General features: G+C 38.3%; 1 protein-coding gene across 4 annotated transcripts; it reads left to right on the top strand.

The window, feature by feature from the left end:
• The first annotated feature begins 202596 nt into the window (after nucleotides 1-202596).
• On the top strand, nucleotides 202597-531621 carry LOC135698390 (uncharacterized). Of its 4 annotated transcripts, XM_065218354.1 has the most exons (8): nucleotides 202597-203777; nucleotides 466917-467128; nucleotides 467335-467506; nucleotides 467667-467772; nucleotides 474033-474214; nucleotides 521301-521390; nucleotides 521887-521922; nucleotides 530225-531621. In XM_065218354.1, the coding sequence occupies exons 1-8, from the start codon at nucleotides 203726-203728 to the stop codon at nucleotides 530344-530346; spliced, it is 972 nt and encodes a 323-aa protein (XP_065074426.1). In that variant the 5' UTR covers nucleotides 202597-203725; the 3' UTR covers nucleotides 530347-531621. The 4 variants fall into 4 exon arrangements, with proteins under 4 accessions (XP_065074426.1, XP_065074428.1, XP_065074427.1 ...); XM_065218356.1 differs by lacking the exon at nucleotides 521301-521390; XM_065218355.1 differs by lacking the exon at nucleotides 521887-521922.
• Nucleotides 531622-576716: the final 45095 nt, after the last annotated feature.

Genomic DNA, 576716 nt, shown 5'->3' with positions numbered 1-576716 from the left:
GCTCTGGAATGTCGGCAGGAGAATGCGTAACGCGGCATCGTCGGTCAACGAGGACAAGGAGTACTCTAACAAGTGGATTTTCGACTTCGCGCGTAAGGTTTGTCCCGATTCGGTTCCGGTTCGATGCAACACTCGCGATCCGCCGCTGGAAAACGATGACATGGACTCCCCGTTTTCGATGGTAGAATTCTCAATTGCTCTTCTTTCATGCAATAACTCGGCTCCGGGAATTGATCGAATCAAGTTCAACCTGCTCAAGAACCTCCCAGAAGTCACAAAGAGGCGATTGTTGAACTTGTTCAATCGATTCCTTGAGCTCAACGTTGTTCCGGATGATTGGAGACAAGTGAGAGTTATCGCCATCCAGAAGCCCGGTAAACTCGCGTCGGATCATAATTCGTACCGTCCCATCGCGATGCTGTCGTGTATTCGGAAGCTGTTAGAAAAAATGATTCTTCTTCGTCTGGACAAGTGGGTCGAGGCGAATGGCTTACTCTCAGATACGCAGGGGGCAAAGGGACGAACGACTGCCTTGCGTTGCTTTCAACTGAAATCCAATTAGCCTATGCTGAAAAACAGCAGATGGGTTCAGTTTTCTTGGACATTAAAGGGGCGTTTGATTCTGTTTGCATAGACATCCTTTCGGACAAACTCCATGCGAGTGGGCTTTCTCCGATTATCAACAATTTCCTGTTTAATTTGTTGTCCGAGAAACGAATGAGCTTCTCTCATGGCAACACGGAAATTGCACGAATCAGCTACATGGGTCTCCCACAAGGCTCATGTTTAAGTCCCCTCCTGTACAATTTCTATGTCAAAGACATTGATGAATGTCTGGCCGAAAATTGCACGCTAAGGCAGCTTGCAGATGACGGCGTGGTTTCCATGGTTGGACCAACAGCACCGGACCTGCAAGGACCATTGCAAGATACCTTGGAAAATTTGTCTACTTGGGTAATGAATCTGGGTATCGAATTCTCTCCGGAGAAAACAGAAATGGTTGTTTTTTCTAGGAAGCTTTAGCCAACTTCAGCTTCAACTTATGGGTAGAACAATCACTCACAGCATGTCGTTTAAGTATTTAGGTGTCTGGTTCGATTCCAAGTGCACTTGGGGAAAACACATAGCGTATCTGAGGCAGAGATGCCAACAGCGAATCAATTTCCTTCGTTCCATTACCGGCACCTCATGGGGAGCCCATCCGGAAGATCTGATAAGACTCTACAAGACCACCATTCTCTCGATTTTGGAGTACGGTAGCTTTGGCTTTCAATCGGCGGCGGGGACGCACATATTGAAGCTCCAAAGGATTCAATATCGTTGCATTCGAATCGCGCTAGGTTGTTTGCAATCGACGCATACCATGAGCCTTGAAGTTCTTGCGGGCATCCTCCCCTTAACAAATCGTTTTGCGGATTTATCGTTCCGGTTCCTCATCCGCTGTGAAGTCATGAATCCGCTGGTGATCGAAAACTTTGAGAAGCTGCTAGAGCGGAATCCTCAAACACGATTCATGAGCTTGTACTACGAGTACATGACTCTGGACATCGGCTCCTCCTCGTTCAACCCCAATCGCGCTGTCTCCCATCATTTCAGTTGTTCTTCCGTGAGATTCGATCTCACAATGAGGCAGGAGATTCAAGGAATTCCAGAGCCTCACCGTTCCCTGATTGTCCCAACTATTTTTGCGAACAAATACTGCCACGTCCCCACCAAGAAGAGATTTTTCACAGATGGGTCGGTGATAAATGCTTCCACTGGTTTTGGAGTATTCCACGATCTTCATAGCGCCTCATACAAGCTTCAAAAGCCGTGTTCGGTATACGTTGCTGAACTAGCAGCTATATCGTACACGTTAGAGCGTATTGCCTCACTTCCACCTGACCATTATTCCATTTTTACGGATAGCCTAAGCTCCCTGGACGCTATGCGTTCAATGAGGCCGATAAAGCACTCGGCGTATTTCCTCCAGGAAATACGATCGTCATTGAGTGCTTTATCAAACAGCTCGCATGTCATCACCTTGGTATGGGTCCCTTCTCATTGCTCTATCCCGAGCAATGAGAAAGCGGACTCGCTGGCCAAGGTGGGCGCTATGGAAGGCGATATTTACGAGCGACAAATCGCCTACCACGAATTTTTCACGATTTCTCGTCAGCAAGTCCTCGCCAACTGGCAACAAAAGTGGAATGATGGTGATCTGGGAAGATGGCTATATTCTATTGTCCCACAGGTGTCGATCAAACCCTGGTTCAAAGGGTTGGATATGAGTCGTGATTTTATTCGTGTAATGTCCAGGCTCATGTATAATCACTATTCCTCTAACGCCCACCTCTTCCGTATTACGCTTGCCAACAGCAACTTGTGCACCTGTGGAAACGGTTATCACGACATCGAGCATGTTGTTTGTCCTGCTCCTTGCATTATGAGGCAAGATCCGTTCTGTGTGATTCTCTTAGGGTCCGAGGAAAACAACCCTTTAAGTCAATTAGAGACGTCTTGGCTTGCCGTGATATCGTCTTTATGAAGCTTATTTACGACTTTCTTAAAGCTGTTGATGTATGTGTTTAATGTTTTGTGTTTTAGTCATCCTTTACGTTTAAGTTTTAAATTAGTTCAAAATGCTTTCCCTTGTCCTCCCTCCAAATGATCAATAAATGTAATCCCTAATCTCGAGTAAACCGCGAGTAATCGGCCCCCGTTCTACTAACATTAGTTGTAGGAAAATGATATTCACACACAATAATGTAAAAAATATTCGGCTCCGCAATGCTAACGCATTTGAGCCTTGACAAATAAATGGATTAAAAAAAAAACATCATCTATCTAAATTTCCCATCCAGGTCGTTTCTTTGGAACCATGCTACAAATTCTTTGGAACACGGCAGCTGATTTCCTGAGGTACTCCTTAATAATATCCAGATTTAGATCTATTTGAGTGGAGATATCTTGTGACAAGAACTCAATGATGTTAAATTTTAACCTACAGTTAACAAAATCCGCCAAATGGTTCAGAGCCGCCCCTCACCATCCCTCTCCAAAGGGGGAGTTTGGTAAAGAGAGATGAAAAAAAAAACCGATCTGTACTTTCCTTAAAAGTTGTCCTAGCTCTCTATTCTAATATCTGTATATGCAATCTTCACACTGCCGTACTCTAACGGAACTATCAACTCTATGCTTTCTTCTACTCCATCTATCGTATAAAAATTACCACTACAGTCTGTTATTTGAAATAAGCATCTTCAACAAAAAAAAAAAAACCGATGTTTCTTTTGCGTTCTTAAAATTTTACATAATTCTACTGAAAGCGAACAGTTATGAAATCGAAACAGTAGGTAAAAGTACCAAGTCTGCCCTTTTAAGTTTTGAGTTTCAGTGCTAAAATTGACTACCATGGAGTTGACGTACACTCAGGTCTTTTTTTACACGGGGGATATGTACAGTGCAAAACAAACCGTGTAAAAAAAACCTACAAGATTTCGATTTTTAACATGCTTAAATGTTTTAAAAAATCGGATTTTGATGCCATTTGTAATTATAGCATGCTATGGCCATATAGACATATTTTAAAAATTTCTGAATTTACGCCAAAAATTGTGATTTTTATAGGTATGCCATTCGATTATCTCGAAATGGATAATGTGATTGGAATCAAGTCGATAGGTTGGATCGTTGTCGAGAAATCGTTAAAAACGTACCATGTAAATCGTGAAAACCCGTGTAAAAAAATCCGCGTAAAAAAACCGTGTAAAAAAGACTTCAGTGTATTTTTTTTTTAACGAAAACACGTCCGATTCTTCTGCTCCCGAATGGACCCAGAGTCAAACAATTTACACTGCCATCAAATATATGGCCATCGATTACCTATACTATAGTACCAGCACAGTTCCTGCACCTGACCCTGGTTTCTTGGTTGCATGAAGGATACGATGCACCGAGTGTAGTGCGATAAATAGAGGAAAGCAATTTATTTTTTTCCGATAATTTCTTGATTGTGGAAACCGGGATCTGGAAAACATATATTTTCACTTTGCTCATCGTTTTCCGGTTGGATTGCTTTCTTCAACGTTCAACGGCAAGACTTTCGTTGGCATAGGTACCTATGTGCAGCTTTGCAAGTTAGAATGCTCGCTTGCTGGTACAGCTCGTTTCGCTTTGGCAAACCTTGGTCTGTTCATAGGAAACTGCATATCGGGTGTCTAGTTAACGTAAGTGAAAAATACCATGTAAGGTGAGTCGTTCCTTGTGGTTGCTTCATTGCTTGTCAGTAGTTTACCGAGTCTATTTACAGTGTTGTAGGAGTAAGATCAATTCGCAGAAGAGAAAAATGGATTCACTGTTTTTCATAAACATCAATCTGTACAGATTGCAAAAGGAAGCGGGAATACGTTTGGAAGTGCAAGATACCAACGCGTACATATCGATATAACTTACATTGATTGTGTGCAACCGTATTTATTCGACCACATTTTGCACCTTGCATCTCATAAAAGCATATTACACACATGTCCACTGTCAGGAATTCATCCATTGTGGGTTATTAGCCAAGCTACAAAAGTGTCCACCCATAACCATCAATTCCTCGGCTGAGGATATGGTACCGGCTTTGGTCAAGTGTCCGACCAGTTTCTAAAACGGGCTACGTGCACTTGTGCATCGGATTTGCACTCATAAATATGCTTATGCAGACCGGAACACACGTTGTACGGTACACTTGTTTTCCTATTTATGCGCATTTGGTATTGTGTTGCAGTTGGAAAATCATATTGACCTCGCCTACACAATGCCAGCAACAAGGGAGGCTACTGTACAAAGTAGCTCCGTGTTGGTTCCTGTTTGCGGATAAAGCGTATTCAGGCTGTTATAGTATGGCCACATTCTGGATGCGACAGAAAACAGGAAGTGGTGCAACAATTGGAAGACCATGGCGATAGTCATTGTAAGCCGAGGTCACGCAATGTTTCCATCCTTTTGTAAGTATATTGTCCTATTCGATGTTTTTTTCTCTCATGTAATTTTGTTATTCCTATTTAACATTTTCTGCCCAGAAGAAACAAAGATATTTTTATCTTGTTGCTTCTACTTTGGTCATACAATAGGCCAGGATGAAAAACAACACTTGAACGCTTCAAGAGGTTAGTTTCGCATTGTGGTGTTGTTGCTCAGCAACAATGTGGTTGCTACTATATGCTGATTACATCTCAATGCATGTATTTTGATATCCTTACAATACGGGCCACCCGATAGTGTAGTTAGTATAGGTTTGGCATACTATGCCGGAAGTGACGAGTTCAATTTCTGGTCCAGTTTAGGATTTTTTCTCGTCTTCCCTGAGTAGTAATGTATATTACGAATCCAAATCATGGCACAGGCATCGTAGGCTCTCAATGAACGTCCATGGGAGTCCTCAAACAACACTGAGTAGACGCGTAAAGTTTCAGTGGTGACGTAACATCCAAAGAAGAAGAAATTTCATTCGGCTTTCTTGGGTATTGTGTTTCAAACCGTACAAGATTACTTGATTTGGAATGTCGGCGACATGCATTTGTAGAGCTGACATTACGGGTATAATGTTGGCTGTAAAGTTTGCTTCCTGCATCCCAAGTGCGAAATGCTAGTATTGTGAATACATGTTGAGAGTTTCAAGTAGCCTGCGTGAAACATGAAGATAATGCACCTCAAATAGTTTGGTTTATGATTGTGTGCAAGTTTGAGGGAAGTATTCCATTGTAAATAATTCGACAAATGTAGACGATTTGTTAACATGTGTATTAGGGTGCTTCATTCTGAAAAAAGTGATGAATTTCTGATGGGCCACCCTCCAGTTCGATTCATAGCCCCAAAATATGAACCTGTGCAAAAATTGGTAAAGATTGATGAAGGTTTAGAGGTCGCGCCAATGATTTGAAATTTGTATGGGAATTACTATGGAAGAATTTAAAAAATCGCTTATATCGCTATAACTTTGCTTCTACTTGTCCAAATGTCGAAAAAATTTAGTATGTTATTGCTATGGCAATAAACAAAAAGCCTACAGTTGCTACGCTCAGTTTTGCAGCGTATCAAGAATTATAAAAATGTGAAAAAATGGCAAAATAGGGTAAATTGACAGATGAATATGTACAAGGCAACAACGCCAATTTCATCGCAACAACAACAGGCTTGTTGATCATTGTCATGACAACCACATATTTTTTTTTTTCAACGTTTGGACAACTACAACCAAAGTTAGAGCAATGTAAACGAAAATCAATAATTTCCCATACTAATTCACCAAAATCTCCATACAAAATCCAAATCATTGGCGCGACCTCTAAACCTTCATCAATCTTTACCATTTTTTGCACAGGTTCATATTTTGGGGCTATGAATCGAACTGGAGGGTGGCCTATCAAAAATTCATCACTTTTTTCAAAATGAAACACCCTAATGTGTATACATCATGGTATGTATAAATTAAATATTTGAATGATCTCAGTCCACTATTTAGTAGTAAACTTTTCATTTGATTGGCTCAAGTATAGTAGATGGTTTGATCCACAGAACCTGCTCTACCCCCCGGTATTTTGAATTCCACAATGTTGATCAGTGGCATATAACGGGTGTTCAATAAAAAATGAGAATGTGTCGTCAGTGCCGTCCAGTGCTCTTGTGAGAGCATCGCGACTAAGTTGCGTCGTACTGCTCCACTATTCATGGACATTTTTTTGAAGAATAAACATTATGTTTTAATAAAAAATACTGAATTCGTTGAAAAAAAAATTTACTAGCTGTATGACTGAAAAAATTCTCATTTTTTATTGAACACCCGTTATCAGTAGTTCTCAAACTTTTGTGCAATCGCCAAGTAAAGCTCGATTCAAAGCAAATCTGGACGCACGGTTTAATACACCACGGTGCCTCTGATGGTTGGAACAAAAAACCGTTTGACAGGCATTTGTTGATGTTTCATTGACGAAGAAATTGGTGAAAAGTTTTTCTCGATTGATCGACGCATCCCGAAATTACGGATCATAGAACATAGATTAATTGTGCACAAACATCTAGAGAACCCTTCGTGGTCTGCCTCAAAAATAGCAAAATTGTTAAAATTCCCAAAGTCAACAAATCCTCTGACGAAAATGTTACCTGTAAACTGGTCGTGGGGATTTCCTTTCCAGGTATAAATTTGTTTTTGCTGATAAGTTTGCTCGGAAACTAATGATTTGGCAAGGAATCTGCAGTTGTGGCCTTAAAACCAAGGTTTTCATCACATCTCACACAATGACGTCGAAGGTTGACATTAAAGAGTGTCTGAAAAAGCTGATTTTACCCTTCATTCGGCAACACAAGACCAACGTTATGTTTTTGACCGGATCTAGCCAGCTGCCACTAATCTAAGGAGGTACTAGAATTGTATGCTGCAAACAATGTTAATTTCGTCGTCAAAGAGATTAATCCTCCGAATTTCCCTGAGTTCAGACCGATCGAAAAATATTGGACAATTGTCATACGGAAACTTCAAGGATGAGGTAAAGAAGTGACAAATGCACAACAAATGCGTTTAAAGTGGAATAAGTTCGCCGGTACAGTGTCACCAGCGACTGTGCAGGTCGTGATGGCATCGATCACAAGTAAAGTGCGACAGTTCGTTCGAAAAGGTAAAATGTAATGAATTGTTATGTATCGTTTGAAAGCTGAATAAATACCCTTTTGTTTAACGTTTTGATCAACCGTGTATGTTGTTTAATTGAGTTGAGTTATGATCACTTGAATGCATCGAGATTTACTTTGAATCGGGCTTTAGTCAACAAAATGTCAAACAAGTTTAAATAACTGAAAAATTAAAAAGGAAATCCCGGAATAACAATTTTTATCATCTGAATACCTCTCTTTTCGCGATTAGAGCCGTATTTACGGGAGGTAAATCGATTTAAAGTTTTGGAAGGCCCACCTGGCGAATAATAAAGGATTATGGAATATTAAATACTGAGAAATCCCGGAATAAAAATTGCTCTCATCTGAATGCCTCTCTTTTCGCGATTAGAGCCGTATTTACGGAGATAAATCGATTTAAAGGTTTGGAAGGCCCACCTGCCGATAAATAAAGGATTTGGAATATTAAATACTGAGAAATCCCGGAATAAAAATTTCTATCATCTGAACACCCCTCTATTCGCGATTAGAGCCGTATTTACGCGATCTTGGCTCTAGATTACGCAGCAAGTCTCTCGAAATGTCGAGGGTTTTCAAAGGTTTATTTATAGACTCAAAAAAGATTGCCGTCAATGTATGGCAATCGATGTCCGTCAGTGATTGGCACTAGATTGCGGAACAGAGATCGACGTCAAATAAATGAAAGAAAAAAAAAATACAATAAGTTCGATTGTATTTTTGTTGTTTTTTGCCATAAAATTAATGATTTCTACTATGCTCTTGCATTGTAACAATAGATCTTATTGTTTTTAATGGTCAATTCTTATTCGGGCAGTTCTTTGGAGTTGTGCTGATATATTATTTTCTAAATAGTCAATATTTATGATTTATATGAATGCTTCCTTTTTTTAAGCATGAGCAGTTCTTTCGAATAATACTGATTTCAAAATTTTCTAAATAATCAACATATTTGGTTTTTTCCTTTGATTTAATTTCCGTCGATCTTGGTTCCCGTGCTGAGACCAATGCTACAGACACCAGGGAGGCAGCTCCCTCACGTGGACTCTACTTATCGACCCATCAACTCATGAACCGGGGACCAACCAACGGCTTTACTTACCTTCCGAAGGAAGGCGTGATCAAAGATGTTACACAATTAATCTAGCTCGGTAAAATCTCCAACAACCGATTACCTCGGTATTTACTTTTGCTGATATGTCTGCAAAATATCAGCAAAATCTTATTTGTTAGCTGAGTCTCGGCAATTGTTTTACTGAATCTCAGCAAAATAAGCTACAGAACTATTCGGCTGTTGGAATCCCGGCGAAAAAATTTAAGTGTGAACACTCCGGTGGCACCGAGTGGAATTGAATCCAGGCCTTCTGGGGTTGATTTTTTTTTCGAGACGAAATATTCGTGTCTATTCTTAAAAAAGAATCTTAAAACTAGTGTTATTGGCTGTTAGGCAGATCTTGAATTAAAATTATATTGAGCTCATTTCAACCAGCATTTCTACCTATTCTAATCCAATACATATTCTAATTCTTATTCCTTTTCTAGCAATAGCATTATGTCAGATCAACACTTGAATCCGGAGCTGGACCTGTCATCCAGGAAAGAGTGACCAATTCACGCTTGAATGCTACTAACGCTTCCGTAATTTTTGTTCAACTGCGAACCTAGTTTGCTATTAGATGAAACCCCATGGTAGATGCAAAAACAGCAACCCGTTATTATGCAATAGCGTACCATCCGTGTCGTAAATCATTTCAATTTTAAAATCGTAAAATTACATAGCGACACCCGTACCACCGTGATGAGGTGAATGATAGCCATCACTAAACTGAGACGCCTCATTACAGTAACATCAGCCTGTAGGAGACGGGGAGATTAGAAGTATAGAAATGCGACTTGAAACGTTGTTGTCATAATTAAAATATAGATCATTGAATAAAATAAAAAATACCACAACAATATATTTAATTACACACTGAGATTATTTAACAGGAGTTAGTATTTTTACTGGGTTTGCTACTAATTACTGAAAAAGTTGGTAAAAATTCAAATGACCGTTATCCGTAAGGAATCAATGAAAAATGACAAATTTAATTTTTTATCTAAGTCTGTACAAGTTTGGAATAAATTTCCCATTTTTGAACAGTTTCGCAATTCAAAAATCCAGTAAAACCGTACTGACTGAATTAGTGTGTACAGTAGGATAAAGTGCAATGGAATACATTTCAAGAAAGCTAGGCGCTTGGTGGTTCCAGTGTCAGCATCTGAATCGATACACACTTTTCAAACATGTAAGTACCCATCACTAGAAACATCTTCTCGTAGGGAAAAAGCATTTTCAACCTATATTACATCCTGCTGAACAACCAGTATTATTTTTCGTAAAACGTAAGCATTGTAGCATCACCTATCTAATGGTAACGAGTTCTGTTTATCACTTCTCCCGCACAGCATGCGCTCTGCAAATATCCATTTACAAGACTATCGCAATGCAAAACATTGTCGTTCTCAACATTCCTACAAACTTTTACCATTGAACCTATCTTTGGAAGTCTGCAGAGACCGATGCGATGCCACTAAATTTTACCACCTCATTATAGCAAATGGCACGTGTAAGTGAGTCTGTAGTATATTAACGAATCATCTCACATGAGCAAAAGTCATATGCTACTATAATCATATTATATGTGGTTCAATAACAAGATTTAAGGCAATCAATATCAGTGGAAGTTTCCGAGATCAGATTGACCACACCCGGATATGTCTGGTTAGAACCAAGAATACAAGAGGCGCATCCACCTTCAAAGATGCGGGTGGCATAAGGTGCTATGGTCTCATAGAACTTATTGAATAACTGGTTCCGGAGATGTATGGCCAGAACATGTTCTGGTTTTTAAATGCCATGAAACTAAATACGGCCTGAAATGAATAAAACCCATCATCTAACACATCAAATGACATAAGAATTCCACTAACCAGTTCAATGGTAGTAAAAATCAGACCACAGGACTATGTGATATATTCCTTATTTATCGGCAACACTTGATTTGCCTTTTGTGCTGCGATCAGTTCTTCCACAGAACATATCGACTTTCATCGCATCAGCAAAGTCCGAACGGTTTTGTCATACGCGGTGTTCACACGTGCTCTCACGGTGAATTTTGGATGGTTAACAATAATGACCATAATCATTCGATCGGTCCTCCAAACTCCTCCCTTAGGAAATCTTTATATGTATAAGTGTACTCGTGGGTAAGTGAGTCTTTGGATTTAAAATAAAACTTATTCGTTAACTGAAAGTCCTCTTGTCTAGACGTTATTGAAAGAACGTTCCGATAGAACACGACAACTATACTGGCCACATCCAGCCATGTTCCGGAAACCCCCACCCTAATAAAAATACCATAAACGAACCCAAATAATTGAATTATTCCACGAAAGGTTTGGATTATACCCAGAACACATCGTTAAGGAAAATAACCATAACAATTTTATTATGGCAGCCCCAGCTAGCAAAGGGCCAAAATCCATCATGCATTACCTCAGATCACATGAAAATTCATCTATCTTTTCTCAATGTATGAGCACTTTAGTCGGGATTTCAATTAGTAAGAAGGGTAAGATTTTATCATTGGAGGATTAATGGGTGTTTCACTCTGTTCTCTATAGCTATGTTTATTTATTTATTTATGACTAAACATCAACAGGCGTTAGTGACCCCAATGATGTAACATAAACTAAACATGAAAAGTACTAAAACTAAACATCAATAAGTACATATGTAGATTAGACTGATGCAAATTTTGACATTTTCGCTCCACAGTGCTCATACGGTTTAAAATTGGGTCCTGACTAGCCTCCCAAAATTTGAACTCATTCGATAAGAAACTGACTTGGCACAAACCATTTGAAGTTTATATGGGAATTACTATGGGAAAACTTATGTTTTTGTTCATATCTATCTAACAATTCACCACATCACTATGCTTTTGAAAATGATAGCCGTGATTGTAGAAAATTTTCTCAGCTACAACTTTGTTCAAACCCACTTTTCAATCAAATGTAAGAAACAAAAGTTATTAATGATTCAAGTCACTGATGTCTTATGATTATGCTCATTCAACTGTTCAGCAGGCAACATTGGTGTTTCTGGCGCTTAGAATAGAGCACAAAAATCATGGCTACTATGTCACACTGCAAGATACAGTGTTGCTCACAAAACAGATCATGCCATAAGAATATCAATCTCTTAAACAATTAATAACTATTTTATTTGACTTTTAGCTCAACAACTATATTCTGCTAAGTTGTAGCTGAGTAAATTTTCCATAGGTATAGCCTTTTGAATTTTTGAAGAGTGCAATATGGAAAAAGGTAAGAAGACAATGAACAAAAAGTTTCGCTTTCCCATAGTAATTTCCATATAAACTTCAAATGGTTTGTGCCAAGTCAGTTTCTTTTCAAAGGAGTTCAAATGTTGGGAGACTAATCAGGACCCGATTTGGAACGGTTTGAGCACTGTGGAGCGAAAATGTCAAAATTTGCATCAGTCTAATGTAGATAGTCGTCTCGTAAAAAAAGGAACATTGCTAATCAAAACTAAACTGATCTATAAAAAAAAAACGAACTCAATCTCTGGCGAAACAGCTGGCGAGTCAGGTCAAAATCAAACAGTGCGGAGACCCTATTTAAGGGGAAGTTCACCGCTTCGAAGAAAATAATTACGTTTTGATTTTTCTAAAAATATTGAAAAAAAGTATCAAAAATCTAAAAAAATCACTTTTTTTCTAATTTTTTAAAGAAAATTCACGTGCAAAAACATGTTTTATAAGTCATTATGGCATAAAGTTGGACTCAGAAAACCACAAAACATCAACTTTTCGGTTTTTCTGAGAGTCCAATTTTTTTTCATGATGGGATAGAAAATTTTTTTTTGCATGTAATTTTTGACAAAAATCTAAGGAAGAAACTGATTTTCTTGGATTTTTGATAATTTTTCCCAAAATTTTTAGAAAAATAAAAACGTACTGAAAATATTTTTTTATTTTTGGGCCGGTGAGCTTCCCCTTAAGAGTCTCTATAAACCACCGATTGCGCCGAACATGATATAAATAGTTCGCTGTATGGGCAGGCGCAGCATTAAATTATTTCGTAGTGCTCGGGGTTGAGCATTGATGTTAACTTGCTCAAGGAGAACAGGGCAATCCTTGAAAAATATCCGCAATTAGCAATGCCCTTGCTGTATCCCGTCGGACCGACACACAGTGGCACGAATATGAATAAAGACGGTCAAAAATATTTTCTACCCTTTTTCAACGTTTTAGAGACTGGGTGTCTTAGGAGAAGATGCTCAAAATTATAACTCGCATCTTTTGAAATACACACCTGAATAATCTTTAAGCTAGTATTACACATCCAAATTCTAACTTTTTCCAGTTACGAGATAATGGTTCCATGTCTTGGACAAAGTTGCAGAGCAGTTGATTTCATGAACATTTGCTATAGACACCAAATTTCTACATCATAACTCTGTAGAGCTATAATAGATTTTCTTTTAAGACTACCTTAATATTGGTTTTTTAAGTTAATTAGTGCTTTTTTCAAATTTGATCAATTTATCATGTTCTAAGAAATTGTTGGCATCATTAAAATATACAACTTTGCTGAATACACCAATGCTTTTCATTGACATCCATGTGATATACAGCCCATCGGACGGTTTTGTGACGCCATATTGAACGGCCCGAAAAGATGGTAGGTGGCCCCTGGCAGGGTTTAAAACCGATTGAATTTCTAAGATTACATTATAAAATAGTGCTCCTGAAAAATTCAGCGTTGGGAGCTATGAATCAATGATTTTAACCTACACATGTTTGAACTTGCAAATTATTTAAATTATTAAGCTTAATCTGGAGATGTATTTAATGGGTTTGTTCTTAATGTGTTTGTTCTTCAGTGTACCTACATTGATATGTACATTCATTGCAATATTGATACTCATATGTTGATAGTTGCAAATATTATGATGCAAGCTAATAATATTGGTATATTCTTTGCCCTTTATTATATACAATATGGACTAAAATATCGGTATAACTTTCAAGAAAACTAGAATAAATGATAAAATTCTGACTACGGTTCTAAAGGGTTCCAACTTTGGACCTACCCACCCCACCCTCTTTTCAGAACATGGAACGTGACTTCACAACAGATGTTTGAAACTTCCGCGTGCACATCGCTGAACGCTGCTGCAGATGACTATTTTGCGCTTGACGTTTTGGCGATAGCAAAGAGCGATAGAGTTTATTTAATTATCTAGGTGTGATTTTTTTCACGAACAACTTGTATTGAAGTTGTGGTTCAAAATGAATTCATTCAATCTTTGTCGGATGGAATTGTTCAAACTGTGGGCGGAGCAGATTCATGGAAATCGTCATGTCAAATATTATCGAAGATAGTCAGGTAAGGAGTAATTAAAACATATTTTTTTCAATATTGGCATACTCAAAATATCAAAGTTCAGAATATGCAGTTGATGAACAAATCCATTGATTACATTTCAAGATAATGCGTTTTTTATATAGTTGTAAATTTTATCATGAGTAAGTAGCACACATTGGTTTATAACTTGTACTAAATATATATAAACGAAATTTGACTAGGTACCCCTCGGTGCCCAACGCTCAAATTTTCAGGAGTACTATTTTATAAGGTGATCTTCCAAATACAATCAGTTTTCGACTACATCAGGGCCCGCCTACCCTATTTTCGAGCCATTGAATATGACGTCACAAAAACGCATGATGGGGTACATATAACATTGACTATTTCGACTCGAGATTTGACTAGAAACCCAGCACTGAACTTTTCAGGAGCACTATTTTATAATGTAATCTTCGAAATTCAATCAGTTTTAATCCCTGCCAGGGGCCGCCTCCCATCTTTTCGGGCCGTTCAATATGGCGTCACAAAACCGTCCGATGGGCTGTATATAATATTGTCATTTTCGAATCGAGATTTGGCTAGGTACCCCTCAGTACCCAACGCTGAAATTTTCAGAAGTACTATTTTATAAGGTAATCTTCAAAATACAACCAGTTTTAGACCCCGCCAGGGCCCGCCCACCCTCTTTTCGAGCCGTTGAATATGACGTCACAAAAACGCTTGATGGGCTGTATATCACATTGATTTCAATGAAAAGCATTGGTGTATTCAGCAAAGTTGTATATTTTAATGATGCCAACAATTTCTTAGAACATGATAAATTGATCAAATTTGAAAAAAAAGCACTAATTAATTCAAAAAACCAATATTAAGGTAGTCTTAAAAGAAAATCTATTATAGCTCTACAGAGTTATGATGTAGAAATTTGGTGTCTATAGCAAATGTTCATAAAATCAACTGCTCTACAACTTTGTCCAAGACATGGAACCATTATCTCGTAACTGAAAAAAGTTAGAATTTGGATGTGTAATACTAGCTTAAAGATTATTCAGGTGTTTATTTCAAAAGATGCGAGATATAATTTTGAGCAACTTCTCCCAAGACACCCAGTCTCTAAAACGTCGAAAAAGGGTAGAAAATATTTTTGACCGTCTTTATTCATATTCGTGCCACTGTGCGACAGGGGCTCCAGATGGATCAGTATCAAACGACTTTCGTAGCTAGGCAATCGGAAGGGATCCGTCCACGGCAGTTTACGGTTCAGTTTACTTTGATGCATTTTCAAAAAATTCAAAGGCAGTTTTTTCCCACGCATCATTTCAGATTGCAACAAGCTCCCGTCATTCTATTCTTTTTGCTATTTTACACAGAATGACGCGAGCTTTTTGCAATCAGAAATGATGCGTCGAAAAAAACAAAACTATATTTGAATCTTTCGAAAATGCATCAAAGTAAATTGAACCTTACGTAGCGCATATCTCAGGAACCGTCGCTGAACAGACTCAACTCTTTCGAAACCGTTGTTGTAATGAGGAGTCCACACAACCGAGCAGTATTCTAATATGGAGCGAGACGAGGAGCAGTACAACTATTTAAGGCAGTAGATATCCGTGAACTATTTGCCAATCCTGAAGATAAACCCTAAAATTCTGGAAACTTTGTCGACGGCATACAAGATGTGCTGCCCGAAAGAGAGTTGTGTATCCAGAATCTCACCTATACATCAAATTTAAATTTTTGCTGATTTTATACTTGATGAAAGATCAGCAAACGTTCCAGCAAAATAATGCTGCTGAATTTTTCAGCAATTCCAACTTCTGTCAAAATTACAACCTTTTACTGAAAATCAGCAATATACTGATCTTTCAGCAATTAAAAATTCTGACATTTGGCTACATTTTGGTGATAAACTATCAAATTCAGTAAATTGAATCTGCTTCCAGCTTCCAGCTGCTGTAAAAGATCGTTGATTCAAATATATGAATAATAAAGATAAAATCGCCTGACTCTTTGCCAAGTATCATTTATTAAATATAACCAGTGTCCGAGCCAGTGTCATTACCTACATAATTTTATTTATTTGTAGTTTATTTTACCTCTTCCTCCTCCTGTGGTTTGACCGTGGTGGTGTACGAATGCAAAAATACTTGTGACTGTGAACGAACAGTTTGACAGCTCTTTGACGGGGTGTTAGTTTATGTTAGCTGATTTTTCGGTAAAAATATCGTTTGCTGTTTTTCAGTAAAGCATTGGATTGCTGATCATGATCCAGCAATCCGTTTTACTGATATTGAAAACTTAAATTTGGTGTGTAGGTCCTTAGTTTGGCTAGCGCGCTCAATTTCAGTGCCTAAAAAAACATACTTGAACATAATAGTCTCTATCTTGCGCGAAGAGGAGATAACCGAGCATTTGGACGGGTTAAACTCCATATGATTCAGAATACACCAATGAGCAAAAGCATTCAGCTGACGTTGAAGGAAGCAACAGTCTTCAATTGACTGAATTTTAAAGAAGAGTTTAAGTTCATCTGCGTAAGATAATTGTGGTCCCTTAATTACCAGATTCACGACCTGAAGTAAATCAGGAAAATCAGTGGTCTCAGGTGACTACCCTGGGGTATGCCGGACATGACAGCCAACATACGGGACTGGTTATCACCAATGACAACAGTAAGATAGCGATCGGTGAGGTACGACTGAAACCATTGCAAAAGGCAGCCGTGAATACCGAGCCTGTCCAGTTTTGCGATTGACATGCGGTGATTCAATTTATCGAAAGGAACAGATAAGCCAGTATAAATGACATCCGTCTGAGCACGATCCGACATACTGTTAGAGATGCAGGAAGTAAGGCACAGCCAGGCATGGAAAATCATTTGCATTCATTTCGTGCATTCATTTACATTCATTTGCCTCTAACTTTTTTCATCAACAGCATTCCGCAAAATAATGTATAAAGCTTTTGTATGTTTTGTTATTAACTACAACTTTTGTAAACAAGTCAAATCCGTATCTCTGATGCATGACAAACCAGAGCGAACAGAAGCCCTACTGTTTTTCAGTGAGTGTATTTTACATTCACTGAAAAACAGTAACAAGTTCTGCCCGCTACAGTTCGTGATGCATAAGAGATACAGATTTGAGTTATGATCAAAAGTTGTAGCTAATAATAAAACCTACAAAAGCTCTATGCATCATTTTGCGGAATGCTGTTGATGAAAAAAGTTAGAGGCAAATGAATGTAAATGTAAATGATTTTCCATGCCTGGGCACAGCTAGTTAGTGGCAGTGGAGCGACCAGCCATGAAACCATACGGCTTACAGTGAGCGAGTAACGGTTCCATAACAACGAGTTCGAACAATTTAGCAACACAGCAGTTCCATCTCAAATGACGATTTTTTTTTTAAATTTTTTGATCGACCTTCTACGATTATGTTGAAACTTTGCACAGTTGTTTATTAATGTCCAACATGCCATTATACATATTTGGTTCCCTAGTTTTGTACACGACTAACACTTGAAAAGGACTTATGCAAAAATCATACGCATCAACAGAAAAACATATATCTTGCGAACGATTTTTTTTTATTGAGATGGTGTCTTCGAAGTGTTAGTCGTCCAAAACTAAGGAACCATTTATGTAAAATGGCATGTTGGGCAATAACAAAAAACTGTGCAAAGTTTCATCATAATCGTAAAAGGTCGATCCGAAACGATTTGCGACTCTACACCCAACCGGTGGATGTAAGATTCGCTTACAATTATGTGGGATTCATCATCAGAGGATGTAAGTGGAGACCGCATGAACCGAGGATGCGATATACCTAGCTGCGGTCCAATGCAAGAAAATTGGAGACCGAAAAATGTAGAGTGTACTAGTGAGGTAAATTTATTGTGTCGAAAAAAAAAAATAGGAATTTGGTTGCCGACTGGACTCGAACCACGACGTTGCGATTATCAGATCTGTGCTTTCTCCACTGCTCTCTCCATGCTCCTGAATATGGATAGCCTAAAAGCAAATATGAAGCGCTCATTTTCTCGCATGCTCGACTTCGTATGCTTTTTCTGCTGGAGAGATTCGAGACAAGTGTGTGCGTCGTTTTACAAGCTTACTGGTATAGTCGAAAGCGTAGATGGAACACGAAATAAAAATGCTCGACTTCGTTTTTTTTTTCTGCTGGAGAGATTCGAGACAAGTGTGTGCGTCGAAAGCGTAGATAGAACACGAAATGAAAAAGACAAAAACCATCACGGAACTAACATTCATTGTAATAGAGGCATTCGAGGCAAGTGTGTGCGTCGTTCTACAATGTTCTACAACGTGCGTCGTTCTACAACCTTACTGGTATAGTCGAAATATCCACGCTAACACGAAATAAAAAAAGACAAAAAACCATTACATCGCTTGCATGGTCAATTCCTAACATTCGTTGCGATGTTCATGAACAGAGGATGATAGGAAACGGAACTAACATTCATTGTAATAGATTTTTGGTTTGCATATATGTGGAACTGCTCAACAGCACTAACAGTTGCCAACGTCCTGTTTGCTGCCCTTCTTGTGTACTGAAAGCGCTGAATTCCGTCAGGACCCGGATTGAACGACGAATTTAGTTTGGAGGAAGCCCTGGCAAACATTTCGGGATTGATGTCAATTCTGCTCATGGTTTGGTCAGAGACTTGTACGTAACTGGCAGCCAGTTGGGCATGGTCGTCACTCAGTATCCCGTCCGTAAAGCCACTAGCATTTTTTTCAGAGAACAGCTGACGGATATCTTGCGTAGATGATGCCACGTTACCACGTTACTATGTATCATAGACGCTGGCAGCTGCATGATGTTGTTCGTCGACAACTTCCGAAACTGCTTGAGATGTGACTTAAGCTTTCTCTGCAATCCACGTCGATACTGATGAAAGCACCGTTTCGCAAATCGTTTGTATGCGTGATTGATTTTGACATAGTGACGTTGGATGGATAGTGTGCGGTACTTGGTTGATTTCCTAAGAGCAGCTCTCTTTCTGGATTTCAGTAGATGAAATGGGTTGTATGATGATGAATCTTTTTTTATGCCAAGACATTCGAAATAGTTTAAGCGGTGGACTCAATGTCAACGGTGTCCAATAAGTCGTCCCAATCTAGAGTGTAACTCGGCGATACTACCAACAATCAATACGAAACTAACGATTTTAAATTGGCTCACTACTTGACTAGCCTATTGGTCCCAAGCAAACGATTAACGTATCCCATTCTAGTTGAAATTCTAGTACTACGCAATGTTTGTTTTGATTCGCTATGAAAGTTTGACAGATAAAATGAGGGGTTATTGGTTTTTCCTATGTTTCGAGGGGTGAATCAATTAGCTTGGGACCGAAGAGAGTACCAGAGCTGAGCCAAAAAGTTGAGCACGTATCTTCGGGACCTTCTGGTCTTAGAGTTACCTCTATGATACTACCATGGTCGGCGTTGCGAAAATCGTAGGAAACGGTGGCAGGTGAAGTATTAAAATCATTCATCAGCTTAGTACTTGACGTCACCAGTAGCGGCGGGTGGTGACGATCCAGTCTCACAAGAGGAGTCGGCGCTTCACATGAGAAAGGAGCTATGTCCTGGGTGCTTACAAAACAAAGATCCAAACTGCAGTTGTTCTGGTTAATAACATGATTGATTTGAGAAAGCGTGGCTGAGCTGTAATTGTCCAGAAGGTACAAAGCGTTGGAATGGATGACAGAGTGATCCATATCAGGATAGAGAAAGCCGTTGCTAGTTTTTTTTTCATGAAATCCCAAGGAGATTAAAGTCACCAAACACAATAACTTCATCGGTTGCTTCATCGGTAGCGGTATCCAGAATAAAGAAAACCAATTGGCAATGGGTTTCGATGAGGTAACGCTCGCGTATATGGTCGGGAGGAAAGTACACCGCACAGAGAAACAAGGTACGATCGCCCAGTTTGATCGACATCCAAAATATCAGTAAAATACTATTGTTGACAATTAATCTTATTGTAATTCTATTGTATTGGTCAAATAATCAAATATACACCACAATAGGTTAACAACAAATTCTATGAAATCAAAATTTTGCACAATAAAAACAATAAAATTTATTGTAATGAGATCAACTAACTAAGTAACTAACAACCCCTCTTTTCTGTTGTAAATGTCTCATTAACAATAGATTATATTGTACATAACAATAAGTTATATTGTACATTTTATTGTTTTTGACAATATCATTTATTAGGGAGCGACCCCGGCGTAGTGGTTAACATCCATACATCTCATCAAGCATGGGAAAATTCATTCACTCGCGCGAGCACCACAGAATCAAAATAGCCATCCTCACCTACCAACAGATTGCCGAACGAGTGTAAATTCTTCCAACCAAGTGACTCTGCAGCTCGACTCAGAACTGACAGCAGTAGAAGGAAAGAAGGATAAACTGAAAGGCAGTCGAAAAATTTTCTCTAGCGAGGGAGAACCAGATTGAGGCTCTCATGCCAAAGTCACGAGTTCAAATCTCACCCCAGGACAAGTCACGAATGACCCAAGAGTGTTAAAGTGACTATGACTATAATAAAAAAAAATAACATTTATTGTTGCTGCAATAGGTTTTACTGCATTGTAACAATAACTTCTATTGTTTTTGTATGATAAATTTTTATTCGGCACACCTGCTTTAAGCATATCCAACCATTATTTTGTACTAAACCTAGAATTTACAGCCACTAAAACTAGAATTTACAGCCACTAAAACACCTCCACCTTTAACATTCTGGCTATTAGCAGCATTCCTAGCACATCGTAAAACTTCGTAATCGTCACCGAACAACTGACAAGAGAGCGTCCGTAAATCCAAACATGTCTTCGTGAGAACAACGATGTCGTCGCAAAGATCCGAGGAAGCTACGCGAAAATCGTCGAAATCACAGTTGATACCACCGACGTTTTGGTAGTTGAGGGATATCTCATGCTGGCGGTTGGCAGGACGGATGCATTGACATGATGTGGATAGTGCGGAGACCGCAGAACCGGAAACACAGCTAGAAGTTTAAGCGGTATCAGGCAAAGGAGAGACTGAATCGTCAATATACCTACACCCAACTGGTGGATGTAAGATTCGCTTACAATTATGTGGGATTCATCATCAGAGGATGTAAGTGGAGACCGCATGAACCGAGGATGCGATATACCTAGCTGCGGTCCGATGTAAGAAAATTGGAGACCAAAAAATGTGGAGTTGTATTAGTGAGTGAAATTAATTATGTCGAAAAAAATAGAAAAAAGGTTGGTGACTAAACTCGAACCACGGACGTTGCGACTATCAGACCTGTGCTTTCCCCACTGCTCTCTCCATGCTTCTGAATATGGATAGCCTAAAAGCAAACATGAAGCGCTCATTTTCTCGCATGCTCGACTTCGTATGCTTTTTTTCTGCTGTAGAGATTCGAGATAAGTGTGTGCGTCGTTCTACAATGTTCTACAATGTGCGTCGTTCTACAAGCTTACTGGTATAGTCGAAAGCGTAGATTGAACCCGAAATAAAAATGCTCGGCTTCGTATGCTTTTTCTGCTGGAGAGATTCGAGACAAGTGTGTGCGTCGTTCTACAATGTTCTACTATGTGCGTCGTTCTACAAGCTTACTGGTATAGTCGAAAGCGTAGATTGAACCCGAAATAAAAATGCTCGACTTCGTATGCTTTTTCTGCTGGAGAGATTCGAGACAAGTGTGTGCGTCGTTCTTCAATGTTCTACAATGTACGTCGTTCTACAAGCTTACTGGTATAGTCAAAAGCGTAGATGGAACACGAAATAAAAAAAGACAAAAAACCATTACATCGCCTGCATGGTCAATTTCTAACATTCGTTGCGATGTTCATGAACAGAGGATGATAGGAAACGGAACTAACATTCATTGTAATAGATTTTTGGTTTGCGTGTACACTCAGGACCGAGACGACTATGCTGAGCGCTGGCTGGAGTAAGCGCGACTGAGGCAGAGAAATCGGGGGTTTCCACAGTGCTATCCACGATCCGTCTCGGTGGTGATGGTGGTGGTCCAGAAGCAGTAGAAGTCGTGTTTCGTAAGAACGGTGAGCAAGTATGTAGGTCCGTTGTCGGGCAAAACATTTCGGAAAACCCGGTTTCTCGACTCAAGCGCAGGACAGGATGGCCGCTGGTCGTTGGCGGGAAGGGTTCGAATGCTGAGAGTGGAAAAGGGACTTCCTCAAGGTGACCGACAAGAGTGCGTCCCGGTATCCGGCTAGCAGAAGAGGCTCCGGGAAATCAACTAGCAGGTGTAGTTTCTTTGGCACTGAAATTCGAATCAACATCAGCCTCCGAAAGCTCACAATTACAGTAGTAATTACCTGATGTAGCAAGCTAGGAGACCCTCAGCCCATATCTAGACTCAGGACCAGAACGACTTGAATGAACGCAGGCAGTAATAGGCGCGACTGAGCTAGAGGAGCTGGGGACTCCCAAAATACTTTCTACAGTGCGTCCTGTAGCATTATTATTGGAGATCGTGGAAACATCTACGGTGTAATGAGAGAGAGAGAAGGATTAGTAATTTCCATTTAATTCCACTACCTTATTTGCTTATCCTTGACAGATACGCGTATTTAGTCTACAATGTGCAGAATTTTTCAGTGTCTTGTACTAATACTCGACTCAGGACCAACTCTCTCTCTCATTATATAGGTATTCCACTAAGACGCCCACATTCATCAGGATCTACGGTGTGTTAGCCTCGAGGGATTCGGGAGTACCTGGATGTGGGAAAACTCATCATACAACGGCGAACACGATTAATTGAGATACTTGTCTGAGCAAGTGTGGTAGAAGACGCCCTTTTCACCGCCAGCCTCAGGGCCGAGCGACTATGATGAACGAAGGCGACATCACGCAGGACTGATTAGGGCTATTTGGAGCTTCCATCAGGCTTTCTACAATGCGTCTAGGATGCTGCGAGTATGTTAGGCCAAGATATCGTCGTCACTCCATAGGGGCAGGATTGTTTAATTTGGTGACTTTCAAATTCGCGAAACTGAATACTCCCCGGCTAAGAATCGCAGGAAAGTGCCGAATCACGTAGATTCTCATTTACAACAATCTTGAACGACACGAAGTTCAACGTGAATGGATCTCTCCCTCTTGGTACCAGCTTAGTCACCATTACAGCATCACTGGGCTCCAATGCCCAATATGTTCTCTATAAAATAGTGGTTGGGACAAAGCTTTGACTGACCCACCTAGGTATTTTTGTACGTAGAACATGTCCCAACTGGCCCACCCTCGCGCCTCTGCCTGAGCCTGTTTAACCTGTTCAGTTAAATATTTATTGTCCTTTTCCTTTTGTGGTTTGTTTTTTTCCGTCGATCTTGTTTTCCGTGCTGAGCACCAATGCTACCGATGTGCCAGGAAGGCAGCTCCCACACCTGGACCCTACCTATCGACCCATCAACTCATGAACCGGGAACCAACGGCTTTACTTCCCATCCGAGGGAAGGCGTGATCAGAGATGTTATGCCTCAGAACATCCCGGCGGCGCCGACTGGGATTGAACCCAGGCCTGCTGGGGTGAGAGGTAATCACGCTTACCACTACACCACCGGCGCCGTTAAATATTTATTGTCAATGATGATGAAATAATAACATAATGCGTATAATATACACACTTAGAAATAACTAATTTTACACATGACGGAATCCAGTGCTCCTAGACTGATAAGTTCGTTGCTCGACGAAAAGTACGTTTGATTGAACTATATTTTGCGTCTATTATGGCTCAACTTTATGTCAGTCTCAGAGCACCTAAATTTACATGAATTTTTCTAAGTGTGTACGTTTTGTTTAACTAATTACAAATGCATAATCATCTAGAAGTATGCTATGTTAAATATTGTATTAAGTGTTCGTAACAATCTACTTCCCGCTATTGTAATGCCCTGTTGCAGATCATCTCATTTATTTCCAAGCATTAAAGCAAATTTAAATAATCGTCATTATAAAATGCAATCCTGAACTGCAGAACAGTCAAAGAGGTTCCAACCAAAAGTGAAATTATGGTCTACAGATTCTTTGATGAATCTGAAGTATCTGCTGCTTTCTGAAGAGCTGTGTAGCAACTACTGCCGAGTTGATTGTTTTTTGTCTCAAGAGCATCTTTGCATCAATTGCTTTCGTTTGTTCCTTTTTCTTACATGAAGGGGAATCGATGTGCTGTGCTTCCACCCGTCGTAAGGTAAAAGCAGTTTTCTGTTTACTGAATCGAATACACTGACTTACGTCTACATAGCATGCTGGTGAAGAACTGAAGAGAAATCAGAGAAGTGTCCTCTTCCCCACTGATTTCCCCACGCTTCTGTTCGGTATATTGTTTTTATATGCACACAGACTTCAACGATCCAATGAAATGCCAAGCAAAAAAAAAAAACTTAAGATTTGTGTTCCACAATCTTCTAGAAAATTCATCTGACATCGAATGCATAACTGCTGACGGAAGCGAAAAGGAATGCTAATCTTGTCTGAAAAGGGAAAGTTTTTTTTTCTTTTATTGAACTAGACGCAAATGTTTGATTCGAGTTCTTATTGTAGTCGTCGTCCAGTGCTGGCTGATGGTACGGGTGATCAAACGCACAATCAGTTATGCAAATTGCAGTGGGATTAAGTGAATGAGGTCAAATTGCAAGGGGTTTCGAGTTGCCATTCTTCTTTGCGCCATACAATATGTAGAATTGTAGAATGTTGATGTGACCAGCCATTATGATGTGGCCAAATGTTTGAATAGCACAATACTGTAATCATTCTAAAATTATTATTTGCAGCATTATTATTTGTTTTTCTTTCTATGATGTCTTGAACGATAAAGGTCTGCACATAAATAATAAGTGAGATTAAGGGCACAGCGATTTGAAAATCACTAGTAACACTAATAACATACGCTTTGAATTCAATATAAAAGTCATAATCTAAATCTTGATTAAAATCTTTTTTGTGACTATTAGACCACCCGCACCAATGCGTTACTAAAGCTTTCTAGCAACCTCCACCGTAACGCAACAACCGCACCCGGAGTTGCTATTCCATGCGGGAAATAACATTCTGCATTTGGGTGAACAGCGGGTTATCAAATTTGGTAATGCGATAGCGACCGACCCAAGCGTTGCTATTTATAAAATGTAATTTTTGTTTTTCATTTGATTTTTTTTAAATCACTTGCCCTGATGATATATGAATGAGTTTGAATCTGGGACCAGAGACAGCGAAGCGGTAAAACCATATAGGAAACACTAGTCAATTTGTTAGAAAGAACCTAGAGCTCCGCGATTTGTTTAAACAACTTATTGTGATGCTGTATGGATTTTTTAACTCTTTATTTGTTTAAAATTCAAAATAAACTACCTTTAATTTTAACCTAGGTGCTCCAGTTACTAAAGTAATTTACCTGCCTTAATTGTTATGATATATATCTAAGTGTTTTTACATTGTTCCTGCCTTGGAAATTCAGTATTTTTAAAACAGGTTGTCTATACCTGCATGTCAGTATAATAATTGACATCTTAAAAAAAAACTTAAACTAAATCTTATCTAAGTATAAAGGGAATTAATCGTTGCAATTGAGGATTTTTGCCTGAAATTATTAATTATATTGTTGGACATTTGCTCTAAAGTCTCAACATTCGAAATTCTATGTACCTCGGTAGTACTGTACCAGAGAGGCAACTTCAAAATCATCTTCAGAACTTTGTTCTCATTCCTTTGAAGTGCTTTTTTCCTGGAAGTGCAACAACTAGACAACAATTGACACAGCGTAAAGCATGGCCGATCTCAAAACTTGCTTAAATATTAGAAGTTTATCCGTCAGGCAAAGCTTCGATTTCCTGTCTATACCTGCATGTCAGTATAATAATTGACATCTTAAAAAAAAACTTAAACTAAATCTTATCTAAGTATAAAGGGAATTAATCGTTGCAATTGAGGATTTTTGCCTGAAATTATTAATTATATTGTTGGACATTTGCTCTAAAGTCTCAACATTCGAAATTCTATGTACCTCGGTAGTACTGTACCAGAGAGGCAACTTCAAAATCATCTTCAGAACTTTGTTCTCATTCCTTTGAAGTGCTTTTTTCCTGGAAGTGCAACAACTAGACAACAATTGACACAGCGTAAAGCATGGCCGATCTCAAAACTTGCTTAAATATTAGAAGTTTATCCGTCAGGCAAAGCTTCGATTTCCTGTCTATACCTGCATGTCAGTATAATAATTGACATCTTAAAAAAAAACTTAAACTAAATCTTATCTAAGTATAAAGGGAATTAATCGTTGCAATTGAGGATTTTTGCCTGAAATTATTAATTATATTGTTGGACATTTGCTCTAAAGTCTCAACATTCGAAATTCTATGTACCTCGGTAGTACTGTACCAGAGAGGCAACTTCAAAATCATCTTCAGAACTTTGTTCTCATTCCTTTGAAGTGCTTTTTTCCTGGAAGTGCAACAACTAGACAACAATTGACACAGCGTAAAGCATGGCCGATCTCAAAACTTGCTTAAATATTAGAAGTTTATTCGTCAGGCAAAGCTTCGATTTCCTGTTTATACAAACATTTTAAATATTTGTTATATTTGGTTTGAATGCCCTCAATGTAATCTTTAAAAGTTAATTTTTGGTCAAGTACTAATCCAAGATATTTCACTTGGTTTGATCATAAAATTGGAACTCCGTTCATAGTGACTATGTGACTACTACTAGGTTTCAAAAAGGAAGCTCTAGGCTTATGTGGAAATATTATAAGTTGAGTTTTGGAAGCTTTGGGAGAAATCTTCCATTTTTGTAAATAAGAAGAGAAAATATCTAAACTTTTCTGCAGTCTGCTGCAAATAACACGAAGACTTCTTCATTTAGCGTAAATGCCTGTGTCATCAGCGAACAAAGATTTGTGGCAACCCTGAGGCAAATCAGGGAGGTCCGATGTAGAAGTGTTATACAATATAGGCCAAAGAATGCTACCCTGAGGAACTCCTGCTCTAACAGCTAGTCGTTCAGATTTGGAATTTTGGTATTTTACCTGCAGAGTTCTGTCAGTTAAATAATTTTGAACTAATTTCATAATATTGAGTGGAAAATTAAACTTTTTCAATTTAGCAATCAACCCTTCATGCCAAACACTGTCGAATGCTTCTTCTATGTCTAGAAGAGCAACTACAGTTGAGCAGCCTTCAGATTTGTTTGAACGAATTAAATTGGTAACTCTTAAGAGTTGATGAGTACCGTATGCGTGATAATGTTTGCACCATTGAGCAATGTCAAAATTAAAAAAAAATCTCAAAAATTTCGTTTTCGAGTTTGTTTATTTATTCAAAGGAAGGATGTTTCTCAGAGTCTTACACATTGTAATCATCGATCGAGTTTCCACTTGTTGCAATTACGGCCTCCACACGCTTCCGGAATGCACGACAGGTTCTAATAATGTAGTCTGGATCCATTTCTCTCCAGGTACGGGTCAATGTTTGTCTGAGGCTTGCTGTACTCGGGTGGAGTTTAGAACAGGCCTTGGTCTTCATGACGCGCCATATTAAGTAATCCAGCGGATTAAGATCGGGCTTGGATGGTTTCCACATATCCTTTGCCCAGAACGAAAGATGTTCCTGCAACCACTTCTGAGTGCGGTTCGAGGTGTGCCACGGAGCCCCATCTTGTTGAAATACAACATTTGGCTTCGGACCGTACTGTTCTTTGATCCACGGAAGAACATACTAACTTAAAATCCCGATGCAGACCTCCGTGTTGACCTTGTCGACTTCTGGAATGAACACCGAGTCATTTTTTTTGCCATCGGAAGCCACCAATCCAAACACCATAACGCTAGCAGGATGCTTGGTCAGATACACGTTCTTGTGCTCGTCGGCCACGTCTTTTACCGGAAGAGAACTAATATACCGGTCAGTTCTGGAATTTAAAACGGGATAAACGGTAAACATGCTCTCGTGGTGAACAGGATTACCGGATTTTTTTCGCTTAATGAAGTTCAAGATTTTCTTGCATCGTTCGACTCGTAGCTCCCGAATGCGGTTGGTAATCATGTGAGTTTTTTTTCCGTGCCCTTGACTTCGCCCCGCAATCTTCCTTTACGATCTTCCGTGCCGTAAAGTCACTTATCCCGAGTTCCTTTGCCATTTTCCTTATTGAACGCAATGGATTTACCCGAATCTTCCTTTTGATAGCAGCGATAACCCTCGGAACCCAAGCTGACCTCGGACGACCTGTGGCCACCTTCGTGGATAGTTGTCCTTTCATTTCTCGGTCTAAAGTTCTGTCCAGTTAGAATCCGGAATCACTTATTGTGTTGTAGCGGCACGGAAAGTGACTGCTGCAAGAATTATTTTACAGCGGTTTGTTTACCTAGGCGCCTACTTTCTGAAATTTATCACGGTGTTTCGTGCAGTGATTAAAAAATTGTTCCAGATGGAAGCCGAGAGGAGAGAAAAAATTCTGCACACCCACGTTGATAATCCAACGTGGTCCGCAATAAAAATGGCAAAAACGTTGAAAATCGCCAAAGCAACCGTGTATGATGTGCTCGAACGTTTCAGGGAGCAAAAGAGCGTGGATCGAGTACCTCAAGGTAAGCGTCGTAGTGGAACATATGACCGCAAGCTGAACCAGAAAGTGTTGAGAACCGTCAGAGCAAACCCTGGATCAGATAATGAAATCGCACAAAAATACGCTGCTGCTCGCAGTACCGTTCTAAGAGTTCGTATGCGAGCAGTATATCGTTCTTATCGAACCAGCAAGCGACCAAACAGAACGTTGAAGCAAAGTTTTGTCACCAAAACTCGAGTTCGGAAATTTTACTAGCAGGTTTTGACGAAGTACCAAGGATGCCTGCTCATCGACGATGAAACCTACGTCAAAATGGATTTCGGACAGCTTCCTGGCCAAAAATTCTACATGGTGACGGCACGAGGAGATGTTCCTGCAAAGTTTAAGTTTGCTGTAATGGACAAATTTGCAAATAAACTGATGATTTGGCAAGGGATATGCAGCTGCGGAGCAAAGACCAAAGTGTTTGTGGCGAATAAGACGATGGACTCGAAGCTGTACAAGGAAGAATGCCTCAAAAACCGCGTACTACCTTGCATTAAAGCCCATAAAGGTCCCATAAAGGTGGCGAGTTGCCACTACAGCCGGGAAGTCATCCAGTGGTACCGCGATAATAACGTAGATTTCATCGATAAAAAAAATAAATCCACCCAACTGCCCGCAGTTCCGGCCCATCGAGAGATTTTGGACAATAATGAAGGAGAAGCTTAAGAAAAGTGGAAAAACGGCTCGGGAAGCGATTCAGATGACCAAAATGTGGAATAAATGTGCCAAGGAAGTTGACTCCGGAGGTGTGCAGCGTTTGATGCGTGGAATAAAGAAGAGAGTGCGAATTTTCATTAGCAACGAAGAGAAATGATTTGTATTGTAATTTTTCCTAAAAGTACAGTGAATTACCTTTGCTTTGATGCATTAACCTTATTTGTACGTCAATCCATTACCGAGATACAGATGATTTTATTATTCCGAATTCTAAATGGACATAGCTTTAAAACCCTTTTGACGGTCCACCGGGACACTCCCACGGCGATTGAAATGCCTTTTTGCGACATTTGCACGTGGGACAAATCACGAATACGCTGCCACTTCGTCATGGTGCAACTGTCAAACTAAGTAAATTATTTTCTTTCATACACAGCCTACTACGGTATGAGCTGTAGGTTACGTGCATGCAAAGAAAACCAAGGCATTGTATGCACAGGTGAAACGGGATCCTTATTTGTGCAAACATTATCACGCATACGGTAGTTGAATATCCATGGTGAAATCCAAACTGCTCATCTGCAAAAATTGAGTTCGTATTGATGGGAAGCTTCATTCTATTTAAAATTATCTTTTCAAAAAGTTTACTTATTGAAGAAAGTAAACTTATTTGACGGTAGCTAGAAGCTTCAGCTGGATTTTTATCAGGCTTCAAAATTGGAACAACTTTTGCATTTTTCAATTTATCAGGAAAGTATGCCAAATGGAAATATCTGTTAACTCATTTTACAAAAAAAAACAAGGTACTCTCTGGAAGTTTTTTGATGAGGATATAGACAATTTCATCATCACCTGGACCTTTCATATTTTGAAACTTTTTAGTTATAGACCTTAATTCGTCCAAATCCGTCCCCCCAGGAATCATCAAAAATATTTTCCAGAGAGAAAATATTCAGATAATCCCGAGCAACCTGATTCTCAAAAAGACTAGTAAGACCCAAGCTGAAATTATGGGAACTCTCGAACTGCTTAGCAAGTTTCTGAGCTTTTTCCGAATTTGTGATCAAAATTTTACCATCTTTTTTAAGCGCTGGAATAGGCTTTTGAGGTTTTTATAATAATAATATTTTTTTTCAACGAATGCAGTATTTTTTATTAAAAACATAATGATTATTCTTAAAAAAAACGTCAATGAATATTGGAGAAGGGGCTCTGGTCAGCCGTACGACGCAACTTAGTCACGATGCTCTCAAAAGAGTGCTGGACGGCACTGGAATCATTCTCATTTTTTATTGAACACCCGTTAAGCATTTATTCTGATGCAGTGTTCGATAAAATTACTAATTGTACTTAATTTTGGGTCGTTGAATCCTAATCTTAAATCATATTTCGTCAAAATGAACGATTTAGTTTCATAATAATGATTTTATGGGAAACACTGATGTTCATAAATTGCCTACATTTAGGTGTATGTTTAACTATTTTGCAACAAAATATGGAGTTTTTCGGAAACCGCAACTTTTGATGCAATATTAACATCAAATTCTTCTTTAGCGAACAAAAATTAAGTATAAATGCTTCTGAATATTGCATTTTATAAAAACCTGCATGATCAACTTCACCTCAAATTGATTTTTTATTTTTTTTTTTAATATGTGACTTTGACTTGGGTCATCGTGACTTGTCCGGGGGTCACCCGTGACTTTTGAGTGAGAGGTTTCGATGCTACCCACTACCCCAGGGTCTCCCACACCTCAGAATAGAAAATTTTAATTTTTAATCTAATTTCATTTCTAAAACATAAAATAAACATGCAATTTCAAAACTAAATGCGTACGTTAGAAGAGCATTTGCTAGTGCAGGTTGGAGAGCTATTTGCTTGGTTGCCAAACATATGGTTGGGAAAATAGTCTGGTTTTTTGCTAAAAAGTGATCAACTTGCCCCCGTTTTAAAGTTCCTAAAAAAATGGATTTCGCAATCAAATTGATTAAAAGGCTATTAAAAGACTCTAAACCTGGTTGTTGAGTAGCCAAAAAAATTGTATCTAATAATTCCATAAAATTTATTAAGCCTGATTTTTAAATAATACAGGAGTCCCTTTCCTTCCAGTTATCGACCGTTAAGTGCAGTTCACAACATAAAGTCAACCACTAACATGGATTCGTTCATTATATTCTACCGAGTGTGAAATTAGAGGCTTGTTGACATTGCACCGCTAATTTTTGGAATGGATTCTGAGGACACAATGAAAGCCACCATTTGCAAATGCACCGGAGCCTAATGTTGGTGTGCTGCTGAATCTAATTTTATCACATTAATTACGTCAGCAACAGCTATTTACCCGTACATTCCAAGTGGTTTCAATACACCAAACGTTTAGAATATTTCTAGCGGCATTCGCAGCAATGGTGGAACACGATGGCGGCTTTGGCTACTCACCTGCCAATGAATGGGAGGTCCAAAAATGTCACAAGCGGTATTAATTACCACTGACCAAGAACAAATGATTCTCGTTTCCCTTGCGTTCTCAATTGTCGGTCTAATTGCATTAGGTTTATGCTTGCTTTTGCATTTATTTAAATTAGAATCATTAATTTTGTCGCTTGACACCAGCCAAGCCTAGCTGATTTGGATAATATTTACATGAAGGCCGAATTGTTGCTTTCTCTTTTGGTTTTAAATTTACAATTCAAACTGATGCAATGAACGATTATTCGAGGACATCGTGCATTTTGGATTCATTTCGATATGGATTTCAAGAATATACAAATAATGAATCCCACTGTTTCTGTGTGCAGTTTACCAACCGATTCAACGCTCCTGATCACATAGCCCATGTTTACCAACCAGAAAGCGGTATGAAAACCGCTACTGTTCGCATAGTCAATTTTCGTGCATATGCATGACAGAAAGATCTACATACCGGACGACGGGGTAGGGCGGCCTTAAGAATAATTGAATAAAACTCTATAAAATTTCCGCGTTAAAGTGAGTGAATATGGATCTCTAGAGTACTTTCCTTAATTACATTGATTTTCATAAAATTTCGTTTTTGATGATGATTGTTTAGTCTAAATAATGCAAGATAAAAATCAGGCAGGGTATGGTTAACCACGTCCCAAGTAACACAATTTTAAAGAATTATGTTGGGTAGCTGGCTTTATAACCTAAACCAGTCATGCAAAGGTTATATAAACTATTGTAGAACATGACCAAGCACATATATAAGACCGATCCTGGCCATATAGAAGGCTACTGTCTTCGGCAAAGTTGAACAGTGGGTCAAGACCATTTGATTGGAGAACAGTGGTTCAACATTTTTTCACAATGCGGCACTAATGTGTAAGTCAATTTCATGTATAAAATATTTCTTGAAATATTGATTATATACGAAGTTTCCATCTTCGAGAGAGTTGTTCAGCTGACCAAGATCTTCCAAAGTGTGGCCGAGTTAGTTCAGAATCCTCTTACAATAGTATCCGCACAATATCGGTTGCCAATAGGGATGGCATCCGGATTATATGTAGTAATAATATATTATTTTATATTAAACGATAATTAAATAATCTAGGCCATTCTGGAGTCCAAGATGGCAGCCATCGAGGTCAGGGAAAGTCTCGAATACCCTACAATACGGGTATTTTTGGAACGGGGACGACGGGAAGGTGCCGAAAATCGATATTCGACGCCATTTGGAATCCAAGATGGTGGCCATCAAGTTTCATAAAACGTGTCAAATACCCTAAGATATGGGTATTTTCGGAACGGGGATACGGCGTAGATGCTGAAAATCGATACTCGATGCCATTTTGATATTCAAGATAGTGGCTATTGGTTTTAAGAAGTGTCAAATACCGATATGGGTATTTTCGGATCGGGAACAACGCGTAGATGCCAAAAATTGATACCCGACGCTATGTTAGAATCCAATATGGCGGTCATCAGGATTCAGAAAGTGTCAACTATCCTACAATATGGGTATTCCGGAACGGGGACGAAGCGTAGATGCCGAAAATAGATATTCGACGCCATTTTGGAATCCAAGATGGTGGCCATCAAGTTTCATAAAACGTGTCAAATACCCTAAGATATGGGTATTTGCAGAACGGAGACAACGCGTGGCAGCGGAAAATCGATACCCGATAATGTTGGACTTCAATATGGCGGCCATAGGGTCTCAGAAAAGTTTCATATACCCTACAATATGGTTATTTTCGGAACCGTGACAACGGGTAGATGCCTAAAATCGATATCCACCGCTATATTGGAATCCAATATGCAGGCCATCAGGGTTCAGAAAGTGTCAAATACCATACAAAATGGGTTTTTTCGGAATGGATACAACGTGTGGATGCCGAAAATCGATATCCGATGCAATTTTGGAATCCAATATGGTGGCCATCGTGTTTCACAAAAAGTGTCATTTACCCTAAGATCTGAGTAGTTTTGGAACGAGGACGACGCGTAGATGTTGAAAATTGATATTCGATGCCATTTGTAGACTATTTGACCCTTTTTTTTCTGAAATCGGAAGCCTCCGTCTTGAATTTCAAGATGGCGTCGGACATCGATTTCTGACTTCTAGATGTTAGCCCGATTTAAAAAAAAACCCACATTGATAGGTATTTGATAGTATTTCACAGTTTTTCTTACCCAAAGCCACCAACTTGGATTTAAAGACGGCGTGACATCATTTTTTGGCATCTACGTCTCATCCCCATTCTGAAATTAACCATATTTTAGGATATTTGACACTTTTCCGCTAATCAGAAGCCGCCGTCTTGGATTACAAAATGGCATCGGATATCGATTTCCGGCTTTTAAACGTTACCCTGATTCTAAAAAAACTGTTTGTATGGGTATTTGATAGAATTTACAACTTTTTCTCAAACCGGAAGCCGGCATATTGGATTTAAAAATGGCGTCAGATATCAATTTCCGGCCTCTAGACGCCATCCCCATTCCAAAAATACCTATATTGATGGGTATTTCCCACTTAATCTGAAATCGGAAGCCGCCATCATGGATTTCTAAATGGCGTCGCATATCAATTTTCGATCTGTAGACTTCATACCGATTACAAAAAATACCATCTTCGATTTAAAAATGGTGTCGGATATCGATTTTCATCCTCTAAACATCATCCCGATTAAAAAAAAACCTTTATTGATAAGTATTTGACAGTATTTCCCACTTTTTATTAAACTGGAAGCCACCATCTTGGATTTAAAAATGGCGCCGCATATCAATTTTCGATATCTATACGTCACTCCCATTAAAAAAATACCCATATTGATGGGTAAACAAACGACCATGATAAATTAGACATCCACGTGAACAGATCTATGCTCATACGCTTAAATGAATCAAGTGAACAATCAACAAAAGTCATAAAAACTGCGCGAATTAGGATCGAACAGCTTCACTTCAATGCAAAAGTAAGTTCATTTGACATTGAAAGAAGAAATGAACACGAGTCAAGCCAAAACAAACAGCATAAAAACTGATCGAAAGTGGTTCTGTTGATGTTGACGGGGAACTGTTCGAAGAGAAGACAGAATGACTTTCAATTGAAAGGGATGGTTGTTGCCAGCTTCATCGTCGCTTGACGATTTTGATTGAAAGTAACTTTGTGGGGCCTAACTTTGATTGAAAGTAACTTTGTGGGGCCTAACTTTGTACTAATACTCGACTGAAGAAAACATCGCATTACACCGGATATATATTAACCCAGGCACATTTTATCTTATAACCTAGGTAAACTTAAATTTAATTTCCTGTAGGAGCAGGTATTCCACTGCTTACCCGTTGATGTGTCCTAGTTAGTAACTTGAAAAACTATGCGTGTCCGTTTCCTTGATCCCTGTTGAGTAAAGTTGAATTCCGTTCCATGAAATCTGTCAATATTGCTTTCAGTGCGTCACAATAAGTGATTTTACGACTCGTGAGCGCTCATTCTGAGTGAACGCTCACGAATCATAAGATCGCTAATTGTGATGCTCTCAAAGTGAAATTGACAGGTTTTATAAGTCAAACACATACTTTACAATCTCTTTTTGTTACTTACAAGTACAACATAGCATTATTGCATCTAATGATTGCATAATTCCGAATAATATTTTTTTATGACAAGTGAGTGGAAGTAACCCTGCTAAAGTATACGTATACAATGATTACAGCTTATTTTATATAAACCTGCTCACAATGCTTTAGATTAACTGGGTCTTTAGTGGATCCTAACAATGATGTCAACTGGTTATGTCTACTGGTGAAAACTAAATCTAATCCGAATTGTTTTAACTGTGGTCTTAGCTTACGAGTAATATCATGATCAAATGGAAAGGACACTCGTTTCAATGCTTCAAGTACTGCGGTGAGGGTTGTAAATAATCTCCTTAGTAGAATTCTCACTTTTTATCGATGATTGCCTGGAGTGTGGTCTCCTTGTATCTATTGAGTCTCGTTATTTCGAAGATGTACTGTAATAAATGGAAATTACTAATCCTTCTCTCTCTCTTTATAGAGGTATTCCACTAAGACGCCCACATTCATCAGGAGTCATTCGTATGCAGAAGTAAATCCAATGATGTTTTAATGTGTTTGGACGGCATTTAAATTCGTATGACGGAGTTGGAATAAAGTTAGATTGAAACCACTTGAAACGATATATTGCTATTTAAAGGGTGTCCCAGAATGTCTAAAACGCTGTCCAGACTGGAGAGTTATAACATGTTATAACGGTTGTCAAAAAATTGCAACATAGAAACCACCATCAAGATAGCGCTATAACATGTTATAACTCTGTAGTCTGAACGTACTATAAGCACGACTTTGGAACACCCCTGCTTGTTTCAGATGACATTTAAACAGCTGATTATCACGCGGAATCATTGGTTACATTTCGACCAACAGTTCCGTGTATCGCAAGTTTCGATTCTTTACATTTTGGTGACAATACGAAGCATTTCTCCGGAAAAGCGCAAACAGATCGGGCACAAATAGTGTACTATCCCCAAACCTTTTTCTGAGTCAATTAGCGAAATTGGAAGGTGTAAGCATCGGAGCCGTTCGAGACGCAATTCGAAAGTATGGTGATGAAGCAACTTTCCAGGACAAGCAAAAATCTGGACTTGAACCGAACCCTGTTGATCGAAATCTGGACCGGAAAATCGTGCAAGCTTTCACTCGCAAGAAAAGTGCTTCGGTTCGAGACGTGGCTAAAAAAGTGGGATCCTCGAAGAGTAAAGGCAGGCGCTCATGCATACGTTTTAGGGTTTTTTGACAGATAATGCATGGGCTAACTGTCAAAAAACCTGAAAACTTCTCCTTTGTGCGCCGGCCTTAACGTCCAGTGAGCCAAGACAGGAATGGGTCTAAAAACATATAAGAAGCAGAAGAAGCCAAATCGGAGTGAAAAACAAGCCGCGTCCGTCAAACTGAGGGCTCGAAAGTTATGCGATCAATTGCTGTGTGAAAAATCGGCGTGCCTGATTATGGACGATGAATCATACGTTAAATTTGATCATAAAACTCTTCCTGGTGTTCAGTACTACACCGTTCGTGATGGCTGAAATATTGACGAGGCGGATAAGTCAATTTTTACCGATAAATTCGGTAAAAAGGATATGGAAAGCCATTTGCGAGTGTGATATGCTTTCCAAACCGTTAGTGACAACGGCTACAACGACAACCGATGTTTACGTGCGTGAGCGTTTAAAAAAGTGTCTGTTTCCCATGATCCGCAAACATGACGCCTCAGTGCTGTTTTGGTCGGATTTCGCGTCGGTTAATTACTCCTAGAACACGGTAGCCATAAAGCCAAAAAGGACCGATTCGTACCCAAGGAGATGAATCCGCCAAACTGTTCCCAGGCCAGGCCAATTGAAACTTGTTGGGCCCTGACCAAAGCATATTTGCGGATTCCGTTACAAAGTTTGCGAAAGACTGGGAAAAAGTATCCAAAATTTTTGGAAAAGCATCTGTGCTGAAGCCAATGAGTAGCGTGAGATAAAAAATCCACTCCTTGACTGATTAGATGTCGTATTTTCTACGTTTAATTGTAAGAGAATACTATAGAGAACATCAATACGAAATAAAAATCGAATTTACTGGAAACAGAGTTACGTTATCGTTTCAAGCCGTAACTGCTTTTTTGTAATACCTCATGATTTAAATAATTTGTCTATTTTTCTTTGTAAGTACATCGATCAGACTTGTGTTTGCACTTTTACATGATAAATTATATATTAGTTCTAAAACATTAAATTCTGTAAACACAAAGTAACATTTCTACGTTTCATATGTTATACCACCAACCATACTATAACAAAGAACTCTAAATCATTTTTCTTTTTTGTCAAGACTTGATTGTTTCAACAATCGCCGTCTTCCCCCGTCGTCCCCTATTTGATATTCCTATCAGTTCCTATCAGTCTGATATTCCCTGAATCGTATGTTGCATATCCAATCATTTTCGGTGCGTGCTTTTGGCGAATCAAGAGTTGTTTGACGATCCATCGATGGAATGTAAAACTTTGTTCTTCATTTTATCAAGCACAAACCAACCATTTGTTGGACCATGAAAATGCTCTATCTTTTACCGGAGAGGAAACATTTTTCAATTACGAAGTTCAATTAAAAGATTTTACATCTCGATGGGTGCTGAAATAAATTTAATTTGTGCCTGTAGGCATCTATTGTTGTTTCTGTGTCGGAAGCATGCCCGATGGCCACCTGTTGGAAATTGAAGATTAACCAAGGTAGGGAGGGGGACAAGAGTTTTTTTTCGTCCTGAGTGTGGTTTTGAACCTTTGAGGTCCGAATCTTCGAACAATTTTTTTACTCTTTCGGTATGAAGAATCGAATACAAGTATTGCAGTCCATCTATATTAAAAATATTCAAGTTCACCTCGAATCATCCTATTTATGAAGAGATTTAGTTAAAATGTAAACAAACTATAACATAGTCTCTATTGAGCTTTGCACAAAATGCAGATTGAAAGCATTTACTGCCAGCCGATGGCGATGAACCGATTATTTCAGCGCGACCAAAATAGAAAGAAATCACATCGCATCACAGGTTTTATATAGGTAAAATGGACACCACAATGAGAATGAGATATAGAGACTGCGGCGTCGGTGGTGTAGTGGTAAGCGTGATTACCTCTCACCCCAGCATACCTGGGCTCAATCCCAGTCGGTGCCCGCCGGGATGTTCTGAGGCATAACATCTCTGATCACGTCTTTGATTTGTTTTCCGTCGATCTTGTTTTCCGCACTGAGAGTACCAATGCTACTGACCGCCAAGGAGGCAGTTCCCACACCTTTACCCTACCTATCGACCCATCAACTCATAGACCGGGGACCAACCACTTTGCTTCCCTTCCGAAGGAAGGCATTATCAGAGATTTCATGCCTCAGAAAATCCTGGCGGCACCGACTGGGATTGAACCCAGGCCCTTTGGGGTGAGATACAATCACGCTTACCACTACACCGCGCTGATGGTCGCTCATTTTTCGTATGTTTCGTATGTTTTTGGGGCAATCTTTTATCGCTTTTTGTTTTTTATTAGGCGAGGATTTGGGTCGTGAGTGGAATTAGTTTTTCGATTGTTCACCAATTTACTTAAAAAATTCTGCAAAATGTTTATACACATTTTTAGTTAAATAAGACTTACGTTTAGCTGAATGTTTCCTGTTCTTCTTCTTCTTATTCGCATTTCAAGCTTATTTCTTAGTGCATGCTCTCAACTTAGTGTTCTAAATGCACTTCCACAGTTATTAATTGAGAGCTTTCGATGGCAATACCAATGCATGAATATGTATATTGTGTGCAGTGCGCAAAACAGTCATGTTCATTGAGTCATTTTGATATGAATATGAACTGCCATCTGCCTCATCATTCACTGCCTCGTGAGAGTCTGAATGATTCAGAGGTAAACGAGTCACTGACAGCCGAGCACTCAGTCAGTAGCTCAGTCAACACGTTTATTCTACCGTGATGGTACCCAATATTTGGTTTGAATGACTGAGCGCACATTTTCTATGGAAAAATGACTCAATTACATGCTGTGTGAGCGAATGCAAGCGGTGTGCGTCCTAGGCGAGTAAAAGAGGTGACACAGTCGGAAGAAGTGTTAGTTTGTTTACTAAAATGAACCATGCCCATTTTGTTATGGCAAGTTTTGCTATAAGAAATGCTCCTCGTGTTTATTAGCGAAATTCATATCAAAGATTGATTAATTGCGTAGGAAATCAGTTTGGCACGACATTTGTTACCAGCATACACCTTCCGGTCGTATGAAACAGGTCAAAAACTGTCCAAATCCGCAGATAAAAATTTTTGTTTTGAATTTCTGTATAGCAAAATAGTGAACTTTTCGTCAACATTAACGGCAAAGAACTCACCAACACTGGGAGACCGTGAGTTCCTGCCCACCTGTCATTTCCCATCTCGGTGTGCGTCGCCTGCTCGTGAGTGACTGAATGTTTTTGTTGGCTCTTTTATTGCCTCGTCCTTTACCGTTTGGTACAAACGGTCTGCACAGAGCAATGGATTGAATAGTGCAGTGCTTTCACACTCAGCCTAGGCAGTCAATAATTTTAAGCTCTGATTGTGTGGCAAGCACAATGATACCCTATGTCCAGGGAAGTTGAGAAAATTTCCAACCAGAAAGATTTCCTCGACCATACCGGGAATCTAACCCGTCGCCTCTATAATACCGCGCCTTTACCGACTAGACTATGCCCTGATGTAGCTACTGAAACATCCTTACTGTAATCATGGACGTTAACAGTTCGGTGTGCCAATCCTGTTTTGAAAATTTGAAAGCATTAGAAGTTAAAGTTTTAGCGGTAATCTCCGTTTTCAATCAGAACACTTTTTTTTTATTTTGAGTCCTTCTAAAGGGTGTCTATATAGACTATATAGTTAAATTGCAGCACTTTCAAAAAGATGTAACATTTTGTCCTTTGGGTTAATTTTAGTTAAATTTACGGTGAGATGGTCTCAGCGTGTATTATTTACACTGCGTGAGTTTCATTGCGAAATTTCTACACGCAAACCAAAAATCTATTACAATCAATGTTAGTTCCGTTTCCTATCATCCTCTGTTCATGAACATCGCAAAGAATGTTAGAAATTGACCATACAGGCGATGTAATGGTTTTTTGTCTTTTTATTTCGTGTTCTATCTACGCTTTCGACTATACCAGTAAGCTTGTAGAACGACGCACATTGTAGAACATTGTAGAACGACGCACATTGTAGAACATTGTAGAACGACGCACACACTTGTCTCGAATCTCTCCAGCAGAAAAAGCATACGAAGTCGAGTATGTAAGAAAATCAGCGCTTCTTGTTTGCTTTCAAGCTATCCATATGCTGAAGCATGGAGAGAGCAGCGGAGAAAGTACAGGTCTGATAATCGAAACGTTCGTGGTTCGAGTCCATCTGTTTCCTTTTTTTTTTTCGACACAACTAATCTCACTCACTAATACACTCTACATTTTTCGGTCTCCAATTTTCTTGCATTGGACCGCAGCTAGGTATATCGCATCCTCGGTTCATGCGGTCTCCACTAACATCTTCTGATGATGAATCCCACATAATTGTAAGAGAATCTTACATCCCCCGGTGGGTGTTGTAGTTTTGAAAATGGAGTCTAATGAACAGCACGTGCGCGAGAACATTTTGCACACTCACCTCAAAAACCGACATCTTTCGCAAGCCATCGGAAAAATGTATGGGAATTCAACAATGTACTGTTTCTCTTGTCATAAAACGTGTCGGAGGACATTTAAAGGCTGGCGCACAATGCATTCGTTTTCGGGTTTTTTGACAGATCATGGGCTAACTGTCAAAAATCCTGAAAACGTATCCATTGTGCGCTGGCCTTAACTGTCGATCGGAAGCAAGTGAGTACAAGAAAAAGCGTTCCGTACTGCGTTGAAGATCACAAGCGAGTGGTTGCTGTCTTCAAACGCAAACCCAACTATTCCGTTCGGTAGCGATGGAGCAATACGACATGCACTAAACTAAGGACACGGGATATACTACAATAGATTAAATTAATGGTCGCAATGGGGTTAGTTCCCGAAACGAGGAAAAAAATTCCCCTAACAAATAGTTTCATGCAGAAAGCCAAGAAACGTTCATTCAAGATTCAGAAAGCACCAAACCGCAATGAACGACAGAATAGGATAGCTAAAACATGGGTACATAAGCTGTACACACAAATGTTGACAAAACCATGCTGCTGCATCATAGACGATGAAACATACGTAAAAGTGGACTTCAAACAAATTCCGGGAAACAAGTATGTGACTGCGAAAGACAAGTTCGATGTTTCAGTGTCCCCCACACTGAACGAATTTGACATATTCCTGTTATGTGGAAGTCTAATAAATTTGCGCTATAAGATAATCCATTGAAAATGATATGATTGAAAATGTGTCAGGTTAATTCTATATGAATATCTGATACATTTACAATGCTGATAATTTGGTAACTTTTATATGATCGTCATATGATAAATGAAAATCGATCAAATTATAATAATTAACTGAAATGGATTTGAAACCCATAACCATAAGCTTTACTTTTCACCACAATATAATATACGTGTCATAAATCAATCGAAGTAAAGTTTATGTGAAAATAACATGAAATTTACTTCTTCTTTTGACACATATATTTAATCGATTTCTAAAAATAAATTCGAAAAATAAACATCAGGCAGTGGGAGCTTTCACAGTTGTGCCTTTTTTTTATTGTAGCTGATTTGGGATTCGATCAAGATCTGTTGAGGTGTGATGATTTCGGTGTCTGTGCTCGACTCCACTGGGCCACGGCTGGCTTCAAGATTGAGCTCGTTCAAATAGCATGAAGTAAGAACAGCTCTCCCGACATGGAATGTAGTGCAACTTTATGCTCGTTTTGCTAGAGTGAAGACAAATAGCACTGACAAATTTATGTTCCGTTTCGGTGGTGTGGTTTGTTCAAATCTTTCTTAATGCACCTGTGTGCAATAAATCAACGAGTAAATTATATGATTTGATAGAACTGGCTCATGAAGTTCGAATACTACTTAGGGCTGGAATCTGAATTAGAAGGCTTACAATTAGAATCATAGCAAAGTAAATATTACAGTAGAATAAATTTTTTTTCAATCTCAATACATTCTTTTCTGGAACCAATTATCATATGAAACAATAACAAACAAAGATTATTCAATACAGTATCATTGTTGTTAGTAGTATTTAGTTCAACTAATCATTTTAATGAGTGTACGTTAACATCGTTGAAAATTATTTCAATAATTTATAAAGAACAATCATGTAAGATGTATTTTATTGGGAGCGATATTCATCCCAGAAAAAACATGCAAAAACAAATGCTTGCTGTTGGATTTCTTAAAAGGCATTTCTATATGACTATTTAATGATTGGGATAGATCTGTGTAGCTATTACAATGAGATATACATGTTTTCCTATACTGCAATGTTAAATGACAGTCCAATAGTTTCTACATGTCTATTTACACGCGACATATCAACAAACGTCAAAAATCAGTAAAAGCAACTCCAATAAAATATACATGATTATCTTATAAGATATATATTTTAGTGAGCAATATTCATCATGAAAACAGGTATATTTTACTGAATTTTCTCATAGTGCAAATTTATATGATTTTCCATTAGTTTCTAGATGTCTGTTCCCACCCATGACATATCAACAGTTTTTCACCATGAAATATATCAGACAATATTCATATACTTCTTACCTTCGCTAACCACGTTCGAAGCAAAGTATTATCAAGTACTAAGAATGTGAAATTACGATAGAAATAATTCCATATCGCAGTCATAGTTTTTAAGTGATAATCCAATGGAATCTATCAATCATCACATAGAATGAATAAATCTGCTGACATTGCTATGTTATAAGATGGATCCAATAAACGGTACATGTTGATTTGTTTCAGTGCAGGAAGCAGCAAGTGTAGAAGTTCCCCAAGAAATTCATGATTTGGCAGGCGATAGCGATATCTCCACTGTTGTGGTTCGCAGACGACGTGACGCAACACGTAGTAGTAGTTTTTTGTTGTTGTAAAATATTCCCGTTTTTTCTTAGATGGGCGAGTACGCCAGATTCCAACAGTATGGACGCCATTCGGCTGAGCGCTATTATGTCGAATGCTATTAGACCGGATGTGATTAGGCCGAAAGGGTGACCATTAAACTCCAATTAACAATTTCCTGGTTTTTCATCGGAATTTCGGAAATTTTCTGTTGTGCTATGCATATTTAAAATAAGCGTAAAACCGAATGCAATTCAGCCGACTGGATTACTAAGTTACACAAGCCATTACAAAATGGCAGCACAATTAATCATCAATAAAAAAAGCGAAATGAGCCATAAAAAATCTCAAATTGGCCACTAAATACTATAGGGTGCACCAATAAACAAAAAAAAAAAAAAAGTTGCAATAGAAATGAAGAAAAAGGCAATAAATAAATAAAAAGCTTCTTTTAATAATTTGAATGTGAGCGATGAAAGTGGCAAAAAGGGCAATAGCAAATAGAATACGCTCAATTAAATAAGGATGAATCTCCACTTAATAAGGAAATTTGTGCACTCACCTACGTCACCATATTGTTGAACATATTTTCCCATAAAAGTGGCAAAATGAGCAATGTTATATTGAATAACCGCGATAAATAAATATAAAATGTCCCACACAAAGCGCACAGTTATCACTGTTTAAATCCAAATATGCTGTAAATCGTGATTATTTCCCCAAAAAGAAAATGAAAATATCTTTTAAAAACTGAAAAAAAATCCAGAAACCAGGAGATAAATGTATGCTTGAACATGAGGATGATCCATCGTAAAATATGAATCGTTCTTAAAGAAAAGAAAATAATTCATGCAGGAAAGTAAATAGTGCCACCGGCGCCCCCCCCCCCCAATTCTATTTAAATGCGTTTGAATTCTTCATAGAATTTCCATGTTATTCGCCTAAGAGAAGTCTTAAAACTAGCGGTGCCGGTGGTGTAGTGGTTGGCGTGATTGCCTCTCACCCCAAAACGCCTGGGTTCAATCTGTGTTCTGAGGCATATAACATCTCTTATCACGTCTAAGGGAAGTAAAGACGTTGGTCCCCGGTTCATGAGTTGATGGGTCGATAGGATAGATGGTAGGGTCTAACTGTGGGAGCTCCCTGGCGTCGGTAGCATTGGTACAAATCAAAGAAAAAAAAAACTTAAAACTCTGCTCAGAAATATCTCTTTTATCTAAATCTTCTCGAAATTTTCCTGGAATTATCCTCGGAGCTTCCTTTTAAATCTTTTCATAATTTCTTTGAAAATGTAGCTTCAATTTCTTTTCTTCTGGGAATTCACTTGTACTCTCTTAAAAATTCACTAGATATTACTTGAATAATTTCTTTGGAATTTGCCTTAGACTTAAGTACTATCCTCATCATTCAATAACTTTTAAATATCATAAAAATTATCGTCAGAACTCTCAAAAAATTCTTCTCAGTCAGCCTTTGTTTGCTTTTGGTTAAACGAACGGGGTGACGAGCATGCGACTAACATAAGTTTGTTAAAAGGATTAGGGAGCATTTTATCGATAGTGTCAGATAGTGCCTAAGTCGTCAAGCTGCTTGTAATAATGCGCAAATCTTTAGTTACTTAGATACTGGTCTTTTCTATAGATACAACATATTTAGTGACCATATCTTACTTAGTTTAATAACTTTGACATCAGTAGCTTTCTCCTTTTTCAAACATCAGACATTAAACAAAACAAGACGCCAAGTTAAACAATCATTAAATAATTAGATAATAAGATTATTCTTAGTTCAAATATCATACAGGATTTGGTTTGCGAGATATTTCAATAACTGAGCTTTTTGACTCGTAAGCTAATTTGGAAGCAAAATTCAGCCACTGAGCACATGATTGCTGTTTAAACCGAATGGAAAACTTATCGCGTCCATTTCGAATGAAAATTCTCATCTGCTAATATTATGCCGTTCAGTCAGAACAGAGTTTGGCCTTCCAGACATGGACAGATGGTTTTACGTAGATATTGATAAATTAGACATAATCTGTTTGCTCTTGTTCTCTCGTTCGATTTATATTCGTAGCCAGTCGTACTTCAAATGTAAAATTGTATTCGATCGGAGTTCAACTGCGAATGGAACGAAGGCCCGTACCAGCGAAAGCTACTTATCGGAAAATAGATCTCTATGCATACTTTCCGGAAAGAGATGGGTAGAATGCAGCCTTACTTGTTGATGTTGTTGTTATTGCTATTACTGCTGCTGGTACATTAGAGTACGTACTTTCATCCCGGTAGAGAGTGTTGTAGGTTATACTCATACAGCTGGAATTCCACAAACAGTAATAAATTTGTTCGCCCTGTCAGATCGACATATCTCTCAAAGCTCAAACAAGAGGCTTTCGAACTAATAGCATCACGAAATGTGCCATAAATTATGATGATTAATCTTGTACAATATAGGACACAAGGATGATTGATCAGCCCATATTGCATTGGTTGATGTGTACATATGTGCTGTTGTGGAAATTCAATTTACATTAGCATTTATTTACGGCAGCTATGTTTTGTATCATTTTAAAAGTGCAAATACTCCATAAACCTTTGAAAAATGCTTAATTTTGTGACGAATCTTGAATCCGTGTGTTTTTACTTAGTTTTTTTTTTATCTGCCCGTGGTTATCAGTTAGAAAAGCATATGGCTTTTCATGAATATTAACTTAACACAAGTTAAATTTATAAAATTTAAAAGAATGAAATTATTCACATATTAGCACATAATATAAGGGTAACCTATGTCATTTTCATAATTTCAAATGTCTGTAGGTATGTGTATTGCAACACACACGGAGTCATGTTTCTTCTATTCCAAATTTATTTTCAATTTATCTCTTTCTCAAACAGATTGACTTCGTTTTCATTGCTGAATCCACCTAGAAATCCAACACCCGTTTCAAAAGCAATATCCTTTCGATTGCAAAACAACTTATCCCTCGCGCGGAGTAAAAACTACGCCTTAAGGAAATTTAATTCCTTGCTGTCGTACCCAATCAGCAGCTGTCCTCTAAGATGAAGTGCGTTCGATTTCAAGTGAGGGGGGTGAAAGAAATACACAAGTTGAAGAAAAAAAAAAACCGGTACGGATGTCAGTGGCTGAGATGGGCGGAGAAGATGTGTTAAAATACTCGTTTAATCCGGATCGCAAACATTGACAGGTGTTCCGAAAGGAAACGACGAATCCTCCCGGTAGTGATTCTTAGTGACTGCTGGCGACGGCGCGTGATTGCGGTAGCATTCGTTGGATTTGTACACCATCCTTTTGCGTTTCCGGTTTTAGGGATGCTGTGATATACACACTAATTCAGTCAGTAAGGTTTTACTGCGTTTTTGAATTGCGGAACTGTTAGGTTTAAAAATATGTGGAAATTAAAATGGGATAATTTATTGAGAACATGTACAGACTTAGTTCTGTTAACCGGGTACCGGCCATTTGAATTTTTACCGACTTTTTCGAAATTAAAAAAACCCAGTTAAAATATTGACTCTGGTATAATAATCTTAGTGTGTAGAGTTAAGATATAATTTCAAAATATGTTTATGAAATGTTTGATTTATGTAGTAACTAGGTGACCCCGTAAACGACGTACTGCCTATTTTTATCATATAAACCTGACGGGGCAAAAGAATAAAAAATATCGTGCAAATCAATCAATCCGTTCTCGAGTTATAGCGTGACATACTTACACCATATCATTTTTATTTATAGAAAAGAAATTGCACATGGACGCAATAGAACTGCTGGCAATGCATCCTGATCTGATCCGGTATAAAGCCAAAGTGACGCCCAAATCTACACACATAGTATTTCATTCCAATTTCGGTAATTTATTTCACTGAAACGGTTTTGTAACATGGTTAGTTACAGATATTTAGGTAAATTATTAGGTAGGTTTACCGATAAATTAAAATAACATTGTTTTTTTTTCATAAATTCCAATAATCTTACTGAATTTCTCTCTACTTACACTGCCAAAAACCATAACATACAGCTATAAAGGGCGAACACGAAATTATTGCGACACATTCAACAGGGCATAACTTTTTTACCATTGGGTAAAAATCAACCAAATTTTGCACACTTTCTCATTGATGTGTATTGTGCACATGCTGTCAAACTCGAAGTCGTGTTTTTCGATTCAACGAAAATGGAGGTGAACCAACACGAGTTGAGAGAACAATTTCTTTCCAAACACCTGGAATTTCCTGACCTGTCGCACCGGCAGTTGGGAAAAATGTTGAACATTCACCATTCAACCGTCTCCAGAGTGTTGAAGCGGTTCCAGGAGCGGTTGACGTTGGACCACGGCAAAGGAGCTGGAAGAAAACCGGGACCGGAGAACAAAAAGATTGATTAAAGATGATTAAAGCAAATCCCAACGTCTCAAGCCGTGATTTGGCTAAAAAGATCGGCATGTCGCAGAGCTACGTCCAGAATGCAAAGAAGAGAGCTGGACTACATACATACAAGGTACAGAACTTCCCAAACCGCTATGAGCGTCAACAATCGACGGCTAAAACTCGGGCACGAAAGCTCTACGAGAAGATGCTAACAAAATATGGCTGCTGTGTGATGGACGACGAAACGTATATAAAAGCCGATTTTAAGCAAATTCCGGGGTTGGAGTTTTTCACCGGCAAGAGCAACTTCGATGTGGACGACAAATTTAAGAAGAAGAAAATGTCGAAGTTCGCCTCCAAATATCTCATTTGGCAGGCCATCTGCTCTTGCGGACTGAGGAGTGAGCCTTTCGTGACAAAGGGCACAGTAAATGGCGAGATCTACAAATCTGAGTGCCTCGAGAAGCGCCTTTTGCCGTTCTTGCAGCAGCACGACGAAGCTCCGCTATTTTGGCCAGATTTGGCATCATGCCACTTTTCTAAAAGTGTCCTGGAGTGGTATGAGGCCAATTCTGTCCATTTTGTTCCAAAGGACATGAATCCGCCAAACTGTCCGGAGCTGCGCCCGGTGGAGCAGTACTGGGCAATAATGAAGCGGGAACTTCGGAAGAGCAAGAAGACAGTCAAAGACGAGAAGGACATGTTAAAAATGGAAAAAAAAAAACTGAGAAACTGGTACCGGATGAGACTGTAAAGACTTTGATGGAGGGCATCAAGCGAAAATGCGTTCAATTTTACACTCAAGGCTCCATCGATTAACTTTTCTTTTGATTTTTGAAGTAAATATATGTATAAAACTACCCTAAAATTTTGGTTTGATTCTAAACATTATAAGAAAATTGGCATGACATTTTCGGTGTCGCAATAATTTCGTGTTCGCCCTTTAGTCATGGCTCAAGATATTTTAGAAATATTTTAGTGAACATATTATTGACATCGATGCTGTTTGAGGTTTACCGTAATCTTTTGTTGTTGTTTCTTGCTCTCACCACAAATTTAATTTTGTGTTTCTGTGTTCGTAGTTTTTTCTGTGCGATTTCAAATATTGTTTCAGTGGTAGAGCGTTTTGAGCTCCCACTAGTACGCCAAAATGAAAGTTTTGTCGGAAGACAATTCCACTTTGTCATCCGATGGCAGGATAGCAAACGTCTGTTATCTCAGAAATCAGATGATGCCATCCCTGATTCGTTATCTCAGTCTGGCAATGGTCAGAAAAGCTCCCGATCGCGAGCCTACCTAGAAGACTCGACTGACCCATGGGTTGTCTACTTTTAGCCCAACAAGAAACCTTTGAATGTAATGCAAATAACTAATGATCTGACGAAGCGATTCTCGGTCGTGACCGAAATCTCGAAGGTTAGGTACAATAACAAGCAAGCTGACGAGATTGTTGCCTCCCAACTCTTTACGCTCGACTACACGGGAAAAAATTCGATCGCCGAAATGAGAAAAATTACTCGTGATTTCATGAACACAGCGTATTTTCATGTTATGAAAATACACCATGAATAATATTCATGATATCATGAGCAACTTTTGCGTAACGCAGCAAACATTCCCACAACCATGAATCGCCCGAGTTGAAAATTTATGGGCTTAACTTTTAACCAAAAATGTTAAAAGAATAAAATAAAGCATCAGACTGGATTCGAACCATGAACCTTGAGATCATTAATCCATACTTTGACCACTAGACTATCAGTACTTGTATTATATGGAAGACAAAAGGCGTATAAGAGATACCTACGTTGTGAGGTTTATGAACACGGTTTGCCAAGTACGTGTAACGCTTGTAGCGGGCTTGATTCCACTACATTATGAAATCATGAATTTACATGACGGAATCATGAATCATTGTTGGCATTTTTTTTTCATTTCATGATTTTTTATTCATGAAAATGGAATCGGATTTGTTTCCGTGTATAGAGTGTTGAATCGAAGGTGTTGTCACCGAAGCGAGTCTGACCTCCGAGATATTGGAGAAGCAGGCGGTTCGTCGTTTCAAGAACCCTTTGCTTCCCCTGGTGAAGATACTGGATGTCAAAAAACTGGGTTCAGTATCTGTCAGCGAGGGTAAAAAGAGTTGACATAGACTCGTTTCGTGTGACATTTTATGGTTCAGGCCTTCCTCGAGGGTTGAAGGTGGGTCGAGACTTCATTCGTGTGATGTCTCACCTCATGTCCAATCACTGTTCGTTAAACACTCACTTATTCCGTGTTGGGGTGGGGGACAGCAATCTCTATGAATGTGGACAACGTTACCAGGACGCAGATCATATTATTTGGTCTTGTGCTGAGCATCGTGGGGTCAGATCTGAGCTTAACGATTACCTTCGGGCTCGAGGTAGAAAACCTTATATTCCAGTTCGGGACTTCAAATCTTCTTTTCCCTCTCCACAACCATACCATCGTCATCCACTAACCTCGAGAAGACCGCAAGCATTCAGTGGAATTCCTTTAACTTTAGATTTATGACATTAATAATGTGTAACGGAAATGATAATTTGGCACTGTAAAATTTATTCGATTGATCACTAATAAAGTAGGGTTGACACCCCATTTCCGGCCTATTAAGCACAACCCGCACTTTCTTAATCTAGCGCAGTTTAGCACCAAAAGGAATGTTATTATTACTGATGGCTTCCAAATTAATTTACCTTTCCGTACGTACCGTAAGATTTGATAAAGAGAAACCAGTCATTGAAATATTGTCAAAAGTCTAACACTGCTTCTTGACGCCAAACTTAGCCTACGGATTCTAAACTCGGCCTAACGCATTGAAACGCCATTGAAACGCCAATGAATTCACTTCAGCCTATAGGATGAAGATAAAAATTGATTCGGTCGGAGCGCTTCTTTTGTTTTTGGGAATAATGGGTGCAAACCTTCATATCACGCGTTCTCATTTACTTCGTTCCGTAGCTTATTAACTAAAGTATCGTACCAAATGCATAATTGACTTGTTAACTCTGAAATCATGGATTTATTTGATGTTTCCTGCTCGATAGGCCCAAAATGGGCGATTAGACTCAAGATGGGCGATTAGGCCGAAGTAGTTCTCTACCCTAATTATAAAAAATATATACATATACAGCTATTCCATAGCAAAACGATAAAATAGATTGTTCCTTATCGCATATTAGAACCGTATTTTTTTATTTTGTCTTTAGAGTGACCATTGCCATGTTAGGGTGGTCCGAAAATTCGTTTTTTCCCTAAAAAGACTATTTTCAAAAATTTCCAACTTTTGAACTGCTAGGCCGATTTTAAAGATCGAAATATCAAATGAAAGGTAATTAAAAATACTTTCAGATAAAATATAATGATATTAAAAAATAAATCAAATTTTGTATTGAAAACATTGATTGAATTTGTTTTTTTGGTTTTCATTGTTTGTTGATAAAGGCGTCAATATTTTTCTATATATTTTCTTAAAAATGTATGCCTTTGTACACTTTATATCACAATATCAGCAATGTGTTTTTTTTTCGTTTTTCAGTTATATTTTTTAAAGTTATCAAGTTTTGGGTCGACGCTCAATACTCCTATGCGGCTAGACTACCATGCGTCGTGACCATGTTACAGTCGCTATACATCGATGGAGTTTTTGAAAAACAAAATAATATTTTGGACCACCCTAACATGCAAATGGTCACCCCTATGACAAAAAAAAAAAGTACGGGTCTAATATTTTGCGATAACATTATACTAACAAAACTACCAATTTTTACGAAATTCTTAGAACCACTATCAAACCAGCCACATAACTTTTGCCTATGTTAGGCAGTTAGTGGAGTATTGATTAAACATCATGCTCAAAGTTACAGAATTTTTTTCATAATTGGTAGCTCAAAAAAATCAGCTTTAATAATAAAAAATAAGTTTATCACCAGGTTTATATACATTTATCCACCTACATCCATTGCAAATGCCATCCCTAGTTTGTAAATCTCAGCTTTGCAGGTACAATCAGCGCAGGGAGTGGAATACATATTCGACAACTTTGTCTCGACACCAATCACAGCCACAGGAGCTCTTCTAAAGCGGAAACGAGTTGTGAAACGGCGGAGACAATTTTTAGTGAAATGACGAACTTCCTTTTGTGTAGGGTACTAACCGTGAGACGCTATGAAAACTTACTGTGTGTGTGAGCACGCGCGGGGAGATTTCCTCAACCTGTAGGAAGCAGGAGATAAACGACGGAAAAGTTGATGCAAAAATGCGCAAAAATGTAAACAGCAGCAAACTTTCAATTTCTTTGTGATATACTGGGAAATTGATATTTGTGGAGGGGATTTTACACTGTTAATAAACGCGTACATCGGCAATACATACGCTGAGTGCAGTAGCAGATTAACGTTTTATGAACAGAGGGAAGACGTTGTTGGCATTAGAGCCGGCTATTGAATTGTTTGCGCTCACAGCAGGAAGCAATGGAACAGAATTCAATTTGAATGATGAGGATATTGAAGGGCTGATTGGAATCTGTACAGGAGATGAACAGAGAGCAACAATTCAAATGCTTATTTATTGGTTTTTCTTGATAGAATTATCAACCACTCAGGATCACAAAAAAAAAAATAGAATCAGGTTTGCTATCCGTCAATCGAAATCTGAATGTTTATTTATATTGACTGATCCCAAACCTGAGAAGAATTATAAAATGGTACATGGGTTTTGCAGGCTATCGTCACTATTTCTGAAATGTCAGTCAAAGCTCGGTAAATAAAACTAAGCGCCTATGTCAAAAAATAGCCTGGTAACTTAGTAGTGCCACTTTTAAATAGAAGGTGGTATTACATTTTTTTTGGCCGCTCACAGACTAAGTAAAATTGTATTGCAATCGCTTTTTTTCGCGCGCAAATTATGTTCACCATTCGTTAAAGGTCCATTTTCACGCTCTTAATTTATAGCACCATGAAAACTTCGACTTAAAGTGATTTTTTTTTAAATAATGCGTTTATTTTTTCAGGCTCATTTGCTGTAGCTTTGCGGAGCCGATTTTCATACTTAGAGTGATGACACCTTCTACAAAGTTGATTCGTATGAGGTGCTGCTTCTTCTGACATTTTTTGTTCATGTTTTGTGTTGTTGATCATCTCTACTCTACTCGATCCATGGCCACACTTCGCCAGCCTCGTAATCTGCGAAGGGTCCGCAAGTCGCATTCTACTTGGTCGATCCACCTTGCCCGCTGCGCGCCTCTTCTTCTTGTTCCTGTTGGGTCGCTTTCTAGAACCATTTTCACTGGATGGATGGTTCTCCCAGCAGCTGGTGCAATTCGTGGTTCATTCGCCTCCTCCACGTTCCGTCATCCATTTGCACTCCACCGTAAATGGTACGCAACACCTTCCTCCACGAGCATAGTCCAGGTCTCGTGGCCGTAGAGGACCACCGGTCTAATCAGCGTCTTGTAGACAGTCAACTTCGTGCGGTGGCGAATTTTATTCGTCCGGAGCGTCCTCCGGAGTCCAAAGTAGGCACGATTCCCTGCCATATTGCGTCTTTAAATTTCTCTGCTGGTATCATTTTCGGCGGTCACCAGGGAGCCCAAATACACGAACTCATCGACCACTTCGATTTCATCACCGTCAATCTGAACTCGGGGTGGGAGGCTAACATTGTCTTCTCTAGAACCTCTTCCTTTCATGTATTTTGTCTTTGATGCGTTGATGGCAAGTCCAATCCACCTAGCTTCAGCCTTCAGTCTGATGTACGTTTCCGCCATCGTCTCAAAGTTCCGTGCCATGATGTCAATGTCATCGGCGAAGCCAAGAAGCTGGATGGACTTCCTTAAGATCGTGCCACTCGTTTCTATCCCTTCTCTTCTGATCACACCTTCTAACGCGATGTTGAAAAGCAGACACGAAAGTCCATCACCTTGCCGTAACCCCCTTCGAGATTCAGAGGGACTCGAGAGTGTCCCCGATACTCGAACAACGTACATCACGATCCATCGTCGCCTTGACCAATCGCGTCAGTTCATCCGGAAATCCGTACTCGTGTATAATCTGCTATAGCTGATGTCGATCGAGTGTGTCGTATACGGATTTGAAATCGATGAACAAATGATGTGTGGGCACGTTGTAGTAGCGGCATTTCTGCAGAACCTGTCGAATCGCAAAAATTTGGTCCGTGGTAGCGCGGGCACCCAAGAATCCCGCCTGGTATTGCCCCACGAACTCTCTTGCAAATAGTGACAGGTGGCGGCATACAATTTGGAATAGTACCTTGTAGGCAGTGCTCAGCAGTCTGATCGCGCGGTAGTTGCAGCAATCCAACTTGTCGCCCTTTTTGTAGATTGGGCATACGACACCTTCCATTCATTCCTCCGGTAATATCTCCTCTTCCCAATTACCCAGTGCAGCACTCTAGCCAGTGCTTCACCACCGTATTTTAATAGCTCACTTGGTAGTTGATCTACACCAGTTGCTTTGTTGTTCTTCAGCCCACCGATCTTCTCCTAAACTTCTTGAAGATCAGAGGCCGGTAGCATGTCGTCTTCTGCGCGTGCTCCAAGGTCTGTTGCCGTGCCACCTTCGTTTTCTGCTGTTTCACCGTTGAGGTGCTCGTCATAGTACTGCTTCCACCTCTCAATCACCTCACAGTCGTTCGTGAGAAGGTTACCGTCCAAGTCCTTGCACATATCGGCTTGCGGCACGTAGCCTTTGCGTGAACTATTTAGCTTCTCGTAGAATTTCCGTGTGTCGTTTACGCGGTACAGATTTTCCATCGCCTCGCGATCTTGGTCTTCCTGCTGACGCTTCTTCCTTCGAAAAATCGAGTTTTGTCTATTCCGCGCTTGTCTGTATCGCTCCACATTCAATCTCGTACGGTGTTGCAGCATTCTCGCCCGTGCTGCATTCTTTTCCTCTACTAACAGTTTGCATTCGCCGTCAAACCAGTCATTTCTTCGGTCCTGGATCGCAGTACCTAGTGCCGCTGTAGCAGTACTACCTACGGCGGAACGGATGTCCCTCCAGCCATCTTCAACAGCAGCTGCTCTTCCGTGGGTAGTGATACTTCCTGCTGCTGCGCGTAGTCCTGGGCAACTCTGGCGTCCCGTAGTTGTTCAATGTTCGGTCGCGGCTTTCGACTTCGATGGGTGTTATGCCCCGTCGTGAGTTTTGAGCGCAAGCATACTGCAACTATGTAGTGGTCCGAATCTTTGTTCGCACTGCGGTACGTGCGGATGTTGATAATGTCGGAGAAGAATTTCCCGTCGATTAGAACGTGATTGATTTGGTTTTCTGTGTGTTGGTCAGTTGATCTCCAGGTGGCTTTGTGGATATCCTTGCGTAGGAAAAAGGTACTTCGAACTACCATTCCTCGAGAGGCTGCAAAGTTCACGCATCGTTGGCCGTTGTCGTTTGATAGGGCATGCAGGCTGTTTGGCCCGATTGCCGGTCTATACATTGCTTCCCGTCCTATTTGAGCCGATGACGATTTTGACGTCCCGTTGAGAACAGCTGTCGTACACTTGCTCCAGCTGCGTATAGAACGCTTCTTTCTCGTTGTCAGGTCTCCCTTCGTGTGGGCAGTGCACGTTGATGATGCTGTAGTTGAAGAAACGGCCCTTAATCCTCAACTTGCACATCCTTGCGTTGATCGGCTGGCAACCTATCACGCGTTGGCGCATCTTACCCACCACTACAAAGCCGGTTCCCAGCTCGTTGGTGGTGCCACAGCTCTGGTAGAAAGTAGCCGCTCGATGCCCGCTTTTCCATACCTTTTGTCCCATTCAGCAAAGTTCCTGCAGTGCTACGACTTCGAAGTTGCGTGGTTGAAGTTCGTCATAGATTAACCTATCACAGCCCGGGAAGCCGAGCGATTTGCAGTTCCATGTTCCGAGTTTCCAATCGTAGTCCTTATTTCGTCGCGTAGGTGTGTGCCGATTGTTTCGATCCGTATTTCTTTATTCAGTATTTGCAACTTTATGTTTTTTCCAGGGTGGTTTGTTGGGCCTGCCCCAACCCCCTGTCTCGCCGGGGGACCATCGTGCACAGCTCTGCTTAGAGTCCCACGCTGGCACTAGGACGGTGATCACCGGCTCCTAACGTGGAGAACAGACGCCGTTTTGAGCCGCACCTCCATGATTGACAGACGCTCGGGTTTGGTGAAGCATTTCCTCTATCACCGTACTATGGTTACCGCGCCAGTGTTTGCGTCGCACCTCTTCACTTTGCTATTGCCGGACTGGCAACATTGTCCCGGCTACGCCACCCAGCTTTGTCCATGTTTTAGCTGGTAGTATTTTGTTATCATATGATTCGGGGGGGCTTGAAGTAGGAACTTGTGAGGACCAGGGCTAGGTATTCCGCTCCTTCCAGGTTGTCAACTCACCATTTTGTAGCCCAATTTCGTTGTTTTTCCTCTTAATTCTACTACTATTGTATCACTTTCACTTTTACGAAATACGTAGATTTTTCTAAAAGTCATAGTGAAAGTCGCAACTTCGGGTAATCCGCCCTATACTCTCTCTTTACAAAACCAGAAAGATCTTTTGAAGCCAAAGAAATTACACTTGCTGCATTCCTTGACATTGATGGTTCATTCGAAAATTCATCTCAATATTCAAACTACAGCTATGATGAAACGTGGTTTCGATCAAAGCATTGTAATTTGGATCAATGAGATGTTGTCAAAAACAGAAATATTTATCAGCAAACCTTGGAAACTCACTCATCAGTGTAAGAGCAACCAAAGGATGGCCGCAAGGTTTAAGAGGATTACAAGGTCAGTGAAACTCTTTGAAGGAGATCTTAGATGACATCTTAGGATTCTAAAAACTGTTAGTATCAACTCTCTAGTAAAGAACAACAAAGATTGGATGGAGAAAAGATACAATTTTAATCGATTTTTTCAAGTATTGGACCCTAGGCGTAATTCATGTCAATTTTGTGGTCCAATTCTTCGTCCAGGATCGATTGTTTTTTATACAGATGGTTCAAGATTGAACAATCAAGTGGGAGTAGGAGTAACTGGCCCAGAGATAGACATATCGGTACCTATGGGCAGATGGCCAACTGTGTTCCAAGCTGAAATCCAAGCTGAAATCCAAGCTGAAAATATATGTATAATGTCTCACAGTCAAGCTGCTCTAAATGCTTTAAAATCGATGACATGTACATCAAAATCTGTCTGGGAGTGTGTTCAACCACTTTAAAAATTGTCAACTTATGTTGGGTTCCTGGTCATTGCGGGATTGAGGGAAATGAAAGAGCTGATGCACTAGGAAGACTCGGGTCTTCTCATAGTTTCATAGGGCCTGAGCGCTTTTGTGGCTTATCGGCTGCATCTCTTAGAATGGATCTAAAGACGTGGGAATCTTCAAAAGTGGAGGAAAAGCACACTTCCATTGCTAGGCAGTTGAAGCGATTCATTAATCCAAACATTTCTGTGACTCACAAAATCCTGCAACTTTCTAATAAAGATCTTAGCATATATACAGGTCTTATAACAGGTCATTGTCCGAGCCGTTATCACTTGAAGCTGATTGGAAAACTTCAAGATGATGTATGTCGCTTCTGTAGCATAGAAAAGGAAGACTTGGAACATTTGCTATTCCACTGTCCGGCAATTTTCAATAAAATGCGGCTGATAGAACACTTTGACATTTAGAGAACAACTCCCAGTACGGCAGTGCAAGTGTAATGCCTTGCTGGGATAATCCTATTAGTCAAACCATGGCGATCACTCCTAATAATAGTGATACGGCATCCTGATATAGCTGAACATAAATGGGGAATATATCACAATAGATTAGAAAAATGGTTGCAGTGATGAAAACACCCGACAAAGATTAATACGCTCTCTGACCAAAGCGCACGGAGAAGTACTTCCTTCATTTAAATTAATTTCTGCGACAAAATTTTTTTTTTGTCCTTTGGTTTGTTTTTTCCGTCGATCTTGTTTTCCGTGCTGAGCACCAATGCTACCGACGTGCCAGGAAGGCAGCTCCCACACCTGGACCCTACCTATCGACCCATCTACTCATGAACCGGGGACCAACGGCTTTACTTCCCATCCGAAGGAAGGCGTGATCAGAGATGTTATGCCTCAGAACATCCCAGCGGCGCCGACTGGGATTGAACCCAGGCCTGCTGGGGTGAGAGGTAATCACGCTTACCACTACACCACCGGCGCCGTTGCTCTGCGACAAAATAGTTTCCCTACTAGTTATGTATGCTTGCTTTGGACACCATATCAATTTGGCAGCACTATGTTATAAATAGATAATATAAATAAAAACTAATACCAGTTTAAATAGTGTAATTATGTCCTCCCGCATTGTAAACATTTTTTAGCGATTCAAACATTATTAAGCGTCAGTAAAATATATTACGAATTTGATTGAGATCCGAGCAACATCTGTATGATAATTAAAAACTAATATAAGGACACTTTAAAATTCATGGTTTCTCCCAATTTTAAGAGTCACAAGAATTCAGCTTTCCACGCTTGCACGAGTTTAGAAATGGATCGTTCACTGTAGTTTTTGACAGTAATTGGGTGCTCTAATTTTGAGAAAGGTATCGGTTTTTATACATCATCTGAAAGAACTTCGTTTTCTGAGCACAGTGATATTTTTTTCGAACCCACACACTTTCATCACGATTTTTAAATCAAGATTGAAAACAAAATAATAACTTCGCTGTTTGACACTAAACTAACAAACTGACAGCTCGCTCCCATGTAAAGTGACACCGAGGAGCGCTAATAAGGTGCGTTTTGTAATCGTACTTATTTAAAATAGTTCCATTGTACCAAAATTTAGGAAATTTTGGGTCTAGGTTCCACTTTTAATGCAGATTACGAATATGCATTTACCTCAATACCCTTAAAGAACCCAATTGGAGGTTTGATGCGAGGGAGGCGACTATATCTACGATGCAGGAAAAATTGTGTTTTGCTGTGGTTAGCTGCGCGCACGCTGAGTAGATATGAAGAAGATTGATGACGATTTTAAAGATTTCCTGCAAAAAGATGATGCGCGATGCAAGTAGATACAAGAAATCAAAGAAGATTTTTCGAAGTTTGATACGCTAGTGTGAGATTTGTAGACCATCTAGAATTGAGATTTAGATGTGTTGCCCCCTTCGGTTTGATGTTCCACTCCTTCCTTTTCCCTCTTTTAAGGGCCACCCACATTAGATCCGTTTGCGTTGCGTTGACGTTAAATTTGACAGTTAGACAATAGATTTAGCTGTCACTTTGCCGCAAAGCGTCCGATCTAATGTGCGTAAAGGCACACGTAGAGAAAAATTAAACGATTTGCGGCAACCACTCAAAAAGTGCCATAAACTAGCTTGGGAAACGCTTGTATGTACATATGTTTCTCCTAAGTGATCATCGAAGATTAACCTTTGATTTTTGTGATTTTTCAGAACTTCTACTGATAGGATCTGCTGAAAACTTTGCAAAAGTAAAGTGTTCGTATAGGCGATTACTACTGCCTCTACCCTTAACATAAAGTAGCTACTGTACCTACCCATAGATGTCACCGCTTGTCCCGGTATCATTGTCATTGCTTGTTTTGTAGTTTCCTTGTTATGTTACAATAAATAAACGTTTATAATTATCATAGGGAAAATGGCTCTAATGTTGGCCTATAGATCTAATATTGGGCCCATCGCTAAAAATCTACTATTTATCAAATGTATCTAGATGAACGCGTCATTGGGACGGTACTAATGGATATTTGGGTTGCTATTGAACATTTATTCGATTGTTGAACTTATGTATGGGCCCAAATTAGGAGCACTTAGGCCGACATAAAATACATTTCCCCTACCTCTGCTATGGCAGGACGGTTAAATAATAGTACTCATTTCAATTAATTATCACACAACGTAAAAATTGGGTCCTATCCGTACGCCATCATAAAGTTTAATGATTATTTGAACTAACTCACTAGCTGTTAGTGGCACAATAATTTTTAACATGCTAAATCTTGCTTCGAAAGTGATGAATTTCGCATACATTTTTGTATGGTGTCATTATATTTATTTCCAAAGAAGAAAATCATTTATTTCTCTTACGTACATGATGCAGTTGATCTTTTCTTAGGATCGTATTCTAGCAAATAATGTGGCTTCCATTCATCACACATGATTTAGAATTGCTCTGGTCTTAAAATTGGGAAGAGCCATGCATTTTAAAGTGCCTTAACATTCATTTCCAGTAGCGTATACCACACTAATCCTACGTTATCCTACGATAAAGACATAAAAATCATACAGTGGCACAATTATAAATTTGCATTTTAAATTAGATTGATATTTTATTTATTTTGAAAAAATGAATAAATTATTTTTATTGTGTATATTTTTTCTACAAAGTAAAATCAATTCTCCACAACTTCTTTTCACATACAATTTCGTTAAAATCAACAGTTTTTAGTTATGACCAATTCCAGGAGGCGTGACTCGCAGATTTTCGGCCCGTGATTAATCTTTTCTTTAAAACTTATTTTAAACATTATTATATGGCAATGTTATGCGCACTAATCGAAAGTAGATATGTTTTACTTTGTTTTCCAATAAAAACTTATGAAGTAATTATAGCGCATATTATAGTCTATCTTATAATATAAGGTTGGTTGCTCCGATGAAACGTTTTAAGGAAAAAATCACAATAGAATTGCCTACAAGATAAAAAAAAACTTGCTATTTTCAGACTATTTGGTTCTTGCCAAGTTACCTTGGAGCTCTCTAAGACGATTATGCTTCTATATTGCACTATAATCCACTGGCCATAAAATATGCAAATTTAAACGGTCTCTTCCTAGCACTTTGCATTATTTGTTTATTTCGCGACTACGTCTATGAGCGGTAAAAGTATAAATTGAATTTAAAAACTATTTCCTCGTCGCAGCCTTTCATAGCGGGCTTCGTTTTGCCGGTCACTTTTTTCTGCTCTCCTTTGTGAGACGTGGATCATTTGCATTTCATTATGCATGGGAATAAGTGTCAGTAATGTCTGGAAAGAATGGCGTTTCACCGAAAACATGGTTTGGCACTATCCGGAATCTCTCATCCTTTCTATCCAACTGGGAACAGTGCTGCAGCCTTCGACTCGTTGCAGGTCGCAGGTCAGCTAAAAACTTTTCCAACTAACGAGATCCGATTATGATTTCAGCCTTTTTCACTCTTGTGTGACGAGAGTTTGTCTAAAATTCACTCTCAAAACACCTAAGCCGCATGCCGACGGGAGTTTGTTTTACCACATCATCATCATCGCAGCCATCAACATAGGAATCCTCACGACTCGCCCTACTCATAAATACAAATTGCCTTATTTAGCATTTGCAATTCGGTGCATTTCCATAATCCCTTATGAAATATAAATTAAATAAAGTACGGAGTTGGTCTTCACAGCAAAGCGTGTGTCTGCGCTGCTTGCAGGGTACCCTTAAGGAAGGTGAATTGAAAAACTGTGCAACCTGGTGGGCGGCGGAACGTGGCTAGGCTAGTAGTGTCGGTCGGTTTGGAGATGGTCGTTTCGTGGCTACAACCGCGAATGGTACTTGACCGGTTTCAGCTCAACTATGCTCTATTTTCTGTATCCGGTTTCGTTTCAAAACGGGGGAGGATATCGTGCTGAGAATTATACCCGGTTATTTGATGTGATAGGTTTAATATTTGTATAGATAATGATTCTAAAAAGTATGTAAAGGTACTGAATGACCGAGCTTTTTCTCTCTTTGGACCATTTAATTGATATGAGGTTTGCGGAAATTCATGAGAATTATTTGTTTAAAAGAATCATTTTCTTTCTTGAATCTTGATTTTAACTTTATGACGGAGAGCATTTGCTAAAGATAGTTTTGGCAGAGTTTAAAATTTTACGTTCTACAATACACTGGAGTCGCTTTTTACGCGGTGTTTTTTTACACGGTTTTTTTTACGCGGTTTTTTTTTACGCGGATTTCGGAATTTACGCGGTTTTTTTTTACGCGGATTCCGGAATTTAAGCGGTTTTTTTTACGCGGATTTTGGTTTTTTTTACGCGGATTTCAGAATTTACGCGGTATATCGCTTTTTACGCGGTTTTTTCTTACACGGTCTTTTTTTACGCGGTTTTTTTTTACGCGGATTTCGGAATTTACGCGGTTTTTTTTACGCGGATTCCGGAATTTACGCGGTTTTTTTTTACGCGGTTTTTTTTTTACGCGGGACGTATCACCCGCGTAAAAAGCGACTCCAGTGTAGTCGAGGTTTTAGAGATATGCGTGTATTGCCACGCTAACACTTGTATGACAAACTACGAACATGAGAATTATCTGTATATAATAAATTAATTATAAGCACATCCTTAAGGGGAAACTTACCGGACCGAAAATAAAAAAAAAAATTTTCTGTACGTTTTTATTTTTCTAAAAATATTTGGAAAAATTATCATATATCCAAGAAAATCAGTTTCTTTGTTAGATTTTTGTCAAAAACTACATGTAAAAATATTTTTTTTTATCTCTTGTCGAACTTAATGCCATAATGACTTATTAAAATGTTTTTGCACGTGAAATTTCTTGGAAAAATTAGAAAAAATGGGCTTTATTTAGATTTTTGATACCATTTTTCAATATTTTTAGAAAAATCAAAACCTAAATATTTTTTTTGGAGCGAACTTCCCCTTAAGTTAAACAAGTGTGACCATGGATGGGCTCATAATTTATTATAGAAATAATGCTCATGCTCATAGTTTGTCAGCCAAGTGTATCCGGGGCATATCTGTTACAAAACATAGTCAGAATAGTTTCTAGGTCGTGTCGAAGCCAAATATAACTGACTTATGTCAAACGAAAAGAAAAAGATTAATCCAAATATAGATAAAAATATATTGGTTAGCATCCTTGCTTCTTAGCGTCGCAGGTGGTCTTGTGGTAAAGTAAGTAAAGCCGTTGGTCCTCGGTCCATAAGTTGGGTTAATAGGCTGGTTCCAGTTTTGGAAGCTGCTTCTAGGCGTCGGTAGCATTGCACAGTGGTCCAGAATGCAGATTTAGGTGGAATGATATGTTTTGAGCCTGAAATTGATACTTTAGACTAAAAGTCTCTTTTACAAAGTTGTTCCTTATAGTTAGGCCCTCATTTTTATGACAATGAATTCTAGGCTGGTTCCTATTATCATTAAAATCAAAAATCTAACTTTTTTGTTTGAATAAATTAAGGTATACATTCTTCGGCAAAGTTATAGCTGAGCTAATTTCAATCAACTTTGTTGAAAAGAATATTTTTGTATCTCCTAAATTGGCCGATTTAGAGCTATTTGTTTGAATTGAGTTAGGGTGACTGTTAAAAACAGTTTTTTTGCTCTATTTGTCTTATTTCGAATTTCTAATTAATTTCCAATTAATTCCACTTCCTTGATAGCTTATCTTTATCCAGATATGCGAATTTTGTCTACATTATGCAAACTTCTACAATGTCTTGTCTTGTCTTGTCTCGACTAATAATCACGCTGTGCATTGGGATCACGGTTCGAGTCTAGCTTACGACCATCGAGACCAATAGAGATGGAGAAAAAAAAAATACAAAGCTATTAAATTCTTATACGAGACATTTGACATTACACATAAATCCACTGCATTTAGCATAGACCGCGAGTTCGCCACACGTTTCTGATAGGAACATAGGGTTATCTTCCTTGGGCCTCAAGGATATTCAAAGGGTGGCGTTATTATCCGCACATTGCCAAACTGCGTGATCGATGTCCTCGTAACCGTTTCCCCACCGAAAGATAGTGCTGTCCACGAGGTTTATTCTATGGAGATGCGCATCTAGCGAGTAGTGGTTGGACATAAGTCTACTCATCACGCAAATGAAGTCACGACTTATGTTCAAGCCTTTAAAGCATGCCCTCTAAGAAATATTAGGCATAACTGAATGTAACCACCGTCCACCGTAGTGTCGCAATCGGTTTGCTAAATCGAAAGGGTACTCTAGCTCAAATCCATGGGCTGAAATTTGCCTGTCATACAGTTAGCTTTCCTGCTATTTTCTCGCTAACCGAAACCTACATTTGCAAAGCTAAAACACTATCGGTTAGAGGAGAATTTCCCCTACCTGTTCATTTTATTGGTTTGCGTTGGCGGACTTCGGTTCGCGACAAAATAGCCTTACAAGGTTTGTTTACAAAAGGGAGTTGAGTCCTTTCAATTGATGGTCTTGATTCGAGCTGTTTTTCCAGTAAGGAAGTACCAAAATGTAGAGTTGAAATCTTTGGTTATCTTTCCGGGACCATAAAAAAATCTTGGCATTGAAAAATGTTAAAATATCGGTTTTACAAAAACAAAAATTGAGCTCTGGAATTTGGGTAACAATATTCTGATTTTTTTTCAAAATTTAAGTTTACAACTTTTTACGATTGTTGGGCTTACAAATCTACTAATGGGTATACTTCCCTTCGGAATCTCTTCGTCATTGCCTGGGATTGAACCTACTAGAGTACATAGCAGACATTTTGTTAATTTACTTACCATTGTTTTTACTTTTTTACGAACAAATATTTAAATTTACATCACCTTGTTAAAAAACTTTTAAACGTTTAATTTTTTTAAATTTGCTTGAGATAAGAATTGAGGATTATAACATTTTTTGTCTGTGAAGGCAGCAGTCACGCTTACCATTCAACATGCGACATTGTAGACAACAAATGATTAACAAGGTTAACAATAAGAGGGCACATTATTACTATAGTTGTCATTGTAAAACAAAATGATTTTTGCAGAACATATTTCACTTCGGTAATTATCAACCATCCTTGTGCAATGGCGCTTCTTAAATGGACGCCTTCTTAATTTGACCCTTCGTTCAGCGCTCAGATACTGATGCGCACTTTTGCAATAAACTCTGCCGCAAAATTGCTTCATGGCCTTAATCCATCACTTTTCTTCTGTCAACGTCAAACCACATCGAGCCAGTCACGCTGCTCTACTACTGCTCCTGCTGAAATGCAAGGACGTAACCATCAGTAAAGGCACTTCCACTATGCACAGTGATCCTTAGTTCTGCCTTCCCGGTATGATAAATTTCGTTCTAATGAAACTTAATTACGGTGGTGTTCATCAAGGCGAGAAAATACGCAGCAATGGCAAAAGGAAGCAATGCGGTTTAAATTTTATATTCGAGCGAGCAAAAGTGACGAACCGTTCGTCACGAGAAGTTTTAATTGTACAACCTGAAATCTATTCACTCCAGATGTTTGATTGACGGTTCTTGATTGCTTTCAAACGAATTTTAAAGAAACGTAAAATATCAAAGCGTATAAACCATCTATGCCATTTGTCAAGTCAGAACTTTCTTTCCCTCATCTATATTTTAGTGGTGGAGTTATTTTTCACTAGCATCACTGGTATGCAGCAGCCCACGGAAGAGAAATGTGACTTGATGTAACCACAAAGTTATGGCTTTTGGTGAAAGACTAGTAATTTGGTTCTCCACTGATGGTTGGAGCATCGTGGAGCACCATTTTAGCTGCGTTCGTGGTCAACTTGGAGCCAAAGCGAGAACTATCAAATCACATCGAATTGCTTTATGGGGCTGCCTTCGTTCTCATATAATTTGTAGGTACGGGGCTTGGCTAAGTGTAACACTCTTCGTGTGATATGCTCATCAATTAAAGCCTCCATGCGTTCCTTCCTATAGGTAGTGTTGTCCATCTCACATCAGTGGAGATAACATTTTATGCAGCGCATGCTTTATCATCATGAAGTATAATTGAATCCTATTCCAGAGCATAAATCATCCCCGAAAGTGAGTTGTTGTAGCGAGTAGAGCTAGCTGATGTGATGAGTACCAACCATGTATGTTCCGAGTGGGCACTCTACATGAAAGCTATTCACTGTCCACCGCAAAAACTTAACCACAGAGAGCTTTTCGTCACGGGGTATGCCATGAAAGAGTAATATGTAATTAATGGCTTGCTCACTTGGGCGCGTCAATGGTGTATCCAAAGTTTAGATCTCTGCAAATTTGCAGCTTGATTAATTAATGCACTTAAAAGTTGTTTTGAAGCCGAAAATAGAGTTATTCGTTAGTACGATTTTATTAACTCATATCTGCTCAGTGTTGCAAGCAAAGTATAGTTGCTCCATTAAAGCAGTTCATTCTGTAAAAAAAAAACAATCATTAGGGCCACCTTCCATACAAATTTCAAACCATATGCGCGACCTCTAAACCATCACTGATCTTTACCATGTTTAGCAAAGGCAATGAATCAATGGTGGCCTAAATGGTTTAATTTTTTACTTTCAAAATTAAGTAGGGTTAACTGTCCCATTTCCGGCCTATTAAGCACAATCCGCACTTAGTCTTTCTTAATCTAGCGTAGTTTAGCACCAAATGGAATGTTATTATTATTTATGGCTTCCAAAATTATTTACCTCTCCGTATGCACTGTAAGTTTTGATAAAGAGAAACAAATTGTTGAGATATTTTTAAAAGTCTAACACTGTTTCTTGAAGCCAAACTCGGCCTAACGCATTGAAACGCCAATGAATTACTTCGGCCTATCGAATGAAGATAAAGATTGATTCGGTCGGAGCGCTTCATTTGTATTTGAGAATATTGGCTGCAAACATTCATATCACGCGTTCTTATTGATTTCGTATCGTATCAAACGCATATTTTACCTGCTATCGCCGAAATCATGGATTTATTTGATGTTTTCTGCTTGATAGGCCCAAAATGGGCACTCAGGCTGAAGTAGTTCTCTACCCCACCCGAGCAGGAATGAATATCTCTATACCTTAAATTGGTATGGATGAGCCTGACATAAGAGGTAAAATACCAAAAAATAATACCAAAAAAATGTTCCCACAATACAAGTCCAATACCAAATTATGTTAATGCAATACCAAAACAATACCACTCAGGTATGTTTTTGGTATTCAAATATCAATTTTTGGTGTTTACAAAGTATTTTCCATGTAATTTTTTGGTATTATTCTTTGGTATTTAACCTCTTATGTCATGCTGGTCAATACCAAATTTTGGTATCAGATCAGAATTAGGTATTCATTAGTTATTTTCTCCTGCTCGGGCACCCTACCCGAGGAAGAACCGGTAACTGACCAATAACATATGAATATCTTAATGTAGTATGATATCTTATTTTTGTATGCTTGTGGTATAAAACCGTGTTTGGTATTATTGAAAGACTTTTTAAATAACAAGTCATGTAATTATGGAAAAAAATAAGTGCTTAGAATCTGTCAGTTATTATAATAAATAAATTATCTTCTAATTTGTTAGTTGTAGAACATTTCCCGAGCAAGAACGAATATATCGATACCTTAAATTGGCATCGATGAGCCTTACATTAGAGCACATAATATTTGTAGAACTTGATCATAAAAATCGACCCCATTTCAGTGATTTTAAATGACATAGGGCATTTTAGGGCATTTTAGGGCATCGATCTGTCAAATTGATTATACCAGCTGTAAAAGAGAAAGGAGATCAAGGGGGTAGTCAATTCTTTTAAAATATTTTTTTTTATTAAATACTTTATTTGTACAGGCTCAATCGAATAAACTTTACAGAGCCGAGTTATCATTATCGTTATAAATTATTGATGTATTATATTTAAAGTTAAAGGAGCTGGACCGGATACTCGCGGTTGTCTCGAGGTTAGTGGAGATTTACAATTTTTTTGGATGGAAAAAGGGAGAAGGAGGTTTGAAATGTGGTTTACGATACAAATGTTTAATTAATACTAAAACAAACATAAAAAACCCACACGTTCAAAATACAAACTACACAAGGTTAATAAAACTTACAATCTAAGGTTAATATTCTTAAAGTAAACATATATGAGTTTCATAAACTCCAGATCACGTCTAGCCAAAATATCCCGAACTGAAACATTAGGTTGTCTACCTCGAGCTCGAAGGGAATCGTACAGCTCCGATCTGACTCCACGATGCTCAGCACAAGACCAAATAATATGATCGGCGTCCTGGTAACCTGGTCCACATTCACAGAGATTGCTGTCCCCCAGCCCAACACGGAGAAGTGAGCGTTTAACGAATAGTGATTGGACATGAGGCGAGACATCATACGAATTGAAGTCTCGACCCACATCTAACCCCTTGAACCAAGGACTCTTCAACACCTTAGGAATGATCGAATATTGCCATCGTCCAAAACTCCCTTCACTCCACTTATTCTGCCAGCTGACGAGTGACTGTTGACGGTAAATGAAGAAAAATTCATCGTAGGCGATTTGTCGATCGTAAATATCGCTTTCTATAGCGCCCACCTTAGTAAGTGAGTCCGCCATCTCATTGCCCGGAATCGAGCAATGAGATGGGACCCATGCAAAGGTGATGACAAAAGATCTTAAAGATAAAGCACTTAAAAGCTCTCGTATTTTCATGAGAAAATACGAGGAGTGCTTTACCGGCCTCATGGAGCGAATAGCCTGGACAGTACTGAGACTATCCGTAAAAATAAAATAATGATCTGGTGCAAGTGAGGTGATAGTTTCTAGCGTAAAATATATTGCCGCCAGCTCAGGAACATTTACGGAACAAGGAGCTTGAAGCATTCGAGAGGCGCTATGAAATTCGTTATAAATATCAAAACCAGCGGACGCCTCTATTAGTGATCCATCTGTGAAGAACGATCTTGCGGAATCAACTTGGCCAATCTTTGCAGTGTATAATGACGGAACAATCATGGAACGATGATGTTCTGAGATTCCGCAAATCTCTTGCGTCATACATAAATCAAAACTGACTGAATTGCCGAAGTTGGAGAAGCATACACGATGAGGATTATGCTGTGAAGGGCTGACATCATGTGTTATGTACACGTAGTACAATGTCATTAAAGGAGTTTGAGGGTTTAGCTCAAGAAGCTTCTCAAAGTTTGCAATCACCAGTGGGTTCATGATTTCACAATGGGTGAGGAGTCTGAGGGATAATTCCGAAAACCGATCAGAGAGTTGCAACATGCCCGCTTACACTTCGAGACTCATCGTATGAGTCGAGTGCATGCATCCTAACGCGATACGAAGACAGCGATACTGGATCCGTTCCAGTTTGATGATGTGCGCTTTAGCCGCCGACTGGAAGTAAAAAATACCGTACTCTAAAACCGATAAAATCGTTGTCCGGTACAACGTTAGAAGATCTTGCGGATGGGCTCCCCACCACCGGTAATTGTTCGAAGAAAATTGATCCTTTGTTGGTATTTTTGTCTCAGATACTCAATGTGCGATCTCCAGGTGCATTTGGAATCGAACCAGACCCCAAGATATTTGAAAGACATGGAATGAGTGATCGGCTTACCAAAAAGTTGAAGCTTCGGTTGAGCTGGGCTATGCTTCTTAGAAAAAACGACCAACTCTGTTTTCTCCGAGGAGAATTCGATACCTAGCTCGATAGCCCAAGTAGACAAATTCTAAGGTATCCTGTAAGGGTCCTTGCAGGTCGACCTCTTTGGGCCCTGTCATTGACACTACTCCGTCTTCTGCAAGTTGTCTCAACGTGCAGTTGTCACTTAGACAATTGTCAATTTCTCTGACGTAGAAATTATACAAAAGGGGGCTTAAACATGAGCCCTGGGGGAGACCCATGTAACTAAATCGAGAAGCTGTAGAGTTTCCACGAGAAAAGCTCATATGTTTCTCTGACAGACTTTTCGCGCGAACTTGAGAATCCAACGATCTGAGTACTCCTCGCTCTCGTTGTTCGAAGACCGGTTACGCATCCTTCGCGCCGCGTTCCAAAGCGTATTCATCGACGTTTCGCGCGATAATCAATCCACGAATTGCCGCCAGTATCCGCGTTTCTTGGCTTTGATGAGGCTCTTGAGTTCGCGTTTAAGAGAAGAGTACGCTTCGAAATTCACGTTTCCGGAAAAGCTTAAACGCGTCGGACTTTTTACGATAAACCTCAGTGCATTGGTGGTCCCACCAAGGGGAAGGAGGTTTCCTAAGGAAAGACGTTCTAGGAACTGGCCGAGTTTGAGCTCGAAGCGCGCTGTCCAAGATCAGATTGGAGAGGAAGTTATATTCTTCCAACGGTGTAAGCCCTTCTACCGACGACACGGCTTCCTCTATCGCGGTCTTGAACGTTGTCCATTCGATACGGGTGAGGTCGTACGCGACGTTAACGGATTCCGATGGATTGAACCCACTGGCAATCGACATTTTGATCGGCAAGTGATCACTACCGTGGGGATCCCCAACGATAATGAGTTAAAGCAAAGTGTGAGGTCTAATTTACTTCCATTTGAGGGTGGACCAGGCAAACGTGTTACTTCTCCATTGTTAAGAATTGTCATATTGAAGTTATCACAGAGGTCATACATAAAAGTAGAACGGTTGTCATCATACAGTTCCCCCCAGCCTGTACCGTGGGAATTAAAATCTCCCATAATCAACCGTGGAGCAGGAAGTACCGAACATATATCTGAAAGTTGTTTTCGATTAACAACGGCTCTAGGAGGAATATAAACAGAAGCAATACAAAGGCTCTTACCTTTAAAAATAGCCTGACATGCGACAACTTGCAATTTGCGTCGTTGGTCAATGGCTTGGCTGTCTTAAGCATTTCTGCAGAAGACCGCCTGGAACGTTCCTTAAGAGAGCGTTGTAATTTCTCCTCGCGTTGTTTGTACACCGGGCACGACGAGAGACCATGAGGCGGAGATCCTTTGCAGAACACGCATTTTAGTACAGTAGCTGCACAGGCGTCATCCTCATGCTTCTCCCCGCATTTGGAACAGCGTGGCTTGCTGCCACAGTGAGAGGCCGTGTGTCCCAACTGCTTACAGTTTTGGCAGTTCATGACCCGGGGAACGAACAAACGCACAGGTAGTCGAAGTTTTCCCAGCTCGATGTAGTGAGGAAGAGCTGAACCAGAAAAGGTTACACGAAACGAGTCTGTGGGGGTAAAACTCTTTTTGCCCTCGCTGACAGATACTGAGCCCAGTTTTTGGACATCCAGTATCTTCACCGGGGGGAAGCAAGGGGTTCTTGAAACGGCCAACCGCCTGCTTCTCCAAGATCTCGGGGGTCAGACTCGCTTCGGTAACCACACCTTCAATCTCCACATCACTAGCTGGGATGTAAACTCTATACTCGAGCGTAAAGAGCTGGGAGACAGCAAATCCATTAGCTTGCTTAAGGTTAGAGACGGAAACACGAAGTTTATTGTGCCTAACCTTCGTGAAAGTAGACAACCCATGGACCAGTCGAGTTATTTGGATAGGCCTGTGATCGGAAGCTTTTCTCAGCCTGCCCATTAACAGACTGAGACGACGAACCAGGGATGACATCATCAGTTTTTTTTAGATGATTGGTCATTCATGTCGTCTTCCGACAAAACTTCCATTGTGTCGTACTAGTGGGAGCGCAAAACGCTTTACCACTGAAACTCGCACAGACACAATAAACAGAGAACACTACAAACACAGAAACACAAATGGAAAAAAAAAATTAATGGGGGAGGAAAAGAAAAAAACAAAAACAAAAACTTATCTGATAATCCTATACATATAGGAGCGTTGTATGTGTAGGCGTTTACACAGATGGCTGGGAAGCGACGCGCAGCGTGGATGACCTTCGCTGTGGTGCACTTGATCGAGGCGCGGCACTCAGCGCACACAGGCGCACGGTGATTGATGAACGATGTAGATGAAGAGACGGGTGCTCACACTCGATGATGATAATACGGTAGGTATGCGTGACCACTAGGGTGCTTCATTCTGAAAAAAGTGATGAATTTCTGATGGGCCACCCTCCAGTTCGATTCATAGCCCCAAAATATGAACCTGTGCAAAAATTGGTAAAGATTGATGAAGGTTTAGAGGTCGCGCCAATGATTTGAAATTTGTATGGGAATTACTATGGAAGAATTTAAAAAATCGCTTATATCGCTATAACTTTGCTTCTACTTGTCCAAATGTCGAAAAAATTTAGTATGTTATTGCTATGGCAATAAACAAAAAGCCTACAGTTGCTACGCTCAGTTTTGCAGCGTATCAAGAATTATAAAAATGTGAAAAAATGGCAAAATAGGGTAAATTGACAGATGAATATGTACAAGGCAACAACGCCAATTTCATCGCAACAACAACAGGCTTGTTGATCATTGTCATGACAACCACATATTTTTTTTTTTCAACGTTTGGACAACTACAACCAAAGTTAGAGCAATGTAAACGAAAATCAATAATTTCCCATACTAATTCACCAAAATCTCCATACAAAATCCAAATCATTGGCGCGACCTCTAAACCTTCATCAATCTTTACCATTTTTTGCACAGGTTCATATTTTGGGGCTATGAATCGAACTGGAGGGTGGCCTATCAAAAATTCATCACTTTTTTCAAAATGAAACACCCTAGTGACCACGCAACGATGATGCCCAAATTGGTTTGCAAATTACCAATCGCACGGATTAATCTTTCCGAAATAACAGTTTTTACTAAAAAAAACCCACTTTTCGAACAATTTACCGGGAACTATGCCAGGAGTCACTTAGTGAGAAAAAAAAACTGGTAATTTATATACAGCGAATACCGAGAAAACTTCCAAAACAACGGAGCGCGAAACAAGTCGACCGTGCTTCTTGCTAGGACACAGTGAGTTTAAAATAATTCTAACGTGGTTTTTAATTCTTTGCCTTTTTAGCAATCTTAAGCTCATTGTCTTAACCATTTACTTTCTTTATTTATTATTATTCAGCTTCAAATTCAACACCTAGCTACGCACAGCATAACATAAATTAAAGTTTGCATAAGAAAGTAGACATTTTTGCCAATTTTTTAAGCGATGACCTGCCACCTAACAATTAATCGTAAAATATAACTTCAAGCTGCCATATGGCCCATAAGGGTCCAGGTGTGGGAGCTGCCTTCCTGGCACGTCGGTAGCATTGATACTCAGCACGGAAAACAAGATCGACGGAAAAAACAAACCAAAGGAAAAAAAATATGGCCCATACATTATGTTAACTGTATACAATCCAATTTTTAACGCGATACATACAGTTTTTCTGCACTTATGACCAAAAAAGTGGTAAAACTTCACGCGACTACTTCAGGCATAACATTTGATAACGGCACAAAAGCATTTGTAAATAAACTTTCTAAGGCACTTTACACGCGAATCAAATTACGCCCACGCAAACCAATACCACTTTCGGAAAGGTGATACACGAACACGAAATAAAAATTCTCGACTTCGTATGCTTTTTCTGCTGGAGAGATTCGAGACAAGTGTGTGCGTCGTTCTACAATGTTCTACAATGTGCGTCGGTCTACAAGCTTACTGGTATAGTCGAAAGCGTAGATGGAACACGAAATAAAAAAAGACAAAAAACCATTACATCGCCTGCATGGTCAATTTCTAACATTCGTTGCGATGTTCATGAACAGAGGATGATAGGAAACGGAACTAACATTCATTGTAATAGATTTTTGGTTTGCGTGTAGAAAGTTTGTTTACAAATGCCTTTGTGCCGTTATCAAATGTTATGCCTGACTTGTTCATTTCTTTGCGTGGGTAGGGTAATTGATTCTGGTTGGATCTATCCAAAAACTGATGAAGGTTGGACCTATTTTTTCAATCGCTAGTTTAGTCAATCTTCGCTATTTTTTTTTCAAAGATCACTTTACTATCATAAAAACTCTTTTTCTTCAATTTGCATGGGTTTTTTTTATTGAAAAAACTTCAAAACAATTGAGTTTCAATGTGTTTTCAAAACAGTTCACTTTCCACGCATTAGCTCGTCATCATGCCTTAATTTCAAACATGCAAAAAAGGAATATTTTTTACATTTATTTTTATTTTAATGCAGTAAAATACTGCTTTAAGGTGTAAACAACACGTTAATACGCCATTTATCCATTGTTTTCACTAAAATGTTTGAATAAATGACGACATTCGAATAGATAAATATATTTAGGCCGTTTTCACACGACGTCAACATTCATGACGTATTTTTTTTTATGAATTCAACATACAATCATGAAAAATGCGTGATTAGGGGAAAGATCTACACCCAACCGGGGGATGTAAGATTCGCTTACAATTATGTAGGATTCATCATCAGAGGATGTTAGTGGAGACCGCATGAACCGAGGATGTGATATACCTAGCTGCGGTCGAATGCAAGAAAATTGGAGACCGAAAAATGTAGAGTGTATTGGTGAGGTAAATTAGTTATGTCGAAAAAAAAACCGGAATCAGATTGCTGACTGGACTCGAACTACGAACGTTGCGATTATCAGACCTGTGCTTTCTCCACTGCTCTTTCCATGCTTCTGAATTGGATAGCCTAAAAGCAAACATGAAGCGCTCATTTTCTCGCATACTCGATTTCGTATGTTTTTTTTTTGGAGGGAGATTCGAGGCAAGTGTGTGCGTCGTTCTACAATGTTCTACAATGTGCGTCGTTCTACAAGCTTACTGGTATAGTCGAACGCGTAGATAGAACACTAAACAAAAAAGACAAAAAAACCATTACATCGCCTGCATGGTCCATTTCTAACATTCGTTGCGATGTTCATGAACAGAGGATGATAGGAAACGGAACTAACATTAATTGTAATAGATTTTTGGTTTGCGTGTACCGTAGAGCCATAGAGGTAACTCTAAGACCACTGGGTCCCGAAGAAAATCATTATTATTTTTGGCTCACTCAGTACCAGAACAACGGTCCCAAGCAGTCCCAAGCTATTTCACTCACCCCTGCATTTCTGCATGAATCCACACACCCCTGATGTTATCTGTCAAACTTTCATAGCGAATCAAAACAAACATAGTGTAGTAATAGAATTTCAACTAGAATAGGGTACGTTAATCGTTTGCTTGGGACCAATAGGCTACCAAAGTGGTGAGCCAATTTAAAATCGTTAGTTTCGTATTGATTGTTGGTAGAGCCCTACCGCAGCTGTCAAAGTTTTTCTGCCAGTAAAAAAAAAAAGAGCGGAATACTGAAAAAAAAACACAGTGTGCATTGACAGATTTTAAGTATGTTTGCTGGCGATTCTTTGAAGCCTTGTTCATTTGGTAGCTGCGGTGGAACTTCTTCTTATTGGAATTAATCCGTTAAACATAAATAAATCTCTGGAAGAGCAATACCATGTGGAAAATAAGCAGTGTTTTGAGCTGGTATCGTTCCATTCGCTAGAATTTTGCAAGAAGTATGACGTACAGTGCATCCCCTAGTGGAACATTTTTTGTTTTTTGGAACAATAATTGATAACTTTATGATAATTCAGCAGCCAAAAATTCAAAAACGTAGGGGAAATGGATCTAATGTTGGCCTATGGATCTAAGATTGGGCCAATCGCTAAAAATCAGCTATTTATCAATTTTATCTAGATGAACGCGTCATTAGGACAGTACTAAAGGATATTTTTGGTCGCTATTGAAAATTAAGTCGATTGCTAAATTTATGTATGGGCCCAAATTAAGGGCATTTAGGCCGACATTACATCCATTTCCCCTATCTCTTTAAATTGTGCTTTAAGGACATCTGTACGCTCAATTTTAAGATACACTGTATGAATTCGAGTGTTTATCGATACCTGTGATCCTCAAAGTTTCAACCCTCTCTATGTTTCTCAAATGTGTCCAATTAAAAATTTCTATTCAAATCAAGCTGAACATTGCATTAGTTTCTAAGTAACATTGACAGATTCTCTCCGTCGACTTTCTCTTTGCATTCCCATGGCTATGTAAAAACATTCCCAGCTATTTTCAGTAGACAAATCGATAAAAGAAGCTTTTATCTAGCATCTAATATGAAACACATATCAAGAAACAGTTCTGTGCTCAAGTTATTAACGAAAGAGAAAGTCGGCGGAGGGAATCGATCAATGTTACTAAGGACCTAATGCAATGTTCAGCTTGAATTCACAAAACAAAGGTCTATTGCAATTACTGTGTGACAAAACACGTGAAACAAAGGAGGTGCTGAAAACGGTAGCACACGTTTTTTCGACCATTAAGGCCACTAAGGCTAATGTCCCAGGCTGGGAGCCCCAGCTAGCTGTCTCAATGTTACCACCCAAGTAACAATTCAGTAACCATTTGGCATCCGCTCTGATTTATGATAGTTTATAACGGCAATGAACAATCCATTTAGTTTAAATATAGCATTTTAAAGTGTAAAACATTCCTGCTTACTTATTCAGCTTTTTGCTGTTTTAAAAACCTTTTATAGTCTGGCAAGAAAATCAAAAACTGTCTTGTTTTAAAAATAAATTTAAAACAGTTATCATTCCCTCCTTAAAACTGTTCCGTAATTCAAGCATAAACGTCATAAGCAATTGTTTATTAATGTCATGATAAAATACTTTATAAACGTGTTCTATCATTATATAAGCAACCATAAAACAATTAGAATTTGCATTAGAGAAAAAAGCATTTATTGTTGCTTTTTAGCCTTTTTAAAGTGCATCATTAACTCCCCAATTACTTTGTTCACAAATTTAGTTTAAAAGATGGTTCCTCATAGTTAATAAATGCCAAATTTATGACAAGTAAATCTCGAAGGATAGACGAAGTAGGATGAAAAAATCAAGTCAATTTCAGATAACTTTACTTCTTTACAAGAACCAGCACACCACCAACGACTGACCATCTGTCGGAGAAGAGTAAAGTGAGCGGGGTCCTCGAACTCATAAAACATTGTCTAAAGTTGAAAAACATACCAGCCTTCTCCAGATCTTGCGATGACTATCGAAATAACAACCGACAGCAAACCACTGAAACTGATAGTTAGCGGAGATTAGCGGGTTTCCGATCCAAAGCAGCGATTTTATTCGGCGAAAGACTCTTCGAAAATTTCATTCAACCGTACATCTCTGTATCATTGGATGGTGCACTTTTGTAACCATCCGGAAGAAGGAGATCTTTTTCGGGAACGATTGCGCTTCCAGCTGTTCGAAATGTGAAATGTTGTAAAACAGTATCGCAAACTATCTGAGTAACTGCTCCTAATCCATCGGGAGAAAATCGCCTGGAAGAATCCTGGATCTCACAGCGCAACTATCGAAAGATAAACAAACTTTGACGTTTAACTTTTTGCAGGCAACTTTGCCTCCATAAATGCTGCCATAAATCTGAACGGGTTAGGATCAAGCAAAATGGCTTTAGATAAATACAATTCAGCCTGCAAGTTTTCTTCATAAAAGCCATTTTAAAACCTTATTAATTTGTTAAGGAATTCTTGAAAGCAAAACAACTTTTTCACAAATGACCCATGAAAATCAACTTTTATGCCACCGCCATTTTACGAATAGTTTGCTTGTTTTTTTACAATCTTCGATTTTCAATCAATATTTCCTTAGATATAACTATATTTTGGTAAATTTAGCCATGATCAAACATTTAAATGCAAAAATAATAAAAACAAATCTCGGCCAAGCTCGATCTGAAGATTTTTTTTTTTTTTTTCATTGTTAAATAATTAGTCAAATCGACGTTTTACGAGGGTGGGGGGGGGGGAGAGGTAGCTCATCGATTCTTCCGGTTCGCCTCCTAGCATCGTGCTATAAGGTACCAGGTGATAACCAGGGTAGTTGATCGATAGCTCGATGACGTCATTTCGTTGGCGTCTGCAAAGGGAAATTCTCATAGCAGGCGTTGACGATGGGACGTTGTCGAGTTGTTGAATAGCAACTATCGTGGAAAATCACCGATTACCTGTCGATCTGCCAAATTTGGAAAGACGTCTGCATTGAATTGTCTCATATAATAATATTCCGCCCACTATATCACGCGATGTCGGAGAAGCAGTTTTGGAGATACAATTTTTTTAAAATAAAAAATTATTGTTCCGCAATATATGCACCACACGTGCATGGAAACGATGAAGACGCAAGGTAGTTCACAATGCGTCTCCATCGAGTCACAGCAGCTGTGACTAATGAAATCTATGAGTAACTTATAAGCTGGGTGCAACATTCAGTTCAACCTGCGGGGGCCGTCCATAAACAACGTAGACCAAGTTTTAAACATTGCAGATCCTACCTTTCCCTTCGTATACTCAAATTTTAAAGCGTTTCGTTTCAATACTCCTCCCATAGGGCCTTTTCCATGACAAGTTGCGAAAAAATGCCACACGGCAGCAATGCCAAAAAATTTTTGCATGTTGCATCAGTACCTAAGAGTCCAAGCTGTACCTCATAGGTATATCACTCGTTTGTAGGCAATGACTTTTACATAAGCTCCAGCCCAATAGCCTTCGCGGTGTTAGTGACATTTGGAAATGTTTGGTGGTGTTTGTATTTATTCGCAATATTCATCTATTTACGTGAAACAGCTGTTTGAAGTGACGTCATTGCTTACGAACAGGTGATATACCTATGAGTTACAGCTTAGACTCGTAGGCAGGCATGGAAAATCATTTGCATTCATTTCGTGCATTCATTTACATTCATTTGCCTCTAACTATTTTCTTCAACAGTATTCCGCAAAATAATGTATATAGCTTTTGTAGGTTTTGTTATTAACTACAACTTTTGTTAACAAACCAAATCCGTATCTCTTATGCATGCCGAACCAGAGTGAACAGAAGCCACTACTGTTTTTCAGTGAATGTGTTTTACATTCACTGAAAAACAGTGACAAGTTCTGCCGGCTCTAGTTTGTGATGCATAAGAGATACAGATTTGAGTTATGAGCAAAAGTTGTAGCTAATAACAAAACCTACAAAAGCTCTATACATCGTTTTGCGGAATACTGTTGATGCAAAAAGTTAGAGGCAAATGAATGTAAATGAATGTATGAAATGAATGTAAATGATTTGCCAAGCCTGCTCGTAGGTATATCACTCACTCGTAGGTACGATGTAATGCTTCACATAAAACAACGAATGTTATGAAAGAAATGATCAGTTAGAAATCAAAGTTTCCTACTAGAACAGTTGAATTGAAGAATATCTAAAAATGAAACGTAAGTGTTCAATGTGTGATGTTTGGATGTTGAGTTCATGTGCCAGAAAAATCACCAATAAATTGTACGATTATGCAGTGGAAAAAAAGATTAAAATAGATGAGAGTAGCTCCTTCATTTGTCAACGATGCTACCACAAACTATATGAACCCAATGATGCCGTGACCGAAGAAGCCGTTGCAGGACCATCCAGAATCGCTGCTCCAGGTACGTTATTTGAAAATTCATGTGATTCTTCTTTAAATTTCAATTCTTTTCTTCTAACTACTAACTTAAACTCTTCTTTTTTGCAATCATTTTTCAGAGTCCATCGAAGCAACCAGCATTGAATCAATTTCCGTTGCGGGACCGTCCAGAATGGTTCCTTTTCCCTGCCAAGGTAAATAATAAAAAATAAATCATTTGTATGTTTTTTTTCTAATAATCAATCATTTTTTATATTTATTTTCAGAATCAGTGGAAACAACCACTTCTGAATCGATCGTTACCACCTACAACGCACCTTTGTCGGACGAAAATGAATTCCTTATACAACTTAAGGATAAATATAAAGAAACAAGAGACAGCAATGAGCGATACAGGATTTTAACCACACTTCCCAAAAGTTGGTCTACATATAGAATTATGAAGGAGTTCAATGTTTCCCAACATATGGCCAACCAAGCAAAAGCACTGCAGCAAGAGAAAGGAATAATGTCGGTGCCTGTAAAGAGGTTAAGCAGAGCTTCATTAGGAGAACCAACGATAATGCTTGTTCGTGATTTTTACAATAGTGACGATATAAGTCGTGTTTGTCCGGGAAAAAGAGATTATTTAATATCTAAAAATGATTAAGGCGAAATCTACGTACAAAGAAGATAAGTTTTGTGTAACTTGCAGGAGGCGTACTCCATCTTTAAAAATACATATCCTGATATTAAAATAGGATTTTCCATGTTCGCCAGTAACCGTCCGAAACACTGCATTTTGGCAGGGACAAGTGGCACGCATACCGTATGCGTTTGTATATATCATCAGAACGTTAAAATTATTTTTAAAACACTACAAAGCAGACAATCACTCCCAGATGGTGTTGATTCCTATCACGATTTGTTTAAAAAAATAATTTGTCTAAATCCAAGTGAACAATGCTGGCTGCAGTGTTGCAAAAATTGTTCAGGAACGCAAATTTTGGCCACAGAACTAATGACTATTCTTAGTAACGGACATGTTGAATCAATACAATTCAAACAATGGCGTCAAGTAGAGAGATGCATTATGGACTTAGTTGAAATGGACACACAGGAATTTATTGATACTTTTTTAGAAAAATTATTCAATTTATTGCCGCATAACTTTATAGCTGAGCAACAGGCAAATTACATGAAACACGTCAAAAGCAATTTGAAAGCTACAGAATGCATCATAATCTGTGATTTTTCGGAGAATTATTCTTTCGTTGTGCAGGATGCAGTTCAAGGCTTTCATTGGGCGAACGCCCAATGTACTATTCACCCTTGTGCTATTTATTTTAAAGACGAAGAATCTAACGATTTGAAATTTACTAGTTTTATTGCAATTGCTGATTTCACTAAACATAATCATGTCGCAGTTCGTTTATTTCTTACGCATTGTCTAGCGTTCATAAAATGTAAATTGCCAAGCTTACAACAGATTTACTTTTTCTCAGATGGATCAGGAAGCCAATATAAAAATAAGATGACCGCATTTAATTTATGCAACATGCAAAAAGATTTTGGCATTGCTGCCGAGTGGAATTTTTTCGCAACTTGTCATGGAAAGGGCCCTTGTGATGCTTTGGGAGGAGTATTAAAACGAAACGTTGCGAAAGCGAGTTTGCAAGGCCACCATATAACAACGGCCCAAGAACTTTACTCATGGGCTATTTCTAAGCCAGATTCAAAAATACACCATCAGTTTTTTTCGGAATCCGATTACAATAAAATGGAAAGAAAATTGAAAAACCGTTATATACATGTGAACCAAATTTCGGGGACACAGTCATTCCATAGTTTTAAGCCTCAAAACGAAAAGTATATTATTGTCAAACGGTATTCATTTTCAACGGAAGAAAAATGTGTGAAATTGTAATTAAAGAAAATAAATGCTTCATGTTTTACTTATTTTTCTTCGACCTCGTAATTATTTGTAGCATTTAAGTACTTCTCCCAGAATTTTGAAACCAAAATTAATAATGTCAAACTGGGGCCTGTTTTAAAGCCACGAAGACTTCAATGGGAGAGGGGAGTCCAGCCACAGTATACGCTCGGTAAAAATATTTTAAAATTTTAGTAAAGTATACGAGGGGGGAGGTAGGATCTGCAATGTTTAAAAATTGGTCTACGTGGTTTATGGACAGCCTCCAGGCTGAACTGAATGTTGCACCCAGCTTGTAAGTTACTCATAGATTTCATTAGTCACAGCTGCTGTGACTCGATGGAGACGCATTGTGAACTACCTTGCGTCTTCATCGTTTCCATGCACGTGTGGTGCATATATTGCGGAACAATAATTTTTTATTTAAAAAAAATTGTATCTCCAAAACTGCTTCTCCGACATCGCTAATTTTTTAGATATGTTATGTAAAATTAAATGATCTTTCAATTAAAAATACTAAAATAAGAAGTTGTTGAAGACCCTCGCAGTGAAAATCAAGAAAAAGCATTTGTAACATATTTTTTTCCTACAAAATCAAATATCTCTGAGTGTTTCATAATTTTTCTTAAAACTACATTAAAACATCTTTCATTTGAAGGGTCAATCGTAAAAATCGGTCAAAAGGTTCAGAAGCTATAAATTTTTGAAAAAAGACATTTTTGAAAAAAAATGATTCTTTGGACCACTTTAACACGGAAATGGTCACCCTAATGGCGCAATAAAAAAATACGAGTCTAATATTTTTTGATAAGGAAGAACTATACCAATTTTCATGAAATTCTGAGACCCACTATAACTTTTTTCTATGGAATTGCTGTATATATATATATATATATATATATATATATATAGTAAGTATGTGCGTGAAACAAGGGAGACATAAAAACCCTATAAGATACTGTCAATCTTTGCGTGGAGAGACGGCGCTGGTACCACCGTGGAGTGTAAAGAAAAGACAAAGTCCGCAATTTCATACACAGATTGACAGATGCCAATGGTATTGGTAAACCAATGAAATTCGTAATCCTCTCAACCTTTCCCCATCCTTAAATTGTAAAACTCCCTAACCTCCAGACGACCGCGAGTAATCGGTTAAACCCCCATAACTCTAGTTTTAAGGTTCTTATTGTAGAACAAAAAGAATATATCGGCTCTGTAAAGTTTATTCGACTGAACCTGTACAAATAACAAAATCAAAAAATTAACGAATTAAATTGTAGTTGAAATACGTATCTGTCATTAATTAACTAATTATTAATTATTTATGTGGAATTAAATGTAAGATAACCTTTTTTTTGCTGTTTTATTTAAAGCATGATGATTGGAACTACCTAGATATTTCTTAAGGGAGCCTGGCACTCTTGGCACCCCCCTTAGCTACGTCTATGGGTGCTGGAGAGTGTCGCAGTGTTCAAAAGAGTGCTGGCTCAGTTGGTTATGAAAGGCAGAGTGCTTAACCTTCTGTTAAAACATACTAATGTTTATCCCTCTTATTATTTCCCTTCATAGGATAACAGTAAAAGTGATTCCTAATAAATATATACCATACACTAACGATATCATAGATGGTACGAACATACCACATAAAGTTGGAATAATAACCCAAACTGGTGGTTAGGCGCTTCTTATGGTTATAATTTATGCTGGATGTTTTTTTAAAAAAATGAAAACTAATTGAAATTAAAGATATTTTCAACAACATTTCATCGTACATGACTCATATATTTGAGTTCCGTTCACTCAACTTCGTATATCTCGAAAATGGTTAAATATATCGCCAAACGGACAAAATTTTTGTTCTTTAGTAACGAAATCATGTGTTTACTTGATGGCGTACTAGACTTGTTCGAAAATCAGCTTCGTTCTATATATTGGACTTAGGCCTCTGGCGCTACTTCTAAATCTTAACGAAAAACGCCCATTTTTGGATATGTTGTTTGTTTGGCCCTAGTAATCATTTTCCACATGAGAAAACGTGTCCCCGAAAGATTTTGAAAAATAAGCCCCACCCTAGTGCCCAATTAACATCCAATTAATAAGAATACGTAAACTTTCATGTTTACAGTGAAATATCGTTTGCAGCTCAATTATTTTATAAGATATGGCATAAAATATAATTGAAGGCTTCATATAAGACCGAGGTTAGGGACATATACCCTGTATAGGTTACAGCGAGGAAAAAATTACTGTTTTGCATAATATTTCGTGAAATTTTATTGATTATAACAGATAATCAATGATGCAGCTATGTTTCCTCGAGCTACTGTTTCGCATGAATATGAATTTGGAATAATATTCATTTCACGCGGATAGTGGCTTGGCACCACCTCATTCCGCCATTACCGCAGCTTTTCTGTCGATGAGATGAATCGTTCTACTGTGATAAAAGTTAATTTATTCTCAGATAATTTTCCGGTTTCTGAATTCGGTGTAAACATTATATCCCGAAGCTGGTAGTTTCCAAGTAGCAATTCTGAACACGCACAGTTGCACTAAAAACTGTTTAATCGTACATAAAATATTGGTTTAAAATATAGTTGCAAAAATTAAAATCGCTTTTCCGCTGGAAATGGAAAACTTTTTGCGAACCTATTTTCATCGTGTGGAAAATTTCTACCACCTTCTTTCTCATTGTCGGTAATGTTGGGATTCCAGTGGGTTAGAGGTAGCGTTGTATGGCTTGTAGTCTGTACTGTAAATTGCTGATAGCATCAAGCATTCCGAGCATGTTTGGCAAGTGCTTCACAATTTATGTGGCAGAAGCTACGACTGCTGTTGCATCGATGCCATGTGTAGTGCTCTCCTACATCCGTTGTTGAGTTGCTCGCAAATGTGCATCACGTAGCGCTTCTAATAGATATAAATATGAACCGGCGCCAAATTGAAACAGCATAAACAACATGAATTTATTTGTTTTCCGCTTCTGGTGGATAGCGTGGCGAAGGGTTTTTATCAAAGAAACTGGTTGGCGCTTTCTACCGGAATGTAAACTCAGTTGGTAGAATCTATCTACTCGTTCAGCTTGCATGGACAATGATATTGTTGAGATTTTGCTGCATGATTATAGATTGGTTGGAGCCATTGTGTGTTGTTTTTCAGTGTGCATGATATACAATAATCCTCCTACAATAGGATGAAAAATACACGCAATGGTTCAGGTGCATTGAGTGTACCAGTGTATTGGGGGTACAGTGGTGCAAAATGCACCGTTTTAGAAAAATCGTGAATTACTAGCGCATGAAAGCTAACATTATGGAAGAAGTTGTTGAGTATGGTGCATCATCATGTTTTCTACAAAGATTCAGTGTTGTGGAACTCCAAAACGATAATGTGTCAGGATTTTTAAACATTTTTCAAAACTATACCGGGGTAAAACGCATAATTCATGGCGCAATATGCACCATAAAATTGAGATAAGACGCATGTAATCTAATTCACCGCGTGAAAGAGGTAAACCATTACGCTTATGCAGATAATATATAGACAAGAGGTATTTGAAATGAGTATTCTTCTATTTTATATAAAAATATGGTCGAAATAAAGTTTAAAACCGCAGAAAAAATACCTCAATTGTTTGGGACAACTGTTAAGTATTTTTTTAAAGGGTTAATTTGTGGTACACATTTTTAATATCTGTGAAACATGCCTCATAAAGGGTGTCCCACATCAAATTGCATCACAGAAAAAAACGCTGTAGAAAATTACCTATTGGGTATTTTCTCTTGAAAATTTGGGTAGAAGTAGTATAGGGTGTATTGTTTACACTGAATATTTATCGCTGTCAGTTTTTCGAAAGTTGGAAAAAATGACGTCACCCGAAAAGCAACGTCACGAATTGATTTTGCGCAAGCACCTGAAAAATCCTCAACTCTGTTATCGGGACATAGGAAAACAACTCAGAATCGTGCAGTAAACTCTGAGCATCGAACGGAAGGAGAAATGCGTTCAGAATGGATGTTCTATTAGTGATCAGGATCACAAGTGTGTCGTGAAAGCGTTTAAGCGGAATCCCAATGCTTCGGTCAGGGATGTGGCCAAGAAGTTGAATCTGTCCAAGTCTTTCGTTTAGAGAGCCAAGGGCTGGGAGGGACTGCATATGTACCAAGTGCAGAAGGCTCCAAATCGCGGCGTTCGGCAAAATACGGTGGGAAAGTCACGGGTCCGGGAGCTGTACATATACCCAGATGGTGACGAAGCCTCATTGTCTCATCATGGATGATGAGACTTACGTCAAGGTGGACTTCCGGCAGCTTCCGGGCTACTGATCTTCACCGCCCAGCACAAGTTTGATGTTCCGGAGGAAGTAAGGAAGCAGAAACTTTCTCTTCTTATTTACAAAAATTGAAGATTTCTCCCAACGCTTCCAAAACTCAGCTTATAATATTTCCACATAAGCCTAGAGCTTCCTTTTTGAAACCTAGTAGTAGTCACATAGTTACTATGAACGGAGTTCCAATTGCCTGGTCAAACCAAAGGAAATATCTTGGATTAATACTTGACCAAAAATTAAGTTTTAAAGATCACATTGAGGGCATTCAAGCCAAATATAACAAATATATAAAATGTTTGTATCCTCTTATAAACAGGAAACCCAAGTAACATTGCAAGCTTTATAGGTTTTATAGCATTCTACAAGTCCAAATTATGGTCTACAGAACCCTCATAAAACCAAAATTGTTACTTGGGAATCCAAACTGACGAATAAACTTCTAATATTTCAACAAGTTTTTGGACCGGCCATGCTTTACGCTGTGCCAATATGGTCTAGTTGTTGCACTACCAGAAAAAAAACACTTCAAAGGATTCAGAACAAAGTTTTGAAAATGATTTTGGAGTTGCCTCCTTGGTACAATACTATCGAGGTACATAGAATTTCGAATGATGAGACTTTAGAATAAATGTCCAACAAAATAATTACTAATTTCAGACAAAAATCGATTAATTACCTTTATACTTAGATAAGATTTAGTTTTAGTTCTTAGTTTTAAGATTTCAATTGTTATACTGCAACCTGTTTAAAATACTGAATTGCCAAGGCAGGAACAATTTAAAAACACTTAGATAAATATCATAACAATTAAGGCTCGTAAGTTACTGTAGTAACTGGAGCACCTAGGTTAAAATTAATTGTAATTTATTTTGAATTTGGAACAAATAAAAAGTTATAAAAAAGTATCAATGAGCTACTGCATGATTTCTTGACCAGGAATTATTTGTGGATAGTTCAGATGAAAATAACCACAATCCGTTACTCGAGAAAAGCATCTGAGGAAAAGTTGTCGTTGTTTTCTTGCATGTGGGAATATTACCCCATGGGTGCATTTTGGCCTGTTATCCCCTTCGAGGCGCAAAACTATCAATAGCAATCTTCGTTCATTTGTCGTCCATTTATGAGTGAAGATAACATTAGGAATACGATTACACAAATCACCTAGGAACCGGATGATTTACTTGCCAGTGCACTATATTCCACAAATATTTTAACCTCAACCTGATTAAAGGTTAACCTGGTTAACCTGATCCATTGATTTTATTTTTTCAATAATTTGTTATTCAATCGCCCCGAAAATAAAAAAAAAAAAATTCGGCACGTTTTTATTTCTCTAAAAACATTGGAAAAAATTATCAAAAATCCAAAAAAATCAGATTATTCCACAGATTTTTGAGAAAATTTACATGTAAAAATAGTTTTTCTATCTCATAATTAAAACAATATTGGACTCTCAGCAAAACCGAGAAGTTGATGTTTTGTGGTTTTTTGAGTCCGACTTTATGCCGTAATAAATTACAAACAATATTTTTGCACGTGAATTTTCTTTAAAAAATACGAAAAAATGTGATTTTTTTAGATTTTTGATATCTATTCCCAATAATTTTCGAAAAATCGGATCTAATTTTTTTTCGGAGCGGTATGCTTTTCCTTAATGGGAGGTTTACTACCTCGAAAAAAAAAATATTTCGGCGCGTTTTTTTTATATATTGGGAAAAATTATCAAAAATCCATGAAATCAATTTGTTCCTTAGATTCTTGAGAAAATTTACACATAAAAATATTTTTTCTATCTCAACATGAAAAAAAAATTGGACGCTCAGCAAAACCGAAAAGTCGATGTTTCGTGGTTTTTAGAGTCCAACTTTATGCCATGAGGACATACAAAAAAAAAATCACACTTAAATATTTTTTTAGAAAATTAGAAAAAAAAAGTTCCTTAGATAGATTGTTGATATTTTTTTCCAATATATTTAGAAAAATCAAAACGTTCAGAAAATCAAAATGAAACGTTTAGAAAAATCGAAATAACCATTTTGGCATTCTAAAACTAAATCTGCTTTTTATTGAAGATAAATGAATCAAATTAGTTGAAATTTTACTCATATGTAGTTATTCCACTAACATCCGTTCACGAGGCAATAAAGTTACATCAGTTTATTTTTTGTTCGCCTCCAGATGGAACACTCACATTTGGGAGCTGTCATCCAACCTCTCAGTTTTCATCTATCTTCTGCTTGCTGTTCTTTTGTCTTTCTCGTACACTTAGAAGTACCGACAGGCTATATTATCACTTCTCGACAAACATTTGAAAAGGGTCAATGAGCCTAGTGTAAACAATAACTTTAAACGTCGATTTCATATGAATGGCAAGATTTGCTCTGTCGTGTGGTATAATTGGATTGCATGGAAGTCATGTACATGATACATTAGACTGACCCACAAAAATGAAAGTTTTAATTTTCCACGGGCCAACCCCTAGATTTGTGCCTCAAGGTGAGAAAAACATTCTCTGAAAGTTTCAGCTCATTTGGTTCTAATATGAGCTGGCGCTTTTAGCGTGAATTTTGTATGGGTAATTTGTATAAAATGCATGAAAAAATTACACACCTACACTCTATCGATCATATAAAAGTTTCCTTATTCTCGATTTGATTCAGATTTTCCCAACTAGTAGTTCAATCAATGAGTAACAACTTTGTTGAAGATTGCATCATGAATCCAGTTAGTTTTATTGAGATATTCGCTTTTGAATGTATATGAGCATTGAGTATAAGAAAATTTCAATGAAATCTGCTATATGAACATTGAACATAAAACGCCAGCCCTTGTAACGTCAAAATGAGCTAAAACATTCAGATAGTGGTTATCGCACCAAAAGACACGAGCCTGGATGTTGGCCTGTGGAAAATATGAACTTTTACTTTTAGTGGTAATCTAGTTGATACGTTGTATAAGCTGACTGTATTTTGTTGCAATATACAAGCAGAATGCACATAATTAACTAATATCTCCATAATACTAACTTGAATCGTGATGCTGTCTTGAGCAACGTTGCTCCTTATAGTTTAAACTACGTGTACTGAATTTCTGTGCAAGTTTGCTGAACCAGTTCTATGCACGAAAGAGTGAAGTAATGTTATTTCTCCATACATTTCAACCAATATCCCCATACAAATTTTAAATCAAAAGCGCCAGCTCGTGTTACATCCCAATGAGCTGAAATTTTCAGAGAGTGGTTTTCTCACCTAATGACACAAATCTAAGGGTTGGCCCGTTGAAAAAAAAATGATAAAAAAATTTCTCCCATATAAATGTGGGCCAGTAACGGCGCCGGTGGTGTAGTGGTAAGCGTGATTACCTCTCACCCCAGCAGGCCTGGGTTCAATCCCAGTCGGCGCCGCCGGGATGTTCTGAGGCATAACAACTCTGATCACGCCTTCCTTCGGATGGGAAGTAAAGCCGTTGGTCCCCGGTTCATGAGTTGATGGGTCGATAGGTAGGGTCGTGGGTGTGGGAGCTGCCTTCCTGGCACGTCGGTAGCATTGGTGCTCAGCACGGAAAACAAGATCGACGGAAAAAACAAACCAAAGGAAAAAAAAAAATGTGGGCCAGTCTAATGAGACATCGACATCGTTAGTAAATTCAGAAATCTTTGTTAAGTTGCATCACAAAGTCTGCTCCTTTTTATTGCAAGATGTCTCCAACCACTCCATCACCTGCAATTTTCTTGATTTCTTGAAGACTGCAAAAGTTATTCCCTTGCACAAGGGAGGTCATAGTAAACTTGGAAATATGTATAGGGCAATATATATTCTGTCGGTATTAAGCAAACTGCTAGAAAAGCATTTGGTGGGCAGAATGAATGATTTCTTCAAAAGCAATGATGTCCTCTATACAGTCATGAGTATGGATACCGCTTCGGCTCAAGCACTTTAACCAACGATAAACGATTACATATTCGTATTTATGTCAGTTGCCATGCTGTTTAGAATGGATGTTAGTTTTTCTTCTTCTTAATATTTAATTAACCAACAGCCCAAGTAACAATTTTGGTTTTATGAAGGTTTTGTAGACCATGATTTAGACTTGTAGAATGCTATGAAACCTCTATAAAGCTTGCAATGTTACTTGGGAGGTACTATGGTTAGTTCAATTTTTGGATTTGTCAACTGTTAGAAGTTTGCCGGCGTGCAGTAGTTCGGATTTTTGCGATGCGCGTGCAAAATGTTGATGCTTTGCTCCTCTTGCTTGGATGCCATTTTGATAACTGAAAAGCAATTGTCAAAATTAAAATAAAGGCATCATTCTGCACGCACACTCCTACAACATGAGGGGTGTTCAGGTTTTTAAATGCTCGATTAAAAGAAATGCGTCATGTTTAAGCCGACCAAATTTTGATCGTTACACCCTTTACAGGTATTCCATTGCAAATAAAACTCAATAGATGGGAGCGTGGTCCTCTAGACATCTCCATCTTCATTGCCAACGATACTATTTAAAAAGGTGTTTAACTTTGGAATATTATCGGCATAATTTTCCTAATGATTCAACAATGGGATAACAATCAGCTATACTGTTCAGTTTGGTGTGCTCGATTGAAACTCACCCGTAAGGAGCTGTTCATATTCCACGTAGACACTTGGGAGGGTGATGGCAAGTGTCTACGACTCATACAAATTTCCAAACCTTGGATGGATGATTGTCTACGCGGGGTGAGGAGGATCTAAAATCGCTCAAAAACTGTTAACGTACTTTATGAACAGCCACTATGGTAAAATATTTGCAATATAATTAGCAAAATTCGCAACATCAAATATGTACCCCAAACAAGCCCAACTCGAGTGCACGTGAGTAAAGCAAAGCAATGAGATTTTATAGACGAATGCAAATTTTGGGACATGTGTGAACCACTCTCCCGTTCTTGGGTGCATCTATAGAGGAGATCAATATTGAATGTTGTCCGGTGTCAGTTCGTTGTTGTTTGGAGTTTATCGAACTACGGGTGCAGAACTGCAGATGTGCCATTTTCGCCAATGAAAACCTGCTTTGTGTTTTTGGCAGGACGTGCATTTTGCGTTGGATGAGTGTACGCTAATGCTGGCGATTGTTGCAAGCAGCTCTGGATTGCATTGAGAATCACAACCAGTTGAAGCGATGGTGTATACATGTATGCTAGTGAGTCCGACGACTCACTGATGATTTTACAGTTTACAACTTTGTATAACAATACATTGGCTTCAACATGTAGTAAACTCGATTTTAACTTTGATAGATAATACATGTTTTGAATTTTGCGGGATAATGTTGTGTACCGTAGCAAAGGGCTAATTAAACTGTAGCACACAGATTGAAATATTTTGTTATTTTCAACTACCATCTGGAGCAGGTTTTTAGTATAAAATGACTCGCTTAACGATCTGAAATTCAATTAATTAAAGCAGACATTTACACGTTCATGTAATTTTATACCGTTGTTTTTTTCCTTGATTTGTTTTCCGTCGATCTTGTTTTCCGTGCTGAGCACCAATGCTACACTCAAATTAAATGACTGATATTTTTATGTGCGTATAACACATAGATTGTAAGCACAGAAGAAAATTTACATTTTATATGCGACTTATAAAAAATATGTGGTACTTTTAAGTAACATTATTCATTGATTTAATTTGAAGTGCACCGACATAGAATGCAAAATAATATGCGCATGAAAATCAAAAGAAAATAATAAATAAAAAAACGTGATCAGCACAAAACAAAAGGCACTAATGCAAGATAACAGTTCACATTCGCACATAGTTTTGGAGAAATTAAACCTGTCGGTTGAGACACTGGAACTGTTCACAGGTAGTTAGTAATTGCTTTATTTTGTATGCTCATGCCAACGCTTTTAATATTTATATATTGTAACTGAGAAATTTGCTTTTGGTATGGTCTATCTTGAAATAAGCTCTTTTTTAATGTTACCGTAAAAAAAGACCGATATAGATACAATGAAATGTATTGTAACCATAGAATTTATTGTACTTAAAATAAATGGTATCGTTCACAACTATAAAATAACCATATAATTTATTGTTTGCACAATATAATCTATGGGAAATCGGGAAATCTACAATAGAACAAGGGGGTTGTTATGTTTCTTAACCGTACAAAAAATCACTTTTTCCCGAACAAACTTGAGCCATTTACCATTAATTTTATTGTTTTTCTATTGTTGAACATTCATGTAATATAATAACAATATGTTAAAATTTCTTGTACAATATACGCACAATAAGATCGATTATTGGCAATAGATTTGGATGTAAATGTATTTTATTTTATGGTAATTGTATGGTTATTTTTTTCCGGGCATACTTTTCGTATGCAAAAGTCACTGGTCAAATTTTAAGTGCCGCGCATATATATATAATATGCGCTTTTTTATGAGTGTACCGACGCCAGGGAGGCAGCTCCCACACCTGGACCCTACCTATCGACCCATCAACTCATGTACCGGGGACCAACGGCTTTACTTCCCAGAGATGTTATGCCTCAGAACATCCCGGCGGCGGCGACTGGGATTGAACCCAGGCCTGCTGTGTTGAGAGGCAATCACGCTTACCAGTACACCACCGGCGCCGCTATATATCGTTGTTTGTTGAAAAAAAAAAATCAATTGAGCTTTTGATTTCCATGTAAAAACATGCATGCATGTAAAATTAAATGCATATGATTGTATAATTAAACACTTAAATTTTCAAAATGATATTTTATTGCTGTTTCAACTTAAGCCAGAAAATTCATAAATGTGCCACATGTCAATTAACAAAGTTTTTACTATGTACATCTTCTTAAAATATCGGCAAAAATTCGTAATTTGTAGCCGTTCGACGAATTGCTCGAGGCGCTGCGAATACACTTGGTGGCTTAAGCGCCAGTCTTTGCCTGACTATAATTTAGAGACAATTCTTAAGGGCTTCTCAAACGGTCGTTGACTAAAACTTGAATTTTCTGCAACAACCTACCTGGGGAAAGCACTAAAATTCCATATTAAAACGGACTGAAACATCCCAAGTAACATCGCAAATTTTATAGCGGTCTTATAGCATTCTACAAGTCTGAATCGTGGTCTACAGAACCCTCATAAAACCGAAATTGTTACTTGAAAAAAATTAAATCCCACTTTCTTTCTTTGCATCCTTGCACAAAGCTCCCGTCATTTTGTGTGAAATAGCAAAAGGAATGAAACAAGGAAAGTTGTTTTTTCAATCATTTCATGCAACGAATATATCTGGGTTTGCATTTTGGGACATCGCACCAAAATAAAATGCATCTTAAGGTGATTCCATTTAGAGTCCACAAATTCATTTACCGAATCCTCAACAGCTGAACGATCGGTAATGTTTTCGGTAATCGAGAACATTACCGAAAAATCTGTAAACTGGAGCAGCAAAATCAGTTGTCAAATTTACCGAACGATCGGTAACGTTTACCGATGTGCATTGCTTGATTACCGAGAGATTTGCTATTTTTTTTAATGGTAACCGACTCAACTGTAATTTGCTTTAATATTGTTTCATGGTGGCAGTAACTGCAACCCATGCAAAAATTTGGCTTTAGTCGTGATCAATGTGTTAGTGTTGCAAATTGTTCCACCAATGAACAAAACCAAGTTTTTGTCGGAAGGATTCGGCGCTACACTGAAAACAGGGAAGCATTGGATGAAGATTCCAAATGCTGTTTTCAGATCGTCGCCAACGGGAATTTGGACCGACAGAAAAAAAAACAAGCAACAACATCGGCCATCTGTAATCGGTATTTCTTTAGATAACGAAAATGAAAAATGTTTACCGTTTTCGTTAAATTAAAATGAAATTACTGAAATTCGGTCATTTCATTTGCAGTTTTCAGCAATAAAGCGAGAAAATACCGAAACATCTGTAATTTTTAGCATTACCGATCTAAGACGGTAATTTTTTTTTATCGAACTCAGGGTCTCTGTTTAAGTGTGTATATATACACTTTCATTTCGAATTTTCAACTACACACATCTCGGAAATTAATGCCCCATTTCACCTGAAATTGCTACTTCATGTATTCTGCAGTGCAACAAACGCGGAGTAACAGTTTCATTGTGGTAAGTATCGTAGGAGCTGATATTTGTACACTTAAAGTTTCGAAGTGGTTACGAGAATAAGGATCTCACAGCGAAACCCAGTGCATTGATTTTCATTTATGCTGTAGTTATGTGAGTGTACATCACGGACTACCAGAACTACCGTTAGCATAGCCGCTAGACATCGACTTGATTAGGTAAAATATGTAGCATTTTTTATAAAAACAAAGAAAGCTAAAAAAGTAGTGTTATCTACCTTACTGTAAATTTCAAAGATCGTAATTTTTTTTATAGATTATCAATTTCCCATCCAAATTAACAGCGCCGGTGGTGAAGTGGTGAGCGTGGCTGCCTCTCACTCCAAAGGGCCTGGGTATACAATCTGATCACGCCTTCCTTTGGGGAAGTGAAGCCGTTGGTCCCCGGTCCATGAGTTGATGGGTCGATATGTAGGTAGGGTCGACGGAAAACAAATCAAGGAGGAACAAAATACTATCCACATTGATGAAACCATCACTACTTTTCTATTAAAATTTCCAGCATCAATGACCTACCATCCCCCAAGTACACCCCTTCCCGGTCAGAAACTAATCTGTGCCTAGCCACCAAGTCCAAGCAAGTCAAGTAATCGCAATAGTTGATTGATTCAAAACCATATTTTGTACACTTTGGTTACATACGAGCTATCGAAAAATGATTCCATAGCTCAAACCTCCTAGTATGTCTTTGTTTTTGCAGCATCCTTTATCCGCCTTTTTCATATCAGCTGACGGTTTCGACCAGTGCAACCACAACGATAAATATGTTTTCGATAAAAGATTTGTAGGTTCATTTACTTCATTTTTATTTTCATGAAAAACAATTTAGGTTTTTTTATAGATGATTCGTACACACACGGTGTGTATAAAAATTGTTAACAAAACAGTGTCATCTTAGAAAGTTATTCGCGATGCAAATGATATTATTTAAGGAAATATCGACCTAAGAATGAGCATGATTGGCCGCCCATGGTTGCTACTCTATTATTGCCAGATCAGCTGCACACAGAACCAATAGACGATGCTTGAGGCTAGCAATCATCCTCAATGTGTCAAAACTGGTGATCACAAACCAGGCAATACCAGCGCTGGCCGCGTCCGAATGCAGGTCAAGAAAGGAAGGGGTAGGAATACATTGACGTGACACTCGCTCTGATGGTAGACGAGGAGTCCTCTGCACTTCTACGAGGAATCACTGAGATGGTAGGTAAGAGGGTTGGGTTTGCCGCAGGGTTAGTTTTGGTAAACGATAAGCTGAATTGATGTCCTAACGATCATTTACGAAACAGAAATATATTTGCTACAAATCGTCATCGTACGAATTATGCCAAATTTGGACCCTTGAACCAAATGATGGATACATATAATAAGCACTGCGATAACATTGACTTTACAATGACAAAAACTAAATTAAAGCAATATTTTAATTCGTCGCATAACGTCAACTAGAAGTAATGTTTTAACTTTTTCTTAAGACATATTATAAAAAATATAAACAAAGACAAAATTGTAAAAATAGCACTTAAGACAACAATTGTAAAACGGTCTACACTGATTGACGACAAATAAATAAATAAATAAATAGATCGTATAGCATGAAGAAGCTTGGGATTGAACCCACGGTCTTCTGCTCATTATGCAAGAACGTTTGCCATTAGGCGAACGAGCTCCTTTTAATCATCGAGTTGGTGTTATTACAATGTAGGTAGCAGTGTTTAAAGTTTTCACTGTTCACTTAATAATTCACGTGTATTTTCGTAACCGTTGTACTCCCATGTGTAAACTAAACTGATTTCCTTGAATCGGCGAGACGACGAATCATGGCACATAAAGAACAAGAGAAAAATAAATCTTGCTTCATCGATGATCAAATACGTTCACCCAAACGATTTACTACTGACGGTATCATCGAAAGAATCTTTATATTCGTGTGTACCATTCGGCATGGATTGTGTGCGTTAGTTTCTGTTCATGATACATCTGCGTATCGCAGTATAACACTGGCGAATGGTTCATATTCAGCAACATGTAATGACACTGAATATGGATGGTCAAAAGCTGTTGCATAAAGTGAACATTAATTTTTCACATCGAATTACGTGGGTTATTGGGGGAGATTTTGTTTTGTCAGGTTCCTAATTTTGCGTATGTATTCTTAATAAATATAACCATTGAAATAGTTTATTCCTGAAAACTTTTTCAGAGGATTTCCAACAAAACATAATGTTCTTGGTTGGATTTTCTTAATCTGTCGGGATGTTAAGGCGTCGTCCACTGTCCATGGTGTGGCATGTGCTAGCATGTCAAAACATGCACACGAGTGGGCACCTCGATTAATGTCAGACACCCACTGCCCCACTACTGTGGCGGCGATGTGGCATGTCAAAACATTATGCTGAAACTTTGCATATGGCGGCGGAGTGGCATCTGCTAGCATGGTAAAAAAGCTTGTCGAGGTTCGCCTTACGCCACATTACATCCACATGATCTTTTTGCATGTTGTATGATGCCACACCGTCGCCACAACAGTGGGCGCCTCGTCTCGTGTCCGCAGTACGTTGTTCTAGAGTTATTCCGATTACACGAGTGAATCGCGTAAATGGAATACACGTAGCATGTGGGATTTGATTTAATTGGTTCCAAAATGGAATACCCCGTGATCCCGGCGATATAGGAAGTTACTGTCTTAGGCAAACATTTTAAGGTGAATAAGATCTTTCGCATGGTGCACATATAAGTTCAGAGTTCAGTCGCTAAGCGGCGTAAGTGTATATTTGATATTTACTATGTGCTATTCATATCTCATGAACCTGACTTTCATGGAAAATACAATCCTCAACAATGTTTTTTTTTCGGTGGACACGGTCTTTCACATGAAGAACAGGTTAGTTGCGAATGATCCCGTTACGCGGTGCTATTGCATATGTGATATTTACTATGTGCTTTATCACAAGACCCTGACTTACTAGAAAAATATAGTCTTGTACATAGTTGGTAAGCTAACCAAGTCAGATAAAATGATGGACAATAAGTGTGGAACCTACTCACTACACGGCGCTAGTGTGTGTAAGAGATTGTGCATGTATCATATCTCAAAACTTTGGCATTCTGGGAAATAACTGTTCACTGCAAAGTTGTTCAGATGGCCAAGGTCACTGCAGAGTTGTCCAAAAAATATAGAAAAACTTTCACGGATTTTTCATACGTTGTCGTAAGCGTGATTGACAACTTTTATGGATAATCCGGATCATCTGGACTACCTGTTTGTGGTCTCCAGGGTGTATAATTTGGCCTTAATGGGGGAGGTAGCTCATCGATTCTTCCGGTTCGCCTCCTAGCATCGTGCTATAAGGTACCAGGTGATAACCAGGGTAGTTGATCGATAGCTCGATGACGTCATTTCGTTGGCGTCTGCTATGGGAAATTCTCATAGCAGGCGTTGACGATGGGACGTTGTCGAGTTGTTGAATAGCAACTATCGTGGTAACTCACCGATTACCTGTCGATCTGCCAAATTTGGAAAGACGTCTGCATTGAATTGTCTCATATAATAATATTCCGCCCACTATATCACACGAAATTGCGAGTAGTTGAGTGGAATGGAGATAAGTTAAGCATTGGGTACAGGACCAAGTCTCCCCTGGGTGGTGCCAGAAGATGAGCGCAATAGAATCATCAAGTTGCCATAAGGCACGGAATGAGACTATTGCATGGCTGGGTAGTCAAAGTCTTCCATTCGTTAGTCATTTCAGGTGGATTAGAACAGGTTTAGGTTTAGGGTGGGCGTTGGCCAGATTTGGATTTTTCAGATATAATCCTAAATAGGACCTAGATTATTTAATACACTAGTAACCTCAACTTCTGTCACAATGTTTCATTGTGACTAATCAACACTCAATGGGTAAAATATCAAATTTGCGGTAAATTTGAAAAAAAGGGAACTTGGAGTGTAGAGTGCACTGCCCACTGGACGATTCTGAAGCCTGACCAAGTGAGTGGGTTACGGGTTTATTTGATTGTACGTCATTTCCAAGTTATATATAGATACATTCATACCATTGGCATTTTGTATTTGAGATAAGACAGAGACAGGATGCGGAGGGCCCGCTTAGGGGGAGCGTAACCCATGTTATGGCTTCCATTTATTAAATAGTTCAGATAGGCTGGAAATGATAGGTTCATGGTGAGAAAATGTACCATATGGTGCCCGTTCACTGATCAAAATTAGATTCAAATCGTCAGGCCCTGCCCTGGAATAAGGGAATTGACGATGATTTGTCAAGTTTCATTTTGCATTTGCATATAATTGTAAGTTTAGGTTTGCTTTTGTAATTGTAAGATAGATAGTTTGCCTCAATTGAAACATTGAGTTAAACATGACGAATCATACCTCTAAAATAGTAGTAGTTACAGTGCCGCATTATCTAACTTTTGTTTTGTTTGTTTACATATAACTAATACTAATACCTCCTTGTTTTCTCTCTAATTTGTCTGCTATGTCCCACCATCACGATGAGAGATGAGCTACCGTACATGGTACACGCTCATATACACTCCCAAAATAGTATGCCGCAAGTAAGTATATCACAGAGGCAACTAAAGATCCAGAAACAAAAACCGAAAACGCTGAACGGCAGATTGGTTTACAGTGGTCGACCAGGGTGTGTGCGGATAAATTACAAAATTACAATTAGGGTAGATGTACCAGTTATGGCTGTGCGTTCCTGTTGTGGTGTGTTCCAATCATGGCCTATGGAAATCCTATATGCCATGATTGGAGCACATCATAATAGGAGCGTATAGCCATAACTGGTACATCTACCCTACATCATTATTCCATACATCAGCTTGAATTACGTTGATCGATATTACATTTTTTTTGCTGTGCACTACACCACCGGAGCCAGCAAAGTTCAACAATCCATCGTTGCTTATGCCTTTGTTGTCGTTTGGAACCAGTTTTGCGAGGTAGGTGACGATTGTGCGTATTTCTCGCGTAAATTTTGAAAAGGGCCTAGCCTGAACAATACGTAAAGAGCAAATTGAAACATTGTACGTCGCGTGAATGTGGAACTTAATGAAGGCCTAAGTACTTTTTCGTAGTTTTTAGTTTTCGGATTTGAAAGATCGTCGGTTACAGTAGCCTGCTTACTGAGCAGAAAAACGCGGTCCCAGGTCCTTACATATCAAAGAGATTTATAGTAAAATCGCTTGTGTATCGTGTATTTTGCGAAACTCGTTGTTGTCGTTGGTTCCGGGTTTGAATGGATACAAAAATTTGAGCAACGGTATTATGTGATATGAGGGGCTCGGTGGCCTTAGAGCAACCGTTTTTGCTTACTGAGCAGAACATCATGAGTCTAATCTCAGGCCCATCCACAATCAAGATTCGTCAATCGTTTTATTTGTTAATATGACTACATGGTAATAACAGCAACTCGGTGATTAAAAAGGTGCTCGTCTGCCTAGTGGCAAACGTTTTTGCTTACTGAGCAGAAGACCGTGGGTTTAGTCCCAAGCTCCTTCGCGTTATATGATCGTTAGGACATTAATTCAGCTTATCGTTTACCAAAACGAACCCTGCTGCAAACCCAACCCTCTTATCCAACATCCCAGTGATTCCTCGTGGAAGTGCAGAGGTGTTCTCGGCTTCCATCAAAGCGAGTCAACACAATCCTTCCCATTCCTTTCTTGACCTGTGTTCGGGCGCGGCCGGCGCTGGTATTGCCTAATTCAAGATCACCAGTTTTTACACATTGAGGATGATTGCTAGTCCCAAGCATCGTCTATTGGTTCTCTGTGTAATTACAGCTGATCTGGCAATAACAGAGTAGCAACCGTGGGCGGTCAATCAAGCTCAAGCTCAAGCTCAAGCTCCAGGGTGTATAATTTGGCCTTAATGCCTAAATCAGTCAAAAAACACACCGACAAGTGCTTGCGCAAAAAAAAAACATGGAGCTCTAGGACCAGTTTCATGAATTAACCACTATTACGGATGTTCGGGATCTCAAAGAAAATCAATGTGCTGCATATTTTGGCCACAAATCATTTAGCTATAGGCCAGTTTAATTAATTTACCTCTTTTACGGATGTTCCGGATCTTTCAGAGGACTAGTCTGTGATTCCCAGGGTCCATATTCTGGCCACAATGTGAAATTAATTCTAAAAACACATCAAAAAGTGTGTTCGCTAAAAACCACCCAAAAAACAATCGTCTATTGAAGAAACGACTTCTTGGCCATTTTATTCAACTGCATGCTTAATAGTACTTATACTATTTTTAATAAAAGCTTCTGTTCAGGCTTTGTTCACACAAATCTGAAGAATTTATTCAACCTCAACATTGAACTACTTGGTGTTGCATAAGATATATCGAGAAGCTTGTAACAGAGCTTATTCGATAACATTTTTGATTATTCAGCGTTTATTAGACATCACTACTTTCCTTAAAACAGTGATGCTCTGTATACGCTTTATTTTCGTGTGAAGTAACGTTTAATTAGACATTATTATACATTTATTAAACGATAATTCAACTGTGGGAAAATTAACCCGAAAATAAGAGGGACGCCCTAATAAAAATAACCATAAAGAGAGCTTAACGACGTGTTCGGGGTATCATCCAAACCATTTGTGGGATAGTTAACCCATCCGGGATACAGTTCGTTTATGGTATTTGTTTATTAGGGCGGGGACATGGAAGGGTGTGTTTCTTAAGTGATTGTTTTCATTATTTATGACGTGGCTCGCACCACACAGATATTAGAAAATTGAGTAAATACTTATACATGTCGTTGTCGATCACCAGCCGCTTGCCTTCTCATCTGAGCTATCCATATGGGCAATTCGATAATCAATAAAATCTTGCTTGAAAGTAAATACCTATCAGCACTCCCGATTGCAACTCTAGCTCCTTCAAGGCCCTGTGGGAATGATTAATTCATTCATCGTTGTTTAAAATGAGACCAATCCCGAGCAAAGTCTGAGATTAAATTGAAAACTAAATTTGATGTTGTGATTTCGCTGATAATGTTTACTCAGGTTGCTGTCGTTTTGGTCGTTTTGACGGTTAAAATATCAAAATTGAGAGCAAAAAAATCTTCCCGTGACATCACATGGAAAACAATTTCTGCTATCAGTGAGAGCAAACTGAGAACTAAATATGATGTCCTTTTTCTTGTTGATAAAAAAACAAGAATTAAATTTGATGTTATGCTAAGGCAATGAAAACAAACATGCAACAACATATTTTGAAGAGCAAATGTACAGCAAAATGAAAACAAAATTTGGTATCAAATTTGTCAATTGCGTATACTGAAATCAAATTATCATTTCAGTTTGAAGATGATATCAAAACTCGATTTGATTTTGCTGTCATTTTAATGCTGGACTTTGCTCGGGATGCTTGGTTAAATTTTAAACTAGATCAATTCATTCATTGTTGTGAGTCATGTGATCGACGATTACTATTTAATTTAATTAGACGTAGAACACAAATAACAAATGTGTTGAGCTTGGGATTGAACTCACGACCTTCTACTTGGAAAGCGGAAACGGTAACCACTACTCTACTGATTTCGTCTTGTTGTTAGACTGAACCAGTGTTGTCGAATAATGAATCTAATACGTCGTTTATAAAGCATTCCCTAATAAAAATAACCATAAAAGAGAGCTTAACGACGTGTTCGGGGTATCATCCAAACCATTTGTGGGATAGTTTACCCATCCGGGATACAGTTTGTTTATGGTATTTGTTTATTAGGGTTTACAAATAATGTGATTACAACATGGATGCATAGTGGTATAAGAGCTATTATGCTGACTGTATTCACCTTTGTTCAGCAATGTTGTAAAGCAATACAATAAAATCTAAACATGGGGCTACACGGCGAATGAGAACGACTCAAATTTGAGTTTAGTTCACTCATAATCGCCAAAAGTGCAGGAACTCAGCGATGAGTAAATTTGCCTCATGTTTTTCCAGGATTTTCCAGGGAAAAATTCCCGAATTTGAGAAAAGTGAAGATTGGATTCACTCAGTCTATTGGTACTACTCCGAGACTGAATAAAATTTTCGTCAATTTCATCATTTTCCGGCAGATTTTTTAGGTTTCCACAAGAAACCATGAGACGAATTTTACTCATCGCTGAGTTCCTGCACTTTTGGCGATTATGAGTGAACTAAACTCAAATTTGGGTTGTTCTCATTCACCGTGTAGAAAACATTTATTAGACGTCTAACAACTCCAATTTCATGAATTTACCACTTTTACGGATGTTTTTTTAGCTGCAGATTAGCTTATACAGCCAAAAATTGGCTTATACAGCTAATATTTGCCTGTATAAGCTAGTCTGCAGCTAAAATTGTTTGTTGGGATTGTACCAAAATGAGAACAATTCGACAGTGAGCATGCATAAGGGCCTATACGCGATGATCGATTCTCTTCGTCGATTTTCTCTTTTATTAATAACTCGCTAGATTTAACGTTTTTCGGTGCGTTTGCTGTTGCTTTTGATAGCCAATACAACCTGTTACTACTCTACATTGAACAAATTCTAGAAAATTGTTTCGCTTAGCTGTAGCAATGCAAAGAGAAAATCGATGAAAAGAATCGATCATCGCGTATTCGCCCTTATGCATGCTCACTGTCGAATTAACAACTTCCCCGAAGACACTAGGAAGTTATCTCTACATATAACTTTAAAATCAGAGTTTATCAGAGTTTTATTGACTGTATATAAATTTAGTTCCATTCATTTCATTTTTTTTTCGTGTTCATAATAAATACAACTAACTAACTTACCCGCGTTCCATTTCTTCGATTAGGGGGAGGAGGGGCATAGTGAACAGGTGGGGCATAGTGAGCATCCCGCAGTTTGCCTCTGGATCTCCAGCTGCATGAAACAAATCAACAGGTAGTAGGTTCAATATCATTATGATATTGATCCTACCACCAACCAATTTGTTCCGAACGGCCGGAAGTCCAAGCTGGTGTACGGAATGCTCACTATGCACCGCCTGTTCACTATTCCCCTCTTACCCCTATTTCTTCCCTTATTCGCTAGTAAGGTACCGCTAGTCTTATGTACCTAGATGCGCTTTGCTACTGCCAGAGTTGGTGCGACGTTTGCGTTCCTTATGTATCATCCACTGCTTTGTATTTATCTGTGCGGTAGATACAAAGAGAAGATATACAGAAGATGCAGTTCAAAGTTGTATACAATCATTGAACGCGTCATTCGGAGAACGGTTGTGATTGTTTTTTTTTGTATTCAACCATTCAAGCGACTCCAGTGTACTCTTATTCGGCAAAGGTGTCTGACACTTCACTCATTTGTGAATATCTATTCATGAACAGTTACGAACCTGACACACGGTAGTTCAACGGCATGTTGACAGATTTCCAAACACTGCAATGTAGTCATATTAACAAATAAAACAATTAACGAATCTTGTATGTGTATCGGCATGCGATTAGACTCATGATGTTCTGCTCAGCAGGCTTGCAGTTGCTCGTTACAGCAAAAATGCTAGTTTTCGTAATTATGAAACTATGGGATACTATAATGATAATTTTTATTTGTAAGAAGCAAGAAAAGGTGATTAAGTTTGTGTATGACATATAAAATTTGTCAATTTTGCTTTCAGAAGGTCACAACTAGCGATTTTATGATCGCTGATTGCTCGCTCATTGCGTTGCTCATCGTTACAGCTAATCGCTATTGTGACCCTCTGAAAGCTAAATTGACAGGTTTTATGTATCATACACACACTTTACCTTCTTTTCTAGCATCTTGTAAAATAAGAATTATCATTGAAATATCTCATAGCTTCATAAATCTGAAAAATACAATTTTAGTTGTAATGAGCATTTGCAAGCTTGCTGCTCAGTAAGCAAAAACGGTCACTCTAAGGCCACCGAGCCCTTTATATCACATCGTACAGTTACTCGAGTTGTTGTAAACATTCAATCCCGGCACCGACGACGACGACGACGACAAGTTTTGCAAAGTACACGATAAACAAGCGACTTGACCATGAATCTTATTAATATGAAAGGACCTGGGACCACGTTTTTCTGCTCAGTAAGCAAGCCACTGCAATCGATGATCTTTAAAATCCGAAAACTAAAAGCTGCGCAAAAGTACTTAGGCTTTTATTAAGTTCCACTTTCACGCAACGTTCAATGTTTCGATTTGCTCTTTACGAATTGTTCAGGCTATCATTACAAGCTATAACAGACGTGACGATTGTTTAACCCCTGGTTAAACAAGCTATTGAAATTAAATTACGTTCTCGAAAGCAGTCAATAATGTATCCCAAAATGGATCAAGCGTGTGCCCTATTTTCCTAAACAGTCCGCCCAAAATCTATCAGTTACGAGTTTCTACAACAGTAGCCTGGGATACATCGTAGTGTCTTTTCTCCCACAAGACTCAACTGACGGATTTCACGCCAACTCGTCTTCGGAGTTGGCAGCACCCTCTCAGAACCTTATGAAACTTTGTGGGTGTGGAGACTTAGCAATTTTAAGCAACTTTGAGTACTTATTTTTTTCAAAATTTATCTCGCCTCACTTTTGATAAGGGTCAAAGTTTTTTGTCGATTTTTTTTTCAAATCGATATAGCTTAAAAATGACAAGCCCTACAAAAAAGTGATGTATGGCGAACTTTTAGCAAATAATCTGAAATTTTATAAAAAAATTTAAATAAATTAAAAAATTGGTTTCTACACTCTAAAAAAATATATTTAAAAATTAAAAGTAATTTTCCCAAAAATGGTACCCCTCAGATTTGCTTGATATTTTTTCTCATGAAAGGCAATATAATTACCTAACTTTTCTTCATACATCGCAAAGTGGGCGCTTTTAAGGAAAAAAAGTTGTTCGAACAACAACTTTTTCATGTTAATTTTTTTTTAGCGTGTTTCACTCAAAGTCGAATAGTAATACGCGCACAACCTTATTAAAATCCGTTGAAACTTAATGAGCATAAAGGTTTTGACCTTTTGATAATCTGGGCGTGCTTAAAACAAAAATCTAGCCTAACATTTGAAAGGGCCTAATACAGAGGATTTTCCTGCATTTCGAATGGTGTTTTAATAAATGAAAACTCTAGTGTTTTTGTTTAGTGCATAATTTATTTTCCTATAATTCTCCATACATAATTTGAGTTTTTCATTGATTATTAGTCTATCGGAAACAGAGTGAAATTTTTCGGAGTTTCCTTTGAATGTGAAAATCGCTTAGTAGAAATTATGTTTTGAGAAATAGGTACAAAACAATGAAATTTTTGTGTACCAGGTATAGTTTTTACATGACTGAACAGCTCCTTGAGTTCATCGGACATCTTTGTGTATTGATCATTTGATATGAAGCAGAAGTTCAATTTTGTTATGCTTGTATCTGTTTGTTTAACTGCCCAGTCATACAGTTCTTGTGGAGTTGTGATTATGTTTCCATAATCTCGAGCAAGACTTGCTCTCTTTGCCATTCGTTTGAGAGTTCCTCCAATTGCGTCACATGGGCCTTTCCCATGAGACGTTGCGAAGAAGTGCCATTCTGCTTCCAATCCATACTTGGACTTGAAGTTGCACAAACTGGCAAAATTCTTTTTATTTTTGTAATGAGCCGCTGCTCCATCTGACATGAAAGTAATTTTTGTGAAACTAATAGATTGTTTAATGAAATCTAACAATTTTGATATAAATAATTGAACTGCTATTGTATCATGGGTCAATACTTCTGAAATAATAATAAAGCTTAAATTTTCCAACTTGTTTTCTTTTATGTAGTAAATTTCGAAAGGATGTATCGTAGCTTGATTATTGTTCCAATGATACCCCTGTGCTGAGTTTTGAATAATAAATGAATAATTTTCAGAAAAGTCGCAAATCACTAAAATTTCACCGTTTTGAAGAGAATTTTTTTATTACTTAGGTAAGATGATTGCTCTTTATGAATAAAATCATGGGTTATGAGCTTTTCAACTTTTTCCGTCAAATATTGAACAAACTCATCTGCAGGTTTAATAATAGTTTCCAAATTACAACGGTCGGTAGTCAACCACTGTTGAAATAAAACTTCTTCCATATCATCTGCTTCTAATACTGATGTAAGTTCCCTCACGATACTATCTGTGGAAATGCATTCTTCACATGTACGATAAAAACAATCTATGGTTCTAATAGGACTACTGCAAAGTATTTTGTCTGCAATTTCTTTATATGAATCAAATTTTACACTATTAATAATCAATTTAACATTTTCATGTATAGTACAGACACATACATTATGTGTACCTGTACTATCCAACAGTATGCAATGCTTTGGTCGGAGCTGAGTGAACGAAGTAAATCCGATTTTAACACTTTTGTATTTCTCTTCAAAAATCATAAAAGCCTCTTTAAGAGACATCATCAATAAACGTTTCTGAACATGCTCTTTATATCCATTTCGATATTCAGAAACATAATCATTACTTCCTGGCATAGGCCTACTAATATCATCACTGTCAAAGAAATTTAAAACAATTTGTTTTTCAGTATCATTAAATCCATGACCACTTCTTGCTTTCTTACTACAAAGAATACCTTGTTCTCTGACTAGCCTTTTCATCTGTTTCACTGTATGATGGGGTGCATTAAACTCATTAACTATTTGATTCACTGACCATGATTTAGGGAGCACTGATAACACTTTTAATTTGTCATTTGTACTCGTAGAAGGCAAATTAAATTTCTCCTTTAACTGCATGATCATTTCGTCAAAATCATTTGATTTGTTGACATCGTCTGAATCCATCCCAAATATATTTTTACGCACTGCCTTTGTGATCTCTGCAGATTTTTGAACACGATAATTCATACTTCTCATACTTCTCGATGAAATTGGTGATAACTGTAAGGTTGAAGCTATACAATTGAATTGTTCCACATTATATGGACCTTGGATCTGATCCGCTGATGGAATTGATTCTAGCGATGGATCTGTATCTGTAAAATTAAAGAAAAGAAAAAAAAATATTACCACACATTAATATATAACGCTGTTAAGGTGATAGTACCATGAACGGGGGTGGTTTTGATAATAGGGGTAACTTTGGTAATGCAGCTAAGCCAAAAATTTATGACTTAAGGCACATCGTACGCAATATTTTGGATAGGAAACCGATGTTCCCTTCCAAAATAATGAATACGAAGAGCATTAAGTCATAACTTTTTGGATTAGCTGCATTATCAAAGTTACCTCCATTATCAAAGACATCCCCGTTTACGGTACATCGAAGCCGCATCTGAATTTTCCCCATGTTTGTGGAGCACGAGCTGCATAAACCGCATATCGTACAGTCGTGAAAATTTGATAGATTGTTCACCGAGGTTGGCCTACCAATCGATCAAATTTGTACGATAAGCGGTTCATCCAGCTCGTGCTCTAAAAAAATGTTGAAAATGAAGTTGTATCTTCGATGTACAATCCTTAAACCACATAGTTGAAACAGTTAAAGTTATTATTATTTACCTAGTGTATCATCAAATTCCTGATGTTCTGATTGCTGATGACTTGTTGATGGTTGCGGCTCTTCAAACTTCCGAGCATGGCTTGATTCTTTTCCATCCGATCGCCTCTTTTTCGGGAGAGGTGTCCTATTGTGCACTAAAATTCCACGACACGATTCACAAATACGCATTGTTACATCCAATTGATGATCAAAGCCCCATGAATGTATTTTCTCTATGAGACTTGATGATAAATTACGTAAATTATTGCGGCTGCAATTGGGATTGTTTATGTTGGCACTACATTGCACCCTTTTAATAATCAATTCAGCAGATTTTTCCATTGTTGTATATATAAACACTTTTTCGTTTCAACAACTATGCAGCAAGGTTGCAAAGACTCATTTCAGCTAAAACAATGTTTTTCTAAATTATGAAATAATTAGATGCCATGATCAGATGTTGAATTGGTAGGATACAAGAAGAGGTTGCAAAGAATGTGTTTGACATATTAAACCTGTTTATTTCACTTCATGAGAGTCACAATCAGCGATTTTTCACAAACTCACTCACTCACTCACTCACTCACTCAGCGATCAGCAAATCGCTGATTGTGACTCATAGAAAGCAAAATTTACAGATTTTATGTTTCCAACGCATACTTTGTAACCTCTTCTTGTAAGTTACAAGTAAAACATGCCATCATACCATCTTTTGGTTTTATTATTCCGAAAAACATTATTTTAGCTGAAATGAGTCTTTGCAACCTTGCTATGCAGCACTACATTTTCAACAACTATGCACTACAGCAACTATGAGCATTGTTGTGATATCACCAAACTTAAATATTAGATTATGTCGGTAGAAACAGACTGCGGTGCTTTAAGTTTATACCTTATATCTCTCATGTGACTACCTGCGTTGTTATATAACTGCTATATAGCAGGTAACTTAACGATTATTTTAGGCATGCCTTAAATAATCGTTAAGTTACCTGCGCTATTATATGTATTCACTTGAGAGATGAGGTATAAACATATATGCATATTGCTTACTAATGGACACACCTAATACATAAAAATAAATGAATGATTATTTTTCTAATTAAATTAATCACAAATACATGAATTGAAATCTTTTCATGAATAAAACATACTAAGTGATTTTTACTTAGTTTACCTGTTGATTTGGAACAATTTGAGGGTGGTTTTATAGAAGTTGGATAGAGTGTATGCATATATTATAATACAATCCATCACAGGAAAGTGCAAACCATGCTGAGATGGCTGTTCCTCATTAGAACGTTTTGTTCTGAACTCTTATTGGACGATTTGCAGGTAACTTCTCTGTACTCTTTTCAAATGTTAGGCTAGATTTCGCCCAGATTATCGAAAAGTATACCCATAAAGTTTAATCGAATTTTAATAAGGTTGTGCGCGTATTACTATTCGACTTTGAGTGAAACACTCTAAAAAAAAATTAACATGAAAAAGTTGTTGTTCGAACAACTTTTTTTCCTTAAAAGCGCCCACTTTGCGATGTATGAAGAATAGTTAGGTAATTATATTGCCTTTTATGAGAAAAAATATCAACCATATCTGAGGGGTACCATTTTTGGGAAAATGACTTTTAATTTTTAAATATATTTTTTTAGGGTGTAGAAACCGATTTTTTATTTTATTTAAATTTTTTTATAAAATTTCAGATTATTTGCTAAAAGTTCGCCATACATCACTTTTTTGTAGGGCTTGTCATTTTTAAGCTATATCGATTTGAAAAAAAAATCGACAAAAAACTTTGACCCTTATCAAATGTTAGGCGAGATAAATTTTGAAAAAAAATAAGTACGCAAAGTTGCTTAAAATTGCTAAGTCTCCACACCCACAAAGTTCCATAAGGTTATGAGAGGGTGCTGCCAACCACTGGATGAGTTGGCGTGAAATCCGTCAACTATGTTCTTGCATTCGGGTGCACACCTTATCGACAGTATCGACAGGGAAATTATCTGCAAGAATAAAATTTATGAAACAATTTTCCTTTTTCTTCCCGGACGCGTACAGCATTTTATAAAACACGATTATGCACAAGTCTATTTGATACGCAACTTGCCGCCGAGTTCATAAAGAAATAGTAGAACAACCACTTATCCAAAATCCCTTCTTTCCAGAATTTTTCATTTTAATTTTAATTTAAATGTAAAAAAACTTCAAAATTCAACAGGATTGTGACTACTTCTCCGAGTATTGTCACTACAAGGCATAACAAGTAACAAGGACTAACATGGTGAGAGGTGTCCCCCCTCGCCACCACTGGCAAAAAGAGATGATAACCGTCCACTCAAGTACCAACGATGTGTTTGAAACAGTTCTACCGATTTTTACCGCACTCCAGTTGTTATTCGAAGGGAGGCATCCAGTCGTACACCGAAAAAAGTTTTCATGTAGCTTCCATTGGAAACGCACATGATTTTCATCCATAATGAAAATTAATGGAATTCATCTGAATTACACATAACATTTATGCAATCACATTAATTGTATGTGATTTTTCATATGAATTTCATCGACCTCATAATATTCATGTGATTTTGTGGTGGGATTTGCTGCTATGTGATCACAGAAAATCTATGTGAAATTCACTTGGATTTCATCCATTAGATATGTGATAAATTTTTTGAGTGTAGGTTTGGAAATTGCAGCTTTTGTTTACCCCTGCCAAAACAAAAGAAGTGCTCCTACACGGTAAGAAAAAAGTACCCAAAAATATGTTCTTTTCACTCATCTCGACACTATAGTGCAGGAACCCAAAAGTAGGTACGCGGGCCTCCGTTTTTGACAACATTAGAAGGAGAAAAAGAGACAAATTAGTCAAAAGTAGGTAAAAGTGAACCGTTGGGTACTTTTTTCTTACCGTGTAGTGAATCTTCCTTTTCTCCGTTTATCCGTAGGACGAAGAAAATCTAATGGCGTTTCAATGCGTTAGGACGGAATTGAAACTCGTAAGACGAATCTAGAATCGAGAAGCAGTATTAGATTTTAATCAATATCTCAACAATTTTCGACTCTGTATCAAATCGTATGCTACGTATGGAAAGGTGAATTAATTTAGAAGTCATCTTTGAAAGAAATATTATATGTTTTGTTCAAGCCCCTTCAAAAAGAGAGGTAAAACGAGGGTTGTGCTTAGTAGGACGGAAATTAGATCAAAAATCCTGCAAATATTACGAATGCATGAATGAATTGGAAATATGTTGGCGGAAAATTTGTTAAAATAGGGTTACGGTATGTAATGTGGGTCTAGTCCTTTCATTCGGCCTATCACGCAAATAAATAATTAATTAAGGAATATTACACAAAAAATAAGGAAAATATTGATCACTGATGGTTGATAAATGTGTACCACACACAAATCAATTTATATCACAACATTTCAATACATTTTCAGCTCTCGTAAGTAATAAAACTGGTTGAGAATATCACAATGTTCGGAGTTTTTAGCCGCCATGACTTATAAGGTTAAGATGGGAAGGTTGACTGACGATCATCAAATGGCCTGATTATGGCATTTATTGATTGGAATTACCTGATAATACACACTAGACGTAAAACTTACAGTTGCTGTTTGAATATTTTATGTTTATTTTAATTGTTTAACAACGTTTTCACAAGTAAAACATGGACCCAACTTTAGGGACACATTTCTTTTCTATGTTCCTAACTATGGCCCATGAAATTCATTTGACAGCATATAGCAATAAGAGTAACGTCAACAATGTTGTTTTGCATTTGGATGATAAGGAACGAACAGGAAGGGAGATTTTTTCTGCCAAACCTGTATAATGAACATCACAATGTTCTGATTTAGATATTCTGCGGTCAAAAGACGATAAGCGAAATTTTTAATTTTTAATTTTTAAATTGAGTGATTTAATGTAGTTTTCGTAAAATTTTCTCTAACAAATGTTTTGAGGAATGAAGAGCATTAAGTTAACAGTGATAGTGATAAAAAAAAATACATCAGAAAACGTTACCAAGAGCGTTTTTTTGAGGATCAAACAAGATAGGACGAAGTTGCATCCATAAATAGACCCAATTTGGGGACAATAGACCCATATTACATACATTTCCCTCGTGAGTTATTGTCTTAAAAAAAGTAAGTTTTTCAACTTTTCGTGGTTTCTGATAGCAAACGACATGATAAGCATATCTAAGCATACCATTTAGCAGTAGAATATCGTTTGCAGGTAAATTCATTGATGAGTTATGATTAAAAACGTAATCGATGGCTGCATATTAGACCGAGGTTAGGGACGTATACCCTATGTATCCAGATCATATTGATTCAATTTTGGGTCGTTTTACCCTTCTTACAAAGAAGGGTATAGATATCACTTGAAAAACCGACTATAGATCCGAGGCCCGGAGGGCCGTGTGTCATATACCATTCGACTCAGCTCGACGAGATCGGAACATGTCTGTGTGTGTGTGTGTGTGTGTGTATGTGTGTATGTGTGTATGTGTGTATGTGTGTATGTGTGTGTGTATGTAACGAAATGAATGCGCTCACGTTTCTCAGCAACCACTCAACCGATTTGGACAAACTCGGCGCCAAATGATAGGTCATTGAACGCTATTGAACGGTTTTGGAATCGGTGAACCGGTTCCGGAGATATGGCCGGAATAAGATCCGGTGAATATGGGCCTTCACGCTGGATTTAACGGAAAACGTATTAAAACCATCATGCGACACATCAAATTACTACAGAATTCAAAAATAAGATCAATGCAAGTCGTGTTAAGTGTTCCAGACCACATTGGACACACTTGGACATGTTCCGGGTACCCCGGGGAAGTTGCTTGAATATGAATTGAATTAAAACCCATTAAATCACATTAAAATACGATGATAAGGTGATTGGTAGCCTCACCAAATAGACTACACCCAGATATATTCAGGGTACCCCCAGGCAGTGGCGTAGCGTCACTGGATGACACGGGGGTGGGGGGCTTGGTCACTGATAATGACAATAAAATAAATAAACTTGAATAAGTAAGAAGGGTCTGATCACACCATAGGTGGATAAATTCGGGTTTTTAAGGTATGAAGTTAGTAATTTACAGGTTTATTAAATGATTGTAGGGACATCGATTGTTGCATGACGTACCGTATCACCTTAATGTATGCTTCCTTGCTTGAATAGGTCTGTTCCCGTACTATTTTTTTTTTAAAATTCTGTACAGCAACTTACAGAAAACTTCAGCAACTTACTTGAAAACTGTTGAATGGAGAAAGCTAGATTGCTGATATTACTTTCTTGTTTGTTAATTTACATGTAAAGTGATCAATTTGCCCCCAGATTACGGTGCAGAACAACTGAAAACAAAACTTTTAGCCAGCCAACTACCGCATGATTCCGCACTGCATATGATTGATGAACGGATGCGGAAGCACCACCAATATTAATGTTTCAGTTGTTTTACGCTTCTCTTCCGTGAATAACATTTTTACAGATGAATAATTCAAAAAGCAGTGATTTACTGCTACTCATGTCAAGATACAAATGGATATGTATATGTAGTTTGTAACAAATTGCATGCCATCACTCTGAAATCAACTCATTTTAACGATTTGAAATGAAGTGATATTTTAACGGTACTGGTTGTATATACCTAATGTACGACATTAAAAAATGTATCGAATATTGAATACGCTTAACAAATGGCATGAACATCTAACACATGAACATCTAATGTAGAGTAAGGTAGGGAAAGGTGGGGCAAGATGGGTAATCTCCTTCTTATATTCTTTTTATTTTTTGCATCAACATCAAAAACACGCACAAGTAAGCTGTATCTGGAAATTATAACAAAATTTGATTGCCCTCCGTGATAAATTCAATGTGGAAGATAAATTTAAACAGAAAAAAAAAAATTCGAATGTTGCCCAAATGTTTTTGATTTGGCAAGCAATCTGTAGTTGCGGTAAAATGATAAAATGAATAAATAGGAAATTTTGAGTAGAGACAGTATTGCATGATCCCCACGATATGTAACGTAGCAATACTTCAGAAACATTTCACCAGTCAAATAACGAGGATTGCTTCGTCTCGATGGAAGTGCCAGGAGATAGCGACATAATTACCTATGATGAAAGCACAGCGGGCGTGTACGAGTGACAGGAATAAAACCATTAATTTGCAGAGATAGAGAGGCGTAAAAATTTAATGACCGTACTTATAATCTCCGTCTTTATGCGGGTTGAATTGAATTTTTTATTATTATACGGGTGATGGCTTTAATTAACGACGACATCAATCCTTTCCTAGCAACATCATTCACACAGCATAATGATACTACGTTTATGTCGGAGCATTCAAGTGATATTTAGAATGGAAATGCCTTCCCAGAGCTGCTGTCAAAATGACTTCTGGATGTTTTTTTTTACGGAAGCTATAAACCGAATAATACTTTGGGTAGTTTACTGCAACTGAAAGATAACTGTCCAGTGGAAGAGAACTTCCAGAAAAAATCATGGATCCATTGTTTTTCTGTGTGATGAAATAAGAGTGATCTTATACCCATTGATTGATTATTTCTTAAGCTATATCAATTTATCATAATTTTCTGTTAATTTAGGATGCTAAATTTATAATCCAAAACATCACAAAGATTTCTAAAATAATAACACATAGCCAGTTTTGTTTCGTAAAAACTCATACTAACTATTTCTGAGATGTTTTATTCGGGTATTGAGTATAAACAGCCAGAATTTATTTTAAAAGAAAACGGATTAAGGCAAATCATTTTTATTGTTAGAGACCGTCCATATACCACTTGGAGAATGTATGATTGGGGATGTTCGAGTGTATATGGTCCACTAGTTGTTTAAAGATTTGTATTGATGATTATGCATGCAGCGGTAGAAAAGGTAAAAAGTTCTTGCATTGTAAACAATTTTCAACGTAGTTCGTGAACAGTCCCTAATCGAACAGTTCAGGATCGTTTAGTCCATAGTGAAGATGATAATTATGTTGGTAGCATAATGATTCTGTATTACACAATATAAAAAATATTTTTTTTCTCTGTTTGGGACCTAACACCACTGCGACCAGTAATTTGATCTATTGTAGTATATCCCGTGTCCTTAGTTTAGTGCATGTCGTATTACTCCATCACTATTGTGAAATGATGAAGTATTCGATTTTTTTACAGTTGCCACTCTTGCATTTATCGCAAGGATCCGACTCTACTTGAAAGGTCCCGCTATTTATACCCTTCGGAGTGTTGAAACATCCTCCAAAAGCGCGCCCCTTTGTCAGTCAAAATTGGATTCCTTAGCAACAAAATTAAGGAATGACACCGATAATGACCATGCATCAGAACCCTAGTCTTAACCACTTAAAACTAGGGAACAAAGAATACAAGATTAGGAATCACATTGATAAAGACCAACTAACTCATTTTTTTCCTTGTTTCAAGATCATCCTCGGTGGACAAAGCCGAGTCTTGTCACTATCAACAAAGCCTAAGATGTGTTCTTGGATTACTCCTTGTCGGTAATTCTTTTCAATACATGCCTTCTGCCTAAAAGAAATAGATTTTAATTCCATTTCATCATTTTCTGATCCTTTCAGCTGAAACAGCTTTCAATCGGTCAGGAATTGGTTCAAATTTTAAGTTTTGCAACGGTTGATCATAATTATTGCTGAGTATTAAACATATGCAATAAATACGTGGGGTAAAAACTATTGTTTAGCAAAAAAAGACATTTATTAATATTTTTATTCAGAACAAAATTTAACAAGAAGATGGTTAAATCTAAAACTAGCATCAATTCCTAATAGATTGAAACCTGTTTCATCAAAATCGGTACACAAATGATGAAATGGGACCAATATCTAGTTTTTTGATTGCAAACATAATGTTGTACCGCTATGCACTGCAATCCGGACACTTAGTCAAAAAATCCGGACACTTTAAAAAGTGATTAATAAACCCAAATCCGATTCAAATGCCACGAAAATTTTATTAGTGTCCTATAGTGTCGTTCATCTAACATAATTATTATGCTGCCAAGTGGGTGTCATATTTAATTAAAAATGGAACGTCTGGATTAAAAGACTGTCTGCTATTCGGTGTATAATGGGTGTCCCTTGGAACAAACTGGTACCCATCAATGTGAAAAATAGAGATGTTTTCCCTTAAAATCTATAGCATGTGACCGTTTCGAACTGCTTCAGTACACCGTTTGAAAAATTCATGTAAATTTTTGTGAGACATAGCGCACATAAAATTATCGCTAGATTTGACATATTTCGTATGAATTTAAGCGCAATATTGCATAGATTAGTAATATTGTATGCAAGCTTGTAATCGAGTTAGCTGTTTACGCCAAGTAGAGCACAAAATTAAACGAAGGAAGATTTTACGCGATAGTTGAAATTCAGAGTTTGTTTCTGTGTTTGTTGTGAAGTATGCATTTACAAAAACAATATTGTTTTTCCATACTGAGCATACATCATGATCATTTTTTCATAGTTAAGAGCAGCCTAGGCAAGTTTATTTACATGGTTTAGTTTTTTACTCCCTTTCAAATGAAACCTGTTGTGATCAAATTGTTAACGTTCAAAGTGTTGTCAAAAATCGAAATCTTATTCAATAATCACGAAAACTTGAGAAATCTTTATTCAATGTATGGGAAACCGAGAAAAAATATAAAATATTGCCACTGTGCGCCGGGCCCACTCTTTGCCATTTTGAAAAATGGATCGATTTCTTAAATCAGAAATACACATTGGCGTAGCTAATGGGGGTTTCCAAGGGGGCCAGGCCCCCTCCAGAATTATCTAGGCCCCACCAGAATTTTTGATGTTTTTCAACTCACCGGTATTTTGGCAAATTTGTCAAGTCAAGTTTTTAAAGTCCTTTTTGTTGATATATTTTCGTATGTTCTGGACTAGAAGAAGCAATGCTGAGAAATTATATTATATCGATATTTAATCGATGGCAGAATGAGACGTCTTCAGGCTCTACAAATTGGCCATGAGCCCAGGGATTTTTCTTTAACTTCTGGGAACTTCGTCAAACTACAAGAGCTTGTAAGAATTTCAGGGAACATCGTAGAAATTGTGGAAAATTAGTAGAAATTGTGGAAACTTAGTAAAAATTCTGGGAACTTCATAGATCTTCAGAAAAAAATCGTAGAAACAAGGAACTTGGAAAAGTTCTGAAAACTGTTCAAATTCAAGAAATTTTGTTCTTGGAATTTCGCGGAAAATCAACGTAGAAGTGCCGCAAATTATGTAGAAGTTTTGCGAATTGGATAGCATTTTGAGGAGCTGCGTTGAACTGTATATAAGTGTAGGGAATTTTGAAAAGTTTAAGGAATTTTGTAGAAGGTCTAAAATAGTTCAATAAACTTCCAAGAACATCAGAGATCGCCGCTTCAGTTTAGAGAACTTCGTTGCAGTTTGTTAACGATCTTACTTCAAAGAAGCTCCATGAGCTTCTTGGAGGTTTTGGCAACTTCGTTAAATTTCAAGGAACTTTCCAGATGTTCAAAAATATTTTTCAGAAGTACAAGTATACTCAGAGATCTTAGTAGAGTTAAGAAAGATTGGAAAAATGTTGAGGATATTCAATAAAACTTAAGGGAATTTTGTAGAATTTCATTACAGGATATTCTTTCAGAAATCCTTCCTAGACAGCAGGAAATATTCAAAAGATCTCCGTATAAACAAAGATATTAGTAAAGTTCTCTTGATATTTTTCCAAGACTTCAGGTTGATCAAGTTCTGATGATCTCCAACTGTTTAAAAATTCAATGTTCTTTCAAGACTGTAGGTTGTTCAGGAAGTACCGTAATCCGGGGGAAAATTGATCACCGGGGTGAAATTGATCATAATGCGTAGCACATTTAATTGTCAACCCCTGACTGGGTTGACGTCAAGTAGCATACAATATTACAATAAAAAAAACGTTCATAGGTCTGCAAAGATTGATGGCATTGCCATTCAAGTACCCTTTTTTACTAAAAAAAGTGTCCATGAATCTGAATTATTTAGTAAATTGCGGTAAAATGTTTCAAATATCACGAAATCCAGTTTTTTTTAAATTACCAGTGATTTTGAATGAAATTGCCTACATTTAGGCGCAACTGTGCATTTAAGACATCTTTTTTGGTGTTTCTGCTGAAAACGCTTTTCACACAAGGGTTGAAGCGTAACAATCGGATTCAGAGAACCCACATTTAATAAGAATAATTACTAGAAATGCACTGGGAAGCCAATTGAGTGGTTGATAAATGTTACAACATATCGATATTTTCAAATTTAAGATTTCAAAAATTTCCTAAAAATTTACAAAACACCTAATATTATGAAAAAAAAAACATGCAGGACGATGGAACCGTCATAGCTACTGATTTAAATACCATTAGTGTTTCAATTTAGTTGTAGTATTGTAGACATTTATTTATTAACGTTAAAAAGTGAACAATTTTTCCCCAGATTACGGTGTTCAATAATCTTCGAGGTAATTGAATCTAATGAAATCTAGATTGATGAATTTAGATTTTATGGTCATAAAAATTCTATATAGAGAATAACCGTGCATTGGTGATTTAGCTATATTGTCAACAATTAGCACTCCAGCAGCTGAATTCCAGGCATAAATTTTAATGAAATTGGAAATTTCTACGTACATCTAATATGTATAAATTTCTTTTTCTTCGATGAAATGTATGCCCGGAATTCAGCTGCAGGATAGTTTGAATGCCTTAGCACATAAAGAAAATATTTTTTGATTAAATAAATCAAAAACACTGCAAAAGCTCGTGTAAATAATTAATTGGTTACAAATGGGTGTAACTAAAACTAACCTAATTTAAAAAAAAAAAAAATTCCAATGCTTTTGATAATAATAAATTCAATTATTATCTAGTTACAAACATTCAAGTTCATTCAAGTTTCGAGTTCATTCCTTTCGATTAGAATTAAAGTTAAATCTTGATTGATTCCGCATGTAAGCTAGTCCGATGCATCGAATAAAAAAAAAGTTATGAATGAATGCTTTATTACTTTATTTTCTCTTCAAATATGTACGAAATTTATTTTGTATGCATTTTAGCATGTTTCAAATTCAAACTCCTAGAATTTAATTTTGCTTCCTATATCTGAGATTTTACTGATGATGAAATAGGTAAGGTTAGGTTTTCTTTATTGGCTTTCTTCTTGGGGCTGGTTCGTCTTTATGATGATGAAATATTCAGAAGTCTTTAATCATGGAATTACCTAAATCTGAGCATTTTCTTACGTTCAAGTTGCTTAAATTTGTGACATCTGTACGCTATGTGATTTCATTAAAAAGTAAGCATAATTATAGGATCATTGCTTGTTCAACTTCAGTAAACTTTTAAGGCTCCCCCAATCGAGGTTCCAATCATTGCTATGAAAAAATATAATCAGATTTAATTGTTCCACCATTAAAATAAATAAATGCACGCTTCAATGTCATATTCTTGGTCACAAGCATTTCACGAGTTTTAATTTAACCGTAGTTTAACAAAAAATGCAACAGCCCCACCCCATCCCCCTCGAGGCCTCCTCCAGATAAATTTTCTAGCTTCGTTAATAGACTTCAGGTTGATTAAGCTCTGAGGATCTTCAACTGTTTAAAATTTCAATGTTCTTTCAAGAAAGTAGGTTGTTCAGAAAATATTTAAAAGATTTCCAGCTAATTAAATCTGATGGAGCCTTGAATGATGAATCTAGAGTTTATGGGCATGTTTGTACATTCTCTATAGGGAGGGCCCGTGCCTTGGTACTTTAGCTACATTGTCATGAGTTAGCACTCCAGCAGCTGAATTCCGGCCATAACGAAGAGATGGAAATTTTTACACATTCCTAATATGAATATTTTTTTTCTTTTCGATGAAATTAATGAAGGCTTAATATGAATGATGTCTATGGTTAGTGGAGATTTACAATTTTTTGGATGAGAAAAGGGAAGAAAGAGGTTTGAAATGTGGTTTACGATACAAATATTTAATTAATTCTAATACATGAAATTATTTCTATTTATCTTGAAAACAAACATTGAAAAAAAAAAAAAACCCATAGGTACAAAATAAAAACAAAACACAAGATTAATTAAACTAACAATCTAAGGTTAATATTCTTAAAGTAAACATATATGAGTTTCATAAACTCCAGGTCGCGTCTAGCCTAAATATCCCGAACTGGAACATTAGGTTGTCTACCTCGAGCCCGAAGGGAATCATAAAAATGTGATCTGACTCCACGATACTCCGCACAAGACCAAAGGATGTGATCCTGGTAACCTTGTCCACATTCACAGAGATTGCTGTCTCCCAACTCCGCACGGAACAAGTGAGCGTTTAGACAATAGTGATTGGACATGAGACGAGACATCACGCGTATTAAGTCTCGACCCAAGTCCAACTCTTTGAACCATGCAAACTTCGACACCGTAGGGATAATTGAATGTAGTCATCGTCCCAAGCTCCCTTCACTCCATTGATGTTGCCAGCTAACGAGCGACTGCTGACGATAAATAGAGAAAAATTCACTATAGGCGATTTGTTGATCATAAATGTCGCCTTCCATAGCACCCACCTTCGAAAGTGAATCCGCCTTCTCATTGCCCAAAATTGAGCAATGCGAAGGGACCCACGCGAAGGTGATGATGAAAGAGCGCACGGATAAAGCACTAAGCAGTTCTCGTATTTTCAAGAGAAAATACGAGAAGTGCTTTGCCGGCCTAATAGAATGGATAGCCTCGACAAAACTGAGACTATCCGTAAAAATAAAGTAGTGGTCTGGAAGAAGGGAAGCAATAGTTTCCAAAGTGAAGTGAATTGCTGCCAGTTAAGTCACATACACAGAACAAGGAGCTTCAAGTTGAACTCAATTATTATCAAATTACAAACAGGGACACAATCATTGAAGTTTCGAGTTTATTCTTTCCGATTAAAATTAAAGTTTAATTTTGATTTTACATACATAAAACTCCGAATGTTAGTTTATCCGATGTATCGAATAAAAAGTTGTTCTGGATAAATGCTTCATTGATTTTTTTTCTCTGCAAATATTAAAATCATGACAAATTATAAACTGATTTTGCATAATTTTTGCTTCTTAATTTTTTCTTACTCTCATAGGGAAGAGCGCTACTTCGTCGTAATCGCCCATTTCCGTTCTATCGATCAGAAAAGATCAATAATATCAATGATTTCACCGTGCACAAATCAATAATACGTTTGTTCCGATGCGTTAGTTCATTAGCTACAATATAAATCCTATTAGAGCGCATTGTATGCATATTTACGCTCATTGTTCTCAAAACAAAAGAAGCGCTCCTAGCGCATCCCCTTTTTCTCCGTTTATCCGTAGGACGAAGAAAATCTAATGGCGTTTCAATGCGTTTGGACGGAATTAAAACGTGTAGGACGAATTTAGAAGCAAGTAGCAGTGTTAGATTTTTAATAATATCTCAACAATGTTTGACTCTTTATCAAATCCAACGGTACGTATGGAAAGGTGGATAAATTTAGAAGTTATCTTTGATGAAAACATTCCATGTTTTGTTCAAACCCTTTCCAAAAAGCGTGGTTAAGTACGGGATGTCCTTAGTAGGACGGAAATTAGATCAAAAACCCTACCACGAAAAAACTTTTCTCTAAAAAAATGCTGTATGGCTCAGAATCTAGGTAAGATTATCAAGATCTTGAATTACGAATTTTGAAATCCAGAAGATTCAAAGATTATCCATGCCTATGATATCAAAACCTTTTTTTTATCCCTAAAATTTATTTTGAACAAAAATCGTCGATTTTATTAGGCAAATTTATTTTGCGAATTTTTTTCTGAAAATGTTGATTAGGTCAAAATTATTATAATTCAAGATAGAGCTGGAATTAGGACGTGACAGCTTTTGTAAACAATGTCTTCTTTCGATGTTGCCTTGAAAGTCAAGGCTCGCCCATGCAAATCAACACCACCATCAGGTAGGGGTAAAGGCCAGCGCACAATAGATGCATTTTCGGGTTTTTTGACAGATAATGCATGGGCTAACTTCAAAAAACCAGAAAACGTATCTATTGTGCGCCGGTCTTTAGACTTCCCCTATCGGACGGTACTATTGGTTTGCGTGGGTGTTCCTTGAATTCCTACACGCAAACCAAAAATCTATTACAATGAATGATAGTTCCATTTCCTATCATCCTCTGTTCATGAACATCGCAGCGAATGTTAGAAGTTGACCTTGCAGGCGATTTAATGGTTTTTTGCCTTCTTTATTTCGTGTTCTGTCTGTGCTTTCACCTACACAAGCAAGCATTTGCCTTGATTTTTATGTATAACATGGTAGAACGACACACACCCTTGCCTCGAATCTCTCCAGCAGAAAAAGCATACGAAGTCGAGTGTGAGAGGAAATGAGCGCTTCTTGTTTGCTTTTAGGCTATCCTTATTCAGAAGCATGGTGAGAGCAGTGGAGAAAGCACAGGTCTGATAATCGCAACGTTCGTTGTTCGAGTCCAGTCGGCAACCTTTTTCCTATTTTTTTTTCGACATAATTAATTTGCCTCACTAATACACTCTACATTTTTCGGTCTCCAATTTTCTTGCATTAGACCGCAGCTAGGTATATCGCATCCTCGGTTCATGCGGTCTCCACTTACATCCTCTGATGATGAATCCCACATAATTATAAGCGAATCTTACATCCACCGGTTGGGTGTAGAAATGATTGAGAGAAGTTATTGTTTACCAAAGTTGTTACGCTCTCATTACAGCTCTATCTAGAATTATTGAAATTCTTATTTCATTTGTTTTTAATATGCTTGTACTAGAAATTATATGAAATGACTGTTCGGAGCTGATAGTCCCCGGTTCAGCTCCGCATTCTTCACGATACCTCTGTCAATTCGACCAGTTGTCTTTGAAGGACGCCCCGATCGCTTAGCTGGTGAGATAGAACCACGCTTTTTGTACATTTGCACAATTCTAGCGACCGTATCTTTGTGAAGCTGGACAATATCGGCAATATCACGGTAGCTTTTGCCAGTTTTATGATGTTCAATAATCAAATTTCGGATACTGATCAAAATTTGGTCTTTTTTGGGCATTTTGAAACAAATAACTTCCAATTTTGAACACAAAACTGAAATTTTGAGCACGAAAACTTCAAGAGCACTAAATGACAGATAGACACAATGTTTACATTCGATAAAGTTGCAGAATACACACTAAAACTCTGTAAACACACATAAACACACATAATTCATAGTATCCGTTTGGGGGTGGATAAACTTTTTTTGCGTAATTTTTTACAATTTTTCATAATTTATCACATGAAATCTCAAGAAAAGATATAAACTCCGTATTTTCAATGGCAATGTGATAAATAAACATAAATTGATAAATCATGGAGGACCACTCATAAAATTAAACTGATTTTCACAAGAAAAACAAAAAAAAATGTAAATTGGCGGGGGGTGGATAAACTTTTTTTGCATACTGTACATTTGTTTTCGAATAATTTATACTTAATATGTATCAGAAATATCTTGAAAACATGGGTTTGTGATCTCAAAAGCAATTTTGTTTTAACACTCAGAATGTTAAGAATTGTGCATGGACATATATCATGAACATTTTTTTCAAGACCTATAAGCAGGGTTCCTTCCATTCATTTCGGCAAAAAAAAATGTTTTATTAAATTATAGAATAATAAGATAATATGATAATAATTGGTTTGCGTAAGCACAAGACAAGATTGTAAAGTTTGTGTTTGACACATAAAACTTGCAAATTTAGCTTCGACAGAGTCACAATGAGTGGTTTTCTGATCGCCTTTTCGCGAAGAGTGAAGAGCGAAGAGTGGGTGAGATAAATGACAAAATCGCTAATTGCGACTCTCAGGTAGCAAAATTGGCAGGTATTATGTGTCAAACACAAACTTTGCAATATTTTCTTGATGCTTACGCAAACAAAATATTATCATAATAACATATTATTCCATAATTTAATAAAACTTTTTATTTGCCGAAATGAATGGAAGGAACCCTGCCTATAAGTATGAAATTTATTCAGTGTGCACTTTATCATGTTTCAAATTCAAACTCTTTGATTTTAATTTTTGTTCCTATGCCTGTGATTTAACTAATGATGAAATAATAAAAAATAAAAGATAGTCTCAAAGTTCGTTGAATTAGGGAAAAAGTTGGCTTCGGCAATACCTTAAACTATTATCGTCAGGGGGTAAACAACGTCCTTGAGAGCTCAATTTTGGCATGTGGATACATTGTGTTTCAGAGCAACTATTGGCCAAATTTGAGTGCTCTAGGACTTTGTTTACCCCCTGACGATAATAGGTTAAGGTATTACCGAAGCCAACTTTTCCCCTACCTAAATCTCGGCATTTTCCTAAGTTTGAGGTGCCTACATTTATAAAACAAATTTAATCAAATTTATTTTTTTGCCATTAAAATAATAGTACCTTCAATGTCATATAATTGGTCAGTGACAAGCCGTTGTGGAAGTTTCGGAAGCATTCGGGTGTATAGCAAAAAACATGAAACTCAATCTCATCCCAGTTTGGTGAATTTTGTTCGCTTGATATTCTGAGCTGCAATATTACAGCTTGCAATATCAGTTGCAGTTGTTTGCCTGTTGATTTTTTTCAACGAAAATCTAGCGTAATTTTGATTTTTGCTGAGATTTGATTTTTTTTATATCTCCCCACACTGTTGGTCACCGAGAAAATGTACCAAAAAAAAAAAAAAAAACTTACTTAGACACAATTAGGCCTCCTCTAAATACATTTTCTAGCTATGCCAATGAAAAAAGAACCGTTCAGTGAGATCGGTTCTTATGGGAACTTGTCCAATAGTACCACCTGATTCATTTACAGATTTGCATTAAAAGTATGAAACACATCACATGAACATATTCTGTATAGTTTTCGAAAAATGTTTGCTTCCCCAAACGTACGGTGACTAGACAATCATCTCGTGACGGTTATTCATTCTGAAAAAACTTGCGTGTACGCTATAGTCCATTGCAAGAACGTCTACAAATGATAGCGATCCTATGTCACGCCTATGTCAGTTCAATATAGGTATTAGATTTTTTCACTAAACTATATAAAACCAATCTAACGCCTGAGCGAAGCATGTTGATTCTCTTTTTTTTTATTAAAAAACCTGCGATAGACCATGGTGGCAGCACACATACATTTTATTAGTGCAACAAATCAACTAGCTACTGCGTGAAAATAGAGTTTTGCTATCACTTTTGATTCCCGTTTTGTTGACAGTCGCAAACGAGCGAAAAAATGTTTGGATACCTAAATTTATTTAACACATATAGAAAAAAAAATGAAAACTAATCCGTTTGGTTTATGGATATGAATTGAGCTACTTAGTTGTATCGAAGTGATTAGTTCTTTAGATGTTGACATTTTGTGACGAATAATGTGTTAACGGGTTGTCCCGGATTTCAAACTTAGTTTGGACAAGGTTTTCGTAATCATGTTTTTGCAGTTAAGTAGTTTGTCAGAGCCTGAATTTTTAGTTTCTGGTATATAAAATCGATTTTGACGCGATTGACCACCAGGAATCGATGCCGAATTAAGTCAGGCTTGGCCACATACTGGTCGCTCATCGAACATCGTAAATATTTAAGGAAGTGTGTGAAATAGTGAAATAAATACCTTACTGATGTCAATTAATGAATTCTTGCTTCATGTGACCTAACCAGCATGTTCCGCATACCGGTTTCGGTGGCCACAATCAACTTTCTCATTAGAATGGTCATGTATCACATCCAAACACATCAAATTGATGCGTATGAATCGATTATCTGAATATTTTTCCAATATTCTGGTTACTATTAGCCACTGATCTAACCCGGATGTTCCGGATACCGGGTCTGGTGGCTACTATCAAGTTTCTCATAAGAATGGTCAAGCTACACATCATAACACATCATACAAAATATCACACCCGTCTACAACCGGATGGTCCGGTTCGCCTCTGGAGCCCAATTCCAGCGATTATGACTATGGGTACCGAACGAAGAAGCAGATCGACTCGCCGGCGAAGCACGCAGCAATCCGCCACTCAACATCGCCATCCAGAGGAAGGCTGCTATCCAGGCATTGAACCATGACATTCGTCTGCTGTGGGAAGAACGCTGGGCCGCAATAGACGAAAGTCTAGTTGAAGGAGGTTTAACGCGATTCCAAAAAGTGCACCGACCAGCAAAGTTCCGTCGACCAGTAAATGCTCAATCGGCTGCGCATCGGCCATACAGGATTAAACACGAGTTTTTGCTGAAAAAATCATTACCGAAGGTTTGCGAATGCCGTGGGACTGTCATGGATGTCCACCACGTGTTTTCGCACTGCAGGAAGTTTGAAACAGCCAGAGAGAAATACGATATTGATTCAACCAGCCTGCGCTGTTATGCAACGACGAAGACAAGGAAAAGCAGTTGCTGAAGTTTCTGCAGGAAGTCAATTTATATCGGAAATTGTGACCAAAGAGAAGACCGAAAAGATACTAAAGTAACAAAATAAGGAAGCGAGAAAATGATTAAGAGGAAAAAGAAGAAAACGTAATTGACGAAGAAGACGGATGGAGATGAAGACGATAACGGAATGCAAACTGATAAAGAAAATGCAAAAATGTGAAGATAGCGGAGAGGATACAGAAGAAGAAAATGGAAATTTGCCAATACGAAATTAGAAAACGAGATCAAGCGAAGATGGGGATTAAAAAGACAAATCATTAGAAGTATCGAAAAAAGGAGTTGAACGAGTGGAAAGCAAAGCGAAGAAAAGACGGATTTAGATAAGGCGAAGAAAAAGGAGAAACAAAAAACTACAAAAGAGGTGAGAAGATGAAAGAAGAAATAGAAGAAAAGCAAGCTAACAAAAAAATATGCAGTGAAGAGATGACGAGAAGATGATGGAGAGGATGCAGACGAAGCGAAGGGGAACTGCAATGGATAATAAGGAACGGCTACGGAGAAAACGAAAAATAAGAAAATATATGAAAGATCATCAAGAATGAAGATGGTGAATATACATAGAAGAAGTAAAAATGAAATTTATAGAGAAGATGTGAAAACAAGAGATGATCAAGCAGACGATGAACAAGAACAAGAGGAAACGAGCAAATGATAAGAAAGCTAAGTGAATCCGGGAAAATCATATATTTATGACCAGTGACCTAAATCAGATGTTCCGGATACTGATTCTTGACACCACAATTTACCCAAATAACATTTTCAGCTTTATATGTGAACTTTTCAAGCGTTGTATTGTAATGTAGCTGAAACAAAGCTGCAGATACAGCTACAAGCAAAAGCTAGTCAAATTGTTTTGGACAGCTTTTACTCAACTTTTTCACAACCATTAATAATAAAGCGAATATATTACTCATTTGATGGCTTCTACACAACCAACCACTATTGCTGAATAATATAAATATCAAAAGTGCTTTTTCAACAACTAAACATTGAGGCCGGTAAAGCAATCCTCGTATTTTCTCATGAAAATACGAGAGCTTTTAAGTGCTTTATCTTTAAGATCTTTTGTCATCACCTTTGCATGGGTCCCATCTCATTGCTCGATTCCGGGCAATGAGAAGGCGGACGCACTTGCTAAGGTGGGCGCTATGGAAGGCGATATTTACGATCGACAAATCGCCTACGATGAATTTTTCTTCATTTATCGTCAACAGTCACTCGTCAGCTGGCAGAATAAGTGGAGTGAAGGGAGTTTGGGACGATGGCTATATTCGATCATCCCTAAGGTGCCAAAGAGTCCTTGGTTCAAGGGGTTGGATGTGGGTCGAGACTTCATTCGTATGATGTCTCGCCTCATGTCCAATCACTATTCGTTAAACGCTCACTTGTTCCGTGTTGGGCTGGGGGACAGCAATCTCTGTGAATGTGGACAAGGTTACCAAGACGCCGATCATATTATTTGGTCTAGTGCTGAGCATCGTAGAGTTAGATCGGAGCTGTACGATTCCCTTCGGGCTCGAGGTAGACAACCTAACGTTCCAGTTCGGGATATTTTGGCTAGACGCGATCTGGAGTTTATGAAACTCATATATGCTTACTTTAAGAATATTAACATTAGATTGTAAGTTTGATTATCCTTGTGTTTGTATTTTGTACGTGTGGGTTTTTTTTTCATGTTTGTTTTCAAGATGAATAGAAATTAGTTCATGTTTTAGGATTAATTAAATATTTGTATCGTAAACCACATTTCAAACCTCCCTCTCTCTTTTCCCATCCAAAAAAAAATTGTAAATCCCCACTAACCTCGAGACAACCGCGAGTATCCGGTCCAGCTCCTTTAACTTATATATAATATAAGACATCAATAATGTATAACGAAAATGATAACTCGGCTCTGTAAAGTTTATTCGATTTAGCCTGTACAAATAAAGTAATTAATAAAAAAAAAAAACAACTAAACAACCTTTACTCAGCCAATAAACTGTGTTAGCACTACTTTGGATGCATTTTTACAGTAAACTAGGTTTATTTTTAGACGTGTGCAGTTTTACAGCTTTTACTCTGCTCCTTTACAACCCAAGTAACATTTTAAGTTTTATGAAATACTACAAAGCAACTATAAAACAACATTAATAAAACCCTGGTCAAGGCTATTTTGTCATTAATGCATCCACCATAATCTCATTAAGACTAGAATATGTCTAGTTGGCCCACCCTGGAGAAGGTTCTGAAGGGTGTATTCTCGAAGCTCTTCAAGATTGATTTACTGCAAAATGTTGTATGACAAACGCATTGAGAACCATTTGAAAACTACAATTTGTTGTACAATTTAGCAACAATAAAAACCCTTTCCGAGCCGTTTCTCCTAGCCGCATGCTAGGAAAGCATTAATCTAGATAGAAAAGGATTTATGAATCCGATCTTTTCAAAATAATTAAAATAGAAACTGATGATACAAAAATCTTGTTGAATATCCAAATTTATTACAATAGTTCTCATTAAGTGGCCTAGTTTTAAGGACCATATCAAATTTTATGTGAAATGTACGTGAAAACATCGAAAAAATTAAGTCCACCCTCGTAAAACGTCGATTTGACCAATTATTTAAAATTGTAAAAAAAAATATATTCTTCAGATCGAGCTTGGCCGAGATTTTTTTTTTATTATTTTCGCATTTAAATGTTTGCTCATTGCTAAATTTACCAAAACATAGTTATATCTAAGGAAATATAGATTGAAAATCGAAGGTTGTAAAAAGCAAGCAAACTAATTGTAACATGGCGGTGGCATAAAAGTTGATTTTCATGGGTCATTTGTGAAAAAGTTGTTTTGCTTTCAAGAATTCCTTAACAAATTCATAAGGTTTTAAAATGGCTTTTATGAAGAAAACTTGCAGACTGAATTGTATTTATCTAAAGCCATTTTGCTTGATCCTAACCCGTTCAGATTTATGGCAGCATTTATGGAGGCAAAGTTGCCTGCAAAAAGTTAAACGTCAAAGTTTGTTTATTTTTCGATAGTTGCGCTGTGAGATCCAGGATTCTTCCAGACGGTTTTCTCCCGATGGATTGGGAGCAGTTACTAGCTTTTCGAACAGCTGGAAGTGCAATCGTTCCCGAAAAAGATCCCCTTCTTCCGGATAGTTACAGAAGTGCACCATCCAATGATGCAGAGATGTACGGTTGAATGAAATTTTCGAAGAGTCTTTCGCCGAATAAAATCGCTGCGTTGGATCGGAAACCAGCTGATCTACGCTAACGAACAGATTCAGTGGTTTGCTGTCGGTTGTTATTTCGATTGTCATCGCAAGATCTGGAGAAGGCTGGTATGTTTTTCAACTTTAGACAATGTTTTATGAGTTCGAGGGCCCCGCTCACTTTACTCATCTCCGACAGATGGTCAGTCGTTGGTGGTGTGCTGGTTCTTCTAAAGAAGTAAATTTATCTGAAATCGACTTGATTTTTTCATCCTACTTCGTCTATCTTTCGAGATTGCCTTGTCATAAATTTTGCATTTATTAACTATGAGGAATTATCTTTTAGTCTCAATTTGTAAACAAAGCAATTGGGGAGTTAATGATGCACTTTAAAAAGGCTAAAAAGCAACAATAAATGCTTTTTTTACTAATGCAAAACCTAATTGTTTTATGGTTGCTTTTATAATGATAGAACACTTTTATAAAGTATTTTATCATGACATTAATAAACAATTGCTAATGACGTTTATGCTTGAATTACAGAACAGCTTTAAGGAGGGATTGATAACTGTTTTAAATTTATTTTAAAAGAAGGCAGTTTTTGACTTTCTTGCCATACTATGAAAGGTTTTTAAAACAACAAAAAGCTCAATTTCTAAGCAGGAATGTTTTACACTTTAAAATGCTATATTTAAACTAAATGGATTGTTCATTGCCGTTATAAAACTATCATAAATCAGAGTGGATGCTAAATGGCTACTGAATTGTTACTTGGGAAAGCTGAATTAATTAGTTGAGGAGAGGTGATTCATGTGCACTATTATAAAGCCTCTATTTAGAAATCTTGTTGTAGAAGGGCATGTAAATTTGCTTACGTCAATTCAAAGTGGTGGCGTAGCGAAGTTGGCAGCATCAAGGTTCGCCAATGCGGTCGTCTCGGGTTCGATTCCAGGTTTTGCGGTACAGCGTAAATAGTTTGGTGGTGTTGCTTATAACTAATTTCGATTAATTTATTCGCAGTTAAATGAACATGATAAATTCCTCCAACAACAACAAAAAGCGTAAACAATATTTAATCTGGCGTCAAGAGAAATCAATTCTATTCAACTTGCCAACTATAAGGCTATCACATTTATTTTGGTAACACTCTTTAAGTAGCTATGTAGATGTTTTTTTTTCTTCTGGTGTTTCGCGTGGTGTGTGGAACTCGCCCGTTGTTCGGAACTTATTAACTTAGATATTTTATACTTAAACAGATTCACTTATTCAATCGGAGTACTACGAGAACGTATCCTTTGACTCGTTAATACGTTTATTCTATTTTATCAAGTGCATTTTAAACTTTTCGCGACTGTTATATTTAACGTGATCTACGGAGCTAATGGGATTCACAATTCAATACTATCGGATTACTTCGCGAATGTATCTCTTGCCTCGTTAATACGCACTAACATCGCAGCATTTTTTTTTTCCAAAACTATCTTGAAATATTATTCAAGAACCAGTATTTGAACAACCTACATAGGCTAGTCCTTTTGTAGTATCGTCTAATGATAGGCCTATAAGCACATTTGCTCACATGGGTCAAGTTTTGAAAACTAAGCTGTCACGCAGATACCATACAAAAAAAAAATCAATCGAGCTTTGGAAACATAATATCTGGTGGTCATATTGTGTACCTAGGACCTATCGGCCACATCAGATCATATTTGTGGTGTCGTCGGGAAATGGTCCGTACCTCTAATTCATACCAAAATCTATCATGAGTCACATAAAACCGGTTATATTGAGTGCTCAAGGCGACCTTAGAGCAAATGGTCAAATCTTATCATCAACCAGAACCCTTCATACGACAAATTAGATTTCATGAATTGTCAGTCCTATTGCATCATTTTGTTAATATTGGCTTAATATGAGAAATTAATAAATAAAACCTTCCGCAAATGAGTACTGGCCAAAGTCCGTTAGCCTAAATTACGTTAGACCAAAGAATGTTGGGCCAAAGTATGTTAGGCCAAATTATATTAGGCCAAAGTACATTAGGCCGAAGTACGTTGTAACGAGGAGTAAGCGAGACAGAGGATAGCCCGCACCCGAACGAGACAGCAGAGACATACTCTGTATATACGACGACATCCAAGGCTCATCCGGATGGACTAAATCCCATTCCAATCCCCCCCGGCCACTCACCCCACATTTCTTACAGCTCCAATGCTCCACACACCACCACACCGGCAAGTGGCAAAAGGCACCGACGGATTGGCTCCGAACTACCAGAACGCAGAATCGAAGTTCCCCAAACAGATAAGACTAGATTCTCGCTGGCCCTGGGATTCCTACTGGCAGAAATGGAAAAAAAGTGATACAATATCCAATAGGAGGATCCCAAATGCGCTCGCATTCACTCTCCTTCACTCTCGGTGGTCGGTATCTGTGTATTTGTGTGACACATGCTCACCCTTCAACCTCCCCCCAAAAAAATCCCCAACATAACAACAGCAGCAGCAGTAGCAACAATAGTAGCAGCAGCAGTAATGGAAGCGGAGCGGCCGTAGCAGCCGAGATTCGTGTAGCCGTGACCGAGGCTGGAAACCTCGGTCCGGTCACGACAGGGTCGAATGGGCTTTTTTGCACAGTTGACTCCATGAGGAGGCCATGATGGCATGGAGGCCACCTGCGCTCTCATTCTACTGCACAGAAAAAAATCTAAATTTTAAGCATCGCGTAAAATCTCCACTCGTTTAAAATTGCTCTATTATTGGCATAAATAACGAAATTGTTTACAATCTTGTATACAACACCGCTAATTTATGCAGTATTGCGTTTAAATTTCCATGAAATATTGCGTAAATTTACGCTAAGTATAGCTTTAACTACGTGTGCGATATATATTTCAGAAACTTACATGAATTTTTCAAACGATGTGGCGCTTACAACCCACTGAAGCTCCTGCTAAAACAGTGGTCTTGCCCCATTGCTTCCTCGGGGCACTACCGCTTTAAAGTAATGCTCTTGTTCAAAAGGATAAAATAAAGTCTATGAAAAACTCTTATGAATAAGTTATGAAAAAATAGTACCAAAGATCCTAAAATAATTTTATTCGAAAGAACTGCACATGCTTAAAATAAGGATAAGTGCTAGAAAAAAAATAAACTGCTCATTAGACTGATGCAAAATTTGAGATTTTTGTTCCACAGTGCTCAAACTGTTTCAAATCAGGTCCTGATTAGCCTCCCAAAATTTAAACTCATTTGGTAAAAAAATAACTTGGCACAAACGATTAGAAGTTATATGGAGATTACTGTGGGAAAACTAAACTTTTTGTTGATTGTCTTCTATCAATTTTCCATATTGCTTTTTTGAAAAGTTCTCTAACTATACTTACGGAAAATTTTCTAAGCTACAACTTTGCAAAATATCGTTTTTCAGCCAAATGTAAAATGTCAAATTATATAATTATTAATTGTTTAAGAGATTCATAATCTTTTGGCATGATCAAGCAGCTGTTCTGTGGGCAACACTGTATTCTGCAGTGTGACATAGTAGCCATGATATTTCTGCTCTATTCTTCGCACCAGAAACACCAATTTTGCCTGCTGAACAGTTGAATGGACATAATCATAAGACATCAGTGACTTGAATCATTAATAACTTGTGTTCCTTACATTTGATTGAAAAGTGGTTTTCATCAAAGATGTAGCTGAGAAAATTTAATCACTGCTACCATTTTAAAAGCATAATGATGTAATGAATTGTTAGATAGATATCAACAAAAACAAAAGTTTTCCCATAGTAATTCCCAGACAAACTTGAAATGGTTTGTGCCAAGTCAGTTTTTTACTAAAGTAGTTCTAATTTTGGGAGGCTATTCAGGACCCAATTTGGAACCGTTTGAGCACTGTGGAGCGAAAATTTCAAATTTTGCATCAATCTACTGCTCATGTTTATGATAAGAAAAAATCTCCTAGGGATAATGCATGGAAACATAGCCCAAGTGCCAAAAATCAAAAGTTCAGTACAGTGCACAGAAATAAATTCTGAATTTTAACCACCGCGTAAAATATCCTCTCGTTTAATTCTTAGCTATAGTCGGCAGAAACAACTAAACTTTTAACAAAATTGTATGCAACACTGCTGGTTTATGGAAAATCACGTTAAATTTAACATTAAATGTCGTATAGCATGACGATTTTTTTTTTAACTCTTTATTTGTTCCAAATTCAAAATAAATTACATTTCATTTTTAACCTAGGTGCTCCAGTTACTGCAGTAACGTACCAGCCTTAATTGTTATGATATATATCTAAGTGTTTTTACATTGTTCATGTCTTGGCAATTAAGTATTTTAAACAGGTTTTTTAACCTGCATGTCAGTATAACAATTGATATCTTAAAACTAAAAACTAAAACTAAATCTTATCTAAGTATAAAGGGAATTAATCGTTGCAATTGAGGATTGCAACGATTTTTGCCTGAAATTATTCATTATTTTGTTAGACATTAGTTCTAAAGTCTCAACATTCGAAATTCTATGTACCTCGGTAGTACTGTACTAGGGAGGCAACTTCAAAATCATTTTCAGAACTTTGTTCTGAATCCTTTGAAGTGCTTTTTTTCCTGGTAGTGCAACAACTAGACCATATTGGCACAGCGTAAAGCATGGCCGGTCTAAAAACTTGTTTAAATATTAGAAGTTTATTCGTCAGGCAAAGTTTGGATTTTCTGTTTATAAGAGGATACAAACATTTAATATATTTGTTACATTTGGCTTGAATGCCCTCAATGTGATCTTTCAAAGTTAATTTTTGGTCAAGTATTAATCCAAGATATTTCACTTGGTTTGACCAGGAAATTGGAACTCCGTTCATAGTGACTATGTGACTACTACTAGGTTTCAAAAACGAAGCTCTAGGCTTGTGTGGAAATATTATAAGTTGAGTTTTGGAAGCGTTGGGAGAAATCTTCCATTTTTGTAAATAAGAAGAGAAAATATCTAAACTTTTCTGCAGTCTGCTGCAAATAACACGAAGACTTCTTCCTTTAGCGGAAATGCCTGTATCATCAGCGAACAAAGATTTGTGGCAACCCTGAGGCAAATCAGGGAGGTCCGAAGTGAAAATGTTATACAATATAGGCCCAAGAATGCTACCCTGAGGAACTCCTGCTCTAACAGGTAGTCGATTAGATTTGGAATTTTGATAATTTACCTGCAGAGTTCTGGCAGTTAAATAATTTTGAACTAATTTCATAATATAAAGTGGAAAATTAAACTTTTGCAATTTAGCAATCAAACCTTCATGCCAAACACTGTCGAATGCTTTTTCTATGTCTAGAAGAGCAACTCCAGTTGAGTGGCCTTCCGATTTGTTTGAACGAATTAAATTGGTAACTCTTAATAGTTGATGAGTAGTTGAATGCCCATGGCGAAATCCAAACTGCTCATCTGCAAAAATTGAGTTCGTATTGATGTGAAGCATCATTCTATTCAAAATTATCTTTTCAAAAAGTTTACTTATTGAAGAAAGCAAACTTATTGGGCGGTAGCTAGAAGCTTCAGCTGGATTTTTATCCGGCTTCAAAATTGGAACAACTTTTGCATTTTTCCATTTATCAGGAAAGTATGCCAAATGGAAACATCTGTTAAATAATTTTACCAGGAAAGACAAGGTACTCTCTGGGAGTTTTTTGATGAGGATATAGAAAATTCCATCATCACCTGGAGCTTTCATATTTTGAAACTTTTTAGTTATAGACCTTACTTCGTCCAAATCAGTCCCCCAGGAATCATCAAAAATATTTTCCCGAGAGAAAATATTCAGAAAATCCCGAGCAACCTGATTCTCAATAGGACTAGTAAGACCCAAACTGAAATTATGGGAACTCTCGAATTGCTTAGCAAGTTTCTGAGCTTTTTCCAAATTTGTGATCAAAATTTTACCACCTTCTTTAAGCGCTGGAATAGGTTTTGAGGTTTTTTCAAAATTTTTGTGAGTTTCCAAAAGGGTTTGGAACTCGGGTCTAATTTAGAAATATTACTTTCAAAAGTTTTGTTCCTCAGGGCAGAGAATCGCTTTTTAATTTGTTTTTGCAAATTCCGCCAGATAACCTTCATGGCAGGATCGCGTGTTCTTTGATATTGTCTCCTACGGACATTTTTAAGACGGATCAAGAGCTGAAGATCGTCGTCTATTATAATTGAATCGAATTTAACCTCGCATTTTGGTACTGAGGTAGTTCTTGCTGCAACTATAGAAGTAGTCAGAGATTCAAGAGCATAATTAATTTCATCTTTGGTTTGCAAAGGAATGTTTGGATCGAAGTTATATTCCATAAATGTTCGATATTGCTCCCAATCAGCTCTATGGTAATTGAAAGTAGAGCTGTTGGGATTACAAATTATTTCTTGGGATATTTCAAAAGTTACTGGAAGGTGATCAGAACCGAAGTCAGCATGGGTAACCAGTTGGCTACAAAGTTGACATGAATCAGTTAAGACCAAATCAATAGTGGAGGGATTTTTTGCAGAAGAAAAGCATGCTGGACTTTTTGGATATTGAATAGTGTATAACCTGCAGAACAATCATCAAACAGAATATTACCATTGGAATTGCTTTGAGCATTATTCCATGAGCGGTGTTTTGAATTAAAATCACCAATAATGAAGAATTTAGACCTATCACGGGTAAGTTTCTGGAGGTCACCCTTGAGAAAATTCTTTTGCTGGCCTACGCATTGGAATGGCAAATAGGCAGCTGTAAACGTAAGTTGTCCAAATTTTGTTTCAACAGAAACTCCCAAAGTTTCAAAAACTTTGGTTTCAAATGAAGAAAGAATTTTATGTTTGATTCGTCTATGAATAATGATGGCAACGCCACCACAGGGTCCATCAAGACGATCATTTCTATAAATCAAGTGATTTGCGTCCTTCTTAACCTTATGGTCAGGTTTAAGGAACGTTTCAGTTATAACGGCAATATGCACGTTATGAACTCGCAAAAAGTTAAATAGCTCGTCTTCATTATCTTTAAGAGATCGAGCATTCCAATTTACAATATTTAATGCTTTAAAATCCATTACTGAATTTTAAAGTCATGACAATATTATTTGCAAATTTTACTCCAGTTTGAATAGCATCAAACATGGAGTTAGATTTAAGCATATCAGAAATCATGTCAATTAATGATTTCTGTAAAAATTCCATTTTAGGGGCAGTAATGCTTCCTAAATCAAAATTGTCAAAATTTCCGTTAGAATTACTTTGGTTAGTATTTTGATTTCTACCCGCTGCAATAGCAGCATAGGTAGCTCCATTAACTCGCTGAACATTGTTAGCAGCGAGGGGAGTAGGTACAGATGAAAAATTTGAAGCAGGGGTGATATTTGTACCTACGGGTACGAATGTAGAATTTGTTCCTCGCTGACCGTTGTTAACAGCAGAGGAATTTGTACCTGGTCGGAAACGTGGAGCGTTTCTTACCTGTCGGTTAGAACGAGATTGTAGGATCGCTTTGCGAGTCTTACATTCCCAAAAATTGGATTTGTGGTTTTCACCACAATTTGAACATTTAAATTTCTTAGGATCTTCCTTCACAGGACAGTCGTCCTTTGCGTGAGAGGAATCACCACAATTCATGCATTTAGCTGGCATGTAGCAATTTTTAGTTCCGTGACCCCATGCCTGGCATTTACGGCACTGGGTGAGGTTTTGGAAATTTCCTCCAGTCTTCCTGAAGTGTTCCCACTTCACTCGGACATGGAGCATAAGGCTAGCTTTTTCTAAGGCCTTAAGGTTGTTTAGTTCACTAGACTTGAAGTGAACTAAATAAAAATCATTACAAATCCCGTTGCGCGAATCGCCAGGACGGGATTTCATTTTCATTTTGATTACTTGGAGTGGCACAACTCCAAGTAATTTTGCCAGTTCATCTTTGATCTGATCCAGGGATTCACCACTGGGCAGTCCTTTCATGACAACCTTGAACACACGTTCAGTTTTGGTGTCGTAAGTAAAAAATTTGTGCTTCTTCTCAGTAAGATACTTGAGAAGACATTTAAATCCGTCCAAGTTTTCAGCCAATACACGGCATTCACCCCGACGTCCAATTTGTAGTGAAAACTCAACTTTCACGAAATTCAAAAGTTCCATGCGAAGAGCATGGAAATCGGAAGTGGTTATCACAATAGGGGGAATCTTTTCCTTCTTGGCATTAAGCCGGGAAAGTTTACTAGAATTTTTCTTGGATGATGGATCATTCTCATCATCCGTGAGCAAATCAAATTGATTACTCAAATTAATTTCTTCAGAAGGGGGGTCAAGAGTTTGCCCCTTTCTTTTGCGTTTAGGTGCCATGGCGGCAGTAAATTTTTATCCAAATCGACTTCCAAGCAGATTACTATAAGAATCTGAAGGATCGAAGAGGAATTTTCCAAATCGATATCCAAGAAGGATTACCACGGGTAGGGTCCAAACAAGGATCGAAGAGGAATAAAGTTGAACAAAGTAGAAATTTTACAGGTTGAGCACTGAAAAGTGCTGTTTAAATTTGTTGTAGCTTTAGGTAGTAGTAACACTTCCTTCAGCAAAAAGCAAATAGATCCGCACGGCAAGAGAGCACGATGCGGACTGTATAGCATGACGATAAATCTACCGTTAATAACGTGTGCGCTGTATTTCGTAGAAATATACATGAATTTTTCAAACGGTGTACAGTGCAAACATTGCACGTTTAATTAGTGCTTAATCAGCCAAACAATTGCTTCTCCAGCTTAAAATTGCTTATTTAGCTTTTAATCAGCAAAAAATGTTAGTTGGGTATCCTTTGAAAGAACTGATTACTTTTTGAAGGGAATAAAATGTGGCCTATTGTGGTAATTCGTGATTATTCTAAAGATTTGTTATTCAATAAGTCGATAATTCTACAACTTGGTCGTCTCTTCTATATCAAGCTATGGAGAGTTGACTGTATTTTAAATTTATCAGTTTTGTTTTTTTTTATTGCCTGGCTATACATGAAGTTGTAGCAATTTTAGTGAGAAGCGTCTTATGTGAGTGCTCTTTTTTGAACTTTTATTTCTTGAAATACAATAAACCAAATTTTGCTCATTTGTAGTCGAAACATGGCTATTTTGAACAGCGTACGAAGCGTAAACAACAGGAAGATATAAGTGTAGCCTGAATATATAAAATGGGCAGTGCATCATCACGACAAAAAAAAACACGTAGATCAAATATCCACACTCTTCTTTACAAATGAATTAATTTCAGTACAACAGCTCTAAAAATGCAAATACTTTAATAATATTCAACATTTACACCACGTAGCACAAAACCAACATTATTACTACTAGTACATTCGAAGGGAATTTCGAATCATTCCGTTAACCGCACGCATAGGTAACTGTAGAACATAAATCACCGCAGGTTGACCAAGCTTATAAATCTGTGCTGTATACAATTTCGTTGCTTAATTAATTTCCGATGATCCGTGCGATAATAAAATTTATTAATTTTTTAACCATGCTGTGACTGCCTGCCTACCGGTTGCGTTTCAAATTATTTTGCGAAAGCGAATCATTTCCATGATGTGTGGTATCTGCTCGTTTATTTTGCTGTAATTGTTTTGTCTATTACTCAACAATTAGTCATGGCCTGGCTTATTACAAGTGAGCAGAATTGGATTGATGTGATTATTAATTTTCCTGCCCTGCTGAATTCAATTATTTCTACTTCATTCTGAATCATGAAAAAGTAGCTACGCAACCACTCCAGGAGCGAACTCAATTATGACCCGGAAGAGTGCCATTTCCGGTGATGCAAAATATTCATGACGCCGTTAACCACAAAGCTCTGTTTGTGGCAGGAGCGTGAATTTATGATTTCAAATATTAATTTAAAGTCTTGTAATAGTTTTAGGTGCGTGCATACGAGAGGAAGGCACCCGGAAGCTACAGAGCGAGAAAAGAGTTGTAGAGAATAGCGTTGATGGTAAAAGTTTTAATAACTAATGTCGCGAAGTTTCCTGTCTCTGCACAAATACAGTTTTAGTGTGGTGAGACGAAGTCGCTACCGGAAATGTTGTTTATATTTTTTGCTGCTTCCACGTGCCGAATCTAGATAAGGAAGCATTGTTATGATGCCGGTTTGTTTGCTATCCCAGATGAAAGTTGTGAATTTTTCATGAATTGAATAAACGTGCTAGGGATTTGGAAAACGGCATGGATAAACACCCGGATACGGGCCGGAAACACAAACCAAAACTAAACACTTTCCAGTAAGCATTTCAACTCTTGAAAGCAAAGTGATAGCGAGAAGCTTTTTATCTTTATTACTCTACTTACCATGATTTATGTGCAGGTTCCACGCAATTTAACGAGGGAAGGTAGACGATAAATCTAGCGACTGTTTTTCATCGCCACTGACACCACCACTGCGCCACAGAAAGCCTCCCCCGAAAACCACAACAACAGAACAAACAATCTCCTTCCGGTATTTTTTCTTCTAGGTTAGGTATGCTGCTGGAATGCTTTTAAAGTCGAATGTGCAAACAATTCCAGAAACGGTAGCACCTTGAGCTTGAACGAACGTTCTGCAAGGCATTTGCTAGATAATAGATCACGTTTAACCTAATTAAGGATACCACCTGCAACTATTCCTTGCTTCGGATTTGGAGTAATTCCCATTTGGTTTGAACAGTTTCTGCACTCCTGTATCGACTTCCAGATGTTCCATTAAATTTGCAGCAAAAAATTTCAATTGTTTGTAGTAGTGCTTCAGACTTTGGGCACGCAATCTAACAATCTAAGAAAGCAACCAGCCAGCTGAACTACGAGAAAGTATTAAGCGCTCAAACTAGACTATTGGTTAAGATTAGTTTAAACAGCATCATTGCTATTATTTTTCTAATCAAATAAACCTGAGTCTCCTAATAAAAATCTTAAAAAATCCTAAATATTTTATTTATTACTCATTGATATTTACTCTTAAAAATACTGATAAACTCAGCAAAAATAATGTAAACAAATAGATTACTGAAAACGTTAGCGATTATTTTACTGACTGAAACGGTAACTTTAGACCAGGCTTGCTTCCACTCACTTGCTATAAAAACATGATTTTCTGAATTTTGAAATCATTAGATGTTATAATAAAATTTTGTACTCGTTAGATACAAGAAAGGGTTGAAAGGCAAGTGTTTGACACATGAAACCTGTCAAATTTGCTTTTAGATAGTCACAATCAGCGATTTTACGACTCGCGAGCAGTGCAGTAAAATATCAAAATCAAATGATAATATTTGATGATTTTGAGGGACGCATTTATTCATTTTCATCGAGCCACTTTTCGATCATTTGATTTTGATTAGCGCTATCATTTGAGTCACTATAGTTCGTCCTCAATTGACTAACCGTACGAGTTCATTTGACAATGTTTATCGTACGTTAGTCATTTAAAAAATAGAGTTTCACCTCAACGATCCCATGAACAAGAGTGAACGACGAGACATGCTGTCAAATCTCAAAATGAACGCAGGTAAATTAATTCAGTGCCAACATTTCAGAAGGCCGTTACAGCTTTTGTAAACAATGCTTTCTACCACTGATTGCCCGTAAAGAAAATCGCACCCACGCAAAAATATGTTGATAACTGAAAGAGAATACCTTGCCCTATCTGATGATGTTGCAAGTTTGCATGTGTTAACTTTCATTCACGAGAAATCAGCTTTTAGTCTTTGTTTAGAAAAGCTATTATGCACTTTTGAAATGTTGGCACTGAATTCACCGCATTTGTCAACAGCAGATCAGCACAGTGTACCGCACAGTGAGGTATATCTCATTTTTCACCGACAGAAATGTATATGACTAATTATTGGTAAGTATGCTTCATACCATTAGCATACATATTCTATTACTAAATACAACAAACCCTTTTAGCAAACTTTTATACAGTACCTATAAGAGCAGAGAAAACAAAAAGAATACATATTTGATACAAAAAAACAATCACTAAATTTTCACAATCAAAAGCATCATTAACCCTCAGTGTGTGCATGTGAAAAATCAAACATAAAAACATTGACCCAAGCTGCAGGTTGGGAAAACTTGCTTTTTTAAGAGAAGCGGAACCGTGTTGGAAATCATACCAAATCTTACGAATGGATTCAACTGGAGTTTGTTTAACCGGTAAGTTCTGTGATAAAATTAAATAGCAGTCAGAATAAAATAACTTCCAAATCTCTTTATCGCAGGTCAAACATGAAGATAACTGCAGCTGAGCATTCAGCATTACCAGTAAATCAATATGCTGATGCTGGATTCTGGCGCATTATTTTGAGCAGAGATTGCTCAAATTCGATTCAAAGGATTCAACCGACAGTGCTTTTCAGGGAAATTTCCATCTGGAAACTTGAGCTGAAACACCCGAAGTGCTTGCATTCATTCTTGGATAATACTGTACGCTTACGATGCGAAGGAGTACTCGATGTTCAAACTCAGCACCATTATATCATATTGTGATTTTCCGTGTGATAAATAATCACTGTTAAAAACTAGTGTTGGTGCCATCCACAAGTTATGTAAGCATTTGTTTGGAAGAATTGGGAGGCGGATTGAGATTTTCTCAAACGCCATACAACAAGAGTACATTTTATGTTATCAAAATCTTACAATTAGGGGATAGAAAATGTTTTAAAAAAACCTTTCGTATGTTGTGAGTGGTCACATAATGAGAATAAATTATTAGTTGCTTCCTTGACCTGATTTATGGTTCTTTAACTGACAGGTTTTCGTTATGCTATCAATAAATTACAAATTACAAATTATTAGTGCGTTTAGAATCTAGTTAATCTTTTTACATTCATGCAGAAACAATTTTCTTCATCCCGACCCATTTAGAGTAAAAAATCATACCATACATTTTGCACCCTAAAAAGTTTGGTTGAGACTTGGATTTGGATGAGTAGCGATAAATGGAATCGAAAGAAATGATTTATTAAGTACATTGTGTTGCATTGATGGTACATCGTCAGAGTTAAATGTAAAACATTCGGAGTATGCAAAGCCTTTTACTTTTCCAGATTTGCTTTCCAGTCGTACATGGTGGCAGCGATTTGTTCGTAAACATCTTTGTTCAACTTTACCAGTAGAATGTTCTCCAACGTATCCTCACCCAATGTTGAACGATGAGGCGAGAGAACCAATCCTAAAGCACTGAATGCTCTTTCAACCATAGATTGGGTAGCAGGTACTGCCAATACCACAGAAGCAACTGCTGACAACTCTGGGTGGCTTGTCTTCCGTTTCATCCAATGTTCCCAAACATTATAGCTGATGCTCTGTCGTTGTTCTGCCTCGAGTGCTTTCAGCTGTTGTTGGAATGTTGCACTCGATGTATTGGATCCGATCAGTGATCCCCCAAACATTTCCGTGATAAAATCATCCTTCTCGTTGTTGGTTATGACAGTGCTGGCTGAACATGTTTGTTCATCATTATGTTGAGGATCCAGCTGTTTGATTCTGCTCCATGTTTGGGTAATGAACCTCTGCGATAGGAAAAAAAAGTGATTTTGAACATAAGCTTTTAAATCTGATCTCTTAGCGAATGGTTCATACCTGTATTTGATCTTTTTCTTCATTCGTGAAAATCTTTGAATTTTGATAGTTGAAGCGGGGGTCCAGATACAGGGCCATCTTAAATGCCATGGAGCAGCGCAGATTAGTTAAACGATTTGTCAAAGCTTCAGTCAGCTCATGTGAGAACGGGTTGTTCTCTAATTTTCTCACTGAGCAAATCGTCATCAACCACTCCATATAGAAGTCGCTTAGAGATACGTGAGCTTCTTGCAACTTTTTAGTACATATATAGCATGGTTTGAAGGCTTCGACGTATTGTTGAATAAATTCCCAGCTTGACGAAAGATCTGGAATTAGCCTATTGAAAGTTATGCTTAAAATAGATATTAACAATTAACCATACCTTGTTCAGGAAACTCTTGGCCCAACTGCGTGAAGAACGGCTTTTGCTCAAGGAAGGAATCAAGCATTTTGTAAATTCCGCCCCACCTTGTTTGGCACCACACAGGGGGGTATGTAGCTTGATGGTAGTCGAAACTGGTCTTGTATTTTATGTTTTTACAACGCTTTGCGATTTCGGTCACTTGCTTCACCATTTCATTCCTCTTGTTGATCACATCGAGAATAGCAAGTTGCAAGGTATGTACAGCACATCTAATCATGTTCAGGTTTTCGCGGGCATGGTCGTGGAATTCATTCGTCAATTTCTCAACAATTTCATCAGCGATTTGCAGAGTGTTTCCTTCCGGTTCCTCTAACTCCATCGAAGCGATGGATGATTCAAATTCATCTTTCAGTTTCCGTATGCATGCGAGCATATTCGCACCGTTATCCACTGTAATTGAAAATATTTGCTCGAGCTTAATATGATAGCGAGCCAATATTTCCAGAACCTTGCACTTCAACAAATCAGCAGTTTGACGGTCTTTGATTTCAATCATTCCTGCAAAAAATATCTCTTAAAATGCTTTAATCTAGGAGAGATAAACAGAATGATACAAAAAACTCTGACATAGTAATTCTACTAATGAATTATAAAAATATTTACTAGGCAATCCGGAATATTTGTACCATTCTTTTCTAATTTGTACAAGCTTACCAAGTGTCCTCGTCACAATCTTGCTATCCACTACATATTGAACGCCAATTCCCAACACATGGTGATTCATCCGAGTAGCTGAATCGATCATTAGGCAAAGCAATCGACCATTAGTCTCAGCTGCCATGGCTGGTACTATTTTAGAGACTGCTTGGTGAATGTGTGCTTTCACATTTGGACGATTCATCTTAAGTCCAAGTGCTGCACCCAAAGGATCATAAATCTGACGTAGACCCTCCCATTCGAAGCATGTTAACGGGAGATGGTGATACGTAACAAGTTTTACGCTTGAGTCAACCAACAATTGTCTATCGATAGGAACTGATGTTTTCGGGATGCTCCGAGGCTTTTTTTCAATACTGTTTTGCTGGTCGCCCATTAACCCGTGTTGTGTGGCCAAATTCGTGTGCTGTGATCTGAAGTGCCGGATGAAATTGCCGACTTCGTACTTCGATTGAATATACTTGCACTTTTCACCTTCAATCCGGCAAAAGGCGCGGTCTCCGTCTCGGTGCACGAATTGAGTAGCCAGTTCGGAAAGGCTTGATTTTCCTTCGCTTTTACGTTTACTTGTACTCTCCATTTTTTGAACTACGTATAATTTCTCTATCACGTGAAAATCAATTGATAAACATTGACCGACTCAAATGAGATGCTCTTTGTATCAAATGACAAAAGTGAACAATGTGATTGGGCATGAATAGTGGATTGAATGAGCGTGCGATCATTCAAATGAGCATACCAAAGAAACGATACGATTGATTCATGAGTGAACCAATCTAACCTGTCAAATCGAAGCGTTTACGAATGACAATGATGATTTGTGAAAGGTTGCCAGATTTGACTGAACAGTTTTCGGTTTTCATTTTCAAAAGAATGAGTTGATATTTTACCGCACTGCTCGCGAGCGCTCACTCTGAGTGAACGCTCACGAATCATAAGATCGCTGATTGTAACACTCTGGTAGCGAAATTGACAGATTTTATGAGTCAAACACTTGCCGTTCAACCTCTTCTTGTATCCAACAAGTACAAATTATCATTATAACATCTAATGGTTTCAAAATTCAGAAAATCATTTTTTTATAGCAAGTGAGTGGAAGCAACCCTGCTTTTGACATTTCATTTTTTTTTCCATTTACCGAGTTTTCAGTTATAGCAAAACTTATGAGTTGATTACTGAAAACTCAGCTGCGGAGCGCTTTGTATGAATATTTACGCTCATTGTTCTCAAAACAAAAGAAGTGCTCTTAGGGAATCCCCTTTTTCTACGTTTATCCCTTGGACTAAGAAAATCTAACGGCGTTTCAATGCGTTAGGACGGAATAGAAACGACGAATTTGAGACTCTTTATCAAATCCAATGGAAAAAATTTAGAAGCCATCTTTGACAGGAATAAATTCTTAGAAGCCATCTTTGACAGGAATATTCCATTTTTTGTTCAAACCAGTTCAAAAAAGAGTTGTGAAGTGCGGGTTGTGCGTAGTAGGACGGAAATTAGATCAAATCCTATATATTTTGGAAAAAGCGAGCAAATTGGTTGCAAATATTCTCTTGTGTGCTTTTTGCTTCCTGATTTTGATATTTCTAATTTATTGTGTATACCACACAGTATTTGGTGGTGTTCACGTTTCTTTAGTCTCTTAGGAACGAATACTTTAGTGATATTGTATAAGTTATTGTATAATATGTTAACAACCCTGTCCATGTCGTTTTCATTTTTTTAAAGGTTTTGCCAATTTATGTCATTTATTTCCTTTTGGTTTGTTTTTTTTCGTCGATCTTGTTTTCCGTGCTGAGCACCAATGCTACCGACGTGCCAGGAAGGCAGCTCCCACACCTGGACCCTACCTATCGACCCATCAACTCATGAACCGGGGACCAACGGCTTTACTTCCCATCCGAAGGAAGGCGTGATCAGAGATGTTATGCCTCAGAACATCTCGGCGGCGCCGACTGGGATTGAACCCAGGCCTGCTGGGGTGAGAGGTAATCACGCTTACTACTACACCACCGGCGCCGTTGTTTTATGTCATTTAGTCTGTTGTGAATTTCAGGAACAATTGCATATTTTATATCGATGTCTTTTGTTTGACTTCTCAAGTTGCCAATGAATACATTGGAGGAACACTGATCGCTTTAGCCCACTATTTTCAATCATTGCACTGAAGTGGGAACAACAAGACTATAGTTTTCACCCAGATTGCTTTCAATACCATTTTTCACATCATTTAGATTGGCTCCTGTTGTACACTTTACCAACTTTACCATTCCTAAAATAAGTGATTGTGTGTGTTTTTTTGATCCAACTGTGTTTCCAAAAACTTACGAGTATCTTCGCAAGCTTGTTTGGACTTACTAATATTTTTATTTGTACTTGTTCTAGCACGACTTGATTTTTTTACAGCATCCGAAAAACTCGAATATTCTTGAGAAACATCATCTGTCGAAACGTTGTCATTATTTTGAAATTCGCGTTTTTTGCATCTGTCATTTCCGTCCGATTCAGAACGAATTTTCTTAGATGCAATTGTGCTGACCATTTGTTGCAGTTAATTTCTTTTCTATACTTATTTCAAAAAATGTACTTCTCAGTGTATTCCATTTATTCCTAATTAATTTTTCAAAACAACTTAAAGAACCATTTACATTTGGTTGCATTGTTTCCATCCCAATTCTCAACGCGTTGTCTATCTGAGCAGCAACGTTGTTTCGTATGCGAGTGATAGAGTCAGCAAAAGAAGACAATTGTTTCATGGCTTCACCAATCATTTTGAAATCCGAAACCGATGCATTTTGCTCGTCATAACTTTGATGTGACAGACAATTAGGTGATTTTACATATTCTCGGCAATCCTAGCAGTTTGTTTATGAAAGATTTCGAACATTAATAACTCAGCTGCCCCTGAACCAATTTCAATAATTTGAGCACCAATCGATCAGAAATATTTCTACGCATCAATAGCAACTGACTGATAATTTTCAACAAGAAAGTATTGAAAAGTGATAATGTCAAGGATTGTTTATTGTACAAATAAAAAGTGATAATTTTATCCCAAACCCAGTCGTCATAATTGAGTACCACTTGGTTGCACATCATTCTGCTTTAACCTGAAAAGATATAAAAGAGCGCTGCTGTCTAGCCTCAATTCATTCTCGTTTCGGATGGCGTGGTGAGCAGGCAGCAGAAGCAGCAATAACAGCCGTTGGAAGGTGGTGGAAGGTTAGGTAGTCAACTCTTCACTCTTCTTCTTCTTCTTCTTCTTCTTTTTCTTCTTCTTCTTCTTCGCATTTCAAGCTTATTGCATATCGTATATTTGCTTATTGCGTGCTCTCAACTTAGTGTTCTATATGCACTTCCACAGTTATTAATTGACAGCTTTCGATGCCTGTACCATTTTTGCAATCATACTTCTATGCCCAGGGAAGTCGAGAAATTTTCCAACCCGAAAAATTCCTAGACCGGACCGGGAATCGAGAACCCAGCCACCTCCAGCGTGGTCTTGCTATTAGCTGCGCCTTTACCGACTGAGCTAAGGGAGGCCCCACTCACTCTTCACTCTTCTACTCTTAATATTTGTTCCGTTCACTAGCTGTCCTTCGTCAAGCTTCCGTCCGGTTAGTGCCCTATTTTATTTTTTCAATTATCTAAAGCGAACCCCACACGTATCAATATATTGACGCGAAGGGGAATTATTGACAATAATCTTGAATATAATATTGTCGTCAATATTGAATGTATTGACAATACGATTATTGTCAATAAAAGCAATCGTGTAGGGTCCACTTAACGCCAGTCTCTGTACCGCAATCTAGTGCCAATGACCGACTGACATCGATTGCCATCCATTGACGGCAATCGAATGTGCAGGAAGGCAGCTTCCACTGTAACGAGCATGAATGTCGTTAATTGTTATATTTATAATTCTTTCAAAATAATTAATTAGTATAAAATAAACTTTTATAGACCAACCTAATAATGAAAACATGTTATAAGAATTCACTCCGTTCAATCAGTTCATGAGTCCCACGTACATTCAGAATGTATAAATGACTTCCCTAAATAAAGCCTATAGCGCAAATGTAATTCGTTGCCTAAAGAGAACAGCTATAACAGATTTGCAAAAATCTCGCGCGTACTCTTGACCGTTGACCCAAGCAAAAACGTATTCACGGTTTGAAGATTAAGAAGAAGTGAAGATTATTTAAATCTCCCGCCTAATCTGAGGGTAATGGGACTTGGTTCGATCATTTCGTTCTGGCTTGTGGAAGAGGCAGGAGTGATCCGATAATTAGTCTCGTGCAGTGATGTGATTTTGAAGGTAAAAACCGTTTAACATGTAGTGCCTTTAAGTATTTTTTTACTAAGTCTTTCCCTTTTCTAGTTGAGTGTTAGCGTTAGATAGCAGAGTGCTAAATAGTTCGTGGCGAGGAAGAGTGTAGCGATGGAAAAAGCAAAGATCTGAGAATCGCAAGATTCATGATTCGAGTCCGGTCTTAAGCCTTTTTTAATTTGTGTGTCATATTTATTCTTTCCAATGATGAAGTTATTTTTACCCATCTGACCCACTGGTTGGGTGTAGCGATATCGAGTGTGGCAGTTCTAACCATGGTGACTACATATAGGTGTTCTAATGCGTCAAATTCATGATTCAGCCATGTTGAATTGTTGAACAACTGCTCTGGTTTGTTCGAGCGAGACACATCCTTTATCTAAGAAGTAGTAATTCACCACACATTCTCGATTACTTTTTCGAAGGGACGTAGGGTAGGGCACTAATTCGGCTTAATCGCCCGTTTTGGGCCTATCGAGCAGTAAACATCAAATTTACTAATTTGCTAAATTTGCTAAATTTGCTAATTTATCAAACACACTTTTCGTACGATGCTTCTACTCAATAGCTGCAAGACGAAGTGTTGAGCTGCCAGAAGCAGTTTTGCATTTTCAACAATAAACAAATATTTCGGGACCCCTTATCATAACTAACGGTACATATGGAATGGTAAATAAATTTGGAAGTCATCTGTAAGAATAACATTCCGTTTGGTGCTTACCTCCGCTAAATTAAGAAAAACTACATTGTTTGAAAAATTAATGTAAATTTCTGCGAGATATAGTGCACATAAAATTAACGCTAGATTTGGTATAAATTTACGCGTTATTTCGTGTAAATTTAAGTGCAATATCGCAAGAATTAGCAAAATTGTGTGCAAGCTTGCAAATGAATTCGCTGTTTATGCCGAGTATAGCTCAAAATTAAACGAAGGGAGATTTTACGCTATTATAGTTAATATTCAGATTTTTTTCTGTGTAAGTACGGGTTGTGCTTAATAGGCCGGGAATGGGGTAGTAATCCTATCAGCTTTTGTAAACAATACATTTGATTGTCAGTTTGGCTTAACTGATAGCTTACCCACGCATACTAACACAATTATTAGGTAGAGTAAAATTTCCCCTATCTAATGGTAGTGTTAACATGCGTGAGTGAGCTACCAGTTATGCCAAATTGACGATCAAATGCATTGTTTACAAAAGCTGATACGCTGATGCCACAGCTTACTAAAGATCCCAATAGCATTCCGGGTGAAGGCAAACAATATTGCATATTAAACAAGAACCATCTGCAGCGGCAACTGTTCTCCTACTTATCCACTAAATGATCACTACCGCGGCTACACAGCACAATTTCACATATAATTATAGAATATTTATCACAACACTGCGAAATAAACTAGAAACTTTCACTATTAATCGCACTTATTTAAAATAGCTCAGTTTGTAAATGGCAGCTATAAAGCAAGACCATGCTTGGTCTTGGGTGGCTTGGTTCTATTCCCGATCTGGTCTAGGAATATTTTGGGTTGGAAAATTTCTCGACTTCCCTGGGCATAGAGTATGATTGTACATGCCCCACAAGTATAATAATGCAAAAATAGTGCAGTCATCCAAAGATCTCAATTAATAACTGTGGAAGTGCATCTAGAAAATTAAGCTGAGAGCACGCAATAGGCTTGCAATGCTAAGAAGAAGAAAAGAAGTACCAAAACTGATAAAATTTTGTATTTAGGTTTCATTTGGAATGCAAATTACGAATAAGCAATTACCTCAAAAACTATAAAAAAAACCCATTACATTCTTATACGCTTCAACGGCATTTGAAATTGCCTTCCTTTAACCTGCACCTACCCCTCTATCATAATCACCATCATCACCCATTCGTTTTGAAAGCTTCACACTCTCGCAACATCTACGTAGCTAAACATCAATCAACCGTTGCAAGAATAATTTCGAATGCGTGCGATAAACAAATAAACCTCTCCAGCAAGCGATTGCTCTATAAGCCGAGATTGATGAACCGAAATGAGCAGGGCATATTTTTGGAACATGAATAATACTCTTCCTCGCATACTAAATTTATTACCCTATAAATTCAGCACGTTTATCTGATCATTTAACGAGTCCTTTTATTTGTCATACGGCGAGGGCTTCATCGGTGGACAGGCAGTCAGGCAGTCAGGCAGGCGTTCGTTAGCTGCACTACCGAAGATGAATTCTCGCAATCCACGAGCGCAAGAGTGTGATAATTGAATGATAGCAATATATAAGGATTAAAATCGGCTCACTTCAGAGAAAGCGCGAGAAATAAAATCTATGAACTTCACCGGAATGCTTATCGTACACCCAACGTCCGTTTCGGTGATGCGCTTGACAAACGAGCTATTAGCGTGCTATTTGTGGAACCGTTCTACACGTGGCGGGCGACAAGTTGCTTCTGGCGATAGTACACAGAATCTATTGTGTAAGCTCACGGAGCCACGACAGTCAGATGGTAATTCATCTCTAGTGAAGATGATTTACTACGAATATGGTAAATCCACTGACTCACACAAAATAAATGCTGGCCTCGGGCATCACGTTTCACAGAGAAGAGTCTTGAATGGGTTTAACTAACCCTATTTGAATATTGAAGGAATCTTAGATTTTGAGAAATAAAGGCTATTCGTAAACTACGTAGTCAGATTTTGGGAGATTTTAAAAGGCCCCCCCGCCTCATTTCCAATGTAGATGATAATTTGTACATATTCTTGAAAATGTGTATGGTCCGTAGACACTCGTCAGTATCCCTTCCCCACCTAAAATATCTTCGTGGTTTATGAAAAGTCCTTATCGATGTTAAATATGTATGGATAGATTATAGGGAAGGTAGGGGTAAAAAGGACAAGTCGAGTATTAGCACAATACACTGACGAAGTCTGCACATTGTAGACGAAATTCGCGTATCTGTCAAGGATAAGCAAATAAGGTAATGGAATTAAATGGATATTACTAATCCTTTTCTCTCTCTCTTTATAAAAAGTACAGGTTGGGTAACTTTTTTTGTCAGGAAAACATTAAATATCACTATTTAGTTCCACAAGCCTTATTGCAACCGTATTACATGACGATCGGAACATTTAGTGATTTTCAAAAAGTATCAAATGTGTGCATGCGTGTGCATTCCCTCTATCCTCCACTGGCCAGCGTGTTATTATGGAAGAACTCTTTCTACAGTGTCACATTTCTAAATTAACATATGAAAAGGGTGTATCTCCAAAATGTAAATTAACCATATTTTGTCACATGTAGAGAGAACAGTTCCCAAACTACTCGATAAACACGAAAAAGTAGAAGAAAATATCACTTCAAATAATCAAAAACGTTTCTTCTTACATGGCATATTTCCAACTTTCAGCTCTATGATGCATCTGGTTGCCACGCCTTGCACCGAAACTACGAATTATATTGTTTTAATATGCCAAACGTACTGATTCTATAGTATCTAGTCACGCCCAATTCATTTGAAATGCATCCGATTGATATTTCACGTGTAAACAACGAAAAAAAAGAAGACCAAAAAATCTCCGGGCGTAATTTTAATCTCACAAAATTAGCGAACGAAGAACCATGGCGGAACAACAAACAAAAAATCGCGAGGGTGTATTTCCACGGCGTATCACCAGTGTTGGCAGTTCAATTGATGGAAGATCCGGGGGGTAACAACATGTAAGAAATTATCAAGGCGTATGCTGTTGTATTCTCAATTTCACGACAAAGAAACTTGTTTTTGAGTTTTTAGTGATGCTTGATGATAGATTACGCTATTAACTACATGTAAAGCGTATAAAATCATCCAGAAAATGGAAAGTCGTGAAATAGGATTAATTTTTAGGTCATCGAAATTCGGGAGCGGTTTTCTCGATATGGTCATTTTGGAGTTACGGCCTTTTCAAATGTTAGTCTAGATTTATGGTCATTGTAGACAGCTTTAGTCCGGGAGTTAAAAAGTGATAGCTCTATTGCAGATCCAGCAATCCATTTCAGAATATCTGGATAGTCACGCCTATTCCGAGGTTACTGTGTGGGTGCAAAGTGCGCTCAATGCTGCACAGTGCAGTGTGCTGAACATTCAGTACTATCGCAGGAAATCGTAGTCAGCCATGATAAGCTTTGTGAGGATAACGAGCTGGACACTGCATTCTCGCCCCTCTCAATCACCAACCACCGTGGAGGTAAAACGTGTGGCGATATCGGGCAGATTCCTTTTCGGCTGATGGTCAGTTATTCACAATGGCGATTCTGCCAGGAGTAGCAACAACCCACCTTTGCTGCAACATAAAATCAGAACCTTGATTAGAAGCCGGTAAATAATCACCCAAAATTTTCAAGCAGCAAAAAATAAATAAATAAATAAATAAATAAAGTGAGGTTAGATTGCGCGGATTGAAAAAAGGGGTTCAATTTTGTTATATGCATAAAAGGAAAATCTACTAAGATTGTGCAAAGATGCGTGGATCAGATAGGTCGAGCATTGGTGAAGCGGACATACAAAGTCGCGCAAGCGGATCAAAACGTATCGCATTTGAAAATCGGATCGGTAAGATCGCGCATTGAGGAAATAATCTGAGAGTGATTGGATATATCGCTCATTAATAGAGCGGATGGGAAAAAAATCGCGCCGCAATGAAATGACTGAGCTAGTATTACTAGCATAATCCCTCCTCTAGCGAAACACTCACGCTAATTTGAATGTTTGCGCTTGTCATTTAAGAATAATACAAGGTATTTAAAACGAAAACAAAATGGCGAATTATGACAAATATGTTCAAGTGTCAAAACCAGTCAACTCTGAGATGATGGATAACCGAGAAATCTCTAGTAGTGACAGCAGCATCACCTCAGAGAGTGATGCTAGTGACTCCGATACCGACACACACGACGAAGAAAAAAATCTAACTCGGATGGTGCATCTAGCGCATCTGCATATTCATCGAGATCGCCATCGGTTACCCCATCTACCTCTGAAGCAATGGCCACCGAAAACGAAGGCAGGACACATTGGAACACTCCAGTAGCACCGAACGGATCGAACGTATGGAGAAAATACTCGCGGGTATAAATGACGCCCTGAGCCGTTTCAATCAAATTCTCGACCGCGATGACTGGAAGTCCTGATAACAGCTGGAACTTTTCTAGCGAAGTAAAAGCTTGTGCAAGTGTCGATGGAAGTTCCTCCCCCAGTTCCCATGTGCCGCCAATAAAATGTGGGATGTATAGAATCGTTACATTGAAAACTTCGAGATAGGAGCGCCCAAGGTGACTACATATAGGTATTCTAATGTGTCGAATTCATGGTTCAGCCATGTTGGATTTTTGTATGGGACATCGACCGAGTTTGTTTATAATTTTCTCTAAGCCCTTACTTTTCTCCCCGAGATTTCCTCGCCCATATAGTGACAACTCTAATAAACAAATAGCATAAACGAACTGTATCCCGGATGGGTAAACTATCCCACAAATGGTTTGGATGATACCCCGAACACGTCGTTAAGCTCTCTTTTGTATATACCCACCATGGGTGCCCTGGGAGGTGAATGCCATGTAATAAGGTACAGAGAGACGTGAAACAGTTTGTAAAATATTATTGTATTAGTAAACCAAAAAAAAACAACGAAAACGCAATTGCTAATTGCTAATTGCAGCACAACTTAGCCGATTGCTTTACCTCGGTAATCCAGCTCATTGAATGCCATGAGCGCAGCCCAATCGAAAACAAGCCTTTTGCATGCCGTGAATATACCTAGTCATCGAAAACAAGCCTTTATAACATGCTTATCTTTGATCACCTAAAATTAGGTTTTTTTATTTTACCAAAAATTATCAATTTTTTTTTATGACTATTAGGTATTTTTCTGAACATCTGCATCTGATCATTTGAACGAAACCTTGAGCAAGTTTCATCAGCCATATACATATGAGACAATTGTGATTCCAAAATAGAATCTGGAAAGCAGTCCTACACTCTTCTAAACTAATTTTTAGGGACGAATTTCCCCATGATTCTCATGTGACTTCATATATTATCGGGACAATAACAATATTCGGAAAGGCAGCCCTAAGTATGCACCTTAAGAATTGATAAAACGATCCTAAAATATAAAAAAACGTTCCATTAAAAACATCAAAATGATTCATAAAATATCGGAGAAAATCCCTAAAAAAAGTGTGGATGATCCATAACAATTATCAATATTATCAATATTTTATGTGAATTTTAGCAACACAATTGTAAAAATGTACAGCTAAATTTCTAAAGAATGAGCATTTAAATTGTACGAATTACCCATAAACATATTGCAATTGATGCATAAAACGTTCAGCAATGAACCTTAAACTAAAGAAAATGATCCGTAAAAAATCAAGTTCGCGGACTTAAAAATATAGGCATAAATTTGACGTATATTATTCATGTTTAAGACAGTATTTTTTTTTATTTTGATTCATAAATCTTGAAAAATTGCTCCACTGCACTTCTACTTAGATTTACTGTCCTGCTGTAGAGGTTTATGGATCAAAATTAATAATATAGTGTTCAAAACGTGAATAATATACGTCTAATTTATGGATCATGACTGTTCGGAATATCGGGATAACACTGTACCGCCAAACCCAGCGACAACTCAGTACATTTGTGCACTTCGAGCACGTCTACGGAACCTCCTTTATAGCTGTTGTCTTACCAGCCCAACTATAATGGGTCCAGAAATCGCAGACATCACACTGGACCATATCATCTACGTGGTCATGTTCTGTTCTTCAGTCAACGCTGGTGTTGATCCCTCTGACATTTTGAGGTTATATTCGATGTTGTTCTTCATGAATGTTCGGATTAATGAAAGCAACTTCCTCATAGCAGTCTCGCTTTGGACAGATTGAAGCTGAAATGGGTTTTATTATAAGCATTAAGATTGGTTTAGATTTTATATTAGTTTAATAAAACCTATTTCAGCTTCAAGCTGTCCAAAACGAGACTTCTCTGAGGAAGTTGCTTTCATTAATCCGAACATGGCTATATTTTTAAGTGCGCTAACTTGATCTTCTATGGATCATTTTCTTTAGTTTAAGGTTCACTGCTGAATGTGTTATGGATCAATTGCAATATCTTTATGGATAATTCGTACATTTTCAATGCTCATTCTTTAGAATTTTAGCGGTACATTTTTACAATTGTGTTGCTAAATTTTACATAATATATGGATAATATTGATATTTTTTATGGATCATTCACATTTTTTTAAGGAGTTTCTCTGATGTTTTATGGATCACTAGGATTTTTTTTATGGAACGTTTTCCAATATTTTATGGATCATTTATTAGTTGTTATATTCAAAAGTACGTTTGCCATTCGGAAACAAATATAAGCTTATTCTTTTTTATGAGTTAACGGGATATATGTGTGGGTGCAAAGAACGCCCAATGCTTATCAGTGTAGTGTGCTAAACATTCAGCTTTATCGCAGGGACTCGTAGTCAGCCATGATAAGCGTTGTGAGCACAACAAGCTAGACACTGCATTCTCGCCCCTCTCAATCACCAACCACCGTGGAGGTAAGACGTGCCGCGATATCGGGCAGATTCCTTTCCGGCTGATGGTCAGATATTCACAGTTACTTTCTCTTACAAGGAGCCCCGCATGTATATATTACCTCTAGCAATTGGATATTAGTACTACACACATACTTTCTGTTTCAAAATGTTCTTTTGAATCCTGGCACGTATTAAGTTTATTTATTTATTTACTCTTTTAATAGCAACAAGTATTTTGACTGGTCTCACCATGTTAAATTTGATCCTCCAATCCATGGGTTCCGTTGTTTTGTTTTTCTCTACGCTTTGCATCTAATTTCGTGATCCACCAATTTAGTTGACTCCTGGGTGAAACTTCACAAAAAAGGTAAGAGGTTTTTATAAGAAACACTCAGAGGGAGAGATAGGCGGAGAAAACAAAATACAATTCGGCAGCAGGGATTTGTACCTAACTTATCTTGCAACCCTTGCTAGAAGCAAGCATTTCATATGACTTTTACTTTTGATTCGATTTACGTGCAAAATAATAATTGAGTGCATCGCAATATTTTGCACATTTCTTGGTACTATTAGTTAATCAACTAAGATCAATTAATCAATAGAGTTAGAATAATGTTTTTGATTTAAAAAACTAGTTGAATTTGAGAAGCACACGAAACATAAAGGTGATTGAATTTCTGTTCGATTGCAATACTCTCAAATTTAATCTAGTAAGAAAAAGAAATCCTCGGAAAAAAGGAATTTTTCACTTCCATTGCTTTAAATGTCTTCGAGGTGCCTTTCATCAGAAAAAAAACTCAACGAGTTAACGGTGATCACTTCTTATCCATACGAGGAACCCAATTAACGAAAATTTACGTTGCTTCAGCATACTTTCCTGGAGACGTGGGAGATGTTCCTCCACCAGAAGTTGCACATTTTGTGTCTTGCTACAAGAAACAAAATAAAGCATTCATAGTTGGGTGTGAAGCAAATGCCCATCATACATTGTGGTCCAGTTTAGACATCAACAGCAGAGGTGAGTGCCCTTTAGACTTTATCTCAAAACACGAACAACTTTTATAAACGGAATAAGGCAAGAAGTTCTTGACTTAACACTATGTAGTCCAACGACTTCTCTCAACACTATGTAGTCCAACGATAAAATCAAGGATTGGCACGTATCGGATGAAATAATATCTTTGTCCGATCCTAAGCAAATTTTATTTGATTATGAAGTTAATCAACAAATCATTGAAACTATGAGAGATCCCAGGAAAACTAACTGGGAGCAATACAACTTCATGTTCAAAAACATGCAATGAACTTGAGAAAAATTCTCCTCAGCTTTCAATGCTTAATCCAACAAGTGTATTACGACAGCTGTCCTGCAAAGGAACGCTCTACGAATAGGGATGTAACTTGGTGAAATAAAACCTTAGAGAAACTTCGGAAGAAAACCCGGAAGCTATTTAACCGGGCGAAAATAACAAGACAATGGGATCAATACAGGGAAACCCATAATGTTATAATAAATAAATCCGAAGATCTAAAAGGAACGACTGGAGGCATACATTTGAAAAACATTGAAAATACTCCAGTTGCTGCCAGATTGCAAAAAGTCCTTTCAAAAGATCATTCAAATGCCTTAGGAACTATTAAAAAACAGGTGGCACTTTTACTATGTCTGTGGAAGAAACATTAGAAACAATGATGAAAACACACTTTCCATGTTCAATTACCAACATATGTAAATGAAGACCAAAATACACGTGCAGCGCAAACTGGCTCTGGAAAAATCAGGACGGAAGTTCAGACACCAATGAATGAATCGACTGGGTTAAAGATTGTCAGAAAAGACGCTCGTAATCTGGCCAATAGAATTTTTACAGAAAAACGACTCGAATGGGCGATTGATTCTTTTGCACCTTTCAAATCACCAGGTAGGGACGGAATTTTTCCACTACTACTTGAGAAAGGAAAAGGAACTTTGACACCCATGCTAACAGGCTTGTTTAGAGCAAGCTTAAGATTAAGTTATATTCCGATAACTTGGCGTCAAGTAAAGGTTATATTTATTCCGAAGGATAAAACTTCTTCTAAATCCTTCAGGCCTATCAGTTTATCATCCATTATGCAAAAAATAATTGAGAAAATTATAGATCAGCATATAAAATCAACGTACTTGATTGCAATTCCTTTGAGTAAATATCAGTTTGCATATCAAGCTGGTAAATCAACAGTAACAGCTCTTCACACGCTTGTTAAAAAAAAAACTAGAAAAATCTTTTGAATCCAAAGAAATGTCAATAGCAGCGTTCATTGATATTGAAGGAGCATTTGATAATGCATCTTATAACTCCATGAAAAACAATATGTTGAAGCGTGGATTCGACAAAAGCATCATTAGATGAATTAATGAGATGCTTTCTAAAAGAGAAATCTCAGCTAATCTTGGAAGCTCATCCATAACAGTTAGAGCTGTAAAAAGGTGTCCTCAAGGAGGTGTTCTTTCACTTCTTTAATAGTTGACGAACTTCTCAAAAACTCAGAAGCAAAGGGCTTCGAGATAATTGGCTTTGCAGATGACATAGTCATAATAGTACGAGGAATATTTGATAATGTCATTTTAAATAGAATGCAAACTGCTTTAAATTATGTTTCGTCGAGGTACACTAAAGAAGGGTTGAGTATAAACCCTTCTAAGACCACTATTGTACCGTTCACCCGGAAAAAGGAAATTTTCTATAAATAACTTAAAATTGAAAGAAACTTCTTTAAAACTTTCACGAACAGTCAAGTATCTGGGAGTCATTCTTGACAGTAAACTTAACTGGAATTCACATATAGAGCAGGTTGTTAATAATGCAATAAATGCTCTTTGGATAAGTAAGAAAACTTTTGGTAGGAAATGGGGCCTAAAACCGAAAATGATCAACTGGATTTATTTGACGATTGTTAGACCCAGAATATCCTACGCATCATTGGTGGCCGAAAACTAATGAAAAATCGGCTCAGAAGAAGTTGGGGAGACTGCAAAGACTTGCTATTCTCTCAATAACTGGAGCGATGAACAGCACACCGAGTATGCACTAGATGCTCTACTTTATCTGCTTCCGTTTCATCAATTTATCCAATTAGAAGCTGAAAGGAGTGCTTCAAGGGTTCAACGAACAAAGTACTTCCTTGAAGGTGATCTTACAGGACACTTAAGTATTTAAAAAATGTTTGATATTGATTCCCTCGTATTAAAAAATAAAGACTGGATGGAGAAAAAAGTAATTTCGATCTTTTATACAATGCAGCAGAATTTGATCGTAATGTTTGGGAAAGTGGGGGACCAAACATCAGACCAGGTTCAACTGTTTTTTATACAGACGGTTCAAGATTGAACAATCGTGTGGGAGCAGGGGTAACTGATCCAGGGATAGATATCTCAATATCTATGGGTTACTGGCCAACCATGTTCCAAGCAGAAATTCAAGCAATTCTGGAATGCTCTGTAACATGCTTGCGCAGAAATTATAAACCTTCGAATATCTGTATTATGTCTGAGAATCTCATTCTCAAAGACTATGAATCCACCTCACAACCTGTGTAAATATTGAGGCACAACTCCAAAGGGAATTTTTCCCGGATGACACGTTTCACATTTCCATATTTTTCTGTCAGCAACGTTAGATCACCATCTAGTATTTCTGGTGGCAGATCGTACACTCGCACATATGGCACATTGCCCCCGCAAGTGAGATTCGTAACTCCACTGCCTTTTCATTAGCATATTGGAAAGTTAATTGTTTCGGCTATGTACCAGGACGTAAAAGAAACTTGCTTCAGATTTAAATTTGATTAAAATCGCCTTCTCCTCCACAATCCAAAATGTGGCGTATATGTTAGCAGGATTCGCGTCCAAATGATTCAACGAAGTTTGTAATCTCGCCCATGTTCAGCCTTGAACTCCCATCTGGATAGGCAACACAAAGTTTGCTTTACCATTATCGTTGGAAATGTTGCTGTAACGGCGACGGCAATCAAGCGGCGCCGGTTGTGTAGTGGTAAGCGTGATCACTTCTCATCCCAGAAGGCCTGGGTTTAATCCCAGTCGGCGCCACCGGGATGTTCTGAGGCATAACATCTCTGATCACGCCTTCGGATGGGAAGTAAACCCGTTGGTACCCGGTTCAAGCGTTGATGGGTCGATAGGTAGGATCCAGGTGTGAGAGCTGCCTCCCTGGCGTCGGTAGCATTGTTGCTCAGCACGGAAAACAAGATCAACGGAAAACAAATCAAGAAAAAAAAAGCACTGGCCGAAAGTCAGTTTTTTCCAGCGATATGGCACCCTTCTTTGTGAATTCAGAATCGATTAGATTATGACACTCTGCTAAAGAAAAATATTTCAATCTGCACATTACATTAGGTCCAAAGTAGCATTGATCGATTATCTTCGTCAATTTTCTCTTTCGTTAATAATTTTAGCACACAACCGTTTCTTGTTGTATTTATCGTATTAGATGCTTTAAGCTTCTTTATCGATCTGAGTGCTGAAAATACCTGCGAATGTCTTAACATGACCATGGGGATACAAATAGAAAGTCGACGAAGAGAATCTGGCAATGTTACTTAAGACCTAATGCAATGTTAAACTCAATTTGTAAAACAAATCCAAGGAATTAATACCAAATAAAAATGAAAGCTGCGGAAGCTGATTTTCAAAGGCAATTTCGAAAAACTATTGATGTGAAAACTAACCGTCGATTTTATTTCCGGGTCCGTAGATCCGTAGAAATTGATTGTTTTCGTAAATCTACGGGAATTTCCGTTGAAATGGTATCACTGTTCGCAACCTTTCCAGGCTTACAACATGACGTGTCTCTAATATCATAGTGTGACAATGACCGATATTAATTTACAAAACAAGTGCTTACCCTAATTAGCAAGTTTTTAGCAGCCCATGGCGATTAAAACAACATTAGTAACACATCCTTATGTAATTATCAGGAAAGCTTGACTAATTAAAAATTTTCAGCAAAGTTTTGCGATCCATTTGAAACACAACGGAAATTAATTGCTACATTGCGTGATTTCATTCCTGGCGATCGGTGCCTGACTGCGGTGCATTCAAATTAATTTAAAGTGCACCTAGAAATGTGCAGTTTTCACGAAAGTGTTGTTCATTTCTTGATGTTCCTTCCACTTTTGTAGACCAGTTGATGCATAACGTGTTTCTGAAGGCGACAACTGGAGACAGGAAAAAAAAGGATCGAAAGAAAGGTTAAAGGACTCATGAGTAGGCTACCTCATAGGTGAGAGTGGCACGTCCTAATGTGTTCTAACGAGTTGCTAGGAGAGCTCATGGTACACTTACGAAAGCTGCAATCTCCCCGAAAGGATGGTGTTGTTCGTACATATGTGCACGTGTTACGTACAAATATCGCATGGCATTCAGGAAACACGAGCGCAAGGGGAAATTAAAAATGCCTTTACACTGAGTTATCCGTCGAGCGTGTTTATTCCCCTTTGTGCGATGTGCTCAAGAGGGCTTCCCAAGTGCTTATGTTTTGTCAATGGAACTATATGGGAGGGTTTTGAAACAGGAAGTGGGTTCCCCCGGGGCAAATGTGATTATCAACAGGCGATCAAACAAGCGAAGCACGTGGATACAGCTGGCGCGGGATTCCCTGTATGAATTAAAATTCCATAATGGCCTTTCGCTACTACTGCTTTTGAATTATTACTGCCATATCATTAGAAGGCATGACGCTTCAGCCTACGCGCTTCCTCTATGGACTTCAAAAGGGCTATGCCCATTTATTGGAAGAATTTGTATTTCTGCTATGCTCTTCTCGAAAGGGTGACTAAATAGTTTTATAATGAACACTACGTGCTTGGTGTGCTTTATTCCGTTTTGGTTCCCTGACCTCTATATTGCGTGCTTTGTGATGCGTGGCACAGTTGATTGGCGCATATGGTTCAGCAACTTTTTATCGGATGTGATCGGAAACGGAGGGGACGCAACACGATGAGCGTTTATCTGATTATAGGAAGACTTTTTGATTAGGTATTCATCCTCATTTTATAGTGTAATTACATATGGTGCGCGTGCCTGTTGTGCTTAAATTTTTCACGATTCACTGATTTTGAATACATTTTTTTTTTATGAATGAATTAACGGCGAGCCATATTTTTTTTTAAATAATGCGTTGAGTTTACGTGGGATAAATGAACAAATTTAAAATTTCGGTAATGTGAGCACAGCGTCAGATAAGATCATTCGAAGGTTGGAAAATGTGTGCAACAACAAATTAATCATTTCTGAAATTCGCATACAGCTAGATCACAATTTTGGCAATACGTAGTTTTTGCATATTTAGCGTTCCACAGGACTTATTAAATGGAAATCTTTTAGTCCTTGCTAAAAAAACAAAAAGCATTGGGTTGGATTGGACAACATACTGAATTTTTAGATTGAGGACCATAGAGTTGTCATCGACATTGCCACAACCTGTGCCATGCCGCAGCACACCGCCACCGCCGGTAATTTACGGGATGTCAGTGAAAGTATTTTTTTAACGTCAATGCACCACGGTTATCAGAGCTCATGTATTTAGTGCTTGTAATAGCTGCTATCACCTCATCAGCCGATATTCTACTATTCTACTATCATCATCATCATCAAGATCATGCACTACTACGGGGGTGTCAGCGACTCTAGACATTGCCTCCAGTACGGCAGGCTCATGGGCATGCTTGGCACACCAACTGCTCATTTGGTAATAACTTTTCACTCAGAAGTTGAAATTTATTTTTCTTTAAAGTAACTGATATATTAGGCTCATACTTTACTATAGATATGCGAAGATTAGGTTAAGCCTAACATTTGAATCAACACTATTCAATTTACACTTAAATTCCGAGATTTGTAGCGAGCATTTCTCACCTCATTTTTACAACGCAAAAACAAATACAATTTACAACTAGCATTAAAATCTACTTTTTTTTAACATATCTATAACAAGCTTACACTTTTTTCTATCTACTGCTCCAAAAAGAACTATGTTCCGTCTACTGTGTGCAAAGTTATTAGCAAATGAGCAGTTCGTGACCAAAATTGTGTATGCCAAGCATGCTCATGGGGGCTCACCATGGTTTGGCCAAGATTATGCGAAATCACAAAATGTTGGCCAAAAGCATTGGTCTTTTCAACTGGGGTTATGAGTTATGATAGGCCCGAGTTGTGGTCAACAGAGGAAAGCGGAGGGATCGGTCTCGAATTATTTTTCAACATTTTGGTCATCTTCCAAAATGGTTTTGCACAATCTGGGAGAGAGCGAATCTTGATGGCAAATTGGTTATTTCTGAGTTCCATCATGGCCTGGATAATTTTGGTTAGCCTATTGACATTGGTCTTCACGTGGGGCAGCCCAGAACGCTGGAACTGCCTACGAATGGTGTTACGGAGCCTGATAAGATCTTTGGTTGGGCTGTCAAGGTTCAGAGTATGATTCACCTGTCTGGATGCTGGTACGTGTTGCTCCCTGGAACGGGATATCGCCTCTTCGATGGTTTGCAGACACCGATCGACTTCTTGGAACGACTCCGGTAGGACGTCGTACACAGAAAAAAATCTGAATTTTAACTATCGCGTAAAATTTCCCTTCGTTTAATTTTGAGCTATACTTGGCATAAACAGCGAAATTGTTTACAAGGTTGCGTACAATATTGCTAATTTATGCGATATTGCGCTTACATTTACACGAAATATCGCGTAAATTTATGTCACATCTCGCATTAATTTTATGTGCGCTATATCTCGCCAACATTTGCATCAATTTTTCGAACGGTGTAGTCGATTGCTGTGTCCACACACCGCTGGTACTGCTGCCAGTTGACACTATGGTAATTTCTCCGGGAAACTTGAAACCTATTGGCTGAGGAACCTACTTCGACCACCACCGGATAGTGGTCCGAGCTCAGTTCCTGATAAGTTAAGAGATGTTATCGCCAATGTTGCTGATGAAGATGTCGATGGTGGCATGAGCTCCGGATCGACTCAACCGGGTGAGAGTGTCCGGACACACAACGTTTGAAAAATTTATGTAAATTTCTGCGAGATATAGCGCGCATAGAATTAACACTAGATTTGGCGTAAATTTACACGACATTTCGTGTAAAATTAAACGCAATATCGCATAAATAAGCATTATTGTATGCAAGCTAGTTAAAGATTTCACTGTTTATGCCAAGTATAGCTCAAAATTAAACGAAGAGAGATTTACCGCGATAGTTGAAATTCAGATTTTTTGAGCATGATGTTGTAGTGGGCTTCCTGCAGATCGTTGTACAAGATTGTGCCATTCTGGTTTCGCCGACTATTGCCCCAGGATTGATGCTTGGCGTTCAGGTCGCCAGCGATGATGAAATTTTGCCGCCTTCGTGTTAGCTTGATGATGTATCTTCGGAGGTCTGCGGTCGAACGTCTCTAATGTTGATTTGCTCGGGGCAGTAGACCGCGATGATGGTGATTGGACCAAACGATGTGCTCACCTCAACTCCGATAGCTTCGATAGTTTTCAGCTGGAAGCTTGGCAGTAGTCGACAGCTGATGTTCCGTCTCGCAGCGATGGCCACTCCCCCTTTCCCGGAGCTGGTGCGGTCAAGCCTTACGAGCCGAAAGAGGGAAGGAAGACGTTCAGCTCGGGCTTCAAGTGAGTCTCGGTGATGACGCCTATGTCGATGTGCCGTTCGTTGAGAAAGTCAACAAACTCGATGTTTTTGCTCTTCAAGGAGCAAGCATTCCAATTCACGATCTTGATGGCTTCACGGTTTATACTTAGTAAAAAGGGACAGGGCAGCATGTAGCTGTTCAGGCTCACCTGAGACAGCACCTGCGCATGATAAACCAGGGGCGGTGGATGAACCTGGAATTGGCTGGGTCGCAGCAGCAGCGAGACGATGCTGAACTGTCCAACTGTTGGGAAGCATTTGTATACTTGCAAGATTGGCTTGTTGGTTGTTGAGCGGAAGCGGGGATAGATTCGGAACATGTCGACGGGGCTGGAGAGCTGGGTACTGGACTTCCGTGTGTACAGGAGGCGAACGATGATTACGGCGGCGACCGAGCTGATTGTTGATTGTAGCCTTCCGACGGATATTCATGAACTCCACTCGCTTGGCACTTCCGTGATTGGAGGCTTGGTGGTTTCCACCACAGTTGACACACGTTAGCACGATGTTATCATCTTGCTCACAGGACGCAGTTGAGTGAGTTCCAGCACACTTGCCGCAGTTTGTCTTCATATGGCAGTTTTTGGTGCCATGGCCATAAGAGAGGCAGTTCATACACTGCGTTACATCACAATGTTGGGGTTTGTAATGCTCCCAACTGATGATGAGCTGAAACAGGTCTCCGATTTTGGATCTCAGAGCCGCATGACTGAGTGATCCCTTCGTGAAGTTCACCAGGAACAACTGGTCACGGAAGCTGGTGTTGTAGTTAGAACGCCGGTTCATCGGGTACACTGCCTCAGGCTTGAGCCCAAGCCACTCCAGCTCGGATTTCACCGCAACCGCCTCGAACGACGGTAATCCACGCAAAACCACCTTCAGAAAACAACCTATTTGTTTTTACTCCTCCAGGCTGAAGCACATGATTTTGGTACCAGTGCTGCAAAGCTTGAAGCGAGACAGCAGCTTGTGTGTTTGCCAGTTAGGCACCCAGTTTGGCAACATCCTTCCGGTGTCATCCTGCGACGCGCTGGGCTTCATTAGCACCTTCTTTGAAGAGCCCGCTGCTGTCTCATTGGCACGTATAAGCACCATTTGTTTCGTGTTTGCAAGTTCAAGTAAACTTGCCAGAACGCAAGTAGGTGGCGACACTTCCACCAACCGGTGGAAACTAACGATTTTAAATTGGCTCACTACTTGACTAGCCTATTGGTCCCAAGCAAATCGATTAACGTAACCTATTCTAGTTGAAATTCTAGTACTACACTATGTTTGTTTTGATTTGCTATGAAAGTTTGACAGATACAATGAGGGGTTCGTTTCTATGTTTCGAGGGGTGCATCGATTAGCTTGGGACCGAAGAGAGTACCAGAACTGGGCCAAAAAGTTGAGCTCTTTTATTCGGGACCTTCTGGTCTTAGAGTTACTTCTTAGAGTTGCTTCCACGGCGCAACGCGACAGCACAAAACAAAACAAAACCGAAACGAGAACTCGAGCGAAAATACGGACTGAACAGCTTAACATTCGAGCAAAGAATGAGCCTGAGCAGAGGCACGACAACAGCGCTGTTTTATATATTTTCAGGTTCAAGCAGAACGATGTGCAACCAAGTGGTACACGATTAAGGCGACTGGGTTAGGGAAAAACGCTTATTTAATGAAAAAGAGATAAATTTATAATTTGTACATTTTTCAAATGTTTTATATGGAAAATTGAAAAAAAAAATATTGATTTCAGCAGATTCGTAATGTAATATCATATCAATTGGCGTATTTGGATTTGTGAAAATGAAAATTTTATGGATTCGGTACCCGTCTCACGTAGGGACCAAATCGAAACAACGAAAGTCGCGTAAAAGTAGAATTTAATTAAGGCATATGCGCTTTTCGTAGTTTTTTGGTCTCCAGGTTTAAAAGCTCATCTGTCGTAGAGGCTTATTCTTATATAAAGAGCACCGCCGTCAAGTTTGAGTTTGAATAAATCCCAGGTCCTATTATATTAAGGAGACTTATAGTAACATCGCATGATTATCGTGTAATTTGTGAAACTTAACATTGTCATCAACGCCACTGTTTGGGCCGGTTTTGAATGGTTGCAATAGCAACGCGATCGTAGCTTGTATGATGTGATATGAGGGGCTTGGTGGCCTTAGAGCAACCATTTTTGCTTACTGTGCATAATGAGTTTAATCTCAAGCCCCTTCACATTCAAGATTCATTAAACGCTTTATTTGTTAATGTGAATACAATTGAATAACAACAAATCTGCATTATCGCGTTTTTCAGTCGTTCGTTACATACTAAGCGAAAACGTAGTCATATTTTGTCCCTTAGCGTTCTGGCTCTGAGATGTTCGATGACCCTGGAGGGATCGGTTTTGCTTACTGAGCAAAAAATCATGGGTTTAATCCCAAGCTCTCCGTCATTAAACAAAATGATTTTTTTCTTTTCTTTATTAAAGAGACTTTCAGCCTTGGGCTGGTTCGTCTCTGAACAAAAAGAATATTTTCTTTCGATAGTCGGCTTTCGAGAGATTAAATGAGCACTTATGAGGGTGTCGTTAAGTCGATGGCGTCCCGTTGAGATAGTAATACATCAAAATTTCCTTCCCTATCCCAAGTTATGCTAAATATGGGCGCGGCCGGGAACAGTTACAGTCATGCTTCTGGAATTCTTGTTTAGATTGGAATCAAGGTTTACTCCCCAGCATTATTCCTGAAATTAGTCTGACTGAGATTTTCAAAAGAGTCGTGAGTGTCGCTAGTATCCAATCTACGAAGTTTATCATAACAACCCTAACAATAACGCAGATAATCAACAGCACCGACATGAAGAACTCCGAAAAAAAACTCCGTTGAAACCTACTCTGCATTACGGAGTCTCCCCTCTGGAACCTCACATTTTTCCACCCCTACCCCTCTCCTAATCATTCTGGCTCCCACCAACTCTTTACCAGAGACGAACCAGCCAAAGGCTAACTAACTAACTAACTAACTAACTACACACTTAGATTATTTTACCGAAATCTGTGAAATTTTACCGAAATCTCAACAGCTGAACGTTCGGTAAACAGTTCGGTGATTTCTCACAGATTTCTTGTAATTTTTCACAGATATTTGGTGAAAAATTACAGCAAATTTGTGAAAAATCGCCGAACTGTTTACCGAGCGTTCAGCTGTTGAGATTTCGGTAAAATTTCGCAGATTTCGGTGAAATAATCTAAGTGTGTAACTAACTATTACAATATGTTTTTCTGTGCTAAAAAAAAAAGGTTTTTCATCTGATGATTACACTTTTTTAGTCACCTTTAGCAAATAATCTTAAACTTAATAAGAAAGGAATGGAGTGACCTTATGCGACGGTCAGTAATGTTTGAAATTTAAATATATGTTGCGATCTTCAAACAAAGTTAACCCTGTCAACCCCCAATCCAGGGGCTGTAGAACAATGCCAAGAGTACACCATTACCTTTTCTCAAAACACATCTCCTCAACTTTAGACAACCACTCTGCCAATAAGCGAAAGCACCAATCAAAGTGTCTATTATACCGTAAAATTCCCCTCGGATAGCAAACCACTTAATAGGATTAAGATAGTAAAGAAGATTATCGATGCGATAAAGCGCTTGGTAGCAATCAATAAAAATTAATTTTCATCGCCTACATCCGTCGGTTTAAACCAATGATAAACGCAAGCAATGAAAAAGTGAACTCTATAGCACTCGTGAGACTATCAATGGCAGCCGAGACAGTCGTCAGCCAGCAGTAGCCTATCGATATCCTTTCGTAGGTACAGGACTCTCGCTGCCCAGCGCTCGGGGGCAAACCATTCCGATCGGCTTCACCCGCACTGCGTTCAGGCGGAAGTGACACAATGACTTCAAGGTTCGATAATAAATATGATAATTTAATGATTATTTTATGGCAAGCAATTTGCATACTAACGAGAAGGTGAGAGGCGCGATCTTCTTCATTATCATTAGTATTATTATTATTGTTATTATTATTATAACAACAAATTATGGCTGTCGCATCGTTATTTATCGTTAGCCACCATCGCATCGTTATTGGTGCAACTCATGATGGAAATTTTGGACATCAAGAGATAAGTTCATCCGAGTTTATCCTATACGAACAGGATAATCTGATGAAAGAAATACTGCAGTCCTCTCTCCACAGCTTATCTTGGAGGACCACAGGGGGATTGCTGTACTTCAATTGTAAACACTGTCAGATTGGAAACTAATCCATGTTTGTGAACTAGCATGCCAAGAATGATGCACGATGAATTGTATAAGAACTCTGCAAACATGTCTCATTTGCATTCTATTTTCCTTCGTTTTCAATTTTATTGATAAATGATCCAATACGTGAATCATTCTCTCCCCGAAAACACTCACATAACGGATGAACCGTCTATGTGTTCACCTCTTCATTCTTTAGTTTCCGAAAAACTGAGTATACATGGGCCATACCTATGCCATTAGAGTCGCACAAAAGTGAAAATCGATGAATATCAAATTATCCTCCAAGCCGAAGAACTCCATTTACCGTCAAAAGGCGAAACCTGCTCCCATATCACATGGCTTCTGTTCTAGCTGCTGACATGTGGGTTAGGACAGACACTTCAGTTGGGCTTTATTATGTTTGCCTAGCGAATCACGGATGCAACGAAAAGGTTAGAAACATCAGAATCGCATTAAAATCATCAAGTCCGGTGGCAACGCTATTCACCGCAGCATACGGGGAAGAGGCTCAGCTCAGCAGCTTCTTCGGTATGTCAGACGTAACGAGCTCTGTCCAAAAACCATTTCCTATGGAGCTGGCGGAGTGGTACGAACCGTGTCGGGTAGGGGTGATAGAAAACGTTTATTTTTTCACTCGTTCGTAGTGAGAAATGACTACAAAGAATCGCCATGTTGATTCCCATCAGTTTTCTTCATCAATATTGTCAAGTGGCAGATGGGATTCATCCTTTCCTACAACGCCGGGTAGTGCTCTGAGAGGCCTCTTGGGCGGAAGTGCAAACATAGTTGCTGAGATAATGATGAAATACCCCGTGGTTATTTGATTGAAGATAATGAAATGTTAGATTTTAAAACGTAATAATCGATACTCGTAGATGCCTTTTCGTAAGATGTTTCATACGTTCTATTTATGGTGGAGAACAGGTGGAGAACGTCTACCAATTACCGTCAGCAAAAAGAGCTTAGGACCAATGTTCGATTTATTAAGACCAGCACCACACAGCAAAAAATTAATCACCTCGGGAAATAGATGTAATGTCGGCCTAAGTTCGGTTTTCTCTGTTCTGGATACCGCCAAAGCAACTGATGAAGTTATTGTGTTTGGTGACTTCAATCTCCCGGGGATTCCATGAAAAAAAAAACTCGCAACGGCTTCCTCTATCCTGACATGGATCACTCTGTCATCCATTCCTACGCTTCGCTCCTTCTGGAAAATTACAGCTCAGCCACTCTTTCTCAAATCAACCATGTTATTAACCAGAACAACCGCAGTTTAGATCTTTGTTTTGTAAGCGCCCAGGACATGGCTCCTTTCTTATGCGAGGCGCCCACTCCTCTGGTGAGACTGGATCGTCACCACCCGCCGCTACTGGTGACGTTAAGTACTAAGCTGATGCATGATTTTAATATTTCACCTGCTACCGTTTCCTACGGTTTTCGCAACGCCGACCATGGTAGTATCGCCGAGTTACTCTCCAATTTAGATTGGGACGACTTATTGGACACCGTTGACATTGAGTCCGCCGCTCAAACTATTTCCAATGTCTTGGCATATATCATTGACAGACACGTTCCGAAAAAGATTCATCATCATACGACCCATCCACCATGGCATACGAGCGAATTTCGTCGACTGAAATCCAGAAAGATCCCTTCAACGTCACTATGTCAGGATCAATAAAGCATACAAACGAGTTGCGAAACGGTGCTTTCTTCAGTATCGACGTGGATTGCAGAGAAAGCTTAAGTCATGTCCCAAGCAGTTTTGGAAGTTTGTCAACGAACAACGTCATGAAGCTGGTCTGCCGTCGTCTATGACACATAATGGTAATGTGGCCTCATCTACGCAAGATATCTGTCAGCTGTTCTCTGACAAATTTGCTAGTGTCTTCACGTACGAGAGACTGAGTGACGACCATGCCCGACTGGCTGCCAGATACGTACCAATCTCTGGCCAAACCATGAGCAGAATTGACATCAATCCCGAGATGTTTTTCAGGGCTTCCTCGAAACTCAAGTCGTCGTACAATCCGGGTGGTGACGGAATTCTATCGGCGTTCCTCAAAACGCACTTAGACAGTTTGTTGTCTCCACTGCTGCACTTTTTTCAACGGTCTGTGGACGTCAGTGTTTTCCCATCCTGTTGGAAGCTAGCGCACATGTTTCCAGTACATAAAAAAGGCAACAAACAGGACGTTGGCAACTACCGTGGCATTACTTCGCTTAGCGCTGTTGCTAAATTGTTCGAACTCTTTGTTATGGAACCGTTACTCGCTCACTGTAAGCCGTATTTTAGTATCGACCAGCATGGTTTCATGGCTGGTCGCTTCACTGCCACTAACGTGCTGTGCCTTACTTCCTACATCTCTAACAGTATGTCGGATCGTGCTCAGACGGATGTCATTTATACTGACTTATCTGCTGCCTTCGATAAATAAATTGAATCACCACATATCAATCGCTAAACTGGACAGGCTTGGTATCCACAGCTGCCTTTTGCAATGGTTTCAGTCGTACTTCACCGATCGCTATCTTACTGTTGTCATTGGTGATCACCAGTCCCGTACGTTCGCTGCCACATCCGGCATACCCCAGGGTAGTCACCTGGGACCGCTGATTTTCCTGATTTATTTCAACGACGTGAATCTGGTAATTGAGGGACCACGATTATCTTACGCAGATGACCTTAAACTCTACCTCCGAATTCACTCAATTGAAGACTGTTGCTTTCTTCAACGTCAGCTGAATGCTTTTGCTGATTGGTGTATTCTGAATCGTATGGAGGTTAACCCGTCCAAACGCTCGGTAATCTCTTTTTCGCGCAAGGAAGAGACTATTATGTTCAAGTATGATTTGCTAGGCGGATCCCTTCCGATTGCCTAGCTACGAAAGTCGTTTGAAACTGATCCATCTGGAGCGCCTGTCGGTCCGAAGCAGCGTTGCCAGGTCATTTTCAGAAAAATCTGGACCAGTTTAAATATAAAATCTGGAAAAATCTGGAATGCTCAAAAAAATCCTGTTTTTAACATAATGCTATTGAAATCAAAGTGATGTGCCAATCTCCCGTTAAAATCGATCAGTATGATCATCTGGAATTTATTTAAGCTGCTATGAATGGCTATGAATTACATGTTTAAATAAACTATATAAAGCTAATAAATTGTTGGCATTGCTAAAATCATCCAAAAGTTGAAAAGTATTGACACGGTGTGCCCAAAAAGTTCAAATATCCATTACACAGTATTTCAAAAATTGATTTAAATGTGGGCAACATAATGCAGAAAATATTTTTAGAATTGTTTTTAAACTGTAATTTTTTTTTTTAAAGATTGAGAAGCAAAGAATTTAGCAAATTTGATGGGATGGTTTTTTTAATTAATAGTCGATTCAGTCCTTACTATGTGATGCAGTACCAGAATTCAAATATTTTATTAGTTCTAAATAATTCTAATATTATCCTGAGGTTGATCAGATTAACAATTTAATTCTTGACATCATACAACATACAACACCCAATAGACCAGTAGACCAGTTATTTTGAAGCAAAATTTACCTGGCTGAAGTGGGAACCAAAGTCCAACATCGTGGTACTTACACAAAGTTTACCTAAACTAGGGTAACTCCTCTATTCGCGCATGACCATTACGAATAATTTTATGCCAAAGAATAATTTTATTATATTACTAAAATGAAAGTCTGATAGCGTCATTTTTGAAGTCTCAGGATCTTGAAATGATTATTAACTCTGTTAGTCTGAATTTTCTTGAAACTTTTCATAGGATATCTTCGCCCTTTTTTTTTAGTTCCATTTGAAAGGTCCTAGAATTTCACTATACTTATTTTCTGGATTCTCTTAAAATAATCTTGATAATATCCAAACTTTTCTAGTAACATTCTAAGAGTTCATAGAATTACCTCTTGTAATCTCTTATAAATTACTCTCCAATTCCACAATTCCCTCAAACTGGTAATAATTCCCAAGAATTAGCATAATTTTGTGTCCATTTTTACCTATGAAATTCTTAAAATATTCTCAATAATTTCATTTGTGCACCCTTCAGAATGACCGTCACACTCTTCTCAGACTTCTCTGATAATTCCCTTTGAACTGCTTTGTATGTAAGGTCAAAATTGTTTTGAAATCTTCTTCAGTATTTCCTAAGTACTCAAGTACTTTGCCAAAATGGCCTTGAAAGTCTCCAAGAAATTACGTATAATTCTGTTAAAATGACTTAAAATATTATTAAAATGATTCTCCATCGAAACATTAGACAGAATTTCATTGAAATTTATCTAACGATTTGTATCAGCATACTCCGGATTGTATTTCCTATATGTATTCACAAAATGCAATTGTCATCAGAGTTGACAAGCCAATTAAAACCGTCTTCAACCAGAGGTTGCACAGACTGAGTATTTAACACTAGAAAACGGACAACACACCACACCCAGTAGACCAGTAGGGAAATTTTCAGGTTTTAAAAATTTGCACCGGCTGGAGCGAGAATCGAACGCTCACTTCGTGGCACTCACAATACGTCTGAACGACGGGTGACGCCGCACGAAGCCCAAAAAGATGGATGGAACTCTACTCAGAATAAGCTTGAAGTTCTTCTTTTGATTTCACAAGAAATTCGCCTCACACTTCACTGTGAACTATTTTCAGAATTACCTTAAACTTCCAATAATGTCCAACGATGATGGTCTTTAATAGTTAAAGTAGAGGGTAAATCAATTGCAGTGACATTTTCAAAGCAACATGTTTAAAAATCTGGAAAATCTGGAACATATTTAAAAAATCTGGAAACATACGTGGTCTGTCTGTGTATCTGGCAAGAAGACTAAAAATCTGGAAAATCCAGATAAATCTGGAATACTGGCAACGCTGGTCCGAAGAGATACAGCAAGGGCATTGCTAATTGCGGATATTTTGCAAGGACGCACCCATTGCCCTGTCCTCCTTGAGCAAATTGACATCAATGTTCAACCCCGAGCCCTACGGAATAATTCAATGCTGCGCCTGCCCATACAGCGAACTAATTATAGCATGTTCGGTGCAATCGGTGGTTTACAGAGACTCTTCAATAGGGTCTCCGCACTGTTTGATTTTGACCAGACTCGCCAGCTGCTTCGCCGGAGGTTTAGTTCGTTTTTTTTCTAGATCAGTTTAGTTTGTTTAGAAATGTTCCTTTTTTTACGAGATGACTATCTATGTACTTATTGATGTTTTGTTTTAGTATTTTTCATGTTTAGTTTAAGTTACATCATTGGAGCAAATAACGCCTGTTGATATTCAGTAATATAAATAAAATCTGCTTATGACGCTCCATTTATGACAGAAATTTACACTACTTTTTCGAACTGTGTGGTTTCCCGGAATTTGTTTGAAGTCCACTTTTAGGTATGTTTCATCGTCCATGATACAGCAGTGTGTTTTTGTCAACATTAGTGTGTACAGCTTACGTGCCCGCGTTCTAGCGGTCCATTCTGTCGGTCATTGCGGTTTGGTGCTTTCTGAACCTTGAATGGATGCTCGTTTCTTGGCTTTCCGCACGAAACTTTTTGTCTGGTGCAGTTTTTTTGTGACATCCCGAACGAAATAGTTGGGTTTGCATTTGAAGGCAACAACCACTCGCATGTGATCTTCAACGCATTACGGAACACTTTTGCTTGCACTCACTTGCTTCCGATCGACAACATTTTCCGAAACGTTTTATGACACGAGGAACAGTAGATTGTTTGATTCCCAACATCTTTCTAATGCCTCGGTGCGAAAGATGTGGGTTGTACAGGTGAGTGTGCAAAATTTTCTCGCACATGCGCTGTTCCTTCGACTACATTTTCAAAACTACGAAAAATTTCACAATGAAACTCACGCAGTGCAATCAATACACGCTGAAGTAATCTCACCCAAAATGTCATTAAAATTAACCCAAAGGGCAAAATGTTACAGCTTTTTTAAAGTTATGTAATTTAACTGTGAACGTTCATCATCATCATCATCATCATCATCATCATCATCATCATCATCATCATCATCATCATCATCATCATCATCATCATCATCATCATCATCATCATCATCATCATCATCATCATCATCATCATCATCATCATCATCATCATCATCATCATCATCATCATCATCATCATCATCATCATCATCATCATCATCATCATCATCATCATCATCATCATCATCATCATCATCATCATCATCATCATCATCATCATCATCATCATCATCATCATCATCATCATCATCATCATCATCATCATCATCATCATCATCATCATCATCATCATCATCATCATCATCATCATCATCATCATCATCATCATCATCATCATCATCATCATCATCATCATCATCATCATCATCATCATCATCATCATCATCATCATCATCATCATCATCATCATCATCATCATCATCATCATCATCATCATCATCATCATCATCATCATCATCATCATCATCATCATCATCATCATCATCATCATCATCATCATCATCATCATCATCATCATCATCATCATCATCATCATCATCATCATCATCATCATCATCATCATCATCATCATCATCATCATCATCATCATCATCATCATCATCATCATCATCATCATCATCATCATCATCATCATCATCATCATCATCATCATCATCATCATCATCATCATCATCATCATCATCATCATCATCATCATCATCATCATCATCATCATCATCATCATCATCATCATCATCATCATCATCATCATCATCATCATCATCATCATCATCATCATCATCATCATCATCATCATCATCATCATCATCATCATCATCATCATCATCATCATCATCATCATCATCATCATCATCATCATCATCATCATCATCATCATGATCATCATCATCATCATCATCATCATCATCATCATCATCATCATCATCAACACCCCAATGGGTCTGGGTTCAATCCCCAGCCGAGGTCGGTGGGATTTTTCTGAGGCATAAAAATCTCTGGTCACGTCTTCCTTCGGAAGGGAAGTAAAGCCGTTGGTCCCGGCCCATGTGTGTTGTGAATGGGTGCGATATCCTACGCAGGTGTGGAAGCTGCCTTCCTGCACATTTGGTTGCCGTCAATGGATGGCAATCGATGTCCGTCGGTGATTGGCACTAGATTGCGGAACAGAGACCGACGTTAAATAAACGAAAAAAAATCATCATTTTTTGGTTTCCTCTTGTTCTTTACCATAGAATTTGATAAACTTGGTCTCTTTTCGCTTTAAATTGAAGGGCATGCCATGCCAACGGTGAAATTTCAAAATGTTCACAAGCACGTTATCGAAGCGTACGCAATCAATACCTATGTCTCTGGTTGTTCTTTCTAAAATAAATAAAAAAAAACATGCTGGAAATCTTTGTATCTACTTAAACAATAAAAATGGAATGCACATGGCCGCTCAAAGCAGAGGGTTTAAGGACGTTGCTCCGAATACTTCAAAAAACTTTCAAATGTTTTATCAGCTCCGAAAGATGTAAGTATCGGTCGAAGAGCAGTTCCTTTCGAAGATTGCAATGCTACGAAAAGGAAATAGTCAGCTTGTATTAGAAATCGCTATTTGCAACGCAAATAAAGCTTCGAGAGGCCATGCAAAAGGATGCGACAGAAATTATGAAAGCAACTACTCAAACAACACCTTCGCGAGCAACCAGAATCAGTGATTCTTGGAAAAAATCAGAGAGTATACTCCTTCAATTCATTGTTTTAAGTATAACTTTTTTCCTAGATTTTCGATATTTTTAACATATTGAATAAAGTTGTATGCTGAACATTGTAACATGCTATCTTTTAAAATTAAAATATGTATTCAAAAATTAGACATTTGCAGGAGTTTTTCAGTTATTAAAAGATCGCGTGCTGCCACATTTTTTTATAACTTTTCGGCAGTAAAATAAGTATAGATTCAGAATTTTTACTAGAATTTTGCCCCAATTTGCGTCGGAAATAGTTATTTGATGAGCAAATACCCCCAAAAATATCGATTATTTAAGAATAACTTTTCTGTTTCAAGAGATAATTAGTCACAATGTTCAGCAAAAGCATGTGTTTAAACATGCAAAGTATAGTTGTAGAGAAAACAAAATTGTAGGATGCCTAGAAAATCAGTTATACTAAAAAAACATGATTTAAAGGGGCCTTTCACGAAAAATGCCGAAGATGTGCACCAGCCATAGGCTGAAAGCCATTTTAATAAAGATTTACTAACAAACTAATTTTCATGGTCAAGTTAGCATTGCTGTTATATTAAAATCTTTTGTCTTCATTTCCCAATTTTCTTTTGTGATAGCCTTACACCTACATCTTTCTAACCTACATCTTTCTAAACTTTTGGTATTGTAAAAAAAATTTCAGGTTAAAGTTTTGATCAGAAATTTTCATAATATTTAAATATCTGGGATATAAATAAATTTGTTTCTAACCAACACGGTACAATTTCGATAGCCACTTTCAAAAAGTATAGGGTAATTTCAGCGAAAAATATGAAAAAGAACTTTACAATTGTTATTTCTTCACAGTTCACAATTCAAAACGTAAAGAAAAATGTATGCAAACTGTAATGTACATTTTTGTGAAAAGAAAACATAAAAACACTCTACTTCGACCATCCACCTCTCTATATTATTCAACCGGCAATGGTATAGTGAATGGATATGCAAAACAGAGCGTAGTGCGAATCTAATAATAAACGGCTGGCATTACAGTGAAAAACATGCACCCAGAAGTCCTACTTGCTCCGAAACGTTTTTCAGTCTGTGTGGAAATGTTAGTGGCCGAAACAGTTCGTGGTGGAGAGAATCCATAAGTTGCAGCCAACGAAATCAAAGTAGCAAAACAACACAAGCAAAGTGCAAAAAAGCTACCGCCAACAAACCCGTCTATCCCAGCCGGCAGTTTAAGCAAAAAAAAAAAATAAAAACTTGGACGCCAGAGCGACACGAGAACTTCGGCTTCTGCTACTTCTCTGATCTTCTGGCACTCTGCTCGTTGGTGTGGAGACTATACTGTATCCTATATAAAACAACAAGTTGTTGCTGTCGCTCATTGCGGGTACGGTGAACCGTCTTCTCCTGTGGTCAGAAGCCTTGGAGTATTCTGCCTGGAAGGAATGGTGCCCGTGAAAATTCTATGTTGCATGGAGAGATATTAGGGGTGTTTAAAAATTATATTAAGATTTGAAAAGCAATCACGGTGTGAATAACTTTAATTAAAAAAAAACGGCATTCATGAAGTCTTTACCATTCGAAGGAGAGGGCTTTTCTCGCCGTTTTAACACGATTACTAAAAAAATCATCTGGGACACTTTTTCATACACAATATGGGTCAATTTGACCGTTTATTTCTATGCGTTACTTTTTTCTAAGGTTGTTTGTATTGAAATATCGCTTATTGCATATCGCATATTAGCTTATTGCGTGCTCTCAACTTATTGTTCTTGATGCACTTCCACAGTTATTAATTGAGAACTTGCGATGCCTGTACCATTTTTGCATTGGTATAATTGTGTGGCAAGTCCAATCATACTTCTATGCCCAGGGAAGTCGAGAAATTTTCCAACCCGAAAAATTCCTAGACCGGACCGGGAATTGAACCCAGCCACCTCCAGCATGGTCTTGCTTTGTAGCTGTGCTTTTACCGACTGAGCTAAGGGAGGCCCCACATGCATCATGGTGTTCAAGTTATATTGACATGCGTATTAAAATTGCAAATTACATGCTACTTAAAATTATTTATTTATTTATTTTTCTTTGTTGCTTATATTAAGAACTTAAAACCTGCAAAAAAAGCATTAATCTAATTAGTCAAATAAAAAGTTGAAACTGAAAGTGTGTGTCTGTTTTATAACTTGAACAATCCTTAGGAGTTCTTCTGTGGGTTTTTTTAATAACTGTATTATTCTGTAGGTGATCAGGAAAGCATCCACAAATTTTTCGACTTATTTGTTGGATTGTGGTCAAAATGGCGGGACAATAAGTTAGCTGATGTTATTTTACCAAAATGACCGATAAGAACTAGCCCAAATTATGCTCTATACCACCATATGAAGCTTGATTTAATGCTAATGATGCTCTTTATGCCAATATAGGGCTAATATAATGCTAAAAAGGTGAAATAGCGGGGCTTTATAGTGCCCGTTACTAGCCCTGTCTTGCTGGTATTTGAAACGTCATATATTTTCGGTTATATTCCCAGGCATTTCGCCTCGCCCCCTCCCCCCTTTTTTATTGCAAATTATTGAGCTGTTTGAATAACTAAATGCCACCCGTCGTTCAGAGACCAAAACCAAATTGATTAAAATACAGTAATTGATGATTCCTTTAGTATGTCCAAAAACCTTTTGTATCATTTGTGATTCATATTTGTGATTTTATATTGAGAAAGATGTTATGGAAATTACCTGTAATGAGACTCGAACCGGGATCTTCTGGAACAATACTTGTGACCCCTAGACTATGGATGATGAGCACATATTGTCGTACACTCAACAATAATAGAGCCATCTTTACCATTTCTAAACATACTGATTTTGTGTGTTTTTGGATCTAACTATGTTTTTAAAAACTTCTATCTAGTATCTTCGCAAGCTTGTTTGGACTCTTTCGGTTTAATCACAATGACCGGACGAGTCTTACGATTATCCGATTTGTTACTGTTACTGGATTAGATCCACCACTCACAAAGATTTTTTTAGGGCTTATTCTATTCAGTGGAATCAGAAAAAAATGGTCTCGATAATCAGCATCCCTATCACATACAAAACTAGAAAAACGATGGAGTCGAACGAACAAAAAATCTTACCCTATAGTTACGGAAAACCGATGAGAGCCTTCGTGATTCTACCCTACCGCTCAAATGCAGCCCAGAAGCAGGAGCGTGACACACAGAAACAGTGTCCGACGAACCGAGAAATACAAAACATATGTGCCGTCCGAGACATGGCAACGGTGAATGTGGTGGGGAGCAGCAGAACCAGCCAGCAGCAGCAGGAGCAGAGGTGAAAATAATAGGGGCATCCTGGGTGCTGCGGATTCTCTCAATATGCTGGGAGCCAATGTGAACTTACAAACGGAAGCCAAACATTCAGAAACAACAGTTAGTTACTCTTCTTCTATATCGTCTAGCATTATCATCTGATAGAAATGAATCATATTCCTTCGTTTCATATTATGAATTATAATTAAAACAATAGAAACCAACAGAATCAACGAAGAAAACAAGTTTGATGTCTTAACTGAGCTATGAAACCCAATATATACTCTGACTACACAAGAATGTAATCAAACCATTGGCTCAGTGTTTTTGACGGGAATCAATTGAAGAAGAGCAAAACAATTCGACACATGAGAAAATTTTCAAGCATATTTCTGATGGTTTGCAAAACTAAAATTTGCGTTGACGGCGACTCTGTAGTTCTTTACTCCTATGGTAAAATCCATAAGCAAAAGTCAGACTGTGCGTGAAACATGGCGGACTTCGTACTATCCTGTCAGTCTACTGAAAATTCCCATAAGAAGCTGTCAATCTTTGCTAGAAGAGACGATTTTTCGACGGTACAGTCAACGCCAATCGGTTGAGTCCACAGTACCCAGGTGGTATCTAATGCGCGGTGAGCCGTTTCGCTCGTCCTGCTGTCCGTTGCCCATTCGTCAGCGTTTCTCGTTCCGTTACGCTCTGTCGCACAGGACAAATGGCCTGAACGTGTGGTATAGGTGACATGCATTTCATGGAGAGGAAGAGCGAGTGCAGTTAGAGCTAGAGTGAGGGTGCATATATGCATTCGTACATTCGTATGAAAGTGATAAGCGAAGAAATGCTAAGTTCAAATCAACGGACAAAAAAGGATATCTGGGGCATTATACAAAACATAGTGTCTTAGTTAAGTTGAAAATATATTTTTTAGGGTTTTCAATTTTCCTGGAATTCAGCATCCCAGAAAATAGTTGTGTGGCTTGAAAATGATGGTTGAAAAATAAGTTAGAAATACATAATACCACACAGCTAAAAAAAAGTAGTGTAAATTTACGTTACTATGATGCACATAAATGGAGCGTCATATATCATACAAGTTTAGATTATAAATCGTGTAAATTTATGAGACATGTCCTGCAATATTCCATATATTGAATGCAACTGTCCTCTTTTGTTTGCAACATTTCTTGCAAGCTGCTAGTTTACGTGAAAAGGAAGTAGGAAACATGTATGAATGTTTGCATGCATGGATGTTTACATCGCCAGTAAAATTCAGAATTTTTTGGTGTGCAAATAACATTGTGGTTTTGGCATGAATAGCTGTCATGCAAATATTTACAGATAGAAAGAAGACACAAGTTGGCTTTCTTGACATCATCGAGTAATTGCTTAAGATTATGTGTTTGTTTTCCGTTAAGTGTAAGCTTTTTCTGTATTATTTTGGTTATGTTTCTGAAGTATTGGTTTCAGATTATTTTTGGTTAGCAGATTCAAGTTGCTTTCTAAGCGTTGACCAGCCCTTGGTTTCAGATTATTTTTGGTTAGCAGATTCAAGTTGCTTTCTAAGCGTTGACCAGCCCTGCTTCGAAGATCTCTCAAAGGCTTGACTAACATCAAATTAAATCAGTCAGATTTTATATACAATTTGACAGGGTGAATCATACCATTTAATTTGTCTAGGCGCATTAGTGCTTATCATGGCGCACAGCTGCCGACTTAATATACACTGCACACTACGTTATTCTAAAGCCACGCTTATACAGTTCAAATAAATGAAATTTAATACACCATACACGTGTACATAACTCAGGATGTAAGCCCTTCACAGCATAATCCTCATCGTGTATGCTTCTCTGAAGTTAATTTTGATATTCTATGACGCAAGATATTCTCGGAATCCCAGAGCATCATCGTTCGATGATTTCTCCGTCAATTTTCGCTGCAATGTTTGGCCAAGTTGATTCCGCAAGATCGTTCTTCACAGATCCATCTGATCCACTGGTTCTGGATCATTTGACCGAGTGACGTTTGGCCGAATGCCGTTTTGCCGAATACTATTTGGCTGAATGCCGAACAACAAAACTCAAAAGAACTGCTTTTGTAAGAAGGAAAACTCGCATCACTTGCACCAGATCATTATTTTATTTTAACGGATAGTCTCAGTCTCAGTCGAGGCTATTCGCTCCATGAGGCCGGTAAAGCACTCCTCATATTTCTCATTAATGAGAAGGCGGACTCGCTTGCAAAGGTGGGCGAGAGGCGAGCTTTACGATCTACAAATCGCCGAATTTTTCTTCATTCATGGGGTGTTTACATCTGTGCAAATTTGCTAGCGCTAATGTACTAGCCAACTAGCACGAAATTAAGTTGCTCCTGAAAATGATGCTGGTAGACGCTGATGCCCTGCTTACATTATGCTGGTGAACTTTTTTGCTAGCAGTTGGCTCATTAGCGCTAGTGAAATAGCATAAGTGTAAACACCCCATTATCGTTAACAGTCACTCGCTAGCTGGCAACATACATGGAGTGAAGGGTGTTTGGGACGATGGCTATATTCGATCATCCATAAGGTGTCGAAGATTCCTTGGTTCAAAGGGTTGGAGGTGGATCGAGACTTCATTCGTGTGATGTCTCGCTTCATGACCAATCACTATTCGTTAAACGCTCACTTGTTCCGTGTTGGACTGGGGGACAGCAATCAATGTGGACAAGGTTACCAGGACGTAGATTACATTATTTGTTCTTGTGCTGAGCATCGTGGGGTCAGATCTGAGCTATATGATTATCTTCGGGCTCGAGGTAGACAACCTAATGTTCCAGTTCGGGATGTTTTGGCTGGACACGATCTAAAGTTTGTGAAACTCATATATGTTCTCTTGAAGAATATTAAAAAAAGGATTTTTTGGACCACGCTAACATGGAAATGGTCACCCTAATGACAAAGTTAAAAAATATACGGGTCTAATATTTTGTGATAAGGAACAAAACTACATATTTTAACAAATTTATGAGAACCATTATATCGTTTTGACATGGAATGGCTGTTTAACAAAATGAAAAACTTTTCAAACTATTAGGTCGAGTGAGCTAGCGTTATGAAATTTTAGGGTGGAAAATCTTGTAAAACGTTACTTATTGTTTCATAGGGGGTGGAGGGAGTCCAAAATCCGGATTTTTCACGTTATTTGTTGTATGAACCGCTCCAGAGATGTATTGTATTTCAGATGTACAGATGTAATCTATATAATTTGTAATGTTTCACCACATGATCAAAATCTATAGTCTTCTGGTTGGACGGTTTTTTTTTCAAAATAATATTGTAATGTTTACTATCGGTAAATTTTCGAGCTAAGTTTATGTTTTCTAATGCACTGAGACTATAAATTCATATCGTATGCTTGATCCGGTTTGAAATTTAATTTTAATAGCTTTTCACCTGGGATTGAAATATCTTCCACCCTTCCTACAAACATAAAAGTCCTCTCCATGACCATCCTTTCCCTTCCTGACGACCGTAAGGACGTGGCCGATGCCCTTATTGACCAAAAAAGTAATGATTTATCGGATTTTGCACACTGAGAATGATTTGCTATAATCAAGCCCCATTTACATGGTTCTTTGTGTGAATTTAGCTAGGTCTGGTCATTCAATGCTCATGTTCATGCTTATTTTGTGACCTTCGTCGCCGGTACATAGACAATCACTAGTGAGATATAACTTGGTTCAACCGACGAAAAATTGTTTTCTCGGTAAAATATAACACATGCTTAATGCGGTACATCATTTCATTCGAATAGCTTTATGTCGTCGGACATCAAGAATCGTCGTTGGTTATGTAATGTCAAGTTATGCAAGGGGCTCGGTTGTCTAGTCTTATCTTTTTTGCTCACTGAGCAGAAGACCGTGGGTTTATCCCAAGCCCCTTGAATTGATAGGGTCGACTCATTTGCCTTCCAACCATTCCAAAGATCGCAAGTCAATTTCGGAAATCAACGCATTATATCAAAACTCGGATCACTTATCAAAGTGCATCCGGTGTCCTACTAACAAAATATCCCTCCTGTGACCTTTACGGGTTGCAGAGGTAAACACGGTCCCCAAAACAACAAAGGTCACTCTAACGTTCTTTCCCTACTCCCACCTGGTTGCAAAGACGTGGCCGGCGCCGTTATTGATCTTTAAAATTTGGCGTCACTGAAACTTGTACAATGCTAATGGAAGGTCGCTCCCAGCCCCATTAAGTTGATTCATTGTGAAATTTCACTGGTTCTGATCACGGATCACGGAGTAGCAACCATTTAGTATGTGCCATAGTTAGTTCTTGCCGGAGGAATGGTGATAAACATATGCGACCGAAGATTGCGAAAACGTGTGTTGATGTCCAAGAGACTAAGAAGCGTAGGACTGTCAACTTTGCTTTGCGGAAGATCCCCAACAAAGCACGGTTTTGTCACGTTGCGTCTCGCTTCCAGTAACTCCAGGTTTATAAGCAAACAACGGCTTTCATAACTGGGTATGTTGAATGGATCTCTCCACCTGACATGGCATAGAGTGAACCCAATGAATTTTCACTGAATAGTCTAAATTTGATGAGTTTCATTCTGGTAATAAGGAGACCAGATGATGGACGAATACTCCAAGATAGGGCGCAAAATTTAGCAATATAAAGCTTTTAGGCAGTAGACGTCCTTAAACTTTTTTGCAAAGCGAAACTAGGATTATTAGTTGCGATGAGGCTTTAGACACAACGTTAGCGGTGCCGGTGGTGTAGTGGTAAGCGTGATTGTCTCTCACCCCAGCAGGCCTGAGTTCAATCCCAGTCGGCACGGCCCTGATGTTCTGAGGCATAACATCTCTGATCACGCCTTCCTTCGGGAGGGAAGTAAAGCCGTTGGTCCCCGGTTCATGAGTTGATGGGTCGATAGGTTGTGTCCAGGCGTGGGAGCTGCCTCCCTGGCTTCGGTAGCATTGGTGCTCAGCACGGAAAACAAGATCGACGGAAAACAAATCAAGGGGAAAAAAGAGCCAGAATTCCCAATTCCCTGTTTGGCGACTCGCGTTGTAGATTCACGCCTCCCAAAGCATTGCCAAAATGTAAGAGAGAGGGTTGCGGCCAAATGAGATAACCGAAAATTTATAAATGGCCCCAAGTGACTTTCTTGGGAAACACCAGATGAAACCGGAAAGGAAGGCGATGCGTGGTTTCCACATTTGACGGACATACTTCGACCGGTTAGGTAGGATCGAAGCCAAGAAAACAAGTTATTGTTCATTCCCAGCTACTCGAATCTAGCTACAGCGATTTGATGATTCATTTTATCAAACGCTGCGTCTATTTGATGACCATTTTCTATTTGGCGGATCATGAACGAAGTGAAGCAAGTCAAATTAGTTGTCGTCGAACCGTCAGGCATAAATCCGAGCTGATCCTGTGAAATATATTGTGCGTAGCTCTGAACCAGCTTATGAAGAACGATCACTTCAAGCAATCATGCATTAGGGTGGGTTGCAGCTTCGACATAGTTGTTTGGTATAGTATTCTCAATCAAAGTCCGAGTTTTGACGAAATTTGAGCAATATTTGGATTATTGGTTAGCAAATTAATAAAGGGTGATACGGTCAAAATTTGTTCAAGGGAAAACGCGTGTAAATCGGTGAAATCGTTTATTTAAAAAATCAAATTAAATTTCTTTTTCAAGTTCAATTAGTATAAAATTCAGGAAAAATATTCAGTTAGGCTTCCGCTTTTCCAAATCAGAATTGCCGGGCCTTACGCTTGACCCCTGCCATCAGATTTTGTACAGCCACCTTGTCCACCTTCTTCGCCGCAGAAAGCCAGTTTGCCTTGAACTGCTGTTCGCCCTTAGCAGTTTTTTTGGTCTTCTTTAGGTTCCGCTTGACAATAGCCCAGTATTTCTCAATTGGGCGGAGCTCTGGCGTGTTGGGAGGGTTCTTGTCCTTGGGAACCACCTGCACGTTGTTGGCGGCGTACCACTCCATGGCCTTTTTACCGTAATTTGCCAAATCCGGCCAAAACAGTACGGAACAACCGTGTTTCTTCAGGAAAGGCAGCAGACGTTTATTCAAACACTCTTTCACGTAAATTTCTTGGTTGACAGTCCCGGAAGCTATGAAAATGCTGCTTTTCAAGCCACAGGTACAGATGGCTTGCCAAACCAGATATTTCTTTACGAACTTTGACAGTTTCATGTGCTTGAAAACATCTGCTACCTTTCCCCTTCCTTTTGCCGTATAAAACTCCTGTCCCGGAAGCTGCTTGTAGTCGGCTTTGACGTAGGTTTCTTCGTCCATTACCACGCAGTCAAACTTCGTCAGCATCGTCGTGTACAGCCTCCGGGATTGCGCTTTGGCCGTCGTATTTTGTTTATCATCGCGATTTGGAGTCACTACCTTCTTGTAAGTCGATAGTCCGGCTCGTTTTTTGGCTCGATGCACGGTTGTAGACGATACACCCAGCTTATTTGCGGCATCTCGGAGAGAGAGGTTAGGGTTTCGCTTGAAACTACCGGCAACTCTCTTTGTCGTCTCAGCGGCTTCCGGTTTTCGATTTCCCCCCGATCCAGACTTCTTGGCTGTCGACAAACGTTCCCCAAACACTTTAATTACATTTGTAACGGTTGATTTGGCAACTTTTAGCGATTTTGCCAACTTTGCGTGCGAGTAGCTCGGATTTTCGCGATGCGCGAGCAAAATTTTGATACGCTGCTCTTCTTGCTTGGACGGCATTTTGACAACTGAAGAGTGAATTCCAAAATCAAAATAGGAGCAACATTCTACACACACACACCTTCAAAATGAGGGGTGTTCAGGTTTTTTAAATGCAAAATTGAAAGAAATACGTCAAGTTGATATTGACCAAATTTTGACCGTATCACCCTTTAGGATCGTTCCATTTTCATTTCCCGCACATCGAGATTATATCCAAATTCGTTCAAATTTTTTCCAGTTGTTGAAGACCTGAATGAGTAATGAAAGAGTAGTGGGGGAACGCACCCTAATGTAAATACTTGGAAAAATAGTCATGAAAACTGCAAAACGTAACTGAAAATTGGGATACTTTATTAAAACATTCATTAGGCATCCCCTTGAACCTCCTTATGAATTGCATATGTAACAGTAGGGCAGTAAGGTATAAGTTGCTGAATGAAATTACGTTGAGATTAGCTACTAATACCTGCTAACCTGCCGGATTGACACCTTTAAAGATAGTGTTAAAAATTATGAATAGGGATGTTAATTGTTTAAATGAAGAGATAGCGATTTGATTTCTTCAGCAAAAATGTGCATTTTTAAAGCACTTATAACTTGAAAACATCGAAAAAATTGAGAAATTCAAACAAAAAAGTTATACGCTTTTTAAGGGGGTACTACCGTTTGTACTCCATTTCCACCGTATAACTTCGTCCACTTGAGATATAGAAAATTGTCGTCTTTGACAAAGTTTCTTAAAATAACTTCATCTACAATGTTTCTATAGATGTTCATCGATTTTTAAGAGAACATAAACAAATTATTTTTTTTTTTATCTTTGTGTAATCAAACATTTTACCACTCAAATAAAGTACTTTAAAATTTAAGAAACATTCTACAAGACATCAGAATGCTATACTCATTAGTTTCGTCGCAAATGACCATGTCCTACTTTTCGGTAGGTTGGCATAATTATGTTGAAGAGCCCCGTCCCAATCAACACGTGCGAGGTTATTGTTTATGCTGTTGAAGTCAGCCTTTCTGAAATCATACAAAATGCTTTCAGGTGTATCTTGGAAACGCTGCTGTGGACTTATCTTGAATTCCATCAGTACATTCCATCGCTGAATTAAAATAATATAAATAAAAATTGTATATTTTGATACAGCCAGGTCTATTATACAGAATCCAATCATAGTTTTTGAAGAGGGCGTTATGGTTTCATAAAAAAAACAAGTTTTGAAGTTCATAACTTCATAAAATACATTCTTTGGTATAAAACTATCAAGTCATAACTACGTCATTTCGGATTCCATCATGATGAAGGATGCACCTGTCTGGCATCGTTATGATCACTACCCACTTATTACTAATTCTGTGCTGGAGTATAGAATAATTTTGCAACGGTGCGAAGACAAAGAAATGAAAAAAGAGAGAGAGGAAATTTACACCGACGGCAAAATTATGCTGATAGCATTTTCACTCTTTACAGCTTTCTTTTGGCCGGATGCGATGCGTAGTTCTTGGTGTTGCTGGAATTCCTTCCATGCCGATGTTTTTATCCTTCTTTCAGAAGGCTATTGATATCATTTTTAGTGATTTATGTGCTAACAATGTTCAGTTCATATAAAAGCACGTAATTTAAGTTCATATAAAAGCACGTAATTGAAAAATTAAAATCACATATCGCTCCAATCCACCACCTTGGAATCTTTTTCCGGTTGTCAGACGCCTTAGAGAAATGGTCACTCCAAATTTGAATTACATATTCTCCTAGTGGTAATTCTATAACTACTGCACCAAATTTACCAAACCTGGTACCAAATGGTCCATAAGTTACATGTCTTCTGTAGAACACCATTAAATTATTCTGGAATTTTCAGGTCATACATTTTCATACGACATATTAAATCAGATGGGCATTCAAAACCTTCTCAACAATAGTTGCTATACACTTCACATGTATACGTGTTCCTGGTTTTCCTTCAAAAGCGGAAATATCCAAATCATATTATGCAATAGGTCAAACCACAGGGAAATTCAATAATTTGTTCATTGACGGTCAAAATTAGCTCCTAAGTAGGATCCTGAACTCCTTTATTTACAGCGCAATACTGCTCTATAATTATCTGAGAAGGGTTAGATTTCACCAAAGGTGGATTCAGGCTTTTATGCTTTTTACCATCTTCATCGTCACCGGCCGTGTGTGTTGTGCTGTGCTTATACCTAAACTGTTTTTGTCGCTTCCGAGCGCTTCTGCTCACATGAAATCATAAGATGTTGCACACCCGCTGCACTGTAGCAAGTTGTGCGCATGCGACCGTTTTGGGTCTTCCGCGTGCCATTCTGTCTGGGTGCTTCACACAGCTAGTGCCTGTCCAGTGCATTGTCGTATTTCCCGTTGAGATGACTGGAAGTATACCGATGTGAGGCTATTAACGGCATATCGGAAATGCATCCATTTCTGTATAAATTTTTGTTCGACTCGGAAATTTTCCAATTGGAATACACGGTGTTTGCCGCCACTTACAGTTACGAGATTTCAGTATAGTTAGGATGTTGACACTCTCATCTCGTTAGATCTCAACCGTTATGCACTTAACTGGAAATTACGCTAAAACAGGAAATCAGCATTTGGAAATGTTACCAAATGTGACTTCTCTGCTTGTCATATACCCCATGTAAAATCCACCCCAGTGTACACGTTTTTTTATATCTTTATTAAGGAGACTTTCAGCCCTGGGCTCATCCTCTGTATGTGTTGCATGCAACAAATTAATGTAATGTCAGTTCATACAATGAACTGCAGCGTACAAGCAATTACGATTATTTTATAGTCGCAGTACACTGAGAGAAACCAACTTTTTTGAATTATTTAGCTATTATTAAAATTACAAAATTATTTAAAAACCTTCCTTCATTCCTTCATTTAACGTCGGTCTCTGTTCCGCAATCTAGTGCCAATCACCGACGGACAATCGAATATGCAGGAAGGCAGCTTCCACACCTGCGTAAGATATCGCACCCATTCATACACACTAGACTGCCAGTGAAAGTGGTAATTTTTAATTTCGCTAACAAACCATATACAAAATGTTTATTGCCTCGAAAAATGGCCCTATGCAAAATTTGAGCTCAATCGGACATGATTTAGGGGTGGCGCAAACGCGTCAAAGTTTGACTTTTTTCACTCTCGAAAATCTCCATGGTACATGAAATTTCGGAAATCAAAAAAAAAAAATTATGCCAAATGTCTTCAAAATGCATGAAACGACGAGATTTAGTGTTATCTCGACAAAAAAAAATTGTAACCCCCTTGGGAGATTTTCGAGAGTGAAAAAAGTCAAACTTTGACGCGTTTGCGCCACCCCTAAATCATGTTCGACTGAGCTCAAATTTTGCATAGGGTCATTTTTCGAGGCAATAAACATTTTGTAGGGGAGAACAGTACATAACGCACCCCCGGGGTAAGACGCACTTTTTCATTTTATTTTGAGTTTTTCTTGGAATTTTAAATCAAATTCTAGGATTTATCATGCAGGATTTTGAGTTCAGATACTATGCTAGAAGTGCTGCTTGATAAGACAACAAAAAAGTTACTTAAAAGCCATGAAAAACACAAATGAAAGTCAGCTGGTGCGTTCTGCCCAGGGGGTGCGTTTTATACCATTCTCCCCTACATGGTTTGTTAGCGAAATTTGATGGTCAAATTTTTCCCATACATTCATTGGCAGTCTAATACACACATGGGTCGGGAGCAACGGCTTTACTTCCCTTCCGAAGGAAGACGTGACCAGAGATAGTTATGCCTCAGAAAAATTCCACCGCCTCGGCTGGGATTAAACCCAGACCCGTTGGGGTAAGAAAGCAGTAAAGCTTACCACTACACCACCGGCGCTGAATTAAAAACCTTCTGACGACCACATTACAGAATCTGGTCATGCTAGTTAAGATCATCTAGCACATTCTGTAAAACATTTTTCCGATGCGTCGTGATGCTTTCTTAGCGTAACCATGCCGTATTGGAATCCTATATGCCAGCATGCAATCCAAAATCTATCAAAAGACATCCAGCTTTCAAACTTTACTTTTGACCACTCGGTTTCAGCATTCTGACAACGGTAGCTTTCCCTACAAGGCAGGACATGTCTGTCCTTTACGCAGTCAATCAACCCGAGATGTGCCGTCAACATCTCACAACTCTATTTCTTTTATTAGATTTTGAATCCATTTTAAAATTTAAAGAAAATATCCTACTTTCGAGCATCGTCAACCCAGCATGTCGTGTGTGCACTTTCTGTTCCGGATTTATGTCTTAATGAAAAACGGCAACAGAATTGTTAATAGACCTGACGAAAAGCGCTGTGCAACAAACGGAATAGACAAAAACAAATGTGCGGAAATGTGAAAAGCACACAACAAAGGCATGGTGCCTATATGCAGGACCGTGCTTTCCCATGTAGCCTGCCATAGAAGTGGAGAATAAAAACAGAAAAGACAGTTTAAATACGGACCAAGTCGCGAATACGACGAGAAGAGAATTTCAGCAGACAATTAAAAGACGACTCTTCGAGCTCTACGCTATAACATTGCTGGCCTAAATATGTAAGTAACGTATGTATGGTTGGTATTGTTCTACAATGTACACAATGCTTTGAATAACGTAAAACAACAAGATGAGCAGTGGAGAAAATGTAGTGTTTTTGATTAGAACAGAGTTTAGAGGCACATTACATTGACAACAAAAATTATTACGAAGATAAATGCAGAGTTTGTTTGTGACTGCAGCTCGATAGATAATTAAAACATGCATCTTGATGTTTCAAAGTAGATTATATTTCAGTAGTGATTACACACCATTATAGTGTTTGCTTGCAAATTTGATTTTCACCTCTGTGTATGTCCGATCCACTCTCACTTACGCTCTCGAATTCCAATTGACATCGGCATCTGCTGACATCAATGATAAAGCTCAGCATTCAAGATCCTTTTGTGAGCCCACCACGAACGAATTATATACCGTATGAAACGGTTCATGAACTCCTGCGGTATATTTTCTTACAACAAATGTAATGGCAGTACTTCCAATGGGCTGCAGCGTAAGGATGCACAGTAAAAGTTTATGTAAATTGACGGTGATGTGACTTGAAAAGTAATTGAACTAATTCTAACGTAATGCAAAATCGGATACATTTTTTTTCCATTTTAAAAGATTCATTTTATAAAAACATTATATTCAACATAGAATTAGATCCTTTAAATTTGTCGAACCTCTTAACGGAATCCCTTTATGAAGAGCTTTGAGTGGGTTGGTTTATTTCCTTTAAATTCCGTTATAATTGCTTATCTTTTGACAGATACGCGTATTTCGTCTACTACTTGCAGACTTCATCAGTGCCAAGTACTCAACACCACTGAAGAATCCATTTTTTATCTACGAGTTATAACTCGTAGATAAAAAATGGATTCTTCAGGGGTGTTGAGTACTTCACAGCAAAAAATTAATTTTGATATCACATCAAAATGGATGCACTACAATCGTGTCAAAAATATGGTGTAATATTACTTTCCAAAAAGGAAAAAATTGTCATTAATACAGTTCATGAACTGACATTACGCTGCTTTTACTGCATTTGTTTATTTTTGTGGCCATAAAAATTACAAGAGATTTTCGACATGATTGAAGTGCATCCTCTTGGATGTAATATTAAAATTTATTTTTTGCTGTGTTGGCACTGATGAAGTCTGCAAGTAGTAGACGAAATACGCGTATCTGTCAAAAGATAAGCAATTATAACGGAATTTTAAAGGAAATAAACCAACCCACTCAAAGCTCTTCATATAGAATTAGATTCATTCTTACTTAATTTCACATGACATTTCAGTTTACCGCGACTAATTTAATTTTCCTTCATAAATGCTATAATTGTATATGCGCGTAACGTAAAACTTATTTTGTTACCAAGCAGCATTTGAAGATTATCGTTTTGTGCGTGGCAGCTAAAAAGCTGATTCTCATTTAAAGGGTGATACGGTCAAAATTTGGTCAAGGGAAAACGCGTGTAAATCGGTGAAATCGTTTATTTAAAAAATCAAATTAAATTTCTTTTTCAAGTTCAATTAGTATAAAATTCAGGAAAAATATTCAGTTAGGCTTCCGCTTTTCCAAATCCGAATTGCCGGGCCTTACGCTTGACCCCTGCCATCAGATTTTGTACAGCCACCTTGTCCACCTTCTTCGCCGCAGAAAGCCAGTTTGCCTTGAACTACTGCTCGCCCTTAGCAGTTTTTTTGGTCTTCTTTAGGTTCCGCTTGACAATAGCCCAGTATTCCTCAATTGGGCGGAGCTCTGGCGTGTTGGGAGGGTTCTTGTCCTTGGGAACCATTGCACGTTGTTGGCGGCGTATCACTCCATGGCCTTTTTACCGTAATGGCAAGATGCTAAATCCGGCCAAAACAGTACGGAACAACCGTGTTTCTTCAGGAAAGGCAACAGACGTTTATTCAAACACTCTTTCACGTAAATTTCTTGGTTGACAGTTCCGGAAGCTATGAAAATGCTGCTTTTCAAGCCACAGGTACAGATGGCTTGCCAAACCAGATATTTCTTTGCGAACTTTGACAGTTTCATGTGCTTGAAAACATCTGCTACCTTTCCCCTTCCTTTTGCCGTATAAAACTCCTGTCCCGGAAGCTGCTTGTAGTCGGCTTTGACGTAGGTTTCGTCGTCCATTACCACGCAGTCAAACTTCGTCAGCATCGTCGTGTACAGCCTCGGGGATCGCGCTTTGGCCGTCGTATTTTGTTTATCATCGCGATTTGGAGTCACTACCTTCTTGTAAGTCGATAGTCCGGCTCGTTTTTTGGCTCGATGCACGGTTGTAGACGATACACCCAGCTTATTTGCGGCATCTCGGAGAGAGAGGTTAGGGTTTCGCTTGAAACTACCGGCAACTCTCTTTGTCGTCTCAGCGGCTTCCGGTTTTCGATTTCCCTCCGATCCAGACTTCCTGGCTGTCGACAAACGTTCCCCAAACACTTTAATTACATTTGTAACGGTTGATTTGGCAACTTTTAGCGATTTTGCCAACTTTGCGTGCGAGTAGCTCGGATTTTCGCGATGCGCGAGCAAAATTTTGATACGCTACTCTTCTTGCTTGGACGGCATTTTGACAACTGAAGAGTGAATTCCAAAATCAAAATAGGAGCAACATTCTACACACACACACCTTCAAAATGAGGGGTGTTCAGGTTTTTTAAATGCAAAATTGAAAGAAATACGTCATGTTGATATTGACCAAATTTTGACCGTATCACCCTTTAGAACGTGTGTCGGAGTGAAATTTAACATAACAGTCTTCGAGTAACCAGATGAAAATTGCATAATCAAGTTCTTTATTAGCAATATATATTTTTCTTTGAGGCATAACTTCCCACGATGGCCCGTCAAACTCAGACTGGTTACAAATCGGTAAAGAAAAAGTCCCCTGCAAGCTGCTGTCAAAGAAGGTAAGTGTAGTGGCGTGGGTGTTGTAGTGGTAAGCATGATTGCCTCTCATCCCAAAGGGTCTGGGTTCAATCCCAGTCGGCACTGCCGGGATTTCTGACTCATAAAATCTCTGATGACGCCGTGTAGCCGTTGGTCCCCGGTCCATGCGTTGATGGGTCGATAGATAGGGTTCAGGTGTGGGAGTTGGCTTCCTGTCGTCGGTAGCATTGGTACGGAAAACAAAATCTTAGGTCTGCCGCTAGCAAGGCTCAGTTAAGCTGCTAGTTACCGTTCAAGTGCTTAGTTCGTAAGATCACCCAGGATTCGGGATTGTATTTCCGGAGCATGACCAATAAAAGGCTGGTTTTATAATATATTACTGATCTAAGACACCCAACGGCGCCTCCCGTCTCGAATGAACTAAATTCTCCTCTTGTAGGGGAACAGTTTAAAGAGACGTTAATAGACGTATCCAACGGCGCCGGTGGTGTAGTGTGAAGCGTGATTACCTCTCACCCCAGCAGGCCTGGGTTCAATCCCAGTCGGCGCCGCCGGGATGTTCTGAGGCATATCATATCTGATCACGCCTTCCTTCGGATGGGAAGTAAAGCCGTTGGTCCCCGGTTCATGAGTTGATGGGTCGATAGGTAGGGTCCAGGTGTGGGAGCTGCCTTCTTGGCACGTCGGTAGCATTGGTGCTCAGCACGGAAAACAAGATCGACGGAAAAAACAAACCAAAGGAAAAAAAAATCTAAGACACCTATTCGTGTGCCCTATGACGCTCCATTTATGTGCACCATACTGCCTTTTTCAGCATAGTTGCCCCATTTGTTAAAACAGCAAGCTGAGAAAAACGCTGTTGAAGATTTTTTTTCTCCATGGGCTCTTATGGATGGGAAAACATAGTTTTGGTATTTTTCGTGACATTTTCTGAACAAAGTAGGAAATTTTTCGTGTACATTGTAAAATGATGGTACTTGACAATCGATTCCAATGTATAACTCATTATCGCCGAAAATACAAATGGGACTGTTTTTCCGCACTGGGCATCATATTGAATAGAAATTTACACTACTTTTTCGAACTAACGGGATGAAATTTTCTCGACTTCCCTGGGCATAGAGTATTGTTGTGCTTGCCTTGCCACACAATCTACAAATTGTGCATGCATTGAATGGCATATAAAGCTGTGTATTAATCACTGTAGAAGTGCATCTAGAACATCATTTTTTTCTCTGTTTGAGACCTAACACCACTGCGACCAGTAATTTGGTATATTGTAGTATATCCCGTGTCCTTAGTTTAGTGCATGTTGTATTACTCCATCACTTTTGAGAAATGATGCAGTATTCGATTTTTCTTACAGTTGTCATTCTTGCAGGATCCGACTCTAATTGAATGGTCCCGCTATTTATACTCTTCGGAGTGTTGAAACACCCTCCAAAGGCACGCTCCTTTATCAGTCAAAATTGGATTCCTTAGCAACAAAATTAAAGAATTACACCGGCAATGACCATGCATCAGAACTCTAGTCTTAACCACTTCAAACTATGGAACAACGAATAGAAGATTAAGAATCATATAGATGAAGACTAACTAACTAACTATTTTTTTTCCTTGTTTCAAGATCATCCTTGGTGGACAAAGCCGAGTCTACAAGGCATAAAATGTAACAAGGACTAAGATCTGTTCCTTTGATTACTGAAAAACCCTGTTCCTCTAGTTTGAAGTAGTCGGGACTAGGAATCGGTGGTAGATCTCATGCCGTTGTCGGACGATTGCAATGATTGCATGGCGTTGACTCCATTACCCTCATTAGGAAAATGACTCGCTTCCTGAACCAGTTTTTTGAAATTTGCCTAGTAATGGAATTGGACAGTATCAACATCTTCAAGCTGAAAAAGTTTCTAGATCAATGGTGGACCGAATACTTAAAGGACCTTAGCAATCCACGATCGAAAGCGTTGGAGACGTAGTAATGCAGAAAGAAGACTACCATGATGGCCTCTACCATGATGGCCTCTACCACGAACTATCAAAACCCACCCGGGAACCGATGGAGTAACACGGGTGGTCATTTTGAAGCAGGCCTCTCATGGTGGTTACTCATGGTTACTCCATGAGTAACCAGCACCGCACGTAGGTTAGGATCTTAATGCACATCGAGTTCATGGTAGTTTTTTACTTCTCTCAAATTGATGAATGACTCTCTTCCCCGTAAGTATTTTTAATTTTACCCATACCTCAGAGTCTATTAAAGAGATCTGAACTGTGCTTACATTTATGTATGGATTAAATAAAAATAAAAATAATATATGTTTAATTTGCCATGACAGCACGGCTCTGAAGCCATCTGGAAGATAATACAAGAAATCTGTATCAAAGATTTATGCATTGCTATGAACTGATGATGTATTCGAAGATTAAAATTGATTTTTTTTTGTGTAAAATTGTCGTCAATCAAATGAAGATAATTTTCTTACAATGAGTATTACATTTTTTGTCTTAGGGGCTGTAAATTAACTACGTAAACGGTTTTTTATGATTCTTGACTCCCCTCCCCCGACGAAGACAATTATCCATATATATATATATTTTTTTAATTTGTATGGACCGTGGATAATTGTCAACACCCCCCTAAACTGTCTACGTAGTTTATACACAGCCCCTTACTTATAAAACATATTATACATTTAAATATGAATGAATTTTATCATTGATTATTACATTTAGTTATGACTTTAGTACACTGGAACATCCATTTACGAACCAAATCGGGGGTTTGAAAATCGAAGTGCGAAAAAAAACTCGTTATTTGAGGTTTTCTTCGTTAATAGTTTATTTTTTTTTAATTTTGTCAAATACCCACAATATAGGTATTTTTGGAATCGGGGTGACATGTAGGAACCGGAAATTCATGTCTGACGCCATTTTGAAATCCGAGATGGTGACTTTTGGTTGCAGAAATATTGGGAAATACTGTCAAATACCCCACAATATCAATATTTTTGGAATCGGGGAGACATGTAGGGACTGGAATTCGATGTTTGACACCATTTTGAAATTCAAGATGGCAGCTTCTGATTTCAGAAAACAGAAAATACTGACCCACAATCGGGGTGACGTGTTAGAACCGGAAATCCATGCCTGGCGCCATTTTGAAATCCATTATGGCGGCTTCCGGTTATAGGAAAACAGAAAAATACTGCACACTTAAAAAAAATCATGTAAATTTAGGTGCTCTGAGACTGACATATACGAGCGTCATTTTTGACATAAAATTGAGTCGTAATAGACGCAAAACTCAGCTCAATCAAACGTACATTTCGTCGAGTACCAAACTTTTCAGTCTCGGAGCACTTAATTTTACATGACATGTTTGTTTACGTCTCATCCTTTATGTCAAAGATGGATTCCGTTACGTGTAAGATTAGGTATTTCTAAGTGTGTGTTTAATAACCCACAATATAGGTATTTCTACACACTAAGAAATACCTAATGTTACACGTGACGGAATCCAGACGTAAACAAACCTGTCATGTAAAATAAAGTGCTCCGAGACTGAAAAGTTCGGAAGTACGTTTGATTGAGCTGAATTTATGGCAAAATTGACGCTCGTATATGTCAGTCTCAGAGCACCTAAATTTACATCAATTTTGTTAAGTGTGTCGTATCGGAGAGACGTGTAGGATCCGGAAATTCAAGTCTGACGCCATTTTGAATTTAAGTTGATGTCTTCCGATTACAGAAAAACTGAAAAATACTGTTTAATAACCCACAATATGGGTCTTTTTGAAATCAGGCTGACGTGTAGGAACCAAAAATCTATGACTGACGACATTTTGGAATCAAACACAGCAAAAAAATAATTTTGATATCACATCAAAGTGGATGCACTACAATCATGTCGAAAATTTCATGTAATTTTTATGACCACATAAATAAACAAATGCAGTAAAAGCAGCGTAATGTCAGTTCATGCATTGTATTAATGATAATTTTGTCCTTTTTAGCAAGTAATATTACACCATATTTTCGACATGATTGTAGTGCATCCACTTTGACGTGATATCAAAATTTTTTTTTGCTGTGAAGATGGCGGCATTCGGCTCCCGAAAAACTTTGAAAGTCTGTCAAATACCCCACGATTTAAGTTTATTTATAATCGGCGTGACGTATAACAACTGAAAACCCATGTCTGACGCTATTCTGAAATTTAAAGCGTTCCGATTACAGAAAACAGAAATATACTATTAAATAACCCGCAATATATGTATCTTTGGAATCGGGGTGATGTGTTTGAACCGAAAATCTATATATGATGCCATTTTGACATCAAAGATGGTGGCTTCCGTTTACAGAAAAACAGAAAAATACTGTCAATAACCCAACAATATGGGTATGTTTGGAATCGGAGTGACATGAGGGACCGGTAATACATGCCATCGTGGATCAAAATGGTGACAGATGTTGATTTCCGGTCCCTATACGTCACCCCGATCCCAATAATATCCATATTGTGGGGTATTTGGCAGAATTCCCAAGCATTTCTCTAAACGCAAGAAACCATCTTGAATTTCAAAATGACATCAGATATGAATTTTCGGTCCCTACACATCACTCCAATTCCAAAAAATACCTATATTTTTGGATATTTGAATGAATTTACGAGTTTTTCCGATTTCGGAAGCCACCATGTTGAATTTCAAAATAACGTCAGACATCGATTTCCGGTTCCTACACGTCACTCCGGTTTCAAAAACACCCATGTTTGGTAGAATTTTAAAGTTTATTTTTAACCAGAAACCGCCCACTTGGATAACAAAATAATCATAATAAGACAATAACAGACATGAATTTCCGGTACCTACACGTTACTTCAATTTCAAAAATACCCATATTGTGAGGTATTTGACAGAATTTCCAAGTTTTTCTGTAACCGGAAGCCGCCATCCTGGATTTCAAAATAACGTCAAACATCTATTCCTGGTTCCTACACGTCACGCCGATTCCAAAAATACTCATATTGTGGATTATTTGACAGAATTTCCCAGTTTTTCTGTAATCTTGAATTTCAAAATGGCGTTAGACATGGATTTCCGCTTCATACACGTCACGCCGATTCCAAAAATATACATATTGTGGAGTATTTGACAGAAAATTCAAATTTTCTGTAACCGGAAGCCACCATCTTGGATATCAAAATGGTGACAGACATGAATTTCCGGTTCCTACACGTCACTCCGATTCCAAAAATACCCATAATGTGGGGTATTTGACAGAACTTCCAATTTTTTCTGTAACCGGAAGCCGCCATATTGAATTTCAAAATGGCGTCAGACATGGATTTCCGCTTCCTACACGTCACGCCGATTTCAAAAATAACCCATAGTGTAAGGTATTTGACAGAATTTCCAAGTTTGTCTGCAACCTGAAGCCACCATCTTGGATATCAAAATGGTGACAGACATGAATTTCCAGTACCTAAACGTCACCCCGATACCAAAATATCTATATTGTGGGGTATTTTACAGTATTTCCCACCCAAGTAACATTACAAGTTTTATCATAGTTTTAAAGCATTCTACAAGTCCAAATCATGGTCTAAAGAACCTTCGTAAAACCCAAATTGTTGCTTGGGCAGTGTCCTAAAAACGCAAAAAAAAATCGTCATTAGGAATTTACTTCGTATAAAAAGAGACGTTAACTGAATACTGCGTAAAAAAAAGACTCCGTACTCGAAGGTTTCAGTGTATTCAGATTTGAACATAAAATCGGATCATCGCTGTGAAACGTATCATGCCACGCATCTTTTCCGCAGCATAAAACAGCTGCGCATACAATTATGCATTGTACCTACATCATTCTCTTTTGAGTTTGTCTGAATCGCTGCAGATTTCATTTAACAATCTTCAATATCGCATTTAACGCCTTTAGAAGTAAACTCGTATTTGACAGACATTTGTGTCTGTGTGATGAAGCGCAAACTGAACGCAAGTGACAGGATCTTCAAGAAACCAACTCAAATGTGGCTCTGGATTTACTCATAGTGACGAGATATTAAACATTTTGTTGAAAGAAAATAATCCATGAGTCCTACATATAGATACTTCTTCTTCTACACATTTCAAGCTTATTGCTTATTAGCATATTAGCATATTAGCGAAGACAACATATCAAGAAGACTGGCAACTCTTCCATATTCTCATACAAAAGCTATACGCTATACAATCGCTTCATCTGCCGCTCAAAGGTAAATGCTTCGAACGAATTTGATAGCAAAGATTACATTCTCCGAAGAAAGGTTTGTGTATTTGCTCTTTTTTCTATGCGATGCTTCCACCTTCACTCAAACGCAGCGCTATTGTATCTGTCGCTTGGATTCTGGCAAAGTTGTCAGTCGTCTTGATTTGAAGTCTTCGATATTAGCTTATAGCGTGCTCTCTCTTAGTGCTATACTAGATTCACTGCCACATTTAGTAATTGAGAGATTTCGATGCCTGTACAATTTTTGCATTAGTATAATTGAGTGGCAAGTACAATCATACTTTAAGCCCAGAGTGGTCGAGAAATTTACCAAAACGATAAAAATCCTAGACCGGACCGAGAATCGAACCCAGCCACCTCCAGCATGGGCTTACTTTGTAGCTGCGCCTTTACCGACTGAGCTAAAGGGCCCTTTGGATGCTTAAATTTCTCAAATTCGATCACTACAGACTAGAAGTCGTCTTCTTTCTTTTTTTTAGCTTTATTGCGTCACTGCTGGGACTTTACGCCGGCGCTAGACTTAGTGTGCTTTGAGTAGTTCCACAGTTGTTATTTAAGAGCTTTCAAAGTTTGCTCTATTTTTACATTATAGCGAATGCGATTCTTGATAAAATATACTCTGTAAAATGTATTTCAAATGAAAGGCGAAATTAAAAAAATTTCATTTCACCATAACCACATAACCAGTCAGTGGCAAAAATTATGATCTTCTCTGCCAATTTTTTTTTTTTAATGAGGTTTATAAATTTTTTTTTATAATTAATCTCATTTTTTTCATCGAAATAAACTAAAATTATAACAGTGTTTATTTTTTTTACATAATTGTCAAATTAATATCTACAACTTTGCTCAAGACAGATTATCAATCGAACAAACCGTTTATATAGTATTTATATTTTAACTCATTAGTACTGTTTTTACACAGGCTCTGCGTAAAAGTAATCATTACCCAGTATGAAGAATTTATACATACAATTATACGCCACCCAAGAACAGAAAAAAATAAACCAACTTAATTAATTTTTGTTGTTGCTTAAACAAAATTTAAACTAAATGGACTTAAGTTGGCTAATAGTATACATTTTTTGAAGTACTTACAGTATTTTTTCTTCAATATAAATAATAAATCGAAGATGGCAGCACTGCGTCTTTCTACCTCTGCTTCGCGTGTAGTGCTCTACGGCTAACAGTCCCAACGCCGCAAATATCAACCTAAAACAAAATTGATTGTTTCAGTAATCTCGATAAGAAAATCAATAGAAATACGTACGGAAAATGAAAAATATAAAATTTTGGGTAAATGGGACGCTATTTTAGAAAAATCTATTTTTTCACCAAAAGTCTAAAATTGCTTACCAAAATTGCAATTTTTTATTAATCAAAAAGTTCATACGTACTTCTGTAGATAATCCATTAAGAAATGAAACCAGAAAATTTCACTCAAATTAATTCAAATTATGCAATTTTATAGTGTCAGCCGTTTGTAAAAATGTTGTTTTGAGAAAAACGCGGTTAAACGTCGAGGTACCGATTATTTGTAAAAATAAGTGCATGTATGAAGATTGTCCCTTTTTCTTAACAATTTAAAGTACATTTCGATTTTTTGAAATTTCTAGGGTGGCGTAACCCCTTAAAACAAGCAACTGTGCAAAATTTCAGCTAAATTTAAAACGATCGTTCTGGATCGATTCGCGAGCCTTCGTGGATGGCCTCTTTAGTATAGGCTTAAAATCCTTTTAAAAAAGAAAAAAAAACTAAACCAGATCGGGTATTGAACCCAGTCGCCTCCAGCATGGTCTTGCTTTATAGCTACGCCTTCAACGACAGAGCTAAACTCTAAATGAAGCACACTTTATTAGTAACACTTAGGCCAGCATTAGGGACAGCATCCCTATTTCATACACGTAAAACAAATTTCGCTTACATCTAATGTAAGGTTGGATTTTTTACCTTCTCTGCAAATGTTTCATACAGCAAATGTAATGGCAGTTCTTGCAATGGACTACAGGGTACAAGCATTTTTTTCCAGGATGCATGTATAAAACCTTCACGAGATGATTTTCTAGACGTAATGCTTTTGGGGAAACAAACTTTGTTCGAAAAATAAGCTTTCATAAAAATTACAAAATTATTTTAAAAACCTTCCGGTGTCCACATTACAGAATCTGTTTTTGTCACGTAACATTGAAACTTTCCATGCAAATCTGTAATAGAATCTACATTTTCCGGTTGGGTGTAGAAATTCATATCCCACTATTGATTTAGAGCCAAATTAACCAATTTAGATTGATTCTTTCATCGGCTGAAAGGCTCAAGGTATGCCAGCCTATGTACCATGCTCGACTGTGTGGAGCCTTCCGGGAACACCATTTCTAAATATATCTCCAACAGGCTTCCCTCCCAGCAACCGAAAAAACCAACCATCTAAGCATGCAAGCAACGCTTCCATCTATACTTCTTCCTCATCCACGTTGAGCAGACCAAGGAACCACGTACAATTACGGTCGCTATCATTTATTTTTCTTGACCTATTGACTACCGCGTGTGTTCAGTAAGGTTCTTTTATTCGCACTCAGTCTCGCGTAGCTTACTTCTTAAGAAGGAACCCTACCTGATGCCATGCATATTATCAGTTATGCTTCAGCACGCGGCTTCGTCCAACGACAACAGCGGTATTCGTATTCCCTTCGGAGCAGATCGGTTTATTATGCTACATGCCGTTCGGTTTTGTTGCGCAACATAAACACAGTAGCATCTGGCCCGAACGGGGGGTCCCCATTTACTCGATGAAGGAAATACAATGTTCTTATGCTGCTGCCTGCCTACATACCTACATTGCACATTCGTTCCTGGGTGCTGCTGTTTTGTATGGATCATTCTATCGCAGATGGTTAACGATAGGCGGCATTTTCAGTCGTTCTTTAGACGCCGATACGTGTGGAAGTGTTTTCGTTTTAAATCGGAGGACGAAATTTGGAAGTTTGGATTTTCGCTGAAATTGTGGGATGTTTGCGAAATTTTCTGATAGCAGAGTGAGTCAACTGTGACAACGAAACGTGGCTTAGTTCTGACTGGTATTAGATTTTATGGGCATTCTCCGCATGTATTTTGCGTGCCGCGTCGCGTTTTAATTGGGTACAGCTAAATTTAGAGGAAAATGAAGATTTACTATCGCTGCGAAGAGATGTGCGAATTGGAATATTGATCTGCTGTTTGGTTGCTCGGTGGTTCTATATTTTCACGATCCCGTGATACTTTTCCGCTTTGGCCTCGACGGCCTACATTGAATCGGGAGGTGTGCGTTGTATGTATGCTTGTCTGCCAGTCGACTCCCGTGAAACACCAGACCAGATCAAACCAAGCTACGGAAAACAGACGAGGAAAATCTTCATCCCAGCTGTTTGGGGTTCACTCTCTGGCAGGCATGGTAGGAGAGCATAGAAGAAAACTCAGAAAATGTGAATTGCGTGGCGAATAGAATTGATATAAATTTTAGCTCGTGTGTGCATTGTTGGTGTTGGTGGAAGCGTCGAAGTATAATAATAGTGAAAATCGACGGAAATTTGTTTTGATAAATTGTGCTATTCAGCAGCTTGTTGTATTTTGTGACTTGGTGTATGTCGAAGAAAAATAAGTAAAAATTCAAAAAGGCCAAAATTTAATCAAAAAGTGTGTACTGTCGGAGCAAAATTTTGTAGAATCTCTGCACGAAGTGCGGTAGCAGAGGAAGCCGTCAGTGAGTTTGTTGGTGTATTAAAAATAGCTAGCGTGAGCTCACACATCGTGGTGAAAAACAAGTGAATGTTTACACAGCTTTGACCGTGCACGTGTGAACATATCGACACGACATCCCGTCACCGGATTCCCAGTTTCGTTTGCTTGAGAAAGGCGGTGGGAGAAGATTCACGCAATCACAATTCCACGGATTTGCACCCACCTGAGGACGCGCCACCGTACTGCCTAACTGCTACTCTTCTTCACTGTTCCATTACACTTGTGAAGATCGCCGTCAGCACGCAGAGCAACACAAACATGGATAAACTCAGCACCGTAAAAATTGGATTATTCTGTTTACTTTTTGGAGGTGAGATATGAACTTTTTTTTACGTAGTCCGGTTCTCGTTTCTACATAGAAGAGGCCCAAGCATATTCGTGTTCGGAAGGAATGATTTGCCCAGTATTCACTGTGGGACAATGGATTCCAAACAATGAATATTAATGTGATTGTTTTTGCACGCGAATTTGTTTGTTTGTGGATTGGAAAATACTTCACAGATAATGGTTTCCGGGCTCGCTGTTTGCTTACATGATCATTTTTATAAAAGAAGTATTAATTCAAAGTAGCCATATCGCTCTTCCGCATGTGTGATATTGTTGCACCACTGCGGAAATTGAAAAAAGACCAACAATTTTCGAAGCGAAATTAAACATATTATATGTAATCATTAAGGAGTCGCACTGAAAATAAAATTTTGTTTATACAACGAAATCACTCGTTTGTTCTACGAATCCATTCGTTGTTTTCTGCAACGAAATAGATTCGTACTTGTTATGAAGCAAGTTTCATTAAGAATGCCTGAATCGCATCTGACTTTATGTCTTATTGAGAACAAATGATTAAATACTAATTTTCGTGTTAGTACAAAAAAAAGTACGAAACCTTAATAAACTCAAAATAGAAATTTCGTGCATTGTACGAAAATAATAGAAAGGGCCATGAAAATTTTGTTAAAATTATAAATTGTATTTTTGGTTATCGCTGCAGGTACGAAGGTATTTCGTACAAACGTGCTTCTACTTTTAAGTATCATAAATTTTAGCCCTTCGCATTATCGACGAGAACACAATCATACTCATACCAATGGGTCTTGAGAAATTACTTTACCTAGAAGGCAGTCAGCTTGAACTCCCTCCATGAAGAATAATTTAACTCCATTAGCACCATTGCCCTGTAATCCCATCTCCAACATCAAATTGGCGGTTCCACCTTCCCGGATGGCTGTAAAACCAACTATCTCATACCCACTAAAGCAGTCTTGTAGTCTTATCAGTATAACTCGCACTAGCAAAAATATGAGTGGTCACCTGGGAGGACAACAACAGCAGCAGAATGTTTTATAACACGAAAAACATAAGACATTACCGCCATCAGCAACAGGAGCACCACAAAATGGGAATGAATACTTTAGTAGGCAAAAAGAGCAGTGCAGTGATCTACACGAAATTCATTTTGCGTAATAAAGAAATAATGCGTAATATTTGCATTGTGTCAGATGACAGGTAATACTAATGTTTCGTAAAATTTACGATAAATGTGTTTTATCTATGAAACCCATTTTTGTCAAACGAACTTAACACAATTAACGAAAAAAAAATTATGTCAGTGCGCTTTTGGATCGCGACAGGTTTTCATTTTTATAAACACTAAGATAGCCTATAAGATTTTTCAAGCGTTGATAGACGTGAGCGCAAATAACGGACTCAATTATCTGAAGGTTCAAGGTTCGAGTCCAGTCTGATCTATTTTATAATACTATTCAGGCTTCACATGAGCGGCACCGGTGGTGTAGTGGTAAGCGTGATTACCTCTCACCCCAGCAGGCCTGGGTTCAATCCCAGTCGGCGCCGTCGGGATGTTCTGAGGCAGGGAAGTAAAGCCGTTGGTCCCCGGTTCATGAGTTGATGGGTCGATAGGTAGCGTCCAGGTGTGGGAGCTGCCTCTCTGGTGTCGGTAGCATTGGTGCTCAGCACGGAAAACAAGATCGACGGAAAACAAACCAAAGGAAAAAAAAAGATCATCCCCTTGTCGAAGTCCTTGGCGTGTTTCAAACGAGTTCGAAAACGCACTCAATTTCACACAGCATTGTACACCATCTACCATGAACAGAGTCTGGTCAGTTTTTCAGGAAAACATTTCTTGTGCATAATTTTCCATAGCCTTCGCGACCGTTGAGAATAGTGGTCGCTCGGTAGTTCTCACAGTCTAACTTGTCGCTCTGTTTGTATGTTAGGAATGTTGCTCCCTCTTTGTTCATTGTAGTGCTGCTTTCACCCTTCGATCACCTCACGTTCATCCGTCACGATACCTCCATCCTTATTCCAATATATTTCAGCTCGCGGCACAAAGCCTTTGCGGGATGCGGTGAGTATCTTATTGAAATGACGCTTCACTTGAGAACGATGCAGTTGTTCCATTACTTCTCATGCTAACTCTCACAGGCAGTGCTTCTTAATCTAACACTCTTCGTCGAACCAGTCGTTTCATGTATTCACCTCCACTCAAATCCAATGGGACCTTCTGTTGTGCTGTTGATGGCTGCTTTGACCCTACTCCAGCAGTGACCTAGTGTTTTCCGTCGGTGGTGTAGTGGTAAGCGTGATTACCTCTCACCCCAGCAGGCCTGGGTTCAATACCAGTCTGCGCCGCCGGGATGTTCTGAGGCATAACATCTCTGATCACGCCTTCCTTCGGATGGGAAGTAAAGCCGTTGGTCCCCGGTTCAAGAGTTGATGGGTCGATAGGTAGGGTTCCAGGTGTGGGAGCTGCCTTCATGGCACGTCGGTAGCATTGGTGCTCAGCACGGAAAACAAGATCGACGGAAAAAAACAAACCAAAGGAAAAAAAAAAAATCTACAGTCAGCCTTTCGATCTATGTCAGTCTACACGGCGAATGAGAACGACCCAAATTGAAGTTTAGCTTATTCATAAATCATATAAAGTGCAGGAACTCAGCGATGAGTTAATTTGCCTCTTGTTTTTCCAGGTTACGCTGGAATAATTTCCCGAATATGCTAAAAGTAAAGATTGGATTCACTAAGTCTATTGGTATTACTCCTAGACTGAGTCAAATTTTCGTAAGTTTTCATCATTTGCCGGCAGATTTTAGAGGTTTCCACCGAAAAAAAAAAATGAGACACATTTACTCATCGCTGAGTTCCTGCACTTTTGGCGATTATGGGTAAACTTAACTCAAATTTGAGTCGTTCTCATTCACTGTCTACCTAGGCGTTATAGAAATGATGCGTTAAACACGTTGTTCGAAAAAAAAACATAACTTGAGTTCATTTTAGAGGTTCAAAATGTATTTGAGCTTGATCGGCTGAGCATGTAAAGAGTTTGAGCAGTTATAGTAAATCGATTCTTATTTGACTACCTTTTTTAAAATACTTATTTATAACAAGGAACCAAATGAACGGTGACTTGTTAATTGGTAGTTAAAATATGATTATTTAAATCGGTGCAAAATTAACTAATTAAAGCCATCCATGAGTTGATGGGTCAATTGGTAGTGTACAGGTATGGGAGCTGCCTCCCTGGTTTCGGCAGCATTGGTACACTGATAATAATTATCATATAGCTTCCATTGGAAACGCACATGATTTGCATCCATAATCGAAATTGATGGCATTCATCTAAATTTCACAAAACATTAATGCGATCACATGAATTTTGTATGATTTTTCAAATGAATTTCATCGGCCTCATAATATTTATTTGATGTTGTACTGGGATTTGTATTTATGTGATTTCAGGAGAGCTATGTGAAACTCACATGGATTTCATACATTATATATGTAATAATTTGTTTAAGTGTCCTGAGTACTAAAAAAAGATCGACGAAAAAAAAAAACAAAAAAAAATTGAGCATAAATTTTGGTAAATTTTGGAATAAATCAAGGAATTTTTAACTTTTTTCGTTGTGGATCGATTTCAGTACATTTTAAACGGATTAAAAAAATATCTTTGGACAAGACACGAAAAAAAACTTTGCTCATTTAATTCATTGTGCTTCAAGAAAAAAAAATTAAAAATGGTAGTCATATAAGAATTGTGCTACTAAAACTACGCAAACTTCGTACATAGTCAGCCAATCAGGCTCAAAACATTACCAATAAATCTCATATATGATCCACCAGTTATTTAAATTTCAGAAATATTGACGAGCAGATAGCTACAGCGCTTTGAATTTGTTTCAAGGGACAAACAAATAACAGTGTATAATTTATTATTGCCAGTACTGTATTGGTAAGATAATTCAAGCTGAACATTGCATTAGGTCCTAAGTAACATTGACAGATTCTCTTCGTCGACTTAGTCTTTGTAGCCCAACGGCAAATAAAGACATTCCCAGGTATTTTCAGCACACAGATCAATAAGAAAGCTTTTATCTAGTATCTAATACGACAAACACAACAAGAAACGGTTATGTGCTCAAGAGAATCGATCAATGTTACTTAGGATCTAATGCAATGTTCAGCTTGAATTGTTATCTCAAAATTGATCGTAAACCCTAGAGGACAATTTATTAAAACATTATGAATACATATATTTTTCTTTCAGCGGCACCGGTGGTGTAGTGATAAACGTGATTACCTTTCACCCTAGCATGCCTGGGTTCAATTCCAGTCAGCGCCGCCGGGATGTTCTGAGACATAACATCTCTGATCACGCCTTTCTTCGGAAGGGAAGTAAACAGGTTGTAGCTTCTCAAAACTTTTATCGGTAGTTATCGGTAGTTATCCCGAAACTTAAAACCTTTGTTTTGCGGCGGAAGGATGAAAACAAATCACGCGAAATTTTGAACTTTCGAACCGAGCCATCAGTCCTTCAACCTCACACCAGGGTTACTTCCACTCACTTGCTATAAAACAATGTTTTTCGGAATTATGAAATCATGAAATAGTATAATGGTCATTAGTACTTGTAAGTTACAAGAAGAGGTCATGAAGTATATGTTTGACACATAAAACAATCAGCGATTTTACGACTCGTGAGCGCTCACTCTGAGTGAACGCTCACGAATCACAAGATCGCTGAATGTGACGCTTTGAAAGCGAAATTGATAGGTTTTATAAATCAAACACATTCTTTACACCCTCTTCTTGTTACTTACAAGTACAACATATCATTATAACATCTAATGATTGCATAATTCAGAAAAATATATTTTTTATAGCAAGTGAGTGGAAGCAACCCTGCCTCACACATTGGATTGTCTAATCTAGAGTCGGTGTATAATTAGTCACGTCAAGAGTGAAGTCAAGTCTACCTATTGAACTGTCAAACCGGCTACCTATCGTGCAAAGTAAACAAACATTACGATGCTATAAAAGGTTCACGAAACACAGCAAAAAATTAATTTTTATATCACATCAAAGTGTACTTCAATCGTTTAAAAATGTTGTGTAATATTACTTGCCAAAAAAGCCAACATTATCATTAATACAATGCATGAACTGACCTCTCGTTGTTAGGACTCACTCAAAGTATATCGACAGTGAGCATGCATAAGGGCGTAAACGTGATGATCGATTTTCTCTTTAGTTAATAGCTCGCTAGAATTAACGTTTCTCGGTGCGTTTGCTGTTGCTTTTGCAACCTGTTACAACTCTGCATTCAACAAATTCTAGAAAATTGTTTCGCTTAGCTGTAGCAATGCAAAGAGAAAATCGATGAAGAGAATCGATCATCGCTTATACGCCCTTATGCATACTCACTGTCGAATATAGTCTGGCGGATAGAATATCGATTAACCAAAAAGCGGAACCAATTCAATATATTGTACACTAGCAATTGAAAAGGTACTATTCCTCGCCAATCGAACGCAAATTACTAGCATCATCGGATAGGGGAAACTTTCCCCAACCCAAAGATGGTTTATGGCATTTGTTTATTTTTGTGGCCATAAAAAATACATGAGATTTTCTTGGATGTAATATTAAAATTCATTTTTTTCTGTGAAGGTATTGCAATAAAATATAAAATATAATCGAATAAATGATCTTAAACACGCAGTGAGCATTCAATTGTCATGGGATACGTTTGGTCATGATCAGTAATGAGAATTTCTACTATTTTTTTTGTTAAGATAAGGGGTATGCCACTCAGCACATTGTGCCGAAATTAGATTTGGCACAGCTTGGGCGCAATCTCGTAGGCATTGAATTGTTGTAAATTAAATGGGAGCACTGCTGGATAACTATCATTGAAGTTGTTCACAACATTACGTGCTGTTTGACTGCATATGCAGGAACATCCTCTAATTGAATATACCACACAGCAAAAAAAAAGTAGTGTAAATTTCCGTTACTATGATGCACATAAATGGAGCGTCATATATCATACAAGTTTATATTATAGATCGTGTAAATTTATGAGACATGTCATGCAATATTCGATATATTGTATGCAACTGTCCACTTTTGTTTGCAACATTTCTTGCAAGCTGCTAGTTTACGTGAAAAGGAAGATTACATGTATGAATGTTTGCATGCATGGATGTTTACATCACCAGTAAAATTCAAAATTTTTTGGTGTGCAGAGGAACTCAGACCAGCAGTTCACTTATAGATCTAAATATGAAATGTAGGTTCTAGAGTAAGCTCAAGAGGAAGAACCAGTTGATCAGACCCCATTAGAAGCCTTAATTCAAATAATACTGCAACTCACACAAAACAAACTACAGAAGTCTATTCATCATCCTCTATAGACGGTCTCCAACAATGTTCCCCACTTGTTCCGGCGGCTGATAGACCGTTGCTTTTCACATTACGAAAGGCTAGGTTTCTGGTCTACTTTTGAGGACATTATAATACCCTAAAATACAGGACTTTTAATATCCTATGAACACAACACAAACAAATTTCGCACACCCGCAACTTCTCGCGTCATCCTCAATCCTATTTATCCTTACGATTTCAAACCAAATCATTCCAGGTGTCATGACCGGCATAATTGGCACACCTACGGCACACATGCGGTACACTGTCCAAAAATATGATGCAAGATTGGTGTGCGGCGTGACCTACACAGATAAAAATTCTGAATTTTAATTGTGATGTAAACATTCATTCACGTAGATTTGTATTTCATTTCACGCAACCGAGCAACTTGCAAACAATGTTGTTTACAAAGATGGGCTTTTGTATACAATATTTGCTACATTGCATGAAATGTATATATGTAAACGTAAATGATATGTGACGCTCCATTTATGTGTATCATATTGAACATAAATTTACACTACTTTTTCGAACTGTGTACCTCTTGACAAAATCACTGATATAATGATTTACTACAGCCACTATTTTTTCTCGCCAGAAGTCATTTGAAGTTGAGGTAGAAGTCCTTTGTTGCCTAGTGAAAGAAAGAGAATCTTTCGAAAACCGTTAAAAAACTCATCCGTTTGGATTGAAGTTGCAAAACGCATCGCGTTCGATCAAATTGTCTGACTACACGGAAAACAAAACATAGGTATTGAACATTTTTCAAGATGACCTAAAATCTGTTATTCTCGGTAGGAAAAGTGAAAAAATCGGTAGTTTTGAATCTTTCGTCTGTGAATCGGTAGGCATCCCGAAAATCTGTAGAACTACCGATAAATCGGTAGGTATGGCCACCCTGAGGGTAAAGTCTTTGGTTCATGAGTCGATGGGTCGATAGGTAGTGTCCAGGTGTGGGAGCTGCCTCCCTGGCGTAAGTTGCATGGGTGCTCAGCACGGAAAACAAGATCTACGGAAAACAAATCAAGGAAAAAAAAAAGAAGATATATATTTTTTAAAAATCGTGGCTGGTGGTTGAATAGTTGTTTAGTGATTTATTGCTATAGTTTAGGCTATAGTAAAACGCTCAATTTTCAACTGTTTACCCAGTAGACGAGTTGTAGTAAAATTAGTGGCATATGAATGATCTTTATTACAACTGAAAATGAGCAAAATTTCGAAAAAGTTACGATTATTTTATATTAGGAAAATAAGGTTTTTCAAAAAAACAGGCATTTTTCTTAATTTGCTCTAACTTTTTGTAAACTCATCCATATATGCCCAATATTGAGCCAATAATTAATAAATGTATGCTGAATCAGCTGCCAAAAATTCAGAGACATAGAGCTGTAACTTGTACATTTAGAGCCGTATTCCTAAAATTTAAGTACATCTGCACGATCAATTTTGCGATACACTGTAAGTCCTTAGTGCGAACATAGCATAAGATGTAAGATATGATGATATTTTTTAGAAATTTAATAGAAAAATTAGTCTAAATAATTTTCATAAAAAGTATTAACATGTGTTGTTTATCCGTTCTAATTATATTCTTAACAATAACACCAAGTTTTAAATAACTGATATGAGACGTTAAACTAAAAGTGAATTGATAGTCTAGGATTACAATTATAAAATTGTTTTCAATATTTTTGATAATCTCCTGCGTGAAACCAAAAATCTGCTGCAGATGTAGCAACCCTGTAAGCGGAAATTCGTCGGAGGCCCCTGACAGAGTGAATGCGAGAAGCCGACTGGACCAAAGATTGTTGTTTTTTATTGAAATATTTGTTTTCTAGCTATTTGCATTCACTCTACCAGGGGCCTGAGGATTTCTAGGTATATTCAGATAGCGTTTTGATCAGGATTTATTCTACCAAACGCGCCTCAACAGGCTTCCACTAAGGCAGGCAGATGATTCTGTAGTGCGACAACGCTGAATGACCACATTTTGGTACCACCGGTATATGTATTTTTTGTGATGCATACATATTTTGTTCATGGGAGAACTCATAACACATAAACTAATAGAAGTGATACAATTTTGCAAAATATTCGGTAAATGATTTTTTTTTAAATACTTTAGGGATCATGTGTAGCATTTGAAGGGGATGAGGGTCCCTTCACAGTTTGTTAGTAAAGCAAAATGTGCTACGGGGGAGGTGGTCTAAGATTGGTCATTAAAAATTCTACTTCATTAAAGTATGTCTTCTAAGGGTACAGGGTACATATACCACCCTCATTCATTCCTCTCAACTGAATGATCAAAGCAATTTATGTTGAACGTTAAATGCCATGTCATTTTCTTTTTGAAGACAAATCTATTCAGTGTCTTTTGTTGACAGGGGATTGAAAAGCATTCACAATGCCTTGCAAAATAACAAGCTCATTACATTTTCGGATGCCATTAATTTGTGAATACGTAATTGATATAATGCGGTATTGGTGTTTTGGGATTTCAAGTATGATTGAAATGGTTGTGATGGGCGTTATTTTTTATAGGTTGACATGCATTTTGACATCCACTAGAACAGTGCTATGCGCATTTCCTATGATTGCTCTGGGAGGTGTATCATGGGATTTAAATAATTTCGTATAGCATAGATGGGATAGTGCCATAGTTGATACATTTATCCTTTTTGAAACAATGTGAATAACCATTTTGAGTCTCAATATCACTCGTTTCAAGCAATGCAAGCTCCGTGCGGCATTGTACTCGACTGCAGTGTTTGAATGTTTGATGATTGAAATATATGTAAGATCTCACTTGTCTATTGATCCATGAAGTTGATATGCCTTATAGCTTAACATGTAAGAAGAATAATTTCAAGAAATAATATTAAAAAATAGTATGCCGAATACCATTTTAAAAACGAATGGGCATCGGTTGGCCAACTTTGAGCAGCCAAGAACTTATTCACCCCTTTGACGTATTACGGTACAGCTATTGCCGAGTCCGTCAATCAGCCTAAGTTTAAAAATCATCACATTATTCAGAAAGGGTATTTCAGCATTGAGAAATTTTTACAGCGAAGTACCTTACCCTGCCATACAACTATGAGTAATGCATCTCACTTCATGGTACGGAATAGGCATGCAACTAATATTACCCAACACATAAAATGACAATAACCGAGCAAAGCAACATTGTTATGGTTTCGTTCACGCTCATATTGATGAAAAGACATAATTTGTCGAAATGATCACGCTCGCTGTTTGAATCTACAAGGACCATATTTTCCCCGGTTTGACGCTGCTCGTTTGTTGCGTCGATGATTATCTGGCCGTAGTCTCAGCTGCTGCACCTATTTCTTCTCGTTTCTCTGAGGCACAGCATACGCCACCGGGACACGGCCGGAGGAGCATGGCCCCCTGATTATGTTTATGATGATGGGACTACCAGTGGCGTTGTGGGCCGGCCCGGTTGTTGGTAAGAATGGAGAAATCCAAGTACCCTGCGTCATATGTATTCCTATACCCAGTGATGACGCGGAAAACTTGCTACCGCTACAGGCACTGGTTATGTGGAGGCACCGAGATGATGGGCCAACATAAACAACTAATACGCTTATACCATCTTGGAAAAACCATCGCAAAAGCACATATGGGTGAATTCTTGAGGATGTTGTTTGGGTTAATCGCGTGTGGAATCCGGTGGGTGGCTGCTGGGGTTCTGAGATTCACCGAAGCAGATGTTTTGGGAAAGATACAGCGTGTGCGTTATCTTCCACGGGGGAGTGTAAACAAACATGTGTCTTGTTATGTTGAATCGGTTGTTCCGAGGTGATTGCGATTATACTCGGGCGGTAACTGGATTATTACGTCTCATTTAATGGTGTTGCTTTGTTTAGCATTGTTGTGTTTTGAACTAGAAACAATTTAAGCCAGTTAACATATCAGTGATATTACAATGTTATAGCGTCAATTGTCAAATGAATTGTACTGACCAGGGCAATACATTTAAACTAAGGATTGGTTGACTGGCACTAGATTTGTCCTGCAATCTGAATTTAAAGAGAGAATCTATATTGAACACAAATAATGTTAATCATTTTCTCCTTGGGAAATATTCATGTAAATTTGATTTTGTGTAGCTATTGCATTAAATACCAACTTGTGATATTCATTCCTTAAAAATGTTAAGGGTTGTGTCCGACGTAATGTGTGGTTTTGCCAAAATAAATGAAACAGCCTTTTATTTCAGTGTGTTCCCAAAACATAATTTCAGCTGCAAATATGTTTTAAGGACCGTTGAAGTTAAAAAATGGACCAACACTTTCAGCCCCTGCTTTTGTATTTGAATGTAATGGTTTCTTCGGCAAGTTTTAAGATCTACTTATAAGCACCATAAAACAAAATAATAAACAATATATTTGAAGCAGCATGTAACTTTTGTGAAATTGCAGTATACATTTTGCAATTATGTAAAGTAAGATATTTTTTATTTCCACTCTCCTAAAAGATGATAGGGTAAACGCTCCTATAATTGCGATACGTTAGAAGCGTTGTATATTGAGTCTCAATGTACAACTATAGGAACCTAACACTTCTAACGTACCGCAACTATCGAAGCGTTTCCCTTACACACCTACTTAAATAAATATGAATTTTGTAGAACAAAGTGTTGGTACGATTTTGCATAATTGTCGGTGTAATTTTTCGTTCCACGCCCTTATGAGTGCACCAATTAGCGATCATTTTTCAAAACTTCACTGGTGTTAAATAACTCAGATAGCCTAAACAGCGAAGAACAGTATTACCAAGCCGTAGGCAACGGTTCGATTCCCGGTCCGGTCGAAGATAACTTTCGGGTTAGAATTTTTTTCGACTTCCCTGGGCATATAAGTATCATTGCGCTTGCGACACAATTACATACATTACATAGAAAAGTAAGCTGAGGTATGGAGCCATTTCCTAATTCTCCCCTATTTATGAAGTTAATCAGTAGTGTTACACGATTATACGCGTTAGTGCCTGTCATACTATATCCTGGTGTACTGTATCACTGTAAAAATGACTGAGGAATCTAGTGGTGATGGTTTCATCTTGAGAAAATTTCAGTAAATTACTCATTTTGCCCGATTTCCCCCTTTTCTTGAAGAAAACAATGATATACTTTATACGAATTCAGGCCCGTTATTTAGATCGTTCTGGCACTTTCCCTCTGTAAAAAATTGTGAGGAATTTAATAGTGATGATCTCATTTTGTGCTAACATCAGCTTATTGTCCTTTTTCCCGATTATCCCCTTTAATTTAATAAATCAAGTAGTATTCGAATTCACGCATGTAATATTGAATACCCGTTTATTATATCATTGTAAATATGTTTAAAGCATCAAAAATGCTTGTCTCATCTTGCGCAGGCTTTAGATAATTAAACATTTTGCCCGATTCTCTACTTTTATTGAAAAAAAAGTAAAATCATAAGATTATACACCACATTCATATTAAACCCTCAATCACTGTCCTACTGAAAACATCTAATGGTGATAATCCCATCTTAAGTGAACCTCACATACCGTAGAAATATCATTCAATAACTTTATGTATCACATAAAATTAATTATTTCATAAGTTGCACAATCCATGTTTCGTGTGTAAGGATCGTTATTCGTTGCTATGATGTGATTGTCCTATGCGAGACGTGGCTCGATTCGCAAACGCTTTCCAGCCAGGTGTTCGGATTCCATTATGAGGTTTTTCGTTGCGATCAGAATCCAAACAACAGCCGAAAATCTACTGGTGGTGGCGTTCTTGTGGCTGTCCGTTCCGGATTGGAGGCGAGTGCAATCGAAAATGAATCGTGGAACAGGTTTGGACAGCCATTAAACTGGGCGATCGCACATTATTTTTGTGCGCATTGTACATGCCTCCAGATTGAGTTCGTGATCTTGAACTCATCGAAACTCACTGTCAATCAGTCTTCACAGTAATGGAAAGAGCGACTCCAATTGAAGAGCTATTCATATTTGGGGACTTTAACCTAGCAGGCGTTTTGTGGAGACCATCCCATAGCGGCTTCCTCTATCCAGATCCAGAACGTTCTGTATTTCATGCAGGAGCTATCGGCCTTCTCGATAACTATAGCGTAGCAACGCTTTCTCAAATTAACCACGTAGTCAACGAGAACAACCGTAGTTTGGACCTCTGCTTCGTGAGCACTCAGGACAATGCTCCGTTCATTTCCACAGCACCTTGTCCACTAGTTAAGCTTGTTCCGCACCACCCTCCTCTGATTGTCACTGTTGAGGACAATCTCGTTCGTGATTTCGATAGTCTTCCTGCTCTTATGACTTTCGAAAGGCCGACCATCGTGAGGCTTAATCACGAGTATCAGCGAGCCAGTCGTCGATGCTTTCTGCGATTTCAACGAGGTATTCAGCGTAACCTTAAACTACACCCGAAATCTTTCTGGAACTACGTGAACGAGCAACGCAGAGAATCTGGCCTCCCATCGTCAATGGAATTGAACAGGGAAGTCGCTTCCACTCCACAGGATATTTGCCGCCTTTTTTCTGTCAATTTTGCCAGCGTGTTCACTGATGAGAGACTAAGTGACGACCATGTTTCCCTCACAGCCAGGAACATCCCACTAAATGGTCAAACGCTGGGTGCAATTGATGTCAACGTTGAGATGATTTCTAACGCTGCAACGCAGCTCAAATCGTCCTTCAACTCTGGACCCGATGGAGTTCCGTCCGTGTTTTTGAAGAAACATATTGCTTGCTTGTTAACTCCACTTCACCGTCTATTCCGTATGTCCCTCTCCAGTGGTATATTTCCATCCTCCTGGAAATTTGCACACATGTTTCCTGTCCACAAAAAGGGAAGCAAACGAGCCGTGGATATCTATCGTGGAATTACATCGCTGAGTGCTGTTTCGAAACTATTCGAGCTTACTTTGACTATATGTTTTTAGTATTACTTCTACGTGAAGTCAACGATTTACATAGGGGAATTTACGTATTCTCGTCAATCTAAGCAGCGTCTGCACTTCTACTAGCATTTTCTCAGCGTCACGCACATATATGATGTGTCTGTTTGTTTACATTCATCTGCTGCTTGCTTCTCTATCCATTCCAATCGACAGAATTTTTCAAAACGTTTTGAAAGCGTTTTTACAACGCTCCAAACTTCTCAGGTGAGTGTGACTATTGTCGGCAGTCTCTTTTTCTTCGGCAACCTTCCCATTAGAGCTGCGTGTTAACCAGCTGTTCTATTATCGGCAACTCGAAATCAACCTAATTTTGTAGTGCGTATGCTTTATTTGAAGAAAAATGTAGCATTACTGGATTGCTCGATCGTTCAAATATAATCAGATTGAAGCTGAAAGGCTAAACAATCGTTTGGACACATTCAGGGAAGTGCGTTGATGGGAAAACATAGTGAAATTAACGTTTAAATTTTGGTTACCGAAAACAGTCAATGGGTGCCGAAGCCAACATTTACCCTAGTTGAAGATGCTAATTTCAAATAACAGACTGTAGTGGTAATTTTTATACGATAGATGGAGTAGATGAAAGCATAGAGTTGATAGTTCCGTTAGAGTACGGCAGTGTGAAGATTGTATATAGATATTAGAAAAGCGAGCTAAGGACAACTTTTAAGGAAGGTACAAATCGGTTTTTTCATCTCTCTTTACCAAACTCCCCCTTTGGAGAGGGATGGTGAAAAACAGTTCTACCGATTTTTTACCGCACTTCAGTTGTTATTTGAAGGAAGGCATCAATTACTGTCAATGGTCGAAAGGTACAGTAGCAGCACCTACCCCACCCGTGTCCCCTCGAGATCGTCAAGTCGACGATGACAGGAGCACATATCGTGGTAGGGGTAAACAATAGTTGCAATTTCCAAAACCTACGACTGGATGCCTTCCTTCAAATAACAACTGAAGTGCGGTAAAAAATCTGTAGAACTGTTTCAAACACACAGTTGGTACTTTAGCGGGTCTGTTTTCATCTTTTTTTGCCAGTGGTGGCGGGGGGGGGGACACCCCTCACCATCCCTCTCCAAAGGGGAAGTTTGGTAAAGAGAGATGAAAAAACCGATTTGTACCTTCCTTAAAAGTTGTCCTTAGCTCGCTTGTCTAATATCTACATATATACAATCTTCACACTGCCGTACTCTAACGGAACTATCAACTCTATGCTTTCATCTACTCCATCTATCTATAAAAATTACCACTACAGTCTGTTATTTGAAATTAGCATCTTCAACTATGTATTCGAGCTTGTTATTATGGAACCGTTGCTCTCTCACAACAAGCAGTATCTGAGTGCTGATCAACACGGGTTTACTGGCGGTCGCTCTACAACCACCAATCTGCTCTGCCTCACATCCTACATTACCGATAGTATGACTGAACGGGTACAGACGTACGTTATATATACCGATCTATCCGCGGCATTCGATAAGTTGAACTCGACAGGCTTGGGATGAGCGGTAATCTCTTGAATTGGTTCCGTTCGTATCTTACTGGTCGCTAAGTTATGGTTGCTATAGGAGATTGCAAATCAACTAGATTCTTTGCCACATCAGGTATACCGCAGGGAAGCCATCTGGGACCGTTGATTTTTCTACTCTACTTCAACGACGTGAATCTGGTTATCGAAGGACCTCGATTATCATATGCAGACGACCTCAAAATATTTTTACGAATTTGCTCGATCGCTGACTGCCACAATTTTCAACATCAGCTTAATGTCTTCGCCAGTTGGTGTACTTTAAATCGAATGGTATTGAACCCAGCAAAGTGCTCTGCCATAACTTTCTCACGAAAAAAGCAACCGATTGTATTCAGCTATGACCTGCTTGGAACGACACTCGAACGCGTGAATCAGGTGAAAGACCTGGGTGTGGTGTTGGATTCACAGCTAACATTCAGGCAAAACATTTCTTATGTCATCGATAAGTCGTCTAGGACTTTAGGATTCATCTTAAGGATAGCTAAGAATTTCACCGATGTCTACTGCTTAAAATCTATTTACTGTTCCCTCGTATGATCGACGCTTGAGTATTGTTCTGCCGTTTGGAATCCGAATTACAACAATGGTGCTGAGAGAATCGAATCTGTTCAACGTCGCTTTCTTCGTTTTGCGCTTCGTAGACTGCCCAGCTGCGAGAGTCGCTGCCAACTGATAAACCTTGAACCTCTCCGGATTAGAAGGGACACCAGCAGAGCTTTGATTATCGCCGACACTCTACAGGGACGAATAGATTGTGAGGCTATCCTGAGGCAAATTGACCTAAACGTGCAACCCCGACCACTCCGTAACAACCTCATGCTGAGACTGCCACTGCGTCGCACGAACTACGGGACATATGGTGCGATTTGCGGACTACAGCGTGTGTTCAACAGAGTCGCATCTGTATTCGACTTTCACCTCACACATGATGCGCTTTGTCGAAGATTCTCATCTGTTTTTGCCGGCCGCAGTGACTGACAGAGAAAATTAGTGTGTTTCCATTTATGTTTTTTTACATTCTGACCATGTTGCTTTGTTTTTCTTTCTGTGATTATTTGACATGTAATTTTACTATTATTATTATTATGGTTAGTATTATTCACATCATTTGGGCTACAGCCAGCCTGTTGATGTATGACAACAATAAACAGACAAACAACAATCAATCAACTTTCTAAAAATCAGCTTCTTTCTAATTCAGTTTCGTTTCAACTGATCCTAGTAGGTAATTCCTTACAGAGCATGTTACTTACCGCTTATCTTTTTATCCATCAAACGACCATGTCTATGAACCAGTAAATAGTATATTTATTAAGTTATTTTTTTGTCAATCAAGTCATAATACACTCCCAATCATAAGTTTAAGGACACCCCCAAAAAACACGACAAATTTGTTATGTTCATATCTCTGTCATGTTACGTCCAATTTTCGTTCTAGTTAGATCATTTGAAAGGTATTGAATGGAACTTTCTTCGTAGGCAAATTGTTCAATATAATTTTTAAATTTTGTGTGCTAAAAGTTCACCCAAAGTTACAATATTTTTCAAAATTTACTCTGAAGAATCGTGACTGATTATCTCAGAATTGGGTTGGCCAAATTTTGAAATAAAAGTAGTAGTAGAACACTTATGCTATACCATTCATACCATTCAAATAACGTTTGGAGATCAAAAATTGAACGTAAAATGAGAGATTATTGAACAAAACATATTTGCATGGTTTTTTGGGGGTGTCCTTAAACTTATGATCGGTAGTGTATACTTACTCTTTTCTCAATAAATATACCACACTTCTGTTCATCAAAACTATACGCTTTATTTTGACTTAAAAACAATACTTATCTATCACACTAACTGACAAAACGATTTTGTTTGTTCTTGATTTTGAACTAAATGTGATAAATATCTTTCTACGTTTAGGTAAAAAGTGGGCTGTTGATGCAAATCGGAAACTGGATAACTTTAAAGAGTTGTGTATGGCCACAGAAGAGGCACCATTGCGGAAAATGGCTTCAACCATATAGAATTGTAACAAAATATTGCGCAAGCATTATTCCAAAATTTTGTTCTCCAAACTGGGACGAGGGATATATTTCGTCTAGATATACAGTTCGCGAATTAGTCACATGTGATCTAAAACGGATTCTACAAATAATTATGTGGCCGAGAAGGTTGAGAGCTTAAAGGAGCACAAAAACTGCAGTTTGTAAATTACAGGTGGCCCAGATTCTGCAACCGGTTTCAGCCACTACAATCAAGCAAACATTTTATCCAAAGACGATTCTTTTTTAACTGAGCATTATATGAGCCTGCAATTACGCTCGAATAATGGAGATATTATTTTGGGAAAATCCAAACCCACAATCACAGTCATTTTGTAGAGTTCGATCGATGAGCTGGATTAAGGAAAGCGACAAGTTATCGAAGAAATGTTTTAATGATTTCTTCTTTGAGGTTGATGAAATTAACGCTAAAACAATCGTAGTTTCATTAAATGGCATTGAGTTGATGATTTCAATTTCAGCCTTGTACAGCCTGTTTGGTGGGAAAGTAGCCAACGCAATCGTTGCAATCGTGACACTCACGCATGCCAACTTTGCGCACTGGGTGCGGACGAACGATTAGGACCATCGTATTTTCACTCCCGCTTAAATTGTGTGGAGTGGTTGATTCGGACAGTGGCAAAAAAAAGCGGTCCCAAGACACTCAGCCATCACACATCCGGACGTGAAATCAAAAGCCAAATAGATGGCAAACGAACTCGAAGGGCATTTCAAGATGCACGTAAACAGCCCGAAAATTGGAGGTAGCGGAAGTTCCAATAATGGTAACATGGCAAGAAGGCTGCTCTTTGAGCCAGAAAAGTTTGCAGAAGTTCTTAATGTCGACGCTGATATGATGAGAAACCTGCGTTTGATAAGCTGTTTTTCCCTGTCAAACCAATTTTCGAACAAGGACAATTTGTATATAGTAGGTTAGGTGTATATAGTAGTTACACCGACAAAGTAGTTGTAGTTGTAAATAGTAGTTTTAAGTAGTCTAGTTTTTCTAATTTCAAACAAACCAATTCCACCAATTATCTTAACAGGCCTGACAGGACTAGGAACTGTAAATAATAATATTTGAAATTTCAAAAGCACTAAAGTTGAAAGACGCATCTGTGTCATTTGTGAATTCGAATATGTTAACCACACAAATACAAGAAATAAAGATCATTTAAAGTAAAAATAAAATGTTGTGACGTTCACATCCCACTGAATGGTTCGATGCAAACGAAGGAAATAAAAATAAAATTTATTTTAAATTACAGTATCCGCTAATCTGACAAATTTGTGACTGCATAAGTGGGGTCGGTTCGCGTGGGCGTGTCTCGAATTCCTAGAAAAAGCTGTTAAAATCGGTATTATTTCCTTTCGATGTAATCTAAAACGTAATTTTTTGGATCCCTACGGTGTTTTCCTTCAAGAAGGACTATCATTGGACAGGTTTTCTTATCACTGACAACTGTCTTTAAAAAAATATCGAAAATAAGGGGTAAAATTGACTAAAATGCATAATCTGCACAGACTGGTGATGTATGAAACCATTTTTAATAGATTCTCCAGACGTTTTTCTAAAAGAGTGACAATATTTCAGAACGTATATTAACCACAATGAGACATGTTTTAGGTCTTTTATACAACATTTTAAGAAATTTGAGTAAAATGTTGCAAAAACCCCAACTTGCCCTATTCTGCACAGGACGAAACTATTTTCACTGGATTCCTGAGACGTTTTCCCATAAGAATGATTATATTTGCAAAGGTTAAATCAGCGATGATCAGAGATAATGAATTTTGCTCCTTTAATGTAGCTTTTTCCCACAGTGCGACGCCAGGTAGGCAGTTTCCACATCTGGACCCTACCTATCGACCTATGGCCTGTTTATGCCTCAGAACCGACTGGGATTGAACTCAGGCCTGCTGGAGTGAGAACTAATCACACTTACCACTACACCACCGCCGCCGCTAGAACACTAAGTTGAGAGCCGACAGAGAAGCAAAAAATTATAGAAAAAGAAAAAGATTTTTCATATAAAAATTTAAAAAAGCACGATGTTTCTTCAATCACAGTACCCCTTTTACCGCCATCTACAGATTCACCATATGTTACCTTTTTTATCACCTAATATTATCAAATTACAATTTTACTTAGCACGAGGCATAGCTCATCTGCTGCCAAATATCATATTACTTTAAAGGAAATTAATACTCACTCTGTTTTTTTTTTCTTCTGCTAAACGTTTTGCCCCATTCGGTGTTCTTTATAGCCGTGATTTGATTTACTGACCTTCCTTTTTTTTGCCACATTCCCATTGTGTAATTTGACACCCACCGTCGTCGTCATTCATACGTTAGCAGTAGCAGCAAAATTGAAAACGATATCGGCGGAAATTGACGCACATGCTGTGCAAGTGTCAACTTCGACAGCGGAACTAAAAAACTGTCAGAAGCAATTCATATGTTCACATGATAAAGATGTATTTTGGGTTGAAAAAAAGGACGACATGCACTCATTCAGCACACAACAGTTCGAGCCCACTTGTGAATCGAGAAAAAAGAAGTGCTTACCTTTCTCCCGACACAATAGGTATGAAAATCATATGCTGCAGAAAGTACGGGACCATACATTTGCTTTTTTTCTGTACAGAATCTTACAGAAAAAGCCATTAGGGAAACAGACCTAATGTGGTGCAGCGACACAAAGAACCTCACCCTCGCATATGAGAATCCCCACGGCTACACAAATTGGCAGTTACACAGAAAAGTTATTCGTTTGGAAGGCTCCAAACCTTTTTCCCACACTTGAGAGCCCGGCAATTTAGAAATATTTTCTTTATCAAGATTCGCCAAAGTTTATTGGAGGAATACCCTTGGTGACCGATTTTCCTTCGAACCATCCCACTGCTGGAGGGGTTGTTCCCAGCGGAGCAGCAGTGGAGTACCTACAAACCATCGATATAATGACGTACGTGCTGACTAGGTATGTGTGCGGTACTGGTCCAAAACGAATGATCCAAGAAATATTGAAGGAATGAAATCGACAACAGCAACCGATGTGCTGCTATGTAGGACTGGCGGCGATGATTTATGGTTGTCTTCATGCAAAATTACCACCCCGGAACTTTATCTTCGGTCCTACTCCTATGAATAATAAAAGTTGGAAAATCGCTTCCACCGTCTAGAGCAGAAGAAAACGTGACGGAATGAAAATTCAAAATGATAGCAGCCGCAGATATGTACTTGAGGAAAAAGTGGACACAGTTCAAGTGGCGCTGGTGCCGCAATTTTTCGACGCTGTCTGGAAGACTTCAAGCGTTCCTACAGCATTATAGAAATTAATTGGAGCAAGCCAGGCAGCGGCTGGGTGGTTGGTTAAGTTAAGTTTACTGCTGTCGAATAAATTTCCACCTCAGTTGGCAGTGAGTTATCTATTTGAAGTGACATTTCTGACCTTGAATGATAATTTGAAAGTTTATTTTATATTCTGTTATGCTATTCTTAGGCCGAGGCCTTAATAAAAATAGTTCAAGGCTATTAGTTCAAGTTCAATTTTGTTTTAATTTTATCTATTATGAATCTTAATAAATATAATTTTTTTCTATTTTATGTTTGTATGAATATTTGGTCAATTTATAGCGAGGAAGGAAGATCATGTTTTGGTCACCTTAAAGGCGTCTGAAGTTAGGAAAATCATATTACATTATAAAACTCTCATCGAATTTTAGTAAAATCTCCTAAATACGGATATATTTCAAAAGTTCTGACTTTTTACTTTCCCAAACTGTTTAAAAATAAAAAAATGTTGAGAAATGATTGAGTTACTCTTGCTAGTGTGTTATCACTAACCCATAATTGGTTTTTATTAATAATTTTAAATGGGGGGGGGAGGGTTCTAACAATTTCAAATGTGATTTCATAATGTACTGGACTAGACTAGCAACCTGCAATAAGCTACTTTAAAAGTTTTTTTTTTTTAATTTTTAATTAATGGTGAAAAACAGTTAGGGTAATTGATTCTGGTTGGACCTATCCAAAAACTGATGATGGTTGGACCTATTTTTTCAATCGCTAGTTTAGTCAATCCTCGCTAATTTTTTATTTTCAAAGATCACTTTACTATCATAAAAAACTTTTTTTCTTCAATTTGCATGGGTGTTTTATTGAAAAAAAAAAACTTCAAAACAATTGAGTTTCAATGTGTTTTCAAAACAGTTCACTTTCCACGCATTAGCTCGTCATCATGCCTTACTTTCAAACATACAAAAAAGGAATATGTTTTACATTTATTTTTATTTTCATGCAGTAAAATACTGCTTTAAGGTGTAAACAACACGTTAGTACGTCATTTATCCATTGGTTTCAGTAAAATGTTTGAATAATTGACGAAATTCGAATAAATAAATATGATCATGGTTGGACCTACGCATGATGATGGTTGGACCTATGTGTTTCCTAAGACGGCCGCTAGGTGCTTACAGGATCCATCGGTTTGCTTACATCCTTCATGCGCAGCTGATTTGGAACTCGATTTCGTTTGGCCGAGTGATCAGTTTCTTCGATTGAAAAAATGGCTAAAGAAAAGAGTTATACTATCGAAAATCTTCAAAAGGCTGTTCTTTTAGTAAGAAATAAATCACTTACCGCGTATCAGGCACAGAAAAGGTACAATATTCCGAAAACGACACTTCACGCAATAATTAAGGGGAAGCTCACCGCTTCGAAAAAAATAATTACGTTTTGATTTTTCTAGAAATAATGAAAAAAAGTATCAAGAATCTAAAAAAATCACATTTTTTCTAATTTTTAAAAAAAAATTCACGTGCAAAAACATGTTTTATAAGTCATTATGGCATAAAGTTGGACTCAAAAAACCACAAAACATCAACTTTTCGGTTTTTCTGAGAGTCCATTTTTTTTTCATGATGGGATAGAAATTTTTTTTGCATGTTATTTTTGACAAAAATCTAAGGAAGAAACTGATTTTCTTGGATTTCTGATAATTTTTCCCAATATTTTTAGAAAAATAAAAACGTACCGAAAATATTTTTTTATTTTTGAGCCGGTGAGCTTTAAGGGAAGCCACGGCAAGAAATGTGGAAGGGAAATAGTGTTGAGTGTTGATTTGTAGAACCAGCTAGGGGATTGGGTTTGTATGTGTGCTGCTTCTGGCCCCAAGACGACCAAAAAGATCTTGGAAGCTGCTAAAGACCTTGCGTTACTAGTTGGGCGTAAATTTAAATGAGGAATTCCATCGTCAGGTTGGCTGAAAGGGTAACCCGATTTCCGAACTACCACGAAAGCGCCGAAAGAATCTGTTACTATGAATTAACATGAAGCATTTCTCATACACCTTCTGTGTGTGAATTAACTTGAAATAAAATGTTAACAAACTAAAAATTGCTAACTGAAACTTATTTCCGAAAAAAAAACTTCTAAGATAAAAAAAAAATTAAAACCAGAATTAAGTTCTGATATTCTGTCATTTTAAGCCCCTAAATTCCCCGGGGGCACCCAGAACATGCCCGGAAGTGGCCAATGTCATCCAAGGCACTCAATTTTGTTATTGATCTTGTTATCGAATTTGGAAGTAATGTGAAGTGTCGCATGATAGGTTTTATTCCTTCCATGTCAAAATTAGGTTCATGTTCCATATACCCTGTAACTTGTTCCGGCCATATCTCCGGAACCAGTTGACCGATTCCAAAAATATTCAATAGCTTTCAATGGGACCACAACACCTATAGTTTGACGTTAAAAATTTCCAAATCGCGTCAATGATTTTCGAGAAAATGAGCCATGATGAATAGCTAATGCGTGGAAAGTGAACTTTTTTAAAAACGAGGTTAAACTCGAATTTCTTGATTTTTTTAAAATAGCAAATTCACAAAAACTGTATAAAAAGGGTTTTTTCATGATACCAATAAGCTCTAAACAAAGTTTTTGAACATATATGGGCTAAATTAGCATTTGCAAAAATAGGTCCAACCATCATCATATTTTAGGTCCAACCAAGATCAGTATAGGTTCAACCAACATCATAATTCTTTGCTGAATAAAAACCTTTTATAAAATCATTTGTTCATAATATTTAACTTTTTATGTTATTATTAGAAACAAGAAAGGTAGATCTTTCCCCTAAGCAAACATTTTTCATAATTATACGTTGAATTCATAAAAAAATACGACATGAATGTTGACGTCGTATGAAACCTGCCTAAATAGGTCCAACCATCATCAGTTACCCTATTCAGCTATTTGCTGTTTGTAAAACCATTTATAACGGGTGTTCAATAAAAAATGAGAATGATTTCAGTGCCGTCCAGCGCTCTTGTGAGAGCATCGCGACTAAGTTGCGTCGTACGGCTGACAAAGGCCCCTTCTTTAATATTCTTTGAAGATTATATATTTCATTGGATTTATTAGATCAATTAAGACCGGAACAATGATCCAAGCACCGAAATATGTCCAAGTTGATTAATTGAGTCAATACGCCATCACTAATGATCCCTTGTTATGTATAACAGATATTCTACATAGGTTCTCAAAATCGTCCTAGAGTTCACATAAAATTATCTACAAGTTAAACAGTCCGCATCGTGCTCTCTTGCCGTGCGGATCTATTTGCTTTTTGCTTAAGGAAGTGTTACTACTACCTAAAGCTACAATAAATTTAAACAGCACTTTTCAGTGCTCAACCTGTAAAAATTTTCTACCTTGTTCAACTCTTATTCCTCTTCGATCCTTGTTTGGACTCTACCCGAGGTTATCCTTCTTGGATGTCGATTTGGAAAATTCCTCTTCGATCCTTCAGGTTCTTATAGTAATCTGCTTGGAAGTCGATTTGGCTAAAAATTTACTGCCGCCATGGCGCCTAAACGCAAAAGAAAGGGGCAAACTCTTGATCACCCTTCTGATGAAATTAATTTGAGTAATCAATTTGATTTGCTCTGTAAACTTTCCCGGCTTGATGCCAAGAAGGAAAAGATTCCCCCTATTGTGATAACCACTTCCGATTTCCATGCTCTTCGCATGGAACTTTTAAATTTCGTGAAAGTTAAGTTTTCACTACAAATTGGACGTTGGGGTGAATGCCGTGTATTGGCTGAAACCTTGGACGGATTTAAATGTCTTCTCAAGTATCTTACTGAAAAGAAGCACATTTTTTTACTTACGACACCAAAACTGAACGTGTGTTCAAGGTTGTCATGCAAGGACTGCCCAGTGGTGAATCCCTGGATCAGATCAAAAATGAACTGGCAAAATTACTTGGATTTGTGCCACTCCAAGTAATCAAAATGAAAATGAAATCCCGTTCTGGCGATTCGCGCAACGGGATTTCTAATGATTTTTATTTAGTTCACTTCAAGTCTAGTGATCTAAACAACCTTAAGGCCTTAGAAAAAGCTAGCCTTATGCTCCATGTCCGTGTGAAGTGGGAACACTTCAGGAAGACTGGAGGAAATTTCCAAAACCTCACTCAGTGCCATAAGTGCCAGGGATGCATCAGGGGGTCACGGAATTAAAAATTGCTACATGCCAGCTAAATGCATGAATTGTGGTGATTTGTCTCACGCAAAGGACGACTGTCCTGTGAAAGAAGATCCTAAGAAATTTAAATGTTCAAATTGTCGTGAAAACCACAAATCCAATTTTTGGGAATGTAAGACTCGCAAAGCGATCCTACAACCTCGTTCTAACCGACAGGTAGGAAACTCTCCACGTTCCCGAACAGGTACAAATTACTTTGCTATTAACAGCGGTCAACAAATTCTACATTCGTACCCGTAGGTACAAATATCACCCCTGCTTCAAATGTTTCATCTGTACCTACTCCCCTCGCTGCTAACAATGTTCAACGAGTTAATGGAGCTACCTATGCTGCTATTGCAACGGGTAGAAATCAAAATATTAACCAACGTTCTAACGGAAATTTTGACAATATCGGCTTAGGAAGCATTACTGCCCCTTAAATGGAATTTTTACAGAATTCATTAATTGACATGATTTCTGATATGCTTAAATCTAACTCCATGTTTGATGCTATTCAAACTGGAGTAAAATTTGCTAATAATATTGTCATGACTTTAAAATTCAGTAATGGATTTTAAAGCTTTAAATATTTTAAATTGGAATGCTCGGTCTTTAAAGATAATGAAGACGAGCTATTTAACTTTTTGAGAGTTCATAACGTGCATATTGCCGTTATAACTGAAACGTTCCTTAAACCTGACCATAAGGTTAAGAAGGACGCAAATTATTTCATTTATAGAAATGATCGTCTTGATGGACCCTGTGATGGCGTTGCAATCATTGTTCATAGACGAATCAAACATAAAATTCTTTCTTCATTTGAAACCAAAGTTTTTGAAGCTTTGGGAGTTTCTGTTGAAACAAAATTTGGACAACTTACGTTTATAGCTGCCTATTTGCCATTCCAATGCGTAGGCCAGCAAAAGAATTTTCTCAAGGGTGAACTCCAGAAACTTACCCGTCATAGGTCTAAATTCTTCATTATTGGTGTTTTGAATGCAAAACACCGCTCATGGAATATTGCTCAAAGCAATTCCAATGGTAATATTTTGTTTGATGATTGTTCTGCAGGTTATTACACTATTCAATATCCAAACAGTCCAACATGCTTTTCTTCTGCAAGAAATCCCTCAACTATTGATTTGGTCTTAACTGATTCATGTCAAATTTGTAGCCAATTGGTTACCCATGCTGACTTCGGTTCTGATCACCTTCCAGTAACTTTTGAAATATCCCAAGAAATAATTTGTCCCAACAGCTCTACTTTCAATTACCATAGAGCTGATGGAATATAACTTCGATCCAAACATTCCTTTGCAAACCAAAGATGAAATTAATTATGCTCTTGAATCTCTGACTATTGGTAAGCGTGACTGCTTTCTAACACCCCGATGGGTCTGGGTTCAATCCCAGCCGAGGTCGGTGGGATTTTTCTGAGGCATAAAAATCTCTGGTCACGTCTTCCTTCGGAAGGGAAGTAAAGCCGTTGGTCCCGGCCCATGTGTGTTGAATGGGTGCGATATCCTACACAGGTGTGGAAGCTGCCTTCCTGCACATTCGATTGCCGTCAATGGATGGCAATCGATGTCCGTCGGTGATTGGCACTAGATTGCGGAACAGAGACCGACGTAAAATAAAGGAAAAAAAAAAGAATCTCTGACTACTTCTATAGTTGAAGGAAGAGCTGCCTCAGTACCAAAATGCGAGGTTAAATTCGATTCAATTATAATAGACGACGATCTTCAGCTCTTGATCCGTCTTAAAAATGTCCGTAGGAGACAATATCAAAGAACACGCGATCCTGCCATGAAATTTATCTGGCGGGATTTGCAAAAACAAATTAAAATGCGATTCTCTTCCCTGAGGAACAAATCTTTTGAAAATAATGTTTCTAAATTAGACCCGAGTTCCAAACCCTTTTGAAATCTCACAAAATTTTTGAAAAAAAAACTTCAAAAGTCTATTCCAGCGCTTAAAGAAGGTGGTAAAATTTTGATCACAAAGTTGGAAAAAGCTCAGATACTTGCTAAGCAATTCGAGAGTTCCCATAATTTCAGTTTGGGTCTTACTAGTCCTATTGAGAATCAGGTTGCTCGGGATTATCTGAATATTTTCTCTCGGGAAAATATTTTTGAAGATTCCTGGGGGACTGATTTGGACGAAGTAAGGTCTATAACTAAAAAGAGTTTCAAAATATGAGAGCTCCAGGTGATGATGGAATTTTCTATATCCTCATCAAAAAATTCCCAGAGAGTACCTTGTCTTTCTTGGTAAGATTATTTAACAGATGTTTCCATTTGGCATACTTTCCTGATAAATGGAAAAGGCAAAAGTTGTTCCAATTTTGAAGCCGGATAAAAATCCAGCTGAAGCTTCTAGCTACCGTCCAATAAGTTTGCTTTCTTCAGTAAGTAAACTTTTAAAAAGATTATTTTACATAGAATGATGCTTCACATCAATACGAACTCAATTTTTGCAGATGAGCAGTTTGGATTTCGCCATGGGCATTCAACTACTCATCAACTCTTAAGAGTTACCAATTTAATTCGTTCAAACAAATCTGAAGGCCACTCAACTGGAGTTGCTCTTCTAGACATAGAAAAAGCATTCGACAGTGTTTGGCATGAAGGTTTGGTTGCTAAATTGAAACAGTTTAATTTTCCACATTACATTCCACATTTACATTATGAAATTAGTTCAGAATTATTTAACTGACAGAACTCTGCAGTTAAATTACCAAAACTCCAAATCCAATCGACTACCTGTTAGTGCAGGAGTTCCTCAGGGTAGCATTCTTGGGCCTATACTGTATAACATTTTCACTTCGGACCACCCTGATTTGCCTCAGGGTTGCCACAAATCTTTGTTCGCTGATGATACAGGAATTTCCGCTAAAGGAAGAAGTCTTCGTGTTATTTGCAGCAGACTGCAGAAAAGTTTAGATATTTTCTCTTCTTATTTACAAAAATGGAAGATTTCTCCCAACGACTCCCAACAAAACTCAACTTATAATATTTCCACATAAGCCTAGAGCTTCCTTTTCGAAATCTAGTAGTAGTCACATAGTCACTATGAACGGAGTTCCAATTTCCTGGTCAAACCAAGTGAAATATATTGGATTAATACTTGACCAAAAATTAACTTTTAAAGATCACATTGAGGGCATTCAAGCCAAATGTAACAAATATATAAAATGTTTGTATCCTCTTATAAACAGGAAATCCAAACTTTGCCTGACGAATAAACTTCTAATATTTAAACAAGTTTTTAGACCGGCCATGCTTTACGCTGTGCCAATATGGTCTAGTTGCTGCACTACCAGGAAAAAAGCACTTCAAAGGATTCAGAACAAAGTTCTGAAGATGATTTTGAAGTTGCCTCCCTGGTACAGTACTACCGAGGTACATAGAATTTCGAATGTTGAGACTTTAGAACAAATGTCCAACAAAATAATTAATAATTTCAGGCAAAAATCGTTGCAATCCTCAATTGGAACGATTAATTCTCTTTATACTTAGATAAGATTTAGTTTTAGTTTTTAGTTTTAAGATTTAAATTGTTATACTGACATGCAGTTTTAAAAAACCTGTTTAAAATACTGAATTGCCAAGACAGGAACAAAAAAAAAAAAAAATCAACATTTGTGGCATTAGTGTCAAAAATCACGGCTTCAAAGAAGTATACTGCTAAGGCTAACAAAAAATGGGAGCGTTTTAAATATGTATACGGTTTAGATGTAATGTAAAACGATTTTTAAATGTTTTATTTTTTGTTTGTTTATTTTTTATTCCCCCGCATCGAGTGACAAAAGAAAAACTTGTAATTTGTGCTTGATTCTACTTATTCATAGCTTTGTAATTAAATACTGATGCTAGGGACGTTGTTTTTATCCTTGGTGAACTCAACAGTTAGCTGATCTTCATTTTTACCATTTTAGTTCTCCCGAAGATTAAGTTCTAAATAATCTTCAGGTTCAAATCTTAATCACAAACAAATTTTTGTATAATTATATATTAACGTTTAATTGCCAACAACTTTTTGCCATAGTAATAAAATCTATTGCAAAGCACAGATGGATAGAAAACCCATGAAAATTTATGCTGTAACAACTATTTGATACCTTCTTTTTACATCTTCCTTTACTGCATGAGGCATTTCTAAAGTAGATCATATATAACGTAACATCAATAGATGTATTTTGCTATCATCTTGCAAGCCAATGTAATCAACTTCGTGGTTCGGTATCATTTTTAAAACATTTTCGAACATCAAACTAACTAGAAAATATCCTTTACAAGAGAACTGTGCCTTGGTACGACCAACAATTTTGCTTCCATTGTTCACCAGCAACACAAAAGCCGCTTGTCAAACAGCTTAATTTAAGAATTCACTTCCTGTATACAATAAATGATCAAGTCAGCGAATTTTATGGCTTTGCCACCCTAGTCAATCCCTCGGGTGGACACGGACACATGGCCATTCGTTGCCATTGTTGCAGGTAGGTATGTGGCTGTAGTTGGCAGCATATCGTGCCAGGATCGAATAGCTTTGCGCTTCTCTCAACAAGCACCTTCCCAGCCTGCTGGCACTCAGATCGTTTGATAGAGACTTAGAACTGTAAGAAGAATGAGCAGCAAAAAAAAATCCAGTTCCGCTGCTGTGAAAAAGCTTTTAAACGTGATACATTTTGCAAGCCATCACCTTCTGTATATTTGTTGGATTGTAGGTGAACAGGATAAAAAAATGCTCGTCTAGAATTTTAGACATCACACCGGGTGTGGTGGCGGAAGCAAAGTCACTGTGCTAATGCACAACGGTAGAACATCTAGTGCTCGGTGTTGCTTGCTCAGTTTTTCCTATCCTCGTTTGTCGTTTGGTTTGCTCATATGTGGGGATGTTTGGCATCCCACCGAGGGGAATATAAATATTTCAACTACATGGGTTTCCATCTGCATTTCGCGATCACGGGAAAATACTCGCCGCGCTCCGTTCGCCATGACTGGTGGTGGAAAGCTTTCAGGGAATACAGCTGAGGTTTCATTCTGTAATAGCGTTGGGGAAATCGGATTTAGTAGCGAGATATGCATGGAGAGCACTGTGGATGGATTCCACATGAACATTTGGTGACAAAGTGGTGGAAATTTGAAAATCGGTTATACATCTTCCACGAAAGCCGGTTTTTTGTGGGAAAGTGGTGCACAGATTTCAGCGGGCTAGTCAGGTATTGTTGTAGCCTTATCGATCCGCCATCTGCATGATGTTTTTTTATAATCATCATTTTGATTATTGTCAATCTCGATCATATGCTTTTAATAATTTTTTGTGATTTACCACCGGGAATCGATCCTGCCGCTACAGGATTGGTAATATCTTACCATAATTTCGTAGGCCCTCTAGATAAAGCGTATAACGAATTTTTTAGGCAAAGCATATCATATGATAAATGATAAATGATAAATCATGACATAAATATTAATAATTGGTTTGGGCCTTGGGGCCTCCCTTAGCTTAGTCGGTAAAGGCGCAGCTAAAAAGCAAGACCATGCTGGAGGTGGCTGGGTTTGATTCCCGGTTCGGTCTAGGAATTTTTCGGGTTGGAAAATTTCTCGACTTCCCTGGGCATAGAAGTATGATTGGACTTTGCCACACAATCATATCAATGCAAAAATGGTACAGGCATCGAAAGCTCTCAATTAATAACTGTGGAAGTGCATCTAGAACACTAAGTTGAGACCACGCAATAAGCTAATATGTGATATGTAATAAGCTTGAAATGCGAAGAAGATGAAGAAAGAAGTTGGGCCTTGAAAGCTCTCCATTCACAATTCTTGATAGTGCTCAAAAACCTATAAGTTGAGGCGTAAAAGTCAAGTAAAAGAAACTGATTTTAACATGATCCTTTGAAAGTACTTTGCATTCAAAATGCCAGATGACTAATTATCGATTTTTCCACATCACTTTGTGTTGCGGCGTCTGAACAAATTGATACCCTGCTCAGTCAATCAGGCAAATCTTACAAAATGCTTTTCCCATACACTGGTTTCATCAAAGCTACAGCATGTACAATTGACTTCGAAAACACACAACCGAACAGAATCGAAGCAAATTTTTGCTCGGCAGACTCATGAACTTAAAGTTTACTCAGCATATGCCTCATCCCTACACAACTCTATGTCACTTCTGGAATCATCATGCGGCATCCATTCGGTGACTCACATCGTTCGATAAACTTCCTGTTTTAATTTTCTGCCACTATTCGAAACGTTGGTACCACCCCACCCCACTCCTTTCTGGGCAAATTGTATTTACCTTTCCGGGTTCCGAGTGCAACTATTGGCAGCCTGGTATCTAGCTATTTCTGAAGTCATTCTACCCAATTCCATCAATCTATACATCCACAGCCAAGATGACGGACATAACTGTAGAAGAGGGATATGTTGTGTAGATTGTAACGACACCACTACCACCACCACCGTACAGTGCAAGTTAAAGTTGTCCCGGAAGCTATACCCTCGTGTAACGAGACATAATGTCTGCTAAGGAGTGATCCACTGTTCCTTACTGTCCGTAGTTTTTGGGGTTTGGCACTGTTCACCGGAGCTGAAATGCAGGGTTTCTGTCAACATATTTGTGGCATGTCAGGTACGGTGTGGTCGATGATCGATGGATTAAGAAAAACTTCTTGACTGTTTTATCGCTCGCTACCAAGCTCGAGCTGAAAAGTGAAAAATTAGAAAACTTCTAGGTAAAACATGGTGTTGACATTGGCATTGGCATTGGCCAATATCATCGTAAAGGTAAACGTTCATTTCAATATTGATTCAGTATTTTTACCACTTTCTGAGTCGCTTGTTGCTGTCCGGAGATGAGATACGAAATTTAATTTCTATTTATTTCTAAGTGATTTTGTTAAACCTTTATGATACCAATCAAGTCCGTCGGGTTGATCGGCGTCAACTAGAAATTAAACTCAAAGCCAATCCCAAGAGCTTCAGGAATCATGTTAACAATCAACGGTAGGAAACGAGCTTTCTGCTTTCTACCATGTTCGAAACTGATCGAGAGGAACCTGATACGGATTTTCGGATGCTGACCTGTTTAGGTCAAAATTCAGCCATGCGAATTTATCTATCGAGCATATCTTAGCCACTGCCATACTAGAGCGACTCTGATCTTGAATTGCACGGTTCCCTTCTTAACTCATATCTGTACAGCGTTATAAAAATAGGACAAATGCTCTAAACGCCCAGCGTCCTGTAATGGGGACAGTACTTCTACTGTTAATATTTCGATATTGATACAAGATAGATGTGTCTTCGGTAAAGTGGTTCAGTGGATCTTTGCTTCGATCGTGGTGGACATTTTGATTAGGAATTCGTTAGCACAACCTAGTGAGAGAATTCCACTAGCACAATGTGCACGGAAAAGTTTGTTTTGGAGTTTTCCGCTGAATCGTGTTCTTTTGATCTTGACAAAAAGTGAGACTGATTTTGGCATAGATGTCTACTTTTGTGGGAAATTTTGATGACCGTCATTTTGTTTTCAATTGGCGCTAGTTAGCAAATAAATACTGTTTTACACAATATCTGGTAATCATGACTATGTTGAACTTTAATGTCTTCTAGTAAAGTTGTTGAGGTGAGTGAGTCCATTCAGATAGCATATAGTTTAGTTCAAAAATGTGTCACTAGGTGGCTTTAGTGAGCAAAATATTGTTCTGCCTCATTTATAATGATCCTTACCAAATATAAATTTACCGTCTTTGTCAAAGTTATTCATTCAAATTGTGTCTTTCTAAGTATCGTTGGAAATTAGCTCACTGAAGACGCTAGTGAGCAACATATTGTTTTCACTGATTTCAACTGATCCTGAAAATATGGAACGCTGGCACTTTTAGAAAAGTAGGTCAAGTGATATTATATTCTAAAATGTCTCTTTTTTCCTCATTTTTGATTATAGTTACCGTAAAACGGAGTAACTTTGATAGTTTTTTTTATAGTGTATACTAAATACATTTTATTACAATTAATGTTTTACAAATATTTTTTTAACTAGTACTGACGATTCTAGAGTCAATAAGTTAGTAATATGTTTATCGAAAATTATTGCACTTGCACTATTTTTTATGTAATGTGAGCGAACATATTTTTTTTTCCTTTGGTTTGTTTTTTTTGTCGATCTTGTTTTCCGTGCTTAGCACCAATGCTACCGACGTGCCAGGAAGGCAGCTCCCACACCTGGACCCTACCTATCGACCCATCAACTCATGAACCGGGGACCAACGGCTTTACTTCCCATCCGAAGGAAGGCGTGATCAGAGATGTTATGCCTCAGAACATCCCGGCGGCGCCGACTGGGATTGAACCCAGGCCTGCTGGGGTGAGAGGTAATCATGCTTACCGCTACACCACCGGCGCCGTTATTTTTTTGTTGTTTGGGGTTACTTTGGTAATACTCGATGAATGAAGAAAAACATGCTTTAATCTCAGATAACTACGTTCCAGAGATATTAAACTTTGAATGAGTATTTAATCAGAAACAACATAGGCTATAAGAAAACAACCTTGTGATTGTTTGAGTGATTTTTCATTCAGGCGAAAAATAATAAAATTGTTTTTTGTAGACATGTGGTAAATATTTAAAACATGCCATGTAAAACGCTATACGAAATCAATTTTGTTGTAAGAGCCAAAGGCTAGTTCATCTCTTATACGAAATCAAAAGTAATACCCTAAACTACGGAGCCAATGTTTCCAATTCGGAAATAGTGCAGAAAGTAAATTAAATCATTATAATTTATTTTCAAAGTTACCCGCATTATCAAAGATACCCTGTTTTACGGTACCATTTATTTGTTTTTAAACAATGTTTTAAGAATTATGAATCAACTACATATATAGTATAATTGTATTTTGAACTTGTAAGTTACAAGAAGCGGTGGTAAAGTACGTGTATGACTTTGAAAACCTATCAATTTTACATTTTGTAATCGGTGAATATGTATTCTTCATGTAGAGTGAATATTCACTGATCATAAAATTAGTGTTGGTTGGAAATGCTAACATGAAGCTTTAGTGTGATAATTTATTAGCTAGAAAATGATCTTTTAAAAAGAGAAAAGGTGGATAGTTCCGTTAGAGTATGGCAGTATGAAAATTGAATAGAAGTTGAAAATGAGCGAAGGGCCATTAATGCGACAGTTTTTAAAGATAGACGCACATCTTTTGCCTAACCCGTACGATGTACGCGGAGACTTGAAGTATGTCTCCAAGTCTACAGGCAAAAAATGTGCGTCCCTCTTTTGCTCATAAGCTGACTGCGGCTGTGGAATAGTTCTAGCGACGTTTTCATCACTACCTTAAGCCCCACATTACGAAAGCATTTCCAGTCGATAGTGTGTTATAATGTAATTCTTCTTTACCCAACTATTGTGTTCTCTAGCTAATAAATTATCACACTAAAGCTTCATGTTAGCATTTCCAACCAGCTATGAAAATCACTAACTTCGCGTATGAAGTAACATAAAAACACTTTGAATATAAAATTAGTACTATCTGAAAACGAAATTATCATGATATATCTTTAACATATTAAAAATTCTCGTCTTAGGCAAAGTGGTTCATTTGAATGTGGCTTTCTAATGGCTGTTATTGCCGTTCATAAATTCAAAAAAGCGCAAGAAATCAGCACCATCTCGGGATTGTTTGACGTAAGGTTGCTTCCACTCACTTCGCTATATTTTTTTTTTTCTCGGAATTATGAAATCATGAATGTTATAATGATATTATGTTTAGGCAAGATACAACAAGAAGTTCTTAAGTATGTGTTTGACCGATAAAACTTGTCAATTTTGCTTTCGTGAAATTCGTGAGTATTCATTTAGTGAGCGCACATTAATCATAAAATTGCTGATTGTGACTCTCTGAAAACGAAATTGACTGGTTTTACTTCACTATCTCTTCTTCCTGATTTACAAGTACAGAATATCATCATAACATCTCATGATTTCATAGATCCTGACAGTGATGGAAAAGTTCGCGAAAACTCACTATGATTCGCGAACTTTTCCCTTGGTGAATTTCGTGAAATATCGCGAACTTTTCCAACACTGGATCATAAAACATTTAGGGATGTGAGTGAAAGCAACTCTGGTTTGACGTAAGACTGTTAATAGTGAAAGTGCATAGTGAATGTGAATAATGAAAGTGAATAGTGAAAGTGTCTCAAATTGTAGCTTTTTTGTTGCATGAAAAATATCTGAAATTATTCTATTGGGTACATCGAAAAATTACGGTCTTTTATTGAAATTGAAAATATTTACATTCCATACATATGTACTATACTTCTCAGCAGAAGTGACAGCTAACCAAATGCTGCACAGGTTCTTTGTGTGCCTTAATAAACGGTTGAATGCTTTTTTTCGAGTCCATCTTCTTCATTGCGGCAGAAATCTAATTTTTTGCGACCGCAACTGTAGATCTACTGACAGAGCATCAGCTTACGGGTAAATTTTGTCAGCAAAAATGAACTTAAGCTTGCCGGGGACATCTCCTCGTGAAGCGGTCTTTTTTCACCAATATTAACGTTTTTCCCAAAATAAATCTTCTCTCGTCTTCCATATGGCAACACTTTCAGTACTGCACGAAGAGCTCTTTCAAAACAAGCTGCTGCCAGCACATTCCAAAACCGACCACTAGGGACACCTTCAGAAAGGTCGTACATAAAACGGATTAAAACTTTGACAAGATTGCACTCTTATTGAATGGCATTATAAATATTCTATCCAGTGTTCGGAAAATTGCTTTTTCCAGTACTCGGAAAATCATTCTCAAATCTCATTGAACCATTTTGAGAGAATAAACTGACGTGAGAACCTACAAATAAAATCGCACGCTTGAGATTCTCATGCAATTTTTACGCATGCACACTAATAAAGCCAAACATTAATCCCACATAACAATCACAGGAAACCATGTAAATTTATAGCATACTCAAACTTTTGTTTGTTTGTTTTGTTTGTTTTCCATCGAATAATGCCAAAAACAAGAGTAATAGTAATGAACAATGCCAAAAAGCAATGAATTTTTGATCCGTTAATACAGTGGCGATTTCTTAACCTCAATCTACCTGTGCACCAACTCTCAAAATATAAACAATTATCAGAATATTACTTGCAATGGATAGAAATCGAGTAAACTACAAGATTAAATGTATTTTTCAACCGATACAAGTATGAACTATGAATATGGCATTAAATCTGGTATTGAAAGTTGGTGCACAGGTAAAAAGTGAGGCTACGGGACGCCACTGCGTTAATATCATCGGATATTATTGCGTAGTTAAATTACGCCTTGTAAAACTCATAGATTTAAAATCTCACGTGAGATTTGGGTTCTGGAGTTTCTCGAAACACTGACTCTACCATGTCAAACGAAGAGCAAGATATATGGATTCTTCAGCAAAGTTTGCAGTTAGAATCAAAATGGGTACACCCAACCGAGGGATGTAAGATTCGCTTACAATTATGTGGGATTCATCAACAGAGGATGTTAGTGGTGATCAATTGCACCTCACTAGTCAATTTGACCCAGTCTTACGGTACCTACTATTGGACCCTGAATTGGGATTAATAGTTTTAAATTCTAACAGTTATCCTTTTTGTAACTCGGTTTGTACTAGCTCCATACCCACAGCCGTTATGAGAACAGAAGGGAGCCTACTATTCGGGATAGGGAAATGTTTTGTGTACGCTTGTCTATATCGGGTACAGCACAAGGGGTTGGTCACTCTACACAGTGTGTCAAAATCAAACTTGGGCACACCCGGGCGCAGTCATTGGCGCTGTTTGGCACCCATGGCTACAATTTTTATGATCTTTAAAATTACTGGCAACACTGAACTTTTTCTGCGCCTGCGCAGTGTGCATGTGTCAAAGTTTGTTATTGATATTGCCACAATGTAATCAAATTATTTTCAAAACATCCGTGAATCTCCACCAAATCTCGCCATGAATTCTCAAAATCGTTACACCCGTGACGGCAGTCGCATCCACATTTCCTCCCAGACGAACAGCTTACAGCGGTATCTTGACCTGACCGAGGTTACTGGCCATGGTTACACGAACTAGTGATGCAGCTGCCACATCCCCATCGTCCAACATATAATGTTGGAGGACCGTTTTGGCGAAATCTCAAATAGTTCAACAAATTATATTTACTCTCCTGCCTTTTTGCACTTCCAACCAACCAAGGAAAATCCTTTGTTTTCTCAGAAAAAAAGCTTTCGCTCTTTCAAAGCTAACGTGTTTTCGATGTTCTCGTTGCTCCACGCACCGTTCATCTTCTTGGAGGAGGAAAAGCACAGCTTCATAATGAACGGGAATTTTGTGCATTTGTGATCGATCGCGCTGTGCTTGCACTTCATAATGGCGTTCACCGCCAGGGTTACCCTTGGGAACTCGACCAATCCGGAGGAGAAACTTTCCAATTTCAGCGGGAACATTCGCACTTGCGACGGGTGGCAGTCCTTGGTGGTGAATGCAGTCAGCAGCAGATCCTCGGACGGCATACGGGTGGGGTATTGAAGAAGTGGAGAATGTGATTTTTTCTGGCCTGGGAAGCGATTGTTCTTGGAGGAGCTGTAGACCTTGAAGCTGATCGAATTGTCCGGCAGGGTGTACGGGTTGGTGGACTCAGACAAGAAGTTCTGCTCGGAAAATGCAATTCGAATTTTGCTACCATCATTTACATTCATTCAATGTTGTTCAAGTGCTGGATGCTGCGTTCGACTGGTTCGACTGCGATGGCGTCTCCCATCTGGACCATGGCGGTACCCTCTTTGGTCTTCAGGAACTTAATCCTGATAACATTTCCATACAGGCAAAACAGATTGAACAGCTTATCGGTGTTGGCTGTGTTGTTATCGAGTCCGTAGACCATCATCACTGCGCCCTGTTGCTGTGCCGGTTGAATGAAGTTGGCTGGTCGGTTTCGGGTCAGCGGCGCGTCCTTCACCAGCCCGACGTGTGTTGATTTACAGTTTTCCGGCGGATGATACTCGGGCGGTGAAAATTTCAGTTCAATGACTTTTTGGCACTGCCGGTACAGCTGCGGCACACTGAGGCACACTGAGAAAAATTTTGGCGCAAAATAAGTGTGTAGAGTGACCACCCCTTGGTACAACAAGAGAGACGCACTTCCCAAACAACATTGCTAGTTTTATAGAGGTTTAAAAGTATTCTACAAACCTAAATCATGGTCTACAGAACCCTCATAAATCCAAATTGTTACTTTGGATGAGCGCCTTCAAGTGGTAATAAGTCACCAACTAGTACTTGTGCAAGGCTTTGTGTTTTGGGAGTTTTTATCGCCTTGTGTTGATAGTGAAAGAGTAGCGCATGGTTACGGCGGTTTGGTGACTTGTGGGAAAATAATTTTAAATGGTAGCAAATTTGAGTCGGCACGAGTTGAAAAATTAACTATCCTGATTGGCGATTATGGTTGTGGAAGGGTAACCATAAGCTCCTATCAGGATAGCTAATTCAGGATCAAAATAGGAGGTCATTATGGTGAGTAAACTTTACAACTCACTGCCCCACTTGAATAGAAGTCAATTTGAGAAAAAATTAAAACATGGTGATACTATCTTACGATCACAAAATGTTCGAAGTGCTAACTGTGGTTTGTGCAGAGGTGTCACGAACCTCATTTGTTTACCTGTGCACCAAACTTTGTTCGTTATAGTTTACCACCACTTATTAGTTTTTGTTTTATTTTTCAATGCTCCATGAATTCGAGGGACATATTCTCAATTACTGTATAGAGATCGAAGCGAAGTGAAAACCTCATAAAAAATACTACATTTTTACCTGCGTGAAAAACGCAATTGGCAAATTTTTCACTTCGCTTTGAACTGTAAACAGATACGATCCAGCGAAATCTAATTTTGTGGATCGTATCTTTTTGGCTTACGTTTATTTTTTTCGCGCATGCAGTGCTAGCGAGAAGAGCAGCAGCTAAGCGAAAAGTTGACGTTTCGAGAAAGAGCGTATCTGTCAGATTTTCACTTCATAGGAGGTGTAAACTGATCGATTTCGTTTCACATGAACTGTAAACTGCGAAAAAAGGAAACTGGAAAATGTTCCACAAAGATTTTTTCACAACCTTTTTCGCTAGCGAAATTTCATCATTTTTCACGCGCTTCAATTTTCGTTTCGCTTCGATCTATAGGCTTACTATATTAATCACTAGCTAACGTAACATTTGAAGGGCCTATCATCTATCTGTCTATCTGTAAATGTAACCAGTTCGTGTTTTTGCTAACCTAGTTAAAATGTTTACATTTAATCAGTGTTGGCAAAATCAGAAATCATTTGATATTTTTCCGCTCTCATGCGCTCGCAATATCACGCGTGACTTTGGGCGTTGCTGAGATTTGATTTTTTGATATTTTCCCAACACTGCATTTAATTATCTTAAGGTGATACGGCACGTCATGCAACAATGGCTGTCCCTAAAATCATTAAATAAACGTATTATGGTATGCGTACGAAAGACATCTTCCTACAAAACAGTAAATTACTAATTACATACCTTAAAAAATGGGCCTGAATTGTATGAATAAGATCTGGATACATATTTCAATACTTTGCCACCCAAATATTGCCAATTCATTCACTCATTGGTAATATTTACATTAAAAAGTACGATCAGCGGATTTTGCTCTGCTCAGGGCATGAAATTTCAACAACTGTTTTCACTAGCTTTCACTTCTCAGAACCACACTAAAAACAATTACGACACGTGCTTCTACAAGTACTTTCAAGTTAATTCACTTTTAAAGACGATATTTACTTAAATAATATCATTTGCATAGTTAAAAACGCGAGCCGCGAAAAATTTTGCAAATTGAAACTGTTTTGATTACCTTTTTTCTACACACCGCATTACGGAGGTGTGTGTAAGAATCATCTTTCATCGTATCCAGTGTTGTCGATTTAATTGAAACAAAGTGTGTAAAAACAATGTTTTTATTGCTTTTTAAGGTACTTAAACTGGGTGCAATTTAGAAACCATCACTAAAAAATGTTTAAAACAATTTCTTATTTTGTTTCTCAAGGCAAAAAAATGAAAGTAAATGATCCTAGAAATCTTCTATAGAAAAAATATGTGTCGTTCTGGTTGCACTGCTCGAAGCCATCAGCTGATATGCAAAAGGCGGCAAAGGATGATTCAAAAACAAAAACATACACTATAAGAAAAAATATCCAGCGGCCAGTTCATTTTTGCCTACTTTTGACTTTGAGTGGGTAGAAACGAATTGTCAGTTCCATACTAATTGAAAACAATCAAATAAAAACTCTTCGACCCACATTACCTACTTTTGGCCTCGCTTTTGGCTTCCTACAATATAGTGCCGAGATTTGTGAAATTAAGTCATTTTGGGATCTTTTTTCTTACCGTGTACCTGGAGGTTTGAGCTCTGAAATCACTTTTGGACAGGTCGTATGTAACCAAAGTGTGATGTTGAATCAATTAATTTCTATGATGACTTGACATGTTGGTGTTGGAGACTAGGCGCAAAATTGTTTTCTGTATAGGAAGGGGTGTCCTGGGAGGTGGTAGGTCGATAATATTGACAAATTGAATGGAAATGTAGTGATAGTCTCTGTTACACATTCGACCTAATAATAACGAACTCTAGCAGCTATGTTTACGGTAGTTGCGGTAGTGCATGATGTACACTCACACTACTACAGCATCAATGATAATCAATTCACTGACACATAGAAAGGAGAGAAAAAAAGCAAAAAAAGCGTGACGTATCGTATCACCTTAAAGATAAATCGTCCAGCTCAAACCTTTGTAGGGGTCCCCAGTAACAATTTTGGTTTTATTAAGATTCTGTAGACCATGATTTAGACTTGTAGAATGCTATAAAACCTCTATAAACTGTTATGGGGTAAGAGGTGGGACCATCATCATCACCATCATCTTGTGTAAACAAAACTTGTGTGGCCCTTTTCGTGCTAACCGAAGTAGAAGGAAATTGCAAAACTTAACTAATTCAAGCTGAACATTGCATTAAGTCCTAAGTAATATTGATCGATTCTCTTCGTCGACTTTCTATTTCGTTAATAACTTGAGCACATAAGCATTTCTTGTTGTGTTTGTCATATTAGATGCTTGAAAAAAGCTTCTTTTATCGATCTGGGTGCTGAAAATACCTGGGAATGTATTTACATGGTCGTGGAGATACAAAGAGTAAGTCGACTGAGATAATATGTCAAGGTTACTTAGGACCTAATGCAATTCTCGTTTTTATCAAAAGACGAAAGGCCGGCGCACAATGGATAAGTTTTCAGGTTTGTTGACAGTTAGCCTATGCATTATCTGTCAAAAAACCCGGAAACTTATACATTGTGCGTGTTGATTGCGCTACTTCGACGAGCCCGCCAAGCCCCACACGCCCAGAAAAGTTGACTTAGATGGTCAAACCCATCCTCACCCATCGTACGTACGGAGGGTTGTCGGAATACGGGACGGTGGATATTTAAACAACAACACCTATTGTTCTGAGCTTTTTCTGTTCAACTCGGTGTGAAAACAACAACCAGAGCGAGAAATGATGTTGAAGAATTGCAGTGTGGAAAATAATTTACAATGCTATAGTGCTTAAAACCATCTTAATATTAAATTTATTTACATTTGTACCTGAAAACGACAAATATTGGCGAATTGTGAACAGGTATTTGTTTAATGCAGTAAAATTGTACATAATTCTTTGCCAGTGAATTTTAACCTAAAATAACAATTACAGATAAACGATTCTTAGTAAATAACGGTACATCTATTGTTGAGCTTAAAACTGTTTGTTGGATTTAAAACTATCTTAACAAGGTGAGGAAAAGTTAATTGTATGAGCAACATAAAGCTAATTTACGGATTTAAATCAAGTTAAATTACCTACAAACTGACATAGAAAAACAGAGAAGTTTGGATATATTTCTTTATCGGAACAGTAGAGGCTCAAGTAGAGGTGAGAAATTGAAATTAATTTATAATACTAAGTTAACTCACCTAAATTAATTGTAGATAAATTTTGATAGCACGACACATTTTTTTTTTTGGCAAACGTCGAACAAACCAGTTGAGTGGTAGTAAACACTAAAGTAATGATTCTTAATATACCTAAACACATCCTTATAACTAATATTTCCAAACACCCACAGGAATTTTGTAATAAACCTATAACTCGAACGGTATATTCACGAAATATAGGATATTTTCAACTACCACCCAACAGTGCGCCAGCCTTAACTCTTTCGACTGACCGTCAAACACTTCCGAACACATTTTTTGATACAAAACAGTGTCAAAATCTAGAGAAAATTCATAGAAATTCTCGATAGAGCTGGAATTAGGGCCTAACAGCTTTAGTAAACAATGAATTCTCTTGATGCTTTCTAGAAATTCAAGGCTCGCCTACGCAAACCAACATCCTCATCGGATAGGGAAAGACTGAATTTAATCCTTTTTGAAGCAAATCAAGGTCGAAGATTTAATTGAAACACACTATAAAATAGTGTATTCATGGTCACTTGTGGTCTGGAGTAAGAAGTACAGCTATAATGTGACCATAAAATCTATAAAAATCTAAACGCATTTTTTTAAATCATGTACACCTGTGTCGTGCACAGGTTGCACATGTGGACACGACGCCACTGGGTTTGTGTACACTGATAAGATGGTCTGGTGACTTAGCGACGACCATTTTACTTACTGAGCAGAAGATCATGGGATTATCATGAGATTACGGTTCCTTCACATCAAATACGTGCTTCCTCTTCTATTTCGAGACACGTTCACGTCGCCAGGCTTGAACGATCGTCGTTCGTTGTGGTTTGTTATGAATTAAGAGGCTCGATGAGCTGGTTCATCCGTTTTTACTTGCTAAGCAGAGGATCGTGGGTTTTTTCCCAGACCTCTTCACATTACTGAGTTATTTACTTATAAGCCTTAATAACAGTGCACGGATGTCCAGAATGATAATTTGATTAGTTTATGTTTTCGTTTTCGTTTCAAACCAGTTTTCACTGTCTTCGCACAAGTTTTTTTGACGTAAGACTACGTCTTTGATTTCTATAAGGGGGTACACTTTGTGAAAACCGAAAATGGAACATGTAACAAATTAAGAAAGATTTTGAACGTTAATAGCTCAGCTGCCCCTGGTCCAATTTCAATAATTTTATAACCAATCGATCAGAAATATGGCTACGCATCGATAACAATGCTTTCGAATGTTGATTTTCAACAAGGAAATATTGGAAAACTAGTAAATGTCCAGCATTGTCCAAAAGCGTCGAATTAACAAACAAATCCACCAATTACCTACATGCATATGCTGCTTCCCCAGCACAGTCGTCAGAGAGTAGTGAGTAGACGAAACAAGTCGAAGTGGTATTCGCCTCCGATCCTCGGGCGCGTGCGAATAGGGAGGATGGAATTACGTAATATTTTGCACACTCATCGCCATATTCAGAACCAAACGCAAATTCTTCGAGATAACTACCATCCGTCGTCTGGCTCGCCGTGGCGGTGTCTGACGTATCTCCGGTCTGATTTACGAGGTGTGCTGAAGGTGTTCCTGAAAAATGAGATCCGTGATGCTGTCACCTACACTAAACACGCCAAGAGTAAGCGGCCATGGATGTCATCTACGTTTTGAAGTGACAGAGACGCACTCTGTTTGGTTTCGGAGGTTAAATCATCACCAACGTTGGCAACAAAACGGCTCTTTTCAGGGCCACCAAGCTTATTACGGTAAGAGGAGGAATAGAATTCATCTGCCTGTTTGTCCATATTCAGAACCAACGACCACACAAAATGCTCATGTAATCAAACTGGAAGCAGGGGTACACATTATTTTGATTAACCTTGATCAACTTTGAATCGCCACGGCCGGATATTTTCGATGAAAGAAACAACAATCTAGCATCTGATTCGACGAAGACGGCAGGGAACATTTGTGAAGCCGAGTTATTTACGAAAGAGAGTGTCGATGAAAAGAATCGATCAATGTAGATAGGACCTATTGAAAAGTGACGCAAGATTTGTTTTCCGTACTGAGCTCCAATGCTACCGACGCCAGGGAGGCAGCTCCCACACCTGGACCCTACCAATCGACCCATCAACTCTACCGGAGACCAACGGCTTTACTTCCCGAAGGAAGGAGTGATCAGAGATGTTATGTCTTAGAACATGCCGGTGGTGCCGACTGAGATTGGATCCAGGCCTGCTGGGGTGAGAGGCAATCACGCTAAACACCGGCATCGATATCTTTCAAGGTGATATCACGGCGAATGAGAACGACCCAAATTTGAGTTATGTTATCTCAAAAATAAGAAATAAAATGCAGGAACTCAGCGATGAGTAAATTTACCTCGTGTTTTCCCAGGTTTTTCCAGGATTTTCCAGGGGAAAAATCCTGAATTTGAGAAAAGTAAAGATTGGATCCACTCAGTCTATTGGTACTACTACGAGACTGAATAAAATTTTCGTCAATTTCCTAAATTTCTGGCAGATTTTTTAGGTTTTCCACAGGAAACCATGAGACAAATTTACTCATCGCTGAGTTCCTGCACTTTTGGCGATTATGAGTGAACTTAAATCAAATTTTGGTCGTTATTATTCGCCGTGTACGCAAAAGGAAAAGAGTCAGTGTCGCTACTTGATAGCAAACTACTCATAATGGGAGGAGTCTTTGTAGCTTTTATACCACTTGGTTGCACATCATTCTGCTTTAACCTGAAAAGATATAAAAGAGCGCTGCTGTATGGAATTAGTTCATTTTCGCTTCGTGGCAATATCAGCAGTAGGAAGGTGGTGGCTAGTCCACTCCATCACACCCAACAAGCAACAATTGACTGATCGTGGCAAAGGAGGAAAAGGTCTGGTAAAGGAGGTGCCAAGCGTCATCGCAAAGTTCTGGTGGTGGTGTCAAACGTATCTCCGGTCCGATCTACGAGGTGTGCTGAAGGTGTTCCTGGAAAATGAGGTCCGTGATGTTGTCACCTACACTAAACACGCCAAGCGTAAGTGGCCATGGATGTCCTCTTCAATAAAACGGCCTTTTTCAGGGCCATCAAGCGTACATCAGTAAAGAGTTGGAATAGAATTTATCTGTGCTTGTTTGTCCATATTCAGAACCACAAGCCCCCAACGACCACACAAAATGCTCTCCAGAGTTGTAATCTTGTAACCAAACTTGGAAGCAGAGGTGCAAGTGATTTTGATTGATTCTCTTAATCATTTCTCTTTGAAAAAGATTACTACAAATTTGGTACGCCCACAATTCAAAAACGGAAAGAGGTGAGATAATAGATAATTGATCAATTAAAAGAACTAAATGCTCTTCACATTTATTCCGTCCACTAGCGGTCCTACGTCAAGCTTCCGTTCGAGCCCCTAGGCACAGACTCTTCTACTTTTTTTGCTATAAAAGACCCATTTTGCCATCGTAAAAACTAAACTATCTTATTTTTAAAAATAAAGACACATAACCGTCTTCAAAATTTTAACAGAGTTTATTTCAAGCTACTTTGATGGATTCTTTTGAAATTCCCATTTTAGAACAAAATTTAAGAACTGCACCAGGATGTTCATGAAAAATAAAGTTTTTAGTTCTAATCTTATCAATTTTCTATAAAAAAATCATTTTAAGTATCACAATGCACAAACCTTTTCAAATACCCTCTTCCAAAATGGAACATTATGCAACCGAAATAAAAATAAAAATAAAAAATAAACCAGGACGTATCAAAACTCTGACAGAGATTCCAATAACGCCTTTTGTTTAACTTTTTGTGAAAGTAAAAATTACAAAATATGAAGCACACGAGCGCCCAATATTTAACAAGAAATATCCTAATCAAGAAACCGTCAGTCAGACTATCCATAGCATCTTGTCTCGTCCTTATCAGACAAACATTTAGCAGTTTCCCTTTTTTGTTCGGCGAAGGCAGCAAGAGGTCCTAGATCAGCAAAAATAAAGCGCACTTGATTTTGCTTCACCTCTTTTCTCCAATTCAATTGAATCGATACACATTCCAGAAAACTTCACAACCTCCTGCCGTTAGTCGGAAGAGTGTAGTGTGTGTCTGTTTTCTATAAGCGTTCACGGTAAAAGTACCTTGTTACGTAGCCCAGCAGCTTCCGGAAATTGCTTTCGAAGTGGGTTGTCCTATTTTTTCTTCCAACTTCCCAGTCCAGCAGGTGTAGGTTGAAGTCAGTAGGCATCTATTGCACCGACTTTTGTTGCCACCCGAAAGAAGGGGAAAAGCAAACCGACCGAGTGACGACAACAACGGTGGCGACGGTCGATTTTCTGCAATTTTGCAATGTTGTTCAAACAGTGGCCTCGAAATTGGAAAGAAAACAGAATTGATGTTCAAAAGTCATTGGTCACTGGTTCGTGTGGGGTGTTTTTCGTTTTAATCAGTGTGAACTGCACTTGCTTGTGGGGTTAGTGGTTCTCGATATCATGGATCGGAAATCTTTCCAATTAATTCCAATTCCTCGATTGAAATAGAATTTTACCGTAGTGGCGGGGAAGCGAATGCAGAGGACAATCTCCAAGTGGACGGTTGATTAAGTTTGAGAATAAGTTCATTCAAATTCGGTGTGATAAGAATTGTATTTTTTTTCATAGATTTTGTTGCTTATTATGAAAAGATGAATTGTTATATTTCTATTATTAAGCATTGTAAAGCTTGGGGAAAATAAAAAGAAATTTGTGGCCATCTTGGACCCAATATGGTGGGTGAGCCAGAAGTGGAGGAACTAAGACATCAAATGGTAATGTGTGACGCTTCTTACATAATAACATTCCGAAAAAAATTGGTCAATTCAGCATGCAGCAATGTTTTGTTAAATAATTACTGAATAATATGTGGGTCTGTGTTTGAATTTTCATGCGATACGTTTTGAGTCATGTCAGATTATAGCAAGGGAGCTGTTCTAACATGACTTGCACAAATGATCACATATTCGAATTTCGAGGTGATTTGATTTGACTTTAGCCTACTTCGGGCTACAAAATGGTGAGTGACAATCTGGAAGGAGCGATATACCTAGCTCCGGTCCTCACAAGTTCCTACCTCACGCCTCCACGAGTCACATGATCACAAAAGACTGCCATCTGAAACATGGACACAGCTGGTTGGCGTAGCCTGGGCAATGTTGTCAATCCGACAATAGCAGAGTGAGGAGGTGCGACGCGAACACTGGCGCGGTAACCATAGCACGGTGATAGAGAAAATGCTGCACCAACCCGAGCGTCTGTTCACCATGGAGGTGCGGCTCAAACAGCGTCTGACTGGCATCCAGCGGCTGAATAAGAAATGCTCTTCCCCGGAAGCTACACCTAAGATGGCAGCCCCATCACGGCGGATAGGAGACCTTAGGCCAACCACCTACTGTCTCTGAAACCTTTAGAATTGTTACAGAAACCAACAGAGAAAGACATCGAACTGATTTAACGGCAACGACTTTTAGCGCAAAACAACGGACACGAATTGGATCATGGAATGTATTGACGTTAGCCCAGCAGAGTAAACTAGCACAACTCGCCAACAAGGCGCGACGCATGAAGCTAGAAATCCTGGGACTAAGTGAAGTTCGTTGGCCAAACTTTGGAGAACACAAACTGCCGTCGGGACAGGTACTACTATACTCTGGTATTCGAGGTGAAAACGCTCCCCGCCATCGTGGAGTTGGTCTCCTACTTAGCGTCCAGGCAAGTGCTGCGCTCATCAAGTGGGAGCCTGTTAATGAGAGGATAATCGTTGCCAGATTTAGAACACGGGTTTGTAACCTTACCATAATCCAATGTTATGCGCCAACCGATGCTGCCGAGCTAAAGGACAAGGATAATTTTTACAGTCAACTGAATGCCGTCGTGGATAAGGTTCCAAAGGGTGACATCAAGATCTACACTGGCGACTTCAATGCGAAGATCGGCTCCGACAACACGGACTATGAGCGTGTCATGGGACGCCATGGTCTCGGTGAAATGAGCGAGAACGGTGAGCTGTTTGCAGAATTTTGTGGCAATAACGACATGGTGATCGGGGGCTCGCTCTTCCCGCATCGGCCAGTGCACAAAGTCACGTGGGTTTCCCGTGATGGACATACCGAAAATCAGATCGACCACATCTGCATCAGCCGAAAATGGAGACGGAGCCTTCTTGATGTCCGGAATAAACGCAGCGCAGACATCGCGTCTGACCATCACCTTCTAATCGGTGAAATCCGCCTACGCATGGCGCGGATAAAGCGACGGGAGGAGAGACTCGGGCGGCGGTTCAACACACGCCGACTTGAAGATCCAGCGGTAAAAAGGTCTTTTGTTGAAGAACTTGAGACTCGAGCTGCAGACGTTCCAGAAGGTGGCAGCGTAGAAGAACAATGGACGGCCATCAAGAATGCCTTTAAAAAAACAAGCGAGAACAACTTGGGTGAGCTGCGCACCCAGAGGAAAGAGTGGATCACAGATGAAACCTGGCGGAAGATTGAGGAGCGTAGAGAAGCAAAAGCCACGATAGAGTGGGTGAGAACCAGAGGAGCCAAGAACGAAGCCCGTCAACGGTACTCGGCTCTAGAGAAGGAAGTCAAGCGCTCTTGCAGACAGGACAAGCGAGCGTGGGTGAACTCCCTGGCCGACGAAGAGGAGAAAGCCGCAAATACTGGCGATATACGCCTCCTATCTCACGACGCCTGAGTGGAGCATGGATGAACCCGAGGATGCCAGTGAAGGACACGACTGGATAATTGCTTACCGACCCCACTGACCAGCTGAAACGCTGGTTTGAGCACTTCGAACAGCTTCTTCAAGTTTCGACGGCCAACCAGCCATCAACATCTCGGCATGATCCGCCTAGGGTGCGGCACACCACTGCAGAAATTGAAGCAGCTATCCAAAGCATGAAATCCAAGGCTCCAGGGGTCGATCGCATATCAGCAGAGATGCTCAAAGCTGGCCCCATGCTATCCGCACAAATGTTGCATCAACTATTCTGTTATATCTGGGACACCGCGACTTTTCCGGCCGACTGGATGCAGGGCATCTTAGTGGAGGTCCCAAAGAAGGGGGATCTGACTGTGTGCGACAATTGGCGAGGCATCATGTTACTGTGTATTGTTCTCAAAGTTCTGTGCAAAGTTATCCTGAATCGGATACAGGAGAAGATCGATGCAACTCTCCGACGGCAGCAGGCAGGATTCCGTGCCGGAAGATCTTGTGTGGACCATATTGTCACGCTCCGTATCATCCTGGAGCAGGTCAATGAATTCCAAGAGTCCCTTTATTTGGTATTCATTGACTACGAAAAAGCTTTCGACCGTCTCAATCACGAGAATCTGTGGGGCGCCCTGAGACGCAAGGGAGTCCCGGATAAAATCGTCAACCTCATCGAAGCGCAACATGAGGCTTTCACGTGGAGAGTTCTGCATAACGGAGCCTTGTCCGACCCTATCCGGGTAGTCGCTGGTGTGAAACAAGGATGTATACTATCACCGCTACTGTTTCTCATCGTAATCGACGAGATCATGGTAGGTGCAATTGACCGTGTACCGAACCGTGGGCTGCTTTGGCAGCCTATCACCATGGAGCATCTCAACGACTTCGATTTGGTTGATGATGTTGCTCTACTAGCACAACGGCGCTCTGATATGCAGAGTAAGCTCAATGACCTAGCCGTACGCTCCTCTGCGGCGGGTCTCACCATCAACGTCAACAAGACCAAATCGTTGGATATCAACACGGGCAACCCTTCCAACTTTACGTTAGCGGGGCAAGCAGTGGAGAAGGTCGAAAGTTTCCAATATCTTGGCAGCCAAATAGCGTCGGACGGCGGGACCAAGAGCGACGAAGGCTAGGGCTGCCTTTGCGAGTTTACGAAACGTATGGAGATCCAACCAGATAAGTCAACGCACCAAAATCCGAATTTTCAACTCGAACGTGAAATCTGTGTTGTTATACGCCAGCGAGACGTGGTGTGTATCAGCGGAGAACACTCAAAAGCTGCAGGTCTTCATCAACCGATGCCTGCGATATATAATTCGTGCTTGGTGGCCTCACAACTCGATCTCGAATGCCGAGCTCCATCGTCGATGTCATCAGAAGCCGATAGCAACAGAAATTCGAGAGCGAAAGTGGAGGTGGGTCGGCCACACATTTCGACGGGGCGGAAACGAAATCTGCAAGCAAGCGCTGGATTGGAATCTGGCAGGACATCGCAGCAGAGGCAGACCCAGGGGCTCATGGCGGCGGAACTTCAATAAGGAAATTAAGCAAGTCGATAGGAATCTGACCTGGGCCCAGGTCAAGGCAAAAGCGAGCATTTGCCCAGGATGGAAGTCTTTCACGTTGTCCCTTTGCACCGCTGGTAGTGCACAGGACCCTTATGTAAGTAAGTTTAGCCTACTTCGGATTCTGTCCACTTTCTCGCTGGTACCCACCGGTTTGTGGCCAATATTACCCTGGGCGCTCAATATTTTTTTTATAGAACTTTCATTCGGTATGATACGCCGCATGATAAGTTTTGGCCATTTCAAATTCTGGTCACTTCTTAGGGGGCTCCCGAGACATAGTCTGGTACAGTCAATGTGGTCGCTAGATTACATGATAGGTTTTAGTCCAAGTCAGAAACTTGCCAATTCCCAGAGAGTACCCAGAACATGTCCGGATGTGGTTAATGTTGTCTTGGGCACTTGACATAATAACCATACAACTAAGTTTTGAATTCTCATGTGATTTGAGTTGTCGCATCACGGGTTTTGGTGCAAATCAAAAACCGACCACATCTCTAAGAGTACCCGAAACATGTCTAGAAGTTGCCAATATTCCCGTGAGAACTCGGTATGACAACCATTGTACTAAGTTTGAGTTTGCATGTGGTTTGAGTAGTTGCATGATGGGTTTTGGTCCAAGTCAGGATTTGGCCACTTCCCCGGGGTACCCAGAATATGTGCGGATGTGGTTATTGTAGACCTGAACACAAACGATGATCACTTCTTCTTCGCATTTCAAGCTTATTGCTCATCTCATATTAGCTTATTGCGTGCTCTCAACTTAGTGTTCTAGATTCACTTCCACAGTTATTGATTGATAGCTTTCGATGCCTGTATCATTTTGCATTCGTATAAGTATGTGGCAAGTACAATCATACTCTATATGCCCAGGAAAGACGAGACATTTTTCAACCCGAAAAATTCCTAGCCTGGACCGGGAATCGAACCCAGCTACCTCCAGCATGGTCTTGCTTTGTAGCTGTGCCTTTACCGACTGAGCTAAAGGAAGGCTCCTATGATCACCATTGGTCTTATTTTAGAATTCTCATGTATTCTTATATGTCAAATGATATGTTTGCCACGTTTCAGGTCACTTCTATCAGTTCCGTTCCGCATTCGCCGGAACATGATTTGGAAATATCTCTGGAACCAGTTGAACGAATTAAAAAAAAAATAGTCAGTAGCGTTCTATTCGACCATGTTACCTTTCGTTGGGCAGTTGTTGCGTCCTGTGCGTTGCAGGGCTTGCTGAGAAACACGCCTCTTCAAATGTTGTTACAAATATACATGCGCATATACAGCCATTTTCCGATCTCGTTGAGCTGAGTCGAGTGGCATATGTTGACCAGCCTTATATGTGTGCATTTTTGTCAAATATCACTGATTATTTAAGTTAAATTTGGCAATCAGAGTTCTATATCAGCTTTTGAACGATGAAGGGTATGATTTTATACTTGCTGCCTCCACTATCAAGAAAGACTTCTATTCCGATCCGACAACATTGAGTCCTGTGGTGTTATATCATGAACGAGATTATTTGAGTATTCGATCTGAAATGCTGAGGAGCAAGTCATACCATCAAAAGAATTGCCGAACTTAATACGTTAGCATCTTTTTAGTTGAAGCTCCATGCTACCAAATGTCTACGCACAGTATAGCTAATCAGCATTAGATTAGTTCAAGTTTCACCTTGTACATATAACCTAATTACTTCATTTTCCACCACCGCCTTTCCTTTTTTTCAGTACACAGCAGAGGTCGTGGTGTCATAATTTGAATAAATAAGAGGTTAAATGACACCGAAACTAATTATTTATTGAACCAAATTACTACAGACTAAGCCACTTACAAATGCTGCAAACTTTCGTTGACATTGAAAATGAAACTGATTGTGGGTAAATGCTTTTCGACGCCCACCGACCGTTCAAAGGTTGATACTAGAGCGTGTGTTGCTGGTCGTTGGTAGGCACCACCGACATTTCAACGCTGTTTGTTCTACGTACTCGATGGCGATGTGTAACGGCAGCCACTTTGGCGTGTACATACATTGCTGACAGTCTTCCTCGAGGGGAATATGGAAATTCAATACACAAATTTCCACGTTACAAAGTGGCACGAGCCATACTAGGTCGTACCTACGACAGAAGTTCTGTGTGGAACACATGTCGTTTCTGGCAATGCCGGTAACTGAGCCCGTTGTTACGTGTCACACACGCGCGTCGTTTCGATATGACATTCTTCCGATGAGACTTCCAGCCGGCTTCATCAAATATTCCGTTCGTTTTTACTTAGGTGCCGTTCAATTTTCCCAATATTTCCCCCAATAAACCAGCAGCCAACTTTTTCGATGGGTTGGGCTGAATAATGCTGGAGGCGAACAAAAAAAAAAGTCGAGGTAAAATAGTATTTCTTATTCATGGACCTGTCCTTCTTCTCTGACTCAAACTCTTTTACTTCCTAGCGTAAATTTTCTGTTGTTTCTTGATATTCTTACACCCAGCTGGAAAATGTTAAATAGTCAAACAGTTTTGCTTAACCTTCTACTACCCGAATTATGGTTTTCATATTTTGTCTCCAAAAGCCTGAATATTTATATGGAAAATTGATTACAATTATTCATTGACAGATTAATTTGGCTTATATTAAGCATTTTTTGTTGAAGAAGATTATAGCAATGCATGATTTCCAACTAACTTTGACTAGCTGAAATTTGCTCTTAATTATAACTCAAAATCAAACATTGGTTCAAATTGCACCATAAAGTAATAGGTTTAATGTTGGTTACGTGTTTTTGAAGTTTAGTGCATTTTTTTCAGATTTGCGGAGAACGTATGAACATTTTTTCACATAGCTTTATGCATTGATTTTGTTACTAATTTGTCTTTAATATTCATGCTGTATCATTCGCTGATATCATTATAACAATTTCTGATACTGTATACGTCGGAAGACTTTTCAATTATTTTTACATATTAAGATGATCAACACCAATACGTTGGTCTCACAAATACACTGGAGTCACTTTGACGCGGATTTCTGAATTCACGCGGTTTTTTTTACGTGGATTTCGAAATTTAGGGTACTTGACTCTTCTTCTGAAATCGTAAGCCGCCATGTTCGATTTCAAAATTGCGGCAGATATCAATTTCCGGTCGCTGAACATCATCGCAAATCCAAAAATACTCGCATTGATGGGTATTTGACAGTGTTTCCCACTTTTTATGAAACCGGAAGCCGTCATCTTTAATTTAAAACTGTCGTCAGATATCAATTTCCGGCGTCTGGACATCCCCTCGATTCCAAAAATATCCATATTGATGGGTATTTCTCACTTTTTATGCAACCGGAAGCCACCATATTGGATATAAAAATGGCGTCAGATATCAATTTCCTACCTCTGGACATCACCCATATTTACGGGTATTTGATAGTTTTTCCCACTTTTTATGCAAACCTGAAGCCGCCATTTTGTATTTAAAAATAGCGTCGGATATCAATTTCCGGCCTATACACCCCGATTCCAAAAATACTCATATTGATGGGTATTTGACAGTATTTTCCACTTTTAATGAAAGCCGAAGCCACCATATTTTATTTAAAACTGGCGTCAGATATCAATTTCCGGCCTCTGGACATCACCGCGATTCCAAAAATACCCATATTGATGGGTATTTGACAGTATTTATCTCTTTTTATGCAACCGAAAGCCGCCTTATTGGATTTCATCCGGAAGCCGCCATATTGGCGTCAGATATAAATTTCCGGCCTCTGGACATCAGTTCGACTCCAAAAATACCCATATTGATGGGTGTTTGACAATTCTTCTAACTTTTTATGAAGCTGAAAGCCACCATCTTGGATTACAAAATGGCGTGAGATATCAATTTCTGGCCCACCCCGATTCCAAAAATACCCATTTTTTTTAACTCTTTATTTGTTCCAAATTCAAAAAAATTACATTTCATTTTTAACCTAGGTGCTCCAGTTACTACAGTAACTTACCAGCCTTAATTGTTATGATATATATCTAAGTGGTTTTACATTGTTCCTGTCTTGGCAATTCAGTATTTTAAACAGGTTTTTTAAACCTGCATGTCAGTATAACATTTGATAGCTTAAAACTAAAAAACTAAAACTAAATCTTATCTAAGTATAAAGGGAATTAATCGTTGCAATTGAGGATTGTAACGATTTTGCCGGAAATTATTAGTTATTTTGTTGGACATTTGTGCTAAAGTCTCAACATTCGAAATTCTATGTACTTCGGTAGCACTGTACCAGGGAGGCAACTTCAAAATCATCTTCAGAATTTTGTTCTGAATCCTTTGAAGTGCTTTTTTCCTGGTAGTGCAACAACTAGACCATATTGGCACAGCGTAAAGCATGGCCGGTCTAAAAACTTGTTTAAATATTAGAAGTTTATTCGTCAGGCAAAGTTTGGATTTCCTGTTTATAAGAGGATACAAACATTTTATATATTTGTTACATTTGGCTTGAATGCCCTCAATGTGATCTTTAAAAGTTAATTTTTTGTCAAGTATTAATCCAAGATATTTCACTTGGTTTGACCAGGAAATTGGAACTCCGTTCATAGTGACTATGTGACTACTAAAAGGTTTCAAAAACGAAGCTCTAGGCTTATGTGGAAATATTATAAGTTGAGTTTTGGAAGCGTTGAGAGAAATCATCCATTTTTGTAAATAAGAAGAGAGATATCTAAACTTTTCTGCAGTCTGCTGCAAATAACACGAATACTTCTTCCTTTAGCGGAAATGCCTGTGTCATCAGCAAACAAAGATTTGTGGCAACCCTGAGGCAAATCAGGGAGGTCCGCAGTGAAAATGTTATACAATATAGGCCCAAGAATGCTACCCTGAGGAACTCCTGCTCTAACAGGTAGTCGATTAGATTTGGGATTTTGGTAATTTACCTGCAGAGTTCTGTCAGTTAAATAATTTTGAAGTAATTTCATAATGTAAAGTGGAAAATTAAACTTTTTCAATTTAGCAATCAAACCTTCATGCCAAACACTGTCGAATGCTTTTTCTATGTCTAGAAGAGCAACTCCAGTTGAATAGCCTTCAGATTTGTTTGAACGAATTAAATTGGTAACTCTTAAGAGTTGATGAGTAGTTGAATGCCCATGGCGAAATCCAAACAGCTCATCTGCAAAAATTGAGTTCGTATTGATGTGAAGCATCATTCTATTTAAAAATATCTTTTCAAAAAGTTTACTTATTGAAGAAAGCAAACTTATTGGACGGTAGCTAGAAGCTTCAGCTGGATTTTTATCCGGCTTCAAAATTGGAACAACTTTTGCATTTTTCCATTTATCAGGAAAGTATGCCAAATGGAAACATCTGTTAAATAATTTTACCAAGAAAGACAAGGTGCTCTCTGGGAGTTTTTTGATGAGGATATAGAAAATTCCATCATCACCTGGAGCTTTCATATTTTAAAATTTTTTAGTTATAGACCTTATTTCGTCCAAATCAGTCCCCCAGGAATCATCAAAAATATTTTCCCGAGAGAAAATATTCAGAAAATCCCGAGCAACCTGATTCTCAATTGGACTAGTAAGACCCAAACTGAAATTATGGGAACTCTCGAATTGCTTAGCAAGTTTCTGAGCTTTTTACAAATTTGTGATCAAAATTTTACCACTTTACCTTTAAGCGCTGGAATAGGCTTTTGAGGTTTTTTCAAAATTTTTGTGAGTTTCCAAAAGGGTTTGGAACTCGGGTCTAATTTAGAACCATTTTTTTTTCAAAAGTTTTGTTCCTCAGGGCAGAGAATCGCTTTTTAATTTGTTTTTGCAAATCCCGCCAGATAACTTTCATGGCAGGATCGCGTGTTCTTTGATATTGTCTCCTACGGACATTTTTAAGACGGATCAAGAGCTGAAGATCATCGTCTATTATAATTGAATCGAATTTAACCTCGCATTTTGGTACTGAGGCAGCTCTTGCTTCAACTATAGAAGTAGTCAGAGATTAAAGAGCATAATTAATTTCATCTATGGTTTGCAAAGGAATGTTTGGATCGAAGTTATATTCCAAAAATGTTCGATATTCCTCCCAATCAGCTCTATGGTAATTGAAAGTAGAGCTGTTGGGATTAGAAATTATTTCTTGGGATATTTCAAAAGTTACTGGAAGGTGATCAGAACCGAAGTCAGCATGGGTAACCAATTGGCTACAAAGTTGACATGAATCAGTTAAGACCAAATCAATAGTTGAAGGATTTCTTGCAGAAGAAAAGCATGCTGGACTTTTTGGATATTGAATAGTGTATAACCTGCAGAACAATCATCAAACAGAATATTACCATTGGAATTGCTTTGAGCATTATTCCATGAGCGGTGTTTTGCATTAAAATCACCAATAATGAAAAATTTAGACCTATGACGGGTAAGTTTCTGGAGGTCACGCTTGAGAAAATTCTTTTACTGGCCTACGCATTGGAATGGCAAATAGGCAGCTATAAACGTAAGTTGTCCAAATTTTGTTTCAACAGAAACACCCAAAGTTTCAAAAACTTTGGTTTCAAATGAAGAAAGAATTTTATGTTTTATTCGTCTATGAACAATGATGGCAACGCCACCACAGGGTCCATCAAGACGATCATTTCTATAAATGAAATAATTTGAGTCCTTCTTAACCTTATGGTCAGGTTTAAGGAACGTTTCAGTTATAACGGCAATATGCACGTTATGAACTCTCAAAAAGTTAAATAGCTCGTCTTCATTATATTTAAGAGATCGAGCATTTCAATTTAAAATATTTAAAACTTTAAAATCCATTACTGAATTTTAAAGTCATGACAATATTATTAGCAAATTTTACTCCAGTTTGAATAGCATCAAACATGGAGTTAGATTTAAGCATATCAGAAATCATGTCAATTAATGAATTCTGTAAAAATTCCATTTTAGGAGCAGTAATGCTTCCTAAGTCAAAATTGTCAAAATTTCCGTTAGAACTTTGGTTAGTATTTTAATTTCTACCCTAGCATAGGTAGCTCCATTAACTCGCTGAACATTGTTAGCAGCGAGGGGAGTAGGTACAGATGAAACATTTGAAGCAGGGGTGATATTTGTACCTACGGGTACGAATGTAGAATTTGTTACTCGCTGACCGTTGTTACCAGCAGAGGAATTTGTACCTGGTCGGAAACGTGGAGCATTTCCTACCTGTCGGTTAGAACGAGATTGTAGGATCGCTTTGCGAGTCTTACATTCCCAAAAAATGGATTTGTGGTTTTCACCATAATTTGAACATTTAAATTTCTTAGGATCTTCCTTCACAGGACAGTCGTCCTTTGCGTGAGAGGAATCACCACGATTCATGCATTTAGCTGGCATGTAGCAATTTTTAGTTCCGTGACCCCATCCCTGGCACTTACGGCACTGAGTGAGGTTTTGGAAATTTCCTCCAGTCTTCCTGAAGTGTTCCCACTTCACTCGGACATGGAGCATAAAGCTAGCTTTTTCTAAGGCCTTAAGGTTGTTTATTTCACTAGACTTGAAGTGAACTAAATAAAAATAATTAGAAATCCCGTTGCGCGAATCGCCAGGACGGGATTTCATTTTCATTTTGATTACTTGGAGTGGCACAACTCCAAGTAATTTTGCCAGTTCATCTTTGATCTGATCCAGGGATTCACCACTGGTCAGACCTTTCATGACAACTTTGAACACACGTTCAGTTTTGGTGTCGTAAGTAAAAAATTTGTGCTTCTTCTCAGTAAGATACTTGAGAAGACATTTAAATCCGTCCAAGGTTTCAGCCAATACACGGCATTCACCCCGACGTCCAATTTGTAGTGAAAACTTAACTTTAACGAAATTCAAAAGTTCCATGCGAAGAGCATGGAAATCGGAAGTGGTTATCACAATAGGGGGAATCTTTTCCTTCTTGGCATTAAGCCGGGAAAGTTTACTAGAATTTTTCTTGGATGATGGATCATTCTCATCATCCGTGAGCAAATCAAATTGATTACTCAAATTAATTTCATCAGAAGGGGGGTCAAGAGTTTGCCCCTTTCTTTTGCGTTTAGGCGCCATGGCGGCAGTAAATTTTTATCCAAATCGACTTCCAAGCAGATTACCATAAGAATCTGAAGGATCGAAGAGGAATTTTCCAAATCGATATCCAAGAAGGATTACCTCGGGTAGGGTCCAAACAAGGATCGAAGAGGAATAAGAGGAGTTGAAATACATCGAGATCCTGACCAGATAGAAAGTTAGTGTTTCCAACAAAGTTTTTCAGGAGATCATAGCCTTGTCGTTGGTTGACAGTAGTTCAGAATTTTCTCACTACGTAGCGCTAGTATATATGTGAAATTCTCGCATGTGATATATCTCGAGATCCTGACCAGATAGAAAGCTACTGTCTTTCACAAAGTTTTTCAGGAGGTCAAAGCCTATTGCTTGGTACTCAATAGTTCAGAATTTTCTCACTACGCGATGCTAGTATACACGTGAAATTCTCATATAAAATATCTCAAATTCCCAACCAGATAGAAAGGTACTGACTTCGGCATAGTTGTTCAGGAAGTCAAGGCTTTTTCGCAGGTGGGCAGTAGTTCAGAGTTTTTTCACGTTGCGGCGCTACTATACATGTGAAATTCTTACGGCAAAGTTTTTCAGGAAGTCAAATCTTTTTGTTGGGTTCAGAATTTTCTCACTATGCGGTGCTAGTATATAGGTGCCTTTCTCGCATATTCAATAGTTCGAGATATTGATCAGCTAGGCAGTTTCTGTCTTCGGCAATGTTGTTTAGGGGGTCAAGAATTTTTGGCTGGTAAACAGTACTTAAGAATTTCCTCACCAGGTTGTGTTAGTATACATGCACACTTCTCGCATATGCTATATCTCGAGATCCTGAGCAGATAGAAAGTTACTGTTTTCGGCAAACTTGTTCAGGGGGGTCAACACTTTTTGGCTAGTGGACAGTAGCCCAGAACTTTCTCACCACATGGCGCTAGTAAACGTGTACTATTCTAGCGTATGCTAAGCTCTAGATTCTGAACAGGTAGAAAATTACTGTCTTCGAAAAAGTTGTTGATGAGGTCAATGCCTATTGCTTGGTGCACAATAGTTCATTACTTCACTATTATACTAGCACCGAGTAGTGAGAAAATTATGAACACTGTCCGTAATCGAAAAGATCTTGACTTCCTTAACAACTTTGCCAAGGACATTTACTCTCTATCTGGTCAGAATCTAGTGATGTATCACATGCGAAAACTTAACATGTATACGAGCACTAAAAGGCTATGATCTCCTGAACAGCTTTGCCTTAGACAGTAACTTTCTATCTGGTCAGGATCTCGAGATATTTTAAGTGCGAAAATTGCACGTATATACTAGCGCCACGTAATGAAAATTTTCTGAACTACTCCACCAACGAAAAGATCTTGACTTCCTGAAAAACTTTGTTGAAGACAGTAACTTTTTATATGGTAAGTATCTAGAGATATTTTATATATGCGAGAATTTTACATGTATGCTAGTGCCGCGAAGTGAGAAAACTCTGAACTACTGCCCACCAACGAAAAGACCTTGACCTTTTGAACAAGTTTAGCTTGTTTAGTTAAAAACCCGTGTTAAGGTATACCCGTTGGTTTCATATCGATTGGTTGCTCGGCTACAAAATGGCAATGGAATACTCACACTGTTGTACAAAGTACAACGCGCGAGTACTCGTTTTACAAGAGTTGGCGCGAGTAACGGAGGGTTAAAATAAATACAAATTTTGCAATTTACGCGGTTTTCATAATTTATGCGGTCTTTTTTTACGCGGATTTCTGATTTAACGTGTTTTTTTTTTTTTAATTGGCACGTATCCCCCGCGTAAAAAGCGACTTCAGTGTACGTCCTTAAGGGTGTCCACAGTTAAATTGCATCACTTTGAAAAAGCTGTAAAATTTTCCCCTTTGGTTTAGTTTTAATGATATTTTGCATGAGATGACCTTAGCGTGTATTGTTTACACGTGAGTTTCATTGTGAAATTTCTAGTAGTTTTGAAAATTTAGTCGAAGGTACAGCGCGTGCGCGAGAAAATTTTGCACAATCACCTCAACAACCCGCATCTTTCACACCGAGCCATCGGGAATATGTTGGGAATCCAACAATCTACTGTTTTTCGTGTCACAAAACGTTTCGGAGAACGTTTAACTGTTGATCGGAAGGAAGTGAGTGCAAAAGAAAGTGTTCCATACTGCGTTGCAGATCTCAAGCGAGTGGTTGCTGCCTTCTGAAAACGGAGCAAGCCTTTCGTAACAACTACAATCGTAAATGGTAAAGTTTGCATGAATGAGTACCTGAAGAAACGACTGATTCAGTTTCTCAAATCACACAACGTTCCTCCTATTTTTGGCCGGATCCAGCCTCTTGTCTCTACTCTAAAGTCGTTCTGGAGTGGTACAAGATGAACGGGGTAAATTTTGTGCCGAAGGTACTAAATCCCCCAAATACACCGGAGTGTGTGCCGATCAAAAGATACTGGACTATAATGAAGCACGAACTCCGTAAGCATCCTAAAGTTGTCAGTACGGAGAAGGAAATATTGAAATCATGGTTGAAAGCAGAAGAAAATGTCGATTCAACCGTTGTGCAAAACCTTATGGGTGGAATTAAGGAGAATAGAGTGAAGTAGATATGCGTGAACCAAGCTTATACCTATATAGTATTAGATTCCCTGAGACTATCGGTTGAGAGACTTATTTTTGGCGAGTACTTGTAAGTTATTCAAGTTAACCCTTTATAAAGGTTTTGAACGAAAAATGTGTTCAAGAAAAAGTCGATGTTCGTCAAAATTGTAACATTTCTGGCATCTGGCATTCATGGCAAATATATCGAGAATGCATTAGATCAGTGGTTTTAAACCGTCAACTCCCCGTCAAAATCCGCTCTTTATCTTAGCTAGAGTCGTCTTCTTGGAGTTGGACCTTGATAATATTAATGTAATATGGTGTATATTGCGCAAATCACACCAAACTGGACTAATAAACGCGTTTTGACTTACTAAAAAGTGTGATAAAAGCGCACGTTTCTGTCAAATCGTCTTGGTATCTTTGGTGCACTTATTCCTTACCAAGTAAACAATAAGTGAACCGAAGACACCAAAACGATTTGACGGAAACGTGCACTTTTATCACACTTTTTAGATTATTTTAGCAGTCCAGTTTCAGTTGTAATCAGAAATATATGAAAAATTTAGATTAACAATAAGTGCAATGTTGTAAATGGAAACGAATGAGTTTATTACACTAGACGTCGAAGATGACATGCGGAGTGATTTTTCAACCACACCTCCAAAGATTAAAACGCTCACTGAAAGTGTTCAGGCGTTTCTCATTGACTTTTACTTTTAATTTATTTAAAAATTGGGCAAAAACACCAGTGAAGTTTAGTTCACTGTAAAGCCGTCGGTCCCCGGTTCATGAGTTGATGGGTTGATAGGTAGGATTCAGGTGTGGGAGCTGGCTTCCTGGCGTCGGTAGCATTGGTGCTCAGCACGGAAAACAAGATCAACGGAAAACAAATCAAGGAAAAAAAAAGTACTGTCGACACCGAGCCTAAAACCTAAATATTAACATCAATTCAGCGTGAGGCAATAATTTGCCATCGATTTGTGTGTAAAAACCAACACGACACGTTTTTGAGCGCTATATTTGTGACAAATGAAAACAATCATTTTGCATTTGATCCTCAAAATTAATCAAAGATGAGTATTAATATTGACAACACAGAAGCGATAATGAACATCCAGCCACGAATGAAGAAAAACAAATGTTGACTCCGATACTCAGAGGCAGGGTGCCTTTCATTCATTTTGACTAAAAAAATGTTTTATGAAATGATATGGAATAATAAGATATTATGGTGATATTTTGAATGTGTTAGTAATAAGAAAATATTGTAAAGTTAGTATTTCACACATCAAACCTGCAAATTTACCTTTGACAGAGTCACAATGAGCGTTTTTCTGATCGCCTCTTCGCGAAGAGTGAAGAGCGAAGAGTGGATGAGATAAATAACAAAATCGCTTGTTGCGACTCTCATGTAGCAAAATTGGCAGGTATTATGTGTCAAACACAAACTTTACAATCTTTTCTTGTTGTTTACATAATCAAAATATTTTCTTAATATCTTATTATTCCATAATTTCTTAAAACATTTTTTTAGTCAAAATGAATGGAAGGCACCCTGCTCAGAGGTTGCCTTGATCAAGAGAATGCTGTTATGTCAAAATTCAAATTAATGCATGAAGTTTAGGGCTTAGCTGGTCACCCTCAGGCCAGGGTTATGCGTTTCCAGATCCGATTGCATCTTCAACTACTCCTGCCAGCCGCTTGCTTGTTGACGGCATGGCTTTTCACGAACTGAGCCAAATAAACCTTGTTCCCAATTTCCAGTCTCGTTTTCTTGACTTGGTTTTTGTTGGCGAAAGTGCACTTCTGGACGTTGAAGCGCCTGATGTCATCGTTCCTCTTGACAATTTCCACCCTGCTTTGGATATATCTATCGCGAACGGATCTCACATTCGTTTTGATGAAACCATGACTGCCACTCGGCTCAATTTCCGGAAGACTGATTTCCGTTTGCTGAGACGTTCCTTGTCCCGGATCAACTGGAACGTGTTGAATGACCTTGATATTGATACAGCAGCCGCTCGATATAATAGTCTTTTGCGCGACTGTGTTTGTGCTTCAGTACCGAAGTGCCAACCTCCAAGAAAACCGCCTTGGTCTAACGCTACTCTCCGCAACCTGAAACGAGTGCGATCTAGAGCTCTCCGTGCTCTCACTCATCGACGATGTACCCTTACCAAGCGAAATTTTTCAATTGCCAGCAATGATTATCGCCACTACAACAAGCTTCTTTACAAGAGGTATGTAATTCGTACTCAACATAATCTGCAATGCCACCCCAAGGGATTCTGGTCGTTTGTGAATACTAAGAGGAAGGAAACTGGACGGCCGTCAAAAATGTTTCTTGGCAATGACGTAGCATTTACAACTGAGGACAAATGCAGCCTATTTGCTAGGCACTTCTTAAGCGTCTTCTCGAATGACTCCCCATCGCAAGCAGAAATTGAGCGACCCGTCCGTGATGTGCCAACCGACGTCGTAAACATGGATGTTTTTGCCTTGATGTACAAATGGTTCTCTCTGTGATGAGTAAAACCAAATCATCATTTTCACCAGGTCCTAGTGTTATTCCATCTGCAGTCCTAAAAAAATGCTCCGATATCTTAGCTGCTCCGTTGTCCTTGCTCTTCAACCTGTCACTTCGTGAACAGAAATTTCCCGCACTATGGAAACGGTCTACTATGTTCCCTGTTTTCAAGAAAGGAGACAAACGCAATGTGGAAAACTACCGTGGGATCACCTCGCTTGGGGTTGAATCTAAGGTGTTTGAGTCGCTGATAAATGAGAGATTGTTTGCTTCCTGCAAGCATTACATAAGTACATGTCAACATGGTTTCTTTCCTGGCCGCTCCGTGGAAACTAATCTCGTCAGCTTTACGTCGTTCTGTATGGAAAATGTATGCAAGAAACTTCAAGTGGATGCCATCTACACTGATCTTAAAGCTGCGTTTGATAGAGTTGTGCACGACGTTCTGCTAGCAAAGCTTGAAAAAATTGGATGTTCTGTTTCCTTCTGCAGCTGGCTTAGATCGTACCTCGTGCAACGTGAAGTTACTGTATGCATTGGAAACTAATCATCGTACTGTTTCTCGAACAGATCAGGAGTTCCACAGGGTAGCACTTTGGGACCAATGCTCTTCTCTTTATTTGTGAACGATGTAACGTTTATTCTACTACGAGGAGGTAAATTGTTTTTTGCCGATGACTTGAAGATTTATCTAGTCGTTCGAGGCTATGCCGACTGTTTAGAACTACAAAACCTTCTTGAAATCTTTAATGATTGGTGTGAACGTAATTTTATGGTCCTGTGCGTCTCAAAGTGCTGCGTAATTAGTTTCCGTCGAACTAGGACTGCCATTTTATTTGATTGTAACGTTGCTGGAACTGCAGTTCAACGTGTCGATCACGTTAAAGACCTCGGTGTCATGTTGGATGAAAAGCTCACATACACTCGCCACTTCTCAACCACGATCGACAAAGCTAATCGACAGCTTGGATTCATGTTCAAGATATCTAAGGAATTTCGTGATCCTCTGTGTTTTAAAGCCCTTTACTGTTCATTGGTACGCTCACTACTGGAATTCGCGAGTGTAGTTTGGAATCCCTACCAAGCTGTATGGAGTGGACGATTCGAAGCTGTTCAACGCAAATTCGTCAGATACGCACTGCGCTATCTTCCATGGAGTGACCCGCTGAATTTACCACCGTATGCTGACCGCTGTCGTTTACTGGGTTTGGATACTCTTGCTAAGCGACGAAACATATCGCAGGTCGTCTTCGTTGCTAAAGTTTTACTCGCAGAATATGATGTTCCTGAGTTACTGGCCAAAATTAATCTGTATGCTCCTGCCCGAACACTCCGTCCGAGAACCTTGCTACATGAAGTAGTACATGCAACCAACTATGCTGCAAACAGTTCCTTTGTCGCCATGATTCATCAATTCAACGAAGCCTCTGACCTATTTGACTTTGACATCAATGCCTCGATGTTTCGTCATCGTTTGCTGTTGGCCAATTTTTAATTTTTAATGAGTGACTACATTTAGATTTAAGTGTTTCATTGAGACTATCAAGTCAGATGGACTATAATAATAATAAATAAATAAATAAATTAATGCATGAAGTTGGTCTATCCGTTAAGGTTGTCTTCGTTTTCAGCTATGGTGAGTGTAGAAGGAATGATTTTTATCAGCACTGCTCTAAACTATCATTTAAAACAAAAAAAAAATCCATTTTTTGAATCCGCTACAGTGAGCTAGTCCCTTAAGTTTTCAATCTGAGCTTAGTGAATTTTGTCATACCGTGGTCCACCATACCATGATATTTACAATGATCGTTGGATTGCTACATCATCGATTTTCTGTATGCAGCTTTTGATCCTGTTGGTAAGTTGCTTGGTGTCCATGGCCTTCCAATTATACTTGAAGTTCAATAGACCGCAAAAATGCTCGATAGGACGGCACTGCGTCAGATTTTTCGGATTCCGGTCTTTTGGCATATATGGTAAAGGACACCCTTTACCATATATGCCAAAAGACCGGAATCCGAAAAATCTGCCGCAGTGCCGTCCTATCGAGCATTTTCACCATTTAAAATCCGCACACACAAAATTCATTCTCAAAATTCGAGTTTTTATTCGATTATCACCAAATTTTCAGGGAGTCAGTTCGGCTTTATATTCCCTCGTGTATAGAAGTGCGCTGATTTAGCTCCCAGTCTTGTTTCCATTGTGTGCAATAATCCGTTGCGAATATTATCATCACAGTTAATACAAATGGCTACAGAAGGAATCTAGAGCCATATTTATACTTTTAGGAAGTCATCAGTGTTTCTTTCCCCGGAATTTCGTGAAATTCGAATCGTGTCGATTTATATGAAAATGGCGACATGCAGAATGTGGCGTTTGCTGCCTCTGGTTGTGTGTATTGGCTTCAGTTGTTCTATGTATCTGTGTATATGCGGCCCGTTTCTTTGTATATGCGAGCTGGCGTGAAAGTGTGTAAGTGTGTGGCTTTAGAAGCGAAGAGGGAAGATATCGTACAGAAAATGCTCTAGTTCCGTTGGGTAGTGCAGCAATACGGTAGTGTGCGGTCGCGATCATGGCTACTTTGTGGCTAATGTTGTGTTGTGGAAAAATAAAAGCGTTGGAAGTGCTGTCAGTTTGTTGGTTGGTAATTTAACTCGAGAACAAATTCCAATAGAATGCCTTCGAAACGATGAATCACTCAAGTGAAATAAGAAGAGGACTTAGGAGATGTGTTAGAGCAATATCAATGGTAGTTGTAGCGTAAACATTGATGATCAACGTGTGATGGACGAGATGACATGTACGGTCAGGACCGGCCAATAATGCGAGCAGGATTTTGGTGAGACCTGTCCATAAATTTTGACAACACTTTTTTTAATCTTCAAAGGTTCTATACTGCACCGATGCGATGGTATGAGGGAGACAGCTGTTTTCACCGACTTTTAGATTCCACCGCAGTTCTGCCCGGTGCAGTATGAACTGCGGTTTATTCTATTTCTTGACCGAGTGAAATGTGTATGCCACGGTGTACTCTATAGAAGTGATATATTCCTTGGATAGTGTAGTAGCTGACCCATGGTAGGGGAAAAGGAGGAAAGTCTGAGGGTCGGTGATTACATGATTACCGAGGTGAAGCAATCGGTTAAGTTGTGTGAGTAAAACCCCTGTACGGTACAAGCAATTAGTGACGTCACTACTTGCGTTTACGTTGATTTTTTTTTGGTTTACTAATACAACAATATTTCACGATCTGCTTCACCTCTCTCTGTACTCATTGATTACATGTGGTGTGCTAGTGTTGGTGGAATGCTAAATGATTCTCCGCGAGAATCTGTGAAAAACGGTGAGTTTGGTATACAATTAATTAATTAACGATGCCCTATATGAGTGCATGGTTTGGGAGGTTTGATATTGTTTTTCGGATTTGATTGTGCAGCTAGTATGTTTCTAGGTCAACAAGGTGTTTGAGGGTTTTGTATTGGTTAACATGAGAGAAACAGAAACAAACACGCACGAGCGGAAGGCGGATATTTTGCATGTATAGAAGAGAGCTGGTGAAGCAATTTGGTGATTTCTCGCGTAGCATTTGAGCGGGGCCTGTGTCCAATATTTAAACAATCCAGAGAAAGATTTGTAAATTTTTCCGCCACTATTTAATTCATATATAAGGAAATTGAATCACGCATGGGCATTTGCGGTGGTATGAAAGTGACAAAAGTACTAATTGTCTCTCATACCGCCGCAAGTTTTGCTCCGGTTCACGCGTGTGCAGGCATGGAAAATCATTTGCATTCATTTCGTGCATTCATTTACATTCATTTGCCTCTAACTTTTTTCTTCAACAACATTCCGCAAAATGATGTATAGAGCTTTTGTAGCTTTTGTTATTAACTACAACTTTTGTTAACAAGTTAAATCCGTATGTCTTATGCATGACGAAGCAGAGCGAACAGAAGCCACTACTGTTTTTCAGTGAATGTATTTTACATTCACTGAAAAACAGTAACAAGTACTGCCCGCTCTAGTTCGTGATGCATAAGAGCTACAGATTTTAGTTATGAACAAAATGTGTAGCTAATAACAAAACCTACAAAACTTCTATACATCATTTTGCGGAATGCTGTTGATGAAAAAATTTAGAGGCAAATGAATGTAATTGAATGTATGAAATGAATGCAAATGATTTTCCATGCCTGCGCGTGTGTGCTTGTTGTGTCTGAGGGCAGTCGAAACGATTAATGGATCTCCATGTTTTGCACCCCCACATCCTCTCTTCTCCATCTAGTTTGGTAAAGCTTAAATTCAAGCGCAGTGTTGGAGGGGTTCGCGATATTTCACGAAGTTCACCAAGGGAAAAGTTCGCGAGTCATAGTGAATTTTCCGGAATTTTTCCATCACTCCATCGTGACTGTTTCAGTCGACGTGTCTGATCTTGTGGACGGTCGCTTCAATCGACGAATGGGGTTCTTTAATTTTGAAAAATATATCGGTTTTTATATATCATCTGAGAGAGATTCGTTTTCTGAACACAGCAATATTTTTGTCGAACCCACACACTTTCATCTCGATTTTTAAATCAAGATTTAAAGCAAAATAATAACTTCACTGTTTGAGACCAAACTGATAAACTGACAGCTCACTCCCATACAAAGTGACACCGAGGGGCGCTAATAAGGTGATTTTTGCAAATGTAATCGTACTTATTTAAACTAGTATACCAACCAGTGTACCAAAATTCATGAAATTTTGTTTTTGGGTACTATTTTTAAAGCAGATTACGAATATGCATTTACCTAAATACCCTTAAAGAACCCAATTGTTGCAACTACTGGCTCACTTACGGGAGCTGGCGGCATCAGCTAGTAGGGGAGATTTAAGATTTAATCGTCGATTGAGGTGATTATTTAGGGGGACGGATGCGTCGATTTGAATAGTATTTCTTCAAATCTACAGGAAAAAAGCTCATATACTGTCTGCGGCTGTGGAATAGTTCTAGCGACGTTTCATCACTACCTGCAGCCCCGCGTTGCCAAAAGCATTTCCAGTCGATGGTGTGTTATAATGCAATTCGTCTTTACCCAACTATTGTATTGCTCCTCTCAAAAGTCAATTGATTGCATGTTGTGTTAGTTTTTCATCCGCTGATGCAAAAAATAAAAAGCAATGAATTTTTGAACCAGAAAACTCATCAGGGTGATTATTGCGCAGCTGAATTTTGCGAGGCAAAATTCATAGGTTTATAATTTTTTATAGTTTTGTATTTCACTACATATATTATATAAATTATACATTGCATGATATACTATTACTCAATATTTCAGTTAACCCAAGCAAGTCATCGAAATTAATATGATGCTGATGAAGCACAGAAAATAACAACATTAAATAATACTATTTGCATATAATTATTAAGCAGGTTATTTCTCGTCATTATACATTTCAGTGTTGCATCCACCTGCCCTTGTGAGCTGAGGAGGTATAGAGCTGCATCTTATTTTATGTAAAATACTTCTTCTTTGCAGTAGCAACTATATTATCCATTATATGTAAATGTATTTCATTATGTCATATTTTAATGTTCTGATATATTTCATTTCTCCATTGCATATATTTTCATTATATAAATAAATACTGGGTTGGAAGGGAGCATCAGGGTATCATTCAAACTGAAACTGGACGATGGTATGATTGACAGCCGGAGTCTAGGAGGGAATAAACACTATCATTTTCTTTATCCTATCGATTCGATTGTGGTGGTGTGAATTCTACTCCAACAGTTTCAGGGCGATTGACGCGCGCTTCTTAACAAACTATCCAGTAGAAAGCTTAATAAGTATTGCGAATTGTGTTATTCGATTTGTTGGAGCGTATCGTTGGAAGGAGATTCTTAAATTCCCGTGGATTTCGCGTAAGTGTCTCTGCTTACGGGTCCGCCCTTCCGTTTTTGGCCCTTCATACAGCGATATTGTGAATTCAGATCGGTAGCTCAAATTGATCTTGCTATTAAGTCGAGCTGCATACAAGACAAGTCTTGAAGGGATGGTGGCTACCTTACATACATACATACATACATCACCAAATTTTCAGGGAGTAAAAAGAAGCAATTAAAGTTAGTTTTGGCATGATTAATTTCATTTATTTCGCCTTTATATTCGAATGCGCGAACCTTGGCCTTAACCCCAGCCATAAGGTTCTGCAGGACCTCAGAATCGACAGTTTTTTGCATATTAACCCATGCTTTTATCATTTCTTCTACATTCTTCACCACTTTAGGTCATTTTAGAAGGTGCTCCATCATAATGGTCCAGTATTTTTTCTATCCGACGCAGTTCCGGAGTGGAACGTTCAGATCTTTCGGCAGGAAATCGACATCATTTGCCTTATATCACTCTAGCACGTCCTTCATGTAGTGGCATGGTGCCAAATCCGGCCAGAAGATCGTCGGACCGTCGTGAACCTTCAGGAGAGGAAGAAGCCGCTTTTGGAGATACTTTTCCAAATTCACCTGTCCATTATGGTGCTTGCGGTAACGAAAGGTGTACTCCGCTTTCCTCAAGTACAAATCACTTGCCTTAAGAACTTATTGGCGAGCTTCGACATCTTCTGTGTCCGGAGGTTCTCGGAAACATCACACTTATCCTTGGCAATCACATACAGGTTTCCTGGAATCTGGTTGAAGTCCGCCTTGACATATGTCTCGTCATCCATTACGCAGCAGTGTGGTTTCGTTAACTTCTGGTCGTACAACTTCCGGGTACTGCTTTTTTCAACCGTATTCTGTTTCTCGTCACGGTTTGGCGACTTCTGAAGCTTAAACGTACGTAGTCCAGCTCGAGCTTTGAATTCTGCACGAAATTCATGCTCACATGCAACTTTTTAACCATATCTCGAACTGAGGCGTTCGGTTTCCGTTTAAAGGCTCAACCACGCGTTTGTGAGCGTTTTCGTTGATCTGACGGCTTTTTTTTCAGACGTTCTTCGAATTGTTTTATGATACCAGAAACCGTGGAATTCGCGATTCCCAACTTTTTTTTTCCGATGGCACGATGCGACAGATCCTTATTCTCAAAGTACTCGTGCAAAATTTTTTCGTCGTAATTTTGAAAACTTTTGCTTTCCTGATGAAATCAAGAGTGTAAACAATACATATTAAACTGTGTCTACGCAAAATTTCAATTCATTTTACCCAACGGATCAAATGTTAGAGCAATTTGAGTATGTGCGGATTTTAAACGGTACACTCTTTATATTTTGGCTTTCCGTGTTTGAGTGAAATCAAGTGTGACAATTTTCTGGAGGGTGTAAGAATTCATTTACCTGCGAACGTTTTTGATCTCTTAGAAAAGTTTTGGAATTATTATCATTTTTTAGTGGACACCCGTTAGCTCATCGTAATTGTAACCCTTGAAAATGCCTAAATTTCATTGCAATTCAATTGACTCTAATCTTTTAAAAGTTGAACTGAATTTTTTTTTGCAAACCGCTGCATAATAGTAGACTTATATTTTCTTCAATGTATCATTGCCGTACTGTGGTTTGGTTTGGGTGTACTAACCGTCGTCGGTTGACTATATGGCTGACTGACTGACTGACTAGCTGCTTGACATACTATGGTGTATATTAGCTCACCGTCTAGGGGCACAATTTCGCTCGTATCCGTTCCATCAATGCTACACGAACCGAAAAGTGGTCTATTATGCTGGTGTTGAAAGGTTCCCGTTCTAAGAACCGGCTCTCAACGTGCTATCTTTCTCCCTTATCAGAGTGCCTAATAATATGATTGCCGGTATATTTAATAGGAAGATTACAAATGCTTCTTTCACTGTCACATCTGTGCACATAGAAATATTAAAGAAGAATAAACTGAAACACGAAGTCGAGGGAAGGCAGGTTAAAGTGATATCATTTTGGACTTGAATTTGTTGTGATGACAATTTACGTATGCATACGATTGCAACTTTTTCTTTGTTTGCGTCAATTTCTTTGCTTAAATTCAATTCATGATTAGGGTGGAATTAAATTATGCAGATTCTTTGAACGTCCGATTTATTATTTTTTTGTAGCCAATCACTGTAGACCGTTTTACAATAGTTGCCTTAAATGATATTTTAATAATTTTGTCTTTGTTGTATAAATTACAATCTGTCTTAAAAACAAATTTAAAAATAATCTACTACTTGCTTTAATTTGTTTTTTTGTTATTGTAAAGTCAATGGTATTGCTGTGCTTATTGTATGTGTCCATCATTTGGTTGAAGTGTCCAAATTTGGCATAATACGTGCGATAGCGGTTTGTAGAAAGTATATTTCTATTTCGTAGATACCTAGATGGTGTATATACATTTAAGGATCACAATAGTTCTATTGAATCAATACGATGTGATACGATATCATTTACGAATGAAATTATAGCGAATTCACGACGCTGCATGAGCATACATCGAGTTGTGTAGGACGGCAGAGGAAATACAGTCCAACCTAACTTGCGGAGTGCATACAATAGAAGCTGCTTTTGAACGGACTTTATTCCTTCTTAGTGTGTGATTGAATACGGAGAGCAAACTTTGCTGCAATATTATAATATCGACCTTATACCCCGTTCACATTACAGCGTATATCACGTGATATACACTGTCTTGCAATGAGCTTTCATACATCTACACACCAAAAAATTCTGAATTTTACTGGCGATGTAAACATCCATGCATGCAAACATTCATACATGTAAACTTCCTTTTCACGTAAACTAGCAGCTTGCAAGAAATGTTGCAAACAAAAGTGGACAGTTGCATACAATATATGAAATATTGCGTGACATGTCTCATAAATTTACACGATCTATAATCTAAACTTGTATGATATATGACGCTCCATTTATGTGCATCATAGTAACGGAAATTTACACTACTTTTTTTTAGCTGTGTAGTTTTCACTGGAAATCCTTTGTATGAGTGCTCATTGCAAGACAGCCTATATTACGTGATATAGGCTGTAATGCTATATATAATGTTTTTATCGTATACTGATCGTGAAAGTTATAGCAGAAACGTTTTTATGAAACCAAGCATGTTGTTAGCTCTGTTAATAATTGTGTTATAATGATTGGTGAAAGTTAGCTTTGAGTCTAAGATAACAGCTGAATCCCTGACCCTATCACACTTTTCTGCGTTCTGGTTTCCTAAAGTAATTATTATACGGGTTATGCTTCGTTTTCTACTAATTTGATAGGGTTCTATATTGGACAGTTAATTCCAAAATTCTACTTGCGAGTCAAGAAGTGGATGATTAATCATTAACTGTAGCGCTCTGTTTTTAACGCATAACGTTTGCCGTAACAAAACTACGCAATATTAAATAAATTTAATAGTTTTGCTAGCAAATACTGATTATTATTAAGCTTAAAAGATGAATTTACACACTCAACCAGGGGATGTAAGATTTGCTTACAATAATGAGGGATTTATCAATGCAAGAAAATGGAGAGTGAAAAATGTGGAGTGTATTTGTGAGTGAAATGAATCATGTCGATAAAATGGAAAAAAGGTTGCCGACTGGACTCGAACCATGAACGTTACGATTGTCAGACTTGTGCTTTCTCCACTGCTCTCTCTATGCTTCGGAATAGTTTTGGCTAAAAGCAAATAAGAAGCGCTAGTTGTCTCTCATACTCTATTTCGTATGCTTTTTCTACTGAACGGGAATTGGAGAGAATCGTGACAAGTGTGTGCGTCATTCTACAATGTTATAAATAAAATGCTTGCTTGCATAGTCGAAAGTGTAGACAGTAAATATGTTTTCTCATAATTAATTTCTTTCACTTATACACTCCAAATTTTTCGGTCTACAATCTTCCCCAACAAACAATTGCCTATTGAAGAAACGACCTCTTGACGATTTTATTCAACTGCATACTTAATAAGACTTGTATTATTTTTAATAATAACTTCTGTTCAGGCTTTGTTCACACAAATCTGGAGAATTTATTCAACCACAACATCGAAATATTTGGTGTTGAATAAGGTATAGGTCGAGTAAGGTCGAGACGCTTTTATTCGACTTACAAGAGTTGTAACAGAGCTTTAATTCGATCAAATTTTTGATTATACAGCGTTTATAAGGCATCATTTACTTCCTTAAACAGCGATGGTATAAAGGTGTAATGCTTGATTCTCATGTGAAATAATATTTAATTAAACACTATTATACGTTTATTAAAGATTATTCAACTACGGGATAATTAATCCGAAAAGAAGAACGGCACACAACATAGCAGGGTTGTTTTTTTCGTTCGTGATTGTTGTGTCATTATTTCTGTCGAAGCACGCACCCACCACCCACACACAGATACTAGAAAATTTACTACATACATACATACACACACACGTCGCTTGCCTTGCTATCTGAGCTATCCTAGATTACATCATTTGGGCAGCTAAATAATCAATAAAAGCTTGAATCTGAAAACCTATCAGCACTCCCAGCCATACACACTTAATTCAGATCACCGATTTTGGTAGGAATTTACCGGGTTTTTGAACAGCAGAACAAGTCGGTAAAATTTTCAAATGACCGTTACACGTGAGAAATCAAGAAAATTTATAAATTTTATTTTTCAACAATAAATGGGGTCAACCGAACAAATTCTGTACAAGTTTGGAATAAATTATCTAATAATTGGATTTTTCACTGATTTTTAAACTTTTACCGAACAGTTCTGTAGTTCAAAATTTACCGAACGGCAGAGGCCTTGATTAGTGTGTAACTCTAGCTAATTCAAGGAGATGTGAGAATGATTAATTCATTCATAGTTGTTTAACATGAGACCAACGTTACCTCTCCATCTTTCTAACTTCGATGGAAAGGATGCTATTCTTTTCGATAGATCTATGAATGGGTTGTCGTGAGTGATACGATCTATGATTACGATTTAAATTAATTAGGCGTAGAAAATAAATAAAAAAAGGGTTGATGTTGGGATTGAACTAGCGACCTTCTACTTGAAAAGCGGAAACGGTAACCACTATGCTACCAATTTCGTTTTGTTGTTAGCCTGAAGCAGTGTTGTGAAATAATGAATGAATACGCCGTTTGTAAAGCATTTACAAAGCATAAAATTAAAACATGGACGCATAGTGGTTTAAGAGCTATTATGCTGACTGTATTCACCTTTATTCAGCAATATTGGTAATCAATGCAATGGAATCTAATATTGAAGCTAGAAAACAATTAGTAGACGTAAAATAAGGCATTTTATTAAATCAATTTAAGGTGATTCCTTTTAGAGTCCACAAATAGCCACTACGTAGGCAATACATTCACATCCACTTCGAATTTTCAATTACACACATCTCGGAAATTAATGCCCCATTTCACCTGAAATTGCTACTTCATGTATGCTGCAGTACAGCAAACGTGGAGTAACAGTTTCATTGTGGTAGGTATCGTAGAAGCTGATATTTGTTCACTTAAAGTTTCGAAGTGGTTGCGAGAATAAGGATCTCACAGCGAAACACCTTAAAACAGTCGAATTAAAGCGTCAATGTATGTGCAAATTACACATATTCAGTATGTTATTAGATCAAACTCCTGGTGTTGAATTAGGGAGACAGTCATCGTTTGTATTGCTTTTAATAAGTATAATAATCAAATCAGATAAATCAGCGGAATAGTTTTTTGAGCACATAATTTGACAACCCGTTTTATTCAGCATTGTACACTAGGTCTTTTTTACACGGGGGATACGTACCGTGTAAAAAAAAACCTACGAGATTTTGATTTTTCGTATGCTTAAATGTTTTTAAAAAATTGGATTGTGATGCCATTTGTAATTGAAGCATGATATGGTCCATATAGACATATTTTAAAAATTTCTGTATTTACACAAAAAATTGTGATTTATTTTTAAGTATGCCATTCGATTACCTATAGCTTGAAACGGATAATGTGATTGGAATCAAGTCGATAGATTGTATCGTTGTCGAGAAATCGTTAAAAACGTACCGTGTAAATCGTGGAAAACCGTGTAAAAAAAAACCGTGTAAAAAAAAACCGCGTAAAAAAAAAACCGTGTAAAAAAAGAATTCAGTGTACACTGTTATAGAGCATTTATTCAATCTATATACTTATTTGTGACTCTGAATTGTTTGTTGGACAGTGTTGTGGAATAATGAATCTAATACGCCGTTTATAAAGCATTTACAAAGCATACAATTAAAACATGGTGGTAAAAGTGGTATAAGAGCTATTTTTCTGACTGTATTCACCTTTATACAACAATATTGGTAAGCAATGCAATGAAATCTAATAATGGAGCTAGACAACGATTATAAGACGTCTAATAAAGCATTTTATTAAATCAATTTAAAACAGTCAAATTAAAGCGACAATGTATGTGCAAATTACACTTATTCAGTTTGTTATTAGATCAAACTTCTGGTTCTGAATCAGGAAGACAGTCAACGTTTATAAAGCTTTTAATAAGTAAGTTAATCATATCAGAGCAAACGGCAGAATAAAGGCGCATCTATCGATCTCAATGAGCTTTTCTCAGCACATAATTCGACATCCTGTTTTATTCAGCATTGTACTCTGTTATACAGCATTTATTCAATGTGTATGCTTATTTGTGACTTTGAATTGTTTGTTGGGTCTTGCATATGATTGCAGCTCGGTATATGGCAATCTCCATTTATGCGGTTATCACAAACATCCTGTGATGATGAATCTCATATAATTGCAAGCAAATCTTACATCCTCCGTTTGGGTGTGTAGATTGACATTAATAATGACAATATAACTTCATAAATATTCTTGGCAATATTACACCTATTTTACCCATACATGATAAGTGTAACTGGCGCTTACAATTTTGGTCTATACATCATCCTCATTCGTAGAATATCTGTCAGAACTGGTAGTATCATGAACAAAACGTGAAAACCCAGAATTATAGGAAGCATGGATACCCACACTGAAAAACTCCATGAACATTTCAAAATGTCGTATCTGCTTCAAGGGCCTCCCTGGGTAAATGTGCAGCTACAATGCAAGACCGACATGGTCTAGGAATTTTTCGGGTTGGAAAATTGAATGACTTCGCTGGGCGTAGAGTATGATTGTACTTGCCATATAATAAGACTAATGCAAAAATGGTACAGGCATCGAACACTCTGTTGAACAGGCAGCTGATTGATTAACGAAACAGAAAGTCAATGAAATGAATGCAGATAGGACTTTTTGAAATGTCGATTGATGTTAGAATAGGTTGTTGTTTTAGGAACCCCGGAAGGAATTGAAACCGAGACATAAACACAAAACTTAGGGCTTAATTGTTTTCAAGATAATATTGAAAACGAGATTGTCCTATGAGACAAACAATAACAGAAATAAGGTAATAATGTATTTTTCGAGATAATATCAAAAACTATATTGTCTTGGGTAACAAAGATTTATGCACCTGCCCGGTGAATAAATATGGGTTTTTTCAAAAGTATTTGAAACCTTTTGACCTTTTGCATACAAGTTTGATGTTCTTTAAGTTATGTGTTATATATCATTAATGATCTACTCTGTGGATATCCGGATAATCAGAAATGAATTCGGTGTGCATTAAATATCAAAGAAACTGATATGTACTTACCTCAAGGTAAACGATAATAAACTACGAATGCATTCACATCTCCAATCAATCTTTCTCGAGCCCTTTCAATCCATTTCCCTCGAAAGTAACTGTCGAAGAGTTGCAATCCACTCACCGCCACATAATTCGGAAATTTGCGTGCTACCGAAGACATAATATCAAGAAGACTGGCAACTTGGTCAGAATTCAAATGACAAACACAGTAGTGCTGCACTTGCGTAAAAATGGAAAGATCAACCTTTCTTCTGAGGTTGTAATCTTTGCTATCAAATTCGTTCGAAGCATTTAACTTTGAGTGGCGACGCGATTGTGCCTGTCTCATAACATTTTCGTATGAGAAAATGGAAGACTTGCTAGTCTTATTGATATGCCGCCTTCGGTGCTACCGAATCAAACGATACAAAATAAACAGACGAAAATAGTCTCCCCCAATTGGAGCAATGTTCCATCGTGAGCCTGGATTCCTGCTCTGCCAGATGGTTTCCATTTCGTTTTCATCGCTCGCCTGATTTTCCGCCTCCCCAAGGGGATGTTTTAGCTTGGGAAACACCAATACACTCCACCCTTTCATTACACGCTTATGCAGCACGTTTTGCAACTGATTGGATGGAAATTTAATGAGGATAAATTGTTCAATTCAAATCCTCTGAAAAGAACGAATGAATTTAATTGGATTTCCGTGCTTGACCGATTCGATCCATCGTTGTGTGCGCTACATAAACGGTGCCTTCTCGTGTCACAACACCAACAATAGAGAGCCGGAGCGATCCACATACGATGCATTGGGACTGGGAAACACTGCGACTGCTTCCGTTACCTCTTCTTCCGGGTGTCGGTGCATGTATGTGTGTTCGGATTGTGGGAGTATGTGCCGAAGGATATCAGTTGTGGTTTTCTCAATTCATCGACACGTACAAGTGCTTCGGAACCGGAAAAAGAAGATGAGAAGTTGATGGGCAAATCAGAACGAACCTTCTGATCAGCTCTCGGAATGTTAATTTTTCCTGCTAGAATCAGGTGGTACATATGTAGATTAGCAACGCTCAGGAAGAGAAAATGCCTGTGAGTTCATCTGTATATAGATTTTGATTGATTACCAAAATGGTAGCAAGAGTTGAGATTACGATATAAGGTAGCGTATGGGATGATAGTGAGTATGTGATGGAATAGTAGTGACCTTGGTGACTAAAATAACTACAATAGTGACCAAATAGTGACTACAAAACTATAAAATGTGACAAACAGTGACATTTACTGATCGAAAAGATATAGTTCCAATCCTCCGTTGATTGCGACCCACTTCGAGAAATTTTAAAAACTTAACCATTCCAAAAAGGTTCTTTAATATAAATAAAATAAAATAAAACAAATGTTTTTAAGATTCCATAAATAAGCTTTAATTTAATTAGAATGACTAATTCTAATCTCCATTTCACTCTGCACTAATTTTTCAAACACAAATTTTTAAACATGTTGACTTGAGATTCAGAGAACGACTGGAACGAACATATGCGCACAGAAACATTTTCAAAGCATCGGACTTAGACAATTTATTACAATTTAAAGACAATCAATTGTAAAGATCTGGGATGTAAAACTTCTGTAACATCAGAAACATAAATTCGTTTTCATAACGCTTGGACCTAGGCAACTTTGCTAGATCACACAACACACTACGTTTCAAGATCTCTAAGACAAAAAATTAAGAAAAATGTTGCAGCCTGGAATAATTTTGATATTTTGATATTGCTTTATGGGGTGGCTTTATCAGTCTTTTAGAAAAACGATTGGTATTTTACGTTCGCAATCGTTTCTACATAAATACCCCATAAAGCAATTCCAATCAACCAGTTGAAACCCCCATTAGCGATATTTTGATATATAGGATAAATGGCTCTAATGTTAGCCTAATGGACCTAAAGAATTGATAAAGGTTGATAAAAATCTCCTGTTCTTATTTTTTCCGACCAAAATAAATAGATGTTTTTGATAGCTAGTGAATACATTACAAAAATGCTTCCCTTCGAAATTTATGTATAGACTCACTATAAGGGACACTTAAGCCGTTAGGTTAACCTATGCGTGCCTAACATCTAAATTTGCATAGATTTCATAATTCAGTTAGCTCTAAAAACATAATTTCTCAATCTTTTTCTGCACATCAAGATGTATTTTGTCCCCAAGGAAGTGCTGGTGCCCTTGAAGAAGTGGTCAACTCTCAACAAAAATTTAAACTCGTCGTGCGACTCATCAAACTTCATGATTTTACAAAACTCGGCTGGTAATGGCCTTATTGATAGTCCACGGTTACACTCGCCCTCCCGGACATGTTCCAATCTAGATGAAATTTGACTTCATTCGAGTTGTTTGCAGATACACGACGTTTCAATGCTAATAAAGGGTGATACGGTCAAAATTTGGTCAAGGGAAAACGCGTGTAAATCGGTGAAATCGTTTATTTAAAAAATCAAATTAAATTTCTTTTTCAAGTTCAATTAGTATAAAATTCAGGAAAAATATTCAGTTAGGCTTCCGCTTTTCCAAATCCGAATTGCCGGGCCTTACGCTTGACCCCTGCCATCAGATTTTGTACAGCCACCTTGTCCACCTTCTTCGCCGCAGAAAGCCAGTTTGTCTTGAACTGCTGCTTGCCCTTAGCAATTTTTGTTGGTCTTCTTTAGGTTCCGCTTGACAATAGCCCAGTATTTCTCAATTGGGCGGAGCTCTGGCGTGTTGGGAGGGTTCTTGTCCTTGGGAACCACCTGCACGTTGTTGGGGGCGTACCACTCCATGGCCTTTTTACCGTAATGGCAAGATGCCAAATCCGGCCAAAACAGTACAACCGTGTTTCTTCAGGAAAGGCAGCAGACGTTTATTCAAACACTCTTTCACGTAAATTTCTTGGTTGACAGTCCCGGAAGCTATGAAAATGCTGCTTTTCAAGCCACAGGTACAGATGGCTTGCCAAACCAGATATTTCTTTGCAAACTTTGACAGTTTCATGTGCTTGAAAACATCTGCTACCTTTCCCCTTCCTTTTGCCGTATAAAACTCCTGTCCCGGAAGCTGCTTGTAGTCGGCTTTGACGTAGGTTTCGTCGTCCATTACCACGCAGTCAAACTTCGTCAGCATCGTCGTGTACAGCCTCCGGGATCGCGCTTTGGCCGTCGTAATTTGTTTATCATCGCGATTTGGAGTCACTACTTGTAAGTCGATAGTCCGGCTCGTTTTTTGGCTCGATGCACGGTTGTAGACGATACACCCAGCTTATTTGCGGCATCTCAGAGAGAGAGGTTAGGGTTTCGCTTGAAACTACCGGCAACTCTCTTTGTCGTCTCAGCGGCTTCCGGTTTTCGATTTCCCCCCGATCCAGACTTCCTGGCTGTCGACAAACGTTCCCCAAACACTTTAATTACATTTGTAACGGTTGATTTGGCATCTTTTAGCGATTTTGCCAACTTTGCGTGCGAGTAGCTCGGATTTTCGCGATGCGCGAGCAAAATTTTGATACGCTGCTCTTCTTGCTTGGACGGCATTTTGACAACTGAAGAGTGAATTCCAAAATCAAAATAAAAGCAACATTCTACACACACACACCTTCAAAATGAGGGGTGTTCAGGTTTTTTAAATGCAAAATTGAAAGAAATACGTCAAGTTGATATTGACCAAATTTTGACCGTATCACCCTTTATTTGAAAAAAAAATGGCAAACAAACAAAATGAATCGCTCAACAATCACGGGATATAAACGAATAATCTTTAAAAAATGCCCTTTTAATAAACAATTTGCAGATTTTTATTTTTTCTTTAACATACATTCTATGCATGTACGAGACATAAATTTACAGAATTATTGCAAAAGATTCCACAGAGATCTTTTCGCCATCATCAGTAGACTTGTTATATAACCATCAAGAGTTGAATTGCACGAGTATTGAAATTTTTCCTGCGGTAATAATGGGTCTTATGAACAAAAGAAAAGTTGAGAAATCTTTTTTATTCAGATGATTAAGCAAACTAGTCTGTACTACTGTATAAACTCTTCATAATAATGCAGGTCTCCATTTTTTGAAAATCATTAATATAACTAATGGTTACTCAAACAAAGCAACATTTGCATAAAAGCTAATTCACCGTGATCCCATTTTGATTGCATCCGTCAGTTTTTTTTTCAGGGTTTATTTCCACCAGTGACATTTCACGATGCAACACTACCTACACGGTAAAGGATTCGCAAAAGCTGGCAAAGCATTCCTTTCCTCATCCAACAGAGTATCGATTCGTCGACCACTGTGCACACAAGCTAAATACAAAGACCCATTTCTTCCATTCCATAACGACATCGGAAAAGATCATTGACAGGAAATGGATTCCTGCCGACGCTGAGCACTCCTCGCGTTGCTGTGGAGCTCAAAGTGCAGAAAATGTATGTACCGTTAAATGGGGTGAAGTTATTTACGGTACCGGTCAATTTTCTACATATTCTATTTCTTAAGTTAACCCGACACGACAGAGTTTTCGTCAATATTTCCATCATGAAAATATTGTCAATTTTTTCAAAAATATTTTCGGGGGCATCACTAAAATTGTTGTATCCGATGAAATATTCCAAATCTAATCGCAACCACTTTCAAAAAACTTGAACAAGACCAGGCCCCATCTGCTGATGTTGTCAAAGAGAAGGGGAAAATGAGGGGAAATATTGAAACATGAAATAAAACTTTTTTGATTTTACGTCAATATTTGCATCTATATGGTTGTCAATTCTTTTGAGCATTGACAATATGTTTGCCCATGTACTGCTTGCTTTATGGTGCTATCATCGGGGAAATTACTTATTTGATGCAATTTTGGATCAATGGATCGGAATCTGGAATCAGACATTTTTGAAATTAACGTTTTCGTATCATAAGAAAGGCTCTTAAAAACTACCTACAGGTGTTTTTTGAAAGATTTTTAAGCCATATTTTTTATAAAAAAAAATGTACCGTAAGATTCTTCTTCATTTTTTTACTGAATCGATATTAAGTATAAATGCATACCCCTGAATATTGTTTTGACTATATATCAACTGGATCAACTCTTATTTATCCTTTTGATCTATAAAACATGCATTAGTAGGGTTAAATACCCCATTGCCGGCCTATTGAGCATAACCCGCAACTAGAATTTCTTAATCTAGCGTAGTTTAGCACCAAACGGAACGTTATTATTACTAATGGCTTCCAAATTTATTTAACTTTCCGGATATACCTTAAGATTTGATAAAGAGAAACCAATCCACTATGGGCAAAAATGGGTCCAAAATTACCCAAAATTCAATATCTAAACAGCCCGCTGAATTCCGGCCATGAAAAACGACTTTTCCGAAGGAAAATCATCCGGGGAATCGATTGCACGTAGTCCCATAGACCGGAGAACCTTGTAGGTTTGTGTTTTGGACCATTTTACCCCATTTTCCCCTACTTTTTGGAGGAAATGTTTTTTCACGGCTCTATTTTTCGTAAAACATAAGCACTTTATGCATGGTTTTAGAATACTATGTCTTTAAACAATAGTTCATGAGATATTAGGGAAATACGGGGTACACTTTATAGGGTAGTAAGAGGTAAAAGTGAAAATACATTCAATGTTTTTTTAATACAAAACCGTTTTTTTAATATTATATTTTTTTCGTAAAAATACTTTTTATTAACTTTCATTTGGTGTTTTGAGTTCCGTCATCGGCCAAACAGTTCAAAAGTTATAAATTTTTGAAAAAAAATCGAAAAAAAAAATTTTTTTACTACTCTAATATATAAATAGTCACCCTAATGACAAAATAAAAAATACGGGTCTTAAATGTTGCGATAAGGAACAAAACTACCAATTTTTACAAAATTCTGAGAACCACTATATCGTTTTGCTGTATGCAGACAAAAAAAGTGAAAACTCTTTTTTTAAACAGTAAATTAAAACTTATTTAACCCCAATTAACCTTAAAATTTGGAAAAAAAAATCTCATTATTGCAGGCAACCTTTGGGGTCATTCAAACAATCGCAACGTTCAACATTTTTATGAATTAAAATAAATTTAGCGAGGGTTCACTTTTACCCCTTACACCCTATAAAGTGTACCCCGTATTCCCCTAATATCTCATGAGCTGTTGTTTAAAGACATAGTATTCTAAAACCATGCATAAAGTGCTTATGTTTTACGAAAAATAGAGCTGGGAAAAAACATTTCCTCCAAAAAGTAGGGGAAAATGGGGTAAAATGGTCCAAAACACATACCTACAAGGCTCTCCGGTCTATGGGACCACGTGCAATCGATTCCCCGGATGATTTCCTTTCGGAAAAGTTGTTTTTCATGGCCGGCATTCAGCGGGCTGTTGAGATATTGAATTTTGGGTAATTTTGGACCCATTTTTGCCCATAGTGCAATCGTTGAGATATTGTCAAAAGTCTAACACTGCTTCTTGACGCCAAACTCGGCCTACGGATTCTTAACTCGGCCTAACGCATTGAAACGCCATTGAAACGCCATTGAAACGCCAATGAATTCACTTCGGCCTATCGGATGGAGATAAAACATGATTCGGTCGGGGCGCTTCTTTTGTTTTTGGGAATAATGGGTGCAATCCTTCATATCACGCGTTCTTATTGACTTCGTTCGGTAGCTACTCCATTATTGCTAAATAACCTGTAACTACACAGATAATCAACAAATGATGCTTGAGACTAGCTTTCATCCTCAATGTGTAAAGACTGGTGATCTAATACCTTATAAAAGGCAATCACAGCACTGGCCGCGTTCCAATGCAAGTAATTTATGGAATGTGTTGACGTGATACTCGTTTTGATGGAAGCCGAGATATCCTCTGACCTTCCACGAAAAATCTCAGGGATGTTGGATAACAGGATTGGGTTTGCAGCAGGGTTCATTTTAGAACGGTATACTGGATTCAAGTGGCGGGTTCATATTGGCAGAGCTACGTATGTACCTGTAGAAAGGATAAAACGATCCACAAAACATTGAAACACGTTCCTTTAAAAACATCCAAATGATCCATAAAACACCGGAGAAAAGCTCTAAAAAAAAGTGAATGATCCATAAAAAATAAAAATATGTTCCATATTTTATGTAAAATTTAGCAACACGATTATAAAAATGCACCGCTAAATGTCTAAAGAATGAGTATAGAAATTGCACGAATTATAAATGATCAATAAAACTTTTAAAAATGAACTAAAAACTAACGAGCTTGATTCATAGAATATCAAATTTGCGCACAAAAAAGTTCAGGTATGATCCATAAAATGTACATAGATTTTGCATGTTTTGGACACTATTTTATTAACTTTGATCCATAAGCCTGGCAAAATTGCTCTATTTCTGCGTACACACTTAGTTTTTTCTACCGAACTCGGCTGTGCAAATCTCGGCAAAAATAAGTTTCACTGAGATCTCAGCAAAAGTGAAATTTGATTGCTGAGTCTTGGATAATGCTTAGCTGCAACTCAGCAAACAAATGAAATGTTTGCTGAGATCTCAGTAAAACTTTTATTGCCGATATTTGCACAGCCGAGCTCGGTAGAAAAAACTAAGTGTGTAGCTACTCAGATTAACTGTCATGGTTGTGTGTTTTTTGTTAGAAGAGCGGAGCGATAGGCGTGCGTATAGAATAAGCTTCTCAAAGAGCTTCTTAAGAAGACTCTTGGAAGCTTCTTAACAAGATTATTATAGAAGCTTCTTTTGAAAGCTAATTCTAGACGCTTGCCCGTCGCTCCGCACTTCTATGAAAAAACAACACGAGTAGGTCTATAAATCTAAGTAGCTACGCAGTAATGGAGCAACCTTTCAAGGTTTATGGAAAAAAATTAAAACATTAGTGTCAATTTGCAAAATGGTTATGGGTAATTCTACAATTTGAATGCTCATTGTTTTACATTTTACACTTGTGTTGTTAAATTTTACATAAAATCATACTTATTGATATTTTTTATGGATTATTCACATTTCTTTGGGAATTTTTCGAGCATTGTTTTTAATTTTAATGATCATTTATTGGTTTTTAAATCCAAAAGTGTGTTTGCATTTCATATTAACATATAAATTGACTAACGAATCTCAAAAGTGAAGAGGCCTATAATAGAGTATGCAAAAACGATTACTCTAAGCTCACCCTGCCCCTTATATCACATCACGCCGATGATGATGACAAGTTTCTCAAAATACACGATGAGCAAGCAATGTGACTCTACATCTACTGAATATGAAAGGACCTGGGATTAATCCCACGATTTTCTGCTCAGTAAGCAGAAACAACTGTCAGCCGAGTCCGTCATGTTACAGCAAACCACTTATTCGGCTATAACCATTCAAACCCGGCGACGGTGCCTCTTACACCAGAATAAGCCACTGCGGTCTATAATCTTTCGAACCCACAGACTACCATAGCTACAAAAATATACTTAGCACTTCAATAAAATTTATTTTTTGCGATATTCATTATTTAGATTTGGTCCTTGATATTCCCGATTTATTTAAACAATTTGAAGAGGTTGGTAACATTTTAAGATAACGCGAAAAATGCGAGAGCACATCTAGGCCCACAGTGATAGATCGCTCTTTTGGGACTTTTTCGTTATTTTTAATATAGAATGCTTACGTTAAATCCAATTTAGTGCTATCAATCTCCCTACTAAATTCAAAATATCCGCACCGTAGAGTCACACTCTTTGTTTTCACTGAAGCTACACACGAAAGCACTTTCACGTGTACCTTCAATGAAAACACAGAGTATGGCACTACAGTGAGGATATTTTGATTTTTGATAGGGAGATTAATAGCACTTGACTATCTTTTTAAAGATGGGTTAATTAAAAATTCAATTGGATTTAACGTAGGCATTCTAAATGAAAAAGTAGCGAAAAAGTTCCACAAGAGCGATCTATCCCTGCTGAGGATCATCACATCAGCAACAAAAGATCAACATATTTACAAAAACATTTTCAATCAAACGAAATCACCGATCCACAATAACACAGCCGACATATTCCATTCACTCGACGAGAACAAAACGCATGCAAAACTCTAATTTAATGAAATTATAACCGAAACGACCGGCTCCTCACTCCAAAATATCAGTGATCAACTTCCCCTCAGTTTACGGTACCTGTTTCTCCGTTTATGAATATACGTATGATTATGCTCATAGCCGTAGATAGAGTACTCAAAGACTTTCGCCATCCAGTCACTCCACTATAGGTACTTAAACCCACACCAACAGGGGAGCTCGAGTAGACTTTCTTCGATGCAAATATAATGGCACTGCCTGAGTTTGTTTGCTTGAAGAAGCCAGCTCGTCTTATTTCGCCACCTCCCAACTGTCTGTGAGGTGGTTGGTTGTCAGGGCTGACAATCATATCGACACGGATATCATCATCAACATTATTACCATCTCCGCATCGTTTTCGTCTTCGTACGTTTCTACGCGACGGCTTCCCATAATGTAGCTTTTTGCTTGGATTCAGTTTTGCCTCTTGCTTCACAGCATATGTGCTCAAATTTGGTGGGTCAATTTTCCAATTTGTAAAAAGTTCTATGAATCGAGTTAAGAACGCATGTCAATAAAACATGCCTTGAGCATTATCGATTCCTCAAGGCATGCTGCAATTTGATTTGACTTCCGTTGCGGGACAAATTAAGAGCAAATTTTAATTATGTCGAAAGTAACATTCGCACCGATCCGAGAAAAATAAAATTTTGTGTTGATGACCGAAAAGTTATTCCTTTTTCCAATCAAACACATAGGGGAAATGGCTCTAATTTTGACCTATGGGTCTAACGTTGGGCCCATCGCTAAAAATCAGCTATATAAATTTTTTATCTAGATTGGGACAGTACCAATGGATATTTTTGGTCGCAATTGAAAATTTAGTCGATTGCTGAATTTATGTATGGACCCAAATTAGGGGCATTTAGGCCGATATTACATCCATTTCTCCTCTAATCTCATAATGATAGCAATGTTTAACATATTACGGATGGTTTTAATCGTACAAAGCAGATCGCTAGCTTTTATGCTAAAAATACTGGGTTTTGAGTCAAAAGTTATTTTAGTTACGTCGTTTTGTGATCCCATAATGTTACCTTAGTCAAAGTGTATTTACCAGGATATTCCGGAGAATTATCAATCACGTCTGCTTAAGTGCAGCCCATTCAACATTTTAGGACCACCGAAATCATCTTAGCAACAAACAGTTCAATTTATTCACTTTAATAATGAGAAAGCGAAACAATGAACGTTTACTTTGCACGGGTTTCTCTGCGCTGTTACTTAAGACAAACGGCATCTCCATAGAAATCGGGTGACTTAAGTAACATCGAAAAATATTTTGATCGGAAGGTTATTACGTGAAAAAGAAATTTGTCTGGTAAATATATTTTAAAATGAGATATGAATCATATCATATGATCCTATATTCAGACAGTATATAGTGTAATAGCAGGAGCATCTATTGACACTGATAGCTCGACTTTGTTTACCTTTGTTGCTTTCGACGTCATGAATATTTGCTCTTGAAATAGTCGAAAGATAGAACGTTGAATGACAGACGGTCGAAAGGACAAAAGGTTGAATGGGAAAAATATCGAATAGAGAAAAGGTAGAATGGATAAATAGTCAAATGGAGAAATGGTCGACTGGTCCAAAGAGGGATAATAGATCTAATGGCACAAGTCTAGTCTACACATACACAGCCAGTACTTGAAAGAATCCTGGAAAATGATACATCTATCATTTTTCTTGTCATTATTAATGCCTGCTGCACATCAAGGATGTGAAACAAACAATAAAGCGGTCAGGCCTACTGTGTAGCGTTTAGTTAATTTTTGTGGAAGTGAGTGTTTACCATGTCTACTTAATAAGTATAGACAGTGGTTAACATTTAATCCACAGGTAATCAAAGAGCGGGGACATACCGTACCAACCGCTCCGTATGCTGGATTTGAAAATAGGCTATATAAATCGTTGGGAGTGACAGAGCTAAGAAAGTTAATGTACACTCCTTGGTTGTCCGATCTCCTGGGATGGAACACAGGTATTTACCCCTTGTGTTCGAGCGAACAGTCCTCCCTCCGTACAAGCGTGGACGGCACCGCCAACCCACTGCCATCCCTCAATCGATCCAGCCGACCTCAGTTGAAGGACAACGGAGAGCGGTGTGCGGACGTAACCTATACGGAGGGAATGCTGTATTCGCCTAGGTTATAGCGCCCTTGCTCGCTACCATTTTCTTCTAGCGGTTGGGACCTGAGCACTAACTCTTGTCCTAGCCCTATATGGCATATGGTTATAGCGCCATTACTCGCTTTCTGAAAAGAGAAGAAGGGAAGGGAAGGAGAGGAAAAGGACTTGGGAAAAGGAAATGCGGAATTCCTTTCCTCATTAGTATTTGTATCGTCAACTTTTATGAAAACTATATAAATCATTTTTCCTTGGTCAGAGGTATTATTACGACATTTGAATAAGATTGTCTTATCATTTGTTATTCAAAATTTAATGTTATAATGATCAACATAGCTTTGAATTATCTAATATAAATCGGTAACACTGTCCTGAAACCGATTATTTTTCTAATCCGAAAACTAAAAGTTACGAAAAAGCACTTAGGCCTTCATTAAGTTCCACTTTCACGCGACGTTCAATGTTTCGCGGTTTGCTCTTTACGCATTGTTCAGGCTATCATAACAAGCTATGACCAACGTGACGATTGCTTAGCCCTGGTTAAACAAGTAAACAAGTTATTAAATTGAAATCATGTTCCCGAAAGCAGTCAACAATGTATCTTAAACCGGATCAAACGTGCGCCCTATTTTTCTAAACATTCCGACGCGGTCCGCCCAATATCTATCAATGACGTTTTTCTACAATAGTAGCCTGGGATAAATCCTAATTCGACCGACACGTGTTTGTTGAAACATTATATTCTGCCTAATATCAGTAGTCAGTAGTCATTAGGAAACCTGTTACTATATTACCACATATGTATCCTTCTTTCATGAATTTGTCCACTGACTGGCAGTGGCATTATGGATAAAATCCTCCGGGAACCATCTTTTATATAAATAATTTCAAGAAGCTTAAATCTGGGAGTTAGAAGGTGACAGCTCTATCACAACTCCTAAAGCCCATTTCAAGAACGCAAGCATTCCGAAGCTTTTTTCGTATATGATAAGCCCCGCTCCAATACATTTCAATGTAGGAATAATTAATAATGTACTGGGACTTTCAACCAAGCGGTATTGCTTGATTGACGCGTATTTAATGAGTTGGAAATGTTTGTAGTATCACTAGTACTAGTACTCGGAAATTAAGTATGAAAATATTGTAAAGGACAAAATGGAACGAACTCACCAAATCTGGCTAAGTGAACCTAACAAGCTGGCATGATGTGTTAGAGGGGAAGTCGCAATTGTAGACGGTTCGCTTCACAGGGTAATCCGGTTTGTGGTAAAGCTTGCACGGAATGTATAGTCTTGAAATACGTCTTGGCCGTCTGATACAATCCACATATGTTAGAAAAAAATCCGGAGCAACGCAAAATCCATAAATTTAACGGGATGAAATTTCTTCGCTTCCATCTACAAGCACAACACTCTTCTATCTCCCACCGGTTTGTCCACTCGTGGTTGTCTAAAAATCCGTTCGTTTCTATTTGTTGTAACAACCGAGCACTTACACACGAAATTATTGATTAAGTTTCAGTTGACGGAGTTTTTCAATTCTCTTACTAAATTTTCACTAAACACTCAGTAAAATTCGCGAAAAATAAAGCAGCAGCATCATAATAGATCTAATGGCACAAAGAGCAAAAACAATATAATATTGTACACAGATGGCTTGTGAAAATAGAAGAAAATTATATTCCAAGCACAGTTCTTGCGAAAAAAAAAATGTTTCCTTTGTTTTCTATCCGTCGATCTTGTTTTCCAAACTGAGTACCAATGCTACACGGGAACAAATCCAATCTCCGAAATCGGAAAAATGAAATGAAAATACACCATGAATAATATTCATGATATCATGGCCCTTTTTTTGCGTAACGCAGCCAAGATTCCCGAAATCATGAATCATCCGAGTTGAAATCAAGAACTAAATTCATGAATTTAATGTTTAGCTCTTAAACCGAAACATGTCAACAACAAATAAAATAAACCATCAGAGACTGGATTCGAACCAAGAACCTTACGATCAATAAACCCATACTTTGACCACTATACTATCAGTATAGGACAAGAAGGCGTATAAGAGATATCTATGTAGTGCGGTGAACACGGTTTGCCAGGTAACGTTTGTAGCGGTCATGATTCCACTGCACTAAGAAATCTTGAATTTCCATCAAGAAATCAGGAATCATTGTTATGGCTTCATGGGATGGCAAGTTTTTTTCATTTCATGATTTTTTTATTCATGAAAATGGATTCGGGTATGTTCCCGTGTACCGACGCCAGGGAGGCAGCTCCCACACCTATCGACCCATCAACTTATGTGGACCGGTGACCAACGGATTTATTTCACTTCCGAAGGAAGACGTGATCAGAGATTTTATGCTTCAGGAAATCCCGGTTGTGCCTACTAGGATTGAACTCAGGCCTTTTTTAGGGCTGATAGGCAATCAGGCTTGCCACTGCACCACCGGCGGTGCTTTCGAAAATGAATGTTTTATGTTTAATGACACTGGATATTAAGATCCCATTATCATTATTTTCCCTTCCTTTTATCTGCCACATCTGTACTGTTATACGCCAGCGAGACATTGTGCACACTTAGAAATTATCGCTGACTTCGGTAATTTTTACCCAAATCTGAACAGCTGAACTGTTCAGCTGATCTGATTTTGGTAAAATTTACCGAACACGAAAACAAAATCTTAGTGTGCGCGTATCAGTGAAGAGTACTCAAAAGCAACAGGTAATCATGGATTATAATTCGTGCCTGATGACCTCACAGCTGAACGTCGAGTACTGATCTCCAGCATTGATGCCATTGGAACTTACCTTATCTGGTTGTCTTTTGCTGTACACATAACTAGATAGAGCTGGAATTAGGGCGTAACAGTCTTTGTAAACAATGACTTCTCTCGTTGATTTCTAGGAATTCAAGGCACGCCAACACAAACCAGCATATCCATCGAGTAGGGGAACTCTTCCCCTACTCGATGGTGATGTCGATTTGCCAGGGAGAGCCATGACTTTCGAGAAATCCTCGAGAGAAGTCATTGTTTACAAAAGCTGTTACGCCCTAATTCCACCTCTATCTAGTTATGTGTATAAAAGGTGATACGGTCAAAATTTGGTCAATATCAACTTGACGTATTTCTTTCAATTTTGCATTTAAAAAACCTGAACAACCCTCATTTTGAAGGTGTGTGTGTGTAGAATGTTGCTCCTATTTTGATTTTGGAATTCACTCTTCAGTTGTCAAAATGCCGTCCAAGCAAGAAGAGCAGCGTATCAAAATTTTGCTCGCGCATCGCGAAAATCCGAGCTACTCGCACGCAAAGTTGGCAAAATCGCTAAAAGTTGCCAAATCAACCGTTACAAATGTAATTAAAGTGTTTGGGGAACGTTTGTCGACAGCCAGGAAGTCTGGATCGGGGGGAAATCGAAAACCGGAAGCCGCTGAGACGACAAAGAGAGTTGCCGGTAGTTTCAAGCGAAACCCTAACCTCTCTCTCCGAGATGCCGCAAATAAGCTGGGTGTATCGTCTACAACCGTGCATCGAGCCAAAAAACGAGCCGGACTATCGACTTACAAGAAGGTAGTGACTCCAAATCGCGATGATAAACAAAATACGACGGCCAAAGCGCGATCCCGGAGGCTGTACACGACGATGCTGACGAAGTTTGACTGCGTGGTAATGGACGACGAAACCTACGTCGAAGCCGACTACAAGCAGCTTCCGGGACAGGAGTTTTATACGGCAAAAGGAAGGGGAAAGGTAGCAGATGTTTTCAAGCTCATGAAACTGTCAAAGTTCGCAAAGAAATATCTGGTTTGGCAAGCCATCTGTACCTGTGGCTTGAAAAGCAGCATTTTCATAGCTTCCGGGACTGTCAACCAAGAAATTTACGTGAAAGAGTGTTTGAATAAACGTCTGCTGCCTTTCCTGAAGGAACACGGTTGTTCCGTACTGTTTTGGCCGGATTTGGCATCTTGCCATTACGGTAAAAAGGCCATGGAGTGGTACGCCGCCAACAACGTGCAGGTGGTTCCCAAGGACAAGAACCCTCCCAACACGCCAGAGCTCCACCCAATTGAGAAATACTGGGCTATTGTCAAGCGGAACCTAAAGAAGACCAAAAAAACTGCTAAGGGCGAGCAGCAGTTCAAGGCAAACTGGCTTTCTGCGGCGAAGAAGGTGGACAAGGTGGCTGTACAAAATCTGATGGCAGGGGTCAAGCGTAAGGCCCGGCAATTCGGATTTGGAAAAGCGGAAGCCTAACTGAATATTTTTCCTAAATTTTATACTAATTGAACTTGAAAAAGAAATTTAATTTGATTTTTTAAATAAACGATTTCACCGATTTACACGCGTTTTCCCTTGACCAAATTTTGACCGTATCACCCTTTAGCAAAAGACAACCAGATAAGGTAAGTTCCAATGGCATCAATGCTGAAGATCAGCACTCGACGTTCAGCTTATTAAGTCCTTTATATTCCACTCGATCCATGGTTGCTTGTTATGAAAAGCTATAGCTGTTTTAATGAGAGAACACAATCAAATTTCTCATAGGGTAGAGAACTACTTCGGCATAAACGCTTTTTACCGTCACATCGTTTACAATCATCACATATATCAATTATTTCGACGGCAAAGAACCAACCGTTTAGTACGGTAGCTCAAAAGCTTTTATTTTTATATGTTGTGAGTAGTCTCACAATACCAAAGGAGCTTGTAAAATCAATATTTAGCATGATATTTTGTTCCAATATCACGCATATGGGAGTGGAAAAATATCATTTGATTGATTATTTTGCCAACACTGGTAACATACATTGTGTATTTGTAATGTACATCAGATAATGTTCGTTTCAGACGTTGAGAAAATGTTCAGGCTAATTTTGATCCTTGTACTAGATAGTTTCCTTCAGTGTATTCTTTAGCGTGCCAGCCCTCTAGATGAATTAGGAGTTTTCGAGATGAATACTATCACTTACGGCCAGGCATGGAAAATCATTTACATTCATTTACCCCTAACTTTTTTTCATCAATAGAATTCCTCAAAATGATGTGCGGAACTTTTGTAGGTTTTGCTATTACCTACAACTTATGTTAACAACTCAAATCCGTATCTCTTATGCATGACAAACAAGAGCGAACAGAAGCAACTACTGTTTTTCAGTGAATGTATTTTACATTCACTGAAAAACAGTAACAAGTTCTGCCCGCTTTAATTCGTGATGCATAAGAGATACAGATTTGAGTTATGTGCAAAACTTGTAGCTAATAACAAAACCTACTAAAGCTCTAAACAACATTTTCCGGAATGCTGTTGATGAAAAAAGTTAGAGGCAAATGAATGTAAATGAATGCATGAAATGAATGTAAATGATTTTCCATGCCTGCTTACGGCACTAAACTAGCACCATTCTTAGCCACCTGAGCTTAGAAAACAGCTGACGATAGACGAGAAGGACATATACCCACTGACTGCAAGAGCAGCAAGCGAAGATGTATACATAGATGATGTTATCACAGGAGCGGATACTCTGGAAGAGGCTTGTATTCTACGCACACATCTGGACGAGATGATATCTAAAAGCGGATTCCAACTGAGGAAAAGGGCGTCCAAAGGTCCAAAGGTGTTGGAAAGTATTCGCAAGGATAATCTGGCCATTTGGGAGGGCGGAGGTATTGATCTGGATCCTTATTCGTCGTTGAAAACTTTTGATCACAGATCAGTTCAAGTTCCATTTCAACATGCCAGTACTGTCGGTGGTAGCAATGCTGTTCGACTCGCTGAGACTTCTCGGCGCAGCAGTGACTACAGCAAAGATTTGCATGCAGCAACTGTGGACATTACGGGACGAAAGTGGTCGAGCTTTGAAATGGGACCAGTCCCTACCTTCGACGGTGGGTGAGCAATGAATGAAGTACCATGAGCAACTTCCTCTACTGAACTCCATTCGTATCGATCGATGCGTCATCATTACCAAGGCGGTCTCTATCGAAATTCACTGTTTCTCCGATGCTTTTGTTGAATGCTTTTGTTCTTGAGAAGTCAGGATTCAGAGGGAAGGATGAAGGTTCACTTGCTGTCATCGAAATCCAAGGTAGCACCGTTGAAAGTCCAGAGCACACACAGACTGGAGCTGTGTGAAACAGTTTTGACAGTTCAACTGTTCGAAAAGTGCAGAGTCAGAAAGTGTCTAACAGGATTTGGTCAACAGCGTATTTTTGGACGTTTGTGAGTTTTTTTTTGTAATAATATATATTTTGTGGGTCCATTGTCTTTGGCGACGTAGGTGTATGATTTTAAGAAGAAGGAAGAAGTTTTTGTGTCTGGTGGATATTCTCCCCAACCTAGAAGCAGATCCCTAAAAACAAGGACCACGGGATAGTATTTACACCGCCAAATCCACAGTGTGCATAACTCTACGAGTGTCCGGGATAATCAACCATACAGCACACATCCATCGAAGGTAATCAGCTTAGTGTTCCTGACATTGTATAAACACATTCGGATTCAATAAAAGATTAACATGTGTTGTATAGTGTGATAGCTTATTTTGTATTTAATTTAATTTGGTCTAACTTTTTTCTTCGGGAAAAAGGTGAATGGAACGAATTATATGTATCTATGTACGTATGTACTATCCAACTCCCACTGGTTGGCAGTGGCATTATGGTTAAAATATGCCAGCAACCATTTTTTATGACGGTAACAAGCTTGAATCCAGGAGTTAGAAGGTGACTCTACCGTAGATCCAATATCCCATTCCAAGAACGCAACCATTTCGAACCTATTTTCACTAGCGATTAGCCCCACCTCAATACCTTATCGATACTGACATGTACTGAAACTTCCAATCAAACAGTTAAATGCAATATTTGATTGACACGTATTTCATGCATTTAAAGGTCATTTACGGTACACGGGAACAAATCTGGTTTCATTTTCATGAATAAAAAATCATTAAATGAAAAACCTTGCCATCCCATGAAATCATAACAATGATTCATGATTTCGTGATGGAAGTTCATGATTTCATAATGCAGCGAAATCATGACCGCTACAAGCGTTACCTGGCAAACCGTGTTCATAAAACGCACAACATAGGTTACATAGTACTTGTTATACAAGTACTGGTAGTCTAGTGGTCAAAGTATGGGTTTCATGATCGCAAGGTTCTTGAACCGAATCCAGTCTGATATGATCCTTTATTTTATTTTTTAGATGTTTTGGTTAAATCTAACTTAAACTTAGCTCATGATTTCAACACGGATGATTCATGATTTTGGGAATCTTGGCTGCGTTGCGCAAAAATAGCTAATGATATCATGAATATTATTCATGGTGTATTATCACAACGTGAAAATATGCTATGGTCATGAAATTATGAGTTATTTATCTCATTTCGGAGATTGGATTTGTTCCCGTGTACAATTGCAATAAGGTAACGCATATAGAGGGGTTTAGGGTTGTGTCCAAGATTACGAGGATTACGAGATTGTTATTGGTGATCCATTTTCACTAAACTTTAAAGGCTACAATAAATACTAATGTTTTTTGACGTAGGACTACATCTGTGATTTCTATATGGGGGTACACTTTGTGATAACCAAAAATGGAACATGTAACAAAATTATGAAAGATTTTGAACGTTAATAACTCAGCTGCCGCTGGACCAATTTCAATAATTGTATCACCAATCGATCAGAAATATTTCTACCCAAATGATTCGGACTGTTGATTTTCAAAAAAAAAACCTATTGAAAAAGGGGTAAATGTCAAGCATTGTCCAAAACCGTCGAAATAACTAACAAATCCACTGTTTCCCAAACACTGTCATCAGAGTGTCGTTAGTAGACGAAACAAGTCGAAGTGGCATTCGCCTCCGATCTTCGGGCGTATGCGAATAGGGAGGATGCAATTGCGTAACATTTTACACACTCATCGCCATATTCAGAACCACATACCTCCAACGACCACTGAAAATGCTCTCCAGAGTTGTAATCTTGTAACCAAACTTGGAAGCAGGGTGCAAGTGATTTTGATCGATTCTCTGCATCGACTTTCTATTTCCTTAATAACTCGATGGTAATGAAAACTAACATCGCACCGCTTTTGGTTCTTGGGTTGCAATTCTGCAGTTATATGTTTTCGAAGAACCACCAAAAAACGTGAAATTACACTATTTTTAAGGGATGCTTAAACGTCCAACTATTCGATTAATGATGAATCGCAAAGATTTTTCCAGCTATTCGATAAAATATTTATCGAATTTTCAATTATTTGAGCGCGTAACCGACATTCCTTCTTATTTCTACTCGTTTGACTTAGCGAAGAAGCGAAAATAAATGAAAGTACTAATTTATCTGAACAGGCATATAGAAGAACCATAACGTGAAACAGGATCATAAATTCGCCTAAAAAAGTGATAAGCGCCTTTCTGCTAAAGGCTAAGATTTACCAACTGGTTGAGAGAAGGAGTTTAACCAGACTAAAAAGGGGAGGAGCTTTAGCTGGGTGGACACTGATATTCTACCGGCTGTTTGTATACAACGCATAATTTAGTGTAGACAGGCACAGCAGATGAAGTGTATAATAAAATACCCAAAAAGGGTTGGGCATGATTTCCTAGCTTTCGACAAATGATTATTTTTCATGTCCGATTGACAAGCAAAAAAACCGTAAAAAGAGAAGGAACTCCAACTGATATGCCCTCGATTTTGCTTTCGTCCAAACAGTAGCTGACTGAAGCTCCTCCCATTTGGTGGTGTCGTTAGCATCTAGTGTTTTGTTCGATGTCCAGTGCCGTATTATGTATTGAATCGCATCACAGGCTTTCCCTGTATTATCTTTGCATCTCTCATGTGAATCACATTTCATCGTCTATTATCTTCAAAATTTTGAAGACGACAACTATGACTCGCCATTTGAAAAGGAAGCCGTTTGCCTGCCATTTCTGGTTCATGCAATTGCAAGTAGCAAATTGCTGCTCTAATAAAGGCTTTTGTGTACGACCAAAAGCAGAAGACCAGCCGAACTCACCAGAGAAAGCAGAGAAACAGTAAACTATTTATGGACCGGAAAATCGGGTACTTGGTAACAAACTGTTTGTAACCTTCAACGTGCGTCTAATTTTTGTTCACCTGTCACATCTGAACTGGTTGAATCTCTGATTAAATTTACAAAAACGTCCCTTTTCAGGGCCACCAATTTATCTTCAAGAGAGAGGATGGCCACCAATATTTTCCAATAAAGTTAAAATTCCGAAAAGGTCTCAACTAAAATTCATATCAAAAGATTCTTTTCAGAGCAAATCATAGTCATACTAAAGAGTATAAACAGAGAGAACCCCGCTAAAATTCCTATTCTTACACAAAATACAAGCTCCTGCTGTAGTTAAAAAATAACATTAATTATATAAGACCACGTAGTCCTACGTCATCATTGCGTACAACCCCATAGAGCTTTCCCTTATTGTTTTATTTTATTTACGGAACGAATCATATAGAACGATCGGCATCCGAATAATGCATTTTATAAATTAAACTGGTTGCTAAGTGCTTTTACAATTAATCGAAGACTGTTTGACACCATGTGACATTTTTATGTTGCACAATTTCTACAAACAAGGATTTTTTTAACACAATCAGTTTTTGGACATTGATAAATAAATCTTTCAAATGGCGATGATTCAGTGTTATTCATGAAATTTGAAAGTTATTTTTTCCGTTTTTCCGGTCAAAACCATACTAAACCCAAATAATGTCAGTAATACATTTTCAAATTCCGTACATTCCTCAAGCGGTGGTTTGACAAAACATTAGAACTCAGACATAAAATCTGCCAAGCATTGAAGAAGACTGCGCATTGTAGATGAAATACGCGTATTTGGCAATGATATACAAATAAGGTAGTGAAATTAAACGGAAATTACTTATCCTTCTCTCTGTTTTTATTAAGCCTTCATAAAATTTCAAAAAGGTATTAAAAATTTGAATGATATTTATTTTGAGTTCTGACAGTATTGCATCGACAAACTTGTTCATACAAATCTCTTTCAAAAAGCGCATCAACATTGTAAATTCATCCATAAATGGCCAAGTTTTTAGCGTTTGAAGTCATACGTGATTTCGTGACGTGGCTTTGGTAGACATAGTCCTTCGTAAAACAAGATTTGTTTGAAACATGTCGGTCTGTATATTATTTTTTCTAACTGTATGTTTTCACAAAGTGTATCGTTCCTACAGGCAACCAATATAAATCTACCACATGAGTTGATTCAATATATCGAGTATCGAATTTGCTTCCAATAATCAACGCTCTGAACGCACGTTCCCTCACACCGACTAGGCTGACGTAAACCTTCCGTTTAGCTCGAACAAACGTTTCCAATAGCAACCATAAGTCTACATCTGGCCGGAGTCAAGCAAAGTTTGGGTAATTTCATTCTATATAAACAACCCAGGCCGAGGAGTTTAGGATATGAATTGATGGCTTTGCTTAGCTCCCAGATAGGAGCGTGGTTGATGCATACCAGTGCGGTTGTGGAGCAAACACACAAGAAGAACGAGAAAATTAATTGATTGAAAGCATTCAACTAGGTTGAATGGAGGTGGCAAAGGCACAGTTTAGCTGCGAGGCGGAAGCTAGCAACCGCACATTCAACAGGATCTCACCATTAGCTTTGCTGTAGCATGCCGGTTAGAAGAGGCTGGGTACCGTATTGTTCACCAAGTGGCAAGGAGTGTTTAAAATTTATTTGTTATTTGATTTTACTTTAACCGTCAGGAAAGTATAAATTTCTTACGAAATTATTTCTAGATTTCCTCTTTTCTCTTCACAACACCATCATGGTAGCAATCGATCATTCAAAAAATAACATGAAAATCGAACACCTCTATCAATAAACTTCATTCGGGCAGGATTGCAAAGAAGCATCCTACACATGCTTTTCGGCCAACAAACATGATTCATGGGACTTGATTCAATTTATCCCGATCTGCTAGTTGGCGTTCGAGTGGGTTGAAGTCAGTTAGATAAAGTAGGACATCGACCAACCTTTTGGAAATTCAATCTGCAGTCCAAAACGCTGGCTCCTGCAGACGGTCACCGAGAGAAATACCATACTGAAAGGAAGTGTCAGATATATTATTTCGAAACCGAGCAGAGGCTTGACCACATCTATACCTAATGAATGAAAACGTATAGCCCGTTCGAGTAGCTATAAGGTCCCGTACAAGAGTGTGATGATAATGTTAATCAATCAACTATTTGCGCATGGGTTTTCCGGTGGCTTTTCTCTACTCAACTGCTGTAGCCTGGAAGAAGCGGTTTAAAAGATATCCTCAGTGTGTTCAGGCCAGCGAGGCTGTTGGTCTTTATCGAATCATGTTCATCCTCAGGTGCCACATTGTAGCTTGCACTCTATCTGGATGAAGGACCTTCTTGCACAACAATTCACCGAGGAGGAGGCTTTTCCTAGGATATGGTCAATAGATGTTGGTACACTTGTTTCAAGTGAAAATGGTGTTACCAGTTGTACTTCTTTGCTAGAGCCATAATGTTATTTAGTGAGGACACTTATGCTAGTGTTTAGTAATTGGAATTATATAATAATGCCAATTGAGAGACGCTTTGCCCATAAATAATTATTATAAATACGGAACACGACAATTAGGGAATCGAGTGCACATTATACTGATGCAAAATTTGAAACTTTTACTCCACAGTGTTCAAACGGTTTCAAATCGGTTCCTGATTAGCCTCCGAAAGTTTAAACTGATTAAGCGCTGTACTGCTCTATGGTCCGCAGTGTTCTTCAATATGGAGTACAAATTTGGGCTCCATATCATGCTGTTCATGTACTGCGCATCGAGAGAATCCAGAAACAGTTTATAAAGTTTGCATTACGGAGCCTGCCATGGACAAATCCAGATAGCTTACCTCCGTACGAGCATAGATGTGCGCTTATTGGACTGCAAACACTAACAAATCGCCAAATCTTTCTCCAGAGGATGCTCATATTTGACATGATTAGTAATCATATTGACTGCAGTTGTTTGCTCGGAACATCAATTTCCACACTCCAGCTCGCCGTCTCCGCAACTTTTACTTTCTGTGGACTCCCGGACATCGTACTGCTTACGGTTATAACAATCCTCTAGATAGATGTTGCAGACTGTTTAATGATGTGTGTATGGCTAAAATGTCAATGATGGTGGTTAAAAAAATAATAAAAATAAACATTCGATTTCCTAAAAAAAAGCTACCTAAATTGGGAATGTCATCAGAAAGCTAAAGCTGAAATTGATTATAGTGGGGCAATCCTCCCAGTCGTAAATGCAGGCGTATTATAAATCTATTTAATCATTCAGAAATGTCTGAAAAGCATTTATTTATGAGCAGAACTAGACAAAAGCCTCGAAAAAATGTTATCTCATTGCATTAATTGTGAAAACTCACTATTTTTAATTTGATTTCATTGATCACAGTTGTGACAATACATATCTAGGCATGAACATATGGTTTCATTAAGTTAGGGGTATTTAAACATTTGTAGAAGTAAAGCCTCCCAAAAACTACAAGGGACAGCCCAATGAGGTTGTACGCAATGGTGACGTAGGACTACGTGGTCTTATATAATAAATGTTATTTGTTAACTGCAGCAGGAGCTTGTGTTTTTCTAATAGGAATTTGAGCAGGGTTCTCTCTGTTTTATACTCTTTAGTATGACTTTAATTGCCTTGAAAAAAACCTTTTGATATGAATTTTAGTTAACTCTTTTGGAAAATCCTGGTATCCCTGAAAAGGGCCGATGGTAGCACAGGTTTAAAGCCTTTGGAAGATGATGATGACGTGTAGGCAGCTGAATCAGCAAATCGAACCGGACAATCCCATATTCTTCGGTTCAATTATTGGCCACTCGCAAGAATCTCGACCCGTCTGCTGCTGGGCAGAGGTTGAACTGGTGTCTGCGACAGGTTGAAAGGCTGCAGTATATTAGTGTCTACCCAGCTAACGACTGAGCTAAGGGCCTTAGAAGCAGATGGGGGAAAGTCAATTCTCTTCAACGATTTCCTATTTTGATGACCATGGCTTCACTAACCTACTTCACACTATTTCTACTATGCTCTTTTATCATTTAGAACAACAAACGTATCAATGAATATGTTTGCCGTCGAGTTATTAACGAAACAGGAAGTCGAAGAAGAGAATCGATCAAAATCACTTGCACCGCTGCTTCCAAGTTTGGTTATAAGATTACAACTCTGGAGAGCATTTTGTGTGGTCGTCTGGGGCATGTGGTTCTGAATATGGTGATGAGTGTGCAAAATATTACGCTTTTGCATCCTCCCTATTTGCACACGCCCGAAGATCGGTGGCGAATGCCACTTTGACTTGTTTCGTCTACTAACGACTCTCTGATTACAGTGTTGGGGAAGCAGCAATACTACATCGACATGTTTCGTCTAGAAACAATTCTCTGATGACTGTATTGGGGAAGCAGCATATGCATGTACGTTATAGGTGGATTTGTTAGTTATTTCGACGCTTTTGGACAATGCTTAACATTTACCACTTTTTCAATAGTTTCTTGTTGAAAATCAACAGTCGGAAGCATTGATATCGATGCGTAGACATATTTCTGAACGATTGGTGATAAAATTATTAAAATTGTTCCAAAGGCAGCTGAGTTATTGACGTTCAAAATCTTTCATAATTTCGTTACATGTTCCATTTTCAGTTTTTACAAAGTGTACACCCATATAGAAATCACAGATGTAGTCAAAATTACTATTGACTTTCAAACCCCCAACGTCTGATACTGAAAAATGCTTTAACTATCATAACTCCGTCATTTCGGAACAGATTTTTTATCTATTCATCTCAAAAAACCTCAAACTCCTAAAATTTTGATGAGTTTAAAGGATGATGCTTTTTTTTTTGTTTTTTTTTTGAAGATATAACGAATATAAATGGAGTGGTTTTCTGACGTTGGGGGTTTGAGAATTAAGTTTACAAAAATTTTGCCCCAATGCTGAATCAAACTTTTACTGTGTCGTGTAAGGTGGGGCAAAAGTTCGTTTTGAGGTTTTTGACACCTGTGCAAAATAAAACTCATTGTTTTGGCTATTGTCTGGAAGATCTTTTAAAGTCTGAGCAAAAAATCTCAAAAACTGGTGGTGGGTTCGAAGTAATATAGGCAAAAGTGTACTTCGGTTTTAAAATTTTACCATTTGTACCAACTCTGATGCAAGATGGGCCATGCACATTGGATATGTTTGTGTTGCGTTTACTTCTTCTTTTTGAAATGTCTTTGTATGTATTGGAAAAAAATCGTTGGAAGTGCATATTCCCACGCCAAAACTGCCCATGTTTCATAAATATCAACTGATATGGTGAGGAAAATTTTACCATATCTTTTCTTCCTGCATTTATTATATTTCAATACAACAGAAAATGTGACATCACACTATCTAGTGCTTAAAGATGTAGTAGATAAACAATTCATATTGTCGGACCTTGCTGTTTGAAATTATGTTTACACCCCTGAGAGGGAAAGCAAATGTCAGGTTACGTGCAATGCTACCATCTCTCCTGTTAGTGTTGAATTCAATTTTCTGTATTTTTTTTAAATTGGACCGCTAAAATGCCTAAATTGGTCTTTTTTTGTATTTATTCAGTTTCTGATATTTATTCATCATTAAATACATGTTAATGAGTCAAACTTCACAATTGCTTGTTTTAATAAACTTTAATTCATTACTAGAGGCAATACATCTGGCAACGCTTTTTCAATGCTTTACGATTTCTGGCAGATGGGGGCGAACTCGGCGTAGTGGTTAACATCCATACCTCTCACGCCAAAGTCACGAGTTCAAATCTCACCCCCGGACAAGTCACGAATGACCCATAAGTGTTAAAGTGACTATAAAAAAAAAGATTGCTGGCAAAACGCTAAAGTTGAAGTGGTTTTCTATGTAATAAATTTTGTTCACTAAGACAGTTCCGCGGTTGCCTTCGTCGGGTGCACATGTGTTTCGGTATCGGTCCATTTTCTGGTTCTGTTTAGTTAACTGTTCTTTATATATTTTTCGAAAAAAAAGTATTGTAAATGCAAGTGTAACGTTTTGAATGTATGCTGTCGCTTGTGGTTCCTCAGATAGAGGAAATGAGCGTTTATTTTAAGTTAAAATTTAATGAAAAGTGCAATCGAAAAAATGTGCGACGCAAATCGTGGGCAGGCTTTTGTCTTCCCATACGCTCACGCATACATAAGAGTGAAGAAGAGAAGTGTCCCGAAGAATGCGATGATTTTCCCCTCTTTTTATACCTCGCCGGCGTTTCACAAAAGTGAGAAATGTGAAAAGCTGAAATGCAAAAGTCACTATGGCAGAGCGAGCGAACTGCAAATGTGTTGGATTGTGCATGCTAAGTTGTGGTGGTAAAATTCTAAAACGTAGAATCACTATCACAAGAAAACGGAAGAACTGTGGTAGAAAATGTGCGGGTGATAGGCGTTTGTTTATGGACACATATAGAAATGGATGCATGTTTTTATATTGGTGGATTCAGTTGTTGCTATGGCTGCTATGCAATCCTGACTCGTTGGAGGAGTTCATCATGCAATGACAAAGTGGTTAGCAGAATGTGTGTTTAGTGCGGCGGTGTTGATGCAACAATGATGGAATAGTGTGCGGAAGGCTGTCTGTAATGTTGCACTGTCAGGTGCGCGCGGTCGCGTGCGTGTGTGTGTGTGTGTGTGTGTGGTCTTTCATGTACTTTACAGGTAAAATCCGTAGTTGGTAAGGTAAGATTTGTCATTGAGGAACTACAACAGGCATGAATAGCAGGTTGAGTACAATTAGAGGTTATTAAGATTGATCAACTCTAACAGTGAGGACAGCCCAAAGCTACTGACAGGCGTCCTGCTACAATGAGTGATAGTTCAATTTCATCATCAGCAAAGGAATTCTCAGCATATTTTCTTCAATCATTGATTTGTTTTCAAGCTCTTCGTTGATGATACGTAAACCAGTGGATGTTAAATAATTTACTTTTTTCAGTCTACGTCCGGCCTCCTAATAATATTACATTTGAATATTATTTTATTAATAATAGTACGCAAAATTTTTCATTTTTGGTTTCAGGAATTCCTGTTATTGAGACAAAATTAATTCGGGAATCAGGATCTTGACTCCATATTATTATATTAAACTTCCTACGGTTACAATCAATCCTCGTGACGCGATGATCATCATCATCATCATCCCAACCGATGATCCAATGTAGAGTTATAGTTGAATGAATTTAATATACATTATTATATATTTCATTTATTACATTGAATTCCTATATCTTTTTAGATTGTTATCATTGTTTATAATGTTATATCATTAAATTCTATTCATGCATTTCAAACTATTCAGTATTTTAACTTAAATGAGGTAAACTTACCCTCCTTCCACTTTTCGTGACGTTTGCGTTTTTGAAGTCATTGCTTGTCGTTGCTTGATATCTATGCCTTTACCGGTTGATCTAACGGAGGCACATATTGAATTTAATTATTTTCATTTCATTATTCATTTCAACAGCATACTCCTTCATGGACCAAACAATGTTGAATTTCAAATAAAACAAGGATAATCGATAAATTCAAAAGAAATTCAAAACATATCTGAAATACTGGATTCATCGATATCAATTATTCATGTTTATTTCAGCTTTTCGTTAATAGATCATAAAAAGACCAGCATTAAAATAATTAACCTTCTGCAGACTACTAAAAGTTCTACCTAATGACCAATATTAGCTGGAACAATTATATATTTATATTGTTTTGCATTACTTATCGAAATTAAAATTTAGCGGATGAAGCAGTGAAAGCAACAACAATGCTTAACATTATATTCATAAATTTTATACAGGTTATTTCTCGTTGTGCATGGCATCATTTAGACGAGATTCCCATTTTATTGTTAGTCTTGTTAGTTATACTTCACACTTTACATTTACATCCGTACATTATTGTAAGGAGAGAATATCAAGTATAATTCAAGATCAAAAAATATATTTGGTTAATATAACCTTGAAATTTCAGTGCTACATCCACTTGATATTGTTAGCTGAAGAAACATAGAGCTGCATCTTATTATATTATTTTACATATCTTATTATATGTATTTTTTACATTGCAATAATATTCAATATCAACTATTTTATCTACATAAATTTATATTCTTTATTCTAGTTATTCATCACAATTTTTGGCATTATTGTTAGTATCATTCGAGCAAAATATATTCAATTGCTTAATATATCCTATAAATTTCAGTGTTATATGCACCTACCATTGTGAGCTCAGGAGGTATAGAGCTGCATCTTATTATATGTAAAATACTTCTTCATTGCAGTAGCAACTATATTATCCATATATATGTATTTCATTGTGTCATATTTTAATGTTCTGATATATTTCATTTCTCAATTGCATATATTTTCATTATATAAATAAATACTGGGTTGGGAGGGAGCATTAGGGTATCATTTGACCTAGAACTGGACGATTGGAGTGGTATGACAACCGGAGTCTAGGAGGGAATAAACACTATCATTTTCTTTATCCTACCGATTCGATTGTGATGGTGTGAATTCTACTCCAACAGTTTCATGGAGATTGACGCGCCCTTCTTAACAAACCATCCTGTAGGAAGCCTAATAAGTATTGCGAATTGCGTTATTCGATTGTTGGATCGTATCGTTGGAAGGAGATTCTTAAATTCCCGTGGATTTCGCGTAAGTGCCTCTGCTTACGGGTCCACCCCACCGTTTTTTGCCCTTCATACAGCGATATTGTGAATTCAGATCGGTAGCTCAAATTGATCTTGCTATTAAGTGGAGCTGCATACAAGACAAGATCTTCGAAGGGATGGTGGCTACCTTACATACATACAATAAATTTTGTTCACTAAGAGTTTTGAGAAGCAGTTGTTTTGAGTTTCGTGTATTCGATTGTGTGTAATTGTGGTATGCTTCGAAGTACAGAAGTTAGTAGTAAATACAGTAAATGTGCTTTAGAAGGAAAATTTTCGTTCTGAAATCATGAAATACATGTGTTAAATTTTTGTATTAATAATGTGTGAATGTATGTGTATATTAATGATGATGATTGAAGTATATTTCAAAAATAAGAAGAGTACCAATTAAATTGTTGAACCTTAACAAACTCCACGAAGCTGGCCAGAGCTGACCTAATCTGGCATAGAATTAGCAGCTACATAATATACCACAATCAGCAGTCAAGGACCAATTATGTTGACCACGAAGGAAGCTTAAAGCTCAGGTTGTATCTCAGGTAATCCAAAAGGAGCATTCCCCTTTTGTAACGGGTCACTCCCGTCACTCCTGTATCGTCGTAGGCCGTGTCAATCCTCACCAACGAGGGAAGGCGCCTGAATGGCATCCAAGCCACACACGAACGACAAGCCCCGTAAAACCGTCGTGCAGTCAAACCACCGCAGGAGCATTTCGTTTGTCCACAATTAGACATGTCAAACGAGCGATTTGATCTGTCAAATGGGCGAACAGATGCTTCAAACGAAATATCACAGACAAACAGACGTAACTCTTTATTCTGGATAATTGTTTGTGCATTTAACGATTGGTTTGAATGTTATCTTCCCCACGAACTACTCACCGCAGCGCTGGCATAGGATCACTTTGACGTTTCTAGATATTCGGTTTTTCTTGCATGCAACATTGTTTGCGAATCAGCGAGCAAGCTTGTTTTCCGCGAGAAGCCCGCGAGGTGTCGTTACTGCAGTCCTATGTTTGGCGATACTATGTTTTGAAGATAATTTTATTCGAAGAGCTACGTCTGTTTGTCTGTTTAAATATGCTGTCAGACGATATTTTCTTTGATCAGAAAATCGAGACTACTTTGACCATTTTTGAGTAAATATGAGTAACTCAAATTTACTCACTGCAAATATATTTACTCTGCGTACAGCTGGGGTTTACTGCCAAATCCACATAATGCCATAATCAATAAAAATAATAAAATGTATACATTTTCTCGCAGCAAGAAGCAATATTTGAAGAGCAATAATTTAAAATCTCCATTGAGGTTGATACACCACAAGTGAAGTGACAGATTCTGGATTGGAAACCAACCCAAGAGAATCCAAGATCACTTTTCAGCTAGATGCTCGACCCATCTTGACTTTTCACATCCCCCACAAGAGCATACATGCAATATCTTGCAAATAAATGACCTGGATTCCATCAACCATGCCCTTTATAGCTACGAAATCTGATCCCTTCTATGAAAAACCTTCTAGCAGCTCCATGCTAGCTCCAGCACCTTTCCTCGGGGAGTTTCACAGTTCCAAACCTCTAGAGCGAAACACCAACTTATCAGTAGAACGCATATCACAAAATATCACACGCGGAAGTACAACGAGCACAACTTTGATAAGGAAAATATGTTTAATATTTGATATAAAAAGTATGAATTCATACGTGCCGTGCCGCACGATCCAAAAACCTCCGAAGAAACTACAAAATGGATGGCGTTTTTCGTAGCAAACGGTCGTGCAAGCATGCTTTTGTGTTTATACAGTCGTCGATTACTTAAAATACGCCTCAGACTGTCTCAAACATTTCCGCTTATTTGTAGCATTAAAACAATTAAACTGAGCTACTTTGGTTTTACCGAACAATTCAGATGTTGAAATTTCGGTAAAACGTAGAAGTCCTCGTTAATTTCTAAGTGTCTGTGGTAGCGTGAGATATGTTGAACACACACACATACTATTTCTGTTCATTAACGTCGGTCTCTGTTCCGCAATCTAGTGCCAATCACCGACGGACATCGATTTTCATCCATTGACGGCAATCGAATGTGCAGGAAGGCAGCTTGCACACCTGCGTAGGATATCGCACCCATTCACAACATACATGGGCCGGGACCAACGGCTTTACTTCCCTTCCGAAGGAAGACGTGACCAGAGATTTTTATGCCTCAGAAAAATCCCACCGACCTCGGCTGGGATTGAACCCAGCCCCATTGGGGTGTTAGAAAGCAGTCACGCTTACCAGTACACCACCGGCGCCGGCTGAAACAGTGTTTCCAAATAATGCCTTTTTGATTTCGAAAAAATCAGGATTTGGCATGTTACACTTTTCGTAATATATTCTACTTTTAGGGTGGTGGAGGTGAAATCGATGAGTCTGCGGCCGTTGTCGTTTGAAAGTTGGTGTGCTCTGAAATTTCCTAAAACCGGTCTAAACTCCTCCTCCTCCTTCTGACCAACCTGAGCATTGAAATATCCGATAACGATTTTGAAGTCATGGCTCGGTCGACTTCTCGTTCCAGCTGCGAGTAAAAAGCGTCTTTATCGTAATTGTCACTTCCTAGCTGATGGTTATGCACGTTGAAGAAGGTGCCTTATTGATCATTAGCTTCCACATTCTGCTGTCGATAGGCCACCACCCAATCACGCGCTTTTGCATTTCGCCCATCATGATAAAAGTTGTACCCAACTCACATGCATTGCCGCAGCTGTGATGTACATATGTAACGACGATCCCTTCCAGCAAACCTCATGCAGCGCTAAAAGGTCGAAACTGCGGACCTTTGCAAGTCGGAAAGAATACGGTTTCTTCCCAATACTCAATTCCATGTTCCGAGTTTACAATTTGAATTTGATCGATTGTTGTGATTTATCATTGTGCACATGATATGCATTGAGTTGGATTCCTCAGATAACCTTGTTAATTAATGCACGGTATATATTACCAAACCTGACGTGGCGGCTTCGATTTCCGGTCTGGTCTAGACAATATTTCTTGATGAAAGTTATAGTGCGGCAAAAAAGACAACTTCATCCATTCGTTGGCATAGAAAGCTCTCCATAAATATCTGTGGAAGAGCTTCAAAGAATACTGAAATGAAGAAGAAGTAGATAGCTTGCTGAGGTATCAAAAGTAAATTCTTACACTTCAGTATCGACTATTTCACAACTTCAAAAATTATCAAGGTAGTCAACATCGACGGAGGCATCCTTGTTTATTGAGAGTTTACTATAGATACTATAGATTCCATAGATAAGCGGAGGCACAAAAAGTTGTTTTGGCAACCATGAAAAATAAATGATCTTACTTTTTTCCTTTGGTTTGTTTTTTCCGTCGATCTTGTTTTCCGTGCTGAGCACCAATGCTATCGACGTGCCAGGAAGGCAGCTCCCACACCTGGACCCTACCTATCGACCCATCAACTCATGAGCCGGGGACCAACGGCTTTACTTCCCTTCCGAAGGAAGGCGTGATCAGAGATGTTATGCCTCAGAACATCCCGGCGGCGCCGACTGGGATTGAACCCAGGCCTGCTGGGGTGAGAGGTAATCACGCTCACCACTACACCACCGGCGCCGTTAAATGAATGATCTTACTGGCATCCGTGAAAAAAGTTCATGCCAGCAGTTTTGTGCAGTTTTGTTTTGTTTCGTGCGCAAAATTTCAAAATGAAGTGCAAAGCAAATCTTTGCTACAATGAACCGAGGAATGGTTTACTTTATCTTTCGTTCATCCGTTGACCATGAAATAAATCGGAATGTGGAGTGTGGAAAGCGTTTTGTGCTCTTCTTCCTCAAACAACACCATGATGACGTCATGCTCGTTTGGCTACACTAACTGACAGTTCGTTTGGCTACATTATACTTTGCCTCCGCTTATCTATGGAATCTATAGTATCTATAGGGTTTACTGCTGCCTGTCTACAGATGAACTGTCATTTCATCATTCGATGTTCAACAAGTTCGTATACAGCGCATATTTCCTAGAAGCAAATGTTGAAATCAAAAAGATACACACAGGACCCGGCAAATTCGTCTTTGACCGTGATCATTAACGTAATTCCTAGCTCATATCATTCGGGGGAGACCTCATTCTATCGCAACGTTGATTGCCATATCCTCCCACAGTCGAGCAAGCAACAGTGATGGCTATGACGATGATGCGGTTCAGACAATGTCTACACCAGAGAAACCACCTCAAAACAAACAGACAAACAAACTTCGGTTTGCGGGCGAATGTCCAAGAGAAAGCGACCATTTCGAGCTGAGCTTGCAAGTGAGGGTGGAAAATCTTTGTTTACCACCCTCTGCGATTCGGATTCAAACAAACCGTCACGGACGGCAGATAAATAGTGTAACTGCAGGGCACCGTGTGGTCATTGGGTTAATTAATTTCGAATCACTATCCACGCATCGTCAATTGTCCGTGCGCTTTGCCCGCCCGGAGCATGGTGTCCATTTTTCACCACCCACAAGGGAAATCACTCCTGGAACCCACCTTCCCCTACACGCCGTTCTAAGGGCAGAAACTTTAAGGCGGACAAACATTTTAACGTTTTTCTTGCTTCTTTACGACTCGAAATAAGCTGAATATCAGAAAAAAATCCAAGGAAGAAAACGAAATCGTAACCGGCCAGCAGCCAGAAAACTTGAGCCAGGGAAATGGTCATGATGTAATGTAATGTGTCATGCCATCGGACCGTTTATCCACGCTTTTTACCCCTCCCAGCTCAATTCTTCATAAGTACCGTAATCCGGAGACAGATTGATCACCGGGTGAAATTGATCATAATTGATCGGTAATAAATATTAAGAGACTAATTCTAATGATTTTTTGACGAGTTTTTCTCAACAAAAAGTGTATTTTTCTGCATAAATTTCAATTTTATTTGACTGGCGTTAAATAACTTATAATTATAGGGCTGCAACGACTGTTTTCATTAGCTTGAAATTAGTTTGAAACTAAGAGTCACTAATTTATATTTCTATATTAAATTACGAACGAAGTTTTTCCAATACCAAGAAATTCGAGGATTTTCGTTTAATTTCCAACAATTCAAACAAAATTTCTTACATTTAGACGTAACCGAAACCTATTTTGGCTTTTTGCTGAAAAAAATAACAGGATTCTAACATCAGTTTAGAATTGAGGAAACCCATAATTTATTAAACCCATTTACTATTCAAAGACTTGAGCAATTTCACCCCTTATCGACATTTTCAATTTAGAAATTTCAAAAACATCCTAAAAATTATCAATACATTCAATATTACAAGTAATCACGTAGAACGAAAGACTCCTCCACTATTGGTTTAAATACCATTAATTGGTCAATATCCTTTTTAAGAAAAAAAAAATCTCATACTTACGTTAAACAGTGATCAATTTGCCCCCGGTTTACGGTACGAACAAAAAGGAATGTAAAACTTTTAAGAGCATTGCCGTTGAGACGATTGGCATCACGGGGGAAAATATGTTCCGTGTTTAGTCGACAGCCGAATTGTAATCTTTAATGGTTCACGCCCGGAAGGGTGGAAAAAAACGTCCTCGGATGATGGATGCGCGGACTGTGATGGGATAGTGGCCGCGGTTCGTTGGCTATTTAATAGCGATGGATTTACTGATTGTTAATTGAAGCAAGTCGTGTCGAAATGAAACATTCCCTATCGCTGCACGATGATCTTGGGTCCGTTATGGTTATGGTGTGACGAGCGGTTTTTTTTTCTGTCCCAGACGCTGTATGTGCGCAAGCCAAATTGAGCAGTTTTATTGTGTAAACAAATTGGAAGACAGGGAGATTATAGCATGACGGATATCGAAATAACGACAATGGCACAGTCGACACGGACGGAAGTTGACAAGGAATCACATAGGCGTATATTCTGCAAATATAGACGCTCCATAGGAGATAACGATGAGAATGAGGAAAACTTTATGAGCGATTCCGTAATCCTAGCCGGGTAATATATGTTCACCATTTTTCTCTAGGCGTGTCAGGATGAGGAGCACGAGTTTGCTTAGCTTGCGTACGTTGCGATGAAAGACGCGGGGGTGTTGTAATTGAGGTATTTTCCACACGGTATGTGTGTTTGAATTTTTAAAGGCGGTGGTGTTTTGTTATTACAATATTTGAAGACTTAAAATTGATGTCTTTATAATGGAAGCTTCATTATTTGGGATTAATTGCAAATCAAGGTTTAGGACTCACAATAGATCGAATAAAGGCAAAAAAATAATAGTTCAACACACATAATACACTGCACTTATCTGCTAAACAAATAGGTCTTTAAAAAAGGTAGGATCCAGACGTCAAGTCATCGATATTGACAACTTTTTTGTATTCATCAATATTGTTGCCAATAATTCCCTTTCACATGTTGAGTTCGCTTTAGGCACATTATTCTCAATCCTCCTACAATATTGGACGAGAGAGAACAATAATGCGTGAATGTCAACAAGCGTATACCTTCAGAATACGAATCAAAGTTAAATTCCTTGGCGCTAGAATCAAGAAATGACACCGACAATGATCACAGATCAGATCCCTGGACTGTGAAACTGTGTTACTGTGATGTACGTTGTATTAGGGGAACATATATTCATCTAATTTTACACGCATTATGTTATGTTAAATTAGAAAAGGTATACGTTGTATCCGCGGGTCGCTCTACAATTTATATTCATTATAAGTCAGATAACACAGTAGTCTTAATCCCTTCAGACTAGAGAACATCGGACAGAAGAGTAGCCCATTTGTTTAAAGGAAAGTCGGAGTCAGAATCGGATGGATTTTTTGAGCATAAGGAGGAGTGAAAACTAACATGCACCGTCTAAGCCAGGCCTGCGGGCTGGACGTGGAATCTAGATTTAAGAAATAATTTCAATTTAATTCAATTTTATTCATCATTATGAATTTTAGCCAAAATGATTTTTTTGGGTCATTCGTGACTTGTCCGGGGATGAGATTTGAACATGTGAATCTGGCGTGAGAGGTATGGATGCTAACCATTACGCCGGGGTCGCCCCCATCCCAGAATGGATGAGCATTAAACAAAATTCAGCTTGAAAAATGTCCATCGAACATAGATACAGCCATTTTAAAAAGTATGTTTAGAAAGGTTGGACAGGCCTTGTTCAAGCTCAGCTATACTGATGGTTTTGATCTAATAGACGGGCAAACCCCTAGCTTTGTTATTTTAGGTGAGAAAACCAGTCTCAAAAATTCAGCTCATTTGGTTACAAATTCCCTATAGTTTGCGTTTGGCTTTCAAGATTTTTTTTTAAATGATTGCAGAAAAAAAAATACAAATTATATTACAACAATATTTGAAAGAAAAAAAAAGTTGAACAAAATCGACAGGCCGATCGCAACGTAATTTTTTTGACCTAGGACTACGTCTGTGATTTCTATATGGGAGTACACTTGGGACCAACTATGTGATAGCTGTGTTAGGAAAGACACCTTGTTGTTCAAGCATACGTATGGGACATTTTTATGCTACCAATTTTAGTTTAACTTCTTAGCTGTTTAACTATTTGCATTATTTGTACTATATGCCACAGTGTTGCTGAATGAAACCTCCATCGAATGGAATATTGCATAACATATTTCATATTAATGCTTTTTAGAAATATGCGTTCAAAACCTGACCCTTTTCGTTACAACTCGCAAAGTGTATCCCCATATGGAAAACAAAGACGTAGTCCTACTTCTAAACTGAAAAATTTAGGGAAATCCGCAAGCTGACAAAATCGGCGGTGGATAAAATTGGGAGCTGATATCGTGAAAGCACTGTATTCCGACACTGACGAAACATTATTTATAAATCTTTATGGTTTTAGTACGAACACTTTATTCAACTATAATTCGAAGTTTGACATCCGGATCAATGTGGTTAATAACATTTTAGGAATTTGTTTTTCAATACAATTTTCGGAATCGTCCAAATAAAATAAATCCAATGAAGAAATCAAGCTGAACATTGCCTTAGGTCCTTAGTAACATTGACAGATTCGCGTCGTATCCCCACGGTCATGTTAAGACATTGCCAGGTATTTTCAGCAGACATATCGATAAAAGAAGCTTCTATCTAAACGAGAAACACAACAAGAAACGGTTATGTACTCAAGTTATTAACGAAAAAGCAAGTCGACGAAGAGAATCGATTAATCTTACTTAGGACCTAATTCAATGTTTAGCTTGAAATGCGTGCAAGTCTTAAGTCTCAATTTTCTTGATTGGTTTTCTCTTTTGATAACCGTGGCTACACAGCAAAAAATTAATTTTAATATCACATCAAAGTGGATGCACTTCAATCGTGTCGAAAATATGGTGTAACATTACTTGCCAAAAAGGGAAAAATTATCATTAATACAGTGCATGTGCTGACATTACGTTGCTTTTACTACATTTGTTTATTTGTGTGGCCTTAAAAATAACATTAGATTTTCCACATGATTGATGTGCATCCTCTTGGATGTAATATTAAAATTTATTTTTTGCTGTGTATGCCTGCAGATTTCGTGCTAATTTTACAGTATAGTTTGATAAAGAAGGTTCTCATCTAGCACCGAAAACGTCAAACACAATAGGACAGCAACTAAGTTATTAACGAAAAAGAAAGGATCAGTGCAGATAGGACCTTTTTAAATGATCATCTAAAAGTCTTCAGAAAACTGGACTAGCCAAGAAAATTCAAATCTCTATACTCACAGTTCGAAAAAGTAGAGTAAATTTATGTTGCTATGATGCACATAAATGTAGCGTAATATATCGTACAAGTTCACGTCATAGATCGCGTAAATTTATGAGACATGTCATGGGATATTCAATAAATTGTATCCATCTGTCCATCTTTGTAAGCAAATTTTTCTGCAAGTTGCTGGTTAACATGAAAAGGAAGCTTACATGCATGAATGTTTGTAAATATGTATAGATGTTTATATCACCAAATTTTTTTTTTTTTCTGATGCTTACCGTAGAAAGTAATGTCGTTTTGAAAGTTCATTTAGCCGGCGCCGGTGGAGTAGTAGTAAGCGTGACTGCTTTCTCACCCCAATGAGTCTGGGTTCAATCCCAGCCGCGGTCGATGGAATTTTTCTGAGGCATACAAATCTCTGGTCACGTCTTCCTTTGGTCCCTCCAATGTGTGTTGAATGGGTGCGATATCCTACGCAAGTGTGGAAGCTGCCTTCCTGTGCATATTAGATTGCCGTCAATGGATGGCAATCGATGTCCGTCGGTGATTGGCACTAGGCTGAGGAACAGAGACCGACGTTTAATAAAGGAATGAGTGAAAGTTTATTACGGGTGATGGCCTCCTTTTGTTTGATACAAGACCTTTGGAAAATTAAACAGCAGATACAAAATTCAGCACAATATACGATCTAAAAATGGTATGGGTTTAAACTTTAAACAATGCGCATTGCAATGGTTTATAGAAAAAAATCTGGATTTTAATGGTGCACAGTTCTAAGAAGTAGTGTTACATTCTGTTCGGTATGATGAACATAAATGGAGCGTCACATATTATATAACTTTATATTATAAATCGTGTTAAGTTCTGAGATATTGCACGAAAAGATGCAAATATTGTAGACAAAAACCAATTAGAATGAAAGGGATATTAATTTTAAGCGTTATCAACGCAATAAAAAATTATTTCCAATGCCCTACCAAATTGCTACATTTATGTCCATAACCTCTGAAAACATAATTATATCTAAATTGCTTACCTGCAACCACACTCATCTAAAAAGAGCCGGGTACAGTAGAAGATTGATAGCATCAATTTTTGATAACGCGCACATATCATAAAAAAGTCCCCGCATCCATTTTCTCGTCACATAAAACACTTACGGGAATCGTAATCCATCAAATTTGACAAACATCACCTTGATGTTTGCTCTACGGCGCGGTGCAAACAGCAAAAGGCAAACCTTTTTCTAGGTCCCAAAAAGGATTAACTTCCACTTCAACGCATTGCCACGTCATAATACATATGTGCTCCCACAGTGAATCATCGTGTAGGCGACCATTTTATTATTATTATTATTATTATTATTATTTCAGTGGGCCGGTATAGCTCGAGGGCACAGAAAATAACCATTTGGCACTCTCACATGTGGCCTCTGTTGCTCTCGGCCGGCAGGTCGTTCAAATTTATTAAATTCATACATTAAACATCCCGATGCTGCCCCTTCGCTGTTTCGGCGGGACACCCAACAGAACAGTAGGCCAACCACAGAAGCGCGTGGTTAGACAAAAAAAACAGTGATCCCGAATCCCGAAAACTGCGTACGCTAGGAGTTTTTTTTTATTTTTTGGTTGTTGTTGACTGTTTTTGTTAACCTTTGTCATTATTGGGACCAACTCGTTGAGTTTTCCGCCGCGCCGTCGACGACGCCTGCCACCCTGACGTGACATGGGGGACTACTGAGGATGATGATAATGATGATGGCACTGATGCTCTTCGCACACACGGCTACTAACCAGGCGTGTGACTAAGGCGTCCAAGTATGAAAGCATTAACAACAAAAAGTAACACATTTACGACGTTTCTGCGGATGACACACCGTGACATCATCGTGTTGGTTTCTTTTTCACACTGGCTATTTTTTGACTATATGTTCTGCAATTCTCTATTCTTTCAGATTTGAGTAACCTTAAGAAAATGATTGAGTAGAGAATTTATTCTCTTCATGCAGAAGAAAATAAGCTTGCTTTGTGGCATTAATTGGGTTTCTATCATTCATAAACAATACAAATAAAATCTGTTCGATTATTAATATACCACAACCAATTTGTTATGCATAATTTCCTACGACATTCTTTTTGGGTGCAAATCAAATTTTTTCAGCGTGTTAGCGTTTTGAACCTGACCATATCTGGATTAATTTTGTATGTACCATTTGATTCATATCTGCTTGCAACGTTTATTGTTTATTAATAGTATCCATATAATTGTATCGAACTTTATGGCTAACATCAACCAATCTTTATGGCAAACCAATCAACTATCTTATGGTCTCCTGAGCTAAACTTTTCCCTAAAACGTCACATTTTTTTTTCCTTTGGTTTGTTTTCTGTCGATCTTGTTTTCCGTGCTGAGCACCAATGCTACCGACGCCAGGAAGGCAGCTCCCACACCTGGACCCTACCTATCGATCCATCAACTCTAGAACCGGGGACCAACGGCTTTACTTCCCTTCCGAAGGAAGGCGTGATCAGAGATGTTATGCCTCATAACATCCCGGCGGCGCCGACTGGGATTGAACCCAGGCCTGCTGGGGTGAGTGGTAATCACGCTTACCACTACACCACCGGGGCCGCTAAAACGTCACATTTAAAGGTTCTACTCTCTATATGAGGCTGTACGCCCTATAAACACTAAGATTATTTTAAAGATTTCTGCTAAATTTTACGAAATCTCAATAGGATATCAGTGAAAATGACAGGAATACTGTGAAAAATCGTCGAACTGTTAGGGTAACCAACTTGAATTGGACCCCTACATATTTTGGACCCTTTTCATATATTTTCCTCGCTTACTGTCTAGTTTCTTCAAATTCATCTGGGTTGATGTTGTAATTACATTCTTTCAATTACTTGCTATGTCTCAAGATCATTAGTTCACCTCAAATTGCTTACAATTGCTCAATTTATGCAGTTTTAGAAAATTTTATCGAAAAAGTTTCATGTTTCAACGTTTGTCAAGAGGAATCGGCGTTAGTGGACTTGTTTTAAATTTGGTCTAAAATATACAATTCAATGATTTTTTTTTATCAAATCAGTTTATCTGACTTTGGAAGATGTATTTCACGTGTTTATAAAGATTCCACCTTATGATTTTACTTAAAAAGTGTTAAATAAAAAGTGTCCAAAAAAGATCGTAAAAAAATGTTACCAACTTATTTTGGACACTTATCAAATGAGAATCATCAAAAGAGCGACAAAAAAAATTCCGGTTGGTCGATCGTGCTATTATCTCAGATTTCTGATTAAATTGGTAAGTAAATCAATCAAAATTATATGAATTCATTGTTTTTAAATATATTTCTTGTTTATCAGGCGATTCAAAATGGGAAAAACGGCAAAACACGTAGAGTGGTCCACTCTGAGTTTTCCTAGTTTTCCTAGTTCCTAGTTTTCCACAAAAGTTTTCCTATCTCTCAAACGCATTTAACTAAGGGGCTGTTCATAAACTACGTAGACGCTTTAGGGGGGTGGGAGCGCTTGACAGATGTCTACGGTCCATACATTTTTTTAAATTTTGTGTTTGAGAATGTCTTCTACGGAAGGGGGGGGGGGGTTGAAATCTCTCAAAAACCGTCTACGTAGTTTATGAACAGCCCATACAAAAAATAATATGGACTGCAAGCATAGAGTCAGGTCTCCGTATTAAGATTTACTTCTGAATGATTTTTTTTATGGTATGATCAGTTGTTTCCTTATGTTATATTATATTTCCTCCGTTACTCGCGCCAACTTTTGTAACACGAGTACTCACGCGTTGTACTTTGTACAACAGTGTCAGTTTTCCATTTCCATTTTGCAGCCGAGCTACCAATCGATCTGAAATCAACGAGTATTCCTCAAAAAACTTGCTTTTAACTAAACAAGCTAAATATTTATTACAGTTAACCCCCAAAATATGCGGATAATAGAGAAAATGTAAATGGAAACCGCGTAAATGGTGTCTATACTTCGAGGGTTCTGACTTAATTGGTTACAACATGGAATATCTCGAGATCCTGACCAGATAGAAAGTTACTGTCTTTGCCAAAGTAGTTCTAGAGATCATAACCTTTTTGCTGGTGGACAGTAGTTCAAAAATTACTCACTACATAGCGCTAGTATACATGTGAAGTTCTCACATGTGATATATCTCGAAATCCTGACCAGATAGAAAGTTACTGTCTTCGAAAAAGTTGTTCAGGAGTTCAAAGCCTATAGTTCAGATTTTTTTCACTATATGGTGCTAGTATATACGTGAAATTCTCATATAAAATATCTCGAAATCATGATCGTATAAAAAGTTACTGTCTTCGGCAAAGTTGTTCAGGAAGTCAAGGCCTCTTTGCTGGTGGACTTAAGTTCAGAGTTTTATCACTTTGCAACGCTAGTATACATGAGGAATTCTCGCATATAAAATATCTCTAGATCCTGACCAGACAGAAAGTTACTGTCTTCGGCAAAGTTGTTCAGGATGTTAGGATCTTTTTGTTTGTGTACAGTAATTCAGAATTTTCCCTTTACGTGGCACTAGTATGCGGGTCATTTAGAGATATTTTATATGCAAGGATTTCACGTGTCTTTTAACGTCACCTAGTGAGAAAATTATGTACTTTCCACCAACGATAGGGTTTGATCTCCTGGACAACTTTGCCGATTACAGTACATTTTTAGCAGGTCTTGAGATATATCATATGTTAGAATTGCACGTATATACTAGTACCATGAAGTGAAATATTCTGAACTACCGTCCACTAGCCAAAAGGCCTTGATCCCCTGAACAACTTTGCCCAAGACAGTAACATTCTATCTTGTCATGCTCTCTAGATATTTTATATGAGAGATTTTAACGTGTATACTAAAACTACATAGTGAGAAAATTCTGAACTATTCTACACCAAGCAGTAGGCTTTGACCTCCTGAACAACTTTTTCAAAGACAGTAACTTTCTATTTGGTCAGGATCTCGAGATATATCATATGCGAGAAGTGTATATGTATACAAACGCCACGTGGTGAGAAAATTCTGAACTACTGTCTACCAGTCGAAAAGTCTTGACCCCCTGAACAAGTTTGCCCAATACAGTAACTTTCTAGCTGGTCAAGAACTCGAGCTATTGTATATGCGAGAATTACACGTATATACTAGCGCCTCGTAGTGTGAAATTTCTGAACTAGTCCACCAACGAAAAGAGCTTGACTTCCTGAACAACTTTGCTGAAGGCATTTACTTTCTATCTGGTCAGGATCTAGAGATATTTTATACACGAGAATTTCACATGTATACTAGCACCACGAAGTGAGATAATTCTGAACTATTGTACACTAAGAAATAGGCTTTGACCTCCTGAACAACTTTGCCCAAGACAGTAACTTTCTATCTGGTCAGGATCTCGAGATATTCCATGTTGTAACCAATTAAGTCAATCCCACGTAGTATGGACACCGTTTAGGCGGTTTCCATTTAAATTTTTTCTATTATCCGCATTTTGGGGGTTAATTCTAATCAAAGTTTAGCTTTTTTAGTTCAAAACAAGTTTTTTGAGGAATACAAGTTGGTTTCAGATCGATTGGCAGCAACAAAATGGCAATGGAAAACTCATATGTGTACAACAGCGCGAGTAACGGGGGGTTAACTTTTATGCATACCGTAAAACGGGGTGTAATTGATCAGCGGGGCAAAATTGATCGCTGAAATTTCTCGTGATATTTTTTCATGTGTAACATGTTTTTCGTTACTAAGCGTACGAATGTATATTTGTATACATTGTAAAAATATTATGCATAAGTACAATATTGGGTATACTCAGCGATCAAATTCACCCCGCTGATCAATTTCACCCCGTTTTACGGCACCTTCTATGAAAATTTTCCCACCTAGACGGACCTAACAAATGCGAGATAGGAAGAAGTGACCGTCGTAATTAATTTTAGGCTCATAGGTTGAAAGAACTTCAGCATGTCAAAAATATATTCGTTCCCATTCAGTGTGTCCAAAATATATTATGGACACTGTCCAAAATCAAGTGGAAGGGTCCAAAATATGTGAATAACATGATGTGAAAAGAATTATTTTTCGAGTATATATCAATAAATAAAACATCTAGTGACATTTTACATCCAAGACGAGTAGCTTTCAAACACAACCGCATGTAAATTGCATAATAATAATAAACAAATAATATTATTTTGACATAAACGTGATCTCACTTCCTCTAGGGGTCCAAAATCAGTTGGTTACCCTACCAAACGTTCAGCTGTTGAGATTTCGGTAGAATTGCACAGAAATTAGTGAAACATCAAAAATGCGATTCTATTTTTTTTTTCAATGGCGACCCACTTTGGAAAGTGGACAAACTGATGGATCGCTCTTTTGGGGCTTTTTAATTACTTCTTATTATAGAATGCTAACGTAAGATCCAGTTGAATTTTCATTTTCATTTCAATTTACATCGTAAAAAAGATAGTTGAATGCTATAAATCTCACTGTTTTCACTGTTGAAGGTGCACTCGAGAGAGCTCACAAGTGCAACACAGAGTGTGGCTTTGCGGTGAAAAACAATTGCTGATTGAGCATTCTACATTGAAAAGTAATGGAAAAGTCCCATAAGAGCGATCCATCCCTGCTCGCGACCCACCAAAATTAGCCAAATTGGCCTTAAAAAAACAACAACATACTTTATGACTGCCTGCAACTCAAACATAGAATTAAAAGTGAAACAGTTTAGAGAAAAAAAAACGAAAACATTCCCCAAAAATGCCAAATTCAAATGGCAATTCTAAAACATACTAAAGGCCCAAACGCAATGTGGGCGGAAGCGGAACGGAAACGGAACGTTTGACAGTTGTCACAAATGACATCAAGATGCCTAACCGAAGTCGATTTGATTCTAACTAGTTTTCAATTCGACAAGTAAGCTTACTCAGATCGGGCTTTTCTGCTTCCGCTGCCGTTCCGCTTCCGCTGTCATTGCGCTTGGGCCTTAACACGTCCCGCTTTATAGGGACAGCCCTCTTTATGAACTGTAATATTATTTACGAGTGGTCATTTACTGCAAACCCAAGTATGTGGGATTATTGTTGTGCATGAACCATTGATAGAAAATGACAATAGGATTATTTGTCTAGAACAGTTTTTCTCAATGTATGGGTCACGAGTTACCCTTAGGTAGGTCGCAGGAATTGAGTCAACTTGGCCAAATGAACATAAAATTTCTGAAAAACAAAATCTGGGCTTAAATTTATATTTGAACAGGTAATTTAAATAAATTTACGGAGGGGGCGACCCCGGCGTAGTAGTTAGCATCCATACCACTCACGCCAAAGTCACGAGTTCAAATCTCACCCCCGGACAAGTCACGAATGACCCAAGAGCGTTAAAGTGACTATAATTAAAAAAAAAAACTTACTATTTATAACAACCTATTGGTTAAATATTGCTAGTTGCAATTTTAAGTATTCAAAATTAATAGAAAATTTCATCCGTGTGCTGAGTGAATGGGGTGGACTACGTAGCTGATAAAGGGGACAAAGCCACAGCAGTATTATAATTTCGTTTATTTCTTTACATGGATTTAAAAATTCAATTTATTAGCCTATATGGCTCTTTATCTTCATTTGATTGGTGATTCTAATTTATAATTTGCACTTTTCAACTAGTTTACAGAATATTTTTGTATTTTGTTTGAATTTAAAAATTTGATAACCTACCTAGCTACGAATTTAACTTAACCTAACGTGCTAGATCACGTATTATCTGTTATTATTCGACTCAGATTTTTGGACCTGGCTACAACGTGTTTCGCTGTGATCGCAACTTACGCAACAGCGATAAAACATGCTTTGGTGGCGTGCTGATAGCTGTGACGCAACGTTATGTCAGCTCATTTGCGAATGTCAGACACGGTACACAGAACAAGTCTGTGTATCACTGGACTTACATGGCCCTAGACCAATGAGGTACAGAGAGAGGTGAAGCAGATCGTGAAATATTGTTGTATTAGTAAACCAAAAAATCAACGTAAACGCAAGTAGTGACGTCACTAATTGCTTGTATCATACAGGGGTTTTACTCACACAACTTAACCGATTGCTTCACCTCTGTAATCCACACACTTAGTTTTTTTCTACCGAGCTCGGCTGTGCAAATCTCGGCAAAATAAGTTTCACTGAGATCTCAGCAAAAGTGACATTTGATTGCTGAGTCTTGGATAATGCTTAGCTGAATCTCAGCAAACAAATGAAATATTTGCTGAGATCCCAGTAAATATTTTTTTGCCGAGATTTGCACAGCCGAGCTCGGTAGAAAAAACTAAGTGTGCATCTCATTGGCCCTAGACCACATAACAGATAGGTAACTCAGAGCAAATGGTTTCATCTGAAACTGAGTTCATGCTTTTCATGTTATTTTTGCTATTCCTTTCCATTTTCATTTCGCAGTGCACATGATGATTTTAAATCTTGTATAAATTGGTATAATTACCGTTACAACATCATTTTTACAGTACGCTACTAATTGTCTGAACATGCAAAAATTAAATTTTCTTTTTTTTTCAATGCTTGGCCAAAACAATCATTATTGACGTAATTCTAGCGGTTTTGTTTGAATACGTGAATAGGGTATTACTTTGCATAAAATCACTGGTAGTATCATAATTTGTTTGAACCAATTATACACATATTTGATGGGATGTTGGTGAAATGTCTCGTTTTTAAATATGGTGATTGCAAATGTGTTTATGTAACAACTATGTATGTATGTACAACTATGCCACTTGCTGTTCTGACTCTGTATGATAATAATAAGGTTCGATGCCTCCACCATTTTACCATTCATGGTCAAGCAAATGGTGTATTTTTTGTTCAAGTCAACTACACAACAACGAAAATGCAACGTAAAAGTTTGAAGTCCATGCGCGGACAAAATGATTTAGTTCAAAAGATCTGTCTGCAGGTTTGTGCCCAAGAGGAGTCTCAGAATTTTTGACACATAAAACCTGCCGTAATACGTGATTTTATCATAAACCGTAAGTGGGGGTGACATTGGGCCAAAAATTAAACATGTTTAGTTTTGAAAATATCTGGAATATATAGAAAATGATGACTTAATCATGTTGCTTGCACTCTTGAGGTAAAGCGTATATAAAATTATCATGTTGTTTTGTTTAAATAGTGTTCAAAAGTTATGTGCCATAAATACCTTTAAAAAGCGTTGTTTAAAATTTTCCATTGGTAATCACATATTTTAACACACTATTATGTGGATAGACATGGATTAAACGTGATCCTTATTCATATATTCGATTGACATTATGATCATTTCCAAATGAACTCCTCATAGTTAAATTGCATTTGCTTATTTTGAGATTTATGGTCAAATGTATTGTTTTGGCCCAAAGTCACCCCTCATAAGGAATTTCAATGGTCCAGTTTTTATAGATTTTTAGTAAAATGAAATTTAGATTTAAATCAACCATCTCTTCAACAGTCGTAAATATATTATTTATGAATAATTATTCGCATGCTTAAAACTAATTTCCTCGATAAAATATGAATTTGATATGGAACGGAACTAAAAAATGGGTGTTTTTGGCATAATTTACCACCCAAATTACGGTACTATCTTCTTTTTTGCACGTTCATCCAGTGCACCAGCTGCGTGTATTATTTGTAATTTACGTCATGTTAAATAGCCCAAAAATATTAACTATCTAAACAAAACTAAAATCTGACATCATTGACACCCTCTTGTGTGCAATATATAATTTCAAATACTTTTTGATGAATTTCTACTGATTTTTATTCCTTAAATTCATAAATCCACTAATAAGCTAAGCCTATACAAATATGCTAATAAAGATCATGTGTCAAATAAGCTATGCATGCATAACATAATTATAATCCGTTGCGTTTGGCTTTTCAATACTACTGTGTTACCTGACTTATAACGAATATACGTTGTATACGAGTACCCCGAATACAACGTATAGCTCGTCTAATTTTACATTGCAAATGCTATGCAAAATTAGACGAGTCATACGTTGTATTCGGGGTACTCGTATACAACGTATATTTGTTATATGTCAGGTAACACAGTAGCAATATTTAGTAAAAAAATTATATTAATGTTCTTTAATAAAACGGTATAGTTTTCATTTGATTCACATGATCAAAATATTAGGATAGTACTGTACGATTTTTGTTTTCAATTATACCAGTACCAGCAATGCCAGATTGAAAGAAAAATATTAAATCCTAGTACACAACTAACCTTGGATTAAGCCACTATGTACTGATTAGCATACAAATGTTACATGTAAAAGTAACACGACAACATTTGTTTAATTATTTAATTGAATTATACGATCAATAAATCAAAGGCATTAAGCAAAGGAATGCGAAAAATATTATCACACACTCAATGAATCGAAAAGTCTGGGAAAACTGGCAACAAGGCGCCACATATGAGATTTCTCCATAGGAGTAAAGAGTTAAGGGGCTCTCGTCGGCAATTCCTATGCCGAGTGTGCTGTCCCACTTACTGCTACCAGGAGGACTGAAAGAACAAAAGAGATGGCAAGTTACTATATGCTACACAGAAATTCAAAACAACCCAAAATTAAGTTCTTTTCACTCATCTCCCATGTTCCGTACGATAAGCCAAATTTGGGTAAACCGGCTCAAAGTAGTTTGCATTTGAGGACGGCAAAAAAAAGTAGAATGGTCTGTGTCTAGGGGCACGAACGGAAGCTTGACGTAGGACCGCTAGTGGACGAAACAAATGTGAACATTTAGTTCTTTTAATTGATCAATCATCAATTATTTTAACTCTTTCCGTTTTTTATTTGTAAGCGTATCAAATTTTTAGTATTTATTTCAAAGAGAAAGTTGATTAAGAGAATCCAAGGGACTGACAACTTGAGTATTTTCGTTTCATCTACCCGACTTTAAAAGGTGTATTTTGATTTTTTTGTTATTTATTAATTTTTAAGTTTTGTGCATTTTGGCATTAAAGTGTATTCAATTCACCCCTCACAGGATTTTCTGCCAAATTATATGAATGGGGCGGGGCGGAAAGTATCGTTTGTGCAGAATATGTAAAAAAGTAGGGAGTTCGAGCGATTGAACTCGTGAGAACTAATTTTTTCACAAATTTGATTTTATTGGCTTTCTGGGGACTGAATATATACCCAAAGCGAATTATTCCCACTTCTCTCAAATTCTGTATGGATTTTTAACACTTCCTACCAGCGTGTTCTGGAAAATGGTTGGACGATGATTAATCTCACCAATACATTCGGGCCTACAATTCCACACCTTCTGTTCTGCTTGCGGGAACGGATGACTTTGACAAATGTCCAAATAATACTCTTAACAAATTTATTGTGGTCCTGAAAAGGACCGTTTTGTAGTGATGGTTGAGTAGTGTTGAGCTGAGCACTGTATATAGTATACTGATTCCGATCCTAGCCTAGCGGTGGGACTTCTTCCTTCTTCTCTATTGGTTGCTCATATGAGCTCTGCAGCTCGCTGCTTGCAGGCAGCCTTTCGTTGTTGTTGTTGTTGTTGTTGTTGTTGTTGTTGTTGTTGAAAGCACTCCTGCTGCTGCTGCTGCTGCTGCTACTACTGCTGCTGCTGCTGGACTGGACACCACCACTTACGGTGATTGAATGAGCACTGTTCAGTGGGACCGCATCGAATTCGATTTTTCAGTCTGTGTTAGGGAATGTGCTGTTTTCAGACATTCGGTTATAATTTTGATCACCATTACAACAGTTGGACATTTGGTATTTTTCAATAAAGACCTATTGAAAATTAACTAAATGTTCATTTTAGCAGACTGGTAGATAAATTTCCAATCGTTTGGCTTGTTTAGAATTAAAATCGATCTATGCTATTGCTCGAAACCAGACCTCTTTTCGTAATGCTGTGCATTTTGGTTTTTGGAAATTGCGTGGATTCTATAGATCCTGTGGAGATCTATCTAGCCCTGATGTAAATTCAGCAGTCGACTAAATTTTCAATAGCAACCAAAAATATCCATTAGTACCGTCTCAATGACGCGTTCATCTAGATAAAATTTATAAATAACAGATTTTTAGCGATGGGCCCAATCTTAGATCGGATAGAAATCCCCTTATACCTTTTGACAAATTTCTATGTATGATTATTCATAAAATGTATAAGTCAACTAACAAGCAGACGCCTTGCAAAAAGTTAATGAAGATCATGTGTCAAATGAAATGTATAAATAGTCACACATACCGTTTATGAATTTTTATAGGATCTATGTGGTTTGTCTTATGGAAGATATAAGGCTGATGTTTTGGCAAAAATCTATAAGCGATACACATGAATAAAATAATTAATTTTCGTTTCGTGTAGCCAACATAAGAGCCATTTTCCCTATGTGTTGATAGAAGGAAAAATGTAAACTTTGCGGGAGGCGATGTTTTAACACTCGAAAGCAATTTTGTGAAATATGAAGTAAAACAAATCCTAGCTAGTTCTGCATTATGATTTTGTTTGATTTTATTTAGTTGTAAAGTCGCCGGGAAATACCAGCTGGCGATTTGTTTTTTATGACAACTCCTTACTTGAAAACAAGCAAAAACTCACAAACAGGCTGCTTTTTCATGGTATACAGTGTGATAATTCAATAATCAATAAATTATCTCAACATTTAGTGGCAAACCATTCATAAATGTTGGTAACATACAAAAAATTCTATAATCCACATTTAATTTCATATGTAAGCGCCGATCGAAACAATCTTTTCGACGTCACTACAAGGGTGATTGATTAAACGAAAGAAACGAATCGTGCGGAATGAAAGCCGAGGAAAAACTAATTGCACCAATATATTCAGGCCTACAATTCCACACCTTCTATAGACAGGTTGAGCCTTGATAGCTAGCTGCTTGCGGGAACTGTAACCTTGACCAATGTTAATACTCTTCAACAAATTGTTGGTGGCCCTGAAAAGGACCGTTTTGTAGTGATGGTTGAGTAATTCTGAGCTGGGTGTTCAACACGGATGAGGCTGTATGTCGTTTGGAGCGAGGGTGACACGCTTGGCATAGATGACCGACCCGCAGCGACTCACGAAGAGCTACTGATTCCGGTCCATAGCATAGTGGTGCAGCTTCTTCCTCCTTTGATGGTTGGAGAACAATTTTCAACGCCACACGCCGAAAGCACTGCTACTGCTGCTACTGCTGCTACTAATTTCGACGACGTGGGAGCATGTGGTTCTGAATATGGCTATGAGCGTGCAATTTCATCCTCCCTATTCGCACACGCCCAAGGATCGGAGGCGAATGCCACTTCGACTTGTTTCGTCTACTTACTACTCTCTGACGACTGTGCTGGGGAAGCAGCATATACATGTAGGTAATTGGTGAATTTGTTAGTTAATTCGACGCTTTTGGACAATTCTGGACATTTACCAGTTTTTCAATAGTTTCTTGTTGAAAATCAACATTCGGAAGCATTGTTATCGATGCGTAGCTATATTTATGATTGATTGGTGATAAAATTATTGAAATTGGACCAGGGGCAGCTGAGTTATTAACGTTCAAAATCTTTCTTAATTTGTTACATGTTCAATTTTTGGTTTTCACAAAGTGTACTCCATATAGAAATCAAAGACGTAGTCCTACGTCAAAAAATTACCCATCGCTAAGTTATTTTCAATTTTTTCTACCCAAAATTAAGTTCAATTAACTCAAATTTGGGTATATCGCATATTACTCAATTTTGGCTTCTCGTACGGAACTAGACGGTTGAGTCGAATCTTTCGTTCTATTTTTGACAACAATAGCGAGAGGAAATGAAACGGGCAGAGGTCAAATAACTCAAATTTGAGTTTAAAAAACCCAAGCGGTGGGTAGTTTTGTTTTTCTGTGTACATTACAGATAAGCTCGTATTCGCTTTCCCTCTCATAAATCGTAAACAATGGGGTCATCCGTCGTGAATGGAACGATTTTTTTTCTACGACCAAATGCATTATCATTTCGCTATTTTTTTTGTTTATTAATTTATTTGGTAAGGCTCAACCGAATTAACTTTACAGAGCCGAGGATTCTTGGTCACTATACAATACATCTTAAAAATATAGTCAAAAGGTACAACACAATAAACACTTTATCTTCCGCTATCCAAAAAGCCTCCTCCATCAGAACTGGAGCCGCTTCCAGTAGTTTCATTGTATGGCAAATTGTTGTACGCCAACGAGGGTCAGAGTGCGTCCATTGCAGCAATGGACGCAAAACGTGGTCAGCACTCACACACTCATCACGAAACGGTTGCTTTCCAAAGTCGACGACGCATCGACCGAAAGAACTGCTGATGAAGAACAATGAGGAGGACCACACAATGGTTGCTGCCGAGAAAACAGACGATCGCGTAGCACACATCGAGAGTGGTCTGCTTTTGTCGACAGCCGAGTGAACACTGATTTCGCTATTTCTGGACGACGGTTTTTACGCATAAAAAGTGAAAGAAGGAAGATGTTTTGCTTTTCAACACAAACGCACACGGCCATGAGAAATGCCATTGGAGTAAAGTGAGTTTCCCTTCCATTTCTTCGACCATAATCCTCTGACAACCCAAGATATTTTCACATCCTACAGGTAGATCGATCTGCATGTGTATTGAATATAGTTTTGAGAATTCAGGATGAATGAAACATTGGATATTTTTTAATTAGGGGGAATGTCGGCTTCGGCACTTCTTTCCCTTTTATCGCCAGGGGAGTAAATGAAGTCTTAGAGTGTTAATTTTTTGCAGAACAATGCATTGGAACGTGATGCAATAAATACCCGCTGATGATAGTAGGTAAAGAAGTGCTGAATCCCACATTTCCCCTTCCCCTTCCTTTTCTATCGTTAACCTTTGAATTTGTTTTATTCCAAATGTATTTTTGAATATCAAAGTGTACGGAATTATGATAATCGTACTAGAATTAGCAGAAAAATCATAAATACAGTTTTTCTTTGATGAGATCGCCTCACTCCACAATTAGCATTTTACTTATCCTCTGCTTTTTCAGGAAGCATAGATGAAATCTATGGATAGGAAGTGATCTGAGCATACAAAAATATTTCGGGTGGCTTGGCTTGAAAAGTAAAATATTTTGCGTAGAGTGATTCGCTAGCGTTAGATTTTTCCAGCATCTAGGATTGAGATAAAGATGTGTCGCCCCTCGATAATGTCACTATTACTAAACAAAAACAGCTCATACCAAGAAGCAATGTTTGAAAAGAAATTGCCGATTTTTCTAAAATCTCCATACTGCAAAACAGCTTTATCCACCGCAGTTTGTTTTGGTTGCGTATGTTTTGGTAATAGAGCAAACTATTGAGGCAGAACAAGCGCAGCGCTACAGTATCTTTTCTGGATTCTGGCAAAGTTGCCAGTCTTCTAGAATTGTACTTGCCACACAATTATGCTAATGTAAAATGATACCGGCATTGAAAGCTCTCAATAAATAACTGTGGAAGTGTATCTAGAACACTAAACTTAGAGCACGCAATAAGCTTATATGCGATAAGCAATAAGTTTAAATGCAAAGTAGAAGAAGAAGAAGAATTCAAAACAAGCATATAATCTAAAAAATAATAAGATGTTCTCATCTTTCCTACAGACACTCTATACATAAGCACCAACAGAAGTGTACACACCTTTCAATATATGAATCTTGGGTATGTTTGAATTTTATATACAAGTAAAGCTGGTACAAATGGTATAAGCGTAAATAAATTTTGAGTGTAAAAAGCGTTCTCTCCACCGCTAGGTGTCACTACCAATTGAAATTTAAATGCCTCCGTTTCTGATTCCTATGTTACCTATCTGTTCTGTGCCTAGACTATATTTATGCGCTGTTTACATCCCACCCAGCCCACATAGGGGTAGAATGGTACTTTTGTTGGACAAAAATCGTAGCGCGCAACCCCTGCATCTAAGAGGTTTGGTGCCTTTGGCAAAGTTTTCTATGTGGTTAAGGACTATCTATGGACGTCAATATTTTAGTTCTAGATCACGCCACTCAGGTGGCGCCATCTCCAACTTTTTAGGGATGCATCATAGCGAAAAAAAAATCTTCGAAGAAGTTGTTTGTTTTGACTTTTTAACAACTCTTTTCAAGACGTCAAAAATCCACAGCCTACTTCAAGCGAGATATTTTCATTTAGAAAACCAAAACGCAATTGCTGAAGGAAACAATTGAGAAACGAAAAACGGATATCCAGAACAAGTTCAAAGCTGAATGTGGACTGTTAGTGGACATCGTTAGAGATCGATCCGGAACGACAAACGATGGCAACACAGCGCGGAGATTTTTTTCGAACCCATCGAAGACAAGTGAAATCTCAGGTATCATATCTTTTATTTTCATGTTTTAGGTCGTCAAATTGAATTACATAGAGTATGACATACAATTTTTATTGCTCGATTAATTTCAGGTATTGATGAAACCATAATCGACCGGTGTGATACTATTTTATGAACACTATCCTGTGGGTATGCTATTAATGTGGAGACCTTCTGAACATTCGCTTTAGATACAGCAAAACTTTATGTAAAGCTTTACAGTTGGTATCCCATGCCAGCAAGCGTGCACAAAGTGTTTATACACGGTTCCAATGCAATCGAAATTGCATTACTACCAATCGGCATGCTGACAGAGGAAGCACAAGAGGCCCGAAATAAGGATTTCCGAAATTTCCGGGAATGGAAGAGCAGACATACTAGTCGGAAGGATACAATGTAGGATATTTTCGACAATTTAATGATAACTTCTGCTCCTGTTTTGTCATCGCTGAGAACTCCTGTGATCAATAAACACAGGGATCTCAAACCGAGCATGGTAGCACTTCTGCAGCTACCAAACAGTGTCAATGATGTATATCATGTAGAGAGAATAGTAATCCACAAGAGCAATGTTGTTTTTTTTTTGTAAATCTAGTATTTTCAACACGGTGTAATAAAAATGCCTTGTAGTGCCCTGTTCAGTGCTCATCAGGATATCAATCGGTAAGCATTGAAGAACTTGTGAGCTGAAAATGAGCTGCTACTTTTTGCTCATTTTTGTTTTATGGACCATTGAAGTTTGTATGAATTTTAGATTGTTTTGATGAAATATGCTGTTAAATCATTTACTTCAATAAGTATGTCACAAGAAATGCTTGAGAAAATGCATAAAAAAAAAACATTTAAGTATATTTTACCTGGGTTTAAAGTACATTACATAAAAAAAAACAATTTTTTTCAATGAATATTACAAAAAATGTCAAATATCTCGCTTGAAGTAGGCTGTGGATTTTTGAAGTCTTGAAAAGAGTTGTTCAAAAAGTCAAAACAAACAACATTGCCAAAAAAACTTTTTTGCTATGATACTTCTATAAAAAGTTGGTGGTGGTGCCACCTCAACGGCGTGATCTAGAACTAAAATATTGACGTCCATAGATAGTCCTTAAGCACTTGAACAACTTTGCGCAAGGCACCAAATCTCTAAGATGCAGGGGTAGCGCGCTACGATTTGTGTCCAACAAAAGTACCATTCTGCCCCTATGTGCGGCCGAAGTCGCGACGTCGAAGTTATGGAAGCGCATATTGCCTCAGCCAAAGAGTTGTGCGACAAGGCATCTTGTGATGATAAGATTCTTGTTTGTGGCGATTATAATCAGCCTCGTTTTCTGTGGGGAATCATTGGCAACAGGGTCTACCTCACCAAAACATTTTCACTGACCGCTGCAAGTATTGCTCTCGTTGATGGAATGGATTCCGTTTATCTCAGTCAACACAATACAGTCTGAAATGAACTTGGCCGCACGCTGGATTTGGTATTTTGCAACGGTGAGAATGATTTCGATATCGACGAATCCGCTGTGCCCCTTTTACCTATTGATGCTCACCATCCTTCCTTAATTCTGTCGCTACCTGCTCCACTTGACTGGCCATCTCACCCAGTTTGAAACGTGGATGATAAAGCAGGGCTTCTAGACTTCAAGAAAATTTATTATGTCTCATTACTGCAGTATCTTTTCGATCAAGACTGGGCCGATGTGTTTGAATGCATTGATGTGGATGAGATGACTGTGCGTTTCTGTAGTATTATTCAACATTTGTTGGATTCAAATGTTCCTCTCAAAAGACGACCAATTTCCCCAGCTTAGAGTGCTGAAGCGTGAGCGTAACTAAGTCCAGAGAAAACTACGTCGTCACAGAATAGCTGACACGAAGCGGCACTTCAAGCGTGCCAGTATCGCTTACATTAAACTTAACAGTGCCTTGTACAAATCACACGTCCTCAGAGTTCAGTGGAATTTGCGGCGTAACCCCCGAAATTTTTGGAGCTTTGTCAACAGCAAAAGGAAAGATTCGAATATACCATCCAACTACTCGATGGAAAAGAGTCCACTTCTCTTAGCGAAGCGTGTGAGATGTTTGCTAAACACTTTGCATCTGTCTTCGATAAAAATATGACAAGTGACGTTGAAGCTGAATCTGCTCTGATACGCCTAGTGACTTAGTGGAAATGAGCACATTCGAAGTAACACGGGATATGGTACTTTCAGCAGCAAGGAGACTGGAAAACCTCACTCTCTCCTGGTCCAGATGGAATTCCGGCAGTGGTGTTCTGCCGTTGCTGAGCTGCCTTAGCAGAACCTTTAGCACACACTTAATTTTTTTCGCCGAGATTCCAACAGCCGAGCAGTTCTGCAATATATTTTGCTGAGATTCAGTAGAAAATTTGCCGAGACATTTTGCTGAGATATCAGCTAACAAACAGATATTTTGAAGTGATATCAGCAAAAGTAAATGGTGAGGTAATCGGCTGTTGGAGATTTTACCGAGCTAGATTAAGTGTGCAGCCATATTTAATGCACCCTTTGAGCAAGGAAAATTCCCAACATTGTGGAAGTAGTCGTAAATGTTTGCTGATTTCAAAGCTGGCAATAAACGGGATATTAAGAACAATCGAGGTATCACCAGTCTTTCGGCAGTGTCCAAGCTGTTTGAGATCATCTTGAGCGAGTTTGTCCTGAATCGCTCGAAGAACTACATTTTCAACTGACCAGCATTTATTCCCGTTAGATCGGTAGCTACTAACCTTTTGTATTTCACCAGTACATGCATCACCGCGATGGAGGATAAGGCACAAGTCGATGTCATATATACTGATCTGAAAGCCGCATTCACCAAATTCGACCAGAAGGTTTTGTTATGCAAGCTTTCCCGACTAGGAGAGTCTAAGCAACTTAGGTCGTGGTTACATTTCTACTTGACTGGACGAACTCTTCGAGTACGACTAGGATCTTGTGTCTCTTCTACATTTACCAGCACATCTGGAGTACCTCATTGAAGTAACCTGGTCCACTTTTGTATACGTTATTCTTCAACGATGTAGCAGCTTTGTTGGGAGTTAAATGCAAGCTCGTCTATGCAAATGATCTTAAGCTATACGTCATAGTTCACTCGATTGAGGATTGTCATCGTCTTCAAGCTCTGCTAGATTTGTTTTTTGGATTGGTAGAACGTATCACTGATCTTGGTGTTCTTTTGAACCCAAAGTTGACCTTCAATATTCACTATTCCTCGATCATCTCCATGGCGAATCGTCAACTAGGATTTATTTCGTGGATTGCACGAGATTTCACCCTCACTGCTTGAAGGCACTATATTGCTGTTTAGTTCGGCCCATACTTGGGAATGAATCTGTGGTCTGGTCTCCATATGAGCTAGTGTTGAATCTCCGAATAGTACGTGTCCAGAAAATATTTTTGGTTGGCTTTGCGCAGCCTGCCGTGGCACGATCGAATGAATTTACCATCTTATTCAGAACGATGCAAGCTATTGGACCTGGACACATTGGAACACCTAGAGGAAAAATGCAACAGGCCTTATTTGTAGCGAAACTTTTAAATGGCGATGTGGACTGCCCTCAATTGCTTTCACAATTAAACTTCCGTGTTCCTCAAAGGATGTTGCGGCAATCATCCCTATTACAACAAAGATTCCATCGGACTGCATATGGATACCATGAGCCAATGTATGCGATGATTTGGGCATTCTCCGCTGTGGAAGAAGCATTTGAATTCGGAGAAACATCGAACCAATTTCGAAACCGATTGATGTTGAAGGCATCAGAAGTGATTCCATTGAGAGAGACTAGGAATGTCCTGTCTGAGAGATAAATAATTTTGGATGATCCTCACGAGGAAGATTGGAAGATCGTATCGTAGTGATTTTTACACAAGGCCATCATGCCAGACATTATCGAACGCTTTCTCAACGTCCAACAATGCCATGGCAGATGTGTTAGATACAGCCTTGTTCCGTCTGAGCATATTGCTTACTCGAGTCAGTTGATGTGTAGTCGACTGGCCTTGGCGAAAACTGCTCCTCGAGTTAGATGTTATTTTCGTCGGCAGATATTACAAAATGCTGGTAAATCACATTTTCAAGGAGCTTTGATACACCTGAGAGAAGGCTGATAGATCTGTAGCTGGAAGGAGAGGAAGGATCCTTCCCAGGTATTCAGATGGGTATGACTTTAGCAAACGTCCAGCATGATGAGAAGTGGCCAAGACTAAGGCATCGGGACGATTCAGTGGAACCAGTGGTGGAATGGGTCTCGGCTGATTTTTAAGTCTGGTTAGCTTGCGCAATCTGGGAAAAGAATAGATTTTGTTGGCAAAACCATTATTTCTGAGATCCACCATCCTGGCCTGAATGATTACAATTGGTCTTCAAGTTAGGCAGACCAAAACGCTGGTACTTCCTACGAATTGTGGTCGCTTGACTCTGCGTTAAGGCTTTTTTATAGCAATAAATTCCGCTCGCTTCGGGCATACCTTGCGGGTTGTTTAATGTGCTGCCCCACAATTGCTATATTTTGGATCTGCGTCCTCCATTAATTCGCAGGCTTTAGGAAAGTTTTTCTTTCCTTGCCCGAACAGCATGCAGTTCGCGCAGTGATTGACATCACGGTTGACTGGTTTGTACCGTTCCCAAATCACCACGATGTGAAAAAGGACCCGAATGCTCTGAAGGTCCTTCAAGCATGTTGAATTCAGTGTGTCTGTTTCCATGTCGGGAAAGCCACGCAGGACCACCGTGAGCGGCTTGCTCTCCTCAATATCGTGGGAGAAATACTCCATGTGTTTCTGCTACAACAACGTTTCGACGGCCTTGTAGTGGCTGGCTTTTTCGATGCCAATTGAGCACTGGCGGTGTCCGATCGGGATCGTTTCTCGGCCTGAATAGCACTCGCGTTAACACGTGGTGGTTTTCCAAACACCGCAAAAAAGAGCACGAACACAGAGAATCTGAACAACGATATTTGACTCCTCTTCTATATCTCACGATGCCCAAGGGGAGCAAGGATGCTCCCATGCATGTCTGTGAAAGAAGCAATTGGTCAGTTGCTTACCTACCCCACCGACTTGACTGACTGACTTCCAATATAAACCAAATGATTACATTCCCATTTCCAAAATTATTGCAAATCGCACAATTATTCATCAAACTCTAACACATGTTTTCTCATTTATTTCAGGTAATGTAACAACGACAATAACGGTACATAATGTATCATAGTTCATCCAAGCACGTGTACAACTTCCCTAAAACACTCATCTGTTGGTAAGATCACATCCCTTTGCGGTTTTCAGTAAATTGTTACCAGGACCAATCCACCACCCTAAGGTTCACTTACTTATTGGGCTGAGATTTCCTTGTTTGAAAGCAAAAGTTCATACCTTCAAACGACTACGTATCAATTTTTAATAAGCCTTAAAATGTGACAGTTTCATCTGTTGAATTCAAATCATGCCTGCAAGTTTATTCAAGATCCCGTTCCGTTAAACGGGCAACTAGGTGCTCGACTTAAAGCTCAACATAAGAACGCTTACTTATGTATGAGCAACGTGTCGTTGAATCTGTGAATCAACCATATAATCATCTTCCATGAATCCCAAATGACTGTGTCACATCGCGAATACACAGACATCAACCAACCCAGTCTGTGTATGTATTAGAATTCGTAGCGATTTTTCATCCCATTTTTTGCCACAGCCAACGCGAACTCGCAGTAGCAGAAAGGACTGACACGGAAGATAAAGATGTTAATATCTGGGAAGCACGTGCATGTCGTTACTGGGTAACGCTTCATACATTTGAAATAGAATTTCTAAAGATTTCGGCATACACAGCATCTCCTCATTGCTGCTGCTATCCGTAATGGATGTTCGAATTGCAAATCCGACTGGAGCTTGTGCATAGAGTTACAGTACTTTGCACCGAGCAAAAATTCTCTCAAACGTAATTGAATAAACAACATTTATTTTATTGATACGACAGCTCACATGGTCGTTCGATACTCGAAAAATCCAACACAGCATTCGTGTACGAACACGGGTAGAAACAAAATAGCACCGATATGAATGTGCATGTGCAATGCATGTTCACATGGAAATCTGCAATATCCGAAATTACAGCAAGCCAAACGTACATGCATGTCCTGAGCACTATTACGGCCGCCCAACACCGATCTCCTGCATCAGTTGGTTTTGCAAACCCGAATGAATGATTCAGCACATTTACTCCCCGTTCCGGATGGACACTGGGCTGAGGAATTAAAATTTTCATATAAACACACTTATTTCTCTACGTTAACATTCAGAAAGGCTAAATCCATCCTTAACCCAATTAATGTATTTTGACCATTGTTGGGCACAAAATTGAACTACTGTGCGCTAGCTTCATCGAATTCATTCTCATTCCGGGAGTTGGCAAGGGAGTTGCAATTAAAGCAATTAAAATGCCGACAACATGGTCCAGTCTGGACTGACCTTCCGGCTTTCGGGATGAGGGTTGCCCTGCAACTGACTGTGGCCCATGCCAACGCCAACTGCAGCAGGCAGACAGGGGCCATCACACCAAGAGAGCTAGTTTTGGTTTCGTTGAACCGGATACAAGCGATGTTGTCATGTTTCAATTTGGATTACACCACCGGCTGGTCGGTGCGACTCATGCTCGGTCGTCGGTGGCTCCATAATGGGATAAACTAAATTAAACTAACAGACAGCACTCAGATGTAACACTACTCTCACTGAATCTGGTGGTGGCTGCTGACGGTTGTTCGGGAAATGGAAAACAAAGAGCTAATTCTAGAGTAATTTTTTTGGTTTGTTCCTAATTATTTGAAGGTGTCATTTGCTGATGCTGGTGTTACTGAGTTACCTAGAGAGCACAAGAGCTGCTATCAAATGGCATGACATTCGATTGTCCATCTGCAGAATTAAATTTCTACCCAGAAGGGTGATATGAAATGAAGGTGCTGATAGGACCTCACTCTGTCCCAGGAAATCGGTAGATCGAAACAAGTTGGTGTCTCCTGTTCGTGTTGGATTCAACAACATCCAATATAATTAAAATTTGAGATACATTAAATTAATTGGATCGGACGATTTCTCTTGATGGTCGAGAAAAGGAAAATTGTCATGTCTGTTAAGCTGACTTTGGAAACATTTTCAGTTGATATAGTGGTACTCATATTTACTAATGATTTTTTTTTGTTCAATCTGCGTATTTTTCGATCGATGCGTTGATTAATCATTGGTCCAACATTCTCATGAAAACAATCCTGTCCTCTTATATTTTAGTTTAGGTAGAATATGTTCACTCGCCATTCTTCTTATGCGACTTTTTCGGCTTGGCTGACGAACGACGTTTTCGATGTGATACTATAATATATATTGTATTCGCAGTGAAAATAAAACATATATAAAAAGTCGTCAACGATTGGTGCGTATTGCATAACGGACCGAACGAGTATACAAAATTAATAATGCAACAATCGGATATCAACACAAATATGAATGTGAATTTATACCTCTGTACCAATTCCACTATATTCATTTTGTTCACATAAATAGCCATTTGTTAAAAATTACCACCATGTTTTCGAGTTGGCCGATGTAATAATATTTTCATTTAATTTGGTTGTTTGTTGTTTGATTACCAGGCACGAAAATGGTCCCACATATACTCCAATGGTGTGGTTTATGTGTATTTCAACTAACGGGTGTTCAATAAAAAATGAGAATGATTTCAGTGTCGTCCAGCGCTCCTGTGAGAGCATCGCGACTAAGTTGCGCCGTACGGCTGACCAGGGCCCCTTCTCCAATATTCCTTGACGTTTTTTGAAGAATAAACATTATGTTTTTAATAACAAATACTGAATTTGTCAAAAAAAAAAAAAAATTATCAGCTATACGATTGAAAAAATTCTAATTTTTTATTGAACACCCGTTATATAGTTCATGTCAAGTTATCAACGGCCCCGGCGTTGTAGTTAAAATCCATATCTCTCAGACCAAAGTCACGAGTTCAAATTTCATTCCCCTGCCAAGTCACAAATGACACACGAGTATATTTTGACGTAGACAACGTCTTACGGGAAGGTACTGGAGGTTAACCTAAAATTTAAAATTGCGACCGTCACGAAAAGGTGTAAGATTTGGAATGCTTATAGCTTTGTCATTTATAGATAAAATTAAAATCCAAATTCACCAATCGATAGGAAATTACTCAATAAATACTTTTCCAATTTTCTCGAAAAAATCGTTGGAAAATGTACAAATTAAAAGTGATTATGTTATCACTGTTTCAATGAAATAAAGTTCTTCCCAAACCAAGTCGTCATAATCGAGTACCATAAGGTTGCGCATCGTTTTGCTTGAATCTGTAAAACTATATAAGAGCTCTGCTGTCGTTCCTCCGCTCTTAACCGATTTCAAACTTCTCGACGTAACTACCATCGCGTCCATGATAATTCCATAATTCCGAAAAACATTTTTTATAGCGAAGTGAGTGGAAGTAACCCTGATCCTAACCTCTCCATCCGGGACACTGGAGGATGTATCCCACACTGTGCTGTTCTGGCCAGACTTGGCGAGCTACCACTATGGGAAAAAGGCAATCGAGTGGAACGATGCGAACAACGTGGTTGTAGTACCCAAAGACCACAACCTTCCCAACAGCCCAGAACTCCGCCCTATCAAAAGGTATTGGGCCTTGGTCAAATGGAATCTAAAAAAATTAATAAATCCATGGAAAACGAGCAGCAGTTTGAATCTCACTGGCGTTCGGCGGCGAATAAGGTCGATGAGACCACTGTGCAAAATTTAATGGAAGGGGTTGAGCGGAAGGCACGGCAGCTCGGATTTGACAAACCAAAAGAATAAACGAACATTTTTTCTTTTAAATATATGAATTGAACTACCAAAAGAAAAATAAGAAGATTTTTGTGATATGCGTTTTGACCAGTGATGGGCAATATACTGGTGCAGCACCGGTACGGATTTCTAAATCATAACCAATGTGCTGTTGTACCGAGTGTTTGGTACTGTTGTCCGTTCGGTTTGGTAGTTGCAAGCAACACCGCACCGTGTTCACCATTTCGCTGCACACGGTGCGGTTCTGATTTTCCAGTACCGGTGTTCGTGTTCAAAAGGATGATGTTTTGAATTCAAGAACCGATCCGGTCCAGTAGTGTGTTTATGTGCGTGGTGCGCATTATTCAGAATTTCCAGTGATGGCAGATAACTAAACAGAATTTGTATTTGATGAATAAAATTATGCAGTTTCAAGTCGAAATAGAGGGATTCCATCCAGAATGAGCTGAAAAAAACCTGAAATCGTGCTCGACCATCTTCGAATTGGATGATACTTTGCCCATATTTTCAGTATAATAGACCAAGTATTTTCCGCAGGAGAGGAGACCCTTTTGACTCAAGGGTAATTTTTGAAAAGGGCCTATGTGTTTTCGCACACATACTTTAAAAAAAATGTAGTTCGAAAACAGTTGGTTGTAGAAAAAAATTTACTAAGAAGGAGTTGTAGGAAACTAATAAGGCTTTATAAAAAAATATACACGGATTTTTTTTTTCGTTTATTACAAAAAAAATAAAATAAACCTCAAAAATCAAATATAAAAAAAACTTTTTTTTTATTTTTTTTTTATATTTTTTTAATAAAAACTTGAATAGAAAGCAAAAGGTTTAGAAAACAACTCCAGGATGGACAAACTTTCAATAAAAAAGTTTTCTAAGAGCAACTTTTGATGCATTTTTGAAAATTTCGGCAAAATGTTCAGTTTGATGTTAGTTTATGATTAAAAAAATCATTTCAAACGATAATGCTCATATCGATAAACTTCCTAAATATAACCGTTTTCGAGTTATTTCAAATTTACTTTCATCAAAATCAATTTTTTGTAGAAAATAAGCCATTTTCATAAGTTTATCGTGATTCTCCATCAGCATTGATTTAACGATTTGATTTTTAACGATCTAACGATCAGACAACCTGTTTAGAAAAAAAAGGGGAAATCAAAAAACTATTATTTTAAATATAGAAACCAACACAAGTTAAGTTGCACTTAGTTTCATTATCAAGCGTATTTAAGTTGTTAATATTGATGTACCTATCCATCTTATTATTTTAGGTACATTATAATGTCTTCCATGGTATTTTTCATGAAAAAAAAAGCTTCTCTGTTAGAGTACCTTCAATACCAAAACAATATTTATACCTGAATATACAAATGGTACCTACGTTTGTATATAAGCATGACCATCCTTTTGAAAACAGACTTCACTAAAAAATCTTTCTGAGTGAACAAGTATAATTTGAATATGGAATTCAAGAAGGTTGAGTGTTGCAAGCCGTTTCCTAATAAACGGTGTTCGTCATAGCTTCGTAAATTATCCGAAAATTTGATTGAAAAACATAAGTTCCTAGAGTGGAAATTTAATTTGGATGTATCCATCCAATCTGTGATACGTGCCGCTTGAATTTAAATAGAATCGAACCATGTGCTGAAAATCTAGAACTAGAAGTGCAACCGTCAGTCATGGACATCGCGGAGCCGCAGCCATCTACATCTCGACATGGCCTCGAAGAAATACCATCAACTACGTCAATAACAACAGCATCATCTCAGGATAGTGGAGAGCAACAATTTTCCAGGACGCATAATATTGAGCTATTCAACAAGGGCATAGCTGGTATCAACGTATCGCCAATATCGACAAAAAAAATCCAGAATGTTAACTATCCCCGGAGAAAGTATATGGACATTACCAATGGCATTAAGAAACGGATCTTCGGTTTTCAAGCGGAAGAAGATGACCTGGAGCAACTAAACTTGAAAGCTGCGGAACACAATGAGGAGGATTTGCTGATCCAGGTTCATCGAGAGACGATCAAATAAGGATTCTGACGATTTTGCCGAAATCTTGGTCAACGCAAATGGTAATGGACGAGTTTGAAACAAATAAATACATTGTATTGCAAGCTCGATGCTTGGCAAACGGGAAAGGAGTATTGGCCAACCCCAACGAAAGGTTAGGACACGGTTTGGATCACGAAATTAAAAACGAGGTATTGCAGTCCTTCGAAAGCGACCAGATAAGCAGAGCCACACCACGACTAAACGATTACGTTTCAGTGAAGATGGAAGGTAAGAAGATTCATATTCAAAAGCGACTTTTAGTTTGTACATTGCGAGAAGCTTTTATTACATTTCAAGAAGTTAGTAAAAATAACATTGGATTCTTGAAGATGCTGCCCAAAGTAGTTACTGGAATAATCAACAAGCTACTATTCATCCTTTTTGCATTTATTATTCAGAATCAGGTATAATTTTCAAGTTTAAAAATTAATCAGGTAAAATTTAAGTTTGATCTTAATCTCTGAAGTTTTAAAACACGATACAATTGTGGTGCAAGTATTTATTTCAAAATTACTGACCTTTTTGCAAACAAAAATACAAGTAAAAAAGCGATGTTTATGTCTGATGGAGCTACATCCCAATATAAAAATTGCAAAAATGTTGCAAGTCTTTGTAAATTTAAAACGAAGTACATTATTGATGTTGAATGGCACTTTTTTGCAACTTCGCATGGCAAGGGACCATGTGACGCGATTGGTGGCACATTAAAACGAATGGAAAGGAACGCAAGTGTGGCTGTAGAACACGAACATCCAATCAAAAGTGCAGCAGAGTTTTATGCATGGGCTAACCAGAAGAGTAATGATTATTTAACAAAAATGTCATTTTGTTTTCTGTCACAAAAGGAATACGAACAGGGGGCTGCAGAATGGAAAAGCATTTTTGAAAAGGCCAAAACGATCCCAGGTACAAGAAAATATCACTGTATTGTTCCGATTTCCGAAAATAAAATATCAGCGAAACTATTTTCGAATGACGAAGAACGCACCATTCATAACATATAAAAACATGCCAATCAAAAGTTCATCAAATAAAAATATATCCAACGAAAAGCTTTATGTACAAATTATAATTATTAAAGACGATCGACAGTAATAAATGTAAGATGCAAATAAAAACGCATGGGTATTTCATTTATTTATCTTATAAGTTTAAAACCAATTTTCCAATAGACTATTGGTGGAAGGGTAAGTTGAAGGTAAGAATATGCATATCTTGCAAAACTTATCATATTTGATGGACAATCACGTATAACTTACGAACAGGGCATATTTTTACAAAAAATTGATTATGATGAAAGCAAATTTGAAATATCTCGAAAACAGTTACATTTAGGACTTTTATCGATATATATTTTTGTTTTCTTTGGTTTGTTTTTTCCGTCGATCTTGTTTTCCGTGCTGAGCACCAATGCTACCGACGTGCCAGGAAGGCAGCTCCCACACCTGGACTCTACCTATCGACCCATCAACTCATGAACCGGGGACCAACGGCTTTACTTCCCATCCGAAGGAAGGCGTGATCAGAGATGTTATGCCTCAGAACATCCCGGCGGCGCCGACTGGGATTGAACCCAGGCCTGCTGGGGTGAGAGGTAATCACGCTTACCACTACACCACCGGCGCCGTTATCAGTTTCATCGATATGAGCACTATCGTTTGAAATGATTTTTATAATCATATACTGACATCAAACTGAACATTTTGCCGTAAATAATGAAAGTTTCAAAAATGCCTTGAAAGTTGCTCTTAGAAAAACTGTTTTTATTAAAAGTTTGTCCATCCTGTAGTTGTTTTCAAAACTTCTGCTTGTTATTCAAGTTTTTATTTAAAAAATATTAAAAAAAATCAAAAATACTTTATTTTGTTATTTGAATTTTGAGGTTTATTTTTATTTTTTTTTGTAATAAAACGAAAAAAAAATTCCGTGTATATTTTTTTTATAAAGTCTTATTAGTTTCCTACAACTCCTTCTTAGTAATTTTTTTTCTACAACCAACTGTTTTCGAACTACATTTTTTTTAAATTATGTGTGCAAAAACACATAGGCCATTTTCAAAAATTACCCTTGAGTCAAAAGGGTCTCCTCTCCTGCGGAAAATACTTGGTTTATCATACTGAAAATATGTGCCAAGTATCATCCAGATCGAAGATAGTCAAGTTTGGTGACTGACCGATTTGGTGTCAATAGCGGTTTTTGAATACAAAAAAAATCTGAATTCAAATGATGTATTACGCAATGTGGGTATTTCCAGAATCGGGGTGACGTGGAGACCGGAAATCGTCGACCAACGCCATCTTGAAATCCAATATGGCGGCTTCCGGTAGTAGGAAAACTGGGAAATACTAGCAAATACCCTTCAATATGGATATTTTCGGAATCGGGGTGATGTCTAGATACCAGAAATCAATGTTTGAAGTTATTTTGAAATCCAAGATGGCGGCTTCCGGTTGCAGATAAACTGTAAAATACTGTCAAATACCCTTCAATATGGGTATTTTTGGAATCGGGGTGACGTATAAAGGCCGGAAATCAATGTCAGACGCCATATTGAAATCCAATATGGCGGCTTCAGGTTGCAGATAAACTGGGAAATACTGTCAAATATTCTTCAATATGGGTGTCTTTGGAATCAGGATGACGTATATATACCGGAAATCAATGTCTGAGACCATTTTGAAATCCAAGATGTCGACTTCCTGTTAAAGAAAAAACTGGGAAATACTATCAAATAACCTTCAATATGGGTATTTCCGGACTCGAGGTGATGTCTAGAGACCAGAAATCAATGTTTGATTTTATTTGAAATACAATATGGCGCCTTCCGGTTATAGAAAAACTGGGAAATTATGCCAAATATCCTTCAATATGGGTATTTTTGGAATCAGGATGTCGTATATATGCCGAAAATCAATTCCTCACGCCATTTTGAAATCCAATATGGCGGCTTCAGAAAAACTAGGAAATTCTGTCAAATGCCCTTCAATATGGGTTTTTTTTTTTTCGAAATCGGAATGACGTATAGAAACTGGAAATTGATTCCCGAAGCAATCCTGAAATGCAAGATGGCTGCTTCTGGTTGCAGAAAAATTGGGTAATACTGTCAAATACCCTTCAGTATGGGTATTTTTAGAATTAGAACGACGTAGAGACCAGAACGAAAGAAACTTGTATTTTTGGAATAGGAACGACGTACAGACCGGAAATATAAAGAAATACTGTCCAAAACCCTTTGACACCCAGATTCCGGAAATACCCATATTGAAGGGTATTTGACAGAATTTCCCAGTTTTTTTCAATAACAGCAAGCCGCCATCTTGTATTTCAAAATGGTGTCATGAATTGATTTTCGGTATATACGTCATTCTGATTCCAAAAATAACCATATTAGAGGATATTTGGCATTATTTCCCAGTTTTTCTATAATCGGAAGCCACCATCTTAGATTTCAAAATGGCGCCAGACATTGATTTCCGGTATATATACGTCGTCCTGATTTCAAAAATACCCATATTGAAGGATATTTGACAGTATTTCTCAGTTTATCTGCAACCGAAAGCCGCCATATTGGATTTCAATATGGCGTCTGACACTGATTTCCGGTCTATCTACGTCCCCCCGATTCCAAAAATACCCATATTGAAGAGTACTTGGGCCTTATTACGGGTGTCACTACACGGTGATTAGGAAGTGATACTCAGAATAAGAGCCGTGATTGCCGTACAAATCAAATGGGAATCACTTCACCGTGATGACAAGTGACAAGTTTTCACCGTGAAGTGACATCCGTAATAAACCCCTTTAACAGTATTTCTCAGTTTATTTGCAACCGGAAGCCGCCATCTTGAAATCCAAGATGGCGTCGGACATTGATTTCCGGTCTTCATACGTCATTCCGATTCCATAAATACCCATATTGAAGGGTATTTGACAGTATATCTCAGTTTTTCTATGATCGGAAGCCGCCATCTTGAATTTAAAAATGGCGTCACACATTGATTTCCAGTCTCTAGACATCACCCCGATTCCAAAAATACCCATATTGAAGGGCATTTGACAGTATTTCCCGGTTTTCTTACATCCTGAAGCCGCCATCTTGGATTTCAAGATGGCGTCTGACATTGATTTCCAGTCTTTATACGTCATCCCGATTCCAAAAATACCCATATTGAAAGATATTTGACTTTATTCCCCAGGTTTTCTACAACCGGAACCCGCCATCTTGAATTTAAAAATGGCGTCTGACATTAATTTCTGGTATCTAGACATCACACCGATTCCGGAAATATACATATTCAATGGTATTTGCTAGTATTTCCCAGTTTTCCTATAACCGGAAGGAAGGTCATCTATTTCCGGACTCTATACGTCATCTCGATTCCAAAAATACCCATATTGAAGGGTATTTGCTAGTATTTCCCAGTTTTCCTACAACCAGAAGCCGCCATCTTGGATTTCAAGATGGCGTCAGATATTGATTTCCGGCCTTTATACGGCATACCGATTCCAAAATACTCATATTGAAGGGCATTTAACAGTATTTCTCAGTTTATCTGCAACCGGAAGCCGCCATATTGGATTTCAAGAAGGTATCGGTTATCGATTTCCAGACTATAGGCGTCACCCGGAATCCAAAAATACCCATATCGAAGCGAGGGGGACGACTGCCCCGTAACGTGGGTAGATCACCTTTTCGTGGTACGTTACGGGATGTAAGATCTACCACCGATTCCTAGTCCTAACTTCTTCAAACTAGGGGAACAGGATTTTTCAGTAATCAAAGGAACACATCTTAGTCCTTGTTACTTTTTATGCCTTGTTGATAGTGATAAGTCCTCGGGTTGCCTGGACCGAGGATGATCTTGAAACAAGGAAAAAATGAGTTAGTTAGTCTTCACCTATGTGATTCCTAATCTTCTAATCGTTGTTCCCTAGTTTGAAGTAGTTAAGACTAGGGTTCTGATGCATGGTCATTATCGGTGTCATAGCTTGTTTTTGTTGTTAAGGAATCCAATTTTGACTGACAAAGGGGCGCGCCTTTGGAGGGTGTTCCAACTCCGAAGGGTATAAATAGCGGAACCTTTCAGTTAGAATCGATTCCTTGCGATGAAGGCAAGAATGACAACTGTATCAAAACCGAATACTTCATCATTTCTCAATAGTGATGGAGTAATACGACATGCACTAAACTAAGGACACGGGATACACTACAATAGATCAAATTACTGGTCGCAGTGGTGTTATGTCCCGAACAGAGGAAAAAAAAAAAGGGGGACGACTCTATCTACGATGCATGAAATATTGTGTTTTGCTGTGGCTAGCTGCGCGTAGGCGTAGTAGATAGAAAGAAGATTTATTACGATTTTGAAGATTTCTTGCAAAAAGATGATGCACGATGCAAGTAGATGCGAGAAATGAAAGTAGATTTTTCGAAGATTTATTCGCTAGTGTGAGATTTTTTGAGCATCTAGAATTGAGATTTAGATGTGTCGCCCCCTCGTATCGAAGGGTATTTGTCAAACTTCAAAATGATTTCCGGTTCCTTCGCTACCAATATTGTCTATCAAAATACTTGACAATTGAATTAACAACTGTCGTTTAGTACAAATATTTACTCACCTTTTTGGGAGCACTGCTATTTAATTCTTGCCAATGTTCTGAACCAAGAACGGTGTACCCGGTTTTAGTTAAATTTAATTGAACCATGCACACGGTTCAGATCTCGTGAACCAAAAACAAAATTCTAGCACACCTGTTTCCGGTTTTCAAGCTGCGGTTCTGAACATCAAATCGAAAACCGGCAGTCGGTTTTGACTTAGAACACACTGGTACACGAAAACTCAACCGAACCAGGGTACTCGCTTACATAAACACAGGAGCATTTTTTTGAACACGAACCAGCACACGGTGCGCACCGGTTGGTTCAGTTGCCCATCACTGGTTTTGACTGAAAGAAACGATTTTTTTGTCGGCCAATTTTTGCGCGGTCCAGCCTTTAGATAAGTTGTATAAGTTTCAGTACAACTTGCTTGTCAGCTAATTTAAGAGCAGTTGAACAATGTGTGCAGTGATAGCAATTGAAACCTACACTGAAAAAAGTTTTCACTTAGTTTTTTCCAAAAACAAAAACAATGATTTTTACCTGAATATCACATAGCTTTAGAAATTCGATATGAAAAATCATATAGATTTCATTGGACACATAACGTTCATGTGATTTAGTGGTGCAATTTCAAATTATGGGATCACATGAAAGTTATGTGAAATTCACATGAATATTTTCCACTGGTTATGTGATTTATTTTATGAGTGTAGTGTTGCACAATAGAAGTCTTTTTGGAGTATAATTACAGACAAACAGACGTAACTCTTCCTTCTGAATCATCGTTTTCGCATTGGTTTAAATTTTTATCCTTTTCGCGAACTACTCGCCGCAGCGCTGGCATCGGTTCACTTTGACGTTTTTATGTATTCGGTTTTTTTTGCATGCAACATTGTTTGCGAATCAACGAGCAAGCTTGTTTTCCGCGAGAAGCCCACGAGATGTCTTTACTGCAGTCCTATGTTTGGCGGTACTATGTTTTGAAGATAAGTTTATTCAAAGAGTTACGTCTGTTTGTCTGTGGTATAATGCTTTTATTCTAAGTTCTATAGAGCTCTTGTTGAGCGGTTTAACTGAGGGGCTATAAAAGGTATCGTAAGTCTAATGAAATATATAGTTAAACCGAACGCAGAGATTCATTCAAAAGCGCTCCATGCAGTTTTTAAAGTTTTTAACCAAATGACAATACAACTACATTCTTGTTCAACTCTTGAAGCTATTATTCAACGTGTGATCAATTCAGGTGCTTTATAAGTGCTCTCAATTGTTTGTTGGGATGGTCATTTTGACACCTTCTTCTCATAGTGCAATGGTGGACCCACAGCGGTTTTCAAGCTAAAAATTGCCAGTCTTGACGGTAGCGTGTCCTCACTCGGGGCCTGCAATAGCAAATCCTCATGCAGTTTGCTGCTTTTAAGCAAGTGCTCTAGAAGCCCAATGGCTTTTTGAAAGTTTCCTCTTACCAAAAAAGAAAACACGCACGCACATATACCTTTATCCCAAACACATCTTTTTTTTTAAGATGTACTCTTGTTGTCTGAAAGAAACACAAAAAAACTCTCGAAGGTAATTTTCATCGTAATTTTGTCCTGCATTTTATTTAGCATTTGGTCAAATGTTCAAGTTTTAATTCCCAAACTGTCACAATGCGAATAATAATAAAACTAAAATTGTGTACATGAAATTTTCACCGAGGATCCATTACTTTTATTATTATCCTTTAGTCTAAGTTATATCTCATCAAAAGCTGGAAATTTTACCCTTCAGCAAATTGCTCATAATCAGTTGAACGAAAAGTTGTACTATCGCATTGGGGGAAAAAAAAAGAACAGCGCAATGCTCTGGCAAGCTGAATAAAACTCGCTGTTCCGGAAAGTGCAAAACCAACCAGAATGTTAGCACATCCGGAGTGTGCATTCAGACCGTTCCGAGGAAAACTGATTCCAGCCACGAGCCTTTTGACTATGGCATATTGTTTCAATTTGTACGTGCTGGCAGGCAGTCGATTCGCTTCAGCTCGCAAGGACGAAAAGAAGATGGTGGTCGTGGTGGTGGAGATGTTGCAAAAGTTTCAATTTTTGCTAATTTCGTAGCTGCACCCGGAAATGGCTACAGTAGCTATTAGGCCAATATCGTTTTCCGCCGTTTGGTGAGGCGCGACGGAACTCGTTCGGTGGAGATGATGGGTAGCATATGCTGAACGACAAAACTTTCTTCCTGGGATGGTGGTGATACGATTGGCATTTAGTGATTTTAAATGGGCGTGCGTAGGTGTTTAATGTCAGGGGTAAAACACTTGGGTTCGATTAATATATAGTCAGCTTTTAACGGTGAACTGCTACAAAAGACGTATCCTGTTTGACGTTAGGCTTCTAACAAGATAATACTCTGGAATCGCATTTTATGCGGCATTTTAACACGACTTTTTTTACATGGTTTTTCGAATTAACCCGGTTTGTGTATGTGGATTTTGGATTTCAGTGTGTCTCTTTCAGTGTTGGGAAAATATAAAAAAATCAAATCTCACCAACGCTCAAGATCACTCTTGATTTTCGTAGACTAAAATCAACAAGCAAACAACTGCGGTTGATTTTGCAAGCTGTGATATCGCAGCTCGGAATATTAGGCTAACAAAACTCACCAACTGCAAATCTCACCAAACTATGGTGGGATTGAGCTTAATGATTTTTGCTTTACACTTGAATGCAATCGAAACTTCCATAACGGCTTGCAGCAGTCCCTTTGCGTCTGCCATCGGTGAAGATTAAAAAAAGATACCAAACGATGCTTTCTCTTTCTAAGAAAATGATGTGAAATGGAATCATGGAATTGTGTCGAGTTAACTCTCAGCTTGATTTTTGCACGTTGTGAATAGTCTCGCAATATCAAAGGAGATTGTAAAATCAATATCAAGCATGATATTTTGTTCCAATATCACGCGTGATATTGCGAGCGCATGAGAGCGGAAAAATATCAATTGATTTCTGGTTTTGCCAAAACTGGTCGCTTTATTCTCTTAGATTTTATCTTAAATTTGTTTTTTATTTGTTTTTCTTGGTTTTTTAAGTGGATTCTAGACTGGGTTTTTTTTACGCGGCACGTACCCGCCGCGTAAAAACTGAATCCAGTGTAAACATTAAAATAAATTGTCAATCTGCATACCACACCGAGAAAAATATAGGGTTAATATTTCTAATTTCAGCCTAAGTGTCCCTAATATTGAGACAAAACATACATTTCTAAGAAAATCAATTTTCGTCCAATTTTCAATAACAACCAAAAATATCACATTATTCTTAGAAAAATTGGGGAATAGGATATTTCTAGCGATAGGCCCCTTTGATCAAACATTAGAGCCACATCCCCTTTTTATTAAACATTTTTTAGAATGAAATATTTTTTAAACAAGATTGCAATAGAAACTTCAATCTGATTGACAAGCTTTGCTATGTAATTTTGTTTGAAATTTTAACTGTTTCGTCAGAAATGTTTGAAATTGTTATTGTGTCATATTGAATATTTTACTCTTTTTAAAAAACTTTTTTTTATAGACATATTCAATATTTTTGGGATTGTTTTAACTTTATTTCTGCGAAAGTTGAGGTTCTTGATTGCATTGCATCCAACGATGTACGAGAATTTAAATCAGAATTCCTTTGAAACGATTGGTGATTAATCAGTGACGGTAATCGAATGCCAGGAAGGCGATTTCCACACCTGGAACCTATCGAACCCATTGGCCAGGACCTACGGCTTTATTTTCGTTCCGAAGGAAGACCTGACCAAAGATTTTTCCGCCTTAGAAAAATGCCAATTTGGCTGGGATTGAACCTAGACACCTTAAGGTGAACAAGCTGTCACGCTTACCACGCAACCACCAGAAGAAATATATAAATTAAATACGAAAATTGCAGGGCGTCACCATGAAAACTGTATAAAGTTCTTAAAAAAAGCTCCATGTCTCCCAAATTCTTAGGCATAGACATTAGCTATTTTAAGCTAAGGTTCATATTTTGTGTAGTTCAGCAACTGTTAGAACATACCCTTCTATCTCTCCAGGGAATAAAGTAAGTTTATTGTGGGATTCCATCCAGAATGAGCTGAAAAAACCTGAAATCGTGCTCGACCATCTTCGATTTGGATGATACGATTTTCAGTATGATACACCAAGTGTTTTCCGCAGGAGAGGAGACCCTTTTGACTCAAGGGTAATTTTGAAAAGGGCCTATGTGTTTTTGCACACATACTATAAAAAAATGTAGTTCGAAAACAGTTGGTTGTAGAAAAAAAAATTACAAAGAAGGAGTTGTAGGAAACTAATAGGGCTTTATAAAGAAATATACACGGATTTTTTTTTTCGTTTTTTTTTACAAGAAAAATTTAAAAATAAACCTCAAATTTCAAATAACAAAAAAACGTAGTTTTGATTTTTTTTTTATATTTTTTTATTAAAACTTAAAAAGAAAGCAGAAGTTTGAATACAACTCTAGGATGGACAAACTTTCAATAAAAAAGTTTTTCTAAGAGCAACTTTTGAGGCATTTTTGAAAATTTCATTATTTACGGCAAAATGTTTAGTTTGATGTGGGTGTATGATTATAAAAAATATTTCAAACGATAATGCTCGTATCGATAAGCTTCCTAAATATAACTGTTTTCGAGATATATCATATTTACTTTCATCAAAATAAATTTTTTGTAGGAAATAAGCCATTTTCATAAGTTAATCGTGATTTTTCATCAGCATTGATAAGTTTAGCAAGATACATATATATTAACCTTCAATTTGTTTTTTGACGGTTCTTCAGACAACCCGTTTAGAATTTACAGAGCAAATGAAAACACTATTATTTTAAATATAGAAACCAACACAAGTTAAGTTGCACTTATTTTCATTATCAAGCGTAGTTTCATCCTATTTAAGTTGTTAATATTGATGTACCTATCCATCTTATTATTTTAGGTATATATAATGTCTTCCATGGTATTTTTCATGAAAAATAGAGCTTCTCTGTTAGAGTAGCTTCAATACCAAAACAATATTTATACCTGAATATCAAAATGGTACCTACGTTTGTATATAAGCATGACCATCCTTTTGAAAACAGACATCACTAAAAAAAATTTTTGAGTGAACAAGTATAATTTGAATATGGAATTCAAGAAGGTCGAGTGTTGCAAGCCGTTTCCTGAAAACCGTGTTCGTCAAAGCTTCGTAATCAATCTATGATACGTGTCGATTGAATTTAAATAGAATCGAACCATGTGCTGAAAATCTGGAACTAGAAGTGCAACCGTCAGTCATAGACATCGCGGAGCCGCAGCCATCCACATCTTGAAATGGCCTTCAAGAAATACCATCAACTACGTCAATAACAACAGCATCATCTCAGGATAGTTTAGACCAACAATTTTCCAGGACGCATAATATTGAGCTATTCAACAAGGGCATAGCTGGTATCAACGTATCGCCAATATCGACCAAAAAATTCTAGAATGTTAACTATCCCCGGACAAAGGATATGGACATTACCAATGGCATTAAGAAACGCATCTTCGGTTTTCAAGCAGAAGAAGATGACCTGGAGCAACTAAAATTGAAAGCTGTGGAACACAATGAGATGATCGGACAACTGAAGGAGAGATTTGCTAATCCAGGTTCATCGAGAGACGATCAAATAAGGATTCTGACGATTTTGCCGAAATCTTGGTCAACGCAAACGGTAATGGACGAGTTTGGAATAAATAAATACATTGTATTGCTCGATGCTTGGCAAACGGGAAAGGAGTATTGGCCACCCCCAACGAAAGGTTAGGACACGGTTTGGACCCCGAAATTAAAAACGAGGTATTGCAGTTCTTCGAAAGCGACCAGATAAGCAGAGCCACGCCACACAGTGGGACGAATTCAAAAACAGTTGGACATGGCTATTTGCGACGAAAATATTGAGTATAGCTTTTTGTTGTTTTCTAGAATGTTTCTTTATTTTTGAAGTACTTTATTTAACTAGTGAAAAAGTTTGGTTAAGGAGGGTATACACTCAGATAATAAAAATAACTTTTTTATGTCTTGTTAAATTTGATGAACATCTATTGAAACATTGAAGATAAAGTCTAACACGTAGCAATTTTCTATCTCTCAAGTGGACGAAGTTATAGGGTGAAAATGGACTACAAACGGTAGTACCCCTTAAATAACGTTTTTTTACGATAACTTTTTTCTTTGAATGCACATTTTTGCAGAAGACAACAAATCGCTATCTCAAAGAGAAAGCCAGGATTTACGCCAGTTTTTACAATTTTTTTTTTACACTTTCTTTAAGGGGGTGTACCTTGCAGGTTAGCAGGTATTTGCAGCTAATGACAACGTCATTTCATTCAGCAACTTATACTCTACTGTTTCATATAAAATTCATAGGGGGATCCAAGGGGATGCTTAATACAATTTCAAAGCATGTACCTTAATGTTTTGCTACGTTTTGCTGTTTTCATGAAGATTTTTTCAAGACATGAAGACAAAAAAACGTATTGCTTACTGTTAATAATGACAAAAAAATCATTATGGTGAACATTTGCACTAGCTATCAATATGAAATGGCTATACAGCAGGTGGTAACACATTTAATTGAACTAGAGGGCTAACCAGAAGAGTAATGATTATTTAACAAAAATGTCATTTTGTTTTGTGTCACAAAAGGAATACGAACAGGGGGCTGCAGAATGGAAAGGCATTTTTGAAAAGGCCAAAACGATCCCAGGTACAAGAAAATATCACTGTATTGTTCCGATTTCCGAAAATAAAACATCAGCGAAACTATTTTCGAATGACGAAGAACGCACCATTAATAACATATAAAAACATGCCAATCAAAAGTTCATCAAATAAAAATATATCCAACGAAAAGGTTTTTGTACAAATTATTATTATTAAAGACGATCGAAAGTAATAAATGTAAGATGCAAATAAAAACGCATGGGTATTTCATTTATTTATCTTATTTATCGTATAAGTTTAAAACCAATTTTCCAATAGTCTATTGGTGCAAGGGCAAGTTCAAGGTAAGTACATGCATATCTTGCAAAACTTATCATATTTGCCGGACAATCACGTATAACTTACGAAAAGGGCATATTTTCTACAAAAAATTGATTATGATGAAAGTAAATTTGAAATATCTCGAAAACGGTTACATTTAGGAAGTTTATCGATACAAGCATTATCGTTTGACATGATTTTTATAATCATATACTGACATCAAACTGAACATTTGGCCGTAAATAATGAAAGTTTCAAAAATGCTTGTCCATCCTGGAGTTGCTTTCAAAACTTTTGCTTTCTATTCAAGTTTTTGTTTAAAAAATATAAAAAAAAAATCAAAAATATGTTTTTTTTTGTTATTTGCATTTTGAGGTTTATTTTTAGTTGTTTTTGTAAAAAAACGAAAAAAAAATTCCGTGTATATTTTTTTTATAAAGCCTTATTAGTTTCTTACAACTCCTTCTTAGTAATTTTTTTTCAACAACCAACTGTTTTCGAACTACATTTTTTTTAAAGTATGTGTGCAAAAACACAAAGGCCCTAAAGTTTCAAAAATTACCCTAGTCAAGTTTGGTGACTGACCGATTTGGCGTGGAATTGGTCACCTGGAAGTGCGCAGTACTGGTTTCATTTTCTGTTTAAAAACACTCTATTGTTCGCTAGTCCGCTCCACATTAGAGTGCTGTTCCGTAGTTTGGGCTCCTTTTAACAGCAACGGGATGAATCATATTGAGACCATTCAGCGAAGATTTGTACGTTTCACTCTTCGTGGGTTACCCTGGAGTGATCCTTTCAAGCTACCTAGTTATGAAAGTTGCTGTAATATGATGTCCCTACAGTTACTTAGTGTTCGCCGAGGCGTCTCTAAGGCTACCTTCATCACTAATATCCTACAATCGGACATTAATTGCGGTTAACTTCTGCAGCAGTTCAATGTCAATATCAGACGCGTAAATTTACGCTCTTATTATTTTTTCAACATCCCGGCTTCTCGCACAAACTACGGCGCTAATGAGCCGTTAACTAGCATGTGCAAGATTTTCAACAAATGTTATAACTGCTTTGATTTTAATATCCCCCGTGTTAGGCTTAGGAATCTGTTTATAATGCACTTTTAACTTCCTGACAGTTTCTGTTTTCTGTACTTAAATTAAGTTAATTATTTTAGCATTAATATCGTTTTATATGTTTAGGACTTAGTTCAAGCAAATGTATCTGTAGGATTCCTTGCTATTTGTTGGTACTGAAATGATGAGGTTTTGCGCCCACTTGTGTGGGCTTTTCCCTCCAAACAAATAAATAAATAAATCTCCTTTACCCAACTCCCCTGTTGGGGAGGGATCGTGTTGGGTATACGGGTAGAGGAGGTGTTGCCACTGTACCTTTCGACCAATGACAGTATGATTGCTGGCATGTTTCCATCTAGAGTTGTTTAGTTTAACTAAACATGTTTGTATTACCATACAACTATACTTTCATCTCCTCATCTATCGTATAAAATGGCCACTTCCAATCTGATGTTTGATTTTAAGCATCTCCAACTATGAAAATCGTTAACTTCACGCATGAAGTAATGCAAACATGATTAATAATAAGTATCTTAAAGTGTTTTACAGGTGTTAACTGACAAAAAATACTGAGGTATATACAGTGTATCTCAAAATTGAGCGTACAGATGTCCTTAAATTGTAGAAAAATCAGCTTTAAAAGCTTAATTTAAAGATATACATTTAAAAATTTCTGGCTGCTGAAATAACATAAATTTATCAATGATTGGTACAGTGTTGGGCTTATTTGGTTGCGTTTGTTAAAAGAAAGAGCTATTTGAGAAAAACGCCTTTTCCTTGAAAAACCTTAATAACTTGAAATATAATGAACGAAACTTTTTTAAATTTTGCTCATTTTTCGTGCGTTTTACTAAAATAAATCTAATTTCATAAAGGTTATTCCAATAAAGTCAAAAACTTAAACGATAAATCAATAAACATCTGTTGTCAAGATTAAAAAAATATATGTATTCAGAATGTTTCAAACACTGTTCCACTAGGGTGTGCGCTCAATTTTGCGATACACTGTAGGTGCGTGCAATAACAAGCGAATTGAATATCTTTTCAATCTACCAAATGCTTAAATAAAGTTGAAATTGGGTTTGATTAGAATATTTTGAGAAAATTAAACATCGAACACTTAAATTTAACAAGTAATGCATAAATCATTACATTTCAAGGTTCGATTTGTCATTTTCTCAAATTGTTAAGTTGAAAAAAAAATACAAAGGATTATATAAAGATATTTGTAATCTCTAATATATAAAAAAATCTAATTCGAGGGAAATATGATTTTAACTTCATTAAAGAAATTATCAGGTTTGTTTTTCACTACTGGGTTTACTGGTAGAAAACAAACAAATTACAAAAATATTAAGGGTCAAGGATTTCGAGATTAGATGAATTCGTTAGAAAGCAAACATAAATCATTTTTTTAAGATTCTAAACTTTGAACAAACTCTTTTTGAACCAGAGAATCTCAATGCATATCCTACGAAACTAAGATCTTAATAAAGAAATTATACAGCTTAATTTACTGATATTTGTCACCTAAATACTCAGAGGGAGAGATGGGCGGAGAGAATGTTTTGAGCCAAATGAACTGTCAAAATCTGAGCCAATCCATCATTCCAATTAGATTTTTTTCCGATGATTTCTTATTCTTACTAGAATAAATTTGAGAGTATTGCAATCGAACAGAAATTCAATCACCTTTATGTTTTGTGTGCTGCTCAAATTCAACTAGTATTTGTAACCAAAAACAATATTCTAACTCTATTGATTAATTGATCTTCGTTGGTTAATGAATGGCAACAATAAATGTGTAAAATATTGCGATGCAATCAATTATTATTTTGCACGTAAATCGAATCAAAACTAAAAGTCATTTGAAATATTAGCTTCTAGCAAGGGTTGCAAGATAATTTAGGAACAAATCCCTGCTGCCGAATTGTATTTTGTTTTCTCCGCCTATTTCTCCCTCTGAGTATTTCTAATGAAAATACAGATGTAAATTGAAAAAAAAAATTGGCAACACTGCTCGTACAAGCTACTGCTGGTTTCTAATGTAGTAAATGCGAAAAGAAACTATTTTTTCCCATGCTTACATAGGGTAGAGCACTACTACGTCGTAATCGCTCATTTCCGTTCTATCGATCAGAAAAGATCAATAATATCAATGATTTCACCGTGCACAAATCAATAATAGGTTTGTTCCGATGCTTTAGTTCATTAGCTACAACATAAATCCTATTAGAGCGCATTGTATGAATATTTGCGCTCATTGTTCTCTAGACAAAAGAAGCACTCCTAGCGAATCCCCTTTTTCTACGTTTATCAATAGGACGAAGAAAATCTAATGGCGTTTCAATGCGTTAGGACGGAATTGAAACTCGTAGGACGAATTTAGAGTCAAGAAGCAGTATTAGATTTTAAACAATATCTCAACAATGTGTGACTCTATATCAAATCCAACGGTACGTATGGAAGGTGAATAAATTTAAAAGTCATCTTTGACAGAAATATTCCATTTTTTGTTCAAACCCGTTCAAAGAAGAGAGGTAAAGCGAGGGGTGTGCTTAGTAGGATGGATAGATAGATCAAAATCCCTACTCGAATTCGGTTGAACTATATCTATTTCTCGATTGTCATGCAACCCATTGATCTGATTTTTTTTGTATGTTATCAGTATTTGATTGGTAGTAATCACATACAGTTAACCAACTCAATTGGGTGGGGGATAGTCGAGAAATAGTGGTGGGTGGAATGCACCATCCACCATGCTATTCGAAGGATTCCTGTAATTGTATTTACCACTTTTAATCTCATTTTCTCTCCTCTTCACTATACAATAAGGTAATTCGGAATCAGTTACGATAAAAACTGACTGTTTATCTACAATTGTTTAGATGAAATTAAATATCCTTAAGTATTCCCTCACCTACGTACGCCAATATCTAAGGTCTTGCCCTGTTCTAGAGCTTTGCGTCTGTGTTGTAGTTATATACTCTGGACTGGCATAAGCAGTCGGTGGTAAAAAAAAAGTTTATCCGGTAGCGAATTTTCCGCTGACTTTTACTTCCCTCAAGTCTCGCTCATTTGCATAGAACACGAACATCGTAAAGCACACTCACTCCTCCGGTCTCTTGATGTCGGCTGCTGGCGGCGTACCAAGTCTGGATGGTAGGTTATGGTTTATTTCTAAGCAGAGTCACTTTTCGCTAAGAGCATTCGGATGGGCTTTTAAAACAGCAGAAATTGCATTACATTTATTTTACATTGAGAATGAACATCAGTAATGTTGGTAATGCAACGCGTGGCAACGGCCACTGCCACCACCACCGGTGCGGGACATGATTATTTGGCCCGGACTTGTAGGTATAGGTATAACGATTAAGACAGGGGAAAGACTAATGGAGGGTAATTGTTTTGTTTGTTTTCGTGCTCCTTGGCCATCAGCGCAAAATTGCTGGCCTAATTGGCAGTCTTCGTTACTTTTACGGATGGAATCTTGTGGGGGACAGATTCATGGCTCATCTAATGGACTTTTGTTTTCCTTTGGTGAAGGAAGCATTTAATGAACTAATTGTTTTTCTCCTGGTTGTTCGGATGAATTAATCTGACAGAGGAATCTTTTTACAGTTTTTGAAAATTTTACTATTTTTGCTTGCAAAGAAGTAAATTGTTCAATCAAGTAATAATTGTTAAAAATATTGTCTTGGTTGTTCTTTGTGAATGTTATGCAGCCTGTGAGTTAAAAAGACAGTTTTACAGCTGCCTGATACTTTATATATTTTGGTGATGTTATGAAATAGGAATTAATTTGGTTACGAAAAATTAGCGCTAAATTAGTCCTATCAAAATGCTTTTTCCGTGATCTCTTCCAAATGTTCGGAAAAAGTCTATTTTAATCCAGTTAATCAAAATGGATAGAATATGAGCTAGAATTTAAGAATACATTTGCAGGTTGTGATGCTTTATGTGTGTTCGGCTATGTTTCCAATGCGTTGAGGTTTTACTTTTTTATCAAAGCGGTTGAATAAGGCATTTCAACTACAGAGTAATCCCAACCGTACACAAATCTCCAAACGGTCAGCATTTGTCAATTAAATTGTCGATCAATCAATCGAGATTACAAGCACCCTCGATAAATGTTGAACACCCATGTAGCAGCAGTTCATAATTGCTGTGTGTATTTTTTTCGCTCTCTCTTAACAGCTGACCCGTGGCATCCATAAATAACGACACTATTCAAAATATATGAAAATCCATTTCATTGTTACAGGAAGATGGTGGTCCAAGGTGGGGAGTGAGGTGTCAAATATTCCAAATTTTGTGTATCATAATTGATGGATAATCACTTTTTTTAATAATCATCCCGTCATTGTATTTTCTCCCTAAAGCATGCCCTACTCACCAGTTCTATACCAATTATATCTAGTATACTTCTGTTGCTGGGAGAAAACTTTGTTCACTTTACTCTTATCCATTTTGAAATACTGAGGCTGCACTTAGATAAATGGAATCAGGAAAATATTTCTTTGACTTTGATATCTGTGTTTCCTACTGAAGAAGAAATGAATCATTATTTTTTTACTGTTTCTGAAGCACGGTCGAAATAGGATCGAATGAATCGATTGATTAACCTTGTTAAAATAATTTTCAGCCCGTCTTTTCATTCAGTGATATTAGTCCCCCTCCATTTGTCCTTAGGGCAGTAGAATGTTTTAAGGATGTAATACATAAAAAAGTGGTTCGGAATTGTTCGGATGGCGAAAGCTATCAGGTTGTTAAGTATATTGTAAGTTTGTGAAATTTGAATTTCCATTTTCTTAATTATTCAGGCATTCAGTGAGGAAGTGTGAAATCCTGCAAGATTTAAAGGAGCGAAAGTCGTGGCATCGCGAAAAACAGCATGGAAGATATGTTTTAGCCAGAAAGTTTGCCCTTGGATGGGGGTGTGAGCCACGGTGGACGATTACAAGTTCCGTCAGGCAATGCTGCGGAAGATGGGCAAGAACGAGAACATTGGTCGGTATATTTTGGGTAATAGTTTGAACAGAAAATAAAAACATAAAAAACATACTTTTCTCAAAAACACTATTGTTGAAACTAATGAAAATTTGTTAAAAATGAAAAACGACTCAATTATCTGCAAGGCAAGAACAAGATATTATTAGAAAATTTTGTTACCCTTCTTACAGAGATTTTGGAAATTAAGTAATGTTTCTTGGCAACCACAAAATCGAATTGGATGCAACAACCACCAAATGAATGGTATCATGGTCGCCATTAAATACACGCTTAGAAATAACTACTTATACAAGCGACTTAATGCATATTGGATGTAAATTATGGAACGTAAACATACCTTTCATGTCGAATTAAGTGTTCTCAAACCGAAACATAAGCAACTCGACTTTTCTCTTCGTTTGATTGAATTGGTTTTCTTGTTTCTTTCAACTGATTCTTATGTCCACAGAGCCGCTTACATGTGTCCGTCTCAAGGAACCGAATTTTACAAGGTTTTTTCGTAGTGTGTACTTTTATAATCGGTAAACTGGTTCCGGATATATGGACGGAACATGTTCCGACGAGCACAGGTTAAGAGTGTGGAGGCTACCAAATACCCAAGCAACACACATCCATCAAAATAGGTGGCGCAACTTGATTGTGACTGAAATAAGGTGCATACAAGTAACCACAAAAGTTAAATGACAAGTGTGCTGCCAGGGTACTATCCAAACCGTTCATGAGATTTCAACAACATGTTCACTTATTGCCATACTGAGTGCCTAGGACCTCATTGGATACATCAGTACATATTCCGGGAACCACCGGGGAAGTGGCCAGTTCCTGTACATTAAAATTCAACAGTCCCGCAACGTGCTTTCTTAACGTGTGGATCTATTTGCTGAAGGAAGCGTTTCTGCTACCTAACGCTATAACAAATTTAAACAGCACTTTTCATTGCTAAATATAACCTACATTGTTCGACTCTTATTACTTTTCAATCCTTGTTTGGACCCTACCCGAGGTAATCCTGCTTGGATATCGATCTGCAAATTTCTTCCAAGAAGTATACACCACATTTTCCGAAGAAGATCGTGACCGCGATTTCTTTGCATTCATTCCTGAAATTTCTAAAAACATCTCTGTCAACCAACTTTCTCAACATGAAGTCCTCAATGCACTAAAAAACTTAAACGCGTCGAGTTCTGAAGAACTCGCATTTCCTCTAGAGCGTCTTTTCAACATGTCTCTGAAAAATGGAAAATTCCCTAAAATTTGGAAATCATCTTATTTGGTACCTGTTTTCAAATCAGGAGCAAAATCAGACATTCGAAATTATCGTGGAATTGCTATTATTTCTTGCATTCCAAAACTTTTTGAATCAATCGTAAACGGCAATATTTTTCAGCAGGTGAAAAATCTAATAAAAGTAAACAGCACGGCTTTTTTAAAGGTCACTCAACTACCTCTAATCTTCTAGAATATGTATCTTTCATTATTAAAGCGTTGGACAGTGGCAAGCACGTTGAAGCGCTATACACCGACTTCAGTAAAGCATTTGACCGCATCGACATACCATTATTAATCCTCAAATTGCAGAAAATAGGAATGGAGCCTGGACTTTTGAATTGGCTTCAATCATACCTAACACATCGTAAACAAAAAGTTCGCTTTCAAAATAAACTTTCAGAACCAATTTTAGTCACCTCTGGGGTACCCCAGGGTTCTCATTTAGGCCCACTTCTTTTTATTTTGTACATAAACGACATTTCCTACATACTTAAAAAAATAAAATTGCTTGTATATGCAGACGACATGAAGTTCTTTATGGAAATAAGTAATTCTAGCGATGCAGAAGAATTCCAGAATGAAATCAATATATTCCACACCTGGTGTAGTAAAAGTCTACTTCAACTGAACGTAAAAAAATGTACTGCAATAGCATTAAGCAGAAAAATTGAAACACCGCGTATTGAAATATCATTAGGCAACCAAATAGTAGAAAAAAAGCAAAATTGTAAGAGATCTAGGTGTAATCGTAGACTCCAAACTAACTTTTATAGAACATTATAATACTATCATTAGTAAAGCAAACAGAATGCTAGGCTTCATCAAAAGGTTCAGTCATAATTTCGAAGACCCATACACTATTAAGCTATTATATACCACATATGTAAGGCCAATTCTGGAATACTGCCACCTAGTATGGAATCCATACATTTCCATACACAAAGAACGCATAGAATCTGTCCAAAAACAATTCCTTTTATATGCTTTACGTAAATTGAATTGGACTGCATTTCCATTACCATCTTATGAAGCGCGCTGCATGCTCATCAATATACAAACACTTAAGGAGCGCCGTCAATTTGCAATGCTTTTCTTCATCAACGACATTATTTCAATGCGCATAGATTCGGTAGAAATTTTCGCACAATTAAAATTTTACACACCTTGTCGATATCTTAGAATACAGAATTTATTTTCAGAAAAATCGTACAGAAAAAACTATGCAAAAAATAGTCCAATCAATCGAATGATGCGCCTATATAATTTGCATTGCGGAACTATTGACATCACTATGTCCAAGCAGCAAATAAAACAAAGCTATAACAGAATAGAATTAATGCATAGTATGTAAGTAAACATTGTAATAATCATTGTATGTAGTCTACACTGGCTTGACGAAATGGAAATAAATAAATAAATGTAAATTTTTTCTTCGATCCTTCGGATTCTTATCGTAATTTGCTTGGAAGTCGACTTGAAGGATTTTTCTTTTGCCGCCATGGCGCCTAAACGCAAAAGAAAACGGCAATCTCTTGATCCCCCTTCTGATAAAAATTATTTGAGCAATAAATTTGATATGCTCATGGATGATGAGAATGATCCACCGTCCAGGCAACATTCCATTAAACGTTCCGGGGTTAATTCAAAGAAGGAAAAGGTCTCCCCTATTGTGATAAGCACTTTCGATTTCCATGCTCATCGCACGAAAATTTTGAACTTCGTTAAATTCAAGGTTTTACTTCAAGTCGACCATCGGGATGAATGCCGTGTATTTTCTGTAACGTTGGACGGACTCAAACGTCTCCTCAAGTATCTTATTGAGAAGCAACACAAATTTTTCACTTACGCCACGAAAACTGAACGTCTATTCAATGTTGTCTTGAAAGATCTGCCCAGTGGTGAATCCCTGGAACAGATCAAAGATGAAATGACAAAATGACTTGGAGTTGAGCCAATCCAAGTAATCAAAATGAAAATGAAATCCCGTCCTGGTGATTAGCACAACGGGATTTCTAATGATTTTTATTTAGTTCACTTCAAGTCTAGTGAACTAAACAACCTTCCGGCCTTAAAAAAAAGCTAGCCTTATGCTCTATGTCCAAGTGAAGTGGGATCACTTCAGGAAGACTAAGTGCCAAGGATGGGGTCACGGAACAAAAAAAATCAACATGCCTGCTAAATGCATGTGAAGGAAGATCCTAAGAAACTTAAATGTTCAAATTGTGGTGAACACCACAAATCTAATTTTTGGGAATGTAAGACTCGCAAAGTAATCCTACAATCTCGTTTTAAGCGACATCTAGAAAACGCTCCACGTTCCCGTACAGGTACCAATTCCACTACTGTTAACAACGGTCAGCGAGGAACAAATTCTACATTCGTACTCGTAGGTACAAATATCACCCCCGCTTCAAATTCTTCATCTATACCTGCTGCTAACAATGTTTAGCAAGTAAATGGAGCTATAGCCGGTAGAAATCGAAATCAAAACTCTAGCCAACATATGTAATTCTAACGGAAATTGTTTTGGATGGTTTTCTCTTAGGTAACAGTACTGCTCCTAACATTGATTTTTACAGAAATCATTAATGGACACTTACTGATCTAATCTAATCTAATCTAACACCAACACAGCCAGTTCATGAACGCATCCTGGAAAATGATAAATATACCTCCATCATTTTTCTTGTCTATTTGGTAGGGAAAATGGCTCTAATGTTGGCCTATGGATCTAAGATTGGGCCCATCGCTAAAAATCTGCTACTTATCAATTTTATCTAGATGGACGCGTCATTGAGACGGTACTAATGGATATTTTTGGTAGCTATTGAAAATTTAGTCGATTGCTGAATCTATGTATGGGCAAAAATTAGGGGCAGTTAGGCCGACATTACATTCACTTCCCCTGTATGTTGCACATCAGAGATGCGCAAAATATATCAAAACGGCGACGCCTACGGTGAAGCATTTAAGGGGCAAGATGATTCACCAACATCGGACCTGTTTAAATCAAAGGTTTAAACACAATGCATCAGAATCCAATAGATGGATGAAACGTGGACATCTCGTACCATACGTTCCGTTGTATTGTAATTTATAAATTATTGGTCGTTGGGAGCATCAAGTCTAAAAATGTTATGGGATGCTCCATCTTCCTTAAGTGGTCCGGACATGAGCACTAACTCTTGTCCTAGCCCTATATGACTAATAGTTATAGTGCCATAGCGTCATAGTGCCATTACTCGCTTTCTGAAAAGAGATGAAGGAAGTGATAAAAAAAAACATGTTTTCCGTCTCATCATTAAAAAAATAGACACTCATCAAAACCGAAGGGTCGCTGTTTTGTGTTTTTGAGACCCAATTTATGCCACGATGACCTATACATTTTTTTTGCTGATGAATCCTCCTTAAAAATTAGAAAAATGTGATGTCTTTAGACTTCTGATCAGTGATGGCACGAGTCCTGGAGTTTAACATTTTTTCCTTAACATTTGATACTTTTTGCGATAACCATTGTGACGACACACAAAAACAAACTGGCAAGCGGCAAAAATGTCATGACATTTCTAAACTGTTTTCTGCCAGCGACAGAACATTTTCGCACAAAGAAGCAGACAAGACCGGCGGCGCGCGCGACATAAATTTATGTCGTGTAGAATTTTGCTGATTTCTGGCTAATTACTGCATTTATTTGATGTTTATTGCATGGAATTAAAAGATAAGAATGATGATAAGCATTGATGTTAAAATTATGCGTAAATAAGGGAGTTGGTAATTTACTGTCACACGCAAGCCTGCAACTAAAATTTCATTACAATAAACTGTTTGGAAAAATCAGGCTGCGAGATTTTATTTATTCTCTATCTACGCTGTTCGCTTGGAATGTAGTTATAAACGGCCGCCCGTGTGCTGGCTGTTTTGTTTCGCTCTGGACGATGGTTTTTCAAAAAATGTACTGTTGCCACCTCTGCTTCTGATATCCCTCTCCAATACCTTTATAAAAATCAAAACGTATTTTTTTCGGAGCCGTGAACTTCCCCTTAACTGGATATCTATGTGTGTGTGAATTTGTGTCTTCACACCAGCTGACCAGAGTTCAACAGTGGAAAAAATCAAGTCTGCATTATCTATCGATTTTCATTAAAACCAGCAATGTCTAGAACCCAACACACAACTTGTTGTCATATGTAAATTCTCACCAGATCTCACCGATCTCTCAAAAATGATATGGTCCAAATCGCAGAATCTTCGTTTTGTAAGCAGCAGAAACAGAAGAGTAGGAACGCCTCTACCGATAGATGTGCCGCTTACGCCCAACCCTTATAGATGATTGATGTGTCATCTGCAAACAGGGACAGGAATCCACGATCAAGGAGAGCCGGCATTTCGGAGGTGAACCGGTTGAACAAGATGGGTTCAAGGATGTTTTCTTGAGGAGCAAGCATGGAAAATCAGTTAAATTCATTTCATGCATTCATTTACATTCATTTGCCTCTAACTTTTTTCATCAACAGCGTTCCGCAAAATAATGTAGAGAGCTTTAGAAAGTTTTGTTATTAGCTACAATTTTTGCCCATAATTCAAATCTGTATCTCTTATGCATCACGAATTAGAGCGGGCAGAACTTGTTACTGTTATTCAGTGAATGTATCATCATACATAAGATATACGTATTTGAGTTTTCAACAAAAGTTGTAGTTAATAACAAAACCTACAAAAGCTCTGTACATTATTTTGCAGAATTCTGTTGATGAAAAAAGTTAGGGGCAAATGAATGTAAATGAATGCACGAAATGAATGCAAATGATTTTCCATGCCTGTTGAGGAGCACCCGCACCTATGTTGAAGGCATCCGATGTGATGCCATTCATAGAAACTTCCTCTATCCAATAAGCCTCCTCCATCAGAACGGGATCCGCTTTCAGTGGTTTCATTGTATGTTAGTATCGCCAATGGAGAGCAGAGCGCTTCCATTGCAGCAATGGACGCAAACCGTGGTCATCACTCACACACACATTACAAAACGGTTGCTTTTCAAAGTCGACGACGTATCGACCGAAAGAACTGCTGATGATGAACGATGAGAAAGGTTGCTGCCGAGTAAATATACGTTTAGACTGTCTGATTTGTTGGTCTAATTCAAGCACACTGCTCGGGAGCCTCCTTTAGCTCAGTCGGTAAAGGCGCAGCTACAAAGCAAGACCATGCTGGAGGTGGCTGGGTTCAATTCCCGGTCCGGTCTAGGAATTTTTCGATTTGGAAAATTTCTCGACTTTTTGTTTTTTCCTTTGGTTTGTTTTTTTCCGTCGATCTTGTTTTCCGTGCTGAGCACCAATGCTACCGACGTGCCAGGAAGGCAGCTCCCACACCTGGACCCTACCACCTATCGACCCATCAACTCATGAACCGGGGACCAACGGCTTTCTTCCCATCCGAAGGAAGGCGTGATCAGAGATGTTATGCCTCAGAACATCCCGGCGGCGCCGACTGGGATTGAACCCAGGCCTGCTGGGGTGAGAGGTAATCACGCTTACCACTACACCACCAGCGCCGTTAATTTCTCGACTTCCCTGGGCATAGAAGTATGATTGGACTTGCCACACAATTATACCAATGCAAAAATGGTACAGGCATCGAAAGCTCTCAATTTAATAACTGTAGAAGTGCATCTAGAACACTAAGTTGAGAGCACGCAATAAGCTAATATGCGATATGCAATAAGCTTGAAATGCGAAGAAGAAGAAGAAGCTCGATAATTTTGTCGGATGCAATGTTTGGATGCGTTCACACTTTTTCGACAGGATGATAAGATTTGAGGTTTGATTTGTCGAACGAAATAGGTTTGCGTTTAATTTTCATTCGACTCATCCAGCGAAATAGCCGCAAGTTAGGTGAAAATATTGATTTTTTTTTTTCTAAAATTTCACGGATTCGAACTGGTAAAGAACGTTTGATTTGTGTGTTGATGGCATCCAGCAGCAACCCTAATAATACGTGTATGGTTATTTTGCTTAACGACGTGATCAGGGTATCATTCAAACCACTTGTGGAATAGTTCAATCATTTTGGTTATCGTTTAGGTATGGTATTTTTTTTTTATTAGCGAAGGTAAACCGATTCCACTATTCAAAAATGTCCTGAGTATGGTTTGACTGATTTTTATTTTCCAGTGTGATTGGCACAAAGATGCCGTAATGGCTTTGATCATGACATGGTCAACAAAACAGTGTTTATATAATACGAAGCATGTATGGTTTAAGTAGAAGCATGCCAAACAGCAGGTCTGAGAGCTTACTAAGATTTTTTAAAGTTTCAGAGAGGTTCGTAGATCTACTGAGAAATTTGTTGACCTTCAGAGTAGTTCGTAGATCTTAAGAACAGAACTACCGAACTTCAGAAAATTTTACAGAAATTAAAATAAATTTACAGAAATTCATAAAAAAAAAATCACAAGAGAGATCGAAGATCTTATGATAAATGTTCAAAGAAATTATTAAAACTTCAAGCAAGCTAAAATATTTTAAAATCAATTTGTAAAAGTATAAGCGAAATTTTGCAAACTTCAGGGAAATTTGCATAACTTCAGACAAGTCCAAGAATCTACAGTGAAATATAAAGTATTTCACAGAAGTTTGAAAATCTACTGAAAAATTATTTAATATGAGAAAAGTTCGAAGATCTTTACAACTACAGAACTTACAGAAAAATTACAGAACTACTGAAAAAAAAACACAAGAATGGTCATAGATCTTCATATGAATTTGAAGACCTTCAAAAAGTGTGCAGATTTTCTGAAACATTTTTAGAATATCAGATGGATCTTCAGTCAATTTTGCAGAACTTCAGGGAAGGTCGGCGATTTAAAAAAAATATACGAATTCAGGGAAATTTGAAGATCTTGAGAGAGACATTTAAAACTTCAAGAAAGCTCAAATATTTTCAGATAAATTTTGAGAACTTAAGGTAATTGGAAGATCTTTAGGGAAATTTTCAGATCTTAAGGGTAGCCCGAGAGCATACAGAGGAATTTACAAATCTTCAGAAAAGTTTGCAGATCTACTGAGAATTTATTGAGCATCAAGGTATTTTTTCTCGTAGATCTTGAGAATAGAAATACGGAGCTTGCAGAACTTTAAAGGTATTTGCAGGAATTTTTCAGAAAGCTTCACAGTTTCATAAAAATGTGAGATCTTCAGAAAAATTCGTTAAATGTGAGAAAAATACCTCAATTCCAAAAACAAATCGCAGTGAAGTACAAAAATCCAAGACTTTTCAGAACTCCATTGGTGTTTGCAAAACTTCAGTAAAACTCACAGAACTTCGGGAAAGTTCGCTGATCTTTAGGAGTACTTACACAACTTCAGAGAAACTCGTATTTCTTCAGATAAATTTTTTAAACTTCAGCGAAGTTCAAACATTTTCAGATAATTTGTAGGGCTTTGACATGCTAGACCATGCTGGAGGTGGCTGGGTTCAATTCCCGGTCCGGTCTAGGAATTTTTCGGGTTGGAGAATTTCTCGACTTCCCTGGGCGTAGAAGTATGAGTGGACAATTATACCAACGCAACAATGGTACAGGCATCGAAAGCTCTCAATTAATAACTGTGGAAGTGCATCTAGAACACTAAGTTGAGGGCACGCAATAAGCTAATATGCGATATGCAATAAGCTTGAAATGCGAAGAAGAAGAAGAAGAAAAGTTCAGAGGGTAGATTGTAAATCTACTGAAAAACCTGCAGATGTTTAAATAAATAAAAAAAAAATATTGCAGTTCTCGGATTTTAAGATAAATTTACAGCTACAGGTAAGTTCGCTGATCTTTAGAGATATTTGCACAACTTCAGAAAAATTAGTAAAACTTCAGAAAACTTCCTTAAGCTTAAACATTTCTAGATAATCGTTTAATTCTTCAGGAAATTGTGTAGATGTTCAGAGATATTTGCAGATATTCATTGAATCATGATAATCTACAAAGAAAATTACAGAACTTTCGAGAAGTTCGTAGATTATTAGAAATTTTGTGAACATCAGAAATAATTGTTGATCTTCAAGGATCTTAAATCTTCAGGGATTCAGGAACTTTGTAGATTTTTAGGAAAATTTGCAGATCTTCTGAAGAACACACAAAGTTTCAAAAAAAAATCTGTAGAACTCTGAGAAATTTGCAGATCCTCAGGAATGTTTGTTGATCTTTAAATATATTTTACCGGTGAAAGAAACAAAACTTCAGGGACGTCCGAAGGTCTTCAAAGAAATTGCAGAATTGAGTCTTTAACAGAAATTTTCAGCACTCAAGGAATCATGTAGATCTATAGAAAACTTTTCCCACTAGCTTGTCGAAGGTTGGTATCGACATCCTGGTGAAGTTTTGAAATCCATTTTCATCTTCATATCGCAGCTCTTGAAGGACAAGATGAGCCAGATCCCTGCTGGTGTTCCTCCTGAACAAACATTTCCTACTCCACAAAGTTCACCTTCTCCTTCTCATTTTATTTGAAATAATAAAAGCAAATACGCCTGCCGAAGCTAGAGCAATTTTCCGGTAATTCATGATGGAAGTATTTACTTTTGATTCCTGATACAGTTTTGTTTTGAAATGTAAATTGACAGTTCTTTCGACATGTGTAAGCAGTGTGAACACCAGCAAACAGGGGGGTTCGACAAAGTGTGTCAAAAATAAATTCGAACAGATTTTTCATTATGGCGGCCGGCAGTCAAAATCAGACCAAGAAATCAGATAGTCTAAACGGACCTTAAGCAGACGATCGCGTGATACACATCGAGTGTGGCCTGCGTCTGTCGACAGCTGAGTGAACACGTTTTTAGATGATTTCATATAGGCCACATTTCCATTAGTTTGATCAGCAGATAGGGTTAACTACCCTATTTCCGGCCTATTAAACACAACCCGCACTTAGTCTTTCTTAATCTAGTGTAGTTTACCACCAAACGGAATGTTATTATTACTGATGGCTTCCAAATTTATTTACCTTTCCGTACGTACCGTAAGATTTGATAATGAGAAACCAATCGTTGAGATATTGTCAAAAGTCTAACACTGCTTCTTGACGCCAAATTCGGCCTACAGATTCTAAACTCGGCCTAACGCATTGAAACGCCAATGAATTCACTTCGGCCTATCGGATGAAGATAAAAATTGATTTGGTCGGAGTGCTTCTTTTGTTTTTGGGAATAATGGGTGCAAACCTTCATATCACGTGTTCTCATTGACTTCGTTCGGAAGCTTATTAACTCAATTATCGTACCAAAGGCATAATTGACTTATTTACTCTGAAATCAAGGATTTATTTGAAGTTTTCTGCTTAATAGGCCCAATATGGGCGATTAGGCCGAAGTAGTTCTCTACCCTATGTTTCTGAAAACGGTTCGAATGTTTTCACTACTTGTCTCTCTTTTGGCTGTATGAAATTTTAAACCGTTTAGTCACAAAGGGCAGAGAGCAGAGAATGAAAACAAAATGAAAACTAAATTTGATATTTTGCTATAAATGAGCGTTCGTGATTACATATTTTGCCTACCGTGTGGTCAAGTTAACAGTAATCATAACAAAAATGAGATCGAAATGGTATATGAAGGATATTAAAAAGATAACAAATTATGTTTTCTTGATAACAAATCCATGCATGCGTTTTGATATTAGTAATTTCATTAATAATAAACAAAATAAGTAATCAATATAATATGATAACTATGGTAGGAAAACAAATAAAAATAAAAAAAACTGAATTAGTTATTATTTTGATATCATGATATCAAATTTAGTAATCTGAATGTTTTGAAATCTTTTGGTTGATTAGATTCAAAATCAAAAGATTCAAAATCAAATAATGTTGTCAACAAAGTGCGAATGGTGCCATATTAAAGTACAGAACTGGAAATAATCATCCAGTGGTACACATTACAAGAAAGTTTATAATGATTCGCTTTTGTCATTAAAGACATTTTTTTTTCTTTATTGCAGACAAATAACAAAAGTTAAAATATGACAAACGATTGAAGTTTATTAGATCCAATAGCATAGAAATAGACGGTGTCAAGTTTTTAAGTTTAGAGTTTCGTTTGTCATGACAAATTCTAGTGGAATTATATTCAATATAGGAATAGTACACACGAATTGTGCAAAAAATTAGTCTACGATGACTCTTATATTATTATGAATGATGAATTCCTTCGCATCGAACATATTTTAACAGACAATGACAATATTTATTTTATTGGGAGAGAACTAATAATTAATAAAATTTATGACAACATATTTAAATATGAGCTAAGGAACCGAAAGTTAAATTGCAATGTTCAAAAATGTTTCAGTATAAGTATTACAGACGAACTGGACGCAATCAATTTTATATTGATTTGTAAATTCAATTCACAGGCAGATTAATATCAATAAATGTTGTAAAACAACACTGTAAGAATCAAAATTGTCTTTGTGATGTTCATAAGGATACCTGATTGACTCGTAAGAAGAACAACTTAAAATTAATGTAGATTTCAGTGATAAGTGGATGCGTTTCTTTTTTTTAATATCAAATTTTGTTTGAAATAATATTTTTAGAAATATCAAAACAATATCAAAATGTGAATTCAGCCGAAATAAAAAAAATAGCATATTAAAGGGTGATACGGTCAAAATTTGGTCAATATCAACTTGACGTATTTCTTTCAATTTTGCATTTAAAAAACCTGAACGCCCCTCATTTTGAAGGTGTGTGTGTGTAGAATGTTGCTCCTATTTTGATTTTGGAATTCACTCTTCAGTTGTCAAAATGCCGTCCAAGCAAGAAGAGCAGCGTATCAAAATTTTGCTCGCGCATCGCAAAAATCCGAGCTACTCGCACGCAAAGTTGGCAAAATCGCTAAAAGTTGCCAAATCAACCGTTACAAATGTAATTAAAGTGTTTGGGGAACGTTTGTCGACAGCCAGGAAGTCTGGATCGGGGGGAAATCGAAAGCCGGAAGCCGCTGAGACGACAAAGAAAGTTGCCGGTAGTTTCAAGCGAAACCCTAACCTCTCTCTCCGAGATGCCGCAAATAAGCTGGGTGTATCGTCTACAACCGTGCATCGAGCCAAAAAACGAGCCGGACTATCGACTTACAAGAAGGTAGTGACTCCAAATCGCGATGATAAACAAAATACGACGGCCAAAGCGCGATCCCGGAGGCTGTACACGACGATGCTGACGAAGTTTGACTGCGTGGTAATGGACGACGAAACCTACGTCAAAGCCGACTACAAGCAGCTTCCGGGACAGGAGTTTTATACGGCAAAAGGAAGGGGAAAGGTAGCAGATGTTTTCAAGCACATGAAACTGTCAAAGTTCGCAAAGAAATATCTGGTTTGGCAAGCCATCTGTACCTGTGGCTTGAAAAGCAGCATTTTCATAGCTTCCGGGACTGTCAACCAAGAAATTTACGTGAAAGAGTGTTTGAATAAACGTCTGCTGCCTTTCCTGAAGAAACACGGTTGTTCCGTACTGTTTTGGCCAGATTTGGCATCTTGCCATTACGGTAAAAAGGCCATGGAGTGGTACGCCGCCATCAACGTGCAGGTGGTTCCCAAGGACAAGAACCCTCCCAACACGCCAGAGCTCCGCCCAATTGAGAAATACTGGGCTATTGTCAAGCGGAACCTAAAGAAGACCAAAAAAACTGCTAAGGGCGAGCAGCAGTTCAAGGCAAACTGGCTTTCTGCGGCGAAGAAGGTGGACAAGGTGGCTGTACAAAATCTGATGGCAGGGGTCAAGCGTAAGGCCCGGAAATTCGGATTTGGAAAAGCGGAAGCCTAACTGAATATTTTTCCTGAATTTTATACTAATTGAACTTGAAAAAGAAATTTAATTTGATTTTTTAAATAAACGATTTCACCGATTTACACGCGTTTTCCCTTGACCAAATTTTGACCGTATCACCCTTTAAAATATGTTGTCAACATGATTTTAAAAACAAAATCAGATATCATTTTGATAGTATTTTGATATCCGACTTTGCTCGGGTGGTGCCTTTGTAGTTTAGATTTTGTCGATCGAATGGTGGGAGAAACACTGTAGTGATTTATCATGTGGAGCAACAATTGAACAATTGATAAAACTCAGTGGATGAGCTATGCCAGGAACAAAAAAATATTGCTGGGAAAAATACTTTTAAAAAGTTTGATTAGAACAGATCCTTTGAATAAAACCAATAACCAAAATATGACAGCCATTGGCACAGTTTAACCGTCCGTTGAATGCTCGAAGTGAGACGTTGCAAACACACTGGTTTATGCACCACTCTCGGATACTAGAGACCACTGGACGTATCTTGAAAGTTTGCCCGACTAAGCTTTCATTAGCATGAGCGACGTTCTCGACTGGAATTTCCGAACGGTTCTGGATTATGAAGGCAGCCAAACTGAAACGAGTAATCCGATCTATAATAATGGTAGATTCGGAAAACTCATCATCTTCAATTGATCAATCCAATTAAAAACACTCCGATAAAGGAAATGGGAAATACAACGTAATCGAAAGTAAGCATCTCATCCCCCCAACTTCAGCTCATGAATGAACGGGAATAATTATTTCCTTTCGATTTCATCGTTAATTTTCTTCCACTGCACCAGCTGTTCAAGAGAGTACTTTTTCTTCCACTCGCCTCTCGTGACAATAATCGGGGGGAATGTTGGCATATTTCCTTCAGCGAAGCGGAAAATAATCATTTTGCCTAATCAAAACTTTCCACCTTGGCACCTCTTGCGGCATTTATTTTCTTTTTAAATGTTTCTCACGTTCACCACCTCCCTGCTTTCCACGTTCTCATCACATTGGGAGAAAAACAACTGATGAAGAATGTATACGGAATCGCAACAAACGGGAAGTAAAACTTCTTTAATCTAGCAGCAAAATTCCAAATGTGTTTATCGATACTCCGGCTGGCTCAATTTACACCTCTAGGGCTGTTTGCTGGTAGCGGGGTAAATTTATTTTATCGCACTAACGCTGATGGACTCGAAACTTCTGCTGATGGTTCCAATCTCATGGCGCGAACAAAGCGAAACCCCCCTCGTGGTGGTGGCGGTGGTGGTGGTGGTGGTGGTGGTGGTGGTAGTGGTACTCGCTCCCCTTCGGCAGTATTAATGATCGCCATTAGGAAAGTTGATTGCGATCCAGGTGAGTTGAAGCGTTTTCCTCTTTTCCGTTAAGATTTCCTCCTCCCAACTGCCTGCTCAGCAACCGATAACGATGATGAAAACACCAACATGCACCCTGCTGGGGAATGATTGAATTTCAAGAAAAGCAAACCCCCTCCCCACTTCGGACAAGGCTTTGCAGCATCGAAGGAAGCGGAAATCGGTGGTAAGATGTCAGAAAGTTTTAATGATAACGTTTCGATGGGCCATTTTAATCAAGACAGACTTATTGAATTTGCTGGCGCTTCTTCGTCTCGTTGTTTGTTATCTTTTGCTTGCTGGACGCAGATCTTCGCACTATGCTGAAAAGCACTCTGACTGGGTTTATCTTGGGTTATCTTGGGTAGACTCGTTAGCATAATATTAAATTTGTTTTTTTTTTAACTTCTAAATAAGTGAAAGTCTAACTCAGGAATCCGCTGTACATTCCTAAATAAAGGAATTAACTCTTAATGTGATGGGTTTGATCATAACAAAGTTTTTCTAACCATTCATTATGAGTACTTCAACACAATGAAGTACTCGTGCAAAGTAATCTGAGGGTCTTTAATCAAACCATCTGAACATTGGATAAACAGCTCATCGAACCTGAACTGATCTTTTGCTTTTCAAACTTTCGACAATCTTTGTAATAATATTTTTATCCTTTGTCGTGGAGGAGCGTGGACACACTTGATCCCCTGTTTTAATTTTGGGTAAATCTCAGTGCATAAATCACTCTAAATGAATACTCTAAATCGGCACTGCTCAACGTGAAAGATTTTCATCCTGAGGGGCAGCTTGCTTTTGCTTTAACCTGAACCCAGGTCCAATTCTTGTCACATTGCTTGATTTTATTATTGAGACCCTGCAGCTATGAGCCTCTGGATCCACCTCTTCTGCGATATCCTGGCGGGTTCCAATCCTGCGCATAGTGGGGATTTTAAGAACAAAAAGGATTAAAATTTTCTGCCGTTGAAATCCTAAATATGTTATACAGTAATAACCCGATTTCGTCAGCCCCTCCCCGCTTCAGACTATTATATTTCAATAATTTCACATAACCGTAATGCCAAATCTTTCTCATTTATCATGTTGAAGGATGTTTATGGTATACTTTGGGGCAACAAGACCTCTTTAAAAGTGTATGGGTTTCGTAGTACATTAGAAAAGATTTTTAAAAAGGAAACTGACACAATTGACATTTTACATGTTTTCTTAATGGAAAAAAGTCCAAGAAATCGATTTCGCTTGCACACGCTATGGTAAACACGTATTTTGGCGTATTTTGGTCCCGAAATACCGTATATTAATGACTTTTATTTAAACGCGTTTAATAATCAATTGAGTCAGAAATGTTTAGTCGAAGTTGCCAATAATGTTTTTCAAAGCCAATAGGTGACCGATTGCCAACTATTGGGAAATTTATAGAAGAAAAAATTGTTATTTAAGTATGTATAAAAATCGATTTGAAAAGTAATGATTATGATGTATAAAATATTCAGAAAGTTATTTACACTAGTTTAAAGACCGAAAATAAAGTAGGTGCAAGTTTTGAGATCATTTTGCACAGATTCTCAAGTTGAGAACTTTCAGATCTTCTAAGGACTGTTCGTTAATGAAAGTAGACACCTGTTTCTCAAAGAAAAATATTTATTTTCGAACAAATTCATAAGTTTACTTTAAATAAATAAAAATAAACATACATATGGCCAATTTCACGTGAGTTTGAATGTTTACTTCTCATTTCTGAAGAATATACACACTGAGCGAAAAACAGGTGTCCACTTTCTTTATTGAACAGTCCTCATACATAGAATGTTGGGGTATAATTGGCTTAAAACAAGTTCTACCGTAGATTACGCCAAATGAAATAGGGCGAACAAGATTATCCTTAATTAATCCACCTAAGGTGAGATCTTAACTTACATGAGTGCAGTTTCGAACCCCTTCGGATACGGTTTTGTTTTAAGTATGCTCTCTGTTTTGTGCGTGCGTTCGCTTTCATAGTTTTCGGCTGCATTTGCCTGATCAGCGCTGGCCTTCCGGATGGTTATACGTGTGTTATTGGTGATTTTATCGCTTTCCGGGACGTTTTAGAATCTAGATTCGTCATGTTTGCAAGCATAAGACGGGATGTCGCTATCTGCGTTGACTGTTTTTTTTTTCTCCCTGAGCAGAAATTTTCGGCATCGCGAGTAATAATTTTTAATTTCAGTTTATTTAAGCGCTGTAAGGTGCGTGAAAGAGCTCGGCACGGTCGGTGTGGATGTTGGATCGCTCGCAACTATTTTTGCAAAAAAATAAGTGTTTTCGACCGAAATTGATATCGAAAGTGTACCAAAAAAGCTTCTGAACGTGTTTTGCAGTTGAGTGTGGTGAAATTCGTGCATTCTCGGTTGATTTTCCGTAGAAATTCCGTATCAGAAAATTACTCGCCGAGTTCCTTTTTTTGCCGTTCGACGACGACGGGTTTGCTTCCTTTTCCGTTTCTTTGCACGGCTGTGTTTTTGTAACCAGCGGTTTGTAAGTGTGCTTGTGATTTGCATTGCCTCTCGGGAGGCCGGATCACCGTGTTTGGAAGTCACGTATTCAGCGTGTAGTTTTATCGGGAGTCTCGTCACCGTGTGCGAGTTTGAATACGGTCCGCTTGGAAAATTAGCCAGGGAAAGTGCTGATAATGTGTCCGTTGCAAGTTTTGATGTTGATTCAGTGGCCGACTTGCCGTGAATCAGCATGTTTACGGCTTGCAAAAGTGCTCTTCTGCGGGTCTCTCGCCAGTGTCGGAGATTGTGAGCAAGATGAAGGATGCCTCGCTGGATACGCCCAAGACTGGACGGGCGGTAGCTGGTGGCCGGGAAAGGCTCCTGGGGGAAGCAATAGACGCGAATCTCCTCCTAGATGACCATGGTAATGCAAGAAAATTTTCTTTCGTTGAAGGAAGTATTACAACAAAGGTAATTGCTGTTAGATATTTTTGCAATCAGTGACAGATAGCAGACATGAAGCTCAAGTGGAGGTGCCGGGCAGAGGTGTTGTATCCTAGACAAATGGTTAGTTACAAATTCGTTGTTGTCATCGTCGTCATAGGCGCCGTCGTATTCGCCGTCGTAGTCGCTATCGTAATCGCCGTAGGCAGTACCGATAGTATATTTAAAATTAACCATTAGCCGCTGAAACTATATGAATAATTATCGTGTATTTCTGTTGTTCATTACATACCAAGTGAAAACTTAATAATATTTTGCCGGGGAGTGTTGTGTTTTTGAGAAATTTTATTATTTAAAAATTATTTTAAGCTCTTCAATTGTGAAACATCTTTTGAGTTCGTTCATGGCTGAACATTTTTGGATTTATATGGTACTGATTAGTTTTTCTCAGCCTTCACTCAGGTTAGATCTATTATTTTAAATAATATAAAATTATTTCAGGTCTTTGAATATATGACATCATTAGATTTACATAACACTAATAAACTTTTTCAGATTTTATTCATGCTAGATGTATGAATATAAATTATTTATAACATCTCTAGGATTATAATATAATAATTCATTTAAATTATTGAATTTTGAATTTATATTATAGATATTTACTTTTCAAAAAATTCATGTAAATTTAGGTGCTCTGAGACTGACATATACGAGCGTCAATTTATACATAAAACTGAGTCATAATAGATGGGAAATCAGCTCAATCAAACGTACTTTTCGTCGAGTAATGAACTTTTAAGTCTCGGAGCACTTAATTTTACATGACATGTTTGTTTACGTCTCGTCCTTTCTGTCAAAGATGGATTCCGTCACGTTTAAAATTAGGTATTTCTAAGTGTGTAAGAAATGAACTAGCCTACGGCTAAAAATCTCTTTAATCAAGATTTAAAATACTTTTCAACCTTCTGTTTACCCGGTTGGTGGTTGTATGATTTTTTTTTAAGTTCTTCGATTATGAAACACTTTTAGATTAGAATTATAATGATTTTCTACACAACAAAAAAATAATTTTGATATCACGTCAAAGTGGATGCACTACAATCATGTCGAAAATATGGTGTAATATTACTTGCTAAAAAAAAAAAAATTATCATTAATACAATGCATGAACTGACATTACGCTGCTTTTACTGCATTTGTTTATTTATGTGGTCATAAAAATTACATGAAATTTTCGACATGATTGTAGTGCATCCACTTTGATGTGATATCAAAATTATTTTTTTGCTGTGTATCCTTTTCAACTCTTTGATGCTGGAACATCTTTAGATGAATATTGTAATGATTCAATCTTTTCAGCCCTGGTTGAATCTATTGATTTAATTTGTTTAAATAGTTTTCAACTCTTTGATGATGGATGTTTGGATTTATATTATAAAGATGATTTTTTTCAGCTTTCTATGAGGCGAATCCAGACTCTTAGCTTAACATGAACAAATTCTCTTAATGCAGTGTATCGTCTACCAAAACGAACCCAACCCTTATATGCAACATCCCAGTGATTTCTCGTGGAAGAGTAGAGGATCTCTCGGCTTCGTACAACACGAGTTTTCTGGTCAACATATTCCTACCCATTCCTTAATTAATTCCCTTTAAAAGTATGCTAGCCCCAAGCATCATATTAATTACATTATTAATAATTAATTACAGTTGATCTGACAGTAACGGAGTAGCGAACGCGGGCAGTCAATCATGCTCATACTGATATTTCATGCAGCTTCTATCAAAGCCCTGACAGGTTCGTGTTGATGTCAAGCAGACCGTCAACAATTATAATTATCACGTGAGGAGGAAGGAGATCCCTGCGATGGGTCCAAGAAAGTCTACGAGGAGGCCTGTTGCTGTTGGCAGCGCTGTTCATTTTCATATCATTCGATTGAAGATGAACCAATACAACCATTCAATCAATTCTGTGAAAACGAATTCTCACATGACCATAATTTTAAGAGCTCCTTTCATATTCGAAGCTCATGGTCACTGTCAATTGAGTCACTCACTATCATTTGATATAGGTACGACAGTGGGGTATGGAAGAAACCCATAAAATGGTCCCGACGTAATGTCGTGTTGTTGTCGGGTGAATTTTGGGTTTATATTGGGTCAATGTCGGGTCAATGTCGGGTCAACATCGGGTTAGGGTTTGGTAGAAGTCAGGTTGGTGTCGGTTCGGCTTAGCTTTTTCGCCGGAATGTCGACCAGAGTTCCATTTATGTGTAGGTTACACTCAATTGAATGATATCAAGCGTTTCTAAAATGAGAATTATCCATGCCTTCGTCAAATGATTAAGTAACTGTTATAACCCATTCGAAGGTGCCCTTTGATAGCGGATAGTTGATTTTCTCATTTTCATCAAAAATGTTCAATTAATTTTTAGAATTTACAGCACTGGCTTGGTTGGTGCAGCTCCACTTGGTTATTTGGTTGCAATCATTCCTTTTTATTTATTTACACAGTAACCTCTCCATATCGTTAGGAAATCAGTTCAGTTTATCGTTTACCAAAAAAGAACCCTGCTGCAAACCCTACCCTATTACCCCACATCCCAGTGATTCCTCGTGGAAGTGCAGAGAATTTCTCGGCATCCATCAAAGCGAGTGTCACGTCAACACATTCCTACCCATTCCTTTCTTGACCTTCGTTCGCTGGCGCCGGCGCTGGTATGGCCTAGTTTGAGATCACCAGTTCTTACACATTGAGGATAATTGCTAGTCCCAAGCATCGTCTATTGGTGCTCTGTGTAATTACAGCTGATCTGGCAATAACAGAGTAGCAACCGTGGACGGTCAATCATGCTCATGCTCATGCTCTAAGGTAAGGTGAGATCTTACCTTTCTTACTAATAAAAATTTCGATAGAAGTGCTCATATGATGTGAACTGATATATGAATTTAACATGTGATTTTAGGATTAATTATATATTAGGCAAATTATATAGTGGCTCTGATAATTAATTAATAATTAATTTTCAAAAAAAAAAAGTGATTTGAGGTATCGCATGGTGGATTTTGACCCTTTTCAGAAACTGGTAACTTTTCCGGGAATACCCGGAGCATGTCCGGATGTGACCAAATGATTAGCATATTGCACTGGTGATTGAATTCTCATGTGATTTGAGATTTCACATATTGGATTTTGACCCTAGTCACAAACTGGCCACTTCTTCGGGCGGTAAAAACACCGGAACATGGCGAGATGTGGCCTGTGTGGTCCTGAGCTCTTCAAATGACTTCCATTGAACTGGTTTTGGAATTCACATTTTAAGGTCGGATAAGTCAGAGCAGTCTCATGGCCCATACATACCGGTTAGGGTATGTGGTATAAGACGGAATTGTACGGAATTTTGCAAAAATTTTGGGTTTTGGCTATGAGAACAGCAGAATTTTGAAAGTTTAACATGCGGAAAATAGATCTCTGAGTTGAATACCGTTTTTCATACCGAATTCATTAACGAAAAATTTAAAACAATTTTTTATTTTCGACGTACATTTTCACATTGCAAAAGCCTTTCGTCAGCGCATGCAAAATTGTTGGTGGAATGCAATGAAGATAGCTTTGTATTAAAACTTTATTTCATAGATATTTTAAGCCGGCGGCTAGTTTACGGCTTATTTTGTATACTCAATATTTTCCCTAATGTTATGCTTCTATTTATTTCTGATTAGAAAATATGCACAATACTTAGTGTTAGAGGGTTATTTTGAATAAAGAACCGTCCAGCAATCTTAACATTCCGACAAAGTGCTCTAAACCTGGAAACTTGGATTAGAGATAGGAAGCGTTTTATACGGTTCCCTATCAACTCTGTTGTGCGTGTTTGTTTATTTGTCTGATTTGATGCAATAAAGTTTGTTGTTCCTTCGCTTAGGCAAAGTTTTGACATGACCGTGACAGCAGCTGTGAACTCAACTGTCGGCATCTGTTCCCGACTGACAGGCAGGGTGGTTCATTGGAGCTGTATAGTATATCAGTATCACACGCACACTGGCACTGTCGGTTGCCATTGCCAATGCAGCAGATTTGAGCGTTCGAATCGGATCAGTTTGCCTCCGTTCATTATCAGACATTAGAGGGTATGAGGGGAAGGATGACGAAAGTTGATTAGATTAGTAGCAGCGTGTGCGCAAGGCTGATAATAGGAGCCTAGCGATGGACGGGATGGACTCGCATTCTCTGGCATGTTGGTGGTGGTGATGGTGGAAGATGACTGTGAATGATGGATGATGCTGATTGGATACCACCGAAAAGGATAGACTTGTATCCAATATAACCAAACATTAATTTTTCACGAGTTGTCCCATCCGGTAATTAATCCAATGATAATGGCATCATAAATCCATGAAGTCTCATTTATACCAAATTGGTGATAAATAAAAACAAGCTGCATGTGCGAAGAAGTAAATTGTTTGGTTTGATTCAAGCCAAATGACAAATGATATGTTGCTGGTGTCTTTTTGGTTTATATTACTCTGCGGCTTTTGAAGCCATTTATGAAATGTAAATGATGGATTCAAATCAATCGTGGTTATTCGTAACTTGTTTGGCAAGGGAATCCAGTAACTCATCCACATATGATACGAGGGGTGGTATTGTCCACCTACCGATGTTTCTCGACTCTCCTTGAACAAATTACGCTGATTTTTTGTATGTGATAGTGTTAGCATTAGCGTTAGCGTTGTTGTGATATACTTCGTAGATTGGATACTAGCGACACTCACGTCTCTTCTGAAATTCTCAGCTAGACTACTTTCAGGAATAATGCTGGGGAGTAATCATTGGTTCCAATCTAAACAAGAGTAACAGAAGCATGACTGTCGCTATTCCCGGCCACGCCCATCTTTATCATACTAAGGATAGGGAAGGAAATGTTGATGTAGTACTTACTTAACGAGAGGCCACCGAATTAGCGACACCCTCATAATTGCTACGGACTTGGAGGGTTGGGTAGGGTATTCGGTTAGGATTCACCTTAAGTTGGCGATGCAACCAAAAGTATGTATTGTTTATTTGTTGTTTATTTAATCTCTCGATAGCTGGCTATCGAAAAAACATATTCATTTTGTTTAGTGATCATGACTTTCAAGAGTCTACGGAGAGCTTGGGATTAAATCCATGATTTTCTGCTCTGAAAGCAAAAACGATCCGTCCAGGGTAATCGAGCATCTCATAATCCACAGCGTACGAATGTATGGATGAATATCTATTATTGAATAACTATTAAATATTTACGATACTTGCATGAAAGAAATAAAATATAAACTACAAACAAATCGTGACTACTAAAATCTCAAAAATAAATTCTCACAAATATATTTCACGCAACCAGGAATCTCAAAACCATTAGACGCTATAGTGATACTCTGCACATGTTAGACACAAGAAGAGGCCAAAAAGCAAGCGTCCGAGACACAAAACCCGTCAAATCCACTTGCAGTCACAATCAATCATTCTACGAATCGCGAGCGCTCACGAATCATAAAACCGCTGACTGCGACACTCTGAAATCTAAATTGACAGGTCCTATGCGTCAAACACCCGCCTTCTAATCTCCTCCCGCATCCAACAACTCAAATCTCCATTACAACATCTAACGAATTCAAAACTCCGAAAATCACTCATCTGTAGCAAGTGAGTGGAAGCAACCCTGCATGCAACCATTCTACATGATACACTTTTTCTGCCTATCTTTCTATTAGGCCTGTGGACATGCGTTAGCTTCGAAACTACTAAACCACACTGGGAAAATTTTCAGATAAAAATATAAAACTTGGAAAAAAAAACTTTCAAATGTAATTACAAGTAAAATAAATATTGATTATTTTACGCAAAAACAAGCAAGTAATATTAAATCTCTTGTATCGTATGCTCAAGCTAATTGACTGTAACAAAAATAATATGCTTAAAAAAAATAAAAAATAATAAAATTATATGCAAAATTTGCTAGACGATCATTACTTTATTGGTGAGAAGTTTTTAATAAGTCACCTCCCAGTTCCTCTTTATACAGAACAAATCTGATACTATAATCAGAATTGCTCAGTCTGCATGAAGCAGCCGATTTCATCAAGGAAGCTCAACCAAGAATTAATCGTTTGAGGCATACTTCAGCGTTAAGAAAGTGATATGTGTCACCATAGGAAATCATCATCGTTGCAAATATAAAGAAATTAAACGTAACCCTTTGCTTCAGTACTGTCAACCTCCATGTCCATGGGGAGGGTAATTTTATGTATGTGATAGTGTCAATCATTAAACTAGTTATCTACAGAAAATCAACTCAATTGGGTGAAGGACAGCCGAGAAACAGCGGTGGGTGGACTATACCACCAACCGCATGTATGAAGGGGATACTGTACATAATTTATTGTGGTTCCAGTACCAAATTAAAGTTCAGAAGTCTGACTACCGATTTTAAAACCTACTTCCATCCTTTACGGAAATTATGACATTCACATTTTTGTTGTTATTATTTTTAGCACTATTGACCGTTATTTTGCATTACTGCTAGTCGCGTCGGAAGTTAATTCATCAGCGACTTACAAATAATTGATGATGCTTACGTTACATGACGACTTGAGTGTGAATCAATCGATAGCACTGTTTCCGCACATTGAAGGTACATGTGCAAATCGGCGATCATCTTTTTCCCTGTGGTGGCGGGGGGAGATACTCCTCACCATCCCTCCCCAACAGGGGAGTTTGACAAAAGAGATGACCCAATTCGTGCTTTCCTTGAAATGGACCTTTGGTCGCTTTCTACTCACCATATACAATTTTCATGCTGCCTTACTCTAACGGAACTATCAACTCCATACTTTCATCTCCTCATCTATCGCATAAAATGACCACGTTAAGTCTGATATTTGATATTAAGCATCTTCAACTATGTACAAATAATGTTTATCTAAATACACAATAAAACTGTCAGAGTGATCTGTAAGTCGGTCCCGTATCACGGTCTTGCTTCGTTTTATCAATTATAGTTGGAAGAATTATTTTTCAGCTCACATTCAGATAAATGTTCAACAGCGTGTATTACATTAAGTGTGGTTTGACGTAAGAAATATGTTAAATGTTTTATAGATCAAATCTTTTGACATAACATTATTCCGACGGGTTTCTGAGAAATTCTCGAACTTTTTTTTGAAAATTCCACTATCATCTAATGCGTACACTACTGGTCAACCTCTGCAACTAGTTTGACATTTCTGTATCATCCCGAATCACCTTGGTGGAGAGGGTTTAGTATAACAGAGGAGCGAATTCAAAACAAACTGCCTTGAAAATCTATGCCCAATTAGGCGCTGCACGGCCAATGAGTTCAACCCAAATTGTCGTTCAGTTTATTCATAATCGTAAAAAGTGCAGGAACTCAGCGATGAGGAAATTTGCATCATGTTTTCCTCTGGAAAACCTACAAAATCACCCGGAAAATGAGGAAAATTGACGAAAATTTTACTCAGTCTAGGAGTAGTGCCAAGACTGAGTGAATCCAATCTATACTATTATTATATTCGGGAATTTTTTTTTCTGGAGAAACCTGGACAACCTGGAAAAACATGAGACAAATTTACTCATCGCTGATATCCTGCACTTTTAACGATTTATGAGTAAACGGAATTTAAATTTGGGTTGATATAATTGGCCATGGCCCGACTGGCTCTTGGTTTGATAATTTGTTTGGTTAAAATCAATCCAGTCCACTCCTCTCTTATACTATATCTTTTCTAACCTTAGCAGTCTTGTTCAACCTCTTGATAGTAGCCCAATATTTCACGAATTTAAGGTAATTGTGATATAATTTTCGATTAAATCAACTCCGTTGTTACAGTTGCACTAAACAACCTTTCGACAGTATCAGTAGTGGTCAACACTTTGTAGGTTCTGGAATGCCTTACTAAACGGTAGAATGCAACTTTCCAGGCACACTTGATAAAAATCCTGCGAGCAGCAGCTGCAAATCTCTTGCCAGATAATGAGTTTCCGGGAAAATTTATCAGCAGCTGGTGCAATTTTCGATTAACTCGCTATCTTCGCGATCCATATTCCATCTACACAACCTTTCAACGCACTTGGTTCTCTACAATAATATTCCGGGTCTCGTGGCCATAGGATACTACCGTTTTGTAAATAGTCTTGCAGTTCGCGCGGCACTAAATCTTTATTAAAACCTAGTTATTGAAATCCACGTTATTGCCATAACCTTCAATGGCACATTAGGACAGTCAGAACATGTACCGTATGCGTGATAATGGTTGCATTCCTGAAGGCGATAAAGTCAGTACGGAGGTTTCTATCGACATTCTTAGCCGTCTTCCCTTAGCTCAATCGGTAAAGGCACAGTAAAACAAAGCAAGACTATGCTGGAGGTGGCTGGGTTCGATTCCCGGTCCGGTCAAGGAATTTTTCGGGTTGGAAAATTTCCCGACTTCCCTGGATATAGAGTATGATTGTACTTGCCACACAATTATACTAATACAAAAATGGTACAGGCATCGAAAGCTCTCAGTTGATAACTGTGGAAGTGCAGCTAGAACAGAAAGTCTAGAGCACGCAATAAGCTAATATGCGATAAGCAATAAATTTGAAATGCGAAGAGAAGAAGATATCGGCATTCTCAGTAAATATGTCCTTCCATGGATTTCTGAGCAATATGGACTGGAGCCGACTGTAGTATTTCAGCAAGACGGGCTCGAATCACATACAGAATTGGCTGAAGGAACATCTAAGTTGCATCTATGTTTAATTACTATTTTGTCGATAGGGTTCCATTGATTAATCAACCCGTTGAATTGTTCAAGTATCCTAACGAAATACAAGAGTTAGCGAGTAGTAGATTTCAACGATTTCACTCCATTACATTAAACGAATTTAGAAACATTTCCTTTTTATTAAGAAAAACATACCGCTCTTGTTGTTCGCCAATGAAAGATAATAAATGTTCAAGAAAACAATTGTTTATGGCTATATTCGATCATCCCCAAGATGTTTAAGTATCTTTGGTTCAAAGCGTTGCAGGTGAGTCGAGACTTCATTCGTGTGATATCTTGCCTCATGACCAATCACTATTCGATAAGCGCTCACTTGTTCCGTGTTAGACTGGGGGACATCAATTTCTGTGAATGTGGACAAGATGTGGACAAGAATGTGGACAAGAATGTGGACGTAGATCACATTATTTGGTATTGTGCTGAGCACCGTGAGTCAGATCCGATATTTACGATTCCCTTCGGGCTCGAAGTAGAACAACCTAATGTTCCAGTTCGGGATATTGACTAGACACGATATGGAGTGTAAGCAACTGATATATGTTTTCTTGAATAATATTAACCTTAGATTGTAAGTTTGATTAACCTTATGTTTAGTTTGTATATTGTGTGTGTGTGTATGTTTATCCTATTTTTTGGCAAGGAGGAAACCTTCAAAAAAGGCCATCGTGCCTCCGCTTGACGACTGGGCGCACTATCGCGGTGACACGGTGTGTGGGATTCTCACCGCACTAAAACCTCCTTGGACGGCTTGCCCTTTTCCCCCGGAACCACTTGTCGTATTACTTCGGAGGGGGCCGTGTATTACGCACCTGACTTTACCTCAGCTAATTGGCGCTTCCAGTTCGCACACTCCGGACAGAACGGTGACATTGTGTGTCCGAACCGATGCAGGTACTTCCTGAAGCAGCCATGGCCAGACAGGAACTGCGTCAAGTGGAAGTTGACTTCTCCATGCTTCCTGTTCACCCAGGTCGAAAGAGTCGGTATTAGCCTATGTGTCCATCTACCGTTCTCTGCTGCATCCCACTCCTGGTGCCTCTTAGCCATCGACTCCATTTTTCGTACTCCTCTGGTTTCTCTCCTCATATAGCACTCATAGTCTTCCGCCAAGGTGATGCCGATTGGGATCATACCGGCGATAACACATACTGTCTCCATGGTTCTATACGCACTCACAACTCGCATGGCCATGAGCCGGAACATACTGCTCAATTTCCTTTGGTTCTGCTTCGTTTTAACTCCGAGATACTTTAGCACGCGCTTCGAAACAATGGTGTGCTCTCCAACGGTGATTTCTGCCCGCTGCACTGCTTTGCAGTTACTGACCAACATCACTTCTGTTTTGTGGTGGGCTATCTGCAGTTTCCCTCCTTGCATCCAGTAACCAAACATATCTATCGCCTCGGCCGCCAGAATTTCCACTTCTTCCAGCGTCTCACCGGTTACCGTCAAGACGACATCGTCCGCAAAGCCAACGATCTCAACTCCTTTGGGCAGCTTGAGCGTCAGCACGCCATTGTACATTCCGTTCCACAGCGTGGGACCTAGAATGGAGCCTTGTGGAACTCCCACCGTGATTCTATGCGATTTCTACCCCGTGTCTGTCGCGTAGACCAGGACCCGGTTCTGGAAGTAACTACTTAGAATCTTGCAGAGGTAGTCTGGAACCCTCATTCTATGTAGCGCCTTGGCGATGGCCTCCCAGCTGGCGCTATTGAATGCATTCTTTACAGCAATCGTAATCACGGTGCAGGATCGATTTCCTCTTCGCTTCTGTTTGGAAGCTTTCTCGCCTCTGTCAATCACTGTCCGAATTGCATCTACCGTCGACCTCCCTTTACGGGATCCAAACTGCTTCTCCGACAATCCGTGCTCACTCTCCGTGCATTTCGTCAGCCTGTTCTGGATGATCCTCTCCAAGAGCTTTCCGACAGTATCCAGCAAGCATGATGCAGGATCCCCCGGCGGTTTTCCGGGCTTCGGCGCAACAGCACAAACTGTTGTACCTTCCATCTATCAGGGAACTGACCCTCGTCCAGACATTTCTGCAGCACCATCCTGAACATGTCCGGGAACTTTAGTTTTAAAACATTACTGATGTATAACGCAAATGATAACTTTGTTCTGTAAACTTTTTTCGATTGAGCTTGTACAGCTAAAGTAAATAAAAATATATGATGAAACATAATTATGCATTATTTGTGAAACCTCCAGATAAAAACTAGCACAATCCGTTACCCGGAAAAAGCATATGAGGAAAAGTTATCGTTGTGTTTCTACAAGTGGGTATTTAGCCCAGGGGTATTGGACTGTTCTCCCCTAGTGGTCTGAATAGGTCTGAATTAACACTGCAATACGAACGGACGTTGAAAATGCCGGAGAAAAATTTCCAATGGAACGTGATCGAATTGGTTTTCTGTTAGTTGGCTTCGTAGATATCTTCACGGGGAACAAGGTACTACCATTCGACGAGAGGCCGTGAAGTTGACCTATCGTTGGCCGTTATCGTTCGATAAAAATGCAGGCTGTTCGGGCAACCGGTCTATACATACTTCCCGCCATAAACCAAACTCCTATTCGTGATACACCAAATCTAACCCAAGAAATTCCTAGACCACATAAGAAACAAAATCCCTACCTCCAGCATAGTCTTGCTTGACAGTAGTACCTTTACTGATCAGACTTAGGAAAAAACTTCAAAAATAACCATATCCCTTACAAATAATCTGGAAATCTTCTACATAATCCAATTCCAGTGGACGTGCTCAGTGATGCTTCATTCCTTTCTGTAATCTTCTTTATATCGCCACCCGCACCCGGGAGAGATATGGATCCGACTCGACCCAGACGGAAAATATCACTGGCAGCAACGATTAAAACAGTAAATTACTACACTTGGTAATGGTTACGTGCCAAACCGCATACAGATTTCAATTCATAAATATGAGCTTATATGCAAGCAGCTAGCTAGAACGACGACCGGTGCCATAGTCGAGCCGAGAGATCCCCAATGCAATTTTACCGGGGCGTTATTGTTTCCCTATTTATGCATCTCCAGCGTGACATACAACAGTTCGTAGCAGAAGTCTATACCAGCCGGTAGCTCCTTTTTATGGCACTTGGTGCTGCTGGTACTGCTCCAGTTGTTATAACCCACGCTAATGCCGGGGAAAAGCTCTAGGTCATAATCACAATGAACGGAAGTGCACGCTACTGCATAAACAGCATACGATGGAGGACTGAGACGAGACAGAGGAAATCGCACTAGAAACAAAGCATTTGTTTGCCCACATTCAACCCAGAGTCGGATTTAAATCGCATTTTTTATCGGATTTGCTATTCCTCGTTGCATCCGGTTAGTCATTTTACTTGCAAACCGAATTTTTCCATCGGATTAGGATGTTGAAATTGGCCCTGCATGATACAGTTATTGTACTTCTAGCTGCAGCAGCTGCTGCTGCCACCAATAATCCGATCCTGCACTTTGATCCGTGTATGCAACTTCACCAAGTGCACATGATTCTGGAATCGTCGCTTGTGTGGATTGTATAGAATAAATTACAGCGTCACCGCAAATGCAGAGCGCTCGTAAAACTTTCCGTAGGAGGAATATAAAACTGATCAAGAAAAGTTTGATAGTCCATTATATCGAACCGTCATAAATGGCCTTGCTCAGATCAAAACTGAAATTGTTTGAATTTGTTAATTTTTATTCGAGGAAATTTGAAGCTGCCAATATTTAACCGATTTTCTACGACTCCTTTATCGTCCTACTACATGGGGTGTTGTGCGCTGGGTGCCTGGCAATCATTACCGGAGACAAAGTGTGCAGCTTTTGCTCCATTTTCAGCGTCGAGTGTAAAACTGCTTATTCTTCGTCTCTCTCTAGCACCCCCTGGGAATCGCCTTTGTCGGTGAGCTACGCTCATTACCTATGTAAACCTGGGTTAGGGAAAATGCTTCAGGCTTTGCATTTGCTTTTGGTCTACGAAAGTGGCAAAATGCACATCATATTCCTGGCTGCCGTACTTTTACTCGTGGAAGGTTTAGCCTGCTTAGGTCTCCCTCCATTCGTTATGTGCATAGTTGATACATATCTACCTATAGGGTAGGATGGTGCAAAACGCACCCTTTAAGCAAAATCGTCAATGACTGGCGAATGGAAGCTAAAATCAAGAAGAAAGTAATGGCGTTTGGTTCATTACCATGTTTTCTACAAAGATCGAGTGATTTAGAACTACAAAAGGATGATTTTCCATGACTTTCAAGGTATTTTCTAAATTGCTTCCAAAATGATAGCGGGGCAAAACGCCTGATTCATGATGCAATATGCACCACAACATTGGGACAAGACGCACGACAACAATGGCCAAAACGCATCACAACATTGGGGTAAAATGCACCCCATGGTAAACAAACCATAACCCCTGCAAGTAGATAATGCAAAGGGATGCGGTATTTCAAATGATTATTTCTTTATGTTACATCAGAAATAAGGTCTCAAAATCTCAATAGAATGTTAAACTGTGATTCATCAAGTAAAATATCTAAAAAACATACGAAACGTAAATTTGTTATTTTTTTTTTGTGATATATGATGTTAAAAGCTTAATTTACAGTCGATGATTTTAACAACTGTGTCCTGTTTTGCACAAAATGCAATTTTTTTAAGGAATCAGCACGTCAATACATGATTTTATGATCAAGAATTATTTGTGAAACCTCCAGTTGAAAACAATCACAAACCGTTACCCGGAAAATGCATCTGAGGAAAAGTTATCGCTGTTTTTCTAAAAGTGGGCATTTTACCCCAGGGGTGCATTATGGGCTGTTCTCCCTTACTATGTGCTAATGCTACACTGCCTCGTGAACGAAGATCTCATGTCTTCCTTTAGCGTTTTATGAGAAATGTAAGACCCGATTCTGTGGCTAGCTACCAAATCCTAGGACAAGGATGTGTAGCAAATCCTGTCTAGATTACACGACTGTGAGAATCCACCCGCGTGATTCGGTTTCCTACAAAACTAATGCAGATGCCACCACCATATCAGTAGCAATAACTGGCCCGGTTTTTGAGTTTAAGAATCCAGATCTTATAAGATTTAAAGACACAACTGAACCAGTTTGGTTGGGATCAGAAGAATTTGACAGGGGCATCTATCAGTATTCAGCTTTTTACACTGGTTATAATTTAAATGTTCTACTCTTATGAGGCGCTTACCGTTTTTATGCCGTTTATATGACACAGATTCTGTAACGCTGTGCGGTTTTTCTGTAAATATTTTATCGATTAAGTTCAACTTAATTTAAAATAAATATTATTTTCATTTAAAATTCATTCAGTAGCGAAATATTTCGAGCGTTTCATAAAGTTCTATGTTGAAGTTACGCGTTATTTATGGTTAGGTGTCCTGGATAAAACTATTGCAATATTTTGCTATAAAAAGCTCATATTTATCGATAGTAGCTTTTATTGCACATGCTTGTGGAAGGCACCATGGCATAATTCGCCATTCGTTTCGATTGGCGCAATTTTTAAATAAAGGAATCGATTTAAATTTCAAAAGAAGAATGTCGTTAGGAACTTTTTTCCCCGCGAAAGGTACTCTGACTCGTCCATTTCGCTTTCAGATCGGCTGGTGAACAGAAGTGCGCGAATTAAGTTATCTTTTAAAATCGTTTGTGCATTTGGCCTTGCCTTAAAAAGAAGTTAAATATATGTAGCAAAAATATTAATTGAATTCCGCGTAGTCTGTTCATTAAATTTTATTAGTGAATTTTGTACAAAAAGCGCTCTGAGCTTTTTTTGAACGGGCTGGAAAAATATCTTCGATTCGACTGTCGCAAGGCCGGACAAGGGGTTCCGTTTAAGTGGCATCTTTCCCGTCGTCCATGTGAAACGGACCATCAGACTCGTGCGCTCAAGTGAAGGCCCGCCTGGTAAAGGTAGCTTAACGGAGAAGAGTGTTCGCTAATCCTAGGAGCGAAATTTTCCCGACGGTCGCCAATCAACCGTCGACGATGTCCCTTTCACGCTACAAACCCCGTGGACCATTCTGTCCGAGAGCGCGGACCGTTTGGGTGCGTAGCCAAGAGCGTACCACGGTCCGGATTCAATCCAAGGAGAGGGGCGGGTTTCATTTCATCTCGGGCGGTCATAGCGGAAGCTTAGTACGCGAAGCCGTGCGGTGGTAACTTGGCCCTCTTTTCTCTACGGAGTGAATCTCCCGGGAAAGCACGACTACGGTCGATGCTCAGCTCTCAACGTAATAAATCGGAAGTCTTCCTTCCAGCCGCCACTCTCTCCGCAACTCTAGTTCGGCCATACTGCAGCTCTTGTGCGGCGCCATCACACCCCGCCGCCATCGCCACGCTAACAGGAGGGTCGTTTTTCGTCACCATCATCGAGTCGTCGAGTCCCCACCGTCAGCCTTCATCGAGCCGTCGTCCTTCGCATATAAAAACCTGCGCAGGTATGTTAGAGCATGAAACTTTGCATAATTGTTTGTTATGGGCAATGATTCAATTTTTGCTAAAATTCAGCCGTTTTGGTTCTTGCAATTTTTTTTAAACGGCATATTAGACATTTTTCAATAAACCGTAGCATGAAAGCCTCATTTATAGTCTCGATGACGTCTGAGACAAAATTGTAAAGAAAAACAACAGAGAAAATTATACACGGTAATGTTTTTTTTTTTGCAACTTTAAGTAAAAATAAAAAAAAAGTGCTAGATTTTTTTATTCTTTGATTTGTTTTCCGTCGATCTTGTTTTCCGTGCTGAGTACTAATGCTACCGACGCTATGGAGGCAGCTCCTACAACTGGACCCTACCTATCGACTCATCAACGGCTTTACTTCCTAGGCGTGATCACCCCAGCAGGCCTGGGTACAATCCCTGTCGGCGCCGCCGGAATGTTCTGAGGCATAACATCTTCGTTGGTCCCCGCTTCATGAGTTGATGGGTCGATAGGTAGGGTCCAGGTGTGGGAGCTGCCTCTTTGGCGTCGGTGGTATTGGTGCTCAGTACGGAAAACAAGATCGACGGAAAACAAATAGAGGGAAAAAAAAATTAATAATAAACTAGCATATTTCAACCAAAAAAATCTTACATTCAACCTGAATAAAACGGTATAGTTAAAATTGAATTTCATTAATAAATCACCATGTCATCAGCGTTCAAAACTTGACACTACTTCGTCAAAAAAGATTTTTTGGTTTGCATCCCCATTATAGTCCAAAAAGATGCCATGAATGTTGTAGGATAAACAGGTACCCAAAAAAAAAAATACCCCAAATAACCCCAAAACAAATCCACCGAAGAACCATTGGGTGTAGTGACATGGTAGCTCGCAGCGAGGCGAGCTGTAAAACTGCGCTTTTGAAGAGCATTCACACAGAACCACTTCAAACTAGGGAACAACGAATAGAAGATTAGGAATCACATAGATGAAGACTAACTTACTCATTTTTTCCTTGTTTCAAGATCATCCTCGGTGGACAAAGCCGAGTCTTGTCACTTTCAACAAGGCATAAAAAGTAACAAGGACTAAGATATGTTCCTATGATTACTGAAAAATCCTGCTCCCCTAGTTTGAAGTAGTCAGGACTAGGAATCGGTGGTAGATCTTACATCCCGTAACGTACCACGAAAAGGTGATCTACCCACGTTACGGGGCATGGATCACAGTTACTCCGATGTTCGACGGAATTTTAGGTACGTGTTTGGTAAACATAACCCACGGACCTTGGCGGTGGATCTCAAGACGGAAAGTGCAGCTTTTCCATTTCCCTGGACCGATTTGCGTCTGATTGTTTTTCATTGGCGTGAGGTGTATGTATTAAGCTGCTAGGAATGCTACGATGTCCACGCTGCAGCGAACAAGTTCGAGGTACCGTACAACGTGCAACGTTGAATGATTGTGCGGCTTTGTCTGTGTCGTAAGGGATCAACTTTCTGATGGCTGTGTTAGGGGTAAGCACTTTGCGGTCGAAGAAAATGTATGGGAATTTTTAGTATTTCCATATTTCTTCATTGTTTACTATTTAAATATTCAACAATTATAATGTGTGATATGCCTTACAAATCTACAAATAACACAGGTGAATTGATCGACACATAAATCATCAAAATCCATTGATTATTGGCCAAGTTATTAGCATTTAAAGTCTTACCAATTTTCGTTGCATTTCCCTGAATTGGCACCCTTCCCGAAAGACGTAGTCCTACGTTAAAAATTGTCCATACCAATCAATTATGCAAAGTTTCATGCAAATCGAAGAACATTGTGTCTGGTGGTGGTCCAGAGGTGGAAGCAGCTTCTCTGGCGTCGGTAGCATTGGTAGCAGACCGACGGAAAACAAATCAAGGAGAAAAAAAAACTGCTCTATATTCACTCGCTTGTCAACGAATGTAGTTACTCGGCACCATAATCACCACTTTGTGGCTTATTATCGCATTGCGGTTAGCTCATTAGTTTTCCAAGAACCTATTTCCAATTGGCTTCACGGATTAGGTCACTTTATTATTTCTCGTCGAGTGATTCAGCCCAATTGTCATGATCCGGATTAGGAAGTCCACTGCCATTATGGATTTAACGTATCGTCCATTGACCGCTTTAAGATTTCCTTCCCTTCAATTCGTTTTCTCCACAATGTTCAATAAGTGCGCTCCCAAAAGCATGTTCTGTATCATAACATAACTTTGGAAGCCTGTAAGACTCCTAGTGACTGAAAGGCACCGTCCAGTTCAGTTCTATGACGATTCGAAAACCACTTGTGGTCGGCTATTTGGTGGAATAATTGAATGTTTATTCTACGTATCAATTACATTCTATTTTTCTCTTTCCATTATTCATGTGGTGAAGCACATGCCCAACCGAGTCCTATGACCAAGCCAAAAAGTACCCCACATGGCCGACACGATGATAGTGTGAAGACCAACCGGGCAGCCAAGCAGTACGATATTAATTTCATTCTAGGGCAGCATGCTGGGATACGGCGTACGGTGGCTGGCTGTGCCGATTCGAAAGAAAGTTAGGGAAAAAATACACTACACACCACAGTTGGTGAGACTGAACGAAATGAGTTATTCGAAGCAGAATAAGCCAGCTGGAGTCAAAAAGTGGCCTTCTATACATCTACTAGGTATAGCATCACACACGTTGCAATTTCACTTCAGGATACCACACCGGAGTATTTGGGTTCCATAAATTAATTCGCTTAATTTGATTTGTATACATCCTGACCACATGTGACATCTTGAATTGGATCATTGTACTCCAAAAATTGAAATATTTTGGTGAAAAAAGCGGGACTCTGTATTCAATTAACTAATCTCAGTACGATTACAGGACTAATTTTATAATATTGTCTATGAGTCACTGGTTTTTTTCTAATAGGGGATATGTTTTAATGAGTTGAAACCACGTATCACAGACTAACAGACATAATACATACATTAACTGAAGAACTCCGTCACGGTATTGCTGTGATCGAAATTACCAACATAAAATTTCCATCATCTCAGTCGATACGTATTCTCTGTGAAAATCAAAATCATCCATCGAGGGTTTCGTAAGATATCGTGATTTTAAGATTCAAGCGAATTTCCCTGGAAGCATCGATTCTGTCAAACATGTTTGTATAACATATAACTGATTTTTTTTGCATGCATTCTTTAAAAAATACGACCTTAAACAAAAGTATTCAGAAATCAATGACAAACAACTTTGTGTAAAATTGATAAATCCTAATATTTTATCAAGCTTAGCTACATTTAAAACAGGTACTTTAGATAGTTAGTAAATTTTGTTATATCCCAAGTGACGCACAGTGGGACCATTCTGAAAAACACTCTTTTCACGCTTTCTCGATGTATTAGCGTTTAAGGGGGTATTCCCGATCTTTTTTTTCAAAAAATCAAATTTTTTTTTTCACGTTTTTTTGTACTTTAGACTATATACTTTCATCCCCCCAAGCCGTTTTCCGATCAGCGAATTCGGTGTCCAGGCATAGCTGACTAATGGTAAGAACCCCCAAATGGTTTTAACTAAAGTTAAAACTTTAAACGCGTTTTTCTCGAAACCACATTTTTTTTATCGGGCGAAGACTTTTCTCAGAAACTATAAAAGATATTGACTTGAATCTTTGCGCATTTTGTTCCTTATTAAATTCTTTGGAGCTTCTCCCACTTTCAGCCAAAAATATTAACATTTAACATTGTTTGAAGCACCTTAAAGCTGCAAAAAAGCGGGCTAAAAATCGCCTGTTTTTTCATATGGCCGCCATTTTGTTAATTTGCAAGATTTTTTGCTGCCAACGGGAGAAGCTCCAGAGAATCTTATCAGATTATTAATTTCATCACGAAATCTGTTTCAGATGAAGCCGTTCCAGAGAAAAGTCTTCGCCCGTCCAGGCGTTTGCGGCGAACAGGGGTCTGTTTGCCGCCATTTTGTGACGTCAATAATGTCTTTTTTTTATGTCGAAAAAAATTTATTTGTAAACTTTAATGTTCAATAAACAAGAATCCCAAAGAGTTAGGCGCATTACTATTCATTTTCCTTGAAAAAAAATTAATTGAAAAACAGGCCGAAAAAAGGCAAAAGATTGGGAATACCCCCTTAAGTGTCTTCGAAGCAGTTTCTTGAAATATTATTCAGCATCTTCTGAAATATCCATATGCATTTTTATTAAGGGGGTATTACAATAAGAAAAATCAGGCATAACATTTGATAACGGCACAAAAGCATTTGTAAACAAACTTTCTAATGCTCTTTACACGTGAACCAAAGTACGCCCACGCAAACCAACAACATCATTGGATAGGGGCAACTATCACCTTTCCGAAAGTGGTATTGGTTTGCGTGAGCGTACTTTGGTTCGTGTGTAAAGGGCCTTAGAAAGTTTGTTTACAAATGCTTTTGTGCCGTTATCAAATGTTATGCCTGAAATAATCTTTTTGGAATCACAAGATAATATGTTCATGTCTTCGGCAAAGTTGTGGAACTATTTTTTTTCCTTGATTTGTTTTCAGTTGATCTTGTTTTCCGTACTAAGTAAACCTGAAACATTCACTCATGGACCGGTGACCAACGGCTTTACTTCTCTTCCAAAGGGAGGCGTGATCAGAGATTTTATGCCACAGAAAAATCTAACAGCGCCGACTGGGATCGAACTCAGGCCCTTTGAGAGAGAGGCAATCACGCTTACCACTACACTTGATTCATGTAAATTTCTGCGAGATATAGTGCACATCAAATTAACGCTAGATTAGGCGTTAATTTACACGATATTTCGTGTAAATTTAAGCGCAATATCGCATAAATTAGTAATATTGTATGCAAGCTTGTAAACGATTTCGTTGTTTATGCCAATTATAGCTCAAAATTAAACGAAGGGAGATTTTACGCGATAGTTAAAATTCGCATTTTTTTTTCTGTGTGCCAGTGCCACTTGAAGTTGTAGAACTATGAATTGCATGAAACTTTGCTTAAGACACTAAGTTTCTGTGCCATAGGTCAGGCGAGATATAAATAGATTTTAGTCAGGACTACCTTTAAACATTTTTTTAATTATTATTTTGCATTATAAATCTAAACTAATCGAGTTGACATATTCTACAAAATTTTCAATATAATCAATACGTACAGCCTCTCTGAAGACACCAGTATTGTAAATCGCTTAATTTGCTTTGTAATGCGATTTTAATGCAGTTAAAATATCTCGAAATGACAATTTCTAGCAGCCAAAGCTAACGTTGTTAGATAAATCCTATGTACTAATGCACCAAAAATCACTATCAGGTTTGCTTGGGTGCATAGGTTTTCAATAGTATTTTCGGCCATTTCGGTAATATTTTATTTTGTTTTTCAATATAGTTTTATTTTTATTAATTTTAGCTGTGGCATGCAATACCAGTAACTAATCATACAGAACATTTGGTAGTATTATAACCAGTGTCTTTTTTATCATTTACCATCACACGCAAGGAGAAGTGCTTCAACCCAGTGTAGATGAATTGCGTTTGTTTGAAAATCTTCGCTATTACGTATGAGCGAAATGAACCAATGAGTTCATCAAACATCAATGAATACGCGTTTGTTGATATTCTCCAACTCAAAATTGTCAAAATCAGAAATGATCTTCAAAAGCAAAATAATCAAATTCATTTTGTGCAAAATTATTATATTAAATATTGTCGACTCCAGAGCCTAAAACCGGTCATCGGTTTAGCTTGAGGCAATAATTAATCATTTTGTACGACTATTTCCACAGAGATGGCGCTGTTCCGCTGGTAGGAAGTGATAAAAATCCCCATATAAAAATTGAGAGAAGTGGGAATAATTCGCTTGCGGTGCTTATTCAGGTCAAAAAAAGGGAACGACAACCTAAAGAAATGAATCAGGGACTTTGTCGTTCAGTTTTCTCCCGGAAATTATTGTTAAACAAGCTACAATTAAATAAAAATGATTTTTCCCCATACAATTTTACCTGCTTTACTACCAGTCCCCAGAGAGTCAAAAAAAATTAAATTTGAGAGAGAAATTCTCTCTCACGACCTTAATCTCTCAACATGCCATGTATTTTGTTGACACTCGATTTGTGATTTCCCTTTCACAGATTACAAAAAAAGAGTACCTGACACTACAAAACATGTCTGGTACCTCTATATATGCATTTGCTTTAACATTTGAAGTCCCTCTTTTTTACATATTCTGCGCAAAAGATACTTTATGCCCCGCCCCATACATAAAATTCGGCGGGAAATTATGTGAGGGGTGAGCTATTTTGTGTGCAGAATGTGTAAAAAAGGAGGGACTTCGAATAATAATCTAAATGCATATATAGAGGTACCAGACATGGTTTGCACTGCAGTGTTCTCTGTGAACAATTATAGGAAAACAGATTCTGCCTAGTTTCCGATAGATATCACCGCAAACAACAGCTGTGACATCTGATGGAACATGAATGCAGAAGCTTGACAAAATGATCAATTTGTCATCGGTTTGTGTGTAAAAACTAACACGACACGTCCTTCAGCGCTATATTTGTGTAAAATGAAAACAATCATTTTGCATGCAATCCTCAAAATCATTCCCACCAAAATGAAGACGAATATTGACAACAACGGAGGCGATAATAAAAATCCAGCCACGAATGAAGAAAAACAAATGTTGCATACGATACTCAGAGGTTGCCTTGATTAAGATAATTTTGTTATGTCAACATTTCTCGATAACTTTTTCAAAGGGACGTATCAGGTTTTGTAAACAATGCATTTGATCGTCGATTGGGCGAAACTGGTAGCTCGCACACGCTTACTAACACCACTAGCAGGTAGGGGAAAATTTCATCTATCTGATGGTACACAGCAAAAAATTATTAATATTCCGTGGAACGTAAACAGGAAAATGATGGAAAAAGTACTCATGTAAACGATTTTCTACTTGAAATTTGTATCATAAATAATGCACATAAATGGAGCATGACATAAACCGCATTATTCCATTGTTACCCCATTAAAGCTACAACCACTCAATATATTGACATTTCCCAGCATTGAAAATTGTGTGACATGAGTAAATATCAATCAACATTCTTTGAACTTTACATGTACTAAATGTAAACAAACGAGCAGTTGCAACAATCAGGCAGAGTTCATAATGCAAGATGGCTTCCGCGCGCGTCTGTATTTATTTTGCTCTCGGTTTTTTTTAATTTAAATAATATTAAAAGTGATATAGTGATATTTGACGGAATTAAGTGTGTAAGTTGTGTTTTACAGTGCGATGATGTACGGTCGTACTTAACCCACATAAAAATTCACCGGAATTCAAAAAATTTCGACTGCCCGCTCGAAAACTGTGCAATCCGGTTTAGATCGTTTGTTGCTTTCCGCAAGCATCTACAGCAACAGCATTTCGTTGAGAACCAAGGGCTACATCATAAATGCCTCATCCCGTCGTGCGAATATCCGGAAAAAAAAAATATACACAAAGTTATGAAGCATATTTCAGCTGGAATTCCCGTATATTGTCCACTAAGATGCCCCACACGGAAGCCCTTTGCCACTCCTAATAGTTGACGTATACATAAAATGTATGCACACAGGAGCGAACTGAAAATTTCACCATCTATATTGGAGCATTCGCCGATTGGTACCAATGACGTAAATTCGGAGCTTTCTAGTGAAATTGAAGAACCTAAAGAAGACGAAGAGAATGCATGTGGTGGCAATCTTTATATGACAGCAGAATTAATTTTTGGTAGCCTTTTCTTGAAGCTCTTTTTCAAACAGCATGTCACGGATACGGCGATCCAAGATTAAAAAAAAGTTTAATGTGACATCGCTCCGACAAAAATTGCAAATGTCAGAGTGAAAATGAACATCAATGTATTTTTTTAAGTTTAGAAATCAATAAAAACAAAAATTCTATAAAATGCAATAAAAATTAGTTTATTATGAATATCCGACAGGTAATATGGGAAAAATGGGAAATTCCGTTTATTAAAGCGTATAATTACATCTAGGTTTTAAAATTACATGCAAATGTAAGCCTACATTTCCATATCTTAAATTTAATATACATTAAACCAGATGTTAATGTAAAAATAGAATGCAATGTAATGCTACATTATTTATCACGCTCCTTTTATGTGCATGATATTTAATGTAAATGTACGCTTCTTTTTCGAACTGTGTAGTGTTAGCATGCGTGGGCGAGCTACCAGTTACGCCAAATCGACGATCAAATGCATTGTTTGCAAAAGCTGATACGTCCCTTTGAAAAAGTTATCGAGATTTAGATTCATGCAAGTAGTTGGTCTATCTGTTAAGGTTGTCTTCGTTTTCAGCTATGGTGAGTGTAGAAGGAATAATTTTTATCTGGGTATTGCGAACTCTGTCGATTTGATTCTTCAAGTGAGCAAGAAAACATCTTGAAAATCTTTCGAAGCTTCAAATTGTTGTGCTGAAACAGCTTACGAGATCGTATATACATGCTGTCAAATGAACTCTTGGCTCCTCCTTCTTTGCTCCACAATTAACGTGTTGGGAGTGCACCTGTCCACAAAGCTCACATGACTCTTATAAAGTTTGATTAAATTCTTGTTAAAGCAATTCGTAACCCAGTTTTGGCATTATTATTAATATCAAATAAAAACACTTATTCGAGAATCACGTTCGATGATTTTACATTATCGGCCTACTAAGGTTGATGTTTCGACAGTTTCATAATCATAATTCTTAATTTGTTTTCAGTAGGTGGCAATACCTTAACTTAAGGTACAAACAGTAACTACCCACATGACTTCTGAGCTCTTTTGAATGTTTGGCTCCCGTTTGACAGTTCGACTCGGCTCCCAGATGACAAGCATTTTGAGTTAGTTCGCAGTACTCAGATTTTTATGAGCACTGATTATAACATACATCCTGAAAGCAGCAACATAAATGTTCCCTTCCACAAGCAAGCACACTTACTATTACCAAAAATAACTTAAACTTTTTACAATTTTTATTCGGTGATGTCAGCATAACTTATAGTAACCTATTATGCATTTAAAAAAATGCGATTGTCAACAGAATCAATTTCAAGTCTCCATCAATAATAGCTAATATTAATAAGCTAACAATAAAACCTAAAAATAGAAAAATTAAATAAAAACCAAAACGAACGAAAATACTAAATACAATATTGGAAAAAATATGTATCCGGGCAAACTTAACAGTGATTTATGGTACATTAGTACATACATTAGTACATATATTAGTACATTAGTATGGTACATGATTAACCAAACAACGTTAATTTTGGCTGCTAGAAACTACCATTTGCAGACAAATTTTAACTGTAAAATTGGTGAAATTTTGCTTAAAAATCAATTTACAAAGCAAATGAAAGAATTAACAATATTGATGTCTGTAGAAAAATTGTGTATTTTGATGATATTGAAAACTTTTTAGAACAACTTAAGAAAAATAAATTTAAAAAAAAAACAGGTCTCAAAAACAGTCTTGACAAAAATCCATTTATATTTCACTAGAATTATGATCTAGACACATAATGCTTTTTAGCAAAGTCTATTGAAATTCATATTTTTTCAACTTTTCCGAATACATAAACCTATTACCTTGTGATTATAAAAAGTTAGTTTTTCTAATTGTAATACCACCATAAAAAATGCTATGTATTATTAAAAAGATGCAGAAATACATTTCATTCCAAGGAACACAAATTCATAGAGTTAGGTTTAGTAAACTACAATACATCAAAAACCCGTCATATAAAGGTTATATATTCTGATATAGAACATGAACATGCTTGGGATGAAACTTCTTCGAAGACCCTAAACGCTGAAAGGTCTGGAAAGGTTTAAAAATGGTTTCACTGATTTCTCTTCTTTTATTACCGAACAATGTTTCGCTCAAACTTAACTAAGTGGTATTAAGGTATTCCAAAAAACAAGGTGTCACTTTAACTCATGAAACTTTCGACTGATTAAGATTTTCACAGATACATAATACGTAGAATGACCAACTCTATTGACTGGTATACACATAACTGATGGACATTTTATGTTAACAATAACGGTCACAGGAACACCGTGTCTGTCGCTAAAACACAATCGCTATCTGTTGAGTGCACTATCATGGGTAGCATGCTCAACAGGTGGCAGTAGTGTGTAAACGTCAAACGCCAAGGCAGTTGACTTTTAGCGCCACAGGCGGCGATGCTACCAACCCAGAAAACTTTAAATTGACCGTAATTGCAAATTCTATGAAAACTATGCTATTTTTATGTCTATTTTTGGGTTTAAGGAGAAAATATCGAAAGACAAAAGGTCAAAAGGTCAAAAGGACAAAAGGTCGACAGACAGATAGTCGAAATGACAAAAGGGCGATTTCCAAAAAGTCGATAGACAAAAGGTCGAAATGGACAACAGGTTAAAAGGGACAAATGGTCCAAAAGCTGATATAAGCACACTGTAACCTTAATTTACGGTCCAAACTGGGGGCTCTTATGTCGAATCAGTACGATAAAAATCGTAAATTATTTATTATTTGAGATTCACTTTTTTGATAATGTTGTTAAATATTCCGCAAAATGGGTATTTTTGGAATTTGGGTGAAGTATAGGATCCGGAAATCCACGTCTATCCCCATTTTGAAATCCAAGATGGCGGTTTCCGGTTAGAGAAAAACTGGGAAATACTGTCAAATACCCCACAATATGGGTATTTTTGGAATCGGGGTGAAGTGTAGGGACTTGTAATCCAGGTCGGTTTCCCAGAATCGTTGAAAACTCTTTATTTGAAATAATCTTCGTTAAAAAAATACGTCATTTGGGGTTTACTTAATATAAAAGTTACGTAAACTAAATACTAAATAAAAAGAGACTTCGTCAACGTCAACTGTTATGACATGAGTCATGAGTTCAGACAAATAAATTCTCAAAAGTAACATTTGTTTGTACATGTACTATTTTCCCTTTTTTGACAGTTGCTCGTTTTTTAACATTTGATTTTCAAATGACTGTATTCAGAAAAGGTGACCTGTGGAATTTGATAGCACCTGCTCGAATGATAAAATGGCTCATGTTTAATAAAAGGAAATTACCCAATTATTATTATTCTTCCTTTAAAACATGAACTGTTCATTCATATTTATACTATTGTATACAACTATGCTCATGATTTTTTATTGAGAATTTTAACTTCTTTTCTGATTGAATCATGAGAATTATTTTAGAGTCTGTGATTGAAATTCACATTGGAGACATTGTGATTTGCAAATGTATACTTCGAACTTTGGAAAATTTATAAGTCTTTGGATTTAAAGAATTGATAAGAAGTCAAAATTCAATACTTTTACTAGATTTTTCATTCTTTTATACATGATCAGTTAAGCAGTAATTAGAATCTCATATTTTTCCGTGATTTTTCTTTATTTTATGCGTTGGCAGGGCTTTAATGTAAAAAGATGGATACAATGTACTTTTCTTTATAACGCAGTATTTTTTACAAAAAAAAAAAATGCAGTTTTAGGATTTTGGCTTTGTCATTTTGAAATACAGTTTTGGGATTTTGGTCTTTGTCCTTTTGACCTGTCTCTTTCGACCTTTTGTCCTATCGGCCATATGTTCTTTCGATGTTTTGTCTTTCATCCTTTTGGCCATTTCGGCTTTTTGTCCTTTCGGCCTTATGTCCTTTCGACGGCGCAGCGGGCTTGGTGAGTTAACAACCTGGAAGGAGCGTGGTACCTAGCATCGGTCCTCACAAGTCCCTACCTCTCGCCTCCACGAGTCATATGATTACAAACGACTACCAGCTGAAACATGAATACAGCTTGGTGGCGTAGCCTGGGCAATGTTGTCAATCCGACAATAGCAAAGTAAGGAGGTGCGGGGCGAACACTTGCACGATAACCAAAGCACGGCATTAAAGGAAATACTTTACCAACCGGACCGTCCACCACGGAGGACAGAAACCAATAGCGAAAGAAAACAAAGAACAAGAATTGGAACTAGATGCACATGAGGATCCAGTGGAGGTGCCAAGATGTTTTATCCTAGGCAAAAGGTAAGCTCAAAATTCGCTATTATTGTCGTCGTTGGTAGTACTATTCGTATGTTTTAAATTAACCGTCGACCGTAGAAAATACATGAATTATCGTGTATTTTAATCATTCGTTACATACCAAACGAGAACTTAATCGTACTTTGACGCGTAGCGATGTGGATTGTGAGATGCCCGATGATCTAGGAGGGATCGTTTTTGCTTACTAATCAGAAAATCATGGATTTAACCCCAAACTTTTCTACAGCGCAATAAATCGCCATCGTAATTTGTATATTTAAGATTAACCATCATCTTCGGATATTATTTGCTTTATCGCGTTTTTCAATCGTTCGTTACATAACAAGCGAAAACGAAGTCGCATTTAGACTTAAAACGTTATGGTTCTGAGATGCTCGAGAGATCGTTTTTGCTTACTGAGCAGAAAATCATGGGTTCAATCCCAAGCTCTCATCATCTTAAAATGTAAGATCACCAAACAAAATTAATATTTTCTTTCGATAGCCGGCTATTGAGAGATAAAATGAGCTACACATAAATAATATATCCTTTTGGTTGCATCGCCAACTTGAGGCGAATCCTAACCGAAAACCCTACCCAACCCTCCAGCTCCGTAGCACTTATGAGGGTGTCACTAAGTCGGTGGCCTCTCGTTAAGTAAGTACTACATCAACATCTCCTTCCCTATCCCTAGTTATGGTTACGATGGGCGTGGCCGGGAATAGTGACAGTCATGCTTCTGGTATTTTTATTTAGATTGGAATCAGTGTTGGAAAAATCATTTTCAAAAAAAGTTCTATCACAGCTCATTGCAGAGATAAATCCCAAAGGAACTTCTCACAAAAAGTTCGCGAACGAGAGATGATAAAATGTTCATGAAAGCGTAGAGCGAGAGAAATTTTCATTTCGTATCGCAAAAGATCTTTCGTCTCTCCATCTCACATCGTTTCACACGTACTCGTGATTCGAACCAACCAAATATCCCCTCAGCTTTGTTCTTTTTTTTTCAGCGAGTAAATACCATTTCCAGAGAACTTTGAGATTTGGGCGTAATTGCTTTTGTAAACACACACTTAATTCGCCGATTTCTCGTGAATTAAAGTTCTCAGTTCTCAATGCAACCAGCTAATAGTAGATACTTGTAACTATTCACCAACAGTCTAATCTTTGCTGACCAAATCATCATTTGTGGCTGTACTCTTCGACAAGAAGAACTATGCTATTAGTGCGAAGTACAGTTAGACCACTGAGATTGGCACTAAACATTTCGTGTTAGCTAGCAAGCATTCTGTTGATTAGTCTTACTGCATTGAGAACATGCTTATTAGGGTGGTTCAAAATATCGGCTTTGCTTCACTAATTTCAATCGATTTTTAATCAGGTCCAGATAATTCTCCCAAAATTTGAGCTTATTGGGTTGTGATCTCATTCTGCAATGGCCATCTAAAATTTATAAGTGATTATTTTGTTCTCCTCGTCTTTAAATTTCGCCATAATGATCTACCAATAAATTAGCCTTGTGTACTCATAGGAAATTTTCTCAGCTACATTTTTTTTTCTAAAGACCACTTTTTAATTGAACGTTGAGGAAATTAGTTATTAATTGATTTCTAATCTGCTAACTTTCTGATTTGATCACTCGACTGCATTAAGTAGAGGACAGCAATGTAACCCAGTAGCTCGCCCGGTAGCTTGAATTTCCACACAACCTTGAATGAAAATATTAAATTTGCTGGTCACTGGTGCCATAAAGCTACTGTACCTTTTTTCATGGATCTCAAACTACAAAAAAATCTATTAAACATCGATTCTAAAAAAATAGTTTACTTGATAATTTTTATTCAGCAGGTGTATTCACTTGGGAATCTATCACTTCGCAAGTTGAAAGTATTTTGAGATTGTCTGTTAATTTCAAGTCTTGCAATACTTGTGGATGGAAAATTTAGATCGTTCTCAATCTGTCACTATGTCAAAAGCTCAAGGTACATGGTACTTTGATTAATTTTGTGTTCATTTCCAGCCAACTGGTAGTATATTTTTTTTTTTCTGCCTATATTTTTTACAGTTTTAATGGACATTGAATAACCTGTTTAAATTTTTTATCATCCTAAATTGCACACTAAAAAGATGTTTTTGTCAGATCCTTGGTCAGCAAATAAAGCGTTTTGAAGTTCAGCAGTGCAGCAGTCCCGCATACCTTATGGTTTTACATAGGGAGGGTCTAGACCCTTTCTAGTTTTACATTGTTTTACAGGATTCCCAGTCATGGGAGAGGACAGTAATAGCAATAGCACAGTGAAAAAGTTCACCACCACCTATATTCCCAACCATCCCCCTGCATATAATTATTGCATAAGAGCTTACAGGAACGATATTACGAACACTAGTGATGAGAGGAGCCATGCATTAACTGTATTTCGTGAAAATGAGGATACATTAGGCGCTCATTAGGCGCTCCTCCTTCCTCCTGAGGAACGGTTTTAATATAAAAATTGCTAGTCACAAAATCTTACACTACCCTCCCCGTTCCTCGTTAATGTCGCGTTGACACTTGTGCTGATTCATTCATTTTTTTTGTTGCCAGAAACCAATGCACCAATCAATCAGTTTCACAAAACTGTTCACATCATCCTGATAACGGCGCCAGTAGACAGCCAGGTACCAGACTTATCAGTCTTTAGAGATTGTATTGATTTACTCGGGATAGCTTTCTGTCTATAATCTTTCCCTTGTGAAATGTGCAGTGCAATTTTCAAGAACGAATGTTGTGTAAAGAGATAGAGAGAAAAAATGATCTGATATTTTTCGTATCCTCACATTGGTGATTCGAGTTAAAAAAGTTCGCGATATCTCATTCTCTCATCCCAGAAAGTTCGCTCAGGAAATATTGGAGTGTGAAACTAGTGAGGGAAAGTTCCCAAGAGAAAACGTATCGCAAGCGAAAATGATATTTTGGTGAGAATTCCATCACTGATTGGAATCAATGTTTACTCCCAAGCATTATTCCAGAAAGTAGTCTGACTGAGTGTCGCTAGTATCCAATCTACAAAATAAATCATAACAACGCTAACGCTAACGCTATGTCCTTTCGACGGCGCAGCTATAAAGTGCAGGACCATGCTGGAGGTGTTTTGGATCACAACTAAAACATTATTTGCTAGGTTTGACATTTTGGGTGCTAGTACCTTTTTTTTCATCAAAAAGCACGAAATGTGATTGCATGGTCGTGGTAATCCAAATAAAAAGTCAATTAAAGGAATCGATCAATGTAGATAAGACCTGTTGACGCACGATTTCTCCGAAAGCTTACCGGATAGAGATGAAGAGTTATTGTGACGAAAGCTTCAGTTCTATAACCGTAAATTGTAAATTTGTTGAGCTAAACTCGCAAAGTATCGTCTTCATACTGGAAAGTGTCAGTTGTCCAAAGTTGTGGCTTTCAACTTGAATATTAATTTTCTCTGCCAAACTTTCCTCCATCAGTGTGAGAAAATATTTAAAGACTATAATTGACATTTGGCTATTTTGTTTGAATGAGAACGATGCATAGGGTTTGTAATAAATTGAATGATTAAATATTCTATTCCTACTGCATCTATTAAGGATTCTGACAATTGTTAATAATACATTCATTTTCACGAGAAATTCATACTAATTGAAATTCAATTCATAACGATATCAAACACACACACAAACAATCATGGCACAACATCCAAAATATTTCGGTACTGACAAGCCTTTCAGAACGTTCAATACTCATTCATGGTTGAAACTGCGTTTGTTTGCCGGAAAAATCCTCTGCCACATCAAAGATTAAAACATTTTCCCTGCCAAATAAAATGCTCTTCATCTATTAGTACTGGTTCTATGCATACTGTGTACCACTTTGCCCGAAATAACTAAACTCACTGTACTCTCTTAGTTTGGGATGCCAAACAAGTGGAGGTTCGTTTTTGGTAATTTTGCCATCACAAAATTTAATAAATGAATTTTCCGCATCTGCTGTCCTATAAATAAATGAACAGCCTTTCCAATGGGGGCTACAGTTTGTTTGAAGCATTCCGTACGATCAAGGCTCATGAATTTTGTCAATAAACATAAACTCTCACATATCACGGAAAAGTGTCATGTGTGTTGTAGGTGCTGTACAAAACCGTCAGGAACCAATTGTGGAAAAGGGGGAGGGGGTACTCCTGCTTGAGCGTATGTTTGTGCCACGTATAATAAATGAGAGGACTGCTGCCGGAGGCTGTCACGGTTTGTATATGAACACGATTTTCGGACCGGTTCAATCCGGGTACTGTATGTTTTCTAGTTGTTTTGTTGATTTTGGCGCTTGCCCAATTTGTCATATGATACAGAAGCATATCGGTCTGCAATCACGGCTGTTGATGGTTTTGTTGCAAAAAAAAAGTAAGAATCACTGAGCAGGTCTGAATGTTTTAATTATTCTGTCGTGACTCAATTTTGGTTCAGCTTCTAAATTATCAGATTGATAAAGCTCAATGATCTAATCATTTGACACTAACAATGAAAAATACATGTCACGTTTTAAGCTCCTTGGAGTGTTCTATCTGGACGAATTGGTAATTCTAGGTCAGGATCGTTATTGCTGACATATTGCTTAAATATTCATGAATAATTATATAAGGCAATGCTCATATTACATATTGCGGGCCACAGCTGGGCTTTGAGCCAGTGTTTACCTAGAGTTGCTCCAAAACGGAAAGACCTGACACGAATTGATGAACGGATGGCTGACAAAACGCCACCACCAGAGCGCTTGTGAGTGTTGAACGATCCTGTCTGTATACAACATAATTATCGTCGAACAATTGATTAGACAACGTATTTTCATTCAATCAAGTCTCCGTGAAGGCGTATATGTCGTAACACGCATTGGAGCATGTGAGCTTGTAGTCAGATAGAGAGCTATTGATCCCTACGACCTTCTGATAATACAGCAGCAAGTCTGGAGGAGCTGGTTTAGCTTCAATGCGTCCTAGAGTCTGAGCAACTTGCGAAGGATACCTTGATGGTGCAGGCGAACATTGGTTGGAAGAAATGGACGGATCCGGAGTCGTTGAATCGATAACAGAAGTTGACTTGCCTATGCTGTCGAGTTGAAAGACTATTGCACTGCTTCCGCACACAGGGCTGGATGACTGCTGAACGCTGGCTGGAATGGCTCGACTGCACTCGACTGATGAGGTAAGACCGTCGGAAATTGGCTGCAAGCGATGAATGGGTCAGGAGTCATCGAGTACAATAAATCATCGCACTTGCCTTTGAGGGTGAGTTGGAAGACCCCTGCACTACTCCCACACGCAGGGCCATGACGACTGCTGAATTTGGTGGGAAGTACAAGTGCTTCCATGAGACCAAGTATCTTTTAAGGTTATCTCGGTTTTCAGCTAATTTTAGTGTAGTGTATTTTTATAAGCACTGGCGGGCCATACTACAAGTTTCTGCATAAAGTGCGGGCTATACATCGTTTTCCTATTTTCCAGATGTTAAAATCCTATTTGTTTTTTTTTGTGAAAAATCAAATTATTATGACTATTCGCTATAGTCAACTTTCTCTAACTCGAGGACTATTTTGACCCCTTTTTTTCACATTTTTTAATTATTTACCTTCCACAATTTAACATCACTTTTAAAGTTTAGTAATCATTACCAAAATCGGTAATAATTGTTTTGGAGACTGTATTTACTTTATAGAAAAGAATATTCCATTCATGTAAAGGATTTTGGCGTGTACATCATTTCACTAACACTATCACAAAAAGCGTGCTTGAAAACAACCCGCGGGTCGTTGGGTGAGCACCACTGATGTAAGGTACACAGCAAAAAATAAAATTTAATTGCACTTCAATCACGTCAAAAATCCTATGTAATTTTTCAGGCCACGAAAATAAACAAATACAGTAAAAGCAACTGTATTAATGATAGTTTGGTCGTTTTAAGCAAGTAATATAACAACATATTTTTGACACGATTGAAGTGCATCCACTTTGATGTGATATTAAAATTAATGTTTTGCTGTGTATGAATTACGTAACAGGAACTATAGTTTGTAATCTATTTGCAATTTTTGTTTTCAAGTTGTCATCAAATTTTTTATTGAAATCGTGATTGCAATATTTTTTTGCATTCTTCCTGGAATTTATGAAAACTTCAACTAATTTCCGAAAACTTCAACTAATTTCCGAAAACTTCACCTAATAATCCCGATTTTTTGCAATTTGTGTTAGTTTATATAATCTGAATCTCTACCTGTGAGCAAAATTTTCTAAAATTGTGAGACCTTCGGTCCACTTTGTCCAATAGTAAAAAAATATCCCCATCAATCAAGTCAAACTGCACAACATTGTTTGTTTCCTTGATTTCTTTTCCGTTGATCATGTTTTCGTACTGAGTACCAATGCTACCGACACCAGGAAAGCAGCTCCCACACCTGAACCCTACCTACCGACCCATCAAACTCATGGACCGGTGAAAAACGGCTTTACTTTCCGAAGGGAGGCGTGATCAGATATTTTATGCCTCAGAAAATCCCGACGGTACCAACTGGGATTGAACCCAGGCCCTTTGTAGTGGGAGGTAATCACGCTTACGACTGTACCACCGGCGTCGCTATAATGCATAGCATTATGGAGGAATGGAGTTTTAAACCTTGAGTATTGGAGGTATAGGCGCCCCATTTCATGTATCAACCTTCCTCAAGGGTCATCGATGCGTCATGGGTCTTCGATGCAAGGCTAAGCCAAGCCACTTCATGGTGTGTATATTGAGAAACTTTATAATAAAAAAAATAACATCGCTAAATCTTTCAAACAAGTGGAAAATAATCCACCGAGGCAACAACATTATTGTATAACTAGGGGAATTTACGTATTCTCGGCAACCTAAGCAGTGACCTTCTTTCTATAGCCTTTTTCTCTATGGAACGCACACATATGCAGTATTGGTTTGTTTACAATCTTTTGCTGTCAGCTGCTCTAACAATTTCAGTCGAAAGAATTGTCAAAAACTGTTTTGAAACGCTTTTACAAAGCTCCAATCTACTCTAGTGAGAGCGAGTATTGTCGGCAACCAGTTTTTCTTCGGCAACCGTTCCATTTGAATTGCATGTAAATCTGCTGTTCTATTATCGTCAACTCGAAATCAGCTACAATTTGTAGTGCGTGTGTTTCATTTCAAGAAAACCTTGCTAGATTGCTTTTTCTCAGTGGTAAAAATATAGTCAAATTGAAGCTGAATGCATAAAGAATCGTTTGCATGCATTCAGCGAAGTGTTTTCGTAAGAAAATCCAGTGAAAATAGTGTTTCAATTTGGGTTGCCGAAAATAGTCTGTCATGCCGAAGCCGTCATTTCCCCTATGTTAAGCAAGTAATCAATTCACCGAATAAAAAAATCGTGATTGTTACGTTACAGCTGGTGGTAACTTAATTTTGAATAACACGCTTAGTTGTTTTCACCCAACGTAAAATTCAAACTACTCAGCATTATGTTGAACACCACTTACTTAGTGTTAACTTGGCGCACGGAAGACCCCCGTTAGGTTGATTTGCTTTCTTCTTTTTTGACAAAATAGGAAAGACACAACTCAATAATAAATTCAAAGAGCTCAACCGTTGCACAGTGGGGATTCTTCGGAAAAAATACATTAACATTGTCTGCCGCTGAAAATCCAATATGAAATATTGTTTCATTTAGGTTATTTGATACAGGAATCTTTAAAGTGATACGATCCAGCATCCACAAATCATAGGCACTTGCACTTGGGAGTTAATCTTGGATACTATTGACGGATTTCACGCCAACTCATCCAGTGGTTGGCAGCACCCTCTCAGAACCTTATGGAACTTTGTGGGTGTGGAGGCTTAGCAATTTTAAGCAATTTTGCGTACTTATTTTTTTCAAAATTTATCTCGCCTAACATTTGATAAGGGTCAAAGTTTTTTGTCGATTTTTTTTTCAAATCGATATAGCTTAAAAATGACAAGCCCTACAAAAAAGTGATGTATGGCGAACTTTTAGCAAATAATCTGAAATTTTATAAAAAAATTTAAATAAAATAAAAAATCGGTTTCTACACTCTAAAAAAATATATTTAAAAATTAAAAGTCATTTTCCCAAAAATGGTACCCCTCAGATTTGCTTGATATTTTTTCTCATGAAAGGCAATATAATTACCTAACTTTTCTTCATACATCGCAAAGTAGGCGCTTTTAAGGAAAAAAAGTTGTTCGAACAACAACTTTTTCATGTTAATTTTTTTTTAGCGTGTTTCACTCAAAGTCGAATAGTAATACGCGCACAACCTTATTAAAATTCGATTAAACTTTATGGGTATACTTTTCGATAATCTGGGCGAAATCTAGCCTAACATTTGAAAAGGGTACAGATAAGTTACCTGCAAATCGTCCAATAAGAGTTCAGAACAAAACGTTCTAATGAGGAACAGCCATCTCAGCATGGTTAGCACTTTCCTGTGATGGATTGTATTATAATATATGCATACACTCTATCCAACTTCTATAAAACCACCCTCAAATTGTTCCAAATCAACAGGTAAACTAAGTAAAAATCACTTAGTATGTTTTATTCATGAAAAGATTTCAATTCATGTATTTGTGATTAATTTAATTAGAAAAATAATCATTCATTTATTTTTATGTATTAGGTGTGTCCATTAGTAAGCAATATGCATATATGTTTATACCTCATCTCTCAAGTGAATACATATAATAGCGCAGGTAACTTAACGATTATTTAAGGCATGCCTAAAATAATCGTTAAGTTACCTGCTATATAGCAGTTATATAACAACGCAGGTAGTCACATGAGAGATATAAGGTATAAACTTTGCAGTAGTCCTATTAGAACCATAGATTGTTTTTATCGTACATGTGAAGAATGCATTTCCACAGATAGTATCGTGAGGGAACTTACATCAGTTTTAGAAGCAGATGATATGGAAGAAGTTTTATTTCAACAGTGGTTGACTACCGACCGTTGTAATTTGGAAACTATTATTAAACCTGCAGATGAGTTTGTTCAATATTTGACGGAAAAAGTTGAAAAGCTCATAACCCATGATTTTATTCATAAAGAGCAATCATCTTACCTAAGTAATAAAAAAAATTCTCTTCAAAACGGTGAAATTTTAGTGATTTGCGACTTTTCTGAAAATTATTCATTTATTATTCAAAACTCAGCACAGGGGTATCATTGAAACAATAATCAAGCTACGATACATCCTTTCGAAATTTACTACATAAAAGAAAACAAGTTGGAAAATTTAAGCTTTATTATTATTTCAGAAGTATTGACCCATGATACAATAGCAGTTCAATTATTTATATCAAAATTGTTAGATTTCATTAAACAATCTATTAGTTTCACAAAAATTACTTTCATGTCAGATGGAGCAGCGGCTCATTACAAAAATAAAAAGAATTTTGCCAGTTTGTGCAACTTCAAGTCCAAGTATGGATTGGAAGCAGAATGGCACTTCTTCGCAACGTCTCATGGGAAAGGCCCATGTGACGCAATTGGAGGAACTCTCAAACGAATGGCAAAGAGAGCAAGTCTTGCTCGAGATTCTGGAAACACAATCACAACTCCACAAGAACTGTATGACTGGGCAGTTAAACAAACAGATACAAGCATAACAAAATTGAACTTCTGCTTCATATCAAATGATCAATACACAAAGATGTCCGATGAACTCAAGGAGCTGTTCAGTCATGTAAAAACTATACCTGGTACACAAAAATTTCATTGTTTTGTACCTATTTCTCAAAACATAATTTCTACTAAGCGATTTTCACATTCAAAGGAAACTCCGAAAAATTTCATTCTGTTTCCGATAGACTAATAATCAATGAAAAACTCAAATTATGTATGGAGAATTATAGGAAAATAAATTATGCACTAAACAAAAACACTAGAGTTTTCATTTATTAAAACACCATTCGAAATGCAGGAAAATCCTCTGTATTAGGCCCTTTCAAATGTTAGGCTAGATTTTTGTTTTAAGCACGCCCAGATTATCAAAAGGTCAAAATCTTTATGCTCATTAAGTTTCAACGGATTTTAATAAGGTTGTGCGCGTATTACTATTCGACTTTGAGTGAAACACGCTAAAAAAAAATTAACATGAAAAAGTTGTTGTTCGAACAACTTTTTTTCCTTAAAAGCACCCACTTTGCGATGTATGAAGAAAAGTTAGGTAATTATATTGCCTTTCATGAGAAAAAATATCAAGCAAATCTGAGGGGTACCATTTTTGGGAAAATGACTTTTAATTTTTAAATATATTTTTTTAGAGTGTAGAAACCAATTTTTTAATTTATTTAATTTTTTTTATAAAATTTCAGATTATTTGCTAAAAGTTCGCCATACAACACTATTTTGTAGGGCTTGTCATTTTTAAGCTATATCGATTTGAAAAAAAAATCGACAAAAAACTTTGACCCTTATCAAATGTTAGGCGAGATAAATTTTGAAAAAAATAAGTACTCAAAGATGCTTAAAATTGCTAAGTCTCCACACCCACAAAGTTTCATAAGGTTCTGAGAGGGTGCTTCCAACTCCGAAGACGAGTTGGCGTGAAATCCGTCTATTGCTATTTTAGGCATTCAATTTGCACCACCATATTTGCTGCATCGCAGCAAACATGGGGAAGCAGTTTTGTTATTGTATGATTTCCGGTAGTGGATAATTCAAGCGAAATTATTCAAATCGAAATATCTGATTTTGTAAACAATCACTTCAATCGAAGATTTGTGGCAACTGCTAGCTCACTCACAGAAACCAACAACACCAGCTAGCAGTGGAAAGATTCCCGTACCTGATGATGGTTTTTGCTTGCGTGGGTGAGCTTGAATTATCCCCTGGAAAATGCGATGTGACATAACAGCCCGGGCTTCTGGAACATATAACCTTAACAAACAATTTCATTCGGCGCATGTACCCCAAAGTTCAATGAAATATCTGAAAATTAATTAATTAAGCGATTTTTTTATGCATTGCATTTCAGTGCAAAATAAACTCAAAACTTGCGCCTGGCTTATCGTTCTTAAAAGTACCTACTACATATAAACAAGTAGGTATCTGGATATTTTATACATCGTAAACATTGTTCTTCAAAATAGAGTTAAAAATCAACATTAACACATCTTTGTCCCCACATTCTCCTATAATTTTTTGCAATAATTTCTCAATGGTCTCCTTTTGGCTACATAATTGGTAACTTCTATTGGAATTTACTGGTTAAATATAGTATCCAACCACTAATCCGACAAATTCAGTGATACATCCGAAAATCCGACTTTCAAATCCATAAAAATCAATCTCTCTGTCACGAATGCATTTTGATGGAAATGTAATCTCTTTGCAAATTTCTTTCAGAAAGTATACACCACATTTTCTGAAAAAGACCACAACCGCGACTTCTTTGCATTCATTCCCGAAGTCTCTTAAAACATATCTGTCGATCAAATATGTCAACATGAAGTCCTCAATACACTAAAAAAATTGAACGCATCTAAAGAACCAGGACTTGACGGAATTGCACCTGTATTCTTGAAGAATCTTTCAGAACAACTCACCCTTCCTTTAGAACGCCTTTTCAATATGTCTCTGAAAAATGGGAAATGCCCTGAAATTTGGAAGTCGTCTCATTTGGTGTCTATTTTCAAATCAGGCAAGAAATCTGACATCCTTAATTATCGTGGAATTGCCATTATCTCTTGCATCCCAAAACTTTTTGAATCAATCGTAAACGACAAAAAATTTCAGCAAGTAAAAAATCAAATTTGCAAACAAACAGCACGGCTTTTTTAAAGGTCGTTCAGCTACCTCTACTCTTCTTGAATTTGTAACCTTCATTCTTAACGCAATGGACAATGTAAGCAATGGCAAGCACGTGGAAGCTCTTTATACTGACTTCAGTAAAACATTTGATCGAATCGATGTATCATTATTACTCTTTAAATTGCAAAAAAAAAATGGAATGGAATATATACTTCTGAATGGACTCCAATCATACTTAACGCAACGCAAACAAATAGTTCGTTTTCAGAATAAACTTTCAGAACCTATTTCGGTCACCTCTGGGGTGTCCAGGGTTCTCATTTAGGCCCAATTCTTTTTATTTTGTACGTAAACGACATTTCCTACATAATGTATAAAAAAAGCTCCATATGAGACCGTGATATCGGATTATCGAGTCGTTGGATTAACTAGGGCCGGATTAGCGGGGGTAACACTGTAGATTTTTTCCTTGATTTGTTTTCCGTACTGAGTACCAATGCTACCGACGCCAGGGAAGCAGCTCCCACACCTGGACCCTACCTATCGACCCATCAACTCATGAACCGGGGACCAACGGCTTTACTTCCCATCCGAAGGAAGGCGTGATCAGAGATGTTATGCCTCAGAACATCCCGGCGGCGCCGACTGGGATTGAACCCAGGCCTGCTGGGGTGAGAGGTAATCACGCTTACCACTACACCACCGGTGCCGTTTTTTTTGTGGTTTTAATGCATTCTACAAGTCTAAATTTTGCTCTACAGAACCCTCATAAAACCAAATTTGTTACTTGGGATCAAGCTTACCATTGCACCACCGGTGCTGCTGAACTGTAGATTATTAGACGCGTTTAAATATGAATCTTTAGGGAGCATGGTCCAAATTCAGCGCCAAAACACGTACCTACCGTAGCGTGCGCTAGCGGATTTCGTGGGCTATTCAATCATATATTTCATTAATAATATATTTGGTAATTCAGCGACAACCAATCGTTTTAATTCCTAAAATCTCTGCTGTGCGTTGGGTTGTCTTGTTAAGCCGTGTAAAGGTAAGGCATATAGAATCGAACCCATTAGTTGATATCAGACCATGAAATCGAAGGCTGTGAAGGATGGCAATGCAAGCTTGATTGTGGTTCAGTTTACCCTTAGGGGCTGGTTATAAACTACGAAGACCAGTTTTGAGAAGTTTAAGTCCCTCTTTCACCCCGCGTAGGCAATCGTCCACACAGTTCGAAAAAGTAGTGTAAATTTCTGTTCAATATGAAGGTCATAAAAAGAGCGTCACACATCATATAAGTTTACATTATAAACCGTGTGAAGTTCTGAGACTTTTCATGAAATGTTGCAAATATTGTAAACAAAAGCCCATGTTTGTAAACAACATTGCTTACAACATTGTATGGGCAAAATGGGTGCACTTTTCCTAGCTTGACAGATTCGATATGAAATTTGAACAGTCGTTTTCCGGTGGATTTTACTAGTAAAAACATTCGCTTTTGGTGAGTGTCTACGGTCCATACACATTTCCAAAAACATGTATGCACAGCAAAAAATTCTTAATTTTAATTGTGATGTATATTCATTCACGTAAACTTGTATTTCATTTCACGCAAACGAGCAACTTTGCGTGAAATGAAAAACAAGTTTTCGTGAATGAATATTTACATCACAATTAAAATTAAGAATTTTTGCTGTGTATACATTTTTTGGAAATTTGTATGGACCAGTGATGGCATAATCCTCACTCAAATGATTTTGTTTCGCTCTCAAGGGCTCCCAATATCACGCATGATATTGGAATAAAATATCAAGCATGATATTGTTTTTACAAGCTCCTTTGATATTGCGAGTCTATTCAGAACATGTAAAATTGCAGCCACGAGTTGACTTACCAAAAAAATGATTCCTTTGCACATCGTTTTTTTAAAAAGAGAAAGCATAGTTTGCTATCTTTCTTTACGCTTCACAGATGACAGACACGAAGTTACTGCTGCCAGCAGAGATGGAAGTTTCGTTTCGTGTTCGGATGTACAGCAAAAATCTTGAAGCTCAAACGCAACACAGTTTGGTGAGAATTGTAGCCGGGGAGTTTTGTCAGCATGACTGTAGAAACTCGCCAAAATTGATAGTTTTTACTAGTAAAATCCTCCGTAAAATGACTGTTCAAATTTCATATCGAATCTGTCAAGCTAGGGGAAACGCACCTATTTTAACCATGCTCCTATTTTGGCCATGTTTTGAACATAGTGCACACAGGCCTCCCTTAGCTCAATATAAGTAAGACCATGCTGGAGGTGGCTGGGTTCAATTCCCGGTCCGGTCTAGGAATTTTTCGGGTTGGAAAATTTCTCGACTTCTCTGGGCATAGAAGTATGATTGGACTTGCCACACAATTATACCAATGCAAAAATGGTACAGGCATATAGGCATCAAAAGCTCTCAATTAATAACTGTGGAAGTGCATCTGAACACTAAGTTGAGAGCACGCAATAAGCTAATATGCAGTATGCAATAAGCTTGAAATGCGAAGAAGAAGAAGAAGAAGAAGAAGCACACACAGCAAAAACTAAATTTTAATATTGCATCCATGAGGATGCAGTTCAATCATGTCGAAAATCCCATGTAATTGTTATGGCCACAAAAATAAACAAATGCAGTAATAGCAGCGTAATGTCAGTTCATGCACTGCATTAATGATAATTTTGTTCTTTTTGGCAAGTAATATGACACCATATTTTCGACACTATTGAAGTGTATCCACTTTGAAGTGATATCGAAATTATTTCTTTGCTGTGGATTATTTGCAATGTTAGGATTTTAAATTGTGTTAAGTATGTTGATTCAAGCTATATTTATCGGGGTGTACATAAATGCTGTACAAAAATCACACGAAGATTTCCTTATAAAAAAATCATAGCTTACGCAATAAATCCAATGGATATTAAAACACTTAGCACTGTACTAACTACTTATATTCAGAATTAAAATGATAAATATGTTACTTCACTAACGTCCGAAAGGTAAAAGAGGGTGTGCATCGCTTCCATAATTCCTTTTGTAGGCTATAGTTAGTTGCTGACTCGGATGATCGGCAACTGCTCTGGGCTCTCCGGGTCGATGACTGGAACTATTGCTGACTCCTACAGATTCCTATGGTTGGTGGATGGCTATGTTAAACTCGATGTTGCTAAGGGTCGGTGGTTGCGATGGTATTAGTGGTCGGCTTCGTACTTTGTTGACTGTGTTGAACTCGTTGTCGTTGCTAAGGGTTGATGGTTGGGATTGTATTGGTGGTTGACTTCGGTGTAACTCTATATTGACCTGTACCGAAAAGTTTCTGGTAAATAAGGTTTTTACAATAAATTCGATCTATCAATAGGTTCTTTCCAATAAAAAAGAATCATATTTTCTTCGAACAGCTGGCTAATACCATAAAATTTATTATTTTTGTACGGGAAAATTTAGCAATTTATAGGATGTAATATAATGTTGTTGCTGACTCTTATAAGATAAATTTACCATAAGATGAATTGTGACCCTCATCTCGAGCAATAGAGTTTATAATATATGTATCATTTTTATGGTTTACCTATGGTATTTTTTCATCCAGGTTGTGATTATATTGTTTTTCTGAAGCATGGAAAAAGTAGCAAAAAATGGCCACAGCTGGTACACTTACCCCACTAAGATTTTTTTCCTGATTGGTGACTGCATCACGGATTTGTTACGAGCTTTCAGTAAGCGATCTCGTTTTCCATCAGTGATCAACAACTAATCGTTGAACCTTCTTTTGTGACCAAAGCAGTTCGTAGTTAGACTTTTTACTCACCAGTGACAATGAGAGAATTTGCCGTTTCAGACAGGTTAGTTTCAGTTCCGTGGAATAGTTTCTATGCGATTCAAGATCCAAACGAGTAGTTCCACGAAAATCATGTTGCGTTCTAACATTTAACTCATTCATCACACAGCTTTACACATTTCGTTCTATTAAGTGATCTGACAAGTGTAAAGGATAAGGTTTTTTACCTCATATACAGGACTAGAAGGGGTACAACGGTACTTCTCGGTATGTCTCTATATGGTACAAGGAAGCTGCAGCAAACTCAAACCCTATTGATATATAAACTATCATTGGAATTCTGGACCAATTCAACATTCCTTTTCCTCGTGGTAGGAAAAACTCATAAATACAGGTATACTTCGATGAAATGTAACTGTCACTTTTGAGTTTTATCGTCAATTTCTCGCAAACAACAATTCAATCACACAAATTATTATTACGATTAGATAGGGGATCTCACCTGTCCGATAGTTTTGTTACTTTGCGTTATTTATTTTTTGCGTATGAGAAATCGACGGTGGAAGTGAAAAGTGAGTGTTACGTTATACCGAGGTAAACCTGTAATATCATTCTTGCTATTCAAGTGCTTCACTGTTAAACAACCCTCCTGAATCCTCGGACAACGAAATTTCATCGAATTCTCCCCATCCTTCGCTAGAAATACAAACTAGGTGACATACAAATTCAATCTAAAAGCAAACAGATCCATGACTAATTTCCATTGCCTTATCTCGGTGAATAAATTTCATCAGAAAGTCGTATAAATTCCTACCCCTAATACCGCTTTCCGATCTCAAATCTAATATTTTACTTTCTGTTAACCTTTCTTCTTTTTCTTCTCTGTTCTCCTTCCAGGTAAGCCCACGTGAAGCAAACGGATCCACTAACTAGAAGAAGGTCGGTCGGCCTGCCGGTTGTTGGTTTGGTCGTTGTTTGGTAGGACTTCGATTCAACTGAATGACTTTGGGAGCCAAAAAGAGGACGCCATTCTTATCAATAATACAAGCAAGGTGTAGGCAAATTGAGTTGGAAAACTTTGGCCGAATTCACCCCCCCCCCTTCTTTCTTCACAGCACTCCTTTCGCGCTTTTTGGCCTCACCCGATCCGCGCACGTTACCATCATTATTTCACAGAAACTGCTCGTGGGGGGGTGTGAGGTTGCAAGGTTAAGCCCATGGTGGGTCCTTTTCAACAAAAGACAATGCTGAAAATTTATTAATGACCAAGGAAATTATATTTAATTAGTTTGTTCTGTTTCAGTGATGTCTTCATTTTGCTTTATTTATAAAAGCGCATAAATATTGATATTGAGAAGTTCAAGCTTATTTGAAAAGTTAATAAATCATTTCCAACAGAGCAAACATTTACCAAATTTTCATCGTCGTTAGATGATGAATTAACATAGCATTTTTCTTATCGATAGAAAACAAAACCGTTTTAATCAGGTTAATTAAAAATGACTTCATACCTGATAAAGCCACCCAGCTGCGTTCTGTTTTTGCAAAAGGATATTCTTATCGTTTAACTTTCCCGAGCTTTTCAATCCATCTACCAGACGCACACAATTTAATGGATTCTCCAGAGGAACTAACTAAAACATAATACGATTACAGCATCTAGCGTCCGTTTTCAATTTATTAAAAGCAGCAACCACGACCGGATTCTTCATTATCCCTTTTTGGGTTTTAGCGCAGTAAATCTCTTCATTATCTTGACTTAGCCTGTACCGTAATTGTGTGGTCGTTGAATAACTCTTTAACCGAGCGCCACGACCTTCTCGGATCCCATCATCAGCAGCAACAGTCAAATTATGCCGCAATTTAAGGCTTGGAGTATTTTATCCCTCTCATACCAACAGCAGCCTGGCGTTATGACTTTGTTTTAAAGGGCTTTTCCTTTTTTGCCAAATCTTTTCACTGACTTATGATTTAGCGCCAAAAGAAAAATAAATCCTTTTTCACCACTTTGACAGCAAGGAAAAAAAAACTTCGAGCATCTTGAGTATTCTCGCTTGGGTTGAAAGTATGTTTGGCACTAACGGCATACATTTTTGTTAGCAATTCAAGATTGAGACAATGGAAGGACAGAAAATTCATTGCACTCTTCAACCATTCTAACCATTGTTGTAATATTTTTCGAAGAGCTTAAAAGCAGTTGAAAATATGAATATGGTACGAACTTGAATAGGCCAAGATAGAATAGGACATCCTCAACACTAAGTTGTGGACAGGTGCTGTACTAGATGGGACGCAACATCCGAGGAAAATAAGATGGTATGATTTTTTTTAAACTTTGTTATGGAATTGTCATAAATGGCAACGAACGATAAAGTTTGCCGACATACAATTCAAGCAATGCTCACCCATAACGAAAGCTCATGAACTCTTTTCCATTTGAATATAAAACCACTCAACGGGGAAAATGATCACCAAGGAAAATTAATGACCTGTAGAAAATGGTTTCATCTTCCTGCATCGGGATACTCGCCAAGTCTAGATCAAACATCGACAAATTGAACTTTTGACTGTGACGTTTTCCATTCTTTTCTGAAAATCCTCTGCACAATGCATACATTCTTCCTTATCCCGAAAGAATGAGTTTCCTTCAGCTTTCCGCATTTTCTTAGCTTTCCCTGGCTCTCATTTCCACGTTGAATGAATGTTTCTCTAACCACGCTTTATTCCTCGTATTTTCATGCTTTACTCAATATACGGACAAGTTTCCACCAACCGTTGACGTAGTCGCAATCGGGCGCCACCGGTTTTAGTGCGAGAGCGAATATGTTGTATTAAAAAATTCCTTTTGACTCGTTATCAAGCTTGAACAGCGTCGTAAAATAAAATTTTACTACATTGCGAAATTCCTGCTGTCATGCTGGTGGCGAGTGGGGGCGGCCTGCAAGTCATGTGACGTGACGAGGGAACCAGAATTCTCCGTGGAATCACCGTCGTCGTTACCAGAGTAAAAGTCAAATTGCATTCAACGAGGAGACGAAGACGAAGTTTTGCTCACGTGTCATCGTCACCTAGCAACTACCTACCTACAAAAGTGTCTGTTTTACGATTATTTTTTGCCGATGTTGCCAATGTTCCTTCAATGGAAATTTTAACCCCCTTGTGAGTTTCACGTTCAAAAGGATTGGTCAGATTTAAAGTTTTGCATTTTCCATCGCCCGTCATCATCGGAAGGGTTATTGTTGTAAAACTTTTCTGAAGGGTGTCGCCATGGGAGCTCCACGTTAGAGGGACCGAAAAGTTTACTTTTTGTAACTGGTTAAAGGAAAAAGAGGCATTGTTATGAAAAGAGATCTGCAGGATTCAACGTAATAATAAATATGTGATACTTGCAATAAGTAAACGTCCAACAGCCTGTAGCCACCGAGGGGGACGACTCTATCTACGATGCAAGAAATATTGTGTTTTGCTGTGGCTAGCTGCGCGTACGCTGAGTAGATAGAAAGAAGATTTATTACGATTTTGAAGATTTCCTGCAAAAAGATGAAGCGCGATGCAAGTAGATGCGAGAAATGAAAGAAGATTTTTCAAAGATTTATTCGTTAGTGTGAGATTTTTTGAGCATCTAGAATTGAGATTTAGTTGTGTCGCCCCCCTCGGTAGCTACTGAACATGAAAGACCACACGCCCAATGTAAATTTGTCCGTCGAATCCATTAAATTTCCTAGAAAAGATTTAAGAAGCGGAGTTCAACAAAACGTCGAAACGGGAAAACCCTATTATTAAAAATGTATATTTAATAAGATATCCTACTAATTTATTTCTCGAACAAGGCAATAAATTCACCATCCTTATGTGATCACAGTGCCATCTGGTGAGTTCACATTGAAACTGTTGGGAGCTCCCCACCACCAGAGCTCAATAACTGACAGGTGTAGGGATGACAAATGCCAGTGCGGATGTTGCTGATCATCAAGAGGTGGTCCTCTTAGCTCGTCGGAGGACGATAGGCTTTTACAATATACCACCAATGTAGAGAGCGCCAGGCGAGTTCGAGAGGAAACGTCAACCAAACCGTTTGTTTACATCAGAATAAGGATTTTCAACAACTCAAATTAAATCATTTTCCATGTAACATCTTGCCAATTTCCATCGGTACTTGTCTTATTTTAAGATTTTCCACAGATCTGAACTGATTTGTACCTCAACTATTCCCACACAAGAAACCTACAATATCACAACCACTAAGGCCCACTAATCATCAAAATATTCCTGAACACCAGGATCCTTACAAAACAATACAGAATAAAAAAATCGATTGTAGATCATGTTGTTAAGCATCTCAGATGAATTAATTTATCAGGAAAAGTGAAAAAGTGTTCCGCTTCCTGTCTCGCTGCCAAAACTTATGTGTTCGCGCCCGTCGCGGGAAATCTTTCGGACACACGAGAAATGTACGGTTTTACACAACGAAAATACACTTTATTACGCGAACACAAAATTACATTTATTACGGTAAAGGACGGAACAAACGAAGTGTCTTCCGCGACGGTTTATTATAACTGATATTTTCTATCTCTATCTACGTACCTATGTGCCACACAGCTGACCCGATCGGTAGCGATCGATCGTCAGCTGTATGTACATAGAGATCAAGAGCGGCCCGGCATGAGAGATTCTCTCTCATATACAGTTTTCTAGGGATGCACATGCAAAACTGTGGCATCGATACTTCTTGTCTTCTCGCTCTAACATATGCCGGCCGCCTTGAAATATTTGATTTCAATTAACTATCCTACTCTAACACTAACTAACATTAACATCTAACAACTTCATACAAATAAACACAAAACAATCGATCTTCTCTGCTGCTGCTACTGTGCTATATACTTTCGCTGACCCAAATTTGCTGCTACTGTTCGGCTGGCCACGACCTTGGCCTATATTTGGATCAGCTGTTCTTGGATTCGATGGTATACATTGCTGCATTGTTGTTTTTCGTTAGTGCTGCTGGACTTGGTTGTTGTTTCTTGCAGACGGGAGGCTCCTTCTCGTTTAATTTCCTCAGTGACGTCGTCGATCAGAAGTGAGTTGAGCATAGAACAGTGGAACAGAAATGGAGTATCCAGGTGTAGTAATAGTAAAACCGGAACAACATACCTGGCAAACTGCTGAAGTGGTGACAATGCAGGAGCAGGAGTTGTCCGATGGCTGATACCTTCATTCTGTTCGATAACGACGGTTTCTGAACTGGATTCCTGGTGATATTCACGACGACTTTCGACGATCACAACTGATTGCTGGTTTCTTTACAGGTTCACATTCGATGTTTGATGCTGCATGTTTTGGACTGGCTCTGATGTCGATGTCGGACGATTTGCGGACGGACTCGACTGGACTGACCAGACTACGCTGGTGGACTGGATGCCATCGGACATAGACTCGTGACGGAACGGACATGGAATTGGGACGAGCGATTATCGTCGGAAATGATGGCATGCTTCGATGTATGTCGATGGTGGTGCAGACTGCAGATGCAGGCCAAGTCGCTGAAAAAGATGAGAGGGTGCTTTTTTACCTTTATTACCATATGAACTAACGACTTGCCTGGAACGGAGGCCTCCGTGGCCTCCGCGGGTGCCAGTTGGCACCGGTGAAACTGCCCGTACTGACGATTCGGTTGCTTCTACGTTGACTTGGGATCTGCCGATGCATTAACGGTGCTGCTGCTACTCGATGTGAACGCTGTGCAAACTGGCCATGCTTGCTGACATCCACTGGTAGTGCAACGAGGACGAAGTGCGCACTTCTCCCTCTGGGCGATGCAGATGCAGTTAACCTCAAATAGTCAAACGTAGTTTACGAATGAGTTACGGTACTGACGAGGCGCTGAGCGCTGGCGTTTGACGCCGCTGAATGCATTTCATGCTTGACGGATGGACATACACATGCAATTGACCACCACCGAAACTATACAGACCTCGACTGACAGGGACTGACTGGCTCAATTTACTATCGGCTGAGACTGTTTCGGTAGACCGAAACAAAGGGCGAATCGTGACTGGGAAAAATGAGCGGGGTTATTTTTACGAAAAATACAATATGCGATTAACTTAACTGGTGTGCGGAGGCCTTTCAACCTCCGCCGTTGGAGGAGTCCTAGTTCTCCCCGTTATGTGCATTGACATTATCTCGAATCGGTAGTACGCAAATCTTTGAGATTGCTCTGCGGTAACTACCGTCCGTTGTTTTGACGGTCACGACTCGAACATTCCCATCACGACCTGCGTGGACCTCTGTCACACGCCCCAGTAGCCACTTCAGTGGTGGCTGATTCTCCTCCTTCAGGACCACCATGGTTCCAACTACCACGTTGTTTCTTCTTACTGTCCACTTGGTCCGATTGTGGAGGTCTGACAAGTAAAGATGCGACCATTTCTTCCACAATTGCTGCGTGAACCGCTGCACTTTCTGCCAAGCTGACAGACGATTTTCAGGAATCCCATCCAGATCGGGTTCCGGTATTGCCGTAAGAGGCCGCTGAATCAGGAAATGACCGGGAGTCAACGCTTCGTAGTCGTCCGGGTCGTTGCTGAGCGGCGTGAGTGGTCGCGAGTTCAATACTGCTTCCACTTGAGTCAGGATCGTCTGCATCTCGTCGTACAGGAGAGTGTGCACGCCAATCGTTCGTTTGAGAAGCAGCTTGAACGATTTGACTGCCGATTCCCACAGTCCACCGAAGTTTGGTGAACGCGCTGGAATAAACCGGAACTGAATCTGGTCTTCAGCCGAACTTCTGATGACGGATGCCTGGAACTGCTGGTTGTTGAACAGGCGACGTAATTCGTCCAACTGTCGTCTCGCACCTACGAAGTTTCTTCCGTTGTCGCACATTATGATCTCCGGCTTGCCTCGCCGGGAAGAGAAACGCTTCAGGGTCGCAATAAATCCCTGAGCGGACAGGTCTGACGCTAGTTCCAGGTGAACGGCCTTGGTTACTAGACAGACGTAGACGGCAACGAAGATTTTCACCGGGCGATTGCGCCGGTACGGATACGACACTTGGAACGGGCCACAGTAATCCACACCTACACGCTGGAATGGTGGACACGGGGTGACTCTTTCGGGGGGAAGATCCGCCATGAGCTGGTCCTGAATCTTGGGCTTCACTCTGAAACATGGTACACACTCGTGGATGATCTTTCGCACTAGGTTCCGGGCGTTTGTTGGCCAGAACAGCTCTCTAACGGACGAAACCATGAGCTGTTGTCCACCATGCAACATCTTTCGATGGTAGTGAACGACGACCATGTACGTAAATGGATGACGGTGATCCAGGATATACGGGTGCTTGCGACGGGTCGCAATCGATGCATGGCGAAGTCGGCCGCCAACGCAGAGTATTCCGTCTTTGAGCTCCGGGTGTAATGACGAAATCTTCGACGACTCTCGAACTTCTCTACCGTTTCTCAAATCAGCTAACTCCAGCGAGAAGCTTTCTTGTTGGGAGAGCCTGACCAACGCATGCAAAGCATCTTCCAGTTCGAGCGTTGTGAGAGGACCACACCGTCGATTGTCACGGTTCGCCGGTTGCGAATTTAAGCGGAATCTGCGAAGCCAAGCAGTCAGTCGTACGAGATGTGAATACGATGATCTGAGGCTGAAGATATCGCTTGGAGTTACCACTGCAAGTGCTGTCGCCATGCTTTTGGCTTCGAGATCCAAGGGATCGAAGTCTTCTTCATCTATCTGATGAGCAGATGGCCAGTTGTGCTCGTCCAACTTTAGCCAATGCGGACCGTTGAACCAAAGCGATTCATATTGTAGCTGCGCTGGGATCATTCCACGGGAAATTATGTCAGCTGGATTCTCTAGTCCAGCTACGTGGTTCCAAACGCCTTGTTTCGTGATGTGCTGAATCTCCGAAACCCTATTTGCTACAAACTGCTTCCATCTTGACGGTGACGAAGAAATCCAACACTTGACAATCGTGGAGTCCGTCCAGAAAAAGCCTTTCGTTTTGATGCCGAGACTGCTTGTGACCTTCTCGTAAAGGTGTGCCAACAACAAGGCTGACGACAGTTCTAGGCGTGGAGTGGAGAGCCGCTTGTTTCCTTTCTTCAAGTTGTCAAGCGGTGCAACGCGTGACTTCGCTGTTAACAACCTCACACACACCTCCCCCGTTTCGGAGATTGTTCGTACGTAGAAACAGGCGCCGTATGCCTTATTCGACGCGTCGCAGAAACCGTGAAGCTCCGTGGTGACGATGTGACTTCCGGTTCCTACCCATCGGGGAACGGTAAGGTTTTCTAGCGCTGCTAGATTCCGCCGATATTCCTTCCACTGCGCTTGAAGTTCTTGGTTAAGTGGTTCATCCCAGCCGCAGTTTTGCTTCCACAGTTCCTGGATGAAGATCTTTGCCTGGATGATAACTGGGCCAACCAGACCAAGCGGGTCAAACAACCGCGAAACATCAGAGACGACCAAGCGTTTTGTCATCGTTGCTGACCAGTTGAACGATGGGAACGTGAAACGGAAAACGTCTGAACTAGGTTCCCACACTAAACCCAATGTCTTGATGGATGTTTCAGACGAATCGAGATCCAGGATTGAGCGTTCATCCCTCAAGCTTTCCGGAACGCATTCGAGAAGCTCCTTGTTGTTTGAGTTCCATTTTCGAAGCGTGAAACCCGCTGAATCCAACAGCTCGATGACTTCTTGAACCAACTGTTTACCTTCTTCTACGGTGTCTACCCCTGAGAGCATGTCGTCAACGTAGAAGTCCTTCTTGACCACCTTGGACGCTACAGGATGCGTTAACGCTCCGTCATCTGCTAAACGCTGCAGGCATTTGGTAGCAAGATATGGTGCGGATGAAGTACCGTACGTGACAGTGGTCAATTCGTACGTGCGGTATGGATCGGAAGGGGCAAATCTCCACTTGATGCTCAGCAACGGATGATCACGACGTTGAACTTTAACCATGCGATACATCTTGGCAACATCAGCGTTGACTGCGATACGGTACATGCGGAAACGTAGCGAGATACTAGGCAGGTCATCTTGTACTACTGGACCAACCATGAGGGCGTCATTCAGCGAAACTCCGGTAGACGTTTGACAGGAAGCGTCGAAAACTACGCGCAGCTTCGTAGTCGTGCTGTCTGGCTTAAGAACAGCGTGATGTGGTAGATAGTACCTTTTTACTCCTACCTCTCCGACCTCCTCGGTGACGTCCTTCATGTGTCCAAGTGCAAGATATTCGCGAATGAATTCGTCGTACATCGTCTTCAGCGCTGGATTTGCAGCGAAACGGCGTTCCATGCCCATCAACCGTTTTATCGCTGTGGTCTCCGAATGACCTAACCGATTAATTACGGCTTCCTTCTTCGGCATCGTCACAATAAATCTGCCGGTCTCGTCTCTGATCGTTGTCCGGGCGAAATGTTCTTCACACGCTGACTCCTCTAAAGAATGCGTACTAAGGTTTCGGCATGTCTCTAAGTCCCAGAACTTTGCGAGTTGATCTTGGAGCTCGGTGGTAGAACACACGAGAGTCAGAGATTGACATCCACTGGGTGAATGCTCGGGAACCTTTCCGGAAACTATCCAGCCAAAATTTGTATTCTGCAGTGTGGGTCCGTCTTCAGTTGCCTTTTGCTGTTCGCTCCTCAGGAGGTCCATGTAGTATTCCGCCCCGATAATGACGTCAACAGGACCAGGTTCATAGAAGCGTGGATCAGCTAAAGATGACGATTCCGGAAGTGTCCAGCCGCTGATATCGCAGGTTGCAGTCGGTAGCGACACAGTCAACCGTGGAAGGACGTGGAACTGCATCTCTTGCACGAACGATGAAATGCGATCTAACCTCGGCCTTACTACAGCACGGACGAGTTTTGTTGAAGTGCTCGTAGATGAGCCGATCCCTTGGACAGACAGATATGACGGCGATTCGTGAAACTGAAATTTGCTTGAGAACTCTTTCGTCATCAGGCAATGCTGCGAACACGAGTCCAGCAGCGCTCGTGCCAGCATGGAATTGCCGTGACGGTCCTTAACTTTGACTAGAGCGGTTGATAACATGATGTTCTGTGTAGGTGTGATTGGGAGTGCAATGTGTGTTTGACTTGTAGAGGGTGTGGCTGTATCTGTGGCTAGTGGTGGAGTGGCTGTTGATTGAGTGCTTTGTCCTTGCAATGTGGTGGATGTTTTGGTACTAGCGTTGTGTGTATGTTGGTTCGAGTTTGTTGGCTTGGATTGTGGCTGCCATCTGGTTTGTGTCGGAGAATTTGACTGCGACTGTGGAACGGAGGATCTAGCTGATGCACCATGCAGCAGGGAGTGGTGCTTCTGTTGGCAGTGACGACAGACACCCTTCTCGCAGTTTCGTGCGATGTGGCCAGGACTCAAACAATTCAGGCACAACCTTGCTTTGAACGCAGCTTCACTGCGCTCGGGAACTTGAAGACGTTGGAATTTGCTGCAGACGAATGCAGAATGCCACGATCCACTGCAGAATGGGCACTTGCTTGAAGATCTCACGGTAGTGTGACACACGGATGACTTCGACGATCGTTGATCAGACTGGCTCGCCGGTTTCGTTGGAGCGACGGATTGCAGCACTGCACAATGACTTCGAAGGAAACTGATCAGGTTTTCATACGTCGGTACACCCTTTGAATTGTGGTGTGTTTCCCACTGCCGTAGAGTGGCAGGATCCAGCCGGGAATACACCATGTATGCGAGAATCGTACTCCATGCAGCAGTTTCTTCGCCGATCTTCTTTAGCATTTGCAGGTTCTTCTCGAAAGCGCTGATGAGATTGCTCAGTCCGTCGTAGCTTTCTCGCTTCAAGCCTTCCACGGCAAAAAGGGAATCCAGATGTGCCTTTACAATCAGCTTCTTGTTCTCGTAGCGGGACTCAAGCGCCTTCCATGCTACGCTGTAATTCACTGCCGAAAGCTCCACCGACTCGATCTCTTGCAGGGCCTCTCCTGACAGGGCTGACTTCAGATAGCTGAACCTGTCCATATCAGTTAGGTGCTTGTTTTCGTGGATCAGGCTGCGGAAGCTATCCCGGAACGTAACCCACTCCTTAATCCTCCCACCGAACGAAGGAAGGCGAATTTCTGGAAGTTTCACCTTCGAGAATGATGCTTCGGATCGGTCACCAAGTTGACCATTTCCGACAGACATCGATGTAGATGATGGTGGGGTCTGCTTCGACAACAAACTGGCCTTCACGGAGTAATATCGCTCCTCGAAACTACTCAAAGCTAGCAGATTTCCTTCTCCTCGTCCGCATCAGCATCATCAACATCATCCATCAACAGTTCAATTCGTTCCCGAACCTCGTAGAACTCCTTGCTAACTGACGCTAGCGTTTCCAGTCGTACGCTGACTTGGCACTCGTCTCTAGCAGGAATATATTTCGTCGCGAAATTCTCCAGTCCAGCCAACGTATTCAGAACGCGCCGCTCACGCTTACTAAGGGCCCTCAAATCAGCCATTGGTAGTAATTTACAGCACTACACTGCACTTTGACTAACTACGAAAGGCGTAATTAATCAGTATATTGTACACTGCACAGCACTTTCACCAAAACACTCCCGATCGACTCGACGTTCCACAAATTCGCGAATTCAAGAGACAGATTGACTTCTCAAACGACAGCAGCGGGGGGAAACAAACCAGAGAGGACAAACAAGCCGACAAATCCAGCAGACTTCGAGACCAAAACAAACTAGCGGACACCACAGGGCTATGTACCAAAGAAAAAAAGGACTCACATGCACTATCAATCAATTTATTACTTAATTGCCACGGGTAGCCACATGCAACAAGCCACCATACAACATGCACTATGTACTTCCCAAATTATGCTGCAACAGTATGTCCGCCGTTGATCCTGGCTGTTTACGTCTCGTTCCTGGCGCGTCGAGATCCTCCAAATGGCCGCAGCTTCCCGCCGTACGTGATCGCGATCTCTATCGCGATGGCGCCGTGAAACGCACAATTGGGATTGCTCACAAAGAATTGCGCCAATAGCCTTGCTATGGCGCCGAGAGTCTTTCACACTGTGACGTATTGTCCACTCATATAGTGGTTCCGTGGGGAAATTTCACTATTTTCCGAGCCGATAACGTGCAATTAAATTGCCGTCGGCTTTCGCGCACTGATAGTTTTGTTTGCTGCTCCAACTAACAGCAGCCCGTGCTGAGGATTCGCGACTTATCCTCACTTAAAGCACCACACAAAGTGTCCGAAAATTCACAAATCCGGTTCGAAGGACCAAATGTTCGCGCCCGTCGCGGGAAATCTTTCGGACACACGAGAAATGTACGGTTTTACACAACGAAAATACACTTTATTACGCGAACACAAAATTACATTTATTACGGTAAAGGACGGAACAAACGAAGTGTCTTCCGCGACGGTTTATTATAACTGATATTTTCTATCTCTATCTACGTACCTATGTGCCACACAGCTGACCCGATCGGTAGCGATCGATCGTCAGCTGTATGTACATAGAGATCAAGAGCGGCCCGGCATGAGAGATTCTCTCTCATATACAGTTTTCTAGGGATGCACATGCAAAACTGTGGCATCGATACTTCTTGTCTTCTCGCTCTAACATTATGTTTCAACAAACTTTTCAATGTTCTCCTATTCACTACCAGAGGTTGAATCGATCGCATAATTTCTATTTAAATGGCGTATATCATCCTCGATGTCATCATCATTTTAAGATCTGGTGATCATTCTAGTGCCGTGTACTGAATTCCAGAGCGTAGAATTGGAAAGGGTTTTCGACGGATAAATGAATTCGTACCGTTTGTGTTTGAGCGGGAAAACTCTGACCTCGGGACATCTTCAGGTTCCACAAAACCACACTAGACGGGAAAACTGTAAAAATTAAGTCCCTGAAGAAGGTCCCAAACGGACCGAAACGTTGGACAAAAATTAAATAGCAGTATTTTGATTTTGTCGAGACTGAACAGCCATTCACAACACACATCAATTCCCAGTCGAACCGTTCCATACATCATTTTAACGGCAAATCTAATAGAAACTACTAAGGGTACCCTAAGTATCAAGTTTGACATTTTCGCTGTGAAGCATAGGAAGAGGAAAATATTTTCACCTTCCTTGATTGATGTATCCATCGCAGTTTTTTTAAATCGTCATCCACGTGGAATATTTTTTTTGTATCGATTGTGCAGTGATTCGGCTGATGCTTTTTCCTTTTTTTTTAGAAAAATGAAGTTTTTTAAAACTATCCCAGCGGGTACGATCTTCAGGTTGTGTGCGGTTATTTGAGTTGTACATCAGTTTAGATCTGTAGATAATCGTAAAATAAGATGAGCAATAATATATCAAGAACAACATGTGAAAAGGTCAAACAAGCTTTTTTAAACAAACCTTCTAATGCCCTTTTCTCGCTACCCATATGACGCCAACGCATACCATCAATATCACCAGGTAGGGGAAGATTCCCCCTTCCAGATGATGTTGTTGGTTTGCGAGAAAAATGCCTTCTTAATCTTCTTCCTCTTCGAATTTCAAACTTATTTCTTATCGCATATTGGCTTATTGCGTGCTCTCAATTTAGTGTTCTACAGGTGTACGGTTATTAATTGAGAGCTTCGATGCCTGTACCATTTTTGAATTAGTATAATTGTGTGGCGAGTACAATCCTACTCTATGCCCAGGAAAGTCGAGAATGTTTCCAACCCGAAAAATTCTTAGACCGGACCGGGAATCGAACCCAGCCATCTCCAGCATGGTCTTGCTTTGTAGCTGCGCCTTTACCGACTGAGCTAAGGGAGCTAAAGTTAGCCCTCGCGGAGAATAGAAGAACTATGAAAGTGATGATGGTTTCAAAATTTTGCACGATGAGTATACGAGTGCAGTCTTAAAATGCATTTATGTTGCGATTAATTATACATTAGTAGAAATCTCATGGGCTAGTCAAAGATATTTAATATAGAAAAATTTATTTTTTATCAGATTGTTAGTTGAATACATAGATTTCAGCTTTTCTACCACTTTGGCAGCAATCAGATTTAAAAAAAAAATGCTCGATTTGCAATGTACAACAATTTTAAGATTGCACTAGTATACCCAAGTAACATTGCAAGTTTTATCATGGTCTTTAAGCATGCTACAAGTCTGAATCATAGTCTGCAGAACCCTCATAAAACCCCAATTGCTACTTGGGTACCTTCCCGTGGAAAATTTTGGAACCACGATCACTTTCATAGTTCCTACCGTTCGATCGTTTGGTTTCTTTTTTTTTTTCCTTGATTAGTTTTCCGTCTATCTTGTTTCCGTACTGAGTACCAATGCTACCGACGCCAGGAAGGCAGCTCCCACACTTGGACCCTACCTATCGACCCACTAACTCATCGTGGACCGGAGACCAGAGATTATATGCCTCTGTAAATCCTGACGGCGCTGACTGGGATTTAATTCAGGCCTTTTAGAGGGGCAGTCACCCTTACCACTACACCACCGGCGCCGCTATTATGATTCTTATAGCAATCTGCTTGGAAGTCTATTTGGAAAAATTTTCTTCTGCCGCCATGGCATCTAAACGCCAAAGTAAAGGGCAGTCTCTTGATCCTTCTTCTGATGAAGTTTATTTGAGCAATCAATTTGATATGCTCACGGATGAAGAGAATGATCCAGCATCCAGGCAAAATTCCATTGAACATTATCGGCTTAATGTCAAGGAGGAAAACGTCCCTCTTATTGTTATAACCACTTTCGATTTCCATGCTCTTCGCACGGAACTTACGAACTTCGTTAAATTCAAGTCTTCACTTCAAATTGACCGTCGGAGTGAATGTCGTGTATTGACTGAAACCTTGGACGGATTCAAACGTCTCCTCAAGTATCTTACGGAGAAGCAACACACATTTTTCACTTGCGAAACCACCTTGAAAGGTCTGCCCAGTGGTGAACCCGTGGAACAAATGAAAGATGAATTGAGAAAATTACTTAGAGTTGAGCCAGTCCAAGTAATCAAAATGAAAATTAAACCCCGTCCTGGTGATTCGCGCAACAGAATTTCCAATGATTTTTATTTGGTTAACTTCAAGTCTAGTGAACTAAACGACATTAAGGCATTAGAAAAAAAAACTAGCCTTATGCTCCATATCCGAGTAAAGTGGGAGCACTTCAGGAAGGCTGGAGGAAATTTCCAAAATCTCACCCAGTGCCGTGGATGGGGTCAAGGAACAAATAATTGCTACATGTCAGCTAAATGCATGAATTGCGATGATTCCTCTCAAGCAAAGGATGACTTTCCTGTGAAGGAAGATCCTATGAAATTTAAATCATCAAATTGTGGTGAAAACCACAAATCCAACTTTTGGGATTGTAATATTCTAAAGCGATCCTACAATCTCGTTATAAGTGACAGTTAGGCAACGCTCCACGTTCCCGACCAGGTACAATTTCCCTGCTGTTAACAACGGTCAGCGAGGAACAAATTCTACATTCTTACCCGTAGGTACAAACAGATCCCCTACCTAAAATGTTTGATGTATACCCGTTGCTAACAATGTCCAGAAATATAATTGAGCTATCTATGCTGCTAATGCAACTGGTAGAAATCGTAATCATATATTTTTTTTATTTGGACATAGGTAGCATTACTGCTCCTAATTTTTTTTTTTTTATCTTTATTAAGGAGACTTTCAGCCCTGGGCTGGTTCGTCTCCGGGAAACTGCTCCTGAAATGGAATTTTAACAAAAATCATTAATCGACACGACTACTTATATGCTAAAAACTAACTCCATGTTTTATGTTATTCAAACTGGATAAAATTTGCAAACAATGTTGTCATGACATTACAATTCAGTAATGGATTTTAAATCATTAACTATTTTTAATTGGAATGCTCGATCTATTAGAGATAATGATGACGAGCTATTTAACTTTTTGAGAGCTGCGTGACTAAAACTTGACCCATTTGAATAAATTTTGCTTCTATCTTTGACAATACAGCAGAAGGACTAGCCTATGTTGGCACCTTGAACACTGCATTCCGTGTGTATTGTTTCAAGATAGTTATGGAAAAAATAATACATTCCCGTAATTCTAAACTACATAAGCTCAAAAAAACTTTTGGTAAGCTCTACCGAATTGCGAATCACTTCTGCGTGAGCTCTGTATACGTAGGCTCGTTGATTCCGACAGCTGCGAAAAGTTAAACATGCATCAATACCACATAAGGATAGATCGATTTTACAGTCACGTAGGGTTTAGTTCATAGATTAACATTGCTTTAATAAATAAAGATAAAGATAAGATTAACATTGACTGCTGTTTACAAATGTAAGTACTTGAACACTAAGAAATAAGTTAACTCAAATGCTTTAACCGCATATATCAGAGATTTCGCGTATTTATTATAGTAATTTAGTACAATAAACTCATGGGAAAACAGTGCCTACACAAGATTAAAAGTTATTAATTATTATTATTATTATTTAATTTTATTCATCGGACTATTGTCTACATGAAACAACCTTAAAGCTAAAACAATTCAAGTGTTTCTAATCCGTGCCAAAAAGCGAGATGAAGATTCCCCAAATTCGAATAATTCTTCGACAGCCGTAAACGTACGCATCAAAGTTGTTAGTGGTTCGTTGTAACCGAACGCCGTTCGATGGTACCGCGGTTGGAGAAGGGTACCACTTCGTAATGTTCTCGGTGGTACTCGGATATCCAACAGCGAGAGAAGCCTCGAGCAGTCGACCTCACCATTCAATAGCTTGGCAACAAAAACTGCTTGCTGATTTTTCCGTCGGCATTCTAGAGTATCCAAGCTCAGCAGATTGCAGCGATCAGAATACGGCGGGAGATTTTGCGGATCACGCCATGGTAGATTACGTAATGCTATCCTGATAAACTTGCGCTGAACACTTTCGATCCTCAAGCTCCAAGTCAACTGATGAGGAAACCAGACCAAGGAGGCATTTTCCAGGATTGGTCGCACAAGTGAGCAATAGAGAGCTTTCAGGCAGTGTGGGTCAATGAAGTCCTTCGATATTTTCGACACAGAACCTAGCTGGCGATTCGCCTTTGTGATCAGAGCAGAGCGGTGGAGGTTGAACGTCAACTTATGGTCCAGTAGAACACCAAGATCGCTGAACTGGTCGGTTCTTTGAAGAACCACACCGTTGATGGCATAGTCAAAAACAATCGGCTGCCTGATGCGGTAATACGACATTACCATACATTTAGGAATGCTGAGGGTAAGCTTATTCCGACGACACCAATCAACGAACAGATCCAATACCGCTTGAAGAGGAAGGCAATCCTCAGCAGTCCGCACCACGAAGTACAGCTTTAGGTCATCGGCATACGCAAGCTTACAGCCATCTCCAAGTAGAAGAAGTGCGTCGTTGATGTACAACACAAACAGCAACGGGCCAAGATTGCTACCCTGTGGTACACCTGACGAGTTCGTGAAATACGAGGAAGTACTGGAATCGAGTTTCACTCGCAGAGACCTGTCAGTCAAGTAGGAGCACAACCACGAAGTCAAACGGTCCGACGCACCGAGTTTGGATAGCTTTGCCAACATAATGTCATGGTTGATCGTATCAAACGCTGCTTTTAGATCAGTGTAGATGACGTCTATTTGTGCCCCATTTTCCAGTTGCTCAAAACATGTCGTGGTAAAATCTAGAAGATTTGTGGTAACCGATCGTCCAGGCATGAAGCCATGTTGGTCACTAGAGATATAGCATTTGGTGTGCTCAAGAATGAAACCACTCACAATTATCTCAAACAGTTTTGATGCTGCAGAGAGATTAGTAATTCCTCTGTAGTTTTTAACGTCACGTTTATCTCCTTTCTTGTGTACCGGAACCATAAATGACTCTTTCCAGATTGCAGAAAATTTCGACTCTATAAAAGATTTGTTGAAGATTCTGCAAAGCGGTTCAACAAGCGCTCCAATGGTACGACAATACACTGCAGAAGGAATGCCATCTGGTCCAGGCGAGAAGGTACATTTCATTTTCTTGGCGGCATTAGTTACCATTACGGGCGTTATTTCAAAAGTGTTTATTTCAATAAGGTTTGAAGGCACATCCGAAACAGCCGAGACAATTTCAGTCGAGGTGATGGATTCTGCGGCAATAACCGACGAAAAATGAGCAGCAAAAAGCTCACATTTCTCCCAGCCTATCGACGATTCAACGTCATTGAAAAAAACGCTTGCAGGCATTGTTGAATTTTTCCTCTTCGAGTTTACATAGCTCCAAAAGCTCTTGGGGTTTCGCCTTAAATTAGTTTGAACTCGTAAAACGTACGATTTGTAGAGCGAAAAGTTTAGATTACGGTACTCGTTACACGCCAAGTGAAAACTACGCTTATTTGCCAGGGAACGGTATCGCCGAAGTCTACGTTGCGAAGCATTTCTTTTTCGTTTTAGTTTTCGTAGCAAAGCGGTGCTCCACGCAGGAGAAACAGCAGGCCGACGAATCGGTACGTTTGTATCCATCCAAGTATTTAGCACAGCACACAACGTTTCAGCCATTTTATCAGCATTCAGTCCATCGAAAAGAAGATCCCAGTCAGTGACGGAAAGGAAGTCCATTAGAACATCGAAATCAATCTTGCTGTAGTCTAACGCAAGCTCATCACTCGCATTCAGCAGCAGTGCACCGTCATCAACTAGAGATGGTAAGCAGACGACTAGTGGCGGATGATGAAGATCAACTGGCAAGAGTGGTGAAACAGATCTCGAGATTTCCACAGGAAAGTCCGTATGGCAAAAGAACAAATCCAGGATGCGTCCTAAGTGGTTGCGCTCGAGATTTCTCTGATGCAGGTTGTGGAAATCCATGCCATCAATCAAGAATGAGCTAGCAACTGGTAAAGGAACTGAGTTCACAGGTCGAATCTCGCCATCAGCCCAACTCCAGGATATCCCAGGTTGATTGTAGTCACCGCATACCAGCAAGCAATCGCTGTCAGAGCCACTGTTACAAAGCTCTTGGATCGATTCAATATGCCCATTCAAAACGCTGAGATCCTTGCTCTTGTCTGGAGGAACGTAAATTGTACACAGCAATATTTAGTCGCTTGGATCCAATCCTCGTCGATACACACACTTGTTCTATCGTTTCTCCGCTCGTTGCAACGACACTGCTACTGATGAAACGATGATGTACGGCAATTAGAACCCCTCCGAAACGAGATTTGCTGCTGTTTATATGGCTTCGGTCACATCGGTACGCATTGTAGTTGCTTCCGAAAAACTGCGTCGAATTGATAGCCTCGTTAAGCCCCGTCTCGATTAAAATGATGACGTCAAAATTGCACTCCAGGACGTTGCAGTAAAAGTCGTCGATCTTGGTGCGCAGTCCACGTACGTTTTGGTAATAAACCGATAAACGACTAGCGTCACGGGTCGTGTTCTGCAACATGGAAATATTTGGCGCGGGAATATTTGGTGAATGGTACAGATACTCACCTCTGGTGGAAACCCTAGGGTTTCCACCGTCCACAGAATGTCGCAAAGAATGATTATTGATAATGGTGCTAACCCTAGGGTTTCCACCGTCCACATGATAGAGCCTTAAGTATTTGTCAGTGGATTGCCGTTGGATCCAGACTGGTTTTTTGAGTAGTCGGTGAATTCACGGAATAATATCCCATCAGGCCACGTAGAAGCGTCGAGAGCTACACACTAAGATTTTTTTACAGGAGTCAGTATTTTTTTACTGGGTTTTTGAATTGCTGAAAAAGTCGGTAAAAATTCAAATGACCGTTATCCGTAAGGAATCAATGAAATTGAACAAATTTATTTTCTATCATTAAATGGGGTTAACAGAACTACGTAGGTACAAGTTCAGAACAAATTTTCTCATTAATAAATTTTCCACAGATTTTTAAACTTTTACCGAACAGTTCCGCAATTCAAAAACTCGGTAAAACCGTACTGACTCGATTAGTGTGTAGTTCTTTCAGCGATGGATCCAAGTTTGAAGGAAATGAAAGTCAGCTTCGTCATATCCACTTCCTTGGGAACGAGACGCACGACGTCAGCAGGTGTTGTTAGATCAAAGCAGCGAGAAGTAATTTTTTGAATGTCCTCAGCAGTTATTAGCGGGTGTAATCCGGACAGGTAGAGCCAGAACTTTGGAGGGGAGATCGGTGGTGTTAGACACGGTACAGACAAGTCACTGAGATCAATTGCATTGGTCCCACGCACAGAAGAAGTGCCAATCGGTCCACCTTCATTACCACGACGACGTTTAACACCAAGTCTGGGCCAGGCATTTCCCTTCCTTGATCGATTCGATGGTCGCTCAGCAGGAATATCCATGGAAATGTACTTGTCAACTTTATCACTCAGCGATTCCACCAAGTTGAACAGTTGTTGAACCTGAGCCGGTAAGCCATCAGGTGACGGAGTCGTGTCGTGTGTGAGCTCATCAGTAAAATACTGTTTCTCACTTCTGCCATTCATTTTATCCCGGCAATTTGAACAAACGAATAAAGCCTTGCCTTGCGAGAATAGGTCTGAGGTTGAAACCACAACATTGCATGCTAATGTGGAAGTAAACCTCACAAAAGCTGCAGCGCAACGGCTCGATTTCGTTGATTTCCAACTGGCATTCTTTGCATTGTTTTTTCTCCATCCTTACAGCGAACAAAACAAAACTCAGTGAACAGCAACAAATGATAGCGTTAGCCCGAATACAGGAATGTGGTTGAAAATTAAATCCTTCGGAATCGCCCAAAACAGCAAATTCACAAATCAACTCCACAATTTAGCGATGAAAGCAGGTCCAGATAATACGTCAACGTTGGAAAAACGATTAAAAACTACAGTCAAACGAATTAAAAATAACTTTTAGCGGACACAATGTTAACGCGAATGTAACACACAATAAAAGCGTTTTAGACTTAGTCAATTGTGACATATACCATTAATTTTACTTATTTTCTAAACTATTCCTCTCCTTGTTAATCTGTTAAATGCTATTGGTCTGCTTGCGTTTTCTTATTGAAGTTCAACACTAAATAGGAAGATTTATTCTACAACTTTGAAGGTTAGTTGTCTCCCTAAGCGGACCCCCCGCATCCCAACTATTTTGTTAATCTACTCAATGTTATTAGACTTTCTGAATTTTCTTATTAAAGTTCATTTATTGATTATAATATCTCATTAGTCAAATTAAATAAATAATTGAAATCTCTAATTCACCTAATCACTCATAACCCATGCTTTATTAAGTACCTGCACTTGTGCTTGTAATCTAAAATTAAACGTGTTTCAACTTTTGACTTTGACCTATATCTATTTATTAAATCTTCGTTCGACCCAGGTGACACCTTCAAGTGACTAAAATGCTTCATTTTGAAGTTAGTTCCCTAGCTGATTTTTAAATTATATAGGGTATATGCTCCAACTATGCTCACACGCTTCCACTATGTCGTACCACAAAAATACGTATGGGTATGTCACAATAGAAGCACGCCACAGTGGAAATCCCGAGCCATAGTTCAAACACTTATACCAAATCAAAATGAAGCACATATAAGATTAATTACAATACCATGTACAAAAATGATGTTTAACATTGTTTCCTGAGTAAAACCTCAATGAAAACAACAACGAAAGCTTGTCACGCAAATAGAAGGGCTCTTTCTGAAATATTTCAATAGTATAATTCCCTTGCAAACCGAAATAAATCTATCTGTGTAAAAATAAATAAAATAAGAGTGATTTGCGGAAAAACCCGCCAGTATCGCATCCAACGTCAGTGCCTATACGTAAGCGTACTAAAACGCGGCTATCAAACAAAGGAGTAGCAAGTGTGATACTATCACTGCTAGACTAGATCTTTGGTTTTCTCATGCACTGGTTCATAAGAGAGGGGAAGCTTAATAATCCCCATCGCATGCGCATGGCGCCATTCTATCGCGGCATGAGCCAGCAACGCCAGCCATAAGAGCTCCAACACTCCACTATAAAGCATGAACTTAAGCCCGCCCACCAGCAACAACGTGTAAAAACTAGCCAAGGGGAGGTAGAGTTCATAACATGCATATCGCCGTTATAACTGGAACGTTCTTTAAACCTGACCATAAGGTTAAAAAGGGCGCACATTATTTAATTTATCAAAATGATCGTCGTGATCGAGCTGGTGGTGGCGTTACCACCATTGTTCATAGACGTATCATCAAACATCAAATTCTTTCTTCATTGGAAACCAAAGTTCATGATAAATGGAAATATACACAAGTTGTTCCGATTTTGAGGCCGATTAAAAATCCAGGTAAAGCCTAGCTACCGTGCAATAAGTTTTCTTTCATCAATAAGTAAACTTTATGAAGAGATAATACTGAATATAATGATGCGTCACATCAATGTGAACTCAATGTTTGCAGATCAACAGTTTGGATTTCGCCATGGATATTTAAACATTCATCAACTCTTAAGAGTAAGCAATTTAATCCGTTCAAACAAATCTAAACGCTGCTTAACTGAAGTTTCTTTTCTAAAAACATGAAAAGCATTAGACAGTGTTTGGCATGAAGGTTTGATTGCTAAATTAAAATGTTTAATTTTTCTCTTTTTATCATGAAACTAGTTCAAAATTATTTAGCTGTCAGAACTCTGTAGGTAAATTATCCACATTCCAAATCTGAACGACTACCTGTTGGAGCAGGAGCTCCTCAGGATAGCATTCTTGGGCCTACATTGTACAAAATTTTCACTTCGGATCACCCTGATTTGCCTCAGGATTGCCACAAATTTTTGCCACAGGCATTTCCGTTAAAGGAAGAAGTCTTCGTGGTATTTGCAGCAGATTGCAGACAAGTTTAGATATTTTCTCTGCTTATATCCAAATTAGAAAGAGTTCTCCCACCGCGTCCAAAACTCAACTTATAATATTCCCACATTTGCCTAGAGCTTCCTTCTTGAAACCTAGTACTCACATAGTCACTATGAACGGAGTTCCAAGTTTTTGGTCAAGTCAAGTGAAGTATCATGGATTAGTACTTGACCAAAAATTAACTTTTAGATATCACATTGAGGGCAAAATGTAGCAAATATATAAAATGTTTGTATCCTCTTGTAAACAGGAAATCCAAACTTTGCCTGACGAATAAACTTCTAATATTTAAACAAGTTTTAGACCGGCCATGCTATATGCTGTGCCAATGTGGTCAAGTTGTTGTACTACCAGAAAAAAAGCAGCAAGCGGTGCCGGTGGTGTAGTGATAAGCGTGATTATCTCTCACCCCAGCAGGCCTGGGTTCAATCCCAGTCGGCGCCGCCGGGATATTCTGAGGTATAACATCTTTGATCGCACCTTCGGAAGGGAAGTAAAGCCGTTGGTCCCCGGTTCATGAGTTGATGGGTCGATAGGTAGGGTCCAGGTGTGGGAGCTGCCTCCCTGGTTTCGGTAGCATTGGTGCTCAGCACGGAAAACAAGATCGACGGAAAACAAGATCGACGGAAAACAAATCAAGGAAAAAAAAAGAAGAAAAGCAGAAAAAAGTTCTGAACATGATTTTGAAGCTGTCTTCTTGGTACAGTACTACCGAGGTACACAGAATGTTGAGACTTTAGAACAAATGTCCAACAAAATAATTAATAATTGCAGGCACAAATCGTTGCAATCCTCAATTGCAACGATTAATTCCCTTTATACTTAGATAATATATAGTTTTAATATTTAGTTTCAAAATGACAATTTTTATACTGACATGCAGGTATAGAAAACCTGTCAAAAATACCGAATTGCCAAAGCAGGAACAGCGTAAATACACTTAAATTTATGTCATAACAATTAAGGCTGATAAGTTACTGTAGTAGCTGAAGTACTTATATGGATTTTAATTTGTATTTGGAACATGTAAAGAGTTGAAAAAAAACAATGGTCAAAATGTGTTCCGGGATGATACATTATAACATTTGTACCAACTTTGTACGATTTGTACAAAATTTCACATAAAATAGGTGCAAAATTGTTTCTGTGTGTATTTTTATAGCGTTCTGAACAAAGCCCTACCTAAACAAACCTTTAAATTACAGTTATAACTGTTGATATCCATTTCATTTTAATTGTAGCTTGCTGAAACAATTATCAGAATAGTAATAAAAGTAAAAAACCCATCTTGATTACAGATTCTAGCAACAGCAAGATTGCTCGGTCGACAGCATGAGTACCTAATAGTTCTGAACCCTTTTTAGCACTGCAACAATCCATTTGAGTGATACCAAATAAGCCAACAGGCCTTTTAAGGGTCCCTATTCATAAAATTATAGAGTTAAAATTAGGTATTTTTTAACAATTAAAAGAATTAAACCCAAAACCAAATGCCCCAACCAATCGTGGTCCTACGTTTCCGTTCGTGATGATGATGGTCCCACCTCTTACCCCTACAAAGTTTTGAGCAGGACGATTTATCTTTAAGATAATTACATATGACAATTTTACCAGGTTTGCAAACAAAATCGAACTGGTTACAGTTACGGATATAAATTCCCTCTATAGTTTACAATTGCTTCACAGCGATATAAATGTGGAAAAGCTCAGGCGTCCACCTCTTAGCTCGCCTTTTTGTCCATCTAAAATATTCATAAGTATTACAAGCAATCAAGAGTTAATGAACAACTAGCAACCTCGCAATCTGATACTATCATAATTTTAAGCAATGTCAGGAATGCTCATGAACCCCCAACATTTGCCAGAAAACTTGCTACTAACTCAGGGTATCTTTCAAATAAGCTTCAAAATTGCATTTTTTTTTTATCAAATGTTAAATTCAGTCTTCTATATCCGTAAAACGCGCGCGAGGCTCAAACCCGTGTAGACTGCTTTTTTTTTTGAAATTAATCTACTATTAAATCAAATATTAAAAATCCATCATCAACATCGAGGCGAACAGAAATAGTTTTTGCAGTGCTACAATAATTATTTAAAAAAAAAATGGTTATGACAGCTATCCATATAAAATATTCCGTTACAGATAACTTCGTCAAGATCCATAATTTGTCAATTCAAAAAAAAAATATCACTGGATAACTGTTCAAAAGACAGTTTTAACGTGTGAACTGCAGTGTCTTTTAAATTCTGTAAGTGTTGCTGAACGTTTCATATGTCTAGGCATCGAATTGAAAACATTTATTCCTTTATAATATAATGAATTTTGTGAAGCACACGTCAAGAAATGTGGTGTTCTTATTTCAACCGCGTTTCTAGTATTATATCTATGAAAGTCACTTCCTCCTTCAATTCGATCACACAAATATCGAGGCAGCAAACCGTTAACTACTTTAAAAATGAACACCATTGTCAAATATACAATTCTTTGCTTCACCGACAACCATTGTAAGGCGTCTAGCATCAAAGTTGAGCAAGTGAATCTATTACATCTCAAAATCAAACGCATTATTTTACTCTGCAAGCGCTGTAATCTCGATATTTGTGTTGCATTGCCCAGAAATAAAATGGAAGGGCAAAAGTCAAGATGAGGAGAGATGATTGATTTGTATTGCTGTATTTTACTGGCAATAGTTAAATCGTTTTTCAATCGACATAGAATTCCATACTTCTTGGCAATTTTCTTGATGACATTGTCAATGTGAGAGTTGAACTTAAGTGTGTCATCAATAATCACGCCAAGATATTTAATCTCCCGAACGCGATCAATAGTCTCATAATCAATTACAACAGAGACGTTCTCATTTACTCGATTCCGCGAAATTACCATAAATTTAGTTTTACTTGTATTCAATTGCGACTGCTTATACTTCAATCATCTACTTAGAGAACGCAAATCTTCATTCAAGTGTAAAACGGCATCATCTAAATCCTTAACTGCAATGAATAACACAGTATCATCTGCAAAAAGATTAATGTCGCAAAATCGTAAAACACGTCGCAAGTCATTAAAATACATAATAAATAACAGGGGCCCTAATACACTTCCCTGGGGCACTCCAAGGTTATTCTCCACGGGACTGGAAACAGAATCATTAAAAACAGTCCGTTGAGTTTTGTCAGACAAATAGCTTTCAAACCATTTATATGCATTACTCGTAATTCCAAAACGCTTGATTGATCTCAACAATAAGGGCCTAGAAATTGTTTCAAAAGCAGGTTTAAGATCCTAAAAACAGCAACAATCGTATCTTTAGACTCCATGTTATGTTTCCACTTCGCTAATACCAAATTCAACGCGGTTTCACAAGAATGACCTTCCCGATATCCCGATTGTTCTGGTATCAACAAACTATTACTATTTAAATACTCCAACAGCTGGCCTTTAACAACAAGTTCTAACATTTTCTCAAATATGTGCAACATGTTGATGGGACGAAACTCTTCGACTTTAATCGTTCCAGCAACTTTTCGTGCCCCTAGGCACAGATTCTTCTACTTTTTTTCAACTAAAGTCGTATTTTGCTCCACCTTACTCTAAGCTCTGCATCTCATCAACATTTAGATGAATAGTGTTCAATTTATTCCAGAAAATTACTCACTAATCGGTTTGGCACATGAACCAATCTGGTTTCTGGTTTGGCGTACTTGCACGCAGGTTTCCTAGCATCAAGGATAAATCCAGGGCAGAGATACCACTAACAATGACGTACGGAATTCAATATTCAGCAAAAGGGATGAATGTATAAAATATTAACAGCGGAACGGCTCGCTCACACACAACGTCACACAGGAAGAACCTGCTTTCCATGCTCATATATTTGAGCAACGTGGCCAAATGGACGGCGATGGGGCAAAAGGTCCGGATTTGCATACATATGAATCTTGAGTGCATAATAAAATAACTAACTTCTCAGCCGTTATATGTATGCGGAGTAAATGGAGTGGTAAGTCGTTTTCAACAAGCATCCAGTTCCTTCAAAGGCATGCCACTGCTATTACGAACGTAAGGCATAACCTTCGGAGTCAACGTAAAAGAAGGCCAATCTTCATGTATATTCCTCACTCTCCAATGCCGCTGTGGAAGTGAGATTGATTCTGCATGAACCTAATAACGGCAGCGATTTTCCAATATCGACTCGGGGAGAATGTGCATAAAAATTATGTGCTATATTTGAAGATAGAGTTCTTTTTTGGATCGTATTGATGCAAATTTCTTTGTAGTAAAGGCTTATTGGAAAGGAAATTTATGGTAATGTACTGGTTTATGGCATAATGTTATCGGAAGTCAAACAAAAATGACTTGATATGATGAACTTATCAGAAAAACTTCAGAATAGGATGAATTAAGTGTACTTGATCAAATATTTTCCCCTATCTGAAGCACCACCACTTGAAAATTTTCAACAAGACGCAAGACATGTGCGGATGTGACCACATGTGGTCCTAAATAAAAAAAAAAGGATCAAGGATTAGTCATTGCGATCAAATACATTATGTAAACAATATGTCCACTCTTTCCATTTCTCGAAGACACGGTTTTTCGAGTATTGCATCTGGAAATTCACCTCGTGATTTTATACAAACACATGCATTCTGGAAAAACTTGCTTGTACGCTGCAGTCCATTACAAGAACTGCCATTACATTTGTTGAAGGAAATATGCGCAGATGATGTAATAAATCCCACTTTACATTAGATGTCAAATAAATTGTTTTTCGTGGAGCGCACACATTTTAAACGCCAGATGTTGCATACATTTACTCGATCTTTTGACTACACATTGTAGTTGAACTACGTATTTGTCATGGATACCAAAATTAATTTAGTGGAATTAAATGGAAAATAACCTTTTCTGCTGTTTTATTTAAGCATTCCGCTAACATCCCAATTTCATTACTTCAGGATCTATCATGTACATTTAAGAGCAACATCTCATAAATCTGTAATGTTGAATACAAGTTTGTAAGCAATATCATTGTTTATACCTACTATTACTCAAAATTAAACGAGAGCGAATGACTCGCATTACTCTACAATTTCTAGATAATGAACCAAGTGCATACAGGACGAAGAGCAGGCCAAGTGGATGGCGCTGTGGAAGAAAAAACGATTGGAAGAAGAAAGGGAGTTGCTGGCATGACAGAAAGCGGAACCAAAGCTCATGTCGCCTTCCAGGAAAAGTAGAAAAATGTAATAAACAATGTTCGTCATATTTTTTTGTGATTATAAAATAATTGACTGGTTCTCGGCTCCACGGATTCCTTTTGGACATTTGAGCCATAATAAATAAACTAATTAAAAGAGTAAGAGGTTGTATCCAAGACACGACCGTAGATTGGACATACAATTACGTGCTCGGTATCAATATTCAGCGACTGTGTTAGGGATCGAATTCGAGTTTGAAATCTGTATTAGGGAAAGCACTTTTCGCAGGCAATCGGTGATAATTTTAATTATCATAGCAACAGTTGCACATTCGTGCAATTTTCAATAGTGATAGTAGTATTAATTTTAACAGATTTGTAGAAAAGTTTCCATCGATTGGTGTATTCAGAATTAAAATCTATCATCTCAGGATCAAAATCAGACCACTGTTATGCCGCAACCGACTTTGGGTTTTAAAATTCCACCGTCAATGTTGCCTTAAAATTACATGGTATGCTAGATTTAAACTTTACACATCCGATTGATGACCTTGACAAATTTCCAGAAATTGTGTTGAATCGGAACCTACCTAACTAATAAAAACCAAAGAACACATTGTAGTTTCATTTTTATACCTATGATCTTGACTTTTTTACCTAGGGGATGAGTACTTGAGGGGGTTAGATTTTGATAAGTTCTTTAGTGGGAATGACACTGATGAAGACTGATGAGCTCAGATTTGAAAAAAAATCTTACTTATGAATTGGTGAATCATAATTTTCCAAGGTGTTTCTAAATATCTGCTGTTTTGAAAAGAGTTAAAAGAAAATTTTGAAAAGAATTTAAAAGTCTCCGATTAGGTTCAAGGGAATTCTAAGAAAGATTCCTAGATCATCATCAGGCAGATTTTCAAGGGATTACATTGACAAAACAAATACCAAGTGCTACATTTTGTTAAGATAATTGGTCTACCAGGAAATGTTCAGATAGTCGTGTTTGCGCTCAAATTAGCATCCAGCTTCCACAAGCACAAAGGCATGCAGCTTATCAAACGGTTAACGTCAGAATCAAGGTCTTTATTGACCTTTGCAGTTTATCAGGAGCAGTGCTGCGGACTGAAACTGAAAAGCTAGTTACCATCCCCATCATCGATCAAGCACAGACAAACAGACGTAACTCTTTGAAAAACTTGTTCTTGAAAACATAGTATCTCAAAACATATAACTTCAGTAACGACATCTCTCTGGCTTCTCGCGGAAAACAAGCTTGCTCGCTAACTCGTAAACAATATTGCATAAAAGTTCTATAGAATGTATAGAAACGTCAAAGTGATCTGATGCCAGCGCTGCGGCGAGTAGTTCGCGGAACTGATAATATTCAAATCAACCGTTAAATGCATGAACGAAGATACACAATGAAGAGTTACGTCTGTTTGTCTGTGGATCAAGCCTTCTTACAGACAAAATCGATCATTTGCTAAGATAAGGACAGCATCTCAACAGGATTTTTTTTTATTCAAGAGCTAGCTGCTATGATCTCGGACGAATACGTTGGTTTGCAAATATATCTTAGATTGATGGTCACCAATCGGTCAGGTGGAAGATGTTTCAACACATTAGCTTTGATTAAAGCAAAATGAGGACATGGATGACGAACGAAAAGCTGAGCTTTCTTGGTTTGCTAAACTCCGATAGTTATATTTTTAAAAGCGAAATAAGACTTTTTAAGCTTAATGTAGAAGACAATTATTTGTGTAGGATTAAGGTGAATGAACAACCGTTTAAAACCTCTTTAGTAAACAAAACAAAATATTTGTGCTAGTTTATAGTTCGTTACTTATCTGCAATGTTTTATTATTTTCGATTGAAATTTAGAGAACATTTTGTAATTCATAGTTCGATACCATTTAAGATGGGGCCCCTCTAATGAAAGTAGCCTGAATGTGAAACTGTATATCACTAGTGGTTCCAGATCGTAATCTAGCCTTGGTGCTAGGGAAATACGGGAAGGTTAAGCGTATCAACCGGGAAAATATTCCTATGGAGCTGGGCCTCGACACGCACATGTGTACATGGCCGTGGAGAAGGACATTCGGAAGGAAAACATTTTCAACGACGGGATCAATAGCAAGTGTTTCATGTGCAAGATGGAAGAGCACCTAATGAATTCCTGCCCCAAGTTGTTTAGACCAACTATTAGGTTCTGCAGCGTGACGTCACGAATGAACTCAGTGTTGATCGGCTGAACCTTATGACATTTCAGTGCTACTGTTTACAAGCACTTAGTCGTTTTTTCGAATTATTTTTATTTAAATTTCCAAATTTTAACTTCAAAATTGTCGAGGAAATTCGGGGTGAAAGGATGTTGCTCGTTGACATTGCAGAAATCCTCATAAACAGTGCCACTGAATTGTCATCAGATTGAGGTTAACCGCGACGGTGCAAAACCTAATAGCTCTATATCAAACGAGGGGATAATTTACGCGATAGTTAAAATTCAGAATATTTATCTGTGTGCGTACGAAAAGAACTTTAACCACATTAACAAGAACAACATAATCAATGCAAATGAAACGTAATTTTGCTAATGCTAGGACTCCGGGTAAGTGTTAAAGTTTTTTTTTAACTCTTTATTTGTTTCAAATTCAAAATAAATTACATTTCATTTTAACCTAGGTGCTCCAGTTACTACAGTAACTTACCAGCCCTAATTGTTATGATATATATCTAAGTATTTTTACATTGTTCCTGTCTTGGCAATTCAGTATTTTAAACAGGTATTTTGAACCTGCATGTCAGTATAACAATTGATATCTTTAAACTAAAAACTAAAAACTAAAACTAAATCTTATCTAAGTATAAAGAGAATTAATCGTTGCAATTGAGGATTGCAACGATTTTCGCCTGAAATTAGTAATTATTTTGTTGGACATTTGTTCTAAAGTCTCAACATTCGAAATTCTATGTACTTCGGTAGTAGTGTACCAGGGAGGCAACTTCAAACTCATCTTCAGAACTTTGAATCCTTTGAAGTGCTTTTTTCCTGGTAGTGCAACAACAAGATCATATTGGCACAGCGTAAAGCATGGCCGGTCTAAAAACTTGTTTAAATATTAGAAGTTTATTCGTCAGGCAAAGTTTGGATTTCCTGTTTATAAGAGGATAAAAACATTTTATATATTTGTTAAATTTGGCTTGAATGCCCTCAATGTGACCTTTAAAAGTTAATTTTTGGTCAAGTATTAATCCAAGATATTTCACTTGGTTTGACCAGGAAATTGGAACTCCGTTCATAGTGACTATGTGACTACTACTAGGTTTCAAAAACGCTTAGGTGAAAATATTACAAGTTGAGTTTTGGAAGCGTTGGGAGAAATCTTCCATTTTTGTAAATAAGAAGAGGAAATATCTAAAATTTTCTGAAGTCTGTTGCAAATAACACGAAGACTTCTTCCTTTAGCGGAAATGCCAGCGAACAAAGATTTGTGGCAACCCTGAGGCAAATTAGGGAGATCCGAAGTGAAAATGTTATACATACAATATAGGCCCAAGAATGCTACCCTGAGGAACTCCTGCACTAACAGGTAGTCGATTGGATTTGGAATTCTGATAATTTACCTGCAGAGTTCTGTCAGTTAAATAATTCTGAACTAATTTCATAATATAAAGTGGAAAATTAAACTTTTTCAATTTAGCAATCAAACCTTCATGCCAAACACTGTCGAATGCTTTTTCTATGTCTAGAAGAGCAACTCCAGTTGAGTGGCCTTCCGATTTGTTTGAACGAATTAAATTGGTAACTCTTAAGAGTTGATGAGTAGTTGAATGCCCATGGCGAAATCCAAACTGCTCATCTGCAAAAATTGAGTTCGTATTGATGTGAAGCATCATTCTATTTAAAATTATCTTTTCAAAAAGTTTACTTATTGAACAAAGCAGACTTATTGGACGGTAGCTAGAAGCTTCAGCTGGATTTTTATCCGGCTTTAAAATTGGAACAACTTTTGCATTTTTCCATTTATCAGGAAAGTATGCCAAATGGAAACATCTGTTAAATAATTTTACCAAGAAAGACAAGGCACTCTCTGGGAGTTTTTTGATGAGGATATAGAAAATTCCATCATCACCTGGAGCTTTCATGTTTGGAATTTTTTTAGTTATAGACCTTACTTCGTCCAAATAAGTCCCTCAGGAATCATCAAGAATGTTTTCCCGAGAGAAAATATTCAGATAATCCCGAGCAACCTGATTCTCAATAGGACTAGTAAGACCCAAACTGAAATTATGGGAACTCTCGAATTGCTTAGCAAGTTTCTGAGCTTTTTCAAAATTTGTGATCAAAATCTTACAACCTTCTTTAAGCGTTGGAATAGGCTTTTGAGGTTTTTTCAAAATTTTTGTGAGTTTCCAAAAGGGTTTGGAACTCGGGTCTAATTTAGAAACATTATTTTCAAAAGTTTTGTTCCTCAGGGCAGAGAATCGTTTTTTAATTTGTTTTTGTAAATCCCGCCAGATAACTTTCATGGCAGGATCGCGTGTTCTTTGATATTGTCTCCTACGGACATTTTTAAGACGGATTAAGAGCTGAAGATCGTCGTCTATTATAATCGAATCGAATTTAACCTCGCATTTTGATACTGAGGCAGCTCTTGCTTCAAATATAGAAGCAGTCAGAGATTCAAGAGCATAATTAATTTCATCTCTGGTTTGCAAAGGAATGTTTGGATCAAAGTTATACTCCATAAATGTTCGATATTGCTCCCAATCAGCTCTATGGTAATTGAAAATAGAGCTGTTAGGATAACACATTATTTATTAGGATATTTCAAAAGTTACTGGAAGGTGATCAGAACCGAAGTCAGCATGGATAACCAGTTGGCTACACAGTTGACATTAATCAGTTAAGACCAAATCAATAGTTGATGGATTTCATGCTGAAGAAAAACATGTTGGGCTGTTTGGATATTGAATAGTGTAATAACTTGCAGAACAATCATCAAACAGAATATTACCATTGGAATTGCTTTGAGCATTATTCCATGAGCGGTGTTTTGCATTAAAATCACCGATAATGAAGAATTAAGACCTATGACGAGTAAGTTTCTGGCGGTCACCCTTGAGAAAATTCTTTTGCGGGCCTACGCATTGGAATGGCAAATAGGCAGCTATAAACGTAAGTTGTCCAAATTTTGTTTCAACAGAAACTCCCACAGTTTCAAAAACTTTGGTTTCAAATGAAGAAAGAATTTTATGTTTGATTCGTCTATGAACAATGATGGCAACGCCACCACAGGGTTCATCAAGACGATCATTTCTATAAATCAAATAATTTGCGTCCTTCTTAACCTTATGGTCAGGTTTAAGGAATGTTTCAGTTATAACGGCAATTTGCACGTTATGAACTCTCAAAAAGTTAAATAGCTCGTCTTCATTATCTTTAAGAGATCGAGCATTCCAATTCAAAATATTTAAAGCTTTAAAATCCATTACTGAATTTTAAAGTCATGACAATATTATTAGCAAATTTTACTCCAGTTTGAATAGCATCAAACATGGAGTTAGATTTAAGCATATCAGAAATCATGTCAATTAATGAATTCTGTAAAAATTCCATTTTAGGGGCAGTAATGCTTCCTAAGTCAAAATTGTCAAAATTTCCGTTAGAACGTTGGTTAGTATTTTGATTTCTACCCGCTGCAATAGCAGCATAGGTAGCTCCATTAACTCGCTGAAACATTTGAAGCAGGGGTGATATTTGTACCTACGGGTATGAATGTAGAATTTGTTCCTCGCTGACCGTTGTTAACAGCAGAGGAATTTGTACCTGGTTGGAAACGTTGAGCGTTTTCTACCTGTGGGTTAGCACGAGATTGTAGGATCGCTTTGCGAGTCTTACATTCCCAAAAATTGGATTTGTGGTTTTCACCACAATTTGAACATTTAAATTTCTTAGGATCTTCCTTCACAGGACAGTCGTCCTTTGCGTGAGAGGAATCACCACAATTCAATTTTTAGTTCCGTGACCCCATCCCTGGCACTTACGGCACTGAGTGAAGTTTTGGAAATTTCCTCCAGTCTTGCTGAAGTGTTCCCACTTCACTCGGACATGGAGCATAAGGCTAGCTTTTTCTAAGGCCTTAAGGTTGTTTAGTTCACTAGACTTGAAGTGAACTAAATAAAAATCATAAGAAATCCCGTTGCGCGAATCGCCAGGACGCGATTTCATTTTCATTTTTATTACTTGGAGTGGCACAACTCCAAGTAATTTTGCCAGTTCATCTTTGATCTGATCCAGGGATTCACCACTGGGCAGTCCTTTCACGACAACCTTGAACACACGTTCAGTTTTGGTGTTGTAAGTAAAAAATGTGTGCTTCTTCTCAGTAAGATACTTGAGAAGACATTTAAAGCCGTCCAAGGTTTCAGCCAATACACGGCATTCACCCCGACGTCCAATTTGTAGTGAAAACTTAACTTTCACGAAATTCAAAAGTTCCATGCGAAGAGCATGGAAATCGGAAGTGGTTATCACAATAGGGGGAATCTTTTCCTTCTTGGCATTAAGCCGGGAAAGTTTACTATATTTTTTCTTGGATGATGGATCATTCTCATCATCCGTGAGCAAATCAAATTGATGACTCAAATTAATTTCATCAGAAGGGGGATCAAGAGTTTGCCCCTTTCCTTTGCGTTAAGGCGCCATGGCGGCAGTAAATTTTCTTCAAATCGACTTCCAAGCAGATTACTATAAGAATCTGAAGGATCGAAGAGGAATTTTCCAAATCGATATCCAAGAAGGATTACCTCGGGTAGGGTCCAAACAAGGATCGAAGAGGAATAAGAGTCGAACAACGTAGAAAATTTTTACAGGTTGAGCACTGAAAAGTGCTGTTTAAATTTGTTGTAGCTTTAGGTAGTAGTAACACTTCCTTCAGCAAAAAGCAAATAGATCCGCACGGCAAGAGAGCTTGATGCGGACTGAAGTGTTAAAGTTAATTTTGAGCAGGAGTCGGCATAAACATCGAAATTGTTGCATACAATATTGCAGATTTATGCGATATTATGATAATAATTGTACACCACTTATCGTATCACGGAAACTAAGTCCGATAACAGTGGGCTCTTCTCACTATTGGATTTGATCAAGCTTGATAACCTCTGAATGTCCTCAACATGTCACTGTAAGAAGGGCCTACAATCAAGTTGGGTTGATTGAGAGGCAAAACCGCCTATACCGTATGCGTGATAATGTTTGCACCTCGTACAAAATAAGGTTCCCGTTTCACCTGTGCATACATGCCTTGGTTTTCTTTGCATGCACGTAGCCTATAGGTCATACCGTAGTAGTCTGTGTATAAAAGAAAATGATTTACTTAGTTTGACAGTTGCACCATGACGAAGTGGCAGCGTATTCGTGATCGTCGCAAAAAGACATTTCAATCGCCGTAGGAGTGTCCCGGTGGACCGTCGAAAGGGTTTTAGACCGAGAAAAGAAAGAACAACTATCCGCGAAGGTGGCTCCAGGTCGTCCGAGGTCAGCTCGGGTTCCGAGGGTTATCGCTGCTATCAAAAGGAAGATTCGGGTGAATCCAGTACGTTCAATAAGGAAAATTGCAAAGGAACACGGAATCAGTGACTTTACGGCACAGAAGATCGTAAAGGAAGATTGCGGGGTGAAGTCGAGGGCACGGAAAAAACTCACATGATTACCAACCGCATCCAGGAGCTACGAGTCGAACGATACAAGAAAATCTAGAACTTCCTTAAGCGAAAAAATCCGGTAATCCTGTTCACCGACGAGAGCATGTTTACCGTCGATCCCGTATCAAATTCCAGAACCAACCGGTATATTAGTTCTCTTCCAGTAAAAGACGTGGCCATCGAGCACAAGAACGTGTATCTGAGCAAGCATCCTGCTAGCGTTATGGTGTTTGGATTGGTGGCTTCCGATGGCAAAAAAATGGACCCGGTGTTCATTCCAGAAGGCGACAAGGTCAACACGGAGGTCTACATCAGGATTTTAAGTAAGTATGTTCTTCCGTGGATCAAAGAACAGTACGGTCCGAATCCAAATGTTGTATTTCGACAAGATGGGGCTCCGTGCCACACCTCGAACCGCACTCAGAAGTGGTTGCAGGAACATCTTCCGTTCTGGGCGAAGGATATGTGGCCGCCATCCAGCCCCGATCTTAATCCGCTGGATTACTCAATATGGCGCGCCATAAAGGCCACGGCCTTTTCTAAACGCCACTCAAGTACACTGAAGTCTTTTTTTACACGGTTTTTTTTTACGGGTTTTTTTTTTACACGGTTTTTGCAATTTACGTTTTTAACGATTTCTCGACGCCGATACAACCTATCGACTTGATTCTAATCACATTATTCGTTTCAAACTATAGGTAATCGAATGGCATACTTAAAAAGATCACAATTTTTGGTGTAAATACAGAAATTTTTAAAATATGTCTATATGGACCATAGCATGCTATAATTACAAATGGCATCAAAATCCGATTTTTTAAAAACATTTAACATGTGAAAAATCAAAATCTCGTAGGTTTTTTTTACACGGTACGTATCCCCCTTGTAAAAAAAGACCTGAGTGTACAGCAAGCCTCAGACAAACATTGACCCGTACCAGGAGTGAAATGGATTCAGGCTACATTATTAGAACCTGTCGTGCATTTCAGAAGCGTGTGGAGGCCATAATTGCAGCAAGTGGAAACTCGATCGATGATTAACATAGTTTAAGACTCTGAGAAATATCCCCCCTTTGAATAAATAAAAAAAAAACTCAAACACGAAATTTTTGAGATTTTTTTAAATTTTGACATTGCTCAATGGTACAAACATTATCATGTATACGGTAGGTATAGGAACGCTGCTTCCTTACCACGACATTGTAGAGCCGGTATATTCTTCGGTTCACGAAGCAACACCATCTATATTATTTGACAAATCTCAGGTAATCAAGGCAGCAGTAGGTCTAATTTATTCATGCATTTTGTTTTCGCTAATCAAACGTTATGGCTAGCCGATAATTGTCAAACAATGCCAGCATCATTGTTCCATGCACTGTCTATATACTTCAATGTATTTTTCTTCTCTTCTCAAAATCCGATATGTAGCAAGAGGATGAACCACTGCCTATAGCAGAAGGTTACTTTATTTAAAACGATGCAAAAAAAAAGTTACAACCCTAGTAGCACGCTTGTCACAAATCAATTGTAGGAACTTATATACGACTTATTTCAGTCATAAACAAGTTGCTGTAACTTATTGTGATGAAAGTGTGCTACTCGGGAATCCAGTATGGCTTGTCACACTTATGCTACAAGCACTCAAACCTAATCGTTTTATCAATCCACTTCATATCCGACCAGAGACAATAATATGTTGAACACCTTGGACGTGTGTTTTTTTTTTATAAAAAAGTAGCAAAAAAGATTGATTTTATGCCTTATCACGCTTAATTTCACTTGAAGTATGTTAATATGTTAACTACGTGTGTGCTAAATATCGCAGAAATTTACATGATGTTTTCAAACAGTATGTCCTAGTTAAATTGCTTAGCTACGTCAAAGAATAATATGCCTTGTGTGAGTTGTAATAAATATTCAGAAAACTTCTGATGAATTATTTTTTAGATAAGATCAAGTTTAATTTAGACATGTTTCATCTTGAAAAGTCTACAACTGCACTGTCCGGATTGCATAATTGCAAAACTATCATTATTCTACCCGACATAGTATAAGCCAGCTGATGGAGAAAATAATAATCACTAACCACCCGAAAAATATTGTCCATCTCGATTCTGCTTCAGCAGATGCCGTAATCCTTTTTGATATCGGATCCTACAGTTCTTTAGCCGAGTGACAGCCAATGGCAAGCGACGCATAAAACACAAAGACAGCAGAATCTGTTCATTTTCCATCCCACAAGGAAGGGACGGGGAATGGACATCACACCAGAAAGGGCAGCAGACAATTTGATATCTGATATCTGGCACCCAGAAAATATTTGCCAATTCGGAATGTGTATTTTGCACTAAGGAATATGAGGTTCTTCTCACTTTTGGTTTTCCGTTAGCGAGCAGAACCGCGTTGATTCAAATATTCGGTTACGAAGTGAACACGAGGGCATTCGAGGCTACAGCGACGGTACTAAGGTATCTCAGTTATTTAAACGCTCAGAAGAACCCGGCGGAGATAAATGTGTACTCAAGAAGGTGAGGGACAGACGGCACATTCCTCGATGACAAAGAGACCCGTGCGGAAAAGGCAGGAAAAAGATATTGTACCATCCAAAACATCAGCATCGCATCGAATGATTACACTCCCGGAACGGTCTCGAGTCTCAACAGAAGAAAAGCAGATGCAGACACACGTACGGAAACGTATTCAAATTGGATTTGTCTCGCTTCGTTTGTTGGAGAATTTCATTTTGCGTCGAATATTGGATCTCTTAAATCGAAACTTCCCACAGCTAGTCCCCCTTTCCGGTTTGAAAGGGGCTGAGTGGGGTGGATGTGTTGTGTTCAATGCTGATATAGAAGGAGTTTTTGATTCGGAGATGATGATCTGCATACGAATTCATAGAGGCTGCTGTTGTAGATTATGCTTCGCTTGGATAGGCCTATAATTTGTTTGCTTATTTTGTCTTAGATAGGGTTCGTATTACTCATTTTTTAAATTTTTCGAAAATATTTGATTCGTTGAAACCTGCAATAAAAGTTTCTGTACTCACATGTTTTCAATCTCACTCTTTAGTTTTACATTGTGAATAGCTAAAGGTAAATATGAAGACCATTAAATATTGGGGAAATTCCAACACAAAATCTGCATTGTGTTTTTAGCCGTATCTTACGTATCCCTTCTATCATGACACCATATTGTGTTTTCTATCAGAAACAAAAATATATCAAATTTCTCTTAAAACACAGGATATCCCTGACGATGACAATTCGAAGAACATAAGTTTACCTTCAAAAAACTACCAAGAACTGACGACCGGGAAACAAAGATAAATTAACATGGAAACTGAGAACCATTTTCCACCCCTGAGCTCAATTACTGCATACATATTTGAAAGTTTTCCTCCAAAGTCCAAGCATCGACTGAAACTGTTTTAGTTACGATACCAATCAGATATCCCATCGAAAAAGTTATTTCCGTTTCCTCATTCGACGAGCATATTTTGGTTTGCAGTTCGAAAAAGTTGCCCTAGGATGCAAAAACCAATTTGCGACAGTATGACGACGGTAAGAGGAGAAAATTTCGATGCGTGCAGCAATCTGATCCGGGATATGGCTTTAACATGTGTTCACAATGGGTGGCTGGAAATCGGAAGAAGAACTAATCGTATTACGAGCTGGTTTTTCAGAAATTTTGTGTTACAAGATAACGCTCTTTGGCTTAGGTATGTGAAGAAGAGAGGCTGTTCTAATCGTGTTTGTTGGGGAAGATGCAGAGCAGGAGGCATACTTTTTGTTGCCGGAATTTGTGAGCTACTTGTATGAAAATACCCATTCTGAGGATGAAGCAGAAAGCAGTACTCTACGGAGACCCCTTTTAAATAGGAAAATCGACAAGGAGCGCAAATAGAAAGCACCAGATATCTTCTTCGTTTGAACTCATAACGTTCCATCTTGAACTGATGCCTTCTCTCAACTAACTGACGAAAGTTAATAAAGGCTAAGATTAATTTAAATCTTTCTTAACATATGTATGTGCGAATTTGTATATAATGTGGCCAGGGAAGCTGAGAATGTTACCAACCAGAAAATTTCCTCGACCAGAACAATAATCGATCCTGCCTTTACTGACTAGAATATCGAATGGTCAAAAATATCAGGCTTCGATTATCTTTTTTTTTTTATTTTATGATGGAGCTCAAATCAAATGAAAACGCACCTTCTGGTACACATTCGGAGCCAATGACCAGCTAATATATCAAAAATAACCATTTTACTATATATAGGGTAGAGAACTACTTCGGCCTAATCGCCCATTTTGGGCCTATCCAGCAGGAAACTTCAAATAAATCCATGATTTCAGAGTTAACAAGTCAATTATATGTTTGGTACGATACTTTAGTTAATAAGCTACCGAACGAAGTCAATGAGAACGCGTGATATGAAGTTTTGCACCCATTATTCCCAAAAACAAAAGAAGCGCTCCGACCGAATCAATTTTTATCTTCATCCGATAGACCGAAGTGAATTCACTGGCATTTCAATGGCGTTTCAATGAGTTAGGCCGAGTTTAGAATCCGTAGGCCGAGTTTGGCGTCAAGAAGCAGTGTTATACTTTTGACAATATCTCAACGATTGGTTTCTCTTTATCTTACGTGTACGGAAAGGTAAATAAATTTGGAAGCCATCAGTAATAATAACATTCTGTTTGGTGCTAAACTGTGGTAGATTAATAAAAACTAAGTGCGAGTTGTGCTTAATAGGCCGAAAATGGGGTAGTTAACCCTAATATAGTCACACAAATCAAGGCATACTATGATCAAATTTACACAATCAATTTTAAGAATGTTCGGAATCTTTCGGTGCAACTTTAACGCCGCCACTCATCACCACACACGTTAGCGGCACTGGTGGTGTAGTGGTTAGCGTGATTACCTCTCACCCCAGCAGGCCTGGGTTCAATCCCAGTCGGCACCGCCGGGATATTCTAAGGCATAACATCTCTGAAAGCGATCTCCGAAAGCGAACTGTGCGTTTACTTGATTTTGAATAACATTTACTCATTTTTAAAAAGTATCGGGTTTACGAAAATGAATTAAATCCTACGCAGTATTGATATGTTTTCAACAGTGATTTGCTACCTTGATTATACCTATTACTAGTATGCAATGCGTATGAGTAATCTTCACCATTGCTAGTCCAGTTTTGATACATGAATATTCAAAGAATATGTTGTCCCGGGGGAACTGATAGTGAGAGATTGATTTTTTAATTGTTATATTATCAGAGTTGGTTGGAAATGCTAACATGAAGCTTTAGTGTGATGATTTATTAGCTAGAGAATGATCTTTGGAAGAGGGTAGGTGGATAGTTCCGTTAGAGTACGGCAGTATGAAAATTGAATAGAAGTTGAAAATGAGCGAAGGGCCATTAAAGCGACAGTTTACAAGATGGACGCACATTTTTGCCTAGCCCGTACGATGTACGCGGGGACTTGAAGTATGTCTCCAAGTCCACAGGCAAAAATGTGCGTCCATCTTGTAAACTGTCGCTTTAATGGCCCTTCGCTCATTTTCAACTTCTATTCAATTTTCATACTGCCGTACTCTAACGGAACTATCCACCTACCCTCTTCCAAAGATCATTCTCTAGCTAATAAATCATCACACTAAAGCTTCATGTTAGCATTTCCAACCAACTCTGAAAATCGTTAACTTCGCGTATGAAGTAACATAAAAAACACTTTGAATGTTATATTATGTTATTTAGTATTATACATGAAAGGTTCTAGTAACCGATAGGTAGATCAATCAGAGATTTGCAATATAAATGTACAGCTGTCGTGGCGTGCATAAAACTAAAAGGCTTCAATAAAACTTTCATTCACCGTGTTTCTTTTCAATCAATAACGAAAATCGAAATCGAATGACTCACTTTCGCCAGCTTAAATCTTAAAGCGTATTTTAACTCTAACGGGAAATGTGGACTTTCCTTCACTTTCCAAAATGTGGCATTTGGTTGCTGTGGGTTTTCCGAAACACTTCTTCGGTCATAATTTAAAGAAGAGCTCAATGTTGGCGTGACTGGGACTGTAAACATGCCCTTTTTTCATTGATTGCGCCTATCCTCACTGTGTTAGCACAATGTTTATGTGGTTCTGTCACGGAATAGTAAGAAGGAAAGATTCGGGAGGGGGATTTAGATACGAAAATCAACTAGGAAACTATGTGGAAGGAAAACCCGCGAGCGGTAGCAAAGTCAGATGTCAGGAGGAACGATAACGATTTATGGGTTGAGCACTCAAATGGAATGATTTTTCGGGTGGATGATCCATTCGAATCTGACAATGTGATTTGGTGCTAGGAGCACAATTTGCCTCCGATAATTTTCCTTGCAGTTTCAACCCCAATCACAATATCAATCAAGCATCTAAAACTAAATTTGTTTGTTTTGTTTAGCTTTCATTTCAGCGTGCGCTGCTGCAGTCAAAATTACACGTCTAAAAGTGCCATCCACATACCTGTTAGATAAGAATTCCAAGAATCCCGATCCCCTGATATTGGACTGTGAGTACGATGTGGACGAGAAAGAAAAAGGGTTCGTGTTGAAGTGGTTCCTCGACGGACAACCGGTGTATCAGTGGATACCGTCTAAAAATCCCTTCCCATTCGTAAGTTTTTCATCGTAGGCGCAACAACATGTCGGTGATGGGTCAACCCTAATCATATCAAACATTTTCTCTAACAAAATTCATTAGGCAACAGTCGGAAAACATAGATCAAATGTTTGAGGGAAAAGTTTACCCATATTTAGAAGCCCTAAGCTCATCGAAAACAAGTTCTAACATTTTAACGTAAACTTTTCGGAGAATTTCAGCCACCCTTCAAAAACCGCGTCGACACCAGTTACGTCGTGTCACAAGAAAGCCTTCACAAGCACCGGGCAATGGCCATCATCAAGCCACTGGCAAACTTTACCGGAGAGTACGCCTGTATGGTTCAAACGTTCAATTCGATCGACCGAAAGTCCGCCAAGCTGAAAATCATCGGTAAGCTTAAGCACATCTGCAAAAGTACATTGCAACGCATCACATGTTAGTTCTAGCTCACCCACACACGTATTTCCAAACAGGCTTCGTTGCGTATCTTCCGTTGCGAAAAGGTCGAAATGGTTCGGTTAATCTATTTCGTTTCTAATTGATTTCACAGTTCAAGAGTCCAAGTTTGATCTCAACTACTACCTGAACGGGGACGGTTACATCACGGTCGACTGCCACGCACGGGACATTTCACCACAACCGGAGCTGCAGATTCGGTGAGTATTACCCACACCCACGTTCACAGCAACCCCATCGTAGCCGGTCAGGGAGAGACCCACTGCTGTTGTGTATGCAAATGTGGACCGACACAGTTTAACCAAGCGGAAAGAAGGACCTGTTTTGGAAAATGAGCGCAGAAAATTTGATGTCGTGATCCATTAACTTTGCTTCCTATATAGAAACACACGCCCGATGGAACGGCCGAACGGTGCGTTTGAGTTGACGTTGATGGATAAGCGTACGCTTATCTTCGGTGATGGGTTGGAAAATGTAATTTTTTTTAAATTTCATATATATTTTTTTTTCTTCCAAAAGGTTGGCACATGGTGTGATTTAAATTGATGCCGAAAAGAGCTGAAGCATGTTATTGTAATTTCGTGGTTTCAATAATAAACATGGTGCGTAACGAAAATTGATCACGATTGAGCCCTTGGACCGTAAATATTTAAGGCGTATGGTTACATGACTAAAAATGGAAGATACAATTAATAAGCAATATTGGAATAGAACAATATTCGTCCATGGTTGATTGTACCATTTGAAACTGATGAAATTCGAACATCACTTTGAAAGTAATGAGTAATTCCTATTGTAAACTGTTTCGAGAACTTTCCAGAGAAGAAAATATGATATTTCTCTGAAGAATATTCCAAGATTTCACCAAATAGTATTTATAAGTAATTCAGTAAATCATCAAGAATCGTATTGAATAGTAAGAATATCCTCCGTTAAAAATTTATTGGCTTATTGAGGAAATTCGAAGTTTTGCGGGGTTAGAATAATGTGGTGTCGAAACAGCATCTGTAACAAAATTATTCTTCAAATTGTACTATGTTTTCAGTCTTCTTGACTGCCTCTCAGTTCACAATAATTATAATACTTCTGACAAAATTCACATCAGTATCAAATCACATGATAATTTATTTAAAAAAAACATTTATCATATTAAGTGGTCAGAGACAACATTGGTTAACCCCGGCGTGATAAGTCTATGATCGTTGGAGCATCGCCCATTGTTTTTAAAATAGAATACTAACGTTCAGTCCAATTGACATTTTATTTAATCCTTAATTATGGATTAACTAAAATGTCAATCTGACTAGATAGATTTAAGCTAGCATTCTCCTAATCAAACTTAACCATTTTTGCATCGTAGAGCCCGTACTGAAAGCATGAAAAGTGGTTCTACGGTGAGAAAATTTATTGGGCGAATACAATTGGACCTCTCCTGACATAATGTTAGGTTTCTATATTAAAAATAATGAAAAATGTCCCAAAGAGCGATTACACCAGAAGAAGTGGTTGAAATTTGACTGTAGTCAAAATAAATCATACGAGCATGCTTGGCGTACACAGTTTTGGTCACGAAAAGCTCATTTGCTAATAACTTTGCACACAGTTGACGAAAGATAGTTCTTTTTGAAGCAGCATATATAACTGAGTTTAAGCTTGCTATAGATACGTAAAAAAAAACAGTAGATTTTAATTCTAGTTGTTTGAGCAGGTCGAGGCTCACCTAGGTCTTGGTCATGCGGGAACCACAGCACTATCGGGAAACGCAGGTTCAGGGGCAGTCAGCACAGAAATGCGCTACACAATGCTGTTGTCATTAACAGACGCAATATATTTATTGTCGTATGCATCGGTGGCTAGCGATAAACTGATTGTGAGTGGTCACCGCCTGATGGTCAACACCCGATCTACTGCAGCAATGAGAATGTGAGAAAGTCTCCACTCGTTATCAAAAGAAGCATCAGTCCTTAATCTATAATAAAACTAACACCGCACTACAACATCGCCGCCACCTTTGAAATTTACGAATTTCAAATCAAAACAAAAGATCAGTAACTCTAATCCAATTCATATCATTTCTTCAATCCAATTCATTCTTCGACTCTACATCCCTAAACATGTTACACACAGTTGCTGTCTGCTAGTCTAATCCTATTTTATTTAGTGACGATCGTGGTCGTCGGTGGTCCGTTGACCGCAACCGTCATTCAAGGGCTCGTTTTGCTGTTCCAAGCTTTCAGCGTTCGTTGGTTCCGATGGCAGCAGACAAATCTTCGTGGTTGGACGTTTGAAACTGCCCTTGGATGTGCGTACGGTGACTACTCGCACTAGACCGTCTGCTCCAGGATGAACAGCTTCGATTCGGGTGAGAGGCCAGCGGGTTGGATGTTGAAACTCTTCTACGATAATAACGAGTCGGCCGGACTGGATTTCGCTATTCAGCTGACATTTGGTTGTGTCACGTTGGAGTTCCTGGAGATATTCCGTTCTCCAGTGGTGCCAAAACTGTTGGAACAACTGCTGCAGTCGTTGGTAGTGATCCAAATGAGTAATGTGGACGTTGCTAACATCAGGATCGGGTACAGCGAGCGTGCTCGTGCCGATCAGGAAATGAGCCGGTGTAATGACGGTGTAGTCCTCAGGATCCTCTGTCATCGGAACGAGGGGACGGGAGTTCATAGCTGCTTCTATTTCTGCCAATACCGTTGACTTATCCTCGTATGAAAGACGTGAATTGCCTAGTTGGCGGTAAAGCTGCGACTTTGCTACCTTCACGGCAGCTTCCCAGAGCCCGCCGAAGTGTAGTGCTTTCAGCGGGTTCAGATGCCAGGTGATTTGTTCTTCCGCGCAAATTCTCTGTATTTTCTCGACTTCCTTGTGATCAGTCATCCTGCGATACAAGAGGTGTAGTTCGTTACTGGCCCCAATAAAGTTTTTGCCGTTGTCCGAGTGTAAGTGAGTAGGACGGCCGCGCCGGGCAACAAATCGGCGGAGAGCGGTGAGGAAAGCCAGTGTCGAAAGGTCACTCACCAGTTTCAAGTGAACTGCTTTCGTAGTAAAGCAAACGAACAGGGAGATGTACGCTTTCGTCGGTGAGGCTCGTTTGTGTATCGCTTTAAGATAAACGGGCCCAGCGTAGTCCACTCCTGTCACGGCGAAAGGTCTGCCTGGGGTGATCCTGGTAGATGGAAGTTGGACGATCTGCTGACGAGCCGTACGGGATTTGCTCGGGTACATTTTACGCAGTTGCGTACCAGTCGCCTTCCATTGACGGGCCAAAACTCCTCTCGCATTACAGCCAGTGTCAAGCGGCCGCCACCATGAATGAGTTTGTTATGAAAGGATATTGCTATAAGCTTAGCGAGGCGATGTAAGCTGCGAAGTAAGGCTAGGTGTTTGGATTCGTAAGACCGTTCTGCCAATCTAAGTCGCCCTCCCACCCTCAACATACTTTGATTGCTTAGAAATGGGTTCAAAAGCCGAACGGAAGACTGCCTTTTCAGTTGACGTTTCTTCTGGAGATCTCTATATTCCTCTTGGAAACAGTCTGCCTGGGCGTCAAACTAGTTTGGTTTTGGTATGCGAAAGCTGCTCGACGGTTAGTGACATGCTAGGGTTGAGACCAATGAAAACGACAGGACGTGTTCTAGCTTTTGAAAGTGAGTTGTAAGCAAATCTCATGCAATATGCTACTATGCTGGTCAAGCGAGAAAGTTGAGAGTAGAGAGAAAAAATCGGGTTGTACTTGTGGTCAGTTCTGGCTACAGCAGTAATTACAATATTGCGCTCATTATTTGCTTCCGATGTGTCACTCTGCTTGGAAATCGGCCAATTATCTTCAGGACAGGACAGCCAGACCTGTCCTCTCTTCCAGTGCACACTCTGTAGAAAATCTTCAAACTGCATTCCACGGGACAGCAAATCCGCGGGGTTTTGAGAACCTGCTACATGGTTCCATCGTGCGCCGTGCGTGGTTGTTTGAATTTCTGACAAATAGAGTGTCTTCCATGTACTTGGAGGGGATTGTAGCCATTGCAGCGTCACCATAGAATCGGACCAGAAGAAGGAGCCAGTGATGTTTATGTCCAAAGCTTCAATGATTCGGCCATGTAGTTGAGCTGCGATCACTGCTGCACACAATTCGAGTTTAGGAATTGACAACCTTTTAAGGCGTGCCACACGGGTTTATGCAGTCAGCAACTCGATTCTTACATTGCTTTCTGAGTCCAGAGATCGTGCGTAAGTGCAGGCCCCTTAGGCCCCTTCTGATGCATCTGCAAATGTGTGGAGTCTAACTTCAGAGCTCGGCTGGAGTGCGTATCGATCAATCCGAAAGCCGGATAGCTTTGGAAGTTCATGGTAGAATGCATCCCACTTATGTTTCAGAGTTTCCGGTATTTCATCATCCCAGGAACAAGCTGTCAACGAGAGTTCCTGAACAAGAATTTTTCCCCGTACGATTATATGTGCCACTAAACCCAACGGGTTTCCTTGGACAAGACGCATGTGTCCCAGAGATAAATACTCCCCCATGAAGCTATCGTAATTCGTCTTCAACTCAGGTTTGCTGGCGAAACGTCCTTCCAGCATGGTGAACCGCCGAAGAGCTGTTGGTTTGGATTCACCTATCATGTCGCTAAATTGTTCACGCTTGGGGTAACACACCACATAACGTCTTTCCTTGGTTCTGGAAACCGTGGATGCGTAGAAGTTTTCACAAAATTTCTCTTCCATGGAAACAGCAGATCTGGTAGGAAGTTCTTCAACCTTCCAAAACTTCTCCATGCTTTCCTCGAGCGAAGCGGTGGAAACGGTAACGGTCTGGCAGCACACGGAATCCTTGGATGTGGGGACTAGATGTTCACCACCTGCAACGATCCAACCTAACTCGCTATCAACAAGAATGGGAAGAGTCTTCGACAACTGAATTCTGGCAGAGGTTGGGAAGAACTCAAAGAAATGTCGCGATCCCAGTATCAGGTCAACGTCTCCGGAGCGATTGAAGCCTGGATCAGCGAGGAAAATGTCTTTAGGGAGTTTCCAGTGGTCTACTGACACAGTACTGGCGGGAAAACTGGACGTCATTTTGCGAAGGATCAAGAATGACACATTGCGGGCAAAGTTTTCCTTTCGTGAACGTATTTCGGTAACTACGGACTTGGTGTCGTACTCTGGTTGAATTCGAAGGACAGCAGTTAGCATGAAAACGGTAGGAACAGGATCTTGGGTAACATTGACGCACTGAACATCATCCGGTTTGGTAATTGTAGAAGCAGATTGAACTCGGCGCTGGTCGTTGGACTGGGAGCTACTGGACGGTGTTGCAGAGCTGGAATATGCGTTTAATGTGTTGGCTGCAGATTCTTGGCTGGATTGACTTGAATTCCTCGTGAATCCGGATTGCCAAGCATACATGCGAGCGCCCCATTCAGAAATTGAAAAGCTGTACGAATTTTATATTAATTTTCTGATGTCGGATTTTGGTCTTAGAAAGCATTGATGACACTTCTGATTTTTTTTTAAATAATTTTGACTTAAGATAGGCTCACAAGATACCTATGTGCAAGTAAATTGTTGAGAACTTCTAGCTATCAAAGCGATCAATGCTCGAAAACATCAATCATCAATTGGATTTTTGTTTTGTGGTGCAATGTTTTGTGTGAATATTTTTCATACTTAAATTTGCGATTCTGAAAATCATTTATAGCTATCATAAGTAACATAATAGAAACAAATTGCTTCGCCTTTCATGTCCAACTGTGGCGCTAAGAATGACATTTGAAAATAGAAAATTGAAAATGTTCCACTCTCCGTAAAAAGCAACCTCATGCCGTTTCCATACGTTCCCAGTGATAGGTCATAAAATTGATTGTGATAGAAACCAATAAATCCTAATATTTTCATCACATTTCCTTTCTGCCCGGACACGAAAGCTCAGCAACAGAAAGACGCCTTCTTGGTACTATTGTAGGCCTACGCGCGCTGCCATTGAAAGGACAGCCCCATAACGAGCCAAAACCCATATCACGAAAATGCTGTGTGATGATAATTTATTTCCATAACCCGTGAACTGCCCGGACAGGCCAAACCCATGAACCAGGCCCCAAATCAGACTTTCGGTGCGGAGAAAAGAGCGCTTCTCAGCTGTCAACTCCTCCAAATGGAAAAAGACAGAAAATCGATCTAGATAATTGGAACTTCTTCCGCTTGAGGTTAATGTGTTGCTTGCTTCCAAGACTTCTCTTTTTCTCCTCTGGTCCATTCCGTTTCCTTGGTAGCCATCGCCGGTTTTCTCGTGAAATAACAAATAGAAGACAGAAAAACAAACTGATCACAAACATTTCCGTTTCTGTTTTTTTTCTCTTTTCATTCTTCCTTTTCTCATTCCGGCCACGGCAAATGCGCGCATACACACACACGTTTCCGCCCCGGTTTTGGAATCCGCATCTGTTTCCCGCCGCAGAATCAACGATAAAATATTCGAAACGCCACAGCCGAGGTCCGTACAGGGTGAGAATAATTTGTACAACGTGTCCATCAGCTGCAGCATACCGAAGGAGGAGCTCGAAAGTCCCACCACGATCGAGTGCTACCTAACGGTGCCGGAGACCAACTACACCAAGAAGCGTTCGACGATTTATTACGGTAAGTGCCAGACATCACGGAAAGCTTGTTATTGTAAACGACTTTTTTTCCTTCGTTGCCTTCTAGCTTTCCTTTTTACTGTTGAGGTTATTTTTGTGTCTGTATGTTACTATTGCTTTTTTGTTGTCTTGTACTATGGAATTTTTGTTTGGCTTTGTTTATTTGTTTCATTTTGCACGCTTTTCCATTTGTGCAGACGCACAGTGTATAAATTACACTCCAGAGTGAAGATCAGAACCCATCTGACAATTTTAGTCATAGATATCATAATCTTGTATAGCATAATTTAGACTTTTGAAGAAGCTCTGTTTTGATGCTTGCACAGTTTGAGTGTCTTCTTAATTTATGTATATTAAAATACTTCAATACACGATTTTTGGTCAATTTATGTTAAGCAAATACATAGGTAAGGAGTGCGGATGGTAATAAACAAAATAAATTCCTAAGCTAGTTTAATTAGGCTTTCATCTCCAAAGCACTTTATCAACATATATGCGCCAAATTCATTGCTCATGAGTTAAATGAGACTCATGTAAAATAACTTCAACGAGGGTCTCGAACTACTGATTTAAGAGGGGCATGCATTTTTTTCTTACATCACTCAACCGAGATTCTATTACAGATTTGCATGAAATGTATGCGGAAATTGTCAGAATTTGTAACATTTCATCGCATGAACAGATGCTTTAATGTGGTCGTCGGAAGGATTTCAAATAATTTCGAAATTTTAATGTTTGCTGAATTTTTGAACAAATTTTATTCTCCAAATGCAGTGCGGCTTGAAACTACGCGCAGTTAACGCAAACGAACCCAAATGAAACATTTTTTTATTTACTCACGCTTAATCGAATAATCTTTACAGAGCCATGTTATCATTTGCGTAATACATTATTAATGCCTTAAATCTAACATTAATGGATTTTAACCGATAACTCGCGGAAAATGATACAACTATTCCACAAATGGTTTGAATCATACCCAAAACACAGTTAAGCAAAATTATCATACACACTTTAATATGGTTGTAATAAAAAAAAATCATAAACAAATGATAACCCAAATCACCAAACCATTTTTCACAAAAGGTTTGGATAATGTCCGGAAATCGTCGTTAAGCAAAATAGCCATAGCACTTTAAATAGGGGTGCCTTTCCGTTTTTGGCAACTCGTTCTCATCAGCTATTTCTTTCCTCAAATATGTTCTAGTCGCAGACAAACAGAATGCACGTACATTAAAAGTAGTTTCTGTGATATGCAAACAAATAAATTGTATAGAATGCAAAAAATGGCTTATATATCCATAGTAGAGACCATTTACGTGCAAATTTTAATTTATTTTTAAACGAGTTTGTACGAAAGTGATGCTGTGTAATCATAATAATATAAATAATAATAAAACATAAAATAACAACTAAAAGTAAACTTACTGTTTAATCACATCTGTTTGTGTCCTCCGAAAATTGGATGATAACGATCGGTTGACGGCTTAATCAGTAGCAGAGCAAATACTATAAGAGGAAGCATTATCATTTTTCCCGGCATTCGATTGGCGGAAGGCGAGGAGAGCACATCTCCATAAAAGCAGCAGCAGTGCCACACCCGGGCTCATTCAATCGGTAGGCAGCAACCGCTTTGGCCAGCTGAGGGTTTTTCTAGGTTTACCTCACTGTGGCTTTAAGCGATCTGCAATCCCCATCCAGCGGACTCCCAGTATACCCGGACGGTGCCACATATCGTGGGGGATCTGCTCGACAGACGGTGAGCAGTACACTTCGGCCAGCTGAGGGTTTCCTTGAGTTTACCTCACGGCCCCAAAGCGATCTGCAATCACAACCCAGTGGTCATCCGGACAGTACTAGACAGCGGGACACCCAGTAAGGCTCCCTTGGATTCGAAACATCCCACACCTGACACCATGGAACACCATCATTTTGTGAATCACGACAGAGTTGATTTGATATCATAGCATAGCTTAGCTTAGACTGACTGCACATATCAATGGTTGATACTCCGTGATTGATCAGAATCAGTGAAATTGTAAAATGAATCAACTGAATGGGGCTGGGAGTGACCGACCGTTCTCATTGTACAAGTTTCAGTGACTCCATTTTTGTAGATCAATTAAGGCGCCGGCCACATCCTTGCAATCAGGTCGGAGTAGGGAAGGAATATTAGAGTGACCTTTGTTGTGTGTGGGCCGTGTTTACCTCTGCACCCCAACCTAAGACACAGGAAAGGAGATTTTGTTAGTGAGCTGGGTTCGTTGAATCAGGATTCACGTTGATAAATGATGCGACTATGGTTTTAAATGAATCCGTGTTATCATGCATTATACTTGGATTTGTCTGAAGCCTAAACAAAATGGTGGATCGTTATAATATAAATCTGTAGACGTTCCATCATCGAAAAGCTGAAAATAAACTTAGAGCATGAGCATGAGCAAAATTGACCGCCCGTGACTGCCAACACCAAAGAGCTGAAAATCAATTCAAACAAATCAAATCAACAGACAAAACCAGGGTGAAAGCTGTAAGAGTGAATCATTACAGTATAAATCTAATAATTTTCCGTTATGGAAGAGCTGGAAGAAAACTTAAATAATTTAAATCAATAGATCCAGTCTGAAGGAAGGCTGAAAAAAGAGAATAATTATACAGAAATAACCTCATTTTGTAAGCTAGCAAAGTATGTGTATCTTAAGCATCCATCTTGGAGGAGGAAGATATGAAATTACAACTATGTGGAGTTATTGAAAAATAACAGTCTGATGCGCGGAGAGGCTGACAGGATCGGGTCATAACTTTAATTGGAATTTTAGAAAGATTTATCATCATAAAACTATTTTTGAATTAACCTGGAAGAATTCTTGTGAATAATTGTTATACAGATAAATTAAATTCAGCCTGTAGAAAAGCTGAAAATAGGGAATCTTTACAATGTGGATCTAGATGTGCGCATAGGTAGTTGAGGAATTTGTTTACCTTGGATCCTTACTGACAGCTGACAACAATGTGAGTCGTGAAATACGAAGGCGCATCATCAGTGGAAGTCGTGCCTACTACGGGCTCAAGAAGAAACTACGTACAAAAAAGATTCACCCCCGCACCAAATTTACCATGTACAGAACGCTAATAAGACCGGTGGTTCTCTATGGACACGAGACATGGACTATACTCGAGGAGGAACTGCAAGCACTCGGAATTTTCGAGCGACGTGTGCTAAGGACGATCTTTGGCGGTGTGCAGGAGAACGGTGAGTGGCGGCAAAGAATGAACCACGAGCTCGCTGCACTCTACGGCGAACCCAGCATCCAGAAGGTGGCCAAATCCGGAAGGATGTTGTGGGCAGGGCATGTTGCAAAAAAGCCGGACAGCAACCCTGCAAAGTTGGTGTTCGCTACTGATCCGGTTGGCACAAGAATGCGTGGAGCACAGAGACCACGATGGGCGAACCAGGTAGAGCGTGATCTAGCGAGCATTGGGCATGACCGAGGATGGAGAGCGGTAGCCGCAAACCGAGTATTGTGGCGTACTATTGTAGGTCTTATCTTAAATGTGATGTTGTACAAATAAATGTTTATATGTACAATGTGGATCCTACGCTATTCCACTATCTAGAACAATAGATTTAGCTATTTGAACCAAAGCTGGAAAAGAAAGAAAAAATACACAGCAAAAAAATAATTTTGATATCACGTCAAAGTGGATGCACTACAATCATGTCGAAAATATGGTGTAATATTACTTGCTAAAAAGGACAAAATTATCATTAATACAATGCATGAACTGACATTACGCTGCTTTTACTGCATTTGTTTATTTATGTGGTCATAAAAATTACATGAAATTTTCGACATGATTGTTGTGCATCCACTTTGATGTGATATCAAAATTATTGTTTTGCTGTGTATATGAAGCACTTCCATCGTAGTAAAGATATACTACGTACGAAGCCATATAAAACATATGTTAATTAATTCGCACTCGTGACGATTTATATCCTTCTGCAGTTAAACAAAAACTATTGTTTCTGGAAGCAGCCAACAATATCTTCCAAACTACACAGCAAAAAAATAATTTTAATATCACATCAAAGTGGATACACTACAATCATGTCGAAAATTTCATGTAATTTTTATGACCACATAATTAAACAAATGCAGTAAAAGCAGCGTAATGTCAGTTCATGCATTGTATTAATGATAATTTTGTCCTTTTTAGCAAGTAATATTACACCATATTTTCGACATGATTGTAGTGCATCCACTTTGACGTGATATCAAAATTATTTTTTTGCTGTGTAGCTCACGCATACACCCTTTCCAGAACTCATGGAAAAATTCAACTATTGGTTATTATCTGCGCTTTATGCTCTCGCAACCCGACGATGGCGGTTTATTATGTTGTGGGAGAGCTTTGGATTAAACCCATGATATTCTGCTCATTAAGCAAACCCGATCCCTCTACCCGAGCAAAATCCAGCATCAAAATGAGAGCAAATTGAAATCAAGTTTTGATATCAACATCAAACTAAAATCATAATTTGATTTCAGTTTCGCAATTCACAAATTTGATACCAAATTTTGTTTTCATTTTGCTGTACATTTGCTCTTCAAAAATATGTTGTTGCGGGTTTGTTTTCATTGCCTCAGCATAAAATCAAATTGAATACTTGTTTTGTTATCAACAGGAAAAAAATATATCAAATTAAGTTTTCAGTTTGCTCTCACTGATAGCAGAAATAGTTTTCAATGTGATGTCACAGGAAGATTTTTTTGCTCTCAATTTTGAAATTTTAACCGTTAAAACGACCAAAACGACAGCAACCTGAGTAATCATTATCAGCGGAATCACAACATCAAATTTAGATTTCCATTTGATCTCAGACTTTGCTCGAGTAGGGTTATCGAGTATCTCAAAAACCACAACACTCCACGGCAAAATATGTTTAAATGTTTACTTGGTATGTAATGAACAACAGAAACACGTAACAATTCATATAGCTTCAGCGGCCGATGGCTTATCTTAAATATACTAACGGTACTGCCCACACCGTTCGAAAAACTCATGTTAATTTCTGCGAGATATAGCGCACGTAAAATTAACGCTAGATTATGCATAAAGTTCCGCGATATTCGTGTAAATTTAAGCTCAATATCGCATAAATTAGCAATATTGTATGCAAGCTCGTAAACGATTTCGCTGTTTATGCCAAGTATGACTAGCTCAAAATTAAACGAAGGGAGATTTTACGCGATAGATGAAATTCAGATTTTTTTGCTGTGCACGGCGACCACGACAGTGACTACGACGGTGCCAACGACGACGGCAACAGCGAATTTGTAACTTACCATTTGTCTATGATATGCCCGGCACTTCCACTTGAGCTTCATGTCTGCTATCTGTCACTGTTCGCAAAAACATCTAATAGCAATTACCAACCTTTGTTGTAATACTTCCTTCAACGAAAACAATTTTTCAGTGCCCTCCTCAGGAAACGCCCACGGCCACCAGCCTCCGCCCATCCAGTCGTGGGCGCATCCAGTGAGGCATCTCTCAGCCCGCTCACAGACTTAGCAGACGAATAGTTTGTAAGCCGCAAACTCGCTGATTCAGGACAACTTCGACCACCGAATCACCACCAAAACTCGCGACGGACACATTCTCAGCACTTTCCCCTTTCGATCGAAAACACTTATTTTTGACGTAGGACTACGTCTTTGATTTCTATATGGGGGTACACTTTGTGAAAACCGAAAATGGAACATGTAACAAATGAAGAAAGATTTTGAACGTTAATAACTCAGCTGCCCCTGGTCCAATTTCAATAATTTTATCACCAATCGATCAGAAATATGGCTACGCATCGATAACAATGCTTTTGAATGATGATTTTCAACAAGAAACTATTGAAAATCTAGTAAATGTCCAGCATTGTCCAAAAGCGTCGAATTAACTAACAAATCCACCAATTACCTACATTCATATGCTGAGTCGTCAGAGAGTAGTAAGTAAACGAAACAAGTCGAAGTGACATTCGCCCCCGATCTTCGGGCGCGTGCGAATAGGGAGGATGGTGGTGTTTGGTCGTCGAAATTAGTAGCAGCAGTAGCAGTGCTTTCGGCGTGTGGCGTTGAAAATTGTTCTCCAGTAACAACGAAAGGCTGCCTGCAAGCAGCGAGCTGCAGAGCCCACATAAGCAACCATCAAAGGAGAAAGAAGCTGCACCGCTATGCTATGGATCGGAATCAGTAGCTCTTCGTGAGTCGCTGCGGGTCGGTCATCTATGCCAACCGTGTCACCCTCGCTCCAAACGACATACAGCTCAACAGCCTCATCCGTGTTGAACACCCAGCTCAGAATTACTCAACTATCACTACAAAATGGTCCTTTTCAGGGCCACTAAAAATGTGTTAAAGAGTATTATTCGGACATTGGTCAATGTCATCAGTTCCCGCAAGCAGCTAGCTATCAAGGCGCAACCTGTCTATAGAAGGTGTGGAATTGTAGGCCTGAATATATTGGTACAATTAGTTTTTCCTCGGCTTTCATTCCGCACGATTCGTTTCTTTCGTTTTATCAATCTCCCTTGTAGTGACGTCGATAAGATTGTTTCAATCGGCGCTTACATATGAAATTTAATGTGGATTATAGAGTTTTTTGTATGTTACCAAAATTTATGAATGGTTTGCCACTAAATGTTGAGATAATTTATTGATTATCGACTAAGCTCACTGTGCGAACCATGAAAAAGCAGCCTGTTTGTGAGTTTTTGCCTGTTTTCAAGTAAGGAGTTATCATAAAAAACAAATCGCCAGCGGGTATTTCCCGGCGACTTTACAAATAAATAAAATCAAACAAAATCGTCATGCAGAACTAGCTAGGATTTGTTTTATTTCATATTTCACAAAATTGCTTTCGAGTGTTGAGACATCGTCTCCCGCAAAGTTTACATTTTTCCCTCTACCAACAAATACATCAGGGCTAGATAGATCTCCACAGGATCTATAGAATCCACGCAATTTCAAAAAACCAAAATGCACAGCATTTCAGGTTTCGACCAATAGCAGATAGATTTTAATTCTAAACAAGCCAAATGATTGGAAATTTATCTACCAATCTGCTAAAATGAACACTTAGTTAATTTTCAATAGGTCACTATTGAAAAATACCAAATGTCCAACTGTTGCAATGGTGATCAAAATTATCACCGAATGTCTGAAAACACCGCATTCCCTAACACAGACATAAAAATCGAATTGAATGCGGTCCTACTGAACGGTGCTCATTCAATGACCGTAAGTGGTGGTGTCCTGTCCAGCAGCAGCAGAAGTAGCATCAGCAACAGCAGCAGGAGTGCTTTCAACAACAACAACAAGGAAAGGCTACCTGCAAGCGAGCTGCAGAGCTCATATGAGCAACCATAGAGAAGGAGGAAGAAGTCCAACCGCTAGGCTAGGATCGGAATCAGTAGCTCGTCGTGCTCAGCTCAGCATTACTCAACCATCACTACAAAATGGTCCTTTTCAGGACCACCATAAATATGTTAAGAGTATTATTTGGACATCTGTCAAGATCATCAGTTCCCGCAAGCAGCTAGCTATCAAGACTCAACCTGGCCTCTATAGAAGGTGTGGAATTTTAGGCCCGAATGTATTGGTGAGATTAATCATCGTTCGACCATTTTCCAGAACACGCTGGTAGGAAGTGTTAAAAATCCATATGGAATTTGAGATAAGTGGGAATAATTCGCTTTGGGTGTATATTCAGTCCTCAGAAAGCCAATAAAATCAATTTTGTGAGAAAATTAGCTCTCACGAGTTCAATCTCTCGAAGTCCCTCCTTTTTTTACATATTCTGCACAAACGATGCTTTCCGGCCCGCTCAATTCATATAATTCGGAAGGAAATTCTGTGAGGGGTGAATTGCATACACTTTAATACCAAAATGTACAAAACTTAAAAATTCATGAATAACAAAAAATTCAAAATACACTTTTTAAAGATGAATCGAAAATACTCATTTTGACAATCCCTTGGATTCTCTTCATCAATTCTCTCTTTGAAATAAATACCACAAAAGTGATACGCTTACAAATAAAAAACGGAAAGAGTTAAGATAATTGATGATTGATCAATTAAAAGAACTAAATGTTCACATTTGTTCCGTCCACTAGCGGTCCTACGTCAAGCTTCCGTTCGTGCCCCTAGGCACAGACCCTTCTACTTTTTTCAACAATAGTTGTAAGCGAACCAACCTCAACACCGCGTAAATAAGGTGAAATTAAAATTATCACTCGCGATGCCACAAATGTCTGGTCCGGGGGAAAAAACATGATGAATCATGTTTTCTTTCTCGATTCTAAAACTTTTCGGAAAGCGAGGAAACCACCAATCACACACGTATAACCGTCCGGGAGGCAGAGTGCCAGCGCTAATCCGGTAAATGCAGCCAAAAACTATGAATGCGATTGCACGAACAAAATAGAGAGCCAAATTTAAACACAACCGTATCCGAAGGGGTTCGAAACTGCACTCTAAACGAGTTGATTTGATATTATATACGATTTAATATGTTATAACAAATTCAATTTGGAAGTTTTTACGTTTTAACCCTAATTAATTTGTTATACAGTTCAATGGAAAAATGATTCATCGCATGTAAATCAGAAATTCGCATTCTGTGCGATTTGACTTAATCTTCCATTGGGAAAAAGTTACGCATTAGCGGGTCAAAAAAGACCCAAACTGCAACCCGATAAAAAAAAATCAATTTTTAAGCGATTCTCGATCTATTGGCCTCAAATGAAAGATGAAGGTACCTTAAATGGTACCCTGCCCAGGATTTCTCCAATTTAGTTATTTAGGCTGGCACCGGTTCCGATAGCGCTCAAAAAGACACTCTCAAAACCTCATGTACTGGTACCGTCCGACGGCTCAAAATTTATGATTTTTCATCCAGAAGTAATTAGACATCATGCCATGGACCAACAGAAGGATCTGGTTACATCCAAATACCCAGAACCGGTTCCGGTAGGGCTCAAAAAGGATACTTCCTAAACCTCATGTACTGGGATCGTCCGATGGCTCAAAATTTATGTTTTTTCATCCAGAAGTAAATAAATATCAGGCCAAGGACCGTAAGATGAATCTCCCCACATCTGGATACCCGGAGCCAGTTCCAATAGGGCTCAAAAAGGGCAATTCCTAATCCTAAAATCAGTGTTGGCAAAATCAAATAAAAAAAATATTGGAACTAAATATCATGCTTGATATTGATTTTACAAGCTCCTTTGATATTGCGAGACTATTCACAACGTTCAAAAATCAAGCTGAGGGGAAGTACCTATAGTTTGCTATCTCTTTTTGCTTTTCACCGATGGCATACACGAAGGGACTGCTGCCAGCCGTTACGGAAGCTTCGGTTGCATTAGGATATGAAGCAAAATCGTTAAACTCAATCTTACCACAGTTTGGTGAGATTTGCAAGTTTTTGAGTTCTGTTAGCTTGATATTCTGAGCTGCGATATCACAGCTTGCAAAATCAACCGCAGATGTCTGCTTGTTGATTTTTGTCTACGAAAATCAATCGTGATCTTGGGCATTGGTGAGATTTGATTTTTTGCTATTTTTTCCAACACTGCCTAAATATTGGTATCGTCCGATGGCTCAAAATTTATTATTTGTCATCCAAAAGTAAATAGACATCATGCCATGGACCAATAGAATGAGGGGGAGAGGTAGCTCATCGATTCTTCCGGTTCGCCTCCTAGCATCGTGCTATAAGGTACCAGGCGATAACCAGGGTAGTTGATCGATAGCTCGATGACGTCATTTCGTTGGCGTCTGCAATGGGAAATTCTCATAGCAGGCGTTGACGATGGAACGTTGTCGAGTTGTTGAATAGCAACTATCGTGGTAACTCACCGATTACCTGTCGATCTGCCAAATTTGGAAAGACGTCTGCATTGAATTGTCTCATATAATAATATTCCGCCCACTATATCACAAGAAATTGCGAGTAGCTGAGTGGAATGGAGATAAGTTAAGCATTGGGTACAGGACCAAGTCTCCCCTGGGTGGTGCCAAAAGATGAGCGCAATAGAATCATCAAGTTGCCATAAGGCACGGAATGAGACTATTGCATGGCTGGGTAGTCAAAGTCTTCCATTCGTTAGTCATTTCAGGTGGATTAGAACAGGTTTAGGTGGGCGTTGGCCAGATTTGGATTTTTCAGATGTAATCCTGGATAGGACCCTGTCATTGAACGTCGCGTGAAAGTGGAGCTTAATGAAAGCCTAAGGTCTTTTTCGTAGTTATTAGTTTTCGGATTTGAAGGATCGTCGGTTACAGTGGCCTGCTTACTGAGCAGAAAAACGCGGTCCCAGGTCCTTACATATCAAAGAGATTTATGGTAAAATCGCTTGTGTATCGTGTATTTTGCGAAACTCGTTGTTGTCGTTGGTTCCGGGTTTGAATGGATACACAAATTTGAGCAACGGTATTATGTGATATGAGGGGCTCGGTGGCCTTAGAGCAACCGTTTTTGCTTACTGAGCAGAACACCATGAGTCTAATCTCAGGCCCATCCACATTTAAGATTCGTCAATCGTTTTATTTGTTAATATGACTACATGGTAATAACTCGGTGATTAAAAAGGTGCTCATCTGCCTATTGGCAAACGTTTTTGCTTACTGAGCAGAAGACCGTGGGTTTAGTCCCAAGCTCCTTCGTGTTATATGATCGTTAGGACATCAATTCAGCTTATCGTTTACCAAAACGAACCCTGCTGCAAACCCAACCCTCTTATCCAACATCCCAGTGATTCCTCGTGGAAGTGCAGAGGTGTTCTCGGCTTCCATCAAAGCGAGTGTCATGTCAACACAATCCTTCCCATTCCTTTCTTGACCTGTGTTCGGGCGCGGCCGGCGCTGGTATTGCCTAATTTAAGATCACCAGTTTTTACACATTGAGGATGATTGCTAGTCCCAAGCATCGTCTATTGGTTCTCTGTGTAATTACAGCTGATCTGGCAGTAACAGAGTAGCAACCGTGGGCGGTCAATCAAGCTCAAGCTCAAGCTCAAGCTCATCATGCCATGGACCAATAGAATGATCTGGCCACATCCGGATACCTAGAACAGGTTCCGGGAGGGCCCAAAAAGGAAACTTTCTAATACTCATGTACTGATACCGTCCGACGACTCAAAATTTATGATTTCTCATCCAGAAGTAAATATACATCATGCCATGGACCAACAGATAGATCTGGCCACATCTAGATACCCGGAACCGGTTTCGACAGGGCCTTAAAAAGGAAACTTCCAAAACCTCATGTACTGGTACCGTCGAGTGGCTCAAAATTGCCGGTTCTGGTTATCCGGATGTGGCCAGATCTACCTTTTGATTCATGGCATGATGTATATTTACTTCTGGGTGCAAAATCAAAGATTTTGAGTCGTCGGACGGTACCAGTACATGAGGTTTTGGAAGTGTCCTTTTTGAGATCCTGCCAGAACCAGTTCCAGGTATCCAGATGTGACCAGACCCACATTCTGGTTCATGGTATGATGGCTATTTACTTTTAGATGAAAAATCTTAAATTTCGAGCCATCGGGGACGGTACCAGTACATGAGGTTTTGGATGTGTCGTATTTGAGGCCCTGCCGGAATCTGGTCTGGGTACGGTATGTAATCAGATTCACTTATGGGTTCATGGCATGATTTATATTTACATTTTACGTATTATGGCATGATGTCTTTTTATTTCTGAATGAAAAATCATAAATTTTGAGCCGTTAGAGTTTATCAGTACTTGAGGTATTAGTATCGAAAGCGGTGTCAGGTAGCCTAAACAACCAAATTGGAGTAATCCTGGGCAGGATGAAATTCAAGGAACCGTTATTTTTCTTTTGAGGCCGAAAGATCAAGAATCGGCTCAAAAATAGATTTTTTGGGTTTTTTAGACCCTAATGCACAATGTGTCACTTTTATGAAGTTTCCAATAGTTAGAAAAAGTGAGGAAATTTCAGGTGTCTATCATATTTCGTTACAAAATTACAGTTTTTTTTAAAGTGGCACCGGATCAAAAAAGACCCCAATGCACTAAGAAGGTTAAACAAAATGCGATATATTTCATTCTTATATGATATGCGATGTTGACTTAAACCGAAGACAACAAATCAAGAAGACTGGCAACTCTTCCAATTTCTCATACGAACGCTATGAGACATGTACAATCGCGTCATCTGCCGCTCAAAGGTAAATGCTTCGAACGAATTTGATAGCAAAGATTACATCCTCAGACGAAGGGTTTGTGTATTTGCTTATTTTTCTATGCGTTGCTTCCACCTTCACTCAAGCGCAGTGCTACTGTATCTGTCGCTTGGATTTTGGCAAAGTTGCCAGTCTTCTTGATTTGTTGTCTTCGCTTAAACTGTACAGTACATTATTATACGATTTTTGGTTGTCTGGGGTGCTATTTAGACAATTTTCATTAAATACCAAGTGAAAAGGATCCCCAAATAATGGTGATAACAGAAATTTAATAAAACGTTCGATGGATTTTGTGGAAAGCAAAGTAAGACAAAAATCATGTGTTTCCAAAAACAGGAAGGCATTGCACTACCAATACTATCATATGCAAAAGATGCAATAAATCTACCCTTAAGGTGAAGGTTCATGGAATCCCTCCATTTTGCGTTTTCACTGGCAATGATCTCGCTTTCCAGAAGTCATACAGAAGTGAAAACTAAATAAGATGTTTGCATCTCTGTTGATTTCCTTTAAACTATGTCCATTGAGTAGATCGCCAGATGTATGTCCGTGTAATAGCAACAAATACAAACAAGATGAATATTTTATTATAAAACCTTTACGATGTGATTTTCTAGGGTCAAGAGAAACAAGCTATTTCTCTGAAAATTTAGTTAATATAAAAATTCTAAAATTAAAAAAAAAAACTTCTAACCACCACATTACATAATTTTTTCATGCTGTGAAACATAACAAACTCTTTGTCGTTTTAATGCAAATCAATAATAAAATCTTACATTTCTCCGTTGTGTGTATAAGTCAACATAAAAAACGGGCTACAAATGTTTCGGAAGTGAAGAAAGACTTATCTGGTCCATTTCAACAACAGGATACGTGAAATTCTGCCGATCTGTTAGAAAACTCGGAGGCTGACAACTTTGAAGTCAGATTCGCTATAGTTTAAGGTGATACTCTAAAGAAGCCTGACATTTGTGTCTTTAAAGTTTCACGCTAAGGCTTCTTTAGAGTATCACCTTAAGGCAACATCGAGAGGGTTTCATGAGTATGCTTTGCATATGTATACCCCGTCCCGCACATAACGGTTAGTACTTGACTCAAATCAACTTTTGTTTGAGTGAAGGTCCTGGAAAAAAAAAGTCAGACTTTGTCCGACAAATAAGATCTATCATCATTTGTTGTGTACGATATTTATTTCGAGATTGGCTACCTCACAAATCAGTTTGATCAGAACTTAATTTCAATTGGCATTCGAGACCATAATTCGAGATGGGGAACACAATCCTGGCGATTTTAAGTTTTCGCTAGGTTTTGTGCAAATTTACCCAATAAGACATGTAACTTTAAGCTAAATATTGACTTAATTTTGAATATTGCATGCAACCTAATAACGACTGCATTTTCTTCCGACAAGTGGCCCGAAGTGAAAATTTAGGCATTTTTACGCAACATATAAAAAATCAACGATGTGTTTTTTGATGTTTTTGAGTTACATGTTTTTGGAGTTATTAAGTTATTCGACTGGCCTTCTTGAAGAGAAATGAAGGTGTAGATCTAACTGAAATACGATTGCGCCATTGTTGGATAAATCTGGGAATTATTTTTGCTCACACCTAGTGATTTTTTTTTTTTTTTTTGTGGTAAATACCCATTCCGACACAGTCCCTGTGGCCTGTGGACCTCACGTGTAAATCTAACCATCCTGTTTCATTGACACGTGCGTACCGGATCCAAAGTAAAAGGAAAACAGTGACAGAATATGCGAGCGAAAATGCCGCAAAGTGCTCGTCCTGAACTTTCCCAGCTTTTTTTTCTCGCTATTGATGTCTACAAATGCGTGCCACAGTAGCCTAATAAATAGCTTCCTGTGAGGATGGACGGACAAAACCGTTACCACGGCTTTTTGGTTTCCCGGGGCTGTGTGTCTAGGTGCTGGAACTTGAGACAAGATTGATGTGTTATTTCAATTTGTTTTGCATGATATCTGGCACAACAACTGATGGCGCTGCGAAGTTGCCCTGTTGTGGTTCTGGTTAGGTTTTTGCAAAGGGAAATTTTTATTAATTGCTTTGCTTGTCCCGTCTCCAGCACTCCATCAATTATGGTCTCTTCCGCGATGTTCGAGACATTTCCAGAACGATACCACCCTCTCACACGCGACAGAGGAATTAGTTACGTCGCTGGTACGTGTTTTGCGCTTTGCTGAAATGTTGTAATATTTCTCTCGCTCAGTTGAATGCCTGTCGTAACCATACTTTTTGCTGTTAAAGTTTGTTTTCCCATTGTTTGAATATCACGTTGTTGCTCACTACCACACAGCAATCTCAGAAGTATGGAAATTGATAATTGGGTAGCATTCTTACTGGTCTCTCTCTGCGTCATTCCTGCCTGCATGACCAAACAAACCAAGTGTAATGATCAATTACACTTCATTAGGAATGTGCGGGCTCTTCAACCGTTTAATCACTACAAGGTTCCGTGATTAATAGCTAATACAGCCCTCCGTAAGTCACCCATTTTTCCACTTCACCCATCGGTCGTCCTTGTAGATTGTGTACTTGGTGCTCAAAACCATCATCATTCTTGTCTGGATTGTTTTTCGAGTATTTGAGATAGGGAAAAATAGCCAAGCTTATTGCAGGACACCCCCGCTGTGCTTCATTTTCTTCTTTGTTTTATTTATTTATTTTTTTTTCAACTGTTGAGTGATGGAGAGCACAAAATGAAGAAAAATACAATGTCCGAGGAAAAATGATGCTTAAGCGGACTTGTTTTTAATTAGCGTGTTTTTGCTGCTGTTTTCCATTCATTCTGCTCTCCGGGTACGATAAAAATCATTACTTTTTGTTGAAACACGGAAGGAATAAGAAAATAATGCTGTATACCGTGAAATGGGACGGTTGCTCATGATCTGAATACTGATAATTTTCTACGAAAACCGATGGAAGAATCTGTATGCAGTGAAGGGCACTGCTTTTCGAAGAAAGTCGTAAAGAAAATTAAAATTCCAAGCTTATCTGATATCCCAGAGTGTTTTACGTCTATGTTAATTCATTCTCCGATTATCATCGGATTTTTACACCATTTTTGCAACATTTTCTCTCCATAAAAGCTCATGTTCTTGCATTCAGCCATATCTTTTAATATATTAACCAACTTTTTGCAAAACTTATTAAAATATTTCAGTATTGAAATACACTAATATATAAGGATACGGATTTTGCTATAACAAAGAAGAAACGCAATATTTTATTCATTCATCTACTTCGTCGTAATCGTCCAGTTCAGTTCTATTGAGTTAATAATATTTATGATTTCATCATGAATAATTAAATAATACGTTTTTTCTGTTCAAAATAGGCTATACACTGAAAATAAAATTTAATTTCAACAAATTGACTCGTTTATTCAACACATTCTTCCGTTGTTTTCTGTAAAGAAATAAATTCGAACTTTTCGCTATTAATGCCGCACTCGTAACTGATTTTATATTTAGGTACGAACCATACGTGTATTAAAAAAAAAATATGCGTGCATATTTAGTACGAAGGTACCAATCAGCATTTCGTTCAATCGCTATTTTAGATTTTTATCACAAATTTATTAAATTATTAGTTTTAGCCCTCCACATTAATTGATGAGGAAAAAATCAAAATAAAACCAACGTGTCATGGGGAATTCATTCAATTAGGAGAGAGCCTCCAGTCCCTTTCGTGGAGAATGATTTCCTTTTATTAGCTCCAGATAGAAAGTCCGTTCCATTTTGCAATCCCATTTCCAACATCAACTTGACGATTCCACATTGATAGACGGCTGTCAAACATATTTCTCATAGCCACCAGCATTCACATCAGCATCATTCGCAGCAAAAAAAAACAACCTGTCCAACACACAAAACTCAACGCATCACTGCCATTAATAAAGGGCCATCTACATTAGATCCGGATCTGACGCGTTGTAGCAAAGTGACAGCTAAATCTATTGTCTAGCTGTCAAATTTACGTCAACGCAACGCAAATGGATCTAATGTTGATGGCCCTTAACTGGAGTAAAAAAATATGAACCTTCGAAAACAAGAAGTTTGCAGATCCGTACGAAATTCAGGCAATACGAGTATTTCGAAAAAATTGCAACACATATGTTTTATCAATGAAGCTAATTTTTACGGAACGAGCGTACATTAATGAACAAACAATTTTTGCAGTGTATGAGCAGACGGTATTAACACCATTTGTTCTGAAAAACAAATGAAGCACTCCTAGTGAATCCATTGTTTATACTCGTGGAACGAATTCGGAATCAAGAAGCAGTGTTATATTTGTAGCAAAATATTGTTACAATTACAGCAATTTGTGATCCTTTATCAAATCCAACGCTTCATATGGAAAAGGGAATTAGTTTAGCGAAAATGCATCTGTAGTAGAAACATTCCATTTTTTTTTTCAAATAGGTTTGAAAAAGCAAGGTAAAATGCTGTACTTAGTAGGACGGAAATTTGATCATAAACCCTTTTTGAATAAACGTAGCAGTTTTGATGTCATCCACTTGTATCCCTATTAAGGCCCGAGCAAAACGATTTATCATTTAGATAAATATATTTAAACATCTCAACTAGGTTTGTTGACGTAGGACTACGTCGTCATCATATGAAAAATGGAAGGGACCTACAAAGAAGAAAATCTATAGCAAGAAACAAACAGTAGCAGTTTAGGGGATTTAGGTCCCGCCTTTTTTTCCTTTGAAGGGAATGTATAAACGATTAACGACGTCTAATTGGACTAAACGAGCTTGATCGAACCAACCCATTTATCATTCTATCATCTATTGCCATTTCTGGTTACATAAGGGGATTTTTTTAATTATCGAGCAGGTTTGGGCTAGAGGCTCTCATAAAAAAAATCCAAAGATTCAGGGTTGTTAATTTTACCTCCTTGTAATTTGGACCTCCCTTAGCTCAGTCGGTAAAGGCACAGCTACAAAGCAAGACCATGCTGGAGGTCGCTGGGTTCGATTCCCGGTCCGGTCTAGGAATTTTTCGGGATGGAATATTTCTCGACCTCCCTGGGCATATAGTATGATTGTACTTGCCACACAATTATACTAATGCAAAAATGGTACAGGCGTCGAAAGCTCTCAATTAATAACTGTGGAAGTGCATCGAGAACACTAAGTTGAGAGCACGCAATAAGCTAATATGCCATACGCAATAAGCTTGAAATGCGAGGACGAAGAAGAAGAATGCTACCTCAATATTTGAGCTGAAGTTTCTCGATTTTCCTGGCCATCACGTACTTTGAAAATTCATAACTCATGAATCAAGTATCATGGAAAGATCGTTGTGTAGTAAAATGATAAGGAAATTATCTCATAAATCCTATAAGAAGTATAATATGACTAATGTTATTCACAAAAATCGTACAGAAAATCAAGAAAAACCATTTTCAGGGTAATGAAAATTGCTTTAATGATTTTTTCAAGCTTTATTGAAGCTAAATTTCAGGGAGACAAAATTTCATAAATTTTGCCTGATATTAAAAAAAAAAACACATCTCATGGCAGATTTAAGACAAGGAACAATGTTGACCCTGGTACAAAATATAATCGTTAGAAAAGATTATTTTAAATTCTCATGTGGTTTGAATGATTTTGGCTTCTACGAAAGTATCTGGAACATGTCTGGATGTGACCAATGTTAGCCTGAGATATCAATAAGACCGGAAATGATCTTATGTGTCGTATGATGGGTTTTCGCCCAAGTTAGAAACTGTAAACTAGTCGAAACATATCCGGGTTAGGCAATGTGGTCCTGGACACTTAATAGAAATTATCACGTTTGATTGTATTGGTGCGCTGTGTTAGAGTGTGGTAGTGAAACTCCGATGAAAATGCTTGTCGTTTTTATTCTAGCCATAAAGTGTCTTCAGAAGATTTTTTCTTTGAATATATCGAGGAATTGTGACTTGATCAAAATTGTAGAAAATGTCAAAATAAGCAACTTTGCTGAAGAAGTCAAAATACTACGTCCAGTATTTTCAGAGTTATGGAGCATTTATATAAGCATGAACATGAGTATGAATGACCGCCCACGGTTGCTACTCTGTTATGGTCAGATCAGCTGTAATTACACAGAGCACCAATAGACGATGCTTGGGACTAGCACTCATTCTCAATGTATAAGAACTGTAGAGTAACAAAAAGTTCTGATAAAAGGCTATTTATGGCTTAAGCAGCTTGGTAGAAGGTGGTCTGTAGAATTCTAAGCAGCCTCATTTTTAAGTCGTTATAAGAACTTGAAAGTTCCGGTACCAAAATTGAAGAGCATTTTAGGCAGCTTCTAGCGGAACTTGAACGGAACTTTTAGAAAAAAAGTTAAAAAAAATTTTTTCCTCTATATTTAGTTCGCACTTTCATGAAAGTTAATTCTACAGCCAGGTCTTTCTAAATGCTTGATTTATCAGCATTAGTAGTAGTATTGAAGCTGTTTGAATAATTAAACCCAGTCCTTCTGCGTGAGAGGCCCGGCATGAACCGCTACATCATCTGTAATATATTAAAGTGAGCTGTTGTCCCGCCTACTGTTGGAGTTTTCAGAGTCAGCTTACTGACTTGAATACGAAACACAACACCTTGATGAGCTTTAAATTGATGTTTGCCCACATGATTTTCCAACACACTTATAGCACAGTGGTTAGCGTTCGTAGTTCGCATGCCCGAATACACGGGTTCGAATCCAGGAAATTGCTCTTATTTATTTTATTTAAGGGTAGAATATTGATGCACTGAATCATTTCATATTTATGTACATTAAATTTTGTTACTAATAAAGACTTATGCGGATTGCTTCATGCGGGTTATGACGGACTTTTTTGTAAGCTTTCAAGTTCCTAAGAAGTTCGGCTGTGAACTTTTGAGATACTTTAAAGTTGCTAAGAAGTTCCGCTGGGAACTTGTTCGGAACTTTGTTGTGTCCATCTTTTCAGCCTTGCTTGAAGTTCCTAAGAAATGCTTAGGGATGCTCTTTAGATTTTTTGACGTAGGAATACGTCTTTCATTTCTATACTGGGGGTACACTTTGTGAAAACCGAAAATGGAACATGTAACAAATTATGAAAGATTTTGAACATATATAAGTCAGCTGCTTCTGGACCAATTTCAATAATTTTATCACCAATCGATCAAAAATCTTCCGTAGCATTTGTAACATTGCATCCGCATGATGATTTTTAACGTGAAAGTATTAAAAAAGTGGTAATGTCAAGCATTGTCCAATGTACAAATAAAAAGTTATAATGTTATCACTGTTTTCATGAAACAAACGTTCTTCCCAATCCCAGTCCTCATAATCGAGTACCACTTGGTTGCACATCATTCTGCTTTAACCTGAAAAGATATAAAAGAGCGCTGCGGTATTACATTAGCTCATTTTCGCTTCGGACGGCTTGGTGAGCAGCAATAGCAGCAGAAGGAAGGTGGTGGCTAGTCCACTCCTTCACACCCAACAAGCAACAATTGACTGATCGTGGCAAAGGAGGAAAAAGTCTGGTAAAGGAGGTGCCAAGCGTCATCGCAAAGTTCTTCAAGATAACCACCATCCGTCGTATGGCTCGCCGTGGCGGTGTCAAACGTATCTCCGGTCTGATCTACGAGGTGTGCTGAAGGCGTTTCTGAAAAATGAGGTCCGTGGTGCTGTCACCTACACTAAACACGCCAAGCGTAAGTGGTCATCGATGTCCTCTACAATAAAACGGCTCTTTTCAGGGCCATCAAGCTTATATCAGTAAAGAGTTGGAATAGAATTTGTCTGTGCCTGTTTGTCCATATTCAGAACCACAAGCCCCCAACGACCACACAAAATATTCTCCAGAGTTCCAGAGGTGCAAGTGATTTTGATTGATTCTCTTAATCAACTTTATCTTTGAAAAAAAAAATACTACAAATTTGGTACGCCTGCGATTCAAAAACGGAAAGAGTTGAGATAATAGATAATTGATCAATTAAAAGAACTTAATGCTCTTCACATTTATTCCGTCCACTAGCGGTCCAACTAGCCACAGACCCTTCTACTTTTTTATGAACTTCAAGTTGCTAGGAGTACGCATGGGAACTTTTTGGAGCCTGAAGTTCCTCGTGCGCTTTCTATAGCTTCTAAAGTAGCCAGAATGTTGTGTTAGAACTTTATATGCAGTTTCTGAATCTTGAAAGTGGGTTTTATCGTTGAATGCGGAACTTTTGGTTGCTTGGAAAGAAAGTTCTGTCGGAACTTTATTTGAACTTTATGAAACTTTTAACTTCTTTTGGAACTTTATTTGAACTTTATGGAAATTGAAAGTTCTGTCGGAACTTTATTTGAACTTTATGGAACTTGAAGGTTCTGTCGGAAATTTATGTGCACTTTATAGAATTTGGAATTGAGTTTTATCGATGAATACGGAACTTTTGGTTACTTGGACGGTGATCTCAAACTGGGCAATACCAGCGCCGCCCGCGCCCGAACGCAGGTCAAGAAAGGAATGGATAGGAATGTGTTGACGTGAAACTCACTTTGATGGAAGCCGAGAAATCCTCTGCACTTCCACAAGGAATCACTGGGATGTTGGGTAAAAGGGTAGGGTTTTCAGGTAGGTTTGGTAAACGATAAGCTGAATTGATGTCCTAACGATATGGAGAGGTTACTGTATAAATAAAGTACTAAAAATAAAGTTAAATAATGATTTTCGTCAAACACAGAACAGAACAAACACTGATTATGATCGAATTTTGAGGAACAGTTTAAAGTTGCATATTTTATCACTTCCACAAAATTGTGAATTCAGAGCGTTAGAATGTATCGTTTGTTAGGGAAAACGTTCCCAAAGTACTATTCACTACTGCTTAATAAAAAACTGAACAAATTATCTTATAACACCCTGTTTTACTGTACTCAAATATGGAATGGAAGTGGATAGTCAATCCTTCACAGCTATCCATATTTTCGAATCTTATTAAATGTTCACCAACCTCTCCACTGCTGCTTCATCATACAATCAAAATCAAAAAGCTACCCTAATAAAATGTTTATGGTTAAATTGCTTTATGACGTGCTCAGGGTATCATCCAAACCATTTGTGGAATACGTCTACCATTTGGGTTATCGTTCGAGTATGGTATTTTTTATTAGGGTAATCCTGTATGTTAGATCACGATCACGGCATCTATTATTGTTGGAAATGTACCACACTCGCTTGAACAAAAGCCTCCCTCATCACACATATTCAACAGTACCACACGAACCGAACAATAGATCACGCACGGTGGAGGTAAAAACAAAAGTCAAGAGCAGTTGATCAAAAGAATAAATAACAGAAAATAAAAACAAACAGCTCACGACTCGAATGCGTCTGTCTGAACTAAAGATAAATAAAGTTATGTTTACTACTATTACTGGAACTATGTCTACCTCGGTGGTTAGTAAAGTTCATGACGTGAATCTATTTTGAAAGAGTTTACCATGTCGTGATCAGCGTTCGCGATGTTATTTGTTGAATGGTTGGAAAGGGTTCACCATATAGAAACGACTCGACTAATGAAGCAAGTCAAAACTGTTTTTGACACGTCAATTTCTTCTATCATTGTCATACTTACATACAAAATTCCATCATTTTGTTCAAAAATATCAACCAACTGAACCATATGGCCCTTTTCCCATAACAGGGTGATAACTGTTCGACCGGCGACAGAAAAAATGTATACATAATCAGTTCAATAAATAATCATTCTATTGGAATCCGTGGAGCAACAAATCCTATTTATGATATATCAAATTACGCTCAGTTTGGCCAGTGGGAACCAGCACGATGACTCGTTAACAGTTGTGCCACCACCGGTACCGGTCGGTACCTGAGCCTATCGTTTCACAGACCAGCAGTAATAAATGCGACTGATGGAAATTTGTAATTCAAATTTCCATTAGCTCAGTTTAGCATGTTATCGCCCAGGTTCACCCATTGTCGTAACTCTCATCTGTTCCGAATGCCTTCCACCCTGTCTGCCGCAGTAAAGGTTTGGCTACCCTCGCGCAACTACTTCATTTAGTTGGAGGAAATTATTTTAATAAATTAATTTATTGCTTCTCGCGATGGCTATCGACCCTTGTTTACCTCCCACGAGCAACCTGCGGAATAAAGTAGGCACCGTGCCCGAACCATCACCCTACTGTGGCCCATATCTTCGTGCCAGGGATTTTAACCGGCTATTTCAAGTTCATTTCAAGCTGCCGTTATTTTATACCGCGCTAGCCCACCTTAGTCCTGTGAAATATGGCAACTCAATTAAAGCAATAATAGCAACGATTATCATCATTTTGTACCATACGATGAGATCCACCTGATTATAACCCACTTTAACGAAACTTGTTTTGAAAAGCTATGACTTTACTTCTATCTAATGGAAATTTAGCATGGTGCTGTTGACATCCCTTTAGACGAACCGCAACGAGCAAATTTTGCTAATTATGAAGCGGGTTTGTATCCCGATCAAGCATCCGAATGGCAGTCAGTGGTTTTATAATTAATGAAACTTCTCGTTGCCAGGAACATCCGTATACATAACTGCCAGCGGTTCAACAAACAAACATTCGGTGTCATTCTCCCTGAGTTATACAAGTTTAAGGTACGTCTGCACAGGTCTGCACTAACCGAGCATCTCGAGCTCTTAGGGTACACACGAGTAAACAAACTTGTTTGGTTATGGCCTAGGTCAGTTGACGCACTGACCTACGGTAGAAGTCGTCTCTCACGCTCTATGTGTGTGAGGGTTTGTGTGGCTTACTGCTATCCTGCTGCCTATCATGTGGCCTGTGTGGCACGCCAATAGGATAGCTGACGTATTAGAAAGCATTAACTTCCCTCCGTCCCGAAATGCTCCTTCCGTCATTCTGCCAGGAAGGATAGCACTTCCGACACATCATGCGAATTATTCATTGTCTCGAAAAGTCATTTATCAAGCCAACAACAACAACGGCGTAATGATTGTCCTCTCTGTGATGTGTTCACACGGCCTGACAAATGCGTGCTGCCTTTGATCACCAGCCTCACGCAGTAGATTTGCTGGTTCCTCTGTCTGTACGTATTCCTACCTGAAACTACAGGCGGGACCGGGTCACATTTGGCCGAGATGATTAATTGACATGTCGCAGTCAACTTGCTTCACTTGTGCCTAGTCGAGAGCCATCATCGCTAGTATCATCATCAATATCGTGAAACAAACGAGCTGTGGGAGGCTGTGTTAACAGTGTTGGCAATTCATAGATTTAAGAATGAATCCATTCGTACATAATATTATGTTAAGCGAATTTTTTATGTTAAGCTTGACAAAAAGATGTCAAAAGTTAAACCAGCCAGCTCACCCTCCCCTTTTAGTAGAGTGTGACATAATATATACATCACCCCTCAGTGGCTGAAAACCTCTATAATAAATTGAAAAAATTGATGTGGTCAAAAACATAATTTTCAAATCTACTGAAGTGTATCGTAGAAGTTTTAAGTGTTGGTTATCGATTTCTATGCTGTATGTTTACTGAGAGCCGAATCAAAAGAAACTTAATCCAGACTTTATCTGTGTGGGTTTTGCCAAACGAGGATTTTGAGAAGGTGTAGGGGAAACACTTCTATTGTTGCGGTACGTTAGAAGCGTTAGGTTCCGGTTCCAGTTGGAGGCTTCTAATGTACCGCAACAATATGAGTGTTTCCCCTATATTAATTTTACAAGTATCCTATTCTAAAATCTTCCGTGCTTATTTTATTGATTCAAAAAAAAAAAATAAAAAAAAATCTGGCATTACTGATTGCTTGTCCCAAAACTAAAACTCAACGTCACGTCATCCATCAACTCACATTGGTCTTCTTGGGCAAGAAGGGTTCGATTTCGGTAGCAAAGAAAATTAGAACACGTGCGCCGACCTAATCATCATCATGGCAACTAGTAGTGGAATGCAACCGTCGCCGTAGTAGCTGCTAGGAAGGATACACACCTGACATGATTGTGACCACCTCAACACACACCCCATCAGCCTATCCACTCGGATTTTGTGGAGACCCTCCTACCTGTCTGAACAATTGGCATACCCCGACGCCTGATGATGCCTACAGCTGTCACGGTGAAGCAAACTAACTCAAACAAGGCTGCTACTGACCACAGCATCACCGTGTTAGGAAAGATCTTGAAATTAGATGAAGTGATGAGTGGAATTATCATTTCAGAAATGTGTATGTCTCTAATCCGCACAGTGAAACGGCTTAATGAGAATTGACGCCCGCTTCATACATAAAATATACGCATACATACAGGTACATTGCGCATTGGCTCAATCAGTCGACTCTATCGGGATGTGTGTCATATTGAACCGGAAAGCAATTAATTCCCGGCGTAATGCGGTTTTCAGGCAAACTGAGCTCTGGCTGTTGAATTAGTTTTTGGCACTCCCGTGGTGATTGTTGGGCACAGCACACACCCACTACATGGATCAGAGGTTGCGTGCGTGCGAATTTGGGCCTTCTAAATGAATACAGTAGGTACGGTTTGTGGTTTTATTCGAAATTTGTGCTGCCCAATTTAATTAAAACGTTCACTCTAGGTTTTTGGATCATTAAGTGCTAGAGTTTAACGAGCATGGATCGTGAAATCTTCCGAATGTAGATTTTGATATCGTACGCGATGTGTTGAATCGTTTGGAGAAAATGTGGTTTCAGGAAACGGTTTGAACAAGCTCTGTGCCACTAGGGGAAGATGGCGTGTTATCAAATGGGTTATCATACGATGAAGAGTACTCAGTGGTGGCACTAATACTGGTTTTTAACATTGTTTCATTAACATTTGCTACTAGATACGCAAAATCAAACTGACAAGCGGCTAAAATTTCATGACATTTCTGAAATTTTTTCTACCTGTGATTTTTGGCTAATTACTGCATATATTAGATGTTTATTGCATGGAATAGAAAGATAAGTATGAATACTAACCACTCACAAGCATAGATGTTGAAATTATGCGTAAATAGGGAGTTGATAATTTACTGTCACACGCAAAACTAATTACAACAAACTGTTTGTAAAAAATGGCATGCGACATTTTCATATTCTCCATCTCCGCTTGGAATGTGCATATGTTGTGTATGCATGCTGGCTATTGTAATTAGTTCTGGATGATGGTTTTGCAAAAAATCTACATTTGCCACCACTGAAGAGTAACAAGCGAAAGGGCACTTGATTCATCATTTTCATTAATTTACAAGCTACGTACAAGGTCAAATTTCTAACTTGTCATTGAGCTATGCTGAAATAATCCGAAAATGTTCCGTTGAACTAACTTTACATGAACTATAAAATGTTATGGCTACTCTCAATTCATTTTGTTTTTGTTTCATAGTCACTTTAAACATATCAATATTAGTGGCGCCGGTGGTGTAGCGGTAAGCGTGACTGCCCAAGCAACACACGTCATTTAGTGTCAAAGTACCTGGGTTCAATCCCAGTCGGTGCCGTTGGGATTTTCTGAGGCATACAATCTCTGATCACACCTTCCTTCGGGGGGGAAGCAAAGCCGTTGGCCTTCGGTCCATAAGTCGATAGGCAGGGTCTTGGTTTGGGAGCTGCTTCCCTGGCGAAGCATTGGTATTCAGTTCGGAAAACAAGATCGATGGGAAACAAATCAACGAAAAAAAAAAACACATAGGGGAAATGGCTCTAATGTTGGCCTATGGATCTAAGATTGGGCCCATCGCTAAACATCTGCTATTTATCAATTTATCTAGATGAACGCGTCACTGGGACGGTACTAATGGATATTTTGGTCGCTATTGAAAATTTAGTCGACTGCTGAATTTATGTATGGGCCCAAATTAGGGGCATTTAGGCCGACATTACATCCATTTCCCCTATCAGTTTCTTCGTGACTTGTTCGGGATGAGATTTGATCTCGTAACCATTAGCTCAAAAGGCCGGAGCCATCCCCTTTTAACTTAGTGTTTTTTCAACACTTGCACAATTTTAATTTTATTTTATTTTTAATTTTATTTTACTAGTCTTTGAACTGATCGTACAGACAGATATTGCTATTCACTAATCCTATTTCTAAACATTTTCTTATATATATTAAAATCAAAAAGGACAAATACTTCATTAAAACGACGACAACAAACATCAAACGGATGGTTCTGTCCATAAAGAGTGCGGTGCACAGGAAGGCGGAGAAAATCTGCACGCCGGATCGTTCTGGCCGGAATATTTACATTTATATTGCTCAGCAGTACTGAGCAGTCAACGTTGCTCTTCAGGATGTCGAATATAAAAAGCCGCTGCAACAGGATCCTCCTACTAGCCAAGGTCGGTAGATGTATCAAGGCGCAGCGATGCTCGTAGGGTGGTAATCGAACCGGATCATTCCACGGAAGTAAACGAAGTGCAAATCGAAGAAAGTTCCTTTGAATACGCTCGATCCGGTTAATCTGAACGACATGGTATGGCGCCCACACCAGCACTCCATATTCAAGTATGCTGCGTACCAGCGCGCAGTAGAGACTTTTCAAGCAATGAATGTCTTCAAACTGCTGCGTGTTTCGTTTGATGAATCCTTTCGTTTGATGAATCCAAATACTGCGTACGCCTTGGCGGTCGTTGCAGCTATGTGTTGGGTAAACCTCAGCTTACTGTCAAGTAGCACACCCAGATCTTTAACAGTGCTTACTCTGTCGATACTAGTTGTCAACATTATATAATCGAAAATGGTCGCCATCCTTGTTTGATAGAAAGAAATTACATTACATTTTCGGGCATTTACATCCATTTCGTTTAGCCTGCACCAGTGTAGTAACGCGTCGATGTCAGCTTGCATGGCACAGCAATCAACTAACGATGAAACTACCCGAAAGAACTTCAAATCATCGGCAAACACTACCTTCGGAGATTTAATCGCTTCGCAAAGATCGTTGACGAATAGCACAAAAATAAGTGGGCCCAAAATGGCTCCCTTGAGGCACACCAGATGTGATATCGAATGGGTCCGAGCTCGTTCCATCAAGGCGAACGTAGTCACTGCGCACCGGCAGTTAGGTAGGAAAATATCCAGCGAGTCAACCAGGCGGGTAGGCCCATTCTGTCCAATTTGTCCATCGCCAAATAATGCGGCACTCTATCGAACGCTTTAGAGAAGCCGATATAGATGGCATCGATTTGTTATCTCATTTCCAGTGCGTTGACCAACGAGGAAATCAGGTTGGTAGTGGTAGAGCGTTTTTTCACGAATCCGTGCTGGAATTCGGAAATAATATAATGAACGTGTGGATAAAACGAATCGAAGACGAGGCTTTCAAAAATCTTTGGCAAGCAGCTCAAAATTGATATGCCACGGTAGTTCTCTACGTTGTGGATACTACCAGCTTTATGTATGGAAGTAATGGCAGCAGTTTTCCACGCACTCGGAAAAACGCCTTCCGCCATGGAACGATTAAAAAGAATTGTGGCGGGAACAGAAAGCGAAACGGCGCAGTACTTGATAAACAGTGGTGAAAGACGATCTGGTCCGGCGCCTTTGGATTCGTCTATCCCTTGGAGTTTGCTCAGCACATTTTCCGGTGAAAAGTCGCCGTTCAAATCATACCGAGGCAAACTGTCCAAGTACACTTCAGACGGAGGTGATCGGTTATTACTTAGCACACCCCGAAAGAATGACGAAAACAAATTTGCCGAACCAAGTGGGGTTTTGGCCGTAAACTCGTTATAAAAAACATGCTGAGGAACTGCATCTGTCTGCTTTCGACTTCTCATGAACGACCAAAACGATTTAGGATCGTTTTTAAAGTTTTCGTCAGTGCGATGAATGTAGCTGCTGAAGCATCCCGCAAGCAAAGAGTTATAATCGCTCTCCAATACACGCAGCTCAGCTTTGTGCTGTTCGTCCCTCTAACGAAAATAACGTTTCCTGGTCTTGCGAAGACGATTACGTAGATGCTGCAGCTCGTTGTTCCACCAAGGCTGTCTTCTCCAGAAAAAGCGGCGTCTTTGCTTCATCGGTACTACATCCCGAACAATTGAGAACACTTGTTGATAAAACTTGGAAACAGCTTGATTGATGTTGCACCCATTAAGGGGTTACGCCTACCTGCAAGACCGAAAAAAACAGCGAAAGTTTGGATTTTTTTTTCTCGAAAACGACGCAATAGGGGAAATGACGGCTTCGGCATGACAGACTATTTTCGGCAACCCAAATTGAAACACTATTTTCGCTGGATTTTCTTACGAAAACACTTCGCTGAATGCATGCAAACGATTCTTTATGCTTTCAGCTTCAATTTGACTATATTTTTACCACTGAGAAAAAGCAATCTAGCAAGGTTTTCTTGAAATGAAACACACGCACTACAAATTGTAGCTGATTTCGAGTTGCCGATAATAGAACAGCAGATTTACATGCAGTTCAAATGGAACGGTTGCCGAAGAAAAACTGGTTGCCGACAATACTCGCTCTCACTAGAGAAGATTGGAGCTTTGTAAAAGCGTTTCAAAACAGTTTTTGACAATTCTTTCGACTGAAATTGTTAGAGCAGCTGTCAGCAAAAGATTGTAAACAAACCAATACTGCATATGTGTGCGTTCCATAGAGAAAAAGGCTATAGAAAGAAGGTCGCTGCTTAGGTTGCCGAGAATACGTAAATTCCCCTATATTGAAAATCGGTTTTCTGCCGTTTATTGAACACACATTAAATGGTACATTTATCAGTCGATGCTGTAAAAACGAGGTCCTGGTGCCTCGCACGGCTGCTCCCCGTGGACGATGTTCTAAAAAACGCTTTTTGCGGTGCCAACTTTGGTTTGTGATGTAATCATCTGAAATAAAAAAAAAACATGCCAAATTGTTAAGCATGTGTTAAACTAGTCCTTGATCGTTTGGCGGCCTTGAAAAGTTGAAGTGCCGATTTTTGATCCTAAAAATTTGTCTTTGATCGGCTGTAAAAAATCGAAATTAAATGATAGATGAAATCCGAACGATCGTGGACTGCACAAAATAATACTGAACAGAAATCAAAACGAATCGGACGAATCGAATGTATACATTTCGAGAAATTTTTGGCACCGATTTTGAAAATATGATTCCGAGATAATCGTGTTTAAAGTTTCAAGTTGGGTTTAGTCCACTATAAGTGAATATTTTTGTACGTCGCATAACTTTCACAATTTTCATCGGATCAACTTGATCTTTTGAGGAAATATTCTTAACTTTATATACTTTCGATTAGGATAATAAAAAAAAAAAACGATTTTTTGAAAGTTTGCAGGTAGGCGTAACCCCTTAAGGCACCCATCCCAATGAACGGCCGAAATTAATGCGTTAAGCGATGCGAAATCACATTGGTTGAAATCAAAGTTGAAGGGGTCCAATGCATTCATCATATCGCACTTTCTGGTGGTTTCAAATTTTAACACGAAGGGCTTGTGATGATGATCAATTTTCAGCAATGGCAACGGTCGTTCCAGTACCTCAACACACTTATCCTCATTGATGAAAGCCAGATCGAGAAGCCTCCCATTTGCGTTCGTCAAATCATTAACTTGATAAAGTCCGCAGCCTACAACGGACTCTATAAAGGCTATCTCTTGCTCAGACGAAGCATTTACCGGCAATAAAGAGTTGATATCTTAATCGTGCAACACAAATGTGGGAGATTATAATCACCAACAACCAATACACGACCGTGATAGCATTCTAAACCTTCTATATCTTTTCTTCATTCGTAAATTGTTTTGTAAGTAAAATATGGCAGCCCATTTAATGTACCAATATAAATTGTGCAACGTACCATGACGATGGCGGAAACGTACATCATGGTCTTCTAGGGAAGAAAATGTAAGCCTCCCACCCGAGTTCAGATTGACGGTGACGAAATCGAAGTGGCCAACGAGTTCGTGTATTTGGGCTCACTGGTAGCCGCCGAAAATGATACCAGCAGAGAAATTCAAAGACGCATTATGGCAGGAAATCGCAAATACTTGGGATTGTAGAGGACGCTCCGGTCGAATAAAATTCGCCACCGCACGACTAACTACAAGACGCTGATTAAAACGATGGTCCTCTACGGCTATGCTCGTGGAGGACCAACTTGGTGTTTCCGAACAAAAGGTATTGCGGACCATCTATGATGGAGTGTAGATGGATGACGAAACGGGGAGGAGTCGAATGAACCACAAATTGCGCTAGGCTGGGAGAACCATCCATCGTCCACACTGCAAAAATGTAACGACTACGATGGACTGCCCAACTAACATTTTCAGCTTTGTAAGCCAACTTTTCCAGCGTTGTGCTGTAAAGTAGCTGAAAAGAACAAAGCTAAGAAAGTGAATATATTACTCATTTGATGGCTTCTACACAACCAACAACTCTTGCTGAATAACATAAACATCAAAAGTGCTTTTTCAACAACTAAACAACCTGTACTCAGCTTATAAACTGTGTTAGAGCAACTTCGGAAGCATTTTCACAGTCAACTAGGTTTATTTTTAGACGTGTGCAGTTTTACAGCTTTTACTCTGCTCTTTTATAACTAGTCGAGAAAAGTGATTCATGTGCACTATTATAAAGCCTCTACTCAGCGATTTTGTTGTAGAAGGGAATGTTGATTTGTTTACATAAGTTCAAAGTGTTGGCGTAGCACAGTTGGTAGTGTCAAGGTTTTCCAATGAGGTCGTCTCTAGTTCGATTCTAGGTTACCGGTGCAGGGTAAATAATTTGGTGATGATTTGTAACTAATTTCGATTAATTTGATTCACAGCAAAATTAACTCAATAAATTCCTTCATAAAAAAGCGTAAACAGTATTTAACCCGGCTTCAAGAGAAAGCTGTGTAGTGATTATTGGACAACCGGGAAAAGGTTGAATAAGCGGCTTTCAAGTTCACACACAACTAAACAGCAGGATAACAGCTGTATAGATATGCATGCAATAAGAGCTCCTCCCGACTGTTCCAACAGCCATAAGTAGCTGACTAAGTTCGCCAAATTTGCTTGTATAGAGGTTGAGTAAAGGTTTCCTCATATCTTATAACGTTTGAATACAGCTTGAGACTGTATAAATGAAATGAGTAAAGCGTTTACATTGTGAAAATTGTTAGTTGGGTGGGCACCTCGTAAGAATGCCAGTGAAAATGGTCGAAGAAGAGGCGCGCAGCGGGCGACCTACGGACCCGTTGCTGATTACGAGGTTGGCGACGTGTGGCCATGGATCGAGTAGAGTCGATACGACTTCTTGGGACAGCAGACGAGATCATGGTCTTAGTCTGCTTGGTAAGGAAGTATCGGTTCGTACTCGGGTGTAGCGGGTCTGTTCCAGTTGGCGCATTGCAATTGGAAAAAAAAAGTCTATCGTTAACATTATTGATTCTCACTTGTAACGCGATGTGCTATGAGTATGTTTGTTTATGTTGAAACTTGATGCTCTTTGAAAAGGATAGATGCCACGATCGTCATGGAACATACAAGGCTTAGCACGCGGCTAGTTTAGTTTGCTCGCGATTTTTACGGTCGCATATGCTACACTATGCTGTGCTTTAAGAGTATTTATGTTTATTTTTATGCTGTATTGTATTACATTTTTAAAGTACAAAATCGTGTTTGAACGTGCAAGAACTCGGCCGAAGAGGTGTGAAAAAAAAACGATATTGTCAGTAAAACATGACGAATGCTCGACCAGGTTGTAAAAACATTGTTGAGATCTGCTGAGAGAAGGTATTAAGATCTATCCCAGTCGCTGCTGATGCAAAAAAAAATCGGACTGATAGACCTCGGGCGGAATGGTACGGAAAAAATAACATGTTTATTGTTTAGAATAATATACGCTTGATCCTGTTTAGACAACATTATTCACTGCTTTCTGGGACGTCATTTCAGTTGGAATAGCTTCTTGTACCCGGGCTTAAACGATCATCGGTCGTAGCTTGTTGCAATGTAAGGGGCGCGGTAGCCTTAGAGTGACCGTTTGTTGCTTACTGAGCAGAAGATCGTTGGTTCGAACCCAAGCCCGTTTACATTACTGAGTTTGTAGGGTCGCATAATTTGCTTATCATGCTTTAAAAGATCGCATCACTTTCCAAAGTGAATCCAGTTATAATTCACCCTTCCTACTAACAAAAGCATTTAGATGCAAAGGTATACGTTTTCTAGTAAAAACGGGTGTCGAACTAACAATTCATTCCCTCCATGATGACCCTAAGGACGTAGCCGGCAGCGCTATTGACATTGAAAGTTTTAATTCACCGGATTTTGCCCACTGAGAATAGATTGTAAATCCCAAGCCCCATTCATATGGTTCTTTTTGCAAATTTCGCTGGATCTAGTCAATTACGGAGTAGCTACGTAGTAGTAACTACGAAATGTATGGTTGTCAATGCCCATGCTCATGGATCACAACTCCCCACGGATCATTCGATCTGTATTGATGTACCAACAACTGTGCCAAACTTGAATGAATTTGGTTTAACTTTGTATGGAAAATATGGGAAGCGGATCATAATTATTCAGTTGCTTTACAAAAATTATAAAAAGTCTAAGGTCGGAAAAACTATGCAGAACAACTTTGTTCATGACAACAAATTGATTCGATTTCCGTGTTAAAAGTTAATTTTTATACTATAGGCCTAGTGCTCCATGCATACCTACAAGCTCTTTGATACGTCTGTAGGTATGGGCGCAGTATTTGGTCTGAAGTAAAAGGTAAGTAACTCTGTTTTGCAGAATTAGTTTGCGTTCTACGACAAAGTTGTTCTGTAAAATTATTACAAAATATGTCCCAGGTTTTGCCACAATTGAACATTTTTGTTTGTATTTTTGACACTCAACTTATTACTTTCGTTCCGCTTCACATACATTTTCCAACTACAAACTTTAAGGTTCTTCCGCAAATCCAGATCGTAGCCGATTTTTTTCAAATTTGGCAGAATTTTTGGAGACCTCTGACTGAACAACCGTTTTTGGAGAGCGTCACGCTTGCACATCCTCGTATATGTATTTTGTAGTGACGACACATTGTCCATCCTCCTTTACTTCTTGTTTCAGAACCCATCAGCTACTACCGAGAGCACATATGGTTTGCTAACATCATTCCCATGGAGGATTGGTTCTACATTTCCCGGCTGTGGAAGATGGCCCAAAATGTGCAAGGTTGTTTTACAGCGTGTGCATGATCGCTTAGGTGTGGCCGTTTTCCATGGCGTTTGATATTTGACGGCTTAGAACCTTTTGCGATAGTGTGCTACAATTCCATTCCTACCATTTTACTGATGGAACGCTTTCGGTTGATGCTTGCGCTGCAGCATATCACTAAGCAAAAACAAAATTGCCTAGCTTTGTCCCTACATAGAAATAGCGATATCTGTTTCCAGAGAACACCGAAGCAAAAAACCAATCGCAAACAATCAAGCGATAACCACTGATTTCGGAACTCAATAAAAACCATATTGTGTGACGGGAAGCAAACAAACTTTGAAACACTTGCTACAAAAAAAAATCCTCATATGACTTCCGTTCTATTCATCAGCCGTACATGAATCGTTTTTATACTCGATTTTCCCCTTCCTTATTGATCCCTGTTCATATCTTACAGCAATTCAAAAAACGGAACCTCAGAATGAAAGCATGAAAATCAAACAAAACGCAAGATGAAAGCTAGTTATGATTTACTCAAAGCCGATCCACCCATCCGACTCACATGTTCTTCTCAAACAATGCCTCTCCTCCCCCCTCATGACACAGTATCCATTTCACCCCATGCAAACCGTTCCAGTCACCGCATGTTTTCCGGGAGTTGTTGTTTGATTTTTATTGCTTTTCCTGCTGAACTTTGTTTCGAGCCGTTCTGATTCACGCCATTTGCAGATATAAAACAGTCGGTATTGTACAGTCTATCGTTAGTGGCCCACAACCCCCGACTGCTTCACTCTTTGAAGGTCTTCCCATGGTTTTGTCGTTTCTCGGATACGGATGCTATCAATCTTGCCGCCGCTGGCAGCCAATCCAAGCAGAGCGCGTTACTTTAATCAGCAATAATTGAGAAAGCTTTGCCTTCGTATTGAAACAGCAGGTGCTTGGCCCAACCAACTCCATCTCAATTTCAATAACATTGAATCCTCTGTTTGATTGTTTTCGGTTTTCGACGGAAGTGCTAATATTCTCCGTTTATCATTTGAAAAATAACACAGTATTTAATTTTAAAACTGCAAGTGAATTTGTATTTCAGAAATTATTCTAAATATGTTTGCTCTAACATCTGAAGGCCACAGAAATCCATTCTCATTCTCTTGTGATTTTCCAAAATTAAGGATCCGTTTGGAATGACTCAATTCTAAGATTTGTTTATAAGTAACGCAACTCTTAACCGGAAAATTCGTTAGTAGAACATTAAATAACAGGAAATTTGATTTCTTGCTATTTTTACATGCTGAAATTACCATAACTATAGAACAATATTGCATTTAGGCAGATCTAACATTTTTCAATGACCCGCCATCTTAAATCAACTTTTTCAAAAATAATCCAATAACAATGAAATTGTCATTGCAAGAACAAAATAATCATAACTAAGGTAGTTTGACCTATTAAGGACTATCTAGTAGCTGATTTAGCTATTAATGGTAAATGTAGGACATTTCAATTATTGTTGCAGCAATGTTTTCCCTGAGGTACACGTTTATCCTTTGTTTGGTATGAGTGATACAGAAAATATTTAAATTACATACTTGATTTTACCTCAGGATACTGTGCATCACAAGTTGAAGTGCTCATTAACCTTTGGGGTCATCTTTACACCCCATGGACAACTTAGAGGGAGGGTAGAGGGTATGGATATTACCTCGCATGTCCATTGAGAGGGGGAGGGGGCAGGGTTGCTTCCACTCACTTGCTATAAAAAATTGTTTTTCGGAATTATGAAAACATTAGATGTTATAATGATTATTAGAACTTGTAAGTTACAAGAAGAGGTCGTGAAGTATGTGTTTGACACATAAAACCTGACAATTTTGCTTTCAGTGTGTCACAGTCAGAGATTTTACGATTCGTGAGCGCTCGCTCTGAGTGAACGCTCACGAATCATAAGATCACTGATTGTGACGCTCTGAAAGCAAAAATGACCGGTTTTATGAGTCAAACACATACTTCATAGCCTCTTCTTGTTACTTACAAGTACAACCTATCATTATATCTTCTGATGATTTCATAATTCCGAAAAACAAATTTTTTATAGCAAGTGAGAGGAAGCAACCCTGGAAAGAGGTATAATAATATCCCCGTGGACACGTAAAGCATGTTAAATATAAATATATATATATATTCAAACACAAGTAAATGGACATGTTCCAGTTGCCCTATACCAACCCTCCCCCCCCCCCCCCCCCTCATGCAAAGTATCCATAAACTGCCTTGATCAGAGTGTGGTATAAAAGCATAGATGTACCAAGAACTCGTTCGATCATGCAGTGTACGTGCCTGGAGCAGGGCCCCACAAAGTCACTTTCAATCGAAAACCACATTCGATCAGTTTTCATGCTGTTTGTTTTAGCTTGACTAATCTTCATTTCTTCTTTCATTGTAAAATGAACTGCTCAATCCAAATTCGTGCAGTTTTTATGACTTTTGTTGATTGTTCACTCGGTTTATTTAAGCGTATACGCATAGATCTGAGCACGTGGATGTCAAATTTATCATTGTCGGGTGGTTTGTTTACCCATCAATATAGGTATTTTTTTAATCGGGGTGACGTTTAGAGATCGAAAATTGATATCCGACGCCATTTTGAAATCGAAGATGGTGGCTTCCGATTTACGAAAAAGTGGAAATACAGTCAAATACACATCAATATTGGTGTTTTTGCAATCGGTATGAAGTCTACAGATGGAAAATTGATATGCGACGCCATTTCGAAATCCATGATGGTGGTTTCCGATTTCAGATAAAGTTGTAAATACTGTTAAATACCCATCAATATAGGTATTTTTGGAATCGGGATGGCGTCTAGAGGTCGGAAAACGATAGCTGACGCCATTTTTAAATCCAATATGGCGGCTTCCTATATCAGAAAAAAGGGAAACGCTAATGCCGTCCCATCAATATGGGTATTTTTGGAATCGGGGTGACGTCTGCAGATTGTAAATCAATATCCGACGCCATTTTGAAATCCATGATGGTGGCTTCCGGTTTGAGAAAAAGTTGTAAGTTCTATCAAATACAAACGGTTTTTTTCAAAGAGTCAGGGCAACATCTAGAAGCCGGAAATCGATATCCGACGTCATTTTGTAATCCAAGACGGCGGCTTCCGATTAGCGGAAAAGTGTCAAATATCCTAAAATATGGTTATTTTCAGAATGGGGATGAGACGTAGATGCCGAACATTGATGTCACGCCGTCTTTAAATCAAATATGGCGGCTTTGGTACAGAATAACTGTAAAATACTGTCAAATACCGATCAATGTGGTTTTTTTTTTTTAAATTCAAGATGGTGGCTTCCGATTTCAGAAGAAGTGTCAAATAGCCTACAAATGGCATTGAATATCGATTTTCAGCATCTACGCGTCGTTCTCGTTCCAAAATACCCAGATCTTAGGGTATTTGACACTTTTTGTGAAACCCGATGGCCGCCATATTGGATTCCAAAATGGCATCCGATATTGATTTTCGGCATTCACACGTTGTCCCCATTATGAAAATATCCATATTGTAGTGTATTTGACACTTTCTGAACCCTGATGGCCGCCATATTGGATTCCAAAGTGATATCTGATATCGATTTTTGGCATCTAAGCGTTGTCCCTGTTCCGAAAATAACCATACTGTAGGGTATTTGACATTTTTTTCTGAAACTCTATGGCCGCCATATTGGAGTCCAACATAGCATCCGATATCGATTTTCGGCAGCCACACGTTGTTTCCGTTCCGAAAATACCCATATCTTCGGGTATTTGACACGTTTTATGAAACTTGATGACCACCATCTTGGATTCCAAAATGGCGTCGAATATCGATTGTCGGCATCCCTGTTTTGAAAATACCCATATTCTGGTATAGTTGACACTTTCTGAATCCTAATGGCCGCCATATTGGATTCCAAAATAGCGTCGGATATCGATTTTTGGCATCTACGCGTTGTTCCCGTTCCGAAAATAATCATATCTTAGGGTATTTGACACTTCATAAAACAAATGGCGTCGGATATCGTTTTTCAGCATCTACGCGGCATCCCCGTTCCGCAAATACCCTATTGTAGGGTATTTGACACTTTTTCTGAATCCCGATGGCCGCCATTTTGGATTCCAAAATAACGTCGAATATCGATTTTTGGCACCTTCGCGTCGTCCCCGTTCCGAAAATACCCGTATTGTTGGGTATTTGAGGCTTTCTCTGACCCCGATGACTGCCATCTTGGACTCCAGAATTGTCTCGTTAATTAAATTTTCGTTTAATATAAAATAATATTATTACTACATTTAATCCGAATGTCATCCCTATCGGCAATCGATATTGTGCGAATACTATCCGGATACTATATTTTGATGCCTGCGTTGTCAGGTCGTGAAAAGTCGAATGAGACCCGAATTGAAGTGAAAGTGGAAAAAAACGAAGGAAGCAGTTTGCGAGTCATTCATTGAGTCAATTGAAATAAGTCTTTGCTTCAAATGAAATGAACTGAAGCACTTGACGAACGAAACAAGTGATAGTCCAGTTATGTTTGAAAAGAAAAATGTTCATCGTGACTCGATTACAAGAAATACGATGACTTACACAAAAATGATATTGCTCGAAATAAACCGATTCTACGGAGAGTTCATTTTCTTTTCTTTGTTTCGAAAATGCAGAACCCTGGCCTGGAGCTTGGGTTGATCGAGTGAATGATGGTGATGAAAGTGCTAGCCAATAATGGTCATTCATGTCAGTTTACCGGTGATCCGTTTGCCTTCAATTCCATGGAGAGCGGGTCCGGCGGTGCGAGTTTGTCGTCTCTTTAATTTCAGCTCTTAACTTAGCGTTCTTGATGTTGCAAGCGTATAAAACACGACGTACATACGGCTTACAAACAAATTAAAACTTTATTAACTAATATTTACATCTTCAAATTCACATAAACATCACAACTTTAAAACTGTGTAAGTGACCATCTTGCTTTGACTGAGCTGAAGATAACTGCTTTTGTGAATATATGTGCACTGCATCATCGCAGTGACAAGCGAATTGTGTTGAGTGACTAATGTTGGACAGAGTTACCAGAATTCCATTGATCCTATCATCTCCATCCTAATTTTACTGCCGGTGGGTAATCATCGAACCGGTTTTCCAACATTGAAAAGCGTCGTGATCAGCGTTGCCAGTATTCCAGATTTATCTGGATTTTCCAGATTTTCAGCCGTTTTGCCAAATACACAGACAGACCACGTATATTTCCAGATTTTTAAAATATGTTCCAGATTTTCCCAGATTTTTTAAACAAATTGCTTTAAAAATATCACTGCAATTGATTTACCTTCTAACCAAAAATAAAAAGTAAGACTTGCTTCTTTAATTATTAAAGGCCATCAACGTTGGAAATAATTGCAACATCGTACATGGAATTGTTACAACATGTTTGCATGTTAATGCGCTGCAGAATCATGAAAATTGAGACATTTCCTAAAGATTATTGGATGAAAAAAACCCATATTTTTTTTTTAAATATCGGGCCTGGATTCTTTTTATTTGGAATTTTTGTTTTGATTTTAATTATAAATTACGTTTTGCAATTCTGGCCTCGATAATCAAAATTTCAATATGGAGAAATTTTTATTATTTTGCAATCGAAAACTATTCAGGATTAAAAACAATAAATTGAGCAAGGATTTTAAATCTAAACAACTACCAGGACTTTGAAGTATGTTCTTGAGATTTTTGAGGATTTGATTTAAGAATTTTAAAGGCATTTGATAATTCTCAGCACTTTTTGAAGTACCTGTGAATATTGACTTACCTTAGCAGTCTAAATTACTTTAGAATTCTGAATTGCCCTAGAATTTCATAAGTGAATTCCTTGTGAAATCACATGAGGATTTCAAGTTTATTCTGAGTAAAGTTCCATAACTCTGATGACAATTGCTAGGCGATTTTGTGAAGAAATACAATGAGTATGCTGATGCGAATAATGTCAATGGAATGCTGTCCAAGGTTTCCAGGAAGATTAATTTTAATTAAATTTTAAGAAAGATTGTGACGGTCATTCTGAAGAGTTAAATTTTCAACAATATTCTAAGGGAATTCCATAGAGAAAATGGAGACAAAATAATGCGAATTGTTGAGAATTATTACCAGTTTGAGGAAATAATGGAATTGTAGAGTGATATCTAAGATATTACAAGAGATAATGCGTACCAAGAGAGTTTTTCTGAAAACTCCTAGAATGCAATTGAAAAATTTTGGACATTAGCAGGAATATTTTTGGTGAATCCAGAAAAGAAGTATGATGGAATTCTAGGATGATTTAAAGAGAACTCTGAAAAAATTACGAAGATATACCGCGAAAAGTTCCAAGTATATTCAGACTAACAAAAATTTCATGAATCATTTCAAGATCCGGAGATATAAAAAATGACGCTCTCAGACTTTCATTTGAGTTATATAATAAAATTATTCTTTGGCATAAAATTATTCGTAATGTTCATTCAAATAGTGGAGTTACCCGTAGTTTAGGTAAAATGTGTGTGAGTAACACGATGTGAGGCTTTGGTTTTCACTTCAGCCAGGTGAATTTTTCATATAAATAAAATTGCCTGTGTGTCTACTAGGTTTTGTGTGTTGTATGTTGTCAAGCATTAAATTGTAAGTCTGATAAACCTCAGGGTCATATTAAAATTATTTAGAGCTAATAAAAATGTTCAAACATATTCTGGTTCTGCATCAAATAGTAAAGGCTACATCAACTATTATTTAATAAAATCAATCTCATCAAAGCTACTTGATTCTTAACTCCTCATACTTTAAAAAAAACTACTGTTTAAAAATATTTTCTCCAGCATTTTACCCAGAATTTAACTCATTTTTTTTAAATACTGTGTAATAGATATTTAAAATTTTTTGTTAGGAAAAGTATTGGCACAATTACTTTTCCTAACTTTTTGATGCTAACAAGTTGTTTGATTTAACGGCGCCGGTGGTGTAGTGGTAAGCGTGATTACCTCTCACCCCAGCAGGCCTGGGTTTAATCCCAGTCGGCGCCGCCGGGATGTTCTGAGGCATAACATCTCTGATCACGCCTTCCTTCGGATGGGAAGTAAAGCCGTTGGTCTCCGGTTCATGAGTTGATGGGTCGATAGGTAGGGTCCAGGTGTGGGAGCTGCCTTCCTGGCACGTCGGTAGCATTGGTGCTCAGCACGGCAAACAAGACCGACGGAAAAAACAAATCAGAGGAAAAAAAAAAGTTGTTTGATTAAAATAATTTATTTAAACATGTAATTCATAAACATTCTGGTTCTTTCAATAAATTCCAAATGATTATACTTACCGATTTTTACGGGAGATTGGCACATCAATTTGATTTCAATAGCATTATGTTAAAAACAGGACTTTATAGAGCATTCCAGATTTTTCCAGATTTCACATTTAAACTGGTCCTGATTGTTCTGAAAATGACCTGGCAACGCTGGTCGTGATTGTTGATTTATGTGACGATCGGACGATGGCGAACTACACGCTTAAAAAAATTCATGTAAATTTAGGTGCTCTGAGACTGACATATACGAGCGTTAATTTTGACATAAAATTGAGTCATAATACACGTAAAATTCAGCTCAATCAAACGTTTTTTTCTTATTTTTTTTATTTTTATTTTATTTTTTTTTATATCTTTATTAAGGAACCCCAATCAAACGTACTTTTCGTCGAGTAACGAACTTTTCAGTCTCGGAGCACTTAATTTTACATGACATGTTTATTTACGTCTTATCCTTTATGTCAAAGATGGATTCCGTCACGTGTAAAATTAGTTATTTCTAAGTGTGTAGGCGGTGAATGCGATATTTTGACTTTGCCTACTAGGAAGCTGCTTGCATGCCATTGAAATGATGATACTTGATAATGATGCATGCATAACGGATGCTGAGCGCTACCTGTCACGAAGCTGCCGACATCGTTGTTGCTCATGGAAACCATGATGCGGTTTCGGAGAACATGATTTGATTTGATCTCCGCTTGATTGCGAACAACGACTATGAACTTCGTGCAGCGCAGGTGGTCTTGATGATTATTGTAGAGGTAGTGGTCAATGACTAATCCTGATCACATTGTCTTTGATGTATCATGAACAGGACATTTCTATCTTGTATCCTTCCTCTCGCGTGGATTTGAATCCGTGGTATAATCCGTACCGCATTAGGTTAACTTTCTCGTCGCCACCGTTGCAACCGCACACGACATACAAACGGTATACAAACAAATTAAAACTTTATTGACTCAAAAACTGTGCAAGAAGCCATCTTGCTTGGACTGAGCTGAAGATAACGGATTGCTTGTGTGAGTATAAATGCAGCTTCATTGCAGTGACAAGCGAATTGTCACTCACGAGCCCATGATTGTTGAGTGCCTAATGTTGGACAAAGTTGCCATAATTCCATTGATCCCAACACTAGATGCTATTTCAAAGTTATTAATTGAGAGCTTTCTATGCCAACACAAATGCATAAATTTATATATTTATTTTTTTTTTGCTTGATTTGTTTTCCGTCGATCTTGTTTTCCGTGCTGATCACCAATGCTACCGACGCCAGGGAGGCAGCTCTCACACCTGGACCCTACCTATAGACCCATCAACTTATGAACCGGGGACCAACGGCTTTGCTTCCCTTGATTGAAGGCGTGATCAGGGATGTTATGCCTCAGATCATCCTGGCGGCGCCGACTGGGATTGAACCCAGGCCTGCTGGGGTGAGATTTTTTATATTTTATGGCAAACACATTCCGAAATATTTACTCGAGGGAGCTTGTAAGGTAATCGGTTAGTAAAAAATTACCACAAATTATTAAAATAATTAGTGAATTTTGAATTACGCAGTAATTTCAATGTAATTAAAATAATTGTGCGTAATTTATGGGTAATTTCAGTGATTTTTACTGCTTGGAAAATAATTTGGCTGTTTAAAGATAATCAAACAATAATTCGAGTATCTCCATAAATATGTGTACTCTGGAACTATCATGTTTTTTTTATAATTCTATGTATTTTTTAGTTGTTTCAGGTATACTTTATTATTGAATTAAATTTAGATGTTAAAAAAAATCTAAAAAAATAGGAGCCATATTATGCAACGCTCGATGCAACCAAATCAAATCGACTTTTTTCATTTTAGCGCTCTTACGAAAAATGCTCGGAAAATACTTCGATTCGATATCTGCAATGAGGTTTCAGTTCTTTATAAAGGATACATACGAATGTTTTTTTTTTATCTATGACATCATGAAACAAATTTGGACAGAAAACCCACAAGAACCGACCTTCAGATAGACCTTGAGCTACAGTTTTCCGACGCAAATAAGACTCGAGGCCTTATAAATGAATATGTAAAGTATAAATCGACAGTGAGCATTCATAAGGGCGTATAAGCGATGATCGATTCTCTTCATCGATTTTCTCTTTTGTTATTAACTCGCTAGATTTAACGTTTATCGGTACGTTTGCTGTTGCTTTTGATAGCCAGTACAACCTCTTACAACTCTGCATTGAACAAATTCTATAAAATTGTTTCGCTTAGCTGGAGCAATGCAAAGAGAAAAACGATGAAGAGAATCGATCATCGCGTATACGCCCTTATGCATGCTCACTGTCGAAATATATAATCTGTTTTTTTTTATGTCGACAACGTTCTAATCGAGATTTGTTTACCAATTTTGTTGACATTCGCATCAGCGCGCGTAAAATTAAAATTTAAATGTCCAAATCTAATTCAAAACAAAAGCAACAGACGAGCCTCGCTATATCGAAATACAATATTTACAGTAAAACTTCCAAATTCCGATTTTTCAATAAAAGTTTTTTTAAACTCAGTTTGAAATATGAGTTTGACATGATTCCAGTTTTGTTTTTTGCTGTGCAGCTCATTTTTATTAATCGAGCTTGGATGTTCCCGTATTTCTAAACCAATTCCACCGTTGGAAACATTGTTAATCATTGAATAATTGAGTAATTCCAAAGTAAATTCTAAAAATATTAAAGTAATCGTAGTAATTTCGGTAATCAAGAGTAAAACAAATAATTTCAAAGCAATAAAGTAATGTTAATTGATTGAAAAGTAATCAGAGTAATTTTCGGTAATCTGACTGACACTGACCGGTAATAAACGCTGGTAGAAGCCCCTCGGATTTACTCGACCAGATCGGGAATCGAACCCACGTTTCTGGCTTGGTAATACAGGGTCTTTACTGAAAAGGCTATGGGACGTTCCGCATGAATAAAGTTCTCCACAACATGAAGTTGATTATCAACAAAACGCAGTCCTGTAGTCCTCTATGGCTATGAAACATTAGCTATGCTCGTAGAGAACATCGTGTTTTTTTAACAGAAGTTGTTGCATACCATCTACGGGGGAGTGCAGATGGAAGGCGGAACGTGAAGGAGGCGTATGAACCGTGAGTTATATCAGCTGCTGGGAGAACCAACCATCGTTAACACCGCATAAAAAATGGGCTACTACAGCCAGCTCGGTGAAAATGATTCTAGGTAGGCGCAGCAGACAATTTTATGCGGTAGCTGGTAGGCGGTACCGTCCAGCCACCACTGTCAGGTGTTAGGGCTGGCAGTAATGATGCGATATAATAGTAGTAGTCATTAAAATTTCAGAAATAGTGACCAAATAGTGACTTTAAAATAATAAATAAATAATCATTTATATGGTAATTTAGAAATTTAAATACGGTTAGATATTGAAATAAACTTTTTATGTCATGGAACTTAACATCACGTTTAATAAATTTCTCTAATTTCATCAAATCTCACAACGGAATCTCCTGTGAAGAGCATTTGAAGTGATTTGAATAATGTACTTTTGCTTACGTAATGCATGGTGACCAGCAAATAGACATTCCCGGATTTTCACGAAGTTTTTTTTTTATTATTTTACTGGTTGTGCGATACACATTTAAATCAATTTATAAACCAATAAAGCGATTAGCCTTACATAGGGTTTTTTTTTCTCCTCTGTACATGACATAATACCACTGCAACCAGTAATTTGATGTATTGTAGTATTTATAACCCGTGTCCTTAGTTAAGTGGAGTAATACCCATAACTATTGAGAAATGATGAAGTATTTGGTTTTGATACAGTTGTCATTCTTGCCTCCATCGTAAGGAATCAAGTCTAATTGAAAGGTCCCGCTCTTTATGCTCTTCGAAGAGTGAGAGCATCCTCCAAAGTCACGCCACTTTTTTTTTTCAAAATCGGATTCCGTAGCAACAAAATTAAGCAATGACCCTAGTCTTAACTCCTTCATACTAGAGAACAACAAATAGACGATAAGGAATCACATAGATGAATACTAACTAACTTATGTTTGACTTGTTTCAAGATCCTCCTCGGTGGATAAACCCGAGTCTTGCCACTATCAACAAGGCATAAAATGTAACAAGGACTAAGATGTGTTCCATTGATTGCTGAAAAATCCTGTTCCCCTAATTTGAAGTATTCAGGACTGGGAATTGGTGGTAGATCTTACATCCCGTAACATACCACGAAAAGGTGATCTACCCATGTTACGGGGTTTAATAGGGTTAAATAGATCATTACAACGATAGAATTTTTTTTTAAGATCTTGAATTTGATTCTGCGTTTGTAATCTTTAATATTTTGATAAATCTTTGTAGATAACTTTGATAATTCGCTAAAAACTTTCCACAGATTTTCTTCAGAATAACCTCAAGAACTTTTTTGAATCATTTCCCTTCTTTTGAACTTGCCTCTTGAAATTCTTTGCAGAACAACCAACACAATTCTTGGAAATATAATATTTTCGTAGGTGGTAGAATCGTAGAATCGGGTAGAGCATCCCCTTTACCAAACTCCTCATTAACCTAATTAATTAATGAGGGATGGTGAAGGGTGTTTCCCCCCGCTACCACTGGCAAAAGGGATGATCGCTGATTTGTTCATGTACCTCTGATGTGCGGAAACAGTTCTATCGATTGTTTCACACGCAAGTAGCCATCTGACGTGAGCATCTACCCGATTGCTCTACCCGATTGGCCTACCCGATTGCTCTACCCGATTCGTACCTTCCTCAAAATTGTCCTTCGCTCGCTTTATACTTTCTATATAAAATTTTCACACTTCCGTACTATAACGGAACTATCAACTGTATAATTTAATCTCCTCATCTATCGAATAAAATCTCCACTTTATGTCTGATATTTGACGTTAAGCATCTCCAACTATGCAAATCGCCAACTTCACGGTTGAAGTAGTAACACATGATTAGTTAAAGTGGATTATTTTCGATTTTTTTTTTTATTTTTTTCCAGGAACTCCCGGACGGTTCCATAGATTCATTTTAAATTTACTTGAATTCTCTTTAGAAATTCCATGCAATTAACCTCAGAAATATAAAACATTCCTGTTTATAATAATATTGGACTACTTCCCTAAATTTTATGGGAAAATCAATTCGTATTCTGTTCAGAATTTCCGTGGTATTTCCTCAAAACATAAATTCACCACAGAATACTTTAGAAATTCGTGCAGAATTCCTTTGATATTGAACCCTCAAAATTCGATTCCATTCGATTACTGCGCACCAGCCCCATACCTGGACCGAACCTATCGACCCATCAACTCATGGACTGGGGACCAACGGGTTTACTTCCCGGAAGGAAGGCGTGAGCAGAGATTTTATACCTTAAGATATTATGGCGCCGCTAATTGGATTTCTTGTCGTATCTTAAGAAATCACCCCAGAATTCTTTTTGGAACTATCCACAGAGACCAGAGCTCACTTAAACAAAATTTTAGAACTAACTTTGAATTCTTATTACAATTGGACCTGAGGATTCAATCACCATAGAATTCATCTCCGAACTCTCGTTAAAACACACTCTCAATTATATTGGAATTATTTCCAAAGTTGTTTCGCAGCTGAATTTTGCGTCTCTAATAATTTAAATAATAATCAAAAGCGATGCTCCAATGTGTTAATTCAAGTTTAACTATATGGGTAAATCTGACTTTAGATTTAAGCAGAGGTGAAAAAATCGGCCCTCAAAGCACTTAGTTTTTTTTTTTCCTTGATTTGTTCTCCGTCGATCTTGTTTTTCGTGCTGAGCACCAATGCTACCGAACGCCAGGGAGGCAGCTCCCACACCTGGACCCTACCTATTGACCCATCACAACTCATGAACCGGGGAGATGTTTGCCTCAGAACATCCCGGCGGTGCCGACTGGGATTGAACCCAGGCCTGCTGGGGTGAGAGGTAATCACGCTTACCACTACACCACCGGCGCCGCTATATTGGATACTAGTCGATTGAAGTATTTAAAATAAACCCATGTTAATCTATGCATGATTTTTAGTCATCAATTTTGCTCTGGTATTCTCAACTATAAACCTAAGTTCCTTCATTAAGTGTGCTTTCGTTTTTTGGTTGCCGCGCTGTTTGCTGTTCTAATTATTGTGTAAACTTATTCTCCATTAACGATCATCATTTTTCGACTTGAACTTTCTTCCATTTTTGCATAACCCTATGAAACAATCCATACAATTTTGAAGCGCGCAAAACTAAAACTAACACTAAACCGCTTCCAGAATCGCATCTGAGAACAACAACCAGCACAGTAGCAACCACCACGATTGTTGGCATGCTACAAGCGGCACCGGAAAACCTACAGAAAAAGGGTAAGGAGCAGATCATAGAAACGAAACAATTCAAATTATTTCCATGCAAATGCCTACTTAAATCATTGTAAGTAGGTAACTGAAAACAAGTGAAGGGGGGCATCGAAAATTTCTTTTTTTTTAATTTTTTTTATTGCTATCATTAACCATTAATTTAATAATAATGCATCATCAAAATTTGATTTCATTTCATGTTCCTTACTTTTGTTAACAAAAACAAAATCATTCGTTTCTTATGCTTTACTTCCGTTGTTTTGTTTTCCTCGATGTTGGTTGAAATGTTTAATGTGGCTGTTTGGCAGTGTTCGCTCGCCTTTGTGCAAATTTGCGGCTTTCAGCAGCCTTTGCGGTTCCTGGCTTAAGTACTTGGACCGGCATAACCAAAACAAAAGCATCGAAATTGCTACTGCTATTTTCGTTATAAAAACAGACATAAAACATGAAATTCCGACTTTCCGTTTCCATTCTCCACATCATTTTCCTTCTTTTTTTTCAGCCGAATCGGATACGGCGATTGCTGAGGGTAACCATGGTAATGAGATTTTTTGTTGTGGTGTGTGCCTGATTTAATTGCTTAATTTGAGGCTCGAAAAACAGAACATCATTAATCAAAAGCTTGCCGGTTAGAAGATCAAGAGCCATTACATACTTTCACGGATGTTGAAAATGTAGCATTATGTCAATTTTTAATATTTCATTGACCTCAATTGATTTAGTCATCTCATGAATTACTTTCATAACATTGAAATAGGTTGGTTGGAAATGCTATCTAACATGAAGCTTTAGTGTGATAATTTATTAGCTATGTAGAGAATGGTCTTAGAAGAGAGTAGGTAGGTAGTTCCGTTAGAGTACGGCAGTATAAAAATTATCACACTAAAGCTTCATGTTAGATAGCATTTCCAACCAACTCCGAAAATCGCAAACTTCGCGTATGAAGCAACATAAAAACACTTTGAAAATTGAAATGGGGCTGGAACAAATGAATTTTCTTACTTTTGTCATGCCCAGGGAATCAAAACACTGAGGGCAAGCAAGAAGCTTTAGAAGCTTATGAAAGTACACAATGAACTTCAAGCTATAAAAAGTGCCGATGCGTACTCTTAGCAACTTTAAATTCTAAAAATTTTACATAGTTGAAGATGCTTATTTCAAATAACAGACTAAAGTGGTAATATTTATAAAATAGGTTAGGAGATGAATGTATAGAATTGATAGTTCCGTTAGAGTACGGCAGTGTGAAAATTGCATATAGAGAGTAGAAAGCGAGCAAGGACAAGTTTTATGAATCAAGGTACAAATCGGTTTGATCATCTCTCTTTACCAAACTCCCCCGTTGGAGAGGGATGGTGAACTTTCATTCATAAAAGTTGTCCTTGCTCGCTTTCTATTCTCTATATGCAATTTTCACACTGCCGTACTCTAACGGAACTATCAGCTCTAACCTTTAATCTCCTCAACTACCACTTTAGTCTGTTATTTGAAATTAGCATCTTCAACTATGTCAATCGTTGACTGCACGCAGAAGTAATACAAAACATATAGTCAAACTAAAAAGTTTCCTAAATACCGTCCCTGAGCACTTCTTAGGAACCTTAGGCAACGCTGCCAGCATGTCAACTACACAGTTCTGAACAAGTTTTCTGTGGAACTGCTTATCAACTTTTAAGTGTGTAAAAAACTTCCTGCCATTTAAGTTTCTAAAAATTTACGTCGAAGCTCTCCTCTGAAACAATCCGCACATGTCGTTATTTTTAATAGTAGTTCATTTATAACCAATAGTTTCATGAAAATATGAGAGGATAAGTGGCTCAAATAAACCATAATTCTTATGTCTACATTGTAAATTATAATTAAATCTAAATATTACAACAAAACAGCATTTGCTGGATTCAACTCATCACTGAGGCAAAAGAACTTAAGAATTCCATTAGAACCACTTTAGAATTTTAGCCACAAGAAATCGGTATGAATTTCATTAATTTGCCTTATGAAAAATAATGTTGAAAAAAATAATGAAATGGAGCAGACTTGAACCAAACCACGGACGTTGAGATTACGGGTCCTGATGTGTTTGAACCACGCCTGGGAAAATCGAATTGTTCAAGGCGCATAAAAGTTACCTCATGTTAGACGAAAATCTTCCATAAGACGCGCTTATGAAATTCATATATGTCGTTCATAAGTCTAGCCTTATAAAATTTTTAAGTCTATTTGCCTCAGTGTGTGTATTCTGCATGCAGTCTGACCAATTCCACGCCAAATCGGTCAGTCACCAAACTTGACTATCTTCGATCTGGATGATACTTGGCACATATTTTCAGTATGATAGACCAAGTATTTTCCGCAGGAGAGGAGACCCTTTTGACTCAAGGGTAATTTTTGAAAAGGGCCTATGTGTTTTTACACACATACTTTAAAAAAATGTAGTTCGAAAACAGTTTGTTGTAGAAAAAACATTACTAAGAAGAAGTTGTAGGAAACTAATAAGGCTTTATAAAAAAAAATATACACGGAATTTTTTTTTTCTCTTCTTTTACAAAAAAAAAATAAAAATAAACGTCAAAATTCAAATAACCAAAAAAAGTATTTTTGATTTTTTTTTATATTTTTTTAATAAAACTTGAATAGAAAGCAAAAGTTTTGAAAACAACTCCAGGATGGACAAACTTTTAATAAAAAAGTTTTTCTAAGAGCAACTTTTAAGGCATTTTTGAAACTTTCATTATTTACGGCAAAATGATCAGTTTGATGTCAGTATATGATTATAAAAATCATTTCAAACGATAGTGTTCATATCGATAAACTTCCTAAATGTAACCGTTTTCGAGATATTTCAAATTTACTTTCATCATAATCAATTTTTTGTAGAAAATATGCCCTTTTCGTAAGTTATACGTGATTGTCCATCACATATGATAAGTTTTGCTAGATATGAATGTACTTACCTTCAACTTACCCTTCCACCAATAGAATATAGGAAAATTGGTTTTAAACTTATAAGATAAATAAGATAAATAAATGAAAAATCCATGCGTTTTTATTTGCATCTTTTCGCAGATATTTTATTTTCGGAAATCGGAACAATACAGTGATATTTTTTTATACCTGGGATCGTTTTGGCCTTTTCAAAAATGCTTTTCCATTCTGCAGCCCCCTGTTCGTATTCCTTTTGTGACACAAAACAAAATGACATTTTTGTTAAATAATCATTACTCTTCTGGTTAGCCCATGCATATAGCTCTGCTGCACTTGTGATTGGATGTTCGTGTTCTACAGCCACACTTGCGTTCTTTGCCATTCGTTTTAATGTGCCACCAATCGCGTCACATGGTCCCTTGCCATGCAAAGTGCCATTCAACATCAATATTGTACTTCGTTTTAAATTTACAAAGACTTGCAAAAATTTTGCAATTTTTATTTTGGGATGCAGCTCCATCAGACATAAACATCGCTTTACTTGTATTTTTGTTTGCAAAAAGGTCAGTAATTTTGAAATAAATACTTGCACCGCAATTGTATCGTGTTTAAAACTTCAGAGATTACGATCAATCTTAAATTTATTATTATACCTGATTCTGAATAATAAATGCAAAAAGGATGAATAGTAGCTTGTTGATTATTCCAGTAACTACTTTGGGCAGCATCTTGAAGAACAAATGAATAATTTTCGGAAAAATCACAAATTATGACAACTTCTCCATTTTTAAGAGTATTTTTTGTATTTCTCAAGAAACTAGACTGCTGAGTTTTAATATAATCATAGGATATCAGTTTTTCCAACTTTTCGCAAAAATCGTCAGAATCCTTATTTGATCGTCTCTCGATGAACCTGGATCAGCAAATCTCTCCTTAAGTTGTCCGATCATCTCATTGTGCTCCGCAGCTTTCAATTTTAGTTGCTCCAGGTCATCTTCTTCCGCTTGAAAACCGAAGATGCGTTTCTTAATGCCATTGGTAATGTCCATATTTTTTCTCTGGGGATAGTTAACATTCTGGAATTTTTTTGTCGATATTGGCGATACGTTGATACCAGCTATGCCCTTGTTGAATAGCTCAATATTATGCGTCCTTGAAAATTGTTGCTCTCCACTATCCTGAGATGATGCTATTGTTATTGACGTAGTTGATGGTATTTCTTCGAGGCCACGTCGAGATGTAGATGGCTGCGGCTCCGCGATGTCCATGACTGACGGTTGCACTTCTAGTTCCAGAGTTTCAGCACATGGTTTGATTCTATTTAAATTCAAGCGACACGTATCACAGATTGATAGAGATGTATCCGAATTAAATTTCCACTCTAGGAACTTATGTTTTTCAATCAAATTTTCGGATAATTTACGAAGCTTTGACGAACACCTTTTATTAGAAAACGGCTTGCAACACTCGACCTTCTTAAATGCCATATTCAAATTATACTTGTTAACTCAAGAAGATTTTTTTAGTGATGTCTGTTTTCAAAAGTTTTCAATCTTTTTTTACCAGTACTGTTACTGGTACTGCCAGAAACTGCTTAAAATGCCGAAACTTTCAAGTTCTTGTAACGACTCAAAAATAAGGCTGTTTAGAATGCTATAGGTCATCTTTGAGGAAGTTGCTTTAGTCTTAAATAGCACTTTATCAGAACTTTTGGTTGGGTAAAGCTTTGAAAACTTTAAAAAAAAAATCATACTGGTTTATAATATAACAAGATGAAAAAATAAAATTTTCATAAATTACAAAAAAGATATTAGGGCAGTTAGGTGGCTAGCGTAGCCAAAATATCTAGAGCCGTAGGCATATTTTCTAATGCTCTATGGTCTTCGACAAAGTTGCACGGTTTACAAAGCACCATCTTTTCAAGGTTTCTGTTTAGTTCTTGATTCCACCGCCTAGAATGCACTTGATTTTATATTTTAAATAGAGTGCGCTAGGGAGAGGGTTTCTTGGGTAAAGTCATACATTTCATAATTTTGAGAAATGCCACCCTTGATGTATATGACCTATGGTTTAAAAAAATCAGGCCTACATAAAAAATAAATACCGCATTAAAAGTGTTTCACAATGTTTAACGCATAAAGTTAAGGGTTGCGATACTTTGAGGTTGGGATAAGAGCAACCAAGAGGCAGGAAACCTACGGAGCACTTCGCAGTTATATATTTGTAATCCGTTTCGTGGAGCTCATCAATCACGAACCCGTCACGTTGGTGAAGATTGTGATCTGCATTGAACTGTTATCTGTACACTACTTAGTGTTTACCAACCATCATTATTGAGGCCTATTGATGCAGAAATTAAATAAACAGAAAAATATTACTAAAAAAAAAATTATAATAATAGGGTAAATTATGGCTTCGGCACCCATTGACTGTTTTCGGCAACCGAAATTGAAACGTTTATTTCACTGTATTTTCCCATCAAAATTCTTCGCTGAATGTATTAATCCGATTCCTTACCTTTTCAGCTTCAATCTGATTACATTTTTACGACTGTGAATTCCTATTATACCATATTTTTCTTTAAATGAAATATACATACTACAAAATACGGCTGATTTCGAGTTGCCGATAATAGAACAGCTGGTTAACACGCAGTTCAAATGGAAAGGGTGCCGAAGAAAAAGAGACTGCCGACAATAGTCACTATCACCTGAGAAGTTTGGAGCGTTGTAAAAACATGTTCAACCCGTTTTGATCAATTCTGTCGATTGGAATTGGTAGAACAGCAAGCAGCAAATAAATGTCAACAAACAAACCTGTCATGTATGTGTGTGACGCTGAGAAATCGCTAATAGAAGTTCAGACGCTGCTTAGATTGACGAGAATACGTAAATTCCCCTATATAGAATCAAGAAATATATTCATGAATGCCGAAGATGCCAAATTTTTATTTGAGAGTTTCAAGCGAATTCCGAGAAGAGTTCCTAATGAACTTAGAAGAGTATTCCAAGAAAATTCTGAAGATAATTTCAAGAATGATTTTAATAACATATTCGTAGATAATGTGGGGCAGAATTTCAAATAAAATCCCGAAGGATTGCAAAAGTTTTAAAATTCAACACATCCATATTATTATTTTTTTATATCACTTGATGCCACTGTGTTATTATATTATTGATCCCACTGGACAAACCTAAAACATATTGAGTTAGAATATGTACTGGTGAATTTAAGGAACAGTTCCATAAAAATTACTAGAAGACATAATTGAAAATTCAGAAAAATGATCCACTGATAAAGTGCATGAGTTTCATAGAACAAGGATTTTCTAAAATGAGGTTAACAAAGTCGGATTATTACTGTCCCGCAATAACGAAGTTATTGAGGTTTTAATGTATGTGACCGCCCTACCTTTGATCCCGCCTAGTGGCAATTCGAAACGACCTAGCGATCTAATACAGAATGTAAAATTTTGCTATAAATATGAGTAGCTCACACTTATCACCTGAATCGGATAAACATTTTCTTTAGATCGAAAATTGCTTATATTCATACGCATATAACTTGGTGGAGTTAGCAGATTGGGGGTGACCCCGGCGTAGTGGTTAACATCCATACCTCTCACGCCAAAGTCACGAGTTCAAATCTCACCCCGGACAAGTCACGAATGACCCAAGAGTGTTAAAGTGACCATAACAAGTTGCATACAATTTGTTATAGCACAATACCTAGACGACGTGATGATGCATATATTTTTTGTGTTTTACTATGCCAAAGTTATGTTAAAAAAAAAATATAGTTTAATAATTTTCTTTTTATTGATCACCGATTTCATTAATGGCGCATAGTTTAACATTAGATCATACGGCAATCATATCTGATAATCGTTATTATGAGTATAGCAAAGTATATAGGAAATAGAAGGTATAATAATAAAAAATTATATTATTTGAAAAAAAGTATAGAAGTGAAATTATTTGAAAACTAAAAAAGCTAATAAAGATAATGACTAGCGATCAAAGTTTTTACAATATTTGAAAGTGCTTGAAATTTTCTTCATAAATGATTGCAGAACAATAAAACTCTCATTCTCATGATATTAAAATATTTTGTTAAGTAAAAAAAAATCATTTGATCCGGCCTTATCAAATATATTTTTTTCTAAACATCTACATTTTTTTTTTTTGTTTATTAATTTATTTGATAAGGCTTAACCGAATTAACTTTACAGAGCCGAGGATTCTTGGTCACTATACAATACATCTTAAAAATATAGTCAAAAGGTACAACACAACAAAAACTTTATCTTCCGCTATCCAAAAAGCCTCCTCCATCAGAACTGGAGCCGCTTCCAGTAGTTTCATTGTATGGCAAATTGTTGTACGCCAACGAGGGTCAGAGCGCGTCCATTGCAGCAATGGACGCAAAACGTGGTCAGCACTCACACACTCATCACGAAACGGTTGCTTTCCAAAGTCGACGACGCATCGACCGAAAGAACTGCTGATGAAGAACAATGAGGAGGACCACACAATGGTTGCTGCCGAGAAAACAGACGATCGCGTAGCACACATCGAGAGTGGTCTGCTTTTGTCGACAGCCGAGTGAACACTGATCTACATATTTAAATGGGATTGAAGTTCCAGTTATAGCAACTGTTCCAATTATTCATTGTTGCATTTATGGGAAGATTTTTAAACGAAAAGAACTTTCAATTAATTTTCTTAGAATAGAAAATCGTACCTGACCAAAAACTCATTTTGATATCAATTGCCGCGACATGAGTCTGATAACATATTGCGCTTTCATTATGCAGTCAAGAGTGTTTTAAATGAAAACAACTTAAGTTCAAGTTCTGCTAATAACGTCTTGTTGAAAATGTAATTTAGGTTCATCTGTCTTTAAACTATCGATAACTGTTTATTTGTTTTGTTTTGTTTTGTTCGGGTGATATTAGAACTCAAGTCTTTCTGCGTGAGAAGCATGCATACTAACCATCTACGCCAGGCCCGTATTCAGTTCAATATTATGAATGCAAATTCAGTAACCAAAGTAACAGTGTAAACTTTTGCTCTCATTTTTGCTGTGTTAACCGTGTCAACCAAAATGAGAACAACTGGAGTATTCAAAACAAGTTACATCATAACAGTAAATTTTGATTTTATTTTGATCACTAGCTTTGCTAGGGTATTCATTACATATTTTTAATGTTATAAGAGGGAATCACATACTTATTTAGGAACTCCCAACTACAATCTAGCAAAATTTTACTTATTTTTATTTAATCTGTATTATATTTCCATACATTTATCTTATAATGCAACTAAATAACACTGAACTATTAATAGGGGAATTTACGTATTCTCGGCAACCTAAGCAGCGACCTTCTTTCTATAGCCTTTTTCTCTAAGGAACGCACAAATATGCAGTATTGGTTTGTTTACAATCTTTTGCTGCCAGCTGCTCTAACAATTTCAGTCGAAAGAATTGTCAAAAACTGTTTTGAAACGCTTTTACAAAGCTCCAATCTTCTCTAGTGAGAGCGAGTATTGTCGGCAACCAGTTTTTCTTCGGCAACCGTTCCATTTGAACTGCATGTAAATCTGCTGTTCTATTATCGGCAACTCGAAATCAGCTACAATTTGTAGTGCGTATGTTTCATTTCAAGAAAACCTTGCTAGATTGCTTTTTCTCAGTGGTAAAAATATAGTCAAATTGAAACTGAAAGCATAAAGAATCGTTTGCATGCATTCAGCGAAGTGTTTTCGTAAGAAAATCCAGTGAAAATAGTGTTTCAATTTGGGTTGCCGAAAATAGTCTGGCATGCCGAAGCCGTCATTTCCCCTATTTTACTCAATTTCATCTATCATCACATTTTCGCTAATCCAATCATCCATCTTGATGTTCTTCCACAGAATTAAATGCCACCGACGACGGTAGCAGCGCGACGGCTCTACCGAACCAAATGCGAACCACCTCCGGCCTGATAGCGACCCTGGTGACAATATTGCTCATCTTCACGTCGACGCTTTTGTAGACGAACTTTAAGCAGTACACCGAGGTCGAAATTCGTGATCGATATTTGCATATGCATTTTTTCCATAGATAAGCAACACACTTTCAAAGTAGCAAAACCGTGGCTTGCAGATGGCGAGAAAGTGGACCCTAAACTTCGAACAAGTGATTGAAATGTGAGTGTTTGCAAGTGAGGTGTCAAAGAAAAAAAAAAAGAAAATGGTGTGTAGATATCGTGTTGGATTCGGATCGTTGTGATGCAGAAGCAAAGAATGGGGAACATGATGTGTTTGTCCTGTGCTAGGCGTGCTTGTGGGTGGATGAAATCCTATCTAATCCCAATGCATACTAAAAGCAAAAAGATGCTCTGTCTCCTATAGTCGTACATAAGTGTTGAATTGTGCTAGATTTTTTTTTTACCGATTACCATGTAGTGTTTAAGTTTGTCACAGTCATTGTTTAACCATCACTTGTAAGATTTCACCACTTGTTTTAAACCCTAGATACCAAAGCTACATACAAACTAAATCTATTCCTGATACCAAAAATAATTACACTACCAAAAAGATAAAACTCAAAGGGTACGAAACGCTAAATAGTCACTCGAAAGTAAGTAGTTGAATGTTTTTATATAGATTTTTATATTTGTACAACGGAATTCATCGCATCAACCTGTCTACCACCAGAAGAGGTCTGTTTTTCGGTGTAACTAACAAACAACAACATTCATTTTCAAATGCGCGTCAAAGAAAACAAACCACAACCACACACACATGAAGATGACAACTGACATATATAGAGGAAGAAAATAAGTGAAGAAAGAGAAAACAATTATAAAAGTATTTTACAACACGAATGAAGGAAAAATATGATGCCTTATGAAATATATATTAAAGACACTTTTTTTAAACCACTCGACAATTACGGATGGGATGAAAGGCATGAATGATATTACCAGAATTATTACTATTTAGGTAAGGCGCGGTGATAATTTTCAAAAAATTGTCTCGCTCAGTGTTCTAAATCGATGCAGAAGAGAATAAGGAAGACGTGAAGGAAAAGTACTAACTTGAAGAACAAACATATGCAACTATATATAGTCATAAATTTATATATTTAAAACGTTAGGTTAATCAAGAAATCGAAAAACAATTAGCTGATCGCCTGTTCAATCGGAAAAAATTGCAGCCAGTTCTAGATATGTAAATGAAAGTAAAAATCACTTATTTTATTCAGTTTTTGTACAGAGACAGCAGAGGAACATACATTGTCGGAAATAAAGAGAAGCGATACTCGAGACACACTGGCATATGATGTTGACCATAAATATCACATTTCCCTTTCATTAGCGTAGAAATTTATGTACAAAGTAGTGTTTATTTGTCTACATAGAACTTTTGTTGTCCAATTGAAGCCTATTGTTTAATTTTCGCAATCCTCAAACAGTTTTGTCACTTGCATAAAATCTCCGTATAAATAGTTCGTAATTCTTAGCACGAGTACAACACAATTAGGGAGACTATCAGAGTAACCCTTTGCATTCCCACTAGCATCACAGGATAGGATGGACACACGTAATAGGTAAGGATTCATCTTGATAAACGATTTTATTAAGCATTTAGTTGTGTTTGAATAGCATTATATAGATGTGGTTCTATCAACTTAGTAATGTAAATTGGCCTGGGATTGAAATCACGATCTTCTGCTCAGTAAGCAAAAACGGTCACCAAAAGGCTTCGATATCCTTACATCACATTAAACAACTGGGGTTGATGACCGATCAAGTCCGAAATAAAGCTATTTATAAGAAATGTGCCAGTTGTTGGAGACATCAATATAAATCGAATGAGCAGGGATGAACAGGAGGTTATAAAGTTAACCCACTCTAATTCCAACCCATGGGTGGGACAAAACTGAGAAATCACATGTGATTTGACCTGCCTCATAAGCGGCACCGGTGGTGTAGTGGTAATCGTGATTCCCTCTAACCCCAGCAGGCCTGGGTTCAATCCCAGTCGGTGTCGCCACCATGCTCTGAGGCATAACATTTCTGATCACGCCTACCATCTCGTTCCAGGCTATTTTTCATTTTCATTTTCATTTTGCAGCGTTTGGCGGGGCAATGGAAGTGCAAGTCAATCCAAAGCCGAGGATAAAGGAAGGGTAATGACTTGATAGTCTATGCGGGCCACTTGTGAACGTCATGGGAAAAGGAAGGGATTGAAGAGGTCGATTACTGGAGGGTATTAAGGAAATGACACATAGTACTAGATTTGTGCAGCAAAATTTAAAGAAACTGAAAATCCATGTCCCACTGATCCTTTCACATATATACCAAATTGATATTTTAAAGCAACCATCAAAACAAACAGACAATATATGAAAAGGCTAGGTGCCAGTTGTTTTAAAGGCTAGTTGCCTCCCTAAGCGGACTCCCAGCAGCCGAACTCTTTTGTTAATTTACTTAATGTTATTAGGCTGTCTAAATTTCGATGATGTTTGATGATGTTTGATCATTATGATATCTCATTAGCCTAATTTAATAAATAATTGAAATCTCTAGAGTTGGTTTAAAATACTAACATGAAGCTTTAGTGTGAAAATTTATTAGCTAGAGAATGGTCTTAAGAAGAGGGTAGGTGGATAGTTCCGTTAGAGTATGGCAGTATGAAAATTGAATATAAGTTGAAAATGAGCGAAGGGCCACTAATGCGACAGTATAAAGTTAAACGCACATCTATTTATTTATTTTATTTATTTGTCGTCAATCAGTGTAGACCGTTTTACAATAGTGCTGTTGCCTTACATGCTATTTTAAAACATACATTTTATTTGAAATTGTCAGTAAATGTAGACTGCATATACAAATATCTAAAAAATAAAAATTGTTTTAAACTTAACGAGATGAAATCCTAGCAGTTAGTGTTCTCCTTACTGTATCTTTAGACATCGTTAGATCTATATGCTCACAATAATTATTATACACTCTCATCATTCTATTAATTGGTCCATTTTTACCATAATTCGTTCTGTGAGGTGACAGTTGAAATACATTTCGAGTTCTTAACATGCGTGATGGTACGTAAAAATTTAATCTTGCTAATATTTTTTCTGAATTTACGCGTTGTGAGATAATATTATTGACAAAGGAAATCATGGAAATTTCTCTTCGTTTCTTAAGTGTTTCAATGTTTATCAACATGCAACGGGACTCATAAGAAGGAAGGGGAAAAGAGGTCCAGCCTAGTTTCCTAAGAGCAAATAACAAAAACTGTTTTTGAACTGATTCCATACGATTTATATAAGTTTCATGGTATGGAGCCCAAACCACACTGCAGTATTCGAGAATTGATCTCACGTAAGCTATATAAAGTGTTTTGATGGTATATGGGTCTTTAAAATGATAACTAAATCTTTTTATGAATCCCAACATATTATTTGCTTTGTGAATTGTGGTATTCACATGATCTACAAATGTCAACTTCGAGTCAAGAATTACTCCTAAGTCCCTAATTTTATCGCACCTTACAACCAGCTGGTTTCCTAGAGTACATGTAAAATCTAGAGTAGTGTTTTTTCTGGAATATGATATAATATTGCATTTTTTAACATTAATATCCAGCAGACTTTTAACGCACCAGTTGTAGAAAACATCAATTTCATTTTTAAAATGTAGCAAATCAGAATTGTCAAAGATTTCCATGTACAGTTTCATATCGTCAGCATATATGAGCACATTTAAACGATTTAACACAAACTTCACGTCATCCACAAATAAAATAAATAATAAAGGACCTAAATGAGATCCCTGTGGAACTCCCGAGGTAACATTAACTGGCGAAGATATTTTTCCTTTAAAGCGGACCATCTGTGTTCTTTCTGTCAAGTATGATCCAATCCATTTTAAAAGTGTACTTGTCATACCTAAACGTTTTAATTTAAAAAGAAGTAAGGGAATGTCTACTCTGTCAAAGGCCTTACTAAAGTCAGTGTATAAGGTTTCAACGGTATTACCTCTATCCATTGCTTCAATAGAAAAGTTTACAAATTCCAACAGATTAGTAGACGTTGACCGACCTTTAAAAAAACCATGTTGATTATTTGAAATGCGATGCTTAACCTGGTTAAATATTTTCTGGTTAACAATTGCTTCAAACATTTTAGGAATGCATGACATAATTGCAATACCTCTATAGTTTTTAATATCTGACCGTTTGCCAGATTTAAATATTGGAACTAAAAAAGATTTCTTCCAAATTTTTGGAAAATCACCTGTTTTGAGAGATAAATTGTAAAGCCAAAACAATGGTTTAACAAAACTTGTTGCTATTTTTTCAATAAAAATGGAGGTATTTCATCAGGACCAGGTCCTTTGCCAGCATCGAGACTTTCAAAAGTCATAAAAATTTCTTTAACAGTGATATTTTTAACTGATACGTCATTTTCCCCTTCATGTAGGTAAGAAAAATAGTTCAAATCGAGAGCATTACTGGATTTCTTATATGTGTTTTGGAAAAAACGAGCAAATAGGTTACAAATATCCTCACTATCAGTGCTATCACACTCTTCAAACTGCATGCGTGATGGGAATGTACATGACTTCATTTTTTCGTTCGCGAAGTTAAAGAACGTTTTGGGATCTGATTTTATATTGTTTTCTACTCTTGAATTGTAATTCTCATATGCTGACGATATTTCTGCCTCAAGTGCTCCGCAAATTTCAACATATTTTTCTAAATTTTTTGACGTTTTAAACTTTTTATACGCCTTGTGTGCTTTTTACTTCCTGTTTTTAATATTTCTGATTTCTTGTGTATACCACACAGGATATTTGGTGCTGTTCACTATTCTCTTTTGTCTTTTAGGAACGAATTCTTCAATAATATTGTATAAGTTAGTATAAAATATGTCAACAGCCTTGTCCATGTTGTTTTCATCTTTTAAAAGGTTTTGCCAACTTATGTTATTCAGTCTGTTGTTAAATTCGGGAACATTTGCATTTTTAAAATCATAAACAACGCTTGGGCGTGACCGATGCGAGTCTGTGAACACTGAGTATTCAATAGCCGTATGGAATTTTTCATTCTTCCATAATGGAACTGCTGCTTCTACAATACAAAAATCTTCTGTACAATTAGTAAACATAAGATCCAAATAGGAATTGAGCTGGTTACGAACATGGTTAATTTGATGAAGTCCCAAGTGGCTGCTTTTATCAAAGATGAATTGCAAAGTATCGTTTTCTCCTACAATTGGTAACAACAGAGAATCATTATCACTATCCTGTATAAAATTAACAGTATTCTGGTTAAAATCACCATAAATATGAATTTTGGTTCTTGGATCTTCTCTTTGAATTTTCAGTTCTGCAGCAGTGAAAAACTTTTCGTAAGCTGGTTTTTTGGAAAAGTGTGGAGGAAAGTAGACAGAAGCGAAAAGATGTTCTTCGCCGTTTATTAAAATTTTAACCCACACATCTTCAAATTCTTTTTGGCTTTCACTAACAATTTGTTCAGCTTGAAATGTAGCATTCACAGCAATAAGTACACCACCACCTGATTTTTTACCTGATAATGATAAATCGCGGTCACATCGAAAAACACAATATTTACTACCAAAGACCTCTTCGCTATTAATGACCAACTAGTTTCTGTTCCAATTATTATATCATATGTGCATCCGCTTATTTTATTTTGAATTTCATTTATTTTATACGCACTACGCATACGGTTAAAATTTTGGCAATAGACTGTAGTTTCACTTAAAAAAGAGCTACTTGATAAACTAGCGACATGGTCACTTACGTCGTGCTGGTCAGGGGGTGAAGTGACTGCATCCTGTCCGAAATCCCTCAAGTTATGTGAGATGCCATGATCCTCGGGCTCAGCTATGTTGTCATATTCTACCTCAGGTGAGTGCGTCAGTGGTGCCGAAAACACGCATGTCTACATGTGCACGGCTGACACGATGTAGAGGAAGAATTCCCCGGAGCCATACCATGTGAATTCTGAAGACCGCTTACTGGGTACGGGTTTATAGTTTCCCTTTTTTCAAACTGCATCGTAGGTTGATAATTAACCGGTGGTTTGTTGAAGACATTTTTTGCTGCTGAAAGCAGCTCTCGATCAGGTGGAAGAAAACGGGGGTTGCCATGATTTCTGATGTGGGACTGGTAGGAACTGTTGTTTTTGTTATTGCTATTAATGTTATCCTGTTCGTTATGTCGAATGATGCTCTGGTGATCGAAAATATTGCTGTGATTGGTACTGTAACCGTTGTCGGAATTCATGTTTCGATGATTACGATGCTTTAAACTGTTGCTGTGTATGTTGTTCCTTACGTTAGAATAATTTCGTGCTGTATTTTGTTTCCTTTTCCTTCTAGCTTTTTCAGCATGTTTTTGTTGATTTAGCCGTCGTGATTTGCGCGCGTCGTAATCTGACCAGTCTGCCTTCCAGACCCTCCTCATGCCCAAAAGACGCCACCCTGAGTCATCAACGTTTTGCTCATTGTTTAACTCTTCCAGCAAACTGGGGAGAGGGTCAGGTGATGGTGATATCACTTCGTATGGGGAGTCTGGCATATTAAGTATATATATATCTTTTGCCTAACCCGTACGATGTACGCGGAGACTTGAAGTCTTCCACCACCCTACTGCTTTCTTTCTGAGATGACCAAGTTGGTCATTACGATAGGAGCAACACAATAGTTGGGTAAAGAAGAATTGCATTATAACACACCATCGACTGGAAATGCTCTCGCAAAACGTGGGGCTTAAGGCAGTGATGAAACTTCGCTAGAACTATTCCACAGCCGCAGTCAGTTTATGAGCAAAAGAAGGACGCACATTTTTTGCCTGTATACTTGGAGACATACTTCAAGTCTCCACGTACATCGTATGGGTTAGGCAAAAGATGTGTGTTTGACTTTATACTGTCGCATTAATGACCCTTCGCTCATTTTCATCTTCTATTAAATTTTCATACTGCCGTACTCTAACGGAACTATCCACCTACCCTCTTCTATAGATCATTCTCTAGCTAATAAATTATAACACTAAAAACTTCAAATTAGCATTTCCAACCAACTCTAAAAATCGCTAACTTCGCGTATGAAGTAACATAAAACACTTTGAATGTAACAACTCAAGGCGGGAGTAGCCGTCAACATAACTGATGATGGTACAGCACATCTACAACCACCCTACTGCTTTCTCTCTGAGATGACCACGTTGGTCATGACGATAGGAGCAACACAATAGTTGGGCAAAGAAGAATTGCATTATAACACACCATCGACTGGAAATGCTCTCGCAACGTTAGGCTTTAGGTAGTTATGAAACGTCGCTAGAACTATTCCACAGCCGCAGTCAGTAATGAGCAAAATGAGGACGCACATTTTTTGCCTGAAGACTTGGAGACATACTTCAAGTCTCCGCGTACATCGTACGGGTTAGGCAAAAGATGTGCGTCTAACTTTAAAAACTGTTGCATTAATGGCCCTTCGCTCATTTTCAACTTCACCTCATTTCATAACCCATGCTTTATTAAGTACCTGCACTTGTGCATGTAATCTAAAATTTAACGTGTTACAAGTTGTTTTTGACTTTGACCTTTATTTATTATATATTAGTTCGTCCCAGGTGACACCATCAAGTGACTAAAATGCTTCACTTTGAAGTTAGTTTCCTAGCTGATTTTTAAATTATATAGGGTATATGCTTCAACTACGCTCACACGTTTCCACTATGTCGTCCCACAAAATTACAAATGGATATGTCACAATAGAAGCACGCCACAGTGGAAATCCCGAGCAACAGTTCAAACACTTATCCCAAACCAAAATGAAGCATATATAAGAGTAGTTACAATACCATGTACAAAAATGGTGTTTAACATTGTTCCCTGAGTAATGCTTCAATGAAAACAACAATGGAAGCTTGTCACGCAAATAGAAGGAGCACTCTTGGGCACTTTCTGAAATATTTCAATAGTACAATTCCCGAGCAAACCCAAATAAATCTATCTGTGTAAAAATGAATAAAATAAGAGTGATTTGCGGAAAAACCCGCTAGTATCGCACCCAACGTCAGTGCCTCTACTTAAGCGAACTACAACACGGCTCTCAAACAAAGGAGTAACAAGTGTGATACTATCACTGCTAGACTAGATGTTTGGTTCTCTCATACAGTGGTGCATCAGAGAGGGGAGACTCAGTAATCCTCATCGCATGCTCATGACGCTATTCTTCCACGGCATGAGCCAACGATGCCGGACCTAAACCAACCGTCTCCAACGCTCCACTATGAAGCATAAGATTAGGCCCGCCCACCAACGTCCAGGTTAAAAACTAGCCAAGGGGAGGGTGTTGCATGTCAGGCTATTTTTAAAAGTAAAAACCTTTGTATTGCTTCTGTTTATATTCCTTCTAGAACCGTTGTTAATCGAAAACAAGCGAATATTTAATCTCTTGTATCGTATGCTAATTGACTGTATCAAAAATAATAGGCAAAAAATCTTAATAAAATGATGAACAAAAGTTACTAGTAGATCATTTCATTATTGGTTAGAAGTTTTTTATAAGCCCTCCCAGTTCCTCTGTATACAGAACAAATCTGATACTATAATCAGAATGGCTCAGTCTGCATGAAGCAGCCGGTTTCATCATGGAAGTTCTATTAATAACCAAGAATTAATCGTTTGAGGCATACGGAAGCATTATGGTGATATGTTTCACTATGGGAAATAATCATAGTTGCAGATGTTAAGAAACTGAACATTATTCTTTACTTAAGAACACGCCTTATCTGGACATGTTTCAGTGAGCTCTGAGAAAATGGCTAGACATTTACTTGAGCATAGTTACATCATGAAGCAGGTTTTTTTCCTTGATTTGTTTTCCGTCGGTCTTGTTTTCCGTGCAGAGCTCCAATGCTACCGACGCAGCTCCCACACCCAAACCCTAACTATCGACCCATCACCTCATGAGCATGATCAGAGATGTTATGCCTCAGAACATCCCGGCGGCGCCGACTGGGATTCCAAACTGCGGTTGTTCTGGTTAATAATATGATTGATTTGAAAAAGAGTGGCTGAGCTGTAACTGTCCACAAGAAGCAAAGCGTTAGAATGGATGACAGAGTGATCCATATCAGGTTAGAGGAAGCTGTTACTATTTTTTTTTTTTTTTTCGATGAAACCCCCGGGAGATTGAAGTCACCAAACACAATAACTTCATCCGTTGCTTTAGCGGTATCCAGGACAGAGAAAACCGATTGGCAATGGGTTTCGATGAGGTCACGCTCGCGTATATGGTCGGGAGGAAAGAACACCGCACAGAGAAACAAGGTATGATAGCCCAGTTTGAATGACGTCCACACCTGCTCTAAGCATATCCAAGCATTATTTTCTACTAACCTCGTTTTAAACTTAGAATGTATCTGGAACTCTCCACGAACGGATGCTTTTTCGTTTTCGCGATGAATTGAAAGGAGTTCCCTTCTCAGCCAAGTCAGAGTCAGACTCGTCATCTGACAAAAGAGCCAAGGGATTTTATCGCCGGTCGATGGCATGACTGTCTTAAGCATTTCTGTAAAAGACTGCCTATACCGTTCCTTAAGAGAGCGTTCTAGTTTCTCCCCGCGTTGTTTGTATGCCGGGCCCGAGGAAAGACCATGAGGAGTTCCCTTACAATACACACATTTTGGTGCAGTGACTGTGCAGGCGCCATCCTCGTGCTTCTATACGCATATGGAACAGTGTGCCTTGCTGCCACAGTGAGAGGCCGTTGCCCCAACTGTCTGTAGTTTTGGCAGTTCATGACACGAGGACAACACCTTCGATCTCCACATTACGAACTGGGATGTACACTCTATACTCGAGCATAAAGATCTGGGAGACAACAAGCTCGTTAGTGTACAACGCGAAGTTTATCGAATCTAACCTTCGTGATTTGATCAAGAACCGCTTCGTCAGATTAGTAATTTGCATTACATTCAAAGGTTTCGTTTTGGGCTGAAAGTAGACAACCCATGGGCCAGTCGAGTCTTCTGGGTTCCCGCCGTGGGGGTTCATCCATATAATTTGTACATATCTGCATCGCAGCCGTGATTGGGAAAAATGTATTAATTATGAGTTCGGGTGACACTCGGTCACACATGAAGCACATGAAGGTATGGAGTAGCTCGAAGGTTGTAAATAGATTAACTTTGGCTAATATAGAACCGCATTCTTTAATCAATCAGAGAAGGGTTATTGAAACCCTTAACATCATGTACACAGTAGAATCCGAATTTAGATGAAATAATGGAAGGAGTTGTTAAGACCAGAAACATAATGTAAAATGTAGATTCCGACTACCGTTATTCCATGCAGCTTATTTTTCCGCTTACTTGACAATAAATGGTTAAAAAAAACGTGTAAATATATATAATTATATTACCTTTAAACAGCAAAAAAAGTAGGTTATCTTCCATTTAATTCCACTTAATTAATTTTGGTATCCATGACAGATACGTATTTCGACTACAATGTGCAGTCTTCATCAGTGTCATTCCCACTAAAGAACTTATCAAAATCTAACACCCTTAAGTACTCATCCCTAGGTAAAAAAGTCAAGATCACAGGTATAAAAATGAAACTACAATGTGTTGAATCGGAACCTACCTAACTAATAAAACCAAAGATTTAAGTAAACTAAAGGAGAAAAATCTATACAACTCTTTAATAAGGAAAATCCCAAAGGCTTGGTAGCCATCATAATGAAGTAATGAAATTGGGTTGTTAGCGGAATTTAACAACCCAATTGGGATGAGTACTTAACCCAAGTAACAAATCTAGAGCTGCTTGCCTATATTCAAAATTTATAAAGGTTTTATTGCAGCTTCAACCATTACCTACAGCTTTATCACGGTCATATACAATGCAAGTCATGAAACATTCTTATAGCTGTCTACAAAACCCCTATAAAGCTAATTAAAAAACCAACTGATGCTTACCCAAGTAACAAATCTAGAGCTGCTTGCCTATATTCAAAATTTATAAAGGTTTTATTGCAGCTTCAACCATTACCTACAGCTTTATCACGGTCATATACAATGCAAGTCATGAAACATTCTTATAGCTATCTACAAAACCCCTATAAAGCTAATTAAAAAACCAACTGATGCTTATGCTATTTTCACTTATGAAAGGTTTTATGATTGCTTTGAAGTATACAAAAAGTAATATGAATTGCCCTTATAAAACCAAAAAATAAATCCTTTCGTTGCTTTATAAGTAAGCGCAATAAAACTAGTTGGCCATGAAACAGTTATTTTAAAACAATTATAAGCATTCAGCTGCAACTTGTCAGAAATGTAAATAGGTGGTTTATTTTTACAACATAGAAAAGAATCAAAACTTTCCGGTACTTCCAAGCGGAGTGCAAAGAAAATCAACAAAATTGTTAGCATGAGCATGAAAACATTTCGTGTATACGTATACGCGACGTAGTGTGCGTAAGAAAAACGTCAGCAATCTCCATGATTCTTTCGTTCTCGCTCGCATATACATGGGGTGACACGGTCGAATCTTGGTCGAAATACATGGAATGGTGACAGTCCTAGGGCAAAAAGGTTGAAATCACGCATAACTTTTCATAAAGGTTAATGTACCATTCAAAACTTTTCTAAATGTTTGTAAAATTCATCGGTTGCACCCATAGAATAGGAATATACATTTGCCCTCAAATGAAAAAAAAATGAATTCAAGCTGAACATTGCATTAGGTCCTAAGTAACATTGACAGATTCGCTTCGTCAACTTTCTCTTTGCATCCCCACGGTCATGTAAAGACATTCCTAGGTATTTTCAGCACATAAATCGATAAAAGAAGCTTTTATCTAGCATCCAATACGACAAACACATCAAGAAACGGTTCTGTGAATAAGTTATTAACGAAAGAGAAAGTCGACGAAGAGAATCGATCAAACCTAATGCAAAGTTGCAAATGATCAAACCTAATGCAAAGTTCAGCTTGAATTGCTCTTGTAAAAAGAAAATAGTTCTCGTAATAAAATCATGCATTATTCTTTTCTGTTCTGCTTTCATCCCAAGTGTGCATGGGCCAGGAATGCAACCTAGCGGAGCAATATTAATAACTCCTAAACGAAGCATTTCCGCGACTTGGTGTCTTAGGCAAAATTTCTCGTCATAATAAGGACCATCTATTGACATAAACAAATAGTTCAAAACTCTTCCGCAAAGATGAACATTAATATCTCCTAAAGTGCAAAAAATCGCAACCTGACATTTTCAGCAAAAATTAAGCAATACTCGATAAACAAAATATCAAAATTTGAGAGAGGTATATTTTGGTTTTTTGTAGATTTCTTCATTTTAATGGAGCATTTTTTTTTCTATAACTTTTTTAATGCATTGAAATGGCGTTTTGAAGACTTGACGACTTTGGCAAAATTGTTTATCTTGATAAAATAAACAACTCTTCTTAAGACGTTAAACCTTCACAGCCTACTGTTTTCGAGGTATATTCATTTAAACAATATATTTAAAACTAAAACACTTATTTTCACATTTTTTCTGTTATTTCACATTTCTCGAAAACAGTAGGCTGTGAAGTTTTAACGTATTAAGAAAAGTTGTTTATTTTATCAAGATAACCAACTTTGACAAAGTCGTGAAGTCTTCGAAACACAAATTTAGTGCATTAAAAAAAGTTATAGGAAAAAATCATGTTCCACTCAAATGAAGAAATCTAAAAAAAACACCAAAATATACCTCTCTCAAATTTTGATATTTTGTTTATCGAGTATTGCTTAATTTTTGCTGAAAATGTCAAAATTGTGTTTTTTTTCTCGTTTTTTCAACAATGTCTTTGAAATTTGAAGCTTAATCCAGTATTTTTCTTCACAAAAGCTATTTATTTAATGTATTTGCATAAGAGAAAAATATAACATTATAAAGCTGTAAGCAAAAAAACCAAAACAGAAAAAAAAAACCATATTTTCAACATTTTTTTTCTTTAACTCCATATAACTTGGAACCAGTAGACAGTGGAAATTTTACGTCTTTGAAAGAGCTGTTCATTTTGTCAAGATAAACAACTTTGCCTAAGACATCAAGTCTCCAAAACGTCAGAGAAAGAAGTTAGATTGTGGCACCATCTTTGCGGAAGAGTTTTGAACTATTTGTTTATGTCAATAGATGGTCCTTATTATGACGAGACATTTTGCCGATGACACCAAGTCGCGGAAATGCTTCGTTTTGGAGTTATTAATTTTTGCTCCACTAGGTTGCATTCCTGACCCATTTAAGACATTTTAAGAAATTGCGCTTGGTGTTTTTCTTGCCTGCTTTCATCTGTCGCCATATTGTCATTATGAAAATGCCATTAGCCTTGGAATAAAATCCAAGAAATTTCAATAAAATAATGGCTAAATAAGAGATCCGAAATGATTTCCAGTGTGCATTGGTATGAATGTATGTATTGAGATCTATTTTCTGTAAAATTAAGGTGATTCCATCAAATTCATTTGATTTCTGAAACAATCTTTTTTGTTAACTTGAATTATTTTGGAGGCGCATTTATTTAACGCTCATTTTATCTCAATATACACGATAACATTTCAAGCGCATATGTTTTGGAACTTCTAAAAAATAATATATTTTCTTTAAGATTTTCACTAATGTCGCCATGAAACAAAATTGATTGCATGGTGATCTTGACACCAACACTCAAACCTATTTTTACCGCTAAAGATTTCCATTTGGAAAAAAAAATTGCAGCAGAACAGAACAACAACAAGCTAATTTATGGCGGTTGCTTTGAAGCCAATACAAATTAAATTGGCTTTATAACTGATTTTCACCAAAGCGTAATAAAACTGCTTGGATACAATATTACTCTTATAGAGGCTATGAGAACCTTTTGTAGAGTATGAGGCTTCCTGACAAAAGGTTTTAAGACAGCTTTATTGTGATTCTCAAACATGCTTTATAAACCTTATCAAGAGTGGTCCACTAAGCTGTATGACGATCTTATAGCGGTTATCAAAAGGTTGTGCTGGAGCTATTAATTTTATTGGCAGTTTTATGAAATTGATCTCAATAACCACTAATAGAGTGCAATAAAACAAGAAATGCTACTTGGGAAGGGTGTTAGATTTTGATATGTTCTTTAGTGGGAATGACACTGATGAAGACTGCACATTGTAGTCGAAATACGTATCTGTCAACGATACCAAAATTAATTAAGTGGAATTAAATGAAAGATAACATTTTTTTGCTGTTTTATTACAGGGGAAGCTTACCGGCCCGAAAATAAAAAAATATATTTTCTGTACGTTTTTATTTTTCAAAAAATATTGGGAAAAATTATCAAAAATACAAGAATATCACTTTCTTCCTTAGATTTGTGTCAAAAATTACATGTAAACATGTTTTTTTTTCTATTGCATCATGGAAAAAAATAGACTCTCAGAAAAACCGAAAAGTCGATGTTTTGTGGTTTTTTGAGTCCAACTTTATGCAATTATGACTAAAAAAAATGTTTTTGCACGTGAATTTTCTTTGAAAAATAGAAAAAAAATTGATTATTTTAGATTTTTGATACCTTTTTTCGATATTTAAAAAAAAAGTCAGAACGTAATTATTTTTTCGGAGCGGTGAACATCCCCTTAAGCATTCCGCTAACAAACCAATTTCATTACTTCATTATATTACCTTATGTATGTTCTAGGCAACTGTCAAAATATACAGCTGTTTGTAGATTGTAAAAAAGAAATCAAACATAAATTGGACTTTGCCTCCCGGACGGTTACACGCATTCCGAGAAGTTTTAGAATCGAGAAAGAAAAAGTAGAAGGGTCTGTGCCTAAGGGCACGAACGGAAGCTTGACGTAGGACCTCTAGTGGACGGAACAAATGTGAACATTTAGTTCTTTTAATTGATCAATCATCTAAGCGTATCAAATTTGTAGTTGATGAAGCTTATTTTAATTTTCTCACAAATTTGATTTTATTGGCATTCTGGGGACTGAATATACACCCAAAGCGAATTATTCCAACTTCTCTCAAATTCTATATGGATTTTTAACACTTCCTACCAGCGTGTTCTGGAAAATGGTCGGACGATGATCAATCTCACCAATACATTCGGGCCTACAATTTCACACCTTCTATAAAGCCCAGGTTGAGCCTTGATTGCTAGCTGCTTGCGGGAACTGATGACCTTGACAAATGTCCAAATAATACTCTTAACAAAATTATGGTGGTTTTGTATTGGTAGATAAATTTCCAATCGTTTTGCTTGTTTAGAATTAAAATCTATCTGCTATTGGTCGAAACCTGATCTCTTTTCTGTAATGCTGTGCATTTTGGTTTTTTGAAATTGCGTGGATTCTATAGATCCTGCGGAGATCCTTCTAGCCCTGATGTATGTGTTGGTAGAGGGAAAAATGTAAACTTTGCGGGAGACGATGTCTTAACACACGAAAGCAATTTTGTGAAATATGAAGTAAAACAAATCCTAGCTAGTTCTGCATGATGATTTTGTTTGTTTTTATTTATTTGTAAAGTCGCCGGGAAATACCAGCTGGCGATTTGTTTTTTATGATAACTCCTTATTTGAAAACAGGCAAAAACTCACAAACAGGCTGCTTTTTCATGGTATACAGTGTGATAATTCAATAATCAATAAATTATCTCAACATTTAGTGGCCAACCATTCATAAATTTTGGTAACATACAAAAAATTCTATAATCCACATTAAATTTCATATGTAAGCGCCGATTGAAACAATCTTTTTGATGTCACTACAAGGGTGATTGATTAAACGAAAGAAACGAATCGTGCGGAATGAAAGCCGAGGAAAAACTAATTGCATCAATATATTCAGGCCTACAATTCCACACCTTCTATAGACGGTAGACTGATGCAATATTTGACTTTTTCGCTCCACAGTGCTTAAATGGTTTCAAATCAGGTCCTGATTAGCCTCTCAAAGTTACAACTCATTTGGTTAGAAACAGACTTCGCACAAGCCATTTGAAGTTTACATGTAAATTACTATAGGAAACCTCAACTTTTTGTTCATTGCCTTGTAGTGTTTTTCCATAATGAGCTGCGGAACAGTTCGATAACCATTCTTATAGAAAATATCTCAACTACAAATTTGCTGAAGATTGTTTCTATATTCTGTGTAAAACGAGACAGGAAAGAGTTATTAATTATTTAAGAGATTGGTAAACTTATGACATGATCAAGCTGCTGCTCTGTAGGCAACACTGTATTTTGCAGTGTGACATAGTAGCCATGATTTGTGTGTCCTATTCAACGCCCCAGAAACACCAATGTTGCCTGCTGAGCAGTTGATTGTGCATGATCATAAGACATCAGCGCATTGAACCGTTGATAACTTTCGATCCTTGCATTTAATTAAAAAGTAGTCTGTTGCAAAGCCGTAGCTGGGAAAATTTCCTACAAGTACAGTTGAAAATTTTTGAAGCAGAACAATATGGTGAATTATTAGATAGACATGAACAAAAATCTTGGTTTTACCATAGTAATTCCCATACAAACTTCAATTGGTTTGTGCCATTTAAGTTTCTCACCAAATGGGTTCAAATTTTGAGAGGTTGGTCAGGATCCGACTTGGAATCTTTTAAGTATTGTGGAGCGAAAATTTCAAATTTTGCATCACTATAATAGACAGGTTGCGCCTTGATAGCTAGCTGCTTGCGGGAACTGATGACCTTGACCAATGTCCAAATAATACTCTTTAACAAATTTTTAGTGGCCCTGAAAAGGAACATTTTGTAGTGATGGTTGAGTAATTCTGAGCTGGGTGTTCAACACGGATGAGGCTGTCGAGCTGTATGTCGTTTGGAGCGAGGGTGACACGCTTGGCATAGATGACCGACCCGCAGCGACTCACGAAGAGCTACTGATACCGATCCATAGCATAGCGGTTCCTCCATAGCTTCTTCCTCCTTTGATGGCTGCTTATGTGGGCTCTGCAGCTCGCTGCTTGCAGGCAGCCTTTCGTTGTTACTGGAGAACAATTTTTAACGCCACACGCCGAAAGCACTGCTACTGCTGCTACTGTTGCTACTAATTTCGACGACCGAACACCACCACACAGTGGTGTGGTCGTTGGGAGCGTGTGGTTCTGAATATGGCGATGAGTGTGCAAAATATTACGCAATTCCATCCTCCCTATTCGCACGCGCCCGAGGATCGGAGGCGAATGCCACTTCGACTTGTTTCGTCTACTTACTATTCTCTGACGACTGTGCTGGGGAAGCAGCATATGCATGTAAATAATTGGTGGATGTGTTAGTTAGTTCGACGCTTTTGGACAATGCTGGACATTTACCAGTTTTGACGTAGGACTACGTCTTTGATTTCTATATGGGGGTGCACTTTGTGAAAACCGAAAATGGAACATGTAACAAATTAAGAAAGATTTTGAACGTTAATAACTCAGCTGCCCCTGGTCCAATTTCAATAATTTTATCACCAATCCATCAGAAATATGGCTACGCATCGATAAAAATGCTTCCGAATGTTGATTTTCAACAAGAAACTATTGAAAATCTGGTAAACGTCCAGCATTGTCCAAAAGCGTCGAACTAACTAACAAATCCACCAATTACCTGCATGCATATGCTGCTTCCCCAGCACAGTCGTCAGAGAGTAGTAAGTAGACGAAACAAGGCGAAGTGGCATTCGCCTCCGATCCTCGGGCGCGTGCGAATAGGGAGGATGGAATTGCGAATATTTTGCACACTCATCGCCATATTCAGAACCAAACGCAAATTCTTCGAGATAACCACCATCCGTCGTCTGGCTCGCCGTGGCGGTGTCTGACGTATCTCCGGTCTGATTTACGAGGTGTACTGAAGGTGTTTCTGAAAAATGAGATCCGTGATGCTGTCACCTACACTAAACACGCCAAGCGTAAGCGGCCATGGATGTCATCTACGTTTTGAAGTGACAGAGACGCACTCTGTTTGGTTTCGGAGGTTAAATCATCACCAACTTTTGCAACAAAACGGCTCTTTTTAGGGCCACCAAGCTTATTACAGTAAGTAAGAATAGAATTCATCGACCCGTTTGTCCATATTCAGAACCAACGATCACACAAAATGCTCAGTAATTAAACTGGAAGCAGGGGTACAAATTATTTTGATCAACCTTGATCAACTTTGAATTGCGACGGCCGGATATTTTCGATGGAAGAAGCAACAATCTAGCATCTAATTCGACGAAGACGGCTGGAAACATTTGTGAAGCCGAGTTATTTACGAAAGAGATCTGTCAATGAAGAGAATCGATCAATGTAGATAGGACCTATTGAAAAGTGACGCAAGATTTGTTTTCCGTACTGAACTCCAATGCTACCGACGCCAGAGAGGCAGCTCCCACATCTGGACCCTACCAATCGACCCATCAACTCAACCGGGGACCAACGGCTTTACTTCCCGAAGAAAGGCGCGATCAGAGATGTTATGCCTTAGAACATGCCGGTGGCGCCGACTGAGATTGGACCCAGGCCTGCTGGGGTGAGAGGTAATCACGCTTACCACCGGCGCCGATATCTTTCAAGGTGATATCACGGCGAATGAGATCGACCCAAATTTGAGTTTAGTTATCTAATAAATAAGAAATATAGTGCAGGAACTCAGCGATGAGTAAATTTGCCTCATGTTTTCCCAGGTTTTTTTCAGGATTTTCCAGGGAAAAATTCCTGAATTTGAGAAAAGTAGATTGGATTCTACTCCAAGACAGAATAAAATTTTCGTTAATTTCGCCATTTTCTAGCAGATTTTTTAGGTTTTCCACAGGAAACCATGAGACAAATTTACTCATCGCTGATTTCCTGCAGTTTTGGCAATTATGAGTGAACTAAACTCAAATTTGGGTCGTTCTCATTCGCCGTGTACGCAAAAGGAAAAGAGCCAGTGTCGCTACTTGATAGCAAACTAGTAATAATGGGAGGAGTCTTTGTAGCTTTTATACCACTTGGTTGCACATCATTCTGCTTTAACCTGAAAAGATATACAAGAGCGCTGCTGTATGGCATTATCTCATTTTCGCTTCGGATGGCGGGGTGAACAGCAATAGCAGCAGTAGGAAGGTGGTGGCTAGTCCACTCCTTCACACCTAACAAGCAACAATTGACTGTGACTGGTCGTGGCAAAGGAGGAAAAGGTCTGGTAAAGGAGGCGCCAAGCGTCATCGCAAAGTTCTTCGAGATAACCGCCATCGGTCGTCTGGCTCGCCGTGGTGGTGTCAAACGTATCTCCGGTCTGATCTAAACACGCCAAGCGTAAGTGGCCATGGATGTCCTCTTCAATAAAACGGCCCTTTTCAGGGCCATCAAGCTAATTTCAGTAAAGAGTTGGAATAGAATTTATCTGTGCTTGTTTGTCCATATTCAGAACCACAAGCCCCCAACGACCACACAAAATGCTCTCCAGAGTTGTAATCTTGTAACCAAACTTGGAAGCAGGGGTGCAAGTGATTTTGATTGATTTTCTTAATCCACTTTCTCTTTGAAAAAAAAATATTACAATTTTGGTACTCCTACACACTTAAATTTTTTCGCCGATATGAGCACCAGCGAGCAGCTCGGCATTTTATTTTGCTGGATCTCAGTGAAAATCTTGCCAAGATTCAGCTAACAAACGGGAGTTTTGCCGAGATCTCAGCCTACAAACATATTTTTTGCAGAATTTCCAGTAAAATAAAATGCCGAGCTGCTCGGTGGTGCCCATCTCGGCAAAAAAATCTAAGTGTGTACAATTCAAAAACGGAAAGAGTTAAGCTAATAGATAATTGATTAATTGATCAATTAAAAGAACTAAATGCTCTTCACATTTATTCCGTCTACTAGCGGTCCTACGTCAAGCTTCCGTTCGTGCCCCTAGGCACAGACCCTTCTACTTTTTCAAAAGTTTCTTGTTGAAAATCAACATTCGGAAGCCATATTTCTGATCGATTGGTGATAAAATTATTGAAATTGGACCAGGGGCGGCTGAGTTATTAACGTTCAAAATCTTTCTTAATTTGCTACATATTCCATTTTCGGTTTTCACAAAGTGTACCCTCATATAGAAATCAAAGACGTAGTCCTACGTCAACAATGATTCATCGTGTTTTTAAGCATCAGAAGATTTGGCGCCATCTCCGTTGATTGATTTTTCTCCCGGACCAGAAATTTTAATTTTAGCTTATTGAGGTTCTGAACTTTGATTGGAGAACTATTCACTCCCAAATAGTTTTCCTTAAGCAATCAGAATAAGAATGTTAAAGTTGATACATGATGTTGCCAGTATGTAATCTCTGAAGTACTCCGTTATACACGCAACGCAACGCAAAATAAATCAAAAATAAATTAAACGAGTGGTGCTCAACACGTCATTTCAATAGAATCCGTTAGCTAAATATTAAGCTAACATCCTAACTCCTAGGTATCTAATTAAAGAAAATTTTTGAGTGTTGAACAGGTAAATACAACTGACCTCTGCCAATCACCAAAAATCTAAGAAATCATGTTTTAACTGTAGAAATAGTTATGAGCGGAAAATGGAGTAGCAGATATTTTTTGTTTTCATAATTCCGCTTACTTGCATAATAATTATACCCATATCAAGAATGATGCACAACTAAGCCGAAAGCAGTTCGCATTTGGAAAATCGGAAGCCTAATCAAATAATATTCCTGTAATTTGTAGTCATTGAACTTCAAAAAGAAATAAAGTTTGATCATTTATACAATGACATAATCAATGTGGACTTAATCATGACTGACCAATTTTTGACCGTTCCACCCTTTAGCTGAGTACAGGTTAGCACTTATAATGTTTATATTATTCAGCAAAAGTGGTTGGCTGTGTAGAAGCAAACAAACGAGTAATATGTTCACTTTATTAGCTTTGTTATGCAGCTACCAGTTGAAAGTAGATTAATATATATTTAGACTTGAAATTAGCGTTTATTGGCTGCTGTTATTCAATGCGACTGACAAATTGAATAACAATTGTGAAAAATTTGAGCAAACGCTCTCGAAAACTATTTTGATAAAGCCCGATTCAAAGTAAATTTGGACGCATTCATTTGATCATAACTCAAGAATTAAACAACATACATGGTTGATCAAAACGTCAAACAAAAGGGTAATTATTCAGCTTTCAAACGATACATAACAAGTTATTACATTTCAGTGTTCACTCGGCTTTCGACAAAAGCAGGCCACTCTCGATGTGTGCTACGCGATCGTCTGTTTTCTTGGCAGCAACCATTGTGTGGTCCTCCTCATTGTTCTTCATCAGCAGTTCTTTCGGTCGATGCGTTGTCGACTTTGGAAAGCAACCGTTTCGTGATGAGTGTGTGAGTGCTGACCACGTTTTGCGTCCATTGCTGCAATGGACGCGCTCTGACCCTCGTTGGCGTACAACAATTTGCCATACAATGAAACTACTGGAAGCGGCTCCAGTTCTGATGGAGGAGGCTTTTTGGATAGCGGAAGATAAAGTGTTTATTGTTTTGTACCTTTTGACTATAGTTTTATGATGTATTGTATAGTGACCAAGAATCCTCGGCTCTGTAAAGTTAATTCGGTTGAGCCTTATCAAATAAATTTATAAACAAAAAAAAAAAAAAAAAAGTTATTACATTTCACCGTTTCGAACGAACTGTCGCTCTTTACTTGTGATCGATGCCATCATGATCTGCACAGTCGCTGGTGACACTGTACCTTATTCCACTTTAAACTCATTTGTTATGCATTTGTCACTTCTTTACCGCATCCTGCAAATTTTTGCTTGACAATTGCCCAATATTTTTCGATCGGTCTGAACTCAGGGCAATTCGGAGGATTAATCTCTTTGGCGACGAAATTAACATTGTTTGCAGCATACCATTCTAGTACCTCCTTAGAGTAGTGGCAGCTGGCTAGATCCGGCAAAAACATAACGTTGGTCTTGTGTTGCCGAATGAAGGATAAAATCCGCTTTTTCAGACACTGTTTAATGTAAACCGTCATTGTGTGAGATGTGATGCACAACTGCAGATTCCATACCAAATCATTAGTTTCTGAGCAAACTTATCAGCAAAAACAAATTTATACCTGAAAGGGACATCCCTACGACCAGTTGCCATGTAATATTTTCGTCCGGGGATTTGTTTAAAATCCATTTTGACATATGTTTCGTCATCCATTAAAATACAGCCATAAAATTTCGTCAATACTCGTTCGTATAGTAATCGTGCTCGCTTTTTGGCGACTAAATTTTGTTTCAGGGAGCGATTCGGATGTTTACTGGCACAAAAAGACTTATATCCTTCTCTTGAAAGGATGTTATGCACGTTGGAAAAATTGGAATCGTATTTCTTTGCCAAATCACGTATGGAGACACCTGGGTTGCTTTTTACGTACCTCAACACCTTTCTACTCAGCTCTTTGTCCCTAGTGCCACTTTTATGATAGATGCGCTGTACTCTATCCACACTCAAAGTATCCTTGTATCGTTTGATTACAAGACTCACCGTTGACTTTGGGAATTTTAACACTTTTGCTATTTTTGAGGCATACCCGGAAGGGTTCTCTAGATGTTTGTGCACAATTAATTTTTTTTCTCAAGTTCCATGATCCGTAATTTCGGGATGCGTCGATCAATCAAGAAAAACTTTTCACCAATTTCTTCGTCAATGAAACATCAACAAATGCCTGTCAAACGTTTTTTGTTCCAACCACCAGGGGCGCGGTAGTGTATTAAACCGTGCGTCCAGATTTACTTTGAATCGAGCTTTAGCTTCTGCTTGTAGCTGTATCTGCAGCTTTTTTTCAGCTACTTTAAGCACAATGCTGGAAAAGATGGCTAATAAAGCTGAAAATTTTAGTTGGGATGGTAGGCTCTGAGTCCGGAGTCAACTTTATCCATTGGATCGACCCGAACCCCTGCGAATACGAGAGATGGTAGACATTACAAGGGAATTTAAGTATACCAAAGTGTAATTTTCATGCCGTGACTCTACCAAAAGAGAGTCTTTCGAATTGAAAATAGTTTACTGAGTCGAAAAATTGATCAAGCGCTGCTTATGGTGAAATGCACTATCAACGAAGAATGGTACACTTCAGTATGAAATAATAATAAAAAAAACTTAGGAAAACTGATAAGTCAAGAAGAATGGATCTTAAAGTTACCGCTAAAATTATCCGAAATGACTATTTGTAAATCTGAAGTACACACTTAGAAACAATAATGTAAATTTAGGTACTTTGAGACTGACATATACGAGCGTCAATTTTGACATAAGATTGAGTCATAATAGACGTGAAAGTCTGCTCAATCAAATGTACTTTCGAACTTTTCCGTCTCGGAGCACTTAATTTTACATGACATGTTTGTTTATGTCTCATCTTTTATGTCAAAGATGGATTCCGTCACCTGTAAGATTAGGTATTTCTAAGTGTGTGCTGTACTTTCAATCTAAGTGATGCCATCGACAAACATGATTGTAGTACCATTGTTCTCCCTTAATTCAGTATCGCAAACGACGTACTAGATTGAAGGAGTAAAACGATACTACAAACATGTCTGTGATTTTCCCCTGGAGTAATTTACGGTTCATTCGCTTTCTTCACGTACTTCTATCTGCACTCCATCGTAAATGATACGAAAAACTTTCCGTTATAGAATCTCAAGGGCACATTTATCCTCCAAAAAAATAGTACAGGTTTTGTGGTCGTAGAGGACTACAGTATCTATAGTCTAATCAGCGACTATTCTAGCAATTATCAATTGTAGAACAAATGTTCTATACTACTGTTTCAGTTCACTTTATTTTCGCATCCATGCAATTACTCAGCTTCTAACATGAATAATGGATTGGCTTTGTTTTATATTCAAAGCTACCAGTCCAACATCAAAATCAACAACATCCATTTCGAAAACATTTTGAATTGATGCCTTCTGTGAGTGCAATTCTCCGTGTGCCAACCAAAGCATTTGCCTAATGTTTGCCTTTTCCTTATATCCGACTTGCTAGCATCCTCTTTGTGTACACATTTGTTAGAATATTATTCCACTAGAATAATTATCACATGTAATTACTTAATCTAATGAATGCTAATTTGCTACTCACAAACCTGCACCCGGTAACCTGCAGGCGTTTATTGCATTCTCTGGTAGCGTTTGAATCCATGAAAATGAAATTGGATGGAAAATTGATTTAGTAGCAGCTGGAAAGGGGAATAACTCCATCCGTGCCATGTCGGTTTGTATTACGCACTTTCTGCGCTCAAGTTATTCCATTTGCATACTTGATAAGGCACCGCTAGAAGGCACTATATATACCTATAGTTAATCGAAATAGCCGACCGGAAATCAGCTGGCAACTATCGGTGAATGGATATCCAAAAAATCTGGTCTGAGCGAAAGAGCTTTATTCAAATGTTGCCTTTGATGATTCACAAGTGATTCTTTGATTTCATGACCTACAAAAGCAGTTTTATATATGCAAACTTTAACCATTCCGCAAGCTTCAAGTATCTTAAACGAGCTCTTCTGTATGACACATTCGTTATATACAGAATATGCAGAGTGCCTAGTATACGTAATAGTAGTATGTACTTGAACGTGGCATGAAATTTGCTACGGATGTAATGCTTCGGTGAAAAGCTTTAGCTTCCAGTGTTACATGCATGTATTTTGGTGCAGTACAATGCAGTGATGCTGCTGGAACTGTTGCTGGAAGGATTACAAAGGAGTCCGCGGGCCGACAGACTTTGCGTTTGTTGCATTTGAATGCACTTTGCATTACCCCCCCGAGAACCAGGATTGCATATTGGGATGCTCATGTGCACAACTCGTTTAGTGGTACTCGGCCAATAAGAGTCATACAGTAACTGACAGTAACGACTCAAAATTGTAAAAAGTGGGGTTACTCAGCGAATGTGTAAAATTTTCCTCGCTTTTCTAATCTTATCTAATCTAATACAAGCGCAGCCAGTACGAGAAGCATCATGGAAATGGTTAGGTTAGATAACGCCTATTTATTTTTCTTGTCAATATTGATGTTTGCATCTGAAACTATTCTAGCTCAAATAAAGATATTCAAACATCGACGCATTTCGTGAATCTACAGGGGTGGAATGATGTGTGGACATACCGTACCAAATGTTTTGAGTTATCTAAAAGTGAATGCAAAATTGATTTATCATTTAATTAATGGTACATAAAATATCAAATATATTTCGCATTTTATACCACAGTAGACTTCTGCGCTGCAAAAACCCCTCAAACCCCCTTTCGCACATGCCAGCATACATCCAAATTGACCATTCTCAGTGTAATTGAGATCATATTGACATTCTAGTGGTGGTAGAACATTGAAAATTTATAATTTTATTTATTTTTTGCCTGGGCGAAAAAAAAAACTCTGAGGGATTATTTTCAGTACAGGAGTCTGCCTTGCTGCAACATGCGCAATAAAAAATGGCAGAATCTGATGAGGTTTTATCGCGTGCTTACTTTTTTGCTTTTTCGTTTACGTGTTATACGGTTTTTAATCTAATTTCCGAGCTGCTAAGCACAACCCGCGTTTTACCACTCTTTTTGAACTGTTTTGAACAAAAATGGAATACTTTGACTATATGTTTTAGTATTACTTCTACGTGAAGTTAACGATTTACATAGTTGAAGATGCTAATTTCAAATAACAGACTGCAGTAGTAATTTTTATACGATAGATGGAGTAGATGAAAGCATAGAGTTGATAGTTCCGTTAGAGTACGGCAGTGTGAAGATTGCATATAGATATTAGAATAGCGAGCTAGGACAACTTTTAAGGAAGGTACAAATCGGTTTTTTCATCTCTCTTTACCAAACTCCCCCTTTGGAGAGGGATGGTGAGGGGTGTTCCCCCCCGCCACCACTGGCAAAAAGAGATGAAAACCGACCCGCTCAAGTACCAACTGTGTGTTTGAAACAGTTCTACCGATTTTTTACCGCACTTCAGTTGTTATTTGAAGGAAGGCATCCAGTCGTAGGTTTGGAAATTGCAACTATTGTTTACCCCTACCACGATATGTGCTCCCACTTAGCGCGGTGCGTAGTGCCATCTACCCGCCGCCATTTCTACACACTACGAAAAAGGAATGTAAATTTCAGTGCCCTGAGACCGACACATACAAGCGGCCCATATGACATAAGAATCAGTTGAAGAAAGGAGAAAATCAATTCATTCAAACGCACGCAAAAAATGCAGTTTTTCAGCGCTTGTTGCCAACAGATGGCGATGAATCAATCGAACATTGGAGAATAAAATCACTCTGACTCAGCTAAATTATCAGCATTGATGTTCCTGGATGATCGGCAAAGCTCAATGCTGTCAGTCTTTATTACTACGTATTTTCCAGCAAACATGTCACAGTAGAGTGGTCCTAATCAAGTCAATCCCGAAATTGCACAGGTTACTCCCTGGAATGGTAATTGGGGGGGTGAAAAACACCCTACCAAAATTTGAAGCTCGTTGTTTTACAGGAAAGGGGGACTGATTTTTTTCTGGAGAAAAATCACCTAAATGTATGGGAGAATGAGGTACTTTCACATTTTTGGCTCCTGGTGCTGCCTAACTACAGATTTTCTTGATAAGGAAAATGAAGAACCTTTGGGGTATGGGGAACAACAGCTGCGCACATTGGTCTACTATCTGCGAAAATTTCAGCCAGTTCCATGGGACGTTGTTTGCATTTATTGAAGTCGGGTATTAAATGAAACAAACTTTTTCTTTCTTAAAAATATGATATTTGGACTAAAAACAACTCCGATGAAATGGATACACTAATGATTTGCTTGAAAATCAATATTTGGCTGTTTTTGAACCTTGAACCATTACAAATCAAAATGTATTAGATCTGTATACAATTAACATGTCTGTTCTAACCGTCAACTATGCTTCATTCCTTCATTCCTTATTTATTCCATAATTGTATTTTTGTTTTCCGTGCTGAGCACCAATGCTACCGACGCCAGAGAGGCAGCTCCCACGCCTATACCCTACCTATCGACCCATCAACTTATGAACCGGGGTCCAACGGGTTTACTTCCCTTCCGAAGGAAGGCGTCGTGATCAGAGATGTTATGCCTCAAAACATCCCAGCGGCGCCAACTGGGATTGTACCCAGGCCTACTGGGGTGAAAGATAATCACGCTTACCACTATTCCATAATTGTATAGATTTATATTTTTAGGAAACTTCGTCATTCGAACAGGTAATACTATTATTACGATTAAACGCATACACGTACCCTATAGTAGTTGAGCCAATTGGCGAGCAACGCTGATGTTAGGGCAATTTGGTTTATTTGGGAAAGTTGATGAGCAGAAAGTTTTCCGGCTATTGGTAATACATAAGTCCCAGCAGGTCAAAATCTGGTGCATTGGAAGACCTGTAACATTAGTAATAAATCTTTATTCATGAAACTGTCCCCAGTTTTCGAAATATCTTGTAAATGAGTTATCAAAATAACGGCGTTGTGATTGGAATGTGAAACTATGGAACCTCGGGGTGATATTTTACGGTAATTCGTAAAATCGTAAAAGTGATCTTTTCAGAATACTGATAGTAAAGCTCAAAGGCTAAACAAGAATGAGATTGCTGTTGTAACCTAACCATATTCTCTGGGACGGTTTTCTGGAAGATCTGGAACAACCGTACATATGGTCTATGAATCTGATCCTTGAAAATCTGCTCGAATATGATGAAATTCGAGAATAATGTTACTGTCTACGAGAATACGACTTAAAAGACGTAAATCTTCCCTCGCTTATCTTCGTATTCATGTAGATTTTGGAGGAAAACCCGAAAAAAATTTAGTTACCCAACTTTCTACGGCCGTGTATGGCATCTAACGATGTGACAACCACTATACCCACAGGTGAACTGAAACATTGGGCTCTATTTCACACCGTGGTGAAAAAGTAACGTTATAAATTGGTGGTGTTACCCAATGTTTGAACTGCTTACTGTTCGGGCGCGGTACCAAGAACTGCCACATGACCACAAACTGCAAAAATGTGTTGAACAATATAACGCCAACGCTTGCAAAATTATGGAGGAGGCTGATATCAAATGCACCAACTGCGGGGTAGGCTACAACATAGAACCAACCTGGCCTCTAAAGGGAGTCGAAGAATAACGGTCAGACCGATTCTGTTTTGCTACTGCCGCTTCCGCTCAACAACGGACTTGCATGGAGATTTACGTCACTATTTTCACCTCACTAGTAACAGTGAGTCGCCTCAGTGATAAAGATAATCAACTGGAACGCTTGCTTGCTCAAGAGCAAGAGCATCTAGATTGTTGACTTCCTCAATAAGCGAAATATTGACCAAGAACTTAGCTTGGAACCCATCCAGTGCTGGTCTAAATGGGTTTCTCTGTCAACAGGTTCCAAGACTACTTCCAGGAATAACACTAGGAAGTAAACATCGATTCCAATCTAAACAGGAATATTAATATCTTGACTGTCCCTATTCCCGGCTAGGGATAGGAAAGGAAATGTTGATGTAGTACTAACTTAACGAGAGGTCACCGACTTAGCGACACCTTCATAAGTGCTATGGAGTTGGAGGGTTGGGTAGGGTATTCGATTAGGATTCGCCTCATGTTGGCGATGCAACCAAAAGTATATATTGTTTATGTGTTGCTCATTTGATCTCTCGATAGCCGACTATCGAAATAAATATTAATTTTGTTTAGTGAGCATGAATTTCAAGAGTAATGACGGAGAGCTTTGATTTAAACCCATGAGTTTATGCTTAGTAAGCACAAACGATCCCTCCAGGCCTCCAGAGCATCTCAGAAACATAACACTCCACGACAAAACTCCACTACGTATTCACTTGGTATGTAACAAACGACTGAAATACTCGATAATGCAAGTAGTTTCGGAGGTAGATGTTTAATCTCAAATATACAAATGACGGTGGCGAGTTATTAAGCTGTGGAAAAACTTGGGGTTAAATACATGATTTTCTGATTAGTAAGCAAAAACGATCCCTCCAGGGCTATAGAACATCTCACAATCCACAGCGCTTCACGTTAAAGTATGATTAAGTTCTCCATAGGTATGTATCGAACAATTAAGATACGCGATAATTCATGTACTTTCTGCAGTCGATAGTTAACTTCAAATATACGAATATATATATACACTACCAACGACGACGACGACGACAACGACGACGATAACAGCGAATTAAGAGCTTACCTTTTCCAACGATAAAAACACCTTGACACTGGATCCTCATGATTGATTCACTCCATCACGATGACCTTCAGTTTGCCTATCAGCTCTGCCACTTTTCGTCCTTTAGACACATACTCTTCCCGACGGACGCTGTTAAAAATCTTCCTTTTTTCTATTTTTTCACCAATAGTATCTTCCGGAAACCAAATCAGAAATCAGATCTTTTCACAAAAACAATTTTCAAGTTCAAGTTTCAATCCAAACGATTAAAAATTTGATAAAATCCCTAAAAACACAGATATTTTTTGTACCAAAATCATAACACGTCATTTAAATCGCGCGGCCTACTTCGATTGTTTCCACTGTTACATATGACACATGCACCATTTACAAGGAAAAGGTCATCGGAACTATAGATACTATAGATTCCATAGATAATCGGAGGCACAAAAAGTTGTTTTGGTAATGTATGTATGTATGTATGTAAGGTAGCCACCATCCCTTCGAAGATCTTGTCTTTTATGCAGCTCCACTTAATAGCAAGATCAATTTGAGCTACCGATCTGAATTCACAATATCGCTGTATGAAGGGCCAAAAACGGTGGGGTGGACCCGTAAGCAGAGGCACTTACGCGAAATCCACGGGAATTTAAGAATCTCCTTCCAACGATACGATCCAACAAATCGAATAACGCAATTCGCAATACTTATTAAGCTTCCTACAGGATGGTTTGTTAAGAAGGGCGCGTCAATCTCCATGAAACTGTTGAAGTAGAATTCACACCATCACAATCGAATCGGTAGGATAAAGAAAATGATAGTGTTTATTCCCTCCTAGACTCCGGTTGTCATACCACTCCAATCGTCCAGTTCCAGGTCAAATGATACCCTGATGCTCCCTCCTAACCCAGTATTTATTTATATATATAGTAAATATATGTAATGGAGAAATGAAATATATCAGAACATTAAAATACGTAATAATGAAAATACATTTATATGGATAAGAAAAACTGGTATTCCGCAATGAAAATAATAATTATTTTACATACAATATGATGCAGCTCTATGTCTCCTCAGCTCCCAATAAGGAAGATGTAACCCTGAAATTTCCAGGTTATATTATGCAAATAAATATTTTTAGCTAGAACGATACTTGATATGTTTGTGTTGTGTTGTGGGAGAGCTTGGGATTAAACCCATGATATTCTGCTCATTAAGCAAAACCGATCCCTCTAAGGTTATCGAGCATCTCAAAACCAAAACACTAGACGGCAAAACATGATTAAGCCCTCACCTGGTATGTAATGAACAACAGAAATACGCGATAATTCATATATTATCAGCATATGATGCAATATCACAACTGTTGATAAAAGGAACGGATCCCATCTTATTTAAGACCTGGATGACCTGGAATGTGTGTAACCGGGTTAATACTTATTTAAATGTAATGTAATATTGAAAATGCGTTATAATGCCATGTAACAAGATACAATAAACACAAGATTTTTACAAAACAGATAATGAACGATTCAGATTTCTTTTCAAGCTGGCACTATGCTTCCCTGGAGCCGCTCATAATAGCTAAGATTAAGAATTAAGTATAATAAAATGTAATTTACAATAATATTAAATGATGTAAAGTCAATAATGAAAGATATGTAGTACTATAAACACTATACATATAAGATAACCAATAGCTAGCTTAGCTTAGATTGACTGCACATATCAATGGTTGCTACTCCGTGATTGATCAGAATCTGTGAAATTGTACAATGAATCAACTGAATGGGGCTGGGAGTGACCGTCCATTCTCATTGTACAAGTTTCAGTGACTCTATATGTTGTAGATCAATAACGGCGTCGGCCACGTCCTTGCAATCAGGTGGGAGTAGGGAAGGAATATTAGAGTGACCTTTGTTGTTTGTGGGCCGTGTTTACCTCTGCACCCCAACCAAAGACACAGAAAAGGAGATCTTGTTAGTAAGTTGGGTTCGTTGGATCAGGATTCACCTTGATAAGTGATGCGACCATGGTTTTAAATGAATCAGTGTTATCATGCATTATACTTGGATTTGCTCGAAGCCAAAACCAAATGGTGTATCATTGGGCCTTATTTCGGGAGTCACTACGCGGTGATAAGCAAGTGATACTCAGAATAAGAGCCGTGATTACCGTAGAAATCAAATGGGAATCACTTCACCGTGACGACAAGTGACAACTTTTCACCGTGATGTGACACCCGTAATAAGCCCCATTATAATATAAATCTGAAGACGTTCCATCATCGAAATGCTGAAAATAAACTTAGAGCATGAGCATGAGCAAAATTGATCTCCCGCGACTGCCAACACCAAAGAGCTAAAAACCAATTCAAACAAATCAAATCAACAGACAAAACTAGGGTGAAAGCTGTAAGAGTGAATCATTACAGTATAAATCTAATGATGTTCCGTCATCAAAGAGCTGGAAGAAAACTCAAATAATTTAAATTAATAGATCCAGTCTGAATGAAGGCTGCAAAAAGAGAATAATTATACAGCAATGACCCCATTTTGTCAGCTAGCAAAGTATGTGTATCTTAAACATTCATCTTGAAGGAGGAAGGTATGAAATTACAATTATGTGGAATTATTGAAAAATGACAGTCTGATGCGCGGAGAGATTGACAGGATCGGGTCATAACTGTAATGTGAATATTAGGAAGATTTATCATCATCAAACTATTCTTGAATTGACCTGGAAGAATGCTTGTGAATAATTGTTATACAGATAAATTAAATTGATAAACTAAATGGTTCAAACTACAACTTCAGCCTGTAAAAAAGCTGAAAATAGGGAATCTTTACAATGTGGATCCCCCACGGTCTTCTACTCAGTAAGCAAAAGCGGCAGCCACCAGGCTAGTCGAGCTGCTCAATTTAAATATTGAAACCTTATTTTGTGAAGTTCTTAAGAATACCGATTGAAACACAATGTAAACAAATAAAAGTTAAGAGTCTCATCCGAATCAAATGATTCCAAACGATACGCATTCATAGAAATTAAGTTTAAATAGACAAAAGTAGAAAAAAGGAACAATCTCACCAAATCAGTCCAACTGAATCCCTTGCAAGCAGCTATGTCACGCTAGGTGTAGTAGCTCCGATCATAGACCCGCCCTACGGGGATCAATCCTCTGGTCGAATGTAGTCGATTGGGCACAAAAAGTTGTTTTGGTAACCATGAAAAATAAGCGATCTTACTGGCATCCGTGAAAAAAGGTCATGCCATCATAGTGCTCTTCGTTGTGCAGTTTTGTTTTGTTTCGTGCGTAAAAGTTCAAAATGAAGTGCACAGCAAATCTTTGCAACAATGGTTTGCTTTATCTTTCCTTCTTCCGCTGTCCGTGAAATAAATCAGAATGTGGAGTGTGGAACGTATTTTGTGCTCATAACATTGCAATACTTCTCCCTCAAACAACACCAAGATGACGCATGCTCGTTTGGCTACACTAACTGACAGTTCGTTTGGCTTCATTATACTTTGCCTCCGCTTATCTATGGAATCTATAATATCTTTTATCGGAACTTGGCCGATCAGCTTCAGAGAAGCTTGAACATTCAGCTGAACATTTTAACAGCTGGAAGGTTCGTATCTACGTGTTAAAATTTATGTCATCTCTCCACATTCATGATTATCCAGACTTGTTCCGTCTAAGAATTACTAAATATGCTAAAATGGTAAAATGAAGTAATCTACAATTATCTCAGAAATCTATTCTGTCCCTGAAAACATGCCTGTTGTTTATAAACAGATCGACCTTCCCATGATTGAGGTCGATATGCCAATCTTAGAGAGTTGCCTTCACCTTAAGCATCAAAGGATAATCCACAAAAAGGCACTTATTATCCTAAACAGTCCTCCACGATCTGTAAATTCCTTGGCCACCGCCTGTATGATCTGCAGACTCTGAAGGAAAGGAGAACTCTAGATTGAGCTGAAATTAGGGTGTAACAGCTTTTGTAAACAATGACTTCTATCGATGATTTCCAGGAATTCAAGGCACACCCACGCAACCCAACAAAACCATCGGATAGGGGAAGTCTTCGCCTATCCAATGGTGATGTTGTTTTGCGTAGGCGTGTCTTGACATTTTATAAGCCATCGAGAGAAGTCATTGTTTACAAAAGCTGTTACGCCCTAATTCCTGCTCCATCTAGAATCTCTTTCTACTGTTTTAATTCTACGGCACAACTGAATGCAACCTATTTCATCATAGTATCCCGCATAGAAAAGAACCATTTCTAGAATAGTTCAAACTTCACTGAAACCTTACTAACTATATTAACTTTATACAAAATAGTTTTGTTATGGTTTATGGAATGTAATAAACAGAAAAGAAACATTAATTTATACTGTTACAGTTTCTGGTATGTTCCAGCTACATTTTGTTACGGTTGATCAACTTTACGAAACTATATTGAACTGTTTCAAAACATTACGAATAAAAGTTGTATACAACTTGTACAATGCTTACGTGTTTCGCTTATGGTTGCTTTATGTTTTTACAACTGGCACAAACAGAGGAAAATGCTTTTCTTCGGAACGGCGGCCATGAGTTCACGGTGTTTTTTATGCTTTATTATTTTATTTTTAAAACTTTACTCCAAATGGAAAACCTGTTTTATCGTAGAGAAAAATGAATAACGTAAGTAATACCAGCTTAAAGTATAAAGTATTTCTAAAAAAGCATGTATTTCCTATAAAAATATCTAGGGCCTTTGACAATCCCAGCCATCATGGATAAGAAACAGCGGTCTACATGGGTTGGAAATTTTGATTCTTCTGGCTCACATTAACCCAAACAGGAAATCGAAGCAGGTTCAAATAGAATGAAGGTTCGTTTTTCAGAGTGTATTTCTTTTAGTGCTCTGTTTATATGAAGAACAATAAAAACAATTCCCAAGTGAAGGGAGAGGTATTCACAAAAAGCAATCTTGTAAACCACATTAAAATTAAAGAACAAACAATATCTGCTGAATTCCACATAAACTACGACAGTATTATAACGTCAATAAGTATGGTCGTTTCTACCCGTTCATAGTATATATTGAAGTTAACAACAATGGTTGGTTCTAAAACGTACTACCTTATTCGAACATTAATGGAAATAGGTTTCACATTTCCAACTTGAACCTTTTCTGATGTGGTTAGGCTATAGTTTCTCTGCAAAAAATGTATGGGAAAAAGTGAGATTTCGTATGGTGAACGTTCTTAACCACCCATTATTCGTATGGTTAGGTCTTCGAAAACCTTAATCAATATGGTCAAAACTTTATCTAGGTATGGTTCGATTAAAGTTGACTGAACCATTCTCATTATGGTTTTCACAGGAAGATAAACCATTTTCAATGTGGTAACCTTATGGTTGTGATTTATGCGGGATGATGATCATACCATTCTGTTCTGTGAATGTTTGAAGTTAAATAACGACGAACCTTCAAACGGCATTTATTCAGTACGAGCTCATGTTGTTTTCAGTGTAGAAAAGATCGAATTTTAATTTACCAGCACTAAACAGCTGTAGAGTTCAGATTTTGTAGCGGTTCGGAATTTGAAACAAAATGTTAGGGGAAATGGATGTAATGGCGGCCTAAATGCCCCTAATTTGGGCCCATACATAAATTCAGCAATCGACTAAATTTTCAATAGCGACCAAAAATATCCATTAGTACGCGTTCATCTTGATAAAATTGATAAATGGCAGATTTTTAGCGATGGGCCCAATCTTAGATCCATAAGCCAAAATTAGAGCCATTTCCCCTATTACATTTATTTATCATGAATACAAAAACAAACGTGTTGTCAATAACAATTCTAATTTAAAAACTATTCCAGCTGACAATGGGTCTATTATTTAATTTTTTTTCTCGCTTCAGGATATCTTGCACATCTCTGAAAGGCATACATTACACAGCATTGTGCTTCTGGTACACACAATTTACATTTACATTGCATTGAATGCTACAATTTCACGTGTGCGACTGAGCACTACTGCAAACCACCAACAAAGAGCAGTGACAGCAACAGTAACTGTAAGCAAAGCGAAAAAGCCAGCTCTGCATCAATTTGCGATTTCCATACACTTTTTGGCAGAATATTGCAACGAGTTTACTTGCTCGTTTTGCATACCCGTCTAGTATGCTACTGTCAGTATCAGCCTTGACACTGCATTGACTTTTTGACAAGCTCACACTGCTCTCCGCTTCGGCGACAAGTTTGTAGCTTAGCATTCACATGTGCATTTCATGCATTCGCATCATCAGAAACCAGATTGAGTAACTTTTACAGAAACTAGAATCACTTCGGTTCAGTTAACCCATCATGTGCTTTTGAAGTAAACGACAATACATATACAGTGTATCTCAAAATTGAGCGTACACCTGAATGGACAATTTTTTGAAAGACTATGAGTAGATAGATTTTTGAAATCTTGGCTAGTGGTTGAACAACTATTTATTGTTTTATTAGTATAGCTTTGGACTGTACTGGCAGAGTATGTATGAAGTTTGAGTAATTTCAGTTGATTTTCAACTTTTGTCATAGGCGGATTTTAGTAAAATTAGCGGTATTTTAAAGGCTACAGATTAGCAAAATTTCAATATGATTGGCTCATTGTATTTCAAGAAAATGTGTTTTTCTATAGGAAATCTAGTTTTTCTACAATAGCTCTAACTTCTTACACACTCATCCAAATAAAGCCAACATCCGATAATTAAGAAATTGGTGATGACCCTGATAAAAATGATATGGTTAATTTGCTTAACGACGTGTTTGGGGCACCATCCATAACATTTATGGAATAGTTCTATCATTTGGGTTATCGTTCGTTTATGATAATTTTTTATCAGTAAGTCAACAGCCAAAAATTTAGAAATCTATCTTTTTAAGTTGTGCTCGTACAGCTATTTTTTCTGTAATGTACGGACAACTGTACGCTCAATTTCGAGATACACTGTATACTGTAGATCTAAGTGATTGTATCGAAATAAAAATTCGCAACCGCAACGTTAAACTGGCGGTGACGGTGACGGTTAACGGTTGGCAATGTATGAAAAACCACCATCACATCTCATTGCTGCTGGAACGGTGCAAAGATTAGCGGATGAAAAATTTATCGCAGCTCTCTTGGATTATAACAGTTGCTCTCCTCCACGAATGGTATTTGCAATTAAAATGATGGATTATGCTTATCATCGGCTACGGGGTACATAATGAAAATGACAATAAAAGCTAAATAAACATTCCCTGAGTGCGTTGAAAAACTATTGAATTAAATCTATATAAATACTATCAGAAATCTAAAGCTTTGGTGTTGCGAAAACCGAAGACTGTATTCGCATAAATGAGACCATGGAGGTTATTTTGACGTTTTACATTTGAGTTTTGAAATGGCGTAACATAATTATAAAAAACTCCCCAAGAGTTTTATTTCATCCAATGTACAACAACCGTCACCATTACCATTAAAAGTACGGCTTAAGAAATTCAATTCTTGTGTTTAAAATCAAAGCATATCAAAATTGTAATAACTTAAAAAATGCAAAGGTCGCAACATTTAAAGATTAAGCAATTGATGACGTCATTATTTTGGGGATTTTCATCATAACTCCGTTATACACTGCGGAGGTTTAAGACAGCTTAGTGTTTTGATTAATTTTCGAATTTTCGATTAAACTTTGATTCAAATTCAACTATGCCAGCAAATGAAAACGAAATCTGCTGATTACAATAAAATGCATGTAAAGATTTATTAATAAATAATTATATTTTCATTCATAGCTGTTAAGAAGATTTAAGACATGGTCATGAATTGAGCTCAAACCAGTTTATAATCAAATAATATACTGCCGGTACTCAATTCGGTACGAATAATTTGTTGTTTTTTTCTGTTACTTCTAGTACTAATGCCAAGTAGTACTAATGATCAACATAGTTTCTTTAAAACATCAATTTATTATTACTAGCTTGAATACATTTATAGCTAAGGATACTTACTTGACACTTGATGGGAAGTAGTCTTCTCCACTGCACTCGATCCTGAGCTAATCGCTTCCAGTCGCCACGAACGTTTAGCGACCTGACCAACTGCAAAAAGCCAACGTGTGCAAGGTCTACACCGAAGTCAACTACCGGGTTCTCTGCTGAATATAATCTTTGCTTGTCGTTCTTCCAGCATCCGCACTACATGTCCAGCCCACCGTAGTCTGCCATGTTTTATAAGCTTAACTACATACGTACCATTATATATTTGGTACAACTCGTGAATCATGTGACGTTGCCAGATGCAATTTTCTTGTTTACCGCCGAGTATTGTTCGCAGCACCTTACGCTCGAAGACACCAAATGCTCTCCGGTCAGTCTTCTTTAACATCCACGATTCATGGCCGTAGAGGGCCACCGGAAGTATCAGCGTCTTATACAAAGCAAATCTCGTTTTCGTTTGCAAGCTACGGGACTTCAGCTGGTTGCGTAATCCGTAAAAGGCACTGTTTGCATCTGAAATACATCTCTTCATCTCGCGGATAACATCATTATCGCATGTCACTTACATCTATTTTAATTGTTAATCTCAGACTAACCTCGAAAAGAAAAGTTTTTAAGAGCATTTTTGTTCATTGTCAAATCAATTGTTTCATAATGTTCATTATAACAAGACATCATTCTATTTAAAGGCGCGTTACTGGCATAGTTTGTTCTTTGGTTGTTAATATAAAACATATTTCTGTTTCTTAAGAAACGAGTGGGTTCATAACCATTTATATTTTCAAAAATCTCTGTGGCATTCACTCTTTGTGTACAACATCGTTTATAAAAGCTATCATTGCAAACTGCCTTCGCTTTTCAAGTGCATCCTAATTGATCAACAACATCGAGACTCAAAAGATGGTAAGTTTAAACTCGTCCAGCCTAACTTTCTTAGAGCAAATAATAGAAACTGTATTTGAACTGATTCAATGCGGTTTATATGAGTATCTTGATATGGAGCCCAGACTATACTACAGTGGAGAGGCCTAAAATATGCAACGTATAATGTTTTGATTGTGTATGGATCATTGATTTTTTTTGTCCATTAATTTATTTGATAAGGCTCAACCGAATTTACTTTAAAGAGCCGAGGATTCTTGGTCACTATACAGTACATCTTAAAACTATAGTCAAAAGGTATAACCCAATAAACACTTTATCTTCCGCTATCCAAAAAGCCTCCTCCATCAGAACTGGAGCCGCTTCCAGTGGTTTCATTGTATGGCAGTTACGCCATCGTGGGGCAAAGCGCTTCCATTGCAGCAATGGACGCAAAACCTGGTCAACACTCACACACTCATCACGAAACGGTTGCTTTCCAAAGTCGACGACGCATCGACCGAAAGAACTGCTGATGAAGAACAATGAGGAGGACCCACACAATGGTTGCTGCCGAGAAAACAGACGATCGCGTGGAACACATCGAGAGTGGCCTGCTTTTGTCGACAGCCGAGTGAACACTAGATCATTGAAATGAAAGCTAAACCTTTTTATAAACCCTAGCATGTTGCTTGCCTTGTAGATAATGTTATTATAATGTTCAACAAAGCTTAATTTTGAATCAACACCTAAATCTCTAACTTGATTGCACCTTTCAACGCTGTGTTGTCCTATTGTTACATGTTCTTGCCTAATAATTTTCTTTCTTGTAAATGAAATGGAATTACATATCTTCACATTAAGCTTTAAAAAACTTTTTGTGCACCAAGTGTGAAATACTACAAGATCAGACTTTTCACAAGTTTCAGGATATGCAATATGTGCTCTGCATCATAAACAAATAGAATAAACAGTAATGGTCCAAGATGGGAACCTTGTGGCACACCAGATGTTACATTGAATACTGACGACAAATCACCTTCAAATCTAACTCTTTGTGTCCTACCGGTCAAATATGACTGAATCCACTTTAACAAATGTTGACTAAAACCTAAGTTAGATAATTTAAATAGCAAAAGAGGGATATCAACTCTATCACACGCTTTACTGAAGTCAGTATATAGTGCCTCAACATAATGTCCCTTATCCATTGCGTTAATAGAAAATGTAACAAAATTCAGTGAATATAATGTTCCAAGATACACAAATTCATCCACTACCTCAAATTGTTCCTCATGTAACACCACTTCACTACCAAAACTACTATTGCCCTCGTTATGGTAGAACTTATCGTGAGCCCAATCCTCGCCGTCTCCCTCTTAAAAGGCACAAAGGCCTCTTCAACTGCTCTACGGTCAATTCCGATGATATCGATGTCGTTGGCAAAGGCAAGGAACATGTTCGATGAACATGAAAGCCATGTTTTAGCATAATATGCCAAAGCTCATTTCTCTTCACTGAATCGTAACTACGCTGCTTTGAAATCAATAAACATATGGTGAGTCTGCAAGTTGTACTCCCGGAATTTATCAAGCATTTGACGCAGGGTGAACATTTGATCCGTCGTTGATCGACCCAGCCTGGTATTCACCGACGAAGGACTCCTGATCGCGCACGTGCGGGATCCCTACGTTGTGTTGATTGTTATGATAATTACGAAGACGGATAGAATTAAAACGGACCGATTGCTTCGCCGTCCTGCCATGGCGGAGGCATACAAGACACTGTTTTATTGTATTGTATATTGTGTTCTAGAATCATACAGGGTAGGGTAGTGGCACAAATAATCGACGATGCACAAACAACTCCTTAAGCGGTCGCAATCTGTGAAACAGAACGCGTGACAGTATTTTGTTCGCCGAATTCAGAAGAGTTATTCTTCGATAATTGGTGCACTCTAGTATGTGCCTTTTTTTTTTGAATAATTGGCAAATGAGACCATCAAACCAGCTAGCAAGCAGTTCTTCTTCCTCCCATATCTTCATTAGAATACGGTGGATTACTTGATGCAGCTGCTCACTTCCGTGTTTGAAAAGTTCGACCGGGAGCTCGTCCTTCCCAGAAGTCTTCTTGTGTTTCAGCTCACATATTGTCAACCTCGTCTAGCGATGGAGGCTCGACAGCTTGATCGTCATCTGCGATGTTTACTCTGTTTCTTGATACTCCTTTTTTGATTTGTATCCCAGTATAGTCCACAAAGATGTAGTCCTACGTCAAAAAAACAATTAACACATCGGGATTTTTCTTTTAACTGAGCTCACATAAGTTGTCGCACTGTGATAATGTCACAGAATCAGATTCACTGACTATGTAAAGGTTGCTTGTTCACCGAATTAACACATCGTTTCAAAAAGTTTACAAAGTTTGAATTTTGATCAGTTTCAATACCTCACTCCGCTCCAAAATCTAACACCTATTCCTATTACCTCATTCCTCGACCATGGGTAGTAGATTTCTATTACACCAGGACCATATCCGAATATATAAAAACTTTTCTATTACTCCAAGTGCAGAAACTCACATGAAACCCCCTTGCACGCAAAAGCAAAACTTTTCCTTATGAGCTGTATATTAAAAAGTTCCTCCTGTACCCAAGGTTCACATACAGCCCACCGGCGAAAATGCGAAAATATGGTGAAAACAAATTAAATCCGATTTATCACACAATTCTCAAGTGTGACATCGGAGTAAACAAGTAGTACAAGCCGTGGCAGTAGCAATAGCGCTGAGGCGAAAAACCTTGTGCTTTGTTGAGCAAAATATCCCATTGTTGGAAGGTATCATAAAAGTTTGCAAAGAAGTTCTTCTCCACTTCTTCGGATCTGAACTGCCGGAGGAACCGCGCCTCGTAAGCTGAGAAAGTTACCATTCCGATTCGACGGGCGCGTCGTTGTTCAGTACACACACCAAAACCAGACCTTGGGGTGCTCCAAATGCTCCACAGGGGTGTCTCTGGGTGGTATTTTTCAAAGTACTAAATTCGTAGAAGTGTACAGTATAGCATTGCCATGATGATTCATGAAAATGTACTTCCTCCACTGTTATTGTCGTTTGCCATTTGCAAGAGCGTGGTGAGACTTTTTGTTAATGGAGTTGTAAAAGATGTTGTACTTAAGGGGACTCGAATGATTATGCTGATAAATTACATTCTGTGCTGCAACAGTACTCATACGGTTGGATTATATTTCCGAACGGATTTTGATGTTCTATATCTCTAGTGGCACTTAAATAGGTTAATTTTTGTATGGTATATCTATCGATCAGCAATAAACCATGCAGCCTGATTGATCTTATCGATTTAAGCATAGAGTCGACAAAGAATAAAAGATATTGACTAATTCAACATTTCCCTTCTTCCTTTTTATTTAACGTCAGTCTCTGTTCCGCAATCTAATGCCAATCACCGATGGACATCGATTGCCGTCAATGGATGATAATCGAAAGTGCAGGAAGGCAGCTTCCACATCTGCGTAGTATATTGCACACATGGGCCGGGACCTAATTCGACATTTGAAGTACAAAGTTTAATCTTAAAGGGAAAATGGTCTCATTCAAACCCCTGTGCATACAAATGCTTCTGATAATGTAAATATTCACATTGAACCATTCCTTGGTACAATGTAAATACCATGTTACTCTCGTCTTCGTAGACTCATACAACTAGTATATATTTCTAGATTCTTGACTCTCAGCAAATCCAAAAGTCCGATTTCAACAAAAGCGAGTGAATGAAATTAATTTAACACTCACATAAATGTTTCATTTCCGCTTTGGCAAGATACATCCGGCAAGCGTAATCCTGAAAAGTTGCTTATGGTCCCTTTCACACAAGTCAGCAATAACTAATATTAGTAGAAACTAACGCCGATCCTAGTGGCACTGTCTCCTGCAGCGTATCATTGCAATGTAACAGCCATTGAAGAAGCCCAGGCACATACCGAAGGATTGTTTTAATTCCTTTCTTATCCTTCAAGACACACAGATGATAGTTGCAGAAGGAAGGCAAACCAGACTCTTATGACGAGGCTTTATCATAAAATAGTCATAACATTATAAAACATTTATAAGCTTTATAAATTGAATACTCACAGCAAGAGTATGGCTTATATGCGATGGGTCTCCTGGTAGCCCAGTTAGTAATAGCGAACCATGTCGCAATGTAGCGGATTCGATTCCCTGTCTTTTCAAAAAAATTATGTTTAGGTTAGACAATGGATTGACTTTTTTGGACATAGTGTCACTGTGCCTGCCACAAAACAGATACGAATGCAAAATTAATGTACTCTGTGGAAGGCTGTAGTTGGGACGTAATAGTCAAAGAAGAAGAACACATACATACGGCCGCAAAACAGTTGATATCGGAAATTTCATTGATTCAGAACCAGTCTTTGAATATCCATCCTGATTGTAAAGTAATTTTAAAGCAAATAGAAATATTTGCCTTACATAAGTAATTTTACTAAACTTATCATTGTGGCAATAATGGATGGAGTAGAAAACCATGTAGATAGGTGAGATCATAACGATAATGAATGCGTATATGTGCCAACCTGGTCTATACAAGGTGTGGAGATCTAGCCCTGACGTATGTGTTGGTAGAGGGAAAAATGTATACTTTGCGGGAGACGATGGTGACGACGTCATAACACTCGAAAGGAAATTTGCGAAATAAGAAGTAAAACAAATCCTAGCTATTTTTGCATGATGATTTTGCTTGATTATATTCTTTTGTAAAGTCACCGCGAAATATCAGCTGACAATTTTTATTTTATAATAACTCCTTTCTTGAAAACAGGCAAAAACTCATTAACAGGCTGCTTTTTCATAGCATTCAGTGTGATAATTCCATAATCAATAAATTATCTCAACATTTAGTGGCAGACCATTCATAAGTTTTGGTAACATACATAAATTCTATAATTCAAATTAATTTTCCTATGCAAGCGCCGATCGAAACAAACGCAATGACGTCACTACAAGAGTGATTAAGTGAACGAAAGAAACGAATCGTGCGAAGCGGAATGAAAGCCGAGTGAAAAACGAAGTGTACCATTACATTCAGGCCTACAATTGCACACCTTGTATAGACCAGGTTGTATATGTGCTTTGCTGTTACTCAATTGAGGCCCAAAATTCAAACCAAACTTTAGAAATTGAAAAACCAACTTACTTAACCGATACTAGACTCGGGGGCGACCCCGGTGTAGTGGTTAGCATCCATACCTCTCACGCCAAAGTCACGAGTTCTCATCCCCGGACAAGTCACGAATGACCCAAGAGCGTTAAAGTGTCTATAAAAAAAAAAGAAAAAATGATACTAGACTATTCAGAAACACAGATAACAACCACAGAACCTACTGAGAAGACGGCCACTGTACAGTGATCCAGATTGGGATTTTTTTTTAAATGCGTTTATTTTTCCAGCCTCATTTGCCGTAGCTTTGCGGAGCCGATATTCATTGTTTGGATGACAAAATTTCTTAAAACTAACGTTAGTAAAGCGGGGGCCGATTACTCGCGGCTATCTCGGGGTTATGGGTAACAAATTGTAACAAATGGATGGCAGGGTAGGGATTGAGAACACAAGGTTTGGAGAGCAATGTGCTTTTTATCTCGAACTAAGCGACCAACTGACGAGAAAGACAAACATGGGGGTACACCGATGGGCAGCTAACAACTTGGGGGAACACAAGATGACACTAACTACTAAATCCTCAGATCGATCCGTTTTAAAAACACATAAATTAAATTAAAATATTCGAGATCTCGGCTCGCCAAGATGTCTCTAATAGGTTGTTTTCCTCGGGCCCTTAGGGATGCGGATAACTCGGATCTAGCAACACAATGTAGGGTGCATGACCAAAGCACGTGGTCGATATCGTGATAGCCACTACCACAAGCGCACAAATTGCTGCCTGCGAGCCCGATTCGGAAGAAATGCGAGTATAACGAGTAGTGATTGGACATGAGCCTTGACATGACACGTATAAAGTCACGGCTCATGTCCAATCCTTTGAACCATGGCTTGTTCGACACCTGTGGGAGAATAGAATGTAACCATCTTCCCAGATCACTCTCATTCCATTTTTGTTGCCAGTTGGTGAGGACGTGCTGACGGGTAATTGAGAAAAATTCCGCAAAGGCGATTTGTCGATCAAAAATATCGCCTTCCATAGCGCCCACCTTAGCTAGCGAGTCCGCTTTCTCATTACCCGGAATTGAGCAATGAGATGATATAGGAGCAGTTAGATAAAGTACTCAATTTTGCTTGGATTTCGGTCAGGAAATACGAGGAGTGCTTCATCGGCCTCATTGATCGAATAGCCTCCAACGAGCTAAGGCTATCAGTAAAAATAAAATAGTGATCAGATGGTAGTGAGGCAATTTGCTCTACTGCGTAGAATATGGCTGCTAGTTCCGCAACGTATACGGAACAGGGTTTTTGCAGTTGATATGAGGAGCTATGAAATTCGTTGAATACTCCAAATCCAGTGGAAGCGTTTATAGTTGACCCATCTGTGAAAAAACTCTTATTGTTACTAACATGGTGGTACTTGTTTGCAAAAATTAAGGGAACAACCATCGACCGATGGTGATCTGGTATTCCACGGATTTCTTGCAACATGGTCAGATCAAAATTTACAGAGGAACTATAAAAGTCTTGGAGGCAAACACGATTCGAATTGTACGAAGAAGGGCCAATCTCCAGCGTCATGTACTCGTAATAGAGACTCATGAATCTTGTTTGAGGATTTATGTCGAGCAGCTTCTCAAAGTTTTCTATTACCAATGGGTTCATTATTTCACAACGGATAAGAAACCGGAAGGACAGTTCCGCGAAACGATCTGTCAGTGGGAGAACACCCGCGAGTACTTACAGGCTCATCGTATGTGTCGAGTGCATACAGCCAAGCGCGATTCGGAGGCAACGGTATTGAACCCGTTGCAGCTTCAGGATATGTGTTTTCGCCGCGGATTGAAAGCAGAAGCTACCGTACTCTAGAACCGACAAGATGGTTGTTCGGTACAACCTGATCAGATCTTCCGGGTGTGCTCCCCACCAAGTTCCAGTAATTGTACGAAGAAAATTGATTCTTTGTTGGCATTTTTGTTTCACATACGCAATATGTTTTCCCCATGTGCTTTTGGAATCGAACCAGACACCTAAATACTTGAAAGATATACTTTGAGTGATTGTTCTACCCTTTAGTTGAAGCTGTAGCTGTGCAGGATGATGCTTCCTAGAAAAAACAACCAACTCAGTTTTCTCCGGAGAGAATTCGATACCCTGCTTCATATCCTAAGTAGACAAATTGTCTAAGGTATCTTGCAATGGTCCTTGCAGGTCCGGTGCACTTGGCCCGGTGACGGAAACAACGCCATCATCTGCAAGCAGCCTTAGCGACCAATTCTCATCAAGACAACCATCAATGTCTTTTACATAAAAATTGTAAAGAAGGGGGCTTAAACATGAACCCTGGGGGAGACCCATGTAACTAATTCGTGAAGTTGTCGAGTTTCCATGAGAAAAGCTCATATATTTCTCAGACAACAAGTTGCTCAAATAGTTGTTCATAATTGGTGAAAGCCCACTATCGTGGAGTTTATCCGAAAGGACATCGATACAAACAGAATCAAAAGCCCCCTTAATGTCCAAGAAAACTGAACCCATTTGCTGTTTTTGCGCATAGGCTAGTTGAATTTCAGTTGAAAGCAACGCAAGACAGTCGCTCGTTCCTTTGCCTCTCCGAAATCCAAATTGCGTATCTGAAAGTAAACCATTCGACTCGACCCATTGGTCTAGATGAAAAAGAATCATTTTCTCCAACAATTTCCGTATACAGGACAGCATCGCGATGGGACGGTACGAGTTATAATCCGACGCGGGTTTACCAGGGTTTCGAATGGCGATAACTCTTACTTGCCTCCAGTCATCCGGAACAATGTTGTGCTCCAGAAATTGATTGAATAAGTTCAACAAGCGTCTCTTCGCGACATCTGGGAGATTTTTAAGCAAGTTGAACTTGATTCTATCCATTCCTGGAGCTGAATTGTTACATGAAAGAAGAGCAAGTGAGAATTCCACCATCGAAAACGGGGAATCTATTTCGTTATTACCCGACGGACGATCACGAACGTTGGTATGAACCGACACCGAATCCGGGCAAACTTTCCGCGCGAA

Source organism: Ochlerotatus camptorhynchus, unplaced genomic scaffold (genome assembly GCF_037179485.1).
Source record: "Ochlerotatus camptorhynchus isolate MF236.1 unplaced genomic scaffold, CSIRO-AGI_Acam_v1.1 ptg000085l, whole genome shotgun sequence".
Lineage (NCBI taxonomy): Eukaryota > Metazoa > Arthropoda > Insecta > Diptera > Culicidae > Ochlerotatus > Ochlerotatus camptorhynchus.
This window is presented reverse-complemented; position numbering and strand designations above follow the sequence as displayed.

Excerpts from the sequence above, each read along its gene's own strand:
- LOC135698390 (XM_065218354.1), top strand. The coding sequence starts at position 203,726 with ATGGATAAACTCAGCACCGTAAAAATTGGATTATTCTGTTTACTTTTT. Across the intron at positions 203,778-466,916 it reads ATTCTGTTTACTTTTTGGAG|CTTTCATTTCAGCGTGCGCT; the intron begins GTGAGATATGAA and ends TGTTTTGTTTAG. Across the intron at positions 467,507-467,666 it reads CGCCAAGCTGAAAATCATCG|TTCAAGAGTCCAAGTTTGAT; the intron begins GTAAGCTTAAGC and ends TTGATTTCACAG.